Source organism: Pezoporus flaviventris, unplaced genomic scaffold (genome assembly GCF_033815535.1).
Source record: "Pezoporus flaviventris isolate CSIRO_AGI_PZ_B2104156 unplaced genomic scaffold, CSIRO_AGI_Pfla_v1 ptg000078l, whole genome shotgun sequence".
NCBI classification, from domain to species: Eukaryota; Metazoa; Chordata; class Aves; order Psittaciformes; family Psittacidae; genus Pezoporus; species Pezoporus flaviventris.
In genome coordinates, this window is record NW_026892626.1 from 8422385 (window position 1) to 8869000 (window position 446616).

The 446616-nt window shown below is 46.3% G+C and overlaps 11 protein-coding genes, 1 long non-coding RNA gene and 1 pseudogene across 29 annotated transcripts; 1 reads left to right on the plus strand and 12 right to left on the minus strand.

The window, feature by feature from the left end:
* Nucleotides 1-12053: 12053 nt before the first annotated feature.
* On the minus strand, nt 12054-242619 carry LOC133279591 (heme oxygenase 2-like). Of its 3 annotated transcripts, none has more exons than XM_061473450.1 (3): nt 87684-87791; nt 13754-13871; nt 12054-12576 (listed from the first exon to the last, which is right to left on the minus strand). In XM_061473450.1, the coding sequence occupies exons 1-3, from the start codon at nt 87749-87751 to the stop codon at nt 12079-12081; spliced, it is 684 nt and encodes a 227-aa protein (XP_061329434.1). In that variant the 5' UTR covers nt 87752-87791; the 3' UTR covers nt 12054-12078. The 3 variants fall into 3 exon arrangements, with proteins under 3 accessions (XP_061329434.1, XP_061329437.1, XP_061329435.1); XM_061473453.1 differs by lacking the exon at nt 87684-87791 and adding an exon at nt 15182-15265; XM_061473451.1 differs by lacking the exon at nt 87684-87791 and adding an exon at nt 242563-242619 and having other exon boundaries at nt 12055-12576.
* On the minus strand, nt 21626-23039 carry LOC133279590 (zinc finger protein 16-like; annotated as a pseudogene).
* On the plus strand, nt 32642-56115 carry LOC133279583 (zinc finger protein 850-like). The gene is given in 5 exon segments (XM_061473438.1): nt 32642-32977; nt 37247-38766; nt 54640-54713; nt 54715-56015; nt 56018-56115. Coding segments are annotated over 5 exon segments (3075 nt in total). The 5' UTR covers nt 32642-32895.
* LOC133279580 (zinc finger protein GLI4-like) lies at nt 97614-105681 on the minus strand. The gene is made up of 6 exons (XM_061473432.1): nt 105663-105681; nt 105428-105565; nt 104999-105063; nt 101716-102208; nt 98922-99304; nt 97614-98165 (listed from the first exon to the last, which is right to left on the minus strand). Exons 1-6 carry the CDS (start codon nt 105679-105681, stop codon nt 97899-97901), a joined length of 1365 nt encoding a protein of 454 aa, XP_061329416.1. The 3' UTR covers nt 97614-97898.
* LOC133279592 (zinc finger protein 850-like) lies at nt 105888-127068 on the minus strand. The gene is made up of 4 exons (XM_061473454.1): nt 126736-127068; nt 122451-123543; nt 122069-122366; nt 105888-107439 (listed from the first exon to the last, which is right to left on the minus strand). Exons 1-4 carry the CDS (start codon nt 126815-126817, stop codon nt 106153-106155), a joined length of 2760 nt encoding a protein of 919 aa, XP_061329438.1. The 5' UTR covers nt 126818-127068; the 3' UTR covers nt 105888-106152.
* LOC133279587 (zinc finger protein 665-like) lies at nt 143026-145087 on the minus strand. The gene has a single exon (XM_061473448.1). It carries the CDS (start codon nt 144767-144769, stop codon nt 143495-143497), a length of 1275 nt encoding a protein of 424 aa, XP_061329432.1. The 5' UTR covers nt 144770-145087; the 3' UTR covers nt 143026-143494.
* On the minus strand, nt 169387-173072 carry LOC133279584 (zinc finger protein 883-like). Its single transcript, XM_061473439.1, has 2 exons — nt 172839-173072; nt 169387-170928 (listed from the first exon to the last, which is right to left on the minus strand). Exons 1-2 carry the CDS (start codon nt 172918-172920, stop codon nt 169406-169408), a joined length of 1605 nt encoding a protein of 534 aa, XP_061329423.1. The 5' UTR covers nt 172921-173072; the 3' UTR covers nt 169387-169405.
* On the minus strand, nt 200027-253413 carry LOC133279586 (zinc finger protein OZF-like). 3 transcript variants are annotated; one of them, XM_061473445.1, is made up of 5 exons: nt 253162-253413; nt 251482-251935; nt 228744-228755; nt 200634-201221; nt 200027-200549 (listed from the first exon to the last, which is right to left on the minus strand). In XM_061473445.1, exons 1-5 carry the CDS (start codon nt 253241-253243, stop codon nt 200165-200167), a joined length of 1521 nt encoding a protein of 506 aa, XP_061329429.1. In that variant the 5' UTR covers nt 253244-253413; the 3' UTR covers nt 200027-200164. The 3 variants fall into 3 exon arrangements, with proteins under 3 accessions (XP_061329429.1, XP_061329431.1, XP_061329430.1); XM_061473447.1 differs by lacking the exons at nt 228744-228755; nt 251482-251935; nt 253162-253413 and adding exons at nt 201234-201687; nt 203596-203897 and having other exon boundaries at nt 200146-200549; nt 200634-201065; XM_061473446.1 differs by lacking the exons at nt 200027-200549; nt 200634-201221; nt 228744-228755 and adding an exon at nt 250124-251313 and having other exon boundaries at nt 253162-253411.
* On the minus strand, nt 242633-270153 carry LOC133279585 (zinc finger protein ZFP2-like). 4 transcript variants are annotated; one of them, XM_061473442.1, is made up of 4 exons: nt 269892-270153; nt 265961-267825; nt 258537-258642; nt 242633-242668 (listed from the first exon to the last, which is right to left on the minus strand). In XM_061473442.1, the coding sequence occupies exons 1-2, from the start codon at nt 269971-269973 to the stop codon at nt 266387-266389; spliced, it is 1521 nt and encodes a 506-aa protein (XP_061329426.1). In that variant the 5' UTR covers nt 269974-270153; the 3' UTR covers nt 242633-242668; nt 258537-258642; nt 265961-266386. The 4 variants fall into 4 exon arrangements, with proteins under 4 accessions (XP_061329426.1, XP_061329427.1, XP_061329428.1 ...); XM_061473443.1 differs by lacking the exon at nt 242633-242668 and adding an exon at nt 255085-255220; XM_061473444.1 differs by lacking the exon at nt 242633-242668 and adding an exon at nt 257504-257541.
* A 6572-nt stretch (nt 270154-276725) lies between these two features.
* On the minus strand, nt 276726-299978 carry SLX4 (SLX4 structure-specific endonuclease subunit). Its single transcript, XM_061473455.1, has 14 exons — nt 297592-299978; nt 296761-297024; nt 295744-295918; nt 293933-294148; nt 293052-293266; nt 291641-291954; nt 289093-289375; nt 287494-287582; nt 284311-284457; nt 283472-283641; nt 280154-282606; nt 278895-278997; nt 278191-278700; nt 276726-277600 (listed from the first exon to the last, which is right to left on the minus strand). The coding sequence occupies exons 1-14, from the start codon at nt 297959-297961 to the stop codon at nt 277267-277269; spliced, it is 5643 nt and encodes a 1880-aa protein (XP_061329439.1). The 5' UTR covers nt 297962-299978; the 3' UTR covers nt 276726-277266.
* A 55-nt stretch (nt 299979-300033) lies between these two features.
* Nucleotides 300034-307442, minus strand: LOC133279671 (uncharacterized). 3 transcript variants are annotated; one of them, XR_009746945.1, is made up of 4 exons: nt 307325-307442; nt 306339-306448; nt 303225-303283; nt 300034-300209 (listed from the first exon to the last, which is right to left on the minus strand). It is a non-coding gene; the product is annotated as an uncharacterized LOC133279671 (long non-coding RNA). The 3 variants fall into 3 exon arrangements; XR_009746946.1 differs by lacking the exon at nt 303225-303283; XR_009746944.1 differs by lacking the exon at nt 300034-300209 and having other exon boundaries at nt 302876-303283.
* Nucleotides 307443-316567: 9125 nt separating this feature from the next.
* Nucleotides 316568-342122, minus strand: TRAP1 (TNF receptor associated protein 1). Its single transcript, XM_061473967.1, has 18 exons — nt 342003-342122; nt 337362-337529; nt 335855-335937; nt 335336-335476; nt 328189-328260; nt 327345-327505; nt 326012-326121; nt 325739-325812; nt 322823-322978; nt 322320-322440; nt 322118-322187; nt 320786-320933; nt 320077-320262; nt 319382-319520; nt 318807-318892; nt 318126-318271; nt 317664-317736; nt 316568-317384 (listed from the first exon to the last, which is right to left on the minus strand). The coding sequence occupies exons 1-18, from the start codon at nt 342088-342090 to the stop codon at nt 317283-317285; spliced, it is 2124 nt and encodes a 707-aa protein (XP_061329951.1). The 5' UTR covers nt 342091-342122; the 3' UTR covers nt 316568-317282.
* Nucleotides 342123-344420: 2298 nt separating this feature from the next.
* Nucleotides 344421-439841, minus strand: CREBBP (CREB binding protein). 9 transcript variants are annotated; one of them, XM_061473391.1, is made up of 32 exons: nt 439387-439839; nt 426044-426579; nt 425867-425917; nt 403504-403680; nt 393860-394109; nt 393210-393323; nt 385663-385905; nt 384983-385082; nt 384429-384575; nt 383844-383961; nt 380951-381143; nt 380762-380815; nt 379438-379562; nt 378656-378844; nt 376761-377180; nt 375944-376123; nt 375528-375714; nt 370441-370559; nt 370067-370306; nt 369489-369577; nt 364039-364149; nt 363287-363343; nt 362124-362201; nt 361633-361700; nt 357485-357635; nt 356494-356640; nt 355969-356082; nt 355392-355557; nt 353805-353972; nt 351068-351229; nt 350520-350801; nt 344421-348823 (listed from the first exon to the last, which is right to left on the minus strand). In XM_061473391.1, the coding sequence occupies exons 1-32, from the start codon at nt 439469-439471 to the stop codon at nt 346658-346660; spliced, it is 7287 nt and encodes a 2428-aa protein (XP_061329375.1). In that variant the 5' UTR covers nt 439472-439839; the 3' UTR covers nt 344421-346657. The 9 variants fall into 9 exon arrangements, with proteins under 9 accessions (XP_061329375.1, XP_061329373.1, XP_061329374.1 ...); XM_061473389.1 differs by having other exon boundaries at nt 379438-379532; nt 425867-426579; nt 439387-439841; XM_061473390.1 differs by having other exon boundaries at nt 364039-364119; nt 376761-377177; nt 425867-426579; nt 439387-439840.
* Nucleotides 439842-446616: the final 6775 nt, after the last annotated feature.

The following is a 446616-nucleotide window of genomic DNA, read 5'->3' on the forward strand; positions in this document are numbered from 1 at the left end:
AAATCCATGAGGAGAGAGCATTCCTGAGCCACCTAAGCTTACAAGACTGCATCAGGGCAGCTGGAGAGGCAGGGAACCTGAGCAGAGAAACGCTGCTGGTACCTCTGAACCCCTGTTCAGGCGGATGGTGGCTCAAACATGGTTTTGCTCAAGGCTGCATCACTTTTCCCATGTGCTTCATCTTCCATTACACAATGAGCAGCATATATGCAATGCCTCTGAAAGGAATGATACTAAAACCATACAGGCACATTTGAAAGGCACTTTCAGAGCAGCTCCAGTCCCCTTGGAGAAGCACAGGAAGGTCTGCTCTTGGATTTACCCCTTTGATACCTAAAACCTGGCACTCCAAGCGTAATCTGGTAGAAGGGGAAGGCGCATAAGTCACAACTCTACTTTACAGCATTCCTGTACACTGTACTTATACCGGCCCCTCCACAGGGCTTGGCCACAACAGAGACCATGGTGATGGATCACACCCACTCAAGACAAGCTTTGTACAATGCCAGTAACATACCTGCTTCTTTCTTTAGCTTAAAAAGTAAATCAATACCTGTCGTGGTTTAAACCCAGTCAGGTAATTCGTTCGCTCACTTCCCCCCCCTTTCTTGCCCTCCCCCTGCTCTTGGAGGGATGGAGAGGAGAACTGAAAAGAATGCAACTCCCACGGGTTGAGATAAGAACAGTTTAGTAACTAAGGTATAACACAGATCACTACTGCTACCACCAATGATAATAATGATAAAGGAAATAACAAGGGAAGAGAATACAACACCTCAGCACCAGCTGACCGATAACTCGCCCCCCTCAGCCCGACCAAGCTCCGACCGATACCTCCTCCAACCCTGCTTCCTCCTGGCTTCCCCTCCTCCCTGGCAGAGCATGAGGCTCACAAAGTCCTTGGCCAAACCAAAACATCCTTGTTATCAGCTCTGTTCCCGAGCTGAAAGTCAAAACACTGCACTACACCAGCTACCAAGGAGGAGAAAAATGACTGCTACTGCTGAACCCAGGACATTATCCACCCCTTATTCCATACCATTCACGTCGTGCTCAGATCCCACATTTTCAATATACCATCACTCTTATCTCAGTGCACTCTTATCTTAGTGCATGGACCAGTCCCTATAAAGCTGCTGAGTCCATTTGGTCCATGATGTCAGGCTCCATCTCTTGTAACAGTCTTCCAGAGCAGGAGAGACTGTGTGCAGTGTTCACACTCGTGAATAACCTGGGCAATAGTGTCCATTGCTAAGTCCACCCCTCGATCATGAGTCCATCTCTATGTTGCATCTCTGCTCTGACGGCCTGAAGTGCCATGGGCCCACCAGGCTCAAAATAATTCACTGTCCCCTTAAGCAGTTTCTGCAGCTTGTTGTTGGGGACTCCACACAGCTGCCTTCCATCTCCGATGCTTCCAAAGCACTGGAGGGGCCCAGTGGACTAGATACTTGCCCGTAATTGTTATAAATTGGGACCACAACGGATCATAATCCAATTGAATTTTATTAATTATAGCAAGTAGAATATGAGCAAAGACAGCGCTGGACGACAGGGGAGTCTGCGCTCCGACAACTGCCGTGCTGAACAGTTCTAACAGTCCCTTTTTATCAGTCCTCCAGTTCCGCATTCGTATCTTCAACGGAGTACTCTGCGCATGCCCCAGTTGCTTGAGGCTGAAGGCTTGAAGTCCTCCTCGGTTACCTTTAGATATCCTTTTCCATATATGGTCTTCAACTTGCTGTGCAATAATTTTTAGAATTGTTTTGCAAAAGCCCTTAGTAAGCGTCTTGCGGTTTGTAAATAATTTTGGTGTCAACTTATGCAAGTAAAGCACTTAAGCAAAGCAATAGTTGCCCCCACCCATATGTCTGCCAGTTTTTTTTTTTTTTAGAACATCTTGCAGATATTTCCTCAAAACTTGCAGATGTTTCCTCAAAACTTGCGCAAGCGGTGTCTGGTTTAATCTGCACAAGCGATCACGGTTATCTTTTTTTTTGTTGTCTAATCTTTACATCAGGCTTAGCATAAATCTTAATAAACAATACCATAGTCCCTAGTTTTTCACAATCCCCCCTTTTTCTTTTTATCCTATTATTGTTTATTAGATGTTACTTTCATTTTCATTCTCAGTACTGTAAGCTAATTTGTTCCCACACTCCCAACACTTATCATAACATTCACAAGGTAATACCTCGCAGTTACATTCATAGCATTTTCGTGGTATAGTACATTCACAGTATTCTTCCTCTTCATTGATAGATACCTTCTTATACTTTGTTTCGAATTTTGTAGTTAGAATAAGCAATTTGGCTATGTCAAGCCTTTCCTTAATAAAATGTAAAATATAACGCAATATACAAGGTCCAAATACAAGTCCTAAGATTAGCATAATAAGCGGTCCTGCTAAAGTAGATAACAAAGTGGTTAGCCAGGGTGAAACATTAAACCAGTTCTCATACCATGACCTGCCCGTCTCACAATCTTTCTTACGTTGATCTAACCTTTTCCGGAGTTCAGACATGGTGTCCTGGACTACTCCCGTATGGTCAGCAAAAGAACAACATTCTTCATTGAGAGCTACACATAACCCTCCCTCCTTTAAGAACAACAGATCTAATCCTCTTCTATTTTGCAGTACTACTTCTGATAAAGACTTTACTGAAGTGGCTAAATTTTGGATAGATTGTTCTATTTTTGCTAAATCCTCATCTACAGCCATCTGCAAACTTTGTAATTCCTGACCTTTTACTAGGGAGGCTATGCCTGTGCCTGCTCCAACTCCGCCCGCTATCAGCAGTGTAGCTAAGGTTACCACTGTAATTGGCTCTCGTTTTTGTCTATTCAGGTCTCCTTCAAAATGGTGTAACACCTCCTCAGAACAATAATCACCTGTACGCATTTACTGACCAGCCTGAGGCTATTGTCTCACATAAAGTTCCACTATGAATTCAGGTGGCCCTGGGTCGCTAAAAGTGGCTATTGTTCTCGTTCCTTCCCAAGATACTAGTTCCCACTTAAATGGTTCATGTGGGTTTTCCCCTTTTGCCTGGGTTATTATCAATATCAAGACTAATGGTATACCAGGAAAAAGGGTGTTTGTCAATTTTGCCAATTTAAATATATTCTTACCAGTCCTGGGGAAGTTCGGCCATGGCTGCTTCTGCATCCCATTTTTCTGGCTCTTTTCTCCACGGTTTGTTTCTCTTCTGCCTCGCCCGTCGACTCGGTTGCTTCGAGCCACGGGGTGTACCATCTTCTCGGCAGCAAGCGAATTCTTCAGGAGAATAGCTGTTTCGGGCTTTTTGCCTGCTTACATAGGCTTCCCACTTTACAGCCTTAATTAATGGGGCCAAGCAAGACACGGTTAGTACTTCCCTCCGGCACTGGACAGCCACGATTTCAATCACAAAAGGGATTGGTTGATTTGAGTGGTAACAATAATATTGGGGGTGTATTCCCTTAGTAAAAATATCCCACCATTGGGGGAATCCTTTTACAATTTCTCGTCTTTGTTCAAATTGTTTTAATTTCCAATCGGTTAACCATCTTTCAAATTTATAGCATCGTTCACAGACTCCGTTCGGAGGGTACCCCTCATAACAGTGCACCCACCATTTGTCCTGGCATACCTTGCATTTAAAACATACAAATGGATAACAATCACACTGTGGGTTGCTACACCTTAATCGTAGGTTTTGTATATAATTGTTCCTTATTTTCCGTGGGGTCTCTATAGTCTATATCAGGTTGCATGGGTATTTAACAATTTTTACGACCGCACTTGGTATGTTTCCACAGGTAATACACTATTAAAGACATTATAAAAGCAATTGCAAAACAAATCACACACTTAACTCCAAAGGGTAAAGCTTTAAAATAATCAAACCAAGTCTCTATCATAACTTTATCTCCTTAATATTATCTTGGTATCACCTGGTGCACTGATTACTTTCCAGTGGGGTTTCGTCACTGGGCCTTTAATGCGACTGGCATGAGTCCATCCGCTCTCAGCAGTCCGGACAGCTGTTTCTTCCACGATTCGTGATGACCCGTCTATAAATAGTATCTCTCCACATCGTAGTTCTTCTTCCTCTAAGTCTGGTCTAATACGTGTCTGCTGTTCAATTGTTTGAAAGCAATTGTGCAATAGTTCATTACCTTCTCCTGGGTACAAAAATTCAGCGGGGTTAACTGCCCCAATAGTTTTTAAAGATAATTTAGGGGATTCTAGAAGTATTCCCTCATACTTTAATAATCAACTATCTGTAAGCCATTTTTCTGCTTTTTGTTGTAACACTCCCCTGATGTTATGAGGTGCATATAAAACTACTTCTCCATTAAAGGTAATGCGATTCGTTTCCTCAAGTAATAAGGCAGCAGCCACAATGATTTGTAAACAACTCGGCCAACCCCTGCTCACAGGATCCAACAGCTTTGATAGATATGCCACCGGTTTCTTTTGTCCGGCCCATTCCTAAGTTAATACTCCGAATGCCATACCTTCATGTATGTTAACAAATAAATGGAATGGCCGCTTTAAATCTGGTAAGCTTAAAACCGGTGCTTGGCTTAGTTCCCTTTTGAGATTGGCAAACTGCTCTTGATCTTGTGGGGTCCATTTGGGTAGTTTGTCTTTAGATAGTTGTTCATATAAGAATTTAACTTTAAAGCTGTAGTTCTCTATCCACTGCCTACAATACCCAAATAGCCCTAATGCCTGCCTAATTTGCCTCTTAGTGACAGGCATAGGTAATTCCAGAATTCCTTTAATGCGTTCTGGATCCAATATCTTCTTGCCATTAAACAAATAATGTCCCAAATACTTCACCTTTTCCTCCACAAATTGTAACTTTTCCTGTGATACCTGTAGTCCTTTTTGTGCAAGAAAGTTTAGGAGTCGAATGCTTTCTTTTCTTACATCCTCCTTATTATTCCCTGCTATGAGTAGATCATCTACATATTGTAACAACACATTTCCCGTTTGGACCTGGTATTCCTTTAAGAGCTCTTCCAGGGCTTGTCCAAACAAATTAGGGGACTCCGTAAACCCTTGGGGAAGCACGGTCCATCTCAATTGTTGTCTACGGCCTGTCTCTATGTCCTCCCATTCAAAAGCAAAATAATCACGACATTCCTCTGCCAGTGGACAGGCCCAAAAAGCATCCTTCAAATCAATTACACTATACCAGGAATTATGGGGTCCTAGTTTACTTAACAATGTGTATGGGTTTGCTACTACAGGGAACCGGGTAATAGTTCTTTTGTTTATTTCTCTTAAATCATGTACGAGCCGATACTTCCCATTTGGTTTCTTTACAGGCAGAATGGGAGTATTAAAGGGTGACATACAAGGCTCTAAGACTCCTTTTGCCAACAATCGATCGATTTCTGGTTTTAATCCTCTCCGTCCTTCTAGGGAGATGGGATATTGTTTCACCCTCACAGGTATGTGGGGTTCGGAAATCTGGATCTTAATTGGTGGGATTTCCAGTCTACTTATTGTATCCGGAGAGTACCAGACATCGGGGTTAATTTGTTTTTGATCATCCACGGTCAAAGGATAAGTAGACACTGTTAGTTCATTATTTTTTACTTTAATTTCTAATTGCAATTCAACAATTAAATCTCGTCCTGACAGATTAAATTCTGCTTCAGGGACGAGCAAGAGTTCACCCATTCCAAATTTATTTTCAGTTTCGAATACCACATTCTTGATTTTGTTTACTTTAAAGGGTTCTCCTTTTGCCCCAATTACCTGTACTTTTTCAGGGGAAACTTTACATCCCTCAGGTAATTGTTTAATAGTTGATTTCTCAGCCCCAGTGTCTACTAAAAAGGTGAACTCTTGTTTATGGGGACCTATTCTTAATTTTATCAAGGGCTCATGATGACTCCGGTCCCCTAAGATATAGAGCCCCTGACTCTCCTATTCTGTTTTCAACATTTCCTCATCCCTGATCCTTTGTCTGCAATTCTTCTTTATATGTCCCTTCTTTCCACAGTAAAAACAATATCTCTGTTCCTTCTCTACTACTACGTTCCCTTGTTTCGTTCCAGCAGATCTGTGTTCACCAGTTCGCCCTTTGCGATCCTCTCTGACCACTGCTACCATCATTTTTACTTGTCGCTTGCTGCTCTCTTCTTCCCGCCTTACATAAACTTTCTGAGCTTCTCTCAGTAATTCATCCAGCCCTCTATTCTGCCAGTCTTCTAACTTTTCAATCTTCTTTCTGATATCTTCCCATGATTTTGCCACAAACTGAGTTTTGAGGAGCGCTTGCCCTAAAGGGTCGTCTGGATTTACCCCAGAGTACAGTTGAAGGGCTTTCCTCAGTCGTTCTAGCCACTCAGTAGGGCTTTCATCTTTCTTTTGCATTTCATTAAATGCTTTATTGATATTCTGGCCACGGGGTACTGCTTCTCTAATTCCCTGAATTACTATAGTTCTCAGATCCTGCATATGAGTTCTATGTACCGGATCTTGATTATCCCAATTAGGTCTTTGGAGTGGCCATTTAATATCTGCTTGGGGTCCCTGGACATGTTGAGCATCCCACAGTCTCATTCCTGCTCGTCTGATCATATCTCTTTCCTCAGTAGTAAATAATTGACCAAGGATAGATTGCATCTCATCCCAAGTATAAAGGTTTGGTCCCAAAAATTGATCTAATCTTTCTGCCACTCCGAGTGGGTCCTCAATTAAGTTTCCCATCTTGGTTCTTTTAAAATCTCGTAGGTCAGCCGAATTTAAAGGTACGGAAATATATCCGATCACAGGTTGAGGTCCCCCATGGGTATTTCCCTTAGAGGGTACATCTGAGCTGCCCCTTTTTGACTTCTAGTTACGCGTCTAGGAGGAGGGGGAGACTCTTGTTCCGACTCTGGTGGGGGAGTGGATGCTCTGGGGGCCTCTGGAGGGGCTGTGGGAGCAGGAGGAGGAATATAAGGAGGGGGGGTCAGAAGGGTTTCATCCAATTCTTCCTTCTTTTTCTTTAATTTAGTTTTCAGTTCATTCAATGGATAAAGTCTAGTTCCTGGTTTTTCCAGCCAGACTTCTGCATATTGACTCTCCTCCGGGTTAAGGGGTTTTTTTACTATTAACCCAGAGGTTTAATTGCTGTCTTACCCAATCTTCTTCTGACCCATAGACTGGCCAAAAGACATTTTTTAAAAATCTTCTTCCCTCCCCATATCTTAGTACAATATTCTATCATCTTCTGCTTATCTTTCCCTTGGGTTCCAGGGAAATATCTCCAATTATCTAAGATATATGCCAGAGGGGTATTCTTAGGTACAGTAGGTACCCTTCCCATGGGAGCCGAAGGCTTGCTGCCCTTCGCCCCCATCTTCTGGAATATCCACAAACACACACTCAGTCACTCCCCTTGTTCCTGGCCCAGTCCCTCGCGGGAGATGGAAAACGCAGTACTTAAGTGTCCACACTCGCTTGGTTCAGTATATCGAACCTCTCATTTGTTATATTCCAGGAAACCCAATCCCGCCCGAACGGCAAACCCACGAAAAATTTCGCAATATACTTACGCGTCCTGCGTCTTCGTCCGGACTCCTGTGCACAGAATTTTATGGGATTTTACCGGTTTCTCCTTTGCTCATTATTCTAGAATTTAGGTTCGTCGGTAAGGTTGGGGTGAGCTGTTGGTCGCGGGGCCGCGAAATGTCGCGGGGCGCCTCCCCGGAGGACCAAAGCCCACCGTTCCTTATCCGAGTCACGGCACCAAGTAATTGTTATAAATTGGGACCACAACGGATCATAATCCAATTGAATTTTATTAATTATAGCAAGTAGAATATGAGCAAAGACAGCGCTGGACGACAGGGGAGTCTGCGCTCCGACAACTGCCATGCTGAACAGTTCTAACAGTCCCTTTTTATCAGTCCTCCAGTTCCGCATTCGTATCTTCAACGGAGTACTCTGCGCATGCCCCAGTTGCTTGAGGCTGAAGGCTTGAAGTCCTCCTCGGTTACCTTTAGATATCCTTTTCCATATATGGTCTTCAACTTGCTGTGCAATAATTTTTAGAATTGTTTTGCAAAAGCCCTTAGTAAGCGTCTTGCGGTTTGTAAATAATTTTGGTGTCAACTTATGCAAGTAAAGCACTTAAGCAAAGCAATAGTTGCCCCCACCCATATGTCTGCCAGTTTTTTTTTTTTTTAGAACATCTTGCAGATATTTCCTCAAAACTTGCAGATGTTTCCTCAAAACTTGCGCAAGCGGTGTCTGGTTTAATCTGCACAAGCGATCACGGTTATCTTTTTTTTTGTTGTCTAATCTTTACATCAGGCTTAGCATAAATCTTAATAAACAATACCATAGTCCCTAGTTTTTCACAATACTGTCCCACACACCCTGCCACTCATGACTGTTCAGCCTTGGGGAAAACCTCTTGGTCCCCCTATATTGTCGTCTAACCCCAGACAAGACCCAAACCTGACTCTGCTTAACTTTTGAGATCAGACAAAATGGTTGTGGGTAGCACACAGTCTGTGTGTGTGCCAACATGCTGATCCCCATCACAATCAGCAGGCAAGTCCCAAGGATACCCAAAGGCCATTCAAAACCTTCAGAACTCTCAGTTGATGCTGCTGTACTTGTCACTGGGGCTGGTGTAGCTGCTGTGCTTGCCGGCTCTCCCACCACCAGCTTCTCTGAGTCCAGCTCTTCCTCCTCTGCCTTGCTGGTAAATGCTGCGTGGTCTCCTGCATCCTCCTGGGGCTCGGCAGGCGGCTTCCGGGGGATGCTCTCGGCCGTCGCGGGGCTCGGCTCCTCCGCGGGGCTCGGCTCCTCCGCGGGGCTCGGCTCCTCCGCGGGGCTCGGCTCTTCCGCGGGGCTCGGCTCCTCTGCGGGGCTCGGCTCCTCCGCCGCCTTCTCCCGCTGCTCGGCAGCCGCCTCCTTCCTCTCCTCGACCGCCCCGACCTCCTCCACCGGCAGCCGTCCCCTCGCGGCCTCCGGCCCCGCTCCCGCCGCCGCTTGGTCCCCGGGGCCGCTCTCCCGGGCCGGTTCGGCTGCCGCCGGCTCCCGAGGCCGCTCCCCCTCAGCTCCCCGCAGCCTCACGAAGATGGAGAGTAGGGTGAGGGCCAGGACGGTGAAGAGCAGCCGGACGGCCAGGTACAAGTCCACGGCCACGTCCGTCCCGCCCTGCTGCTGGAGCCCGCCCGTATTACAAGCCATTGCCATAAAGCACAGTGAGACAAGAACCTTAGCCCAGGCCCCACACTTGATAAACACTAACACAGCAAATACCGGCTCTACGTAAGTTACAACGGTCTGAAGCTGTGAGATCAAGAGAAACAACTCTGAGAGCCAATAAATCGTCATTGTGATGAGTGACTATTAATCTGGTCAGATCTGTCTCAACCCTTTGTGCCCCACATTGGGCGCCAAAAAAGAACTGTCGTGGTTTAAACCCAGTCAGGTAATTTGTTCGCTCACTTCCCCCCCCTTTCTTGCCCTCCCCCTGCTCTTGGAGGGATGGAGAGGAGAACTGAAAAGAATGCAACTCCCACGGGTTGAGATAAGAACAGTTTAGTAACTAAGGTATAACACAGATCACTACTGCTACCACCAATGATAATAATGATAAAGGAAATAACAAGGGAAGAGAATACAACACCTCAGCACCAGCTGACCGATAACTCGCCCCCCTCAGCCCGACCAAGCTCCAACCGATACCTCCTCCAACCCTGCAGTCTCCCAGCCCTTCCGGCTAACTCCCAGTTACATCCTGGGCATGACGTGCTGTGGTATGGAATAGCTCTTTGGTCAGTTTGGGTCAGGTGTCCTGTCTCTGCTTCCTCCTGGCTTCCCCTCCTCCCTGGCAGAGCATGAGGCTCACAAAATCCTTGGCCAAACCAAAACATCCTTGTTATCAGCTCTGTTCCCGAGCTGAAAGTCAAAACACTGCACTACACCAGCTACCAAGGAGGAGAAAAATGACTGCTACTGCTGAACCCAGGACAATACCTTAGTTGAAATGCTGGGTTTGGTTTGCTTCTTCTGCAGCCTTGGGAGTGTTAAACAGAAGTATCAAAATATTTCTGATAGCTGTTACTACCCACTGGAAATAAAAATGAAAGCAATGCATTTTCCAAGACAAATGAGCCTGCATGAGGAAGGCAAGAAAACACATGAATGTATAAAACCAGAACTGGCTGGCAACACGTCATCACTGGCACATGGGAACACCGGTGCTAGCTTGGGAAGGCTGCCTTTGCTTACAGATTAATGAAGCAGGGGATTGAATGATTTCTGTCAGGGAATTTGCAGTGCCTGTCAGAAATGTCCTTGTGATCTTGAAGGCCGTAAAAAAGTTTTAATCCTTTTCTCATCATCTGATTAAAGTTTTAGAATTACAAGAGACATCTCAGTTTGTCAATGGCAGCAACAAGGAAGCACCAAGCCAAGCATATACTAGAATGCCACTTAAGGCAAGCCTTGTCCTTTTCACATAACAAAGTTGGCTCTTGCACAAGAAGGTGGCTTGGGAAAAATGATGTGAAAGCCAGGCAAGAAAACTATCCCAAATTCCTGACGATTCACCACATGCGGCACAAGGCTTTGCTAGGAGGTCCCCCACACACACTATACCTGCCATAGACCTGACAGAGAAGAGCTTCATCTGTGGCCACCCCTTTCCCATCCACCAGGAGCCCTCCCTCTGAGGCCAGACCAGACCCTTCCCACAGCCCACCCTCCCAGCAGACACCCCCCCTTTTCCCCAGGTCTCTGCACAGCCTACATGAACTGGGCTCTCTCCCTGACTGATCTCTCCCACCTCTCCTTCCTGCAGGGTGCTCATGTCAACTCCCCTCCCTCCAGTTCTCTGCCTGGGGTTTCAGTTAGCACAGGCACAGACTCAACTGCTCTCCACTAGACCCAGTGTTGCAGCTTAGAATGCACCCCTGGACTGTCATAAGACATTACTTATGATTTATCATTAGTACCTTACACATTGTTTATTGTATGTCATATAAATCAAATAAACTCAAAGATAAATGGTATAAAAAATAAAAATACTGACATGTTTCAAATATCTAAATACTTTTAGAAATCCGGCTTCTCTTTTGAAGTGTTGAGTCCATTTTGTTCAGTAAGACTCTGCAGACTCAGAACTCAGAATGACAAAAGTCAGAAGATGCTGTGAAAATAAATACGTAAAAGATGACACTTCAGGGTCAAAGACCTCCCCAAGAGTCCCAGAGAGTTTACAGCCTAAGATCAGTCCACTTTGGAAATGATACCTTACAGGTTTTCTGACTAGTCTGCTACAGATAGCTGCAAGAGACACTCCAGACACACCAGTGGCCATGCAGCCAGGCAGCATGAAACTGTCTCAAGTCAAAGAGAAGTCAACCAGCACAGAATATCTAGGTATTCTGGGAAGCAAGCTGCTCACTCTTACCAAGTCTGAAGCCTCGACTTTCCGAGCATGTGTGTGAATTTGCTGTTTAAACTAACCTCCAAGACAACAGTCTTGCCTAAACCAGTGGGCATTCTGCAAAGGCAAGACAGGCAGCTGGCTGGAGCATAGTTCACCTCTAGGGTCATCTTTCAAACCAAGAAGCTGCCATCACGAGTCTGCCCAGCAAACCATGGAAAACTGGCTCACCTTGGCCAGCAGAACACAAATGCCAAATGGTCAAATAATTTCTGAAGGGCAAGTGATAGTAGAGACTCAACTGGTTGCTGCCAGCTTTAGCGAGATTGCTCCTTCCCATCCCTGCTGGTAACTTTGATTAAACAGATTTACTGCACATATACATTTGATTAATCAGCTACTGGAGTCCCCCACCTCTTTTCAGATCAATGCCAGACTCTGAGCAGACCTACTTCATTTTCACAGTGATACAGAGCATGGGAGGAATTCCTGCCCACCATCAGCCATGTCTCCAGAAGCTAGCAGAAGAGCTATTTAAACTAGAACCCCAGCCCCCAGGGAAGGAGGGGCTCTGGTGGCCTCAGACCCAAACCACTGCCTGGGTGAGCAGGCTGACTCAATCTGGACCCAAGAGCTGGTCCAGACTCAAAAACAGCAGCACAGAGGGGCTCAAGGGATTTCATACCTGCATGTTAAATCTGAAGGCTCTGTTGGCTTCTTCCACAATCCTTTCTTTGGTGTTCTTGTCGAAGTCCAAAGCGTTCATCCTTGCCCTGTAGAGCTGCTTGAACTGCTGCACATTGGAGATGTTACCAAACACATAGAACTGGATCCCTTCCTCAGTACTGGGCAACTTGAGGGCTCTCTGGGCTACCTTCTTCAGCACTTGGCCACCCGAGAGGTCCCCCATATAACGTGTGTAAGCATGAGCCACTAGCAACTCTGGCTCATTCTGTCCCACATGATGGATTCTGTCCACATATAGCTGAGTTGCCTCTGAACACTGGATCTTCTCTTTCCAGTCTTCTCCATAGAAATATTGCAGGTCTTTGATCAACGCTTCTTTCCGGTGAAGCTCTAGGGGGAAGTACAGAGGAGCAAAGACCGGGTTGTCCTCATTGCGATCCATTTCCTCTTCCAGAGCAGAGTACGTGAAGTAAAGTGCCACAGTGGCCAGCTACAGACAAAACACAGTGTGAGAAGCCATTCACTACATCAGCATATTACACCTTCTGGCTGCCCCCGTCTGCACAGTCCTGGGGTAAACAAGGAGGAAACTCCCAGGCTTGACACAAAACCAGCCTGGAGATGTGCGAGGCACAGATCGTTTGAAGGATGACAGGTTCTTCTCTAGCTACATTCACAGAATCATAGAATCACAGAATAGTTAGGGTTGGAAAGGACCTTAAGATCATCCAGTTCCAACCCCCCTGCCATGGGCAGGGACACCTCACACTAAACCATGCCACCCAAGCCTCTGTCCAACCTGGACTTGAACACCGCCAGAAATGGAGCATTCACAACTTCTCTGGGCAGCCCATTCCAGTGCCTCACCACCCTTACAGTAAAGAATTTCTTCCTTATATCCAATCTAAACTTCCCCTGTTTAAGTTTGAACCCATTACCCCTTGTCCTGTCACTACAGTCCTTAATAAAGAGTCTCTCCCCAGCATCCCTATAGCCCCCCTTCAGATACTGGAAAGCTGCTATGAGGTCTCCTTGCAGCCTTCTCTTCTCCAGGCTGAACAGCCCCAGCTTTCTCAGACTATCTTCATACGGGAGGTGCTCCAGACCCCTGATCATAACGATGCCTTCAGAGCACAAAGAATTAGCCTCATGTTGCCAGCTCTGTACTCTGGGGGGGTTCCTCCTGTTACCTTGAGAGCAAGGCACAGGGACAAAAGGTACAACTAGCACCAACAGCTTTGTGTTACAGGAGACTACTGTAAATGCCAAAATCTTCAGGATCGGACCCAAAACACCATCTCTTCTGTACAGAAGATAGAGCAATCCAACTGGAAGTCTATGGAAAACAGCTTAGTCTTCAGAGGATGGAATGAAGCGCTGCAGCCACACCTGCCCTTGTGGCCAGCAGATGCATGGCCAGCAGCCTAGCACTTCCACCTAATCAAACTTGTGCTGGACCAGATTGCTCCTCATCCCCCTACCCCAGCCATAGGATACACCAGGCAGAAGTCCTGGACAAGTGCCCTCCTACGGTTTTGACTATGCCACCTAGAAACTGGATTCCTCGCCACCCCTTGCACACAGGGCTGCAGGGCCCTGCCTGAGTCTGCACCAGTCACTGGACACATCAAAGAGCTGCTCTGCCACGGGAGCAGAGCAACACTCACCTTGAAGAGCTCCTCCTTGATCCGTCCTTTCAGAAAGTCTTTGACAAACTGGGTGTTCTCCGCATGGTCATGGGATTCCTTAGTCCCCTCCTTCAGCAGCTCTGAAAGGTCAGTGGGACTGCAGGCAAACAGGGAGAGCGCCTTTTACCCCACTTACACCCACAGGAATGAGTTTGTTCCTCCTGTGTTTGGAGGGATGCCCCACTCACTGCCACCTCCAGCCCAATTTGGAGAAGGTACAACTTGGGATTTCTGGAACAAGGCAGAACCAGGAGGGTGGCAACAACCAGAGGTTCCTTCTACAGATGCAGGCACCCATGTGCCAACCAGACTTGCCATTCCAGAAGTGCTGGGCCCACCAGGGGCTCACCACAAACATGCTTCAGCAATTGACAAGCATCCTCTGACCCCTGCACCTTACTTTTGCTTCTCATCCATGAATGAGAAGCATCAATACTTCAAAAGGAGGCCTTGAGCATACTAGGAGCAACCACCAGGGAAGGCTAAAAGGCACAGAAGCCTTACTGATTACCCTTCATGGTCACTCTGTAGAAGGAGAAAGGCTCATGTAAGAGAAGATGAGAGCTGAACAGAAAAACAGGGAAAGAACACCCTGAAAAAGTGTACTTATCTGGAATTTTACTGGTTTTGCAGGTTTCCACAAGTCAGCTACTAAAAAGAATAAGTAAAATCTATGATTTTAGGCTATAGCCACTACACCTACCTGGAGTTTGGTACAGAGTTAACAAATGCGCTCAAAATAACACCAAATTGCACTTTACGGGTTTTCTGACTAGTCTGCTACAGATAGCTGCAAGAGACACTCCAGACACACCAGTGGCCATGCAGCCAGGCAGCATGAAACTGTCTCAAGTCAAAGAGAAGTCAACTAGCACAGAATATCTAGGTATTCTGGGAAGCACCCTGCTCACTCTTCCCAAGTCTGAAGCCTCGACTTTCCGAGCATGTGTGTGCATTTGCTGTTTAAACTAACCTCCAAGACAACAGTCTTGCCTAAACCAGTGGGCATTCTGCAAAGGCAAGACAGGCAGCTGGCTGGAGCATAGTTCACCTCTAGGGTCATCTTTCAAACCAAGAAGCTGCCATCACGAGTCTGCCCAGCAAACCATGGAAAACTGGCTCGCCTTGGCCAGCAGGACACAAACACAAATGCCAAATGGTCAAATAATTTCTGAAGGGCAAGTGATAGTAGAGACTCAACTGGTTGCTGCCAGCTTTAGCCAGATTACTCCTTCCCATCCCTGCTGGTATACTTTGATTAAACAGATTTACTGCACATATATATTTGATTAATCAGCTGTTGGAGTCCCCCACCTCTTTTCAGATGAGGAGAAAGATCACCCCTTAACCTGGAAGGTCTCCTGAATACCAAATACTGTCTGTTCCAGATTGTGAGACAGGACTCACCTGACATCATCATCATCTGTTTCCTCATAGCGCAACATTTCCTCTTCTCCTGTCTCTGTGCTCTCCATTGCAGGCAGTATTGCTGGTTAGCAGTAGAATTAGACAATCTGAAAGGCAAAACCAGAGAGGGGTTTTAGACGGAAGCTGCCTTCACGAAGGGATGGGTCTGAAATGCGGAGCCATACAGCAAGCAGCCTCTGAGCTGCTCCACCAGGCAGGGTGGTGAGGAGCAGCCACTGGCCATTTCCACGGCACAGCAGGCACTTTCAAGGAAGCAATCTTGCTTGCTCAGTTAAATTACCCCAGTGAACCGTAACACTAACACCACCCAGCTGACCAAATGTTAGCCTCAGAGGAGACCTACAACACAGCACGCTGCATTTGGTTTCCCACTTCAGGATGGCTCCAGGCTAAAAAGATCAGAGACCTCCACATTAGCTATCTGCACCGAAATTGTGAGCAAGCTGCTTTCCACTGGTGCTACTAAATATTTTATCCAATGCCAGACTCTGAGCAGAGCTACTTCATTTTCACAGTGATACAGAGCTTTCCCTAGAGGAAAGCTGTGGTGAATTAGAGCAGGAGTCAGGCATCTCACAGGGAGACAAACACCTTCGCTACAATGGAGTATACGCAGACGAACTTCCAAAGCAGGGGCAGGTTTCACTGCTCTGCCTTTTCTGGCCTGTACTGCATGTGAAGAGTCAAAACGGCTGCTGCAGATGGCTCCTGCTACCACGCACACTCTCCTCTCCTGCCTAGCAGGGTTAACTTGAAACCCCAGAAGTAACTGAGTTCTCCCTCCTCTTCTGCGAAGAGAAACAAACAGAAAAAATCTCCATGGATGTAGCAGGACACCCAAAGAACTACCCAGAAGCAGGAGTGAGACACTGGGCTTATAGCTGAGGTTCCTCTTAAGCAGAAATCCACCCACCTCATTTACAAAATGGACCTGTAATCAGCTTTGTGCAGAGCAGCACCATCACCTTAGAGGCAGCCTTGCCGGATCAACAGGGAACTAAGCTGTTTCCTGGCTCTTGGAAAGCACTCACTGTAAGAGAGCCAACCCTGATGCTCTCCCATTCGAGGTCAGCCCCCTCAAGGACAGAAGAGCAGGCAGGCAGCTGCAAGTTCACCAAGCTCAGCACGGGGCCAGCACCAGTACATCAGCTGCTGGATCCCAGCTCACATGGAGCACCCCAGCTATAAATGAACTGCCCTCTGGCTCCTCTCTGAGTTTCTGAAGCCCTGTTCTACAACCACTTCCATTGCCCTCCACACTCCAGCACAGGACTCGGCCAGGAGCGCTTTGAGCTGGGTCCGAGCACCCAGTCTGGAGGACACATCACCAGGGTGAGGGTTTCCCCTGTGATCACACAGTCCTTGGGCTCACTGGGACAGAGCCTTCCCCAAGGGGAGGACTGACCACAAAACACTACCTTGTGATGCCAGCCAGCCCACTGCAGGAACAGAAGTCACAGGGGAAGCAGCCCAACATCCCCAGGGCCCTGCACCACAAGATAGGACACAGCACAGCCTCCCCAGCCAGAGGGCAGAGGAAGACAGGTTCAAGGGTGCTATTTTCATTTTGATAACTCGATGGACAGCAAGCACCACACCAGGTCAGCAAACTTGTCACAGCTCCAAACATCCACCATGGGGAAAGGAAACTGAAGCAAAGTGGCAGAACCTGCCCAGGCTGAGCCAGGTGCCGGTCGCAGGCCCAGGGGAACAGCCTGCCTGCCTCACAGCACAGCCAGCCTCCTGCCAGCACAGCTGCACAAGTCCTGATGGCATCCTGGCTTCCTGCACAGCTGGCTTCAAGTCAGGCACTCCTCAAGAAATGCAGATTCCAAAATTAAACTAGAGAAACTGGTTCCAATTTATCTTACACTTCCAGACAGGCAGAGTCCTGCAGGTAGGGTGTGCTGCCTCTGCATGCTGCCAGGCCTGCAGCCACTGGCACACAGGAGCAGGTGAGAGCAGAGCTACAAAGAGCACTTCAGCACCATCCTGCAGACAGCAAGAGGCCTGGAGATGGTTTGACATTACATCCAACCCAAAGGAAGCCACCAGATCAAGCCTCAGACATGACTAGTTAACAGCCGCAGCAATGGCTCAAGGCTCCCAATAGCCAGACATAAACAGTGTGACTCCAGAGATCATCATTCTACAAGACGCATCTGCTAATTCACTTGACAGAGCCTCTGCACCCGTGTCTTGCAACACACTCATGTTTAGCAGCACTCACCACACTGGGACTTTGCTCTCCATGCCATGGGGCATCTGCTGGGCTCTCAGAAGCCTTTACCCAAACCTGTAACTACTGTTGTAGAAGCACAACTCAGAGCAGTGAATTACTGTTCCAGCAGCAGTGTCTGCTGCTGGAAGAAGGGGTTAGCACGCAAACAGTCGTTTAGACTTTGGTGCAGTCAGATTTGTATCTCCCACAACTGTTTTTGCAGATGCTCCGTCTGACATGATCACCTCTACAGTGATAGGCAGTACAGTGACAATAGCAGTCCCTTCAGCCCAAGGGGAGGACACTACATACACAGGGCAACATGGAAGCTGAGATTTTTCCCAGTACGATCCAGCATAGACATGACGAGCTGTGAATTCAGGAGACAAGTCAGCACAAATCAAACCCCTGTCCTTTTCAGTACTAAGGTATCACATGAGAACTCAGAGGAAGGGAAGTAAGAATCACTGCATCTCTTACCATTACACATCCCTTTTATTCAGAATCTGGTAGCTGAAAGCCCACAACATGGTCACTGCTCAGGGCCCTCATTTCTTGTGGTTTTGCTCTCCTGGAAGAGGCCAAGTCCTAATCACTGAAGAATGGGGTTGATTGAGGAATAGGTTTGTAAACAAGTAACCTGAAGGATATTAGCCTTTGTTAGCAAGTATAGAGGAAAGGAAATTATTAAGATAAGCTTATCTTAATAAAGCTTAATAAAGCTTAACCCCCTGGTGGTTACTGATATTACTGATATGACAAGGATCCTAAAACAAAGTGATGAATAAATAACCACCAGGGGTTTGAAAGCCCACTACAACATTTTTTTAGGCATACAGGAGGCATTCCCTAAAAGTATGATGTAACGCATGTGATCTCAGGAATATGTATGTTTAAGGAAAATATAATCACAGCCTGGTTGATACCTGGGAGAGACACACTTGGAGGAGCTATCTCCCATGTCTCCCGGCGCTGCAGGTAATACCTGCTTGTCAACTTAAAACTTTATTTGGTATTTGACTTGTGTTGTGGCTTGTTATAGTTACGATTTTCTTCTTGTGATTTTTGGTATTGGTGAGAGGCTGTTATAACTGCGTTATTGTCTCTTTTTCAAGTGTTGTAACTGTGTGGAGTGTGTCTATTTTGTGGCTTGTTACAGTGATGATTTTCATCTTGTGATTTTGGTATTGGCGGCAGGATGTTATAACTGTTAATTGTTGTTGTTCAATACAATTTTAGTCTCTGTCTCAAGTGTTGTAACTGTGTGGAGTGTGCCTGTGGGATCCCGTGTGTGTGTGTGAATGCAACACTGATAATGGGAAATCGGTAGAGTGAAGAGATTTTGAAAAAGAGTCCTTTAGGGTGCATTTTAGCACATTCGAAAGAACCTGGGAGTGTTTCCTGGGTGCTCAGTAAATAAGAAAACATTGGTGAAATATTGTAACCAATGGTGGCCATTGTATACTCTGGAGGATCAGGAGAAATGGCCTAAAAACAGAACTTGGAATTATAATACATTGTTGCAATTGTTATTTTTAAGGCAACAAGGAAAATGGGATGAAGTGATGCATGCAGATATGTTTTTCACTTTAAGAAACCACCCAGAGTGGCAGACGGAATGTGAAATTAATATAGCTCTGCCAGATCCCTAATTTTGGCTTTAGAAAAGGACAGGGAAAAACAGAAATCTAAACTGGAGAGATGTTGTTCAGCCTGTGATATTGGGGGAATGATGTTTAAAGTTAAAAAAAAAAACAACAAAAAAACCCCCACAAACAAACAAACAAACAAAACCCCTAGAGTAATCAGGAAGATAGGTTGGGGGATTACGTCTCACAGGTACCTCTGAGAGGAGCACTCTCGGCAACTGCTCCATCTGTTATTGATAAGGAGGAAGAGGTTGCTGTCACTGGCAACAGAGCAGAAGGACTTGAGAATGTTAAAGAAGCGTGGAGAGCGTACAGGAATCGGGAACAGATAGAGAAGAAAGAGCCGAGTTGTGCTATGGGCTGTTTGGGGACAAGTAGAAACTGGTGGAGGAACTAATGCTAGAGGATGAGGCAGAGGTAGAGGAGGAATGTCAGGCAGAGGTGAGAGATTGAATTTTCCTGTGGGATGGAATCAGTGTGCATACTGTAAGGAGTTTGGACACTGGAAGTGAGACTGCCCTGGGGGAAGCTCCATGGTGTGGCTCTGGTGACTGAATTGGAACTAGACTGACAAGGACCTGGGGAATCTACCCTAGCAGATCCACTCATTAAATTAAAACTAGGGACTAGAGAAAATAAACTGGAATTTTTAAGTGGATACAGGAGCAACTTATCCAACGTGAAATCAGAGGAAAAGAATTTGTTACAGATGTGGGAGCTACTGGTCACCAAAAAAACAAACCAAACAAATCAACAACAACAAAAAAACCCACAAAAAACAACAAAAAGAACCACCCCACATTCTTTCTGAAAACTTTAGAGTATAAACTGGAAAAACAAATAGGCATGCATAAATTTTTGTGCATGCCAAATTCTCTGAAAAACTTTATTAGGACAAGAAGCAACATTTAAAGAAGGCAAAATGGAATTAAGAGTCAAACCTGATCAGGTAATTGAAGTTTTGAGTTTCTTTAATTCAGCAGAAAAGCAAACAGGAAGACCTCCCTGAAATAGAAGAAATCCTTAATCAGGTATATCTGGGAGTATGGGCATCTGAAGTTCCAGGTATCTAAATTGAAGGCTCAACTAATTCAAACTTGAGTATCTTATTTAGGATGCAAAATAACAAGAGGACAACCAGAACTTGGAGCAGCTCAGAAGGAAGCAATCTCTCAAACACCGTGACCATCCACAGTTAAAGATATCTGGACGTTTCTGGGAATGACAGGATGGTGTCAACCCTGGATCCATGATTATGGTGTTCTGGTAAGACCCTTACATGAGCTGCTAAAAGAAAATCCAACCTTTCTAAAATGGACAGATCAAGCTGAAGAAACATTTAAAGACAGAACTCATGAGAGCTCCAGCTCTGGGGGTCCCGGACATAACTAAACACTTTTGGCTATATACCTATGAGAAACCGGGTGGGGTTTCTCAGCTTTGGGGGTTTTGAAGGTATGCAAATATGACTGATAAGACAACGATCCTAAAACAATGTGATGAAGAAATAACCACCAGGGAACGGAAACCCCACTACCACATTTTTGTAGGCACACAGAAGGCATTCTCTAAAAGTATGATGTAATGTATGTAATCTAAGGAACATGTATGTTTAAGGACAATATAATTACGGCCTGGTTGATGCTCAGCAGAGAGATGCTTGGAGGAGCTATCCCCCGTGTCTCCTGGCGCCGCAATAAATACCTGCTTGTCAGCTTGAAAAATTTGCTGGCGAGTTCCCGGAGTTTATTCCGAATCATCAACAAGCAGGCGGCTCGAGCAGCTGCCCGCTTCCACTGCAGAGGCTGGAATATCATTTCATTTGCTTCATGAGCTCTCCTCATCAGGACCTGGCTGAATGTTCAGGGTAAGTACATACCTTCCCGGCAGAAGAACCCGGCGCAGCTCCTGTCCTGAAACACTCAGACATCCTCCTGGAGGAGCTGTGTGCAGACACCACTGCAGGGTATGAGGCAGCTGCTCTGGCACGCTCCCTCAGCTGCTGTGCGGACTCTCGCCCGCGGGAGTCGAGGGAAGAAATGCGGGAGGCCTGACAAGCGTTGGCCCGGCACAGCCGCACACAGCCCCGCTGCTCCCGAGGACACGGCTGGCAGTCGACAGCACAGGACCCGGCACGGCTTGAGGACCAGGCCAGAGCCACGGGCTAGCCGCCGCTCTTCGGGCCGGACGCTCAGGCCTCGCGGGGCAAAGGCACACGGACACCGCCCTCACACGGCCTACACGGGTTTCTCGGCCGAGCGCCGCCGGTACTGGGCCTACATGTCCCGCGGGAGGTGGGGGAGACCAGCGGGTAATCCCGAGGGCCTCAGCCCGGGGCCGACCCCGCCGCGTTGCCATGGACACGCGCCGCGTGCACTCTGCCCCTGCCCTCACCACCCGCTCTCTGCCCCGCGGCGTGAGACAACTCCCGGCCCGGCCGCCCCAAATTTATCACCCACGATGGGGATTCCTCAGTCAATCAGGAGCTGTGCGCGGCCCGTGCCCGCGCCATAGATTGGTGGAGGCGGCCGAGACCAACGGCGACCTCAAATTCTTCCTCATGTCCAGGTGAAAGCTCTTGTGTTTCAGTTCATGGCCACTGCTCCTCATCCTGGGGCTGCCCACCACTGAAAAGAGTCACACACCTTCCTCCTGCCACCTGCCCCAAACCTCCAATCAGCTCCCTCCACCGCCTCTCCCCTTCTTCATCTCTGAGGGCTCATTCTCCTAGGAAGAAACTGCTTTCACCCTCCACAAGCACAGTGGTCAATGGGAGGGGGAGATACCGGGCTTTGCTCACAGGGTATCAGACCTCACTGGTCCCCACATTCACCCCACCTAGGGATCCCCACCCCTGTGGGTCTGCTGGTGCTGGAAGAGCGCCGAGCTCACTCTGAAGCCCTTCCCACACTCAGCACAGACGTAGGGATGCTCCCCGGTGTGGATGTACTGGTGCCTGATGAGGTGGGGACTCTGCCGAAAACTTTCCCCACAGTAGGTGCAGATGTAGGGCCTCTTCCTGGTGTGGATCAGCAGGTTTTTCATGAGCACGTAGCTCCGGTCGAATCTCTTCCCACACCCTGTACATTCGTAGGTTTTTTCCCTGGTGTGGACTTGTTGGTGTCGTGTCAGGGCTGAGCTCAAGCTGAAGCTCATCCGACAGGTCCTGCACTTGTAGGGTTTCTTCGCAGTGTGCACCGGCTGGTGCTGGAGGAACTTCGAGTTGCCAGAGAAGCTCTTCCCACACTCGGCACACTTGTAGGGCTTCTCCCCAGTGTGCACCCACTGGTGCTGGAGGAGCTGCGAGCTGTTGGAGAAGCTCCTCCGGCACTTAGCACACTTGTAGGGCTTCTCCCTGGTGTGGGATAACTGATGCCGGATCAGATTCAAGCTCATGCTGAAGCTCTTCCTGCAGTCCCTGCACACGTAGGATTTCTCCCTGGTGTGCACACGCTGGTGCCGGACGAGCTGCAAGGTGTTGGAGAAGCTCTTCCCACACTTGGCACACTTGTAGGGCTTCTTCCCAGTGGGGGTTAACTGATGCTGGATCAGCCTCGAGCTCACACTGAAGCTCTTCCCGCAGGTCCTACACTCCTAGGGTTTCTCCCTTGTGTGCACCTGCAGGTGCAGGATAAGCTGCAAGTTCCTGGAGAAGCTCTTCCTGCACTTGGCACACTTGTAGGGCTTCTCACCTGTGTGGATCCTCTAGTGCTGGACAAAATGTGATCAGTGCTGGAAACTCTTCCTACATTCTGTGCATGTGAAGGGTTTCTCTCCAGTGCAGATTATCCGATGCTGGATGAGGTTGGAGCTCATCTGGAAGCTCTTGGATCTCTGAATCCTTTCTGACCTGCGTGGGAGAACAGGGTTCAGTGAAGGACCCTGGGAACTGTTCTCCTCGGAGAGTCCTGAGCATAAACCCTTGGGCTCCCCTGGCCTGGGTATGCCTTGATCGGTATTGACTTCATTCATGTTCACAATCTTCAGCTGCAATAAAATGAGAATCCAGACAAGTCACAGGCAGGACTGGAAGCTTTGAACAGGGCAAATCGCAAGGGGCCAAATGCTAAAAATTCAGCAAATAGATTGACTTTAAGTATAAAACATTCTGCTATATCCTGCGTTCAGGACATGGTAATTATCTCCAAATTACACAGTGGATTTTTCAGAGTGTTCACAGGAGCAAATGCCGTAAATTGCCCTGCATGCTTCACCGGAACCTGAATCTACTGCAATCACTGGCATATTAGAGGCAAAAGTTTACTGCTTGAATGGGAAAGATGCTTGCTCTTCCAGGATGGTGTACCTGAAAATCATAGAACCACAGGATGGTTTTAGCTGGAATGGACCTTACAGATCCCATCCAGTTCCAGCCTCCTGACATGTGCAGGGACACCTTGCACTAGACCACGTTGCTGCAAGCCCCATCCAACCTGGTCTTGAACACTGCCAGGGATGGGGCACCACAGCTCCTCTGCGCAACCTGTGCCACAGCCTCAGCACCCTCACAGGGAAGAACTTCTTTCACCTTATCTAAATCTCCCCTCTGTCAGTTTAAAGCCATTCCGCCCTCTCCTGTCCCTACTTGCTCTTGACAAAAGCCCCTCTCCCCATTTCTTGTTGGGCCCTTTGGGTGCTGGAAGCTGCTCTAAGATCTCCCCAGAGCCTTCTCTTGGCCAGGCTGAACAAGCCCAGCTCTCAATGCTTGTCTCCACAGGATGTTACTAAAAGTTGAACTGGGAGTCAGAGGAAGGCCATGAACAACTGCCTTGTTCAGCAGAACATTACTTGGGTTGCAACAGTAATCTCTGTGTTCTTGTGCTGCTGGTACTGCAGAGAAAGAGAAGACTCACAAGGTATGAGACACGGACACCACCTGGAGCCTGGCTTTTGCCAGTCTTAGAGCTGAAGAAAATTTAACTTTATGCTTTCACTGGTGCAGAACAAATCCGTTGTGCGTGCAAGGTGGTGGGTGAACTGAAGATCCCCCATGGCTGGTTCCAAATTATGCACTGAGGAAATCAAATACATGTAGAAGATGAAGGTAGGTGCAAGTCAAATTAACGGTAGCTGAACAGTTAGGAATGGCTCCTGAGACACAGGCAATGAACAAATCAATGCCCTCTCATGTACATGAAGTCTTGCAGAAGAGTTACTGTTATGAATGTTCACTGCGCAGACCCAAGATCACCTGAAAGCCTGCTCAAGACAAGGGGCTTGTGCTGATTCCTTGTGCTGATAGACCTTGAAATTATTGTCACGGCTCTAGCACTTCTACAATCATTTCTGTTACTTCTGAGCTACTAGGTACCTTCACTGGTATCTAGGACATGCTGTCTGTAAAGGCTTTGATCAAAGGGACATGTGGGTTCCAGAGGCATTCCCGAAAGACATTCATCCTTCGCCAAAACGGGTAAAGAACCTAAGCTGCTGTGGCATGAATGAACCTCACAGGGCGCTAAGGAAGGGAAAAGGGAGGTGGAAACATTTGCTGATGATTTTGTGTTCCTCAGGGTTAAAGACATAAAGGCTGACTACAAACTGTGGCACAGCCTTGAGATACTGACCAACCAGGTAACAGGGGACATTCACGGCAGGTAAACAAAGACCTTCAGAGAACAGCCTCTACAGCTTGCATTTACACCAGGCTTGGACTAGGATGTTCTTGGTATCATTCGGGAATAGCACCTTGGAGTCTGAGCAGCTGGATGAAAACTGAAGCTCCTAGGCACACAACACAGCCAGTCAAGCAGCAATTAGTGCGGGGGGGGGAAACAATAGGGAATAAAAGAGAATGTAATTCTGCCTTGCTGCTCAAACACCATATTCTGACTGTGTGCAAGCGGGAGGATAGATCCCCATGTCACAGACACTCTGACAGAGCTGAGGAAGACAGATGCATGACAGGAACCGTCAGAGGCACAGAGCAGCTTCTGTACAGGAAATGAGTCAACTGCCCATTCTGCTGGGAAAAGGTACAGCTGGTAGGGGGTATCATGGAATGCAAAATTAATAGAGCTCTGCCAGATTAATTAATTTTGGCTTTAGAAAAGGACAGGCAAAAACAGAAAGCTAAGTTGGAGAGATGTTGTTCAGCATGTGATATTGGGGAATGATGTTTAAAGTTAAGAAAAACCTAGGGTAATCAGGAAGATAGGTTGGAAAATCCTGTATCACAGGTACATCCGAGGGAAGCACCCTCTGCATCTGTCTATGAGATATTGATAAGGAGGAAGAGATTGCTGTCACTGGCAACAAGCAGCAGATCCACATTCAGAGTTAATAAAGGGTTAAAGCAGAAGTGCTGTTGCCGAGGCAGGCATTTGGAGCCTGGAGCCGCTGCAGAGCAGGGTGGGCAACTGTGAGGAAAAAGAAAGGGAAAACTAAGGTGGAAGTGAGAGGAGCTCGAGCAGCTCCTGTGTTTGAGCGTGGGAGGAGGGATGTTGGGCGGAGGTGGGGGAGTGGGGTCTTCTGTGGAACTGGGTCGGTGTGCGTGCTATGGGGAGCTTGGACGCTGGAAGTGAGACTGCCCTGCGGGGGGGAGGGGCAGTGCCATGGGGTGGCTCCGGCGGCTGAATTGGAACTGGAATAACAGGGACCTGGGGAATCTACCCTATCAGATCCACCGGTTAAATTAAATGCCAAGGCACTAGAAGAAATAAAGCGGAATTTTAGTGAATACAGGAGCAACTTATTTGGTGCTTATTCTCAAAAATCTTTATTAGGGTGAGAAGCAACATTTAAAGAAGGCAAAATGGAATTTAGAGGTAAAAACAATCAATTAATTGCAGTTTTTAGTTTATCTTTAATTCAGCAGAAAAGCAAACAGGAGGACCTCCCTGAAATAGAAGAAAACCTTAATCAGGTATATCTGGGAGTATGGGCATCTGAAGTTCCAGGTAAGGTGAAAAATGCTTTGCCTGTTAAAGTGAAAATAAAAAAGGGGGATGCCTGCCCAATTAGAATAAAGCAATATCCCTTAAAATTAGAAGATCAAGGGGAATCAAAATATCATTGATAAAAATACAGATTATTAATTGAATGTGAACTGGAATATAATACTCCTATCTGGACAGTAAAGAAATATGGTGGGAAAAGTTGCAGATTGGCTCAAGATCTCAGAGCAATTAACAAAATTGCAGAGGATATTCATCCAGTAGTAGCTAATTCGTATGACTTACTAAATTGAATAATAATCACAAATGGTTTGCTGTCTTGGATTTAAAGGACGCTTTCTTTTGCTTACCATTGGCCAAAGAAAGCCAAAATTATTTGTTGTTGAATGGGAAAATCCTGACACAGGAAGGTGTCGTGGTTTAAACCCAGTCAGGTAATTCGTTCGCTCACTTCCCCCCCCTTTCTTGCCCTCCCCCTGCTCTCGGAGGGACAGAGAGGAGAATCGAAAAGAATGCAACTCCCACGGGTTGAGATAAGAACAGTTTAGTAACCAAGGTATAACACAAATCACTACTGCTACCACCAATGATAATAATGATAAAGGAAATAACAAGGGAAGAAAATACAACACCTCAGCACCAGCTGACCAATAACTCGGCCCCCAAGCCTGACCAAGCTCTGACCGATACCTCCTCCAACCCTGCAGTCTCCCAGCCCTTCCGGCTAACTCCCAGTTACCTCCTGGGCATGACGTGTTGTGGTATGGAATACCTCTTTGGTCAGTTTGGGTCAGGTGTCCTGTCTCTGCTTCCTCCTGGCTTCCCCTTCCCCCTGGCAGAGCATGAGGCTCACAAAGTCCTTGGCCAAACCAAAACATCCTTGTTATCAGCTCTGTTCCCGAGCTGAAAGTCAAAACACTGCACTACACCAGCTACCAAGAAGGAGAAAAATGACTGCTACTGCTGAACCCAGGACAGAAGGGAAACTCAGTTAACTTGGACGGTATTACCTAAAGGGTTTAAAAACAGTCCGACGATTTCTGGAAATCAGTTAGCACTGGAATTAGAATAATGGAAGCCACCGACTCAGATGGAGACTCTTTTACAGTATGTGGATGACTTGTTAATTGCCACAGAAACAAAGGAAGAATGTATCCAGTGCACGGTGGAATAATTAAATTTCCTGGGACTGAATGGTTATCGGGTATCCAAACAAAAGGCCCAACTAATCCAAACCCAAGTTTTCTACTTAGGATATGAAGTAACAGGAGAACAGAGAGAACTTGGAATTGTTAGAAAAGAAGCCATTTGCCAAACCCCACGACCATCAACTGTCAAGGAGCTCTTGATGTTCCTAGGAATGACTGTATGCCACAGACTTTAGATCCATGATTATGGTGTTCTGGTAGGACCACTATATGAACTGTATAAAGGAAACCCTGCCTCTTTGGAGTGGTCTGATTCAGCAGAGGGGGCTTTTAGAAATTCAAAACTAGAGGTAATAAGAGCTCCAGCTCTGGGACGTCCAGATTTAAATGAACTCTTTTGGCTGTATTCTCATGAAAAACATATAATAGCATTGTGGTCCTTCCTCAGAAACTAGGACCGTATAAAAAGGCAGTGGCATATTTTTTGAAACAGCTGGATGAAGCGAGCAAAGGATGGCCTGGATGCCTAAGAGCTGTGGCAGCAGTTGTCATGAATACTGAAGAGGCTCGCATATTTACCTTGGGACAAAAGATTACTGTGCTAGTGTCCCATGTTGTATCAGCAGTTTCTGGAACAGAAAGGAGCCCACTGGTTATCTTCTTCACGTTTTTTAAAATACCAGGCCACCCTTATGGTGGGACTCTTCTGGGCACCCCGAAGATTTCTTGGGAGGACTCCCCCACTGAGATCACCGCAGGGGCAGACAAGGACCATCACTAGTGAATCATCAGGTATGTTTGAACCAGGTAAAGGGGATACCTGTAAGTCGTGAGGAGACGTCCTACGCGAGGTAAAGAGTGCAGGTGCTTGCCCCAAGGTTTTGGTGTATCAATACACAGGTGGTAGGTAAAGGCATATACCTGGCTGCTGGTATACACCCACAAGAAGCAGGGGGCATCTTGTGGTTTGGGTCCTATAAAACACAGGGAGTGTCTTGTGAAATGGTTTTGGGTCTTATTGGTATTTGACTTACTTTGTGGCTTGTTACAGTAATGATTTTCGTCTTGTGATTTTGGTATTGGCGGCAGGATGTTATAACTGTGTTATTGTTGTTTGGTTGGTTGAATTTTAGTCTCTGTCTCAATGTGTTGTAACTGTGTGGAGTGTGTCTGTGGGATCCTGTGTGTGTGTGTGTGAATGCGAGATTGATAATGGAAAATCAGCAGAACGGAGAGATCTTGAAAAAGAGTCCTTTAGGGTGCATTTTGGCACACTGGAAAGAACTGGGAGGGTTTCCTGTGGGCTCAGTAAACAAAACGGTAAAATACTGTAAACAATGGTGGGCTTCGTATACTTTGGTAGATCAGGAAAAATGGCCTAAAAATGGAACTCTGAACTATAATACATTGTTACAATTAATGTTGTTTTGAGGGGGCAAGTAAAATGGGATGAAATGATGTATGCAGATATGTTTTTCACTTGAGGAAACCACCCGGCGTGACGGACTGAATGCAAAATTAATAGAGCTCTGCCAGATTCCTTAATTTTGGCTTCAGAAAAGGACAGGGAAAACTAGAAAGCTAAGTTGGAGAGATGTTGTTCAGCCTGTGATAGTGGGGGAATGATGTTTAAAGTTAAGAAAAACCTAGAGTAATCAGGAAGATAGGTTGGAAAATTCTGCATCACAGGTAACCTCCAAGAGGAGGACCCTCTGCATCTATCAGATATTGATAAGGAGGAAGAGACTGCTGTCACTGGCAACAAGCAGCAGATCCACATTCAGATTTAATAAAGGGTTAAAGCAGAAGTGCTGTTGCCGAGGCAGGCATCTGGAGCCTGGAGCCGCTGCAGAGCAGGGTGGGCAACTGTGAGGAAAAAGAAAGGGAAAACTAAGGTGGAAGTGAGAGGAGCTCGAGCAGCTCCTGTGTTTGAGTGTGGGAGGAGGGATGTTGGGCGGAGGTGGGGGAGTGGGGTCTTCTGTGGAACTGGGTCGGTGTGCGTGCTATGGGGAGCTTGGACGCTGGAAGTGAGACTGCCGGGGGGGGGGGGGGGGGGGGAGGGGGGGGCAGGGGGTGTGGCATGGTTTGGCTCTTACGGCTGAATTGGAACTGGAATAACAGGGACCTCGGGAATCTACCTTATCAGATCCACCGGTTAAATTAAATGCCAGTCACTAGAGAAAATAAAGTGGAATTTTAGTGAATACAGGAGCAACTTATTTCGTGCTAAATCAGAGAGGAAAGAATTTGTTACAGATGTGGGACCTATTGGCCAGCAAGGGAAAGAGAAAAAAAAAAAAAAAGAGGCTTTCTTCCTGAAACCTTTAAAGTACAAATTGGGAAAACAAATAGGAATGCATAAACTTTTATGCATGCCAAATTCTCCAAAATCTTTATTAGGGCGAGAAGCAACATTTGAGCAGACTGGCTCAAGATCTCAGAGCAGTCAACAAAATTGCAGAGGATATTCGTCCAGTAGTAGCTAATTCGTATGACTTACTGACTAAATTGAATAATAATCACAAATGGTTTGCTGTCTTGGATTTAAAGGACGCTTTCTTTTGCTTACCATTGGCCAAAGAAAGCCAAAATTATTTGCTTTTGAATGGGAAAATCCTGACACAGGAAAGGAAACTCAGTTAACTTGGACGGTATTACCTAAAGGGTTTAAAAACAGTCCAACAATTTTTGGAAAACTGGAATCATGGAAGCCATCTACACAGATGGAGACTCTGTTACAGTATGTGGATGACTAGTTAATTGATGCAGAAACAAAGGAAGAATGTATCCAGTGCACGGTGGAATAATTAAATTTCCTGGGACTGAATGGTTATCAGGTATCCAAACTAAAGGCCCAACTAATCCAAACCCAAGTTTCCTACTTAGGATATGAAGTAACAGGAGAATGGAGAGAACTTGGAATTGTTAGAAAAGAAGCCATTTGCCAAACTCCATGACCATCGACCATCAAGGAGCTCCGGATGTTCCTGGGAATGACTGGATGGTGCAGACTTTGGATCCATGATTATGGTGTTCTGGTAAGACCACTATGTGAACTGTTGAAAGGAAACCCTATAAAAAGGCAGTGGCATATTTTTCGAAACAGCTGGATGAAGCGAGCAAAGGATGGCCTGGATGCCTAAGAGCTGTGGCAGCAGTTGTCATGAATACTGAAGAGGCTTGCATATTTACCTTGGGACAAAAGATTACTGTGCTAGTGTCCCATGTTGTATCAGCAGTTTCTGGAACAGAAAGGAGCCCACTGGTTATCTTCTTCACGTTTTTTAAAATACCAGGCCACCCTTATGGAACACGAAGATATAGAAATTGTGGTCACTAATGTTGTGAATCCAGCATCCTTTTTGCAGGTACAACCGACAGAACCACTAACACACGACTGCTTGGCCACTGTAGAGACTGTATATTCGAGCCAACCAGATTTGATTCTTGGTTTACTGATGGTAGTAGCTAAATGAAAAATGGTGAACAAAAAGCAGGATATGCCATTACCACCACTTCACAGGTAAAAGAAGCTAAACCTTTACCCGCAAACACCTCTGCCCAAAAGGCAGAAATAATAGCATTAATGAGAGCCCTGGAATTGGCTGAAGATGAAAGGATAAATATTTGGACTGATTCTAAATACGCATTTGGTGTGGTCCATGCACATGGTGCTATCTGGAAAGAACGAGGACTTTTGAACATACAAGGGAAACAGGTTAAACATGCTACAGAAACTGCTGTTCAGCTACCTGAGGAAGTAGCTATTATGTATTGTAGAGGGCATTAACAAGGTGACCCTAATCAGAGAACTGGAAATAATCTGGCCAGTTTTGAAGCCAAAGGAGCATCTGAACAATCTAAAATCATGTCCTTAATCCCTGATAGCAAACTAACAATTGAGAAATCTGATCCTAGATATTCAAAAGAGGATAAAAAGTTGATTGAAGATCAAAAAAGACAGGAAAACAAAGAGGGTTGGGTTCAGATACCTGGTGGGCAAATTGTAATTCCCTATAATCAACTCTGGAAGCTAGTTCAGGAGAAACATAATAAAACTCATTAGGTGAAAATAGAAATCAGATTGGGACAATTGGGAGAGGAAGTTATCCGGGACAGCAATGGCAAACTGATTTTCCTCTAATTGCTGAGAAAAGGAGGTTATTGGTATTTGTTGGTGTTAAGGGATACTTTTTCACACTGGCCAGAAGCATTAAACCAGATAATACCTCATTTTGGAGTACCAGCAGCAGTTTCTTCTGACGGAGGCTCACACGTCAGCGCAAAATTGTTACAAGAACCAAATGGCTCTAGAGAGGGTATTGGCTTCACAAGGAGGGGTTTGTTCCATAATCAATGGTTCCTATATAGAACAAAGTGGCAGAATTGAAACAGATCTGGGGGAAATTTGGAAACAAACTGCAATATTTCATGAGATGACCAAGGATGACACCTCTTGGGGTATGAAGGTCACACTGGTCCAAATCTTTGCCAGCAACCCGGAACTTGCAGATACGGCTGGTTTCAGCTACTTTTGTGATTACTGGGGCATCCCACTGTGCCAAAGGTGAAAAGTGCACCCTGAGGAAGACTGCTTACTGCATCTTGAAGACCCCTGCCCACGACCATCGGAGGGCAGTGAAAAGCGCCAAAAGGGAGGAGACTTATAATGAGTACCCAAAGTAATTGTAGTATCCCCACCGAACTCTCGGGAACCTAATGAATATGCATGTTTGTGTGTAATACATATCTGCTTGCTTAACCCCTCGGTGTGCAAGTTAGGAGGAGGGGTCCCCCTTTGACCCGGTGCCGTAATAAACATACCTGCTTTATAACTCTTGAGTTGTAGATTCTGAGCCTGTGCTTCAGTTCGGCATGTAGTATAGGGCAGAGATGTACCAGACTGGGAAAGGCAGGGAACCCTGGAGTTGGGGATGTACCAGAATATTACAAAACACCTGTGGACAGGAACCACCACAAGAGGAAAGTGGCGATTCCGAATGAGACACTCCTGCAGGCAGTCCAGTATCCTCTCATACCACAGGAAGGCAAGGGCAGGAAGTATTGCAAGAAGAGCAGGATGGGCAGACAATGAGTATCCGAAGCTAGCAGATGTTCAGGACTCACTATCCCCAAACTAACTAATTCGAAGGATAAAACCCTGTTATCTCTAGTACAGGAGTGACCTCGTACTTCACAATGGTAAGAAATAGTTCACTCTTGTTAGTAAGACTACTAAATTCTGTTATGACACCACAGACATACAACTCAAACATTGTTCTTTATCTCAGACCTAAGTGAAGTTAAAAGTATTTTAACCCTATGTTTTCCAGGCAGTTGCTTTCCCTATATCACTCGGTACCGGCAGGCCCGCGGGGGGAGCCCCACCGTAGGACGGCACCATCGCCACCGGAAGCCCAGCGCCGCCATCTCCCTCCGGCCGTGGAGGCGAAAGCACCGCCCGTCGCTGGTCGCTGCCGTCACGGGGCAGCACCCCCCTGGTGCGCCGGCCCAGGCGTTGAGGGCGGGCCTGGCCGGGCCGCAGGGAGCGGGGCCTGACCCGGTAGGGCTTGGCCCGGAAGCCCGCCCCCCGCGGCCGCGTGAGCCTCCCTGGCAGGGGCGTGCTGCGGGGCCCGGTGCTTTCCGCTGCACGCCCCTTGGAGCCGGGGTCCCTGCTCGTCGCGGAGCCGCTAGCTCCCGAGCCGCGCCGCTGGTAGCGGTCGGTGAAAGCCCAGCTGGCCTGACCCTCTTCGTTTCTTTCCCCGGAGCGGCGCCGGAGATGCTCATCCACATGGATCAGAAGGAGGAACTGCGGTTGTCCCGCTCCTGCGAAGGGAAGAGTGCTCTGAGCGGCACCTCAGGTAAGGGCCGTCAGTGTGAACCCGTCATGAGAAAGAGTGCTCCGGGAGCACCAGCGCCCCCAGAATGTACAAGGGCGGAGGTGCTGGGTTGGAGCAGGGCCCGTCCAGCTTCACCTGCTGCCTGTGGCGACGGTATTCATAGCGCCACAGGGCACCAGGCTGGGAGGGATCTCAAGGATCATCCAGTACAACTTTTCCAGGCAAAGCATGACCTGGACTGGATGTCCCAGTGCCCTGTCCAGCTGAGTCTTTAAAGCGTCCAACACTGGGGAGTGCACCACTTCCCTGGGGAGATTATTGCAATGGCTGGTTGTTCTCACTGGGAAAACTTTTCCTCTTGTGTCCAACCAGAATCTGCCCAGGAGTAACTTGTACCCCTCGTCTTTTCCATGTGACTCCTTGTGAAAAGGGAGCCCCCGTTTTCTTCGTAGGCACCCTTAAATACTGGACTGTGGTGATCATGTCTCCCCCGAGCCTTCTGTTCTCTAGGCAGAGCAAGCCCAGCTCTCTCAGCCTTTAATCATACAGCAGGCAGCAGGCCCAGCCTTTTATCAAGACTCAGAGAAGGGCAGACAAGCAGTGATGTGTCCCTGTATCCTTTCACAGGCCTGAGCCGTCTGTGGCTTCAGAAGCTCCTGAACTAGGCCCATAATGTCTCAAGATCTATCTTCTTGCCTTCTCAAGCTGTGCACATTGTAGCAGCCGTGGCAGCTTGCAGCAAGCAAGGAGTTCCCCAGCTTATTTAGGTGATGAATTGCTGCCTCCTTTAGTTTACTTTGAAAGTGCCTTTTCCTGTTGGCAGGAGTTCTTAATTTAGAACAGGTGATGCAGGATAGATGCCAAACCACCCCACAGGCCACTTGTGTTTTTATAGTCCTTTGTGATACCCCCTGTCAGCTGTACCTTTTCCCAGCAGAATGGGCAGTTGACTCATCTCCTATACAGAAGCTGCTCTGTGCCTCTGATGGTTCCTGTCATGCCTCTGTCTTCCTCAGCTCTGTCAGAGTGTCTGTGACATGGGGGATCCATCCTCCCGCTTGCACACAGTAAGAATGTGGGGTTTGAGAAGCAAGGCAGAATTACATTCTCTTTTCTTCCCTATTGTTTCCCCCCCCCCCCGCACTAATTGCTGCTTGACTGGCTGTGTTGTGTGCCTAGGAGCTTCAGTTTTCATCCAGCTGCTCAGACTCCAAGGTGCTATTCCTGAATGATATCAAGAACATCCTAGTCCCAGCCTGGTGTGAGTGCAAGCTGTAGAGGCTGTTCTCCTCTATGGGTCTTTGTTTACCTGCAGTGAATGTCTCCTGTCACCTGGTTGGTCAGTATCTCAAGGCTGTGCCACAGTTTGTAGTCAGCCTTTATGTCTTTAACCCTGAGGAACACAAAATCATCAGCAAATGTTTCCACCTCCTTTTCCCTTCCTTAGCACCCTGTGAGGTTCATTCATGCCACAGCAGCTTAGGTTCTTTACCTGTTTTGGCGAAGGATGAATGTCTTTTGGGAATGCCTCTGGACCCCACATGTCCCTTTTGATAAAGCTGGGGACATCTCTGAAGAACTCTGAGTGGTTTGTGAAGTGAGACATCTCATTCCAAAGGCCGTGCCAGGTCTTCCCCAGTCTGTCCTATTGCCATCTGTCCATTAATTCTTATGCTCAGATTTCTGTTTGTGTGCTTGGAATGTTGGGCTCCAGATCTCCCCTCCAGCCCTTTCTGTGGCATCACAACAGCCACCTCTAGTCCCAGCAGTGAGGTACCACAGTCAGAAGTCCAGCAGCTTACTCTGCTTACCTGGAGCTTGCCTTGTAGCTATAGCACTGGCACTCTTGGGCATATCAGAGGTCCTGCCATCAACCCTAATTGGCATGGGCTGAGGAAGATCCACATTCTTCATGTTTCTTTTGCTTATTCATTTTTGCCAGTATAGCCATATGCTTCTAGTATTAAATCCTCATCATTGTGACCTTGCTCTCCTTCCACTTGAAATACTTCCAGTGAGTTCCTGTCTTGGTTTTGATCAAAGCCTTTACAGACAGCGTGTCCTAGATGCCAGTGAAGGTACCTGAGAGCTCAGGAGTAACAGAAATGATTGTAGAAGCGCTAGAGCCGTGACAGTAATTGTAAAAAGAATCCTGACACCCCTGATCTTCCCCCAAAAATACAGAACACCATACAAAACTTAATTGTCACATACTTCTGAAGGCTTTTTCATGGTCTATGTAAAGAACCATACTTCTGTGTAAGTGCCAAAGTTAGCATCTCTTTGGGCGCAATGGCAACAGAACAACTTTGCTAGCTCCACTGTCTAGTCAGTAAGTCTGACGAACGGGTCAAGAGCTTCATGCTGGCCTGCCAGAAACATCCTCTTTCCATCCTGTCTGTGAATATCACCTTGCTCTTTTCCTTCAGGCCTGGCTGGAGTAGCTGCAGACAAATGGAAATGCCTTCATGGTAAATAGCAAAATTTCAGTTTCTGTTCCTCTCAAGGGATGGTTTTAATGAATACTATGTGAGGGAAGAAGTGGCATCACTACCACAGCAAGCTGCCACGGAAGGTATCTTAGGAGTTCACTGTGAAATCATATTGTGATGTTTTCTTGTGCTTCCTAGAAAGAGGAAGATGAAATATGTACATATATCAGTCTGGGGTCAAACTTCTAGACTCTCTTTATTGCACACTTACGGTTCAGTAGCACCTCACCTCTTCCATGGCCTGCACTTCCTTCTCACAGCTCTGCCAGACAACAGGAGGATGCCTGTGGTTTGTACAGCAATCCCATGCGACCGATAAATTACTGGTTTATTTCGTAAGAGTGTTCAGAGAACCACAAGATATCTGTGGAATCTTTAAGCAGATCTGGAGATGTGCTTTGTGTGCATGTCGCACAGGTCCTGCCTTGCTCATTCAGCCTGCAAAGAGCTATGTTTCCTGTGGACAGCAAAAGGCACAGCATTGTTGAGGGCATGTGCTTCGGAACCTGCTACCTGCTCATCAAACCACATTCAGAGCAGTGGGCTGGAAGGAGTCACAGCTCTCTGTGAACACTCTAGAAATCAGCACTTGTCTTGAGCAGGCTTTCAGGTGATCTTGGGTCTGTGCAGTGAACATTCATACCACTAACACTTCTGCAAGACTTTATGTACATGAGAAGGCAGGGATTTGTTAATTGCCTTTGTCCCAGGAGCCATTCGTAACTGTTCAGCTAACGTTAATTCAACTTGCCCCTACCTTCATCTTCTTCATGTATTTGATATCCTCACTGCATGATCTGGAACCAGCCATGGGGGATGTTCAGTTCACCCACCACCTTGCACGCCCAACAGGTTTGTTCTGCACCAGTGAAAGCATAAATTTAATTGTCTTCTGCTCTAAGAGTGGCATACGCGAGGCTCCAGGTGGTGCCCGTGTCTCATACCTTGTGCATCTTCTCTTTCTCTGCAGTACCAGCAGCACAAGAACACAGAGATTACTGTTGCAATCCAAGTAATTGGCAGTTGTTCACGGCCTTCCTCTGACTCCCAGTTCAACTTTTAGTAACATCCTCTGGAAACAAGCAGAGAGAGCTGGGCTTGTTCAGCCTGGCCAAGAGAAGGCTCTGGGGAGATCTTAGAGCAGCTTCCAGCACCCAAAGGGCCCAACAAGAAATGGGGAGAGGGGCTTTTGTCAAGAGCAAGTAGGGACAGGAGAAGGCGGAATGGCTTTAAACTGACAGAGGGGAGATGTAGATAAGGTGAAAGAAGTTCTTCCCTGTGAGGGTGCTGAGGCTGTGGCACAGGTTGCGCAGAGGAGCTGTGGTGCCCCATCCCTGGCAGTGTTCAAGACCAGGTTGGATGGGGCTTGCGGCAACGTGGTCTAGTGCAAGGTGTCCCTGCACAAGTCAGGAGGCTGGAACTGGATGGGATCTGTAAGGTCCATTCCAGCTAAAACCATCCTGTGGTTCTATGATTTTCAGGTACACCATCCTGGAAGAGCAAGCATCTTTCCCATTCAAGCAGTAAACTTTTGCCTCTAGTATGCCAGTGATTGCAGTAGATTCAGGTTCCGGTGAAGCATGCAGGGCAATTTATGGCATTTGCTCCTGTGAACACTGAAAAATCCACTGTGTAGTTTGGAGATAATTACCATGTCCTGAACGCAGGATATAGCAGAATGTTTTATACTTAAAGTCAATCTATTTGCTGAATTTTTAGCATTTGGCCCCTTGCGATTTGCCCTGTTCAAAGCTTCCAGTCCTGCCTGTGACTTATCTGGATTCTCATTTTCTTGCAGCTGAAGATGGGATTGTGAGCACGAATGAAGACAATGCCCATCAAGGCATACCCAGGCTAGTGGAGGCCAAGGGTTTCTGCTCAAGACTCTCCGAGGAGAACAGTTCCCAGGGTCGTGCACAGGACCCTGTTCTCCCACGCAGGTCAGAAAGGATTCAGAGATCCAAGGGCTTCCAGGTGAGCTCCAACTTCATCCAGCATCGGCGAATCCACACTGGAGAAAAACCCTTCACCTGCACCGAATGTGGGAAGAGTTTCCATCACCGATCACATTTTATTCACCACCAGAGCATCCACACAGGGGTGTGGCCCTACAAGTGCTCTGAGTGCGGGAAGAGCTTCAGCGTGAGCTCGAAGCTGAACCAGCACCTGGTGACCCACACCGGGGAGAAGCCCTACAAGTGTGCCGAGTGTGGGAATAGCTTCTCCAAGAACTCACAGCTTATCCTGCACCAGCGGGTCCACACTGGGGAGAAACCCTACGAGTGCAGCACCTGCGGGAAGAGCTTCAGTGTGAGCTCGAGGCTGATCCAGCACCAGTTAACCCACACTGGGGAGAAGCCCTACAAGTGTGCTGAGTGCGGGAAGAGCTTCTCCAAGAACTCGCAGCTTGTCCTGCACCAGCGGGTGCACACTGGGGAGAAACCCTACGAATGCAAGACCTGCAGGAGGAGCTTCAGCATGAGCTCGAATCTGATCCGGCACCAGTCAACCCACGCCAGGGAGAAGCCCTACAAGTGTGCCGAGTGCGGGAAGAGCTTCTCCGACAGCTCGCAGCTCCTCCAGCACCAGCGGGTGCACACTGAAGAGAAACCCTATGAGTGTATGGAGTGTGGGAAGAGCTTCAGTGTGAGCTCATCCATGACACGACACCAGCGGATGCACACCGGGGAGAAACCCTACAAGTGCAGCACCTGTGGGAAGAGCTTCAGTGTGAGCTCAGCCCTGACACAACACCAGTGGGTCCACACCAGGGAAAAGCCCTTCAAGTGTGCTGAGTGCGGGATGAGCTTCAGCGTGACCTCAGCCCTTACACGACACCAGCGGGTGCACACTGGGGAGAAACCCTACGAGTGCACGAACTGCGGGAAGAGTTTCAGTGTGAGCTCATCCCTGACACGACATCAGCGAGTCCACACCGGGGAGAAGCCGTACAGATGTGCCGAGTGTGGGAAGAGCTTCTCTTACAAGTCAAAGCTCGTCCAGCACCAGTGGGTGCACACTGCGAAGGAACCCTACGAGTGCAGGAGCTGTGGGAAGAGCTTCAACTTGAGCTCAGCCCTGACACGACACCAACAAGTCCACACCAGGGAGAAACCCTACGAGTGTATGGATTGTGGGAAGAGCTTTGACCGGAGCTACGCGCTCATTAAACACCTGCTGATCCACACCGGGGAGAGGCCCTACATCTGCACCTACTGTGGGGAAAGCTTTCGGCAGAGTCCCCACCTCATCCGGCACCAGCGCATCCACACCGGGGAGCGTCCCTACGTCTGTGCTGAGTGTGGGAAGGGCTTCAGAGTGAGCTCGGCGCTCTTCCGGCACCAGCAGACCCACAGGGGAGCCCTAGGTGGGGTGAGTGTGGGGAGCGGTGAGGTCTGATACCCTGTGAGCAAAGCCCAATGTCTCCCCTTCCCATTGACCACCCTGCTTGTGGAGGGTGAAAGCAGTTTCTTCCTAGGAGAATGAGCCCTCAGAGATGAAGAAGAGGAGAGGTGATGGAGGGAGCTGATTGGAGGTTTGGGGCAGGTGCCAGGAGGAAGGTGCCCGACTCTTTTCAGTGGTGGGCAGCCCCAGGATGAGGAGCAGTGGCCATGAACTGAAACACAAGAGCTTTCACCTGGACATGAGGAAGAACTTGTTCTGTTGCAGTGTCAGAGCACTGAATAGGCTGTGTAGGGGGATGTGGAGGCTCCCTCTCTGGGCACATCCAAGCCCCGCCTGGACACGTTCGGGTGTCCCTGCCGCGTCAGGGCTGGGACCGGGTGACCCCTGGGGTTGGCTCCCATGGCTGGTGCCGCTCACAATGACCCTGCGCAATAAACTATCATAAAATGTCGCCGCTTTTCCTTTCCTGGACTGCGCCTGCGCAGGGGCTCGTGCCATGTAAAAATTATTCTGTGAGGCCCATTTCCAGCACGAAAAACCTCCCTGTGGGAGGAGGAGAAGGTGTGAAGCTCTTCTGATGTGAGTGCCAGGTTACCTATGTGAAGGCTCTTAAAGCTGCTAGGCCTGGGGTTTGTCTCCACTGCAGTGATGCTTGGGTATGCGCGGCCACGTTCTGCTGCTGCTTGTTAAAGCAAGGATTAAAGTTCTGCATGTAGGGAAAGAGCCTGAAGTTGTAAACTGGTTGAACAGCAAATTTGAACTCTGTACCACCTGGGTGTTTGCAAAGTACTGAAACTTAATGTGGAAATATGTCTGAGGCAAACTAAGTGCTGGCTAGATGAGATAGGGATGTTTTCTCTGAGGGTTTGAACACTGTTATTGGGAAAGAAATGTTTGGAGTGCTGAGGTGTTTTGTACTAAGCCTTGTCTCCAATTTGTAGCCCCACTATCCCACCTCCTGTAGCTGTTGGATTCCTCCCAGGAGGCTTCTGATAGGGCACCGGGAAGGTATGTGTTTACCCTGAACATCAGCCACATCTTGATGAGCAGAGCTCATGAAGCAAATGAAATGTCATTCCAGCCTCTGCAGTGGAAGTGGGCAGCTGCTCGAGCCGCCTGCTTGGTGAGAAGGACACTGCCTCTTGCAGCGGTGGATAACCGGGAGAAATGAGGGCCCTGAGGAGTGACGATGTTGTTGGCTTTCAGCTACCATTTTCTGAATAAAAGGGATGTGTAATGGTAAGAGATGCAGTGATTCTTACTTCCCTTCCTCTGAGTTGTCATGTGATAGCCTAGTACTGAAAAGGACAGGGGTTTGATTTGTCCTGACTTGTCTCCTGAATTCACGGCTCATCATATCTATGCTGGATGGTACTGGGAAAACCCTCAGCTTCCTTCTTGTCGTGTGTATGTAGTGTCCTCACCTTGGGCTGAAAGGACTGGTGTTGTCACTGTCCTGCCTATCACTGTAGAGGTGATCATGTCAGATGGAGCATCTGCAAAAACAGTTGTGGGAGATACAAGTCTGACTGCACCGAAGTCCTTAAATGACCCTTTGTGTGCTAACCCCTTCTTCAGTAATTCACTGCTCTGAGTTGTGCTTCTACAACAGTAGTTACAGGTTTGGGTAAAGGCTTCTGAGAGCCCAGCAGATGCCCCATGGCATGGAGAGCAAAGTCCCAGTGCTGGTGAGTGCTGCTAAACATGAGTGTGTTGCCAGACATGGGTGCAGAGGCTCTGTCAAGTGACTTAGCAGATGTGTCTTGTAGAACGATGCTCTCTGGAGTCACACTGTGTATATCTGGCCATTGGGAGCCTTGAGCCGTTGCTGCTGCTGTTGACTAGTCATGTCTGAGGCTTGATCTGGTGGCTTCCTTTGGGTTGGATGTAATGTCAAGCCATCTCCAGGCCTCTTGCTGTCTGTAGGATGGTGCTGAAGTGCTCTTTGTAGCTCTGCTCTCACCTGCTCCTGTGTGCCAGTGGCTGCAGGCCTGGCAGCATGCAGAGGCAGCACACCCTACCTGCAGGACTCTGCCTGTCTGGAAGTATAAGATAAATTGGAACCAGTTTCTCTAGTTTAATTTTGGAATCTGCATTTCTTGAGGAGTGCCTGACTTGAAGCCAGCTGTGCAGGAAGCCAGGATGCCATCAGGACTTGTGCAGCTGTGCTGGCAGGAGGCTGGCTGTGCTGAGGCCCGCAGGCTGTTCCCCTGGGCCCACAACCAGCTCCTGGCTCAGCCTGGGCAGGTTCTGCCTCTTTGCTTCAGTTTCCCTTCCCCATGGTGGATGTTTGGAGCTGTGACAAGTTTGCTGACCTGGTGTGGTGCTTGCTGTTCAGTGAGTGATCAAAATGAAAATAGCGCCCTTGAACCTGCCTTCCTCTTGATGCGCGGATAGACTCCACAGCTCATTAAAACTGTAAAGTAGCTATGCTTTATTCAGCGCTGAGGCGTATGGGGGATAGCTCCTCCAAAAGCATGCGCACCTTAGCGTCATTTCCCTTTATATTTATTCTCTAAAGTTATACATATGTCTGAGGTTCCACAACATGCCTATACATATTCATGTCCTATCCCCACTTCGTATTATAATGAGCTAAGAATTCCTTTATGCCTGTGCAGTACCTCCTGGTGGTCATGGGCGAGAGTCTCAAGATGAAGTAAACAAGTCTTCCTCGAGCCTGAACTTTTCACCTCTAGTCTTTATGCGTGCTCTTTGGAGGCTTGGTCATTGTCCAAACTGCAGAGCCAGTTTCAGCCGGCCTAGGCGTCCAAAGGACTGGAATCAAGTCACGGTCCCTATCTCTTAACAATAGCCACCTCCTTATATTTTATTCTAGCATATACAGCGAGTATGATAAGCATGAACGAATAGTAACATTCTTAAGCAAGCAGCTTGATCTACCCCCTTGTACATTGCAAGTATGATAAGCATGAGCAAGAAGTAACACCTAAGTAAGCAGCTTGACCTACCTCCCCTGTACGTCGGTTAACCCTTTGCATCAGTCCCCCCTTTTCTATAAAGTTAGTGAATTCTTTTACTAATACATAGGCTCTTTTCCTAGCGAGCTTCTACAAAAGATATCAGTGGTTTATCATGTGTCTTTGACAAAGAAATTAGAGCTTCTACTTGTTGCAGCATTTTCCAATTTCAAACTAACAGCACAGTAGAGAATATAAAATTTATTCCTACTAATATTAAAAGAACAACTATAGGGTGAAGAAGCATATTTAGAACACCAGTTGCAATAGGTGACCACCCAAAAAGTACATCCCACCAGTGATGAGTTGTATCTTGTCTTTTTGTAAGACCCTGTTTATTTTTAAGATTCATTCTAATGGATGTGGGTGACAATTTATTAGTTGATGGGATACAACTGGTTTTAAGTATGTAAAGTCACACAAATATAAAGGTTGAAATAATTTCCAACAGTGATAATCTCATCATCTTCACAGAAACATAAGCAGTTCTGAAACAAACACAGTTCTGGCATCTCAAAATGACAAATATCCTGCTTTTTGTCAAGGCATATACTCTTAGCATTGATTGTGGGGTGGGTTTTTTTTGAGCTTTCACAGTTCTAGTTGGAAAGGCTTCTGGCCAACCTGAAAAGGTATCCGTTAATGCCAACAAATATCTATACCCCCCTTTTCTTGGCAGTTTCGTGAAGTCAATTTGTCATTGTTGTCCTGACCTGTTACCCCTCCCAGTTTGGCCTATCTTTGGCCTAGGGTTGTTTTTGGAATTCGTTTGGAGGCAGAGATTGCATTATTGAGTTATACAGGTTTCTAGCCATAATTTTGCTTATTAAATGCCTATGCAAGGCATTCACTCCAGTGCGTTTTTGATATTCACTCCTTACTAGGGACCATAACAGGTAAGAGGGGACTATTATTTTTCCCTGTGCTGTGCTAGCCCACCCTTCCTCATTGAAGGTTCTGCCTTGGTCTATAATTAATTTCTAATCTTCTTTATCATAATTTGGCTTACCTTTCAGGGAAATTTGCCCATCCAGAATTAGGGCCCCTTCTGTTGTCATCTCACCTTTTGCCGCTTCTTTTGCCTCTCTGTCCGCCAGCTCATTTCCCTCCTCCAATTCTGAGCTCACCTGGTTTGCCTTGATGTGTATAATTGCTGCCTTCTCAGGTAGTTGGATCGCTTCCAACAGTCGTATTATTTCTTGTGCATATTTGATGTTTTTCCCTTGTGAGTTTAATAGTCCTCTTTCTTTCCAAATGGCTCCCTGTGCCTATACAACCCCAAATGCATATCTTGAGTCTGTACAGATGTTTATATTTTTTCCTCTTGCTATTTCTAAGGCTCTAGTCAGAGCAATTAGTTCCACTTTTTGTGCAGATGTGTTTATTGGCAAAGGTCCAGATTCTGTTACCTCTCTGCAGGTGTTAACTGCATATCCAGCATGTCATCTTCCACTGATGACATAACTGCTCCCATTAGTAAACCCGGTTTCTGCGTCGTCCAAAGGGCTATCCTTCAGGTCTGGACGGCAGGATTATGTGGCCTCAATGGTTTTTAGGCAATCATGGTGTACCGGTTCTCCTTTGTTTTCACTGAGGAAGGAAGCTGGGTTGACAGTGTTAGTCACCACTATCTCTACGTCATCTTGTTTTGGCATTTGACATATTGTCTCTTTTCGGTCTTGTGTCAAGTGTTCGCTGTCCAGTACTAATTTCATATTCTAGGTAAATTATTTTTGCTTTACTATCTGGGCTTTTTTCTTGGATACCCTATATCCCTGGAGTCACAGAAAATTTAACAGGCTTATCATTCAGGCAACACCCGTCTCTTTTGTCTGAATGGCTATTAAGATGTTGTTTATATATTGCAATAGCTTCCCTTCTTCCGGCGAAGCCTCTCAGGACTCTAAGTCTTTTGAAAGTTGTTCTCCAAACAGGGTGGGACTGTTCTTAAATCCCTGAGGCAACACCGTCCACATGAGCTGGGGTTTGCGCCCATTCTTAGGGCTTTTCCATTCAAATTCAAACATTTTCTGGCTGGCTTCGTGAAGAGGGAGGCAAAAGAAAGCATCTTTCAAATCTAAAACAGTAAACCAAGTTAACTCAGGTGTCAAGCATGTTAATAGAGTATATGGATTTGCTACCACAGGGTAACGATCCTCAGTTTTACTTTTAAAGTGATCTCATCTTCTTTGAAAGTAATGGTCGCTCCCAAGTGTTCCAATAAATCTCTCCCTAGGAGAGCTTTTGGGGAGTTAGGCATATATAAGAATATTTCAATGATTTATAAAAATAAGCCTTTTCACTTTGGCCAGTCGTCCCTTTTACCATAATATAATCATCCCCCAAAGGCATCAAAGCTTTGTTTAAAATTGAATACTTTGTGCCCGTATCAGCTAAAAATTCTATTTTCTTTTTTGTTCTTTAGCTTCATTACTATCAGTGGATCTGCTAGGGAAGATTCCCCAGGTCCCTGTCAGTCTAGTTCCAATTCAGTCACCGGAGCCACCCCATGGCACTCCCCCACACCAAGGGCAGTCTCACTTCCAGCGTCCCAACTCCCCATAGCACGCACACCAATCCGGTTTCACAGAAAAAGAGTCCACTCCCCCACCTCTGCCCGATATTCCTCCTACTCCAGTTTCAAAGCAACCACCGCAGCTGTGGCTATAGCACTATCTGGCCTTTTTTTTTCTCCTACCTGTTTCTCTGCTCTGCAGGGGCTGCAGATGCCTACCTCTGCAACAGCACTTCTGTTTTAACCCTTTTTCAACTCTGAATGTGAATCTGCCGCTTGTTGCCAGTGACAGCAATCTCCTGCTCCTTATTAATGTCTGATAGGACAGATACAGAGGGTGCTTCTCTTGGAGGTATTTGTGGTATATAATTTTCCTATCTATCTTCCTGATTACTGTTTTTTAACTTTAAACATCTTTCCCCAGTATCACATGCTGAACAACATTTCTCCATCTTAACTTCTAGGTTTTTTTCCCTGTCCTTCTCCAAAGCAAAAATTAAGGGATCTGGTGGAGCTATATTAATTTTACATTCAGTCTGTCACTCCAGCTGGTTTCTTAAAGTGAAAAACATATCTGCATATATTATTTCATCCCATTTTCCTTGCTCCCTCAAAACAATATTAATTGTAATGATGTATTATAGTTCAGAGTTCCATTTTTAGGCCATTTTTTTTTTTGATCATCCAAAGTATATAAAGGCCACTATTGCTCATAATATCTTACTAATGTTTTCTTGTTTACCAAGCCCTCAGGAAACCTTTCCAGTTCTTTCCAGTGTGCCAAAATGCAATCCAATGGGCTTTTATTCAGAATTTTCTGCTTTGACCGGTTCCCATTTCAAACAGTCTTTTACAAATCTTTATAGCCTCTCTTTCAGTGTTCTGCAAATGCACTTATAAAAATATGAGAGTACCTACACCCAAGTTTTATGATATTCTCGGGGAGTTCAGTAAAATAATATCTCTGAGTTCTGCAGATCAACTCCTCTGCTGTTAGATAATAGTTTCAGTTCTAATAAAATTTATACTCCTAGTATGCATGGCAGGTTCTACTGTTCAAATATTACTATGCTATACTTTTCTGATACAGCCACTGGGGTGCAGAAAGGGAACTTTTCTTAATCTTTCAATTAGTCACAGTTTACTTCCATCTACTTCTCCCCAAGCATTTAAATCATAACAAATACACTTTGTCTGACTCCGGACGCTGTCTTTGCGGAAAACACGGAACTGTGGATTAGGACTCCACACTCGCTTTGTAGCTATGCCACGTCTCATTCACACAAAACACTTGCACACGGGATCCCACAGACACACAATGGTTCCGCTTACCCTTCTTCTGCTTCCTACACAGTCATTAGCAGGTCCGTCCTAGCTCCCAAAGCCTGGGATGTGACGAAAACCCGGACGCACCTGATCCGCCCTCAGAATTGCTAGCAGCCACTCTATCGGTTGGTGAGTCCCCTGCTTGCAAGCCCTACCTGCCAAGGGGAACTATGCTGTGTGCCAGACGTCTCTGCATGCCTTACCAGCAGCCTCGGGCCATGTGTACGCCTTATAGACCCCCTGTAAGTCCCAAGACAATTACAAACCTAAATTCCAAACATACAGTTTTTCCGCAGCTGGCACAGGTTGTTGTCTGTTCCCGCAGTGAGCAGACGAGAAGCAGAGCTCCCCCAGGCAAGTGGCCTGGGGCACCTAGCATGTCCGCCCCTCAGCTGATCCTGCAGCTGAACAGAGGTCTCCTGGATGGCTCACCAAATTGATGCACAGATAGACTCCACAACTCGTTAAAGTTGTAAAGTAGGTATGATTTATTCAGTGCTGAGGCGCATGGAGGATAGCTCCTCCAAAAGCATGCACACCTTAGCATCATTTTTCCTTTATATATATACTCAACAGTTATGTATGAGGTTGCACAACATGCCTGTACATATTCACAACCACTCTACCCTCCGGCTGGGGAGGCTGTGCTGTGTCCTATCCTGTGCTGCAGGGCCCTGGGGATGTGGGGCTGCTTCCCCTGTGACTTCTGTTCCTGCAATGGGCTGGCTGGCATCACAAGGTAGTGTTTTGTGGTCAGCCCTCCCCTTGGGGAAGGCTCTGTCCCAGTGAGCCCAAGGACTGTGTGATCACAGGGGAAACCCTCACCCTGGTGATGTGTCCTCCAGACTGGGTGCTCAGACCCAGCTCCCAGTGCTCCTGGCTGAGTCCTCTGCTGGAGTGTGGAGGGCAGCGGAAGTGGCTGTGGAACAGGGCTTCAGAAACTCAGGGAGAGGAGCCAGAGGGAAGTTAATTCATAGCTGGGGTGCTCCATGTGAGCTGGGAGCCAGGAGCTGATGTGCTGGTGCTGGCCCTGTGCTGAGCTTGGTGAACTTGCAGCTGCCTGCCTGCTCTTCTGGCCCTGAGGGGGCTGACCTCGAATGGGAGGTGTAGTAAATCTGTTTGATCAAAGTATACCAGCAGGGATGGGAATGAGTAATCTGGCTAAAGCTGGCAGCAAGCAGTTGAGTCTCTACTATCAATTGCCCTTCAGAAATGCTTTGACCATTTGGCATTTGTGTTTGTGTCCTGCTGGCCAAGGCGAGCCAGTTTTCCATGGTTTCCTGGGCAGACTCATGTGATGGCAGCTTCTTGGTTTGAAAGATGACCCTAGAGGTGAACTATGCTCTAGGGAGCTGCCTCTCTTGCCTTTGCAGAATGCCCACTGGTTTAGGCAAGACTGTTGTCTTGGAGGTTAGTTTAAACAGTAAATTCACACACATGCTCTGAAAGTCGAGGCTTCAGACTTGGGAAGAGTGAGCAGCGTGCTTCCCAGAATACCTAGATATTCTGTGCTGGTTGACTTCTCTTTGACTTGAGACAGTTTCATGCTGCCTGGCTGCATGGCCACTCGATGGGTCTGGAGTGGTGTGTCACTTGCAGCTATCTGTAGCAGACTAGTCAGAAAACCTGGTCAGTGTCATTTCCAAAGTGGGCTGATCTTAGTCTGTAAACTCTCTGGGACTCTTGGGGGAAGTCTTGGACCCTAAAGTGTCATCTTTTACATATTTATTTTCACAGCATCTTCTGACTTTTGTCATTCTGGCAGTTCTGATTCTGCACACTCTTACCGAACAAAATGGACTCAACACTTCAAAATAAGAAGCTGGATTTCTAAAAGTATTTATATTTTTTGAACATGTCAATGTTTTTATTTTTTATACCATATATCTTTGAGTTTATTTGATTTATACGACATACAATAAACAATGTGTAAGGTACTAATGATAAGTTATGTCTTATGACAGGTCGGGGATGCATTCTAAGCAGCAACACTGGGTCTAGTGGAGAGCAGTAGAGTCTACGCCTGTACTAACTGTGTGCACTACACTGTATCATAAAAAAATATTCAGTATGTTATAACAAAACTGTGAATTTTAGGCACTGAAAGTGTCTCCATACTCCTGTCTTTGTCATCCTTAAAGCTTGCACCAGGGCAGTCTCTGCCTAATGCAGAAAGATGACTTAAATACCGCATCTGTGCTCTCAGGGTTTGCAGGTAACTGCTTTGCGGGGGCTTGGCTTGGTGCTTCCTTGTTGCTGCCATTGACAAACTGAGATGTCTCTTGTAATTCTGAAACTTTCCTCAGATGATGAGAAAAGGATTAAAAATCTTTTATGGCCTTCAAGACCACAAGGATGTTTCTGACATGCACTGCAAATTCCCTGACAGAAATCATTCAATCCCCTGCTTCATTACTCCATAAGCAAAGGCAGCCTTCCCAAGCTAGCACTGGTGTTGCCATGTGCCAGTGATGATGTGTTGCCAGCCAGTTCTGTTTGTATACATTCATGTGTTTTCTTGCCTTCCTAATGCAGGCTCATTTGTCTTGGAAAATGCATTGCTTTCATTTTTACTTCCAGTGGGTAGTAACAACTATCAAATATATTTTGATACTTCTGTTTAACACTTCCAAGGCTGCAGAAGAAGCAAACCACACCCAGCTTTTCAACTAAGGTATTGATTGCTTTTTAAGCTAAAGAAAGGAGCAGGTATGTTACTGGCATTGTACAAAGCTTGTCTTGCCAATATACACTGTGTGAGCCCTGACTGAGCTTCGGAACACACTGCTTATAAATTTACTGTGACAGTGAAATGATCAGCGGCACTGTGGGTCATCCTTTGGAGCTACCACCACGTTGATTTGTGCGCTGCCTGAAAACATAGCCTCTGTAGGTTTATTCTGAAAAGCTGTGCTGCAGATGTTTACGTACCTTCTCGGATCTTGCATCTGAAAAGAGCTGTTTTCTTATACAGGCACAGTTCTGTGCGTACACGTATTTCAGAACATATTCCCTGCCTTAATGCCATGTCGAGTGGGTGTTATCCACGGCTAATGCAATAATGAAAGTATATAAACCTGTAACAAATGCTTATCAGCACGCCTCTGGCTATGGTCATGCACTCAGCACTGTTCCTTTTGCTTTCTTGTCTTTGTCCCTCCATAAAACCCTGTTACCTCGTTTGGAGGAGTGAGCTCCTATTTCACAAATGGGGACTCCTCCAGGATAAAGCCTGCCTTGCTTCCGTGGGCTTAGGGGAATTCGGGCGAAAGGCATGCCCTGCCGATTTTGGCGGTTTGTTCGGTTTCTTCTGGTCTCATCAGCACTTGCAGGTCATATTCTGGTCAAAGAAGGGGACTCATAAAGCAAAAGCGGGGAAGGGCTCCCAAGGAAACCGCGGTCTGCTGTAATTCACATGCATGAAGGCCTGGACAAGAAAACAGAGTGTAAGTATTGTTCGGTTAGTTGGGAACATGGGGATGATCGGTGTGTGAATGAGACATGGACCGGGTATACGGGATCTGTGAAGCAAGTGCGGGGTCTTTCTAACCGCAGTTCCAATCTCCCACAAGGGAATTGGCTGGTGAAGAGACAAAGTGAATCAGTAAGAAAGACTGAAATACCCTCCAGGATATAAGTATGGGACAACGGGTGGGTAAGCCAGGTCCCGGGAAAAAAAGGGAGCAAGGAAATGCCGGCCGAAATACCCCCAGACAGTCCACTGGGGGGTTATGTTAGCCAAGAGGGAATATGGTTCATGTACAAAAGGAAAGGACAAGATAAATTCAGCAGGAAGAGATGCAAGACTAGGGCTGTCAGGGGCTCTGCCTCCTGGGCAATAAAAGTGGGACCCCAAGGGGAGAAATCGGAGTTCTTAGTATGTATCAGGGATACCTGTAAGTCGTGAGGAGATGTCCTACGTGAGATAAAGAGCGCAGGTCCTCGCCCCAAGGGTTGTGTTGGGTTGGTTTGGTAGGGTATCAATACAAGGTTCACTGTACTAATGGCTTCACGAACCTTTGGTGGGTAAACACTGTCTTAAGATTTATGTGTTAGCAATTACTGGCTTAGACGACATTCTGTGAAGTGGGTGATTGAGAGACAGGCCCTTGTGTGAATGAGTGTTTTGTGTAAGTGAGACGTGGCATAGCTATGAAGAGAGCGTGGAGTCCTGATCTGCGATTCCATGTTCTCTGCGAGAAGAGCGGCCAGAGATGGCGTGTATATCTCATGAAATTGAACCTATTGTTGAGTTTTGGTGTCCTATCCACCATGATATTGTGTGTGATCCAGTTTTCATCTTTGAACAGTTTGTTTGTTTGGATAAAGTGTCAGTGAAATTTGCTCGGGATTTTTGGTGTGTTAATTGCCTGGTAAATTGGTCCGATTGGGACCGGACTGAATGTTCGGGTGAATTAGTACTTGTAGTTTGTGGAAACCTGGGAGAACTGAAGAACCAGTAGAGCAATATAGGGGTTAACTGTCAGAGTAGTGATCAAGCTCCCTGGCGCAGGGCTCCAACTAGCCCTTAGGCTATCTGTCATCACTGTTGTTTGTATATCCAAGCTAAGTGTCCTGCTTGTTCAAAATGAATTCTCTCTTTTGGTGGGAGACAAACAGTTTATTTACAGAAGTGTTTGGAATTTGGGTGTATCGCTTGTGGGTGCAGCATGCCCTTATACCTTTTACTCTGGGTAAGATACTACTGTTGTAGGGCTAACCATGTCGTATATCTTTAAAGGCTTACAATGGGAGGACAGCAGAGTGGGGGAATTCTCAAAAAGAGCCCTTTAGGTTGCATTTTAGCTCATTGGAAAGATACAGGGGGGCCACTGGGAGGAAGTGTGAATAAGAAAACCTTGACCAAATATTGTAACCAGTGATGGCCTTCATATAAGTTGGAAGATGGGGAAAAGTGGCTCTTCAATGGAACTTGGAATTATAATACCTTATTACAATTGTTATTTTTGAGATGAGAAGGAAAATGGGATGAAGTTTCATAATGCTGATATGTTCTTTACCCTTCGGGATCATCCTGAATGGCAGACAAAATGTGGGCTGGTGGCTCCACAAGACCCGATGGTGTTGGCACTGGAGAAGGGTAATAGGAAGGAAGGAAAAGAGAAGTTAAAGAGATGTTGTTCGGCACGTAGTATAGAGCAGATGTACCAGACTGGGAAAGGCAGGGGAGAGATAACAGGATTTAGTGGCCCCACTAAACATGAATGAATGATTTCACACCATCCTTCTACTTACCAGTTAGATTGGAGACAGTGCCTCCCGAACATCTGTGAGCTTGGGATACTCCTTGTCTGCCCATCCTGCAATAAATTTTGTGCGAAGGTCACACTGGTCTAAATATTTGCCAGCTGTCAGAGAAGTCACAGATATGGGTGGTTTCAGCTAGTTTTGTGATTACTGGGACATCCAACTGTGCCGAAGTGTGAACCCGTCATGAGAAAGAGTGCTCCGGGAGCACCAGCGCCCCCAGAATGTACAAGGGCGGAGGTGCTGGGTTGGAGCAGGGCCCGTCCAGCTTCACCTGCTGCCTGTGGCGACGGTATTCATAGCGCCACAGGGCACCAGGCTGGGAGGGATCTCAAGGATCATCCAGTACAACTTTTCCAGGCAAAGCATGACCTGGACTGGATGTCCCAGTGCCCTGTCCAGCTGAGTCTTTAAAGCGTCCAACACTGGGGAGTGCACCACTTCCCTGGGGAGATTATTGCAATGGCTGGTTGTTCTCACTGGGAAAACTTTTCCTCTTGTGTCCAACCAGAATCTGCCCAGGAGTAACTTGTACCCCTCGTCTTTTCCATGTGACTCCTTGTGAAAAGGGAGCCCCCGTCTTCTTCGTAGGCACCCTTAAATACTGGACTGTGGTGATCATGTCTCCCCCGAGCCTTCTGTTCTCTAGGCAGAGCAAGCCCAGCTCTCTCAGCCTTTCCTCATACAGCAGGCAGCAGGCCCAGCCTTTTATCAAGACCCAGAGAAGGGCAGACAAGCAGTGATGTGTCCCTGTATCCTTTCACAGGCCTGAGCCGTCTGTGGCTTCAGAAGCTCCTGAACTAAGCCCATAATGTCTCAAGATCTATCTTCTTGCCTTCTCAAGCTGTGCACATTGTAGCAGCCGTGGCAGCTTGCAGCAAGGAGTTCCCCAGCTTATTTAGGTGATGAATTGCAGCCTCCTTTAGTTTGCTTTGAAAGTGCCTTTTCCTGTTGGCAGGAGTTCTTAATTTAGACCAGATGGTGCAGGATAGATGCCAAACCACCCCACAGGCCACTTGTGTTTTTATAGTCCTCTGTGATACCCCCTGTCAGCTGTACCTTTTCCCAGCAGAATGGGCAGTTGACTCATCTCCTATACAGAAGCTGCTCTGTGCCTCTGATGGTTCCTGTCATGCCTCTGTCTTCCTCAGCTCTGTCAGAGTGTCTGTGACATGAGGGATCCATCCTCCCACTTGCACACAGTCAGAATGTGGGGTTTGAGAAGCAAGTCAGAATTACATTCTCTTTTCCTCTCTATTGTTTCCCCCCCAGCGCTAATTGATGCTTGACTGGCTGTGTTGTTTGCGTAGGAGCTTCAGTTTTCATCCAGCTGCTCAGACTCCAAGGTGCTATTCCTGAATGATATCAAGAACATCCTAGTCCAAGCCTGGTGTAAATGCAAGATGTAGAGGCTATTCTCCTCTGAAGGTCTTTGTTTACCTGCCGTGAATGTCCCCTGTTACCTGGTTGGTCAGTATCTCAAGGCTGTGCCACAGTTTGTAGTCAGCCTTTATGTCTTTAACCCTGAGGAACACAAAATCATCAGCAAATGTTTCCACCTCCTTTTCCCTTCCTTAGCACCCTGTGAGGTTCATTCATGCCACAGCAGCTTAGGTTCTTTACCTGTTTTGGCGAAGGATGAATGTCTTTTGGGAATGCCTCTGGACCCCACATGTCCCTTTACATAAAGCTGGGGACATCTCTGAAGAACTCTGAGTGGTTTGTGAAGTGAGACATCTCATTCCAAAGGCCGTGCCAGGTCTTCCCCAGTCTGTCCTCTCGCCATCTGTCCATTAATTCTTATACTCAGATTTCTGTTTGGAATGTTGGGCTCCAGATCTCCCCTCCAGCCCTTTCTGTGGCATCACAACAGCCACCTCTAGTCCCAGCAGTGAGGTACCACAGTCAGAAGTCCAGCAGCTTACTCTGCTTACCTGGAGCTTGCCTTGTAGCTATAGCACTGGCACTCTTGGGCATATCAGAGGTCCTGCCATCAACCCTAATTGGCATGGGCTGAGGAAGATCCACATTCTTCATGTTTCTTTTGCTTATTCATTTTTGCCAGTATAGCCATATGCTTCTAGTATTAAATCCTCATCATTGTGACCTTGCTCTCCTTCCACTTGAAATACTTCCAGTGAGTTCCTGTCTTGGTTTTGATCAAAGCCTTTACAGACAGCGTGTCCTAGATGCCAGTGAAGGTACCTAGTAGCTCAGAAGTAACAGAAATGATTGTAGAAGTGCTAGAGCCGTGACAATAATTTCAAGGTCTATCAGCACAAGGAATCAGCACAAGCCCCTTGTCTTGAGCAGGCTTTCAGGTGACCTTGGGTCTGTGCAGTGAACAGTCATACCAGTAACTCTTCTGCAAGACTTCATGTACATGAGAGGGCACGGATCTGTTCCTTGCCTGTGTCCCAGGAGCCAGTCGTAACTATTCAGCTACCGTTAATTTGACTTGCACCTACCTTCATCTTCTACATGTATTTGATTTCCTCAGTGCATAATTTGGAACCAGCCATGGGGGATCTTCAGTTCACCCACCACCTAGCACGCACAACAGATTTGTTCTGCACCAGTGAAAGCATAATGTTAAATTCAGCTCTAAGACTGGCAAAAGCCAGGCTCCAGGTGGTGTCCGTGTCTCATACCTTGTGCGTCTTCTCTTCCTCTGCAGTACCGGCAGCAAGAGAGCACGGAGATTACTGTTGCAACTGAAGTAACATTCTGCTGAACAACGCAGTTGTTTATGGCCTTCCTCTGACTCCCAGTTCAACTTTTAGTAACATCCTGTGGAGACAAGCAGAGAGAGCTGGGCTTGTTCAGCCTGGCCAAGAGAAGGCTCTGGGGAGATCTCAGAGCAGCTTCCAGCACCCAAAGGGCCCAACAAGAAATGGAGAGAGGGGCTTTTGTCAAGAGCAAGTAGGGACAGGAGAGGGCGGAATGGCTTTAAACTGACAGAGGGGAGATTTAGATAAGGTGAAGGAATTTCTTCCCTGTGAGGGTGCTGAGGCTGTGGCACAGGTTGCGCAGAGGAGCTGTGGTGCCCCATCCCTGGCAGTGTTCAAGACCAGGTTGGATGGGGCTTGCAGCAACGTGGTCTAGTGCAAGGTGTCCCTGCACAAGTCAGGAGGCTGGAACTGGATGGGATCTGTAAGGTCCATTCCAGCTAAAACCATCCTGTGGTTCTATGATTTTCAGGTACACCATCCTGGAAGAGCAAGCATCTTTCCCATTCAAGCAGTAAACTTTTGCCTCTAGTATGCCAGTGATTGCAGTAGATTCAGGTTCCGGTGAAGCATGCAGGGCAATTTATGGCATTTGCTCCTGTGAACACTCTGAAAAATCCACTGTGTAGTTTGGAGATAATTACCATGTCCTGAACGCAGGATATAGCAGAATGTTTTATACTTAAAGTCAATCTATTTGCTGAATTTTTAGGATTTGGCCCCTTGCGATTTGCCCTGTTCAAAGCTTCCAGTCCTGCCTGTGACTTGTCTGGATTCTCATTTTATTGCAGCTGAAGATGGGATTGTGAGCACGAATGAAGACAATGCCCATCAAGGCATACCCAGGCTAGCGGAGGCCAAGGGTTTCTGCTCAAGACTCTCTGAGGAGAACAGTTCCCAGGGTCGTGCACAGGACCCTGTTCTCCCACGCAGGTCAGAAAGGATTCAGAGATCCAAGGGCTTCCAGGTGAGCTCCAACTTCATCCAGCATCGGCGAATCCACACTGGAGAAAAACCCTTCACCTGCACCAAATGTGGGAAGCGTTTCAAGCACTGATCACATTCACCACCAGAGCATCCACACATGGGAGTGGCCCTACAAGTGCTCTGAGTGCAGAAAGAGCTTCAGTGTGAGCTTGAAGCTGAACCAGCACCAGGTAATCCACATGAGGGAGAAGCCTTACAAGTGTGGCACGTGCGGGAAGAGCTTCTGCGTGAGCTCGCAGCTTGTCCAGCACCAGCAGGTGCACAACGGGGAGAAATTATACCAGTGCAGGACCTGCGGGAAGAGCTTCAGTGTGAGCGAAGCCCTGACACGATACCACTGTGTGCAAACTGGGGATAAGCCCTACAAGTGTGCCAAGTGCGGGATGAGCTTCAGCATGAGCTCAGCCATGTCTCGACACCAGCGGTTGCACACCAGGGAGAAACCCTACAAGTGCAGGACCTGCGGGAAGAGCTTCAGCGTGAGTGCAGCCCTGACACGACACCAGCGGATGCACACTGGGGAGAAGCCCTACAAGTCTTCTGAGTGTGAGAAGAGATTCACCAGGAACTCACATCTTGTCCTGCACCAATGGATGCACACTGGGGAGAAACGCTACGAGTGTATGGAGTGTGGGCAGGGCTTCAGGGAGAGCTCGAAGCTGATCCAGCACCAGGTAATCCACACTTGGGAGAAGCCCTACAAGTGTGCCAACTGCGGGAAGAGCTTCTACGGGAGCTCGCAGCTTGTCTGGAACCAGCGTGTGCACACCGCTGAGAAACCCTACGAGTGCAGGACCTGCAGGAAGAGCTTCAGCATGAACTCAGCCCTGACACAACACCAACGGGTCCACACTGGGGTGAAACCCTACGAGTGCAGGACCTGCAGGAAGAGCTTCAGCATGAACTCAGCCCTGACACAACACCAACGGGTCCACACTGGGGTGAAACCCTACAAGTGCAGGACCTGCGGGAAGCGCTTCAGTGTGAACTCATCCCTAATACTACACCAGCGGGTCCACACCGGGGAGAAACCCTAGAAGTGCAGGACCTGCGGGAAGAACTTCAGCGTGAGCTCAGGCTTGAAACAACACCAGTGGGTCCACACCCGTGAGAGGCCTTACAAGTGTGCTGAGTGCAGGATGAGCTTCTCTGTTAACTCAAAGCTCGCCCGGCATCAGCGGATGCACATTGGGGAGAAACCCTACGAGTGTACAGATTGTGGGAAAAGCTTCATCTGCAGCCCTACGCTCAAGAAACACCAACGTTTCTACACCGGAGAGAGGCCCTACATCTGCACCTGCTGTGGGAACAGCTTTCAGCAGAATTCCCACCTCATCCGGCACCAGGGCATCCAAACTGACAGGGTCCCTACGTCTCTGCCGACTATGGGAAGGGCTTCAGTGTGAGCTCGGCACTCTACCAGCACCAGCAGACCTACAGGGGTGGGGAGCCCTAGGTGGGGTGAGTGTGGGGAGCAGTGAGGTATGATACCCTGTGAGCAAAGCCCTATGAAGCCTATCGCTGTCCCAGTTTCTCCTTTGTTGGGTGAAACAGATCTGTTATTCAAGCCTCATAGTGCCTAGCACAACACTGCTTTACATACATCAGCTATAAGTGCCTGTCACTGTCACTGTCCCTGCTTGGGGTGTCCCAGGCAGAGCTGACTGCATGCTGGGATGGGCAGGGCAAATACTGGCTATCTCCAGAACAGAGGCTCTTCAGGAAGTTCATGTGTGCCTGTCACACTCCATCCCTACTCTCCCCAGGTGCGAAGCTGGTTGACTGATGTGCCCCTTGTGCTGTTCTCCCAGGCAGTATGAGAAGACAGATTCTGGATGCAGTGCCTGGCACAAGGGCTGATGACCAAAGTGCGGAACTGGACAAGATCTGTGAACTTACCAGGAGTTTCCCTCCTTGGTCCCTTTGATGAGGTGCTGGACTGTGGCTCTGGGGACAGGGGTAGCGTTTAGGTGGGCACCTCTGAAAGTGCCTTAGACTTGAATTATTACCTAGATGTAGGCTATGTTCAGGTGAAGTCTTGAACCTCCCTGGGATCAGGCAGTGTAAAAATTATTCTGTGAGGCCCCATTTCCAGCACCAAAACATCCCCATTTGAGGAGGGAGAAGGTCTGAAGCTCTTCTGATGTGAGTGCCAGGTTACCTTTGTGAGGCTCTTCAAGCTGCTAGGTCTGGGCTTCTGGGGTTTGTCTCCACTGCAGTGAAGATTGGCTATCTGCAGCCACATTCTGCTGCTGCTTGTTAAAGCAAGGATGCAAGTTCTGCATGTGGGGAAATAGCCTGAAGTTGTAAACTGGTTGAACAGCAAACTTGAACTTGTACCACCTGGGTGTTTGCAAATTACTGAGCTTCTCGACAGGGTGCCAGAGCAAAGCCAGGCCTTCAGTCCTGCTTCCCTGCCCCAGCAGTGTCTGCTTTGTTCCAAAGGTACTGGATTGTTGGGATTAAGTGTCTTCCTACCCTGAGAAGAATGGCTGTGCATCTTGAGCATGAAACTTGCTGTGGAAATGTGTCTGGGGCAAACTAACTGCTGGCTAGATGAAACAGGGATGTTTTCTCTGAGGGTTTGAACACTGTTATTGGGAAAGAAATGTTTGGAGTGCTGAGGTGTTTTGTACTAAGCCTTGTCTCCAATTTGTAGCCCCACTATCCCAGCTCCTGTAGCTGTTGGATTCCTCCCAGGAGGCTTCTGGTAGAGCACCGGAAAGGTATGTGTTTACGCTAAACTTCAGCCAGGTCTTGATGAGCATTGCTCATGAAGCAAATGAAATGTCATTCCAGCCTCTGCAGTGGAAGTGGGCAGCTGCTCGAGCCACCTGCTTGGTGAGTTGGACACTGCCTCTTGCAGGGGAGCAAAACCACAAGAAATGAGGGCCCTGAGGAGTGACCATGTTGTTGGCTTTCAGCTACCAGTTTCTGAATAAAAGGGATGTGTAATGGTAAGAGATGCAGTGATTCTTACTTCCCTTCCTCTGAGTTCTCGTGTGATACCGTAGTACTGAAAAGGACAGGGGTTTGATTTGTTCTGACTTGTCTCCTGAATTCATGGCTCATCATGTCTATGCTGGATGGTACTGGGAAAAATCTCAGCTTCCATATTGTCCTGTTTATGTAGTGTCCTCACCTTGGGCTGAAGGGACTGGTGCTGTCACTGTCCTGCCTATCACTGTAGGGGTTACCATGTCAGATGGAGCATCTGCAAAAGTAGTTGTGGGTGATACCAGTCTGACTGCACCGAATTCCTTGTGTGCTAACTCCTTCTTCCAGCAGCAGACACTGCTGCTGGAACAGTAATTCACTGCTCTGAGTTGTGCTTCTACAACAGTAGTTACAGGTTTGGGTAAAGGCTTCTGAGAGCCCAGCAGATGCCCCATGGCATGGAGAGCAAAGTCGCAGTGGTGGTGAGTGCTGCTAAGCATGAGTGTGTTGCCAGACATGGGTGCAGAGGCTCTGTCAAGTGACTTAGCAGATGCGTCTTGTAGAATGATGATCTCTGGAGTCACACTGTTTATGTCTGGCCATTGGGAGCCTTGAGCCATTGCTGCGGCTGTTAACTAGTCATGTCTGAGGCTTGATCTGGTGGCTTCCTTTGTGTTGGATGTAATGTCAAGCCATCTCCAGGCCTCTTGCTGTCTGCAGGGTGGTGCTGAAGTGCTCTTTGCAGTTCTGCTTTCACCTGCTCCTCTGTGCCAGTGGCTGCAGGCCTGGCAGCATGCAGAGGCAGCACACCCTACCTGCAGGACTCTGCCTGTCTGAAAGTGTAAGATAAATTGGATCCAGTTTCTCCAGTTTAATTTTGGAATCTGCATTTCTTGAGGAGTGCCTGACTTGAAGCCAGCTGCACAGGAAGCCAGGATGCCATCAGGACTTGTGCAATTGTTCTGGCCAGAGGCTGGCTGTGCTGTGAGGCAGGCATGCTGTTCCCCTGGGCCCATGACCGGCACCTGGCTCAGCCTGGGCAGGTTCTGCTTCTTTGCTTCAGTTTGATTTAGAGAAAACTCCAGGAACAGACTTGCCAACAAAGTTTTCAAGCTGACAAGCAGGTATTCTTTATTGCGGCGCCAGGAGACACGGATAGAATCATAGAATCAGAATAGTTAGGGTTGGAAAGGACCTTAAGATCATCAAGTTCCAACCCCCCTGCCATGCGCAGGGACACCTCACACTAAACCGTATCACCCAAGGCCTTGTCCAACCTGGTCTTGAACACTGCCAGGGATGGAGCATTCACAGCCTCCCTGGGCAACCTATTCCAGTGCCTCACCACCCTAACAGGAAAGAATTTCCTCCTTATATCCAATCTAAACTTCCCCTGTTTGAGTTTTAACCCGTTACCCCTTGTCCTATCACTACAGTCTCTAATGAAGAGTCCCTCCCCAGCATCCCTATAGGCCCCCCTTCAGATACTGGAAGGCTGCTATGAGGTCTCCACACAGCCTTCTCTTCTCCAGGCTCAACAGCCCCAACTTTCTCAGCCTGTCTTCATACAGGAGGTGCTCCAGTCTCCTGATCACCCTCGTGGCCCTTCTCTGGATTTGTTTCAACAGTTCCCTGTCCTTTTTATGTTGAGGACACCAGAACTGTAAACAATACTCCAGGTGAGGTCTCACAAGAGCAGAGGAAAGGGGCAGGATCACCTCCTTTGACCTGCTGGTCACGCTCCTTTTGATGCAGCCCAGGATACGGTTGGCTTTCTGGGCTGCAAGCACACACTGAAGCCAGCTCATGTTCATTTTCTCATCAACCAACACCCCCAAGTCCTTCTCTGCAGGGCTGCTCTGAATCTCTTCTTTGCCCAGCCTGTAGCTGTGCCTCTGATTGCTCCGACCCAGGTGTAGGACTTTGCAGTTGTTATGGTTAAACTTCATAAGGTTGGCATCAGCCCACCTCACAAGCATGTTGAGGACCGTTTGGATGGCATTCCTTCCCTCCAGCTTATCAACTGAACCACACAGCTTGGTGTCATCGGCAAACTTGCTGAGGGCGCACTCAGTCCCACTGTTCATGTCACCGACAAAGATATTGAAGAAGGTCGGTCTCAACACCAATCCCTGAGGGACACCACTCATTACTGGTCTCGAGCTGGACACTGAGCCATTGACCACAACTCTTTGTGTGCGGCCATCCAGCCAGTTCTTTATCCACCGAGTGGTCCATCCATCAAATTGATGTCTCTCCAGTTTAGAGACAAGGATGTTGTGTGGGACAGTGTTGAACGCTTTACACAAGTCCAGGTAGATGACATCAACTGCTCTGTCCCTGAGTTCTGTAGCCCCATCATAGAAAGCCACCAAGTTGGTCAGGCAGAATTTCCCCTTAGTGAAGCCATGCTGGCTGTCACCAAGCACCTTGTTGATTTTCATGTGCCTTAGCATGCCATCCAGGAGAATCTGCTCCAAGATTCTGCCAGGCACGGAGGTGAGACTGACTGCTCTGTAATTCTGCGGGTCATCCATTTTCTCCTTCTTGAAAATGGGGGCTATATTTCCCTTTTTCCAGTCATTGGGAACTTCACTTGACTGCCATGATTTCTCAAATATGATGGCCAGTGGCTTAGCAACTTCATTCGCCAGCTCCTTCAGGACCCGCGGATGGATTTCATCAGGACCCATGGACTTGTGCACGTTCAGATTTTTAAGATGGTCTCGAACCAGATACTCTCTTACAGTGTACCCAAGGTCTTCATCCTCACAGTCCCTGCATCTGCCTTCCAAGACTTGGGTGGTGTGGTCAGAGCCTTTGCCAGTGAAGACCGAGGCAAAGAAATCATTCAGAACCTCAGTCTTCTCCAAATCCTGTGTAGCCAGTTCTCCTGAGAGCTTCCTGAGGGGGCCTATGTTCTCCCTAGTCTGTTTTTTATTTGTTATGTACCTGTAGAATCCCTTCCTGTTATCCTTAATACCCCTAGCCAAGTTTAATTCTAACTGGGCCTTAGCTTTCCTAACCTGGTCCCTAGCTTCCCGGACAACATCCCTGTCCTTGCTTCCACTTTTTATAAGCCTCTTTTTTCTTTGAATTTTCCTCAGCAGCTCCTTATCCACCCAAGGAGGTCTCCTGGCCCTCCTGCTGCACTTCTTTTTAGTTGGGATGCAACACTCCTGAGCTTGTAACAGGTGATCCTTGAATATCAACCAAGAGTCTTGGGCCCCTCTGCCCTCTAGGGCTATATCACATGGAACCTTACTAAGCAGGTTCCTAAGGAGGCCAAAGTCTGCTCTGTTTAAGTCCAGCACAGTGAGCTTGCTGCACGCTCCTCTCACTGTCCTGAGGATCTCGAATTCGACCATCTCATGATCGCTGCATCCAAGGCTGCCCTGGAGCGTCACATTTCCAATGAGCCCTTCCCTGTTGGTGAACACGAGGTCAAGCATGGCACCTCTCCTTGTCGGCTCCTCTATTACTTGCAGAAGGAAGTTGTCTTCCACACAATCGAAGAACCTCCTGGATTGCTTGTTGCCGTACATTCCAACAGATGTCAGGGTGGTTGAAGTCACCCATGAGAACAAGGGCCTGTGAGCGTGAGGCTTTTCCTATCTGCCTATGGAGTGCTTCATCTGCAGGTTCTCCTTGATCAGGCGGTCTGTAACAGATCCCCACAATAATGTCTCCCATAGCTATATTCCCTTTAACCCTGACCCAAAAACTCTCTGTGGACTGCTCACCTGTCCCCAGACACAGTTCCATACTCTCCAGCCTATCCCTAACATAAAGGGCAGCTCTCCCTCCCCAGCTGCCAGGCCTGTCTTTTCTAAAAAGCCTGTAACCTTCCATTCCAACACTGCAGTCATAGGAGCCATCCCACCGTGTTTCTGCAGTGCCTATTATATCATACCCCTGTAGATGTGCAAACATCTCTAATTCCTCTTATTTGTTCCCCATGCTACAGGCATTTGTATAGAGGCATCTGAGCCGAGCTCCAAATGAAGCCAGGTCATAGGCTGGCGTGGCTGGAATATATCTACATTGCTCTGAGCATTTATTATAGGTGCTGGCAACTGACTGGGTGTGTTGGGATGGAATGATGCCCCCCTCCCCCAACACATCTAGTTTAAAGCCTCCTTGACCAGTCTGGCAAGCCTCCTCCCAAAACTGCTCTTTCCCATCTTCATCAGACCAGCTCCACCAGCCCCCACTAGACCCGGCCTACAAGCTTGGGTCCCGTGTTCAAGACACCCAAACCCCTGACTATGACACCACCCTTTTAACCATTTATTAACCTGGCCAATCCTCCTAGCTTTTTTTAGGTCCTCCCCTGTACCCTGGAGAATTGACAAAGACTATCTGAGCTCCAGAGCCCCTAACCACCTCTCCCAGGGCTCTGTAGTCCTTCTTTATGTTCCCCAGGCTACTACTTTCTATATCCCTAGCACCCACATGTATCACCAGAAGTGGGTAATAGTCTGTGGGACTTACTAGAGCAGGCAGCCTCTCTGCCACATCCCTGATCCGTGCCCCTGGTAGGCAACACACCTCCCTCAAAACGGGGTCAGGTCGACAGACCAGTGCTTCTGTCCCTTTCGAAGTAGAGTCCCCTACTACTACGACCCACCGCTTTTTCCTGGCAGCACCAGTAGCGATCTTCTTTACCAGTGCATCAGCCGGCTGTTTCTGGCTCGAGTGTGTTTCCTCATTAGCCCCCTGCAGGACAGCAAAGCGGTTCTGCCTGGGGACAGCAGATTTAGGAGGAAGCCCCTTGCTTTTAATTGTCCTTTGCCTCCTTTTTTCGTTTGTTGTTTGTTTTTTTTTTTGTCACTAATTCCCAGCTTCCCGGGTTAACGGCCTCCTTCATGAGCTAGAAGGGAAGCTTGAGGCCCCTGCACAGTTTGGGCCTGGAGCAAGCATTCCTGCTTACTCTCAGGTTCCCTGACATCTTGCAGTCTATTAATAGCATCCCACAGCTCAGCCACCTCCTGCAGGAGGACCTCCACCAGGGAGCACCGAGCGCAGCCCTGCCCATTGTGCACTATTCCCTCAGAAGACCGGTGCAGGCACTCTCTACACCCCGAGCTCTGCACTGCAGCCTCCCCTCTCATCAGCTCTGTCTGGGTGCCTACGCTGCCACCGCTGGGGCAGCCAGAGCAGAGCTCCCGGACCGGGCCCTGGTCATACAACGAGTGCTCACCATCCCGCTCGAACTGGCGCGCAAACTGCTGCGCCGCACTCCTGGTAGCTCACCCTTCCTGGGGCAGGTTTTTACCCAGTCAGGGCTGGCGCAGCTCCTCCTGGCTCCGCCCCCTGTGAGTCAGCTGCTCGCTCTCGTCAGCTGAGCTGCCGGCTCCAGGGCAGGTCCTGTCGAAGACTTGAGGCTCCCTCGGTCGCTCCGAGTTGAGGCTCCTGGACACTGATCTCCCCCCGCCCCGCTCAGGTGTTGAAGGCGTTCTCTCTCCAGATACTCACCTCAGCAATTCACTCACCTCAGCAACTGGTGAAGGTGGTCAATGTTATCTGGTACTGTCCACTCCACTTCTCCTGTAGAGGATCTCCTGAAAAATTCTTAACATAAACCCAGTCTCCAGATCTGAAAGGGTGAATCGGATAATCCAAACTTCTTGCTCTTGTCTCTACTATTCTCTTATTTAACTCCTCCAATTGTTTTCCCAGATTGATCAGAAACTGTCGGAGATAGCCTTCTCCCACTTCCTGAAGACTTTCTCCTTTAAACTGGGACTGATACGGTCTTCCATACAAAATCTCAAATGGGCCAACCTCTTCTTTCAACCAAGGTTTAGTTTGAATTCTTAATAGAGCCAGTGGTAACACTTGGTACCAATGTAAATTCATTTCCTCACATATTTTACTAGTCTGTTGTTAGATCAGACAGTTCATCTTTTCTACTTGCCCACTGGCCTGAAGCCTGTATGAAACATGTAGTTGCAAATGAATTTCTTATTTTTTGCTAATTTCTTGTAACAACTTTGCACTGAAGTGTGAACCCAGGTCAGAAGAAATTGCCCCTGGTACTCCAAAATGAGGTATTATTTCATTTAATAATGTTTTAATCACTTGTCTTGCATTATTTATCCTACAAGGCAATGCTTCTGGCCAGCCTGAAAAAGTATCTGTTAACACCAACAAACATTGATAACCCCCTTTTTTTGGTAATTCAGAAAAATCTGTTTGCCACTCCTGTCCTGGATAACTTCCTCTCCCAGTTGTCCCAGTTTGATTTCTATTTTCAGTCTTAGGATAATTCTTAAGACATAGCTGACACTGTTTTGTCACTAATTTTACTATAGTATATAGATTTCTTCCTACAATTTGTTCAAGTATTTATACAAAGAGTTACTAACCCAATGAGTTTTATTATGTTCCTCCTGAACTAACTTCCAGAGTTGGTTTTAGGGGATTACAATTTGCCCATCAGGTATCTGAACCCCACCCTCTTTATTTTCCTGTCCTTTTAAATCTAGAATCAATTTTCTATCCTTTTTTGAACACCTAGGTTTAGATTTTTCAATTGTTAGTTTGCCATCAGGGATTAAGGACATGATTTAAGGACATTGATTGTTCAGATGCTCAAAATCGGCCAAATAATTTCCAGTTTCCTGATCTGAGTCACCTTGTTGATGTCATCTACAGTACATATAGCTACTTCTTCAGGTAGCTGAACAGCTTCCAGTAATTGTAGAATTTCTGTAGCATGTTTAATCTGTTTCCCTTGTGTGTTCAAAAGTCCTCGTCCTTTCCAGATAGCACCATGTGCATGGACCACACCAAATGCGTATTTAGAATCAGTCCAAATATTTATCCTTGTCATGGTTTAAACCCAGTCAGGCAACTTGTTCACTCACTCCCAGTGTGTGGTGCCGGGCTGACAGCAGCCCCCCCCGCCCGGGGCTCTCCCCTTCCCTGCTCCCGGAGGAACGGGGAGGAGGATCGGAAGAGTGCAACTCCCACGGGTTGAGACAAGAACAGTCCAGCAACCAATGTACAACACAAATCACCACCGCTACTACCAACGACAACAATGATAAGAGAAAATAACAAGGGAAGAGAATACGATACCACTGGCCAAGAAACGTGTCCCACCCGGAAGCCCGTGTCCTTCTGGGTAACTCCCAGTTACCCCCCGACCCCGGGCATGACATGCTGTGGTATGGAATACCTCTTTGGCTAGGCTGGGTCAGGCGCCCTGTCTCTGCTTCCTCACAGCTTCCCCTCCTCCCTGGCAGAGCATGAGCCTCACAAAGTCCTTGGTCAGGGTAAAGATCACTTAGCAACAACAGAAAACATCGGTTTCACCAACACTGTTCCCAGGCTGGAAGTCAAAACACAGCACTGCACCAGCTACCACGAAGGAGAAACATGACTGCAACTGCTGAACCCAGGACAATCCTTTTATCTTCAGCCAATTCCAGGGCTCTCGTTAATGCTATTATTTCTGCCTTCTGGGCAGAGGTGTTCACAGGTAAAGGTTTAGCTTCTTTTACCTGTGAAGTGGTGGTAATGGCATATCCTGCTTTTCCTTCACCATTTTTCATAAAGCTACTACCATCAGTAAACCAAGAATCAGCATCTTCCAGAGGTTTTTCTTTCAACTCTGGTTGGCTTGAATATACAGTCTCCACAGTGGCCAAGCAGCCGTGTGTTAGTGGTTCTGTCGATTGTTCCAGAACACCATAATCATGGATCCAAAGTCTGCACCATCCAGTCATTCCCAGGAACATCCGGAGCTCCTTGACGGTCGATGGTCATGGAGTTTGGCAAATGGCTTCTTTTCTAACAATTCCAAGTTCTCTCTATTCTCCTGTTACTTCATATCCTAAGTAGGAAACTTGGGTTTGGATTAGTTGGGCCTTTTGTTTGGATACCCGATAACCATTCAGTCCCAGGAAATTTAATTATTCCACCGTGCACTGGATACATTCTTCCTTTGTTTCTGCGGCAATTAAATAGTCATCCACATACTGTAAAAGAGTCTCCCTCTGAGTAGGTGGCTTCCATGCTTGCAGTTCCAGTGCTAACTGATTTCCAGAAATCGTCAGACTGTTTTTAAACCCTTTAGGTAATACCGTCCAAGTTAACTGAGTTTCCCTTCCTGTGTCAGGATTTTCCCATTCAAAAGCAAATAATTTTGGCTTTCTTTGGCCAATGGTAAGCAAAAGAAAGCTTCCTTTAAATCCAAGACAGCAAACCATTTGTGATTATTATTCAATTTAGTCAGTAAGTCACACGAATTAGCTACTACTGGACGAATATCCTCTGCAATTTTGTTAATTGCTCTGAGAGCTTGAGCCAATCTGCAACTTTTCCCACCATATTTCTTTACTGTCCAGATAGGAGTATTATATTCCAGTTCACATTCAGTTAATAATCTATATTTTTATCACTGATTTTTTGATTCCCTTTGATCTTCTAATTTTAAGGGATATTGTTTTATTCTAATTGGGCAGGCATCCCCCTATTTTATTTTCACTTTAACAGGCAAAGCATTTTTCGCCTTACCTGGAACTTCAGATGCCCATACTCCCAGATATACCTGATTAAGGTTTTCTTCTATTTCAGGGAGGTCCTCCTGTTTGCTTTTCTGCTGAATTAAAGATAAACTAAAAACTGCAATTGATTGTTTTTAACTCTAAATTCCATTTTGCCTTCTTTAAATGTTGCTTCTCACCCTAATAAAGATTTTTGAGAATTTGGCATGCATAAAAATTTATGCATTCCTATTTGTTTTCCCAATTTGTACTTTAAAGGTTTCAGGAAGAAAGCCTCTTTTTTTTTTTTTTTTTTTTTTTTCTTTCCCTTGGTGGCCAATAGCCAAATTCTTTCCTCTCTGATTTAGCACCAAATAAATTGCTCCTGTATTCACTAAAATTCCGCTTTATTTTCTCTAGTGACTGGCATTTAATTTAACCGGTGGATGTGATAGGGTAGATTCCCCAGGTCCCTGTTATTCCAGTTCCAATTCAGCCGCCGGAGCCACCCCATGGCACTGCCCCTCCCCCCCCCCCCCCCCCCCCCCCCCCCGGCAGTCTCACTTCCAGCGTCCAAGCTCCCCATAGCACGCACACCGACCCAGTTCCACAGAAGACCCCACTCCCCCACCTCCGCCCAACATCCCTCCTCCCACACTCAAACACAGGAGCTGCTCGAGCTCCTCTCACTTCCACCTTAGTTTTCCCTTTCTTTTTCCTCACAGTTGCCCACCCTGCTCTGCAGCGGCTCCAGGCTCCAGATGCCTGCCTCGGCAACAGCACTTCTGCTTTAACCCTTTATTAAATCTGAATGTGGATCTGTTGCTTGTTGCCAGTGACAGCAATCTCTTCCTCCTTATCAATATCTGATAGATGCAGAGGGTCCTCCTCTTGGAGGTTACCTGTGATGCAGAATTTCCCAACCTATCTTCCTGAGTACTCTAAATTTTTCCTAACCTTAAACATCATTCCCCCACTATCACAGGCTGAACAACATCTCTCCAACTTAGCTTTCTAGTTTTCCCTGTCCTTTTCTAAAGCCAAAATTAAGGAATCTGGCAGAGCTCTATTAATTTTGCATTCAGTCCGTCACGCCGGGTGGTTTCCTCAAGTGAAAAACATATCTGCATACATCATTTCATCCCATTTTACTTGCCCCCTCAAAACAACATTAATTGTAACAATGTATTATAGTTCAGAGTTCCATTTTTAGGCCATTTTTCCTGATCTACCAAAGTATACGAAGCCCACCATTGTTTACAGTATTTTACCGTTTTGTTTACTGAGCCCACAGGAAACCCTCCCAGTTCTTTCCAGTGTGCCAAAATGCACCCTAAAGGACTCTTTTTCAAGATCTCTCCGTTCTGCTGATTTTCCATTATCAATCTCGCATTCACACACACACACACAGGATCCCACAGACACACTCCACACAGTTACAACACATTGAGACAGAGACTAAAATTCAACCAACCAAACAACAATAACACAGTTATAACATCCTGCCGCCAATACCAAAATCACAAGACGAAAATCATTACTGTAACAAGCCACAAAGTAAGTCAAATACCAATAAGACCCAAAACCATTTCACAAGACACTCCCTGTGTTTTATAGGACCCAAACCACAAGATGCCCCCTGCTTCTTGTGGGTGTATACCAGCAGCCAGGTATATGCCTTTACCTACCACCTGTGTATTGATACACCAAAACCTTGGGGCAAGCACCTGCACTCTTTACCTCGCGTAGGACGTCTCCTCACGACTTACAGGTATCCCCTTTACCTGGTTCAAACATACCTGATGATTCACTAGTGATGGTCCTTGTCTGCCCCTGCGGTGATCTCAGTGGGGGAGTCCTCCCAAGAAATCTTCGGGGTGCCCAGAAGAGTCCCGTCCTCAGCAGGTCCCATAGCCAGACAGAGATTGTCCCATCTGGGGTGCCAAACTGAAGCATGGAATCAAACTCTACGACTCAAAGAGAGTTATAAAGCAGTTATGTTTCTTAGGGCGCAGGGTGTAAGGGGGACCGCTCCTCCTAACTTGCACACTGAGGGGTTAAGCAAGCAGATATGTATTGCACACAAACATGCATATTCATTAGGTTCCCGAGAGTTCGGTGGGGATATTACAATTACTTTAGGAACTATTATGATAAGTCTCCTCAGTTTTGGTGCTTGTGCAGTGGCCTCTGATGGTCGTGGGTAGGGGTCTTCAAGATGCAGTAAGCAGTCTTCCTCATGGTGCACTTTTCACCTTTGGCACAGTGGGATGTCCCAGTAATCACAAAATTAGCTGAAACCAGCTGTAAGTTTTGGGTTGCTGGCAAAGATTTAGACCAGTGTGACCTTTGTACAAAATTTATGGCAAGCAGAACAGGATGGGCAGACACGGAATATCCTAAGCTGGCAGATGTTCAGGAGTCACTGTCTTCCATCTAACTAATAATTAGAAGGATGGTAAGAAATAATTCAGTCATAAGAAGGATGGAAAGAAGTAATTCACTCTTGTTAGCAAGACTACTAAATTCTGGTATCACACCACAGGCTTGCAACACAAACATTGTTCTCTATCTTAGACCTAAGTTAAGCTAAAAGTATTTTAACCCTACATTTTCCAGGCACTTGCTTTCCTTATATCACCAAGGGCAGCTCCCCTCTGTGCTCAGACAACGGTGCGGCCTCCCCTCATGGGTGGGTCACCTACTGCTCTCCTGGGTGGGGTGTCCCCGTGCGGGATGAGGTGCCCGTGCTGCCAGAGGCTGCCCCCGCAGGCAAAGGGTCTCTCTCAGGGCACCTGTGGAAGGCTTCAGCTCTGTGTGGGTGCTGGGAAGGCTCATCTGTGCCAGACCAACAGCAAATGCCCACCTTGGGGGCAATGTACACCCTTCATGGCAGCAGCTCGATGAACAAGACACGGCAGCAGGCAGCGCTTTATAAGGAGAAAGCAGCCAGAGGACACAAAGCAGAGCTCTGGAGCTTTGTAGGTGGACTGCCTGCCCTTCCAAGAGATGGGGACTCCGACGGGACACTGCCAGGCTTCTGGAGCCTCCCAGGTCCCAAGAGTGGAGGCATTCTGAGCTTAGGCACGAACATAAACCCTCAGCAACCACTTAAATCCATGAGGAGAGAGCATTCCTGAGCCACCTAAGCTTACAAGACTGCATCAGGGCAGCTGGAGAGGCAGGGAACCTGAGCAGAGAAACGCTGCTGGTACCTCTGAACCCCTGTTCAGGCGCATGGCGACTCAAACATGGTTTTGCTCAAGGCTGCATCACCTCTCCCATGTGCTTCATCTTCCATTACACAATGAGCAGCATATATGCAATGCCTCTGAAAGGAATTTTATGCAGAATGATACTAAAACCATACAGGCACATTGGAAAGGCACTTCCAGAGCAGCTCCAGTCCCCTTGGAGAAGCACAGGAAGGATTGCTCTTGGATTTATCCCTTTGATACCTAAAAGATGGCACTCCAAGTGTAATCTTGTAGAAGGGGAAGCCGCAGAAGTCACAACTCTGCTTTACAGCATTCCTGTACGCTGTACTTACACCGGCCCCTCCATGGGGCTTGGCCACAACAGAGACCATGGTGATGGAACACACCCACTCAAGACATGGCATTAAGGCAGGGAATATCTTCTGAAATACCTGTACACATGGAACTGTGCCTGTGTAAGAAAAAAGCTCTCTTTTCAGATGCAAGATGCGAGAAGGTACGTAAACATCTGCAGCACAGCTTTTCAGAATAAACCTACAGAGGCTATGTTTTCAGGCAGCACACAAATCAACGTGGTGGTAGCTGCAAAGGATGACCCACAGTGCCGCTGATCATTTCGCTGTCACAGTGAATTTATAAGCAGTGTGTTCTGAAGCTCACTCAGGGGTCACACGGTGTATATTGGCAAGACAAGCTTTGTACAATGCCAGTAACATACCTGCTCCTTTCTTTAGCCTAAAAAGCAAATCAATACCTTAGTTGAAAAGTTGGGTTTGGTTTGCTTCTTCTGCAGCCTTGGAAGTGTTAAGCAGAAGTATCAAAACATTTCTGATAGCCGTTACTACCTACTGGAAATAAAAATGAAAGCAATGCGTTTTCCAAGACAAATGAGCCTGCATTGGGAAGCAAGAAAACACATGAATATATAAAAACAGAACTAGCTGGCAACACGTCATCACTGACATCATGTGCTAGCCTGGGAAGGCTGCCTTTGCTTATGGAGTAATGAAGCAGGGGATTGAATGATTTCTGTCAGGGAATTTGCAGTGCCTGTCAGAAACATCCTTGTTGTCTTCAAGGCCGTAAAAGATTTTTAATCTTTTTCTCATCGTCTGAGGAAAGTTTCAGAACTACAGGACACATCTCAGTTTGTAAATGGCAGCAACAAGGAAGCACCAAGCCAAGCCCTCACAAAGCAGTTACCCCCAAACCTTGGCAGCACAGATGTGGTATTAAGTCATCGTTCTGCATTAGGCAGAGACTGCCCTCATGCAAGCTTTAAGGATGACAAAGACAGGAGGATGGAGACACATTCAGTGCCTAAAATTCACCGTTTTTTCATACCATACTAAACAGTTTTTTTATGACACAGTGTTATTTGAATGGCTGCAATTTACATCCACTGAACTGTGACACCGCATTAACTGAAGATGTAATAATTGATTACAAAAGCTTTGATTGTAAATGCAAGTCGTTCCTAAAAGAGAGTAAAAAAGCTGGGAAGGGATCTTACTTATTTTCCCATCTTAAGATTGGTGAGTAGGGCTGAAGTGTTTTCAGGGGTGAAGTGTGTACTTGAGAGAAAAATACACGGTACGCTGAGGGTAACAGCATTTACTAGAATGCCACTTAAGGCAACCTTGGCCTTTTCACATAACAAAGCTGGCTCTTGCACAAAAAAGGTGGCTTGGGAAAAGTGATGTGAAAGCCAGGCAAGAAAACTATCCCAAATTCCTGACAATTCACATGTGGCACAAGGCTTTGCTAGGAGGTCACCCCACACACTATACCTGCCATAGACCTGACAGAGAAGAGCTTCATCTGTGGCCACCCTTTTCCCCTCAACCGGGATCCCTCCGGCCAGACCAGACCCTTCCCACAGCCCATCCTCCCAGCAGACACCCCCCCCTTTTCCCCAGGTCTCTCTTACATTGGGGCTGTACAGCCTACATTAACTGGGCTCTCTCCCTGACTGATCTCTCCCACCATTCCATCCTGAACGGTGCCCGTGTCAACTCCTCTCCCTCCAGTTCTCTGCCTGGGTTTTCAGTTAGTACAGGCGCAGACTCTATTGCTCTCCACTAGACCCAGTGTAGCTGCCCAGAATGCACCCCTGACCTGTCAGAAGACATTACTTATAAATTATCATTAGTATCTTATACATTGTTTTGTTCAGTAAGACTGTGCAGACTCAGAACTGCCAGAATGACAAAAGTCAGAGGATGCTGTGAAAATAAATACATAAAAGATAGATTAGGGTCCAAGACTTCCCCAAGAGTCCCAGAGAGTTTACAGCCTAAGATCAGTCCACTTTGGAAATGACACTGACCAGGTTTTCTGACTAGTCTGCTACAGATAGCTGCAAGAGACATTCCAGACCCACCAGTGGCCATGCAGCCAGGCAGCATGAAACTGTCTCAAGTCAAAGAGAAGTCAACCAGCACAGAATATCTAGGTATTCTGGGAAGCACGCTGCTCACTCTTCCCAAGTCTGAAGCCTCGACTTTCAGAGCATGTGTGTGAATTTACTGTTTAAACTAACCTCCAAGACAACAGTCTTGCCTAAACCAGTGGGCATTCTGCAAAGGCAAGAGAGGCAGCTCCCTAGAGCATAGTTCACCTCTAGGGTCATCTTTCAAACCAAGAAGCTGCCATCACATGAGTCTGCCCAGGAAACCATGGAAAACTGGCTCGCCTTGGCCAGCAGGACACAAACACAAATGCCAAATGGTCAAAGCATTTCTGAAGGGCAATTGATAGTAGAGACTCAACTGCTTGCTGCCAGCTTTAGCCAGATTACTCATTCCCATCCCTGCTGGTATACTTTGATCAAACAGATTTACTGCACATATATATTTGATTATTTAGCCAGATTACTCCTTCCCATCCCTGCTGGTATACTTTGATCAAACAGATTTACTGCACATATATATTTGATTAATCAGCTGTTGGAGTCCCCCACCTCTTTTCAGATGAGGAGAAAGATCACCCCCTTTAACCTGGAAGGTCTCCTGAATACCCAATACGGTCTGTGCCACATTGTGAGACAGGACTCACCTGACATCATCATCTTCTGTTTCCTCATAATGCAATATTTCCCCATCTCCTTCTCTCATCTACCGTGGGGAAGGGAAACTTCAGACAAGAGTGGTGCACAAAATTACAAAATGGAATATATAAACCTTTATAATCAGTTTTAAGTAATGTTAAGTTTGGTGGCTTTGTAAGAGTACCAGAGAAAAATTACTGAGGTGCATGATACATAGGAAAAAGAAAAATAGAGTTAGAGAACAAACTGAGAATTCTCACGCAAGATAAACCATTGTAGTTGACACAATTTTAGGCCCTATGATCTTAGGACAAAATGAATATAAGAAAAACACCCCAGAAGAACAGGATGAAGGATAAGGAGTATCTGGGAATGGCAGGTGTCCAGGATGGGCTGCAGTTAAACTAACTGATAAGTAGGAGGATAGGAGGATTACTATGTCTGTGGTGTTAACGAACCAATTAACCTGTTATAAGCATACTGCACGTGCTTCAGAGGCTGCCAGAAGTGATGAAAATTGTTGGAAGAAGTAAACGACCCTCAGAGACCACCACCACAATTCTGTACACATGTGGGGAACTTTCTGGAAAATGATGTAATCCATATGTAGCCTCATGAATATGTATGTATGCCCAGGGACTATATAAGGATGGCTTGTGCAGCAATACAGGGACACACGTTAGGAGGAGCTGTCCCCCGTGTCTCCTGGCGCCACAATAAGGAATACCTGCTTGTCAGCTTGAAAACTTTGTTGGCAAGTCTGTTCCTGGAGTTTTCTCCTTATCAATTTGGCACCCCAGGTGGGACCCTCTCTGCTTGGCTGCAGAACCTGCTGAGGACAGGGCTCCCTAGGGCCCTCGGGAATATTTCTCGGAGGGACCCCTCGACTCATTCTGATCACTGTGGGAGCAGACAAGAACTATCCTCATAAAAGGTATTCTTTTCTTTTGTATAGCCTGTAAGGTACAGCGGACATCTTGCAAAAAGACTAAATTGGTGATTGGGTTGGGTTGGTAAGTGTACACAAGGTTTGGAAGCCTTTCATAAATCGAGATAGGAAATCTCATGGGTAAAGGCGTATACCCGGCTGCTAGCATCCATTTGGTATGCACCCACAAGAAGCAGGGGGCATCTTGTGGTTTGGGTCCTACAAGACGCAGGGGGTGTCTTGTGGAAATGCTTTTGGCTCTTCTTGGTATTTGATTTAATTTGTGGCTTGTTACATTAATGATTTTGGTCTTTTGATGTTGGTATCGGTGACTGTTAGAACTGTTATTCATTGTGTTTTGTTTGATAGAATATTAGCCTCTGTACTTGTTTCAAGTGTTGTAACTGCGTGGAGTGTGTCTCTGGGATCGTGTGTGTGTGTGTGTGTGTGTGTGTGTGTGTGTGAGTAAGAGAGTGATAACATGAAATCAGCAGAGTGAAGAGATCATGAAAAAGAGTCCTTTGGCACATTGGAAAGAACCGGGAAGGTTTCCTAAGGGTTTAAAAACAGTCTGAGGATTTCTGGAAAACAATTAGCACTGGAACTGGAATCATGGAAGCTATCTACACAGATGGGGACTCTGTTACAGTATGTGGATGACCTGTTAATTGCCGCAGAAACAAAGGAAGAATGTATCCAGTGCATGGTGGAATAATTAAATTTCCTGGGACTGAATGGTTATCGGGTATCCAAACAAAAGGCCCAACTAATCCAAACCCAAGTTTCCTACTTAGGATATGAAGTAACAGGAGAATAGAGAGAACTTGGAATTGTTAGAAAAGAAGCCATTTGCCAAACTCCATGACCATCGACCGTCAAGGAGCTCCGGATGTTCCTGGGAATGACTGGATGGTGCAGACTTTGGATCCATGATTATGGTGTTCTGGAACGATCGACAGAACCACTAACACACGGCTGCTTGGCCACTGTAGAGACTGTATACTCGAGCCAACCAGAGTTGAAAGAAAAACCTCTGGAAGATGCTGATTCTTGGTTTACTGATGGTAGTAGCTTCATGAAAAATGGTGAAGGAAAAGCAGGATATGCCATTACCACCACTTCACAGGTAAAAGAAGCTAAACCTTTACCTGTGAACACCTCTGCCCAGAAGGCAGAAATAATAGCATTAACGAGAGCCCTGGAATTGGTTGAAGATAAAAGGATAAATATTTGGACTGATTCTAAATACGCATTTGGTGTGGTCCGTGCACATGGTGCTATCTGGAAAGAACAAGGACTTCTGAACACACAAAGGAAACAGATTAAACGTTACAGAAATTCTACAATTACTGGAAGCTGTTCAGCTATCTGAAGAAGTAGCTATTATGTACTGTAAAGGATATCAACAAGGTGAATCTGATCAGGAAACTGGAAATTATTTGGCCAAATTGGAAGCCAAAGGAGCATCTGAACAATCTAAAATCATGTCCTTAATCCCTGATAGCAAACTAACAATTGAGAAATCTGAACCTAGATATTCAAAAGAGGATAAAAAGTTGATTGAAGATTGAAAAAGGATAGAAAATTGATTCAAGATTTAAAAGGACAGGAAAATAAAGAGGGTGGGGTTCAGATACCTGATGGGCAAATTGTAATCCCCTAAAACCAACTCTGGAAGTTAGTTCAGGAGGAACATAATAAAACTCATTGGGTTAGTAACTCTTTGTATAAATAAACAAATTGTAGGAAGAAATCTATATACTATAGTAAAATTAGTGACAAAACAGTGTCAGCTATGTCTTAAGAATAATCCTAAGACTGAAAATAGAAATCAAATTGGGACAATTGGGAGAGGAAGTTATCTGGGAGAGCAGTGGCAAACAGATTTTTCTGAATTACCAAGAAAAGGGGATTGTCAATGTTTGCTGGTGTTAACAGATACTTTTTCAGGCTGGCCAGAAGCATTGCCTTGTAGGATAAATAATGCAAGACAAGTGATTAAAACATTATTAAATGAAATAATACCTCATTTTGGAGTACCAGTGGCAATTTCTTCTGACCTGGGTTCACACTTCAGTGCAAAGTTGTTACAAGAAATTAACAAAAAATAAGAAATTCATTTGCAACTACATGTTCCATACAGGCTTCAGGCCAGTGGGCAAGTAGAAAAGATGAACTGTCTGATCTAACAACAGACTAGTAAAATATGTGAGGAAATGAATTTATATTGGTACCAAGTGTTACCACTGGCTCTATTAAGAATTCAAACTAAACCTCGGTTGAAAGAAGAGGTTGGCCCATTTGAAATTTTGTATGGAAGACCATATCAGTCCCAGTTTAAAGGAGAAAGTCTTCAGGAAGTGGGAGAAAGCTATCTCTGACAGTTTCTGATCAATCTGGGAAAACTATTGGAGGAGATAAATAAGAGAATAATAGGGACAAGAGCAAGAGGTTTGGATTATCCTATACACCCTTTCAGATCTGGAGACTGGGTTTATGTTAAGAATTTTTCAGGAGATCCTCTCCAGGAGAAGTGGAGCAGACTGTACCAGATAATATTGACCACCTTTACAGCAGTGAAGATAAAGGAACAACCTGCTTGGATACATTATGCAAGAATAAAGCAAGCACCAGAGCCAGAGAAGACATGGCGGATCGAACCTTCAAGACCCTTACGTATGAAATTGCGTCAGTCACAATTAAGGCTCATATGGTAACTGGCGCACAAGCTTGGGACCAGAACTTATACCTGAAATTAGGGAAGTTCACAGATCTTGTCCAGTTCTGCACTTCGGTAATCAGCCCTTGTGCCAAGCACTGCATCCGGAATCTGTTTTCTCATACTGCCTGGGAGAACAGCACAAGGGGCACATCAGTCAACCAGCTTCGCACCTGGGGAGAGTAGGAATGGAGTGTGACAGGCACACATGAACTTCCTGAACAGCCTTTGTTCTGGGGATAGCCAGTACTTGCCCTGCCCATCTCAGCATGCAGTCAGCTGTGCCTACGACACCAAGCGTGGCCAGTGACAGGCACTTATAGCTGATGCATGTAAAGCAGCTTTGTGCTGGGCACTATGAGGCTTGAATAAGATATCGGTTTCACCCAACAAAGGAGAAGCTGGGACAGCAATAGGCTTCATAGGCCTTTGTCCTTCAAGCTCTTTATTCAGCTCAGCAGGATCAAGAATTACAGACCCATAGAATGGCTGGGGTTGGAAGGGACCTTAAAGCTCATCCAGTTCCCAGCCATGCCATGGGCAGGGCCACCTTCCACTAGCACAGGCTGCTCCAAGCCCTGTGCAAACTGGCCTTGAACACTGCCAGGGACGCAGAAGAGCCACGTGGCCCCAGGGCAGCAGCAGAACCCGGCACAGCTCCTGTCCTGAAACACTCAAGACATCCTTCTGAAAGGAGCTGGGTGCAGACACCACTGCAGAGTATGAGGCACCTTCCTCCTGCCACCTGCCCCAAACCTCCAATCAGCTCCCTCTACCACCTCTTCCCTTCTTCATCTCTGAGGGTTCATTCTCCTAGGAAGAAACTGCTTTCACCCTCCACAAGCAGGGTGGTCAATGGGAGGGGGAGACACCGGGCTTTGCTCACAGCGTATCAGACCTTGCTGCTCCCCACACTCACCCCACCTAGGGCTCCCCACCCCTGTGGGTCTGCTGGTGCCGGAAGAGTGCCGAGCTCACTCTGAAGCCCTTCCCGCACTCGGCACAGACGTAGGGACGCTCCCCGGTGTGGATGCGCCGGTGGTCGATGAGGTGGGGACTCTGCCGAAACCTGTCCCCGCAGTAGGTGCAGACGTAGGGCCTCTCCCCGGTGTGAACACGTTGGTGCTGGAGCAGGGTTGACCTCCACAGGAATCTCTTCCCACACTCGGTGCACTTAAAGGGGCGCTCCCCAGTGTGGACCCGCTGGTGTCGTGTCAGGGCTGACCTCACACTGAAGCTCTTCCCGCACTCTGTACACTCGTAGGCTTTCTCCCCGGTGTGCACCCGCTGGTGCTGTAGGAGCTGACAGTTCTCGTAAAAGCTCTTCCCGCACTCGACACACTTGTAGGGCTTCTCCCTGGTGTGGGTTACCTGGTGCCGGATCAGATTCGAGCTCACGCTGAAGCTCTTCCCACAGGTCCTGCACTCGTAGGGTTTCTCCCCACTGTGGACCCGGTGGTGTTGCGTCAGGGATGAGCTCACACGGAAGCTCTTCCCACAGGCCCTGCACTCGTAGGGCTTCTCCCCCGTGTGCACCCGCTGGTGCAGGAGGAGCTGTGATTTCCTGGAGAAGCTCTTCCCGCACTCGGCACACTTGTAGGGCTTCTCCCTGGTGTGGGTTACCTGGTGTCGGATCAGATTCGAGCTCAAGCTGAAACTCTTCCCGCACTCGGAGCACTCATAGGGTCTCTCCCCGGTGTGCACACGCTGGTGCAGAACAAGCTGCGAGTTCTTGGAGAAGCTCTTCCCACAGTCGGCACACTTGTAGGGCTTCTCCCCAGTGTGGGTTAACTGGTGCTGGATCAGCTTTGAGCTCACACTGAAGCTCTTCCTGCAGGTCCTGCACTGGTAGGGTTTCTCCCTGGTCTGCACCTGCTGTTCCTGGACAAGCTGCGAGTTCCCAAAGAAGCTCTTCCCACACTCGGAGAACTCGCAGGGCCGCTCCGCTGTGTGCACCTCCTGGTGCTGGATGAGATGTGACCAGTGCCGGAAACTCTCCCCACATTCGGTGCTTATGAAGGGTTTTTCTCCGGTGTGGATTCTCTGATGCTGGAGGAGGTTGGAGCTCACCTGAAAGCTCTTAGATCTGTGAATCCTTTCTGACCTGCGTGGGAGAACAGGGTCCTGTGCAGCACCCTGGGAACTGTTCTCCTCGGAGAGTCCTGAGCATAAACCTTTGGGCTGCACTGGAGTGAGGATGCCTTGATCGGTATTGACTTCATTCGTGCTCACAATCCCATCTTCAGCTGCAATAAAATGAGAATCCAGACAAGTCACAGGCAGGACTGGAAGCTTTGGACAGGGCAAATCGCAAGGGGCCAAATGCTAAAAATTCAGCAAATAGATTGACTTTAAGTATAAAACATTCTGCTACATCCTGCATTCAGGAAACGGTAATTCCCTCCAAACTACACAGTGGATTTTTCAGAGTGTTCACAGGAGCAAATGCTGTAAATTACCCTGCATGCTTCACCAGAACCTGAATCTACTGCAATCACTGGCATATTAGAGGCAAAAGTTTACTGCCTGAATGGGAAAGATATTTGCTCTTCCAGGATGGTGTACCTGAAAATCATAGAACCACAGGATGGTTTTAGCTGGAATGGACCTTACAGATCCCATCCAGTTCCAGCCTCCTGCCATGTGCAGGGACACCTTGCACTAGACCAGGTTGCTGCAAGTCCCATCCAACCTGGTCTTGAACACTGCCAGGAATGGGGCACAGAGCAGCTTCTGTATAGGAGATGAGTCAACTGCCCATTCTGCTGGGAAAAGGTACAGCTGATAGTGGGTATCACAGAGGACTATAAAAACATAAATGGCCGGGGGGTGGTTTAGCATCTATCCTGCATCACCTGTTCTAAATTAAGAACTCCTGCCAACAGGAAAAGGCACTTTCAAAGCAAACTAAAGGAGGCTGCAACTCATAAATCACCTAAATAAGCTGGGGAACTCCTTGCTGCAAGCTGCCACGGCTGCTACAATGTGCACAGCTTGAGAAGGCAAGAAGATAGATCTTGAGACATTATGGGCCTAGTTCAGGAGCTTCTGAAGCCACAGATGGCTCAGGCCTGTGGAAGGATACAGGGACACATCACTGCTTGTCTGCCCTTCTCTGGGCCTTGATCAAAGGCTGGGCCTGCTGCCTGCTGTATGAGGAAAGGCTGAGAGCTGGGCTTGCTCTGCCTAGAGAACAGAAGGCTCGGGGGAGACATGATCACCACAGTCCAGTATTTAAGGGTGGCTATGAAGAAGACAGAGGCTCCCTTTTCACAAGGGGTCACATGGAAAAGACGAGGGGTACAAGTTACTCCTGGGCAGATTCTGGTTGGACACAAGAGGAAAAGTTTTCCCAGTGAGAACAACCAGCCATTGCAATAATCTCCCCAGGGAAGTGGTGCACTCCCCAGTGTTGGACGCTTTAAAGACTCAGCTGGACAGGGCACTGGGACATCCAGTCCAGGTCATGCTTTGCCTGGAAAAGTTGTACTGGATGATCCTTGAGATCCCTCCCAGCCTGGTGCCCTGTGGCGCTATGAATACCGTCGCCACAGGCAGCAGGTGAAGCTGGACGGGCCCTGCTCCAACCCAGCACCTCCGCCCTTGTACATTCTGGGGGCGCTGGTGCTCCCGGAGCACTCTTTCTCATGACGGGTTCACACTGACGGCCCTTACCTGAGGTGCCGCTCAGAGCACTCTTCCCTTCGCAGGAGCGGGACAACCGCAGTTCCTCCTTCTGATCCATGTGGATGAGCATCTCCGGCGCCGCTCCGGGGAAAGAAACGAAGAGGGTCAGGCCAGCTGGGCTTTCACCGACCGCTACCAGCGGCGCGGCTCGGGAGCTAGCGGCTCCGCGACGAGCAGGGACCCCGGCTCCAAGGGGCGTGCAGCGGAAAGCACCGGGCCCCGCAGCACGCCCCTGCCAGGGAGGCTCACGCGGCCGCGGGGGGCGGGCTTCCGGGCCAAGCCCTACCGGGTCAGGGCCCGCTCCCTGCGGCCCGGCCAGGCCCGCCCTCAACGCCTGGGCCGGCGCACCAGGGGGGTGCTGCCCCGTGACGGCAGCGACCAGCGACGGGCGGTGCTTTCGCCTCCACGGCCGGAGGGAGATGGCGGCGCTGGGCTTCCGGTGGCGATGGTGCCGTCCTACGGTGGGGCTCCCCCCGCGGGCCTGCCGGTACCGAGTGATATAGGGAAAGCAACTGCCTGGAAAACATAGGGTTAAAATACTTTTAACTTCACTTAGGTCTGAGATAAAGAACAATGTTTGAGTTGTATGTCTGTGGTGTCATAACAGAATTTAGTAGTCTTACTAACAAGAGTGAACTATTTCTTACCATTGTGAAGTACGAGGTCACTCCTGTACTAGAGATAACAGGGTTTTATCCTTCGAATTAGTTAGTTTGGGGATAGTGAGTCCTGAACATCTGCTAGCTTCGGATACTCATTGTCTGCCCATCCTGCTCTTCTTGCAATACTTCCTGCCCTTGCCTTCCTGTGGTATGAGAGGATACTGGACTGCCTGCAGGAGTGTCTCATTCGGAATCGCCACTTTCCTCTTGTGGTGGTTCCTGTCCACAGGTGTTTTGTAATATTCTGGTACATCCCCAACTCCAGGGTTCCCTGCCTTTCCCAGTCTGGTACATCTCTGCCCTATACTACATGCCGAACTGAAGCACAGGCTCAGAATCTACAACTCAAGAGTTATAAAGCAGGTATGTTTATTACGGCACCGGGTCAAAGGGGGACCCCTCCTCCTAACTTGCACACCGAGGGGTTAAGCAAGCAGATATGTATTACACACAAACATGCATATTCATTAGGTTCCCGAGAGTTCGGTGGGGATACTACAATTACTTTGGGTACTCATTATAAGTCTCCTCCCTTTTGGCGCTTTTCACTGCCCTCCGATGGTCGTGGGCAGGGGTCTTCAAGATGCAGTAAGCAGTCTTCCTCAGGGTGCACTTTTCACCTTTGGCACAGTGGGATGCCCCAGTAATCACAAAAGTAGCTGAAACCAGCCGTATCTGCAAGTTCCGGGTTGCTGGCAAAGATTTGGACCAGTGTGACCTTCATACCCCAAGAGGTGTCATCCTTGGTCATCTCATGAAATATTGCAGTTTGTTTCCAAATTTCCCCCAGATCTGTTTCAATTCTGCCACTTTGTTCTATATAGGAACCATTGATTATGGAACAAACCCCTCCTTGTGAAGCCAATACCCTCTCTAGAGCCATTTGGTTCTTGTAACAATTTTGCGCTGACGTGTGAGCCTCCGTCAGAAGAAACTGCTGCTGGTACTCCAAAATGAGGTATTATCTGGTTTAATGCTTCTGGCCAGTGTGAAAAAGTATCCCTTAACACCAACAAATACCAATAACCTCCTTTTCTCAGCAATTAGAGGAAAATCAGTTTGCCATTGCTGTCCCGGATAACTTCCTCTCCCAATTGTCCCAATCTGATTTCTATTTTCACCTAATGAGTTTTATTATGTTTCTCCTGAACTAGCTTCCAGAGTTGATTATAGGGAATTACAATTTGCCCACCAGGTATCTGAACCCAACCCTCTTTGTTTTCCTGTCTTTTTTGATCTTCAATCAACTTTTTATCCTCTTTTGAATATCTAGGATCAGATTTCTCAATTGTTAGTTTGCTATCAGGGATTAAGGACATGATTTTAGATTGTTCAGATGCTCCTTTGGCTTCAAAACTGGCCAGATTATTTCCAGTTCTCTGATTAGGGTCACCTTGTTAATGCCCTCTACAATACATAATAGCTACTTCCTCAGGTAGCTGAACAGCAGTTTCTGTAGCATGTTTAACCTGTTTCCCTTGTATGTTCAAAAGTCCTCGTTCTTTCCAGATAGCACCATGTGCATGGACCACACCAAATGCGTATTTAGAATCAGTCCAAATATTTATCCTTTCATCTTCAGCCAATTCCAGGGCTCTCATTAATGCTATTATTTCTGCCTTTTGGGCAGAGGTGTTTGCGGGTAAAGGTTTAGCTTCTTTTACCTGTGAAGTGGTGGTAATGGCATATCCTGCTTTTTGTTCACCATTTTTCATTTAGCTACTACCATCAGTAAACCAAGAATCAAATCTGGTTGGCTCGAATATACAGTCTCTACAGTGGCCAAGCAGTCGTGTGTTAGTGGTTCTGTCGGTTGTACCTGCAAAAAGGATGCTGGATTCACAACATTAGTGACCACAATTTCTATATCTTCGTGTTCCATAAGGGTGGCCTGGTATTTTAAAAAACGTGAAGAAGATAACCAGTGGGCTCCTTTCTGTTCCAGAAACTGCTGATACAACATGGGACACTAGCACAGTAATCTTTTGTCCCAAGGTAAATATGCAAGCCTCTTCAGTATTCATGACAACTGCTGCCACAGCTCTTAGGCATCCAGGCCATCCTTTGCTCGCTTCATCCAGCTGTTTCGAAAAATATGCCACTGCCTTTTTATAGGGTTTCCTTTCAACAGTTCACATAGTGGTCTTACCAGAACACCATAATCATGGATCCAAAGTCTGCACCATCCAGTCATTCCCAGGAACATCCGGAGCTCCTTGATGGTCGATGGTCATGGAGTTTGGCAAATGGCTTCTTTTCTAACAATTCCAAGTTCTCTCCATTCTCCTGTTACTTCATATCCTAAGTAGGAAACTTGGGTTTGGATTAGTTGGGCCTTTAGTTTGGATACCTGATAACCATTCAGTCCCAGGAAATTTAATTATTCCACCGTGCACTGGATACATTCTTCCTTTGTTTCTGCATCAATTAACTAGTCATCCACATACTGTAACAGAGTCTCCATCTGTGTAGATGGCTTCCATGATTCCAGTTTTCCAAAAATTGTTGGACTGTTTTTAAACCCTTTAGGTAATACCGTCCAAGTTAACTGAGTTTCCTTTCCTGTGTCAGGATTTTCCCATTCAAAAGCAAATAATTTTGGCTTTCTTTGGCCAATGGTAAGCAAAAGAAAGCGTCCTTTAAATCCAAGACAGCAAACCATTTGTGATTATTATTCAATTTAGTCAGTAAGTCATACGAATTAGCTACTACTGGACGAATATCCTCTGCAATTTTGTTGACTGCTCTGAGATCTTGAGCCAGTCTGCTCAAATGTTGCTTCTCGCCCTAATAAAGATTTTGGAGAATTTGGCATGCATAAAAGTTTATGCATTCCTATTTGTTTTCCCAATTTGTACTTTAAAGGTTTCAGGAAGAAAGCCTCTTTTTTTTTTTTTTTCTCTTTCCCTTGCTGGCCAATAGGTCCCACATCTGTAACAAATTCTTTCCTCTCTGATTTAGCACGAAATAAGTTGCTCCTGTATTCACTAAAATTCCACTTTATTTTCTCTAGTGACTGGCATTTAATTTAACCGGTGGATCTGATAAGGTAGATTCCCGAGGTCCCTGTTATTCCAGTTCCAATTCAGCCGTAAGAGCCAAACCATGCCACACCCCCTGCCCCCCCCTCCCCCCCCCCCCCCCCCCCCGGCAGTCTCACTTCCAGCGTCCAAGCTCCCCATAGCACGCACACCGACCCAGTTCCACAGAAGACCCCACTCCCCCACCTCCGCCCAACATCCCTCCTCCCACACTCAAACACAGGAGCTGCTCGAGCTCCTCTCACTTCCACCTTAGTTTTCCCTTTCTTTTTCCTCACAGTTGCCCACCCTGCTCTGCAGCGGCTCCAGGCTCCAGATGCCTGCCTCGGCAACAGCACTTCTGCTTTAACCCTTTATTAAATCTGAATGTGGATCTGCTGCTTGTTGCCAGTGACAGCAGTCTCTTCCTCCTTATCAATATCTGATAGATGCAGAGGGTCCTCCTCTTGGAGGTTACCTGTGATGCAGAATTTTCCAACCTATCTTCCTGATTACTCTAGGTTTTTCTTAACTTTAAACATCATTCCCCCACTATCACAGGCTGAACAACATCTCTCCAACTTAGCTTTCTAGTTTTCCCTGTCCTTTTCTGAAGCCAAAATTAAGGAATCTGGCAGAGCTCTATTAATTTTGCATTCAGTCCGTCACGCCGGGTGGTTTCCTCAAGTGAAAAACATATCTGCATACATCATTTCATCCCATTTTACTTGCCCCCTCAAAACAACATTAATTGTAACAATGTATTATAGTTCAGAGTTCCATTTTTAGGCCATTTTTCCTGATCTACCAAAGTATACGAAGCCCACCATTGTTTACAGTATTTTACCGTTTTGTTTACTGAGCCCACAGGAAACCCTCCCAGTTCTTTCCAGTGTGCCAAAATGCACCCTAAAGGACTCTTTTTCAAGATCTCTCCGTTCTGCTGATTTTCCATTATCAATCTCGCATTCACACACACACACACAGGATCCCACAGACACACTCCACACAGTTACAACACATTGAGACAGAGACTAAAATTCAACCAACCAAACAACAATAACACAGTTATAACATCCTGCCGCCAATACCAAAATCACAAGACGAAAATCATTACTGTAACAAGCCACAAAGTAAGTCAAATACCAATAAGACCCAAAACCATTTCACAAGACACTCCCTGTGTTTTATAGGACCCAAACCACAAGATGCCCCCTGCTTCTTGTGGGTGTATACCAGCAGCCAGGTATATGCCTTTACCTACCACCTGTGTATTGATACACCAAAACCTTGGGGCAAGCACCTGCACTCTTTACCTCGCGTAGGACGTCTCCTCACGACTTACAGGTATCCCCTTTACCTGGTTCAAACATACCTGATGATTCACTAGTGATGGTCCTTGTCTGCCCCTGCGGTGATCTCAGTGGGGGAGTCCTCCCAAGAAATCTTCGGGGTGCCCAGAAGAGTCCCGTCCTCAGCAGGTCCCATAGCCAGACAGAGATTGTCCCATCTGGGGTGCCAAACTGAAGCATGGAATCAAACTCTACGACTCAAAGAGAGTTATAAAGCAGTTATGTTTCTTAGGGCGCAGGGTGTAAGGGGGACCGCTCCTCCTAACTTGCACACTGAGGGGTTAAGCAAGCAGATATGTATTGCACACAAACATGCATATTCATTAGGTTCCCGAGAGTTTGGCGGGGATATTACAATTACTTTAGGAACTCATTATGATAAGTCTCCTCAATTTTGGTGCTTGCGCAGTGGCCTCTGATGGTCGTGGGCAGGGCTCTTCAAGATGCAGTAAGCAGTCTTCCTCAGGGTGCACTTTTCACCTTTGGCACAGTGGGATGCCCCAGTAATCACAAAAGTAGCTGAAACCAGCCGTATCTGTAAGTTTCGGATTGCTGGCAAAGATTTGGGCAAGTGTGATCTTTGTACAAAATTTATGGCAAACAGAACAGGATGGGCAGACAAGGAATATCCTAAGCTGGCAGATGTTCAGGAGTCACTGTCTTCCATCTAACTAATAATTAGAAGGATGGTAAGAAATAATTCAGTCATAAGAAGGATGGAAAGAAGTACTTCACTCTTGTTAGCAAGACTACTAAATTCTGGTATCACACCACAGGCTTGCAACACAAACATTGTTCTCTATCTTAGACCTAAGTTAAGCTAAAAGTATTTTAAACCCTACATTTTCCAGGCACTTGCTTTCCTTGTATCACCAAGGGCAGCTCCCCCCTGTGCTCGGACAACGGTGCGGCCTCCCCTCACGGGTAGGTCACCTAGTGCGGAGTGTCCGGTGTGGGATGAGGTGCCGGCACTGCCAGAGGCTGCCCCCGCAGGCGGATGCCGGCTCAAACGTGGTTTTGCTCAAGGCTGCATCACCTCTCCCAAGTGCTTCATCTTCCATTACACAATGAGCAACATATATGTAATGGCTCTGAAAGGAATTTTATGCGGGAATGATACTAAAACCATACAGGCACATTTGAAAGGCACTTCCAGAGCAGCTCCAGTTCCCTTGGAGAAGCACAGGAAGTATTGCTCTTGGATTTATCCCTTTGATACCTAAAAGATGGCACTCCAAGTGTAATCTGGTAGAAGATGAAGCCGCAGAAGTCACAACTCTGCTTTACAGCATTCCTGTATGCTGTACTTACACTGGCCCCTCCATGGGGCTTGGCCACAGCAGAGACCATGGCGATGGATTACACCCACTCAAGACACGGCATTATGACAGGGAATATCTTCTGAAATACCTGTACACACGGAACTGTGCCTGTGTAAGAAAACAGCTCTCTTTTCAGATGCAAGATGCGAGAAGGTACGTAAACATCTGCAGCACAGCTTTTGAGAATAAACCTACAGAGGCTATGTTTTCAGGCAGCACACAAATCAACGTGGTGGTAGCTGCAAAGGATGACCCATAGTGCCACTGATCATTTCGCTGTCGCAGTGAATTTATAAGCAGTGTGTTCCGAAGCTCACTCAGGGGTCACACGGTGTATATTGGCAAGACAAGCTTTGTACAATGCCAGTAACATACCTGCTCCTTTCTTTAGCCTAGACCCTTTCCAGAGCCCATCCTCCCAGCAGACAGCCCCCCTTTTCCCCAGGTCTCTCTTACCTTGGGGCTGCACAGCCTACATGAACTGGGCTCTCTCCCTGACTGATCTCTCCCACCTCTCCTTCCTGCAGGGTGCCCATGTCAACTCCTCTCCTTCCAGTTCTCTGTCTGGGGTTTCAGTTAGTACAGGCGCAGACTCTACTGCTCTCCACTAGACCCAGTGCTGCTGCTTAGAATGCACCCCCGAACTGTCATAAGACATTACTTATAAATTATCATTAGTACCTTATACATTGTTTATTGTATGTCATATAAATAAACTCAAAGATATATGGTATAAAAAATAAAAATATTGACATGTTCCAAATATATAAACACTTTTAGAAATCCAGCTTCTTATTTTGAAGTGTTGAGTCCATTTTGTTCAGTAAGACTGCAGACTCAGAACTGCCAGAAGGACAAAAGTCAGAAGATGCTGTGAAAATAAATACATGAAAGTTGACACTTTAGGGTCCAAGACTTCCCCAAAAGTCCCACATTGTTTATAACCTAAGATAAGTCGACTTTGGAAATGATCAGGTTTTCTGACTAGTCTGCTACAGATAGCTGCAACAGACACACTCCAGACCCACCAGTGGCCATGCAGCCAGGCAGCATGAAACTGTCTCAATTCAAAGAGATGTCAACCAGCACAGAATATCTAGGCATTCTGGGAAGCACCCTGCTCACTATTCCCAAGTTTGAAGCCTCGACTTTCAGAGCATGTGTGTGAATTTGTTGTTTAAACTAACCTCCAAGACAACAGTCTTGCCTAAACCAGTGGGCATTCTGCAAAGGCAAGAGAGGCAGCTCCCTAGAGCATAGTTCACCTCTAGGGTCATCTTTCTAACCAAGAAACTGCCTTCACATGAGTCTGCCCAGCAAACCATGGAAAACTGGCTCGCCTTAGCCAGGAAGGCACAAACGCAACTACCAAATGGTCAAAGCATTTCTGAAGGGCAAGTGATAGTAGAAACTAAAAAAAACCAACTGCTTGCTCCCAGCTTTAGCCAGATTGCTCCTTCCCATCCCTGCTGGGACACTTTGATTAAACAGATTTACTGCACATATATATTTGATTAATCAGCAATTTGAGTCCCCCACCCCTTTTAAGATGGGGAGAAAGATCACACCCCTTAACCTAGAAGGTCTCCTGCCTTTCCCAATACTGTCTGTGCCACATTGTCAGGCATGACGCACCTGACAATGTCATCTTCTGGTTCCCCATAGAGCAACATTTCCCCTTCTCGCCTCTCTGCGCTCTCCATTGCAAGCAGTATTGCTGTTTAGTGCTGGAGATTAGACAACCTGAAAGGCAAAACCAGAGAGAGGTTTTAGACGAAATCTGCCTTCATGAAGGAATGGGTCTGAAATGCTGAGCCATACAGCAAGCAGCCTCTGAGCTGCTCCACCAGGCAGGGTGGTGAGGAGCAGCCATGGGCCATTTCCACGGCACAGCAGGCACTTTCAAGGAAGCAATCTTGCTTGTTCAGTTCAAATACCCCAGCAAACCTCAACACTAAAACCACCCAGCTCACCAAATTTTAGCCTGAGAGGATACCTACAACACAGCACACTGCATTTGGTTTCCCACTTCAGGATGGCTCCTGGCTGAAAATGATCAGAGACCTTCACATTAGCTATCTGCACCGAAATTGTGAGCAAGCTGCTTTCCACTAGTGCTACCAAACATTTCATCCAGTGCCAGACTCTGAAGAGTCAAAATGGCTGCTGCAGATGGCTCCTGCTACCACGCACACTCTCCTCTCCTGCCTAGCAGGGTTAACTTGAAACCCCAGAAGTAACTGAGTTCTCCCTCCTCTTCTGCGAAAGGAAACAAACAAAAAAATTCTCCTTGGATGTAGCAGGACACCCAAAGATCAAACAAGAAGCAGGAGTGAGACACCGGGCTTATAGCTGAGGCTTCTCTTAAGCAGAAATCCACCCACCTCATTTACAAAATGGACCTGTAATCAGCTTTATGCAGAGCAGCACCATCACCTTACAGGCAGCCTTGCCAGATCAAGAAGGAACTAAGCTGCTTCCTGGCTCTTGGAAAGCACTCACTGTAAGAGAGCCAACCCTCATGGTCTCTTATTCAAGGTCAGCCCCCTCAGGGCTAGAATGTTGCAGAATTACTCTAAGAGCAGAACCATAGAGTTCTGGAGGACTGTGCAAGCAAGGCGGGGAGTGGCCCCCACAGGTGGCCGGAGACCGGACCTGGGAGGAGAATGTGGAGGAAGCTGTGGGGGGCTAACCAATACTGTTGTGCCAAGAAGGAGTGGCTGAATACCACTCCTATATATGTGTGAACTGCGTCACAAATAAAATGGAAGTTGCTTATCACCCATATTGGGTTGGCCTGTCTGCTTCTCCTCGCCGCTTACAAATGGCGCCCGAACAGGGACTCGGAATACAGGGCCCCGGTCGACGGGGACCCGGATACAGGGCCCCGGACGACGGGGACCCGGATACAGGGCCCCGGTCGACGGGGACCTGGAACGGCGAGTGAGCGGCGCCGGCGGCAGTGGCCGGGAAGCGCGGGCAGTGCTGCTGCGGTGGCGTGATGGACCCGGATGCTTGGACTAACCGAAAGGAATCCGCTGTTGGGGCGAACCAGACACTGCTGCGTCGGGAGGCCAATCCGGAGACTGAGGTTACAGGACGACCCAGAAGAAGACGATCCGGAAAAGGCTGGCCATGAAAATGGACCGAGAGGTAGCCCTGGACTTATTACAGTGCTTTTTATAAAAGCGGGGAACTGAGCCCTGAACTTTTTACAGTGCTTTTTATAAAAGCGGGGAATTGAGCCTGAGACTCTAAGGCAGCTAGCAGGTCTGGTGGCTCTAGGGGAGGCTAAGGGATTTTTTGCAGATCCTAATACAGTATTTGAGGAGAGTGAGTGGCGAAAGTTTGGTGATGAGTTATTTGACTCAATGCTTAATGATGATAAAACGGCAAAGAAACTCGGTAAACCTTGGAGAGAAGTGATAAATTGCATAAAAAAATACAAGGCGGAAAAGAAAATTGCCGCTGTAGCAACAGAGAAGCTAGGGACAGACGTCCCCGGTCGGTTAAGGCCGGGGGAAGATTATAACTCGTTTCCCCCGACTTGCGGGGCTCTGCCTGTGCTCGGAGCGCAGGGTTTTTCCCCCTCCCTCCTCATCAGAAGGTGCAGCAGAGTGATACAGAGGGTTGACCATTGTACAGGGGGGTTGTACAGGGGGGTAGTACAGGGGGGTTGTACAAGGGGGTTGTACAGGGGGGTTGTACAAGGGGGTTAGAGGAATTTGTTTAAACAAAAGGACTATCTGTTGTAAATGCCTGCTAAGCAGAACAGAGACCTCCGGTCCTGTTAATAAGCAGATGCCTGAATCTGCTGATAAAGGGGAGAAGCAGAGGATTTACGGCTGGGACACTGATCAAACTCTACTGATAAAGGGGAGAAGTAGAGGATTTACGGCTGGGACACTGACCAAACTCTAAGGCCACACGTAAAGACTAAAAAAGGTGAAAAGTGCAAGAAGAGGAAGACTCATTTACTTCATCTTGAGACCCCTGTCCATGACCAGAGGGGGCACTGCGCAGGCGCAGAGGACCTTCTGGCTCATTATAATACGAAGCAGGGATAGGACATGAATATGTATAGGCGTATTGTGCAACCTTATGAATATATATAACTTTAGAGAATAAATGTAGAGGGAAACAACACTGAGGTACGCATGACTTTGAGGAATTATCCCCGTGCGTCTCAGCACTGAATAAAAAGCATACCTACTTTACAACTTTTAACGAGTTGTGGAGTCAATCCGCGCATCAGGAGGATGCGCAACTCCCTGCCCCCCCACCCCCCCCAGTCGAGCTCTGAGAAGCAGAGCGATTCCGACAGCAGGGACTTTGAAAAAGACAGAGTGTGATAGAAGGTATACGCATGATAAATGTCGAGGAATCCGGAAGAAAGAGGGCGGTATCCCGGTGCCGGATCGACTGGGACGCCATTTTAAAATACGCAGTAGAAAATAAAGACTACGCCCTAACGAGAGATCTGGAAGATCTGCGAGCCTTCCCAGTCCGGTACGAACCAGATGGACTGGGAGGAACACAGGGAACCCACTATGCCCTAGATTGGAAATTTTTAACTCAGTTACGAAGTACGGTGAACGAATCAGGACTGCACGGTGAGCCCACTAAACAGATGTTAAGTTATATTTGGAGTGGTACAGTGCTATGTCCTGAAGATATTAAGGGTATAATTAGAATGATAATGACACAAGCGCAGCAGCTATTGTGGCAGGCGCATTGGCAACAGCTCTGTGACAGATCATCAAACCTGCCCAGAGGCCAAAACGACCCGCTGTTTGGTGTTACTACAGAACAATTGATGGGAACTGGGCGATTTGCTAGTGCGGACATTCAGGTGCAAATGGGACCAGATGTCTGTCTGGAATCCATGCGTACTGCCCGGGAAGCCATGCAAGGAGTGCGCACGGCGCCCCCTATCCCCTCGTACATGTCCATTAAACAGGGAAAAGATGAAACATTTGCTGATTTTGTGGACAAAGTAACCACAGCCATCGGCTTAGCAGACACTCCGGATTACATGAGGGGTCCGCTGCTGCGCCAGTGTGTCATGGAAAATAGCAACGCTTATACAAAGAGCATTTTAGTTACCCTACCCGCAGATGCCACCATAGAACTTATGTTAGAACGCATGAGCAGGGTGCCAGTAGGAGCTCAGGCACTACTTGTAGAAACTGTTAAGGAAATGGGAAAAGAGCTCAGGCACAGAGGGAGGCAGCGCAGGCTCAGGTACAGGCTTTTGCAGCGCTGGGTCCAACGTAGTGCCGGCACAACCAAGAAGCGAATGCAAGCCGCAGATTCGTTGCTACAGATGTGGCGGAAGACACTTGAAACGGTACTGCAGAAGGCCTGTTTGGTGTTCTAACTGTCACCGAAATAGCCACAGCACAGAAGCTTGCAGCTGCTCGGGAAACGGACAGATGAGCGCGAATGGCCGCCGCGCGCAGATAACAATTGCGGCCCCTGCTCAGGCCGCCACCCAGTGGTCAGCGCCAAGTGCGACACCGTCGGCTGCCGCCCAGTGGCCAGCACCAAGAGCGACACCAGCAGCCGGGAGCAGCTGCCCGCAGCCAACCTGCAGCCCGCCACTAGAGGGAGCCTCGGCCTGGACCTGGCAACCGCAGTAGATGCGACCCTCATTGATCAACGGCCGCGTAAGATCCCCACAGCAGTCCGAGGACCACTAATGATAAATGGACAAGCCCATGGAGCATTGCTGCTTGGGCGATCCTCCAGTGGACTGAAGGGTCTGTTCATATTACCTGGACTGATTGATGCAGACTTTACTGGAGAAATTTGCGTTGTAGCTCAAACATTATTTCCCCCGATTCATATCCCTGTAGGGAGCAAGATTGCCCAGCTAGTCCCCTTGCCACAATTAACTGCTGCAATGCAAGATACTGGTTCCTTGGCCAAGCGGGGGTCCCAAGGATTTGGCTCCACGGGAGGACTGGTAATGCTAACTGTCCCAATGACTACCAGACCTGTAGTGGACTCCACATGGTCTCGAGGGAACGAGCGTCTAAATTTACCGGCATTACTGGACACTGGAGCAGATATCACCATAATAAACACTGACAAGTGGCCACACTGGTGGCCGTGTCACCCCACCCTGGGTGGAGTTGAGGGCATTGGTGGCACTGCTTCTGTGTAATGCAGCTCTGATTTAATACAGGTGGCCGTTGAAGGTCAGGTTGCTTCTATCTATGCAACCATTATGCCGCTGCCCACTGGGGTGAATGCCCTAATCAGCCGAGATGTGCTAGACCAGCTGGGACTGGTGCTGACTAACCAGCATTTTTAGGAGAGGTCGCTGCACAATGGACTTTCCCGATCCAGCTCACATGGACTACTAACACTCCGGTGTGGGTTGAGCAGTGGCTGCTGAAAAAGGGAAGTCTGGAGCAAGCACAGCTTTTAGTACAGGAACAATTACAACAGGGACACCTATGACCTTCCATGAGCCCCTGGAATACACCAATTTTTGTTATAAAAAAGAAATCAGGGAAATACAGACTGCTACAGGACTTGAGAGCTGTGAATGCACAGATACAAGCAATGGGTGCCTTGCAGCCAGGTTTGCCCAACCCTGCTATGCTCCCAGAGGGTTGGCACCTGCTGGTTATTGATCTTAAGGACTGTTTTTTCACAATTAAGCTGCATCCATTAGATACTGCACGATTCGCTTTTAACTTGCCAATGCCAAATAAAGCAGCACCTTCTCGCCATTTTGAATGGACAGTACTGCCACAGGGAATGAAAAATAGCCCTGCCCTGTGTCAGCTATTTGCAGCCAATGCGCTCCAGCCCCTTCGCCGGATGTGGCCGGGAACATTAATTTATCATTATATGAACGATATTCTATTCTCCCAAAATCATCCCTTCACGACGGACCAAGAGATTCTACTGGAGCAGCAACTGAGCAAACAAGGACTCGTTATTGCGGCTGAAAAAATTCAGCGCGGCCCTGCTTGGAAATATTTAGGTTGGCATATTACAGAAGGCCAGGTGCGACCACAGAAACTGCAACTTCACATTCAAATCTCGACCCTACATGACGCACAGCATTTACTTGGAGATATACAATGGCTGCATCCTGTCGTGAGCATTTCAAACGATGATATTGACACTCTGAGACCCCTGTTGCAGGGCACTGACCCAGCACGACCGGTGTGACCCACATCGGAACAGCGGCTAACCATCCAGCGCATCAGCACACAAATCGTACAGAGATGGGTTGACCGTAGAGACCCAGACCTTCCTGTAGACCTTACAATACTACAAGGCCCTAAGCAACTCTTGGGTGCACTGACACAGTGCAAAAAGAAAAGGGGGGAGGAGGTGAAGATATTGGAGTGGCTTTTTACTGCTGTCCAGCCCAAAACTACTATTCAACAGAAAATAAAAAATTTAGCAGAATTGGTTCAAAAGGGCCGAATGAGGGTGTTGCAATTAACGGCCCAGGAACCCGGAACTATTTACCTGCCAATAAAACGGCAGGATCTTGAGTGGTATCTCCAGCACTCACAGGCGTTACAAATCAGCCTGCTGTCTCAGGCTGCGGACCTTAAGGTAGAGCAACTGCAATCCACTACCTTGCGCTGGATCAGCCAGCAAGAATGGATCAAGGTCCCAAAAAGGACTGAGCGCCCGCTGGCCAATGCAGTAACGGTTTTTACAGACGCTGGAAAGAAGTCTCGGCGCGCCGCTGCGACTTGGATCCAGGGTGACACATGGCACCAGCAGATACTGGCCGCGGAAGCGGAGGACTCACTGCAGACTTTAGAGCTAGCGGCGGTTGTCTGGACCTTCTTGAACTGGCATCACACAGAGATAAATGTAATCTCTGATTCTATGTACGTCACAGGTGTGGTTCAGTGTATTGAGGATGCTCGGCTCAGAGAGTGTCGAAACCGGTGGTTGTTTGACCTGCTGCGTCAGCTGCAGGCAGCCATTCATCAGCGGGAGTGTGCTTACGCCATCATCCACATACGGAGTCATAAATGGTCACAGGGGTTGGGGGAAGGCAATGACAGAGCAGATCAATTAGTTTCCATTGTTGCACCCCTGAGTGACTTCATAAAAGCCAGAGAGGCCCACAACACCTTTCACCAGAATGCTAAGGGACTATTCCGTCAATTTAAGATTACGATGGAGGAAGCAAGAGGCATTGTCAGGGCCTGCCCCAGCTGCAGCCATCATGGACCAGGGCTGGGAATTGGGGTGAACCCTTGGGGTTTGGGCCCTTGTGAAGTATGGCAGATGAATGTCACACACGTGCCACAGTTTGGACGCCTTAAGTATGTGCACGTCACAATTGACACACATAGCAGATTCCTGTGGGCCACGGCCCAGACAGGAGAAAGGGGTTCCCATGTAGTGCGGCATCTAACTAGCTGCTTTGCCGTTATGGGAGTCCCTCAGCAAATAAAAACGGACAATGGGCCCGCCTATGTAGGTGAGAGAATGCGCCAATTTTGTCAAAAATGGGGAGTCAAACATGTGACTGGCATTCCCCATTCGCCAACGGGACAGGCAATAGTTGAGCGGGCGCATCAAACCCTGAAACGGTACCTTGAAAAGTTCAGTGATGTTCGCGACGTGCAAGAAAGACTAAGGCGCTGTTTGTTCTGAACTACTTGTGCATTTTTGCAGATCAGGACTCTCCCCCTGCTCAAGTGCACAGCCGAGCCACGGCGTCCGAATCGAAGGCGCCTATGATGGTCATGTACCGTGATCCCAGCATGGGCTTATGGCAGGGCCCAGCAGAAGTGAAGTACATGGGGCGAGGTTATATGTGTGTGCTTACATCCACAGGTACACAATGGGTTCCTGCGAAGTGGACCAAAACAGTATCCTTATCTTCTTCTGCTCTTCCTGACAGGAATAAAGACTCCGGAAACGATCAACCGTCTACCTCCGCAGCCCAGGAACAACGGGTGGGGGATGATGGTTAAGTTGCAGGGTAGAATGCCATCTGCCTCGCCTTACCTTCCCCTGGTAAACCATTTCCAATATGTTTGGTTGGTATTATGATAAGCAATTGACCCTTGCCGGTCTGCCATGTCGTTTGTAGCACTACCAACCTCAACAACTCAACAGACAGTTGGGATGCTGGGGTACCATATTCGCCTATTGCCCCAAATGGACCTTGGGAGTAGAATTATTAGGGGCCGTGCGAATGGGTACATGCGTAATACTTAGCTGAACAAGTGCCTAAGCCAAGGTGAATAGTGCTATAAAAGGTGTAAATTCTAATCCTTTAGATTACAGGAACGTCAGCGTGTGGTTCAGGTAAGCTTCCCGCAATACTTCCCGCTCTACCGATCATCCCTTGAGGCTGCTCAGCAGAATGTTCGGATCTGCAGCGATCCAGCCTGGCCAAGCAATCCTTCAATAAGGAAAAGGGACTTTGTTACTGGAGGACTGACCTCACCGACCCTTAGCACTTCAGTAACAGCACCGCTCAAGGTGCTTAAAGTGCCTTATTTTAGCCTCACTGTTAAACTGTAGATCTTATGTAAGTTTTGCTCACTTGACACTATTATATCAGTTTCTTTCCTCCTGCCAGGCATGGCGTCAGCCGGGGCCTTGGCTCAACTAAGCAGGCTGGGTTGCTGAGTTGCTAAGCAGACAATTCTACATCGAAGTCAATTTCTGATTTGTTGACGGCAAGACATGTAACACTGCAGAACCTTTTGTTGTTGGAACAGGGACATGGATCTGAGGAGTTTGCTGGAATGTGTTGTATGAGTCTCTGATTATGCTAATTCGATGTACGTACAGCTGAGAACCCTGGCTCAGCTTACCCAGCAATAGTAAATGAGCAGTATTCTAAGAATAATTAGATGGTTGTTTTCACGGGGCATTACAGGTTGAGTCAAACACTGTTTAAAAGTATTGCACTTATGTATCATTGATTAGGTTAATCATCGTAGCTATTAGACTTGTTTATAGTTGTGTGATAAAACAGGTGAACAGATTAACCCATAATGCCTTGCTTGCACAAAGAAAAAGGGGGGAATTGTTGCAGAATGACTCTAAGAGCAGAACCATAGAGTTCTGGAGGACTGTGCAAACAAGGCGGGGGGTGGTCCCCACAGGTGGCCGGAGACCGGACCTGGGAGGAGAATGTGGAGGAAGCTGTGGGGGGGCTAAACAATACTGTTGTGCCAAGAAGGAGTGGCTGAATACCACTCCTATATATGTGTGAACTGCGTCACAAATAAAGTGGAAGTTGCTTATCACCCATATTGGGTTGGCCTGTCTGCTTCTCGCTGCCTGGGAGAACAGCACAAGGGGCACATCAGTCAACCAGCTTTGCACCTGGGGAGAGTAGGGATGGAGTGTGACAGGCACACATGAACTTCCTGAAGAGCCTTTGTTCTGGAGATAGCCAGTATTTGCCCTGCCCATCCCAGCATGCAGTCAGCTCTGCCTGGGACACCCCAAGCAGGGACAGTGACAGGCACTTATAGCTGATGAATGTAAAGCAGTGTTGTGCTAGGCACTATGAGGCTTGAATAACAGATCTGTTTCACCCAACAAAGGAGAAGCTGGGACAGCAATAGGCATCATAGGCCTTTGTCCTTCAAGCTCTTTATTCAGCTCAGCAGGATCCAGAATTATAGACCCATAGAATAGCTGGGGTTGGAAGGGACCTTAAAGCTCATCCAGTTCCCAGCCATGCCATAGGCAAGGACACCTTCCACTAGCACAGGTTGCTCCAAGCCCTGTCCAACCTGGCCTTGAACACTGCCAGGGATGCAGAAGAGCCATGTGTCCCCAGGGCAGCAGCAGAACCCAGCGCATCTCCTGTCCTGAAACACTCAGACATCCTCCTGGAGGAGCTGTGTGCAGACAACACTGCAGGGTATGAGGCAGCCGCTCTGGCACGCTGCCTCAGCCGCTGTGCGGATGCTTGCTCGCAGCAGCCGAAGGAAGAGATGGAAGAGGCCTGACAAGCGCTGGCCCGGCACAGCCGCACACAGCCTCGCTGCTCCCGAGCACACGGCTGGCAGACGGCAGTACAGGACCCGGACAAGCTTGAGGACCAGGCCAGAGCCACGGGCTGGGCGCTGCTCCCGGGACCGGCCGCCCAGGCATCGGGGGGCAAAGGCACACGAACACGGCCCACACGGGCTTCCCGGCCTAACGCAGCCGGTACCGGGCCTACATTTCCCAAGGAACCGGAATGGGGGGGCGGGCCCAGCGGAGCAGAGGCCCGCGGGAGGTGAAGGCGACCCGCGCGTAATCACGAGTGCCTCAACCCGGGGCCGGCCCCACCGCGTTACCATGGACACGCGCCGCTCGCACTCACCCTCTGCCGCAGCCCCCGCCACCCGCCCTCCACCCCGCGGCGTGAGACAAACCCCGGCCGGGCAGCCCCGAATTTATCACCCACGGTGGGGACTGCGCAGCCAATCAGGAGCCGCCCGCAGCACGCGCCCGCGCCGCCGATTGGTGGAGGCGGCCGGGACACCACACAGCGGGCCTAGGTCCCTCCCCCGCCTCGTTTCGTCTCTCCTCGGCCAACGGCGACCTCAAGTTCTTCCTCATGTCCAGGTGAAAGCTCTTGTGTTTCAGTTCATGGCCACTGCTCCTCATCCTGGGGCTGCCCACCACTGAAAAGAGTCGGGCACCTTTCTCGTGACACCTGCCCCAAACCTCCAATCAGCTCCCTCCACCGCCTCTCCCCTTCTTCATCTCTGAGGGCTCATTCTCCTAGGAAGAAACTGCTTTCACCCTCCACAAGCACAGTGGTCAATGGGAGGGGGAGATAGCGGGCTTTGCTCACAGGGTATCAGACCTCACTGCTCCCCACACTCACTCCACCTAGGGCTCCCCACCCCTGTGGGTCTGCTGGTGCCGGAAAAGCGCTGAGCTCACTCTGAAGCCCTTCCCACACTCAGTACAGACGTAGGGACGCTCCCCGGTGTGGATGCGCTGATGCTGGATGAGGTGGGCACTCTGCCGAAAACTGTCCCCGCAGTACGCACAGGTGTAGGGCCTCTCCCCAGTGTGAATCAGCAGGTGTTTCATGAGAGCGGAGCTGTGGCCGAAGCTCTTCCCACACTCCGTACACCCGTAGGGTTTCTCCCCGGTGTGGACCTGTTGGTGTCGTGCCAGGGCTGACCTCAAGCAGAAGCTCGTTCCGCAGGTCTTGCACTCATAGGGTTTCTTCCCAGTATGCACCCACTGGTGCTGGACGAGCTTAGAGTTCTCACAGAAGCTCTTCCCACACTCGGCACATCTGTAGGGCTTCTCCCCTGTATGGACCTGCTGGTGTCGTATTAGGGATGAACTCACGCTGAAGCTCTTCCCACAGGTCCTGCACTCGTAGGGTTTCTCCCCGGTGTGCACCCTCTGGTGTCGCATGAACTGCGTGTTGTTGGAGAAGCTCTTCCCGCACTCGGCACACTTGTACGGGTTCTCCCCAGTGTGAATTAGCTGGTGCTGGATCAGGTTCGAGCTAACGCTGAAGCTCTTCACGCAGGTACTGCACTCACAGGGTTTGTCCCTGCTGTGGACCCATTTGTGTTGTGTCAGGGCTGAGCTCACACTGAAGCTCTTCCTGCAGGTCCTGCACTCGTATGGTTTCTCCCCAGTGTGAAACCGCTGGTGCCGGACGAGCTGCGTGTTGTTGGACAAGCTCTTCCCACACTTGGCACACTTGTAGGGCTTCTCCCCAGTGTGGATTACCTGGTGCTGGATCAGCTTCGAGCTCAGGCTGAAGCTCTTCCCACAGGTGCTGCACTCGTAGGGTTTCTCCCCAGTGTGCATCCACTGGTGCTGGATGAACTGCGAGTTGTCAGAGAAGCTCCTCCCACACTCGCCACACTTGTAAGGCTTCTCCCTGGTGTGGGTTACCTGGTGCTGGATCAGCTTTGAGCTCACACTGAACCTCTTCCCGCACTCAGAGCTCTTGTAGGGCCGCTCCCCTGTGTGGATCCTGTGGTGCTGAATAAGATGTGACCGGTTCTGGAAACTCTTCCCACATTTGTTGCAGGTGAAGGGTTTTTCTCCAGTGTGGATTCTCTGATGCTGGATGAGGTTGGAGCTCCCCTGAAAGCCCTTGGATCTCTGAATCCTTTCTGACCTGCGTGGGAGAACAGGGTCCTGTGTAGCACCCTGGGAACTGTTCTCCTCGGAGAGTCCTGAGCAGAAACCCTTGGGCTCCCCTGTCCTGGGGATGCCCTGATGGGCACTGTCTTCATCCGTGCTCACAATCTCATCTTCAGCTGCAATAAAATGAGAATCCAGAGAAGTCATAGGCAGGACTGGAAGCCTTGGACAGGGCAAATCACAAGGGGCCGAATGCTAAAAATTCAGCAAATAGATTGACTTTAAGTATAAAACATCCTGCTATATCCTGCGTTCAGGACATGGTATTTCCTTCCAAACTACACAGTGGATTTTTCAGAGTGTTCACAGGAGCAAATGCTGTAAATGACCCTGCATGCTTCAACAGAACCTGAATCTACTGAAATCACTGGCATATTAGAGGCAAAAGTTTACTGCTTGAATGGGAAAGATGCTTGCTCTTCCAGGATGGTGTACCTGAAAATCACAGAACCACAGGATGGTTTTAGCTGGAATGGACCTTACAGATCCCATCCAGTTCCAAACTCCTGCCATGTGCAGGGACACCTTGCGCTAGATCACATTGCTGCAAGCCCCATCCAACCTGGTCTTGAACACTGCCAGGGATGGGGCAGTCACAGCTGCTCTGGGCAACCTGTGCCACAGCCTCAGCACCCTCACAGGGAAGAACTTCTTTCACCTTATCTAAATCTCCCCTCTGTCAGTTTAAAGCCATTCTACCTTCTCCTGTCCCTACTTGCTCTTGACAAAAGCCCCTCTCCACATTTCTTGTAGAGCCCTTCAGGTGCTGGAAGCTGCTCTAAGATCGCCCCAGAGCCTTCTCTTCTCCAGGCTGAACAAGCCCAGCTCTTTCTGCTTGTCTCCACAGGATGTTACTAAAAGTTGAACTGGGAGTCAGAGGAAGGCCGTGAACAACTGCCTTGTTTCAGCAGAACATTACTTGGGTTGCAACACTAATCTCCATGCTCTCTTGCTGCCGGTACTGCAGAGAAAGAGAAGATGCACAAGGCATGAGACACAGACACCACCTGGAGCCTGGCTTATGCCACTCTTAGAGCAGAAGACAATTAACTTTATGCTTTCACTGGTGCAGAACAAATCCGTTGTGCATGCAAGGTGGTGGGTGAACTGAAGATCCCCCATGGCTGGTTCCAGATCATGCAACGAGGAAATACAATACATGTAGTAGATGAAGGTAGGTGCAAGTCGAATTAAGGGTAGCTGAACAGTTACGAATGGCTCCTGGGACAGAGACAATGAACAGATCCCTGCCCTCTTATGTATATAAAGTCTTGCAGTAGCGTTACTGGTATATATGTTCACTGCGCAGACCCGAGGTCACCTGAAAGCCTGTTCAAGACAAAGGGCTTGTGCTGATTCCTTGTGCTGACAGACCTTGAAAAAGCCTTCACAAGTACATGACAATTAAGTTTTCTATGGTGTTCTATACTTTTTTTGGAAGATCAGGAGTGTCAACCTTCGTTTTACAATTATTGTAACAGCTCTAGCACGTCTACAATCATTTCTGTTACTTCTGAGCTCCTAGGTACCTTCACTGGCATCTAGGACACGCTGTCTGGAAAGGCTTTGATCAAAACCATGACAGGAACTCACTGGAAGTATTTCAAGTGGAAGGAGAGCAAGGTCACAATGATGAGGATTTAATACTAGAAGCATAAGGCTGAACTGGAAAAAATGAAGACGAGAAACATGAAGAATGTGGCTCTTCCTCAGCCCATGCCAATTTGGGTTGATGGCAAGACCTCTGATATGCCCAAGAGTGCCAGTGCTGTAGCTACAAGGCAAGCTCCAGGTAAGCAGAGTAAGCTGCTGGACTACTGACTGTGGTACCTCACTGCTGGGACTGAAGGTGGCTGTTGTGATGCCACAGAAAGGGCTGGAGGGGAGATCTGGCACCCAGCATTCCAAGCAAGCGGCTCCGCGATGAGCAGGGAGGGAGGATGGATCCCCCATGTCAGAGACACTCTGACAGAGCTGAGGAAGACAGAGGCATGACAGGAACCATCAGAGGCACAGAGCAGCTTCTGTATAGGAGATGAGTCAACTGCCCATTCTGCTGGGAAAAGGTACAGCTGATAGTGGGTATCACAGAGGACTATAAAAACACAAATGGCCTGTGGGGTGGTCTGGCATCTATCCTGCACTATCTGTTCTACAAGATACTTCTGGGCAGATTCTGGTTGGACACAAGAGGAAAAGTTTTCCCAGTGAGAACAACCAGCCATTGCAATAATCTCCCCAGGGAAGTGGTGCACTCCCCAGTGTTGGACGCTTTAAAGACTCAGCTGGACAGGGCACTGGGACATCCAGTCCAGGTCATGCTTTGCCTGGAAAAGTTGTACTGGATGATCCTTGAGATCCCTCCCAGCCTGGTGCCCTGTGGCGCTATGAATACCGTCGCCACAGGCAGCAGGTGAAGCTGGACGGGCCCTGCTCCAACCCAGCACCTCCGCCCTTGTACATTCTGGGGGCGCTGGTGCTCCCGGAGCACTCTTTCTCATGACGGGTTCACACTGACGGCCCTTACCTGAGGTGCCGCTCAGAGCACTCTTCCCTTCGCAGGAGCGGGACAACCGCAGTTCCTCCTTCTGATCCATGTGGATGAGCATCTCCGGCGCCGCTCCGGGGAAAGAAACGAAGAGGGTCAGGCCAGCTGGGCTTTCACCGACCGCTACCAGCGGCGCGGCTCGGGAGCTAGCGGCTCCGCGACGAGCAGGGACCCCGGCTCCAAGGGGCGTGCAGCGGAAAGCACCGGGCCCCGCAGCACGCCCCTGCCAGGGAGGCTCACGCGGCCGCGGGGGGCGGGCTTCCGGGCCAAGCCCTACCGGGTCAGGCCCCGCTCCCTGCGGCCCGGCCAGGCCCGCCCTCAACGCCTGGGCCGGCGCACCAGGGGGGTGCTGCCCCGTGACGGCAGCGACCAGCGACGGGCGGTGCTTTCGCCTCCACGGCCGGAGGGAGATGGCGGCGCTGGGCTTCCGGTGGCGATGGTGCCGTCCTACGGTGGGGCTCCCCCCGCGGGCCTGCCGGTACCGAGGGCAGCTCACCCCCCCTCTCGGATACCGGCGCGGCCTCCCCCCGCGGGTGTGTCTCCTGCTGCCTTAGCCTCTGAAGCTCTGTCTGCTCTCCCGGGCGGGGCTTCCGGTGCGGGATGAGGCGCTGGCGCTGCCGAAGACTGTCCCCGCAGGCGAAGGGTCTCTCTCGGGGTACCTGTGGGAGGCTTCAGCTCTGTGTGCGTGCTGGGAAGGCTCATCCGTGCCAGACCAACAGCAAATGCCCATCTCGGGGGCAATGTACACCCTTCATGGCAGGTGATCGATGATCAAGACACGGCAGCGTGTTACTAAGGAAGAAGCCTCCGTTTTATGGATGTTTTCGGTCCTTAAGGTGAAGGGAGCAACCTTCAAAGAGACAGACTTAATGTTGAAATGGTTGAAGACGTGTTATCCAGAGATTGATGAGTCTAATGCACAGACTCCACAACTTGTTAGAGTTCTAAAGTAGGTATGCTTTTATTCAGCACTGAGGCGCATGAGAATTGCTCCTCCAAATGTATGCACAGCTTTCTTTTGCCACTCAGTTTGTTTATATTACATATAATGATTACCTAAACATGAGATTGCTTCACGCCTCATACATAACGCAAAACCTAGTCTTTGTACTATTATAATTAGTTTTCTCGCATTTATTCCATTGGTGCACCTGCGCAGTGTCTCCTGGTGGTGGTCATAGGGGGTATTGATGATGAAGGCCTGTAGTTCGTCTTGATCACTGCGAGTAACCTCTTGCTCTCACGCAGACTCAATAGGGTTTTGGCTCCTATCCAAACCTCAGGTTCGGTACAAGCCAGTTTTATGTATCTTAAAACAGAAACTTGTCAAGTTTGCAAATTTTGTTACTCTCGCTATCTTTTGTTCCTTTTCTTTGTAAAGATACTATTTAAAAAAGAATGTCTTAAATGTTAAGTTATGAATCTTATCTACTACAGTTCTGCCTAGCAGCTGTAACACTTACAGTTCTGCTTCACGGTCTGAGCAACTTTGACTCCTACGGTTCTGGTTCACCAAGCACAGTGACTGCTTAAGCAAGCTGGCACAATGTTAACCCTTTATTTCCCAGTATCAAGTACACCGTATTTGAGGTCTCTTTGTGCAATGGGGCAGGAGTTAAATTGTGGGACGCAGCCACAAAACGTGCATGGTACATAGAAAAAAGAAAAATAGAGTAGTTAGAGAACATACTGAGAATTGTCGTACAAGATAAACCATTGTAGTTGACATTGATTTAGGCCCTATGACCTTAGTACAAAATGAATGTAAGAAAAAACAGTCCAGAAGAACAGGATGCAAGGATAAGGAGTATCTGGGAATGGCAGGTGTCCAGGATGGGCTGCAGTTAAACTAACAGATAAGTAGGAGGATAGGAGGATTATTATGTCTGTGGTGATAACGAACCAATTCAGCTGGTATAAGCATCTACTGCGCGTGCTTCAGAGGCTGCCAGAAGTGATGAAGATTGTTCGAAGACGTAAACGACCCTCAGAGACCACCACCACAATTCTGTACGCATGTGGGGAACTTTCTGGAAAATGATGTAATCCATACATAGCCTCATGAATATGTATGTATGCCCAGGGACTATATAAGGATGGCTTGTGCAGCAATATGGGGACACACGTTAGGAGGAGCTGTCCCCCATGTCTCCCGGCACCGCAATAAAGAATACCTGCTTGCCAACTTAAAACTTTGTTGGCGAGTCTGTTCCTGAAGTTTTCTCTGTATCAATTTGGCATCCCAGATGGGACCCTCTGCTCAGCTGCAGGACCCACTGAGGACAGGACTCCCTAGGGCACTCAGGAATTTTTCCCAGAGGGACCCCTCGACTCATTCAGATCACTGCAGGAGCAGACAAGAACCATCTTCATAAAAGGTATTCTTTTCTTTTGTATAGTCTGTAAGGTGCAGGGGGCATCTTGCATAAAGACTAAATTGGTGATTGGGCTGGGTTGGTAAGCGTACAAAAGGTTTGGAAGCCTTCCGTAAATTGAGATAGGAAATCTCATGGGTAAAGGCATATACCCAGCTACTAGCATCCATTTGGTATGCACCCACAAGAAGCAGGGGGCATCTTGTGGTTTGGGTCCTACAAGACGCAGAGGGTCTTGTTACATTAATGATTTTGGTCTTTTGATGTTGGCATCACTGACAGACTTATAACTGTGTTATTCGCTATGTTTTGATTGATAGAATTTTACCCTCTGTACGTGTTTCAAGTGTTGTAACTTTGTGGAGTCTGTCTATGGGATCCCTAGTGTGTGTGTGAGTAAGATTGATAATGGGAAATCACCAGAGTGGAGAGATCTTGAAAAAGAGTCCTTTAGCATGCATTTTGGCACATTGGAAAGAACTGGGAGGGTCTCCTGTGGCTCAGTAAATAAGAAAACATTGGTAAAATATTGTAACCAATGGTGGCCTTTGTATAATTTGGGAGATTGGGAAAAGTGGCCTACAAATGGAACTCTGAACTATAATACATTGTTACAATTAATGTTGTTTTGAGGGGGCAAGGAAAATGGAATTAAATAATGTATGCAGATATGTTTTTCACTTTAAGAAACCACCCAGAGGGACAGACTGAATGCAAAATGAATACAGTTCTGCCAGATTCCTTAATTTTGGCTTTGGAAAAGGACCGGGAAAAATTGAAAGTTAAGATGGAGAGATGTTGTTCAGTCTGTGATGTAGGGGAAAGATGTTTAAAGTTAAAAAGCAGTAATCAAGAAGATAGGTTAGAAAATTCTGTATAACAGGTACCTCCGAGGGAAGCACTGTCCACATCTGTCTATCAGATATTGATAAGGAGGAAGAGATTGCTGTCACTGGCAACAAACAGCAGATCCACATTCAGAGTTAAGAAAGGGTTAAAGCAGAAGTGCTGTTGCCGAGGCAGGCATCTGGAGCCGCTGCAGAGCAGGGTGGGCAACTGTGAGGAAAAAGAAAGGGAAAACTAAGGAGGAAAGGAGGGGAGCTCGAGCAGCTCCTGTGTTAGAGTGTGGGAGTAGCCATGTCGGGCGCAGGTGGTGGGCTGAGCCCTTCTGTGAAACCGGGTTGGTGTGCGTGCTATGGGGAGTTTGGACGCTGGAAGTGAGACTGCTCTGGAGGGGGGGAGTGTCTTGGCTTGGCTCCGGTGGCTGCTCTGGCTGAAACAAACCCCTGCCCGGCCGCCCCGAATTTATCACCCACGGTAGGGACTGCGCAGCCTATCAGGAGCAGTCCGCGACACGCGCCCGCGTTGCGGATTGGTGGAGGCGGCCGGGACGCCACACAGCGGCCCTAAATCCCCGCCCCGACTTCGTTTCTCCTCGCCTCGGCCAACGGCGACTTCCGAGGGGCGCGTGAGAACCCGGCCCGCGGAAGGCCGGAGTGAGCTTCCGCGCAGGCGCAGTCGGGGAAGGCAACGCGGCAGCACTGAACGTACGTTTATTGCGCGGGGCCATTGCGAGCGGCACCAGCCATGGGAGCCGACCCCGGGGCTCACCCGATCCCAGCCCTGCCGTGGCAGGGGCACCTGAACGTGTCTTGGCGGGGCTTGGATGTGCCCAGAGTGGGAGCCTCCACATCCCCCTACACAGCCCCTTCAGTGCTCTGACACTGCAACAGAACAAGTTCTTCCTCATGTCAAGTTCTTCCTCTCATATGAAAGCTCTTGTGTTTCAGTTCATGGCCACTGCTCCTCATCCTGGGGCTGCCCACCACTGAAAGGAGTCACGCACCTTCCTCCTGACACCTGCCCCAAACCTCCAATCAGCTCCCTCCACCACCTCTCCTCTTCTTCACCTCTGAGGGCTCTCATTCTCCTAGGAAGAAACTGCTTTCACCCTCCACAAGCAGGGTGGTCAATGGGAGGGGGAGAGACCGGGCTTTGCTCACAGGGTATCAGACCTCTCTGCTCCCCACACTCACCCCACCTAGGGCTCCCCACCCCTGTGGGTCTGCTGGTGCCGGAAGAACGCTGAGCTCGCTCTGAAGCCCTTTCCGCACTCGGCACAGACGTAGGGACGCTCCCCGGTGTGGATGCGCCGGTGCTCGATGAGGTGGGGACTCTGCCGAAACCTGTCCCCACAGTAGGTGCAGACGTAGGGCCTCTCGCCAGTGTGGACACGCTGGTGCTGCAGCAGGGCTGACCTCCACAGAAATCTCTTCCCACACTCACTGCACTTAAAGGGGCGGTCCCCGGTGTGGACCCGCTGATGTCGTATCAGGGCTGACCTCACACTGAAGCTCTTCCCGCACTCTGTACATTCATAGGCTTTCTGCCAGGTGTGCACCTGCTGGTGCTGGAGGAGCTGACAGTTCTCGTAAAAGCTCTTCCCGCACTCGACACACTTGTAGGGCTTCTCCCTGGTGTGGGTTACCTGGTGCCGGATCAGATTCGAGCTCACACTGAAGCTCTTCCCACAGGTCCTGCACTCGTAGGGTTTCTCCCCGCTGTGGACCCGCTGGTGTTTTATCAGGGATGAGCTCAGGCTGTAGCTCTTCCCACAGGTCCTGCATTCGTAGGGTTTCTCCCCAGAGTGCAACCGCTGGTGCCGGATGAGCTGTGTCTTGTTGGACAAGCTCTTCCCACACTCGGCACACTTGTAAGGCTTCTCCCTCGTGTGGGTTACCTGGTGCTCAATCAGCTTTGAGCTAACGCTGAAGCTCTTCCCGCACTCGGAACACACGTAGGGTCTCTCCCCAGTGTGCACCCGCTGGTGCAGAACAAGCTGCGAGTTCTTGGCGAAGCTCTTCCCGCACTCGGCACATTTGTAGGGCTTCTCCCCAGTGTGGGTTACCTGGTGCTCAATCAGATTTGAGCTCACGCTGAAGCTCTTCCCGCAGGTCCTGCACTCGTAGGGTTTCTCCCCGGTGTGCACTCGCTTGTGTCGTGTCAGGGATGAGGACATGCTGAATCTCTTTCCACAGATCCTGCACTCGTAGGGTTTCTCCCCAGTGTGTACCCTCTGGTGCTGGACAAGCTTTGATTTCTCTGAGAAGCTCTTCCCGCACTCAGCACAGGTGTAGGGCTTGTCCCCAGTGTGGATTACCTGGTGACGGATCAGCTTTGAGCTCACACTGAAGCTCTTCCCGCACTCGGAGCACTCGTAGGGCCGCTCCCCTGTGTGCACCCGCTGGTGCTTGAAGAGATGTGACCGGTACTGGAAACTCTTCCCACATTTGTTGCAGGTGAAGCGTTTTTCTCCGGTGTGGATTCTCTGATGCTGGATGAGGTTGGAGCTCCCCTGAAAGCTCTTGGATCTCTGAATCCTTTCTGACCTGCGTGGGAGAACAGGGTCCTGTGCAGCACCCTGGGAACTGTTCTCCTCGGAGAGTCCTGAGAAGAAACCGTTGGGTTCCACTGGCCGGGGGATGCCCTGATGGGCATTGTTTTCATTCGTGCTCACAATCCTGTCTTCAGCTGCAATAAAATGAGAATCCAGACAAGTCACAGGCAGGACTGGAAGCTTTGGACAGAGCAAATCCCAAAGGGCCGAATGCTAAAAATTCAGCAAATAGATTGACTTTAAGTATAAAACATCCTGCTATATCTGCGTTCAGGACATGGTATTTCCTTCCAAATTACACAGTGGCTTTTTCAGTGTTCACAGGGACAAATGCCGTAAATTACCCTGCATGCTTCACCAGAATCTGAATCTACTGAAATCACTGGCATATTAGAGGCAAAAGTTTACTGCTTGAATGGGAAAGATGCTTGCTCTTCCAGGATGGTGTACCTGAAAATCATAGAACCACAGGATATTTTTAGCTGGAATGGACCTTACAGATCACATCCAGTTCCAAACTCCTGACGTGTGCAGGGACACCTTGCACTAGACCAGACTGCTGCAAGCCCCATCCAACCTGATCTTGAACAGTGCCAGGGATGGGGCAGCCACAGCTGCTCTGGGCAACCTGTGCCACAGCCTCAGCACCCTCACAGGGAAGAACTTCTTTCACCTTATCTACATCTCCCCTCTGTCAGTTTAAAGCCATTCTGCTTTCTCCTGTCCCTACTTGCTCTTGTCAAAAGCCCCTCTCCACAATTCCTGTTGGGCCCTTTACGTGCTGGAAGCTGCTCCAAAATCTCCCGAGAGCCTTCTCTTCTCCAGGCTGAACAAGCCCAGCTCTTTCTGCTTGTCTCCACAGGATGTTACTAAAAGTTGAACTGGGAGTCAGAGGAAGGCCATAAAGAACTGCCCTGTTCAGCAAAACATTACTTGGGTTGCAACAGTAATCTCTGTATTCTTGTGCTGCCGGTACTGCAGAGAAAGAGAAGATGCACAAGGCATGAGACACAGACACCACCTGGAGCCTGGCTTATGCCACTCTTAGAGCAGAAGACAATTAAGTTTATGCTTTCACTGGTGCAGAACAAATCCGTTGTGCGTGCAAGGTGGTGGGGGAACTGAAGATCTCCTATGGCTGGTTCCATATCATGCAATGAGGAAATCAGATACATGTAGAAGATGAAGGTAGGTGCAAGTCGAATTAAGGGTAGCTGAACAGTTACGAATGGCTCCTGAGACAGAGGCAATGAAGAGATCCCTGCCCTCTCATGTACATAAAGTCTTGAAGAAGCGTTACTGCTATGAATGTTCACTACGCAGACCCGAGGTCAACTGAAAGTCTGTTCAAGACAAGGGGCTTGTGCTGATTTCTAGGGTGTTTCCTGAGAGCAGCTCTGAATGTGGTTTGATGAGCATGTAGCAGGTTCAGAAGCACATGCCCCCAACAATGCTGTGCTTTTTGCTGTCCACAGGAAACATAGCTCTTTGCAGGCTGAATGAGCAAGGCAGGACCTGTGCGACATGCACACAAAGCACATCTCCAGATCTGATTAAAGATTCAACAGATATCTTGTGGTTCTCTGAACACTCTTACGAAATAAACCAGTAATTTATCGGTCGCATGGGATTGCTGTACAAACCACAGGCATCCTCCTGTTGTCTGGCAGAGCTGTGAGAAGGAAGTGCAGGCCATGGAAGAGGTGAGGTGCTACTGAACTGTAAGTGTGCAATAAAGAGACTCTAGAAGTTTGACCCCAGACTGATATATGTACATATTTCATCTTCCTCTTTCTAGGAAGCACAAGAAAACATCACAATATGATTTCACAGTGAACTCCTAAGATACCTTCTGTGGCAGGTTGCTGTGGTAGTGATGCCACTTCTTCCCTCACATAGTATTCATTAAAACCATCCCTTGAGAGGAACAGAAACTGCAATTTTGCTATTTACCATGAAGGCATTTCCACTTGTCTGCAGCTACTCCAGCCAGGCCTGGAGGAAAAGAGCAAGGTGATATCCACAGACAGGATGGAAAGAGGATGTTTCTGGCAGGCCAGCATGAAGCTCCTGACCCGTTTTTCAGACTTACTGAGTAGACAGTGGCGATACCAAAGTTGTTCTGTTGCCGCTGTGCCCAAAGAGGTGCTAACTTTGGCACTTACAAAGAAGTATGGTTCTTTAGATAGACGTTGAAAAAGCCTTCAGAAGTACATGACAATTAAGTTTTCTATGCTGTTCTATACTTTTTTTGGAAGATCAGGAGTGTCAACCTTGTTTTTACAATTATTGTAACAGCTCTACAATCATTTCTGTTACTTCTGAGCTACTAGGTACCTTCACTGGCATCTAGGACACGCTGTCTGTAAAGGCTTTGATCAAAACCAAGACAGGAACTCACCGGAAGTATTTCAAGTGGAAGGAGAGCAAGGTCACAATGATGAGGATTTAATACTAGAAGCATAAGGCTGAACTGGAAAAAATGAAGACGAGAAACATGAAGAATGTGGCTCTTCCTCAGCCCATGCCAATTTGGGTTGATGGCAAGACCTCTAAAATGCCAAAGAGTGCCAGTGCTATAGCTACAAGGCAAGCTCCAGGTAAGCAGAGTAAGCTGCTGGACTTCTGACTGCTGTACCTCACTGCTGGGACTGAAGGTGGCTGTTGTGATGCCACAGAAAGGGCTGGAGGGGAGATCTGGCATCCACATTCCAAGCAAACAAACAGAAATCTGATCATAAGAATTAATGGACAGATGGCGAGAGGACAGACAGGGGAAGACCTGGCACGGCCTTTGGAAAGAGACTCTCACTTCACAAACCACTTTGAGTTCTTCAGAGATGTCCCCAGCTTTACGAAAAGGGATATGTGGCGTCCAGACGCATTCCCCAAAGAAGGAAAAAGGAGGTGGAAACACTTGCTGATGATTTTGTGTTCCTCAGGGTTAAAGACAAAAAACCTGACTACAAACTGTGGCACAGCCTTGAGATACTGACCAACCAGGTGACAGGGGACGTTCACTGCAAGTAAACAAAGATCCTCAGAGGAGAACAGCCTCTACAGCTTGCACTTACACCAAGCTGGGATTAGGATGTTCTTGATATCATTCAGGAATAGCACCTTGGAGTCTGAGCAGCTGGATGAAAACTGCAGCTCCTAGGCACACAACACAGCCAATCAAGCATCAATAAGTGCTGGGGGGGAAACAACAGGGAAGAAAAGAGAATGTAATTCTGCCTTGCTGCTCAAACCCCGCATTCTTACTGCGTGCAAGGGGGAGGACAGATCCCCCATGTCAGAGACACTCTGGCAGAGCTGAGGAAGACAGAGGCATGACAGGAACCATCAGAGGCACAGAGCAGCTTCTGTATAGGAGATGAGTCAACTGCCCATTCTGCTGGGAAAAGGTACAGCTGATAGTGGGTATCACAAAGGACTATAAAAACACAAGTGGCCTGTGGGGTGGTTTGGCATCTATCCTGCACCATCTAGTCTGAATTAAGAACTCGTGCCAGCAGGAAAAGGCACTTTCAAAACAAACTAAAGGAGGCTGCAACTCATAAATCACCTAAATAAGCTGGGGAACTCCTTGCTTGCTGCAAGCTGCCACGGCTGCTACAATGTGCGCAGCTTGAGAAGGCAAGAAGATAGATCTTGAGACATTATGGGCCTAGTTCAGGAGCTTCTGAAGCCACAGACGGCTCAGGCCTGTGAAAGGATACAGGGACACATCACTGTTTGTCTGCCCTTCTCTGGATCTTGATCAAAGGCTGGGCCTGCTGCCTGCTGTATGAGGAAAGGCTGAGAGCTGGGCTTGCTCTGCCTAGAGAACAGAAGGCTCGGGGGAGACATGATCACCACAGTCCAGTATTTAAGGCTGCCTACGAAGAAGACGGGGGCTCCCTTTTCACAAGGAGTCACATGGAAAAGACGAGGGGTACAAGTTACTCCTGGGCAGATTCTGGTTGGACACAAGAGGAAAAGTTTTCCCAGTGAGAACAACCAGCCATTGCAATAATCTCCCCAGGGAAGTGGTGCACTCCCCAGTGTTGGACGCTTTAAAGACTCAGCTGGACAGGGCACTGGGACATCCAGTCCAGGTCATGCTTTGCCTGGAAAAGTTGTACTGGATGATCCTTGAGATCCCTCCCAGCCTGGTGCCCTGTGGCGCTATGAATACCGTCGCCACAGGCAGCAGGTGAAGCTGGACGGGCCCTGCTCCAACCCAGCACCTCCGCCCTTGTACATTCTGGGGGCGCTGGTGCTCCCGGAGCACTCTTTCTCATGACGGGTTCACACTGACGGCCCTTACCTGAGGTGCCGCTCAGAGCACTCTTCCCTTCGCAGGAGCGGGACAACCGCAGTTCCTCCTTCTGATCCATGTGGATGAGCATCTCCGGCGCCGCTCCGGGGAAAGAAACGAAGAGGGTCAGGCCAGCTGGGCTTTCACCGACCGCTACCAGCGGCGCGGCTCGGGAGCTAGCGGCTCCGCGACGAGCAGGGACCCCGGCTCCAAGGGGCGTGCAGCGGAAAGCACCGGGCCCCGCAGCACGCCCCTGCCAGGGAGGCTCACGCGGCCGCGGGGGGCGGGCTTCCGGGCCAAGCCCTACCGGGTCAGGCCCCGCTCCCTGCGGCCCGGCCAGGCCCGCCCTCAACGCCTGGGCCGGCGCACCAGGGGGGTGCTGCCCCGTGACGGCAGCGACCAGCGACGGGCGGTGCTTTCGCCTCCACGGCCGGAGGGAGATGGCGGCGCTGGGCTTCCGGTGGCGATGGTGCCGTCCTACGGTGGGGCTCCCCCCGCGGGCCTGCCGGTACCGAGTGATATAAGGAAAGCAACTGCCTGGAAAACATAGGGTTAAAATACTTTTAACTTCACTTAGGTCTGAGATAAAGAACAATGTTTGAGTTGTATGTCTGTGGTGTCATAACAGAATTTAGTAGTCTTACTAACAAGAGTGAACTATTTCTTACCATCCTTCTAATTATCAGTTAGTTTGGGGACAGGGACTCCCGAACATCTGCTAGCTTAGGATACTCCTTGTCTGCCCATCCTGTTCTGCTTGCAGTATTTCCTGCCCTTGCCTTCCGCGGGTATGAGAGGATACTGGACTGCCTGGAGGGGTGTCTGATTCGGAATCCCCACTTTCCTCTTGTGGTGGTTCCTGTCTCACAGGTGGTTTATAATATTCTGGTAAATCCCCACCTCCAGAGTGCCCTGCCTTTCCCAGTCTGGTACATCTCTGCTCTATACTATGTGCCGAACAACATCTCTTTAACTTCCCTTTTCCTTCCTTGCTATTACCCTTCTCCAGAGCCAACACCATCGGGTCTTGTGGAGCCCCCAGCCCACATTCTGTCTGCCATTCAGGATGATCCCGAAGGGTAAAGAACATATCAGCATATGAAACTTCATCCCATTTTCCTTCTCGTCTCAAAAATAACATTAATTGTAATAAAGCATTATAATTCCAAGTGCCATTGAAGGGCCACTTTTCCCCATCTTCCAATTCATATGAAAGCCATCACTGATTACAATATTTGGTCAAGGTTTTCTTATTCACACTTCCTCCCAGTGGCCCCCCTGTATCTTTCCAATGAGCTAAAATGCAACCTGAAGGGCTCTTTTTGAGAATTCCCCCACTCTGCTGTCCTCCCATTGTAAGTCTTTAAAGATGTAAGACACCATTAACCCTACAACAATAATATCTTACCCAGAGTAAAAGGTATAAGGACGTGCTGCACCCACAACAGATACACCCAAATTCCAAACACTTCTGTAAATAAACGGCTTGTCTCTCACCAAAAGAGATAATATATTTTGAACAAGCAGGACACTTAGCTCGGATATACAAACAACAGCGATGACAGATTGTGCAAGGGCTAGTTGGAGCCCTGCACCAGGGAGCTTGATCACTACTCTGACAATTAATCCCTGTCCTGGGTTCAGCAGTAGCAGTCATGTTTCTCCTCCTTGGTAGCTGGTGCAGTGCAGTGTTTTGACTTTCGTCTCGGGAACAGAGCTGATACAGATGTTTTGGTTTGGCCAAGGACTTTGTGAGCCTCATGCTCTGCCAGGGAGGAGGGGAAGCCAGGAGGAAGCAGAGACAGGACACCTGACCCAAACTGACCAAAGAGCTATTCCATACCACAGCACGTCATGCCCAGGATGTAACTGGGAGTTAGCTGGAAGGGCTGGGAGACTGCAGGGTTGGAGGAGGTATCGGTCGGAGCTTGGTCGGGCTTGGGGGGCGAGTTATCGGTCAGCGGGTGGTGAGGTGTTGTATTCTGTTCCCTTGTTATTTCCTTTATCATTATTATCATTGGTGGTAGCAGTAGTGATTTGTGTTATACCTTAGTTACTAAACTGTTCTTATCTCAACCCGTGGGAGTTGCATTCTTTTGATTCTCCTCTCCGTCCCTCCGAGAGCAGGGGGAGGGCAAGAAAGGGGGGGGGGGGAAGTGAGCGAACGAATTACCTGACTGGGTTTAAACCACGACAATACCTATTTTGCTCTACTTGCTATGCCACGTCTCACTCACACAAAACACTCATTCACACAAGGGCCGGTCTCTCAATCACCCACTTCATACAGAATGTCCTCTAAGCCAGGAATTGGTAACACATAAATCTTAAGCCACTGTTTACCCACCAGAGGTTCCTGAAACTGTTAGTACAGTGACCCTTGTGTACCCTACCAACCCAACGCAACCCAACCCAACCCAACCCTTGGGGCGAGCACCTGCACTCTCCACCTTGTGTAGGACACCTTCTCACGACTCACAGGTATCCCCTTTACCTGGTTCAAACATACCTGATGATTCACTAGTGATGGCCCTTGTCTGCTCCTGCGGTGATCTGAGTGAGTGGGGGAGTCCTCCCAAGAAATCTCGGGGGCGCCCAGAGGAGTCCCGTACTCAGGAGGTCCTGCAGCCGGACAGAAGTTGTCCCATCTGGGGTGCAAACTAAAGGACAGAATCAGACTCTAAAACTCAAAGAGAGTTATAAAGCAGGTATGTTTATTACGGCGCCGGGTGAAAGGGGGACCGCTCCTCCTAACTTGCACACCGAGGGGTTAAGTAGGCAGATATGTATGACGTACAAACATGCATGTTCATTAGGTTCCCGAGAGTTCGGTGGGGATATTATTTTAGGAACTCATTATGATAAGTCTCTTCCCTTTTGGAGCCTGCGCACTGTCCTTCAATAGTCGCGGGCAAGGGTCTTCAAGATGTAGTAAGCAGTCTTCCTCAGGGTGCACTTTTCACCTTTGGCGCAGTGGGATGCCCCAGTGAGCACAAAATTAGCTGAAACCAGCCGTATCTGTAAGTTTCTGATTGCTGGCAATGATTTAGACCAGTGTGACCTTCGTACAAAATTTATGGCACGTAGAACAGGATGGGCAGACAAGGAATATCCTAAGCTAGCAGATGTTCAGGAGTGACTGTCTCCAATCTAAATGATAATTAGAAGGATGGTAAGAAATAATTCACTCATTAGAAGGATAGAAAGAAGTACTTCACTCTTGTTAGCAAGACTACTAAATTCTGACATCGCCAGACCAACAGCAAATGCCCACCTCAGGGGCAATGTACATCCTTCATGGCAGGAGCTTGATGAAGAAGACACGGCAGTAAGGAGAAAGCATCCAGAGGACACAAAGCAGAGCTTTGGAGCTTTGTAGGTGGACTACCTACCCTTCCAAGAGATGGGGACCCCGATGGAACACTGCCAGGCTTCTGGAGCCTCCCAGGTCCCAAGAGTGGAGGCAGGCTGAGCTTAGGCATGAACTTAAACCCTCAGCAGGAATGGTAGTGAAAACCATACAGGCACATTTGAAAGGCACTTCCAGAGCAGCTCCAGTCCCCTTGGAGAAGCACAGGAAGGATTGCGCTTGGATTTACCCCTTTGATACCTAAAAGCTGGCACTCCAAGTGTAATCTGGTAGAAGGGGAAGCCGCAGAAGTCACAACTCTGCTTTACAGCATTCCTGTACGCTGTAGATATACCAGCCCCTCCATGGGGCTTGGCCACAGCAGAGACCATGGTGATGGAACACACCCACTCAAGACATGGCATTAAGGCAGGGAATATCTTCTGAAATACCTGTACGCACGGAACTGTGCCTGTGTAAGAAAACAGCTCTCTTTTCAGATGCAAGATGCGAGAAGGTACGTAAACATCTGCAGCACAGCTTTTCAGAATAAACCTACAGAGGCTATGTTTTCAGGCAGCACACAAATCAACGTGGTGGTAGCTGCAAAGGATGACCCACAGTGCCGCTGATCATTTCACTGTCACAGTGAATTTATAAGCAGTGTGTTCCGAAGCTCACTTAGGGCTCACACCGTGTATATTGGCAAGACAAGCTTTGTACAATGCCAGTAACATACCTGCTCCTTTCTTTAGCCTAAAAAGTAAATCAATACCTTAGTTGAAAAGTTGGGTTTGGTTTGCTTCTTCTGCAGCCTTGGAAGTGTTAAACAGAAGTATCAAAATATTTCTGATAGCTGTTACTACCCACTGGAAATAAAAATGAAAGCAATGCGTTTTCCAAGACAAATGTGCCTGCATTAGGAAGGCAAGAAAACACATGAATGTATACAAACAGAACTGGCTGGCAACACGTCATCACTGGCACATGGGAACACCGGTGCTAGCTTGGGAAGGCTGCCTTTGCTTACGGACTCATGAAGCAGGGGACTGAATGATTTCTGTCAGAGAATTTGCAGTGCATGTCAGAAACGTCCTTGTTGTCTTGAAGGCCGTAAAAAATTTTTAATCCTTTTCTCATTGTCTGAGGAAAGTTTTAGAATGACAAGAGACATCTCAGTTTGTCAATGGCAGCAACAAGGAAGCACCAAGCCAAGCCCTCACAAAGCAGTTACCTCCAAACCTTGGCAGCACAGATGTGGTATTAAGTCATCTTTCCGCATTAGGCAGAGACTGCCCTGGTGCAAGCTTTAAGAATGACAAAGACAGGAGGATGGAGACACTTTCAGTACTTAAAATTCACAGTTTTTTCATAACATACTAAACAGTTTTTTATGACACAGTGTTGTTTCAATGACTGCAGTTTACATCCACTGAACTGTGACACCGCATTAACTGAAGATTTAATAACTGATCACAAAAGCTTTGATTGTAAATGCAAGTCATACCTAAAAGAGAGTAAAAAAGCTGGGAAGGGATCTTACTTATTTTCCCATATTAAGACGGGTGAGTAGGACTGAAGTTTTTTCAGGGGTGAACTGTGTACTTGAGAGAGAAATACACGGTACGCTTAGGGTAACAGCATTTACTAGAATGCTACTTAAGGCAACCTTGGCCTTTTCACATAACAAAGTTGGCTCTTGCACAAAAAGACAAGCACCAATCCCTTCAGCTCTACTGAGGACACTACCTACACAGGACCACATGGAAGCTGAGATTTTTCCCAGTACCATCCAGCATAGACATGATGAGCCGTGAATTCAGGAGACAAGTCAGCACAAATCAAACCCCTGTCCTTTTCAGTACTAGGCTATCACATGAGAACTCAGAGGAAGGGAAGTAAGAATCACTGCATCTCTTACCATTACACATCCCTTTTATTCAGAAACTGGTAGCTGAAAGCCCACAACACGGTCACCCCTCAGGGCCCTCATTTCTCCCGGGTTTGCTGCCCTGGAAGAGGACGTGTCTTACTCACTGAAGAATGGGGTTGATTGAAGAATAGGGTTGTAAACAAAGAACCTCGAGGATGTTAGGCTTTGTTAGCAACTATAGAGAAAAGGAAATTACTAAGATAAGCTTTGCCAGAACCGCCTGGTGGTTACTGATACGACTGATATGACAAGGATCCTAAAACAAAGTGATGAAGAAATAACCACCAGGGGTCCAAAAGCCCACTACAACATTTTTGTAGGCATACAGGAGGCATTCTCTAAAAGTATGATGTAATGCATGTAATCTAAGGAATATGTATGTTTAAGGAAAATATAATCACAGCCTGGTTGATGCCTGGGAGAGACACACTTGGAGGAGCTATCTCCCATGTCTCCCGGTACCGCAATAAAGAATACCTGCTTGTCAACTTAAAACTTTGTTGGCGAGTTCCTGGAGTTTTCTCTGAAACAATCTGGCACCCCAGATGGGATCCTCTCTGCTCGGCTGCAGGACCCAATGAGGACAGGTCTCCCTAGGGCCCTCAGGAGTTTTACCTGGAGGGACCCCTTGACTCATTCGGATCACTGTGGGAGCAAACAAGAACCATCCTCATAAAAAGTATTCTTTTCTTTTGTATAGTCTGTAAGGTGCAGGGGGCATCTTGCATAAAGACTAAAATGGTGATTGGGTTGGATGATTTTGGTCTTGTGATTTTGGTGTTGGTGACAGACCGTTATAACTGTTAATGGTTGCTGTTCGACAGAATTTTAGTCTCTGTCTCAAGTGTTGTAACTGTGTGGAGTGTGCCTGTGGGATCCCGTGTGTGTGTGGGAATGCAAGACTGACAATGGGAAATTGGCAGAGTGAAGACATCTTGAAAAGGAGTCCTTTAGGGTGCATTTTGGCACATTGGAAAGAACTGGGAGGGTTTCCTGGGGGCTCAGTAAATAAGAAAAACGTTGGTGAAATATTGTAACCAATGGTGGCCATTGTATACTCTGGAGGATCAGGAGAAATGGCCTAAAACTGGAACTCGGAATTATAATACATTCTTGCAATTAATGTTACTTTTAAGGCAACAAGGAAAATGGGATGCAGTGATGCATGCAGATATGTTTTTCACTTTAAGAAACCACCCAGAGTGGTAGACGGAATGTGAAATTAATATAGCTCTGCCAGATCCCTAATTTTGGCTTTAGGAAAGGACAGGGAAAAACAGAAAGCTAAGCTGGAGAGATGTTGTTCAGCCTGTGATATTGGGGAAATTATGTTTAAAGTTAAAAAAAAAAACAAAAAACAAACACCTAGACAGAGTAATCGGGAAGATAGGTTGGGGGATTATGTATCACAGGTACCTCCGAGAGGAGCACTCTCGGCAACTGCTCCATCTGTTACTGATAAGGAGGAAGAGGTTGCTGTCACTGGCAACAGAGCAGAAGGACTTGAGAATGTTAAAGAAGCGTGGAGAGCGTACAGGAATCGGGAACAGATAGAGAAGAGCGAGCTGAGTTGTGCTATGGGCACGCCTACAGTGACTGCTTTGGGACAAGTAGAAATTGGTGGAGGAACTAATGCGAGAGGACGAGGCAGAGGTAGAGGAGGAATGTCAGGCAGAGGTGAGAGATTGAATTTTCCTGTGGGATGGAATCAGTGTGCATGCTGTAAGGAGTTTGGACATTGGAAGTGAGACTGCCCTGGGGGAAGCTCCATGGTGTGGCTCCGGTGACTGAATTGGAACTAGACTGACAAGGACCTGGGGAATCTACCCTAGCAGATCCACTCATTAAATTAAAACTAGGCACTAGAGGAAATAAAGTGGAATTTCTAAGTGGTTACAGGAGCAACTTATTCAACGTTAAATCAGAGGAAAAGAATTTGTTACAGATGTGGTAGCTACTAGTCACCAAAAAAACAAAACAACAAAAAAACAATGAAAAAACAACAACAAAAAAAAAACAACAAAAAACCCCAAACCCACATTCTTTCTGAAACCTGTAGAGTATAAACTGGGAAAACAAATCGGAATGCATAATTTTTTATGCATGCCAAATTCTCAAAAAATCTTTTATTAGGGCAAGAAGCAACATTTAAAGAAGGCAAAATGGAATTAAGAGTCCAAACCGATCAATTAATTGAAGTTTTGAGTTTATCTTTAATTCAGCAGAAAAGCAAACAGGAGGACCTCCCTGAAATAGAAGAAATCCTTAAACAGGTGTATCTGGGAGTATGGGCATCTGAAGTTCCAGGTAAGGTGAAAAATGCTTTGCCTGTTGAAGTGGAAATAAAAGGGGGGCTGCCCAATTAGAATAAAACAATATCGCTTAAAATTGGAGGATCGAAAGGGAATCAAAGAAATAATAAAAAAAAAATATGGATTATTAATTGAATGTGAATTAGAATATAATACTCCTATCTTGCCAGTAAAGAAATCCGATGGGAAAAGTTAGAGATTAGTTCAAGATCTCAGAGCAATCAACAAAATTGTGGAGGATATTCATCCAGTAGTAGCTAATCTATATACCTTATTGACTAAACTAATACTAATCAGGAGTGGTTTACCGTTCTGGACTTAAAGGATGCATTTTCCTGTCTGCCCCTGGCCAAAGAAAGTCAGAATTTATTTGCTTTTGAATGGGAAAACCCTGAAAAAGGAAGAAGGACACAGCTCACTTGGACGGCGTTACCTCAGGGATTTAAAAACAGTCCAACCATTTTCAGAAATCAATTGGCACGAGAATTAGAATCCTGGGAAGCATCCACTCAGACAGGAACTTTACTACAGTATGTGGACGACCTGTTAATTGCTACCAAAACTGAGAGAAAATGTGTTCAATGGACTGTAGAACTGTTAAACTTTCTGGGGCTAAATGGATACCGGGTATCTAAATGGAAGGCTCAACTAATTCAAACTCGAGTATCTTATTTAGGATGCAAAGTAACAGGAGGACAACCAGAACTTGGAGCAGCTCGGAAGGAAGCAATCTCTCAAACACCGTGACCGTCCACAGTTAAAGATATCCGGACATTTCTGAGAATGCCGGGATGGTGCCAACCCTGGATCCATGATTATGGTGTTCTGGTAAGACCCTTATACGAGCTGCTAAAAGAAAATCCAACCTTTCTAAAATGGACAGATCAAGCTGAAGAAACATTTAAAAGTTTAAAGACAGAGCTCATGAGAGCTCCAGCTCTGGGGGTCCCGCACATAACTAAACACTTTTGGCAATATTCCTATGAGAAATAGGGTGGGGTTTCTCAGCCTTGGGGGTTTTGCAGGTATGCAGATATGACTGATAAGACAACGATCCTAAAACAATGTGATGAAGAAATAACCACCAGGGGTCCGAAGCCCCACTACCACATTTTTGTAGGCACACAGGAGGCATTCTCTAAAAGTATGATGTAATGTATGTAATCTAAGGAACATGTATGTTTAAGGACAATATAATCACAGCCTGGTTGATGCTCAGCAGAGAGATGCTTGGAGGAGCTATCCCCCGTGTCTCCCGGCGCCGCAATAAAGAATACCTGCTTGTCAGCTTGAAAACTGTGTTGGCGAGTTTCTGGAGTTTTCATCATCAACAAGCAGGCGGCTCGAGCAGCTGCCCTCTTCCACTGCAGAGGCTGGAATGTCATTTCTTTTGCTTCATGAGCTTTGCTCATCAAGACCTGGCTGAATGTTCAGGGTAAACAGATACCTTGCCAGTGCCCTACCAGAAGCCTCCTGGGAGGAATCCAACAACTACAAGAGGCAGGATAGTGGGGCTACAAATTGGAGACAAGGCTTAATACAAAACACCTCAGCACTCCAAACATTTCTTTCCCAATAACAGTGTTCAAACCCTCAGAGAAAACATCCCTGTTTCATCTAGCCAGCAGTTAGTTTGCCCCAGACACATTTCCACAGCAAGTTTCACGCTCAAGATGCACAGCCATTCTTCTCAGGGTAGGAAGACACTTAATCCCAACAATCCAGTGCCTTTTGAACGAAGTAGACACTGCTGTGGCAGGGAAGCAGGACTGAAGCCCTGGCTTTGCTTTTGACACTCTTCGGAGAAGCTCAGTAATTTGCAAACATCCAGGTGGTACAGAGTTCAAGTTTGCTGTTCAACCAGTTTACAACTTCAGGCTATTTCCCCACATGCAGACCTTGCATCCTTGCTTTAACGAGCAGCAGCAGAACATGGTTGCACCCACCCAAGCATCACTGCAGTGGAGACAAACCCCAGAACCCCAGGCCTAGCAGCTTGAAGAGCCTTCACAAAGGTAACCTGGCACTCACCTCAGAAGAGCTGCACACCTTCTCCTCCTCCCACGGGGAGGTTTTGGGGGCTGGAAACGGGGCCTCACAAAGTAATTTTTACACGGCATGAGCCCCCGCGCAGGCGCAGTCCATGGAAGGCAACGCGGCAGTGTTCAACGGACGTTTATTGTGTGGGGTCATTGTGAGCGGCACCAGCCATGGGAGCTGACCCTGAGGTCACCCGGTCCCAGCCCTGCCAGGGCAGGGGCACCTGAACGTGTCCAGGCAGGGCTTGGATGTGCCCAGAGAGGGAGCCTCCACATCCCCCTACGCAGCCTCTTCAGTGCTCTGACACTGCAACAGAACAAGTTCTTTCTCATGTCCAGGTGAAACTTCTTCTGTTTCAGTTCATGGCCACTGCTCCTCATCCTGGGGCTGCCCACCACTGAAAAGAGTCACGCACTTTCCTTCCGGCACCTGCCCCAAACCTCCAATCAGCTCCCTCCACCACCTCTCCTCTTCTTCACCTCTGAGGGCTCATTCTCCTAGGAAGAAACTGCTTTCACCCTCCACAAGCACAGTGGTCAATGGGAGTGGGAGACACCGGGCTTTGTTCCCAGGGTATCAGACCTCACTGCTCCCCAAACTCCCCCCACCTAGGGCTCCCCAACCCTGTGGGTCTGCTGGTGCCGGAAGAGCGACGAGCTCGCTCTGAAGCCCTTCCCACACTCAGCACAGACGTAGGGACGCTCCCCGGTGTGGATGCGCTGGTGGTCAATGAGGTGGCCACTCTGGCGAAAGCTGTCCCCACAGTAGGTGCAGACATAGGGCCTCTCACCAGTGTGGACACGTTGGTGTTTCATGAGCGTGGAGCTGCGGCTGAAGCTCTTCCCACAATCCGTACACTTGTAGGGTTTCTCCCCGGTGTGAACGCGCTGGTGCCAGGTAAGCTGTGAGTTCTCAGAGAAGCTCTTCCCACACTCAGCACACTTGTAGGCCTTCTCCCTGGAGTGGACCCACTGGTGTTGTGTCAGGGCTGACCTCACGCGGAACCTCTTTCCACAGGTTCTGCACTCGTAGGGTTTCTCCCCAGTGTGCACACGCTGGTGCAGGACGAGCTGAGAGTTCCCAGAGAAGCTCTTCCCGCACTCAGCACACTTGTAAGGCTTCTCCCCAGTGTGAATTACCTGATGCTGGATCAGCTTAGAGCTCTCTCTGAAGCTCTTCCCGCAGGTGCTGCACTCGTAGGGTTTCTCCCCCGTGTGCACCCGCTGGTGCTGGAGGAGCTGCGAGTTGTCAGAGAAGCTCTTCCCACACTCGGCACACTTGTAGGGCTTCTCCCCAGTGTGCACCCGCTGGTGTCGTGTCAGCGCTGCACTCACACTGAAGGTCTTCCCGCAGGTCCTGCACTCGTAGGGTTTTTCCCTGGTGTGGACCCGCTGGTGTCGTGTCAGGGCTGAGCTCAGGCTGAAGGTCATCCCGCAATCGGCACACTTGTAAGGCTTCTCCCCAGTGTGCACCCGCTGGTGTCGTGTCAGGGCTTCACTCACGCTGAAGCTCTTCCCGCAGGTCCTGCACTCGTAGGGTTTCTCCCCAGTGTGCACCCGCTGGTGTCGTATAAGGCCTGCTTTCATGCTGAAGCTCTTCCCGCAGGTCCTGCACTCGTAGGGTTTCTCCCCAGTGTGCACCCACTGGTGCTGGACGAGCTGAGAGTTCCTGAAGAAGCTCTTCCCACACTTGCCACACTTGTAAGGCTTCTCCCCAGTGTGGGTTACCTGGTGCCGGATCAGCTTCGAGCTTTCTCTGAACCTCTTCCCGCAATCGGAGCACTCGAAAGGCCGCTCCCCTGTGTGGATCCTCTGGTGCTGGATGAGATATGACCGGTGCTGGAAACTCTTTCCACACACAGCGCAGGTGAAGGGTTTTTCTCCAGTGTGGATTCTCTGATGCTGGATGAGGTTTGAGCTCACCTGGAAGCTCTTGGATCTCTGAATCCTTTCTGACCTGTGTGGGAGAACAGGGTCCTGTGCAGGACCCTGGGAACTGTTCTCCTCGGAGAGTCCTGAGCAGAAACCCTTGGGCTCCACTGGCCGGGGGATGCCTTGATGGGCATTGTCTTCATTCGTGCTCACAATCCCATCTTCAGCTGCAATAAAATGAGAATCCAGAGAAGTCACAGGCAGGACAGGAAGCTTTGGACAGGGCAAATCGCAAGGGGCCAAATGCTAAAAATTCAGCACGTAGATTGACTTTAAGTATAAAACATTCTGCTATATCCTGTATGCAGGACATGGTATTTCCCTCCAAACTACACAGTGGATTTTTCAGAGTGTTCACAGGAGCAAATGCTGCAAATTGCCATGCATGCTTCACCAGAAGCTGAATCTACTGAAATCACTGGCATATTAGAGGCAAAATTTTACTGCTTGAATTAATGGACAGATGATGAGGACAGGCTGGGGAAGACCTGGCACAGCCTCTGGAAAGAGATGTCTCACTTCACAAATCACTCAGAGTTCTTCAGAGATGTCCCCAGTTTTATCAAAAGGGACATCTGGAGTCCGGAGGCATTCCCGAAAGACATTCATCCTTCACCTAAACAGGTAAAGAGGAAGACAAAGGCATGACAGGAACCATCAGAGGCACAGAACAGCTTCTGTACAGGAGATGAGTCAACTGCCCATTCTGCTGGGAAAAGGTACAGCTGACGGGGTATCACAGAGGACTATAAAAACACAAGTGGCCTGTGGGGTGCTTTGGCATCTATCCTGCAGCATCTGGTCTACTAGGAAGAAAAGAGCAGAAACAAATTAACTTTAAGCTTTCACTGGTGCAGAACAAATCCGTTGTGCATGCAAGGTGGCAGGTGAACCGAAGATCCCCCATGGCTGGTTCCAGATCATGCAATGAAGAAATAAAATATATGTAGTAGATGAAAGTAGGTGCAAGTTGAATTAATGGTAGCTGAACAGTTACGAATGGCTCCTGGGACAGAGGCAATGAACAGATCCCTGCCCTCTTATGTACATAAAGTCTTGCGTTACTGCTATGAATGTTCACTGCGCAGACCCGAGGTCACCTAAAAGCCTGTTCAAGACAAAGGGCTTGTGCTGAGTCCTTGTGCTGATAGACGTTGGAAAAGCCTTCAGAAGCACATGACAATTAAGTTTTCTATGCTGTTCTATACTTTTTTTGGAAGATCAGGAGTGTCAACCTTCTTTTTACAATTATTGTAACAGCTCTAGCACGTCTACAATCATTACTGTTACTTCTGAGCTCCTAGGTACCTTCACTGGCATCTAGGACACGTTGTCTCTAAAGGCTTTGATCAAAACCAAGACAGGAACTCACTGGAAGTATTTCAAGTGGAAGGAGAGCAAGGTCACAATGATGAGGATTTAACACTAGAAACATAAGGCTGAACTGGAAAAAATGCATAAGCAAGAGAGACATGAAGAATGTGGTTCATCCTCAGCCCATGCCAATTTGGGTTCATGGCAAGACCTCTAAAATGCCAAAGAGTGCCAGTCCTATAGCTACAAGGCAAGCTCCAGGTAAGCAGAGTAAGCTGCTGGACTTCTGACTGTGGTACCTCACTGCTGGGACTGGAAGTGGCTGATGTGATGCCACAGAAAGAGCTGGAGGGGAGATCTGGGGCCCAACATTCCAAACAAACAGAAATCTGAGTATAAGAATTAATGGACACTTGGCAAGAGGACAGACTGGGGAAGACCTGGCACGGCCTTTGGAATGAGACATCTCACTTCACAAACCACTCGGAGTTCTTCAGAGATGTCCCCAGCTTTATCAAAAGGGACATGTGGGGTCCAGAGGCATTCCCAAAAGACATTCATCCTTCGCTAAAACTGGTAAAGAAGCTAAGCTACTCTGGCATGAACGAACCTCACAGGGCAGTAAAAAAGGGAAAAGGAGGTGGAAACATTTGCTTATGTTTTTGTGTTCCTCAGGGTTAAAGACAAAAAACCTGACTACATACTATGGCACAGCCTTGAAATACTGACCAACCAGGTGACAGGGGACATTCACTGCAAGTAAACAAAGACCCGGAGAGGAGAAGAGCCTCTACAGCTTGCACTTACACCAAGCTGGGATTAGGATGTTCTAGATATCGTTCCAGAATAGCACCTTGGAGTCTGAGCAGCTGGATGAAAACTGCAGCTCCTAGGCACACAATACAGCCAGTCAAGCATCAATAAGTGCTGGGGGGAAAACAACAGAGAGGAAAAGAGAATGTAATTCTGCCTTGCTTCTCAAACCCCGCATTCTGACTGCGTGCAAGGGGGAGGACAGATCCCCCATGTCAGAGACACTCTGGCAGAGCTGAGGAAGACAGAGGCATGACAGGAACCATCAGAGGCACAGAGCAGCTTCTGTATAGGAGATGAGTCAACTGCCCATTCTGCTGGGAAAAGGTACAGCTGATAGTGGGTATCACAGAGGACTATAAAAACACAAGTGGCCTGTGGGGTGGTTTGGCATCTATCCTGCACCATCTAGTCTGAATTAAGAACTCGTGCCAGCAGGAAAAGGCACTTTCAAAACAAACTAAAGGAGGCTGCAACTCATAAATCACCTAAATAAGCTGGGGAACTCCTTGCTTGCTGCAAGCTGCCACGGCTGCTACAATGTGCGCAGCTTGAGAAGGCAAGAAGATAGATCTTGAGACATTATGGGCCTAGTTCAGGAGCTTCTGAAGCCACAGACGGCTCAGGCCTGTGAAAGGATACAGGGACACATCACTGTTTGTCTGCCCTTCTCTGGATCTTGATCAAAGGCTGGGCCTGCTGCCTGCTGTATGAGGAAAGGCTGAGAGCTGGGCTTGCTCTGCCTAGAGAACAGAAGGCTCGGGGGAGACATGATCACCACAGTCCAGTATTTAAGGGTGCCTACGAAGAAGACGGGGGCTCCCTTTTCACAAGGAGTCACATGGAAAAGACGAGGGGTACAAGTTACTCCTGGGCAGATTCTGGTTGGACACAAGAGGAAAAGTTTTCCCAGTGAGAACAACCAGCCATTGCAATAATCTCCCCAGGGAAGTGGTGCACTCCCCAGTGTTGGACGCTTTAAAGACTCAGCTGGACAGGGCACTGGGACATCCAGTCCAGGTCATGCTTTGCCTGGAAAAGTTGTACTGGATGATCCTTGAGATCCCTCCCAGCCTGGTGCCCTGTGGCGCTATGAATATCGTCGCCACAGGCAGCAGGTGAAGCTGGACGGGCCCTGCTCCAACCCAGCACCTCCGCCCTTGTACATTCTGGGGGCGCTGGTGCTCCCGGAGCACTCTTTCTCATGACGGGTTCACACTGACGGCCCTTACCTGAGGTGCCGCTCAGAGCACTCTTCCCTTCGCAGGAGCGGGACAACCGCAGTTCCTCCTTCTGATCCATGTGGATGAGCATCTCCGGCGCCGCTCCGGGGAAAGAAACGAAGAGGGTCAGGCCAGCTGGGCTTTCACCGACCGCTACCAGCGGCGCGGCTCGGGAGCTAGCGGCTCCGCGACGAGCAGGGACCCCGGCTCCAAGGGGCGTGCAGCGGAAAGCACCGGGCCCCGCAGCACGCCCCTGCCAGGGAGGCTCACGCGGCCGCGGGGGGCGGGCTTCCGGGCCAAGCCCTACCGGGTCAGGCCCCGCTCCCTGCGGCCCGGCCAGGCCCGCCCTCAACGCCTGGGCCGGCGCACCAGGGGGGTGCTGCCCCGTGACGGCAGCGACCAGCGACGGGCGGTGCTTTCGCCTCCACGGCCGGAGGGAGATGGCGGCGCTGGGCTTCCGGTGGCGATGGTGCCGTCCTACGGTGGGGCTCCCCCCGCGGGCCTGCCGGTACCGAGTGATATAAGGAAAGCAACTGCCTGGAAAACATAGGGTTAAAATACTTTTAACTTCACTTAGGTCTGAGATAAAGAACAATGTTTGAGTTGTATGTCTGTGGTGTCATAACAGAATTTAGTAGTCTTACTAACAAGAGTGAACTATTTCTTACCATCCTTCTAATTATCAGTTAGTTTGGGGACAGGGACTCCCGAACATCTGCTAGCTTAGGATACTCCTTGTCTGCCCATCCTGTTCTGCTTGAGGTATTTCCTGCCCTTGCCTTCCTGTGGTATGAGAGGATACTGGACTGCCTGGAGGGGTGTCTGATTCGGAATCCCCACTTTCCTCTTGTGGTGGTTCCTGTCTCACAGGTGGTTTATAATATTCTGGTAAATCCCCACCTCCAGAGTGCCCTGCCTTTCCCAGTCTGGTACATCTCTGCTCTATACTATGTACCGAACAATATCTCTTTAACTTCCCTTTTCCTTCCTTCCTATTACCCTTCTCCAGAGCCAACACCATCGGGTCTTGTGGAGCCCCCAGCCCACATTCTGTCTGCCATTCAGGATGATCCCGAAGGGTAAAGAACATATCAGCATATGAAACTTCATCCCATTTTCCTTCTCGTCTCAAAAATAACATTAATTGTAATAAAGCATTATAATTCCAAGTGCCATTGAAGGGCCACTTTTCCCCATCTTCCAATTCATATGAAAGCCATCACTGATTACAATATTTGGTCAAGGTTTTCTTATTCACACTTCCTCCCAGTGGCCCCCCTGTATCTTTCCAATGAGCTAAAATGCAACCTGAAGGGCTCTTTTTGAGAATTCCCCCACTCTGCTGTCCTCCCATTGTAAGCCTTTAAAGATGTAAGACACCGTTAACCCTACAACAATAATATCTTACCCAGAGTAAAAGGTATAAGGAAGTGCTGCACCCACAACAGATACACCCAAATTCCAAACACTTCTGTAAATAAACGGCTTGTCTCTCACCAAAAGAGATAATATATTTTGAACAAGCAGGACACTTAGCTCGGATATACAAACAACAGCGATGACAGATTGTGCAAGGGCTAGTTGGAGCCCTGCACCAGGGAGCTTGATCACTACTCTGACAGTTAATCCCTATATTGCTCTACTTGCTATGCCACGTCTCACTCACACAAAACACTCATTCACACAAGGGCCGGTCTCTCAATCACCCACTTCATACAGAATGTCCTCTAAGCCAGGAATTGGTAACACATAAATCTTAAGCCACTGTTTACCCACCAGAGGTTCCTGAAACTGTTAGTACAGTGACCCTTGTGTACCCTACCAACCCAACCCAACCCAACCCAACCCTTGGGGCGAGCACCTGCGCTCTCCACCTTGTGTAGGACACCTTCTCACGACCCACAGGTATCCCCTTTACCTGGTTCAAACATACCTGATGATTCACTAGTGATGGCCCTTGTCTGCTCCTGCGGTGATCTGAGTGAGTGGGGGAGTCCTCCCAAGAAATCTCGGGGGCGCCCAGAGGAGTCCCGTACTCAGGAGGTCCTGCAGCCGGACAGAAGTTGTCCCATCTGGGGTGCAAACTAAAGGACAGAATCAGACTCTAAAACTCAAAGAGAGTTATAAAGCAGGTATGTTTATTACGGCGCCGGGTGAAAGGGGGACCGCTCCTCCTAACTTGCACACCGAGGGGTTAAGTAGGCAGATATGTATGACGTACAAACATGCATGTTCATTAGGTTCCCGAGAGTTCGGTGGGGATATTATTTTAGGAACTCATTATGATAAGTCTCTTCCCTTTTGGCGCCTGTGTGCTGCCCTCCAATAGTGGTGGGCAAGGGTCTTCAAGATGCAGTAAGCAGTCTTCCTCAGGGTGCACTTTTCACCTTTGGCGCAGTGGGATGCCCCAGTGAGCACAAAATTAGCTGAAACCAGCCGTATCTGTAAGTTTCTGATTGCTGGCAATGATTTAGACCAGTGTGACCTTCGTACAAAATTTATGGCAAGCAGAATTGGATGGGCAGACAAGGAATATCCTAAGCTAGCAGATGTTCAGGAGTGACTGTCTCCAATCTAAATGATAATTAGAAGGATGGTAAGAAATAATTCACTCCTTAGAAGGATAGAAAGAAGTACTTCACTCTTGTTAGCAAGACTACTAAATTCTGACATCGCCAGACCAACAGCAAATGCCCACCTCAGGGGCAATGTACATCCTTCATGGCAGGAGCTTGATGAACAAGACACGGCAGTAAGGAGAAAGCATCCAGAGGACACAAAGCAGAGCTTTGGAGCTTTGTAGGTGGACTACCTACCCTTCCAAGAGATGGGGACCCCGATGGAACACTGCCAGCTTCTGGAGCCTCCCAGGTCCCAAGAGTGGAGGCAGGCTGAGCTTAGGCATGAACTTAACCCCTCAGCAGGAATGGTAGTGAAAACCATACAGGCACATTTGAAAGGCACTTCCAGAGCAGCTCCAGTCCCCTTGGAGAAGCACAGGAAGGATTGCGCTTGGATTTACCCCTTTGATACCTAAAAGCTGGCACTCCAAGTGTAATCTGGTAGAAGGGGAAGCCGCAGAAGTCACAACTCTGCTTTACAGCATTCCTGTACGCTGTAGATATACCAACCCCTCCATGGGGCTTGGCCACAGCAGAGACCATGGTGATGGAACACACCCACTCAAGACATGGCATTAAGGCAGGGAATATCTTCTGAAATACCTGTACGCACGGAACTGTGCCTGTGTAAGAAAACAGCTCTCTTTTCAGATGCAAGATGCGAGAAGGTACGTAAACATCTGCAGCACAGCTTTTCAGAATAAACCTACAGAGGCTATGTTTTCAGGCAGCACACAAATCAACGTGGTGGTAGCTGCAAAGGATGACCCACAGTGCCGCTGATCATTTCACTGTCACAGTGAATTTATAAGCAGTGTGTTCCGAAGCTCGCTTAGGGCTCACACCGTGTATATTGGCAAGACAAGCTTTGTACAATGCCAGTAACATACCTGCTCCTTTCTTTAGCCTAAAAAGTAAATCAATACCTTAGTTGAAAAGTTGGGTTTGGTTTGCTTCTTCTGCAGCCTTGGAAGTGTTAAACAGAAGTATCAAAATATTTCTGATAGCTGTTACTACCCACTGGAAATAAAAATGAAAGCAGTGCGTTTTCCAAGACAAATGTGCCTGCATTAGGAAGGCAAGAAAACACATGAATGTATACAAACAGAACTGGCTGGCAACACGTCATCACTGGCACATGGGAACACCGGTGCTAGCTTGGGAAGGCTGCCTTTGCTTACGGACTCATGAAGCAGGGGACTGAATGATTTCTGTCAGGGAATTTGCAGTGCATGTCAGAAACGTCCTTGTTGTCTTGAAGGCCGTAAAAAATTTTTAATCCTTTTCTCATTGTCCGAGGAAAGTTTTAGAATGACAAGAGACATCTCAGTTTGTCAATGGCAGCAACAAGGAAGCACCAAGCCAAGCCCTCACAAAGCAGTTACCTCCAAACCTTGGCAGCACAGATGTGGTATTAAGTCATCTTTCCGCATTAGGCAGAGACTGCCCTGGTGCAAGCTTTAAGAATGACAAAGACAGGAGGATGGAGACACTTTCAGTACCTAAAATTCACAGTTTTTTCATAACATACTAAACAGTTTTTTATGACACAGTGTTGTTTCAATGACTGCAGTTTACATCCACTGAACTGTGACACCGCATTAACTGAAGATTTAATAACTGATCACAAAAGCTTTGATTGTAAATGCAAGTCATACCTAAAAGAGAGTAAAAAAGCTGGGAAGGGATCTTACTTATTTTCCCATATTAAGACGGGTGAGTAGGCGTCCCGGGTTCAGCAGTAGCAGTCATGGTTTTTTTTTTTTGTTTTTTTTTTTTTTTGTTGGTTTTTTTTTTGTTGTTTTTTTTTTTCCTTTGTGCTAGCTGGTGCAGTGCTGTGTTTTGACTTCCAGCCTGAGAACAGTGTTGGTGAAGTCGATGTTTTCAGTTGTTGCTAAGTGATGTTTACCCTGACCAAGGACTTTGTGAGGCTCATGCTCTGCCAGGGAGGAGGGGAAGCCGGGAGGAAGCAGAGATGGGGCGCCTGACTCGGGCTAGCCAGGGAGGTATTGCATACCACAGCACATCATGGCCGGGGTGGGGGGTGACTGGGAGTTACCCGGAAGGACACGGGCTTCCGGGTGGAACTCGTCTTCTTGGCCGGTGGTATCGTATTCTCTTCCCTTGTTATTTTCCCTTATCACTGTTGTAGTTGATAGTAGCGGTGGTGATTTGTGTAAATTGGTTGCTGGACTGTTCTTGTCTCAACCCGTGGGAGTTGCACTCTTTCGATCCTCCTCCCTGTTCCTCCGGGAGTGGGGGAGAACCCCGGTGGGGGGGGGACACGGACCTCGATTGTTGTCAGCTCGGCACCACTCACTGGGAGTGAGTGAACAAGTTACCTGACTGGGTTTAAACCACGACAGTTCTTTTTGGCGCCCAACGTGGGGCACGAGGGGTTGAGATAAGAACAGATCTGACTGGATTGGTAGTCACTCGTCACAATGCTGATTTATTGGCTCTCAAGGTTTTTCCTCTTGATCTCACAGTTTCAGTATATCGTATCTTACGTCCATCCGGTATTTGCTGTATTAATGTTTTTCAAGTGTGGGGCTTGGGCTAAGGTTTTTGTCCCATTGTACTTTATGGTAATGACTTGTAATACAATAGAATCATTGATCATGAAACTGATCTGGCTTATGTTCCCAGTGTGGTCACCACCTTTATACTTTGGGAGGTATATGATGGAGGTACTTACACATCTTTTTTCTCCTTCTCAGGTGCTCAACCTGTGAAGGAGACATTCTTTTACCCTCCCAGTCGTCCCCCCAGACCATTTACATTTGAGAGTTTTGAATTTTTTGAATGGCATTTTAATGCTGTTGAGACTTGTTTGCTGATGGTGATGGGTATCACCATGCTAACACGCATACAGAGTGTGTTTTGCCCACTGCTGATTTCAAGAGTTAAGCAGAGTCAGGTTTGGGTCTTGTCTGGGGTCAAACGACAATGTAGGAGGACCGAGAGATTTTCCCTGAGGCTGGACAGCCATGAGTGGCAGGGTGTGTGGGATAGTATGGGCAAGTATCTAGGTCAGTGGGCCCCTCCAGTACTTTGGAATTTCACTACCGAACAACTGCAAAATCCAGAAGAATTAGTAAAACACTTAAATGAGGTGTGTGGTCATTCTGGCCATACCAGAGATGGACAAATCACGGCAATGTGCTGGGGCTTGGCCTATGCTTACAGGGCCTTGTTCAACACTATCCAGCACCTTCAAAAGGAAAAGAATGTTGGCGGATCTGAAGGCAAAGCAACAGTCGCTACTCAAACTTTGTCGGCAATGAACTGCGCAGCTACCCCAGCAGCAAGTACAGCAGCTGCTCAAACTTCAACTGCAACAGACAGCGCGGTTACCCCAGCTCCAAGCACAGCAGCTGCACCACCCCCAGCAACAAGTACAGTCGCTACTCAAACTTTGGCCTTAATGAACAGAGCAGCTACCCCAGTGGCAAGTACAGCAGCTGCTCAAACTTCAACTGCAACAGACAGCGCGGTTACCCCAGCTCCAAGTACAGCAGCTACACCACCCCCAGCAACAAGTACAGTCGCTACTCAAACCACAGTGATAATCACTGCAGCCAAACCAGAGGACCAATTCGTACCAATATCGGTTGCCCCTGTACACAAGAGAACAAGCAAAAAGGAGGCAAAAAGGGTGAAGCGAGATGAAGAACCAATGAATTCACCATCCGGTCCAGAATCTGATCAGGAGTCATCATCACATGACGAAGAAGAAGAAGAAGAGGTAACTTCTCGACCTCGGACCTCAACCGAGCTGCGGAATATGCGAAAAGATTTTACCCGTCAACCAGGGGAGCACATCATCACCTGGTTACTCCGATGCTGGGACAATGGGGCCGATGGTCACGAACTAGAAGGTACAGAAGCCAAGCAGCTGGGATCACTTGCTAGAGAAGGGGGAATTGACAAAGCAATCGCAAGAGAGAAAACGTCCCTCAGCCTTTGGAGGCGGCTCTTGGCAGCTGTGAAAGAAAGGTTTCCGTACAAGGACGATGTTACGAGTCGTTCGGCCAAGTGGACTACTATAGACAAAGGCATCCAGTCTCTGAGGGAATCGGCCATCGTAGAGATGCTCTATCACATCAAGCCGAATAACGGGGATACACCTATAGATCCAGATGAAGTTGAATGTACACGACCCATGTGGCGAAAACTTACACGGAATGCACCGTCATCATATGCCCATTCATTGGCAACAGTAACCTGGAATGACATAGTACCACTAACAGTGGATGAAATGGTTCATAAACTCTGAGAGTTCGAAGACAACCTCACCCCTTCCATCATCTCAGCTGTGGAAAAACTGTCCCAGGACCTCAAACAATTGAGGGACGATCTATCTGATTTATCCAGCTCCTCACGTGTACCAACACACGTCTCAGCTATTAACAAAAGGCGTCCTATTGCTCAAGAGAGGAGATACAGGAGGTATACGCCACGGGGTACCCTATGGTTTTACCTGCTGGATCACGGAGAAGACATGACAAAGTGGGATGGAAAACCTACTTCAGCTTTGGAGGAACGGGTGAGTGAACTGAAGAGGGGAGCAAGGGCCAAGACTGATCGTCCCATGAGAGCTACGGCTTCAGTCTCTGGTGAGCAGTTTCCCAGATGGAATGGAAGAGCTGATTTTACTCCAGCTCCTGTGATAACGAAGAATAATCCCTTTCACCACGACTTAAGTGTCCAAAGCTGTGACGACCATTAGAGGGGCCCTGCCTCCAGCCAGGTGGAGGTAGGGGACAATCAGATTTACTGGACTGTGTGGATCAGATGGCCTGGCACATCAGTCCCACAGAAGTATAAGGCTCTAGTAGATACCGGTGCACAGTGTACCCTGATGCCATCAAGCTGTCAAGGGGTGGAACCCATCTATATTTCTGGAGTAACAGGAGGATCCCAAGAGTTGACTGTGCTGGAGGCTGAAATCAGCCTGACTGGGAGGGAGTGGCAAAAGCACCCTATTGTGACTGGTCCAGAGGCTCCATGCATCCTCGGCATAGACTACCTCAAGAGAGGGTACTTCAAAGACCCAAAAGGGTACCGGTGGGCTTTTGGTATTGCTGCTTTGGAGACTGAGGAAATTGAGCAGCTGTCCGCCTTGCCTGGTCTCTCAGAAGATCCCTCTGCTGTGGGGTTGCTGAAAGTTGAAGAACAACAAGTGCCAATTGCAACCACAACAGTGCACCGGCGGCAATATCGCACCAACCGAGACTCCCTGATTCCCATCCATCAGCTGATCCGTAGACTGGAGAGTCAGGGGGTGATCAGCAGGACCCGCTCACCCTTTAATAGCCCCATATGGCCAGTGCGAAAGTCTAATGGAGAATGGAGACTAACAGTAGACTATCGTGGCCTGAATGAAGTCACACCACCATTGAGTGCTGCCATACCGGACATGCTAGTACTTCAGTATGAACTAGACTCAAAGGCAGCCAAGTGGTATGCCACGATTGATATTGCCAATGCATTTTTCTCCATTCCTTTGGCAGCAGAGTGCAGGCCACAGTTTGCTTTTACTTGGAGAGGTGTCCAGTTCACTTGGAACCGACTGCCCCAGGGGTGGAAACACAGACCTACCATTTGCCACGGACTGATCCAGACTGCACTGGAACAGGGGCAAGCTCCAGAACACCTGCAATACATTGATGACATTATTGTGTGGGGCGATACAGCGGAAGAAGTCTTTGAGAAAGGGAGGAAAATAATCCAAATCCTGCTGAAAGCCGGTTTTGCCATAAAATGGAGTAAGGTCAAGGGACCTGCACAGGAGATTCAATTTTTGGGAATAAAATGGCAAGATGGACGTAGACAGATCCCCACAGATGTGATCAACAAGATAACAGCAATGTCTCCACCAACTAATAAGAAAGAAACGCAAGCTTTCTTGGGTGCAGTGGGGTTCTGGAGAATGCACATCCCAAATTACAGTTCGATTGTAAGCCCTCTCTATCATGTGACCCGGAAGAAGAATGATTTTAAATGGGGCCCTGAGCAGCAACAAGCCTTTGAGCAAATTAAACGCGAGATAGTTCATGCAGTAGCCCTTGGACCAGTCCGGACCGGGCCAGATGTAAAAAATGTACTGTACACTGCAGCTGGGGAGAACGGTCCTACCTGGAGCCTCTGGCAGAAAGTTCCAGGGTCGACCCCTCGGCTTTTGGAGTCGGGGATATAAAGGATCTGAGGCCAGCTATACCCCAACTGAGAAAGAGATACTGGCAGCCTATGAAGGGGTTCGAGCTGCTTCGGAAGTGATTGGCACTGAAGCACAGCTCCTCCTGGCACCCCGGCTGCCCGTGCTGGGCTGGATGTTCAAAGGCAGGGTCTCCTCTACACATCATGCAACTGATGCTACATGGAGTAAATGGGCTGCACTAATTACACAACGAACTCGAATAGGAAATCTCAGTCGTCCAGGCATTCTAGAAGTCATCATGGACTGGCCAGAGGGCAAAGATTTTGGAATGTCACCAGAGGAGGAGGTGGTGCGCGCTGAAGAGGCCCCACCATATAATAAACTGTCAGAAAGTGAAAAGCAGTACGCCTTGTTTACTGATGGCTCTTGCCGTATTGTGGGAAAGCATCGGAGATGGAAGGCAGCTGTATGGAGTCCTGGACGACAAGTTGCAGAAACTGCTGAAATAGAGGGTGAATCGAGTCAGTTTGCCGAGGTGAAAGCCATCCAGCTGGCCCTGGACATTGCTGAACGAGAAAAGTGGCCAGTACTTTATACTGACTCATGGATGGTGGCAAATGCCCTGTGGGGGTGGTTGAAGCAATGGAAGCAGAGCAACTGGCAACGCAGAGGTAAACCCATCTGGGCTGCTGCACTGTGGAAAGATATTGATGCCAGGGTGCAGAACCTGGTGGTGAAGGTACGTCATGTAGATGCCCATGTACCCAAGAATCGGGCCACTGAGGAACACCAGAACAACCAACAAGTGGATAAAGCGGCTAAGATTGAAGTGGCTCAGATGGACTTAGATTGGCAACATAAAGGTGAATTATTTTTGGCCCGGTGGGCCCATGACACTTCAGGCCATCAGGGCAGAGATGCAACATACAGGTGGGCCCGTGATCGAGGGGTGGACTTAACAATGGACACTATTGCCCAGGTTATTCATGAGTGTGAAACGTGCTGCAATTAAATAAGCCAAGCGGTTAAAGCCTCTTTGGTATGGAGGACGATGGCTGAAGTATAAATATGGGGAGGCCTGGCAGATTGACTATATCACACTGCTACCAACCCGCCAAGGCAAGCGCCATGTGCTTACCATGGTGGAAGCAACCACCGGGCGGCTGGAAACATACGCTGTGCCCCATGCCACTGCCCGGAACACTATCCTGGGCCTTGAGAAACAGATTTTGTGGCGACACGGCACCCCAGAGAGAATTGAGTCAGACAATGGGACTCATTTCCGAAATAACCTTATAGATATTTGGGCCAAAGAGCATGGCATTGAGTGGGTATATCACATCCCCTACCATGCACCAGCCTCTGGGAAAATCGAACGGTACAATGGGCTGTTAAAAACTACACTGAGAGCAATGGGTGGGGGAACTTTCAAGCATTGGGATACACACTTACCAAAGGCCACCTGGTTGGTCAACACCAGAGGATCTGCCAACAGGGCCGGCCCAGCCCAGTCAGAACTTTTACATATTGTAGAGGGGGACAAAGTTCCCGTGGTGCCTATGAAGAATTTGCTGGGGAAGACAGTCTGGGTTATTCCTGCTTCAGGTAAGGGCAAACCCACTCGTGGGATTGCTTTTGCTCAGGGACCTGGATATACTTGGTGGGTAATGCAGGAAGATGGGGAAGTCCGATGTATACCTCAAGGGGATTTGATTTTAGGGGAAAACAGCCAGTGAACTCAATTGTATGCTGTTGCCTGCTGTGTAATGCTTTTATAGCCCATCAACTAGATGTCTCCAGGTCACCAGCGACTGGCCCTGACTTCCCTCCAGCCATCATCCCAACAGAGAATGAACTTTGAACATCATGGACCGAATGGACTCGGCAGCATTATAGGGATTGGTCCATGCACTAAGAAAATGATCTTTTCCTCTTGGTCTGTATGTATATGGATGTATATATGTGGGAGAGCGATGGTGTATTGAAAATGTGGGATCTGAGCACAACGTGAATGGTATGAAATAAGGGGTGGATAATGTCCTGGGTTCGGCAGTAGCAGTCATGGGGTTTTTTTTGTTTTGTTTTGTTTTGTTTTGTTTTGTTTTTTCCTTTGTGCTAGCTGGTGCAGTGCTGTGTTTTGACTTCCAGCCTGAGAACAGTGTTGGTGAAGTCGATGTTTTCAGTTGTTGCTAAGTGATGTTTACCCTGACCAAGGACTTTGTGAGGCTCATGCTCTGCCAGGGAGGAGGGGAAGCCGGGAGAAAGCAGAGATGGGGCGCCTGACTCGGGCTAGCCAGGGAGGTATTCCATACCACAGCACGTCATGGCCGGGGTGGGGGGTGACTGGGAGTTACCCGGAAGGACACGGGCTTCCGGGTGGAACTCGTCTTCTTGGCCGGTGGTATCGTATTCTCTTCCCTTGTTATTTTCCCTTATCACTGTTGTAGTTGATAGTAGCGGTGGTGATTTGTGTACATTGGTTGCTGGACTGTTCTTGTCTCAACCCGTGGGAGTTGCACTCTTTCGATCCTCCTCCCCGTTCCTCCGGGAGTGGGGGAGAACCCCGGTGGGGGGGGGACACGGACCTCGATTGTTGTCAGCTTGGCACCACTCACTGGGAGTGAGTGAACAAGTTACCTGACTGGGTTTAAACCACGACAGTAGGACTGAAGTTTTTTCAGGGGTGAACTGTGTACTTGAGAGAGAAATACACGGTACGCTGAGGGTAACAGCATTTACTAGAATGCCACTTAAGGCAACCTTGGCCTTTTCACATAACAAAGTTGGCTCTTGCACAAAAAGACAAGCACCAGTCCCTTCAGCTCAACTGAGGACACTACATACACAGGACCACATGGAAGCTGAGATTTTTCCCAGTACCATCCAGCACAGACATGATGAGCCGTGAATTCAGGAGACAAGTCAGCACAAATCAAACCCCTGTCCTTTTCAGTACTAGGCTATCACATGAGAACTCAGAGGAAGGGAAGTAAGAATCACTGCATCTCTTACCATTACACATCCCTTTTATTCAGAAACTGGTAGCTGATAGCCCACAACACGGTCACCCCTCAGGGCCCTCATTTCTCCCGGGTTTGCTGCCCTGGAAGAGGACGTGTCTTACTCACTGAAGAATGGGGTTGATTGAAGAATAGGGTTGTAAACAAGGAACCTCGAGGATGTTAGGCTTTGTTAGCAACTATAGAGAAAAGGAAATTACTAAGATAAGCTTTGCCAGAACCGCCTGGTGGTTACTGATACGACTGATATGACAAGGATCCTAAAACAAAGTGATGAAGAAATAACCACCAGGGGTCCAAAAGCCCACTACAACATTTTTGTAGGCATACAGGAGGCATTCTCTAAAAGTATGATGTAACGCATGTAATCTAAGGAATATGTATGTTTAAGGAAAATATAATCACAGCCTGGTTGATGCCTGGGAGAGACACACTTGGAGGAGCTATCTCCCATGTCTCCCGGTACCGCAATAAAGAATACCTGCTTGTCAACTTAAAACTTTGTTGGCGAGTTCCTGGAGTTTTCTCTGAAACAATCTGGCACCCCAGATGGGATCCTCTCTGCTCGGCTGCAGGACCCAATGAGGACAGGTCTCCCTAGGGCCCTCAGGAGTTTTACCTGGAGGGACCCCTTGACTCATTCGGATCACTGTGGGAGCAAACAAGAACCATCCTCATAAAAAGTATTCTTTTCTTTTGTATAGTCTGTAAGGTGCAGGGGGCATCTTGCATAAAGACTAAAATGGTGATTGGGTTGGATGATTTTGGTCTTGTGATTTTGGTGTTGGTGACAGACCGTTATAACTGTTAATGGTTGCTGTTCGACAGAATTTTAGTCTCTGTCTCAAGTGTTGTAACTGTGTGGAGTGTGCCTGTGGGATCCCGTGTGTGTGTGGGAATGCAAGACTGACAATGGGAAATTGGCAGAGTGAAGACATCTTGAAAAGGAGTCCTTTAGGGTGCATTTTGGCACATTGGAAAGAACTGGGAGGGTTTCCTGGGGGCTCAGTAAATAAGAAAAACGTTGGTGAAATATTGTAACCAATGGTGGCCATTGTATACTCTGGAGGATCAGGAGAAATGGCCTAAAACTGGAACTCGGAATTATAATACATTCTTGCAATTAATGTTACTTTTAAGGCAACAAGGAAAATGGGATGCAGTGATGCATGCAGATATGTTTTTCACTTTAAGAAACCACCCAGAGTGGCAGACGGAATGTGAAATTAATATAGCTCTGCCAGATCCCTAATTTTGGCTTTAGGAAAGGACAGGGAAAAACAGAAAGCTAAGCTGGAGAGATGTTGTTTAGCCTGTGATATTGGGGAAATTATGTTTAAAGTTAAAAAAAAAAACAAAAAACAAACACCTAGACAGAGTAATCGGGAAGACAGGTCGGGGGATTATGTATCACAGGTACCTCCGAGAGGAGCACTCTCGGCAACTGCTCCATCTGTTACTGATAAGGAGGAAGAGGTTGCTGTCACTGGCAACAGAGCAGAAGGACTTGAGAATGTTAAAGAAGCGTGGAGAGCGTACAGGAATCGGGAACAGATAGAGAAGAGCGAGCTGAGTTGTGCTATGGGCACGCTTACAGTGACTGCTCTGGGACAAGTAGAAATTGGTGGAGGAACTAATGCGAGAGGACGAGGCAGAGGTAGAGGAGGAATGTCAGGCAGAGGTGAGAGATTGAATTTTCCTGTGGGATGGAATCAGTGTGCATACTGTAAGGAGTTTGGACATTGGAAGTGAGACTGCCCTGGGGGAAGCTCCATGGTGTGGCTCCGGTGACTGAATTGGAACTAGACTGACAAGGACCTGGGGAATCTACCCTAGCAGATCCACTCATTAAATTAAAACTAGGCACTAGAGGAAATAAAGTGGAATTTCTAAGTGGTTACAGGAGCAACTTATTCAACGTTAAATCAGAGGAAAAGAATTTGTTACAGATGTGGTAGCTACTAGTCACCAAAAAAACAAAACAACAAAAAAACAATGAAAAAACAACAACAAAAAAAAAACAACAAAAAACCCCAAACCCACATTCTTTCTGAAACCTGTAGAGTATAAACTGGGAAAACAAATCGGAATGCATAAATTTTTATGCATGCCAAATTCTCAAAAAATCTTTTATTAGGGCAAGAAGCAACATTTAAAGAAGGCAAAATGGAATTAAGAGTCCAAACCGATCAATTAATTGAAGTTTTGAGTTTATCTTTAATTCAGCAGAAAAGCAAACAGGAGGACCTCCCTGAAATAGAAGAAATCCTTAAACAGGTGTATCTGGGAGTATGGGCATCTGAAGTTCCAGGTAAGGTGAAAAATGCTTTGCCTGTTGAAGTGGAAATAAAAGGGGGGCTGCCCAATTAGAATAAAACAGTATCGCTTAAAATTGGAGGATCGAAAGGGAATCAAAGAAATAATTAAAAAAAAATATGGATTATTAATTGAATGTGAATTAGAATATAATACTCCTATCTTGCCAGTAAAGAAATCCGATGGGAAAAGTTAGAGATTAGTTCAAGATCTCAGAGCAATCAACAAAATTGTGGAGGATATTCATCCAGTAGTAGCTAATCTATATACCTTATTGACTAAACTAATACTAATCAGGAGTGGTTTACCGTTCTGGACTTAAAGGATGCATTTTCCTGTCTGCCCCTGGCCAAAGAAAGTCAGAATTTATTTGCTTTTGAATGGGAAAACCCTGAAAAAGGAAGAAGGACACAGCTCACTTGGACGGCGTTACCTCAGGGATTTAAAAACAGTCCAACCATTTTCAGAAATCAATTGGCACGAGAATTAGAATCCTGGGAAGCATCCACTCAGACAGGAACTTTACTACAGTACGTGGACGACCTGTTAATTGCTACCAAAACTGAGAGAAAATGTGTTCAATGGACTGTAGAACTGTTAAACTTTCTGGGGCTAAATGGATACCGGGTATCTAAATGGAAGGCTCAACTAATTCAAACTCGAGTATCTTATTTAGGATGCAAAGTAACAGGAGGACAACCAGAACTTGGAGCAGCTCGGAAGGAAGCAATCTCTCAAACACCGTGACCGTCCACAGTTAAAGATATCCGGACATTTCTGAGAATGCCGGGATGGTGCCAACCCTGGATCCATGATTATGGTGTTCTGGTAAGACCCTTATACGAGCTGCTAAAAGAAAATCCAACCTTTCTAAAATGGACAGATCAAGCTGAAGAAACATTTAAAAGTTTAAAGACAGAGCTCATGAGAGCTCCAGCTCTGGGGGTCCCGCACATAACTAAACACTTTTGGCTATATTCCTATGAGAAATAGGGTGGGGTTTCTCAGCCTTGGGGGTTTTGCAGGTATGCAGATACGACTGATAAGACAACGACCTTAAAACAATGTGATGAAGAAATAACCACCAGGGGTCCGAAGCCCCACTACCACATTTTTGTAGGCACACAGGAGGCATTCTCTAAAAGTATGATGTAATGTATGTAATCTAAGGAACATGTATGTTTAAGGACAATATAATCACAGCCTGGTTGATGCTCAGCAGAGAGATGCTTGGAGGAGCTATCCCCCGTGTCTCCCGGCGCCGCAATAAAGAATACCTGCTTGTCAGCTTGAAAACTGTGTTGGCGAGTTTCTGGAGTTTTCATCATCAACAAGCAGGCGGCTCGAGCAGCTGCCCTCTTCCACTGCAGAGGCTGGAATGTCATTTCTTTTGCTTCATGAGCTCTGCTCATCAAGACCTGGCTGAATGTTCAGGGTAAACACATACCTTGCCGGTGCCCTACCAGAAGCCTCCTGGGAGGAATCCAACAACTACAAGAGGCAGGATAGTGGGGCTACAAATTGGAGACAAGGCTTAATACAAAACACCTCAGCACTCCAAACATTTCTTTCCCAATAACAGTGTTCAAACCCTCAGAGAAAACATCCCTGTTTCATCTAGCCAGCAGTTAGTTTGCCCCAGACACATTTCCACAGCAAGTTTCACGCTCAAGATGCACAGCCATTCTTCTCAGGGTAGGAAGACACTTAATCCCCACAATCCAGTGCCTTTTGAACGAAGTAGACACTGCTGTGGCAGGGAAGCAGGACTGAAGCCCTGGCTTTGCTTTTGACACTCTTCGGAGAAGCTCAGTAATTTGCAAACATCCAGGTGGTACAGAGTTCAAGTTTGCTGTTCAACCAGCTTACAACTTCAGGCTATTTCCCCACATGCAGACCTTGCATCCTTGCTTTAACGAGCAGCAGCAGAACATGGTTGCACCCACCCAAGCATCACTGCAGTGGAGACAAACCCCAGAACCCCAGGCCTAGCAGCTTGAAGAGCCTTCACAAAGGTAACCTGGCACTCACCTCAGAAGAGCTGCACACCTTCTCCTCCTCCCACGGGGAGGTTTTGGGGGCTGGAAACGGGGCCTCACAAAGTAATTTTTACACGGCACGAGCCCCCGCGCAGGCGCAGTCCATGGAAGGCAACGTGGCAGCGTTCAACGGACGTTTATTGTGTGGGGTCATTGCGAGCGGCACCAGCCATGGGAGCTGACCCTGGGGTCACCCGGTCCCAGCCCTGCCAGGGCAGAGGCACCTGAACGTGTCCAGGCAGGGCTTGGATGTGCCCAGAGAGGGAGCCTCCACATCCCCCTACGCAGCCTCTTCAGTGCTCTGACACTGCAACAGAACAAGTTCTTTCTCATGTCCAGGTGAAACTTCTTCTGTTTCAGTTCATGGCCACTGCTCCTCATCCTGGGGCTGCCCACTACTGAAAAGAGTCACGCACTTTCCTTCTGGCACCTGCCCCAAACCTCCAATCAGCTCCCTCCACCACCTCTCCTCTTCTTCACCTCTGTGGGCTCATTCTCCTAGGAAGAAACTGCTTTCACCCTCCACAAGCACAGTGGTCAATGGGAGTGGGAGACACCGGGCTTTGCTCCCAGGGTATCAGACCTCACTGCTCCCCAAACTCCCCCCACCTAGGGCTCCCCAACCCTGTGGGTCTGCTGGTGCCGGAAGAGCGATGAGCTCGCTCTGAAGCCCTTTCCACACTCAGCACAGACGTAGGGACGCCTCCCAGTGTGGATGCGCAGGTGCTCGGTGAGGTGGCCACTCTGTCGAAAGCTGACCCCACAGTGGGCACAGGCGTAGGGCCTCTCCCCAGTGTGGACCCGCTGGTGCCGGATGAGCTGCATGTTGTCAGAGAAGCTTTTCCCGCACTCAGCACACTTGTAAGGCTTCTCCCCAGTGTGCACCCGCTGGTGCCGGACAAGCTGTGAGTTCTCGGAGAACCTCTTCGGGCACTCGGCACACTTGTAGGGCTTCTCCCCAGTGTGGGTTACCTGGTGCCGGATCAGCTTTGAGCTCACGCTGAAGCTCTTGCCGCACTCTGAGCACTCATAGGGCTTGTCCCCAGTGTGGACCAGCTGGTGTCGTGTCAGGGCTGACCTCTCGCTGAAGCTCTTCCCGCAGGTCCTGCATACGTATGGTTTCTCCCCAGTGTGGACCCGCTGGTGTCGTGTCAGGGTTACGGACAAGCTGAAGCTCTTCCCGCAGGTGCTGCACTCGTAGGGTTTCTCCCCCGTGTGCACCCGCTGGTGCTGAATGAGCTTCGCGGTCTGGGAGAAGCTCTTCCCACACTCGGCACACTTGTAGGGCTTCTCCCTGGTGTGGACCCACTGGTGTTGTGTCAGGCCTGAGTTCACGCTGAAACTCTTCCCGCAGGTTACGCACTCGTAGGGTTTCTCCCCAGTGTGCACCCGCTGGTGCAGGACGAGCTGAGAGTTCCTAAAGAAGCTCTTCCCGCACTCAGCACACTTGTAGGGGTTTTCCCCAGTGTGGGTTACCTGGTGCTGGATCAGCTTCGAGCTCACGCTGAAGCTCTTCCCGCAGGTCCTACACTCGTAGGGTTTCTCCCCAGTGTGCACCCACTGGTGCTGGATTAACTGCGAGTTGTCAGAGAAGCTCTTCCCACACTCGCCACATTTGTAAGGCTTCTCCCCGGTGTGGGTTACCTGGTGCCGGATCAGGTTCGAGCTTTCTCGGAACCTCTTCCCGCACTCGGGGCACTCGTAGGGCCGCTCCCCTGTGTGGATCATCTGGTGCTGGACGAGTTGTGACCGGCACTTGAAACTCTCCCCACATTCGGTGCAGGAGAAGGGTTTTTCTCCAGTGGGGATTCCCTGATGCTGGATGAGGTTGGAGCTCATCTGGAAACTCTTCCCACACTCCCCATGTATCGTCAGTTTCCCCATGGAAGGGTTTCTCTGCTGAACAACATCCGGCAGCCTCCTGGAGCTTTTTCCACACAGTGCTGCTCGGCTTGGCCTCCTCCCCAGAGAACTCTGAATCCTTTCGGACCTGCGTGGCAGAACAGGGTCCTGTGCAGGACCCTGGGAACTGTTCTCCTCGGAGAGTCCTGAGCAGAAACCCTTGGGCTCCACTGGCCGGGGGATGTCTTGATGGGCATTGTCTTCATTTGTGCTCACAATCCCACCATCAGCTGCAATAAAATGAGAATTCAGACAAGTCACAGGCAGGAATGGAAGCTTTGGACAGGGCAAATTGCAAGGGGCCAAATGCTAAAAATTCAGCACGTAGATTGACTTTAAGTATAAAACATTCTGCTATATCCTGCATTCAGGACATGGTATTTCCCTTCAAACTACACAGTGGATTTTTCAGAGTGTTCACAGGAGCAAATGCCGCAAATTGCCCTGCATGCTTCACCAGAACCTGAATCTAATGGCAAAAGTTTACTGCTTGAATTAATGGACAGATGACAAGAGGACAGGCTGGGGAAGACCTGGCACAGCCTTTGGAAAGATATATCTCACTTCACAAACCACTCAGAGTTCTTCAGAGATGTTCCCAGCTTTATCAAAAGGGACATGTGGGGTCCAGAGGCATTCCCAAAAGACATTCATCCTTCGCTAAAACTGGTAAAGAAGCTAAGCTACTCTGGCATGAACGAACCTCACAGGGCAGTAAAGAAGGGAAAAGGAGGTGGAAACATTTGCTAATGTTTTTGTGTTCCTCAGGGTTAAAGACAAAAAACCTGACTACAAACTGTGGCACAGCCTTGAAATACTGAACAACCAGGTGACAGGGGACATTCACTGCAAGTAAACAAAGACCCGGAGAGGAGAAGAGCCTCTACAGCTTGCACTTACACCAAGCTGGGATTAGGATGTTCTAGATATCGTTCCAGAATAGCACCTTGGAGTCTGAGCAGCTGGATGAAAACTGCAGCTCCTAGGCACACAATACAGCCAGTCAAGCATCAATAAGTGCTGGGGGGAAAACAATAGAGAGGAAAAGAGAATGTAATTCTGCCTTGCTTCTCAAACCCCGCATTCTGACTGCGTGCAAGGGGGAGGACAGATCCCCCATGTCAGAGACACTCTGGCAGAGCTGAGGAAGACAGAGGCATGACAGGAACCATCAGAGGCACAGAGCAGCTTCTGTATAGGAGATGAGTCAACTGCCCATTCTGCTGGGAAAAGGTACAGCTGATAGTGGGTATCACAAAGGACTATAAAAACACAAGTGGCCTGTGGGGTGGTTTGGCATCTATCCTGCACCATCTAGTCTGAATTAAGAACTCGTGCCAGCAGGAAAAGGCACTTTCAAAACAAACTAAAGGAGGCTGCAACTCATAAATCACCTAAATAAGCTGGGGAACTCCTTGCTTGCTGCAAGCTGCTACGGCTGCTACAATGTGCCCAGCTTGAGAAGGCAAGAAGATAGATCTTGAGACATTATGGGCCTAGTTCAGGAGCTTCTGAAGCCACAGACGGCTCAGGCCTGTGAAAGGATACAGGGACACATCACTGTTTGTCTGCCCTTCTCTGGGTCTTGATCAAAGGCTGGGCCTGCTGCCTGCTGTATGAGGAAAGGCTGAGAGCTGGGCTTGCTCTGCCTAGAGAACAGAAGGCTCGGGGGAGACATGATCACCACAGTCCAGTATTTAAGGGTTAAAGACAAAAAACCTGACTACAAACTGTGGCACAGCCTTGAAATACTGACCAACCAGGTGACAGGGGACATTCACTGCAAGTAAACAAAGACCCGGAGAGGAGAAGAGCCTCTACAGCTTGCACTTACACCAAGCTGGGATTAGGATGTTCTAGATATCGTTCCAGAATAGCACCTTGGAGTCTGAGCAGCTGGATGAAAACTGCAGCTCCTAGGCACACAATACAGCCAGTCAAGCATCAATAAGTGCTGGGGGGAAACAACAGGGAAGAAAAGAGAAATTCAGTCAGCTGATCGGAGCTAGCCTAGCTAGAGCCACAGCCGGCACGCTTCAGCGACGCGAGGGTCAACGGAGATTAGGAAAATCAGAGGGGATAGAGCAGAGACATCGCGATTCCCGACATCTCCCGATCCCCGAAGCCCCAGCAGCCCTTGCGAGAGAGAGGCTGACGTGGCGGGGGGCGTTTCCACGGTGACGGCGGGAGATTTAAAAGCGGCCTAAACTCGCTACTAGCATTCAGTCAGCTGATCGGAGCTAGCCTAGCTAGAGCCACAGCCGGCACGCTTCAGCGACGCGAGGGTCAACGGAGATTAGGAAAATCAGAGGGGATAGCGCAGAGACATCGCGATTCCCGACATCTCCCGATCCCCGAAGCCCCAGCAGCCCTTGCGAGAGAGAGGCTGACGTGGCGGGGGGCGTTCCCACGGTGACGGCGACCACTCCCCTGCTGCTTGCCTTGAAAAAGCCTTTGAGAGCCGGGCACAGGGAGGAACAAGCAGGTCGTGTTGCTGGTGTCCCAGACTGCGCACCAATATGGTTGCCTCCAGAAAGAGAGCTTGCAGTAATGTGACTACAGCAACTCAGACAGAGACCCCGTCCCAGACCGTGGCTGTTCAGGTCTCTGGGTGCAGGGAGTGCCAGAGCCTGCTGCTGCCGGGGGAGGGAGGACAGCATTCCACCTGCGGGAGGTGTGAGCAGGTAGAAGATCTGCTTAGCCTGGTGGCAAGACTTAAGGAGGAGGTTGAGACACTGAGGACCATCAGGGAGTGTGAAAGGGAGATCGACTGGTGGAGTAACTCCCTGGCGGGCCAGTCGAAACGGTTCCAGGGAGATACCCCCCAAAAGGGGAAGGACCCCCTGCCTTCTCACACAGAGGGGGATGGCCCGAGGCAGCCCCTGCCCTGTAGCTGTTGCGCAGAGGTAGGGGACCAAAAAGACGACGAGGGTTGGAAGCGAGTTCCAGTTCGAGGTCGTGGGAAACCCTCCCCCCTTCCTGCCCTGCTTCCCCAGGTGTCCCTCCATAATAGGTTCGAGGCCCTGGATCTTGAAGGAGAGGTAGGTGAGAATGTGGGGCAAGGCCAGCCCACAAGGCCACATAGGAAAAGGGAGTCGACTTTGCACCTCAAGACTGCCTCTGTTAAGAAAGAAAGAAGGGTCATTGTAGTTGGGGATTCCCTTCTGAGAGGAACAGAGGGCCCGATATGCAGAGTTGACCCTCATCATAGGGAAGTGTGTAGTCTGCCTGGAGCCCGGATCAGGGATATCACCAGGGCGCTCCCCAACCTGGTGCACCCGACAGACTACTACCCGCTGCTGGTCTTCCAGACAGGTGGGGAGGAAGCTGCTTCCTGCAGTCTGAGGGGGATGAAGAAAGACTACAGGGCCTTGGGGCGGATGGTGAAAGAGTCTGGGGCTCAAGTGATCTTCTCCTCTCTCCTTCCATCTTCCACTGATGTGGGAAGGAATGGGAAGATTCAGTTCATGAACAATTGGCTTCGAGACTGGTGCTACAGGCAGGGCTTTGGATTCTTTGATAACGGCTGGTTTTATAGGGCACCAGTCTGGACAATGACAAGTGAGAAAGGTTTGTCTCACAGAGGGAAAAGGATGCTGGGGCACGAATTAGCAGGGCTCATTTGGAGAGCTTTAAACTAGATTCGAAGGGGGATGGGCTTGTAGCTGGGCTTGCCCCAGTGGGGCAGCGCTCCAGAATTAATGAAGACTGGGAGGCCTCCTACAATCCTAGGGTGAAATCGGTGTGCTCAGCTCACTCCCTGAAATGCCTGTACACCAATGCGCGCAGCATGGGAAATAAGCAGGAGGAGTTGGAAACCTGTGTTAAGTCAGGAGATTATGATCTGGTGGCAATTACAGAGACGTGGTGGGACAGCTCACATGACTGGAATATAGTCATGGAAGGCTATGTCCTTTTCAGGAAAGACAGGCCAGCCAGGCGGGGTGGTGGGGTTGCTCTTTATGTGCGGGAGGAACTACAATGCACCGAGTTCTGTCCAGGGACAGATGATGAGCGAGTTGAGAGTCTGTGGGTGAGAATTAAGGGGCAGGCTGGCAGGGGGGATACTGTTGTAGGTGTCTGTTACAGACCACCGGATCAGGGTGAGGAAGTTGACGAGGCCTTCTACAGGCAGCTGAGAGCGGCCTCAAAGTCACAGGCCGTGGTCGTCGTGGGGGATTTTAACTTCCCTGATGTTTGCTGGAAGGACCACTCGGCAACCCAGCCGCAGTCCAGGAGGTTCCTCCAGTGTATGGATGATAACTTCCTCCTGCAAATGGTGGATGAGCCGACCAGGAGAGGAGCGCTGCTGGATCTCATCCTCACTAACAAGGAGGATCTGGTCGAAGCAGTAAGGGTTGAGGGCTGCCTTGGTTGCAGCGACCACGAGATGGTGGAGTTCAGGATCTTGTGTGGCAGGACTAGTAGAATACCAAGTAGAATTGCAACCCTGGACTTTAGCAGGGCAAACTTTGGCCTTTTCAAGCAATTGCTAGGGGAAATCCCATGGGCAGGGCTGCTTGAAGGTAAAGGGGCCCAAGATAGTTGGTTGACATTCAAGGACTGCTTTTTCCGTGCTCAAGATCGGAGCATCCCGACACGTAGAAAGTCAAGGAAGAGGGCCAAGAGACCTGCGTGGCTAAATAGGGAACTGCTGGGTATGCTCAAGTGGAAGAGGAGAGTTTACAGGTCATGGAAGGAGGGGCTGGCCACTTGGGAGGAATATAAGGCTGCTGCTAGAGGATGTAGGAAGGCAGCTAGGAGGACTAAGGCATCCTTAGAATTAAACCTGGCAAGAAGGGTCAAGGACAGCAAAAAGAGCTTTTTCAAATACATGGCAGACAAAACTAACACCAGAGGCAATGTAGGCCCACTGATGAACAAGATGGGTGCCCTGGTGACAGAAGATAAAGAGATGGCAGAGTTACTGAATGCCTTCTTTGTCTCTGTCTACTCTGCTGCGGGCAGTCCTGAAGAGCCCTGTACCCCTGAGACCTTAGATGAAGTCAGGTCGACGGAGCGGTTTGCCTTAGTCGATGAGGAATGGGTTAGAGAACAGTTGAGCAATCTGGACATCCATAAATCCATGGGTCCAGATGGGATGCACCCGCGGGTGCTGAGGGAACTGGCAGAAGTCATTGCTAGACCACTCTCCATCATCTTTACCAAGTCTTGGGAAACGGGAGAGGTGCCTGAGGACTGGAGGAAAGCAAATGTCACTCCAGTCTTCAAAAAGGGCAAGAAGGAGGACCCGGGTAACTATAGACCGGTCAGCCTCACCTCCATCCCTGGGAAAGTGATGGAACACCTTATCCTTGGTACCATCTTAAGGCATATCAAGGATAAGAAGGTTATGACGGGCAGTCAACATGGCTTCACCAGGGGGAAATCATGTTTGACCAATCTCTTAGCCTTTTATGAGGAAATAACACGGTGGATGGATGATGGCAGAGCGGTGGATGTGGTCTACCTTGACCTCAGCAAAGCATTTGACACAGTCTCCCACAGCATCCTCACGGCTAAAATGAGGAAGTGTGGACTGGATGATCAGGTAGTGAGGTGGACTGCAAACTGGCTGAAGGAGAGAAGCCAGAGAGTTGTAGTCTATGGGGCTGAGTCTAGTTGGAGGCCTGTAACTAGTGGAGTGCCTCAAGGGTCAGTACTGGGACCGGTATTATTTAATATATTCATCAATGATTTAGATGAGGGAATTGAGTGTACTATCAGCAAGTTTGCTGATGACACTAAGCTGGGAGGAGTGGCTGACACGCCAGAAGGCTGTGCTGCCATCCAGCGAGACCTGGACAGGCTGGAGAGTTGGGCAGGGAGTAACTTGATGAAATATAACAAGGGAAAGTGTAGAGTCCTGCATCTGGGCAGGAACAACCCCAGGTTCCAGTATAGGTTGGGGAACGACCTGTTAGAGAGCAGTGTAGGGGAGAGGGACCTGGGGGTCCTAGTGGACGACAGGATGACCATGAGACAACACTGTGCCCTTGTGGCTAAGAAGGCCAATGGCATCCTGGGGTGTATTAGAAGGGCGGTGGTTAGTAGGTCGAGAGAGGTCCTCCTTCCCCTCTACTCTGCCCTGGTGAGACCGCATCTGGAGTATTGTGTCCAGTTCTGGGCCCCTCAGTTCAAGAAGGACAGGGAGCTGCTGGAGAGAGTCCAGCGCAGGGCAACGAAGATGATTAAGGGAGTGGAACATCTCCCTTATGAGGAAAGACTGAGGGAGCTGGTTCTCTATAGTTTGGAGAAGAGGAGACTGAGAGGTGACCTTATAAGTGTCTATAAATATATAAAGGGGGAGTGTCACGAGGACGGAGCCAGGCTCTACTCAGTGGCAAACAATGATAGGACAAGGGGTAATGGGTACAAACTGGAACACAAGAGGTTCCACTTAAACTTGAGAAGAAACTTCTTCTCAGTGAGGGTGACGGAACACTGGAACAGGCTGCCCAGGGAGGTTGTGGAGTCTCCTTCCCTGGAGACATTCAAAACCCGCCTGGACGCATTCCTGTGTAACATTATCTAGGTGTTCCTGCTCCGGCAGGGGGATTGGACTAGATGATCTTTCGAGGTCCCTTCCAATCTCTAACATACTGTGATACTGAGATACTGTGAATGTAATTCTGCCTTGCTGCTCAAACCCCGCATTCTGACTGCGTGCAAGGGGGAGGACAGATCCCCCATGTCAGAGACACTCTGGCAGAGCTGAGGAAGACAGAGGCATGACAGGAACCATCAGAGGCACAGAGCAGCTTCTGTATAGGAGATGAGTCAACTGCCCATTCTGCTGGGAAAAGGTACAGCTGATAGGGGGTATCACAGAGGACTATAAAAACACAAGTGGCCTGTGGGGTGGTTTGGCATCTATCCTGCACCATCTAGTCTGAATTAAGAACTCGTGCCAGCAGGAAAAGGCACTTTCAAAACAAACTAAAGGAGGCTGCAACTCATAAATCACCTAAATAAGCTGGGGAACTCCTTGCTTGCTGCAAGCTGCCACGGCTGCTACAATGTGCGCAGCTTGAGAAGGCAAGAAGATAGATCTTGAGACATTATGGGCCTAGTTCAGGAGCTTCTGAAGCCACAGACGGCTCAGGCCTGTGAAAGGATACAGGGACACATCACTGTTTGTCTGCCCTTCTCTGGGTCGTGATCAAAGGCTGGGCCTGCTGCCTGCTGTATGAGGAAAGGCTGAGAGCTGGGCTTGCTCTGCCTAGAGAACAGAAGGCTCGGGGGAGACATGATCACCACAGTCCAGTATTTAAGGGTGCCTACGAAGAAGACGGGGGCTCCCTTTTCACAAGGAGTCACATGGAAAAGACGAGGGGTACAAGTTACTCCTGGGCAGATTCTGGTTAGACACAAGAGGAAAAGTTTTCCCAGTGAGAACAACCAGCCATTGCAATAATCTCCCCAGGGAAGTGGTGCACTCCCCAGTGTTGGACGCTTTAAAGACTCAGCTGGACAGGGCACTGGGACATCCAGTCCAGGTCATGCTTTGCCTGGAAAAGTTGTACTGGATGATCCTTGAGATCCCTCCCAGCCTGGTGCCCTGTGGCGCTATGAATACCGTCGCCACAGGCAGCAGGTGAAGCTGGACGGGCCCTGCTCCAACCCAGCACCTCCGCCCTTGTACATTCTGGGGGCGCTGGTGCTCCCGGAGCACTCTTTCTCATGACGGGTTCACACTGACGGCCCTTACCTGAGGTGCCGCTCAGAGCACTCTTCCCTTCGCAGGAGCGGGACAACCGCAGTTCCTCCTTCTGATCCATGTGGATGAGCATCTCCGGCGCCGCTCCGGGGAAAGAAACGAAGAGGGTCAGGCCAGCTGGGCTTTCACCGACCGCTACCAGCGGCGCGGCTCGGGAGCTAGCGGCTCCGCGACGAGCAGGGACCCCGGCTCCAAGGGGCGTGCAGCGGAAAGCACCGGGCCCCGCAGCACGCCCCTGCCAGGGAGGCTCACGCGGCCGCGGGGGGCGGGCTTCCGGGCCAAGCCCTACCGGGTCAGGCCCCGCTCCCTGCGGCCCGGCCAGGCCCGCCCTCAACGCCTGGGCCGGCGCACCAGGGGGGTGCTGCCCCGTGACGGCAGCGACCAGCGACGGGCGGTGCTTTCGCCTCCACGGCCGGAGGGAGATGGCGGCGCTGGGCTTCCGGTGGCGATGGTGCCGTCCTACGGTGGGGCTCCCCCCGCGGGCCTGCCGGTACCGAGTGATATAAGGAAAGCAACTGCCTGGAAAACATAGGGTTAAAATACTTTTAACTTCACTTAGGTCTGAGATAAAGAACAATGTTTGAGTTGTATGTCTGTGGTGTCATAACAGAATTTAGTAGTCTTACTAACAAGAGTGAACTATTTCTTACCATCCTTCTAATTATCAGTTAGTTTGGGGACAGGGACTCCCGAACATCTGCTAGCTTAGGATACTCCTTGTCTGCCCATCCTGTTCTGCTTGCAGTATTTCCTGCCCTTGCCTTCCGCGGGTATGAGAGGATACTGGACTGCCTGGAGGGGTGTCTGATTCGGAATCCCCACTTTCCTCTTGTGGTGGTTCCTGTCTCACAGGTGGTTTATAATATTCTGGTAAATCCCCACCTCCAGAGTGCCCTGCCTTTCCCAGTCTGCTGCTCTCTACTATTCTGTACTACATCTCTGCTCTATACTATTGATGCGCGGATAAACTCCACAACTCGTTAAAAGTTGTAAAGTAGGTATGCTTTTTATTCAGCGCTGAGACGCATAGGGATAATTCCTCAAAGATATGCGTGTCTCAGTGTTGTTTCCCTCTACATTTATTCTCTAAAGTTATATATATTCATGAGGTTACACAATACGCCTATACATATTCATGTCCTATCCCCGCTTCGTATTATAATGAGCCAGAAGGTCCTCTGCGCCTGCGCAGTGCCCCCCTCCGGTCGTGGGCAGGGGTCTCAAGATGAAGTAAATGAGTCTTCCTCCTCTGGGCAGGGGTCTTCAAGATGAAGTAAATGAGTCTTCCTCTTCTTGCACTTTTCACCTTTTCTAGTCTTTACATGTGGCCTTAGAGTTTAGTCATTATCCCAGCCGTAAATTCTCTGCTTCTCCCCTTTATCAGTAGAGTTTGGTCAGTTTCCCAGCCATAAATCCTCTGCTTTTCCCTTTATCAGTAGATTCAGGCATCTGCTCATTAACAGGACCTGAGGTTTCAGGCATCTGCTCATTAACAGGACCGGAGGCCTCTGTTTTGCTTAGCAGGCATTTACAACAGATAGTTTATTTGTTTAAACAAATTCCTCTAACCCCCTTGCACATTTCCCCGTCCAACCCCCCTGTACTACAACCCCTGTACTACCCCCCCTGCACTACCCCCCTGTACATTGGTCAACCCTTTGCATCACTATGTGCCGAACGACATCTCTTTAACTTCCCTTTTCCTTCCTTCCTATTACCCTTCTCCAGAGCCAACACCATCGGGTCTTGTGGAGCCCCCAGCCCACATTCTGTCTGCCATTCAGGATGATCCCGAAGGGTAAAGAACATATCAGCATATGAAACTTCATCCCATTTTCCTTCTCGTCTCAAAAATAACATTAATTGTAATAAAGCATTATAATTCCAAGTGCCATTGAAGGGCCACTTTTCCCCATCTTCCAATTCATATGAAGGCCATCACTGATTACAATATTTGGTCAAGGTTTTCTTATTCACACTTCCTCCCAGTGGCCCCCCTGTATCTTTCCAATGAGCTAAAATGCAACCTGAAGGGCTCTTTTTGAGAATTCCCCCACTCTGCTGTCCTCCCATTGTAAGCCTTTAAAGATATAAGACACCGTTAGCCCTACAACAATAATATCTTACCCAGAGTAAAAGGTAAAAGGAAGTGCTGCACCCACAACAGATACACCCAAATACCAAACACTTCTGTAAATAAACGGCTTGTCTCTCACCAAAAGAGATAATATATTTTGAACAAGCAGGACACTTAGCTCGGATATACAAACAACAGCGATGACAGATTGTGCAAGGGCTAGTTGGAGCCCTGCACCAGGGAGCTTGATCACTACTCTGACAGTTAACCAGGGAGCTTGATCACTACTCTGACAGTTAACCCCTATATTGCTCTACTTGCTATGCCACGTCTCACTCACACAAAACACTCATTCACACAAGGGCCGGTCTCTCAATCACCCACTTCATACAGAATGTCCTCTAAGCCGGGAATTGGTAACACATAAATCTTAAGCCATTGTTTACCCACCAGAGGTTCCTGAAGCTGTTAGTACAGTGACCCTTGTGTACCCTACCAACCCAACCCAACCCAACCCAACCCTTGGGGCGAGCACCTGCACTCTCCACCTTGTGTAGGACACCTTCTCACGACCCACAGGTATCCCCTTTACCTGGTTCAAACATACCTGATGATTCACTAGTGATGGCCCTTGTCTGCTCCTGCGGTGATCTGAGTGAGTGGGGGAGTCCTCCCAAGAAATCTCGGGGGCGCCCAGAGGAGTCCCGTACTCAGGAGGTCCTGCAGCCGGACAGAAGTTGTCCCATCTGGGGTGCAAACTAAAGGACAGAATCAGACTCTAAAACTCAAAGAGAGTTATAAAGCAGGTATGTTTATTACGGCGCCGGGTGAAAGGGGGACCGCTCCTCCTAACTTGCACACCGAGGGGTTAAGTAGGCAGATATGTATGACGTACAAACATGCATGTTCATTAGGTTCCCGAGAGTTCGGTGGGGATATTATTTTAGGAACTCATTATGATAAGTCTCTTCCCTTTTGGAGCCTGCGCACTGTCCTTCAATAGTCGCGGGCAAGGGAATTCAAGATGTAGTAAGCAGTCTTCCTCAGGGTGCACTTTTCACCTTTGGCGCAGTGGGATGCCCCAGTGAGCACAAAATTAGCTGAAACCATCCGTATCTGTAAGTTTCTGATTGCTGGCAATGATTTAGACCAGTGTGACCTTCGTACAAAATTTATGGCAAGCAGAACAGGATGGGCAGACAAGGAATATCCTAAGCTAGCAGATGTTCAGGAGTGACTGTCTCCAATCTAAATGATAATTAGAAGGATGGTAAGAAATAATTCACTCATTAGAAGGATGGAAAGAAGTACTTCACTCTTGTTAGCAAGACTACTAAATTCTGACATCGCCAGACCAACAGCAAATGCCCACCTCAGGGGCAATGTACATCCTTCATGGCAGGAGCTTGATGAACAAGACACGGCAGTAAGGAGAAAGCATCCAGAGGACACAAAGCAGAGCTTTGGAGCTTTGTAGGTGGACTACCTACCCTTCCAAGAGATGGGGACCCCGATGGAACACTGCCAGGCTTCTGGAGCCTCCCAGGTCCCAAGAATGGAGGCAGGCTGAGCTTAGGCATAAACTTAAACCCTCAGCAGGAATGGTAGTAAAAACCATACAGGCACATTTGAAAGGCACTTCCAGAGCAGCTCCAGTCCCCTTGGAGAAGCACAGGAAGGATTGCGCTTGGATTTACCCCTTTGATACCTAAAAGCTGGCACTCCAAGTGTAATCTGGTAGAAGGGGAAGCTGCAGAAGTCACAACTCTGCTTTACAGCATTCCTGTACGCTGTAGATATACCAACCCCTCCATGGGGCTTGGCCACAGCAGAGACCATGGTGATGGAACACACCCACTCAAGACATGGCATTAAGGCAGGGAATATCTTCTGAAATACCTGTACACACGGAACTGTGCCTGTGTAAGAAAACAGCTCTCTTTTCAGATGCAAGATGCGAGAAGGTACGTAAACATCTGCAGCACAGCTTTTCAGAATAAACCTACAGAGGCTATGTTTTCAGGCAGCACACAAATCAACGTGGTGGTAGCTGCAAAGGATGACCCACAGTGCCGCTGATCATTTCACTGTCACAGTGAATTTATAAGCAGTGTGTTCCGAAGCTCGCTTAGGGCTCACACCGTGTATATTGGCAAGACAAGCTTTGTACAATGCCAGTAACATACCTGCTCCTTTCTTTAGCCTAAAAAGTAAATCAATACCTTAGTTGAAAAGTTGGGTTTGGTTTGCTTCTTCTGCAGCCTTGGAAGTGTTAAACAGAAGTATCAAAATATTTCTGATAGCTGTTACTACCCACTGGAAATAAAAATGAAAGCAATGCGTTTTCCAAGACAAATGTGCCTGCATTAGGAAGGCAAGAAAACACATGAATGTATACAAACAGAACTGGCTGGCAACACGTCATCACTGGCACATGGGAACACCGGTGCTAGCTTGGGAAGGCTGCCTTTGCTTACGGAGTAATGAAGCAGGGGACTGAATGATTTCTGTCAGGGAATTTGCAGTGCATGTCAGAAACATCCTTGTGGTCTTGAAGGCCGTAAAAAATTTTTAATCCTTTTCTCATTGTCTGAGGAAAGTTTTAGAATGACAAGAGACATCTCAGTTTGTCAATGGCAGCAACAAGGAAGCACCAAGCCAAGCCCTCACAAAGCAGTTACCTCCAAACCTTGGCAGCACAGATGTGGTATTAAGTCATCTTTCCGCATTAGGCAGAGACTGCCCTGGTGCAAGCTTTAAGAATGACAAAGACAGGAGGATGGAGACACTTTCAGTACCTAAAATTCACAGTTTTTTCATAACATACTAAACAGTTTTTTATGACACAGTGTTGTTTCAATGACTGCAGTTTACATCCACTGAACTGTGACACCGCATTAACTGAAGATTTAATAACTGATCACAAAAGCTTTGATTGTAAATGCAAGTCATACCTAAAAGAGAGTAAAAAAGCTGGGAAGGGATCTTACTTATTTTCCCATATTAAGACGGGTGAGTAGGCGTCCCGGGTTCAGCAGTAGCAGTCATGGTGGTTTTTTTTGTTTTTTTTTTTTTGTTTTTTTTTTTTTTTTGTTATTTTTTTTTCCTTTGTGCTAGCTGGTGAAGTGCTGTGTTTTGACTTCCAGCCTGAGAACAGTGTTGGTGAAGTCGATGTTTTCAGTTGTTGCTAAGTGATGTTTACCCTGACCAAGGACTTTGTGAGGCTCATGCTCTGCCAGGGAGGAGGGGAAGCCGGGAGGAAGCAGAGATGGGGCGCCTGACTCGGGCTAGCCAGGGAGGTATTGCATACCACAGCACATCATGGCCGGGGTGGGGGGTAACTGGGAGTTACCCGGAAGGACACGGGCTTCCGGGTGGAACTCGTCTTCTTGGCCGGTGGTATCGTATTCTCTTCCCTTGTTATTTTCCCTTATCACTGTTGTAGTTGATAGTAGCGGTGGTGATTTGTGTACATTGGTTGCTGGACTGTTCTTGTCTCAACCCGTGGGAGTTGCACTCTTTCGATCCTCCTCCCTGTTCCTCCGGGAGTGGGGGAGAACCCCGGTGGGGGGGGACACGGACCTCGATTGTTGTCAGCTCGGCACCACTCACTGGGAGTGAGTGAACAAGTTACCTGACTGGGTTTAAACCACGACAGTTCTTTTTGGCGCCCAACGTGGGGCACGAGGGGTTGAGATAAGAACAGATCTGACTGGATTGGTAGTCACTCGTCACAATGCTGATTTATTGGCTCTCAAGGTTTTTCCTCTTGATCTCACAGTTTCAGTATATCGTATCTTACGTCCATCCAGTATTTGCTGTATTAGTGTTTTTCAAGTGTGGGGCTTGGGCTAAGGTTTTTGTCCCATTGTACTTTATGGTAATGACTTGTAATACAATAGAATCATTGATCATGAAACTGATCTGGCTTATGTTCCCAGTGTGGTCACCACCTTTATACTTTGGGAGGTATATGATGGAGGTACTTAGCAATTACACATCTTTTTTCTCCTTCTCAGGTGCTCAACCTGTGAAGGAGACATTCTTTTACCCTCCCAGTCGTCCCCCCAGACCATTTACATTTGAGAGTTTTGAATTTTTTGAATGGCATTTTAATGCTGTTGAGACTTGTTTGCTGATGGTGATAGGTATCACCATGCTAACACGCATACAGAGTGTGTTTTGTCCACTGCTGATTTCAAGAGTTAAGCAGAGTCAGGTTTGGGTCTTGTCTGGGGTCAAACGACAATGTAGGAGGACCGAGAGATTTTCCCTGAGGCTGGACAGCCATGAGTGGCAGGGTGTGTGGGATAGTATGGGCAAGTATCTAGGTCAGTGGGCCCCTCCAGTACTTTGGAATTTCACTACCGAACAACTGCAAAATCCAGAAGAATTAGTAAAACCCTTAAATGAGGTGTGTGGTCATTCTGGCCATACCAGAGATGGACAAATCACGGCAACGTGCTGGGGCTTGGCCTATGCTTACAGGGCCTTGTTCAACACTATCCAGCACCTTCAAAAGGAAAAGAATGTTGGCGGATCTGAGGGCAAAGCAACAGTCGCTACTCAAACTTTGTCGGCAATGAACTGCGCAGCTACCCCAGCAGCAAGTACAGCAGCTGCTCAAACTTCAACTGCAACAGACAGCGCGGTTACCCCAGCTCCAAGCACAGCAGCTGCACCACCCCCAGCAACAAGTACAGTCGCTACTCAAACTTTGGCCTCAATGAACAGAGCAGCTACCCCAGTGGCAAGTACAGCAGCTGCTCAAACTTCAACTGCAACAGACAGCGCGGTTACCCCAGCTCCAAGTACAGCAGCTACACCACCCCCAGCAACAAGTACAGTCGCTACTCAAACCACAGTGATAATCACTGCAGCCAAACCAGAGGACCAATTCGTACCAATATCGGTTGCCCCTGTACACAAGAGAACAAGCAAAAAGGAGGCAAAAAGGGTGAAGCGAGATGAAGAACCAATGAATTCACCATCCGGTCCAGAATCTGATCAGGAGTCATCATCACATGACGAAGAAGAAGAAGAAGAGGTAACTTCTCGACCTCGGACCTCAACCGAGCTGCGGAATATGCGAAAAGATTTTACCCGTCAACCAGGGGAGCACATCATCACCTGGTTACTCCGATGCTGGGACAATGGGGCCGATGGTCACGAACTAGAAGGTACAGAAGCCAAGCAGCTGGGATCACTTGCTAGAGAAGGGGGAATTGACAAAGCAATCGCAAGAGAGAAAACGTCCCTCAGCCTTTGGAGGCGGCTCTTGGCAGCTGTGAAAGAAAGGTTTCCGTACAAGGACGATGTTACGAGTCGTTCGGCCAAGTGGACTACTATAGACAAAGGCATCCAGTCTCTGAGGGAATCGGCCATCGTAGAGATGCTCTATCACATCAAGCCGAATAACGGGGATACACCTATAGATCCAGATGAAGTTGAATGTACACGACCCATGTGGCGAAAACTTACACGGAATGCACCGTCATCATATGCCCATTCATTGGCAACAGTAACCTGGAATGACATAGTACCACTAACAGTGGATGAAATGGTTCATAAACTCTGAGAGTTCGAAGACAACCTCACCCCTTCCATCATCTCAGCTGTGGAAAAACTGTCCCAGGACCTCAAACAATTGAGGGACGATCTATCTGATTTATCCAGCTCCTCACGTGTACCAACACACGTCTCAGCTATTAACAAAAGGCGTCCTATTGCTCAAGAGAGGAGATACAGGAGGTATACGCCACGGGGTACCCTATGGTTTTACCTGCTGGATCACGGAGAAGACATGACAAAGTGGGATGGAAAACCTACTTCAGCTTTGGAGGAACGGGTGAGTGAACTGAAGAGGGGAGCAAGGGCCAAGACTGATCGTCCCATGAGAGCTACGGCTTCAGTCTCTGGTGAGCAGTTTCCCAGATGGAATGGAAGAGCTGATTTTACTCCAGCTCCTGTGATAACGAAGAATAATCCCTTTCACCACGACTTAAGTGTCCAAAGCTGTGACGACCATTAGAGGGGCCCTGCCTCCAGCCAGGTGGAGGTAGGGGACAATCAGATTTACTGGACTGTGTGGATCAGATGGCCTGGCACATCAGTCCCACAGAAGTATAAGGCTCTAGTAGATACCGGTGCACAGTGTACCCTGATGCCATCAAGCTGTCAAGGGGTGGAACCCATCTATATTTCTGGAGTAACAGGAGGATCCCAAGAGTTGACTGTGCTGGAGGCTGAAATCAGCCTGACTGGGAGGGAGTGGCAAAAGCACCCTATTGTGACTGGTCCAGAGGCTCCATGCATCCTCGGCATAGACTACCTCAAGAGAGAGTACTTCAAAGACCCAAAAGGGTACCGGTGGGCTTTTGGTATTGCTGCTTTGGAGACTGAGGAAATTGAGCAGCTGTCCACCTTGCCTGGTCTCTCAGAAGATCCCTCTGCTGTGGGGTTGCTGAAAGTTGAAGAACAACAAGTGCCAATTGCAACCACAACAGTGCACCGGCGGCAATATCGCACCAACCGAGACTCCCTGATTCCCATCCATCAGCTGATCCGTAGACTGGAGAGTCAGGGGGTGATCAGCAGGACCCGCTCACCCTTTAATAGCCCCATATGGCCAGTGCGAAAGTCTAATGGAGAATGGAGACTAACAGTAGACTATCATGGCCTGAATGAAGTCACACCACCATTGAGTGCTGCCGTACCGGACATGCTAGTACTTCAGTATGAACTAGACTCAAAGGCAGCCAAGTGGTATGCCACGATTGATATTGCCAATGCATTTTTCTCCATTCCTTTGGCAGCAGAGTGCAGGCCACAGTTTGCTTTTACTTGGAGAGGTGTCCAGTTCACTTGGAACCGACTGCCCCAGGGGTGGAAACACAGACCTACCATTTGCCACGGACTGATCCAGACTGCACTGGAACAGGGGCAAGCTCCAGAACACCTGCAATACATTGATGACATTATTGAGTGGGGCAATACAGCGGAAGAAGTCTTTGAGAAAGGGAGGAAAATAATCCAAATCCTGCTGAAAGCCGGTTTTGCCATAAAATGGAGTAAGGTCAAGGGACCTGCACAGGAGATTCAATTTTTGGGAATAAAATGGCAAGATGGACGTAGACAGATCCCCACAGATGTGATCAACAAGATAACAGCAATGTCTCCACCAACTAATAAGAAAGAAACGCAAGCTTTCTTGGGTGCAGTGGGGTTCTGGAGAATGCACATCCCAAATTACAGTTCGATTGTAAGCCCTCTCTATCATGTGACCCGGAAGAAGAATGATTTTAAATGGGGCCCTGAGCAGCAACAAGCCTTTGAGCAAATTAAACGCGAGATAGTTCATGCAGTAGCCCTTGGACCAGTCCGGACCGGGCCAGATGTAAAAAATGTACTGTACACTGCAGCTGGGGAGAACGGTCCTACCTGGAGCCTCTGGCAGAAAGTTCCAGGGTCGACCCCTCGGCTTTTGGAGTCGGGGATATAAAGGATCTGAGGCCAGCTATACCCCAACTGAGAAAGAGATACTGGCAGCCTATGAAGGGGTTCGAGCTGCTTCGGAAGTGATTGGCACTGAAGCACAGCTCCTCCTGGCACCCCGGCTGCCCGTGCTGGGCTGGATGTTCAAAGGCAGGGTCTCCTCTACACATCATGCAACTGATGCTACATGGAGTAAATGGGCTGCACTAATTACACAACGAACTCGAATAGGAAATCTCAGTCGTCCAGGCATTCTAGAAGTCATCATGGACTGGCCAGAGGGCAAAGATTTTGGAATGTCACCAGAGGAGGAGGTGGTGCGCGCTGAAGAGGCCCCACCATATAATAAACTGTCAGAAAGTGAAAAGCAGTACGCCTTGTTTACTGATGGCTCTTGCCGTATTGTGGGAAAGCATCGGAGATGGAAGGCAGCTGTATGGAGTCCTGGACGACAAGTTGCAGAAACTGCTGAAATAGAGGGTGAATCGAGTCAGTTTGCCGAGGTGAAAGCCATCCAGCTGGCCCTGGACATTGCTGAACGAGAAAAGTGGTCAGTACTTTATCTCTATACTGACTCATGGATGGTGGCAAATGCCCTGTGGGGGTGGTTGAAGCAATGGAAGCAGAGCAACTGGCAACGCAGAGGTAAACCCATCTGGGCTGCTGCACTGTGGAAGGATATTGCTGCCAGGGTGCAGAACCTGGTGGTGAAGGTACGTCATGTAGATGCCCATGTACCCAAGAATCGGGCCACTGAGGAACACCAGAACAACCAACAAGTGGATAAAGCGGCTAAGATTGAAGTGGCTCAGATGGACTTAGATTGGCAACATAAAGGTGAATTATTTTTGGCCCGGTGGGCCCATGACACTTCAGGCCATCAGGGCAGAGATGCAACATACAGGTGGGCCCGTGATCGAGGGGTGGACTTAACAATGGACACTATTGCCCAGGTTATTCATGAGTGTGAAACATGTGCTGCAATTAAACAAGCCAAGCGGTTAAAGCCTCTTTGGTATGGAGGACGATGGTTGAAGTATAAATATGGGGAGGCCTGGCAGATTGACTATATCACACTGCCACCAACCCGCCAAGGCAAGCGCCATGTGCTTACCATGGTGGAAGCAACCACCGGGCGGCTGGAAACATACGCTGTGCCCCATGCCACTGCCCGGAACACTATCCTGGGCCTTGAGAAACAGATTTTGTGGCGACACGGCACCCCAGAGAGAATTGAGTCAGACAATGGGACTCATTTCCGAAATAACCTTATAGATATTTGGGCCAAAGAGCATGGCATTGAGTGGGTATATCGCATCCCCTACCATGCACCAGCCTCTGGGAAAATCGAACGGTACAATGGGCTGTTAAAAACTACACTGAGAGCAATGGGTGGGGGAACTTTCAAGCATTGGGATACACACTTACCAAAGGCCACCTGGTTGGTCAACACCAGAGGATCTGCCAACAGGGCCGGCCCAGCCCAGTCAGAACTTTTACATATTGTAGAGGGGGACAAAGTTCCCGTGGTGCCTATGAAGAATTTGCTGGGGAAGACAGTCTGGGTTATTCCTGCTTCAGGTAAGGGCAAACCCACTCGTGGGATTGCTTTTGCTCAGGGACCTGGATATACTTGGTGGGTAATGCAGGAAGATGGGGAAGTCCGATGTATACCTCAAGGGGATTTGATTTTAGGGGAAAACAGCCAGTGAACTCAATTGTATGCTGTTGCCTGCTGTGTAATGCTTTTATAGCCCATCAACTAGATGTCTCCAGGTCACCAGCGACTGGCCCTGACTTCCCTCCAGCCATCATCCCAACAGAGAATGAACTTTGAACATCATGGACCGAATGGACTCGGCAGCATTATAGGGATTGGTCCATGCACTAAGAAAATGATCTTTTCCTCTTGGTCTGTATGTATATGGATGTATATATGTGGGAGAGCGATGGTGTATTGAAAATGTGGGATCTGAGCACAACGTGAATGGTATGAAATAAGGGGTGGATAATGTCCTGGGTTCGGCAGTAGCAGTCATGGGTTTTTTTTTGTTTTGTTTTTTTTTGTTTTGTTTTGTTTTTTCCTTTGTGCTAGCTGGTGAAGTGCTGTGTTTTGACTTCCAGCCTGAGAACAGTGTTGGTGAAGTCGATGTTTTCAGTTGTTGCTAAGTGATGTTTACCCTGACCAAGGACTTTGTGAGGCTCATGCTCTGCCAGGGAGGAGGGGAAGCCGGGAGGAAGCAGAGATGGGGCGCCTGACTCGGGCTAGCCAGGGAGGTATTCCATACCACAGCACGTCATGGCCGGGGTGGGGGGTGACTGGGAGTTACCCGGAAGGACACGGGCTTCCGGGTGGAACTCGTCTTCTTGGCCGGTGGTATCGTATTCTCTTCCCTTGTTATTTTCCCTTATCACTGTTGTAGTTGATAGTAGCGGTGGTGATTTGTGTACATTGGTTGCTGGACTGTTCTTGTCTCAACCCGTGGGAGTTGCACTCTTTCGATCCTCCTCCCCGTTCCTCCGGGAGTGGGGGAGAACCCCGGTGGGGGGGGGGACACGGACCTCGATTGTTGTCAGCTCGGCACCACTCACTGGGAGTGAGTGAACAAGTTACCTGACTGGGTTTAAACCACGACAGTAGGACTGAAGTTTTTTCAGGGGTGAACTGTGTACTTGAGAGAGAAATACACGGTACGCTGAGGGTAACAGCATTTACTAGAATGCCACTTAAGGCAACCTTGGCCTTTTCACATAACAAAGTTGGCTCTTGCACAAAAAGACAAGCACCAGTCCCTTCAGCTCAACTGAGGACACTACATACACAGGACCACATGGAAGCTGAGATTTTTCCCAGTACCATCCAGCACAGACATGATGAGCCGTGAATTCAGGAGACAAGTCAGCACAAATCAAACCCCTGTCCTTTTCAGTACTAGGCTATAACATGAGAACTCAGAGGAAGGGAAGTAAGAATCACTGCATCTCTTACCATTACACATCCCTTTTATTCAGAAACTGGTAGCTGAAAGCCCACAACACGGTCACCCCTCAGGGCCCTCATTTCTCCCGGGTTTGCTGCCCTGGAAGAGGACGTGTCTTACTCACTGAAGAATGGGGTTGATTGAAGAATAGGGTTGTAAACAAAGAACCTCGAGGATGTTAGGCTTTGTTAGCAACTATAGAGAAAAGGAAATTACTAAGATAAGCTTTGCCAGAACCGCCTGGTGGTGTGTGCCTGTGGGATCCCGTGTGTGTGTGGGAATGCAAGACTGACAATGGGAAATTGGCAGAGTGAAGACATCTTGAAAAGGAGTCCTTTAGGGTGCATTTTGGCACATTGGAAAGAACTGGGAGGGTTTCCTGGGGGCTCAGTAAATAAGAAAAACGTTGGTGAAATATTGTAACCAATGGTGGCCATTGTATACTCTGGAGGATCAGGAGAAATGGCCTAAAACTGGAACTCGGAATTATAATACATTGTTGCAATTAATGTTACTTTTAAGGCAACAAGGAAAATGGGATGCAGTGATGCATGCAGATATGTTTTTCACTTTAAGAAACCACCCAGAGTGGCAGACGGAATGTGAAATTAATATAGCTCTGCCAGATCCCTAATTTTGGCTTTAGGAAAGGACAGGGAAAAACAGAAAGCTAAGCTGGAGAGATGTTGTTTAGCCTGTGATATTGGGGAAATTATGTTTAAAGTTAAAAAAAAAAACAAAAAACAAACACCTAGACAGAGTAATCGGGAAGACAGGTCGGGGGATTATGTATCACAGGTACCTCCGAGAGGAGCACTCTCGGCAACTGCTCCATCTGTTACTGATAAGGAGGAAGAGGTTGCTGTCACTGGCAACAGAGCAGAAGGACTTGAGAATGTTAAAGAAGCGTGGAGAGCGTACAGGAATCGGGAACAGATAGAGAAGAGCGAGCTGAGTTGTGCTATGGGCACGCCTACAGTGACTGCTTTGGGACAAGTAGAAATTGGTGGAGGGACTAATGCGAGAGGACGAGGCAGAGGTAGAGGAGGAATGTCAGGCAGAGGTGAGAGATTGAATTTTCCTGTGGGATGGAATCAGTGTGCATGCTGTAAGGAGTTTGGACATTGGAAGTGAGACTGCCCTGGGGGAAGCTCCATGGTGTGGCTCCGGTGACTGAATTGGAACTAGACTGACAAGGACCTGGGGAATCTACCCTAGCAGATCCACTCATTAAATTAAAACTAGGCACTAGAGGAAATAAAGTGGAATTTCTAAGTGGTTACAGGAGCAACTTATTCAACGTTAAATCAGAGGAAAAGAATTTGTTACAGATGTGGTAGCTACTAGTCACCAAAAAAACAAAACAACAAAAAAACAATGAAAAAACAACAACAAAAAAAAAACAACAAAAAACCCCAAACCCACATTCTTTCTGAAACCTGTAGAGTATAAACTGGGAAAACAAATCGGAATGCATAAATTTTTATGCATGCCAAATTCTCAAAAAATCTTTTATTAGGGCAAGAAGCAACATTTAAAGAAGGCAAAATGGAATTAAGAGTCCAAACAGATCAATTAATTGAAGTTTTGAGTTTATCTTTAATTCAGCAGAAAAGCAAACAGGAGGACCTCCCTGAAATAGAAGAAATCCTTAAACAGGTGTATCTGGGAGTATGGGCATCTGAAGTTCCAGGTAAGGTGAAAAATGCTTTGCCTGTTGAAGTGGAAATAAAAGGGGGGCTGCCCAATTAGAATAAAACAGTATCGCTTAAAATTGGAGGATCGAAAGGGAATCAAAGAAATAATTAAAAAAAAATATGGATTATTAATTGAATGTGAATTAGAATATAATACTCCTATCTTGCCAGTAAAGAAATCCGATGGGAAAAGTTAGAGATTAGTTCAAGATCTCAGAGCAATCAACAAAATTGTGGAGGATATTCATCCAGTAGTAGCTAATCTATATACCTTATTGACTAAACTAATACTAATCAGGAGTGGTTTACCGTTCTGGACTTAAAGGATGCATTTTCCTGTCTGCCCCTGGCCAAAGAAAGTCAGAATTTATTTGCTTTTGAATGGGAAAACCCTGAAAAAGGAAGAAGGACACAGCTCACTTGGACGGCGTTACCTCAGGGATTTAAAAACAGTCCAACCATTTTCAGAAATCAATTGGCACGAGAATTAGAATCCTGGGAAGCATCCACTCAGACAGGAACTTTACTACAGTACGTGGACGACCTGTTAATTGCTACCAAAACTGAGAGAAAATGTGTTCAATGGACTGTAGAACTGTTAAACTTTCTGGGGCTAAATGGATACCGGGTATCTAAATGGAAGGCTCAACTAATTCAAACTCGAGTATCTTATTTAGGATGCAAAGTAACAGGAGGACAACCAGAACTTGGAGCAGCTCGGAAGGAAGCAATCTCTCAAACACCGTGACCGTCCACAGTTAAAGATATCCGGACATTTCTGAGAATGCCGGGATGGTGCCAACCCTGGATCCATGATTATGGTGTTCTGGTAAGACCCTTATACGAGCTGCTAAAAGAAAATCCAACCTTTCTAAAATGGACAGATCAAGCTGAAGAAACATTTAAAAGTTTAAAGACAGAGCTCATGAGAGCTCCAGCTCTGGGGGTCCCGCACATAACTAAACACTTTTGGCTATATTCCTATGAGAAATAGGGTGGGGTTTCTCAGCCTTGGGGGTTTTGCAGGTATGCAGATACGACTGATAAGACAACGATCTTAAAACAATGTGATGAAGAAATAACCACCAGGGGTCCGAAGCCCCACTACCACATTTTTGTAGGCACACAGGAGGCATTCTCTAAAAGTATGATGTAATGTATGTAATCTAAGGAACATGTATGTTTAAGGACAATATAATCACAGCCTGGTTGATGCTCAGCAGAGAGATGCTTGGAGGAGCTATCCCCCGTGTCTCCCGGCGCCGCAATAAAGAATACCTGCTTGTCAGCTTGAAAACTGTGTTGGCGAGTTTCTGGAGTTTTCATCATCAACAAGCAGGCGGCTCGAGCAGCTGCCCTCTTCCACTGCAGAGGCTGGAATGTCATTTCTTTTGCTTCATGAGCTCTGCTCATCAAGACCTGGCTGAATGTTCAGGGTAAACACATACCTTGCCGGTGCCCTACCAGAAGCCTCCTGGGAGGAATCCAACAACTACAAGAGGCAGGATAGTGGGGCTACAAATTGGAGACAAGGCTTAATACAAAACACCTCAGCACTCCAAACATTTCTTTCCCAATAACAGTGTTCAAACCCTCAGAGAAAACATCCCTGTTTCATCTAGCCAGCAGTTAGTTTGCCCCAGACACATTTCCACAGCAAGTTTCACGCTCAAGATGCACAGCCATTCTTCTCAGGGTAGGAAGACACTTAATCCCCACAATCCAGTGCCTTTTGAACGAAGTAGACACTGCTGTGGCAGGGAAGCAGGACTGAAGCCCTGGCTTTGCTTTTGACACTCTTCGGAGAAGCTCAGTAATTTGCAAACATCCAGGTGGTACAGAGTTCAAGTTTGCTGTTCAACCAGCTTACAACTTCAGGCTATTTCCCCACATGCAGACCTTGCATCCTTGCTTTAACGAGCAGCAGCAGAACATGGTTGGACCCACCAAAGCATCACTGCAGTGGAGACAAACCCCAGAACCCCAGGCCTAGCAGCTTGAAGAGCCTTCACAAAGGTAACCTGGCACTCACCTCAGAAGAGCTGCACACCTTCTCCTCCTCCCACGGGGAGGTTTTGGGGGCTGGAAACGGGGCCTCACAAAGTAATTTTTACACGGCACGAGCCCCCGCGCAGGCGCAGTCCATGGAAGGCAACGTGGCAGCGTTCAACGGACGTTTATTGTGTGGGGTCATTGCGAGCGGCACCAGCCATGGGAGCTGACCCTGGGGTCACCCGGTCCCAGCCCTGCCAGGGCAGAGGCACCTGAACGTGTCCAGGCAGGGCTTGGATGTGCCCAGAGAGGGAGCCTCCACATCCCCCTACGCAGCCTCTTCAGTGCTCTGACACTGCAACAGAACAAGTTCTTTCTCATGTCCAGGTGAAACTTCTTCTGTTTCAGTTCATGGCCACTGCTCCTCATCCTGGGGCTGCCCACTACTGAAAAGAGTCACGCACTTTCCTTCTGGCACCTGCCCCAAACCTCCAATCAGCTCCCTCCACCACCTCTCCTCTTCTTCACCTCTGTGGGCTCATTCTCCTAGGAAGAAACTGCTTTCACCCTCCACAAGCACAGTGGTCAATGGGAGTGGGAGACACCGGGCTTTGCTCCCAGGGTATCAGACCTCACTGCTCCCCAAACTCCCCCCACCTAGGGCTCCCCAACCCTGTGGGTCTGCTGGTGCCGGAAGAGCGATGAGCTCGCTCTGAAGCCCTTTCCACACTCAGCACAGACGTAGGGATGCCTCCCGGTGTGGATGCGCAGGTGCCTGGTGAGGTGGCCACTCTCTCGAAAGCTGACCCCACAGTGGGCACAGGCGTAGGGCCTCTCCCCGGTGTGGACCCGCTGGTGCCGGATGAGCTGCATGTTGTCAGAGAAGCTTTTCCCGCACTCAGCACACTTGTAAGGCTTCTCCCCAGTGTGCACCCGCTGGTGCCGGACAAGCTGTGAGTTCTCGGAGAACCTCTTCGGGCACTCGGCACACTTGTAGGGCTTCTCCCCAGTGTGGGTTACCTGGTGCCGGATCAGCTTTGAGCTCACGCTGAAGCTCTTGCCGCACTCTGAGCACTCATAGGGCTTGTCCCCGGTGTGGACCGGCTGGTGTCGTATCAGGGCTGACCTCTCGCTGAAGCTCTTCCCGCAGGTCCTGCATACGTAGGGTTTCTCCCCAGTGTGGACCCGCTGGTGTCGTGTCAGGGTTACGGACAAGCTGAAGCTCTTCCCGCAGGTGCTGCACTCGTAGGGTTTCTCCCCCGTGTGCACCCGCTGGTGCAGAATGAGCTTCGCGGTCTGGGAGAAGCTCTTCCCACACTCGGCACACTTGTAGGGCTTCTCCCTGGTGTGGACCCACTGGTGTCGTGTCAGGGCTGAGTTCACGCTGAAACTCTTCCCGCAGGTTACGCACTCATAGGGTTTCTCCCCAGTGTGCACCCGCTGGTGCAGGACGAGCTGAGAGTTCCTAAAGAAGCTCTTCCCGCACTCAGCACACTTGTAGGGGTTTTCCCCAGTGTGGGTTACCTGGTGCTGGATCAGCTTCGAGCTCACGCTGAAGCTCTTCCCGCAGGTCCTACACTCGTAGGGTTTCTCCCCAGTGTGCACCCACTGGTGCTGGATTAACTGCGAGTTGTCAGAGAAGCTCTTCCCACACTCGCCACATTTGTAAGGCTTCTCCCCGGTGTGGGTTACCTGGTGCCGGATCAGGTTCGAGCTTTCTCGGAACCTCTTCCCGCACTCGGGGCACTCGTAGGGCCGCTCCCCTGTGTGGATCATCTGGTGCTGGACGAGTTGTGACCGCCACTTGAAACTCTCCCCACATTCGGTGCAGGAGAAGGGTTTTTCTCCAGTGGGGATTCCCTGATGCTGGATGAGGTTGGAGCTCACCTGGAAACTCTTCCCACACTCCCCATGTATCGTCAGTTTCCCCATGGAAGGGTTTCTCTGCTGGACAACATCCGGCACCCTCCTGGAGCTTTTTCCACACAGTGCCGCTCGGCTTGGCCTCTTCCCCAGAGAACTCTGAATCCTTTCGGACCTGCGTGGCAGAACAGGGTCCTGTGCAGGACCCTGGGAACTGTTCTCCTCGGAGAGTCCTGAGCAGAAACCCTTGGGCTCCACTGGCCGGGGGATGTCTTGATGGGCATTGTCTTCATTTGTGCTCACAATCCCACCATCAGCTGCAATAAAATGAGAATTCAGACAAGTCACAGGCAGGAATGGAAGCTTTGGACAGGGCAAATTGCAAGGGGCCAAATGCTAAAAATTCAGCACGTAGATTGACTTTAAGTATAAAACATTCTGCTATATCCTGCATTCAGGACATGGTATTTCCCTTCAAACTACACAGTGGATTTTTCAGAGTGTTCACAGGAGCAAATGCCGCAAATTGCCCTGCATGCTTCACCAGAACCTGAATCTAATGGCAAAAGTTTACTGCTTGAATTAATGGACAGATGACAAGAGGACAGGCTGGGGAAGACCTGGCACAGCCTTTGGAAAGATATATCTCACTTCACAAACCACTCAGAGTTCTTCAGAGATGTTCCCAGCTTTATCAAAAGGGACATGTGGGGTCCAGAGGCATTCCCAAAAGACATTCATCCTTCGCTAAAACTGGTAAAGAAGCTAAGCTACTCTGGCATGAACGAACCTCACAGGGCAGTAAAAAAGGGAAAAGGAGGTGGAAACATTTGCTAATGTTTTTGTGTTCCTCAGGGTTAAAGACAAAAAACCTGACTACAAACTGTGGCACAGCCTTGAAATACTGAACAACCAGGTGACAGGGGACATTCACTGCAAGTAAACAAAGACCCGGAGAGGAGAAGAGCCTCTACAGCTTGCACTTACACCAAGCTGGGATTAGGATGTTCTAGATATCGTTCCAGAATAGCACCTTGGAGTCTGAGCAGCTGGATGAAAACTGCAGCTCCTAGGCACACAATACAGCCAGTCAAGCATCAATAAGTGCTGGGGGGAAAACAATAGAGAGGAAAAGAGAATGTAATTCTGCCTTGCTTCTCAAACCCCGCATTCTGACTGCGTGCAAGGGGGAGGACAGATCCCCCATGTCAGAGACACTCTGGCAGAGCTGAGGAAGACAGAGGCATGACAGGAACCATCAGAGGCACAGAGCAGCTTCTGTATAGGAGATGAGTCAACTGCCCATTCTGCTGGGAAAAGGTACAGCTGATAGTGGCTATCACAAAGGACTATAAAAACACAAGTGGCCTGTGGGGTGGTTTGGCATCTATCCTGCACCATCTAGTCTGAATTAAGAACTCGTGCCAGCAGGAAAAGGCACTTTCAAAACAAACTAAAGGAGGCTGCAACTCATAAATCACCTAAATAAGCTGGGGAACTCCTTGCTTGCTGCAAGCTGCTACGGCTGCTACAATGTGCCCAGCTTGAGAAGGCAAGAAGATAGATCTTGAGACATTATGGGCCTAGTTCAGGAGCTTCTGAAGCCACAGACGGCTCAGGCCTGTGAAAGGATACAGGGACACATCACTGTTTGTCTGCCCTTCTCTGGGTCTTGATCAAAGGCTGGGCCTGCTGCCTGCTGTATGAGGAAAGGCTGAGAGAGCTGGGCTTGCTCTGCCTAGAGAACAGAAGGCTCGGGGGAGACATGATCACCACAGTCCAGTATTTAAGGGTGCCTACGAAGAAGACGGGGGCTCCCTTTTCACAAGGAGTCACATGGAAAAGACGAGGGGTACAAGTTACTCCTGGGCAGATTCTGGTTGGACACAAGAGGAAAAGTTTTCCCAGTGAGAACAACCAGCCATTGCAATAATCTCCCCAGGGAAGTGGTGCACTCCCCAGTGTTGGACGCTTTAAAGACTCAGCTGGACAGGGCACTGGGACATCCAGTCCAGGTCATGCTTTGCCTGGAAAAGTTGTACTGGATGATCCTTGAGATCCCTCCCAGCCTGGTGCCCTGTGGCGCTATGAATACCGTCGCCACAGGCAGCAGGTGAAGCTGGACGGTCCCTGCTCCAACCCAGCACCTCCGCCCTTGTACATTCTGGGGGCGCTGGTGCTCCCGGAGCACTCTTTCTCATGACGGGTTCACACTGACGGCCCTTACCTGAGGTGCCGCTCAGAGCACTCTTCCCTTCGCAGGAGCGGGACAACCGCAGTTCCTCCTTCTGATCCATGTGGATGAGCATCTCCGGCGCCGCTCCGGGGAAAGAAACGAAGAGGGTCAGGCCAGCTGGGCTTTCACCGACCGCTACCAGCGGCGCGGCTCGGGAGCTAGCGGCTCCGCGACGAGCAGGGACCCCGGCTCCAAGGGGCGTGCAGCGGAAAGCACCGGGCCCCGCAGCACGCCCCTGCCAGGGAGGCTCACGCGGCCGCGGGGGGCGGGCTTCCGGGCCAAGCCCTACCGGGTCAGGCCCCGCTCCCTGCGGCCCGGCCAGGCCCGCCCTCAACGCCTGGGCCGGCGCACCAGGGGGGTGCTGCCCCGTGACGGCAGCGACCAGCGACGGGCGGTGCTTTCGCCTCCACGGCCGGAGGGAGATGGCGGCGCTGGGCTTCCGGTGGCGATGGTGCCGTCCTACGGTGGGGCTCCCCCCGCGGGCCTGCCGGTACCGAGTGATATAAGGAAAGCAACTGCCTGGAAAACATAGGGTTAAAATACTTTTAACTTCACTTAGGTCTGAGATAAAGAACAATGTTTGAGTTGTATGTCTGTGGTGTCATAACAGAATTTAGTAGTCTTACTAACAAGAGTGAACTATTTCTTACCATCCTTCTAATTATCAGTTAGTTTGGGGACAGGGACTCCCGAACATCTGCTAGCTTAGGATACTCCTTGTCTGCCCATCCTGTTCTGCTTGCAGTATTTCCTGCCCTTGCCTTCCGCGGGTATGAGAGGATACTGGACTGCCTGGAGGGGTGTCTGATTCGGAATCCCCACTTTCCTCTTGTGGTGGTTCCTGTCTCACAGGTGGTTTATAATATTCTGGTAAATCCCCACCTCCAGAGTGCCCTGCCTTTCCCAGTCTGCTGCTCTCTACTATTCTGTACTACATCTCTGCTCTATACTATTGATGCGCGGATAAACGCCACAACTCGTTAAAAGTTGTAAAGTAGGTATGCTTTTTATTCAGCGCTGAGACGCATAGGGATAATTCCTCAAAGATATGCGTGTCTCAGTGTTGTTTCCCTCTACATTTATTCTCTAAAGTTATATATATTCATGAGGTTACACAATACGCCTATACATATTCATTTCCTATCCCCGCTTCGTATTATAATGAGCCAGAAGGTCCTCTGCGCCTGCGCAGTGCCCCCCTCCGGTCGTGGGCAGGGGTCTCAAGATGAAGTAAATGAGTCTTCCTCTTCTGGGCAGGGGTCTTCAAGATGAAGTAAATGAGTCTTCCTCTTCTTGCACTTTTCACCTTTTCTAGTCTTTACATGTGGCCTTAGAGTTTAGTCATTATCCCAGCCGTAAATTCTCTGCTTCTCCCCTTTATCAGTAGAGTTTGGTCAGTTTCCCAGCCATAAATCCTCTGCTTTTCCCTTTATCAGTAGATTCAGGCATCTGCTCATTAACAGGACCTGAGGTTTGAGGCATCTGCTCATTAACAGGACCGGAGGCCTCTGTTTTGCTTAGCAGGCATTTACAACAGATAGTCTATTTGTTTAAACAAATTCCTCTAGCAAACAAATTCCTCTAACCCCCTTGCACAATTCCCCGTCCAACCCCCCTGTACTACAACCCCTGTACTACCCCCCCTGCACTACCCCCCTGTACATTGGTCAACCCTTTGCATCAATCCCCCCTTTTCTTTTAAAAGTTAGTAAATTCTTTTACTATATTATTCATGACAGAGCTATCCATGTTCCTTTTATCGACTTATGAAGTGATTCTGATATAGACTGTATTATACGAGGTACAATCGTTAAAATGAGTAATCCTATAGCCATAATTAAAAGGCCTTGTTTCAGTATGTCCCTGAACCATCCAGTAACTCCTAAGTTATTTAACCACTCATCCAATCTGCCTCCAACAATTCTAAGCTCTTGCATATTTTCCTGCAATTTTCGCAGCTTAGCATGAATTGATTCAGAATGGTCAGATAAGTTCATGCAATACATGCCTTCGAAATCCTCACAACCATGTCCATGAGCCAATAATAAAAAGTCAGTTGCTGCTTGGTTTTGTAAAGATGCATGTCTTAAGTTATATTTAATTGCTTAGCTGCCCAACATGCCAAATGATGTATATCTGCCAATGCTTTCCCCGCATCTACATTTGGTACAAATAATGCCACCAAAAATCTTGCTGTGTGATTCCAGATTAAAGTGGAATCGCAATTCGGGCCTAATTGCCCAATGGATCGTTTGTTTCTGCGGAGGTTGTCCTTCATGTCCTGGACTAAATGCCTTTTGGAGGCTGCAAACAGGGACAATTTACCTAGATAACATGGTCCTCCAAAGGGTTTGGTAGGAATCCCTGGCCATGCACGGTCTCCACATATCAAGAAATATCCTGGGGGTAGAGCTTTAGGTATTGTATCATACCATGTCTTCCCACTAGTTACCTTGGTCTTAGGGACTTTGCTTGACCATGTATTAAGTTATAAAGCTCTGAGTAGTCTTGTCAGATCCCAAGAGTTGGAGTAATTTAAGTTTTTTCCATTTGCACTGATGCAACTGTCCAGTCGGTTCCATGAGCTCTCTGGACCATTTTGATCACTGTGCTAGGATTTAGAATCGAGTCATTCCTAACCCATCCCCGAAAATCAAAGGGGTTCAAGTATGGTATACCAATTAGGCACGTTTGAAAGGGATTTTCCACCTGTGCCAAGGTCGGACAAAAATCAGTAATCCCAGTCTTGTTTGCCCATGTGAGCCAGACATTCGTATTTGAACCCAGTATTGAAGTTTCTTTTTTCTATGGCTTGGACCATGGTACAGGTATAGGGGATTAATATCAATAATCGCTCCGTTTTAACTATTCTACTTAACTATATATGTTGATTACAATTGCAACATCGTATTGACACCCATGAATCACTCTATTTTTTTGTTTGTTTGTTTTCCCAGATTGACCAGAAATTTTAGGAGATAAACTTCTCCCACTTCCAGAAGACTTTCTCCTTTAAACTGGGACCGATATGGTCTTCCACATAAAATTTTTACATAGGATAGCCTCTGGTACTCCAAAACCTACAAGGGAATGCTTCTGGCCACCCTAAAAAAGTATTCGTTAACACCCTTCAATTTGTTCATATGTATAAAGACTTGCTATCTCAATGAGTTTTATTATGTTCCTCCTGAACTACCATCCAGAGTTGGTTACAGGGGATTATAATTCACCCATCAAGTATCTGAACCCAATCTTCTTTGTTTTCCTCTCCTCCTCTGAGATCTTCAATAAATTTTCTATCCTCCTTTGATTTTCTAGGTTTAGATTTCTCAATTGTTAGTTTGCCGTCAGGGATTAAGGGAATGAGTTTAGATTGTTAAAATCAGCCAAATTTCATCTTGTTGATATCCTTGACAACACATAATAGCTACTTCCTCAGGTAGCTGAACAGCTCTCAGTAGTCGTAGCATGTTTATTCTGTTTCTCCTGTGTGTTCAAAGGTCCTCGTTCTTTCCAGATGGCACCATGTGCATGGACCACAGCAAATGCATATTTAGAACCAGTGGCCTTCTTTCTGTTCCAGGAATGCTGATACAACACAGGACACTAGTACAGTAAGCAGGCCTCTTCAATATTCATGACAACTGCTGTCACAGCTCATACGCATTCGGGCCATCCTTTGCTCACTTCATTCAGCTGTTTTGAAAAATACACCACTGTTCTCTTACAGGGTCCTAGTTTCTGAGTAAGGACCACCAAAGCTATTCCCTGTTCTTCATAGGAATATAGCCAAAAGGGTTTAGTCACATCCAGAAGTCAGAGCTGCAGCTCTCATTAGCTCTGCTTTTAAATTTCTAAAGCCCTCCTCTGCTGAATCAGTCCATTCCAAAGAGAGAGGGGTTTCTTTTAACAGTTCACATAGGGGTCTTACCAGAACACCATAATCATGTGTCCTGGGTTCAGCAGTAGCAGTCATGTTTCTCTTCCTTGGTAGCTGGTGCAGTGCAGTGTTTTGACTTTCGGCTCGGGAACAGAGCTGATAGAGATGTTTTGGTTTGGCCAAGGACTTTGTGAGCCTCATGCTCTGCCAGGGAGGAGGGGAAGCTGGGAGGAAGCAGAGACAGGACACCTGACCCAAACTGACCAAAGAGCTATTCCATACCACAGCACGTCATGCCCAGGATGTAACTGGGAGTTAGCCGGAAGGGCTGGGAGACTGCAGCGTTGGAGGAGGTATCGGTCGGTGCTTGGTTGGGCTTGGGGGGCGAGTTATCGGTCGGCTGGTGCTGAGGTGTTGTATTCTCTCCCTTGTTATTTCCTTTATCATTATTATCACTGGTGGTAGCAGTAGTGATTTGTGTTATACCTTAGTTACTAAACTGTTCTTATCTCAACCCGTGGGAGTTGCATTCTTTTCAGTTCTCCTCTCCATCCCTCTGAGAGCAGGGGGAGGGCAAGAAAGGGGGGGAAGTGAGCGAACGAATTACCTGACTGGGTTTAAACCACGACAGTTCTTTTTTGGCGCCCAACGTGGGGCACGAAGGGTTGAGATAACGACAGATTTGACTGGATTAATAGTCACTCGTCACAATGCTGATTTATTGGGTCTCAGAGTTGTTCTTCTTGATCTCACAGCTTCAGACCGTTGTAACTTACATAGAGCCGGTATTTGCTGTGATAGTGTTTATCAAGTGTGGGGCCTGGGCTAAGGTTCTTGTCTCACTGTGCTTTATGGCAATGGCTTGTAATACGGGTGGGCTCCAGCAGCAGGGCGGGACGGACGTGGCCGTGGACTTGTACCTGGCCGTCCGGCTGCTCTTCACCGTCCTGGCCCTCGCCCTCGCCTCCATCTTCGTGAGGCTGCGGGGAGCCGAGGGGGAGCGGCCCCGGGAGCCGGCGGCTGCTGAAGCGGCCCGGGAGAGCGGCCCCGGGGACCAAGCGGCGGCGGGAGCGGGGCCGGAGGCCGCCAGGGGACGGCTGCCGGTGGAGGAGGCCGGGGCGGTCGAGGAGCAGAAGGAGGCGGCTGCCGAGCAGCGGGAGAAGGCGGCGGAGGAGCCGAGCCCCGCGGAAGAGCCGAGCCCCGCGGAGGAGCCGAGCCCCGCGGAGGAGCCCAGCCCCGCGGAGGAGCCCAGCCCCGCGACGGCCGAGAGCATTCCCCGGCAGCCACCCGCCGAGCCCCAGGAGGATGCAGGAAACCACGCAGCACTCCCCAGCACGGCAGAGGAGGAAGAGCTGGACTCAGGAAAAGAGAAGCCGGTGGTGGGAGAGCCGGCAAGCACAGCAGCTACACCAGCCCCAGTGACAAGCACAGCAGCATCAACTAAGAGTTCTGAAGGCTCTGAATGGCCTTTGGGTATCCTTGGGACCTGCCTGCTGATTGTGATGGGGATCAGCATGTTGGCACACACACACACTGTGTTCTACCCACAACCATTTTGTCTGATCTCAAAAGTTAAGCAGAGTCAGGTTTGGGTCTTGTCTGGGGTTAGACAACAATATAGGGGGACCAAGAGATTTTCCCCAAGGCTGGACAGTCATGAGTGGCAGGGTGTGTGGGACAGTATGGGCAAGTATCTAGTCCACTGGGCCCCTCCAGTGCTTTGGAAGCGTCGGAGATGGAAGGCAGCTGTATGGAGTCCCCAGCAACAAGCTGCAGAAACTGCTTAAGGGGACAGTGAATTATTTTAAGCCTGGTGGGCCCATGGCACTTCAGGCCATCAGAGCACAGATGCAACACAGAGATGGACTCATGATCGAGGGGTGGACTTAACAATGGACACTATTGCCCAGGTTATTCACGCGTGTGAACACTGCACACAGTCTCTCCTGCTCTGGAAGACTGTTACAAGAGATGGAGCCTGACATGGACCAGATGGACGCAGCAGCTTTATAGGGACTTGTCCATGCACTAAGATAAGACTGCACCGAGATAAGAGTGATGGTGTATTGAAAATGTGGGATCTGAGCATGACGTGAATGGTATGGAATAAGGGGTGGATAATGTCCTGGGTTCAGCAGTAGCAGTCATGTTTCTCTTCCTTGGTAGCTGGTGCAGTGCAGTGTTTTGACTTTCGGCTCGGGAACAGAGCTGATAGAGATGTTTTGGTTTGGCCAAGGACTTTGTGAGCCTCATGCTCTGCCAGGGAGGAGGGGAAGCTGGGAGGAAGCAGAGACAGGACACCTGACCCAAACTGACCAAAGAGCTATTCCATACCACAGCACGTCATGCCCAGGATGTAACTGGGAGTTAGCCGGAAGGGCTGGGAGACTGCAGCGTTGGAGGAGGTATCGGTCGGTGCTTGGTTGGGCTTGGGGGGCGAGTTATCGGTCGGCTGGTGCTGAGGTGTTGTATTCTCTCCCTTGTTATTTCCTTTATCATTATTATCACTGGTGGTAGCAGTAGTGATTTGTGTTATACCTTAGTTACTAAACTGTTCTTATCTCAACCCGTGGGAGTTGCATTCTTTTCGATTCTCCTCTCCGTCCCTCTGAGAGCAGGGGGAGGGCAAGAAAGGGGGGGAAGTGAGCGAACGAATTACCTGACTGGGTTTAAACCACGACATCATGCATCCAAAGTCTGCATCATCCAGTTATTCCCAGGAACGTCTGGAGCTCCTTGATGGTTGTCAGTCGTGGAGTTTGACAAATGGCTTCTTTTCTAGCAGTTCCAAGTTTTCTCTGTCATACTAGGTAGAAAACTCGGGTTTGGATTAGTTGGGCCTTTTGTCTGGTTACCCAATAACCATTCAGTCCCAGAAAATTCAATAATCCCACCGTCCACTGGATACATTCTTCCTTTGTTTCAGTAGCAATTAATAAGTCATCCACATATTGTAACAGAGTCCCCGTCTGAGTGGGTGGTTTCCATGACTCTAATTCCCGTGCTAACTGGTTTCCAAAAATTGTTGGACTGTTTTAAACCCTTGAGGTAATACTGTCCAAGTTAATTGGGTTTTCCTTACTGTGTCAGGATGTTCCCATTCAAAAGCAAATAAATTCTGGTTTTCTTTGGCCAATGGTAAGCAAAAGAAAGAGTCCTTTAAATCCAAGACGGCAAATCATTTTTGATTTGGTTTAGTCAATACGGATTAGCTATTACTGAATATCATCTACAAATTTGTTGATTCCTGAGATCTTGAACCAATCTGCAACTTTTCTTTACTGGCAAGATAGGAGTATTGTATTCCAATTCACATTCAATTAAGAATTTATATTTTAAAATTTATTAATGATTTTTTTAATTCCCTTTCCTGCAACTTTAGGGGCTATTGTTTTATTCTAATTGGGCAGGCCCCCTTTTTTATTTCTACTTTAACAGGCAAAGCATTTTTCGCTTTACCTGGAACTTCAGATGTCCATATTCCCAGGTATACCTGGATTAAGGATTTCTTCTATTTCAGGGAGGTCCTCCTGTTTGCTTTTTCTGTTGAATTAAAGATAAACTCAAAACTGCAATTAATTGATTTTTAACTCTTTAATTCCATTTTGCCTTCTTTAAATGTTGCTTTTTTTCCAATTTGTGCCTCTTTTTGCTTTTTTTTTTTTTTTTTTTTTTTTTTCTTCTTTTCCTTGGTGGCCAGTAGCTCCCACATCTGTAACAAATTCTTTTCCCTCTGAATGAACGCCGAATAAGTTGCTCCTGTATCCACTAAAATTCCACTTTATTTCCTCTGGTCTCTAGTTTTAATTTAATCAGTGGATCTACTAGGGCAGATTCCCCAGGTCCTTTGTCCATGGCATTCTTCCCCCAGGGCAAAAACTCTCCACAGCACCCGGTCCCATAGGAGAAAAACCCACTTCCCCCACCTTTGCCCGACATTCCTCCTCCAGTTTCAAAACATTCAACAACCCCTCAGTCCCGTCTATCAACATCTGTTCCCACTTGTTTGCCTGCCCCAGCACTCATTCCGTGCTCAAACACAGGAGCTGCTCGAGCTCCCCTCCTTTCCCCTTTGGTTTTCCCTCTTTTTTTTTGTTTTTTTTTGTTTGTTTGTTTGTTTTTTCGTTGTTTTTTTTTTTCTTCTCACAGCTGCTCACCCTGCTCTGCAGGGGTTACAGATGTCTGCCTCTGCAACAGCACTTCTGGTTTTGTTGCTTGTTGCCAGTGACAGAATCTCCTCCTCCTTATCAATATCTGATAGGACAGGTATAGAGGATGCTCCTCTCAGAGGTATCTGTGATATATATAATTTTTCTATTATTTATTTTCCTGATTCAACTTTTAAACATCATTCTCCCAATATCACAGGCTGAACAACATCTCTTCAGCTTAGCTTTCTGGTTTTCTCTGTCCTTTTCCAAAGCCAAAATTAGGTTTTTCACTTTAAGAAACCACCCGGAGTGGCAGACAGGATGTGAAATTAGCTCTGCCAGATCCCTATCTGTATATAGTACTTCATCCCATTTTCCTGGCCCCCTCAAAACCAACATTAATTGTAGCAATGTATTATAATTTAAAGTTCCATTTTTAGGCCATTTCTCCTGATCACAGAATTGTAGAATTAACCCGGTTGGAAAAGACCTTTAAGATCATAAAGTCCAACCATTACCCCAGGACTGCCAAAACCACCACTAAGCCATGCCATTAAAGGCCTCATCTCAATGTTGTTTTTTTTTTTTTTTTTGAACGCTTCCAGGGACACATATTCCACTACTTCCCTGGGCCACCTGTTCCAATGCTTGATCATATTTTGGTGAAGAAATTTTTCCTAATACCCAGACTAAGCCTCCCCATGCCCAGCTTGAGACATGAGATTAAAATGTGATTTTTTTTTATTTTTATTTTTTTTTAACCTCTCTCATATAATTCAACCATTTTCATTGCTTTATATAATTAAATTCACTAAGATTTACCAGACAGACAATGGGAGCTGTAGCCCCATTTTCTGATCTGATAAATTTAAAATAAATAAATTATACATGTACACACTGCCAGAGGATCCTCTGCCTTAGGCATCAAACATCCTTAAAGAACTGCTATCAAACCCTAACACACGACAGACAGAAGGAGGAATCCAAGTCAGGGAAAATTCCATATCAAATAGGAAAAATGCTTAGCAGTCTCCAGAGCAATCCAAGTCTGGAAAGGCAAATCAAACACATACAGATGATGACCATGGGAAAGAGTCATTTCATTGACACACTGTTCTCTTTCCATATCATTCCTGAATGTCTTATGGGTTTTTTACGGATAAGCATATAATAAATAGGGGGCTAATACTTGTCCTCTGGTACTCAACTTCAGAGACTTCACACCAAAATCCCAATTAATACTTTCCCAATCTCATAAACAATCACAAGCTTGGCAATGAATTTTTCAAAAGTAAGCTTTTTACACTCACAATATTTTTACAGATAGGAACATCACAGTCTTCATAAAATTATATACCTGCATACAAGACCTGATATTCCATACATATGCATCAAGTACTCAATTTTATCCAGAGAAGTTTCCTATCAAATTTTACAAGCTAAAAATAACAGGGGTGTACATCATGCAAAATTACAGGAATGGAGAATTTTACAATATTTTATCAACGTTTTCTTGTTTACCGAACCCCCAGAAGACCCTCCCAGTTCTTTCCAATGTGCCAAAATGTAACCCAATGGGCTTTTCTTCAGAATTCCCTTATTTCGACCGGCTCCCATTTCAAACAATCTTTTACAAATCTATAGCTTCTCTTTCCTAGTGCTCTGCAAATGCACTTAAAAATGAGAGCACCTACACACAAGTTTTATGATATTCTCAGGGGTTCAGTGAAATAATATCTCTGGGTTCTGCAGATCAGTTCCCCTGTTGTTAGATCATAGTTTCGGTTCCAGCAAAATTTACACTAGTATCCACGGCAGGTTCCACTGTTCAGAAGTTAATATGCACCCATATGTCAGGCTACAAGCCTCTGGTACTGAGTGTAAAGTCCAGATCTCAAGAATAAGACTACAGATATTAGAGGTTATACTTTTCTTATACAGCCACTGGGGCGCAGAGAGGGAACTCTTCTTAAACCCCCATTAGCCACAGTTTACTTTTGTCTACTCCTCCCCCACCGCTTAAACGCTAATCTTTAACACTAACGACAGACATATACACACACAAAGCACTTAGGCACAACACAAAACAAAGACGCTTCGTCCGTCTCCGGCCGCTCTCCTCGCGGAGAACACGGAACCGCGGATCAGGACTCCACACTCGCTTCGTAGCTGTGCTACGTCTCAGTCACACAGAAACACAAACACACATGGGATCCCACACACTCACACTATGGTTCCGCCTTACCCTTCTCCTGCTTCCTATGGTAGCAGGTCTGTAATTTGAGATGCAGCGGAGACCTGGTGGGTTCGCCTACCGGTTCATCTGGCTTCCACTACGGTCATTAGCAGATCCTTCCTGGCTCCCAAAACTTGGGATGCAGCGAAAACCCGAACTCACCCGATCCACCCTCAGGATCGCTAGCGGCCGCTCTACCGGTCGGCGAGTCCTCTGCTTGCAAGCCCTACCTGCCAAGGGGAACTACGCTGTGCGCCAGACGTCTCTGCGCGCCTTACCAGCAGCCCCGGGCCACGCGTACGCCTTACAGGCCCCCTAAGTTTCAAGCATACCGTTTCTCCGCAGCCGGCACAGGTTGTTGTCTGTCCTCGCAGTGAGCGGACGAGGGAGCGGAGCTCCTCCAGGAAAGCGGCCTGGGGCGCCTAGGATGTCCGCCCCTCAGCCGATCCTGCAGCCGAACAGAGACCTACTGCCTGGCTCGCCAAATTGATGCGCGGATAAACTCCACAACTCGTTAAAAGTTGTAAAGTAGGTATGCTTTTTATTCAGCGCTGAGACGCATAGGGATAATTCCTCAAAGATATGCGTGTCTCAGTGTTGTTTCCCTCTACATTTATTCTCTAAAGTTATATATATTCATGAGGTTACACAATACGCCTATACATATTCATGTCCTATCCCCGCTTCGTATTATAATGAGCCAGAGGTCCTCTGCGCATGCGCAGTGCCCCCCTCCGGTCGTGGGCAGGGGTCTCAAGATGAAGTAAATGAGTCTTCCTCTTCTGGGCAGGGGTCTTCAAGATGAAGTAAATGAGTCTTCCTCTTCTTGCACTTTTCACCTTTTCTAGTCTTTACATGTGGCCTTAGAGTTTAGTCATTATCCCAGCCGTAAATTCTCTGCTTCTCCCCTTTATCAGTAGAGTTTGGTCAGTTTCCCAGCCATAAATCCTCTGCTTTTCCCTTTATCAGTAGATTCAGGCATCTGCTCATTAACAGGACCTGAGGTTTCAGGCATCTGCTCATTAACAGGACAGGAGGCCTCTGTTTTGCTTAGCAGGCATTTACAACAGATAGTCTATTTGTTTAAACAAATTCCTATAGCAAACAAATTCCTCTAACCCCCTTGCACAATTCCCCGTCCAACCCCCCTGTACTACAACCCCTGTACTACCCCCCCTGCACTACCCCCCTGTACATTGGTCAACCCTTTGCATCACTATGTGCCGAACAACATCTCTTTAACTTCCCTTTTCCTTCCTTCCTATTACCCTTCTCCAGAGCCAACACCATCGGGTCTTGTGGAGCCCCCAGCCCACATTCTGTCTGCCATTCAGGATGATCCCGAAGGGTAAAGAACATATCAGCATATGAAACTTCATCCCATTTTCCTTCTCGTCTCAAAAATAACATTAATTGTAATAAAGCATTATAATTCCAAGTGCCATTGAAGGGCCACTTTTCCCCATCTACCAATTCATATGAAGGCCATCACTGATTACAATATTTGGTCAAGGTTTTCTTATTCACACTTCCTCCCAGTGGCCCCCCTGTATCTTTCCAATGAGCTAAAATGCAACCTGAAGGGCTCTTTTTGAGAATTCCCCCACTCTGCTGTCCTCCCATTGTAAGCCTTTAAAGATATAAGACACCGTTAGCCCTACAACAATAATATCTTACCCAGAGTAAAAGGTAAAAGGAAGTGCTGCACCCACAACAGATACACCCAAATACCAAACACTTCTGTAAATAAACGGCTTGTCTCTCACCAAAAGAGATAATATATTTTGAACAAGCAGGACACTTAGCTCGGATATACAAACAACAGCGATGACAGATTGTGCAAGGGCTAGTTGGAGCCCTGCACCAGGGAGCTTGATCACTACTCTGACAGTTAACCCCTATATTGCTCTACTTGCTATGCCACGTCTCACTCACACAAAACACTCATTCACACAAGGGCCGGTCTCTCAATCACCCACTTCATACAGAATGTCCTCTAAGCCAGGAATTGGTAACACATAAATCTTGAGCCATTGTTTACCCACCAGAGGTTCCTGAAGCTGTTAGTACAGTGACCCTTGTGTACCCTACCAACCCAACCCAACCCAACCCAACCCAACCCTTGGGGCGAGCACCTGCACTCTCCACCTTGTGTAGGACACCTTCTCACGACCCACAGGTATCCCCTTTACCTGGTTCAAACATACCTGATGATTCACTAGTGATGGCCCTTGTCTGCTCCTGCGGTGATCTGAGTGAGTGGGGGAGTCCTCCCAAGAAATCTCGGGGGCGCCCAGAGGAGTCCCGTACTCAGGAGGTCCTGCAGCCGGACAGAAGTTGTCCCATCTGGGGTGCAAACTAAAGGACAGAATCAGACTCTAAAACTCAAAGAGAGTTATAAAGCAGGTATGTTTATTACGGCGCCGGGTGAAAGGGGGACCGCTCCTCCTAACTTGCACACCGAGGGGTTAAGTAGGCAGATATGTATGACGTACAAACATGCATGTTCATTAGGTTCCCGAGAGTTCGGTGGGGATATTATTTTAGGAACTCATTATGATAAGTCTCTTCCCTTTTGGAGCCTGCGCACTGTCCTTCAATAGTCGCGGGCAAGGGTCTTCAAGATGTAGTAAGCAGTCTTCCTCAGGGTGCACTTTTCACCTTTGGCGCAGTGGGATGCCCCAGTGAGCACAAAATTAGCTGAAACCAGCCGTATCTGTAAGTTTCTGATTGCTGGCAATGATTTAGGCCAGTGTGACCTTCGTACAAAATTTATGGCAAGCAGAACAGGATGGGCAGACAAGGAATATCCTAAGCTAGCAGATGTTCAGGAGTGACTGTCTCCAATCTAAATGATAATTAGAAGGATGGTAAGAAATAATTCACTCATTAGAAGGATGGAAAGAAGTACTTCACTCTTGTTAGCAAGACTACTAAATTCTGACATCGCCAGACCAGCAGCAAATGCCCACCTCAGGGGCAATGTACATCCTTCATGGCAGGAGCTTGATGAACAAGACACGGCAGTAAGGAGAAAGCATCCAGAGGACACAAAGCAGAGCTTTGGAGCTTTGTAGGTGGACTACCTACCCTTCCAAGAGATGGGGACCCCGATGGAACACTGCCAGGCTTCTGGAGCCTCCCAGGTCCCAAGAATGGAGGCAGGCTGAGCTTAGGCATGAACTTAAACCCTCAGCAGGAATGGTAGTAAAAACCATACAGGCACATTTGAAAGGCACTTCCAGAGCAGCTCCAGTCCCCTTGGAGAAGCACAGGAAGGATTGCGCTTGGATTTACCCCTTTGATACCTAAAAGCTGGCACTCCAAGTGTAATCTGGTAGAAGGGGAAGCTGCAGAAGTCACAACTCTGCTTTACAGCATTCCTGTACGCTGTAGATATACCAACCCCTCCATGGGGCTTGGCCACAGCAGAGACCATGGTGATGGAACACACCCACTCAAGACATGGCATTAAGGCAGGGAATATCTTCTGAAATACCTGTACACACGGAACTGTGCCTGTGTAAGAAAACAGCTCTCTTTTCAGATGCAAGATGCGAGAAGGTACGTAAACATCTGCAGCACAGCTTTTCAGAATAAACCTACAGAGGCTATGCTTTCAGGCAGCACACAAATCAACGTGGTGGTAGCTGCAAAGGATGACCCACAGTGCCGCTGATCATTTCACTGTCACAGTGAATTTATAAGCAGTGTGTTCCGAAGCTCGCTTAGGGCTCACACCGTGTATATTGGCAAGACAAGCTTTGTACAATGCCAGTAACATACCTGCTCCTTTCTTTAGCCTAAAAAGTAAATCAATACCTTAGTTGAAAAGTTGGGTTTGGTTTGCTTCTTCTGCAGCCTTGGAAGTGTTAAACAGAAGTATCAAAATATTTCTGATAGCTGTTACTACCCACTGGAAATAAAAATGAAAGCAATGCGTTTTCCAAGACAAATGTGCCTGCATTAGGAAGGCAAGAAAACACATGAATGTATACAAACAGAACTGGCTGGCAACACGTCATCACTGGCACATGGGAACACCGGTGCTAGCTTGGGAAGGCTGCCTTTGCTTACGGACTCATGAAGCAGGGGACTGAATGATTTCTGTCAGGGAATTTGCAGTGCATGTCAGAAACATCCTTGTGGTCTTGAAGGCCGTAAAAAATTTTTAATCCTTTTCTCATTGTCTGAGGAAAGTTTTAGAATGACAAGAGACATCTCAGTTTGTCAATGGCAGCAACAAGGAAGCACCAAGCCAAGCCCTCACAAAGCAGTTACCTCCAAACCTTGGCAGCACAGATGTGGTATTAAGTCATCTTTCCGCATTAGGCAGAGACTGCCCTGGTGCAAGCTTTAAGAATGACAAAGACAGGAGGATGGAGACACTTTCAGTACCTAAAATTCACAGTTTTTTCATAACATACTAAACAGTTTTTTATGACACAGTGTTGTTTCAATGACTGCAGTTTACATCCACTGAACTGTGACACCGCATTAACTGAAGATTTAATAACTGATCACAAAAGCTTTGATTGTAAATGCAAGTCATACCTAAAAGAGAGTAAAAAAGCTGGGAAGGGATCTTACTTATTTTCCCATATTAAGACGGGTGAGTAGGCGTCCCGGGTTCAGCAGTAGCAGTCATGGTTTTTTTTTTTGGTTTTTTTTTTTTGTTTTTTTTTTTTTTTGTTATTTTTTTTTCCTTTGTGCTAGCTGGTGCAGTGCTGTGTTTTGACTTCCAGCCTGAGAACAGTGTTGGTGAAGTCGATGTTTTCAGTTGTTGCTAAGTGATGTTTACCCTGACCAAGGACTTTGTGAGGCTCATGCTCTGCCAGGGAGGAGGGGAAGCCGGGAGGAAGCAGAGATGGGGCGCCTGACTCGGGCTAGCCAGGGAGGTATTGCATACCACAGCACATCATGGCCGGGGTGGGGGGTAACTGGGAGTTACCCGGAAGGACACGGGCTTCCGGGTGGAACTCGTCTTCTTGGCCGGTGGTATCGTATTCTCTTCCCTTGTTATTTTCCCTTATCACTGTTGTAGTTGATAGTAGCGGTGGTGATTTGTGTACATTGGTTGCTGGACTGTTCTTGTCTCAACCCGTGGGAGTTGCACTCTTTCGATCCTCCTCCCTGTTCCTCCGGGAGTGGGGGAGAACCCCGGTGGGGGGGGACACGGACCTCGATTGTTGTCAGCTCGGCACCACTCACTGGGAGTGAGTGAACAAGTTACCTGACTGGGTTTAAACCACGACAGTTCTTTTTGGCGCCCAACGTGGGGCACGAGGGGTTGAGATAAGAACAGATCTGACTGGATTGGTAGTCACTCGTCACAATGCTGATTTATTGGCTCTCAAGGTTTTTCCTCTTGATCTCACAGTTTCAGTATATCGTATCTTACGTCCATCCGGTATTTGCTGTATTAGTGTTTTTCAAGTGTGGGGCTTGGGCTAAGGTTTTTGTCCCATTGTACTTTATGGTAATGACTTGTAATACAATAGAATCATTGATCATGAAACTGATCTGGCTTATGTTCCCAGTGTGGTCACCACCTTTATACTTTGGGAGGTATATGATGGAGGTACTTAGCAATTACACATCTTTTTTCTCCTTCTCAGGTGCTCAACCTGTGAAGGAGACATTCTTTTACCCTCCCAGTCGTCCCCCCAGACCATTTACATTTGAGAGTTTTGAATTTTTTGAATGGCATTTTAATGCTGTTGAGACTTGTTTGCTGATGGTGATAGGTATCACCATGCTAACACGCATACAGAGTGTGTTTTGCCCACTGCTGATTTCAAGAGTTAAGCAGAGTCAGGTTTGGGTCTTGTCTGGGGTCAAACGACAATGTAGGAGGACCGAGAGATTTTCCCTGAGGCTGGACAGCCATGAGTGGCAGGGTGTGTGGGATAGTATGGGCAAGTATCTAGGTCAGTGGGCCCCTCCAGTACTTTGGAATTTCACTACCGAACAACTGCAAAATCCAGAAGAATTAGTAAAACACTTAAATGAGGTGTGTGGTCATTCTGGCCATACCAGAGATGGACAAATCACGGCAACGTGCTGGGGCTTGGCCTATGCTTACAGGGCCTTGTTCAACACTATCCAGCACCTTCAAAAGGAAAAGAATGTTGGCGGATCTGAGGGCAAAGCAACAGTCGCTACTCAAACTTTGTCGGCAATGAACTGCGCAGCTACCCCAGCAGCAAGTACAGCAGCTGCTCAAACTTCAACTGCAACAGACAGCGCGGTTACCCCAGCTCCAAGCACAGCAGCTGCACCACCCCCAGCAACAAGTACAGTCGCTACTCAAACTTTGGCCTCAATGAACAGAGCAGCTACCCCAGTGGCAAGTACAGCAGCTGCTCAAACTTCAACTGCAACAGACAGCGCGGTTACCCCAGCTCCAAGTACAGCAGCTACACCACCCCCAGCAACAAGTACAGTCGCTACTCAAACCACAGTGATAATCACTGCAGCCAAACCAGAGGACCAATTCGTACCAATATCGGTTGCCCCTGTACACAAGAGAACAAGCAAAAAGGAGGCAAAAAGGGTGAAGCGAGATGAAGAACCAATGAATTCACCATCCGGTCCAGAATCTGATCAGGAGTCATCATCACATGACGAAGAAGAAGAAGAAGAGGTAACTTCTCGACCTCGGACCTCAACCGAGCTGCGGAATATGCGAAAAGATTTTACCCGTCAACCAGGGGAGCACATCATCACCTGGTTACTCCGATGCTGGGACAATGGGGCCGATGGTCACGAACTAGAAGGTACAGAAGCCAAGCAGCTGGGATCACTTGCTAGAGAAGGGGGAATTGACAAAGCAATCGCAAGAGAGAAAACGTCCCTCAGCCTTTGGAGGCGGCTCTTGGCAGCTGTGAAAGAAAGGTTTCCGTACAAGGACGATGTTACGAGTCGTTCGGCCAAGTGGACTACTATAGACAAAGGCATCCAGTCTCTGAGGGAATCGGCCATCGTAGAGATGCTCTATCACATCAAGCCGAATAACGGGGATACACCTATAGATCCAGATGAAGTTGAATGTACACGACCCATGTGGCGAAAACTTACACGGAATGCACCGTCATCATATGCCCATTCATTGGCAACAGTAACCTGGAATGACATAGTACCACTAACAGTGGATGAAATGGTTCATAAACTCTGAGAGTTCGAAGACAACCTCACCCCTTCCATCATCTCATCTGTGGAAAAACTGTCCCAGGACCTCAAACAATTGAGGGACGATCTATCTGATTTATCCAGCTCCTCACGTGTACCAACACACGTCTCAGCTATTAACAAAAGGCGTCCTATTGCTCAAGAGAGGAGATACAGGAGGTATACGCCACGGGGTACCCTATGGTTTTACCTGCTGGATCACGGAGAAGACATGACAAAGTGGGATGGAAAACCTACTTCAGCTTTGGAGGAACGGGTGAGTGAACTGAAGAGGGGAGCAAGGGCCAAGACTGATCGTCCCATGAGAGCTACGGCTTCAGTCTCTGGTGAGCAGTTTCCCAGATGGAATGGAAGAGCTGATTTTACTCCAGCTCCTGTGATAACGAAGAATAATCCCTTTCACCACGACTTAAGTGTCCAAAGCTGTGACGACCATTAGAGGGGCCCTGCCTCCAGCCAGTTGGAGGTAGGGGACAATCAGATTTACTGGACTGTGTGGATCAGATGGCCTGGCACATCAGTCCCACAGAAGTATAAGGCTCTAGTAGATACCGGTGCACAGTGTACCCTGATGCCATCAAGCTGTCAAGGGGTGGAACCCATCTATATTTCTGGAGTAACAGGAGGATCCCAAGAGTTGACTGTGCTGGAGGCTGAAATCAGCCTGACTGGGAGGGAGTGGCAAAAGCACCCTATTGTGACTGGTCCAGAGGCTCCATGCATCCTCGGCATAGACTACCTCAAGAGAGGGTACTTCAAAGACCCAAAAGGGTACCGGTGGGCTTTTGGTATTGCTGCTTTGGAGACTGAGGAAATTGAGCAGCTGTCCACCTTGCCTGGTCTCTCAGAAGATCCCTCTGCTGTGGGGTTGCTGAAAGTTGAAGAACAACAAGTGCCAATTGCAACAACAGTGCACCGGCGGCAATATCGCACCAACCGAGACTCCCTGATTCCCATCCATCAGCTGATCCGTAGACTGGAGAGTCAGGGGGTGATCAGCAGGACCCGCTCACCCTTTAATAGCCCCATATGGCCAGTGCGAAAGTCTAATGGAGAATGGAGACTAACAGTAGACTATCATGGCCTGAATGAAGTCACACCACCATTGAGTGCTGCCGTACCGGACATGCTAGTACTTCAGTATGAACTAGACTCAAAGGCAGCCAAGTGGTATGCCACGATTGATATTGCCAATGCATTTTTCTCCATTCCTTTGGCAGCAGAGTGCAGGCCACAGTTTGCTTTTACTTGGAGAGGTGTCCAGTTCACTTGGAACCGACTGCCCCAGGGGTGGAAACACAGACCTACCATTTGCCACGGACTGATCCAGACTGCACTGGAACAGGGGCAAGCTCCAGAACACCTGCAATACATTGATGACATTATTGAGTGGGGCAATACAGCGGAAGAAGTCTTTGAGAAAGGGAGGAAAATAATCCAAATCCTGCTGAAAGCCGGTTTTGCCATAAAATGGAGTAAGGTCAAGGGACCTGCACAGGAGATTCAATTTTTGGGAATAAAATGGCAAGATGGACGTAGACAGATCCCCACAGATGTGATCAACAAGATAACAGCAATGTCTCCACCAACTAATAAGAAAGAAACGCAAGCTTTCTTGGGTGCAGTGGGGTTCTGGAGAATGCACATCCCAAATTACAGTTCGATTGTAAGCCCTCTCTATCATGTGACCCGGAAGAAGAATGATTTTAAATGGGGCCCTGAGCAGCAACAAGCCTTTGAGCAAATTAAACGCGAGATAGTTCATGCAGTAGCCCTTGGACCAGTCCGGACCGGGCCAGATGTAAAAAATGTACTGTACACTGCAGCTGGGGAGAACGGTCCTACCTGGAGCCTCTGGCAGAAAGTTCCAGGGTCGACCCCTCGGCTTTTGGAGTCGGGGATATAAAGGATCTGAGGCCAGCTATACCCCAACTGAGAAAGAGATACTGGCAGCCTATGAAGGGGTTCGAGCTGCTTCGGAAGTGATTGGCACTGAAGCACAGCTCCTCCTGGCACCCCGGCTGCCCGTGCTGGGCTGGATGTTCAAAGGCAGGGTCTCCTCTACACATCATGCAACTGATGCTACATGGAGTAAATGGGCTGCACTAATTACACAACGAACTCGAATAGGAAATCTCAGTCGTCCAGGCATTCTAGAAGTCATCATGGACTGGCCAGAGGGCAAAGATTTTGGAATGTCACCAGAGGAGGAGGTGGTGCGCGCTGAAGAGGCCCCACCATATAATAAACTGTCAGAAAGTGAAAAGCAGTACGCCTTGTTTACTGATGGCTCTTGCCGTATTGTGGGAAAGCATCGGAGATGGAAGGCAGCTGTATGGAGTCCTGGACGACAAGTTGCAGAAACTGCTGAAATAGAGGGTGAATCGAGTCAGTTTGCCGAGGTGAAAGCCATCCAGCTGGCCCTGGACATTGCTGAACGAGAAAAGTGGTCAGTACTTTATCTCTATACTGACTCATGGATGGTGGCAAATGCCCTGTGGGGGTGGTTGAAGCAATGGAAGCAGAGCAACTGGCAACGCAGAGGTAAACCCATCTGGGCTGCTGCACTGTGGAAGGATATTGCTGCCAGGGTGCAGAACCTGGTGGTGAAGGTACGTCATGTAGATGCCCATGTACCCAAGAATCGGGCCACTGAGGAACACCAGAACAACCAACAGGTGGATAAAGCGGCTAAGATTGAAGTGGCTCAGATGGACTTAGATTGGCAACATAAAGGTGAATTATTTTTGGCCCGGTGGGCCCATGACACTTCAGGCCATCAGGGCAGAGATGCAACATACAGGTGGGCCCGTGATCGAGGGGTGGACTTAACAATGGACACTATTGCCCAGGTTATTCATGAGTGTGAAACATGTGCTGCAATTAAACAAGCCAAGCGGTTAAAGCCTCTTTGGTATGGAGGACGATGGTTGAAGTATAAATATGGGGAGGCCTGGCAGATTGACTATATCACACTGCCACCAACCCGCCAAGGCAAGCGCCATGTGCTTACCATGGTGGAAGCAACCACCGGGCGGCTGGAAACATACGCTGTGCCCCATGCCACTGCCCGGAACACTATCCTGGGCCTTGAGAAACAGATTTTGTGGCGACACGGCACCCCAGAGAGAATTGAGTCAGACAATGGGACTCATTTCCGAAATAACCTTATAGATATTTGGGCCAAAGAGCATGGCATTGAGTGGGTATATCGCATCCCCTACCATGCACCAGCCTCTGGGAAAATCGAACGGTACAATGGGCTGTTAAAAACTACACTGAGAGCAATGGGTGGGGGAACTTTCAAGCATTGGGATACACACTTACCAAAGGCCACCTGGTTGGTCAACACCAGAGGATCTGCCAACAGGGCCGGCCCAGCCCAGTCAGAACTTTTACATATTGTAGAGGGGGACAAAGTTCCCGTGGTGCCTATGAAGAATTTGCTGGGGAAGACAGTCTGGGTTATTCCTGCTTCAGGTAAGGGCAAACCCACTCGTGGGATTGCTTTTGCTCAGGGACCTGGATATACTTGGTGGGTAATGCAGGAAGATGGGGAAGTCCGATGTATACCTCAAGGGGATTTGATTTTAGGGGAAAACAGCCAGTGAACTCAATTGTATGCTGTTGCCTGCTGTGTAATGCTTTTATAGCCCATCAACTAGATGTCTCCAGGTCACCAGCGACTGGCCCTGACTTCCCTCCAGCCATCATCCCAACAGAGAATGAACTTTGAACATCATGGACCGAATGGACTCGGCAGCATTATAGGGATTGGTCCATGCACTAAGAAAATGATCTTTTCCTCTTGGTCTGTATGTATATGGATGTATATATGTGGGAGAGCGATGGTGTATTGAAAATGTGGGATCTGAGCACAACGTGAATGGTATGAAATAAGGGGTGGATAATGTCCTGGGTTCGGCAGTAGCAGTCATGGGGTTTTTTTTGTTTTGTTTTGTTTTGTTTTGTTTTGTTTTTTCCTTTGTGCTAGCTGGTGCAGTGCTGTGTTTTGACTTCCAGCCTGAGAACAGTGTTGGTGAAGTCGATGTTTTCAGTTGTTGCTAAGTGATGTTTACCCTGACCAAGGACTTTGTGAGGCTCATGCTCTGCCAGGGAGGAGGGGAAGCCGGGAGAAAGCAGAGATGGGGCGCCTGACTCGGGCTAGCCAGGGAGGTATTCCATACCACAGCACGTCATGGCCGGGGTGGGGGGTGACTGGGAGTTACCCGGAAGGACACGGGCTTCCGGGTGGAACTCGTCTTCTTGGCCGGTGGTATCGTATTCTCTTCCCTTGTTATTTTCCCTTATCACTGTTGTAGTTGATAGTAGCGGTGGTGATTTGTGTACATTGGTTGCTGGACTGTTCTTGTCTCAACCCGTGGGAGTTGCACTCTTTCGATCCTCCTCCCCGTTCCTCCGGGAGTGGGGGAGAACCCCGGTGGGGGGGGGACACGGACCTCGATTGTTGTCAGCTTGGCACCACTCACTGGGAGTGAGTGAACAAGTTACCTGACTGGGTTTAAACCACGACAGTAGGACTGAAGTTTTTTCAGGGGTGAACTGTGTACTTGAGAGAGAAATACACGGTACGCTGAGGGTAACAGCATTTACTAGAATGCCACTTAAGGCAACCTTGGCCTTTTCACATAACAAAGTTGGCTCTTGCACAAAAAGACAAGCACCAGTCCCTTCAGCTCAACTGAGGACACTACATACACAGGACCACATGGAAGCTGAGATTTTTCCCAGTACCATCCAGCACAGACATGATGAGCCGTGAATTCAGGAGACAAGTCAGCACAAATCAAACCCCTGTCCTTTTCAGTACTAGGCTATCACATGAGAACTCAGAGGAAGGGAAGTAAGAATCACTGCATCTCTTACCATTACACATCCCTTTTATTCAGAAACTGGTAGCTGAAAGCCCACAACACGGTCACCCCTCAGGGCCCTCATTTCTCCCGGGTTTGCTGCCCTGGAAGAGGACGTGTCTTACTCACTGAAGAATGGGGTTAATTGAAGAATAGGGTTGTAAACAAGGAACCTCGAGGATGTTAGGCTTTGTTAGCAACTATAGAGAAAAGGAAATTACTAAGATAAGCTTTGCCAGAACCGCCTGGTGGTTACTGATACGACTGATATGACAAGGATCCTAAAACAAAGTAATGAAGAAATAACCACCAGGGGTCCAAAAGCCCACTACAACATTTTTGTAGGCATACAGGAGGCATTCTCTAAAAGTATGATGTAACGCATGTAATCTAAGGAATATGGATGTTTAAGGAAAATATAATCACAGCCTGGTTGATGCCTGGGAGAGACACACTTGGAGGAGCTATCTCCCATGTCTCCCGGTACCGCAATAAAGAATACCTGCTTGTCAACTTAAAACTTTGTTGGCGAGTTCCTGGAGTTTTCTCTGAAACAATCTGGCACCCCAGATGGGATCCTCTCTGCTCGGCTGCAGGACCCAATGAGGACAGGTCTCCCTAGGGCCCTCAGGAGTTTTACCTGGAGGGACCCCTTGACTCATTCGGATCACTGTGGGAGCAAACAAGAACCATCCTCATAAAAAGTATTCTTTTCTTTTGTATAGTCTGTAAGGTGCAGGGGGCATCTTGCATAAAGACTAAAATGGTGATTGGGTTGGATGATTTTGGTCTTGTGATTTTGGTGTTGGTGACAGACCGTTATAACTGTTAATGGTTGCTGTTCGACAGAATTTTAGTCTCTGTCTCAAGTGTTGTAACTGTGTGGAGTGTGCCTGTGGGATCCCGTGTGTGTGTGGGAATGCAAGACTGACAATGGGAAATTGGCAGAGTGAAGACATCTTGAAAAGGAGTCCTTTAGGGTGCATTTTGGCACATTGGAAAGAACTGGGAGGGTTTCCTGGGGGCTCAGTAAATAAGAAAAACGTTGGTGAAATATTGTAACCAATGGTGGCCATTGTATACTCTGGAGGATCAGGAGAAATGGCCTAAAACTGGAACTCGGAATTATAATACATTGTTGCAATTAATGTTACTTTTAAGGCAACAAGGAAAATGGGATGCAGTGATGCATGCAGATACGTTTTTCACTTTAAGAAACCACCCAGAGTGGCAGACGGAATGTGAAATTAATATAGCTCTGCCAGATCCCTAATTTTGGCTTTAGGAAAGGACAGGGAAAAACAGAAAGCTAAGCTGGAGAGATGTTGTTCAGCCTGTGATATTGGGGAAATTATGTTTAAAGTTAAAAAAAAAAACAAAAAACAAACACCTAGACAGAGTAATCGGGAAGACAGGTCGGGGGATTATGTATCACAGGTACCTCCGAGAGGAGCACTCTCGGCAACTGCTCCATCTGTTACTGATAAGGAGGAAGAGGTTGCTGTCACTGGCAACAGAGCAGAAGGACTTGAGAATGTTAAAGAAGCGTGGAGAGCGTACAGGAATCGGGAACAGATAGAGAAGAGCGAGCTGAGTTGTGCTATGGGCACGCCTACAGTGACTGCTTTGGGACAAGTAGAAATTGGTGGAGGAACTAATGCGAGAGGACGAGGCAGAGGTAGAGGAGGAATGTCAGGCAGAGGTGAGAGATTGAATTTTCCTGTGGGATGGAATCAGTGTGCATGCTGTAAGGAGTTTGGACATTGGAAGTGAGACTGCCCTGGGGGAAGCTCCATGGTGTGGCTCCGGTGACTGAATTGGAACTAGACTGACAAGGACCTGGGGAATCTACCCTAGCAGATCCACTCATTAAATTAAAACTAGGCACTAGAGGAAATAAAGTGGAATTTCTAAGTGGTTACAGGAGCAACTTATTCAACGTTAAATCAGAGGAAAAGAATTTGTTACAGATGTGGTAGCTACTAGTCACCAAAAAAACAAAACAACAAAAAAACAATGAAAAAACAACAACAAAAAAAAAACAACAAAAAACCCCAAACCCACATTCTTTCTGAAACCTGTAGAGTATAAACTGGGAAAACAAATCGGAATGCATAAATTTTTATGCATGCCAAATTCTCAAAAAATCTTTTATTAGGGCAAGAAGCAACATTTAAAGAAGGCAAAATGGAATTAAGAGTCCAAACCGATCAATTAATTGAAGTTTTGAGTTTATCTTTAATTCAGCAGAAAAGCAAACAGGAGGACCTCCCTGAAATAGAAGAAATCCTTAAACAGGTGTATCTGGGAGTATGGGCATCTGAAGTTCCAGGTAAGGTGAAAAATGCTTTGCCTGTTGAAGTGGAAATAAAAGGGGGGCTGCCCAATTAGAATAAAACAGTATCGCTTAAAATTGGAGGATCGAAAGGGAATCAAAGAAATAATTAAAAAAAAATATGGATTATTAATTGAATGTGAATTAGAATATAATACTCCTATCTTGCCAGTAAAGAAATCCGATGGGAAAAGTTAGAGATTAGTTCAAGATCTCAGAGCAATCAACAAAATTGTGGAGGATATTCATCCAGTAGTAGCTAATCTATATACCTTATTGACTAAACTAATACTAATCAGGAGTGGTTTACCGTTCTGGACTTAAAGGATGCATTTTCCTGTCTGCCCCTGGCCAAAGAAAGTCAGAATTTATTTGCTTTTGAATGGGAAAACCCTGAAAAAGGAAGAAGGACACAGCTCACTTGGACGGCGTTACCTCAGGGATTTAAAAACAGTCCAACCATTTTCAGAAATCAATTGGCACGAGAATTAGAATCCTGGGAAGCATCCACTCAGACAGGAACTTTACTACAGTACGTGGACGACCTGTTAATTGCTACCAAAACTGAGAGAAAATGTGTTCAATGGACTGTAGAACTGTTAAACTTTCTGGGGCTAAATGGATACCGGGTATCTAAATGGAAGGCTCAACTAATTCAAACTCGAGTATCTTATTTAGGATGCAAAGTAACAGGAGGACAACCAGAACTTGGAGCAGCTCGGAAGGAAGCAATCTCTCAAACACCGTGACCGTCCACAGTTAAAGATATCCGGACATTTCTGAGAATGCCGGGATGGTGCCAACCCTGGATCCATGATTATGGTGTTCTGGTAAGACCCTTATACGAGCTGCTAAAAGAAAATCCAACCTTTCTAAAATGGACAGATCAAGCTGAAGAAACATTTAAAAGTTTAAAGACAGAGCTCATGAGAGCTCCAGCTCTGGGGGTCCCGCACATAACTAAACACTTTTGGCTATATTCCTATGAGAAATAGGGTGGGGTTTCTCAGCCTTGGGGGTTTTGCAGGTATGCAGATACGACTGATAAGACAACGATCTTAAAACAATGTGATGAAGAAATAACCACCAGGGGTCCGAAGCCCCACTACCACATTTTTGTAGGCACACAGGAGGCATTCTCTAAAAGTATGATGTAATGTATGTAATCTAAGGAACATGTATGTTTAAGGACAATATAATCACAGCCTGGTTGATGCTCAGCAGAGAGATGCTTGGAGGAGCTATCCCCCGTGTCTCCCGGCGCCGCAATAAAGAATACCTGCTTGTCAGCTTGAAAACTGTGTTGGCGAGTTTCTGGAGTTTTCATCATCAACAAGCAGGTGGCTCGAGCAGCTGCCCTCTTCCACTGCAGAGGCTGGAATGTCATTTCTTTTGCTTCATGAGCTCTGCTCATCAAGACCTGGCTGAATGTTCAGGGTAAACACATACCTTGCCGGTGCCCTACCAGAAGCCTCCTGGGAGGAATCCAACAACTACAAGAGGCAGGATAGTGGGGCTACAAATTGGAGACAAGGCTTAATACAAAACACCTCAGCACTCCAAACATTTCTTTCCCAATAACAGTGTTCAAACCCTCAGAGAAAACATCCCTGTTTCATCTAGCCAGCAGTTAGTTTGCCCCAGACACATTTCCACAGCAAGTTTCACGCTCAAGATGCACAGCCATTCTTCTCAGGGTAGGAAGACACTTAATCCCCACAATCCAGTGCCTTTTGAACGAAGTAGACACTGCTGTGGCAGGGAAGCAGGACTGAAGCCCTGGCTTTGCTTTTGACACTCTTCGGAGAAGCTCAGTAATTTGCAAACATCCAGGTGGTACAGAGTTCAAGTTTGCTGTTCAACCAGCTTACAACTTCAGGCTATTTCCCCACATGCAGACCTTGCATCCTTGCTTTAACGAGCAGCAGCAGAACATGGTTGCACCCACCCAAGCATCACTGCAGTGGAGACAAACCCCAGAACCCCAGGCCTAGCAGCTTGAAGAGCCTTCACAAAGGTAACCTGGCACTCACCTCAGAAGAGCTGCACACCTTCTCCTCCTCCCACGGGGAGGTTTTGGGGGCTGGAAACGGGGCCTCACAAAGTAATTTTTACACGGCACGAGCCCCCGCGCAGGCGCAGTCCATGGAAGGCAACGCGGCAGCGTTCAACGGACGTTTATTGTGTGGGGTCATTGCGAGCGGCACCAGCCATGGGAGCTGACCCTGGGGTCACCCGGTCCCAGCCCTGCCAGGGCAGAGGCACCTGAACGTGTCCAGGCAGGGCTTGGATGTGCCCAGAGAGGGAGCCTCCACATCCCCCTACGCAGCCTCTTCAGTGCTCTGACACTGCAACAGAACAAGTTCTTTCTCATGTCCAGGTGAAACTTCTTCTGTTTCAGTTCATGGCCACTGCTCCTCATCCTGGGGCTGCCCACTACTGAAAAGAGTCACGCACTTTCCTTCTGGCACCTGCCCCAAACCTCCAATCAGCTCCCTCCACCACCTCTCCTCTTCTTCACCTCTGTGGGCTCATTCTCCTAGGAAGAAACTGCTTTCACCCTCCACAAGCACAGTGGTCAATGGGAGTGGGAGACACCGGGCTTTGCTCCCAGGGTATCAGACCTCACTGCTCCCCAAACTCCCCCCACCTAGGGCTCCCCAACCCTGTGGGTCTGCTGGTGCCGGAAGAGCGATGAGCTCGCTCTGAAGCCCTTTCCACACTCAGCACAGACGTAGGGACGCCTCCCAGTGTGGATGCGCAGGTGCTCGGTGAGGTGGCCACTCTGTCGAAAGCTGACCCCACAGTGGGCACAGGCGTAGGGCCTCTCCCCAGTGTGGACCCGCTGGTGCCGGATGAGCTGCATGTTGTCAGAGAAGCTTTTCCCGCACTCAGCACACTTGTAAGGCTTCTCCCCAGTGTGCACCCGCTGGTGCCGGACAAGCTGTGAGTTCTCGGAGAACCTCTTCGGGCACTCGGCACACTTGTAGGGCTTCTCCCCAGTGTGGGTTACCTGGTGCCGGATCAGCTTTGAGCTCACGCTGAAGCTCTTGCCGCACTCTGAGCACTCATAGGGCTTGTCCCCGGTGTGGACCGGCTGGTGTTGTGTCAGGGCTGACCTCTCGCTGAAGCTCTTCCCGCAGGTCCTGCATACGTAGGGTTTCTCCCCAGTGTGGACCCGCTGGTGTCGTGTCAGGGTTACGGACAAGCTGAAGCTCTTCCCGCAGGTGCTGCACTCGTAGGGTTTCTCCCCCGTGTGCACCCGCTGGTGCAGAATGAGCTTCGCGGTCTCGGAGAAGCTCTTCCCACACTCGGCACACTTGTAGGGCTTCTCCCTGGTGTGGACCCACTGGTGTCGTGTCAGGGCTGAGTTCACGCTGAAACTCTTCCCGCAGGTCACGCACTCGTAGGGTTTCTCCCCAGTGTGCACCCGCTGGTGCAGGACGAGCTGAGAGTTCCTAAAGAAGCTCTTCCCGCACTCAGCACACTTGTAGGGGTTTTCCCCAGTGTGGGTTACCTGGTGCTGGATCAGCTTCGAGCTCACGCTGAAGCTCTTCCCGCAGGTCCTACACTCGTAGGGTTTCTCCCCAGTGTGCACCCACTGGTGCTGGATTAACTGCGAGTTGTCAGAGAAGCTCTTCCCACACTCGCCACATTTGTAAGGCTTCTCCCCGGTGTGGGTTACCTGGTGCCGGATCAGGTTCGAGCTTTCTCGGAACCTCTTCCCGCACTCGGGGCACTCGTAGGGCCGCTCCCCTGTGTGGATCATCTGGTGCTGGACGAGTTGTGACCGCCACTTGAAACTCTCCCCACATTCGGTGCAGGAGAAGGGTTTTTCTCCAGTGGGGATTCCCTGATGCTGGATGAGGTTGGAGCTCACCTGGAAACTCTTCCCACACTCCCCATGTATCGTCAGTTTCCCCATGGAAGGGTTTCTCTGCTGGACAACATCCGGCACCCTCCTGGAGCTTTTTCCACACAGTGCCGCTCGGCTTGGCCTCTTCCCCAGAGAACTCTGAATCCTTTCGGACCTGCGTGGCAGAACAGGGTCCTGTGCAGGACCCTGGGAACTGTTCTCCTCGGAGAGTCCTGAGCAGAAACCCTTGGGCTCCACTGGCCGGGGGATGTCTTGATGGGCATTGTCTTCATTTGTGCTCACAATCCCACCATCAGCTGCAATAAAATGAGAATTCAGACAAGTCACAGGCAGGAATGGAAGCTTTGGACAGGGCAAATTGCAAGGGGCCAAATGCTAAAAATTCAGCACGTAGATTGACTTTAAGTATAAAACATTCTGCTATATCCTGCATTCAGGACATGGTATTTCCCTTCAAACTACACAGTGGATTTTTCAGAGTGTTCACAGGAGCAAATGCCGCAAATTGCCCTGCATGCTTCACCAGAACCTGAATCTAATGGCAAAAGTTTACTGCTTGAATTAATGGACAGATGACAAGAGGACAGGCTGGGGAAGACCTGGCACAGCCTTTGGAAAGATATATCTCACTTCACAAACCACTCAGAGTTCTTCAGAGATGTTCCCAGCTTTATCAAAAGGGACATGTGGGGTCCAGAGGCATTCCCAAAAGACATTCATCCTTCGCTAAAACTGGTAAAGAAGCTAAGCTACTCTGGCATGAACGAACCTCACAGGGCAGTAAAGAAGGGAAAAGGAGGTGGAAACATTTGCTGATGTTTTTGTGTTCCTCAGGGTTAAAGACAAAAAACCTGACTACAAACTGTGGCACAGCCTTGAAATACTGAACAACCAGGTGACAGGGGACATTCACTGCAAGTAAACAAAGACCCGGAGAGGAGAACAGCCTCTACAGCTTGCACTTACACCAAGCTGGGATTAGGATGTTCTAGATATCGTTCTGGAATAGCACCTTGGAGTCTGAGCAGCTGGATGAAAACTGCAGCTCCTAGGCACACAATACAGCCAGTCAAGCATCAATAAGTGCTGGGGGGAAAACAATAGAGAGGAAAAGAGAATGTAATTCTGCCTTGCTTCTCAAACCCCGCATTCTGACTGCGTGCAAGGGGGAGGACAGATCCCCCATGTCAGAGACACTCTGGCAGAGCTGAGGAAGACAGAGGCATGACAGGAACCATCAGAGGCACAGAGCAGCTTCTGTATAGGAGATGAGTCAACTGCCCATTCTGCTGGGAAAAGGTACAGCTGATAGGGGGTATCACAGAGGACTATAAAAACACAAGTGGCCTGTGGGGTGGTTTGGCATCTATCCTGCACCATCTAGTCTGAATTAAGAACTCGTGCCAGCAGGAAAAGGCACTTTCAAAACAAACCAAAGGAGGCTGCAACTCATAAATCACCTAAATAAGCTGGGGAACTCCTTGCTTGCTGCAAGCTGCCACGGCTGCTACAATGTGCGCAGCTTGAGAAGGCAAGAAGATAGATCTTGAGACATTATGGGCCTAGTTCAGGAGCTTGTGAAGCCACAGACGGCTCAGGCCTGTGAAAGGATACAGGGACACATCACTGTTTGTCTGCCCTTCTCTGGGTCTTGATCAAAGGCTGGGCCTGCTGCCTGCGGTATGAGGAAAGGCTGAGAGCTGGGCTTGCTCTGCCTAGAGAACAGAAGGCTCGGGGGAGACATGATCACCACAGTCCAGTATTTAAGGGTGCCTACGAAGAAGACGGGGGCTCCCTTTTCACAAGGAGTCACATGGAAAAGACGAGGGGTACAAGTTACTCCTGGGCAGATTCTGGTTAGACACAAGAGGAAAAGTTTTCCCAGTGAGAACAACCAGCCATTGCAATAATCTCCCCAGGGAAGTGGTGCACTCCCCAGTGTTGGACGCTTTAAAGACTCAGCTGGACAGGGCACTGGGACATCCAGTCCAGGTCATGCTTTGCCTGGAAAAGTTGTACTGGATGATCCTTGAGATCCCTCCCAGCCTGGTGCCCTGTGGCGCTATGAATACCGTCGCCACAGGCAGCAGGTGAAGCTGGACGGGCCCTGCTCCAACCCAGCACCTCCGCCCTTGTACATTCTGGGGGCGCTGGTGCTCCCGGAGCACTCTTTCTCATGACGGGTTCACACTGACGGCCCTTACCTGAGGTGCCGCTCAGAGCACTCTTCCCTTCGCAGGAGCGGGACAACCGCAGTTCCTCCTTCTGATCCATGTGGATGAGCATCTCCGGCGCCGCTCCGGGGAAAGAAACGAAGAGGGTCAGGCCAGCTGGGCTTTCACCGACCGCTACCAGCGGCGCGGCTCGGGAGCTAGCGGCTCCGCGACGAGCAGGGACCCCGGCTCCAAGGGGCGTGCAGCGGAAAGCACCGGGCCCCGCAGCACGCCCCTGCCAGGGAGGCTCACGCGGCCGCGGGGGGCGGGCTTCCGGGCCAAGCCCTACCGGGTCAGGCCCCGCTCCCTGCGGCCCGGCCAGGCCCGCCCTCAACGCCTGGGCCGGCGCACCAGGGGGGTGCTGCCCCGTGACGGCAGCGACCAGCGACGGGCGGTGCTTTCGCCTCCACGGCCGGAGGGAGATGGCGGCGCTGGGCTTCCGGTGGCGATGGTGCCGTCCTACGGTGGGGCTCCCCCCGCGGGCCTGCCGGTACCGAGTGATATAAGGAAAGCAACTGCCTGGAAAACATAGGGTTAAAATACTTTTAACTTCACTTAGGTCTGAGATAAAGAACAATGTTTGAGTTGTATGTCTGTGGTGTCATAACAGAATTTAGTAGTCTTACTAACAAGAGTGAACTATTTCTTACCATCCTTCTAATTATCAGTTAGTTTGGGGACAGGGACTCCCGAACATCTGCTAGCTTAGGATACTCCTTGTCTGCCCATCCTGTTCTGCTTGCAGTATTTCCTGCCCTTGCCTTCCGCGGGTATGAGAGGATACTGGACTGCCTGGAGGGGTGTCTGATTCGGAATCCCCACTTTCCTCTTGTGGTGGTTCCTGTCTCACAGGTGGTTTATAATATTCTGGTAAATCCCCACCTCCAGAGTGCCCTGCCTTTCCCAGTCTGCTGCTCTCTACTATTCTGTACTACATCTCTGCTCTATACTATTGATGCGCGGATAAACGCCACAACTCGTTAAAAGTTGTAAAGTAGGTATGCTTTTTATTCAGCGCTGAGACGCATAGGGATAATTCCTCAAAGATATGCGTGTCTCAGTGTTGTTTCCCTCTACATTTATTCTCTAAAGTTATATATATTCATGAGGTTACACAATACGCCTATACATATTCATTTCCTATCCCCGCTTCGTATTATAATGAGCCAGAAGGTCCTCTGCGCCTGCGCAGTGCCCCCCTCCGGTCGTGGGCAGGGGTCTCAAGATGAAGTAAATGAGTCTTCCTCTTCTGGGCAGGGGTCTTCAAGATGAAGTAAATGAGTCTTCCTCTTCTTGCACTTTTCACCTTTTCTAGTCTTTACATGTGGCCTTAGAGTTTAGTCATTATCCCAGCCGTAAATTCTCTGCTTCTCCCCTTTATCAGTAGAGTTTGGTCAGTTTCCCAGCCATAAATCCTCTGCTTTTCCCTTTATCAGTAGATTCAGGCATCTGCTCATTAACAGGACCTGAGGTTTGAGGCATCTGCTCATTAACAGGACCGGAGGCCTCTGTTTTGCTTAGCAGGCATTTACAACAGATAGTCTATTTGTTTAAACAAATTCCTCTAGCAAACAAATTCCTCTAACCCCCTTGCACAATTCCCCGTCCAACCCCCCTGTACTACAACCCCTGTACTACCCCCCCTGCACTACCCCCCTGTACATTGGTCAACCCTTTGCATCAATCCCCCCTTTTCTTTTAAAAGTTAGTAAATTCTTTTACTATATTATTCATGACAGAGCTATCCATGTTCCTTTTATCGACTTATGAAGTGATTCTGATATAGACTGTATTATACGAGGTACAATCGTTAAAATGAGTAATCCTATAGCCATAATTAAAAGGCCTTGTTTCAGTATGTCCCTGAACCATCCAGTAACTCCTAAGTTATTTAACCACTCATCCAATCTGCCTCCAACAATTCTAAGCTCTTGCATATTTTCCTGCAATTTTCGCAGCTTAGCATGAATTGATTCAGAATGGTCAGATAAGTTCATGCAATACATGCCTTCGAAATCCTCACAACCATGTCCATGAGCCAATAATAAAAAGTCAGTTGCTGCTTGGTTTTGTAAAGATGCATGTCTTAAGTTATATTTAATTGCTTAGCTGCCCAACATGCCAAATGATGTATATCTGCCAATGCTTTCCCCGCATCTACATTTGGTACAAATAATGCCACCAAAAATCTTGCTGTGTGATTCCAGATTAAAGTGGAATCGCAATTCGGGCCTAATTGCCCAATGGATCGTTTGTTTCTGCGGAGGTTGTCCTTCATGTCCTGGACTAAATGCCTTTTGGAGGCTGCAAACAGGGACAATTTACCTAGATAACATGGTCCTCCAAAGGGTTTGGTAGGAATCCCTGGCCATGCACGGTCTCCACATATCAAGAAATATCCTGGGGGTAGAGCTTTAGGTATTGTATCATACCATGTCTTCCCACTAGTTACCTTGGTCTTAGGGACTTTGCTTGACCATGTATTAAGTTATAAAGCTCTGAGTAGTCTTGTCAGATCCCAAGAGTTGGAGTAATTTAAGTTTTTTCCATTTGCACTGATGCAACTGTCCAGTCGGTTCCATGAGCTCTCTGGACCATTTTGATCACTGTGCTAGGATTTAGAATCGAGTCATTCCTAACCCATCCCCGAAAATCAAAGGGGTTCAAGTATGGTATACCAATTAGGCACGTTTGAAAGGGATTTTCCACCTGTGCCAAGGTCGGACAAAAATCAGTAATCCCAGTCTTGTTTGCCCATGTGAGCCAGACATTCGTATTTGAACCCAGTATTGAAGTTTCTTTTTTCTATGGCTTGGACCATGGTACAGGTATAGGGGATTAATATCAATAATCGCTCCGTTTTAACTATTCTACTTAACTATATATGTTGATTACAATTGCAACATCGTATTGACACCCATGAATCACTCTATTTTTTTGTTTGTTTGTTTTCCCAGATTGACCAGAAATTTTAGGAGATAAACTTCTCCCACTTCCAGAAGACTTTCTCCTTTAAACTGGGACCGATATGGTCTTCCACATAAAATTTTTACATAGGATAGCCTCTGGTACTCCAAAACCTACAAGGGAATGCTTCTGGCCACCCTAAAAAAGTATTCGTTAACACCCTTCAATTTGTTCATATGTATAAAGACTTGCTATCTCAATGAGTTTTATTATGTTCCTCCTGAACTACCATCCAGAGTTGGTTACAGGGGATTATAATTCACCCATCAAGTATCTGAACCCAATCTTCTTTGTTTTCCTCTCCTCCTCTGAGATCTTCAATAAATTTTCTATCCTCCTTTGATTTTCTAGGTTTAGATTTCTCAATTGTTAGTTTGCCGTCAGGGATTAAGGGAATGAGTTTAGATTGTTAAAATCAGCCAAATTTCATCTTGTTGATATCCTTGACAACACATAATAGCTACTTCCTCAGGTAGCTGAACAGCTCTCAGTAGTCGTAGCATGTTTATTCTGTTTCTCCTGTGTGTTCAAAGGTCCTCGTTCTTTCCAGATGGCACCATGTGCATGGACCACAGCAAATGCATATTTAGAACCAGTGGCCTTCTTTCTGTTCCAGGAATGCTGATACAACACAGGACACTAGTACAGTAAGCAGGCCTCTTCAATATTCATGACAACTGCTGTCACAGCTCATACGCATTCGGGCCATCCTTTGCTCACTTCATTCAGCTGTTTTGAAAAATACACCACTGTTCTCTTACAGGGTCCTAGTTTCTGAGTAAGGACCACCAAAGCTATTCCCTGTTCTTCATAGGAATATAGCCAAAAGGGTTTAGTCACATCCAGAAGTCAGAGCTGCAGCTCTCATTAGCTCTGCTTTTAAATTTCTAAAGCCCTCCTCTGCTGAATCAGTCCATTCCAAAGAGAGAGGGGTTTCTTTTAACAGTTCACATAGGGGTCTTACCAGAACACCATAATCATGCATCCAAAGTCTGCATCATCCAGTTATTCCCAGGAACGTCTGGAGCTCCTTGATGGTTGTCAGTCGTGGAGTTTGACAAATGGCTTCTTTTCTAGCAGTTCCAAGTTTTCTCTGTCATACTAGGTAGAAAACTCGGGTTTGGATTAGTTGGGCCTTTTGTCTGGTTACCCAATAACCATTCAGTCCCAGAAAATTCAATAATCCCACCGTCCACTGGATACATTCTTCCTTTGTTTCAGTAGCAATTAATAAGTCATCCACATATTGTAACAGAGTCCCCGTCTGAGTGGGTGGTTTCCATGACTCTAATTCCCGTGCTAACTGGTTTCCAAAAATTGTTGGACTGTTTTAAACCCTTGAGGTAATACTGTCCAAGTTAATTGGGTTTTCCTTACTGTGTCAGGATGTTCCCATTCAAAAGCAAATAAATTCTGGTTTTCTTTGGCCAATGGTAAGCAAAAGAAAGAGTCCTTTAAATCCAAGACGGCAAATCATTTTTGATTTGGTTTAGTCAATACGGATTAGCTATTACTGAATATCATCTACAAATTTGTTGATTCCTGAGATCTTGAACCAATCTGCAACTTTTCTTTACTGGCAAGATAGGAGTATTGTATTCCAATTCACATTCAATTAAGAATTTATATTTTAAAATTTATTAATGATTTTTTTAATTCCCTTTCCTGCAACTTTAGGGGCTATTGTTTTATTCTAATTGGGCAGGCCCCCTTTTTTATTTCTACTTTAACAGGCAAAGCATTTTTCGCTTTACCGGGAACTTCAGATGTCCATATTCCCAGGTATACCTGGATTAAGGATTTCTTCTATTTCAGGGAGGTCCTCCTGTTTGCTTTTTCTGTTGAATTAAAGATAAACTCAAAACTGCAATTAATTGATTTTTAACTCTTTAATTCCATTTTGCCTTCTTTAAATGTTGCTTTTTTTCCAATTTGTGCCTCTTTTTGCTTTTTTTTTTTTTTTTTTTTTTTTTCTTCTTTTCCTTGGTGGCCAGTAGCTCCCACATCTGTAACAAATTCTTTTCCCTCTGAATGAACGCCGAATAAGTTGCTCCTGTATCCACTAAAATTCCACTTTATTTCCTCTGGTCTCTAGTTTTAATTTAATCAGTGGATCTACTAGGGCAGATTCCCCAGGTCCTTTGTCCATGGCATTCTTCCCCCAGGGCAAAAACTCTCCACAGCACCCGGTCCCATAGGAGAAAAACCCACTTCCCCCACCTTTGCCCGACATTCCTCCTCCAGTTTCAAAACATTCAACAACCCCTCAGTCCCGTCTATCAACATCTGTTCCCACTTGTTTGCCTGCCCCAGCACTCATTCCGTGCTCAAACACAGGAGCTGCTCGAGCTCCCCTCCTTTCCCCTTTGGTTTTCCCTCTTTTTTTTTGTTTTTTTTTGTTTGTTTGTTTGTTTTTTCGTTGTTTTTTTTTTTCTTCTCACAGCTGCTCACCCTGCTCTGCAGGGGTTACAGATGTCTGCCTCTGCAACAGCACTTCTGGTTTTGTTGCTTGTTGCCAGTGACAGAATCTCCTCCTCCTTATCAATATCTGATAGGACAGGTATAGAGGATGCTCCTCTCAGAGGTATCTGTGATATATATAATTTTTCTATTATTTATTTTCCTGATTCAACTTTTAAACATCATTCTCCCAATATCACAGGCTGAACAACATCTCTTCAGCTTAGCTTTCTGGTTTTCTCTGTCCTTTTCCAAAGCCAAAATTAGGTTTTTCACTTTAAGAAACCACCCGGAGTGGCAGACAGGATGTGAAATTAGCTCTGCCAGATCCCTATCTGTATATAGTACTTCATCCCATTTTCCTGGCCCCCTCAAAACCAACATTAATTGTAGCAATGTATTATAATTTAAAGTTCCATTTTTAGGCCATTTCTCCTGATCACAGAATTGTAGAATTAACCCGGTTGGAAAAGACCTTTAAGATCATAAAGTCCAACCATTACCCCAGGACTGCCAAAACCACCACTAAGCCATGCCATTAAAGGCCTCATCTCAATGTTGTTTTTTTTTTTTTTTTTGAACGCTTCCAGGGACACATATTCCACTACTTCCCTGGGCCACCTGTTCCAATGCTTGATCATATTTTGGTGAAGAAATTTTTCCTAATACCCAGACTAAGCCTCCCCATGCCCAGCTTGAGACATGAGATTAAAATGTGATTTTTTTTTATTTTTATTTTTTTTTAACCTCTCTCATATAATTCAACCATTTTCATTGCTTTATATAATTAAATTCACTAAGATTTACCAGACAGACAATGGGAGCTGTAGCCCCATTTTCTGATCTGATAAATTTAAAATAAATAAATTATACATGTACACACTGCCAGAGGATCCTCTGCCTTAGGCATCAAACATCCTTAAAGAACTGCTATCAAACCCTAACACACGACAGACAGAAGGAGGAATCCAAGTCAGGGAAAATTCCATATCAAATAGGAAAAATGCTTAGCAGTCTCCAGAGCAATCCAAGTCTGGAAAGGCAAATCAAACACATACAGATGATGACCATGGGAAAGAGTCATTTCACTGACACACTGTTCTCTTTCCATATCATTCCTGAATGTCTTATGGGTTTTTTACGGATAAGCATATAATAAATAGGGGGCTAATACTTGTCCTCTGGTACTCAACTTCAGAGACTTCACACCAAAATCCCAATTAATACTTTCCCAATCTCATAAACAATCACAAGCTTGGCAATGAATTTTTCAAAAGTAAGCTTTTTACACTCACAATATTTTTACAGATAGGAACATCACAGTCTTCATAAAATTATATACCTGCATACAAGACCTGATATTCCATACATATGCATCAAGTACTCAATTTTATCCAGAGAAGTTTCCTATCAAATTTTACAAGCTAAAAATAACAGGGGTGTACATCATGCAAAATTACAGGAATGGAGAATTTTACAATATTTTATCAACGTTTTCTTGTTTACCGAACCCCCAGAAGACCCTCCCAGTTCTTTCCAATGTGCCAAAATGTAACCCAATGGGCTTTTCTTCAGAATTCCCTTATTTCGACCGGCTCCCATTTCAAACAATCTTTTACAAATCTATAGCTTCTCTTTCCTAGTGCTCTGCAAATGCACTTAAAAATGAGAGCACCTACACACAAGTTTTATGATATTCTCAGGGGTTCAGTGAAATAATATCTCTGGGTTCTGCAGATCAGTTCCCCTGTTGTTAGATCATAGTTTCGGTTCCAGCAAAATTTACACTAGTATCCACGGCAGGTTCCACTGTTCAGAAGTTAATATGCACCCATATGTCAGGCTACAAGCCTCTGGTACTGAGTGTAAAGTCCAGATCTCAAGAATAAGACTACAGATATTAGAGGTTATACTTTTCTTATACAGCCACTGGGGCGCAGAGAGGGAACTCTTCTTAAACCCCCATTAGCCACAGTTTACTTTTGTCTACTCCTCCCCCACCGCTTAAACGCTAATCTTTAACACTAACGACAGACATATACACACACAAAGCACTTAGGCACAACACAAAACAAAGACGCTTCGTCCGTCTCCGGCCGCTCTCCTCGCGGAGAACACGGAACCGCGGATCAGGACTCCACACTCGCTTCGTAGCTGTGCTACGTCTCAGTCACACAGAAACACAAACACACATGGGATCCCACACACTCACACTATGGTTCCGCCTTACCCTTCTCCTGCTTCCTATGGTAGCAGGTCTGTAATTTGAGATGCAGCGGAGACCTGGTGGGTTCGCCTACCGGTTCATCTGGCTTCCACTACGGTCATTAGCAGATCCTTCCTGGCTCCCAAAACTTGGGATGCAGCGAAAACCCGAACTCACCCGATCCACCCTCAGGATCGCTAGCGGCCGCTCTACCGGTCGGCGAGTCCTCTGCTTGCAAGCCCTACCTGCCAAGGGGAACTACGCTGTGCGCCAGACGTCTCTGCGCGCCTTACCAGCAGCCCCGGGCCACGCGTACGCCTTACAGGCCCCCTAAGTTTCAAGCATACCGTTTCTCCGCAGCCGGCACAGGTTGTTGTCTGTCCTCGCAGTGAGCGGACGAGGGAGCGGAGCTCCTCCAGGAAAGCGGCCTGGGGCGCCTAGGATGTCCGCCCCTCAGCCGATCCTGCAGCCGAACAGAGACCTACTGCCTGGCTCGCCAAATTGATGCGCGGATAAACTCCACAACTCGTTAAAAGTTGTAAAGTAGGTATGCTTTTTATTCAGCGCTGAGACGCATAGGGATAATTCCTCAAAGATATGCGTGTCTCAGTGTTGTTTCCCTCTACATTTATTCTCTAAAGTTATATATATTCATGAGGTTACACAATACGCCTATACATATTCATGTCCTATCCCCGCTTCGTATTATAATGAGCCAGAGGTCCTCTGCGCATGCGCAGTGCCCCCCTCCGGTCGTGGGCAGGGGTCTCAAGATGAAGTAAATGAGTCTTCCTCCTCTGGGCAGGGGTCTTCAAGATGAAGTAAATGAGTCTTCCTCTTCTTGCACTTTTCACCTTTTCTAGTCTTTACATGTGGCCTTAGAGTTTAGTCATTATCCCAGCCGTAAATTCTCTGCTTCTCCCCTTTATCAGTAGAGTTTGGTCAGTTTCCCAGCCATAAATCCTCTGCTTTTCCCTTTATCAGTAGATTCAGGCATCTGCTCATTAACAGGACCTGAGGTTTCAGGCATCTGCTCATTAACAGGACAGGAGGCCTCTGTTTTGCTTAGCAGGCATTTACAACAGATAGTCTATTTGTTTAAACAAATTCCTATAGCAAACAAATTCCTCTAACCCCCTTGCACAATTCCCCGTCCAACCCCCCTGTACTACAACCCCTGTACTACCCCCCCTGCACTACCCCCCTGTACATTGGTCAACCCTTTGCATCACTATGTGCCGAACGACATCTCTTTAACTTCCCTTTTCCTTCCTTCCTATTACCCTTCTCCAGAGCCAACACCATCGGGTCTTGTGGAGCCCCCAGCCCACATTCTGTCTGCCATTCAGGATGATCCCGAAGGGTAAAGAACATATCAGCATATGAAACTTCATCCCATTTTCCTTCTCGTCTCAAAAATAACATTAATTGTAATAAAGCATTATAATTCCAAGTGCCATTGAAGGGCCACTTTTCCCCATCTTCCAATTCATATGAAGGCCATCACTGATTACAATATTTGGTCAAGGTTTTCTTATTCACACTTCCTCCCAGTGGCCCCCCTGTATCTTTCCAATGAGCTAAAATGCAACCTGAAGGGCTCTTTTTGAGAATTCCCCCACTCTGCTGTCCTCCCATTGTAAGCCTTTAAAGATATAAGACACCGTTAGCCCTACAACAATAATATCTTACCCAGAGTAAAAGGTAAAAGGAAGTGCTGCACCCACAACAGATACACCCAAATACCAAACACTTCTGTAAATAAACGGCTTGTCTCTCACCAAAAGAGATAATATATTTTGAACAAGCAGGACACTTAGCTCGGATATACAAACAACAGCGATGACAGATTGTGCAAGGGCTAGTTGGAGCCCTGCACCAGGGAGCTTGATCACTACTCTGACAGTTAACCCCTATATTGCTCTACTTGCTATGCCACGTCTCACTCACACAAGACACTCATTCACACAAGGGCCGGTCTCTCAATCACCCACTTCATACAGAATGTCCTCTAAGCCAGGAATTGGTAACACATAAATCTTAAGCCATTGTTTACCCACCAGAGGTTCCTGAAGCTGTTAGTACAGTGACCCTTGTGTACCCTACCAACCCAACCCAACCCAACCCAACCCAACCCTTGGGGCGAGCACCTGCACTCTCCACCTTGTGTAGGACACCTTCTCACGACCCACAGGTATCCCCTTTACCTGGTTCAAACATACCTGATGATTCACTAGTGATGGCCCTTGTCTGCTCCTGCGGTGATCTGAGTGAGTGGGGGAGTCCTCCCAAGAAATCTCGGGGGCGCCCAGAGGAGTCCCGTACTCAGGAGGTCCTGCAGCCGGACAGAAGTTGTCCCATCTGGGGTGCAAACTAAAGGACAGAATCAGACTCTAAAACTCAAAGAGAGTTATAAAGCAGGTATGTTTATTACGGCGCCGGGTGAAAGGGGGACCGCTCCTCCTAACTTGCACACCGAGGGGTTAAGTAGGCAGATATGTATTATGTACAAACATGCATGTTCATTAGGTTCCCGAGAGTTCGGTGGGGATATTATTTTAGGAACTCATTATGATAAGTCTCTTCCCTTTTGGAGCCTGCGCACTGTCCTTCAATAGTCGCGGGCAAGGGTCTTCAAGATGTAGTAAGCAGTCTTCCTCAGGGTGCACTTTTCACCTTTGGCGCAGTGGGATGCCCCAGTGAGCACAAAATTAGCTGAAACCAGCCGTATCTGTAAGTTTCTGATTGCTGGCAATGATTTAGGCCAGTGTGACCTTCGTACAAAATTTATGGCAAGCAGAACAGGATGGGCAGACAAGGAATATCCTAAGCTAGCAGATGTTCAGGAGTGACTGTCTCCAATCTAAATGGCAATTAGAAGGATGGTAAGAAATAATTCACTCATTAGAAGGATGGAAAGAAGTACTTCACTCTTGTTAGCAAGACTACTAAATTCTGACATCGCCAGACCAGCAGCAAATGCCCACCTCAGGGGCAATGTACATCCTTCATGGCAGGAGCTTGATGAACAAGACACGGCAGTAAGGAGAAAGCATCCAGAGGACACAAAGCAGAGCTTTGGAGCTTTGTAGGTGGACTACCTACCCTTCCAAGAGATGGGGACCCCGATGGAACACTGCCAGGCTTCTGGAGCCTCCCAGGTCCCAAGAATGGAGGCAGGCTGAGCTTAGGCATGAACTTAAACCCTCAGCAGGAATGGTAGTAAAAACCATACAGGCACATTTGAAAGGCACTTCCAGAGCAGCTCCAGTCCCCTTGGAGAAGCACAGGAAGGATTGCGCTTGGATTTACCCCTTTGATACCTAAAAGCTGGCACTCCAAGTGTAATCTGGTAGAAGGGGAAGCCGCAGAAGTCACAACTCTTCTTTACAGCATTCCTGTACGCTGTAGATATACCAACCCCTCCATGGGGCTTGGCCACAGCAGAGACCATGGTGATGGAACACACCCACTCAAGACATGGCATTAAGGCAGGGAATATCTTCTGAAATACCTGTACACACGGAACTGTGCCTGTGTAAGAAAACAGCTCTCTTTTCAGATGCAAGATGCGAGAAGGTACGTAAACATCTGCAGCACAGCTTTTCAGAATAAACCTACAGAGGCTATGCTTTCAGGCAGCACACAAATCAACGTGGTGGTAGCTGCAAAGGATGACCCACAGTGCCGCTGATCATTTCACTGTCACAGTGAATTTATAAGCAGTGTGTTCCGAAGCTCACTTAGGGCTCACACCGTGTATATTGGCAAGACAAGCTTTGTACAATGCCAGTAACATACCTGCTCCTCTCTTTAGCCTAAAAAGTAAATCAATACCTTAGTTGAAAAGTTGGGTTTGGTTTGCTTCTTCTGCAGCCTTGGAAGTGTTAAACAGAAGTATCAAAATATTTCTGATAGCTGTTACTACCCACTGGAAATAAAAATGAAAGCAATGCGTTTTCCAAGACAAATGTGCCTGCATTAGGAAGGCAAGAAAACACATGAATGTATACAAACAGAACTGGCTGGCAACACGTCATCACTGGCACATGGGAACACCGGTGCTAGCTTGGGAAGGCTGCCTTTGCTTACGGACTCATGAAGCAGGGGACTGAATGATTTCTGTCAGGGAATTTGCAGTGCATGTCAGAAACATCCTTGTGGTCTTGAAGGCCGTAAAAAATTTTTAATCCTTTTCTCATTGTCTGAGGAAAGTTTTAGAATGACAAGAGACATCTCAGTTTGTCAATGGCAGCAACAAGGAAGCACCAAGCCAAGCCCTCACAAAGCAGTTACCTCCAAACCTTGGCAGCACAGATGTGGTATTAAGTCATCTTTCCGCATTAGGCAGAGACTGCCCTGGTGCAAGCTTTAAGAATGACAAAGACAGGAGGATGGAGACACTTTCAGTACCTAAAATTCACAATTTTTTCATAACATACTAAACAGTTTTTTATGACACAGTGTTGTTTCAATGACTGCAGTTTACATCCACTGAACTGTGACACCGCATTAACTGAAGATTTAATAACTGATCACAAAAGCTTTGATTGTAAATGCAAGTCATACCTAAAAGAGAGTAAAAAAGCTGGGAAGGGATCTTACTTATTTTCCCATATTAAGACGGGTGAGTAGGCGTCCCGGGTTCAGCAGTAGCAGTCATGGTTTTTTTTTTTTTGTTATTTTTTTTTCCTTTGTGCTAGCTGGTGCAGTGCTGTGTTTTGACTTCCAGCCTGAGAACAGTGTTGGTGAAGTCGATGTTTTCAGTTGTTGCTAAGTGATGTTTACCCTGACCAAGGACTTTGTGAGGCTCATGCTCTGCCAGGGAGGAGGGGAAGCCGGGAGGAAGCAGAGATGGGGCGCCTGACTCGGGCTAGCCAGGGAGGTATTGCATACCACAGCACATCATGGCCGGGGTGGGGGGTAACTGGGAGTTACCCGGAAGGACACGGGCTTCCGGGTGGAACTCGTCTTCTTGGCCGGTGGTATCGTATTCTCTTCCCTTGTTATTTTCCCTTATCACTGTTGTAGTTGATAGTAGCGGTGGTGATTTGTGTACATTGGTTGCTGGACTGTTCTTGTCTCAACCCGTGGGAGTTGCACTCTTTCGATCCTCCTCCCTGTTCCTCCGGGAGTGGGGGAGAACCCCGGTGGGGGGGGACACGGACCTCGATTGTTGTCAGCTCGGCACCACTCACTGGGAGTGAGTGAACAAGTTACCTGACTGGGTTTAAACCACGACAGTTCTTTTTGGCGCCCAACGTGGGGCACGAGGGGTTGAGATAAGAACAGATCTGACTGGATTGGTAGTCACTCGTCACAATGCTGATTTATTGGCTCTCAAGGTTTTTCCTCTTGATCTCACAGTTTCAGTATATCGTATCTTACGTCCATCCGGTATTTGCTGTATTAGTGTTTTTCAAGTGTGGGGCTTGGGCTAAGGTTTTTGTCCCATTGTACTTTATGGTAATGACTTGTAATACAATAGAATCATTGATCATGAAACTGATCTGGCTTATGTTCCCAGTGTGGTCACCACCTTTATACTTTGGGAGGTATATGATGGAGGTACTTAGCAATTACACATCTTTTTTCTCCTTCTCAGGTGCTCAACCTGTGAAGGAGACATTCTTTTACCCTCCCAGTCGTCCCCCCAGACCATTTACATTTGAGAGTTTTGAATTTTTTGAATGGCATTTTAATGCTGTTGAGACTTGTTTGCTGATGGTGATAGGTATCACCATGCTAACACGCATACAGAGTGTGTTTTGCCCACTGCTGATTTCAAGAGTTAAGCAGAGTCAGGTTTGGGTCTTGTCTGGGGTCAAACGACAATGTAGGAGGACCGAGAGATTTTCCCTGAGGCTGGACAGCCATGAGTGGCAGGGTGTGTGGGATAGTATGGGCAAGTATCTAGGTCAGTGGGCCCCTCCAGTACTTTGGAATTTCACTACCGAACAACTGCAAAATCCAGAAGAATTAGTAAAACACTTAAATGAGGTGTGTGGTCATTCTGGCCATACCAGAGATGGACAAATCACGGCAACGTGCTGGGGCTTGGCCTATGCTTACAGGGCCTTGTTCAACACTATCCAGCACCTTCAAAAGGAAAAGAATGTTGGCGGATCTGAGGGCAAAGCAACAGTCGCTACTCAAACTTTGTCGGCAATGAACTGCGCAGCTACCCCAGCAGCAAGTACAGCAGCTGCTCAAACTTCAACTGCAACAGACAGCGCGGTTACCCCAGCTCCAAGCACAGCAGCTGCACCACCCCCAGCAACAAGTACAGTCGCTACTCAAACTTTGGCCTCAATGAACAGAGCAGCTACCCCAGTGGCAAGTACAGCAGCTGCTCAAACTTCAACTGCAACAGACAGCGCGGTTACCCCAGCTCCAAGTACAGCAGCTACACCACCCCCAGCAACAAGTACAGTCGCTACTCAAACCACAGTGATAATCACTGCAGCCAAACCAGAGGACCAATTCGTACCAATATCGGTTGCCCCTGTACACAAGAGAACAAGCAAAAAGGAGGCAAAAAGGGTGAAGCGAGATGAAGAACCAATGAATTCACCATCCGGTCCAGAATCTGATCAGGAGTCATCATCACATGACGAAGAAGAAGAAGAAGAGGTAACTTCTCGACCTCGGACCTCAACCGAGCTGCGGAATATGCGAAAAGATTTTACCCGTCAACCAGGGGAGCACATCATCACCTGGTTACTCCGATGCTGGGACAATGGGGCCGATGGTCACGAACTAGAAGGTACAGAAGCCAAGCAGCTGGGATCACTTGCTAGAGAAGGGGGAATTGACAAAGCAATCGCAAGAGAGAAAACGTCCCTCAGCCTTTGGAGGCGGCTCTTGGCAGCTGTGAAAGAAAGGTTTCCGTACAAGGACGATGTTACGAGTCGTTCGGCCAAGTGGACTACTATAGACAAAGGCATCCAGTCTCTGAGGGAATCGGCCATCGTAGAGATGCTCTATCACATCAAGCCGAATAACGGGGATACACCTATAGATCCAGATGAAGTTGAATGTACACGACCCATGTGGCGAAAACTTACACGGAATGCACCGTCATCATATGCCCATTCATTGGCAACAGTAACCTGGAATGACATAGCACCACTAACAGTGGATGAAATGGTTCATAAACTCTGAGAGTTCGAAGACAACCTCACCCCTTCCATCATCTCAGCTGTGGAAAAACTGTCCCAGGACCTCAAACAATTGAGGGACGATCTATCTGATTTATCCAGCTCCTCACGTGTACCAACACACGTCTCAGCTATTAACAAAAGGCGTCCTATTGCTCAAGAGAGGAGATACAGGAGGTATACGCCACGGGGTACCCTATGGTTTTACCTGCTGGATCACGGAGAAGACATGACAAAGTGGGATGGAAAACCTACTTCAGCTTTGGAGGAACGGGTGAGTGAACTGAAGAGGGGAGCAAGGGCCAAGACTGATCGTCCCATGAGAGCTACGGCTTCAGTCTCTGGTGAGCAGTTTCCCAGATGGAATGGAAGAGCTGATTTTACTCCAGCTCCTGTGATAACGAAGAATAATCCCTTTCACCACGACTTAAGTGTCCAAAGCTGTGACGACCATTAGAGGGGCCCTGCCTCCAGCCAGTTGGAGGTAGGGGACAATCAGATTTACTGGACTGTGTGGATCAGATGGCCTGGCACATCAGTCCCACAGAAGTATAAGGCTCTAGTAGATACCGGTGCACAGTGTACCCTGATGCCATCAAGCTGTCAAGGGGTGGAACCCATCTATATTTCTGGAGTAACAGGAGGATCCCAAGAGTTGACTGTGCTGGAGGCTGAAATCAGCCTGACTGGGAGGGAGTGGCAAAAGCACCCTATTGTGACTGGTCCAGAGGCTCCATGCATCCTCGGCATAGACTACCTCAAGAGAGGGTACTTCAAAGACCCAAAAGGGTACCGGTGGGCTTTTGGTATTGCTGCTTTGGAGACTGAGGAAATTGAGCAGCTGTCCACCTTGCCTGGTCTCTCAGAAGATCCCTCTGCTGTGGGGTTGCTGAAAGTTGAAGAACAACAAGTGCCAATTGCAACCACAACAGTGCACCGGCGGCAATATCGCACCAACCGAGACTCCCTGATTCCCATCCATCAGCTGATCCGTAGACTGGAGAGTCAGGGGGTGATCAGCAGGACCCGCTCACCCTTTAATAGCCCCATATGGCCAGTGCGAAAGTCTAATGGAGAATGGAGACTAACAGTAGACTATCATGGCCTGAATGAAGTCACACCACCATTGAGTGCTGCCGTACCGGACATGCTAGTACTTCAGTATGAACTAGACTCAAAGGCAGCCAAGTGGTATGCCACGATTGATATTGCCAATGCATTTTTCTTCATTCCTTTGGCAGCAGAGTGCAGGCCACAGTTTGCTTTTACTTGGAGAGGTGTCCAGTTCACTTGGAACCGACTGCCCCAGGGGTGGAAACACAGACCTACCATTTGCCACGGACTGATCCAGACTGCACTGGAACAGGGGCAAGCTCCAGAACACCTGCAATACATTGATGACATTATTGAGTGGGGCGATACAGCGGAAGAAGTCTTTGAGAAAGGGAGGAAAATAATCCAAATCCTGCTGAAAGCCGGTTTTGCCATAAAATGGAGTAAGGTCAAGGAACCTGCACAGGAGATTCAATTTTTGGGAATAAAATGGCAAGATGGACGTAGACAGATCCCCACAGATGTGATCAACAAGATAACAGCAATGTCTCCACCAACTAATAAGAAAGAAACGCAAGCTTTCTTGGGTGCAGTGGGGTTCTGGAGAATGCACATCCCAAATTACAGTTCGATTGTAAGCCCTCTCTATCATGTGACCCGGAAGAAGAATGATTTTAAATGGGGCCCTGAGCAGCAACAAGCCTTTGAGCAAATTAAACGCGAGATAGTTCATGCAGTAGCCCTTGGACCAGTCCGGACCGGGCCAGATGTAAAAAATGTACTGTACACTGCAGCTGGGGAGAACGGTCCTACCTGGAGCCTCTGGCAGAAAGTTCCAGGGTCGACCCCTCGGCTTTTGGAGTCGGGGATATAAAGGATCTGAGGCCAGCTATACCCCAACTGAGAAAGAGATACTGGCAGCCTATGAAGGGGTTCGAGCTGCTTCGGAAGTGATTGGCACTGAAGCACAGCTCCTCCTGGCACCCCGGCTGCCCGTGCTGGGCTGGATGTTCAAAGGCAGGGTCTCCTCTACACATCATGCAACTGATGCTACATGGAGTAAATGGGCTGCACTAATTACACAATGAACTCGAATAGGAAATCTCAGTCGTCCAGGCATTCTAGAAGTCATCATGGACTGGCCAGAGGGCAAAGATTTTGGAATGTCACCAGAGGAGGAGGTGGTGCGCGCTGAAGAGGCCCCACCATATAATAAACTGTCAGAAAGTGAAAAGCAGTACGCCTTGTTTACTGATGGCTCTTGCCGTATTGTGGGAAAGCATCGGAGATGGAAGGCAGCTGTATGGAGTCCTGGACGACAAGTTGCAGAAACTGCTGAAATAGAGGGTGAATCGAGTCAGTTTGCCGAGGTGAAAGCCATCCAGCTGGCCCTGGACATTGCTGAATGAGAAAAGTGGCCAGTACTTTATACTGACTCATGGATGGTGGCAAATGCCCTGTGGGGGTGGTTGAAGCAATGGAAGCAGAGCAACTGGCAACGCAGAGGTAAACCCATCTGGGCTGCTGCACTGTGGAAAGATATTGCTGCCAGGGTGCAGAACCTGGTGGTGAAGGTACGTCATGTAGATGCCCATGTACCCAAGAATCGGGCCACTGAGGAACACCAGAACAACCAACAAGTGGATAAAGCGGCTAAGATTGAAGTGGCTCAGATGGACTTAGATTGGCAACATAAAGGTGAATTATTTTTGGCCCGGTGGGCCCATGACACTTCAGGCCATCAGGGCAGAGATGCAACATACAGGTGGGCCCGTGATCGAGGGGTGGACTTAACAATGGACACTATTGCCCAGGTTATTCATGAGTGTGAAACATGTGCTGCAATTAAACAAGCCAAGCGGTTAAAGCCTCTTTGGTAATGGAGGACGATGGTTGAAGTATAAATATGGGGAGGCCTGGCAGATTGACTATATCACACTGCCACCAACCCGCCAAGGCAAGCGCCATGTGCTTACCATGGTGGAAGCAACCACCGGGCGGCTGGAAACATACGCTGTGCCCCATGCCACTGCCCGGAACACTATCCTGGGCCTTGAGAAACAGATTTTGTGGCGACACGGCACCCCAGAGAGAATTGAGTCAGACAATGGGACTCATTTCCGAAATAACCTTATAGATATTTGGGCCAAAGAGCATGGCATTGAGTGGGTATATCGCATCCCCTACCATGCACCAGCCTCTGGGAAAATCGAACGGTACAATGGGCTGTTAAAAACTACACTGAGAGCAATGGGTGGGGGAACTTTCAAGCATTGGGATACACACTTACCAAAGGCCACCTGGTTGGTCAACACCAGAGGATCTGCCAACAGGGCCGGCCCAGCCCAGTCAGAACTTTTACATATTGTAGAGGGGGACAAAGTTCCCGTGGTGCCTATGAAGAATTTGCTGGGGAAGACAGTCTGGGTTATTCCTGCTTCAGGTAAGGGCAAACCCACTCGTGGGATTGCTTTTGCTCAGGGACCTGGATATACTTGGTGGGTAATGCAGGAAGATGGGGAAGTCCGATGTATACCTCAAGGGGATTTGATTTTAGGGGAAAACAGCCAGTGAACTCAATTGTATGCTGTTGCCTGCTGTGTAATGCTTTTATAGCCCATCAACTAGATGTCTCCAGGTCACCAGCGACTGGCCCTGACTTCCCTCCAGCCATCATCCCAACAGAGAATGAACTTTGAACATCATGGACCGAATGGACTCGGCAGCATTATAGGGATTGGTCCATGCACTAAGAAAATGATCTTTTCCTCTTGGTCTGTATGTATATGGATGTATATATGTGGGAGAGCGATGGTGTATTGAAAATGTGGGATCTGAGCACAACGTGAATGGTATGAAATAAGGGGTGGATAATGTCCTGGGTTCGGCAGTAGCAGTCATGGTTTTTTTTTTGTTTTGTTTTTTTTTTGTTTTGTTTTGTTTTTTCCTTTGTGCTAGCTGGTGCAGTGCTGTGTTTTGACTTCCAGCCTGAGAACAGTGTTGGTGAAGTCGATGTTTTCAGTTGTTGCTAAGTGATGTTTACCCTGACCAAGGACTTTGTGAGGCTCATGCTCTGCCAGGGAGGAGGGGAAGCCGGGAGGAAGCAGAGATGGGGCGCCTGACTCGGGCTAGCCAGGGAGGTATTCCATACCACAGCACGTCATGGCCGGGGTGGGGGGTGACTGGGAGTTACCCGGAAGGACACGGGCTTCCGGGTGGAACTCGTCTTCTTGGCCGGTGGTATCGTATTCTCTTCCCTTGTTATTTTCCCTTATCACTGTTGTAGTTGATAGTAGCGGTGGTGATTTGTGTACATTGGTTGCTGGACTGTTCTTGTCTCAACCCGTGGGAGTTGCACTCTTTCGATCCTCCTCCCCGTTCCTCCGGGAGTGGGGGAGAACCCCGGTGGGGGGGGGACACGGACCTCGATTGTTGTCAGCTCGGCACCACTCACTGGGAGTGAGTGAACAAGTTACCTGACTGGGTTTAAACCAGGACAGTAGGACTGAAGTTTTTTCAGGGGTGAACTGTGTACTTGAGAGAGAAATACACGGTACGCTGAGGGTAACAGCATTTACTAGAATGCCACTTAAGGCAACCTTGGCCTTTTCACATAACAAAGTTGGCTCTTGCACAAAAAGACAAGCACCAGTCCCTTCAGCTCAACTGAGGACACTACATACACAGGACCACATGGAAGCTGAGATTTTTCCCAGTACCATCCAGCACAGACATGATGAGCCGTGAATTCAGGAGACAAGTCAGCACAAATCAAACCCCTGTCCTTTTCAGTACTAGGCTATCACATGAGAACTCAGAGGAAGGGAAGTAAGAATCACTGCATCTCTTACCATTACACATCCCTTTTATTCAGAAACTGGTAGCTGAAAGCCCACAACACGGTCACCCCTCAGGGCCCTCATTTCTCCCGGGTTTGCTGCCCTGGAAGAGGACGTGTCTTACTCACTGAAGAATGGGGTTAATTGAAGAATAGGGTTGTAAACAAGGAACCTCGAGGATGTTAGGCTTTGTTAGCAACTATAGAGAAAAGGAAATTACTAAGATAAGCTTTGCCAGAACCGCCTGGTGGTTACTGATACGACTGATATGACAAGGATCCTAAAACAAAGTAATGAAGAAATAACCACCAGGGGTCCAAAAGCCCACTACAACATTTTTGTAGGCATACAGGAGGCATTCTCTAAAAGTATGATGTAACGCATGTAATCTAAGGAATATGGATGTTTAAGGAAAATATAATCACAGCCTGGTTGATGCCTGGGAGAGACACACTTGGAGGAGCTATCTCCCATGTCTCCCGGTACCGCAATAAAGAATACCTGCTTGTCAACTTAAAACTTTGTTGGCGAGTTCCTGGAGTTTTCTCTGAAACAATCTGGCACCCCAGATGGGATCCTCTCTGCTCGGCTGCAGGACCCAATGAGGACAGGTCTCCCTAGGGCCCTCAGGAGTTTTACCTGGAGGGACCCCTTGACTCATTCGGATCACTGTGGGAGCAAACAAGAACCATCCTCATAAAAAGTATTCTTTTCTTTTGTATAGTCTGTAAGGTGCAGGGGGCATCTTGCATAAAGACTAAAATGGTGATTGGGTTGGATGATTTTGGTCTTGTGATTTTGGTGTTGGTGACAGACCGTTATAACTGTTAATGGTTGCTGTTCGACAGAATTTTAGTCTCTGTCTCAAGTGTTGTAACTGTGTGGAGTGTGCCTGTGGGATCCCGTGTGTGTGTGGGAATGCAAGACTGACAATGGGAAATTGGCAGAGTGAAGACATCTTGAAAAGGAGTCCTTTAGGGTGCATTTTGGCACATTGGAAAGAACTGGGAGGGTTTCCTGGGGGCTCAGTAAATAAGAAAAACGTTGGTGAAATATTGTAACCAATGGTGGCCATTGTATACTCTGGAGGATCAGGAGAAATGGCCTAAAACTGGAACTCGGAATTATAATACATTGTTGCAATTAATGTTACTTTTAAGGCAACAAGGAAAATGGGATGCAGTGATGCATGCAGATACGTTTTTCACTTTAAGAAACCACCCAGAGTGGCAGACGGAATGTGAAATTAATATAGCTCTGCCAGATCCCTAATTTTGGCTTTAGGAAAGGACAGGGAAAAACAGAAAGCTAAGCTGGAGAGATGTTGTTTAGCCTGTGATATTGGGGAAATTATGTTTAAAGTTAAAAAAAAAAACAAAAAACAAACACCTAGACAGAGTAATCGGGAAGACAGGTCGGGGGATTATGTATCACAGGTACCTCCGAGAGGAGCACTCTCGGCAACTGCTCCATCTGTTACTGATAAGGAGGAAGAGGTTGCTGTCACTGGCAACAGAGCAGAAGGACTTGAGAATGTTAAAGAAGCGTGGAGAGCGTACAGGAATCGGGAACAGATAGAGAAGAGCGAGCTGAGTTGTGCTATGGGCACGCCTACAGTGACTGCTTTGGGACAAGTAGAAATTGGTGGAGGAACTAATGCGAGAGGACGAGGCAGAGGTAGAGGAGGAATGTCAGGCAGAGGTGAGAGATTGAATTTTCCTGTGGGATGGAATCAGTGTGCATGCTGTAAGGAGTTTGGACATTGGAAGTGAGACTGCCCTGGGGGAAGCTCCATGGTGTGGCTCCGGTGACTGAATTGGAACTAGACTAACAAGGACCTGGGGAATCTACCCTAGCAGATCCACTCATTAAATTAAAACTAGGCACTAGAGGAAATAAAGTGGAATTTCTAAGTGGTTACAGGAGCAACTTATTCAACGTTAAATCAGAGGAAAAGAATTTGTTACAGATGTGGTAGCTACTAGTCACCAAAAAAACAAAACAACAAAAAAACAATGAAAAAACAACAACAAAAAAAAAACAACAAAAAACCCCAAACCCACATTCTTTCTGAAACCTGTAGAGTATAAACTGGGAAAACAAATCGGAATGCATAAATTTTTATGCATGCCAAATTCTCAAAAAATCTTTTATTAGGGCAAGAAGCAACATTTAAAGAAGGCAAAATGGAATTAAGAGTCCAAACCGATCAATTAATTGAAGTTTTGAGTTTATCTTTAATTCAGCAGAAAAGCAAACAGGAGGACCTCCCTGAAATAGAAGAAATCCTTAAACAGGTGTATCTGGGAGTATGGGCATCTGAAGTTCCAGGTAAGGTGAAAAATGCTTTGCCTGTTGAAGTGGAAATAAAAGGGGGGCTGCCCAATTAGAATAAAACAGTATCGCTTAAAATTGGAGGATCGAAAGGGAATCAAAGAAATAATTAAAAAAAAATATGGATTATTAATTGAATGTGAATTAGAATATAATACTCCTATCTTGCCAGTAAAGAAATCCGATGGGAAAAGTTAGAGATTAGTTCAAGATCTCAGAGCAATCAACAAAATTGTGGAGGATATTCATCCAGTAGTAGCTAATCTATATACCTTATTGACTAAACTAATACTAATCAGGAGTGGTTTACCGTTCTGGACTTAAAGGATGCATTTTCCTGTCTGCCCCTGGCCAAAGAAAGTCAGAATTTATTTGCTTTTGAATGGGAAAACCCTGAAAAAGGAAGAAGGACACAGCTCACTTGGACGGCGTTACCTCAGGGATTTAAAAACAGTCCAACCATTTTCAGAAATCAATTGGCACGAGAATTAGAATCCTGGGAAGCATCCACTCAGACAGGAACTTTACTACAGTACGTGGACGACCTGTTAATTGCTACCAAAACTGAGAGAAAATGTGTTCAATGGACTGTAGAACTGTTAAACTTTCTGGGGCTAAATGGATACCGGGTATCTAAATGGAAGGCTCAACTAATTCAAACTCGAGTATCTTATTTAGGATGCAAAGTAACAGGAGGACAACCAGAACTTGGAGCAGCTCGGAAGGAAGCAATCTCTCAAACACCGTGACCGTCCACAGTTAAAGATATCCGGACATTTCTGAGAATGCCGGGATGGTGCCAACCCTGGATCCATGATTATGGTGTTCTGGTAAGACCCTTATACGAGCTGCTAAAAGAAAATCCAACCTTTCTAAAATGGACAGATCAAGCTGAAGAAACATTTAAAAGTTTAAAGACAGAGCTCATGAGAGCTCCAGCTCTGGGGGTCCCGCACATAACTAAACACTTTTGGCTATATTCCTATGAGAAATAGGGTGGGGTTTCTCAGCCTTGGGGGTTTTGCAGGTATGCAGATACGACTGATAAGACAACGATCTTAAAACAATGTGATGAAGAAATAACCACCAGGGGTCCGAAGCCCCACTACCACATTTTTGTAGGCACACAGGAGGCATTCTCTAAAAGTATGATGTAATGTATGTAATCTAAGGAACATGTATGTTTAAGGACAATATAATCACAGCCTGGTTGATGCTCAGCAGAGAGATGCTTGGAGGAGCTATCCCCCGTGTCTCCCGGCGCCGCAATAAAGAATACCTGCTTGTCAGCTTGAAAACTGTGTTGGCGAGTTTCTGGAGTTTTCATCATCAACGAGCAGGTGGCTCGAGCAGCTGCCCTCTTCCACTGCAGAGGCTGGAATGTCATTTCTTTTGCTTCATGAGCTCTGCTCATCAAGACCTGGCTGAATGTTCAGGGTAAACACATACCTTGCCGGTGCCCTACCAGAAGCCTCCTGGGAGGAATCCAACAACTACAAGAGGCAGGATAGTGGGGCTACAAATTGGAGACAAGGCTTAATACAAAACACCTCAGCACTCCAAACATTTCTTTCCCAATAACAGTGTTCAAACCCTCAGAGAAAACATCCCTGTTTCATCTAGCCAGCAGTTAGTTTGCCCCAGACACATTTCCACAGCAAGTTTCACGCTCAAGATGCACAGCCATTCTTCTCAGGGTAGGAAGACACTTAATCCCCACAATCCAGTGCCTTTTGAACGAAGTAGACACTGCTGTGGCAGGGAAGCAGGACTGAAGCCCTGGCTTTGCTTTTGACACTCTTCGGAGAAGCTCAGTAATTTGCAAACATCCAGGTGGTACAGAGTTCAAGTTTGCTGTTCAACCAGCTTACAACTTCAGGCTATTTCCCCACATGCAGACCTTGCATCCTTGCTTTAACGAGCAGCAGCAGAACATGGTTGCACCCACCCAAGCATCACTGCAGTGGAGACAAACCCCAGAACCCCAGGCCTAGCAGCTTGAAGAGCCTTCACAAAGGTAACCTGGCACTCACCTCAGAAGAGCTGCACACCTTCTCCTCCTCCCACGGGGAGGTTTTGGGGGCTGGAAACGGGGCCTCACAAAGTAATTTTTACACGGCACGAGCCCCCGCGCAGGCGCAGTCCATGGAAGGCAACGCGGCAGCGTTCAACGGACGTTTATTGTGTGGGGTCATTGCGAGCGGCACCAGCCATGGGAGCTGACCCTGGGGTCACCCGGTCCCAGCCCTGCCAGGGCAGAGGCACCTGAACGTGTCCAGGCAGGGCTTGGATGTGCCCAGAGAGGGAGCCTCCACATCCCCCTACGCAGCCTCTTCAGTGCTCTGACACTGCAACAGAACAAGTTCTTTCTCATGTCCAGGTGAAACTTCTTCTGTTTCAGTTCATGGCCACTGCTCCTCATCCTGGGGCTGCCCACTACTGAAAAGAGTCACGCACTTTCCTTCTGGCACCTGCCCCAAACCTCCAATCAGCTCCCTCCACCACCTCTCCTCTTCTTCACCTCTGAGGGCTCATTCTCCTAGGAAGAAACTGCTTTTACCCTCCACAAGCACAGTGATCAATGGGAGTGGGAGACACCGGGCTTTGCTCCCAGGGTATCAGACCTCACTGCTCCCCAAACTCCCCCCACCTAGGGCTCCCCAACCCTGTGGGTCTGCTGGTGCCGGAAGAGCAATGAGCTCGCTCTGAAGCCCTTTCCACACTCAGCACAGACGTAGGGACGCCTCCCGGTGTGGATGCGCAGGTGCCTGGTGAGGTGGCCACTCTGTCGAAAGCTGACCCCACAGTGGGCACAGGCGTAGGGCCTCTCCCCGGTGTGGACCCGCTGGTGCCGGATGAGCTGCATGTTGTCAGAGAAGCTTTTCCCGCACTCAGCACACTTGTAAGGCTTCTCCCCAGTGGTGAGTTCGCTGGTGCCGGACAAGCTGTGAGTTCTCGGAGAACCTCTTCGGGCACTCGGCACACTTGTAGGGCTTCTCCCCAGTGTGGGTTACCTGGTGCCGGATCAGCTTTGAGCTCACGCTGAAGCTCTTGCTGCACTCTGAGCACTCATAGGGCTTGTCCCCGGTGTGGACCAGCTGGTGTCGTGTCAGGGCTGACCTCTCGCTGAAGCTCTTCCCGCAGGTCCTGCATACGTAGGGTTTCTCCCCAGTGTGGACCCGCTGGTGTCGTGTCAGGGTTACGGACACGCTGAAGCTCTTCCCGCAGGTGCTGCACTCGTAGGGTTTCTCCCCCGTGTGCACCCGCTGGTGCAGAATGAGCTTCGCGGTCTGGGAGAAGCTCTTCCCACACTCGGCACACTTGTAGGGCTTCTCCCTGGTGTGGACCCACTGGTGTTGTGTCAGGCCTGAGTTCACGCTGAAACTCTTCCCGCAGGTCTTCCCGCAAGCTGAAGCTCTTCCTGCAGTTGCTGCACTCATAGGGTTTCTCCCCCGTGTGCACCCGCTGGTGCTGAATGAGCTTCGAGCTCTGGGACAGGGAGCCCTGCACCAGGGAGCTTGATCACTACTCTGACAGTTAATCCCTATATTGCTCTACTTGCTATGCCACATCTCACTCACACAAAACACTCATTCACACAAGGGCTGGTCTCTCAATCACCCACTTCACACAGAATGTCCTCTTGTTAGCAAGACTACTAAATTCTGACATCGCCAGAGGCTGTCCCCGCAGGCAAAGGGTCTCTCTCCGAGTACCTGTGGAAGGCTTCAGCTCTGCGTGCTGGGAAGGCTCATCCGTGCCAGACCAACAGCAAATGCCCACCTCAGGGGCAATGTACACAAGTTTTAGAATGACAAGAGACATCTCAGTTTGTCAATGGCAGCAACAAGGAAGCACCAAGCCAAGCCCTCACAAAGCAGTTACCTCCAAACCTTGGCAGCACAGATGTGGTATTAAGTCATCTTTCCGCATTATGCGGAGACTGCCCTGGTGCAAGCTTTAAGAATGACAAAGATAGGAGGATGGAGACACTTTCAGTGCCTAAAATTCACAGTTTTTTCATAACATACTAAACAGTTTTTTATGACAAAGTGTTATTTGAATGACTGCAATTTACATCCACTGAACTGTGACACGGCATTAACTGAAGATTTAATAACTGATCACAAAAGCTTTGATTGTAAATGCAAGTCATACCTAAAAGAGAGTAAAAAAGCTGGGAAGGGATCTTACTTATTTTCCCATATTAAGACGGGTGAGTAGGACTGAAGTTTTTTCAGGGGTGAACTGTGTACTTGAGAGACAAATACACGGTATGCTGAGGGTAACAGCATTTACTAGAATGCCACCTAAGGCAAGCCTTGGCCTTTTCAGACATCAAGCCTCACTGCAGTGGAGAGAAACCCCAGGCTTGAAGAGCCCTCACAAAGGCAACCTGGCACTCACACCAGAAGAGCTTCACACCTTCTCCTCCTCCCATGGGGAGGTTTTGGGGCCTGGAAATGGGGCCTCCCAGAATAATTTTATACTGCCTGATCCCAGGGAGGTTCAAGACTTCACCTGAACATAGCCTACATCTAGGAAATAATTCAAGTCTAAGGCACTTTCAGAGGTGCCCACCTAAACGCTACCTCTGTCCCCCAGAGCCACAGTCCAGCACCTCAACAAAGTGACCAAGGAGGGAAACTCCTGCTAAGTTCACAGATCTTGTCCAGTTCTCCACTTCGGTAATCAGCCCTTGTGCCAGGCACTGCATCCGGAATCTGTTTTCTCATACTGCCTGGGAGAACAGCACAAGGGGCACATCAGTCAACCAGCTTCGCACCTGGGGAGAGTAGGGATGGAGTGTGACAGGCACACATGAACTTCCTGAACAGCCTTTGGTCTGGGGATAGCCAGTACTTGCCCTGCCCATCCCAGCATGCAGTCAGCTCTGCCTGGGACACCCCAAGCAGGGACAGTGACAGGCACTTATAGCTGATGAATGTAAAGCAGTGTTGTGCTAGGCACTATGAGGCTTGAATAACAGATCTGTTTCACCCAACAAAGGAGAAGCTAGGACAGCAATAGGCTTCATAGGCCTTCGTCCTTCAAGCTCTTTATTCAGCTCAGCAGGATCAAGAATTATAGACCCATAGAATAGCTGGGGTTGGAAGGGACCTTAAAGCTCATCCAGTTCCCAGCCATGCCATAGGCAAGGACACCTTCCACTAGCACAGGTTGCTCCAAGCCCCGTCCAACCTGGCCTTGAACAATGCCAGGGACGAAGAGACACGCGCCCCCAGGGCAGCAGCAGAACCCAGCGCATCTACTGTCCTGAAACACTCAAGATATCCTTATGGAGGAGCTGTGTGCGGACACCACTGCAGGGAGCCGCTCTGGCACACTCCCTCAGCCACTGTGCAGACGCTCGCCCGCGGGAACCGAAGGAAGAGATGGGAGAGGCCTGACAAGCGCTGGCCCGGCACAGCCGCACACAACCTCGCTGCTCCCGAGCACACGGCTGGCAGACGGCAGCACAGGACCCGACAAGCTTGAGGACCAGGCCAGAGCCACGGGCCGGCGCTGCTCCCGGGACGGCCGCCCAGGCATCGCGGGGGAAATGTACACGGACGCCACCCTCACACGGCCCACACGGTTTTCTCGGCCAGCGCAGCCGGTACCGGGCCTACATGTCCCCGGGAATCGGAAGCGGGGAATGGGCCCAGCAGAGCAGAGCCCCGCGGGAGGTGGCAGAGACCCGCGCGGCGTAATCCCGAGTGCCTCAGCCCGGGGCCGACCCCACCGCGTTATCATGGACACGCGCCGCTCGCACTCACCCTCTGCCGCAGCCCTCGCCACCCGCCCTCTGCCCCGCGGCGTGAAACAAACGCCGGCCCGGCCGCCCCGAATTTATCACCCACGGCGGGGACTGCGCAGCCAATCAGGAGCCGTCCGTGGCACTCGCCCGCGCCGCCGATTGGTGGAGGCGGCTGGGACACCACACAGCGGGCCTAAGTCCCCGCCCCCGCCTCGTTTCGCGCACCCACGGCCAACGGCGGTCGGCGCGAGCCCCCGCACAGGCGCAGTCTGGGAAGGCAACGCGGCAGCGTTCAACGAACCTTCACTGTGCGGGGTCATTGCGAGCGGCACCAGCCATGGGAGCTGACCCCGGGGGTCACCCGGTCCCAGCCCTGTCGCGGCAGGGGCACCTGAACGTGTCCAGGCAGGGCTTGGATGTGCCCAGAGAGGGAGCCTCCACATCCCCCTATGCAGCCTCTTCAGTGCTCTGACACTGCAACAGAACCAGTTCTTCCTCATGTCCAGTTGAAACTTCTTCTGTTTCAGTTCATGGCCACTGCTCCTCATCCTGGGGCTGCCCACCACTGAAAAGAGTCACGCACTTTCCTTCTGGCACCTGCCCCAAACCTCCAATCAGCTCCCTCCACCACCTCTCCCCTTCTTCATCTCTAAGGGTTCATTCTCCTAGGAAGAAACTGCTTTCACCCTCCACAAGCAGGGTGGTCAATAGGAGTGGGAGACACCGGGCTTTGCTCCCAGAGTATCAGACCTCACTGCCCCCCACCCCTGTGGGTCTGCTGGTGCCGGAAGAGTGCCAAGCACACTCTGAAGACCTTTCCACACCCAGCACAGGCACAGGGATGCTGCCCGGTGTGGATGCGCAGGTGCTGGATGAGGTGGCCACTCTGCTGAAAGCTGTCCCTGCACTAGGAACAAGCATAGGGCCTCTGCCCGGTGTGGACCTGCTGGTGTTTGATGAGTGCAGAGCTGCGGCCGAAACTCTTCCCACAATCCGTACACTCGTAGGGTTTCTCCCCAGTGTGTACCCGCTGGTGCTGGAGGAGCTGCGAGCTCCTGGCGAAGCTCTTCCTGCACTCAGCACACTTGTAAGGCTTCTCCCCAGTGTGGGTTACCTGGTGCTGGATCAGCTTCGAGCTCACGCTGAAGCTCTTGCCACACTCAGAGCACTCGTAGGGTTTCTCCCCGGTGTGGACCCACTGGTGTTGTGTCAGGGCTGAGCTCACCCGGAAGCTCTTCCCGCAGGTCCTGCACTCATAGGGTTTCTCCCCAGTGTGCACACGCTGGTGACGGATGAGCTGTGAGTTCTCATAGAAGCTCTTCCCACACTCAGCACACTTGTAGGGCTTCTCCCCCGTGTGGGTTAACTGGTGTTGGATCAGCCTCGAGCTCACACTGAAGCTCTTCCCGCACTCAGAGCACTCGTACGGTTTCTCTCCAGTGTGGACCCTCTGGTGTCGTGTCAGGGCTGAGCTCATGCTGAAGCTCATCCCGCACTCAGCACACTTGTATGGTTTCTCCCCGGTGTGCACCCGCTGATGTTGTGTCAGGGCTGCGCTCACACTGAAGCTCTTCCCACAGGTCCTGCACTTGTAGGGTTTCTCCCCGGTGTGTACCCGCTGGTGCCGGAGAAGCTGCGAGTTGTCAGAGAAGCTCTTCCCGCACTCGGCACACTTGTAGGGTTTCTCCCCAGTGTGGATTAACTGGTGCTGGATCAGTTTCGAGCTCACGGTGAAGCTCTTCCCGCAGGTCCCACACTCGTAGGGTTTCTCCCCAGTGTGCACCCACTGGTGCTGGACAAGCTGCGTGTTCCTGGAGAAGCTCTTTCCGCACTCAGCACACTTGTAGGGCTTCTCCCCAGTGTGCACCCGCTGGTGTCGTGTCAGGGCTGAGCTCACACTGAAGCTCTTCCTGCAAGTCTTACACTCATAGGGTTTCTCACCTGTGTGCACCCGCTCGTGCTGGACGAGCTGCGAGTTCCTGGAGAAGCTCTTCCCACACTCGACACACTTGTAGGGCTTCTCCCCGGTGTGGGTTACCTGGTGCTGTATCAGCTTTGAGCTCATGCAGTTCTCATATATCTTCAGTCTCCCCATGGAAGGGTTTCTCTGCTGGATAACATCCGGCAGCCTCCTGAAGCTTTTTCCACACAGTGCCGCTCGGCTTGGCCTCTTCCCCAGAGAGCTCTGAATCCTTTCTGACCTGCGTGGGAGAACAGGGTCCTGTGTAGGACCCTGGGAACTGTTCTCCTCGGAGAGTCCTGAGCAGAAACCCTTGGGCTCCACTGGCCGGGGGATGCCTTGATGGGCATTGTCTTCATTCGTGCTCACAATCCCATCTTCAGCTGCAATAAAATGAGAATCCAGACTAGTCACAGGCAGGACTGGAAGCTTTGGACAGGGCAAATCACAAGGGGCCAAATGCTAAAAATTCAGCACGTAGACTGAATTTAAGTATAAAACATTCTGCTATATCCTGCACTCAGGACATGGTAATTCCCTCCAAACTAAACAGTGGATTTTTCAGTGTTCACAGGAGCAAATGCCGCAAACTGCCCTGCATGCTTCACCAGAACCTGAATCTAATGAAATCACTGGCATATTAGAGGCAAAAGTTTACTGCTTGAATGGGAAAGATACTTGTTCTTCCAGGATGGTGTACCAGAAAATCACAGAACCACAGCATGGTTTTAGCTGGAATGGACCTTACAGATCCCATCCAGTTCCAAACTCCTGCCACGTGCAGGGACACCTTGCACTAGACCAGGTTGCTGCAAGCCCCATCCAACCTGGTCTTGAACAGTGCTAGGAATGGGGCAGTCACAGCTCCTCTGAGCAACCTGTGCTGGTGCCTCAGCACCCTCACAGGGAAGAACTTCTTTCACCTTATCTACATCTCCCCTCTGTAAGTTTAAAGCCATTCTGCCTTCCCCTATCTCTACTTGCTCTTGACAAAAGCCCCTCTCCCCATTTCTTGTTGGGCCCTTCAGATGCTGGAAGCTGCTTTACGATCTCCCCAGAGCCCTCTCTTCTCCAGGCTGAACAAACCCAGCTCTCACTGCTTGTTTCCACAGGATGTTACTAAAAGTTGAACTGGAAGTTAGATGAAGGCCATAAAGAACTGCCCTGTTCAGGAGAACATTACTTGGGTTACAACAGTAATCTCCGTGCTCTCGTGCTGCCGGTACTGCAGAGAAAGAGATGATGTAGAAGTCATGAGACACAGACATCGCCTGAAACCTGGCTTATGCCACTCTTAGAGCAGAAACAAATTAACTTTATGCTTTCACTGGTGCAGAACAAATCCGTGGTGCGTGCAAGGTGGCGGGTGAACTGAAGATCCCCCATGGCTGGTTCCAGATCATGCAGTGAGGAAATACAATACATGTAGTAGATGAAGGTAGGTGCAAGTCGAATTAATGGTAGCTGAACAGTTACAAATGGCTCCTGGGACAGAGGCAATGAACAGATCCCTGCCCTCTTATGCATATAAAGTCTTGCAGAAGCGTTCCTGCTATGAATGTTCACTGCGCAGACCCGAGGTCACCTAAAAGCCTGTTCAAGACAAAGGGCTTGTGCTGAGTCCTTGTGCTGATAGACGTTGGAAAAGCCTTCAGAAGCACATGACAATTAAGTTTTCTATGGTGTTCTATACTTTTTTTGGAAGATCAGGACTGTCAACCTTCGTTTTACAATTATTGTAACAGCTCTAGCACGTCTACAATCATTTCTGTTACTTCTGAGCTACTAGGTACCTTCACTGGCATCTAGGACACGCTGTCTGTAAAGGCTTTGATCAAAACCAAGACAGGAACTCACTGGAAGTATTTCAAGTGGAAGGAGAGCAAGGTCACAATGATGAGGATTTAATACTAGAAGCATAAGGCTGAACTGGAAAAAATGCATAAGCAAGAGAGACATGAAGAATGTGGTTCTTCCTCAGCCCATGCCAATTTGGGTTCATGGCAAGACCTCTAAAATGCCAAAGAGTGCCAGTGCTATAGCTACAAGGCAAGCTCCAGGTAAGCAGAGTAAGCTGCTGGACTTCTGACTGTGGTACCTCACTGCTGGGACTGGAGGTGGCTGATGTGATGCCACAGAAAGGGTGGAGGGGAGATCTGGGGCCCAACATTCCAAACAAACAGAAATCTGAGTATAAGAATTAATGGACACTTGGCAAGAGGACAGACTGGGGAAGACCTGGCATGGCCTTCGGAATGAGACGTCTCACTTCACAAACCACTCAGAGTTCTTCAGAGATGTCCCCAGCTTTATCAAAAGGGACATGTGGGGTCCAGAGGCATTCCCAAAAGACATTCATCCTTCGCCAAAACAGGTAAAGAACCTAAGCTGCTGTGGCATGAATGAACCTCACAGGGCAGTAAAGAAGGGAAAAGGAGGTGGAAACATTTGCTAATGTTTTTGTGTTCCTCAGGGTTAAAGACAAAAAACCTGACTACAAACTGTGGCACAGCCTTGAAATACTGAACAACCAGGTGACAGGGGACATTCACTGCAAGTAAACAAAGACCCGGAGAGGAGAACAGCCTCTACAGCTTGCACTTACACCAAGCTGGGATTAGGATGTTCTAGATATCGTTCCAGAATAGCACCTTGGAGTCTGAGCAGCTGGATGAAAACTGCAGCTCCTAGGCACACAATACAGCCAGTCAAGCATCAATAAGTGCTGGGGGGAAAACAATAGAGAGGAAAAGAGAATGTAATTCTGCCTTGCTTCTCAAACCCCGCATTCTGACTGCGTGCAAGGGGGAGGACAGATCCCCCATGTCAGAGACACTCTGGCAGAGCTGAGGAAGACAGAGGCATGACAGGAACCATCAGAGGCACAGAGCAGCTTCTGTATAGGAGATGAGTCAGCTGCCCATTCTGCTGGGAAAAGGTACAGCTGATAGGGGGTATCACAGAGGACTATAAAAACACAAGTGGCCTGTGGGGTGGTTTGGCATCTATCCTGCACCATCTAGTCTGAATTAAGAACTCGTGCCAGCAGGAAAAGGCACTTTCAAAACAAACTAAAGGAGGCTGCAACTCATAAATCACCTAAATAAGCTGGGGAACTCCTTGCTTGCTGCAAGCTGCTACGGCTGCTACAATGTGCCCAGCTTGAGAAGGCAAGAAGATAGATCTTGAGACATTATGGGCCTAGTTCAGGAGCTTGTGAAGCCACAGACGGCTCAGGCCTGTGAAAGGATACAGGGACACATCACTGTTTGTCTGCCCTTCTCTGGGTCTTGATCAAAGGCTGGGCCTGCTGCCTGCGGTATGAGGAAAGGCTGAGAGCTGGGCTTGCTCTGCCTAGAGAACAGAAGGCTCGGGGGAGACATGATCACCACAGTCCAGTATTTAAGGGTGCCTACGAAGAAGACGGGGGCTCCCTTTTCACAAGGAGTCACATGGAAAAGACGAGGGGTACAAGTTACTCCTGGGCAGATTCTGGTTAGACACAAGAGGAAAAGTTTTCCCAGTGAGAACAACCAGCCATTGCAATAATCTCCCCAGGGAAGTGGTGCACTCCCCAGTGTTGGACGCTTTAAAGACTCAGCTGGACAGGGCACTGGGACATCCAGTCCAGGTCATGCTTTGCCTGGAAAAGTTGTACTGGATGATCCTTGAGATCCCTCCCAGCCTGGTGCCCTGTGGCGCTATGAATACCGTCGCCACAGGCAGCAGGTGAAGCTGGACGGGCCCTGCTCCAACCCAGCACCTCCGCCCTTGTACATTCTGGGGGCGCTGGTGCTCCCGGAGCACTCTTTCTCATGACGGGTTCACACTGACGGCCCTTACCTGAGGTGCCGCTCAGAGCACTCTTCCCTTCGCAGGAGCGGGACAACCGCAGTTCCTCCTTCTGATCCATGTGGATGAGCATCTCCGGCGCCGCTCCGGGGAAAGAAACGAAGAGGGTCAGGCCAGCTGGGCTTTCACCGACCGCTACCAGCGGCGCGGCTCGGGAGCTAGCGGCTCCGCGACGAGCAGGGACCCCGGCTCCAAGGGGCGTGCAGCGGAAAGCACCGGGCCCCGCAGCACGCCCCTGCCAGGGAGGCTCACGCGGCCGCGGGGGGCGGGCTTCCGGGCCAAGCCCTACCGGGTCAGGCCCCGCTCCCTGCGGCCCGGCCAGGCCCGCCCTCAACGCCTGGGACGGCGCACCAGGGGGGTGCTGCCCCGTGACGGCAGCGACCAGCGACGGGCGGTGCTTTCGCCTCCACGGCCGGAGGGAGATGGCGGCGCTGGGCTTCCGGTGGCGATGGTGCCGTCCTACGGTGGGGCTCCCCCCGCGGGCCTGCCGGTACCGAGTGATATAAGGAAAGCAACTGCCTGGAAAACATAGGGTTAAAATACTTTTAACTTCACTTAGGTCTGAGATAAAGAACAATGTTTGAGTTGTATGTCTGTGGTGTCATAACAGAATTTAGTAGTCTTACTAACAAGAGTGAACTATTTCTTACCATCCTTCTAATTATCAGTTAGTTTGGGGACAGGGACTCCCGAACATCTGCTAGCTTAGGATACTCCTTGTCTGCCCATCCTGTTCTGCTTGCAGTATTTCCTGCCCTTGCCTTCCGCGGGTATGAGAGGATACTGGACTGCCTGGAGGGGTGTCTGATTCGGAATCCCCACTTTCCTCTTGTGGTGGTTCCTGTCTCACAGGTGGTTTATAATATTCTGGTAAATCCCCACCTCCAGAGTGCCCTGCCTTTCCCTGTCTGGTACATCTCTGCTCTATACTATGTGCCAAACAACATCTCTTTAACTTCCCTTTTCCTTCCTTCCTATTACCCTTCTCCAGAGCCAACACCATCGGGTCTTGTGGAGCCCCCAGCCCACATTCTGTCTGCCATTCAGGATGATCCCGAAGGGTAAAGAACATATCAGCATATGAAACTTCATCCCATTTTCCTTCTCGTCTCAAAAATAACATTAATTGTAATAAGGTATTATAATTCCAAGTTCCATTGAAGGGCCACTTTTCCCCATCTTCCAATTCATATGAAGGCCATCACTGATTACAATATTTGGTCAAGGTTTTCTTATTCACACTTCCTCCCAGTGGCCCCCCTGTATCTTTCCAATGAGCTAAAATGCAACCTGAAGGGCTCTTTTTGAGAATTCCCCCACTCTGCTGTCCTCCCATTGTAAGCCTTTAAAGATATAAGACACCGTTAGCCCTACAACAATAATATCTTACCCAGAGTAAAAGGTATAAGGACGTGCTGCACCCACAACAGATACACCCAAATTCCAAACACTTCTGTAAATAAACGGCTTGTCTCCCACCAAAAGAGATAATATATTTTGAACAAGCAGGACACTGAGCTCGGATATACAAACAACAGCGATGACAAATTGTGCAAGGGCTAGTTGGAGCCCTGCACCAGGGAGCTTGATCACTACTCTGACAGTTAACCCCTATATTGCTCTACTTGCTATGCCACGTCTCACTCACACAAAACACTCATTCACACAAAGGGCCGGTCTCTCAATCACCCACTTCATACAGAATGTCCTCTAAGCCAGGAATTGGTAACACATAAATCTTAAGCCACTGTTTACCCACCAGAGGTTCCTGAAGCTGTTAGTACAGTGACCTTTGTGTACCCTACCAACCCAACCCAACCCAACCCTTGGGGCGAGCACCTGCGCTCTCCACCTTGTGTAGGACACCTTCTCATGACCCACAGGTATCCCCTTTACCTGGTTCAAACATACCTGATGATTCACTAGTGATGGCCCTTGTCTGCTCCTGCGGTGATCTGAGTGAGTGGGGGAGTCCTCCCAAGAAATCTCGGGGGCGCCCAGAGGAGTCCCGTACTCAGGAGGTCCTGCAGCCGGACAGAAGTTGTCCCATCTGGGGTGCAAACTAAAGGACAGAATCAGACTCTAAAACTCAAAGAGAGTTATAAAGCAGGTATGTTTATTACGGCGCCGGGTGAAAGGGGGACCGCTCCTCCTAACTTGCACACCGAGGGGTTAAGTAGGCAGATATGTATTATGTACAAACATGCATGTTCATTAGGTTCCCGAGAGTTCGGTGGGGATAGTATTTTAGGAACTCATTATGATAAGTCTCTTCCCTTTTGGCGCCTGTGCGCTGCCCTCCAATAGTCGTGGGCAAGGGTCTTCAAGATGCAGTAAGCAGTCTTCCTCAGGGTGCACTTTTCACCTTTGGCGCAGTGGGATGCCCCAGTGAGCACAAAATTAGCTGAAACCAGCCGTATCTGTAAGTTTCTGATTGCTGGCAATGATTTAGACCAGTGTGACCTTCGTACAAAATTTATGGGAAGCAGAACAGGATGGGCAGACAAGGAATATCCTAAGCTAGCAGATGTTCAGGAGTGACTGTCTCCAATCTAAATGATAATTAGAAGGATGGTAAGAAATAATTCACTCATTAGAAGGATGGAAAGAAGTACTTCACTCTTGTTAGCAAGACTACTAAATTCTGACATCGCCAGAGGCTGTCCCCGCAGGCAAAGGGTCTCTCTCCGAGTATCTGTGGAAGGCTTCAGCTCTGCTTGCTGGGAAGGCTCATCCATGCCAGACCAACAGCAAATGCCCACCTCAGGGGCAATGTACACCCTTCATGGCAGGAGCTTGATGAACAAGCAGATGCAAGATGCGAGAAGGTACGTAAACATCTGCAGCACAGCTTTTCAGAATAAACCTACAGAGGCTATGTTTTCAGGCAGCACACAAATCAACGTGGTGGTAGCTGCAAAGGATGACCCACAGTGCCGCTGATCATTTCACTGTCACAGTGAATTTATAAGCAGTGTGTTCCGAAGCTCACTCAGGGCTCACACGGTGTATACTGGCAAGACACGCTTTGTACAAAGCCAGTAACATACCTGCTCCTTTCTTTAGCCTAAAAAGTAAATCAATACCTTAGTTGAAAAGTTGAGTTTGGTTTGCTTCTTCTGCAGCCTTGGAAGTGTTAAACAGAAGTATCAAAATATTTCTGATAGCTGTTACTACCCACTGGAAATAAAAATGAAAGCAATGCATTTTCCAAGACAAATGTGCCTGCATTAGGAAGGCAAGAAAACACATGAATGTATACAAACAGAACTGGCTGGCAACACGTCATCACTGGCACATGGGAACACCGGTGCTAGCTTGGGAAGGCTGCCTTTGCTTACGGAGTAATGAAGCAGGGGATTGAATGATTTCTGTCAGGGAATTTGCAGTGCATGTCAGAAACGTCCTCAGAATTTCTGTCAGGGAATTTGCAGTGCATGTCAGAAACAAAGCAGTTACCTCCAAACCTTGGCAGCACAGATGTGGTATTAAGTCATCTTTCCGCATTAGGCAGAGACTGCCCTGGTGCAAGCTTTAAGGATGACAAAGATAGGAGGATGGAGACACTTTCAGTGCCTAAAATTCACAGTTTTTTCATAACATACTAAACAATTTTTTATGACAAAGTGTTATTTGAATGACTGCAATTTACATCCACTGAACTGTGACACCGCATTAACTGAGGATTTAATAACCGATTACAAAAGCTTTGATTGTAAATGCAAGTCATACCTAAAAGAGAGTAAAAAAGCTGGGAAAGGATCTTACTTATTTTCCCATATTAAGACTGGTGAGTAGGACTGAAGTTTTTTCAGGGCTGAAGTGTGTACTTGAGAGAGAAATACACGGTACGCTGAGGGTAACAGCATTTACTAGAATGACACTTAAGGCAACCTTGGCCTTTTCACATAACAAAGTTGGCTCTTGCACAAAAAGGTGGCTTGGGAAAAGTGATGTGAAAGCCAGGCAAGAAAACTATCCCAAATTCCTGACAATTCACCACATGTGGCACAAGGCTTTGCTACGAGGTGTCCCACATACACTATACCTACCATAGACCTGACAGAGAAGAGCTTCATCAGTGGCCACCCTTTTCCCCTCCACCAGGAGCTCTCCCTCTGAGGCCAGACCAGACCCTTTCCAGAGCCCATCCTACAGCAGACAGTCCCCTTTTCCCCAGGTCTCTCTTATCTTGTGGCTGCACAGCCTACACGAACTGGGCTCTCTCCCTGACTGATGATGACTCTCTCCCTGGGTGTCAATGTTAACTTCTTTCCCTCCAGTTAGACAACTGGAGTTTCAGTTAGTACAGGCGCAGACTCAAGTGCTCTCCACTAGACCCAGTGTTGCTGCTTAGAATGCACCCCTGGACTGTCATAAGACATTACTTATGATTTAACATTAGTACCTTACACATTGTTTATTGTATGTCGTATAAATCAAATAAACTCAAAGATATATGGTATAAAAATAAAAATACTGACATGTTCCAAATATATAAATACTTTTAGAAATCCGGCTTCTTATTTTGAAGTGTTGAGTCCATTTTGTTCATTAAGACTCTGCAGACTCAGAACTTCCAGAATGACAAAATTCAGAAGATGCTGTGAAAATAAATATGTAAAAGATGACACTTCAGGGTCCAAGACCTCCCCAAGAGTCCCAGAGAGTTTACAGCCTAAGATCAGTCCACTTTGGAAATGATCAGGTTTTCTGACTAGTCTGCTACAGATATCTGCAAGAGACACTCCAGACCCACCAGTGGCCATGCAGCCAGGCAGCATGAAACTGTCTAAAGTCAAAGAGAAGTCAACCAGCACAGAATATCTAGGTATTCTGGGAAGCACCCTGCTCACTCTTCCCAAGTCTGAAGCCTCGACTTTCAGAGCATGTGTGTGAATTTGCTGTTTAAAATAACCTCCAAGACAACAGTCTTGCCTAAAGTGGTGGGCATTCTGCAAAGACAAGACAGGCAGCTGGCTGGAGCATAGTTCACCTCTAGGGTAATCTTTCAAACCAAGGAGCTGCCATCACATTAGTCTGCCCAGCAAACCATGGAAAACTGGCTCGCCTTGGCCAGCAGGACACAAACATGAATGCCAAATGGTCAAAGCATTTCTGAAGGGCAAGTGATAGTAGAAACTAAAAAACCCCAACTGCTTGCTGCCAGCTTTAGCCAGATTGCTCCTTCCCATCCCTGCTGGGACACTTTGAGTAAACAGATTTACTGCACACATACATTTGGTTAATCAGCTATTGGAGTCCTCCACCCCTTTTCAGATGAGGAGAAAGATCACACCCTTTAACCTGGAAGGTCTCCTGCCTTACCCAATACTGTCTGTGCCACACTGTCAGACAGGACTCACCTGACATTATCATCTTCTACTTCCCCATAGAGCAACATTTCCCCTTCTCCCCTCTCTGCTCTCCATTGCAGGCATTATTGCTGGTTAGTGCTGGAGATTAGACGACCTGAAAGGCAAAACCAGAGAGAGGTTTTAGACAGAATCTGCTTTCATGAAGGAATGGGTCTGAAATGCTGAGCCATACAGCAAGCAGCCTCTGAGCTGCTCCACCAGGCAGGGTGGTGAGGAGCAGCCACTGGCCATTTTCACGGCACAGCAGGCACTTTCAAGGAAGCAATCTTGCTTGTTCGGTTCAATTACCCCAGTGAACCTCAACACTAACACCACCCAGCTCACCAAATGTTAGCCTCAGAGGATACCTACAACACAGCACGCTGCATTTGGTTTCCCACTTCAGGATGGCTCCTGGCTGAAAATGATCAGAGACCTTCACAGTAGCTATCTGCACCAAAATTGTGATCAAGCTGCTTTCCACTAGGGCTACCAAACATTTCATCCAGTGCCAGACTCTGAGCAGAGCTACTTCATTTTCACAGTGGTATGGAGCTTTCCCTAGAGGAAAGCAGTGGTGAATTAGGCAAGAGTCAGGCAGCTCAAAGGGAGAGCCGAGTTTCCTCTTAAGCAGAAATCCACCCACCTCATTTACAAAATGGACCTGTAATCAGCTTTGTGCAGAGCAGCACCATCACCTTAGAGGCAGCCTTGCCATATCAACAAGGAACTAAGCTGCTTCCTGGCTCTTGGAAAGCACTCACTGTAAGAGAGCCAACCCTCATCCTCTCCCATTCGAGGTCAGTCCCCTCAGGGCTAGAAGAGCAGGCAGGCAGCTGCAAGTTCACCAAGCTCAGCACAGGGCCAGCACCAGCACATCAGCTCCTGGCTCCCAGCTATAAATAAACTGTCATCTGGCTCCTCATCGTGAGTTTCTGAAGCCCTGTTCTACGGCCACTTCCACTGCCCTCCACGCTCCAGCACAGGACTCGGCCAGGAGCGCTGGGAGCTGGGTCCGAGCACCCAGTCTGGAGGACACATCACCAGGGTGAGGGTTTCCCCTGTGATCACACAGTCCTTGGGCTCACTGGGACAGAGCCTTCCCCAAGGGGAGGACTGACCACAAAACACTACCTTGTGATGCCAGCCAGCCCATTGCAGGAACAGAAGTCACAGTGGAAGCAGCCCCACATCCCCAGGGCCCTGCACCACAGGATAGGACACAGCACAGCCTCCCCAGCCAGAGGGTAGAGGAAGACAGGTTCAAGGGCGCCATTTTCATTTTGATCACTCACTGGACAGCAAGCACCACACCAGGTCAGCAAACTTGTCACAGCTCCAAACATCCACCATGGGGAAAGGAAACTGAAGCAAAGAGGCAGAACCTGCCTAGGCTGAGCCAGGTGCCGGTCACGGGCTCAGGGGAACAGCCTACCTGACTCACAGCACAGCCAGCCTCCTGCCAGCACAGCTGCACAAGTCCTGATGGTATCCTGGTTTCCTGCGCAGCTGGCTTCAAGTCAGGCACTCCTCAAGAAATGCAGATTCCAAAATTAAAGAAACTGGTTCCAATTTATCTTATACTTCCAGACAGGCAGAGTCCTGCAGGTAGGGTGTGCTGCCTCTGCGTGCTGACAGGCTTGACGTTACATCGTTACATCCAATCCAAAGGAAGCCACCAGATCGAGCCTCAGACATGACTAGTTAACAGCAGCAGCAATGGCTCAAGTCTCTCAATGGCCATACATGCACAGCATGACTCCAGAGATCATCATTCTGTAAGACACATCTGCTAACTCTCTTGACAGGGCCTCTGCACCCATGTCTTGCAACACACTCATGTTTAGCAGCACTCACCAGCACTGGGACTTTGCTCTCCATGCCATGGGGCATCTGCTGGGCTCTCAGAAGCCTTTACCCAAACCTGTAACTACTATTGTAGAAGCACAACTCAGAGCAGTAAATTACTGTTCCAGCAGCAGTGTCTGCTGCTGGACGAAGGGGTAGTACACAAACAGTCATTTAAGGACTTTGGTGCAGTCAGACTCGTATCTCCCACAACTGTTTTTGCAGATGCTCCATCTGACATGATCACCTCTACAGCGATAGGCAGAACAGTGACAGCACCAGTCCCTTCAGCTCAACTGAGGACACTACATACACAGGACCACATGGAAGCTGAGATTTTTCCCAGTACCATCCAGCACAGACATGATGAGCCGTGAATTCAGGAGACAAGTCAGCACAAATCAAACCCCTGTCCTTTTCAGTACTAGGCTATCACATGAGAACTCAGAGGAAGGGAAGTAAGAATCACTGCATCTCTTACCATTACACATCCCTTTTATTCAGAAACTGGTAGCTGAAAGCCCACAACACGGTCACCCCTCAGGGCCCTCATTTCTCCCGGGTTTGCTGCCCTGGAAGAGGACGTGTCTTACTCACTGAAGAATGGGGTTGATTGAAGAATAGGGTTGTAAACAAGGAACCTCGAGGATGTTAGGCTTTGTTAGCAACTATAGAGAAAAGGAAATTACTAAGATAAGCTTTGCCAGAACCGCCTGGTGGTTACTGATACGACTGATATGACAAGGATCCTAAAACAAAGTGATGAAGAAATAACCACCAGGGGTCCAAAAGCCCACTACAACATTTTTGTAGGCATACAGGAGGCATTCTCTAAAAGTATGATGTAACGCATGTAATCTAAGGAATATGTATGTTTAAGGAAAATATAATCACAGCCTGGTTGATGCCTGGGAGAGACACACTTGGAGGAGCTATCTCCCATGTCTCCCGGTACCTCAATAAAGAATACCTGCTTGTCAACTTAAAACTTTGTTGGCGAGTTCCTGGAGTTTTCTCTGAAACAATCTGGCACCCCAGATGGGATCCTCTCTGCTCGGCTGCAGGACCCAATGAGGACAGGTCTCCCAGGGCCCTCAGGAGTTTTACCTGGAGGGACCCCTTGACTCATTCGGATCACTGTGGGAGCAAACAAGAACCATCCTCATAAAAGGTATTCTTTTCTTTTGTATAGTCTGTAAGGTGCAGGGGGCATCTTGCATAAAGACTAAAATGGTGATTGGGTTGGGTTGGTAAGCGTACACAAGGTTTGGAAGCCTTCCGTAAATCGAGAAAGGAAATCTCGCGGGTAAAGGCATATACCCGGCTGCTAGCGTCCGTTTGGTATGCACCCACAAGAAGCAGGGGGCATCTTCTGGTTTGGGTCCTACAAGACGCAGTGGGCGTCTTGTAGAAACGGTTTTGAATTTTACTGCTATTTGACTTGTGTTGTGGCTTGTTAGAGTTACGATTTTGGTCTTGTGATTTTGGTCTTGGTGAGAGGCTGTTATAACTGCGTTATTAATTGTTGTCTGTGTTTCACGCGTTGTAACTGTGTGGAGTGTGTCTATTTTGTGGCTAGTTACAGTGATGGTTTTGGTCTTGTGATTTTGGTGTTGGTGACAGACCGTTATAACTGTTAATGGTTGCTGTTCGACAGAATTTTAGTCTCTGTCTCAAGTGTTGTAACTGTGTGGAGTGTGCCTGTGGGATCCCGTGTGTGTGTGGGAATGCAAGACTGACAATGGGAAATTGGCAGAGTGAAGACATCTTGAAAAGGAGTCCTTTAGGGTGCATTTTGGCACATTGGAAAGAACTGGGAGGGTTTCCTGGGGGCTCAGTAAATAAGAAAAACGTTGGTGAAATATTGTAACCAATGGTGGCCATTGTATACTCTGGAGGATCAGGACAAATAGCTTAAATCTGGAACTCGGAATTATAATACATTGTTGCAATTAATGTTATTTTTAAGGCAACAAGGAAAATGGGATGCAGTGATGCATGCAGATATGTTTTTCACTTTAAGAAACCACCCAGAGTGTCAGACGAAATGTGAAATTAATATAGCTCTGCCTGATCCCTAATTTTGGCTTTAGAAAAGGACAGGGAAAAACAGAAAGCTAAGCTGGAGAGATGTTGTTCAGCCTGTGATATTGGGGAAATTATGTTTAAAGTTAAAAAAAAAAACAAAAAACAAACACCTAGACAGAGTAATCGGGAAGATAGGTTGGGGGATTATGTATCACATGTACCTCCGAGAGGAGCACTCTCTGGCAACTGCTCCATCTGTTACTGATAAGGAGGAAGAGGCTGCTTTCACTGGCAACAGAGCAGAAGGACTTGAGAATGTTAAAGAAGCGTGGAGAGCGTACAGGAATCGGGAACAGATAGAGAAGAGCGAGCTGAGTTGTGCTATGGGCACGCCTACAGTGACTGCTTTGGGACAAGTAGAAATTGGTGGAGGAACTAATGCGAGAGGACGAGGCAGAGGTAGAGGAGGAATGTCAGGCAGAGGTGAGAGATTGAATTTTCCTGTGGGATGGAATCAGTGTGCATACTGTAAGGAGTTTGGACATTGGAAGTGAGACTGCCCTGGGGGAAGCTCCATGGTGTGGCTCCGGTGACCGAACTGGAACTAGACTGACAAGGACCTGGGGAATCTACCCTAGCAGATCCACTCATTAAATTAAAACTAGGCACTAGAGGAAATAAAGTGGAATTCCTAAGTGGTTACAGGAGCAACTTATTCAACGTTAAATCAGAGGAAAAGAATTTGTTACAGATGTGGTAGCTACTAGTCACCAAAAAAACAAAACAACAAAAAAACAATGAAAAAACAACAAAAAAAAAACAACAAAAAAACCCCAAACCCACATTCTTTCTGAAACCTGTAGAGTATAAACTGGGAAAACAAATCGGAATGCATAAATTTTTATGCATGCCAAATTCTCAAAAAATCTTTTATTAGGGCAAGAAGCAACATTTAAAGAAGGCAAAATGGAATTAAGAGTCCAAACCGATCAATTAATTGAAGTTTTGAGTTTATCTTTAATTCAGCAGAAAAGCAAACAGGAGGACCTCCCTGAAATAGAAGAAATCCTTAAACAGGTGTATCTGGGAGTATGGGCATCTGAAGTTCAGGTAAGGTGAAAAATGCTTTGCCTGTTGAAGTGGAAATAAAAGAGGGGCTGCCCAATTAGAATAAAACAGTATCGCTTAAAATTGGAGGATCGAAAGGGAATCAAAGAAATAATTTAAAAAAAATATGGATTATTAATTGAATGTGAATTAGAATATAATACTCCTATCTTGCCAGTAAAGAAATCCGATGGGAAAAGTTAGAGATTAGTTCAAGATCTCAGAGCAATCAACAAAATCGTGGAGGATATTCATCCAGTAGTAGCTAATCTATATACCTTATTGACTAAACTAATACTAATCAGGAGTGGTTTACCGTTCTGGACTTAAAGGATTGTCCTGGGTTCAGCAGTAGCAGTCATTTTTCTCCTTCTTGGTAGCTGGTGCAGTGCTGTGTTTTGACTTTCGGCCTGGGAACAGAACTGATAGCGATGTTTTGGTTTGGCCAAGGACTTTGTGAGGCTCATGCTCTGCCAAGGAGGAGGGGAAGCCAGGAGGAAGCAGAGACAGGACACCTGACCCAAACTGACCACAGAGGTATTCCATACCACAGCACGTCATGCCCAGGATGTAACTGGGAGTCAGCCGGAAGGGCTGGGAGACTGCAGGGTTGGAGGAGGTATCGGTCGGAGCTTGGTCGGGCTGGGGGGGCGAGTTATCGGTCAGCTGGTGGTGAGATGTTGTATTCTCTTCCCTTGTTATTTCCTTTATCATTATTATTATTGTTGGTAGCAGTAGCGATTTGTGTTATAACTTAGTTACTAAACTGTTCTTATCTCAACCCGTGGGAGTTGCATTCTTTTGGATTCTCCTCTCCGTCCCTTCGGGAGCAGGGGGAGGGCACGAAAGGGGGGGAAGTGAGCGAACTAATTGCCTGACTGGGTTTAAACCACGACAAGGATGCATTTTCCTGTCTGCCCCTGGCCAAAGAAAGTCAGAATTTATTTGCTTTTGAATGGGAAAACCCTGAAAAAGGAAGAAGGACACAGCTCACTTGGACGGCGTTACCTCAGGGATTTAAAAACAGTCCAACCATTTTCAGAAATCAATTGGCACGAGAATTAGAATCCTGGGAAGCATCCACTCAGACAGGAACTTTACTACAGTACGTGGACGACCTGTTAATTGCTACCAAAACTGAGAGAAAATGTGTTCAATGGACTGTAGAACTGTTAAACTTTCTGGGGCTAAATGGATACCGGGTATCTAAATGGAAGGCTCAACTAATTCAAACTTGAGTATCTTATTTAGGATGCAAAGTAACAGGAGGACAACCAGAACCTGGAGCAGCTCGGAAGGAAGCAATCTCTCAAACACCGTGACCGTCCACAGTTAAAGACATCCGGACATTTCTGAGAATGCCGGGATGGTGCCAACCCTGGATCCATGATTATGGTGTTCTGGTAAGACCCTTATACGAGCTGCTAAAAGAAAATCCAACCTTTCTAAAATGGACAGATCAAGCTGAAGAAACATTTAAAAGTTTAAAGACAGAGCTCATGAGAGCTCCAGCTCTGGGGGTCCCGCACATAACTAAACACTTTTGGCTATATTCCTATGAGAAATAGGGTGGGGTTTCTCAGCCTTGGGGGTTTTGCAGGTATGCAGATATGACTGATAAGACAACGATCCTAAAACAATGTGATGAAGAAATAACCACCAGGGGTCCGAAGCCCCACTACCACATTTTTGTAGGCACACAGGAGGCATTCTCTAAAGTATGATGTAATGTATGTAATCTAAGGAACATGTATGTTTAAGGACAATATAATCACAGCCTGGTTGATGATCAGCAGAGAGATGCTTGGAGGAGCTATCCCCCGTGTCTCCCGGCGCCGCAATAAAGAATACCTGCTTGTCAGCTTGAAAACTGTGTTGGCGAGTTTCTGGAGTTTTCATCATCAACAAGCAGGCGGCTCGAGCAGCTGCCCTCTTCCACTGCAGAGGCTGGAATGTCATTTCTTTTGCTTCATGAGCTCTGCTCATCAAGACCTGGCTGAATGTTCAGGGTAAACACATACCTTGCCGGTGCCCTACCAGAAGCCCCCTGGGAGGAATCCAACAACTACAAGAGGCAGGATAGTGGGGCTACAAATTGGAGACAAGGCTTAATACAAAACACCTCAGCACTCCAAACATTTCTTTCCCAATAACAGTGTTCAAACCCTCAGAGAAAACATCCCTGTTTCATCTAGCCAGCAGTTAGTTTGCCACAGACACACTTCCACAGCAAGTTTCACGCTCAAGATGCACAGCCATTCTTCTCAGGGTAGGAAGACGCTTAATCCCAACAGTCCAGTGCCTTTTGAACGAAGTAGACACTGCTGTGGCAGGGAAGCAGGACTGAAGCCCTGGCTTTGCTTTGGCACCCTTGGAAGGCAACGCGGCAGCGTTCAACGGACGTTTATTGTGTGGGGTCATTGAGAGCGGCACCAGCCATGGGAGCTGACCCTGGGGTCACCCGGTCCCAGCCCTGCCAGGGCAGGGGCACCTGAACGTGTCCAGGCAGGGCTTGGATGTGCCCAGAGAGGGAGCCTCCACATCCCCCTATGCAGCCTCTTCAGTGCTCTGACACTGCAAAGGAACAAGTTCTTTCTCATGTCCAGGTGAAACTTCTTCTGTTTCAGTTCATGCCCACGGCTCCTCATCCTGGGGCTGCCCACTACTGAAAAGAGTCACGCACCTTCCTCCTGGCACCTGCCCCAAACCTCCAATCAGCTCCCTCCACCACCTCTCCCCTTCTTCATCTCTGAGGGCTCATTCTCCTAGGAAGAAACTGCTTTCACCCTCCACAAGCAGGGTGGTCAATGGGAGTGGGAGACACCGGGCTTTGCTCCCAGGGTATCAGACCTCACTGCTCCCCAAACTCCCCCCACCTAGGGCTCCCCACCCCTGTGGGTCTGCTGGTGCCGGAAGAGCGCCGAGCTCGCTCTGAAGCCCTTTCCACACTCAGCACAGACGTAGGGACGCTCCCCGGTGTGGATGCGCAGGTGCTCGGTGAGGTGGCCACTCTGTCGAAAGCTGACCCCACAGTGGGCACAGGCGTAGGGCCTCTCCCCGGTGTGGACCCGCTGGTGCCGGATGAGCTGCACGTTGTCAGAGAAGCTCTTCCCGCACTCAGCACACTTGTAAGGCTTCTCCCCAGTGTGCACCCGCTGGTGCCGGACAAGCTGTGAGTTCTCATAGAACCTCTTCGGGCACTCGGCACACTTGTAGGGCTTCTCCCCAGTGTGGGTTACCTGGTGCTGGATCAGCTTTGAGCTCACGCTGAAGCTCTTGCCGCACTCTGAGCACTCATAGGGCTTATCCCCAGTGTGGACAAGCTGGTGTCGTGTCAGAGTTGAGCTCACGCTGAAGCTCTTCCCGCAGGTCCTGCATACGTAGGGTTTCTCCCCAGTGTGGACCCGCTGGTGTCGTGTCAAGGCTATGGACAAGCTGAAGCTCTTCCCGCAGGTGCTGCACTCGTAGGGTTTCTCCCCCGTGTGCACCCGCTGGTGCTGAATGAGCTTCGAGCTCTGGGAGAAGCTCTTCCCACACTCGGCACACTTGTAGGGCTTCTCCCTGTTGTGCACCCACTGGTGTTGTGTCAGGGCTGAGTTCACGCTGAAACTCTTCCCGCAGGTCACGCACTCGTAGGGTTTCTCCCCAGTGTGCACCCGCTGGTGCAGGACGAGCTGAGAGTTCCTAAAGAAGCTCTTCCCGCACTCGGCACACGTGTAGGGCTTCTCCCCCGTGTGGGTTACCTGGTGCTGGATCAGCTTCGAGCTCACACTGAAGCTCTTCCCGCAGGTCCTACACTCGTAGGGTTTCTCCCCAGTGTGCACCCACTGGTGCTGAATGAACTGCGAGTTGTCAGAGAAACTCTTCCCACACTCGCCACACTTGTAAGGCTTCTCCCCGGTGTGGGTTACCTGGTGCCGGATCAGCTTCGAGCTTTCTCGGAACCTCTTCCCGCACTCGGAGCACTCATAGGGCCGCTCCCCTGTGTGGATCCTTTGGTGCTGGATGAGATGTGACCGGTGCTGGAAACTCTCCCCACATTCGGTGCAGGAGAAGGGTTTTTCTCCGGTGTGGATTCTCTGATGCTGGATGAGGTTGGAGTTCATCTGGAAACTCTTCCCGCACTCCCCATGTATCGTCAGTTTCCCCATGGAACGGTTTCTCTGCTGGATAACATCCGGCAGCCTCCTGGAGCTTTTTCCACACAGTGCCGCTCGGCTTGGCCTCTTCCCCAGAGAACTCTGAATCCTTTCGGACCTGCGTGGCAGAACAGGGTCCTGTGCAGGACCCTGGGAACTGTTCTCCTCGGAGAGTCCTGAGCAGAAACCCTTGGGCTCCACTGGCCGGGGGATGCCTTGATGGGCATTGTCTTCATTTGTGCTCACAATCCCACCATCAGCTGCAATAAAATGAGAATTCAGACAAGTCACAGGCAGGAATGGAAGCTTGAATTAATGAACAGATGACGAGAGGACAGGCTGGGGAAGACCTGGCACAGCCTTTGGAAAGATATATCTCACTTCACAAACCACTCAGAGTTGTTCAGAGATGTCCCCAGCTTTATCAAAAGGGACATCTGGGGTCTGGAGGCATTCCCAAAAGACATTCATCCTTCACCAAAACAGGTACAGAGGAAGACAGAGGCATGACAGGAACCATCAGAGGCACAGAGCAGCTTCTGTATAGGAGATGAGTCAGCTGCCCATTCTGCTGGGAAAAGGTACAGCTGATAGGGGGTATCACAGAGGACTATAAAAACACAAGTGGCCTGTGGGGTGGTTTGGCATCTATCCTGCACCATCTAGTCTGAATTAAGAACTCGTGCCAGCAGGAAAAGGCACTTTCAAAACAAACTAAAGGAGGCTGCAACTCATAAATCACCTAAATAAGCTGGGGAACTCCTTGCTTGCTGCAAGCTGCCACGGCTGCTACAATGTGCGCAGCTTGAGAAGGCAAGAAGATAGATCTTGAGACATTATGGGCCTAGTTCAGGAGCTTCTGAAGCCACAGACGGCTCAGGCCTGTGAAAGGATACAGGGACACATCACTGTTTGTCTGCCCTTCTCTGGGTCTTGATCAAAGGCTGGGCCTGCTGCCTGCGGTATGAGGAAAGGCTGAGAGCTGGGCTTGCTCTGCCTAGAGAACAGAAGGCTCGGGGGAGACATGATCACCACAGTCCAGTATTTAAGGGTGCCTACGAAGAAGACGGGGGCTCCCTTTTCACAAGGAGTCACATGGAAAAGACGAGGGGTACAAGTTACTCCTGGGCAGATTCTGGTTGGACACAAGAGGAAAAGTTTTCCCAGTGAGAACAACCAGCCATTGCAATAATCTCCCCAGGGAAGTGGTGCACTCCCCAGTGTTGGACGCTTTAAAGACTCAGCTGGACAGGGCACTGGGACATCCAGTCCAGGTCATGCTTTGCCTGGAAAAGTTGTACTGGATGATCCTTGAGATCCCTCCCAGCCTGGTGCCCTGTGGCGCTATGAATACCGTCGCCACAGGCAGCAGGTGAAGCTGGACGGGCCCTGCTCCAACCCAGCACCTCCGCCCTTGTACATTCTGGGGGCGCTGGTGCTCCCGGAGCACTCTTTCTCATGACGGGTTCACACTGACGGCCCTTACCTGAGGTGCCGCTCAGAGCACTCTTCCCTTCGCAGGAGCGGGACAACCGCAGTTCCTCCTTCTGATCCATGTGGATGAGCATCTCCGGCGCCGCTCCGGGGAAAGAAACGAAGAGGGTCAGGCCAGCTGGGCTTTCACCGACCGCTACCAGCGGCGCGGCTCGGGAGCTAGCGGCTCCGCGACGAGCAGGGACCCCGGCTCCAAGGGGCGTGCAGCGGAAAGCACCGGGCCCCGCAGCACGCCCCTGCCAGGGAGGCTCACGCGGCCGCGGGGGGCGGGCTTCCGGGCCAAGCCCTACCGGGTCAGGGCCCGCTCCCTGCGGCCCGGCCAGGCCCGCCCTCAACGCCTGGGACGGCGCACCAGGGGGGTGCTGCCCCGTGACGGCAGCGACCAGCGACGGGCGGTGCTTTCGCCTCCACGGCCGGAGGGAGATGGCGGCGCTGGGCTTCCGGTGGCGATGGTGCCGTCCTACGGTGGGGCTCCCCCCGCGGGCCTGCCGGTACCGAGTGATATAAGGAAAGCAACTGCCTGGAAAACATAGGGTTAAAATACTTTTAACTTCACTTAGGTCTGAGATAAAGAACAATGTTTGAGTTGTATGTCTGTGGTGTCATAACAGAATTTAGTAGTCTTACTAACAAGAGTGAACTATTTCTTACCATCCTTCTAATTATCAGTTAGTTTGGGGACAGGGACTCCCGAACATCTGCTAGCTTAGGATACTCCTTGTCTGCCCATCCTGTTCTGCTTGCAGTATTTCCTGCCCTTGCCTTCCGCGGGTATGAGAGGATACTGGACTGCCTGGAGGGGTGTCTGATTCGGAATCCCCACTTTCCTCTTGTGGTGGTTCCTGTCTCACAGGTGGTTTATAATATTCTGGTAAATCCCCACCTCCAGAGTGCCCTGCCTTTCCCAGTCTGGTACATCTCTGCTCTATACTATGTGCCAAACAACATCTCTTTAACTTCCCTTTTCCTTCCTTCCTATTACCCTTCTCCAGAGCCAACACCATCGGGTCTTGTGGAGCCCCCAGCCCACATTCTGTCTGCCATTCAGGATGATCCCGAAGGGTAAAGAACATATCAGCATATGAAACTTCATCCCATTTTCCTTCTCGTCTCAAAAATAACATTAATTGTAATAAGGTATTATAATTCCAAGTTCCATTGAAGGGCCACTTTTCCCCATCTTCCAATTCATATGAAGGCCATCACTGATTACAATATTTGGTCAAGGTTTTCTTATTCACACTTCCTCCCAGTGGCCCCCCTGTATCTTTCCAATGAGCTAAAATGCAACCTGAAGGGCTCTTTTTGAGAATTCCCCCACTCTGCTGTCCTCCCATTGTAAGCCTTTAAAGATATAAGACACCGTTAGCCCTACAACAATAATATCTTACCCAGAGTAAAAGGTATAAGGACGTGCTGCACCCACAACAGATACACCCAAATTCCAAACACTTCTGTAAATAAACGGCTTGTCTCCCACCAAAAGAGATAATATATTTTGAACAAGCAGGACACTGAGCTCGGATATACAAACAACAGCGATGACAAATTGTGCAAGGGCTAGTTGGAGCCCTGCACCAGGGAGCTTGATCACTACTCTGACAGTTAACCCCTATATTGCTCTACTTGCTATGCCACGTCTCACTCACACAAAACACTCATTCACACAAAGGGCCGGTCTCTCAATCACCCACTTCATACAGAATGTCCTCTAAGCCAGGAATTGGTAACACATAAATCTTAAGCCACTGTTTACCCACCAGAGGTTCCTGAAGCTGTTAGTACAGTGACCTTTGTGTACCCTACCAACCCAACCCAACCCAACCCTTGGGGCGAGCACCTGCGCTCTCCACCTTGTGTAGGACACCTTCTCATGACCCACAGGTATCCCCTTTACCTGGTTCAAACATACCTGATGATTCACTAGTGATGGCCCTTGTCTGCTCCTGCGGTGATCTGAGTGAGTGGGGGAGTCCTCCCAAGAAATCTCGGGGGCGCCCAGAGGAGTCCCGTACTCAGGAGGTCCTGCAGCCGGACAGAAGTTGTCCCATCTGGGGTGCAAACTAAAGGACAGAATCAGACTCTAAAACTCAAAGAGAGTTATAAAGCAGGTATGTTTATTACGGCGCCGGGTGAAAGGGGGACCGCTCCTCCTAACTTGCACACCGAGGGGTTAAGTAGGCAGATATGTATTATGTACAAACATGCATGTTCATTAGGTTCCCGAGAGTTCGGTGGGGATAGTATTTTAGGAACTCATTATGATAAGTCTCTTCCCTTTTGGCGCCTGTGCGCTGCCCTCCAATAGTCGTGGGCAAGGGTCTTCAAGATGCAGTAAGCAGTCTTCCTCAGGGTGCACTTTTCACCTTTGGCGCAGTGGGATGCCCCAGTGAGCACAAAATTAGCTGAAACCAGCCGTATCTGTAAGTTTCTGATTGCTGGCAATGATTTAGACCAGTGTGACCTTCGTACAAAATTTATGGGAAGCAGAACAGGATGGGCAGACAAGGAATATCCTAAGCTAGCAGATGTTCAGGAGTGACTGTCTCCAATCTAAATGATAATTAGAAGGATGGTAAGAAATAATTCACTCATTAGAAGGATGGAAAGAAGTACTTCACTCTTGTTAGCAAGACTACTAAATTCTGACATCGCCAGAGGCTGTCCCCGCAGGCAAAGGGTCTCTCTCCGAGTATCTGTGGAAGGCTTCAGCTCTGCTTGCTGGGAAGGCTCATCCATGCCAGACCAACAGCAAATGCCCACCTCAGGGGCAATGTACACCCTTCATGGCAGGAGCTTGATGAACAAGCAGATGCAAGATGCGAGAAGGTACGTAAACATCTGCAGCACAGCTTTTCAGAATAAACCTACAGAGGCTATGTTTTCAGGCAGCACACAAATCAACGTGGTGGTAGCTGCAAAGGATGACCCACAGTGCCGCTGATCATTTCACTGTCACAGTGAATTTATAAGCAGTGTGTTCCGAAGCTCACTCAGGGCTCACACGGTGTATACTGGCAAGACACGCTTTGTACAAAGCCAGTAACATACCTGCTCCTTTCTTTAGCCTAAAAAGTAAATCAATACCTTAGTTGAAAAGTTGAGTTTGGTTTGCTTCTTCTGCAGCCTTGGAAGTGTTAAACAGAAGTATCAAAATATTTCTGATAGCTGTTACTACCCACTGGAAATAAAAATGAAAGCAATGCATTTTCCAAGACAAATGTGCCTGCATTAGGAAGGCAAGAAAACACATGAATGTATACAAACAGAACTGGCTGGCAACACGTCATCACTGGCACATGGGAACACCGGTGCTAGCTTGGGAAGGCTGCCTTTGCTTACGGAGTAATGAAGCAGGGGATTGAATGATTTCTGTCAGGGAATTTGCAGTGCATGTCAGAAACGTCCTCAGAATTTCTGTCAGGGAATTTGCAGTGCATGTCAGAAACAAAGCAGTTACCTCCAAACCTTGGCAGCACAGATGTGGTATTAAGTCATCTTTCCGCATTAGGCAGAGACTGCCCTGGTGCAAGCTTTAAGGATGACAAAGATAGGAGGATGGAGACACTTTCAGTGCCTAAAATTCACAGTTTTTTCATAACATACTAAACAATTTTTTATGACAAAGTGTTATTTGAATGACTGCAATTTACATCCACTGAACTGTGACACCGCATTAACTGAGGATTTAATAACCGATTACAAAAGCTTTGATTGTAAATGCAAGTCATACCTAAAAGAGAGTAAAAAAGCTGGGAAAGGATCTTACTTATTTTCCCATATTAAGACTGGTGAGTAGGACTGAAGTTTTTTCAGGGCTGAAGTGTGTACTTGAGAGAGAAATACACGGTACGCTGAGGGTAACAGCATTTACTAGAATGACACTTAAGGCAACCTTGGCCTTTTCACATAACAAAGTTGGCTCTTGCACAAAAAGGTGGCTTGGGAAAAGTGATGTGAAAGCCAGGCAAGAAAACTATCCCAAATTCCTGACAATTCACCACATGTGGCACAAGGCTTTGCTACGAGGTGTCCCACATACACTATACCTACCATAGACCTGACAGAGAAGAGCTTCATCAGTGGCCACCCTTTTCCCCTCCACCAGGAGCTCTCCCTCTGAGGCCAGACCAGACCCTTTCCAGAGCCCATCCTACAGCAGACAGTCCCCTTTTCCCCAGGTCTCTCTTATCTTGTGGCTGCACAGCCTACACGAACTGGGCTCTCTCCCTGACTGATGATGACTCTCTCCCTGGGTGTCAATGTTAACTTCTTTCCCTCCAGTTAGACAACTGGAGTTTCAGTTAGTACAGGCGCAGACTCAAGTGCTCTCCACTAGACCCAGTGTTGCTGCTTAGAATGCACCCCTGGACTGTCATAAGACATTACTTATGATTTAACATTAGTACCTTACACATTGTTTATTGTATGTCGTATAAATCAAATAAACTCAAAGATATATGGTATAAAAATAAAAATACTGACATGTTCCAAATATATAAATACTTTTAGAAATCCGGCTTCTTATTTTGAAGTGTTGAGTCCATTTTGTTCATTAAGACTCTGCAGACTCAGAACTTCCAGAATGACAAAATTCAGAAGATGCTGTGAAAATAAATATGTAAAAGATGACACTTCAGGGTCCAAGACCTCCCCAAGAGTCCCAGAGAGTTTACAGCCTAAGATCAGTCCACTTTGGAAATGATCAGGTTTTCTGACTAGTCTGCTACAGATATCTGCAAGAGACACTCCAGACCCACCAGTGGCCATGCAGCCAGGCAGCATGAAACTGTCTAAAGTCAAAGAGAAGTCAACCAGCACAGAATATCTAGGTATTCTGGGAAGCACCCTGCTCACTCTTCCCAAGTCTGAAGCCTCGACTTTCAGAGCATGTGTGTGAATTTGCTGTTTAAAATAACCTCCAAGACAACAGTCTTGCCTAAAGTGGTGGGCATTCTGCAAAGACAAGACAGGCAGCTGGCTGGAGCATAGTTCACCTCTAGGGTAATCTTTCAAACCAAGGAGCTGCCATCACATTAGTCTGCCCAGCAAACCATGGAAAACTGGCTCGCCTTGGCCAGCAGGACACAAACATGAATGCCAAATGGTCAAAGCATTTCTGAAGGGCAAGTGATAGTAGAAACTAAAAAACCCCAACTGCTTGCTGCCAGCTTTAGCCAGATTGCTCCTTCCCATCCCTGCTGGGACACTTTGAGTAAACAGATTTACTGCACACATACATTTGGTTAATCAGCTATTGGAGTCCTCCACCCCTTTTCAGATGAGGAGAAAGATCACACCCTTTAACCTGGAAGGTCTCCTGCCTTACCCAATACTGTCTGTGCCACACTGTCAGACAGGACTCACCTGACATTATCATCTTCTACTTCCCCATAGAGCAACATTTCCCCTTCTCCCCTCTCTGCTCTCCATTGCAGGCATTATTGCTGGTTAGTGCTGGAGATTAGACGACCTGAAAGGCAAAACCAGAGAGAGGTTTTAGACAGAATCTGCTTTCATGAAGGAATGGGTCTGAAATGCTGAGCCATACAGCAAGCAGCCTCTGAGCTGCTCCACCAGGCAGGGTGGTGAGGAGCAGCCACTGGCCATTTTCACGGCACAGCAGGCACTTTCAAGGAAGCAATCTTGCTTGTTCGGTTCAATTACCCCAGTGAACCTCAACACTAACACCACCCAGCTCACCAAATGTTAGCCTCAGAGGATACCTACAACACAGCACGCTGCATTTGGTTTCCCACTTCAGGATGGCTCCTGGCTGAAAATGATCAGAGACCTTCACAGTAGCTATCTGCACCAAAATTGTGATCAAGCTGCTTTCCACTAGGGCTACCAAACATTTCATCCAGTGCCAGACTCTGAGCAGAGCTACTTCATTTTCACAGTGGTATGGAGCTTTCCCTAGAGGAAAGCAGTGGTGAATTAGGCAAGAGTCAGGCAGCTCAAAGGGAGAGCCGAGTTTCCTCTTAAGCAGAAATCCACCCACCTCATTTACAAAATGGACCTGTAATCAGCTTTGTGCAGAGCAGCACCATCACCTTAGAGGCAGCCTTGCCATATCAACAAGGAACTAAGCTGCTTCCTGGCTCTTGGAAAGCACTCACTGTAAGAGAGCCAACCCTCATCCTCTCCCATTCGAGGTCAGTCCCCTCAGGGCTAGAAGAGCAGGCAGGCAGCTGCAAGTTCACCAAGCTCAGCACAGGGCCAGCACCAGCACATCAGCTCCTGGCTCCCAGCTATAAATAAACTGTCATCTGGCTCCTCATCGTGAGTTTCTGAAGCCCTGTTCTACGGCCACTTCCACTGCCCTCCACGCTCCAGCACAGGACTCGGCCAGGAGCGCTGGGAGCTGGGTCCGAGCACCCAGTCTGGAGGACACATCACCAGGGTGAGGGTTTCCCCTGTGATCACACAGTCCTTGGGCTCACTGGGACAGAGCCTTCCCCAAGGGGAGGACTGACCACAAAACACTACCTTGTGATGCCAGCCAGCCCATTGCAGGAACAGAAGTCACAGTGGAAGCAGCCCCACATCCCCAGGGCCCTGCACCACAGGATAGGACACAGCACAGCCTCCCCAGCCAGAGGGTAGAGGAAGACAGGTTCAAGGGCGCCATTTTCATTTTGATCACTCACTGGACAGCAAGCACCACACCAGGTCAGCAAACTTGTCACAGCTCCAAACATCCACCATGGGGAAAGGAAACTGAAGCAAAGAGGCAGAACCTGCCTAGGCTGAGCCAGGTGCCGGTCACGGGCTCAGGGGAACAGCCTACCTGACTCACAGCACAGCCAGCCTCCTGCCAGCACAGCTGCACAAGTCCTGATGGTATCCTGGTTTCCTGCGCAGCTGGCTTCAAGTCAGGCACTCCTCAAGAAATGCAGATTCCAAAATTAAAGAAACTGGTTCCAATTTATCTTATACTTCCAGACAGGCAGAGTCCTGCAGGTAGGGTGTGCTGCCTCTGCGTGCTGACAGGCTTGACGTTACATCGTTACATCCAATCCAAAGGAAGCCACCAGATCGAGCCTCAGACATGACTAGTTAACAGCAGCAGCAATGGCTCAAGTCTCTCAATGGCCATACATGCACAGCATGACTCCAGAGATCATCATTCTGTAAGACACATCTGCTAACTCTCTTGACAGGGCCTCTGCACCCATGTCTTGCAACACACTCATGTTTAGCAGCACTCACCAGCACTGGGACTTTGCTCTCCATGCCATGGGGCATCTGCTGGGCTCTCAGAAGCCTTTACCCAAACCTGTAACTACTATTGTAGAAGCACAACTCAGAGCAGTAAATTACTGTTCCAGCAGCAGTGTCTGCTGCTGGACGAAGGGGTAGTACACAAACAGTCATTTAAGGACTTTGGTGCAGTCAGACTCGTATCTCCCACAACTGTTTTTGCAGATGCTCCATCTGACATGATCACCTCTACAGCGATAGGCAGAACAGTGACAGCACCAGTCCCTTCAGCTCAACTGAGGACACTACATACACAGGACCACATGGAAGCTGAGATTTTTCCCAGTACCATCCAGCACAGACATGATGAGCCGTGAATTCAGGAGACAAGTCAGCACAAATCAAACCCCTGTCCTTTTCAGTACTAGGCTATCACATGAGAACTCAGAGGAAGGGAAGTAAGAATCACTGCATCTCTTACCATTACACATCCCTTTTATTCAGAAACTGGTAGCTGAAAGCCCACAACACGGTCACCCCTCAGGGCCCTCATTTCTCCCGGGTTTGCTGCCCTGGAAGAGGACGTGTCTTACTCACTGAAGAATGGGGTTGATTGAAGAATAGGGTTGTAAACAAGGAACCTCGAGGATGTTAGGCTTTGTTAGCAACTATAGAGAAAAGGAAATTACTAAGATAAGCTTTGCCAGAACCGCCTGGTGGTTACTGATACGACTGATATGACAAGGATCCTAAAACAAAGTGATGAAGAAATAACCACCAGGGGTCCAAAAGCCCACTACAACATTTTTGTAGGCATACAGGAGGCATTCTCTAAAAGTATGATGTAACGCATGTAATCTAAGGAATATGGATGTTTAAGGAAAATATAATCACAGCCTGGTTGATGCCTGGGAGAGACACACTTGGAGGAGCTATCTCCCATGTCTCCCGGTACCTCAATAAAGAATACCTGCTTGTCAACTTAAAACTTTGTTGGCGAGTTCCTGGAGTTTTCTCTGAAACAATCTGGCACCCCAGATGGGATCCTCTCTGCTCGGCTGCAGGACCCAATGAGGACAGGTCTCCCAGGGCCCTCAGGAGTTTTACCTGGAGGGACCCCTTGACTCATTCGGATCACTGTGGGAGCAAACAAGAACCATCCTCATAAAAGGTATTCTTTTCTTTTGTATAGTCTGTAAGGTGCAGGGGGCATCTTGCATAAAGACTAAAATGGTGATTGGGTTGGGTTGGTAAGCGTACACAAGGTTTGGAAGCCTTCCGTAAATCGAGAAAGGAAATCTCGCGGGTAAAGGCATATACCCGGCTGCTAGCGTCCGTTTGGTATGCACCCACAAGAAGCAGGGGGCATCTTCTGGTTTGGGTCCTACAAGACGCAGTGGGCGTCTTGTAGAAACGGTTTTGAATTTTACTGCTATTTGACTTGTGTTGTGGCTTGTTAGAGTTACGATTTTGGTCTTGTGATTTTGGTCTTGGTGAGAGGCTGTTATAACTGCGTTATTAATTGTTGTCTGTGTTTCACGCGTTGTAACTGTGTGGAGTGTGTCTATTTTGTGGCTAGTTACAGTGATGGTTTTGGTCTTGTGATTTTGGTGTTGGTGACAGACCGTTATAACTGTTAATGGTTGCTGTTCGACAGAATTTTAGTCTCTGTCTCAAGTGTTGTAACTGTGTGGAGTGTGCCTGTGGGATCCCGTGTGTGTGTGGGAATGCAAGACTGACAATGGGAAATTGGCAGAGTGAAGACATCTTGAAAAGGAGTCCTTTAGGGTGCATTTTGGCACATTGGAAAGAACTGGGAGGGTTTCCTGGGGGCTCAGTAAATAAGAAAAACGTTGGTGAAATATTGTAACCAATGGTGGCCATTGTATACTCTGGAGGATCAGGACAAATAGCTTAAATCTGGAACTCGGAATTATAATACATTGTTGCAATTAATGTTATTTTTAAGGCAACAAGGAAAATGGGATGCAGTGATGCATGCAGATATGTTTTTCACTTTAAGAAACCACCCAGAGTGTCAGACGAAATGTGAAATTAATATAGCTCTGCCTGATCCCTAATTTTGGCTTTAGAAAAGGACAGGGAAAAACAGAAAGCTAAGCTGGAGAGATGTTGTTCAGCCTGTGATATTGGGGAAATTATGTTTAAAGTTAAAAAAAAAAACAAAAAACAAACACCTAGACAGAGTAATCGGGAAGATAGGTTGGGGGATTATGTATCACATGTACCTCCGAGAGGAGCACTCTCTGGCAACTGCTCCATCTGTTACTGATAAGGAGGAAGAGGCTGCTTTCACTGGCAACAGAGCAGAAGGACTTGAGAATGTTAAAGAAGCGTGGAGAGCGTACAGGAATCGGGAACAGATAGAGAAGAGCGAGCTGAGTTGTGCTATGGGCACGCCTACAGTGACTGCTTTGGGACAAGTAGAAATTGGTGGAGGAACTAATGCGAGAGGACGAGGCAGAGGTAGAGGAGGAATGTCAGGCAGAGGTGAGAGATTGAATTTTCCTGTGGGATGGAATCAGTGTGCATACTGTAAGGAGTTTGGACATTGGAAGTGAGACTGCCCTGGGGGAAGCTCCATGGTGTGGCTCCGGTGACCGAACTGGAACTAGACTGACAAGGACCTGGGGAATCTACCCTAGCAGATCCACTCATTAAATTAAAACTAGGCACTAGAGGAAATAAAGTGGAATTCCTAAGTGGTTACAGGAGCAACTTATTCAACGTTAAATCAGAGGAAAAGAATTTGTTACAGATGTGGTAGCTACTAGTCACCAAAAAAACAAAACAACAAAAAAACAATGAAAAAACAACAAAAAAAAAACAACAAAAAAACCCCAAACCCACATTCTTTCTGAAACCTGTAGAGTATAAACTGGGAAAACAAATCGGAATGCATAAATTTTTATGCATGCCAAATTCTCAAAAAATCTTTTATTAGGGCAAGAAGCAACATTTAAAGAAGGCAAAATGGAATTAAGAGTCCAAACCGATCAATTAATTGAAGTTTTGAGTTTATCTTTAATTCAGCAGAAAAGCAAACAGGAGGACCTCCCTGAAATAGAAGAAATCCTTAAACAGGTGTATCTGGGAGTATGGGCATCTGAAGTTCAGGTAAGGTGAAAAATGCTTTGCCTGTTGAAGTGGAAATAAAAGAGGGGCTGCCCAATTAGAATAAAACAGTATCGCTTAAAATTGGAGGATCGAAAGGGAATCAAAGAAATAATTTAAAAAAAATATGGATTATTAATTGAATGTGAATTAGAATATAATACTCCTATCTTGCCAGTAAAGAAATCCGATGGGAAAAGTTAGAGATTAGTTCAAGATCTCAGAGCAATCAACAAAATCGTGGAGGATATTCATCCAGTAGTAGCTAATCTATATACCTTATTGACTAAACTAATACTAATCAGGAGTGGTTTACCGTTCTGGACTTAAAGGATTGTCCTGGGTTCAGCAGTAGCAGTCATTTTTCTCCTTCTTGGTAGCTGGTGCAGTGCTGTGTTTTGACTTTCGGCCTGGGAACAGAACTGATAGCGATGTTTTGGTTTGGCCAAGGACTTTGTGAGGCTCATGCTCTGCCAAGGAGGAGGGGAAGCCAGGAGGAAGCAGAGACAGGACACCTGACCCAAACTGACCACAGAGGTATTCCATACCACAGCACGTCATGCCCAGGATGTAACTGGGAGTCAGCCGGAAGGGCTGGGAGACTGCAGGGTTGGAGGAGGTATCGGTCGGAGCTTGGTCGGGCTGGGGGGGCGAGTTATCGGTCAGCTGGTGGTGAGATGTTGTATTCTCTTCCCTTGTTATTTCCTTTATCATTATTATTATTGTTGGTAGCAGTAGCGATTTGTGTTATAACTTAGTTACTAAACTGTTCTTATCTCAACCCGTGGGAGTTGCATTCTTTTGGATTCTCCTCTCCGTCCCTTCGGGAGCAGGGGGAGGGCACGAAAGGGGGGGAAGTGAGCGAACTAATTGCCTGACTGGGTTTAAACCACGACAAGGATGCATTTTCCTGTCTGCCCCTGGCCAAAGAAAGTCAGAATTTATTTGCTTTTGAATGGGAAAACCCTGAAAAAGGAAGAAGGACACAGCTCACTTGGACGGCGTTACCTCAGGGATTTAAAAACAGTCCAACCATTTTCAGAAATCAATTGGCACGAGAATTAGAATCCTGGGAAGCATCCACTCAGACAGGAACTTTACTACAGTACGTGGACGACCTGTTAATTGCTACCAAAACTGAGAGAAAATGTGTTCAATGGACTGTAGAACTGTTAAACTTTCTGGGGCTAAATGGATACCGGGTATCTAAATGGAAGGCTCAACTAATTCAAACTTGAGTATCTTATTTAGGATGCAAAGTAACAGGAGGACAACCAGAACCTGGAGCAGCTCGGAAGGAAGCAATCTCTCAAACACCGTGACCGTCCACAGTTAAAGACATCCGGACATTTCTGAGAATGCCGGGATGGTGCCAACCCTGGATCCATGATTATGGTGTTCTGGTAAGACCCTTATACGAGCTGCTAAAAGAAAATCCAACCTTTCTAAAATGGACAGATCAAGCTGAAGAAACATTTAAAAGTTTAAAGACAGAGCTCATGAGAGCTCCAGCTCTGGGGGTCCCGCACATAACTAAACACTTTTGGCTATATTCCTATGAGAAATAGGGTGGGGTTTCTCAGCCTTGGGGGTTTTGCAGGTATGCAGATATGACTGATAAGACAACGATCCTAAAACAATGTGATGAAGAAATAACCACCAGGGGTCCGAAGCCCCACTACCACATTTTTGTAGGCACACAGGAGGCATTCTCTAAAGTATGATGTAATGTATGTAATCTAAGGAACATGTATGTTTAAGGACAATATAATCACAGCCTGGTTGATGATCAGCAGAGAGATGCTTGGAGGAGCTATCCCCCGTGTCTCCCGGCGCCGCAATAAAGAATACCTGCTTGTCAGCTTGAAAACTGTGTTGGCGAGTTTCTGGAGTTTTCATCATCAACAAGCAGGCGGCTCGAGCAGCTGCCCTCTTCCACTGCAGAGGCTGGAATGTCATTTCTTTTGCTTCATGAGCTCTGCTCATCAAGACCTGGCTGAATGTTCAGGGTAAACACATACCTTGCCGGTGCCCTACCAGAAGCCCCCTGGGAGGAATCCAACAACTACAAGAGGCAGGATAGTGGGGCTACAAATTGGAGACAAGGCTTAATACAAAACACCTCAGCACTCCAAACATTTCTTTCCCAATAACAGTGTTCAAACCCTCAGAGAAAACATCCCTGTTTCATCTAGCCAGCAGTTAGTTTGCCACAGACACACTTCCACAGCAAGTTTCACGCTCAAGATGCACAGCCATTCTTCTCAGGGTAGGAAGACGCTTAATCCCAACAGTCCAGTGCCTTTTGAACGAAGTAGACACTGCTGTGGCAGGGAAGCAGGACTGAAGCCCTGGCTTTGCTTTGGCACCCTTGGAAGGCAACGCGGCAGCGTTCAACGGACGTTTATTGTGTGGGGTCATTGAGAGCGGCACCAGCCATGGGAGCTGACCCTGGGGTCACCCGGTCCCAGCCCTGCCAGGGCAGGGGCACCTGAACGTGTCCAGGCAGGGCTTGGATGTGCCCAGAGAGGGAGCCTCCACATCCCCCTATGCAGCCTCTTCAGTGCTCTGACACTGCAAAGGAACAAGTTCTTTCTCATATCCAGGTGAAACTTCTTCTGTTTCAGTTCATGCCCACGGCTCCTCATCCTGGGGCTGCCCACCACTGAAAAGAGTCACGCACCTTCCTCCTGGCACCTGCCCCAAACCTCCAATCAGCTCCCTCCACCACCTCTCCCCTTCTTCATCTCTGAGGGCTCATTCTCCTAGGAAGAAACTGCTTTCACCCTCCACAAGCAGGGTGGTCAATGGGAGTGGGAGACACCAGGCTTTGCTCCCAGGGTATCAGACCTCACTGCTCCCCAAACTCCCCCCACCTAGGGCTCCCCACCCCTGTGGGTCTGCTGGTGCCGGAAGAGCGCCGAGCTCGCTCTGAAGCCCTTTCCACACTCAGCACAGACGTAGGGACGCTCCCCGGTGTGGATGCGCAGGTGCTCGGTGAGGTGGCCACTCTGTCGAAAGCTGACCCCACAGTGGGCACAGGCGTAGGGCCTCTCCCCGGTGTGGACCCGCTGGTGCCGGATGAGCTGAACGTTGTCAGAGAAGCTCTTCCCGCACTCAGCACACTTGTAAGGCTTCTCCCCAGTGTGGGTTACCTGGTGCTGGATCAGCTTTGAGCTCACGCTGAAGCTCTTGCCGCACTCTGAGCACTCATAGGGCTTGTCCCCAGTGTGGACAAGCTGGTGTCGTGTCAGAGTTGAGCTCACGCTGAAGCTCTTCCCACAGGTACTGCATACGTAGGGTTTCTCCCCAGTGTGGACCCGCTGGTGTCGTGTCAAGGCTATGGACAAGCTGAAGCTCTTCCCGCAGGTGCTGCACTCGTAGGGTTTCTCCCCCGTGTGCACCCGCTGGTGCTGAATGAGCTTCGAGCTCTGGGAGAAGCTCTTCCCACACTCGGCACACTTGTAGGGCTTCTCCCTGGTGTGGACCCACTGGTGTTGTGTCAGGGCTGAGTTCACGCTGAAACTCTTCCCGCAGGTCACGCACTCGTAGGGTTTCTCCCCAGTGTGCACACGCTGGTGCAGGACGAGCTGAGAGTTCCTAAAGAAGCTCTTCCCGCACTCGGCACACGTGTAGGGGTTTTCCCCAGTGTGGGTTACCTGGTGCTGGATCAGCTTCGAGCTCACGCTGAAGCTCTTCCCGCAGGTCCTACACTCGTAGGGTTTCTTCCCCGTGTGCACCCACTGGTGCTGGATGAACTGCGAGTTGTCAGAGAAACTCTTCCCACACTCGCCACATTTGTAAGGCTTCTCCCCGGTGTGGGTTACCTGGTGCCGGATCAGCTTCGAGCTTTCTCGGAACCTCTTCCCGCACTCGGAGCACTCGTAGGGCCGCTCCCCTGTGTGGATCCTTTGGTGCTGGATGAGATGTGACCGGTGCTGGAAACTCTCCCCACATTCGGTGCAGGAGAAGGGTTTTTCTCCGGTGTGGATTCTCTGATGCTGGATGAGGTTGGAGTTCATCTGGAAACTCTTCCCGCACTCCCCATGTATCGTCAGTTTCCCCATGGAACGGTTTCTCTGCTGGATAACATCCGGCAGCCTCCTGGAGCTTTTTCCACACAGTGCCACTCGGCTTGGCCTCTTCCCCAGAGAACTCTGAATCCTTTCGGACCTGCGTGGCAGAACAGGGTCCTGTGCAGGACCCTGGGAACTGTTCTCCTCAGAGAGTCCTGAGCAGAAACCCTTGGGCTCCACTGGCCGGGGGATGCCTTGATGGGCATTGTCTTCATTTGTGCTCACAATCCCACCATCAGCTGCAATAAAATGAGAATTCAGACAAGTCACAGGCAGGAATGGAAGCTTTGGACAGGGCAATTTGCAAGGGGCCAAATGCTAAAAATTCAGCACGTAGACTGAATTTAAGTATAAAACATTCTGCTATATCCTGCACTCAGGACATGGTAATTCCCTCCAAACTAAACAGTGGATTTTTCAGTGTTCACAGGAGCAAATGCCGCAAACTGCCCTGCATGCTTCACCAGAACCTGAATCTACTGAAATCACTGGCATATAAGAGGCAAAAGTTTACTGCTTGAATTAATGAACAGATGACGAGAGGCTGGGGAAGACCTGGCACAGCCTTTGGAAAGATATATGTCACTTCACAAACCACTCAGAGTTGTTCAGAGATGTCCCCAGCTTTATCAAAAGGGACATCTGGGGTCTGGAGGCATTCCCAAAAGACATTTATCCTTCACCAAAACAGGTACAGAGGAAGACAAAGGCATGACAGGAACCATCAGAGGCACAGAGCAGCTTCTGTATAGGAGATGAGTCAGCTGCCCATTCTGCTGGGAAAAGGTACAGCTGATAGGGGGTATCACAGAGGACTATAAAAACACAGGTGGCCTGTGGGGTGGTTTGGCATCTGTGGCATGAATGAACCTCACAGGGCAGTAAAGAAGGGAAAAGGAGGTGGAAACATTTGCTGATGTTTTTGTGTTCCTCAGGGTTAAAGACAAAAAACCTGACTACAAACTGTGGCACAGCCTTGAAATACTGAACAACCAGGTGACAGGGGACATTCACTGCAAGTAAACAAAGACCCGGAGAGGAGAACAGCCTCTACAGCTTGCACTTACACCAAACTGGGATTAGGATGTTCTAGATATCGTTCTGGAATAGCACCTTGGAGTCTGAGCAGCTGGATGAAAACTGCAGCTCCTAGGCACACAATACAGCCAGTCAAGCATCAATAAGTGCTGGGGGGAAAACAATAGAGAGGAAAAGAGAATGTAATTATGCCTTGCTTCTCAAACCCCGCATTCTGACTGCGTGCAAGGGGGAGGACAGATCCCCCATGTCAGAGACACTCTGGCAGAGCTGAGGAAGACAGAGGCATGACAGGAACCATCAGAGGCACAGAGCAGCTTCTGTATAGGAGATGAGTCAACTGCCCATTCTGCTGGGAAAAGGTACAGCTGATAGGGGGTATCACAGAGGACTATAAAAACACAAGTGGCCTGTGGGGTGGTTTGGCATCTATCCTGCACCATCTAGTCTGAATTAAGAACTCGTGCCAGCAGGAAAAGGCACTTTCAAAACAAACCAAAGGAGGCTGCAACTCATAAATCACCTAAATAAGCTGGGGAACTCCTTGCTTGCTGCAAGCTGCCACGGCTGCTACAATGTGCGCAGCTTGAGAAGGCAAGAAGATAGATCTTGAGACATTATGGGCCTAGTTCAGGAGCTTCTGAAGCCACAGACGGCTCAGGCCTGTGAAAGGATACAGGGACACATCACTGTTTGTCTGCCCTTCTCTGGGTCTTGATCAAAGGCTGGGCCTGCTGCCTGCGGTATGAGGAAAGGCTGAGAGCTGGGCTTGCTCTGCCTAGAGAACAGAAGGCTCGGGGGAGACATGATCACCACAGTCCAGTATTTAAGGGTGCCTACGAAGAAGACGGGGGCTCCCTTTTCACAAGGGGTCACATGGAAAAGACGAGGGGTAAAAGTTACTCCTGGGCAGATTCTGGTTGGACACAAGAGGAAAAGTTTTCCCAGTGAGAACAACCAGCCATTGCAATAATCTCCCCAGGGAAGTGGTGCACTCCCCAGTGTTGGACGCTTTAAAGACTCAGCTGGACAGGGCACTGGGACATCCAGTCCAGGTCATGCTTTGCCTGGAAAAGTTGTACTGGATGATCCTTGAGATCCCTCCCAGCCTGGTGCCCTGTGGCGCTATGAATACCGTCGCCACAGGCAGCAGGTGAAGCTGGACGGGCCCTGCTCCAACCCAGCACCTCCGCCCTTGTACATTCTGGGGGCGCTGGTGCTCCCGGAGCACTCTTTCTCATGACGGGTTCACACTGACGGCCCTTACCTGAGGTGCCGCTCAGAGCACTCTTCCCTTCGCAGGAGCGGGACAACCGCAGTTCCTCCTTCTGATCCATGTGGATGAGCATCTCCGGCGCCGCTCCGGGGAAAGAAACGAAGAGGGTCAGGCCAGCTGGGCTTTCACCGACCGCTACCAGCGGCGCGGCTCGGGAGCTAGCGGCTCCGCGACGAGCAGGGACCCCGGCTCCAAGGGGCGTGCAGCGGAAAGCACCGGGCCCCGCAGCACGCCCCTGCCAGGGAGGCTCACGCGGCCGCGGGGGGCGGGCTTCCGGGCCAAGCCCTACCGGGTCAGGGCCCGCTCCCTGCGGCCCGGCCAGGCCCGCCCTCAACGCCTGGGACGGCGCACCAGGGGGGTGCTGCCCCGTGACGGCAGCGACCAGCGACGGGCGGTGCTTTCGCCTCCACGGCCGGAGGGAGATGGCGGCGCTGGGCTTCCGGTGGCGATGGTGCCGTCCTACGGTGGGGCTCCCCCCGCGGGCCTGCCGGTACCGAGTGATATAAGGAAAGCAACTGCCTGGAAAACATAGGGTTAAAATACTTTTAACTTCACTTAGGTCTGAGATAAAGAACAATGTTTGAGTTGTATGTCTGTGGTGTCATAACAGAATTTAGTAGTCTTACTAACAAGAGTGAACTATTTCTTACCATCCTTCTAATTATCAGTTAGTTTGGGGACAGGGACTCCCGAACATCTGCTAGCTTAGGATACTCCTTGTCTGCCCATCCTGTTCTGCTTGCAGTATTTCCTGCCCTTGCCTTCCGCGGGTATGAGAGGATACTGGACTGCCTGGAGGGGTGTCTGATTCGGAATCCCCACTTTCCTCTTGTGGTGGTTCCTGTCTCACAGGTGGTTTATAATATTCTGGTAAATCCCCACCTCCAGAGTGCCCTGCCTTTCCCAGTCTGGTACATCTCTGCTCTATACTATGTGCCAAACAACATCTCTTTAACTTCCCTTTTCCTTCCTTCCTATTACCCTTCTCCAGAGCCAACACCATCGGGTCTTGTGGAGCCCCCAGCCCACATTCTGTCTGCCATTCAGGATGATCCCGAAGGGTAAAGAACATATCAGCATATGAAACTTCATCCCATTTTCCTTCTCGTCTCAAAAATAACATTAATTGTAATAAGGTATTATAATTCCAAGTTCCATTGAAGGGCCACTTTTCCCCATCTTCCAATTCATATGAAGGCCATCACTGATTACAATATTTGGTCAAGGTTTTCTTATTCACACTTCCTCCCAGTGGCCCCCCTGTATCTTTCCAATGAGCTAAAATGCAACCTGAAGGGCTCTTTTTGAGAATTCCCCCACTCTGCTGTCCTCCCATTGTAAGCCTTTAAAGATATAAGACACCGTTAGCCCTACAACAATAATATCTTACCCAGAGTAAAAGGTATAAGGACGTGCTGCACCCACAACAGATACACCCAAATTCCAAACACTTCTGTAAATAAACGGCTTGTCTCCCACCAAAAGAGATAATATATTTTGAACAAGCAGGACACTGAGCTCGGATATACAAACAACAGCGATGACAGATTGTGCAAGGGCTAGTTGGAGCCCTGCACCAGGGAGCTTGATCACTACTCTGACAGTTAACCCCTATATTGCTCTACTTGCTATGCCACGTCTCACTCACACAAAACACTCATTCACACAAAGGGCCGGTCTCTCAATCACCCACTTCATACAGAATGTCCTCTAAGCCAGGAATTGGTAACACATAAATCTTAAGCCACTGTTTACCCACCAGAGGTTCCTGAAGCTGTTAGTACAGTGACCCTTGTGTACCCTACCAACCCGACCCAACCCAACCCTTGGGGCGAGCACCTGCACTCTCCACCTTGTGTAGGACACCTTCTCATGACCCACAGGTATCCCCTTTACCTGGTTCAAACATACCTGATGATTCACTAGTGATGGCCCTTGTCTGCTCCTGCGGTGATCTGAGTGAGTGGGGGAGTCCTCCCAAGAAATCTCGGGGGCGCCCAGAGGAGTCCCGTACTCAGGAGGTCCTGCAGCCGGACAGAAGTTGTCCCATCTGGGGTGCAAACTAAAGGACAGAATCAGACTCTAAAACTCAAAGAGAGTTATAAAGCAGGTATGTTTATTACGGCGCCGGGTGAAAGGGGGACCGCTCCTCCTAACTTGCACACCGAGGGGTTAAGTAGGCAGATATGTATTATGTACAAACATGCATGTTCATTAGGTTCCCGAGAGTTCGGTGGGGATAGTATTTTAGGAACTCATTATGATAAGTCTCTTCCCTTTTGGCGCCTGTGCGCTGCCCTCCAATAGTCGTGGGCAAGGGTCTTCAAGATGCAGTAAGCAGTCTTCCTCAGGGTGCACTTTTCACCTTTGGCGCAGTGGGATGCCCCAGTGAGCACAAAATTAGCTGAAACCAGCCGTATCTGTAAGTTTCTGATTGCTGGCAATGATTTAGACCAGTGTGACCTTCGTACAAAATTTATGGGAAGCAGAACAGGATGGGCAGACAAGGAATATCCTAAGCTAGCAGATGTTCAGGAGTGACTGTCTCCAATCTAAATGATAATTAGAAGGATGGTAAGAAATAATTCACTCATTAGAAGGATGGAAAGAAGTACTTCACTCTTGTTAGCAAGACTACTAAATTCTGACATCGCCAGAGGCTGTCCCCGCAGGCAAAGGGTCTCTCTCCGAGTATCTGTGGAAGGCTTCAGCTCTGCTTGCTGGGAAGGCTCATCCATGCCAGACCAACAGCAAATGCCCACCTCAGGGGCAATGTACACCCTTCATGGCAGGAGCTTGATGAACAAGCAGATGCAAGATGCGAGAAGGTACGTAAACATCTGCAGCACAGCTTTTCAGAATAAACCTACAGAGGCTATGTTTTCAGGCAGCACACAAATCAACGTGGTGGTAGCTGCAAAGGATGACCCACAGTGCCGCTGATCATTTCACTGTCACAGTGAATTTACAAGCAGTGTGTTCCGAAGCTCACTCAGGGCTCACACGGTGTATACTGGCAAGACACGCTTTGTACAATGCCAGTAACATACCTGCTCCTTTCTTTAGCCTAAAAAGTAAATCAATACCTTAGTTGAAAAGTTGAGTTTGGTTTGCTTCTTCTGCAGCCTTGGAAGTGTTAAACAGAAGTATCAAAATATTTCTGATAGCTGTTACTACCCACTGGAAATAAAAATGAAAGCAATGCATTTTCCAAGACAAATGTGCCTGCATTAGGAAGGCAAGAAAACACATGAATGTATACAAACAGAACTGGCTGGCAACACGTCATCACTGGCACATGGGAACACCGGTGCTAGCTTGGGAAGGCTGCCTTTGCTTACGGAGTAATGAAGCAGGGGATTGAATGATTTCTGTCAGGGAATTTGCAGTGCATGTCAGAAACGTCCTCAGAATTTCTGTCAGGGAATTTGCAGTGCATGTCAGAAACAAAGCAGTTACCTCCAAACCTTGGCAGCACAGATGTGGTATTAAGTCATCTTTCCGCATTAGGCAGAGACTGCCCTGGTGCAAGCTTTAAGGATGACAAAGATAGGAGGATGGAGACACTTTCAGTGCCTAAAATTCACAGTTTTTTCATAACATACTAAACAATTTTTTATGACAAAGTGTTATTTGAATGACTGCAATTTACATCCACTGAACTGTGACACCGCATTAACTGAGGATTTAATAACCGATTACAAAAGCTTTGATTGTAAATGCAAGTCATACCTAAAAGAGAGTAAAAAAGCTGGGAAAGGATCTTACTTATTTTCCCATATTAAGACTGGTGAGTAGGACTGAAGTTTTTTCAGGGCTGAAGTGTGTACTTGAGAGAGAAATACACGGTACGCTGAGGGTAACAGCATTTACTAGAATGCCACTTAAGGCAACCTTGGCAGAATCAGACTCTAAAACTCAAAGAGAGTTATAAAGCAGGTATGTTTATTACGGCGCCGGGTGAAAGGGGGACCGCTCCTCCTAACTTGCACACCGAGGAGTTAAGTAGGCAGATATGTATTACGTACAAACATGCATGTTCATTAGGTTCCCGAGAGTTCGGTGGGGATATTACAATTACTTTAGGAACTCATTATGATAAGTCTCTTCCCTTTTGGTGCCTGTGCGCTGCCCTCCAATAGTCGCGGACAAGGTTCTTCAAGATGCAGTAAGCAGTCTTCCTCAGGGTGCACTTTTCACCTTTGGCACAGTGGGATGCCCCAGTGAGCACAAAATTAGCTGAAACCAGCCGTATCTAAGTCTCTGATTGCCGGCAATGATTTAGACCAGTGTGACCTTCGTACAAAATTTATGGGAAGCAGAACAGGATGGGCAGACAAGGAACATCCTAAGCTAGCAGATGTTCAGGAGTGACTGTCTCCAATCTAAATGATAATTAGAAGGATGGTAAGAAATAATTCACTTGTTAGAAGGATGAAAAGAAGTACTTCACTCTTGTTAGCAAGACTGCTAAATTCTGACATCGCCAGAGGCTGTCCCCGCAGGCAAAGGGTCTCTCTCCGAGTACCTGTGGAAGGCTTCAGCTCTGCGTGCTGGGAAGGCTCATCCGTGCCAGACCAACAGCAAATGCCCACCTCGGGGGCAATGTACACCCTTCATGGCAGGAGCTCGATGAACAAGACACGTCAGCAGGCAGTGCTTGCTAAGGAGAAAGCATCCAGAGAACAGAAAGCGGAGCTCTGGAGCTTTGTAGGTGGACTGCCTACCCTTCCAAGAGATGGGGACCCCAACGGGACACTGCCAGGCTTCTGGAGCCTCCTAGGTCCCAAGAGTGGAGGCAGGCTGAGCTTAGGCATGAACTTAAACCCTCAGCGATTGCTTAAATCCATGAGGAGAGAGCATTCCTGAGCCATCTAAGCTTACAAGACTGCATCAGGGCAGCTGGAGAGGCGGGGAAGCTGAGCAGAGAAACAATGCTGGTACCTCTTGAACCCGTGTTCAGGTGGACGGCGGCTCAAACGTGGTTTTGCTCAAGGCTGCATCACCTCTCCCATGTGCTTCATCTTCCATTATACAACGAGCAGCATATATGCAATGCCTCTGAAAGGAATTTTATGCGGGAATACTACTAAAACCATACAGGCACATTTGAAAGGCATTTCCAGAGCAGCTCCAGTCCCCTTGGAGAAGCACAGGAAGGATTGCGCTTGGATTTACCCCTTTGATACCTAAAAGCTGGCACTGCAGGTGTAATCTGGTAGAAGGGGAAGCCGCAGAAGTCACAACTCTGCTTTACAGCATTCCTGTACGCTGTAGATATACCAACCCCTCCATGGGGCTTGGCCACAGCAGAGACCATGGTGATGGAACACACCCACTCAAGACATGGCATTAAGGCAGGGAATATCTTCTGAAATACCTGTACGCACGGAACTGTGCCTGTGTAAGAAAACAGCTCTCTTTTCAGATGCAAGATGCGAGAAGGTACGTAAACATCTGCAGCACAGCTTTTCAGAATAAACCTACAGAGGCTTACTTATTTTCCCATATTAAGACTGGTGAGTAGGACTGAAGTTTTTTCAGGGATGAAGTGTGTACTTGAGAGAGAAATACACGGTACGCTGAGGGTAACAGTATTTACTAGAATGCCACTTAAGGCAAGCCTTAGCCTTTTCACATAACAAAGTTGGCTCTTGCACAAAAAGGTGGCTTGGGAAAAGTGATGTGAAAGCCAGGCAAGAAAACTATCCCAAATTCCTGACAATTCACCACATGTGGCACAAGGCTTTGCTAGGAGGTGTCCCACACACACTATACCTGCCATAGACTTGACAGAGAAGAGTTTCATCAGTGGCCACCCTTTTCCCCTCCACCAGGAGCCCTCCCTCTGAGGCCAGACCAGACCCTTTCCAGAGCCCATCCTACAGCAGACAGCCCCCCTTTTCCCCAGGTCTCTCTTACCTTGTGGCTGCACAGCCTACACGAACTGGGCTCTCTCCCTGACTGATGATGACTCTCTCCCTGGGTGCCAATGTTAACTTCTTTCCCTCCAGTTGTCTGCCTGGGGTTTCAGTTAGTACAGGCGCAGACTCTACTGCTCTCCACTAGACCCAGTGTTGCTGCTTAGAATGCACCCCCGACCTGTCATAAGACATTACTTATGATTTATCATTAGTACCTTACACATTGTTTATTGTATGTCATATAAATCAAATAAACTCAAATATATATGGTATAAAAAATAAAAATATTGACATGCTCCAAATATATAAATACTTTTAGAAATCCAGCTTCTTATTTTGAAGTGTTGAGTCCATTTTGTTCATTAAGACTCTGCAGACTCAGAACTTCCAGAATGACAAAATTCAGAAGATGCTGTGAAAATAAATACATAAAAGATGACAGTTTAGGGTCCAAGACTTCCCCAAGAGTCCCAGACAGTTTACAGCCTAAGATCAGTCCACTTTGAAATGACACTTATCAGAGAAGTTGGTTTAGATCAGGGTGTGAGAAGTTATGAAGCGATCCAGTGGCCATTATAATACTGTCTTAAAAAACATTTCTGTGGAGGACAGAGCTAGGCTGACAAGGTAAATGGCACTCAGCAATGAAGTAGAAGGTATCTTTAACATGGATCCAACAGGGAAGTGTATGCACACAACTGAATGTTTGAGTTTAAGGGACTTTCCAACATGATATCTGGTGTCTGAGGGTGCTTTTGGGAGCCATCACAGAGACCAGAAAAACACCTCCACTGTTTTGCATCCATTTAAGAAACACAGATTTAGGAGTTTTATCAGAGATTAAGAACTGAACCAAGGACAGAAGGAAGGCATTTTATTTCCAAAGGGCTCCCTGCAGGAGGGCAAATCATATGCTGAAGAAACGAAGATGGAAGTCACAAGGGTATAACCACTCAGTGCTTTACACAGGGTAAAGGAGTCTTATTTATTGCAGCTGGGTTATTCTACTCAGTACTAGAACCTGAAGGGTGAAGTGTTTCACAGCCCAATGCCAGGGAAAACGTCCTGGTAGGTGTCACTGTGGGAAGCACCTGCCCCTAGAAGCACCAACATAAAGAAAAGTTGGGGACGTAAATCCTATTAGAAAAATGGAGAGAAAACAAAAGGCACAGGAGGAAAATCGGAGGAAAAAAGAGGCTCCAGGCAAGCTGTGTGCTGAAGGCAGGACTGAGACTGGGGGAATTTGTGCAGCTGGGGGTAGAGGGCTTGGACAGGGAGCTCCGTTCAGACCCACTCCGCAGCATGTCATTGGAAAGCAGGCCACCAGGAGGAGCAGCGCACCCGCCGATCACAGCACCGCCACCAGCTCCAGCCGGGAGCAGCGTTTCCAGCTCGTCGAGAAGGCTCCTTGGAGATTTTCAGGATGGAGGAATGGGCTCCATTCAGTATCGTCTCCTCCGTCTTTTTTTATCCTTTTTCTTCGCTATCTCTTTCCGGGCTCCAGCCGTGGTAAATGTGATACAGTGAGCATCTAAAAAGTCTAGCAGCTTTGCCTTGGAAATTTTAATGCCGTTCTGTTTGAGCTCTCTGTGCAAATCAGCCAGCTCAATTGGCTCATAGAACAGAATCTTGTTGTACAGGGCTGTGTTTGAGCGGATATAGCACCTTACTGCCTCCATCTTTTCTTCTTCCTGAGATGCTGCCTGAGATGCTGTAAATTCCTCTTCGTCCTCCTCAGACTGAAAAGCACAGGCTTCAAATCCATTCATGAAAGAACTAAAAGCAAGATCAAATAGACCAGAGAGCAAGGAAAGAACAGGCCATCAAGAACAGGACCAGAGCTCCCCAAATCCCTGGTGACCAACCCCTGTGGCTACCCTCTATAGAATCAGAGATTCTCCAGTGCCAGCACCCACAAGACAAGTGAAGAAGAACATGGCACATGCTCTGCAGACCAACCCATCCCAGCCACAACAGTGCTGGTCCTGCTCACCCAGCCCTGGAGCCATCTGGCATTCCTTGCTGCACATCCATAGCACCTACTGCTGCCATACTGCAGCAGCCTCTCAAGCAGTGATGTGCCATCCTCCCTCTGTGCTCTAGCTGCAGGTTTTCAGTCAACACTGAGGGATCCTTGTCACTCTAACCTGTGGAGATCAGGCATGCCAGATTTGGGCCTTGCCCACATGCAGCCACAAGCACTTTTGAATTCCGAGAACTAGGAATAAGACTAAAAAACTCAAAGCCTATTTCTTTTGTAGGACTGTGCTGACCTTTGAATAACACACCAGGGCCATTGTAGGCCACATTCCTAGCTCATCTGTCCTGCACCACTGACTGTTTTGTTTGCTGTTTTGCTGCCTTACCTCTGTGAACCAAAGGAGATGTCGCTACCATCCAATGAAGAAACTGTGGACTCCTGAGATACTGAGAACATTGGTTCCTCACCATCAGCTGCCACAGACCATCTCTCTAGAGATGCAGATGACTTTTTCTGCTCTTTATCTCCTTCTGGGTGATGTGCCATTTTAGTCCTCTCCTTGGGTGCTGCACAGCCTTGTGTACCTCCTTGGGTGCTGCACAGAGTTTCATGGGATCCAACAAGGTCATCATCAGCCCTCTCCACTGCAAGCACTGAAGAAGCCACAGCAACCTGCTTCCTTTTGCCCACAGTCCTCAAGGCACTGGCACGCTTTCCACCTCCTGCCTGGTCTGCCTTTGGCTGCCTGGAGTGTTTGGCTGGGGACTTCTGCAGAGGAGACTGGGAAGACGGGATTTCATCCTCAAAGTCAGAGTCCACGTCCTGGTGAGTATACTGGAATATCTCTTTCAGCTTCAACACCATCTGGTGCTTTGGGAGAGCGCGAACTCCAAATCTGAAAGTTGGAAGGCTAAGTTAAGATAATGCTCACCTCCCACTGTCATAGCTCAGGCTGGAAAATCCAGTGGTCCATCTGACAAAGTATGATTGTGACCTCAAAAAATGCTACCTGGAGCTTCCCCAGGTTTCACTTCCACTTTCTTTCACACTATTTGCCAATGAGTTTCTGCTCATAGAGGTAATGCTTACCTGCTCAACTCCTTCTTCAGCTGGGGGGTCTCCATCATGGAGAAAGGTGGCATTGGTGTCACTGGAGTGCTGGGAGACTTGTCATTCTCCTGACAGGAAGGTACTGTAGCACAATGAAATTACCATGATCAGAATCAGTACAGAAAGGACTTATAATAGCTGGTGTCTTCCCTTTTAGTGGCAGATATTCTAGTATCATATAAGTGTTTAAGTAGCATGACTTTCCTACAAGGTGTTTTAATTATTACTCAGCTTCATATTGGACAGAGCAGTCAACATGTCTTATTTTTTAAACTGAGATACTTGGCTTTTATTGACTTTAAATCAGAAACCAGATTAAATTAAGATATATGCCACGTCTGAATATGGAGCCCATACAGGGCTTTGTTAGAACAGGCAATGTTCACAAGGCAGTTAAAAAAACATGTTTACTGAATTAAGTAAAGTGTTTTTTCTCCCAGGAAGGAAATTTCATAACAGGAACTTGATGCAGAAGAAACTGAGCAAGTCAAGCTTCTGGGCTCCTGTGTTAGATGCTGATTTAATGACGCCATTTTACTGACACTGTGAAGCACAGTCTCGCATTATATTCTAAATACATGTTAAACTAATCACTTTGTATGGCTTAGTGAATTATTTCATTAGATATGATGAGATCTGGTCTCAGATGGAAGGAACCACACAAGGATATGTGTGGGGCACGCAAAGGTCTGTTGCAGGCACCCAGAACCCCCAAAGAGAAGGCAGCAGGAGAGAACAGTACATTGCAGAGCTTTGCAGGGAAACGTGCACCCACACCAGCAACCCTCTGTGCCTGCACCACTGTGCTGCTTACCTCATGTCCTTATGTATGTTAGCACAAGCATTGTTTCATGACTGCACGAAAAGAAAGACTGCACAGAGCAACCACTACTCCTGGGAGCAAATATCCACTGTCATACAAGCTGAAGGCTGGATTTTCATTCTGTTTTGGCAAGGTTTTTAACTCCAGGTACCCATAGCTTCTGCAAGGAGTACCGTTGCTATCACAGAACCAGTGTGAATGAAATACAAGTGGCTATGCTCCAGGAATCCCATGTTTAGATATGATCTCTCCCACATCAGAAGATACTGCACCTTTTTTGTGCCTGGGCCTGACAATTACTTCAGAACAGAAAGCCAAAAGAGCCTTTCAATATACCAACCAAACCACAGGTGAAATGATCACTTAAAACAATTTAACCTAGTCCAATAAATCTGGAATCAATACAGGCCCTCACCAGGAGTCTTTACAGCATCTGTCCGACGTGCACGTGCTGCAGCTGACAACCTGTGAGACAGAGAAAGCATCTCTGGAAATTCATCTTCTTCATGTTCTCCATTCCAGTCATCCCAGATTTTGGAGTTCAAGTAACTTGGTCTATTGCCCACGGATGAACATGCCTCAATAGGACTCTTCTCAAGACAGAACAAAGTTGTTCTGCCAACAGGACTTCCTTGAAGGGGGGTACTGCCTTTAATTTCCTGCACATGGGCTGGGCTCTCCCATTGCTTGTGCCAAGAGCCAGCTCTGGGGCTGCTGGTGGTGCTGGTCTTTGCATGGCTGACCTGGCTGGAATCCTGGCTGTTACCTCTGACTGGTGACACATACTCAACATGCCAGCAATCATCAGTGGGGACTGGGGGCTCATCACAAAGCAAGACGCTGCTGCTCAAAGAAGGCAGACTTATCTCCTTTTCATTATCCTCTACCTCAACCACACTGGTATTTATTTTATCTTCCAGTGACTGCTCATGGCATTGAGGCACAGGTTTGGATAAAGATGAAATCTTGGCACATTTGCTTTTTATGTCAGTGTGGCCAGGGGAGAGCAGAACTGGATCCTCTGGAGAAACTGGGGGGGAGTTAATGGAAAACGATTCCACCGTTGGGCTGCTGGGAGGGCTCCTTTCACTGACTCTGTTCTCCATAGGCAAATGTATGTCTGACAATGTCGTTTCATGAACTTTTATTGAATTTCCAGTCATTTCATGGTTACTGTTACCTGCTGCGAAGTTCTTTGTGCTGGGTTTAGATCCTGGACTTTTTAAAGAATTAATACCCGAGACCTGAGTCTGTGTTGAGAAGCTTCTGCTTTTGCTCAGAACCAGTGTGTCTGGTACTAGCCAGGAGCTGTCTGTACCTGAAGACATTTCATGACGGAGCCTCTTTTCAGGGCTCACGTTTGGACTCTGTTTGCTCTCCATACAAGCATCTACTTGTCTGCTGGGAGACAATCTGATGGACATCTTTACATCATTGCTTATATGCACCATATCTGTAATGCCACGTGAGACCTGGGGTGATCTTTGCTCTGTTTCAGTGACTGATGAGTTCTGTTCAGGTTTTGCTATCTCAGGACCTTGTTCTACATTTGAACATTTTAATTGCTCAGAGATTTCCATTTTCTTTAGAGCAAAGCCTGACTCTGGCCACTTCTTGTCTTGCTGTAATTCTATTTCATCATCAGAAGATAAAACAATAACATCACCCTCCTTGTTCCCCTGAGCTGCAGCATCCTGAGTTCTGATGATCAATGATGACAACACTGGGACATATTTATCTTTGTTTAAATCAATGTGGGGAAGCTTTGCTGGAGAAATGATGTTCTTGTTTCTTGATGCAGTATCCAGCTCGCTGGCTTTCTGAAAGCTTATTTCACCAGATGGGAATGATTTTTCCTCTTTGTTTTGCTTTGCTGTTGACATATGCTCGCTGGCAAACCTTCTCTCCGATTTTGGAGATGCAGGTGAAGAGCCAACAGCAGGAAAAAGGGGCATATAAGGTTTGGGAAGAGGACTCCAACAAAAACTGTTCCTGTGTGGAGAGAGATCTTTTTGTGACTTGCTGTACAGAAATGAATCATCAACATGTTTTTCACTAGGAGCCTCCCCTGATTCTTTGATAACTTCTTTCAATGGAGAAGGCTCACAGTAACTTCCCTGAGTTCCCTGAGAAAGCAAGCGTTCATAACTTTCATTTCTATTAGTATCATTGTGGAAACTTGGTAACTGTTTTTCACAGTGATCTGCCTCGTCATGTGAGACCTGAGATGACTTGTTATCCTTCACACCTTCACATCGCTTAACAGTCTCTCCTTCATTAGTTGTGGCACCATGGGATGCTATGTCCCATTTTTGAGGTTCACTGTGGTGAGGCACAAAAGTGGTCTGTAGATCATTCATCCTCTTGCACCTATTTATATCCTGCATTTTCTCTTCCTGTGCAGACGAGTCACATTTAGATTTTTCCACATCACTGTCATCGCTCAAGTCTTTGAAGCTGTTGCTTATTAAAGCAGATTTAGATCTCTTTACCTCTTCCTCCTTAGTTTGCTGATTTGTACCCTGGGCTGCCTCAGTATCACTGCAGATGCTGCAGTCTGTTCCCTCACTCCCCTCTGTTTCACCTTGAACCATTTTCCTCTGAGTTGCAGCAAACTCATAAATTTCCTCCAGCTCCTGTTCACCCACCCCATCTTCCTTCTGGCATTCAGGGTTCAGCATAGCTGCTACCTCCTCATCTTCACCCACCCACATCGACTTCAAGAGGTCTTGGAGGTTCTCAACTCTGTCCTCACAATCTTTGCCATCCGTCACAGAGATAAGATCATCTTCTGAATCCACTCCAGAAGACACCTGACTCTCTCCAGTGTTGCTTTCACACTTTGCCATCAGTTCCATCACACCAAACCTACAAGGATATAATAGTAATGTTAGTATTTTCCTTCTTCAGTACTACTTCACCATTTGGCTGCCTGATCACTCCTGTGAGCCTTGTAAAGAAATTTCCTGAGGATGCTGTTTTCCCAAGATATACAAGAGCCAGTATACTCCTGAAATTCCAAGTGTCACTCACAAGAAAGCATCAGGCTCACTCTTCCTTTTTATGTTCCTTTTTTATGTTTTTATGAGACTAAACAGGTACATGACTACACTAAACCAAACCCTTTCTGCCATTTGCACTGGTGAGAGCCCCAGGGAATGGCTGGGGCTGGATAATGTCTGTCACATGCAAGCTTTGTGCCTTTTAGGAGTAACAGTGCAGCTCTGCACATACATTTTGGCAAGACCAAACCATTTCCCTCCCTGTATCTCAACAACTGCTCCCATTTCAAGCTCTTTACTTAGGACATGCCTAAGATTGTGACTGAGAGCATGGCTGACACTCAACATTGGAGTTCTAAGCATCCAATATGCTCTGCAAGTGTTGTTCAGGTTAAGTTCATTGGTAGTGCAATGCTTTGGGAATCCCATATAAGAAGATACGCTCATCATTGGCTGTCAATAAACACCTTGAGACAAAACTCCTGGAAAAAAGTCTGCTAAGCATATACTGAACATAGAATATCTTACACAGGTACACCCTAAAGAGAGACTTGTGGAAAAGATGTGGGTAGGTTGTTCTTGTGAGAGTTTCATTTAAGATGTAAGCAGAGGATTACGGAATTTGTAGATTATGGAATTTGTAAACTACTAAAACTGTACTGAAAGCTGTAAAATTGGTGTCTGTGTGGCTGAAAGCACAAGGGAATCCAAAACATGCTCATGGCACAAACCTGGCAGCCAGAGCGTGCACCTGGGGCAGCACCCCAGCAGGGATGTCAGCATCAGCAGCATAAAGGTACCGAAGGAATGCAGACACTGCCTCTGCCGTCACGTCACTCAGCAGTACACGGCGTGTCTGTGCGTTCCCATCCTCCTCCACTAAGAACCCTTGGCTGTGAACCTGGGGTAAGAGGAAAGCAAAGTCCATTTGCTAGTAAAGGAACAGCAACACCAATGTTCTTGTTCCTATCAGCTTCACTCCTTTCATTTGCCAAAGTCTTACCCTGAGACCACGATCTTATGCCTCAGAGGAAAGCTAAGATGACCAGTTATGCAGAGCTTCACACAGAACAGGACATTTCCTTCCTTACTCTACAGCTGTTGGCTTCCATGAAGTTTAACTACTCCTTTTAGTTACACATACAAAAGATGGTCTTAAAAGTTCTCCAGTTAGTTTTGGAATCAAATTACTTCTTAGAGCACAATTTCCAGTGTTATCTAACTCTTTACAAGCAAGCTTCCTCTGATCCGTTTTGAATTTACCTACCGTTGATGCACTGCCAAAACTCTAGTTCTCCTGGTGTCCCACAGGAAAAGAGACAGGGCAAAAATCACTTAGGAAGCTTCCTCCATCCTTGCCTCCCCGTAGCGTCCTCAGATAAAGTACCACATTTTCCACCACTTGCTCAAGACCCTGGTTTCCTAAGCTGAAAAACCACTGCATGTCCCAAGGCCCTTGCTGTTAGGCCCAGCAGTGCTCTGTGCTGATTCTGTCTTATTAACTGATTGTAGGTGTGGGCAGTCTCGGCTTTCCTGAAGCAGAGGAGGAAAGTACATCAGCAGTACTTACAACTTGGATGACCTGTGGACATCGCGCGTACAACACAAACATGTGGGCATAAAGGACTTCCCCACAGTCCACCTGGAACTGGACATCACTTAAGTGGGGGTTGTTGATCATTGCACCAAAATCTTCAGCCAGCAACCTGAGGGAGGACTAGAACACAGAAGAAAAACAGACAGAAGTTATGTTACAGCTGTCAACATTTCCCTGAAAAATAAGGGAATAACCCAGTTTATCAGCACTGCTGTACTGTGGGTCCCAGTCTGGATACATTGCCTTCACCTCCTGGAGATGATCATCAGTATTATCAACTTCAGGTCTTCCACAGAACAAACAAGCAAAGACTAACAGACATTTCTGGCTTTGTTTTCCTCCACTTTTTCCAGTCTGGCAATTATGGAGAAAGGGCAGTCATGCTGTATTTACTGTACTTGTTCTGCCTTGTATTACAGCACATTATCACCCTCAGATCTTTACCACACCATATCCTGATGTGGTCTAGCCACTGCCTAGAGCTGGCCTCTTGACCAGCCTTCCACCACATGTTTAGGAAACTGCAATTTCCACTTTGATGGACTTGAACTCAAGTTGCTATAATTAGAACAAAGAGAAAGGGGATGACTCAGGCATGGGGTAATGAGCCTTTCTTCTCTCATTCACTGTCTGTCAACAACAGCTGAGAAGAGCAGCTCTGCAACAAGGGGCCCACATAGAACAAAACCAATGTAGGTGTCTAGTTCAAAGGAATTTATGTGCATGGTCCTGAAACCCCTTCTGAAAATTCCACTCAATTACAAAAAAATAAGACATGTAATTTCTATTATAATTCCAGAACCACTTCCTGGAATTTTGGGGAGGGCTGGTTGATTGTGCTACCTGTGACTAGAAAGCTCAGGCCTGGAATATGCTGCCAAAGAAAGCAATGATAAATGCTCTGTTTCTGCTCTGGAGCTGCCCCCAGTATGAACCCACCCCAGGCAATCTCCTGAAGACTCAGATTCCTCTAGGCAAGTGTGGCTCTGGAGGTGGTCAGTGCTTCAGACAAGTGTGAAACACCCTCAGCTCACAGCTGAGAGGCTGTCGGACTGTAAGTAGAAACCAGTTCATAACTAACACACTGATTGTCCCTGTGCTTTTCAAGCCCACTGCAGAGTTGAGGAACCGTAAATTTTATTCCAGTGAACATCTGCATGAGATGCTGTTCCACCTGGAACAACACAGCTCTTTATTTTATTAGCAGGTTTCTACATTAGCAGTGGACTGTGGAAACCCAGCCTTTCTACTCACTCCAGCATGTGCTTGCAGGCAGCCAACACTAATTAGCACCAAAACAGCAGCACGCACCAGAACACTTCTTCATAGGTGGGCTAGAGAAAACTGCATGCCGTGGCAGTGGTGTGGACTGCCCTCCAAGGGGAAGACAGGAAGCTCAGTCTGGAAACTAATCTGGTGTTTCTTGGTTTCTTATTCTTGGCAGGTAGGATACCTGCAAGACAGTACCTCAGGAAGCCAGCAAACACAGACTCCTGATGCTATGTTCCAGGCAGCAAGCCCAGAACAGCTTTCCTGACGATGCTAAAATTATGAATCAAGAATGGGGAAATTAAATAAGGCCACAACCCTCCTGGCTGCACCATTCTCTGAAGACAGTGAACACAAAAGAACACTCTCTCCTACTGAGGTGGCCCATCAGACTGGACTACACAGATGTGACAAGGGTCTTAAGCATGGGTGGGAGGATATGCTACCAATGCAATGCTCCGTTTGCTCTACTTGGTTATACTCTGTGCTCATATAAAGCACAAATCTCTCCCACTGGCAATTCAACTCTTCAGCAGTGCTTCACTTGCTCAGGAAAACTGTAATGGACTCAAACTAAATCTGAAAACAAAATGATCATACTGGTTTTACTGGTAGCAACTGAGTTTCAGCAACAGTATCAGTTCCTGTATTTCTGCTAAAGGCCTCTGGCTTAACAGACTCAGAATATTACAAAACAAGACTTTTTTTTTTTTTTCCTGCCCATACTTTTTTTTTAAATACCCCCAAGGAATACCTAGAGTCTCTGGGATGCTCAGGTTTAATACTGATTCCCACCTCAGAGAACTGTCTCCTTCAAAAAGTATCTTAATTCTGTAAGCACAATATGAAATCATGTTCTCAGGGCATCCAAATATACCCAGCACCAAAAGCTCCAGCTCTCATGGCAAGATTATTTGTTATCAAACCAAAGGTAATTTGCACCAGATGAAATGGATGACCTTGGTAAGAAAATAAATTAATTTGGTTTTATATGCACTTCAATTGAAAACTGATTAGACATCCATTGGGGATTACATACCCACTGGTGCATCTGGGGCAAGGTGTGATCCACAGAATGCTACTAGCTCGATAAAAACATCATCTGAGGCTTAGTAGCCTGTATTCTTCACTTAGTCACCACAGAGAACACACTGATTTTCAAGCTAGTTCCTCTGATATGTGCTCCCACAATTGAGTATTTTCTATGCCAAACCTTTTAAAAACTCATATTAGCAGCAAAAAAATGCTCATTTTCCATGGACCTCACAGCATTCCACGTGATCTATGAGGCTTTTAGGCCAGATGGCAAAATGTAGTGCAAGTCAGCCAGTCCTTGCAAGAATTCTTTCTCCCATTGCAAAGCAGTGCATGGAGAGGAAGGTGATGGAGGAGGAAGAGCTCCATTCAGAACCACACAAAGTAGGTGTGTGAGCCTGGAGGAAGCACTGGGAAGCTCTGCCTCTCCCAGGCTGCAACCAATGCTCTTGGACAGTCTGGGCATTAAAGCAAAGTCCTGCTTAACATTGTGCAGCTGTATCCCTAGTTTCTACACCCAAATAGTGCAGTAACATAACACTTTAATCTGGTTCTCTTTATATAAACTATGCATAGTTTGGCCATTCTGAATCACCTCTCTCATCAGGTAGGACAAGTACTGAAAAATCCACATGCCTGCTTGTGGGCATCAATGAAATAACACCCACGTGTGCTGATCCCACCTGTGCCCATGATGATTCCTGGGTATCTGTGAACCTTAAGCACCTCTTTGTTTCTACGGAAACAAGTGGGAAATACTCCATACTTCTCTGAATTGCACAAATGCAAGAGCTCCTTTTTTACAGTGATAAACAATTACAAAATAGCAGGGGAAAAAAGAGTTATCCTTACTTTTTTACAGCTGCTCATCAGAAGGCTCTTCTCTTTGGATGAGGGCAAGAAACCACTATGTGGAGTATCACTGGAAGTCATTTCTTTTCCTCAAAGAAGAAAATACACATCACAAATCGTATACAACTTCTCTGTGAAAGAGTGATGTAACGACTCCTAACAGGATCCCTGCCACGACAGCTCCCTAGAGAGCTGTTGTAACCTGACTGACTGAGTTGAAGGCTCATCCTTTCCCTTTTGCCTTTGCTGGAGGGTTTGGCTCAGGGCTATGACAGGCTGTGAGTACCTGAGTACCATTCAGCCATGAGCTGCACCAACCTACTGTAGATCTGTGTGTGCCATAATCCAGGTGGAGGAACCGGAGAGTACATGTTTTCCAGCTTTCACATCTCAGTTTTCCTCCACTGGGAAAAAACTACAACACAGAGCAGGATGGGACATGCCACAGTTTCATCCCAGCAGATAGGCAGAATGTATCTTGGATCCACATTTCAACCTAGAAAAACGCTGTGGGCTCTAGTGCTCAAAGGCAGACACTGATATCAGTTTTGCACAGCCTGAGCTCTGTGGTATTCTACAGAATGCACAGAACAGAGTGCAGAGCAACAGAAAGAATTCATGTCTTCTGAAATGGGCTCTGGTGCATTCAGGGAGACCTTAGAGCTGCTTCCAGTGCCTAAAGGGGCCACCAAGAAACCTGGAGAGGGACTTTTTACAAGGGCCTGTAGCAACAGGACAGAGGGGAATGGCTTTAAAACAGACAGAGGGGAGATTTAGATTAGATATAAGGAAGAAGTTCTTCCCTGTGAGGGGTGCTGAGGCACTGCCACAGGTTACCCAGAGAAGCTTTGGCTGCCTCATCCATGGAAGTGGTCAAGGCCAGGTTGGATGAGGCTTGGGGCAACATGGTCTAATGGAAGGTGTCCCTGTCCATTATAGGAGGTTGGAACTGGATGAGCTTTAAGGTCCCTTTCAACTCAAACCATTCTGTGATTCCATGATTCTGCTGAACACCCAGGCCATTTTAAGGGATAACACTGACTTTGAAAGGCACAGTTGTGTGCCACATGCAACTATGACTGGGGACATTAGAGAGCTGCCCATAGAGAAATTCTAGGTGGTGTATTTTTTCAACCCTGTAGAGGTACAGATAAACTTCAGGTTTGTGTAACTGATGTACCAACAAAAAACCATCCCTCTTGCACATATCTCTCCTACAATTGCCTCAGGACCTGACAAGATAGTGCACATAACGGTGTCCAAAAAGCAAGGATGAGGATTTTGTCCCAGCTGTTGAACATGTCCAAGCTCCATCATGGTGGAAAATATTTTGATATCTTTCAGGGAATTTTAAAATAAAATTTGGTATCTGCTCTCCAGGAGTTCTTTCAAATGCTGGGACTTAGGAATAATTTCAGAAATGTCAGCTTGTGTCTAAGGCTTACTGCAGAAAAATGTCCCCTCCACAGTATCATCTCTTGGATCAACATCAACGTCCTTTGGGTGCTGCCATGGCTTTCCTCACTTAGTATGGTGTTAAGTCTGGCTCTGTGTAGCTGAAGGACCAGGGACAAGGGTGGCAAAGCTGCCCAAACTTACCTGGTTGCTCTGCTTCCTGTACGTGCCCAGCATCAAGGTTCCACTGAGTAAGGGTAAGTCCTTCCGTGGCCAAGTCAACGAGGTCCTGCAGGATTTGCGCATCCTTCTGGCTGAGAGATAAAAACTGCCCATCTCCTTCAGAGCCTGACTTGAATTCATAAGAAGTTTGGCCTCCAGCCTCTGTGCAAGTGGGCTCATGAGAACTGAGTTCAGGCTGAATTTGCTGGGATACTTTTGGCTGATCAGATCCCACTGATGGCAGAAGGATATCAAGCTTATGATTCTGATCAAAAGAGGAAGGAAAAAAGATGCCATTAGATTAGGTCTCATTTTATGTATCTGCATTTGCAGAGCTTAGAGTACAAACTCTCCTTCATGCTTTTGAAACATCTAGTAAAGGATTACAGAGCATTCCCCAGGTACAGGGGCTTCTGAGGCACAAACCCTCTGCAGTTTTATGAAGGACTCTCCAGAGATAAGACAGCTCTGAAAAGAAGAAAGGAAACTACAACAGAAAATGCAGAAAAGGTGGTTTTCTCCAGGAGCATGACTGTGCAGGCAGTTACCAAGCAGGGCTAGAAAGGATGGTGGAAATGCTTCCACTCCAACACCTAAATATTTCATTATAGCTGGAGTGCTGGCAACAGTCACAGCTGAAGCTCTCCAGGTGCTTCTGTTCTGAGTTCTGAAATGGTTTTGCAGTTATATGTAACTAAATCAAACCTTTACCCTGGAGCTGATATTTTCCAGGTTTGGTCTCTGTTTCCCAATAAAAATAGTTTTGTTTGTTTATTTCTAGGTAAAAATGGTTTAGCCATTTCTGTGAGTGGAAAGAATCAAGATAGAAAACACAGTCTTGCCATGATCCTAAAGGCTTGCTTTCTTTTTATTTTTAAACTTCTCTGGCAGTTTTTGGCTTGAACAAGAGGCTTTGACTAGAGCAGAAGTATTAAATAAAGCCCCTATATATGCACAGTTGTTTTTGAACAGAAGCACCAAATAATTCTTCAAGGAAAGAATGAGGGAAGAAAGAGAAGAGATATCCTTCTTGGAAAGCAAGTACGTGATAAGATGAGAGACTAAAAGAGCTTTGTCTATTTTTGTAGGTACTTCTAATAAAAATACAGAGCACTGAAAGAGGAGGGTGATCTTGGTGAGAACGACCAGAACAGTTGAACTGAGAACTGGATCAAAGCTCATATGCACCAAGAGCAGTGGGATGCACAAAGAAACATGAAGTGCAAATGTTCCATTTGAAACCCTAGGAGCTCCCACCTTCTTCTCTGTACAACACCAATACCAGTTTTCATTTTAAACTTTTCACCCAGATTCTTGCTGAGTGCTGCACACCAATAAAGCTCATACTAGAACTTATCTGAGAAAAGTGCCAAGAAGGACAACAAGGATCAAGCTGCTGTAAACATTGACAAACTAGTGGCAAAATGAGCAGGATGAGGTCCCTTTACTCAGTACTCTCCATTACCATCAGTTCTATTTTCTGAAAACTCAGAGAATAACGTGGTAACCTCAGCTTCAGTCTCCTCTCCAAAAGGGAGAAACCAAAGTTCAGGATCATAAAACCCTAACTGCGTAAGACCAGGGGACAACAGGGCACAAGCACTGAGTATGCAGAGGCAAGGGATCACACGTCACTTATAAGGTGGGCTGATGCCAACCTTATGAAGTTTAACTTTGCCAGGTCCTACACCTGGGTCAGAGCAATCCCAGGCACAGCTATAGGTTGGCCAGAGAAGAGATTCAGAGCAGCCCTGCGGAGGACTTGGGGGTGTTGGTCAATGAGAAAATGAACATGAGCCGGCTTCAGTGTGCGCTTGCAGCCCAGAAAGCCAACCGTATCCTAGGCTGTGTCAAAAGGAGCATGACCAGCAGGGTGAAGGAGGTGATCCTGCCCCTCTACTCTGCTCTTGTGAGACCTCACCTGGAGTATTGTGTGCAGTTCTGGTGTCCTCAACATAAAAAAGACATGGAACTGTTGGAACAAGTCCAGAGGAGGGCCACGAGGATGATCAGGGGACTGGAGCACCTCCTGTATGAAGACAGGCTGAGAAAGTTGGAGCTGTTCAGCCTGGAGAGCAGAAGGCTGCATGGAGACCTCATAGCAGCCTTCCAGTATCTGAAGGGGAGCTATAGGGATGCTGGGGATGGACTATTCATTAGGGACTGTAGTGATAGGAACAAGGGGTAATGGGTTCAAACTTAAACAGGGGAAGTTTAGATTGGATATAAGGAAGAAATTCTTTACTGTGAGGGTGGTGAGGCACTGGAATGGGTTGCCCAGGGAAATTGTGAATGCTCCATTCCTGGTGGTGTTCAAGGCCAGGTTGGACAGAGCCTTGGGTGATATGGTTTAGTGTGAGATGTCCCTGCCCATGGCAGGGGGGTTGGAACTAGATGATCTTAAGGTCCTTTCCAACCCTAACTATTCTATGATTCTATGTTCAAATACCAAATGAGGAAACAGAAGGGTTAGAGGGCAAGTGAACTAGGGGCACACAAATATCACAACAAAGACAAAAGAGTATCCCACCTGCACAGGCTTCCAAGGTACAATTGGAGGGGTTAATGCAGCAGTGTAGAATGATTCAGGGTCATAATGCCCTGTCAGAGCACTGATATTCCATAAAAAGGACTCCTTGGCTTTGGACAATGGCAAAAGCCAGGTTGCTTTCCCAGATTCGTTCTCCAAAATCCTACTAGTGGGAAGCTGAGGCGTGGGAGGAAATTCGACCTCTTCTGCAAGCAGCATTGCTACTCGCTCTTGGATCCTTTTGTGGACCTTCTCCGGGTCCTGAAGTAGTAATGGTGGAGGTGCAGTTGGGCCTCTTTTACGCTGTTTTTTCTCTTTAAAAAGAAAAGGAAGAGGAACCCAAATAAATAAACAGCTGAACACAGAAGACAGAGGAGCTCAGCATGCAGCTCCTTTAAGCACTGTAGTCAGCGATGACCAAAAGACAGCTAGAAGCTGCATGCAACTCTTTGGATTACTGCAGGTAATCTGAAGCCTCACATCATCCTTGCAGAAGAAATAACTCCAGAAAAGAATGACTCCTGTTCACACTGCTCTGCTGCCACTGTTCACACTGCTGGGAAGTGTCAGATCTCTACAAAATCTGGTTATTATGGAAACAACTGATACTGATTCAGTCTACCTCCCAGCCTCACAGCACGGTGCCTGTATGCCAGCACTTTGCAATAAAGGGAGAGAAACCCACCAACAAATCCATGAATGACTCTGTTCTTTCGTACTGATGATGTCAAACCACAGCTCACACAAACAGTGAGCAGCCTTTTCTCAGAAATCCTGTGTATTACTACCTTTGCCTTGCTAATGCCCACCCCGAAATCCAGCTGGGAGTACTTATTGGCAGGAAGAGACCTGAGCAGGGTCATGAAAAGTGAAGTCTCCCCTTCATATGTAGCACTTGGCACTCTCCCTTAGCAATTGTCTTCCCTTTTACATCTTTCTGCACATTGAAGCAGCAAAGCACATGCCAATACATGTAGTGTACACATATGCCCATTATGGAAAGAAAACAAGAGATAAGGCTGAAATAGCTGCATTAATCCAGGTTATGGCAGGATGAATAGGAAAAAACCTACTGCAGGAGAAATAACAACAATCTTTTCATGTTATTTCTTTTCACTTCCATGGTTTACAAAAACCAAGTGCTTATCTTAAGAATATTTCATAGATTCAAACCAATCAAACTGAAAAAAAAGCATTATATTCCTAAGGGATTTCACTAAAACCCATGGACATCTTGCAGCCTTTCTTGACTGTGTGTGGATACTGCATATTGTTGAAGCTCTGACAGCTTAAACAAAACAGAAACAGGGCTGTCATCCCTCCTATGGCCCATAGATATAGGAAGAGCAGGCTGGGTTATGTTCCTCCTCCACTAACACAGCCTTTAATGCTAACTCACTTTAACACATACCTGATCCTGGCTTCCATTTGATTGGCAAAGCAGCCACTGGTTTCACGTTTGTCACTGATTTTGCTTGTTCCTGCTTTTCTTGCTCCAACAGAGAGCGTGAGATTGCCATAGCGACCAGAAAATCTTCATCCTTAGTCTCCATTTTGGCCCTCTTATGCTTTTTCTTCGAGGCCTCTTTGGAGGAGCCTTTTCGCTTTGACCTGCTTGGTTGATTGCTGAAATACAGGAATGGAGCAGGAAACCCAAGTTAATGTGGCTGGATCCAAGACGAGAAATACTGAGCACTCCAGACCAGCTGCTCTACTTGATCAGAGAGACTCCCATATCAAGGATAATGAAAAACTATTCAGTATCTTCTTCCCTAGAGTGCGCAAAGGATTTCTTCTCATCCATGGAACTTAAAAGCAATTTAGAGAAAGTCTTATTCTGAACAGATAAGCACAAGCTCACAGCACTGAAACAAGCATCCTCTATCTTTTACCTTGAATGTTTTTTGGTACCAAAGGGTAAAAAACAAGTTGAAGCAGGGTAAAACCAAGATCACCAGAAAATGCTTTCCCACTCTTCTGCTTCCACTGGAAATGGCCCTTCCTCAGCAAAAAGGGACTTTGGAGCCCTTCCACAAATTCAGCCAGGCACCACTTGCCTGGCACCATTTGATTCTGATCAAATCCAAGAGAGCAGATGCAGCTCTGTACTGAGGACATCTCAAAACATCACGTCTGTTTCTCTTTGGCTTGGGCTGTAAAGCACATACATCCAATATAGCCACAAGCTGAATAGTTGAGGCATTGGCATGACAGATGCATCCTGAGGAGCACAGGTTCAGTGTTTCTCAGGCCAAAGAAAGTAACCAGCATCTTTTATTTTTACTAGCTTACCTGGGACACTGAAGAGGTGCCTCACCAAGGGTGGAAACCTGCAACTGCACTGCCTGAAGCAGCATCTTAGGGGGCACGTCCATCTCAACAGCACAGCGTTTCAGATGACTAACTCGGCTCTGTGGGGTTTGGAACTGCTTCCCACAGATGGGACATTCAGGGACCAGTGGTTTGCTGGAGGATGACATCTGTGCTTCTTCCATCTCATCCAGACACCTGTGAGATGATGGTAAAACTTACCTCTGAAGACTTTAAAACTGTCCACACTAAGATTTAAACCATATTAAAGGAAGCACAATCATCTCCAATATTTGTAACAGTCAGAAATATCCTTTGAAGAAACAAGAATTACATGCCCACCACTGCGATGAATATAACATGTAACAGTTATATAGATATTATTGCCTCAGAGCCATATTAGAAACATGGTGCTCAAAGCAAGTGCAGATAATAACCCTCAACTTCATCATGTGTCCATCACCTAATCCCTCTCTCTGCATTCATGTTAACATTCCAGCTAACTTAGAAACCACTGTGAAAAAAAGAATCACCTATCAGAGAAATCAGTCTTCCTCACTCAAAACAGGACTTCTTGTCCTTCTCACTACTTCTGTAGGCATGATCACATGCAGTGTCAAAAGCACAAATGTTTTCAAGTTGGATATCTCACTTGACAGTGTTTTATGTCACACAAAAGGGAGCAGCTGAAATTAAGACTCAGGAGTGCAGGATGATGGACTTCTAAGAATTTCTGGTAGGCCAAATCTATGTCTCCAAAGACATGTAGGGTGTGAACTCCTGGATCTGCAGCACCTATTATAAAAATCACTCCCCAGTTAGGTAATAACACACATTACCTACACACACAGGGCTGTGTTAAGAGACCGTTCATCTGATGTACCAGGACTGGTGACTATTGGTTCACCAATGCATCTATCCACTTACAGCTTTACTTCTTGTGATTAAGACTGCTATCAGAAAATCCATTGCTAATATAACTTTATAATCTCATACCTGCTTAACAGTTCAGAAAGCAGACTTAATTTCAAAAAAAGCACTTCTGACACACTGTCACTATTTTACAACCTCTGTCCTCTCAAGCAGCAGTAAATATCTGAAGACGCAAACAGTAGTAACACCTCTAAAGCTGCAGGTGCAGACAATCCTAATGAATGTGAGTCACTTCATAATGTGATGTAGGATTGGACAAATTAAATCCCTCTTGCTTCTGGAGGAGCTCAAATTAAGAAATTACAATCATTCAAATGTGCCATTTCTGATACTCTGTCAACAGAGGAACACAGACTTTTAATTTACAAAGAGCTATCTGTACATAATATATTAACAGTTCTTGATATTTACCACTAAGGAAACTGTTAAATTAGGGCACTAATGTCAATTTACTCATTTTTCTAAATAGCAACACCCTTCCCCCAGCAAACACAGTGACAGACTAGCTGTCCTTATGAAATTGGCAAAATAAAGCAAACGTTAGTTTGTTGGCTGAAATCAGTAGATCTCCAAATCTGCAGCAGTGGGTCCTCATTAATTCTGATTCACAATTGCAGCTCCTCTGCCACACTACCAATGAAAGCAGCACTGGCCTGACAACACACAAGCAGAAGCCCTCGAGGGCAAGACAATCAGCCTCTGCTTTGAGATCAGAACAACTTATTAATTCAAGCCATAAAGGCCAATGCCACTCTGCAGATTCCCCTGCTACCATGTTCTTTAATGGCTAAACTGAGTGAGCAGTCTGTGAGGCTAAGGGGGAAAGCATGTGGAAAGGACACATCATGCCAGTCTTTCACCTGTTAACATGCTGCTCTCGTCGCTTTGCGTTCATGGCTGAGAGATCCTTCTGGCAGATCTGACAAAAAAACAAGCCTGCATCTTCCAGGCTTGCCAGGGCTTCCCCTTTGGTTTCCTGCTGAAGAGCCAAAGCCAGAGCACCGTCATGTTCCATGGAGGGAAGATGGTGGATATCTGGCAAAGAAAGGAGAGATTATCTCAAACAGAAAAATGAGAATCCTGTATGAAAGACAAGGAGCTGTTGTACTTATTTATTAGTTTATTAAACTAATGTTCATTATTAGTTTATTACACTAGACACATAAAAATTAATTGCAATCTTTCTTTTGCATCTTCACACCTGACCTCTCACAAGGACATGTACAAAATGCCCTCTCTAAATGCTACAAGACTGTACTAGCCAAAGGCCAGGAGGTGGCAACTCGTTCACAGAACATCACATGTCACAGCCAAGTGAAGGGCAAGTTTTGGCTAAAGTTTCTGGGGACAACATGGCATCTTATACATTACATATTAAAACACTGTAGATTGTCTGTCCAGAATCAACAGGACCTTGAGTTATAAAGAATGACACAAGAGAAAATGGCTGTGAATTCAGTTCATCTGCATAGAACGTATTACCTTACAGACTGCTTGGAGATCTACCAAAGATGGGGGCTACCTAAGAGTCATATTTACCCAGCAGCTGCCTAATGCTGTCCTAAGGGAAGGATGACAAAGTTCACTGATCCTGCTGGAATTTCAACCTGTTTCCAAGAAGACAATTACCCCTCTGGAATCTAAAATGAGGTTAATTCAGCCTCAGAGAAGAGCTGGGAGAAAAGTCTGTACAGCCCTTTAACAATAGAGAAAGCAAGATTTCTCAGCACTCTGGAGTGATTTATTCAGTGCTGCACACTGAGCCAATAGGCTGGCTGGGAACAGAGCCCAGGAATCCGGACTGCTTCTCATGCAACCATGCTCACCAGCCCACAGCACTCTTCCTGCATGTACCAGAGGTAACAGGAGAAACATACCATCCTCTGGTGGGTTCTGCTCCTTGCTTTCATCAGGGAAACCTCCATTGGCTACAAACTTTGGCAAGCCATCGCCTGTGCTGTGTTTTAGCTGCTCAGGTGCCACTCTCTTGAACTGCTGCATTCTCTCCACTACCAGCTCTGCTACCCGCATCTTCGACCCTGCAAGTGGTGGTACCTTTGAGGTGGGTGAAGAGCAGGTCCCTGGCTGTGTAGCAGGACAGAAGGATAACGTAGTCTGGGAACAGCCACGCAGAGTATTTACTATAGGGAGGGAAAGCACGAGAGCTTTACCAGTCAATTTTCAATACAAAGCCAAGCTGCCCAGAGAGCTGCTAGGAAGCTTTCCTCAATAGCAGCCTAAGCCAGGCTGTTTTGCAACAACCATTCTTAAAGGAAGAAGTGAACAATTTGTTTTGCTGCCACATGAGTTTATACTTAATAACCACAGTAAGAGTATCAGGCTTGTGTGCTACAGTGGAGTTTAGATATTGCTACACCCCTTTTAGAGGAAGGTCCAGAAATCTGATATGCTGGGCTGCATCACAAGCAGTGTGACCAGCAAGTCAAGGGAGGCGATTCTCTTCCACTGCTTCACTCTCACGACACCCCACCTGGAGTACTGTGTTCAGCTCTGGGGCTGCCAACATAAGAATGTAAACCTATTGAAGCAAGTTCAGAGGACTTATGTAGACGGAGACACAAGGACCAAGCCTGCCTTGATCAGTGCTGCTGTATGTCCCCTCCAGGTGTGCTCCTGAAGATCTCCCCTGAACTACAGTCTTTTCCCTCCCAGCCTATTTTCCATCTGAACAGTTTTGGTTCACTCACCTGAGAGAGTCCTCTGGCTACACTCATTGGTTACTGGACTTGGCTGGCTGGCAGAGAGAGGGTTTCTCTTTCCACCCCCTTGTACAGCCTTACCACCATTACAGGCCACAGCATCACCGTCTTCTTTGTGCACCAATGTTTCTTCCTTTGGTCCCAAATCTTGAGGAAAGTATGTCTCCTTCACAGCTGGTAAGCAATGATCGTTTTGGCTCTTAGCAGCAGCTTTGCCTCTTCTTGATTTGCTTCTTGCTGCAGTGCTCTTTGTCCTGTTCTGAGCCCTTTTTGCTGCCTCAGTATCCCCAGTTTTTTTCTTCCCTCTACCCAAAATATTTGCCCACAGCTCTTTAAAATCATTGTCCTGTTCATCCATTGGCCTGCAGGGTCCAGAAACACTGTGGCCTAACGACACTGTGAGGACTGGAAGGCAGGAGGAGATACCAGAATCAGTTCATCATCTGTGACCTGCTATCCTCACCAATTCCCCTCCACCATATCAGAAATGTCCATTCTCCAGACTTCAATGAGGTCAACAGAGTGGGCACTTCTGTGCTGTTCCGACAGCTCATTCTTCCACAGCTAATTCACAGCCATTTAGTAGAGCACATTTGCCATGGACCCCACCTGCTTTCACAAGTTAAGCACCCCAGTTTGTGCACAGCATGTGCAGAAGCTTCATGATGTGCTACAGTGCTTTAGAAAGACACTTAAAAAGCCCTTAAATAAAGAAATAAAAAAGGTGGTTATGTAGGATGGTATATGCAGATGCAGTGTGGGACAGGCTGGTGTAGAACTTTGAAGGAGGAAAGGATTTGCATAAAATAGTATGATTAGAAAAAGCACGTACTGACCCAAAACACCATCCCTATAATTGTACTACAGACATGCACAAGCTACATGAGGACAGAAGAGAAAGCTTTCAAAACAGGTATCTGATACTGGGTAGGCTTTTGTCCTGCAGCTCAGGATTTGAGACTGTCCCTTTTTTATATGCATTCATACTTACATTTATATAACACAAGACCAGCAAATGGAGCAGGGAGAAAAAAAAAAGTCCTTCACATCAAGCAGCTATTCTAGAATGTAAAATTCTGCTTTGCGGCACCACAGCTTTAAAGAGGAGAGCCCGACCTCATTTTGAGAAGCAAATAAAGGCAGTTTCTGGCATTCCAAAAGGGTTTCTGGGACAAGTCTGAGAACAATTCTACCAAATATGTTGATCCTTTCTCTCCTCTTATCTCCATGCCTGCTCACCTTCAGGATTAGCTCTCCTGCCAACTAATACTGAACTTGTCCTCCAAGTACTCAAACCATGGCACTGACCATATTTCACAAACTGCTGTCATATGCACAAGGTAAACAGACTAAACAAATGGTATTTTTAAACTAGTTTCTTAACCTTTTCAGCTACAGTAAGAACAGCAGGACTAGCTAGGGGTTACTTGGAACAGCACTGGGTACAATGTCCAGATGGAAATGCCATCAACCCCCAGGCGACATTAAAACTAGATCTCTATTCTTAGACATTTTGATTGTCTTCTTCTTCCTACTCCTAAGTTCAGTCTGGTTCTGGCTATTTTAACAGAGGTCTTATATTGCTCCCAAAACCTGTTTCTTTCAAGCCTAAACCAGAGTGTTTCACTTGGAATGGCAGCACCTGTGGTTCAGTTTCTCCAGTAAAACTCTGGGCACAGAAAGACTCAAAAAGCAGGAAAAACACATGCGAGATTGTTTTCTCAAATGGCTTGGCTGCACACATGCAAGGCTGAGGAATGCTGGTTACACACTTTCATGGGTCAGCCTTTCCTATAAGCAATTACAGATGTTAATGGATTTATTTATTTTAAACTCAAGCTCCCAAACCAGCAGAGGATTTTGCTGTGAATCTTGGAGTAATTTCCTGTTAGAGAGAAACTGAAGTTTTATGTAGCCAGTTCATAAATTTAATTTTCCTGGACAGAATCTTGGTGCAGTTATCACTGTAAATTTGCCATTTTTTTCTAAGTAGGAGACAGCATGTACAGAAAAACAGAATCTTACATCCTTCATGGCTTTAAATACCTCTCACAGATGCATTTGTGCTGGTGTATTATTTATGGTGAGTTCCTGATATTAAACTTTAAAACAGATCAGCACTTTTGCATTTGCAGTCGATGTTCAGGGCCCCAGGTAGACCAAGTCAGGCACACAAATGATACAAAACTAAGGATGTATCTGTCTTACTCCTCCCTTTCCAGACCTGTATTTACAGGCTCCTGCTCTGCTCAGCATATGTGTTTCTGATGCTGCTGCTACTGGTGTACCCAACAGCCAGCCTTGGCATCAGTTTGCAGAGCGTAAAAATTAAAGACTTGAAAAGTAGCTTCTTTCAGTAAAGTATCTGATTCAGTTTGGAAGATTTTAGGACTCAACAGATCATAAAGCTGGTCAAATAAAACAAGTATCTGATTCATTTTGGAAGATTTTAGGACTCAACAAATCACAAAGCTGGTCAAATAAAACAAACAGCACCACTTACCTATCAACTTAGATGTCAAATCTATAGCCCAGCTGTGCCCTTCAAGTAAACGTGGATCAGTGAAATGGTACAAAGTAGGACCAATTAGAATGAAAGATGGAACCTGGAAATGGAAGGAAAAGGCCAGGTTTAGAGTATTCTGTACTGACTGCTCTTTTTTGCTCAAGTTCCAGAGGGAAGAGAGACAGCTCTAATGGTGCTAAATTCTGCCACTTCCGTTGACCCATGTACCTGAACTATGCAAGTTCAGACACATTGCTCAGGATCTGCTCAGTCCTAGTGACCATCACTGCAGTCACTGCAGAGAAAGCCCAGAACCCTTCAGAAGGCAGAGCATGTCAGATAGACTAGATAGGGTTCCCCAGGACTTTGTCTGAGATCACAGCTGACCCCGATTTGAGCAGGACACTGGACTAGAGACCTCCCGAGTCACTTTCAGCCTGAGTTATCCTATCATCCTACAAACAGCCCATCCTTGTTTTTTCCACTGGGACTAACTTTGTTTTCTGGTAACTTTCTTTAAACCAGAACCACAGCAGTTAATTCCTACAGAAATCCATCAATGCTACTATCATAACCCTCTGGCCACACAATACCCTCAGCCACTTTAGGGCTCACAGGGATCTACTGAATTGAGTTCTCTGGTTTAGCTGAAAAAAATCCAGAGGGAAATATGGAGAAAGTATCCCTTTTCATCAGTCCTGTTTGCTTCCTTTGTACTTCATTGTCTGTCTTCTGTTGGGATAAGGAGGACAAAAGTTCTAAACCTCTTTAGACCACTCAGTATCTTATTAAATTGTATGTATCACATCGTCCAGTGTCTGTGTTCTGAAAGAGTTCCAGTCTTTTCTCAGCAGAATCCTTCCTGGCTCCTAACCATCTCCAGCAGTATTCCCAAATCCACTTCGCTCCATTGCTTTATCTGAGACGCATTGACTAGTACTGCAGACAGCAGACTGCTGATACTGCTGCTGAAGAAGTTTTGTATTGTTCGCATTCCCTCCTCATCGAGGCTCTCCAGAGCCTAACATCTTATTTGCTTTGTTTTGAAAGCATCCGCTTAGCTGAGCAAAGTTTTTACCTGAACAAAGACACCCAGGGCTCTTCCAGTGTCTGGTATCATTAAGGTGTTCCCTATGATTTATCTGTTTTCCCACCACCATGCTCTGCTTTACCGCCTTCCACGCTAAGTTCATGATCCATAATGCATGTTACCTGCAGGTTGGAGCCTGCTGGAACCACCTCTGATCTCAACAGAGCTGAAAAAGCTGCATCACTGCCCAGTGCGACCACCAGGCGTGTGCTGAGGTGCATTCAGAATGAACCCTTGGATGCTCTTTGCTACTTTTCAGCCAGTTTCCTCTCTCAGACCATTTACGATTCACAATACCATTAACCATTCTTTATCTCTTTCCACTTTTCAAAGGATTTCTGAGCAAGCTACATGAATTTATTATTTCCTGCTTTGTTGACAAATTCAAAGCACTTCATTAGACTATGGCGAGACACTCTACTGGAGAAAAAAGGCTATCATATTGGCAAGATGCTAACAGGTTAAAAATACATGAAGACAGATACCTACAAACAACTTTAAGATCATTTCAATCGGTTTAATAGGTACATATAAAAGACTTACTGCCTTGTAACTACTCAGTTCAACTGCAGAATCCTTCTTAAAAACAAAACAAACCCCAAACAGCAAAACCCAAACAGGTAAAACATCTGCTACCCTGCCACCTTTCTGAGCAGATTCTCTTTTAACAATGGAAAGCATATTTCTTTCAACAGTCCACAACTTGACTCTCTTCTGAGCTCTCAAATATACACCATCTGGGCCTGTTCACTTGCTGTTTTAAACTACTTGTTCCAGGAACAAGTCTCCTGCCACTTGAGCTTCCAAGAATGTGCCATCATTATGGCTAGAATGCTGTTGATCAATGCTATTTAGGCCTCAACAACTTGCACCCAGCAGATATCTTTTCTCCTCTTGACCCCCTCAGTGATGCCTCAGTACATACCATCCTCAATTGCTCATCTCTAAGGAAAGCCGGACTCTATACCTTCAAAAGAGGGAAATGACATGCTACCTTGGGAGCAATTTCCTGGGTTTCACAAGAAATGCCAGCACAAGTGGGATTATTTAACCCTAGAAAGCAAGGAAAAAAGTAACCTTTGTTTTCATACATACCATTTCCTTGTGGTGAAAGGACAAATTATCCCATCCTGCAGACAAATCCTCTCCCCCCCATCTCTTGGCTGGTGACATAGCCTAGCAGGCAGCTGCATTCCTGACTGGCTGTAGGAAGACCCAGTGTTGAGTCTGCAGCACTTGTCTCCCCCAGGCAGGAAACACAGAGCAAGGCCATGTTTGTGTGCTAGGCAGTGGGTTGCTGCAGGAAGGGTGGCACCTTTCTCATCAGGAGCAACTTTCTCCCGCTTCCTCCACCAGCAAGAACAACATAGGAGTGGTCTTGACAGTCCTGTAAGGCTGGCCAGAATGTAATGGGAAGTCAAAGAATGGGATCAAAGTGACTGACATCACCTTAGTCTTCAGAAATCAGTTAACTGTAATGGCCTGCATGAACTTGGACTGCTAATACCAGTGGTGACAGGGACATGATGATGGGATGCATGCTGCTGCGCTGGCACTGATAGTAATGCCCTCCTCTGTGTTCAAAGAAGTGCAAATAAATGTACACTGAGGACAGCAGTGCTTATTCTGTGAGGAGAGAGCAAATGTAAGTATGGAAAAAGGAATTCAAAGTCAGGTACCAGTTCTCATGTACCTGGTCCCTGACAGCCTTCCTGTGCCAGAAAAGGATGACAAAACCAGACATGGAAAATAGGAAATGACAAATTAACTCAAGTCTGTATAAGCAAGGAAATGATAACTGGAAAATCAGTATCAGATTCTAAGGAGCAATCTTAGCATTGACCAGTATCAATGTCTACCTGACATTACCCACTTCCATTACCTGATATCCCATCAGAGTACCATGCTCCCATTTGTTTCCCAGACTATTCTCCCCCTGCTAGTAACTTGTACATATGGCAAAGCATTTCATAACCAGTAAAAAATCTATCATATTCCAGGAATGAATTTTGTATCACTACTTACATGACAAAATGTCCCTTTCGAACACTGTAGAGAACAACCTTACTTCATAAAGCACTCCACTGAAAGAGAAAAGTCTTTACTTTCTACCTCCTCTGGAAAGATAAAGGGGAAGTGGATATAAAAATAAAAACTAACGGTTGCTCAGGTGCAAATGCTCATGGTTTGTATGCAAACACAGTAGCATACAGATCAGAAATATATGCAGCTGGTGTTTCAAAAATGGTTATTTGATTTGACTGAAAACAACAAGAAATTACTAATTTAAACAGAAAAATACAATTGACAATTAAGGACTGAATAAAAACATTTCAGAAGAGGCCAATAAGAAAACAATGCTTCTTAAAACATAACTTGGTTTTCAGAAAAAGAAATCAGACTAATAATAAAAACAAATATATAAAATAACAGCATGGTAAGGGAATGGGATAGCACTGACTATAAGCAATGGATTGTGTTAACACAAGAAGGAGGTAAAATTACCTAAGATTATTTATCTGGACAGAAAAGTTAAAGACTTTCCAAAAGATCTTTTGGTGTGCATCAAAACCAAAAAGGAAAACCTGCCAAGGCCACTAGATCATTACAAAACAAAGTGTAGAACTGTTAAAACTGAGAATACAAATATTCTTGCAATATCCACCCCACAATGTGCCTATTCTAACAGTGATCCAAAGCATACTGAAAAGCAGCTATTGAAGGTGTTTCCGTAAACAGATCATTTGCAAGTAGAAGTCACTGTGATTTTTCAAAAAGGACAATTAGGGAAGTAAACACTCATATTTCAGACTGAGATCAACACCAGACTGTGAAAGAAATGGCTTATATGGGAACTGATGAGTAAGAATGGATAGAAAAATTAATACTAATCAACACAGCTTTATGAAACCCAAGACCTCCTATGTTAAGCTAATATGTTTTTAATGAGACCTCTATGTGCTAACACAGGGGTAATCTTTTTGTAAACAGTTAAAGAAGTGTCAAAGGACAAAATGATTAATTAAAAGCATACAAAATCAATACAACACATTTAGAATTATTAAAACGTAGCTAGGTAAGTTTCAAATTGCAACTGCAAACAGCAGTTGATGCATTGACGGCATTATGTTTCTAGCAGCATCCCACAGGGATTAACTCTCTGCCTATCTTGTTTTTCTATTATTTAGACTTAAGAAATGAGTTGGAAGAGACATACACCATCACTGATCAAGCTGTCTGGTCAGGCAGAGGAGGAACTACTGAAGTTGATGACAGAGAGGCAGATTGATGCAAGCCACTTGGTAAACCACTGCAAATCTCAATATAAAGTCCTGCATTTTGGACAAGCTTACTTACAGGATAGGTAAATCTACCCTGGAAAACAACAACTACAAAGGAGTTTGGAGTCTGGACAGATGTTGAAACACTGGCAGACCCCTGTGGGAGTCTGTGGCCATACTGATACAAACGGGTCTGTATTTCTTGTAGTGGGTACACGTGAACACTATGGTGATATTCTTACAGTGCATCTAAGGCATGATTCCTTCCAAGGAATAAGCACTGCCCACAGCACACAGAGCCAGTGGCACATGGCTTAGGAACACAGCTGGTTCAGGCTGCCTTTTCAGTCGCCAGTATACAACCTCACCCAGCCACCATTCTTTCATACTGACCACAACATGACCTTGTCTCAGGTGTCCAACATCACTCTCATATGGATAATTCTGACCATGGCAAAATATTCTATCATTGTGTAGATCAAGAATAGAGTAATAAGCGTTATGGATGTTTGCAGCAAGAAAATCAACTGAGTAATTAATGAAGTGAATATAAAGAGAAGTAAGAACACTTCAATGTTATAGATCTAAGCCATCTCCTTTCCAAGAAATGTTATTCTAAAGGGCACATTCACTGTGTATCAGTTCTACTGATACTATTTTTTTTCCAAAAAGTGTATTGTCTGATTTGTGATTATCATCACAAACCCAAATGTAAGGTGAAATTTAACACAGCATCTTGATTTCCCCATGTTCTCTAAAATAGAAAGATGCTTGCATTGGAAAGGTGACCAAACTCATGGATTTCTAAAGCTAAACTAATAACATATCTTTTACACTAATGTTTCATTAATTTATAACAATTAATAACTTGTTGTCAGCTAAAATTATACAAGAGCTACAATAAAATACCCAACATGCTATTTTGTGCACATGCTGCTTCATGATATTTCCATGCTGTCATATCTGTTCTCCATACTCCAGCACCCACCATAAGCACACTTTGTTCAACTATTCTGAAAATACATTTGTACATTCTTTCCTATTAAAACATCTTTTATTACCTTAGTTCCTTCACCTTCTCAATATCCAAATATATTGTTACCTAGAAGACTGATCTGAGTGTTCTGGGAAACTCTGGTATCAACCAACGACCTCAGGGATGTGCAGATGTGTATCATCCATGGACTGCTATGATAACAGCTAGAGGTCAGCTCTCAGGCAATGATGTCAATCTCTTTGTGTTCAATTTTCAGAGAAAACTCTGGGCAAAAGCCTGGCCTACAACTGAGAACCCCAAAGCACAGTTGGAGTTTCATGAGCGTACAACAATGTGTCAAACATCCCATCTAAGTTGCTGTTTTCTATCATTTGACAGGTTCTTTTTCTGCAGAAAAAAAGTGTAATAAAAACTGACCCAGTGGGAAAAGCAAATGCTCAAAAGAACTTGAGGTCCATTTTCTTCCAAATATAAAGGCCATGGTAAATTTTTTTCCTGTTTCTGCCTCTGACACATGCGCATAGTGTAAAGCAACAAAATGACTTCTGCCTCTTTTGAAAACTATTTTAATCCAAGCAGCAAAAACAAAGGGGAGAGCAGGGAGATGAACAAGAGGATTCTAGGCAGATACGAAAGCCAGCCACCCAAGGGTCTCTTTTTCTCATCAAAACAGGGGCTTTACCTGGACGGTGATTTTTTTGAGAGTTTATACAGAAACCAACAGACTGAGCACCAGTCAACATTTCTGCCTTTGGGCTCTACTAGAGTCAAACTATTAGGTACAAATTAACATATGTTCTTGCCCAGCAAATGTGTAATTTTGGCTTTATTTTAAACCATCATGGTTCTTTTGAGAAGCACCTGTGTATCTGCAGGACCAGGGACAAAGTGTTGTCAGTAAACCAGGCTGCACCATCTGTTTCCCCTCAAGGCAGAGGATTCCCCACACGCTGATCCTCGGGCCCTCAAGCCTGGAAGAGAATGACAAAATTCCATGTTGCTTCATGAAACAGCTGACAAGACTCCTCATAGCATCACAGAATGGTCAGGGTTGGAAGGGATCCTCAGAATGGTTTTCCTTTGTCACACTGTGGAAGTAAGTTTGCTTCAAGACTGGATCATAGAATCATATAACCATAGAATGGTTTGGGTTGGAAGGGACCTTAGACTCATCCAGTTCCAACCTCCTGCCATGGGCAGGGACACCTTCCACTAGAGCAGGCTGCTCCAAACCCCATCCAGCCTGGCCTTGAACACTGCCAGGAATGGGGCAGCCATAGCTTCTTTGGGCAACCTGTACCAAGTTGTTAATGAACCTTCCCAGCAGTCAATGCTTGCTAAACTCTTGACACCGTCGCAATCAGCCCTTCTATTGAAGAGCGTTGCCTCTGTCACTGAGGTTTTGCTTTTGATGCCATGCTAACATCAATGCTGCGCTTCACCCTACCGAGGAGCCGCACCGGAGCAATGAGCCACCCATCCAAACCCAACCGGAGCACCCCGAAACGCGCTGGTAGCGCCCCGCGGCTTCTGCTGCCGGCGGTACCTGACGGGCCCTTGTGGGCTCACTCCGGGGCTGACCTCGGGCTGCACACCCGGCAGTGCTGATGCTTGTGGCGGCCACAACACCCGCCCAGCACGGGGAAGCGACTCCCGCTTCTCAACGGGTACCGCCAACCCCACGACTCAACACCACCGACTCGCCGCCGGTAGGTGGCGCGGCGCGGCGCTGTTGGCGCCAACGTAATGACGTCACGCCGCCCGCCCGTAGCTCACCCGCACCGCTGAGAGGACTGCCCCGCACGCCTGCCCGCCCACGGCCGCCGTCGCCACGTCCCACCGCAGACTTCTCCGCCGCGGCACGAGCTCCCGCCGCTCCTCGCGCCCCGCCGCCACGGCGGGGAGTCCCGGTGCTGAGCCGCAGCGCATGCGCGGGGCACCAACTGCCGTTCCTGTCCCGTAACGGGCGCGGCGCGCATGCGGGAGGCGCTCGTTAGGGGCCCGCCGCAGCTGTAGCTCATGCGCACAAGCGAGGACCGCACCCTCCTTGCGCAGGCGCACGGACTCCCTCCCGCTGGTTGCCATAGTGATTCGCCGGCCCTTCGCGGTCCCTGTTGGCGTTGCCTCTCGGCGAGGCCGGGCGAATCCGCTCGTCCTGTTGGGGGGGAACCGGGCGCCCCCCGCCCTCAGAAGGGCCGGAGCCTCCCCCTGGGCAGGCAGCGGCACTGGACGGTGCCTCCTGAGGCGGACGCTGCCTGAGACTGGCGGGTAGGCGGCCAGCGGGGGCTGCCGTGCTCCAGGGTGGCGGCGGCGGGCCTGGCCCCCTCCCGCCCGTCAGGGCCGCGGCCGAGCCTGAGGGTTAGAAAGTGCTGAGGCGTTTGGTGAGGGCCCCGGCTTTGCTGCAACCGGCTCTGGGAAAAGTAACTCCGAAAGAGGAAAGCACAGCAGAGCACTTCCTGTTAATGTGTTAAAGAAGTCTGAGCTCTCGAAATACTCGTATGCAGCAAAATAAAAAGTGTAAATAGGGAAACACCCCCTGTATGACCATAGTCATACACAGAATGGTTTGGGTTGGAAGGGACCTTAAAAACTACTCTAGTTCCAGTCCCCCTGTACTATCACTGCATGTCCATGTAAGCAGTACCTAAGCTTCTTGTAGCTCCAACGGGTCCATGTCCTTATGCTGGGGGCCCCAGAGCTGGATGTGGGACTGCAGGGGAGGTGTCACAAGTGTGAAGTAGAGGGGGGGAATCCCCTCGCTCGACCTGCTGGTCATGCTTCTTTAAAGTCACTCGTTTTCACGTCTAAAAGCTGAGGTCCATGTCTGCAGGACGTGGAGCTGCAGCGAGGCCATGATAATTGTAATACTCTCCTGCTCATACAGATATTAATGGAATTGTTGAAATTCCAAGGCAAGCAGTTACATGGCTCAAGCTTTTGCCAAGCTTACCTGTTGACACAGCGTTGCCTTTTTATTTTGTACTTCTTACTACGTGGGGTTGAACAGGAAGATGGATGCCATTTTTTTCCACTACATTCCATTCAGGTTTAGAGACCTCATTCTGAGTAGTAACTGATTTAGGATCAAAGATTATTTAATCCAAGTTAATAGCTAATTGTGGCCAAAGGTCTGCAGGTATAAAACAACCTCAGATACAGTGGGAGGAGGTGGGAATTCAGACACTGGATTTGCGTTTTGAACACGTTTTGTGTTAAAATCAGGATTTCTTTCTCAGCGCTTGGTATGGATGCAGCAAGAACACAAATCAGTCCTGGAGAACACTTGTTAATAGGCCAAGAAGCAGAGGGAAGAGGTCCAGCAGCTCACATAACACACCCAGGCTGACGTTCCTCTACTAATTGTGAGCAATATGATGGATCCTTTACATATAACATTTATTTTTCCGTAATTATATCTTGATCTGTAATTTGGCATCACCAAATTAAAGGGACATTCCCATAGTACTGCCTGTTTGAAAAGCTTAGCTTATAGAAGAAAATTAACTACAACTTTTGAAATGGAACAAGCTCCTGCAGCACCAAGCATTTTCGCTTCTAGGAAAGCAATTTAGTTTTTAACCCATGCTAAATTAAAACAATTTTAGCTGAAAACCTTTGAATTTTAAGCATAGAATTGGTTATTTTGGCACAACTGAGGGGTCTGTTTTCTGCAGTGAATCATCCCCAGGAGATGGAATGGACGTATGTCAGTATGAGAACCAAAAACTGATATGAAGAAATCCTTTGGTTTGTGTCTTTCAACACTTCTGCTAGTTTATTCAAGTTGTTTCTGAAATTGCTACACTTATGGGAATAAGCACTCTGAAGAACACCCTGCAAGAACTTGCAAGCGCACATTGCACATTTCATGTACTGAAAAATACTCCAGTCAGATGTACTGAGGCACCGCATCGGTTCCACGAGAACAACTATTACAAGTGGTAGTTAGTGAGAGCAGTCCTGCAGGGAAGGACTTGGGGGTGTTTGATTGTTGAGAAGCTCAACATGAGCCAGCAACGTGCACTTGTAGCCCAGAAAGCCAACAGTATACTGGGCTGCATCAAAAGAAGTATGGCCAGCAGGCCAAGGGGGGTGGATTTTCCCCCTCCACTCTCATGAGACTATACCTGGAGTTCTGTGTACAGCTCTGGAGCACCCAACACAAGAGTCATGTGGAGCTGTTGGAGTGAGTCCAGAGGAGGCCATGGAGATGCTCAGAGGGCTGGAGCAGCTGTGCTCTGGAGACAGACTGAGAGAGCTGGGCTTGTTCAGCTTGAACAAGAGAAGGCTCTGGGGAGACTTTAGAGCAGCTTCCAGTTCCTAAAGAGGCCAACAAGAAAGCTGGAGAGAGGCTCTTGACAAGGGCATGTACTGACAGGACAAGGGGGAATGGCTTTAAACAGAGGGGAGATTTAGATGAGATATAAGGAAGAAGTTCTTTATTGTGAGTGTGATGAGGCACTGGCACAGGTTGCCCAGAGAAGCTGTGGCTGCCACATCCCTGGCAGTGTTCAAGGCCAGGTTGGATGGGACTTGGAGCAACCTGGTCTAGTGGAAGGTGTCCCAGCCCATGGCAGGGGGGTGGAACTAGATGAGCTATAAGGTCCCTTCCAAACCAAACTGTTCTATGGTCCTAAGTCACAGTAACATTTTGTTGCACAACACCCTAAATGCAAAACTGAATTTAACAGCACCAAGTATTTATCAGAATAGGCGGGAGGACTCAGAGAACACCTCCACAAGGCACCAGAGACCTGCTGACCCCATCACACACCTGCAGTTGGGGAAACTTCCCCTCAGTGTTCAAAGTGATGCTGCACACGGCTGACACGTGTCTTCAGCCACACCAGCCTCCACATCACTGCTGCCTCCAGCAATTCTGCTGCATTTCACTTAGTCAAATGCATTTTTCTAACCCAAAAGTGCTGAGATACCAGAGAAAAGGGCTCCTGAGAAACGTGAAACACATTAACACACACAAGCATCTGCTTTTTCACCACTTGAATCCTTGAGAGCTTACTGTGCTCCACATGGGAAGCACAAACAACCTGAGCCTTGATCATGTAAACACAGCCTTTTAAAAGTGTGCACTGGAAAGAGCCAAAGGAATCATGTTATTTCTAATCTGGATGGGTCTGGGAGCACCAATATTTAGCAGTACATACTGGCTATCATGCAGGGATCTACCTCACAGGGTGTTTCAAGGCTTCCAACTATTCCTAAAGGCAACAAGGACACGGCTGCCACTGCAGGGTGTATTTGCTATTTGTACCCAACATCAGCTCAAATACGCAGCCACAATTATGGATATAGAGAGGAGAAGCAGCTCTCCCAAAATCAAGCAGCTCATCAGAGGCAGACTGATTCTCCATGCAGACCTACTGGACTTCTGCTAGCTATTTTTTAACAACTCACTTTTTCTCCCCTGCAGGGAACTGCTCTCTGTTAGATCTGGCATGGGGCCACAATGCTTTAGACTCCAGAATAAAAAATCCGGGCTTAATTTAATGCATATTAGTGGTACTTTCCCATGAATTACAACTGTATAGATGCTGGCAGGTCCCTAAAATATCAACACTTTGGATACACGTGAGAGACAGGATATTTACTATCACACGGTTTTGAGCTGTCTCTGCAGAAAACAGTGATTATGGAAACTTGTGGACACTATTGCCAATACTAAAAAGGTTTTAAAATAACTGTGTTTGAATTCACTGTGCAAAGGTATTTATAATAAATATGTAAAGATGTTTAACTACAGATCTATGAATGCACACATTACGTGTTACATACACATATACATATTTATCCCCAGTGTGCTGGAGTCAGCAGTTCTCAAAATGTGAGTTTTACCTTGTTATCTCTGCTCAGTCTGATGGGCAGATCCACTGGTCTGGGTCAGCACTTGGTAATGATGGTAATGCACTTTTAATGCTGGTGGCTCTTCAGCAGCTCCAGATTAACTTTTTAAAGCTTTTCATACAAACTGATTCAATCCAGGCCAGCAGTGCTCAGAGAAGCAGCCCTGGAGGCCAATTCCAGTGAGTAAAGTTTAGGGTTTGCATTAATTTGTTCTGTTAATCTGCCCTTGTCGTGGTCTTTCCCCATGCTGGATGACAAGAGATCAGCACAACACTCAGTGCATTGAGTCTCTTGAAAGGGGAAAATAAGCAACAATACAGCATTCTCCTCAAGAGCAGGTTTGTTTCATTTTCCTCTAAAGTGTAAATTTTGGGATGGTGCATACCATTATCTCCACCTCCACTTGTAAGCCTGTCAGGAAAACGTGCACGTTTCCATTCAGGAGGTCACACAGCATGGGTTGGAGTGTGCACATCACATTATCTTGTTATAAACCAAAACTTGTCTTGTTCTCCTGGGAAGTGAAATGAATTATAATTTCCAATAAGAATCACCATAATTAAGTAAAGGCCACTAAAATGAAGGTCACTAAACATGCTAAGAATCTCTAAGAACATTAAAAATACAGTGCCCAACTAAAATTCATATCCTTGGATTTCTTGAAGCACACTGCAAGATAACTTGGAACGCTACTCTACTCGAGACAGAACAAGTCCATGACTGAAATACATGAATGAAGCAAACCTCAGGTTCCATCTCCCTTCACCTCGTGTCACAGCTCCAAGTTCCCGAGTTTGTAAGGATTTAATTTAGGACAGTTCCATGTAGGATTAACTTACTGATTTACTTCCAGATCAGGTTTTAACCCCAATTACCCCTCATTTACTTGGGCTGCAAAAGGAGAGCTATCTTTGCTTGGCATCACATCTTTGTTTCTTTGTTAACTGTTATTACTTAACCCCAAATTCTGTGCAGATCATATCTTGACATTGGGAATAAAGTTAGACAGATATGTTTAATGGACAATTCATTACAATACCTTTTGCCGTATTGATTTAAAAAGAGGGGGAAACTCTTCTTTCACCATTTTTTCATCCTTCCTGCTGCTCTAAATAGATTACCAGCGATGAGACATGCAGGAGTCTTCATGAATCTAAGTACTTAGAGAAGCCTTTGCTCCTTGCACTCCTGCCAACTATTCCATTTTGACCAGAACTTACGCAGACTTTTAAACCCATTCCCACCTGTTCATGTTCCAGACTCTTTCCAGGAGGAGTGGAAGGGTAAGAGGCTTGTGATTTGAGGTAAAATTCTTGCTAGAAGGGGCTCCAGGACTGATGGTGGGAGACAGCACCAAGGAGCACCCTTCTGTCATAGGTGAGAAAGGGAAAATGATTGTCCAGGCAGGCAAACTCCCCACTTGGGCTGCAGCCACAGCATCAGCCATGAAGTGCTCCAGAGAAAGTGGAGGGTAAGTGTAAAGCATGAGGCAAAGGAGAAACAAAAGATGATTCTGACAGCAGAAGGAGAACAAGTGACATTTTTTTACTGAAAGAAGAGCTTCCTGCTGATGAAAGAGAAAAACCCCACTCCAGAGGTGTCAGCAGGTGAGCTGTTCTGGGCAGAGAAAGACAACAGGATAGATTTTAGTATGCCATCTTCTCCTTCCCAAGAAACAGGGGAGACAACCAGTTGGAAAAGACTTTGTACAGGGTAATTCCAGTAAGCAGCCAAGCTTCCAGGTATTTTCTGAAACCCCAGGAGTTTTTGAACCCAGGAGTCCCTGGGAAACTGCATGATTTCAGTGGGTAAGGGTTGGGCAGACCCAGAAGTGCCCTGGGACAATTTTCAAATGAACAGGGTGTTGGGCAGTGATGCTCTTGAAGCTGCTGTCACATTTGTGTTGATTGCTTCATCCAAACACAGCAGGTACTTGTCTTTGTGCCTCAGGATCCTGGAGGAGGTTTGTTTCACTGTGTGCTGGGATTCTTGAGTCCTGGGCTGTCTCTAACTCGGATTCACTGTGTTTCTTAGGGAAATTTATTTACACTCCATGCATACCTTATTTGTACAGTAAGAATATTTCTGTCTTACTTCACAAAGAGAGTGGGAAGGATTAATTAATAATTCTGAGGCACTACAGAAGTGCTAAACATTATTAATGGCTCCCAAGTTTTCTTCTTTTGGAAACAGTGGCCATTTCTTCCCATAATGTTTTAAACAGTTGCTGCTCAAGGAGCTTAGATTGCAGATTCCTGACCTGTGGTTTGCTCATAAATCACAGGCCTGGAGCCTACCCAAGACACTCTTGATAGTCTCAGCAGAAGTCTGGATGAGAGAAAACACTGTTCTCAGTCTGGCCCAGTGAACTACTTTATGGGCCAGTCCAGTTTCAAGGTCCTGAGCCAGACATTGAGAGGGATTCTGTCCAAGTTTAAAAGCATGAGGTCTCAGGAATGTCCTCTCAAACTGGATTTCACTGCCTATAAATATTTTCCATCTTCTGCCCTGGAGGATATAGGATTGACTCCACAACTGATGAGCCTGGGCAGAGCAGGAGAAAAGGCCACTCTGTTCATCACCAGTGGTTTGTCAGCACACAAAGTTTAACTTGTAGAAAAATGAACAAAACCCCCCAACCAAAACCCAACAAGAACAAGAGACAGGCAGCAGTTAATAGGGTGCTAGTAAAAATCAAACCTGACAGATCAATTTTGTGCACAAAGCAGGGTTCAGCATTGCTTACAGCCAGGAAACTAAATAAGCTCCATGAGATTCTTCCAGGTTGGAGATCCCTAATTCCATCTCATGGGGAAATGGGGAAATCTGGTAGAACAAATGTGGAAGTAAAGGACACAACTAGCCCATGCTGGGCACATCAGAGCACCATGCCCACATGTTGTGTGCTGGTGGAACTCATGGTTCAGCTCAATCTGCCGGAAAAATCTACTCCTGCTGCAGGAAGAGCACAAGCTGGATGGAAACTGCCTAATGAGAAAATGCACTCAAGGATGAGTAACCTAGTACCTTAGCAGAGATGGCAGCTGGAAGAGCTGGAAACTGCAGCTTCACTGCTACAAACAGCACTGAAGTTCTGATGCAGGATCTGAACAAGCCTTCTCTGCTTGCACAGTTTTGAAGTGGTGCAGAAAGTGAAGCTCCAGGCTCTAACTAGCTTCCCGTGGCTCCCTTTTCCCATCACATTTGAAACAACTCATCCCTTATGCTGCTGGTTTACTAAAAGCCTCTGTGGTGTTCCACGTGGATCCCCTTTCAGACACAAAATCATCTACAGACTTGCTTTTGAGCGACACACCCATGTTCCTATCAGCACTTTAAGTCTGTGTTCCTCTGCACGATGCCATACATCCCCTTTTTCCACTAGGTTCTGTTCTGTTAGCCACACATAAACCCTTCATACAGGAGCACACTGCAGGTCTTTGCAAAATACAAGGGAAAGCGGAGTGTGAGAGGCTAGGACCCAGAGAGGCTGCTGATGTGTGCAGTGATGAAGCTTAGACAAAGCATCGGACAAAGTGTCATGATAAAGTATGTGAGACTGGGGTCAAAGCACCCTCCTGATCCTGCTGCTCCTTGCTGCAGAGGGGCTCTCAGGACTATCACCACCTCTTGTGTGTTTGATGGGTACAGTGACAAAGGGTAGGTCTGCACTCCAGTAACAGAAATCTTATCTGATCTTTTAGTCACAAATCTCTTCTGGCAAAATATTAGCACCTCGGGACTGCTGGGTTTCCCAGAGGATTCCCAGGATGGGAGAGGTTAAAGATACGTCAGTTCACAGCAGTCTCACAGTCAGCTCCACTTCTCACTGCATCCAATTTCATAAACTAGCACCCAGCTCCAGGCATTCCCTCAACAGACACTATTTTCAGGCACTCTGTGAGCAAGCACCAGGTGACCAGCCTGCAGGCTGATGCACTCAACTGCCGCACTGTTAGCATCAGAAAATCACCAAAGGTTTTGATTTCTTCAGGCTCTGTTAGAATCACAGAATCATTTAAGTTGGAAAAGATCTTGAAGATTGAGTCCAACCATTAACCCAGCACTGCCAAGCCCACCGCTAAACCATGTGCCTAAGCACAAGACCTACACGCCTTTTAAGTACCTCCAGGGATGGGGATTCCACTGCTGCCCTGAGCAGCCTGTTCCATTGCCTCATCATCCTTTCAGGTAAGAAATTTTTCCTAATATCCAGTCTAAACCTCCCCTGGTACAACTTGAGGCTGTTTCCTCTTATCTAAGGGAAAGAGACCGACCCCCACCTCACTACAACCTCCTGTCAGGTAATTGTAAGACAGCAGTAAGGTCTCCCCTGAGCCTCCTTTTCTCCAGGCTCAACACCCCCAGTTCCGTCAGCCATTCCTCATCAGACTTGTGCTCCAGACCCTTCACTAGCTTCATTCCCGTTGGACCTGCTCCAGCACCTCCATGTGTTCCTCGTAGTGAGGGACCCAGAACTGAACACAGTATTCAAGGTGCAGCCTCACCAGTGCCAAGTACAGGGTGACAGTCACTTCCCTGGTCCTGCTGGCCACACTATTTCTGCCACAATGCATCAGAAGGGGTGTAGGACGTAAAAGGTGGCTCCTTCTTCTCAACACCCTCCAAATCATCACATTAGTTCCTCTTCTGCATCTGAATGAAAATAAAATTTTGGGTTAAAACGGCACCCTGTGCAGCAGGCCCTTGCACAGCCAGGCTTCCTTTAGCGTAAAGGGCTGGAGGTTGTCCTGTCCAGCAGAGCATCCAAACAGTTAACCACATCCAGTTCAGGAATCTTAATCTGGCAATTTAAAGATAAGCTAAACAAATATCAGGGCTACCTCAGAGCCCCCACTGAGCAGAAGGAATTCTTGTAAACCAGTTTGCATGGTGTAAACCAGACACATGGAGGGAAACCCAGTGTGGCATTTTTCTGTTACAAATTTCTTCTGTTGAAGAGCCACTGTTCCTTAGACAGGACTCAAAGAGCCAAATTCCATCTTTAAAGACAAGGCTAACAGGGTTCAATAGCTACAGATTCTCCTGTTTTCCCACCACACTCTCTGCTACTACCTACTGCTGTTTTCACAGCCCTCCCTCCCACCACTGACCAGTGCCTGATGCCCTCAAGAATCAAGCAGCATCTGAAGAGAGAAGAACCAATGAATCACCAGCTGGAAGACACAAAGACCAACAAAGTTAAGGGGAACAAAGGAGTAGAGGCATCTGGAAAAGGAGTTTATTTGTCATAAATACAGATCAGCTGGACATGCAGTTTATCCACAGAACAGGCAAAAACCCTGGAGACTCTCCAGAAAGCCACACGTTGGAAAGCTGTTTCCCAATTACTTCCCCTTCTCCACAGCAAGACCAGGATGAACTCAACTATCCAGCAGCTCAGGGATCTTTATACTGACATGCTCCACCAACAGTCTCTGTGCCTGCTAATGGCAGCAATCCATCTCCACGGCTGCAAAGTCCTCCTGCCTGGTCAGAGGTGGAGGTTTGTTAACAAATTAATTAACTCTGTCAGTGGTGCACAGGGACAACGGATTGGGGGGGCTGCATTCACAGACTTAACTGGGACTCTTGCTGCCAATATCTGTTTTGGTTAAAGGCCATTTCTAGAAACTACAGTATGAATTGAGGCTCTTCACGCTTGTGTCAGAAATGTGGGTATATTGTTTTAGCAGTAGCCTCTGGATATTGTTCCCAAGACCATCACTCTTTGCACAGGTTGATGACATATGCTCTAATAATTACAACTGGCTCCTCCCTGTGCAGGGAGGGCTGGAAGTCCCCTCCATTCTCCCCAGCCCTCTGCCCCGTGAACCCATTACTGCACAGGGCCTGCAAGCAGATGCTGCAATAGTTGACAGAGTTGACTGCACTTGAAGGAAGAGAAATCGGCACAGAGTTCATCCTTCAGTCTTCTGTGGCTCAGTTCTTGTCCAGGATTCTGGTGAGGAGTTCATTCAGCTTGTTCACCATTGGTCTGGGATCCTCATTCAGCCCTGCTGCTATCATGGCATTCTCATAAATCTGAAAAAGAGAAAAAAGTATTAAATAAGGAGCAAGAGCAAGCTGCATGAGAGCTGGGGAGGGAGTGAGTGTCACTCTCCAGGATTTGCATGCCCAAACCAAGTACATCTTCTAGGCCATCAGGTAGGAAAACACATGGACCACAAATACCAACAATACCCAGAGTGGGGTACCATGGGAAGATGTGATTCTGGTCCACTACAAGGGCTTCACCACACATGATCTGCAAGGTGGCTCTGGGGAGAATGGTGCTGCTTCTGGAGAATGCCTGGCTCTCACCTGATCAAGCAACAGCTGGGCCAGATCAGGCTGACTGTCCTTCAGCTCGTTAAGCTTCTTAATCAGAGCATGCCTGGAAGAGAGAGAGCAACACTGAAACTTGGTATTTTCGGACTCAATGAGAAATCTATTTCCAGAATGAGCAGCTAAGACAAGGTGGGACAAAAAAGGTTCTACCTAAAGGCCAAAATAGCTCCAACGATTCCTTGCTCCTGCTCTTAAGGCTTCTTGTTTCTCTCCTACCCTGTTCTAAAATCCTCATGGACCCCAGAGGGCTGGACATAGCCTGTGTGGGTGGCTCATGTCAACTTTGCCATGCAGGCTCACATATTAAAACCCTGTTAGCACATGCTGCACTTAAGGAGAGCTCTGCTAACTGGGAACCTTACATTGCCTCCCCTCTGCCTCCATCCCAGGCAGCCTGCTGTGTCCCATGCCTAGCACCAGTACTGTTCTGCTTACCTGGTGTTGATCTCCAGGGTGGGCTGCAGGAGCTGGGCACGTTCCTCTTGGGTCTTGGCCAGCTGCTGCATACGCAGAAAGTGGCGGGCAGCCCCCATCTCGAGCACAGTGATCATGGCAGGGTGGGTGTCCAGCCGTGTAGTCACCTGCGGCAAAACCAGCCGTCAGTGCTGAGACGGAAAGTGCATGTGGGGGAGGTTCAGGGACTTGCAGGCTCCCCAGCACAGATCCACACCAAGCCTCCACATGATTCATCCCCACCCCACAGGAGCTGCTTAAACCAGCAGGAAAGCTGGAGGCCCAAATGGCCCCACTGGTGCACAGGCAGTAGCTCATGGCTGGACCCAAAGCACTCCTTACCAATAAGACTTTCCAGTCCTCAGGCAAGAAAGTCACAAACCTGTTCTGGTAACCTGAGCCTTAAGCAGTAAAATGGGCTTTGCTCATTACAGCAAGATGTGGTCCTTCCACTGCCACACTGCCCATTCAAATGACAAATGCCAGCACCTATATCATTTACATATATCACTATATACAATATACAGAGATGAAGCACATAAATAATTTCTCTCAGGAAAAATCTATGGCAGCACATCCCCAATTAACCACCGTCTTTTCCCCCTAGATGCCCCTAGACTTCCATGGATCTCCTGTACTCACGTAGCCACACAGAATACCTACCTTAACGCCAGTGACTCGAGAGCCTAAGGCATTTCTCATCCAGGCCATGAGATCCTCAGCCTCTTTCTCTGTCAGACGTTCTGCAGCTGGCAGGGGAAAGAGGGCACATCTGAGCATGTGCCTATAGCGTGCCAATGGACAGTGAGCTTTATCCCCAAGATCAGTCCATTTCATACCTCTATTTACTTTTCTCTTGTGGAAATGGGAAGGCAACACCACCTGGCACACACCTATGTATATGACCTTGCCATACCCAGAGAGGGCAGGCTCATGCCCTCCCAGTGCCTGCCTGTCTCTGCCAGGGCACCAGATGTGTGCACGTTGTTAAACTTGAACCATGGAAACTCCACCTATAACACTCCATCTGTTTAAATTACCAAATTGCTTAAATTTTGTTCATATGGGATGAAATGGATTTAAAAGCACTTCAAGTTGCCTCAGAGCATGAGAATGGCAGGATGAAAGGAATGCTCTTGCTTGCATGCTCAAGAGCTGCATGAGGACTGGAGGAGGTGTACCCTCACTGGCTGGCACAGGGCTGCAGGACTGTCTGCAGCAGGGGAGCATCATGATACCTGGGCTGCTCTCTTCAAACTTCTCTTCCTTATAGTGATCAACCACAATATCTGTCTCCACCGAAATCAGCTTCTTCTTGTCAAACTCCCGAAGGTGCAAGAGTGTCAGCTCATCAAATTGCTCATAGCAGAACAGGACCTGTGCCAAAAAAGGGACAACACATTGCTTGGGACAATAACACCATTTCCTCCTTCCTAAGGCAATTCCACACCAAACAGTGAGAACATCACAAGGAAACTAGCAGGTTCAACCCCATGGTGACTATCACTCAGGGTTCTGAATGAAAGTGAACCCTTGGAGGGCTTTGTTACCATGGGTGGCAGGTCTGCAGCCAAACAAGTCTTGCTGCCCCATGGTGAGAACCAGCGCTGCCTCTGATCCTGAAAGGGCCACTTGCCTGCAGAGGGCACTTGTAATACCACTACCAGCCCTGCAGAGCAACTCTGGGGCTCCTGCTCTGTGGTTCAGTGAAGGTTTAGACCGATGCACTAACAGCCTGCACAGTGCATGACAGCTCTTTCCTGGCCTCAGGCTGCAGGATCCAGTCTGAGTGGGGACAGGGAGCACAGGAAAAGACACTGCAGTAGTGGGGTCTGTCAGAGGCCTCAGTGCCCTGCTCAGCCCTGAGGCCCAGGTGAGCCATGACCACAGATGCAGTGACTCAGGGTGTTTCACTGGCACACTGCTCACCCACCTCCATGTCCTTTTTCTTCATGGCCTCAAAGTACGGGGAGTGCTCAGCCAGGTGCCGGTTGGGTGCACACAGGTAGTAGATGTTCCTGCTCCCTGCCTTCATGCGGGAGGCATAGTCAGTCAGGCTGGTGAGCTGGCCTGCAGGCAGGGATGACGATTCATAACGTAGCAACTTTGCTATGTCCTCCTGGAAGAAATGTGCTCCTGTGAGCTGGGGGCAGGCAACTACAGCTCTACTTGACCACTGCCAGGCCCAAGAATTCCCTTTGTAGCATGCAGGCCTGTTTGCAGCCCTGTAAAAAGGCTCAGGGGACTCCAAGTCCCTCCTTTCCTGCTCCAGATATTAAGGAGGGAGAAAAGCGACCTAGACAGGATGTAGGTCAAGCTCTCCTGGAAATATGAATCCAGGCAGAGGACAGTAGTAGTGGAAAGCCCTCCTTCATTGCCTGCTGTAGTTCATATTGCATCAGGGAGAGCTGAAAACAGTGTGGGTAAAGAGACTCCACAGAGTCTCAAATTAAGTGGGAACCAGCACCTTGTCAGAAAGAGCGAGAGTTTGGGCAATAGAGAATCTGCAAGTCTTGTTACACCCAGGAACACAAGCTACGGGTGTGTAAGATTCACAGAGAAGTAGCAGTCCCCTCATCCCAGGTCATGGTAGGAGCCAGTAATCTTTCCCATCAGATGCAGTGCTTCAGGACTCCTGGTACCTTGACATCCTGCTCTGCTATTGTGACAATCCCCTCTCTCATGAATACTCCGTAGTCCTCAAAGAATTTGGCATATTTTTCAGGGTCCTTCTTGCTCTGGTCTATGAAGAACTTGATCAACTTCTTCTGCAAAACATCTCGGAGCTTCCTGCAGCAGAAATAATTCTTTCTAAAGATAGCTGCCAGACCAAGAGGTTTTGGGTGAACATCTCTCTCCTTGCGCAGTGTTTGAGAGATGCATTTGCAAACTTGACGATAAAGAACAAACTGTGGGTCCACTGTCTCCTCTCCCTCATGGCTCTACATCTGTTCTTTGTATCTCAGTCAAGAGCAGCTCCTGGGCTGGAGAGATAGCTAGAGCTATGCTACAAAAGTATTGCTGAAGGTCAAATCTTCACTAACTCGTGACTCAGTGATGCTGTTGTACATAACAAACCATGCACAGGGCATCTGCCTCACTCCCACAGCTACCCTTACACATGGGAAGGAAGCAGCTATAGAAGGATTATGCTTGGAGGAATGCTTTCTGAAGGCCTGAAAATTGACTGTGAAGTGACTGGGTTTATTTGCCGACTATATTGAAAACAGAGGCATTTCCCTAGCCATAGAATACAAAGTTAGCCATCAAACTTAACAAGGTAACACCACCACTGTTAAGGAGCAAAAGCCTACTTGTATATTTCCTTCAAGTTCCAACAATGGCAGATGTTTGAGAGGGGACCTGAAGGACAAAAAGTAAAGAAAAACTTACTTCAGATCTCAGGGGTTTTTAGAGGACACTGGTCTGTGGGCAGTCAGCTTTGCTGGGCCTTGGCACCAAATGAAAACCCTGCTGGCTGGCACTCAGTTTTAAACAAATGTGTGTGTGAGTGCAGCAGAGCTTTGAAAGAAGTCTGGGAACAAGAGGCACAAGGCGCTGTTTGAAGATCTACAAGTAAATAATGGTGACACTGAAGTACAGCCTAGCTTCCTAGTACTGACAGCTTTGGTTTTGTTTTCCAAACCACTTGGTGATGCAGACTGGACACTTTAAATAGCAAATCCACTGGTACTGCCATAGACCAGAGATACTGAAAGGCAGCCTAGGACATTAAGGACACATGGCCCAAGCAGGTGGCAGCAGATTGTATGACACAGGACACCCAAACCTCGAGATGTGACCAACATGGCTGAGAAACAACTCACTTCATAGACTACAGAAATTCTCAAGAATGAAAATGCTGCAGTTTACATGCTAGTCTTTCCAAGTGCCTCTAACTATCCCATAGTGTCCCCTCCTCAACCAGCAAGAAGCTGGAAGAGCCTCAGCAATCCACAAGATCTCTTACTTACCTGATCAGTGCACTCTCCTGCAGCAGCTCCCTGCTGAGATTCAGGGGTATATCCTCACTGTCCACAACACCTGGAACAGAGAGCAACCCATGAACAGTGAGGTAAGCAGGAATGTCAGGTGGAGGAAGGCAAGGCAGCCCCTCGCCTCACTCCCTGTGGAAGCTATGGTCCACAGCCCATTATGCCTGGTCCCAGCACACACCTCTAAGAAAACGCAGCCATTTAGGCAGGATGTCTGCAGCTTTGGTCTGGATGAGAATTTTGCGGCTGTAGAGGGCAACGCTGGAGCCCAGTTCCCTGCTGATGTCAAACATGGATGGTTTCTGCAGCAGCAAGAGACAGAAGGGTAATACCAACACTGTTCAGGGTGCCCAGCTGCACACTACCCTGCAGTATCTCTGCGGCTGCACCAGTTGACCAGGTCATACTGTGGTCTTCCCTACCAGTGCTGAATCCAATGAGAGCCAAAATCTTGGCTGTCTTCCCTAGGGAGCTACCTGAGCCATCTCCCTGCTCCTGTCATGGCTCAGTATCCCCACAACCATCCTGTGGCACTCAGTCCACTGCATAGATGCCACACTGGATATTTCTCCTTGTCATTCTGCAGCTTTATCTGCCTCCTGTCCATGAGGAGCTCTCCTATTCTCTCCTCTTCAGAGGAACTGGGCAGATGTCCCCCTGTTCCCTGGATAGAAGGGCACATACTTGCTCAGGCACGTAGAAGATGCTGCGGATGTTGAGGGGAGCATCAGTCTTGTAGTGCAGGATGTAGCGGGGCTTGTCATAAGCCTGTGCTATGAAGCGGTAGAACTCCTCATGCTGCCACTCACCGATATCCTTGGAGTCCAGCATCCAGAGTGCCTGTGGAGGAGCAGGGACATGAGTTCCCATCAGCTCTCAAGACCCGTGGCCTCACAGTGTAAGGCTCTTTCAGAGTTATACTTTCCCTCCAGGATGCTGGAGCAAGAAAGTATGATCTTTCAAAAAGACTCCTCTGCACAGCCCAAGGGCAGTGAGATGTACTGTGATTCAGGCACATTATCACAGACTAACAAATTACTGCTCCCCATCTGATCTCAAGTCACTTCCCATAGAGGTGGCCCTGCAACATACATCAGGCAGCTTTGTTTAAGCCAAACAAAAGGGATTTGGCTAACTCCCACTGCCTCACACTTGGCATCCTGGACAGCTACCACAGCTCAGCTGACTGGCAGCACCGGTCAAGCATCTCAAGGTTTGACCAGCAAACAAAAGAAAAGTGGAAGTTTAAGTGGGTCTGTTTCAACCAGCCAGCCATCCTGATGGAGGTCACTAGCACTATTGACATGGTTTACTGGTGTACTTGGGACTCCTGGGATAATGGTTGGACTTGATGATCTTAAAGGCCCTTTCTAACCTAGTCGATTCTATGGTTCTATCATCCCACCACCAGGTCAGCCAAGTGCTTGTGAAGCAACTCCCAGATTGCCTGTTTTCCATGGGTTTGTTTTGGAGCAGTTCAGGAGATGCTTTGTAAACCAATCGTCCATCCTTGCTGCAGGGCCAGAGTGCTCCAGTAGTACCATTTTACATGCTAACATGTGAACTGAAGTCGTAAGCTCCAGATCAGGTGCTTTCCAGTGGCCATGCTTTCCCCTTGCTGCTGCTCTAAACCCTCCAAGGCTTTCTGAAGCATTCAGCCCATGCTCACATCACATGAAAGTTTTCAGTACCTCAGCAGAAGACCAGCATCTAGGAAAGACATGGGAGGTTCTGCACATTTAACAGGCATTGGATATCAGCTAAGAATCTTATGTCCCCAGCCAGGTGAAGCCCACTACAGCCACTGTCACTCACTGCTACTCAAGCCCTAATGACAGAGCGATTACTGAGGGCAATGCAAACATCCAGCCCACCCTCCACCTACCAGAATCCAAGGGATTCAGGGCCCTGGTACCCCTACCATGCTGCCATGCTCCTTAAAGCTTCAAAGCTTCTTCTATCTCAAAGCCTTGTTCCATGAGTGGCTTCGTCACATTTCCAGCTCACACAAGTGTCCTGGAGGGTTTGCAGGAGCAAAGGTAGGATTATGGACTCAACTGGGTACTAAGGTGTTTTGCAGCAGCTGTTGTTAGGTAAAGTGCTGCTTCCCCAGAGGCTTACTTGTAGCTACAGTTATCACAGTTACACCAGAAAAGCCTCTAACTCCACATAGTCCACTACATGGCAGGCATTCAAGAGCTTATCTAGGAAAATCCACAGCAAGTAACTAACTAGGGCTCTGTTTACAGTGAACTGATGATGATATCTGGAAAAACACAAGAATAAGATCTTGGGTAATGCAAAGGCCTGAAACAGGAGCATAATGAGAATAAAGCTGTTGCTGTAGCCCAAGGGAAAAGAGACTTTCTGATAAGAAGATAAAAGTACACGACTCTATTAAGCACCCCTTGCTCTAGTACTACTCTTCTCTAGGGAGCCTGTTCTGTTGATTGCAAGGTAGAAAGTGCAAACAGCTTTCTAAGTCTATTTCTAGTTTTGTAATTTGAGGGAAACAGGTATAAAGTCTCTGGAACAGAAACACTATTACACAGGAATCCAAATAAATATCAGTGACTGATAACAGCAATTACAGAACCTTAGATAAATGATAATGAATTTAAGTGCAGGCTTGAAAGTTTATGCATTCAGTGCCACATTCCAGCAACCAAAAAATCCACACACATGCTCTCTGCCTGCTCTCTTAGGTAAGGAAGATTTAAACAACCAGAAAAGGAGAAGCTGGAAGAAAATGATTCATAGTTTCTTGTTTTAAAGATAATTAATTTCGCCAGACTCCTGCAACTGGGCCAAGAACTTCCTGACTAAAATAGAGCTGGCTGCAATATAATTGCAAGTGGGCAGAAAATGCATCAAGCAGTGCTCAGCTAGGAGCTGTGAAGAAGATCAGGCTGTGACCTGAGCCACTTAGAAAGCCAACCATTCACTGGCACTGGCTGTCCCATGCTGAAGGACAAAGAACTGAAGCAAGAGGTGTCAGCACACCAGTGATATGAGCAATCCCCACACCACTAACATGTCACCTGGCTGGAACAGTTAGAATAAGTATTATAAAGCACCGAAATAATAATTCTGATTAAGGGAAGATCCAGAAGATAACTATAAATAAAACCTGCTTTGCTAATCTACAGGAATTCTCTCCAACAAATGCAAATAAGCAGTTCCAGGCATGACTTCTGCTGGATTTTTCGTAAGAGCAAGTAGAGATAGGATAAGGGGGAACAGCTTTAAACTGAGGGTGGTGAGGCCCTGGCACAGGTTGTCCGGAGAAGCTGTGGCTGCTCCATCCCTGGCAGCGTTCAAGACTACGTTGGACAGGGCTTGGAGCAACCTGGTCTAGTGGAAGGTATCCCTGCCTGTGGCAGGGGGGTGGAACTGGATGATCTTTAACATCTTTAACCATTCTATGATTGTAAGATTGTCTTCTTTTGTTCTAACTCACTCATCACTGCAGGGTCTGTGATATCCTGGACAATCCTCCCGATCTCCAGGGACAGCAGCAGCTCTATGCTGTTTTCTGTCTCCTGTGGGGGATTACAGTGGTTCACCTCTACAAGTGACCTCAAGAGCCCTCCTGCTCACCTGCAGTGTGTTAATTCTTCTCCCGTTGAGGTACAGTGGGAAGCTGATGAAGTTGCTGTATTTTGTCACCACCTCTGGAAAGGAGACAGAAGACACAGAAGAGCTGCATATAGGAAAACCACAGAGTTAAGAATTTCCTCAGTAAGAGCAGATGAAAGGTGTTGCAGGAGAGGAGAAATGCTGTAAATGCCCCTCCCACTCATGGGGCACCAATAGCCTTCACACAGCCCCATAGCAGGTAACAGCGTAACAGCACTTGCCTCCTCCACTCACCCTTGACTCGGTCTTCATTTGCAAACTCCTTGCAGTCTTCTTTGAGATGAATAATAATCTTAGTCCCAGTTCTGACACCAGATGCTTCTGCAATCTCAAACATTCCTGAACTAGGATTAGAAACAGACCCTGTGTCATTTTGTGCCTCAGATACACCCATGATAGGACATTAAAATGTTTTATTAAATTAAGAGCACACACAATACTTCAGTGTCAAGCAGAAAAGACAGAAAGTTGGGAATGCCTGAATGTTCTCTGTGCCCCTGAGAAGCCCCGCCGAACATGTCGCTGTCTTTCCTACAGAGACTCCACACCCAGCACACTGGGTGTTTCTCTGTAAAGACACCAGCAGCCTCTACTGAAAATGAAACAAAGTTCAGGTTGGTTCAGCCTAGCCTTCAGCTCCTCTCCTACATTTCCTACAATGACTGCAACACCTAGGCTCCTGCCTTCTCACCTGTCAGCTCTGACATGTTTGCAGGCCGTTGTTCATACTCCACTGGAGAATGCAGTGACTGGTTACAATGAAAAGCAGCTGTACTCTGCTGAAGACAGCCCTTCTGGATGACCCCTCATACCCTACTGCTAAGTGAATGCCATATGGGGATCAAAGACTGGTGAGCACACTGACCCAGGGCAGAGCCAGCAGCAGCAATGACAGACAAGCAAGCCTTCAAAGCGTACAGCAGTACAGATTGCAGTGTATGGCAGCCTGACTACAGCCAAGACAGTCTGATGTCTCAGTTACAAGATGCTTTTTCAAGAATTTAAATAACAGTAAATTCTTTATTCCTAGGAGATTTTAATGGAATGCAAAGCTTGTAAACCCCAGAAGCTTTAATTTCAACATGGTCCAGCAGTCCACAGCTTTGTCATCACTGATGTTTGCAACTTCAAGCAAAAAGCAAAAGATGAGCACACAGATCTGACACATAGAAGACGTGCCTACAGAGCCACAGCATGGCACAAACCCTGCTTACCATGGGTGCCCTCAAGCAAAAACCCAGGGGATGACTAGGCCAAAGAGGTTAAATATGTCTCTCCAGTCTGGGGCACTGCTGAGATGATTGCCTGCCAGCAGGGAAGGAACAGGCGAGGCAGGTACTCTCTTTGTTCACAACATGCCTGCTCCAACAAAGCAAGTTTGTCCTTGTGGTTTTCACCCTAGCACATCTGGCTGCACTTTGTTGCAATGTATAATCTGTGCAGGATCTAAACCAGTAAGTGTGGTTATGAAAGACAACACAAGCCCCATCTTGATTTGCACAGCTTTCAGTCTGTGCCTGGCCTGGACTCAGTGCTGACATGCTTCCATCCCATTCTGCAGCCTTACCCGTCTGATGACCAGTGGTAGCCTGGGCTCCCTGGCTCTGCAGACTGTGAGAACACCTCCACTTTATCAGCCACCATGAAGGCTGAGTAGAAACCCACTCCAAACTGGCCAATGATTTTACTGCTGGCTTCAGCTTGGCTCTGCAAAGCATCTAGAAAAGCCTAGAAGAACAAAGGAGACATAAATCACCTGTGATGTCAGGTACCATCAGGAGGCTGCAATCCACCCTCTGGCTGGGCTCCTCATGCCCTGATGCAGCCCTGTGTCAGGTACCCAGGCCAGCAGCCCAGCCTCATCCCACAGTTCCACATTCAGTGCTCTGAGGGCAATGCCCAAGGAAAAGGGTTTTCCCACAGGGGACTGCACCTCTGGAAAACAGGAGCATTGCTTAGGGCACTGCCACTAGGAGTAAAGGAGCACAAGCGATGGCTCAGTCAATCAGAAGCATGAAACCTTAAAACAGTGACTCCAGCGATGAAAAACAAGATGAGGTATATCTATGGGGGCACAGCTGCTGCCCCCTGGACAGTGGGTGAATGCTGAGGGAACATGTGCCCCTCCATAATGATGGCCTAGGGAGGAAGGTGTTTGGGAGCGAGGGCAGCCAGGTGCAGCAAGATTACACGCAGGGCCCATTAGTGCTGCTTGAGCACCACAGCACACACCATTAAGAGCTAGAAGACTCCAGAGGTAGGTTTCACTTTCCAAGAGGGGTGCAACTTCACAGCTGTGTCAGGGGCCAAGGGACAAAATGGAATGAGAAATTACTGGGAGAACAAAAGTGGCTGTAATTGGAAAAGACTTTTCTAAGGCGGGGGGAAAGGGATGCCTCATCCCAAGTTACCTTTGAGCCTGATCGAGCAATGGTACCGAGGTTAGAAACCAGCTCCTCCTGGGTCATCCCAATCCCTGTGTCCTGAAAACAAATGGCAATTGTAGCAAGAATATCAGTAGAAAAGCACTGCTTTAGCAAACAGCAACCACACAACTTCTGACTCCCACTCTCTCCCAGCCAGCTGAGCAGAAAAGGCAAGAGGAGGCTTCCAGCTGTAACTCTGCCTGTTCATGGTCAGGACAGTGGACTGAAAAGGCATGCAGCTCCAAGGGAGCTTTTCAGAAAGCTCAGAGACTCAAGCCATTTCTCAAGAGAAGACAAACCCATGCTAAGACAGGCACAGGACAGTGCTGGGAACAGATCTCAACTCAGTCACAGCCTCCCTGTGCCAGCTGTCATGTATGTACAGAGAGAGTTTCCATTCCTGAACACGTCCAAAGGGGAGGCTGCGAGAAGCAGATGGGGACCCGATCCTCTTGTACCCAGAATCTGTGGCAGAGCGGCAAGTCCCTTAACTCTGAAGTAATGCAGACCCTTGTCTATAAGCACCACATTCACTGATCTCCATCAACTCTGTCTTCCCCTCACATTAAGCTCCACAAGACTTGAGTATGAAGCTGTCAATGCCCAGGTCCCTGAGCACTGGGTACTGCAGTGCCCATGGGGACAGACTAACACCAGCCACACCTCGCAGTGCTCTGTCCAGGTTTCAAAGGCACACAGTTTGTTGTCATCACCACTATTAATCCAGATTGCATTGCTGTGTGCAGACAAACATCTCTCTGCTGCTAGCACGTGCCCCTCAGGCAGCAGGCCCTGCAGCAGCACATCCAGAAAAGGCTGCAGGAAGCCTCAGAGTGGGCTGCAGTTTCATCTGTTCCCACAACATATTTGCATGATCCCAAGACAACACGGTTAACAGCAAACCCCAGCTAGAAATGACCACACAGGATCCCAACAAAAATCTTTCCCGCTTTGTAGTCCAATGTATTTTCAGACTTTCTTGATACACATCTTGCAGAGCAGCAAAGGGCAGGCTAATGCCCTCCAGGATGCCACTTCTGAAACTCCCCTCCCCAAATCCCAGCAGCTTCTCTACCTGACAGAAACATCGGAGAAGCTAGTCTTACAGGTTCTCTGAGCCACTCTGTGAGGCAGCAGCATAGTGAACATGAGGCAAGTGAAAGGTGATTATTATCCACACGAGAAGTTCAGCTCTACTCCAGTAGGGGTGAGCACAGTTACAGCAGCTGACAGCAGCCTGCACACCTGGAATGGCCAACATGCTCACAGTGTTGTTAATGCAGGGTGGGATTCAGTGTGCAGGAGTCAGCAAAATGAGCAAGGGCAGAGCTGGCTGCTGATAGATGGCTCAGAGGTGAGATGCCAGAGGGCATTCTGGCATATCATGCCTCTAACCACCCATGCGGGGCATTTGCTGGGCTTATTAGTACCAAAGTAATGTCAGTATGTGTTTTGTAATACAGTGTTTAACTCCACTGAAGGATCAAACTGCTGAACTTGTGAGGTGCTATGTGGGTAAGACATTTTTCTGCAGCCCCCCAAGTCACAGTGCAGCAACACCTTTCCCTTGATTAAATACACTAAGGCCAGTCAGTTGACTTGGCTGAGAAAAGGGATGATGCCCAGTAAAATCTCAACAGCAGGAAATGAAAAGCCAGGAAAAACAAACAGGCTATGGCAAAATCTCAGGAATCTGACATGGTCCCTTCCCCCAGAGAAGAAGAAGCCAGAAAGAAAAGTTTTCAGCATCTGGTTCAGGTTTTGTTCATGCCAGACTCTGAAAAGAACTCTTAAATCCTCTGATCCAGTCCTATTTATAGCACAGCATGTCATTCCAAATTCCAGTATGTTAAAAAAATATATATCCCTACCCCATGAATTTATTTGGCTATTGAATTATAAGCGCCCTGCTAAACTTATTGCAAAATGTTTAATGGCAGTTCCTGCAGACTAGTTAGATGAGGGTGAATCGCAACAAAGAAAGAGAGCACGGCTCAAACACTCTGCTCGCCCAACAGCCCGAACCGCTGCCGCGGAAGCCGGAAAGTCCTTTGAGGTGGCAAGCGGAGATCCTGGCCGGGCAGACATTTCCTACTGCAGGAAAACACCTGGGCAGATTGCGAGGGAAAAGCCCTCAGGATTCAAACCGCTCTGGCCGCGGACGCGCTTCCTGCGGCTTTCCTGCTGCGCTTCTCCGCTCCCTTCACCAGATGGTGCTGCGCTGGGGAACGGAGAATAAAGCGGCGGCGAGACGGCAGAGCTCGGCCGCTGCAGAGCAGGCCCATGGGAGGCAAATGAACCTGCCACGAACAGCCCGCCTCGGGCTGGGCCAACGCGAGCGCTGGCAGCTCCATGTAATCCAAAGAAGGAGCTGGCGGGACTTCCACTGCCCGTCTCACACCGCTCCCTGCTACGCATGCTGCTGCTTGTGCTCTGGATGTCTTCACCAGGAACCACTGTGCCATCACACAACCCCCTCGAACGCTTTCTCCCCCTGCCTTCAGTGTGTGTGGAAAGTTTCATGAGGCTGCAAACAGCCACAGTAGAGTCACTCATACAAGCACGAAGCAAACGGTACACGGGGCTTCACAAATTACAAGGTGTGATGGGTATGTTCAAAGTGCAAAAATGCTTCTCCACACCTTGGAGTAACCACCCACTGCGTACCATGAAACAGAGCTCAGCGCGCTGACACTTCATTAGCTGAAGGTTAATTACAGAAGCCCTTCTGTTACTGAGCAGAACAACAACCTACTCACCTGGTTGAATTTCCCTTCTGGGACTTAGGGTGCAGAGTGAACAGCCTCCCCCTGAACCATCCCCTCTACTGCCCTGTCCCTCTGCAAGGAAACACCACAGGACACAGACCTTCACCCCATCTTCTGAAGAGCTCTACAGCCAAACTCATTGAACTACACTTCTAAACTAAGTAATATTTACCCTGAAGAGACAGCAGCTGAACATTGCTTTTAGCACCTTTGTGTGTGTAAAGCCCTCACAGATGCAAAGCCTGCTGTTGAACTGTAGAGGACCTTTGTGCTTTCCCTGCATTTTGTTCTAACCTTTGTGGTGTGAGTGTTGGACACTGCAAACAGAGGCTGTTCTGTGTAACAATGGCGGGGCGAGAGAACTGTCCTGCATGCAGTACCTCAGGGCTCCCACAGTAAAATCCTCCATGTTTGCTCTGCAGCCCTGAGGGTCTCCCTCTTCCTTGATGAAGTGGTAAATGAACACCTTCAGCCCAGCTATCTGTCTCATCAAATCAGTCAGTCCACAGCTCTTGATTTCCTACCATACTTTTTTGGTAAAGCAGAAACCAACTGTGCATAATTACAGAACAAATTAGTTTAAATCAACAAATTTCTTAGTTTAGCTGGTAAGCAATAACCTCAATAATGTAACATCTTTGCTCATTACCCAAGTCCAGGACAGTAGCTGCACTGAAGCAGTGTTCTGGTTTAGAACCAATATGGCATCTGCAGCAACACCCAGCAGGAAGAAAAGCCACAATAAGACTGAAGCATACAGACACAAAGTACTCTTGGCCTAGTACATGGAGGCTGTCCAAAGCAGAAAGCCTGAGGGTCTCTTTCCTTCCAATACCTGTGTTAACATGATTTTCAACAATGCTGAGCACTGCTACAGACTCAGCCTCCCCCAACCCAGGTCTAAATACCCACTGTTCAGAAAAGTACTTCCTTCTATGCATTTTGAATTACTCATTTTAAAAGGTGACATGCTCCTATTCTGGCATGAAGAGGAAGAAAAGATGCTGCGCTTTCTTTCCTAGGCTGCAGGTTATTTGATACATTTATATTTCTGGTTCCCTGGCTTATTTGTTAAAGATGATGCAACAACTGGAAGCTCTAATGGCTCCTCTGCAATCAGTGGCACATTTCCATAAGCTTAATTCCACCTAAGGCTTGTTGAAGTACAGGCAACTTTACTCCTCCATCTCCACCTGCATTATTGTCCACCTCTTGCTCCACAGCTTCCTCAGGCCCAAGTAGCAGAGGGATACTGCAGTGCTGCTCAAAGAGAAGAAGGACGTAACCCTCTCCCTACTGCAGCCTGGTAGCTGGACATGACCCAGCATGGAGGGGGACTGGCTCCCTGCCTGCACCAAGCTTTGGTGGACATGTGGATGCACCTGCATTGAACCGCTGAATTCCAGTTCCTCATCAGAGCCTCAGGACAGCCCCATTGCAGCTTTGTTGCAGACTCTGTATAACTCCGGGAGAGATCTGCTCAGTGATGCAGGGAGCAGTTGCAGGGAGGAGTGGTGTTTGCAGTCATTTTAACTCCTCCCAAATACAGCAAACTTGTTATTTTGTGGCTTCACAGGCACCGATTTTGGATGACTGCAACAGTGAGAAGAAAGCCCAGCAAAGAGAACTGAGCAGCCCAAGCTCTGGCAGCAATGATGCCCCTTACCTGTGTCAAAACAGCAGCCACACTCACACCCAGCAGCAGCAGCAGCTATGAGCTTTGGGAACATTTCCAACAATTTCCTCCAAACTATTACCACTGCCCTAGCCCTAAATGGAGCATTAACAACAAGCAGGGCTCCAGTGCCTGAGCTCAAAACCACACAGCAGTATGGCAGAGCTGTGCAGAGTAACACTGACACCATCACAGCCAAATGCCTGTCACCAGCCAGCCAGTGGAGCCTTGTGCAGGTGTTGAAGGAGAGATCTGTGGTCACAGGTTTTGGGTTTCTAAAGGGTTCTCTGTTCCCACCTCAAAGGGTCAAAAAAACATGTCTGGAAAGCCTCAGCCTGCAGAACTGCAAAGCTCTGCAGATCTGTCCTCACTGAAAACACACCCCTAACATTTTCAAATGGATATTCCAAAGAGATCTGACCTTGCAGGCTGTGGCTGCTACCAGATGGAGCTGTCCTAGAAACAGAACGAGGCAGTTTTCAAAGGGGTGGAGGACACAGTGGAATTTGCTAAAACAATGGGACTTTGGTGAAGGAACTGATGTGGTGTAATCCAGTGAACTAGACAGTGAACATTCCCCCTTAGCAGATAGAACACTTGGCAATGCTTAAGAAGAACATCACTGAATGAGGACATTGTTTTAAGTTTCTGAGTTGCTATGCTTGAGACTGAAATTCAGTCTTGGCAGAGAAGTAAACAGAAGTGCAGTCACTTACAAGAGATGAACATAGTCCTTTACTAGAGCTAAATAATCCCTGCAATGAACATGCCTGTAATGGAGATCGTCACATGTAACAGATCTGCCTTTTCTCAACTGGTGAGACAAAAACAAACGCTACAGGGCTTGGAAGGAGAGAGAAGAGATGTAGAAGATCCAGAGGTGAAGAGTAGCATGAAGGTCTGAGGAGAAGGACCTAGCAGTGAGAGTGAGACCACAGGGCCTTTTTAGAAAGAAAACAAATTGGGGTGACCATTCCTACAGATCACATGTGAGGGACCTGCTGCACCTGTTTTGGTGGGTCCTACTGGGTACAGAAAGCAAAATAGCATTCCTGTAAGGTAGGGAAATGTTCTGAATGAGGTTTGTTCAAAGTAATCATCATATGCAGTATATTTCTCAAAGAGGTTATAAATAAACCCTTCACTGGAGGAAAGGAGCTTTAGGCACTGAGAATGAAACCTATTAAAAGAGATTGAAGTAGCACCGTTCTCTCTCCCTTCTCATGGCAGAACTGCTGCAGTTAAAGGCTTCCTAGTTAAGACTTACTTAATCGCATTAAATATGCACAGGCAGCCAGGTAGGGGGTTATAAAAAGAGCAATCCCTAACATGTCTCATTCGCTCTAATGTCAAAATGCACCCTATCTGCAAGGTGAGCAAACAGGTCTCCCTAACCAAATTGCCAAAGAAGGGGGCAGCTTCCACAGTCACAGGGCACAACTTGTAAGAATGTCTGGATGGAGTCAGAGGCCAATATGGTCTCAAAAGGGAAGGACAAGTGCAAGGCAGGACTGCCACCCTGCCTGGGGCTAAGCAAGAGCTTGGTTCAAGAATTGGTGTTACACAGCAGTTAGGAAAATGCAATAGTCAGGTGTGATAGGAATAGCAAAGGCTCTGCATTAAGGTTTGAGAATCTCTGGGTTGATGGCTGTGTTGCCCACTGATGATCACCAACTTCCCCATGGCAACCGCAGCAACTTGTTCTGCAGAGAAACATCAGTATAAAATAACTATGCAGCCTCTAACAGCCAGTGCTTTTGTCCCATGTGAAAAATACCACTGTGTGCTTTGCCTGTGCCATGGCTCCCCTGCACCTGCTGTGGTCAGCCTTCACTCACACACTGCTCTCTGCTTCGTTTTCCATTTTCCACAGCACCTCTCTCATGGGTGATACTGGTCCATAAGGAAAGTTACCAGTTTGCCTTCTTTGAGTTAAGAACTTTGCCAAGAAAACACCAAAACTGAACTTCAGCCTTCCACCCTGGACAACAGCCATGAAGAAGAGCAATCAAAGTACAGAGAGAAGGACCAGCTCCACTTTCAATCGCCACATGGAGGCCCACAGGTGAGCATGCTGACATTGCTTGTCCCCATTCTGCTAAGCATTTTGTCACCAGAGGGAATAATCAAAACCAGGGCTGCAGAAAGGAGGACAGATAAGTGCCATGGTACTGCCACAATGTATATAGCCCCACCTGTACATTAGAGCAGAACCTTAGCATCTGCTGGGCTTGACCTGTTCTGGAGCAGGAGACAAAACATCAGCAATGGGAGGTTAACACCTCAGACTTAAGGAGGTGAAGGAAATCCTCCCCAAAGGTCAGGATGAAACCAGACTCCCAACTTTTCCACCACTGAGAAATGCACACACAACTTGGGAAGTGCACAGGTAAGGTAGTGGGAAAAAAGGGACTGGTAGTTCCTCATAGGGAAGGAAGGAGCGGCAAATTTTCCTATGGGGACAAATGGGGAGCAGATACATCAGTGGTTTCTCATCAGATTCTGAGGTTACAGCCTCATGAACCAGGGTCCAGCTGAGGACAGAACACTTCTGTCAGACAACACTTCAGGCAGGCTTGGGAACCCACAGGACTGTGCTGCCAGTCAGCTTCCACTGATCTGTCACAGGACAGAAGCTAGCGATGAGAGCCCCAGAGAGTAACACTCTCCCGCTACCAAAGGGAGGTACCTGGATAGTGATGGTTCCTTTTCCATTGTCTGTCTGCAGATGGATCTCCATCTCTGGCAAGGCCTTCCCTTCTGCCATCAGCTGATGACGTAGTTTCTCCAGTGCATCGCTGCCATTGGAAATTAGCTCCCGGATAAATACCTGGGGATGAGACACATCCTGACCCTGCAGCCTGGCCTTGTCCACTGCATGGGACTCCAGAGACCTGGGAAATCATTGTCTACTCACAAACTAATTCCCAGCTCGCTAGCAAAAGAACTGCATTTCCCATTATCTGCCAGGAGAACAGTTTGTCTGAACTCAATATCAAAGTGCAGAGGCTCTGAGGCTCACCAGCCACACCTACAAATTGCTTTGAAAATACATTTTCAAGGTGTCTTAAGAAAATGTCATTCAACAGCCAGGAGTCGCTGGGAAACTGAACAGGTATTGTCCCAGCTCCACTGTTTTGGAGGTACCCCTTGACAGAGATAGGGCTTTCCCAACAGAAAATCTACCAGCAATTAGCGGGTGCCTCACCTCCTTTTCTGAGTACAAGGAACGGGCAACAATGTCCAGCAGTTTCTTCGTTTCAGCCTGAAATTCATGTTTAGAGGCTGCACCTAGAAAAAAATCACAAAGAGACCTTCAAGGCATTTTGCCAGGGTCCTCTTGGGCAGGAAGGCAAAACTGCAGTTTTACCACTTACTTCAGCTTCCCAGGAATGAAAGCCTGAAAAAGGATGGGACATAGGTAGCTGCAGCCTCCAAGAAGATGACAACAAAGATGGTAACATGCTGCCTATGAGGCAGCATGCTTTACCAAGCTGACAATTTGCCTCTGAACCTCAGCTCCTGGCACACAAACCTCAAGGCAGCCAAAGCCTGTGGTACTGGCGCATTGGCCACCCTGTCTGGGCTGCAGAGCGATCAGTGAATGAGAAGTGAAAGCTGATTCCACTTATTCCTAATGTGTGGCTCTTCCAGTCACCCTCTCAAATGCCTCCCATGGTTTTTAGCCTGCCTTCCATACTCTTCCTTGACTCAGTTTTCAATGGAACCCTCTGTATGTGCTCTGCTCCAAGAGCTTCTACACCCAGGTGGCATTTCTCATGCCCAAACAATACTCAGAGCCTTAAGCAGAAAAAGGCAGATTCTCAAATATCTCTCTGGATCAGACAAGGGCGTGCATATGTACAGTCATGTCTGCAGGTGGGTAGCTGTGCCCAGAAAGAGAATTTTCTTTGGGAAGAACACTACAAAACATCTCAGCTGAAAGACCACCTCTGGTCTTTTAAAAATGGCATTTTCTCCTGCCAGAGGCATTAGAGAACCCTGAAGCAACACGGGGAAAGCCATGAGTCCCACATCACCACTGCCATGCCTTGCTGGCAAGAATCTACATTCCCCAGTGACAGGGGCGAAGCTGGGGTGTGAACAGCAGCAGGAGCAGTGCATCAACCCCACTGTGTTCCACCCAGCCTGGCAGTCTCAAAAGTACCTGTCAGAAAAAACACGGGAGCACAGAGTTAAGATGCTATTTCTGTGCTTGAGTAACTCAAATGGCTTCGCTTTAATGCACCTCTCCCTGGAGGTGCAAAGCAATTAATTCTAACTAAAAGGTTGACACTAAGATTCTCATTAGACCTCTATGATCTACAGCAATGACTTGGGCAAGCACAGCCTGCTTCTGGGGCAAAAAGTCTCTTTTTAGGCAAATTCTAGTGCCTGTGGAGCCTCTATGCATATGTGTGGCCATCAATTGCCTGGCTAAGCCCAGAGATGCAACTTCTTCCAGCAGTCTTGATGGCCTCAATTCTCAGTGAAGGCCGTCCCGATTCACATTCCAGTTTTGGGCAGGTGATGGTGCAATACAGATTCAGACTGCAGCCAGGATGCAGTGATCAATACCTGCACCTCCTGCTGAGGCAGAAACACTACTGCAGAGAGCTAACCCTCGCAGTCAGGACACAGAGGCACCCAGACCTTGTCCCTGGTCTGCCTGCATCCCAGGAGTGTTCCCGCAAGACAGCTATGTTTCTGCCCACCTTTCACGTTCTCTGTGTTGTTTATGATGTTGTGCAGGGGCTCTTCTTCCTTCTCCTCTGCTGTCTGCGTGCTGTACGTCCGGACAGCAGTAATGCTGGCAGCAGGAATGTTGTACCAGAGGCTCCCATGATGGATTATTTGTTTTTGGAGACCTGCTGCTCCCTTTGCTAGAAGACACAATTGAAGATGTGTCAGTACACACCACAAGTACCAGCAGCAAACAGGAACACTCTTAAAAGGTCCCACTTAAGCAATCCCATGGGGAGTTGCAGTGCCTGATCAAGACTGAAGCTCCCTCCCAGTGGAACAGGCACCATTTCCCTCTGGCATTGCACTTGCTGCGTAAGAAAGGCAAAGTGCTGCTTTAGATTGTCTCTTCTGAATTAAAATTCTAGCCAGAAGATGACCATTAGCAGCTCTCACAACAAATTAACCAGTGAGGAAGAGGCAGTCTGCAGCTTTTATTGCTGTTACCTGGCCAAGCTGAAGACAACAGGGAACACTTCAACTCTCACATTACTGCCAGTGGAAACATAAAACCTCAGTGCAAGGCAGCCTGCACCTCCAGGAGATGCCTCCTCTGTTGGGAGATTAAACAAAGCCAAACCTATCCACCGGAAGACTGTTTGCAGCACTACAGAGCTCTGTCCAAAGCCAGGTTCTTGGTGTGATTTCTGCATTGTAGTGAGAATGGCCTGTGCCAGAGAAAGAGCCTGGAGGATCTGAATATGCAGCTGCACTGAGGTGGGAAGCGATTTGCCTTCCCCAGCCCTACAATGAACATAAAGCAACCAGGATGGTCTTGTCCGAGCAGGGAGAACCTGGATAAGCAGCAAGTGTCTGGAAGGAGTGAGAAGTCCACACTTTTCTTACACCTCACTCTGTGCTTACATGCTGTTCCGTAAAGCAAGGAAAGGAGGCAAACCCTACACAGCAGGCCTGCAAGAGGTGCGTTTCCAAGATGTCCTTCCTTTAGATGAATGGGTACAAACTCACTCAAAGACTGAACTGAGAACCATTAGTATGGCCAGAGTCCCCCCATGCACTGTGACCTCCCTGGAAACAGCTTCTGTGTCTGTCCCCAGCCCTCCAGTCCAGCTGACATACCAGGAGAGCTCAGTGCCCTCCTGAGCCTTCCTCCACCTTGTCGCAGCCCTGCAGTCAACTCTGCATCCCAGCCCTTTCACCAACACCACTCTTCATCCTCTGGCTCATCCTGGGAGGTCTCAGGCTCCCTTCACAAGTGCTATGCAAACCTCCTGCCCACCTCAGCAGGTTCTACAGCCAATACAGTCATCGAGAACAGGTCTTGCTGCTCCAGATCATCAGTCTGGGCTCTTCCTCCAGCTCAGATGAACACAAACCCCTGAGCTTTAACAGTACTTTTGGCTCCTACACCTCATCCTGAAGAGCTGATCGAGGAGGTTGTCAGTCCTCATTCTTCCTCCTCCTCACAGAAAGCTTTGATTCAAGATCCACTTTTCCAGCCAGAAGCTTGAATTACACCCCAGTCATTCTGCCCTTAAAGAAAAGAGCCCACAAATAGTTCCTAATGCATCTGAACACCTCCTACACACATAACTGTTCGCTCCCTGCGTCACAAACAGTTCTGCCGCATTATCACAGGACAAGTTTTTTATCTTTCATTCGACTGCCTTTGTTGGGCTCATCTGAGAAAGCAACAAGGAAAACAGCCTGGGAGACTGGAATGGAGAGCAGCAGAGAGCTCACCGTGTGGCCATCCAGCCCGTCCAGCACCGGAGAGGGCTGAGTCAGCCTGAGTCAGCCCAGGGATCACGCATTTATGTACGTATTTACACAGGGTTTACATATTTATGCTCATTTTATGCTCAGTGTAGGTTACTCTGAAAAATCTGCACATGTATGTACGCACACACACATTTTCCATCCAGCAGAAACAGAAGAGGGAATTTTGCTCCCTCCCTGACTCCAAGATCCAAGAGAAACAGGCCAGGAGCAGCTCTGTGCTAACCTTAACTACCATCAGATCTCCAGGCAGAGAAGATCTGGAGCCAACACACAGGTCACCCCTGTAGCCCATAACCACTGCCTAACTCTAGAAACCACAGCTATTTATAATTTTTGATATATTCATGTTTTTTTTTGTCCCCCGACCTCTAAAGCACAGTAATAAAGCACCACCCATCAGTTCAGAAGTTACTTGTGGATTTGTGTGATGTTTGGTCTTGTCATCCTTAACTAACAGCCCATCCTGTGCCAGGCAGAGACAAGGCTCATTAAACACAAGCTGCAGCATCTTCAGACTGTTTGACTCCTCCAGAGCCCTTGCCTGGCCAGCAGGGAAAGGCTCCAGGCAGTTTTGGATATAAACCCACAATTATCAGCACACGGAAGTTGCATCTGCTGAGTTAACAGGAAAAGTGACACCCAGAACAAGAAACAAATGCCTAAAACCAAGAGACAAAGAAGGAATGGCTCTGGCTCTGGATGAGTGCTGTGATGTGCTGGGGCAAATCGGGTCTTTCTGTATCGAGTTAATCAACTGCTAAGCTTTACCACATACCTTCCTTTTTGCATCACTGCCCCACCTGCACCATAGAAGATGGCAAATACCCACATTACTCTCCAACTTCCAGTTCTCGGTGGCTCCCAAGTGATCCTGTGTGTATGACCACAGGGCAGTTCCCCTTTGCATGTGGGGACCACACAATAGAAAAGGGAAGGACCCTCGGGCTCGGGGGCTCCTTTCAGTGCCAGATGCCTCAGTGATTCCCGATCCCCTCAGGAAACACAGCGCTTCTGGGAAAAGGACTGCTGTGAGCCAAGTCCAATGCCAGTTAGAAATTTAGGGTGGGGAATTGAGCACAAAGAATAACCAGCTCAAGACAAAGAGGAGAATTTGGGTCAGCAGAAATTACCATAACATGGTTGCTGTGCATTTGCAAGCCTGAGGATGCTCCTGCAAAGAAGAGCACGAGGTATAAGATGCTTCCAGGCCAGATCTCATCAGAAGAAGAGGCTTCTGAGCTGGGCATCAGATTCTTCGTGAAGCTAGGGAGAAGAGAGCTCCTGCCTGATGCACTCAACCCAAAACACCTCTCAAAAACTACACCAGTTTCAGCCTTCAGCAAGTGAGAGGCAAGAGAAAATTATGCCAACTTTGTGTGGCTGGAGGGAAGGACCAGCTGCCCCTGCAGCCAGGGATCTCTGCCTGCAACCAGGTGGAAGGACACCACCTTCTGTGCCTCCCTCTTTATTTTCACCCCACTCAGCTTCTGCTGACTATTTTTTCTGTGAAGGACCTGAATGGCAGGTTAAGGAATCAACCTCTGGCTGTGCTGGAGTCTGTCTATCCCAACAGAGGAATGTGGCTTCCCTCTCAGACACAGGCACTAACAAACCACTGGGGATTTCTGTGGTGGAAGAACTGAATTGTGAAAACACTGAAGCAGCACTCAGTGGCACAATAAATCTAACAGTCTGACCCTGATAGCGACCATCTTTGTCACACAGTTTCCTCTGTCACATTTTTCTCTTCATAACCCACAGGGAAACCACAGGCCACACTGACAACTTACAAACCCATCCATCAGGAGCCAGGCGACAGATAAGCCTGGCAGATACTGAGCAGAAGACATGCAGGAACTGTCAGCACACCCCTGATGACAGCTCACAAGTGCACTTCCAGACCGGCACACTGTACCGTAGATGGGACAGGGCACCCCATCATCAGGACCTCAGAGTTCCCACCTTCTCAGCCCTCAATCCTGCCAGCTGCCTTGGGTGGAATCCTGAGCACACCTCTGGGGAAAACAAACCCTCAGGCTCATGTGTATGGTTCTCTGGAACTGGAACAGTCAAAGAACAGCAACCCTGCTGCCTTCTCTGCTGCCTTCCGTGCTGCACACGCTATACACCCTACATTAGCCATGACATGAACCTGGACACACTATACATGCTGTATGAGCCAAGAGATGAAGCATGTCCATGAAGCATGTCCAACGCTACACGACCTGGATGCTACACATCCTATAAAGGCCAGGATATGAACCCACATATGAGCCAACAGATGAATCTGGTCATGTTGTATTACCTGAACACACTATATGCCCCATAGGCCAGCAATTGTACATAGCATATCATGTATCTGGGAGATGAACTCGGACACACTGTACACCGTGTATGAGCCAGCACATGAACCTGGATGTGCCATACGGCCTGGACATGTTTCACACACTGTATGAAGCAACATGGGAACACGGACACGTTCTTCATCCTACATGAACCTGGACAGGCTGCACACCCTATGGGAGCCAGCAGGTGACCCCAAGCACGCCGTGTGCCCTACGCGAGCCCGCGCGAAGCCTCTCCCCCCCCCCCCCCCCGCGAGGGTTGGGCCTTCACGGTTGCCGGTGGTGGAGAGCACGGGAGGCCTGTGGAGCCGCTGGCCCGCGGTCCGCCCGGACGGAGGCAGCGCTGCTTGTGCACACGCGGGCCCGGGTCCGCCCCCGAAAGACGCGACCGGCGCATACGGCAGCGAGGGCAGCCCCGGGGAGGCGAAGGGTCTCTCACGCCGCCCGCCCCCACGGCACACCCCCTGCCCGCCCGCCGGGACTCGGTGGCGGCGGGTGACGCGCGGCGGGGCGGACCCTGCTCACCTACGGCCGCCCGCGGCCCGGCCCCGGCCCTCAGCAGCGCCGCCAGGCACCGCCCCCGCCGCGCCACCGCCGCCGCCGCCGCCGCCATGCCGCGCGCTCCCGCCTCACGCCGCTCTGCTGCCGGCGCCCGTCGATGGCGTCACGCGGGCCTCCCTGACGTCATGCTCACGCACGCGCGCCACCCGGCGCTGCGCAGCGCGGCTCAAGCTGGATTGTGTCCGCGCGCTCGCTCCTCCGCTCGGTGCCCGCTCACCAGCTGCGGGGTGAGGAGCTCCCTCGGGAAAGCCGCTTCCCGCCGCGCTCCCTGCCCGGCTCAGCCCCGCAGCCGCTCCCCGTGCCGGGCCCCGCTCTGCTGCACCTTGTGACAGAGGTGTCAGGCCCAGGACGCCACTTACGAACCTGCCCGGTTAAAACCCTTTCTGTGTCTCCGCCTCCGCGAGGACCTGCAGCGGGAGCCCGGCACAGTTACTACAAACCCGTCCGCGTGGCCTCAATGAACACACAGCTAAAAATAAGCAGCCTGAGCAGGTCTCTTAGTGAGCGCTAACCACTTCCAGGCAGAAATGAGGGCCTTCAGGAGAGAACTGTGACCACCTAACAGAGGCAGCTTTGTAAGCCCGACTTGAGGGAGCTGGCTGGAAAAGCTACACACGCACGGCACTTGTGCTCGCAGCTTATCTTTGGGACTGGACCAATGCATGTGCTGGTTTGGAGGTTTGTGTGTAGGAAATACTTGCACGCAGTGGGGTTCCTCAGTGCTGGATGTTACAGATCAGGCACAACTAACCCAGCGTGAGCCCTTTCATCACTCTGGCACTCTCCTGCTGGGCTGTGTTTCCACCTGGAACCAACCCCAGCTCCTCCTCGAGATTCCCTGCGTTGCCGCCAAAATCAAAATAACTTCCAAGCCCATTTCAAACACTTCGCTCCTACCACTGCTTTAATTGCTACCTCCAGCTGACCCGCCAGCACTCCTGAGCATTGGTCTGCCACACCACAGAGCTCTGGTACCTGCTGTGAAACACCAGAACCCTCCTCCTCCCTTGCCATGCGTCTGACCATTAAGCCATGAAGTATGGTGCTGGAGGGAAGGCTTGGGGATTGCCTGGGGTCTAGTACAAGTCCTCCTCTCTGCCCAGGCTCGCTTCAGTCATCTGGTGGTTGGCACTGACTGGCACCAGTTGCTGCCCTGGCAGGTCACTGAATAGATCACCCTGCTCCCCATTTTAACGGTGATGCAGGAAGGACATACTGCTCCCACACAGCAGCTTATCTGCTCTGCATGCTCCCCCAGCTCCCAACTCCATGGTGGCTGCCTGATCTTCACTGCCCTGAGTAAACCATGGGCTGTTATTTGCTGTGGAAGAAGCACCTGCTGCACAGCAGGGTCACCTTGTAGGCCATTAACTTCACTTACTGCCCTATGCTGCCACAGACTTAAAGGAATATTATGTGCTAAGGCTGTAGAGAGACCGCTTCCGGCTCCCGAGACAGTGACTGATGGGGAGTTTGGCACTGGCTGCACCCCAGCAGAAGGGCTCCTCTTCCTCAGCCTACCACTGCAGCCAGGGCTCACCCCTTCACTCTAACACATCCAGGTGGAAGTCCAGAGCAGGGAGCACTTACACCAGTGCAGCAGGCAGATCTCTGGCTTGATGGACAGCAACAAGCAACCAAGGTGGTGAGCCTTAGTGGTGTATCTATGGTGAGAAGAAACATGCTCGCGGCCTGATGTGGTGGCAGTGCTGGTGGACATCTGACTAGGAGCAGAGAACCACATTGTTGCAGCTCACCATTCAGAACTCACCATCCCCTGCAGAATTCAGTAAGGTCTTGGTCATCCCCTTCAATGACAAAGATCCTGCACCACTCTCCACTGTGGTGGTGTGATTTTAGGATTATGCTCCTTTATCACCAGTACCTCCCCGATCAAAACACAGATCAGATGTCCATCCAGTCTTCAGATATGCTGCATTTACCAATGCCCAAAGGAGACCATAGTGAAGCCTCCAGTTCTGTTGTGGTTGCACACCAAGCCTAGCCCCTCCTCCTGACTTTGTATTTCCCTTTGCTCCCTGGTAAAATACCTGCTCTTACCAGAAACAACTGCTCCAGGAAGCTGGGATTGTCAGATCTAAACCCATCCCTTGCTCTGTGCTCTCAACTTACTTCAGGTGGTACTTAAAAGTATCCTGGCACTTGCTTTCCAACAGGAACAGGAATGCATGAGAGCCACACCTCCTCTTTGTGCCCCAGCCAGGGCTGGGTTTATCCAAATCCAGACACAGTGCCGATGCTTTTAAGAATGGATACTACATAAAGGTATTAGTGAGATTAAGTGCTGTTACCTTAACCTTGGCTGTCAGGCATAACTGATCCGAGTGGGCACCAGCCAAGTGGAACCATCCTCCAATCCAAGCAGTTTTACCAGCTTTTATTAGAAACACCAGCACATTTCAAGTTTCCTCTTTTTGATCACAAATATAGTATTCTTCCTCTTTTTTAAGTACACAGCATGAGACACAGCATTAGGGCTTTCCATCCTTTTTTGTTCTTTTTACAGCACTTTCTTTAGGACAAGCTTTGGGTTAGTGTTCACTGACCTCACCCCAGCCCCAGATTTTGACATCTTGAATTGCTGAAGACAATGGTATGGGCAGATGAATCCAATGGTGGTGAAAAAGATGCAACAGTGAAGAGTTTGCCAGTAAAGTTTAAGCGGAGACCCTCTACAGTTAAAAAGAATGAAGCAGCGCCACAGCACACTGCTCTTTGCACAGGATGGGGATACGAGTTGAGAGAAATCCTTTTGCTATTGTCCCTCAATCCTGCCCCAACATTGTGCCAATAAAACCAGTAAGGCTGGAGGAAGCCAGGAGTGCCCGGTGCTCCTGCTGGGGCAGGATACCTTCCCAGGTCTGCTGCAGATCCTGTGCCAGGCGTGTATAACCTTACGGGCTGAGGGGTGGTGGTTACGACCAGCCATGGTTTTAGGTCACACCTACAAGGGGGAAAGTTTCCCAGGAGCTTTTAGCTCTGAGAAAGCAATTCACTGAGGGGGAGAAGGAACAAGTAGCCCAGGGACATGAGGGCATGGTGACAGGATATTAAAGGGAACATGTACATGATTTGTTATTTTTTATTCCACAGAAAACCCTCAAATCTAGACTCAGAGTTAACAGCAGAAAAATAGTGTTAAAGTCAATAGGTTCATATTTTACTGTAGACTAAATAAATTAGCCTAGAATTAACTCAATACTCTCTATTTTCCTTTCATTGGTGATCCTTCTCTAAATTAATGCAGTTTTTAAAAAGCAACGGCTATTAATAATTTATTCCAGTTAACCCTTATGGATGAACACCTGCAAATAGTCAATGGATGGGAACCATTGCCCTCTCCTCTCCCTCCCCGAAAAGGAAACAATCACTAAAGGGTGTTGTAAAACAGACATGCTACCTACAATACGCCATGGATCGTGCCACTCCTACCGCTGCCTCTGGCTGCTCTGTGTAATGAGTGAATATTCATAGCTATGTCTTACAAAGAACATGATCCAAAAAATATATAAATAAATAAAAACCTTAAACATTCTTACATGGATTTTAAAGAACAGAATACATGTTAAAAACTTCAGTAATTTATATCAATTTTAAGCAATACTTTATATACAATGGAAAAAAGACATGCATAGTCCAAATACAATGTTGAAAACAGCATTTTCATAACAAAAAATCCAAACACTAAGTGTTAATACCATGTACATGAACTCAAGAAGGACCACCCTTTTTGTCTGTTGCACACAGTTTATTTAACAATATGATATTATAAGTAAGAAATGAGTTTTTTGTTGTGTTTTTTTTTTTTTTTTACCATTCTATACAGTGATTGAATCTTCTTGGATTTTCTTGTTTATAGTAATTATAGCGCTTGCATGATTTACACTAGAATTGCTTTTCCTCATTTCAAGTTTCACACAGAAGAAAGAAAGAAAAGAATGCTTCTTCTCTATTCAAATCAGCACGGTCTAAGAGTGATCATCCCTATTTTCATCTAAAACCAGTTTTATCAGAGAAACAAAGCAACAATTTCTACATCTGCAAGACAAGGATTTTGGCATTGGCCAATGTGTGTTTTTGTGTGCAAGAGTCCATTCCTATCTTCCCAGGGGTAATACTTCAAATGCCTGCAGAGTTCACTATAGAAAAACAAAAATCTTCCCACAACGTGTCAAAGTTACTGGGATACATTATAATGTTGCATTATTTCAGGAAACAGTTTCTGAATATTATTTTTTTCTTCTTTTAAACGCAAATGTTTAAAGTCTTGAAAATACAAATAAAAAATATGACTATAATGAACTTGTTTTCCCCATTAAAAAAAAGGTATGAGTCAACAGCAACAAAAAAATAAAAACCAAAAAAACCCACAAAAGAGACCAGATATTTTAACCGCCTGGCTTTAACAAAAAAATATATTCTTTGTATTGTTTTTTTTCTCTTTTTTTTTAAACAGCAATTCATTCTTCCATGTGTAGGAAGCAGCAGTTCCATCCAGGATTCAAAACAACCCAGATGTCTGAATTTTCAGTACAAAACGTCCAAGAACACGAAAGGAAAAACAAAAACTGAAACAAAAAAGTGATGCTCCCATAATGCTACAAACCCTCCACAAATTTTTCTAGTGTGTCCCCGGTGGTGTCACCGACCAGAGACAATTCGTTAGACAACGCACTCCTGTTCGGGGTGTTTAGTTGTGGAAGCATTGCACTCTGTTCTGGGTTGCCCAAGTGTCCCTGATCCATAGAGCTAGCCATAGTAACTGAGAGTCCTGGGTGGGGGGAACCAGTCTGGGGAGAGACGTGGTGAGGTGACGGTTGGGGCTGTATCCTGGGTGACGGGCTGGAATGTGGTGGCTGGGACTGGGGACGGGGAGACTGAACAGGTGCTGGGGACCGCACCTGGTTGCTGAGGGAGGTGGCGATCTGCTGGCCAGGGAGATGAGACGCCTGCGGTTGTCCTGAGAGCATGTGCTGCTGCGGGCTCATGGGGTTAGGCTGCCCGGGGGACCCTATCTGCTGCTTCATCTGCTGCTGTTGCAGGATCCGCTGCTGCAGTGCTTGCTGGATGTTGGGTGTGCCGTCAGCCCCCATGCCGGGCTGGCCCATCTGGTTCAGCTGTCCCATCTGAGCCATCTGTCCCATGGAACCCCCCTGTATTGATATATGCTGCTGCATCCGCTGCTGCTGCATGGCTTGAGGGTAACCTCCTGGTCCTTGAGGCTGCTGGAACTGGTTATGGCCTGCCATCCCTCCTGCCATGCCAGCCCCTCCTTGCTGCTGCTGCTGCTGCTGCTGCTGCAGTAACTGCCGCCTCAGAATCTCTCTGTACTGCGGACTCATGTTTGCCATGCTTGGGTTGTGACCAGGGTTCATAATATTGATTGCTTGCCCCTGGGGATTCATAGCTCCTATCCCTTGCTGCTGGGGAGGAACACTCGGTCTCTGCACTCCCGCTTGCATCGCGCTCATGTTCTGCAATCCTGCTTGTGCATGCATGCCTGGCTGCTGCATGCCAGTCTGTGGCTGCTGCATCCCAGGCTGGGGCTGTATGCCTGCCTGTGGCTGCATCCCAGGCTGGTTTGCCACGTATTTGGCTGTTCTTTGCTTTATAAAAGCTGCCATAAGCTGGGGGTTGGACTTAAGGATATTAAGAACCTGCTGTTGCTGCTGTGGAGAGCTGGGTGATTTCAAGGTCCTCAGTAAGTCCTGAAGTGCATTCGGGGGGATGCTTCGGGGCGGCTGTTGCACACCCGGCATCCGTGGCCCAGCCACTGCCTGTGGTGTTGCCATTGGCATAACGGGTCTTGCCATTCCTGGCTGCATTGGTTGCTGCTGTGGCATTGGAGGTGACTGCCACTGCCCAGGCTGCATGTTGGACATCACTGGACCACTTACAGGGTTGGGCCGGGGTACATTCATGCTGACTTGCTGCATCTGGTTCACTGAACCCACTGTTGGGTTTACTAGCCCTGGGCGACCCGGAGGCAAACCATTGTTAATGTTGTTGACCCTGTAGAGCTGCTGCTGCTGCTGGGCAGCTTCTCTCTCAATCTGCCGAGCTGCTTCCACTGCGGCTGGTGGAGGCTGAGCTGGAGGTGGAGGTGCAGAAACTGGGTTTGCAGGTTTTCCTGTTGAAACAGTAGTAGGGGGCTGAGTTCTTGACACACTGGGAAAGCCAGCCGGTGACATACTTACAGGGGAAGGCTGGGGCTGGGGAGGAGGCTGCGGTGTTTGCGGTGTACTTGGCTGCTGCGTAGGGGTACCAGGCGTTGCTGAGGTAGGAGAAGGCAAACTTTGCTGAGGCACGTTTCGGGTGTTCATGGTAGCCATCCTTCTGCGCATGAGCTGCGCCTGCTGCAGGCGATGCTGAATCTGCTGCTGCCGAAGCTTGTGTTTTATATTGAGACAGAATGGCACAGGGCATTTGTTCTCTTGGCAGTGTTTGGCATGGTAGCAGCAAAGAGCTATGAGCTGTTTGCACACTGGACAGCCACCGTTGGTCTTGCGCTTGCAGCCCTTGGTGTGTTGGACAACCCGTTTCATCTTCTGGCAGGATGGCAATGAGCAGTTTGCATTGCGGCACTGACAGGCATGGACAAGGGACTGAATGCAGCGCTGGATGCTCAGTCGTCGCGACTCCTGCGGGCTCTTCGACTGCTGCTCTCCTTGGCTGTTGCTCTCATCATCCAGACCCAGGCCCCACTTAACCATCTTGTGGTCATGACTCTTAGTGTTGTAGCAGTTAATGCAGAGGTCGTAGTCCTACAAAGAAAACACAGAGTTTGGTTGTCTACAGAGCACTAACCGTACCAGGAGAAGATGAGAAAAGTAACAGGGGTGCTGGGTGAGCAACATGAGCCTGGTGTGGAAGCACACTCTGGGTTTCAGTGGGTACTCATGCACAGAACAAAAGCAGGACAACAGCCATGAGCTGTCAACAGCCACCTGTTTCAATTTATACCTCATACTCCGAGGGAGAGAAGTGGCTGTGTAGCCTGGAGAGACAGCAGGAGAAGACTTTTGAGGCAGGGAGTGTGGGGCAGCTGAGGACAGAAGCCAGGTCAGCAAAGTGAACCTACAATCACAAGTCTTGACTACTATCAGGAACAACATACTGAGGGGCTGTAATCGTATCTTCATTTTATTACATGAAGTCTGGCAGGAATTTTTTTTTTTTTTTCCCTTTTTGATGTGAGGAACTGGTTACTTTTCTATGATGTCTACCTGGGTAACCTACAGAAGGAGAGCCAAAACCTCCAACTAGTAAGACAAACTTACTGTCACTGCCTAAAAGATTGGGTTTGGTTCTCCATTTAGCTATTCTTAGTGTAATTACTGACTACCCTGAAATTATGTATTTTTTTTTAGATCTCTAAAATGACCCTCAAATCAAATGCTAGTTTCATGCTATGACAGACATAAACCTGAAAACCCGGTCACACCCCCCACATTTTCCTGCCCTGTCTTTTTTTTGGCTGAAGGAAAGGCACTCCCTGACACAGAAGCACCCAGAAGAAGCCTAATGGCCATACTTAATTCCATACTTCCACCACTTAATTCCCCCAGTGTGTATGATCCATTTCCTTCAGTCTTGCCTCAAGAAACCCTGTTTACTGCTCTCCTCAGAGGGATTAATTAAGACTTCCACCACAAACCTGGCAATAACTTGCACTAGGCTGCAGTTATTCAATTTCCTTTTTTTTTTTTTTGGTTCAACTACAGCCAGAAGTCATCACAAGTCCTCCAGAGGACACCTCCTCCTCCTCAAGTCCACCAGTATAACTCTACTCATAATTGCTCCCTAACATAGTTCAGTGAAATTGATCTATGCTGTAAAAGTAGCAGTCATTAAAGGCATTGAGCCAGGTTAGGAAGCAATTATTTGGTCTGATCTGCAAGGCAGGTAACCACTAATGCTGGGCTGAAGAGAAAATAATCAAGAGTTGTGGCAGCTCCTCGCCCCGCTTTGCAGCAACTCGGACACACACACATTGTGCTCCTTACAACACAAGGTACCACATATAAAGCAGAACAAAAGCTACCTTGCAGAAAGGTACACTAACTTCTCTTGTGGACATCCATTTAATGTGGATGAGCTAGTGCCCTGCACATTCAGGTTAGTCTGAGTGCAGTCATACCCCACCACTCAGTCCTGAAGATCTTTAACTTAAAAACTTGTCTATGCAGAGGAGCTACAGTGCAATAAATGATGCAGCAGTAGCCATTCTGCAGTATTGGTGTTTTTCATGTCAAGAAACTAAAAGTAGTTAATCTAGATGAAGAGGTACCCCACTGTGGCCGTCACCTTCCCTTAAGGATTCGCAGCCCTTTTATCAAGATAGGCTTAATCTGGAGGAACTTTGGGCAGTATAAAAAAAAAAAAAAATATCCCACCACAAACCCTCAAGCTCAGCTGTAGGGCAAGAGAGAGCAGAAGTCTCTGGTGATATCCACCTACCTCACAGACAGTGCAATGCCACCTTGTTTCCACATGATGTTTACACTCATTGCACGTATAGACAAAGCGATCCTGCCCTTGAGTATGTAGTTCTACCAGCATGCAGAGCGTGGACCACTTGGATCGGCGCAGTGAGGAGAACTCCCAGTGCTTATCTCTGGCTAAAGTGAGGAAGGCATCTCGCCCATCCATCAAATCACAGCTAAGTAATGGATCAGGGTCCACAATGGGAGGCAGGGTGTTAATTACAGGCCCAGCATGTAAATGAATCACAAAAAAGACCTGAAGATAAATGGGGGAAAAGAAAAATCAATGAGGTTAGATCATCGTGCAGAAAAAAGCTCATGTTCTGCTGCAGCAATGCTATGCTACAAATGTTATCTAATTAACTTAGTTTAGGCTGATCTCTTCCAATATATTCTTATGACAACAAAAGTTTCTAGTGCAATCACAAGCTTTACTCCTCCTGATTTTTCAGTTCTGAGTATCATCATGCCTGGATTTACATGAATAAAATAATCCCTTTATGCAGCATATTTTGACAGTACCTCTTTATGCTTCTCCATAGTGGCATACAGCTTCTGAGACAGATCATTGGACACGTTTGGCATGCTGGGTTTCTTCTTATTAGCTCTGCTGATGCTACTCTTATTCTTGTTGGTTTTTTTGTTGTTCTTTTTCTTGGCATTTTTGCTGTCACCCTGGCTTCCCTGCAATAAATGCATAGGAAAGATGTTACACTTAGAGCTCTCTCCCATTCACTGTAGCTGAAAGTGAAACGCTTTCACTGTCAATAATAGAGCTTTGTTCCAATGCCTGAAAATTAACAATACTGTGTTAAATATATCCCATCTTCCAGGAAAAATCAAAAGCCAAACTGACAGATAAATTCAAACACTCTTTAAAAAAAAAATATCCGTTTTTAAAGTATGCATATACATGAAATAATTCCTATTTTACACTATTTTTTTCCCTTCTCAAACACTGTACTTCAACTTCCACTGCTTGCTTTATAAGATCTCACAGATACTTGATAAACTGAGTTACAAATAAAATTAACTTAAATTCCAGAAGGGGAGTATTTCGCTTTATTGTGCATTTGGGGTTTCACATATTGCTTGAGCTCTCATTTATTGTATGTTTCTTTGTACTGAACAAATTTAGGGCTAGTACACAGATCAAAACATGCAGGACGTAATACTAACAAAATACATTATTCTGAAGAATTATGATTGCATATGAACTGCAAAAAAAAAAAAAAAAAATGCCCCAAATCCCCAAAATCTTCACCTGTGTCTAAGTTACAACAATGCAGACCACAGTGACCATATACTGAATACTAGATGTAAGTAAAGAGTAAAAAATAGCAGATGATGCTATTCAGATGACCTGTGGAAACAGAAATAACTTTCAGACTTCATGTCCTTGGAAAATAAAAACCCAAGGTCTCAGCAGGGAGCTCACCACTCAATACAAACCCCTCTCTAACTGCTAGAATATTAAAACAGCCTACTGAAATACTCTGATATATATATATACATGCAAGAAGGTTTCATGAACACTATGTACAAGCAAACACAGGCTTTATCCGCAAGCACATTTATTCAGAGAACATGAAAATATTCCAACTGAAGCAATTATACATATACACTGTTGCCATCCTTCCATTCCATTAATTAGGCCTAGATAGGAACTGCTTGTCCAATTGTGTTTTTTTCTGTAACTAATTTTATGAACTTTTTTTGACCAGACCTGTTTGGAAAGTAGAATTATACTATTTTATGGGAAACCAGACAGAGCAGTTAAGTGATTTGAAGGTATTCAGAAATGAGTTATTGTACATTCCCACTTCATCTTCTCTGCAACCCAGCTGGAATTAGGACATGTCCTGCTTTGCCTAAGCATTTTACAGTGCCAATGGATTTGAAAATTTGAACACCAAAAGGGAGAACAGATTGAAACTTAGGTTAACAGTGTAAGTTTTTTTTCTACTGCACCTTTAGCGAGTTTATATTTGATCAATTGTACAAAGCTATTCCAACATCAAAAGCATTAAGTGGGAACATAAGGATGTTAACAGTCAAGGCTACATCTTCTCACTTTGGGCAGACAGCCTGTACCAGTTCCACAGTTAGCTGTGCTGGGCTTTTGAAAACACCTTTTTTCCCCCTTTTAGACATAGAGGTTTACACTGGTGTTTTCACTGGAAGGGCATGCTATGATTGATTGAAAGTGATACTGTTAGCAAAAGAGCACTGCAACTTAAATTCCAAGCCTTCTGTTTCAGTTACTTTTATACTGCTGTGTTTGTGGAAATATTTCAATATTAACAGTTACATTTAGAAGCAACAAGGCGAAAACTATTAACCTGATGGTTCTATAAAGAACATACCAAAAACTATTAGCTTTGAAGGAGCTGCTAAGGTTTAATGGAAGGAACTTTCTGACCCAGTGAAATTGATGGATTAAGGTCTACCACTCCACATCAATCCCATGTAACACATACTTGTATGCAAATGGCCATGGCTTCTAAGCTGAATGCAGTTTTCCCCCAGTTAAAGCTTCTGGTTCCACCTCAAGCTAGTAGACTTCAGATTTTCCTACTGTATTTATTTTCAAAACACCTTGCTGCAAATCACAAGTAAAGAAGTATAAAAGTGCCAAGACCATTTGCTTACAGATACAATCAAGACAGGAATAAAAATGAGTAATGAAATTCTGGCCAGGACCCAGAAAAACTAAGTTGTTGAGTTTTTGGTTATGCACAGATTGAAAATGCTGGCGAAGGAAAACCAGCACCAGGATCAATGTTTCACATCAATGCAAAGCTTGCAATAAATACTTTGAAATTTCAACTTCCTATTGCCTCAAACAACTACAAATTGCCTTTGCTTAAATAAGAGCAAAACTTAATTCAGCCTTGAAAAATAAAGCATCTTTCAAAATGCACATACTGAAGGTGACAGGCAAAGGTGTGAACCAGAAACTCAACCAAGTAACTGCTTTAAGCAAATGTACAGTGACGATGCAAGCAAATGTAGCTTAAAAGATTTCTCTGAGAACAGAGATGCTGAACTTCTAATTCTGTTAAAAGTACAAAAATAACAAGTCATCAGTATACTATTACCTAAGAGGAAAATCAGAAATTCAGTTAAACGGAACCCTGATTTAACAGCTAATGTGAATGACCCTCTTTTCTCGTTTACTGCACGTGAATTCTCTATTAAAGAGTTAATTGTCAGCTTCATGAGCTAGAAGCAAACATAGCGTATAAAGTTAACTCACCTCTGTTGTTTCACTAGCTGCAGTACTTTCTTCCTTTTTCCTTTCTTCCTCTTCCTGCTCCAACTCCTTAATACTTTCTTCCAGCACATTGGGCCAGAAATCACCTTCAAAATAAGGCAGCTCCTTGGCACTTGTCAGCCTGTCCTCAGTTGCTTGCTTGAAGATGTCCTGTTAAGCATATCACACAATGCCAAGAATAAATAAAAACTGCTCAGGAGAGAGAGGGAAACCAGAGACCTGATCCAGTGTTCCACCGAACAGCTGTGTCTCAAAGCCCACAGCCCACCCCTGGCAGGCCTCCTTTTCTGGGTGCTGCTCAAAACCTGGCCTGGCAGTATTGATAACAGCACTCTCCCTGTTTCATCTCAGAAAGACAGCTGCTGAGGCTCTCCTGGACCCCCATCATGCAACGGGTTCATGTTCCTGACATGATGGGAGAGACTACAATACCCCTGGAAAACCTAACCATCCCCTCCCTGGTAACTATGCCAATTAAAAATGAAGCCTACAGTGCCTGGCTTATCCTACACTGAACAAGAGCAGGAACCGTTCTAGTGACAGCAAGTGCGTCACATCCAGCCCTTTCCCTTATGCATTCATAAGCACATAAGCATGCAATGCATGTGGCTGGGCTGTGTATCATAGATACAATGAGCCTGGTAAGTCCAGAAGAATTGCTGAATGCACTGTATATCTATTACACAGATGAATCCTGAAGTCTGGTTGTGGCACAGGGACCATGTGCAGCCTGTGTCGTTCACTAACGGCTGGCTGAATCTCTGGGGGCCACCTGGACAAAAAGACTGGGGACCACCAAGAGGAAGAGATATTCTGAAAAGGAACAGGTACTTTATACAGTTGGTCTGGAGGTGGTTTTTTAAGGTGCACTGTGTTTAGCAAGCACATATAACACAAGCCAAGTTTCTTCTCTGGATTAACTTCAAGACCACCTTACCAGAGACAAACAGATTTTCTAGTTCTTTGCTACGCCAGATCAGATGACAAGGCTTACTATACACTGTTCTACTCCACACATTTAGAAACTGTCACTGGCAATCAAAACATCAATTTTTTTCCTGCAATGTCACTACCATTAAGAAACTCTTGTGAATTTTATCACTTAAAAGAGTGGCAAATGTTACTTTTGCCATCTTTAACATATTTCCTTGGTTACATGTGCAATATTCTCCAGTTGTGAAAATAATCCTTCCTCATGTGAAGAAGCTGTTTTATAAGCAGTTTTTTCATTTTACACTTAGTGGGTCCCATATTCCACCTGATCCTTGATAATCGTCAGAAGCAAACAACTTGTATAAACCTTAACAAGCCAAACAGTTCCTTGCCTAGAAGATTGCAGTGGAAGACAATATACAAAGGAAGGTTCTTGCGCAGCTCTCTTAATGCAGAAACCAAACCTAAAGAACTCAGTCTGTAAGGCAGGACCTCCAGAAAATCTAGAAAAATGAAGACCAGCTGAGAATAAAACCCCTTGTACAACACTACCACAGCTTCATTCACTGTGAAACACTATTAGCTACTTTCAAATAAAAGCCCATAAAAATTAATTCAGAAAGTACAGTAGCAAACCTTGTAGTCATGAATGATTCTCTCAGCAAATGCCTTGTCCAACATCTTCTTATACCATTCTTGCAAACGTTTGGGTTTAGGTATTTTCTGATCAGGTGGATGGCAATGAAAAATATAGTCATCTCCTTCGCTTGGGGGACAGGCCCAGATATGTCCTGTCACATACCTGCATTTCACACACAAGTAAGAAGTCTTAATCATTCTAACATCTTAAAATTAATTCAGACAAACTGAGATACAAATTTGTACCTCCTCCTTTTCCTTTGTTAACAAATGCTGAGGCAATAACCTCTATTATACAAGAGATAAGGCCTGAGATACAATAGGGAAGCTTAAACATCAAGTGAACCTCTGATTAAAAAAAAATATACTGTCAGTTAAAGAATCCTAACACCACGTTAGTGATAAAATCCAAATTTCTGCAGAGAGAAATATGCCTCTCCACAGAGGCATTTGTTCGACGCATCTCAGAGAGGGCAGAAGAGAGACTATCCCAAGTCAAAAGCTACTTAGTCTCCTGAATTAAAAAAACAATACTGAGAAAAAGGGTTTCTTTCTTTACAAAGACCTCACTTACCCAAGTTTCTTCACATACTCCAAATATCCAATGAGGATTTCATGATAAACTGCAGTTCGGAGACAACGGGGGCGGAAGAAATGAATACTATCTAGATATGATATGTACACACGCCTGTAGGAACAAGAAAAGAATGACGGAAAATCATGTATGGCTGAACATCTGTTTTGTCTGCTGAGAACTGACTTTTATTTTAGATATGTATCCAGCCAGACTGAACAAATTAATGATATTATTTAATGCATATTTAGGCATCTTAACATGGTATGAAGAGCTCTCAAAAACAAAAGATGGGTAGCATTTTTTCAGACAGCAAGAATATACAGAAAGGCAAAATTAAATACAGAATACAAAAAATGGTAACATTTTTGCTGTGATATTTGTTTTCCCCTCCCAAGTCATCTGCAGTCATATAGGAGGACTTATTTGTGCCACAGAACTGAAACACATCTTCTGTATTTGCCCAGTAAATGTAGCAAGATGGTTCTCTGTGCAAGAACCACCAGTACAGAAATGAAAAAGTACCTTGTATTTGGAGGGGGACAATCTGAGCCGTACTCCTGTACGTGCATGCCAAAGAAGCACACGTCGACTCCATCTATTTCCTCAAATGCAAACAGAGCTTTGGTACGATAAGGGAAAGATTCTGACATCTCACCAGAATCCACGAATCTGAAGAAGAGTAGTAGGAAGGGGAACAGGAGTTAAAAAAACAAAAACAAACCGCCACCACCAAAAAAGCCCATTATTAAATCAGTGTCCAACCAGAAAGAGGAAATTCTTTTCAACCTTATTTTTAACTTGTTACAAATATTTATGCAGAAGTTAAACATGGTCAGATCAGAGCTGTATAAATCAGGGAGCCCTGTTACTATAAAACTCATGACAAGTCAGTTTCCATACAGTTACCATGCGAATGAACAGGCAAGCTTTGAGTGCAAGAGCATCCTCAGAAACCACAAGCCTTGTAACATGGAGCAGAGAAGAAAACCTGATGCATCACATTGTAATGTAATGTAAACACTGTTTTTGTGAATTAAAGCCAAAATACTTTCTAGAATAAACATTTTATGCTTCTCCTTTATGATGAGGCAAATTAAAAGTAACTTCAAAAAGCTAAGGTATGTATAAAAACACAATAAAAAGAAGGAACAGTTAGGATGAGAATCTCAGCTACTGCTCCAAACTAAACTATGGATTCTGTAATGCTAAACAAACACGGTCAGACTCTCTCTCAAGATTTAGTAATACAAAGTCATTGCATAACCAAAACCAGGATGTCCCTGCTGCCCCCCAACAGTCAAAATACACGTGTCATCTCTTCTCAGTTCATTTACTGCATACTGCTTCTTTTACCTTTCATTATCTTATAAATGCCTAAAATTCAAAAACATGCAGAAGGATTAAGGCACAAATTAGCACCATTTCTAGATTTTTATGCAGAGAGACATCAGTATAGTAATAAAAAAAAAATAAAAAAATCAAGACCGCATTTACTGTAATTAATAGAACTAACCTCGATTTCATTCCTGGTTTCACTTCTACTGTCTTATCTGAACTTGCTACTACTCTGACAAAAACCTCTCCAGCTTCAGGATGATTCTGTCGCCGTAAGAATTTGTTTACTCTGTCTTCCAAATGGTTTCCTAAACGTGTAGTCTGTAGCCCTAGAAATGAAGGGGCAGAACATGACAATGGAAATGTTAATGGTGGAGAAATTACTGTTAACTCAGGGTGTTACCATGCTTGTAAGGTCTTTCAGGTTGCTTCTCTGTATAGAAGTAGGCTTTTTTCCCTTTGTTTTACCTCTGTATGAAAATTTGATGCTTTTATTTATGCAGTCAAAATTAAAAAAGCAAACCCGTCCATGTTTTTAACCAAGCTGTAAGTGTTCACACCCTATCATGAAAGCTAAAACCACTATAGTGGGAAAATTACTTTGTAAGTGAACTAACAAAGGCAGCTTTACATCGCATTTCTGAATTTGCAGGCTTATTTTATGAACACTGCAAATGTTTTCTCCTAACAAAACCACTATCTGGCTGTTTGACAGAGATTACATCACTTTATAGATCTGGCTCAACGCCACACCTTTTTAGGCAGAGGAAAGCAGATCAACAGAAATGAAAAGCCTTTTGACTTCAATGGAGATTTCATTGCTTTTTCTTTTCAAGAGAGCTTTTAGATTGAACAGTTACACTAATATGCACATAAAGCTTACATAGTTCTTGCACAGCGATAGAGGTCTTTAAAAGTTCAAGTCCACACATTGTCCAGATCCCCCCTCTTGTTTTTTACATTTACAATTAGTTTTTGTAGGGACAGCTGGTTTTGTGGTGTTACAGGATGTGACTGATTTCAAATAAATCCATAAATTACAGAAATTAAGTTGAAGATTTTAATTTAAGAAAATAGAAGCAGCACACTGTTTCGACTTGAAGACTTATGACTATTTCTCTTATCCTGCTGTACTTATTTACCAAATACTATTTCTACTTCATTTTTACCATCAATCTGCTATCTTTTTCAAAGTGACAGTGCAATGTACGGATGTTTATTTTACTAAAATACATTTAACTTTCAGCTCTCCATTGCTTCGTTTTTCAGTTGTTATTTGGCTATTAACACAAGGCTGTTGGTTCTTCTTCCTGACTAAGAGCTTGCATACAGAATGCTGTATACCTATGCTAAAAATTATTTTAGGCTCCAATACTGCATAAAAAAGCCATATATACTCAAAGGAAGACCTCACTTTCTAAGGTATTTATATACATAAAATTTAATTGTATAATCAGTTTATAGAAATGGCCAAATGTGCTAATCTTGTTTTACATCTTTTAGTCTATCCCTTTGTGCAGTGGGGTTCTGTGGCTATGACCAACACAACACATTCTATGATTCTAAGTATCATTTACTGAGAGCCAATAATTAAACTTAAAGGCATGTTAAAGTAAAAATTACACTATGCCTTTTACCAATTCCAATACACCAGCCTTTCCCAGTGTTTCCCAGCCCAATACAATACATGGGGCTTTCCATAAGGAAAGGGGTTGATTTTAAAGGAAATAAAAAGATTTTTAAATAAAAATCTCAAATACTTTCTGAAGAAATTATTTCATTTTGTTAGTTTTTCAGAAAACAAATAATAAAAAAGAAACAGCTCAATTTCAGCTAATGGGTTGGTACATTTTTAGAAAGCCACTTTAGTTAACACTACTGTCTTCTTGTGTGTTCATTTTACCATCTTTTCAATGCTAAGCAGCCAAAGGATGTCTGCTACCTTCCTTATGCTGCAATTCATTGAGAGTTGAAAAACAAACAAAAAGACCAAATAAGATAAAAAGAAGGAGGCAGCACTGTAACAAAAGGAACTACAATCACACATTTGGATACATTAGAATGTGCAAATTCTTTTAGAAAGCAACTAGATTTTGGTTTTTGGACACCTCTAACATATGTATTTCTAATAAAAGCACAGGTCTCAATGAAAACTGCAGTGCAAACTTGAAAAAAGGCATCCAAATCAGTAACAGCATAGAAGACTTTCAGGCTCATTAAGTATCAAAGTTTTGCTGCAGTAGCGATGGCCAGACATTTCTTTTACAGCATGAGTGATTGGACAGATAGGAAGAAAGTCAAACTTCTGGCTGACTGTGTCTTTTTGTTGGGAAAATATTTTGGGTGACTTACTTGTCAAGATATCTTTTGTCTTTGAATGTCTCTGCATTAGCTACTGGTTAAGTAATATTTGTAGATTTTCTTAGTAAGAAACATACTTCAAAAGTTAAAAATTTTCACAGCATAAGCTATCTATATGCTGGTTTATATGTTGTATTTGGCATGCTATCAGTCAGGTTTATGCAATCTACTTGCTATGTGGTTAAGATAACTAATTTGATTTAATATACATTAGGAATATGAATGTTACCATAATAGCTGAGCAGTAGCTTGCAGCTGAGAGATGTGCTGCTATCTTGATTATCAGCAGTTGTGCCAGCATGCTTTAGAGAGGGTAGAAATACTGATGGCAATTCATTAAGTTTTGTTATGGGGAGGGAGGGAAAGTGGTAACACGTTAATGCTTCAAACCTTCATTGCTCATGTTTGTTTTCAGGTCAGTAGTAAGACCAAGGTTTTTACAACAAGAGCAGGCTTTCCTTCCCTGTTCTTATGTTTCCACTAGAGCACTGTTCAAGAAAACTGATCTCAAGAGCCGAGCCCACCAGTGGATTACAGGTGGCAGCAGGACTCAAGAGAAAAAGAAAACAAGGGGAAGGAAACAGAGATCAGTGGAAAGGAAAAAAAGCATCGTTATTTCTCTGTGCAGATTCCCAGAGCAAAATGGTCACCTGGAACTAAATGGCTGCTTACTCAAACTTTAAGCAATGTCACAGAACAACTGCAAACATACAAGGAACTGCATACCTATTTGAGACAATTTACATTAATATATGCTGTACAGTCAGCATATAATAGAAAAGACATCTATTTAAAACAGTTGCCTAAACCTACATTTTTATTTCATCATTTTATTAATGTTTTCTTACTATCTTAAATGATCTTTAATGAGGCTAATTTTAGTATTTTTAACAATACTATGTTGCATGCGTCAGGTTACTCCAGAGACCATTCTGATTACTGTAACCTAATACGCCTCATGCAGCATTATCATCTCCAAATTATCCCCCTTCAAATCTCTTATTATGCAATCAACCACACATGAAGTTATCAAGAAGTTCCATTATTAATGCAAAACCATGTTTTTTATTACAACTTGGAAGATTCAGGCTTGCAAAGTCACAGTACGACAAGGTAATGCCCAGAATTTTCAAGGACCAAAGAAGAACAAGGGAGGAATTGAGTTTTCCTGTAAGTTCGAGTTGTTGAATCACTCTCTTGGTTTCCATGCTCATGTTTTCATTCTCTGTGCACTGACATTGCATTTTCAATGCTAGTTCCTACTCCTTCCCTGCCACATAAGTCTGTATGAGTAAAAGTTACCGAATTATGTTCCCTTATCTTAAATGCATGTAAAGAATGCCTGTGTAAGGATTACTATGGAGACTGAGGCAACCTGACCTGGCATCTTTTGGTGTGCTCTTTAGTGCATGTTTCAACAATATTATGACAATGGTTATTTCCAAGAAAATGTAGACACAAAGGACAATTGGTTACTTCTTCTAGTGGACAGTTCCACTCTACATGTAAAAGCTCTTCAAGTACACTAATACTTGACATCACCACAGTACACCTGAAATGCAGCATAACTTGTTACTACATGTTATTTGAAGGACACAAAGGTTACAGTAATTTACTACATTTTCAACACTACATGGAAACGTGTCTAAAGATAGTAAAGTGCATACAGCCTTATGTTTCCCCTGTTTTGTTTTCCCCTAACTTCTTTGAATCTTAGAAAAGTAAGAACACAGACACCAAATACCTCAAGCAGCATTAAAACTTACTACAAACACATAAAAGAGCAGGTCTTTAAAACACTGATTAAAAGTCTGACAGCTACTAAAGCCTTGGGCTACACTACTCCCCATCTGCAAACATTCCTGTACTGTTCCTGGTGCCAACAGAAGGTCTCAATCAAAAAGCTATTAGGGGTGGCAGGGAGAAGATGAAAGCTTAAGATAAAAATAGAAATATCAAACTCACTTTTAGCACTGAATTTGTTTTCTTTGCGTGTTCTACCAGTTTTCTTCAAACAATTATCACAGACAAACCTATTGAGAAAAAAATTATTATTATTTTTTTTTTTTTTACCAAAAAACCTTAGTACACAACCAATTACTGGCCATCTTAAACCCAATGTTTGAGCCCATCTCTCCCTTTTTAATGCTGCCAAGCAGTTACACCTGCATTTGTGTTCTGCACTATAGAAACTTACCTCCAACCACCTTCCACTATTTAGTAGTAGATGCATAGATGCAGAAATCTGCATCTATGAACAAGTTCATTTCATGCAATTTTTATCTGAGTATACTGAGACCCCAACCATCAAAAAATGTATTTAGAAACACTGTCCTTTTGTACTCAGCTCTTAGAAGGCAGTGACTGCACATGAAAGAGCAAAGGCAAAAAGTCTTGATTATATAAATGACACCGATTATTACACAAAGGGTAAAAAACACTAACAAACATCTTACCCTGAAGGCCAAATAATATCATAATGCAATACACAAATCTGGTGCATCTTCCGACCACACTCTTTGCAGTCAACAAACCTGAGAAGAAAAACAGCAATCACTTCTGTTGTTAGGCAAGTGATTTTCCAGAATTCACCAAGAAAGAAGGACTTTTCAACCCTTTGCTAAGAACTGAATCAACTGCAGCAGGCCCCACTTATGTGTCAGTTTAAAAAAACAACCACATGCTGACTAAATGGTCATTCAACTTACTGTAGATGTTAAAACTAGTCATCATAGTGAATCACTGTGCCAAGAGAACATGTATTAGCTTATCCTTGCCTGCATGGGTCTGCTGTAGTTCTGCTATTTTATTTTTTCTTGTTGTTGTGTTTTTTTTTTTTTTTTTAAATAGCACATCAAAATTCCTTTTTTTGATGGGAAAAACGTTAGAGCTTTTCCAAGTCAAGACTACAACACCAGTGATAAACAAACGCATCAGGGTCTATCTCTGCAGTTTCCCTTTAAAGATCTATAGAAAGAATTCTATTTAGTATTTGCAAGGATGAGAAAAAGAATCAAAATGTATTCTGTATCAAACTGTCAGGGAACAAAGTAGTAGCAAAATAAGATGTTGTTTCAGCTAGTTAAGGACAGTAGGAAAAGTAGCACAATGCTGCTGAAGGAATGGTCAACTTGGCTTTCACCAGACTTCCTGAGGGCAACAAGGACAAGGGAGGAGGATGGCTCTTTCAACAGGTTAAGCTTCTCTTCACTCAAGTAAAGAGAAAAATGTGTTTTAGAAGTCTAGCTAAACAGAAGAGGAAAATGCTGAACTCCCCCATGTCCTCAGGGTTTGGTGTCAAAGGCTCTATAAGACAGAGCGCCATTTTCAGCTAGTTGTGCAGTGCCTTGCAGAACACACCTTAGGAATTACACAGATAAACAGAACTAGAAACTGCCATTAAAGCAGGCTCATGTTTTCCCCTTGGATATTAGTACTAGACATCACGTTTGTCTGATGTTCTATGAACTCCAGAGACAGACTTGGCAGCATGTTTGGGAAGAGATGGGGGCAAAATTAAGGCTTTTTTATTTTGATTATTTTGATTTCTGAAGTGCTGGCTAAAGGGCAAGTAAAAGTGATGAGATTAACTTAAGAAAAACTATGGCCTGGTACTTACGGCTCTGGATCTAGTGTATCATTTTTCTTCTTTTCAAACTGATCCTTAGAGATGGTTCTGGAGACAAAGAGTTAATATGAAAATTCAGTAGTACCTTTATATCAGAGGCCAAGACAATATCATGCTTTTCTGAACTGCAGCAAATGAGCAGACCTTAAGTCTGAAGAAAGTATATCATTTATTTTCTATTCAGAGAAAGCAATTCAGTTTACTGTAAGCTCCAGAAAATAATTTTCCCATTTCACTTTCTGTGTAAATTAAAAGCAAAATAAGATACCCAAGTATACACATAAATTTAAGATCATAAAAAACAAGGGAAGCTATCATCAGTAAAGCAGCCACTTTTCAAAACAGCTTGTATTCCTCAAATCTTAAGAGCTTTGGTGAGGTTAAAGACAAGCCTTCGGTTTCATGAAAAAAAAGTTGTATTTAAAAATAGGACATTAGGATTAACTGAAGTCTTTAATTTGAAAAGGTAATGGATTAGTGGTATTTATTTCCACACCTTCCATTCCCCCTGCTCCAACCACATTATCTAGTATCTGCTACCCCTGCAATCAGTCTAAGGGCAACTCTTGAGTAGCACAACTGGACACAAGCAACGCTGTTTGGCAAAAACCTCCTATTAGTAAGAAAGCAGACTTTTCCCCATGAACACCACCACTGGCCATGGTGTTTTACTACCATATCAGGGCTAGATATCATCCCTCCTATTTAAAAATATGGCATGCAGAAGAAAGGAAGCAACTTACGTTTGAGGCTGGGAAGGGTCATCACCCAGGGTGACATTCTCCCCCTGAATTTCAGTGAAACACTTCTCACAGAAGTGATACCTGTCAGCAAGAAGGCCATATTTGGGTGAACTGGTCCAGCACAACATACAGCCACCCAAGCACGGAGCCACCAACCAGAGCAGGGCAGATCACCACGACGAAAGGGGGGGCGTTGTTGGTTGATTGATGGGTCAGTGTGGACAATGAGAAGGAACAGAGGGAAGGGGAGGGCAGGATTAGAGAACAGGGGAGGGAACAAACAGCACAGACGTAAGAGGTAAGACGCAAACACCAAGACAACACAGAGCAGAAAGCCAAGGCAAAGCACAGATTAGCATTCGGTCTCATTTTAGACATCACTAACAAGTCGTCAGGTGTCAGATTCAAAATTTGGGGAGGATTAATAAAGTAGCTACCAAGTGCTACATTTGTATAGACTTCAAATTTAAGAATTTGGATTTGATTTGCATTACTTAGGGAAAAATGCTCTTTGATTCCAGGCTTGCGACTGATCAAATTTCCTTTGGGTAAAAACACAGCCTGTCCGAAAGCTTTAAGACCACATTTGTTAAAGATTTAAGTGATTAGAAAATATGCTGAAAGCATTTACTGTCAGTAAAAAATATAAAAGCAGAAAAAAGTCTATAAAAATATTAAAAAGTTATTTGACTATAAGATTAAATGTGACCAATTGCTCAGCTAATATTCTTTAATATAAATGAAACCAAATCCATACTCTAGACAAACATTTAACAGAAATGCAACTGTGGGTCAGAGTTTCCAGCCATTTATCTATATAGGTATAATGTATGTATATATGTGAACAACATTAAATATTGTACATACATACATTTATCAGGGTACATTAAAGATGTGGAATTAAGTTTTACAAATTGAATGAGGCTAGGTACAATTTTTGGTCACCAGACCAAGAGCCAATCCAAGTTATACTCAGCAAAACCAATGCTGCAGTTTAACAAACCAAACTGAGTAAACTGGAATACAACTCTATGAAAATACAATCTGCATTTGAAAAAAAGAAATAAAATCAAAGTTACATGGATTTTGGTGGGGGTTTTGGGTGTGTTTGTTTCAGATGAACTGGAACCAAAGTTGTCAGGGTCATTAAAAATAAAACAAAGGAGGCCAAACGTTTGGAAAGGATATGAATTCACACATGAACAAAGGTAACAAAGAGAGGCCAGAGCTGTAAAATGCAGGAAGGCCACAAAGGATCGCCAAAATAAAAGCTTTATGGAGGATCAAGAGAGAGAGTATAAGCAGCAATGGCAGCACAGTAAAACGCAGTTTTAGTACTCAAACACTAGAACTGTAAGAATGGTAAGTTTAAAAAGCATCAAACGAGACTCAATGTCACAATGAACCAACAACTGAGGGGATGGAGATTAATAAAAAAGGCGGCTTGCCCCTTCAAACACATACTCATACAGTTAAACTACTGGAATCCAGGTGACAGAACTCCAAGGCTGTGCTTTTCTGGAGGCACAGAAGCCATTTACAGGCACTTATTGAGATGTATGGAACTGCCTCCTGGGACATACACATCACCACTACGTGTTTCTAAACCCAAGCGGAAGCAGGTTCTCCAGCAGCACCCGATGCACTAGGGAAAGACGCTCTGCAGAGCAATGTGTCCTTCCCAGGCTGGAGCCAGGTCTGTGTTACCACAGCATAATTTACAAGAGCCTGAAAACTTCTGCAAACTGCCAGCTGGCTCAGGCTCAAAGAGCTACTCTGCTAGCCAAGAAGCACTTAAATGCAGCAGCACACTGAACGCTCCCTCTACTGTGGGACTGCTACAAAGAGGAAAAAAAGGTGTATTTTATTCTAGTTAATACAGCCCATACTGACATATCCATGTAGGCATCTTACCAGAAGGGCAGCTGCAACTTTGATAGCAAACAACTGAGCTAAAATGCCCTGCTTCCTGCCCAGAGGGCTGCTTGCCAGCCTTCCACAAGTTAAATTGCAAGTGACTTTTGGGTCAGCTTGACCATCACCCTCCCAGTTAAAACCAAGCGTTTTGGAGCTGATAGTGCAATAGAACAATACAAGGAGAAAAATAAAGAATTCCAATAATTTGTAATGATAAATGTATCATGGTTGTTACAAACCAATATTACAAGATAATTTCAGGACTGGATATTGACACTGCAGGTCTCATTTACACTAACTTCACTCACTTTGTACACCTAAACGGATACAGTATTGTTTGATAATTAAAAAAACCCACCCCAAACTCTAAACATTACAAGTTCAGTGTGTAAAAGAATATAAAATTCTATGTCCTTTACTTTCTATAATATGTCTCTTTAGATTTTTCTTCCATTAAAAAATGTATTATTTTCCTTACTAACAGGTTGTTCCTTTTAAGAGTCAGATTGGGAAGGACTGAAACACAGAAGGACCCTCCCAAACACCAGAAAAATCCATGGTAAAGGCTCCTGTTAACTAATACTTTCCTACATTTAAACAATCCCAGAAAAGGTTAATTCTAATCCATTTTCAGAATAATTTATGGGCTTTCAAAGCACTCATGAAACTGAGCAATGAGGGTTGCCTTCAATACTGGATTTAAGTTACACTGAAGAACTCCAACTAGCTTCACCAGCACAGGTATTTTTGCCCTCTGTTCATGCTGCAGCAAGCTCAGTCTTGCAGAGATGAGGGCTTCGGTTTCACAGTGTGTTAAGCACGTGCTCCAGATCCAGAGGGTATCACAGGATTCTAGACCCTGCAGAACCAAAGCCTTAGCACTAGCAAGAATCAAGCCTTAATGCATGATATTAAAATGAGGAAATAAAAATTGAAATACAGTGAAAATGAGTCACCTAAAGATCATGAACATTTGTCCATAAAATAACCAAGGTGAAACAATAGCTGTAACTTATTATGAATATGGACTCTCAGAAATGGAGGCTTGCTTGTAAATCACTGACTTTTGCATGTCACTAGAAATACTGAGCAAACCCCAAAGCATACAGTATTCTAGTTATAAGTGTCACAGAAAATCCAAAGAATGTACTTACTGCAACACATCAAAAACAATAAACTTTTCAAATGCAGACTGTTCAGATGACTCATTCCCATTTATCAAAGAGTAACAGTATGGTTCCATACCAAAGGCCAGAAAATGCTCAATCTCTGCATTAACAGGTGAATTTCCAGATGTAATTAAGTGCATTCAATGGAAATTCTAAATTAGTAATTGGATGTTAGTACTGATATGGAAAACCAATTAGTGTTCTCAATTGGATATTCACATATGAAGTATATTTTCTGACCACTTAACCTAAACGTCTACTTTACTATGGAAGCCCAACAGTTCTGTAGAAAAAAATTAACTTTTAATTACTGAACTGTAGTGCCAGAGATCATTTATTCTGTGGTGCCTACTAGTTGTAATTTAGGTATGTGATACACTGAACTTGAATAACACCCCATTTTGTCTGTTCTGCAAATGGAAAAAGTCAAACACATTTGATCAGTTAAAGATCTGTTGGAACAACAGAATGTGTTTTTCACTAATGTGCTACTTGGTTATGAAAAAACTAAGATTTGAAGATCACTATCACAGGAAACAGTTACTTTGTTTTAGAGCAATACATCTGATCAGTAAGGGCTTTCTATGATCTGACAGTCCAAATTCACACTTAAAAATATGGTGATTGAGCTTTAGAAATATTTTCTCAAAAAAACCAACCCAAAAACCCCATTTATCACTCAATTTAGTTGGCCTGAAAGAAAAAACCTCCTACCACCCCAAGCCAAACCCACCCCAAATCCCCAAACTCAACCCTTCCTCACAACATCTGGATCAACAGAAACCTACACCTATTTCTGTTCTGCTACTGGCCTACTGACACTTAAGGCTAATCACCTCCTTTTTATTACTACCCTTTTAGACTAAACTCAATGTAAATGGGCTATCACAGTTATAACAGGTAGGAAACTGAAATACTGCATTGCTGATTCCAGAGTAGCACACTGCCCCATCAAGCCTGTACTTGCTAGCAATCAACACTGCCTTCCACTCAGTAATCCATATGATTAAACACTGACTTAAACAGGAAAAATATAACAGAAAAAAAATTAAAAATGACTCCTTCAATTATTCATGAAGCTGCTTTTCAAATACAGCACTACCTGGATGCATAACATGGAAAGTATTTGAAATTCTACCACTTAAAAGCTGGTATTTAAGGGTTATTTTTCCCCCACTTCCAGTATTGAGCATTATCTCTTTAAATGCATTCTAATTGCTTTATTTCTGCCCAGACTATTTTCAGAGTTCACAGTGGCTGTAGAAAACCTTTTATGAGACCTCACAAATTTACATTCCTCCATGTCAGCAGCATCTGCCTCACAAAGGCCACCTAAAACCCAGCAAACAATTGAAGACGACATGTCTTCATCTCCCACACTGTGCTGCTTCAGCTAGGTTGTACACAACAGTCTTGCACTATCTTACAGCATGTTTGGTGATGTAGGGATTGCCCTTAGAGAGAATAAATGCAAGCACTGACTGTCCAAATCAATTCTCTAACTTCAGTCAGACAACAGCCTGCTGTGCACTTTGAAGCTGGCAAAACTTACAGCCTGCCAAACCTATGGAAAGTAATTCATAACTTTGTTTTAAACAGGGAAAAGGAAGTTTGAGTGTCAGCCCATTTATGGTTTGCATTTGGGGAGGGGAAACGTTATCTAGGAAACCAAAACCAAAGCCAAGTTCTAAGTTTACTTTGTTATTACAGCACTGTTGATTTAAGCATTAAGTGGAAAATTAGTCTTATAATGTACAATTGTTTAATAATTGTACAAATACCAAATCCTAATACTAATTAAGAAATAAGAGACAATTGTTGTCACAGCTTCTCAGGAGTCTCTGGGTAGTTTTCAATGCTAACTTAAATAGAAATAAGTACTAACTAGCAATAGAGAATGTAAGTCTTGCAATCAATCACTATATCCCTTACTTTGCAAATTTTGACACTAATTCTGACAAGCACAAACCTGTGTACTTTTTTACATTTCTCCCAGAACAAGGTAACATGATTTCTCAGTGTCTTTGTGCAATTCTACCCTTTTTCCTTCAGCACCCTGCTACTCATTTTGTGGGAAACATGGACAAATTCATTTTCACTTACATGATGTTTGGTGCATCCTAAATAAAAGCAAGTACTTAGGAATAGTGAGTATCAAACTGTAGTACAGGAAACTAACAGGTCACTTGCAAAAGGACAGCATGCAAAGATATGCAAGTAACTTTTTCTTGACTGGGCTGACAAAGGAAAGAAAGTTAATAATCCTTCTCTTCTGTATGTGCAGAGAACTCAAAGGATCTCACTTCCTGAATAAGGGGGGGGGGGGGGGGGGGAGAGAAGGGAATAAAACCATCATGGACTTACCTATTCTGGTAACTGTAGTAGGCAGCATCACGAGGAATAGTACACAGCTGCTTGCCATAGCAGCACAACGTCTGTGGAGAAAACTCATACTGCAGAACAACAGTGAGAAAAGAAGCTTTAAAATGTAATCTTACGTTAATCAAGTATCTATTAGACAAACCTGATGCTTACAGACATCATAACATATTATGTTTATCAAGCTCTTTCAAACTATTGCAAATGCATTAGCACAGCTTTCTTAATTACAGTTAATAACTATGTAAGCTAAAGAACTAACCCTCTAACCACCTACTTCATCGCAAAAGACATGGGAAACAAGCAAAGCATTTAATGTCACCAATGACCAAAAAAGGTGTTCTCCAAGGGAGAAAATTACAACAATAATAATAGAATAGCAGCAAGAAGGATGCTGTCTACCTTCTTTAGTTTTTAGCATGTTAATAATAAAGCCAAACTTCTAGCAAGCCTTTCATTCACTGCTTCAATTTTTTTTAAAAGAGTCTACAAAGCTCATGCTTTATCTGATTAATCAAGCCAAGTTCTTTGGAAGGATACAAGTCAATCCACGAAATACATACCTTGCGCCCACAACAGTAGCCAAGTGATTGCATAACAGGATCAATTTCTTGTTCAAACACCTCCGCAAGTTTAGTGCAAAACTTATAGACCCTGGAAGTCTTGCGATTGTAGAGCCAGGCATTGTTAAACATCAGCCAAACATCGTCCACATACTGCCAGGGTTCTTGGTACTGCCCAGTATCCAATTTACGTTTAATGGTTGAAAGATCCATAGGATTCTTCACAATGTCGAAGTAGTCCTTCAAACACACACAAACCCCCTTATTTTTAAGATGTCAACTGTTCACAATATGTTGAACAGAAAAGACAAAACATTTATATGAGCAAAGACAAAACACACAAACATTTTACGGGTTTTTTAATGCCAACTCACCGGAATCCCTAAAAGCTGGGGATCCACAGGCTGTCGAAAAGGTAGAGACTCTGGATCCTGCCGGTACAAAGCTTCGAGGGTAGGCATGAGAGCCTGACGCAGCTCCTCAGGTTTGAAAACTGTTAAGGAAAGTCAGAAAGGTTAGAAAATTTCCTTCTGTGTTTCTTAACCTCTTGACTCCACTAAAAAAGAAAAAAAAAAAAGAAGAACTATGTTAGCATAAAAATCTTTAAAGGGGTTTCCTAATCTACATAGCTGATTAGAGGTAAAACTTACAATCAAGAGGCTACTGAACAGCTTTTGTTTACTCAAATCACGGTAGGTGACATTCCCAGAATAAGTAGGCAGGAACAACTGTAGTTGATAATGATATATATTCTAACACATAAAAAGTAGTTATCCAGAACCAAATTAATTCAATTGCTTTAATGTGGATGAACCTTAGCTCTTCAGAGAGGAGACAAAGCATATTTTCCTCCCCCTCTTTTCTAACCTTGTTTGCTATTTCCAAGGCATGACACTTCTTGCAGAACACCACAGTGGACAAGGCTGAAGAACCAACTCTACAGAGAGTAACCAGATGTCTTGATAGTTGGCATAGGAATTTCCTGGCCACAGTATACAAAGGTTCCTGAACTGATGCACTGTTAATTGATTTTTAAAGTGTTAATACTTTCAGATTTATATGCATCATTACAACCACTTGGCAACAGTGGCATGGCAACAGCCACGTTTCTTTCAATAGTTGATGACAAGGACAAGAAAGGCAACGCATTTTCTGAAAAATAATGATAACTTGGAGAGCTCTTTGAACATCTCAGCGGTGTAATTACATTTATTTCCTTAGGAACAGAGTCTTTAAATAGGAAAGAATGCCTATTATTGAGAATAAAAAAAAAAACAACAAACAAATAAGGGAAGCAAGATGGCATCTAATATTTACCTACCTGGCTGAAATAAGAACGATACCAGGAAAAGGGTGCAATTAAGAGTTCTGTTGAAAGCACTTAAATCAACAGGGCTACAGTGACCCCTTCGAAGCTGATCATAGCTTCTGTCACTCAACTGCTATTTTGGCAAGATATAAACTGCTTTTTGTGACTTCTGGTTAAAAATCTATGATTTTAGAAAAAGTTCTTTTTTTTTTTCCCCCTCCTTTTTCATTTGGGAGGTATTTCTGAGAGAAGTCTTTTCATGTCAGCCGCACTCACCGAAATCACACACAAAATAAAGCAAGACAAGAAATTAAGTTGACACTACTCAGAAGATGTTTTGAAGTGTTACGTTCTCAATTTTTATAGCCATTTGTAAATGCTGCAGTTCTTGGAAACTGTTAGGATGGAAACTGTATGACCATTTGACTGCACTGCCTCGAGAGAGAGGAAAGATTGCTTCTCATATACACAACAGGCAAGATACCACCCAAATTACAGCAAAAGACTAAGCAAGCTGCCAGAAGGGCTTCTGCAAGGGCCTGCCTTACAATTGTATCAAGACCTTATGCTGCTACTACTGAACTCAAACTTGGCAGATTAAAAATGAGATGAGCCAACAACAACAATGAATGCAACCTGATGATCATTTCAGCTGTTGCCACAATCTCAGCCCCCATAAAATGGCCATTCTTTTCCAGATTGATCAATACCATGTATGCTGGCACCTTTCTAGGAAGGGAACCTTATCATATACTCTCAAAGTTTTATAAACAACTACTAAGTCGTATTATGGAATTCTTGAGAACAGAAGGAAATACTAAATTCTATTAATGAGAATTATTATTCTCTATTGCTTTTGGAAGCATCTTGTTCTAGCTCAAGCAGTTCATAATCTGATAATCTGAATTATTTTATTTAATAAAATTTAAAGGTCAAAAAGCACCTTTTAATAATCTATTCTGGCCAACTGCTTGACATTTAAGAATTTTCCCTGTACCGACCCCTGTAACAGCATATTACTAAGCTAGAGTATCTTTCAAATAAATCCAATCTTAATTTAAATCCAGACTACAGAGACTCAGCACAACTTCTGCCAAGTTCCTTAAAGCCCAATTATCTTTGATGATAAAGCTTACAAGCCACTTTCATTCTGGAAGTTTGAAAAAATAGAAATAAAAATCCAGTTATTATTTCAATTTACGACTTGACCTAAAAATGTGAAGAAAAGTTGTCTTTGTCTTTAGCAGCAAAAAAGCTGCTCTGCTTTTAAGAATACGACTAGTAACAGAACATTTCATCATAGGATCTCCTTCTACACAGATTTTACAAGAAAGTTTCTGTTTTCCCCTCTATCCTTTTCCAAACTTAAATGCTCTTGGTCCTCCGCTGGTAGCTGGATGATCTTTGTAAGGAGCTGGCATTCAGTTACTCATTTTTGTCTTGGATGTGTGGGTGGAAAAAAGAAAATGGGATCTTTGCCTGAATCATGATAACGTATTATCTGCCAGAGAAGAGCTTAATGCTACCTTTTTAGATCTGTGTTTCTTTCAGAGGAAATCCTGCTTGTAATTACCAAGGAGAAAATTTGTAAAGGAAGATGAAAGCATTTTCAAAACAGTAAGGACATTACACCTGAATACCCCTCCCAAACCAATCCCTCGCAGGTTTTGTATTATTAAGTCTTATAAAGAAGGGAAGAAACCAGTAAAACTAATCTTGGGAGGTCAAACTAAGGCAGACACCTATGACAAGGAGACAGAAGCTACTCGGATGAATATCATCCTGTTTCTTTTGCGAGGGAATAGGCAAGAAGCCAAATCCATTCCTTTCTTGCTCACATTAGATACACAGGGGAAAAAAAGCAAAACCAAGCCAATCCCTGAATTCACAAGGGTCTGGTTGCCTGCATTTATGAAGGCAAATCCTTGATGAGGAAGAGAAGTTTGCTGAAGGGATGTCTGCAATTCCCAAAAAATCTCAACTACAAAAGTTCAGCTGTAAGTGAACTGAGCAGACCAGTATCCCAGCAGTATTATCTTGGTCTGTTTTCTAGCTCATACAGTATTCCCCATCACTTCAGTCAGGTTACAAAACTAGTTGTATTAAGTGAACACAGTCAAGCCAATGGAGTTCAGTACACCAGGATGGTTGGTATAAACAGATGAGATTCCACTTCCACAGCTAAAGCCTCCTGTACCCAGAAAAACAACCCAATGAGGTCCAGGTGAACCCTTTCAAACATTAACATATCAGGCTATAAACTTGTTAAGCTATGTTAGAGCATGCACTCTGACATCTCCAGCCGTGAGCCTTCCCCTTCATAGCTGCAGCATGTACCTGCTACATCCCAGGTTACTGTGGGGTGAGCCCCATGAATCTGGCTTCAGGGGAATGAAGAAGAGTTTCCAGCATTTCTGTAACCCATGCAAAACTGCATGAGTCTCATAAGCAGTTTTAAAGTATCATGTAACCTTTAAGCGTGCTTCACAGTATTTACCCTCAAATAACTCTTATTTAGCATTTTAATACAAATGCTCTATTGAAGTTGGACAAACTAGTTGGTGAGAAAATGTCACCATTTAAAGTTGCATATATGGCTGTACCTGCCCACACTGCACATGTATTATACTACATGGCTACTTAGTGACACTATTTCCAAGATAAAACTGCATTATTAAATGAGGTATTGGAAATATGTAGTAACCCAGACCGAATCAGCAGAAGGACACAGCACAACTTCTATGGACTAATTCTGCAAGGACTTTCCTCTTTCCACCTCTTGCCTCAATTTGCTTGCAAGTGCACTCCTTCTAACAAGCAGCAGTGATTCTTTCCACTGGGAATATAACTGCTTTATAAATGCTAATAAGCTTTCCACTCCCTATGTTACATTTTGTGTGAAACAGGCTCTGCCAGTTAGTTCTGCAGCATACTCTCATTTGGCCGGCACACTGTGCTACAAACTGAAAACACCATCTACAGAAAAATGTGTTTTATAGCATTATGTCATAAAAGTATTATGCTTAGTAATTAAATGCAACTTAAAGCATATACAGGAGATCAAGATTCAAGCTGCATAAACTTTCAAACCTCATGATTACTTGATCACATTCTGGAAAGCTTGCACATGTAATGTTCTTGTAATATACTTATATGCAGCTTCCTTTTCAAATAAAGGAGGGAAAAAATAAAGGTAATTAAATGGATCACCACTCTCTTTTTTGACATTCGCAGCATGTTGGAAGCTTACCTTTGGTCAAAAACTAAAAACCACCCACAGAAAACATCATCTCAAAAAAGTGGATGCCAAGACAGAGAGGTCTCTAAACAGCTACGGTTTCTGAATCCAAAAAACTTATCTTGCAGGCTCCCACAAAGCCTGCATGACAAGTAATTTATTTCTGCCTGTTTTAACAGTCTTATTCATTTATTTCTTATTAACCCAGGGCATGCAATCATTTACATAAGTCCATTCAAAATCTGTAATGCCACCAAGTTTCCTTTTGGAAAAATACATAATACAGACACCAACACATAGACTTATGCTGACACGGTAGATTAACTGAGGAGACTACTGACCTAACCACTTCTGAGAAGAAAGCTTTCAAATGAAAGCTACACTGAAAATGACACAGGACCTTAAGAAAAGTTTCAGTCTATTGCAGCAGTCAAGCCTTGCAGGAATATAGATTGAGGAGTGGAGTTTAAACACCAGATTCCAGAGAAGTGAATGCTGAAACTCAGGGGGCAGTGTGTGCATCCTCTAATGGAAAAGCAGAGCAACAGGTATTCTTGGTTACTGAGAGCACCTTTATCCATGCTGAGCTCCCCTGAAAGACACTGGCCAAGATGTACAGGGAGAGATTTATATACATAGTTCTCCAGTAATCACTGTCCTGGTCCTTCTGAGCAGAAGCTGGAGTCTGTGAGAAGACTGCTGTGATCAAGACCACAACGACATGCTTTTAAGCCCATGATTCACATAACATTAAAGGAATCCTACTTTCAAAACCAAGCTAGAGTACTGATCTAGAGTTCCACATGTTGGAACATGTGCAAAATCGACATCCCAGCAGCAGCTGAGACCATGGATAACAAATGCTAGTAAAACCTAAGTACGCAAGAAAAAACCCACAGTTTTCATGCACATACTTTTCTTGCGGGGCTGAGATGGCGATGTGGATTGTGAAGTGGTTCCATTACTGCCGCTCTCCTCTTCCTCTTTAACATCTACTTTTATTTCAGGCTTCTTCTCTTCTATTTCCATTGGCTCCTGTTTCAGTTCTGTTCCATCCGTTTCTTCTTTTGTTTGTGAAGGTCCTTGTAAATCCTCCTCCACCTTAAGAAAGGATGCAACAAGATGTACTATTAAATCTATAACCCAAACTTCAGACATCAAAATATTAGTCTGAGATTGTTGAAGCACTCTCCATCCATGGCTTTCCTCAGGACAGTTACTTTCCAGTAACTACCCTTCTCTCACCCCTTAGCTCACCAATTCAGACACATTATTAAGTGCTTTTATATCTATCACTGCTTTCAGTTAAGCTGTATAGAATCTCATTTACCTCAGTCTTAGCTTCCACTTGTGTCTCACTAGTCTCTGGCTCAGTTTCTTCAGTTTTAACTTCTGATTTGCTTTCTAGCATTGGTGCATCTGGTCCTAGTTGCTGGGAATTCGTATCAGCACTAGCAACTGAGGCAGGGGTGGGGACCCTGTTATCAATACTAGCTGCTGCCTGGGATAGCTGTTGTAAAAACAGTACAAAAGAAAGACACTGCATATATAGAAATATTTTCCTTTACTAAAAATGAACAGCACAAAAGAGACATGAGATGATATTCTAAAACAGTGCAGAACATGGATACAGGAGCTTACTGTAGCCAAGTTTCGATATCCCACATTTAATAACTCTGCTTTACGGAGGAGAAGCCAAGGAAGAATTCTGCCCCAAAAGTGGCTTCTTTTACAGAGAAAACACCTGCCCAGTAAAACACTGTACATCCCTTGAAACGTGCATTCGTCCTGACTGATTCTTAGAAGAAAAAAAACCCAAACCTATGCAAATCTCATGATCAGACAAGATCAATTCTGATTAAGGCCAAATATAACATCAGGTCTGTTATACCTCATCTTTCTGCACACTGCTGCAATTTTTATTTTGAGCAGTTCAAAGTCATTCAAGGCACCCCCCTCCTTCAAACAATACTGAGAACATCTGAACACACACGTTTTTACACATCTCTATAATGAACCCTTTGGTCTAACAGAGAAGCTACTACTGACAACTACAGGCTCTACACATTCACAACATGGTGGTATACATAGGGTGGACTTTTGTGGAATGTCACTAGACAAGAAAAATGCAACTAGCTGGTACTTACTGGAGTGCCAGGTGGCTGTGCCTGCACAGATGTTGGCTGTTGCTGAGATGGCTGTGGGGTTGGCACAGACTGGGGTTGAACTGGGGTCTGAGGTTGCGGTGTGACTTGAACCTGTGCAGCAGTCTGCCCTGTAGGTGTGCTTTGTGTCTGTGTCGCGTTTGGAACAGAACCCGGGGTTGGTGTTGGTGTTTGTCCTGAGGATGAGACCGGTGTCGATGGCTGAGTGGGTGCTGCTGGCTGAGGAGGAGTCATTCCTGTTGATGTTTGGTGCTGGATAGGTGGCATCCCAGCAGCAGTGGACACAGGAGGTGTAGTCTGATGTAGAGGTGGCTGGGTCACTGGTGGACACGGTAACTGCCCACTCTGCGGTCCTAGCATGTTCATGGAGTTTGGAAGAGCAGCACTGGGAACCTGCCCCTGCTAGAAAGAGAGACTGTGTTGCAGACATGTGACTCCAAAAACTCTGAGAAAGCACTGAAGCCTTCTTTAACATAATCCCTAAATATAAATGTGAGACCAGCTATATGCAAATGCTACTATTGCAAATGACTATGCTCTGATTTCTCTAATCATTTTCATTAGCTCTTAGTCAAAGATGCTGCTCCTAGACCTAGATGTGCCATGCACACCTTTTCAGGTTAATTCTACTGGCACTGAGAGGGAATCCTCACCATCTCTGAGTAACAAAGAAACCCACATGCAGAAAATCTCTAAATCATGTCATTAGCTGGGCAAAGGTCAGGTTTTGCATGCAAATGGTTTCCAGCAAATACACATTTTAGGCCAGGTCTCTAGAGCAGCCTTGATTTAGGACAGTTCAACTTATTTAATGCCTGCCTTGTGCGCAGTGCAACACTTAAAAGGTGGTGTGTGTTGGTTTTCTTCTTGTTTTCTTTTAATTTCTAATTAGACTACTCCAGATGCTTAAGAAAACCTTGAATTTGTTTTTCAGAACAGCTATGATAAAGTATTCTGGATGTGCACAGACTTTTAAACTACATTTACTATATTACATTTAGTACATTTTACTAAAGGTTGCATCAGATAACCAGCAATAAAAAAAGAATATTCTTATCTCTAGATGTACGTCTTACTTGAATTCAAATCAATTGATGTTCCTACAGATGAGTTTTCAAATTTAAAACACAGTTCTGTATGTATAGAGACAGTTTTATTGAACTAAGTGCATCAGGAAAAAAACATTCACCTCAAAAGTGGTCAAAAAAGTGAGCCATGGCCCAAGAAACTGTAGATGCTGCATCCTGCACATATTCCATACTTGACTCGACAGAGACCTCTGTAATCTCAGTTCTCTCTCATTTGAGGATGGGACTGACCAGAGAACTCTGGAGGTCCGAACTAACCTAAATTACTAGAACTCCCAAGTTAAAAGACAAGCCTCTCCTGTGGAAAAGCATATACTTCAGCATCATAAGCACAGCTGCTACTTCACTGACCACTGCTGTTAACAGAAAAATGTCACATAAACCCCTCAATTTTCTCTTCAGAAGTAGGAAGGTTAAAGCAAACTTTGAAAGATCTTCAATAACCACTTAGTTGCAATTCCTGATTTAGAGTCTAGCTACTCAGGTCCACACAAAGATAAAAGCATATGCTCACAGATGTCCCATGACCTAACTTTTCCCCCTGAAAATCTCATCAGCATGCATTTTTTTAGAATTTAAATGGGAAATTACAGGACATTGCCCCCCAGTTAGCATACGTAAATAAGTAATACAAGAGCTTATGAAGAAGGCAAGTGTAACCCAGTATCCCCCAAAGTCAGGGATGACTACAACAAATAGTGGATATATAAATATAAATAAACAGACATAAATTAAACAAATTAGAACAAAGTAATTAGAGTAACTCAAGCAATAGAAAACATATCTCACCTGTGCCACCCCAGCCTGGGCTGTTGATTGACCCATGCCCACACTGTTCACATTCATAGCCCCAGTGGATGCTGGAAACTGATTCTGAGGCAGGAATTGGTTCTGGGTAGGAGCCTGACCCATCATATTGTTGGAATGAGCTCCCATCATGTTCTGTGGCTGAGGCATTCGGGAAGGAGACATTGCCATCTAAAAAGTAACACCCAAATTAAGGATATTGCCATTTAGTATTGTGTAGGAAGACAAAAGAAAATATCCTCAATGTAATTAACCAAAAGACAGGGCAAAAAAATAAAAGGAAAACTGATTTCAGCAAACCAAGTGGAAATGGGCGTATGCATGTAACTAGCATTTGTTCCACAGTATTCATGATGAAGTTCTTTTCAAAGAAGTAATATCCAAAACTATACTAAGAGTGCTAACTCTGCTTTGTTCTCTGAGCTAAGGAAGACAATCCAGAATAAAAAGAATAAAACCATGTTTTAATAGAGGAATAAAGAACATATATAAAATGCAAAGAGTTTCTGAAAGAACTATCCTCTTGCACAAACTGATAGAGATTATTTCATCTCTGGTATATACCTCTCTAAAGTTGTTTTGGTTTGGTTGTTCTGTTTTGTAGTTTTGCCCCAATAAAGGCCTGACAGACTCTGTCCATTTCCATGAAATTACCCTACAATTTACAGTACCATTCTATGACATGACCTTTTCAGAACAGCATTAACACTGCTAAAATGTAATCAAACAGTTTTGAGAAGAACTTAGCAATAAGAAGTACGAACCGCAGGAACGGCGCCCATGTTGTTCATTTGTACGGGATGGTTCATTGGAGAAGCTGCACGGGGTCCCATGGGTGCTTGTGGCATCTGTACATTCCCTATGGACATGGGGTTAAACTGATTCATTCCTGCAAATGCATCCCCAAAACAACTCATTAGGAACAAGTCATCAGAATTTACGTGTGTATACTCAATTATAAAGTTAACATTTATTATAACTGAAGTTTGACTGCCCTACACTTTCCTTTTTAATTTTGTTCAAATTACTTGGCTTAAGAGACAAATCAGGATGTAAGAGGTATTTAGAGGAATACCAGTTAAGGTGAAATATAATTTTTGGTTAAAAATTAAAATGCAGAAGATGAAGAGTGGGGGTGATGTGCAAAGACAGGATGCTATGTGTAAATGATACCCTGGGATGATTTCTCAAAATCAGGCATTTGCTCTGAAACAGCAATATCTTAGTGAGGGCTCACTGAAATGGTTGAAGTAAATATAATGAAACCACATATTGTATATATGAAGGCAACTCAGGACAGAAGCTTGTAATAGGCTTAATGGGTGTTGGGCTTATTATACAAAACATTTAACCCCTCCAAAAAAAAAAACCCAAACTCGTCTATTAGTAATAAATGTGTAAATAAATAATTGAGCTATACATGCCATCAACTTTTTCTCCTACTGAAATGCATTTTAAAAGGATGTTAACGTCAAGGACATTTCAACACAAGTTTCAACTTACACTAATTCTGATTCAAAAATAAAGTAACTGGAAGAAACTGAAGCACCTGAAGTCACAGGGTTTTATTTTTCAGAGAAAAAAACCTGCCCAGAGGAGGCTAAATGAGCAATGGCAAGCCATGAGAGCTACAAATAAGCTACAAGGCTCTTTTAGACCCACTTTGCATCAGAAACCAACAAAGGACATTATTAATTGTACATACTCTAGGATTAAAGTGCTAAGTTTCCAGCTACAGGTGTATTTTTGGCTACTTAACTGAAGAAAACATGCCAACATCTCTCTCCCCCCGCCCCTTTACAGTGTTTTAAGTGAGATTATCCACAGTATTCGTGCTTGTGCTCTCCTCTTTCTGAAATTACTTCGCAATTGCTAGTAAAGTTTTGGGTACATATTGCCAGTTCTTAAGACAAGACAGCACCAAGACAGCTCCTACCACAGAACAATAATAAAGAATGATGCCGAAATAAGAAGGGAGAGCGAGTAGCTATCCCCACCCCAACTGCATAAGAAAAATAGAAACCAGCTTTTCCCCCTAACAATTATTTTGAACACATAAATTGTATATAGAGAGGAAAACATAGATACCTTGAGAAACCTGCATTCGACTTATAGGCACGGTTGGCATGGACATAGGCCCATCTGCAACACAACAGAAGAATGGTCAGAAAAAACCCAACTTAAACTATGAACTCAGGATTAGCATGAGAGCCCAAGTACACAAACTCTGCAGAGCTACAGGTGAGGTGCACAAGTACATCCTGGAAAAGTACTTACTGGGCGGCCGCACAGGCTGTGCCTGGCCCATGGCAGCAGCCACCTGTGGGATGCCAGGGGGCTGAGGGCCTGGGCTCTGTAAGGCTGGCTGATTCCCCAACATCCCTTGTTTGTGAAGACGAGACCTCCGTTTCTCTTCTAGTTCCTTCTGGATCTTATAGATTTTCTCTGCTAATAAATGATAGTATTCATCCTACAAGAGAGAAAAAAAAAAAAAAAAATAGTACTCCGTGTCAAGTATGATTGGAACTAGATGATCTTAAGGTCCTTTCCAACCCTAATTATTCTATGATTCTATTCTATGATTCTATAAGAAAGTAGCAGCAGAACTCATGTAGTCTACCAGAATAACATCACCTGGTTTAGGTTTTGTAATGTCTACACCTGCCTATTTGAAAAATAAATATTTCTTTTTAGAATTCCGTTAAATTGAAACAGTCTCATCACTGCTTTACTGCAGCAAAGGAAGAAAAAAAAAACCAACCCTTCTATATATAAGACTTGGCTTTATGGCTATCCTTCAGACCTACTCTGAGTAGATTAGTAAACAAAGGAGAAGACTGTAGAATCTCTGTTGCTTGGATGAGAAACCTGAAGCTGTGATTTAGGTTCCAAGTGTTAAATTATTTTTAAATGTTATATTCACAATAAATACTTCCACAGACAGAAGAAAAATACATTTCCAGCAACACAGACTAATTACACTTCAGGAGACAGGTGTTAAGGACAGACCAATTTTTATACATAGAAAGGAACCACTCTTTTACTAAGGAGTCTGACTACTGAAAGTCATTGCAGGGAATAAACAAAATCAGACAAAACCCCAGAGGAATGGAGAAAATCAGTGAAAAATAGTCCACATGCACAGACAACTAAACACAACACCAGTATGAGATGAAAAATCCATTTTACTCAATCCACACTGACAACAGATCAAATAACACAGTCACAGCGCACAGCAAAACAGACAGTTTTCCTTGTTTGCAGATGCGCGTCCAGCAATTAAGTGCATGAGATTATATACCTGTTAAAGACATAAAACCCCCTCAAACCCTCAAGACTATGTCTCTTTTGTGGGATCACCTATACTCTTAAACTCCAGGGTTACATGGAGCAAAGGCTGAGTGATGCCTGTCCCGCAATCCTTTCGTCTTCATCCAATTTTCCTCAAAACTAGATTTTGTTATTACACTAGGACTGAGTTCATTTCAGAAAACTTAACAGGAGATAGGGATTTCTCATCAACCTTGTTAAAGAAGTCCAGAATGGCAATATAAAGCTTTGGGTTTAGGTAATTTCCCTCCTCCAAGTGTCTCAAAAATCCATCAGTGCAGACACTGTTGGCTGTCCAATTTAAAAGCACTACAGTCCCTTCCCCCCTACAGCTGCCTACTTGTAAATGTAATGTTGTGCTATCTCCACACCGCAAAGATTCCTGAAAAAAGGATGTGCTCACAAGGAGCACATCATACTAAAACCATGCAGTATGTAGTAAAACAATTGCTTACATTCATGCCTCATACTAATATATTTTTCAATGTCAAAGTGGAATGCATGCTCCTGTAAGAGAAAGATGCAATTCCATGTGGCCTTGTTATTACATTCTTCCAAGTTTGCTGCTTGGAGCCAAACACATTAGATGCATTCCCATAAAAGAGACTTCTGGCAATTAAACTCTCACAGCTGTTTTAACAGGTAAAGAGAAGATACATCTGCGTGTTTCTCTAGCACCCTAGGTCAGAAGATATTTATGAATAGAAGTCTACTATGCTCATCCTTATTGAGAACGTATTTAGATGCATATGTACGTCTATGAAATCCTTGTTCTCTCTGAATTAGTTTCCTAAAGCTGCCAGAGAGATCTTCCTTGCTAAACAACCTCTTGGTAGCCACAAGGAGAAGATGATATTGTCACTGACCAATACTGACACAACAGCAGCATTACATCTATGGCCACAGCCTATCTACCTCTAGGAAATAAAACTTCAATTCCACCTTCAGCTCTTTTGGAAGATGATCTGAGGGGGGCCAACTAAGTGCTACTGTCTTACTGGATGATTATCACTTGAAATGACACTAACTACTCTCTTTGGATGCTCTTACCTTACTTAAGAAAGGACTTCAAGATTCTGATCAGGTAAAATCTCACCAGCTATGATGACTGGCACTACTAACATTGTCTCTACCAGATGAAAACTTTCAGAAAGTGGTTCCTTTATGGCAGAATTAGCACAGTATCATAATGAATTAGCATCCTTCGCATGTCAAACAGGGTTTGCTCCTTCTGAGTAATATAGATTTGAACTGGCACCCCCTTGGTGACAGAGCAAAAATCATGAACAAGAACAGGAATTGTGTCTTGTTTCCTATACACAAGGACAAACACAGGCAAAGTGACTCATTATGTTGAGACATGAAATAGCTATGTATCCTAACCAAACCACTCTCAATGCTGCTGAGTAGGGGAGAAATCACTCCAACAGTACAGGTAAAGGTAAGCAGTACAATAGGACTGAGTCCTAGAGAAAAACTGCAGTTTCAAAGAGTCATTAAGTTCCAAAACTACTATTCACACAGACTTCCAGAAAGGAGGAAGTCAGTAAGGGAAACATCAAGAACAGCAAGCTGTGCTCCAGTCTTCGTGCACATCAATCACACTTCCAGGAGGAATGCAAACAGGGCTGGGATGATGTTGTCTAGCTCTCATGGAGCCGAGGGAAGTGAATTAACTTGGAGTGACATTAATCAGATGGCTTCGGACTACACAAACACTGTCACAGAAAGAAAACATGACTTCTCTCATCAAGAGAACAGTGGAATGATTGTGCTTTTCATTATACTTATGAGATTTGTGGTGCTCCTGGTTTTTAACATATATCAAACAGCAACATACCCTACTATTAGCAGATTCATACATATCTCCCTCCACCTTCCTGGCATAAGCCACTAAGTTCTCCATGCGGCGATCCTTCAGTGCTGCCGGATCAGGAGTGGGGAAGATGGCTTGGACACTAAGAAAAAGAAAAAAAAAATAAAAGAAAAATTCTTCAGAGAAAAAAAAACCTCAATCCAGCTTTATGATATCATCCCAGACATTCCCTTATACACCAGATATGTAAAATCATAGCAAAATAGTTTGGTTAAAATAAAAAAAAAAAATCAGTATTGTATTATTTCCCACAAGACTAAAGCAAATTCAATGATGAAAAAGATGTGAGATTTAACAGTCTAGAGTTTAAATACTTGTTTACTACAGCAGTACAAATTTACTAGCAGCGTGAACTGGTTTCATGCCCATTCCTTAATGGGCTGAATGAGCTGAAAAGGACGGTTAAAGGTAACAGCTCATCCTCAGTGGCCTGCTGTCAGACAACCACCACTGATAACTTTCTCAACAACCTTTCAACTTAATGGTGGAACTACTGTATTGAAATTCTTCAAAACATTCAGGAAAAAGACAGTCTTGCTGAATACTTACAGTTTATGCACTAAATGATTGCGCAGGTCCTGAGTGACATGTTCATGCCATGCTTTCCTTACCCCCGTACTAGAAGGAGGTGCAGCCGTTGGCATTGAGCTGAGATTTCCAACATTGCCAGAATTTGTGCCATCATTCATTAGTGGGCTAATATAAAAAGACAAGCGACTGTTACAGTACAAGAATGCAGGGTTTTGTTGCATGTTTGATGCCTGAAGTAACTTCTGAGTCACTGCTTCCATCACTTCTAGCTACTGCATCAAACATTCTCTAATTCTGGTATCAACAAACTGCAACACCTAAAGCAGCAAAGCTCAGGAATTTACAAGACATGGTATGAATTATAAAGAATCACAACTGTTAAGGTATTTGTACATTTTCTAGGGGGACAAAGTGGTAGATACAGAATTGAAATAGGAAAGAATAGCATAGATATATATGTGACTGATCATTTCCATGCCAATACAGTTACTTTTTAAAGCATGCTCTTTATTTACATTCATAATTGTGTAAATAAATGTTTAACTGAACAAGAATAAAGATGTGTGCATTACTTATTTGTCCCAAGGGATGTTGGAAGAGCAGTTTCAGAAATTAGACTAGCTTGCTGGTCTGTTGTTATTCCTCCTGTGGGAAGGTTCATCTGGTTGGCTCCTTTGGAACAAAATTAAACATCATTGGTACCTAGTTAACAATTTGTGACAATAACACAGCAAAACAACACTTTATTGACACAACTGTTTAATGAAAGAAACAGTATATCAGGTAAGTACTTTATGATAGTATCTCCTGTGGTACATACAAGGAGCTACTTATGCAACCAAGTTACTTTCAGTCTGAACATTTTTGTTCCCTCAAAAACTAGTCTAGTAACATTTAAAATTCATAAACTCTTCAGATTAGTTCAGTAATATAAAAAAAGATAATACTATCAATTAAGCTCCCGAAAGAAATTAGCTTCTGAGACAGAACTGTCTACTAAATAGGCGAAATACTTGCTAAACCAGAGTCCTTCTGCAATTCAGCCTTAACACCTCAGACACCACCACACTAAGGATCGTATTTTAAAAGAAACTAAAACTACTCCTATTTGGCAGAAGCTTTCTAAAATTCAAATGTAAATGAATGGTAGTGCTTATAAATAGTACAGTAATCAAGTGAAACAGACTACATTAAAAACTGAACAGTCCTGTTTATTTTAACACCTTAGTTTCCTGTTATTTTTTCCACCTACCCAATGCATTAATGGTCCTCATTTGCTGGTGAGCCTGAGGCTGTGCCGGCTGTTGGCCTTGTACCTGGGGCTGCAACTGTGTTTGAGGCTGGTTGCCATATGGCAGTCCAAGAGCAGCATAGGCTCGTTGCATGGAGCTGGGGTCAATTGGATTAGGATTACTTAGCGATGGAGTATTCTGCTGTCCTGTGCCAACAGAGCCAATGGAATTTTGGATTCCACCAGCTGGAGACCCTAAAAGGGCTATTAAAAAAAAAAAAAAAAAAAAAGAAATAAGAGAAAATGGAAATCAATGAGGACAAACAATTTAACAAACCATGCCAAGAATCAACAGGACATGCATATAGTTATATCATATGCATTTTCTGACAAAGGACAGAATAACACCAGAGATGCCAAGTGGGAAAACTCAGCCGTTGATTCTACAGGACAGAAACCACCCTAGCAATTAATACATGCAGTCTAAAGAGAAGTGCTGTAAATTTTGGTCAGACAGGCCCATAACTAACATAATATACATAAAGTATAGGCTCCAATATAAGGCTAAATAGAATATCATGCTTGGGACAGTAGATTAAGGGGGGTGGGGGTGTTTAAAAAAAAAAAAATTAATTTCTCTACTTCCCTCTTTCCCATCAATCCCATTTTAGGTCAAAATATTTGGCTCCAGAACAGAGATCCTGAGTTCATCAGAAATACTGTGTCCTTGGACACAAAGGTAATACTGAAGATCTGTTGGTAGAAATTTTCATTCCGAGCAGTCACTAGATGAAAACTCTGAAGGCCAAATTATCCTAAAACCCAAGTTATTCAGAGATATGAAAAGCCCAGATGGATTTCAGATTGTACTGACCGTATCTAAAATAATTTGAAGAGTCAGAAAGAGGATGAACCTGCTACTGATTTTGCTAAACAATTTAGATAATATTTAGGTACTCATAAACCTATATGATCACCACAACCAACCAACCTCTCTCACCGCACAGACATACGGAAAAGTCATTTCCATTGTAGACAGGAAATGTAAACAACAGGGAAAAAGTAGTTTTTACTAAACCCAGAAGTAAATGAAAATCTGCTTTCTGGTCCTCATTTTAACTGCCATTCTAAGTAATAACACGTTCCACTGTGAATGACATATGAAGCATATCCTTCATTACAGAGACACCACATTTTGATAACTGAGACTCTGATGGAAGTAATATGTACTTCATATTTTTCTCCTCTAGTAATTAAATATGAAACGTGCATTACAAATTTGTGAGCGAAACACAGCAACAATAATTGCTTTTTATATAGACAACAATAACTTTTATTGAAATATTAGGAGAGGCACATGTTTAGAAAAAAAATAAAATCAGGAAAACAAGCCTTCTAAGATATTAACAGCATTATCTAAGCTTTCTTAAATCCTTACCCACTAGGGAGGCAGGGAGAATCACTGAAAAAGAAACACATGCTTTCAGCTTCCATCCAAGAGAAAACACACACATTACAGAGTCCAGACTTTTCCCTCTCCAGATGAGAATTCAATTTGATCTTATTTGCCAAAGAACTACAAATAAACACAGTCAGAGATCCCTCTCTCCAGAATAGGCAGCTACACAGAAAACATCCTTCATTTCCCCAAGAACAATCCATGGAATTTTCAACACTGGGTTTACCATGGAAATTAGGCTTACATATGCTTACATTTTATGGACACATTCATACTAACTTCTGAACTCACTGATCATTTCCAAGCAAGTTTAAAAACAAAGAAGCTGACTGAAATCCTGTCAGGTTTCATTAAAACAAACACACGCATACCAAAACCAACATATTAAAGATCTACAGTATGAATTTCTTGTTGGACTTGCACATAGCACTCCGGAATCTCTATGAGAAAGATGTCTTTACACCACCAGAAGCCAAGAAATAGGAAGTATCTAGGATGGTTAAATAGCAAAGAACTTGTGGCACTCTGGAATTCAAAAGGCTTCAAAAGCTGTTGTGACAGCAAAGGATCGATTCAGGAGCTAATAAAAATTCCAGCTTGTTAGAAGATGACATTTCTCCAGAAAAGTTACAATACAACACCCCCAAATGCTCTCAGCACTGTCTGTAAATCAGGACATCTCTGGAGGTGGCAGAATGACCACAGGTGTTGCCAAAGGCTGGAAACACGAAAAAGGCTTCCAGCCATCCCACTGAGAACAGCCAAGAATTCACCATTCCTCATGCTCCTCTAGGGAAAAAAGCAGACATTGATCTCCAGAAGACTGCAAGCTTGGCTTGAACATCACCGCGAAGCTCAGGAGTACCCTGGAGAAGTCAACCACCTCTTGCCTGCAGCTTTGGGCTGAGCTTTGGCAGTGGTATCCATGACTATGAAGCAGAAGTTCAGCCCCTGTGTTAAGAGCAGCTTTAGGAACCACCATCCAGCCAACTCTAGAGAAGTTCACTTAAGCAAGGTCAGTCTGCCCCAGCCAAAAAAGACAACTAAACTCAGTTTGGGTAGTCGGAAGAGTTGACAATTACTCAATGATACTTTAAAAGTGACAGTGTTACCCTAAGGGGACACGCTATGAAGAGCACTATTTTAACTTGCAGTTTAAAAACGCAAATGATCTCCAAGAAGTTCCACATGTGCGCATGTATCTATTCAAGCAGACAAAACTCACTAAAGCTGAAAAACAGCAAAATGTTGCTTCAACACTTCCAACTGTAGTATTATTATTGGGGACAGACTACATTCCCACAGCCAGTACTACACTTACAATGTGGAATTAAGTGCTCCTGACTATTTGGTCTCAGCTTTTCTATACTTCGTAATTCACTTAATAGTACACTGTATTGGGTATTTTCGTAACATCAGGGATCTGATTCTGAAGGTGGTTTCTTTTATCTGCTTGTTCACTGGTTTTATATGAATGCATGACATTACCCCAACCTGCCAAAAAAAGAAGATGGAGGAAGAGAGTATTATATTTCTATACTGAACAGATCAAGTGCAAATGCAGTCCTTTCTGTGGCAGATATACCATGGGAAGTCAAGTCAATTAAAATAAACAGAGCTGAAACAAACAGAAGTTATCACATTAGGGCACCACTACATGAAGCAAAGTCTACAGTGATTTTTATTAACTGATGTTTCAAACATTGATAAACTTGTGACAGAAGCCAAAAGTGCAAAGACAGCTTTGTACAGGACTACTCACATTCTAATTGCCTTAAAGACAACCAAGCTGCATATGTCCCCACCTTACAAAGTCACATGGGTTTATGTATCTTATGAGTGACAGTTCAAACAAGCAGAGAAGTTAAGCACTCCCAGAACTTCCTGAACAGCCCTGATTTAGATTAGGCCCTCTCAGGCACATGCATTAGGATGTAACCTAAATGATCAAAATCTCATCTACAGGATTACTGTTTCAGTGTACAAAGTAGATAATGCTGCCTCAATGAAACTCCATGTTTTCTAGAGGGGAACCCCTTCACCCGATTAGAATTTATTTTAAACACAGATTCCTACTGCTATTTTAAGTAGGTATGCCCAGCACTTCCCTAACCTGACCACCCCAGTGAAAGCAACAAGTTAATCCATTTTTGAGAAGTCTGATTTACATTTTTCATTTTACTTTCCAATTCTGTAATTGAGACTTGTCCAGCAGGGTTCAAATGCTCTGTCCTGCAGGTCGTCGCTCTGCTCATTATACCCCTTCTAGCTGAGTGGCTGGAGCAAAAAATCTGCTGGTGACCTTGACTCACCTCAGCATAAGCCTATCCTGCACCCTGAATTACGGAGGTGTACAGAAGGTTAAGTGTACACCATCATCTAATTAAAGGCTGGATCATGAATCAAATCATGGGGTAACTAAAAATTTTATGAGCAGCTTAAAGGTAGGAAGTGTTGGTATTAAGCTTCACCCCCAATGCCATTTTAATTTTTATTTATATTAAGCATTAAATTAAAAGCCTTCACAGTATAGCATCGTATTAGTCAATGAATGGAACTTCTTAATCTGTGGGCTAACCATGTGGCGCAGTGGAGTTAACTGATAGCTGGCAGGTCACCATTATGTATGATTTACAGCACTTGAAAAAACAAGAGATATTTTGTTTGTAGATTTTACAGTCACTGACAGTAAGACTTGAACAAACTGGATTTCATTTCCAGTTTTTGCAGGAAACAGGCTCTAGTGAAGAAGTAGCTGTCTATCTTTCTGAACACATCTCTCCATGCACCAATACACTCTTTTCTTCCCTACAAAGGGTTAGTTTCCAAATGCTCTATATCCAAGTCTTCATTCATTTTCTGCTCATACTCAACCTACTCCCTCAGCCAGCTAGCTCCCAGTCCTTACTTCCATTTCCTTCTTCAGAATCCCACCCTCCGTCCCCAAATCCACATGCTCCAGAATTTCTGGCCCCATCTTTAAAATCTAATTTTTAGATTAAGGTTAGTCATCTAGAATTTACTCTTTTTCAATCCAGCTTTTTCCTCACTGTATCTTATTTAAAATTTACCTACAAGGTAAAATACAGGGAAGACTAACTGCTAACTCCATGTTCAAGATTTCACCTTCTAGTCTCACTCAACCGAGCAGGGGTCCCGAGGATATTTTAGTGTCCCCTGACCCTGGAACGAAGCACATGCATGAGAATAGGCCAGGTCCTAACAAACGGTGAGCACAACACACCCATCACCACCAGTAGGGCTGCAAGGGGGAAGCACATTCAGTAGCTGTCTGGTGGCACAATATATACCTGCTGAAGTCAGGAAGAATTAAGAAGCTCAAGCATGTGCAAGACAAGATGAATCTTCAGAAAAATAACTGTCACAATAGAGCCATAAAACTAGGAAACATATCAACAGCTGTTTGCAAGAGTTTATAAATCAAATTGTTGTAGGCTCAGCAGGGAGCAAGTACTTCCTAACAAAAGCAAACCTCCCACACCCCAAAACATTACAATCAAATTCCAAGTCATTACTTCAAAACACAGGAGTCACTGGCCTATTCAAAAGAAAAGTTTATCACGCTTTAGCATGTGCAAAATCATATTTGGTTTGCACTTTCTCCCTGCTCCCTCCACAGAGGAGGTATACACATAAGAACCATGTGGAACAGAAATAATTTCAAACTTGTCCCGACATGTTCTATTAACAAGTCATGTTACTGTCAGCAATTACAATAAAAGATAGTTCAAGATTACTTATATAAAAACAAAAGCTATAAAAGTGAAACCTGGCACAGATGTGCCTTGCAAAGTATCTAAACACCAAAACATGGGGTATGATACCTGTAAAGAAACAGCTCCATGGTAATAACCTAAACCCCAGGACTTTGTGCAGCATGCAAATCCCCCAAGGAGCAGGAACAGATAGCTATAAACAGCACAGGAACCAGCACATGTGGGAAGGGTGGAAGCAAGCACTAAACTGCAATGGCTCAGAAGTGCTGAAGTGCAGAACTTTCTGAAGGATCGGCACACTTTGAAGGAGCTGCTTGAAAGCCCAGCCCGGGTATAACAGGACTCAAAAACAGCAGTGGTAAAACAAGCATGAGCACAGGCAAGAAGATTTTAGGACTCAGTCTTTCATGACCATGAAGGCAGGTCATTCATGCTGTAAGGAAGACAGCCTGACAAAAGTAATGAGGGCTGCTATACTTCTCAGGATATTTTTTTTCCTTTACGAATGTTCTCAGCATGTTCTGCCATATGCAGACCCCTTCCTCCCTGCCCAGCTTAGTAGATGCTATAATTACTTTTCCTAGGAGAGCCAACATTTTCCTGAAGTCTTAAACTATTCTGGCTTACCTTAGTTGTTACCTCATCCGGCAGTGTTTTCAAGTGCATATATTAATGTAAGATATTTCTGAATGCCTAAAAAGGGACATCCTTTATAATCTAAACAAGCATTTTTAGTGTTCATCTTTTACCTTCAAACCAGCCACAAGGTGTTATGTGTATGTTCTGGATTATGTCTCTGAGTCAAGGAACCTTGCACCTCAGCATACTAAACTGCAAATTTTCCTGTTTACTACCATTGGATCATTAATTAATTGAATGGAAGGAGATTCCACATTTATATCCCCGCATGCAACAAGAGAGCCAAACTCTACGGTCTACAAACTCTGCACTTGGCTGTTATAATTCTGTTGCATCCAAACAACATCCTATTTGATCCTGTAACAAAATTATTTTCAAGTTTTGTTCAAGTGCCTTCTCTTTTGATAAGCTGCATTAATGACAAAACAAATACTGCACAAACTACTTTTCTCCAGCAGCTTGTATTGAAAAAAACCATTCTGTTGTGCTAGATGTTGTTAGCACTTTGATAACAACTGTGTAATAAGGATGTTATGCACAAATGGACCATGTCATATTAAAAAGCAAAGCTTTCAACACATTTTTCAGAGGCCAAACATAACTAATCACTTGCAACAAATGACTGCTTTCAACATACAAGACGTATCTTGCTTACCAAAATGTCTGCTTGCTTGGCAAAACAAAAACAAAATTCTTAATTCCAAGTAGCTCTATATTTATAGTTTGGGGCTTTTTCTCAGTTTTGGAGGGGAAAAACCCGCTTCTGAAACCATGAGAACATGTTCAATGGATACTTATGACAGTCTCACCAGCTACTCTTTCCCCTGCATTAACTTCACCAAACCCACGAGTTCTTCTCCATCTTCCAAGGTTTACTAGTGTTCCTCACTGCAGTATCTGCCTAATGGAAATTAACAGAATGCTTCCAACACAATTCCAATGTAGAAGCTTCACAAGTCTTCCAGCTGTTTTTCACTTCTTAAATCTTATTTAAATATACTTAGGCATAACATCACTTAGACTTCTAGAACTGCTGCATCTATACTGTCAAACATTCTACCTTGGCATCTTTTCAAAGGGTTTGATGAGAAGCAAATTTACAAACAGCAGTTCAGTATTTTCTGTTTCAGAGCAAGAGGGAAGAAATGAACTGGAAATTGACTGCCCGCATGCATCAGTGACAGGTACACTATTGCTAAAAAACAGGCATGGGCAAAACCACTATGATTTGCAGAACTTCAGACAGCATTAAATACACTTAATGACTAAGACAACCAGACCAGATCTTTCTGTGCACAAGAATATTTTTTGTCCATTTTTTCCAACATTTTTTGATCATTCTTAATCACTAGCACGTTGATTTGTTTCTAGCTGAAAGAAAAATAATGAAGTAGCTTCTACCTTCCACAAAACCCTCCCTACATCCAAAGTTGCATTGTAACAGGAATCTATTGATTTGCCTCACAATGGAACGCCACTTAGAAGTCACCACACTCCTTAAAAAAAAGATGTGTGTTTATCTGATACTCTCCCTTTTCAATTATTGTGTATTTTAGTAATAAATTGGGTTCACTGATCAGAAAGGGGAATTCACTAACGTATCTATTCTCATACAAGATTATTAAACAGAATGAAGTTTGTTGGGACGCTTTCAAAGGTTATTCCTACCCTGCAAGTTTGACCAACTTTTAACAGTATCATTCCTCTGTGAGAGTGGTAAAACAACTACTTACGCTGTTGATTTCTTTTGTCACTGGCGTTTTTCAAAGGCAAGCACACAGGACAGTCGTGCCGAGTACAATTCTTCCAGTGGGAGATGATTTGTCTTGAAGATGCACAATGAGCAACTGTAACAAGGAAAAGCAATAGAATTAAGGACACTCTCTGGTTAAATGGTTTTGAATTAACTCATCTCACTCCTTGGTTAACCGGTTTTAAATTAACTTACCTCATTTTTTAGAGCAACCCCATTATTTCTCCTTTACAAGCAATCACAGCTAAACATAACTAGAATTTTTTGGTATGCACAAAAAAAATGAGGGAAACTAGTACTAAAACCTAGGACAAAGACATGGTGGCTGTTACACCCTCTTTACACAGAGGAGATGTAAAAGTCTCTTGCAAGGCTACACTGGTACTATCCTACTTCTAAAGGGCAAACACTGCATTCTGTTTTCTAAACTGACAACTACGGAGAGATCAGAAACGGAAACCAGGTGAAGGTATTGAAAAAGGGAGCAGTTGTTTAATTAAAGAACCAGTTCTGGCACTCATTCGTGCCTGGTATAGGCATCTTCTTAACAAGACAAGAAACACTGCTGACAAACAGGCAAGAAACCTCACACAGCTCATTTACAAGAGTAGCCTCAGCAGCATCCCTTACCTTGACAGGCCTTCCCAGCTTGACAATGTGTCATGTGGTTGAGGACATTTTTCATGGTTCGACAATGCGGGAGAGCACATGCCCGCACCTCCCCATTGGCTTGCTCACGCCGCTGACATTTGTGAGCATGAAGCAGCAAAACCAACTGTTGCTGGATCAGTTTGCGCTTCTCCGGATCTGCTGTTGGTCCAGTTGCCATTGCCTGCGTCGGTACGATGCCCACTTGTTGTACTTGGGTTTGCATCTGCGACTGAGAGAACACATAGTTCAGCATCGCATTTGCAAGTCTCAATTCTGATCTTGTGAGTACCACAAGACTATTTGCCAAGCATTCTACTACAACTGACTACAAGGAATATTATGCTAGTCTCTGTAGCATTCTCAAACATTTCTATTCTAACCTTGGCACAGTAAAAATACATTGAGAAGGTCCTGTCAAGACATTCACTACAAGAGAGCTACTGAGTTGCTGGAGTGGGTTCAGAAAAGAGCAGTGAAGCTGCTAAAGGGTCTAGAGCACAGGTCTCATGAGGAGCAGCTGAGGGAACTGCGGTTGGTAAGTCTAAAGAAAAGATGGCTCAGGGGGGACTTTATGGCTCTCTACAACTACCTGACAGGAGGTGGTAGGGAGGTGGGGATTAATCTCTTCTCCCAAGTAACAAGCCATAGGACAAGAAGAAACCACCTCAAGCTGTGCCAGAGGAGGTTTAGTCTTCACTGAAAGGGCAGTCAGACATTGGAACAGGCTGGACAGTAAACACCATCCCTCAAAGTGTTCAAAAACTGTGTAGACAAGGCCTTTAGTGACATGGTTGAGGAGTGGACTTAACAGTCCTGGGGTTAAGGCTGGACTTGATCTTAAAAGTCTTTTCCAACCAAGCTGATTCAATGATTCTATAATAGTTTAAGTAACAAGCAATCCAAAATCTTCAGTTTATTAGACTGATCATAATTCCAACAGGAATGAGCCCTTGCCACACTTGCAGATGAAATTCATGTCTGTTTAGTGTATTTTCATATTATAGGTTTTATATGCTTCAATCCTAGTTCCTTGTCCCCAACAGAAGGAGGAGTCCAATGGGAGAAGACAGGCAAAACTGCATGACTACATGCTACAGTGAAAGGTAGAACTGATTTTCCAAGCCTAAATTACCCTTCTTCTCACAACTAAGTGCTGATATTCTTTTCAGACAAAATCTCCAAGATGTATACAGCTTTCTTGCTGCCTAAATCTAGATTGCATTATGTCTGCTGACGTGAGCTAGAGTTAACTACAGGGTGACATTAGATTGTATCAGCTTGTAAAATCTACTGTTTTGTTTCCAGCATTCATTCTTCACAGACACACTTCTGCACCAGTGCTCATGCCCTAACAGACAGAGCCCACATACCCACAGAGACCTTCAGTCTAAAGACATAGCTTGTATCACCACAGAAGAGAAATAGCTTCCTTAACATGTAATTTCTTCAGCACAGATTTAGAGCTTTTCTACTACCTTCTTGGACCTTTGAAGGACAACAAATGTAGAAACCTGATTTTCAAAATTAAACACATTCAAAACCTGCAAAGACTCCACTAGCAGGGGGCAGATACGGGACTGCAAAAGGGTTTAAATCCCTGTGATTTGCAGCCTGAATTAATCTCATGGGTAAAAATCAAAATGTCCCAAGAATTGCTTTGATTATACACCGTCAAAACAGGTTACCACAGAAAAGCTCACCAACTTCCAAGCTATCTAAGGAAAATCAGCCCTTAAAAACATTTATAAATAGAATACAAGAACAGGATTATAATGGGGAGGTAACAGAAGAAATAGCTCAATGCTGTCTAAAGCACTACTGACCAAAGCCTGTTTAATACATTTAAGGAAAATCCTTCTGAAGTGACAGAAAACACTATCTGTAGCCCACTCTATTTCTGACCTTTAAGAAAGACTCCCCAGAAAATTCCAGTCTACAAAACGGAGAAAGCTGAAGGAAACCCATCCGCTTATGCTCTCACTGTATGAAACTGAAATTAATTCTTTCATTTCTTCTGCAAACAAACCAACAAGAGTAGACAGGTTTTCCTAAAACAATTCTTGGGTCACAAATAGGAAACAATTAGTTCAGCCAAACTGCAAAAAAATACAGAGACCATGCCAAAGAAAATCTTGTTGGAAGCGATGCTTTCATCCCAGTCAAAGAATTGTTTCCCAAGCCAAACTTTTCCTTTTGTTACTACCCTCCCAGTTAACAGACATGACTACAGCTGTATCAGCACAGATGCCCTGATCCAAAGGAATTTCTTGAAGACTGAGTAAGAAAAAGCAGAATCGTGGAGTATCAGCAGTTAGAACAACTAGCAGGCTCGGTCCAGACGACAGTGTCTGCAGGTAGGCATAAAAAAGGAACTCAGAATATTGCCTAAGCACTGTAGAGTTGTGATCACTATTTCAACCATGTAAAGTCCTAAACCTACAAATACAATGAATGATCTTTCCACCACCTATCTTACTTTCGGGGCTGTTCACTGCTGGAGGAAGTTGATCTCTTCTCTGCTAGTCTGTCTTAAGAACAGTGAGCGGTCTGCAGGATCAGTTCAAAACTGGAGATACGCAAGTACACTGCAGTCACGCCAAAGGTGCCTAATCTTCTGTCAACCACATAAATCTTTCCATTCCAGAACAAGGGGGAGGCTTCATACTGCTGCACCTGAACAACTAACAATTTTCTTGATGAAGTAGGAAATTTAGACACTCCTGATCCCACAATTAAAATAAATGCTTCAATGGTCAGACACACAAGGTAAAAGAAAGAGTTCTGCTTCTCTTGCCACCTTGCCAAGTTTCACCATACACAGAAAAAACACCCACCACATGTTCAAAGTCTGCTAAAACCTCCTCCAAGAGATGGTAGCTTCATTAATTAGTTTTCTAGAAACAGAGTAATACAGCACTTATATAGTGCAAAACAGGTAATCCCATTTAAAATTATGGAAACCACGTATTTCACATAAGAAGACAGTTCTGCCCTCTCCCTGTTTCAAAGGGCAAAAACTTCCTGTGCTTCTGGGCAGCACAGATACACAAATACCTCATCTTTATCTCCATGTTCATTCCTTCTCCCTGACAGAAGATTACCACCTTCTGCAACCCCTGTTATTAGGACAAATTTTGCGTTTTAAAAATATCTTTTAGTGCTTTAAGCCAGGTGTGTAATCCACAGTGGACTTCAGTAAGATTAAGAACCCACTGCCACAGAAGACTAGAAAAGCAATGTTAGTCACTAGTGACAAGAGATTTTAACTTGTCACCCACGTGTGGATTTACATTATGGGCACATCCAGTCTATCAATTAACACTTCAGAAAAACTCCAACCCTTTCAGTATCAGAAGAGAGCAAGGCTGCATCCCACCCTCACTCACACAAGGTGAAACACCCCCAAACCTCTTCAATTCCCCTTTAATCAGAGGCTTGAAGTGTGATCTTGAGGGTCCCTTTCAGAGAAGGGATAGTGGGCACAAACTGGATGTATGTATGAACTGTAAATCTCGATTCACACTTCTAATTAGCCACAATTCTACTGGAGTTAAGTATTTGCAGTGTCACTGACAGAAATGCTCTGATCAGTGTTGAACGAGCTCTGAACAATCCATGAAGCACTGTTCTGCACAAAACTGCAATGACATCAAGGAAGGAGGTGCTTCTCAGTGCAGTCACTTCGGAACCCAGGCTAATTACTAGAGCTTCCCTGTGAAAGAGATACAGAACCAGTTTACACTTCTTGCAATTCACTCTGATACTCTCCACGTGGATGGTGGTTTCTCTCGTTCCACCAGTTACTGTGAACAGGTATGGTCTGAACAGCCCAGTCCTATCCAAACAGGAAGGATCCTTCTGAAATGAGGAATCCACAGGTCTGCTTTGGCTCCAGAGGCTGGAGGCTTATGCACACACAAAGGCAGCTGACATGAGCTGAAGTACAAGCACAAGCATTAGTGTCCAATAACCCTGCAATGCTTCACTTCCTCACGCAGGAGTACGAGGCATAGGAATCTGAGTCTGTATGGTGGGCAGAAGACTTAAGACGGGGTAGGGAAGGGGTGGGGGGGTGAAGGCTTCCTGAACTGGACACTACGTCAGAAGGTGACTGTGCTCTCTGGAGGGCAATGGACTTGAGTGGCAAGAAATTATGTTAGCCTGTTAGCAGCACAAATGTGAGAGGCTGCCGTGCAGCCATCAAACATGAAAAGAAGTAAGGTGATGCCCAGCTCCCACATACAAAGCCAACATGATGCACAGTCTTAACATGAAGAATATATTCAGAGCCCAATATTTATTTCAGAGCTTTGACACTGACATGGCTACAGGCAGAGCCTTTGTGTCAAGAGAGAATAGGAGTATTTTCATCTTCCAACTTCCACTTTTCACTTACTTGAACATAACTTTGACCTCTGAAGCTGGTTTTGGTGAGTGAGCCTTGCAAGCCCATCATAACTGCAAAAGGTCAGGAGGCTCCTATGGTCATGCCATAGAAAGAACTCGAATGGCTGGTCCTAGAGAACACCCTCCGTGCACTTGGCTTTTAATTGGTAAAGGAATTTTCTTTTAAAACCAGCAAAGGTCTCAATATTATGTCACTGACTCTGCTGGGAATCAGGGTTGGATCAGTGTCTTTCTTAAGGATACACTTTTGGAATTTTATCTCCTTGTCTTTCTGATTTGAAAGACCAGCAAATGCCAAGAAACACACTGAAGTGTTTGAAGTAACAAATAGGAATAAAACTTGATAAAGGAATCTGCAGACAGAGACCAGCTCTCACACACAGGAAATGACTCCAACAAAATATTAAGAGAGGTTTATATAGGATTTACTAGGGGATAAAACAGACAGAGGAATAAGCAACACTAAAAACCCCAAATAGAAAATCTGTGGATAAGAGACAAATAAGGGAAGTATGTGAAGGGAAGGCATGCTGTCAGAATGCTAGCACTGGAGTACTTTCACCTCAACTACTGGAAGACAGTAAGAAGTGGTGATGGATATTCTCTACCACATATTTTTGTATATGTGGATGGGAGAACAGAACACGAGCCAGAACTCTGGGGAAAGAGCAGATCCTCTTTTTCAGCTTCTGCCAGCCTGGCACCATATTTGCAGATAGTGCAAAACCTAAAATGTTCTGCCATTCAAAGCAGTGTTTCTGGGAGGAGCTCCTGCACCAATACAGAACAGAGATGCCTATTCTGTTCCTGACAAAATAACATAGTTTCTCTGGCACTGAACACTGTCAGATTTGTTTCCAGGTTATTAAGATCTTCTTTAGAAGACAACAGCTAAGCAACATGGACAAGAGCTTTTCCCAGCTGTTCACGAGGCCACTGCTCCACACCAGCTGAGATTTTCTGGATGGGAAGGAGTGAGCGTGTCTATGAATGAGAAACTTTCAGCATGCAGCTCAGGGCAGGCACAGGGAAGGTGAGCACAACAAACAGCAAGCCCACAGCAAGCTCACCAGAGACCAGGAGACTACTGATGAGATCAGCAAACAGAAACACAGCATGTCTCTGGGGCAACAGTCACAGACCTTTCCCACAGTGAAAGAGAAGACTGACTGCTACAAGAGAGAGGAAAAAAAAAAAAAAAATAAATCACTGAAAGGTTAAGAAATAAAGACGTCCTCACTGTCAGGACTCAACAGTTAGTGTTTTTTTATAAAGCCTTTTATTTCTGGTCTCTAGAATAAAATATGAGTTGTCTATTTCAAGTAGCTACAGTTCTATTTGTTCTAATTAAACCTGGCCTCCCAGTTTCAAAGCTTTCTTCCTCTCTCTAGGAGGTCCACATTAAGGCATACTTAAGACATCCTCATCCCCAGTCACTGTTTTCCTCTCTTCTCATCAAAATGTGTTAATAAAGAAATTGAAAAGACAGAAGAACCCAGAGAAACAAAGAAGAATGCAACAGAAAACGCAAGATGTCGCTTAATAAGAGATCAGGGACAGGGGGGCAAAAAACACAAGAGAAGATGTGTTGCTCCATTCCAAGTCAAGAGAAATGAGGAGAAACGATTTCCTTTGCTTCCAGAAAGTAATATTCTCTCAACTCCATCTGCTGGTCATAGGGATAACTGTGAAGCCAAGCTGGTGTCTGGAAGCTGAACTCCACACATTGTACTCCTAACCCCTGTAGAAATACTAGATTTACTGGTATGTCCATGAAGAAGCCATCTATTACAATGCCTGGAACACACAGCACTGCAGACAGTGCAAAGCTTCAGCAAGTTTGATGAAAAAGTCTAACAGGGGTCCCCCACTGACAGCACACCCCAGAGTCTGGGTTCTCCAGTATCAAGAGGCTCCTGGTTCCCGTGTAAGTTGCACACTGCGGCAAGTGCCAAAGTGCAGAGCATGGCTCACTGCCACAGTCCCACAGAGATTTTGCATAATCTCACTACAGGCAGAGCATTGCCAATCCTGCATCAAACAATTTAAGTAACACCGAAACCCAACAGTGTGTCACCAAAACTTCCCAGGACATAAGAAGCAACATCTGCTTTTCTGAAGTCATTCACTCAAGATTTCAAGATGCCTAATCTATAAGGAAAACTGATTGTATCCTGTCACAGTCATACAAAGCAATAGCTAATATTCAGATCCACAGTTAACAAAACAAAAAAATAAATCCATCCAGCTGGCACTGAAAATTAATACCTTAATGCTGACCTTTTAAACATTTTAATACCATAAGGTTTGTTATTTCTATCCTAATTAAACAGATTATACCAACATGCTTCTCAGCGTCTAGTGTAGGGCTGGAAGATGCCATTAACTAACACTTCTGAGAACCACTTCATTCGGGAGCTGGGGAGCAAGAGAGAGTGTGGTCTTCTCAGGAGAGGGCAGCCTGAATTAAGATTAAAAAAGTCCACTGTTGCAGCCGAGGTTTATCTCAGCTGCCAGTGTGAGGTTTATGCCTCACAGTGGGAAAACTCCCCATTAGTATTTAGGACAGGGGTGCCACAGATAATGATGCTTAGAATAATGTGGGTTAAAAACATCTCATCTTTTGCTTTACTTTTGCAATGTACACAAGGTTACAAAGAAAAGCAAAACAAGTGTTTAAGAAATTCCTGCTTCTCAAGACTAAGGGGCCTTAAGACAACAGCTGCACCTTTCCATTTCCTCTTCTTTTATTTAGATATTCTTACTGGTAACCAAGGTTTTAACATCATGCTGGAACATGTTTTCCTGTGTCAGACATGCAACATATAACCAATGTTTTCATTCACATGGGTTTGTGGAATATGCACCACAGGATACAGCAAATGGCAAAGGGATTGCAGAAAGAAAGCATGGCACAATAGTTCGTACACTGGAACTCTGCTCTGGGGAGCTGCCTCTGTCACAAACAACTTTTCACAAGGGCTATTTGAGTCATATTTTAGTTGCCCAACATGAGACACAGACAGCACTTCCATGAGTTATGGAAGCACACATCTAGCTGATGTAGATGTTATTTTACCCATAACATCTTAACATACGAAATGAGGAAGGCTTTAGCAAGCCAGAGCATACAAACCTCAAGTTCAGAGTCAGCAGATTCTTCCAGTCTTAGTCTTTTTGTGCCTTTCAGCCTCATGTTTAAAACTGGGGCAACACGTCTTTATCTCAGAGAGGCACTGTGAGAATTAAACAATATGAAGTATGTGCCTGCTCCAGTAATGACTGCCACAGAAAAGACTGCTTGGAAAAGACTGTCTGAGTGAAATATATTACTACATCCAGACAACAAGGCCCACAGCTACACACTGAGCATCAAAAATAGAACAAAATGCAGACTAGATGCTCTTTCAGAGGGCACTGTTCATATTGTACACTGAACAGAGCAAAGTCCCTGTGGAAGGAATAGCATATGGCCATGTATGCACCATTACCAAATAATTACACTGCCTTACCCACTGCTGCCAAGTAAAGGTTAAATTTTAACAAGTCTGACATTTCCTTTTAAATTCTCGGCTTTGCAATAAAAATGCTTAAGTGGAAATTTCAGTTTTTAAAGATAAAAATTCCACCCCCTCAGAACTGTAATCAAACTCTAGCTACCACATGACCCATAAGCAGGGTGAGACCTTTTGGTTCAACAGTACAGATGTCTGTCAGCTGGAATGGCCATTACTTTCTGTATTGGCTTGAGGAGAAAAAGATATATTGGACATATGAAGCTGAGAAACACACCTGAGAAACAAAGAAAGATGTCACTGATTGTCCTCGCAGAAGACAAGTGATATTTCTGACGTTTTAAAGAAACTGCAGTTGATAGCACCAAGAAAGTAAGTTTCCCTTGCTGTATTCCACCTCTTGGACAAGATGGGAGAAAGGAAATTGAAAGTCTTTTACTTCCTTCCCAACCACTGGACAAGCCTTGATGGCAAATGCCTTTTTTTGTTCCACCTGAGTATCTGCCATTACATCCTATACTAGTACATTAAGATTTAGGCTTCCCAAACCCTGGTACTTAAATGAGAAAAAAATTTGGCTTCAGAATGATCCAATCCCAGAGATGAACACAGCACTTCGGAGGATTTGCAGGTTCGCTGCAGAATCAGGGCAATAATTCATTTGCTTTATACCTGATCTAAACTTAAAGTATTTTAAAAACAAAATTAGAATAGTCATGCAGCAAATTGTCTTTTACAACTAATCTGCATGAGTGCAAGTCGTATTCTGAACATGGTCTTAATTCTAGTCACCAGCTCCTTTCCATAATCATAAGCAGCAAATGACAGATGATATTAAGCAAAGATTTTATAGTGTAGCTAAAGGAAAATTAGGAAGTGGTCCTCTAAAATCAGGAGAAAAGAGGAAGTTTATTACACTCTGTTCCCTCATATTTAGCCTTGTTAGTGATAGGCAGATAGCCTATCACTGATGTGAAGGACAAGCATGGCTTGTGACAAAAAAATAGCGAGTTTTCTAATTAAGTTGAAAAATAAGCAATTTGCATCTTATGGAAGGTTTTACAAGTTTCTATAGTAACTGCTACCATGTACAAGAATATAAAATGCAACAAGCTGAGTTTCCATAGAAACAACACAAGCAGTTTGATTAATACACAGACATACTGAGACAAATGGGAATATTTCATTTCACTTTATAAAGCAAGCTCTAGTAAACAGAATACTACAAACTTGGGCAAGGTATCCTGATAAGAACTGTTCTCATAAGCTTGTGAGCTGCAAGTCACACACAACAGAAACTGAGAAACATGTGGCATGTTTACCACTTCAGATTCAAAGGATATGAAAGGTACTATGTTGTTTCAGGAAGCTGATGTTCTATCTAACACATTATAATTGATTTGGGAATTTAAACTTACAAACAGCACTTAAAGAGAAGCCATTTTAATTTGGTTTGGAACTAAATGTACCAGACAAAATGAAAGGAAGTAATACAGTTCTTACACCAAAGCACTGTGATTTCTTTGAAAGTTAAGTTACTGCACACACTACAGAGTGACAGTGAGGAACCACGGGGCAACTCTGATGTTTAAATGATCATGGAGTAGTGGTCCAGTAATGCTGCCAAAGCTGTATCACCCAAGAATTTAGAATGCATGATTGAGACATGATGAATAAGGGAAACAGGCAAGTACGACTCACCATGTTCGGCACACTGGTGACAGGAGTACTCTTGATGTCGGCCGGAAAGGGAGACAAACTATTCGCCATGCCTGGCTTGCTTGGTAACTGAGGATTCACTCCTGTAGCTCCCATCTGCTGCCCTCCAGTTTGACTGAAAGGCTGCCCAAAGGGACTAGTGCTACCTGTCATTCCCATCTGGAAAAGAATGAATGAATGAAATTATTATCACCTCTTTGATTCCAAGGGGACATTAAGAAAACATTGTCAAACATTGATCTTTGCATTCACAGACACCAAATTCCAGTGTCAGTTCCTCAATATTATAGTATCAATTTTACAACTTTAAATAAAAGTATGAAAAAAAAATTTTTCCAAATTCACAGTTCTGTGTCTCAGGCGTTGCAACTTAACTTACAAAATCATTATGAGATGGGGAAAGGGGAAGGGGGGAAGGGGAGAACAAGAACTACCCTTCCTATTCTGCATTGACAGAAAATACTTTTTTCAGCACTGCAAAAACTTTTGAAAACCAACAAAACCTCAAATCCTGTAACACTTTGTGCACTCTGTGCACAAAGCATGACTTTGTACATGGACTAGAAGGGAGGGAATATACAGAGGCATCTAGCAAATGCTTATCTACTTATGATTTTGTACTTGAGGAAAAAATGTCTGAGAAAAAGGACATCTATCTAAGGCTGACATCCTTGACAAATCAGACCCCCAAAACTCCTTAAGGGCAATGTTTCTTAAGGAGTCATGACCTTAAGTCATGTTTCAACATGACTCCTTCCGAATGAGTAAAGAGAGCACTGTCCATCTGAAGAGGCATTTTGCCTGAAGAACAGTCTCTCAAGAGAAATAGTGAAATCTCTATTACTTGAGCCAGTTAATATTACAGTGGACAAAAGGTCCTGAAAAGACATTTTAGCAGGAATTTATTTCTTTCAACAAGGACAACTAAGACTTGGACTCTCCTTCTCCCTCCAAATAAAGAGGAAATAAAAGTTGACAGATAATGCTTGTGCTCCCCCCTGCCCCACACTGGAAGGATTTCTAGATGACCTTATCATCTGTCAGAATGTCTTAAATATAAATCCAACCACTGTGCAAGTCTTGAAATATTAAATCCTATTTTTCCCTTCCTTTGACTTCTGTGGCCCTTCCACATACAACATAGTGGTTTTCCATGGTCCTGGTCTTTTCACTCTCCTTACCAGCAGGGATTCAGGAGGACTATTCCCATGGCTGGAAGAGGAAACGTGCACATCAGTTTGCCAGTGTAACAGCCTCATCATAAGGAATTGCTTACAGGAATCGAGCTGTATGACCAGTTGATTAAGCACTGGTTAAGATCACTGAATTACGTCAGAGCAGAGTCCAATAAACACAGTTTGACTGTGCCTTGTCCTCTTTGTCAGTGTACTTTGTACACTTGGGTTTCAGACAGCTGGCCCAACCACATTCAAAGTAGCTTTGTTAGGAAATACTCCCTTAACCTGCATCCTGCCAAGTGGCTGTTGCCAGATTCAGGCCTTTTTACCACTGTACAAACTGTTAAATCTTGACAGAAAAACCTGACCCACTACATACATGTTAAAAGAAACTGCAGCTGTTCTTTGTCAATGTAAGAGGTTATCAGATATGTGCTTCCACTGTAAAGCTGAACACTTCAAACAGCATTTAAGTCCAAAAAATGCATTGCTTAACAGCATCAAAAACTAAGTAGTAAAGACTGCTTTTACAGAAAAGTACAGCTACCATCACACTGCACAAATATTAACAATTATATTTTCTGTATTTCTGTAGGACTGCATGTTAAGGTTTTATTATTATTATTATTTTGGCAGCTTTTCTCTGAGGAATTAATAGTGAAGTATTTACTAAACTTACCCACTCATCTTAGCCCACTATTTCAGACAAAGTATGAGAAAGGATCATGTGATACCTACAGCTACTCATTAATACTATGATGGTGTATCAGACTAACGGTGAAGAAAATTTCTGAAACTAAAAGTGAGATTCTGAGAAAGCAGCTTATGACTATTTAAACCTTTCAGAGGCCAGAAATAGGAACATTAGCTGTTTGGCTCTTACTTGTTTTCCGCTTTCCCAACTACAACTAAATCCCCAACTACAAACTCAATTCATTTGTAAACATAATCTAGGAGCGCAGCACAGGCTGCGATCAGCCCAGCTAGGGAGCAGCTCTGTGGAAAAGGACCTCAGGGTCCCAGTGGACAATGAACTCTACACGAGTGAACAGTGTACAGCTGCAGTAAAGGGTTATATCAACAAGGGCAATTCTAGCAGATACAAAGATGTCATTATCGCACTCTACTCAACGCTTGTCAGGCCACACCTGGAGTACTGTGTTCAGTTTTGGTCCTTGCTCAACAAAGATTTGGACAGGCTGGAGAGGGTCGAGAGAATCGCCACGGAGTTGATCCAAGGGCTGGGAAGCCATGCGAGAAAAGGCTGAGAGAGATGGGCTTCCTCAGCAGAGAAAAAAAGGCTCAGGGGAGACCTGATCACCAGGAGAGGAGATGGAAAAGACCCAGTGCAGGCAACAAAGTTGCCCACCACGGACTTGTTCAGTTTGTGCAGGGTAACATTCTAAGCCTCTGGCAGAATCTTAAAACACAGCTGAATTTTCAAAAAGTGGGAGATTTTCTTTAGGCAGTGAGGATGTTAAGCAAACTTTACACCAAATTTAAGTTCTTGCTCCAAAAGAAACAGAGAAGTTTTCTTCATCTCATTTCATTCTCAAGAAAGATTAACATTACAGGAAAAATGTTTAAAAATAGTTTTTTTATGAAAAATATTACAAATATTTCTGACTCAAAAGATAAAGAACAGAAAACTTCATTTTAAGTTTGTTACAACTCTAAGCCACTAGAACATCCCAAAAGCATCAGCGAACTGCAATACTAACAGGTTTATCATATTAAAATATTTCCTTTTCAATAGATCTTGTTATTAAACATATCACAACTCAGTACAACAAAGCAACCTGTCAAGCCTTCCAAACTGGGTGCTTAATATGATGATGATAATCTCTTCTAGGTGATCAACTAACAGATATCTGATTGAAATTTTTAGAAATGCCTTGCTATTCTTTGAAACCAAGCCAGAAGCAGAGCAGCTTCCTTTTGAAACATTGTGGATTTTTAAATCTGCTATCTGCCACATGGTGTTCCAATTCCAAAGCTGTTCTTCAACCAACTAAAAGAACCTAAGGCTGAAGAGTAATACCAGTCTACAACTTTAAAAAAAGCAGGTAGTTTGACAACATTGTAAAACATTAGATATGCACTTTAACCTACACTTTATTTTTTTTTTTTGGTAAATTATGGCCACTGAAACAAACTGCTAAAGACCTTTTTTGTTTGAAGTCCGTATTAAAAAAATAAATCTGAAAATGTGTTAAGATCTTTCTTATGTGGCAGTCCCTGAAGTAAATATGGAGACAAATGTCAGGAGGGACCATATACAAGATGAGTTTAATAAAGCTCAGAGATGTTCATAGTTTCAGGTTTTCTAAGCTCAGTTACGCCTCAGAGGACTTAAACTTACTAACAGAAGTGTGATTTCCAGAGACTAGAAGTGCACATCACAATGCAAGAATTGCTCTAATGATCTCTTATCTATTTGTAATAGTTTTCAACCGAGGCTGGGATCAACGAGGAATTTTAGTGGCAGAAGAACCTGCTGACAAACAGCATTAAGATCAACAGCCTTTCAGAGCTGTTACTAGCAACCTAAAGATCAGCTCAACATTTACTCCAGTAGCAAGCACTTTCAGCAAACACAGCCAGCAGCAAAGCAAAAGCATTGCCAGCACCTCACCAGTGCAAAGGCAGCAAATAGGAGATGGAAGAAAAGCAAGAATGGGGCAAAACCCCTGCATATCAACACAGAAAGATATCCTACTGCCTAAGACATTAGCTGGCATTTCTTGGTTAATCTGAGCATCGAGATAAGGTGACCTTCCTCAGAACTTCATTTAAACCACTAACTGAAATCTCAAAAAACAACTGGCAAAATACAATCAGATGATCAAGCCTGCACATAGTAAAGATTTTATGCTGCTTATTCATTCTGCAAACTAAAACCAGCAGCTCTGAACCAAGCGACTCAGAAGGCTCAAATGCTTCTGCCTCTTCCCTCAGTTCTTTTCCAATGTGAAATGAGGGGGCAGGTGGGGGAAGAAGGCAGATACTCAGAAGATCTTTGTTTTTATATTTAAGTCATTAAAGATGACAAACCAACATGAACATGGGAGTCAGCAACCTGGTAAGAATGGTCTTTTCATGCAGGACTCTGAGCCAATACAAAGATTTGTGTACTGCTTAAAGTTTGTTAAATTTACTTTCCTGGAAGGAAGAAAATAAAAAAAGCTATCCAGTGTGAGTTGTTTCTTTTTACACCTGCAACAAATGGGCATGGATGTGTGTATCACAGGACCACTCAAGATTCAACCTATTAGCATGGTAGCTGGTGCACTTCCCTCACAACAGAAGCAGAAAGCTCTCTGAAAACCTGCGTTATGTTGCACTTCACTCCCATTTAGTACTAAGCGTAAGGATGTTTCTTCCCCTGTTGCCTTCTCTTCCTTTCCATCAGTTCATTCAATTGTCAGTTGATCTCCTTTCTCAAGCACCATTTTCTGTAGGCCATGTTCTCTGATGTCTATCCTGGGTAGCTCCTTTCACCCCTCCTCGTCCTCTGGCAACTCACATTTTATACTCATGTTTCTGCGTCACAATTTTGTGCAACTCCTGGTTCTTGCCTGGTTCTTTGCACTCACAACTGCAATGACTTCTGATAGAGTAAAGCAGACGTTTTTACAAGCCAGGTGTTCTCTATGCAGCTGTGGATCAATTGTGAATAGGGAGATGAAAGGTGCTATAAACCACCCTAACACAGAACTGCAAGTCAAGGCTAGAAGCACCTGAAGAAGTGGCATGATTAATGCAGGAAACCAGCTTAAACACATTATTCCTACTCTAAAATAGTTCTTCTCAGAAACAGAATAATACTACTCTCCTTTAATGGAAAAGACATTTAATTTAATAATTCTGCTATCCCAGAAATACAAGCAGATTCTCTTCCCTTTTATATCACTATGGCAACTCACTAAGATACTGGAATCTATTATTTAGAGTGGAGAGGAAATAGGGTATTTCACTATACTCTCACCAGCCAAGGAACGCAGAAACTTCCAAGCTGAAAAAAAGAAAACCAAACCTTTGTTTAGCTGACTTGGACTACACAAGTTTTGAGCAGCAGGTGTGGGAGGTACTTCTCTTTGGTTTACTTTCTGGTTATTTTCAGAACAGCAATTCAATTTCCTCTAGCACCTAGAGCTTCACAGATATTATAGATCAAGTCTGTAACCAAATTTATATATCTCATCCGATGGCTCAACTCCAGGTTGATGGGACTGAAATAAGAAGTTCACCAACCTAATTTAAGAGATACCTTAGGACCAGACTGGACCTTTACACTATACCACTTCTTCTATTTTTAAAAACTTACCCTTTTCCTCCCTTCTTTATCACTGCTGACATACCACAGAACTTCCTCTAGCTGAACATCAAGGAGCTGTTCTCTTTGTACATGAAGCATCTAAGCCATAAAAAAATCCTCTCCTTTCCTCCTACTCTCAAGTTTTTATTAACTGTCCCTTCACCTTTACCACTACAGCCATTTATCTCACTCAGTTACTTCATTACCACATATTCCTCTGATGCTCCCAAGACATGCAACTAACACAACATGCTGCAAAACCCACTCACTGTTACAAGCACTCGATTTCCTATTCACAAGCCCTTTTTCAGCTTTCTTGCCAATATACTGTCATAAACCACAGAACTGTACACACTTCTGCTCCTTACTACCCATTTTCCTTTGGGCAACCCTGCTCTCTTCTGGCTGCCCCAACCCACCTTTCTCTAGGGTTTCCAAACTTAATTAAAGGGACTGGTAGGACAGACTGAGCTCACTATCAGTTTTCCTGCAAGAGAGAAAGCATCCTCATTGCAGGCACATGCCAAGAAGCAGCACCCACCTCTGACAACACTCCCAGTTTTGTATCTTGTACCACCACTGCCTACACAGAGTTAATGTTAATTTTCTTTTTTTGTTAGTTGGTCCAGACAGACTAGTCCAGGGGAAGAAAACCAAAACCAAAACCCCCTCCTTATCTTTAAGCTAAATGTTGATTTTCATGAAGTTTTGAAGCACTGACTCTTCTGTACAAATATAGAAGGTTATTATGGCCAGTATTTAAAACCAAAACCAAAAAGAAATACCACCAGATTTGGACCAGCCTGAGAGCCGCAAAACCACTGAAAGGTTGATATGACAATCAAAGAACTCAAAGCAGCATGGATTCAGCAGAAAATAAGCCTGGCTGAAGTAATCTGATTATGATCCAATTCTGTAAACTAAAAATAGTTACCATTAATATTGTTTGGTACCTACTAGATTTTTAACTAGAAAACAGTCCTAGAAAGAGAGGAAGCAAGCTAGACAGCTTGGCTGGACTTTGAAAGCTGTGAATCTGCAGAGTGCTTGAACAACAACCCTGAGCTCTCAGTATGACAACAGGAGGTCTGAAAAGAAAACTGGGTAAGCATGCAGTGGCTTCTTTATGTGTTTGGCTTGATGTGAAAGCTACTGCAATGACAACGATCATGCTGTATTAGTTCGTGAACAGTATGTAAAAATGACAGGATTCAGAAAAGCCTCAAGGACTATTAAAAGTACTAAAATGCATGGCTGCAACAGAATCTAATTGCAATCATACCCTAATTTATTTAGCTTACTATTTAAGCTTATTAATTTGTGTATCTTATTAAGGTAAGGATTGAAGTGAACCTAAGTACCAATTTAGGGAATAGGAAGGTGATAACAGGAATATTTCCTATTTAGCAAAGACATATCAACAGGGAAGAGCTGAAGCTCTACAGCTTCAAAGCAAAAATCAGAAAAAATGTAAGTGACCAAATATCACTGAAATTCTGAAGATTAAGGCAATCTTTCATCTAAATAGTGTCTGCTTTTACTCATCAACAGGAATTAATTCACAAAAGCTGTAAAACCAATAATCAGAGGTATCGTGTCTGACTTTATCGCTGTCATTTTTATATGCATAATTCTTTATTAAATGGAACCTAATAATTGAAAGGGAATTACAAGTTCCCTTCTGCTTGTCTATATAGAAAGGTTGAGAAGAAGTTACCCCAGGAAGTAAAAATCATTTAAGACTCTGACCAAGCTGCCAAAACCATTAAACAAACCCACAGACAAGTATCAAAGTCCAGGAAAGCAGCGGTGCAGAACAGAAACCCCAAAACTGCATCAAACCATTGTATCTTTCTTGGCACCACAGAACCGTACTAGACAGAACATGGCTTAGTGCAACTTCAGATGACTGCTCTTCTAATGACACAAGATCAAGACAGGGCGCACTGCAAGACAGAATTTCATTCACTCAATCCAGTAGCAATTAAGCTGCCTCTTCAGACTGACAGTGATTGCAGTAAAGTTGATAGCTGGATAACCTAAGGAAACTGGGTTTAAGCAACAGTGCTGTGACTATCGGCATTGCATCTCCTCCCCCTTCCTCCAATCAGTTTAATCACTTTGTATATCACTGGTCAATTTTACTCATTTTTGTTAAAGGTCTCACAGATAATTAAGTTCCTAAGTAGAGAGATGGACAGGTAGATTATGACACTCGGATTAACATCGCCGTGTAGAAAAGGCACAAAGACCTCTGCTATTCCCCAACATGTTTAGCTGAGGGCGGTGTAACCAGGGCTCTCAATGAGCCACTGTTATTGCCAGTTTACTCCTGTCAGCACCTCAGAAAGATTATCTGAGGACATGGGAGCAAACTGAAAGTATGATAGGGAATGGTTTCGAAGACCCCTGGGGAAGGGTGTTGTGAAGAACTACAGCCTCTACAGTGCAGCGTGAGGATACACAGCCAAAATCTACTAGGTATGCCACTCTCAGATCCATTTTGGCAACAGAAAAATAGAAAGGTCAAACCATTCTTTCCCCCACTAAACTGTTCCCATGTCTCTGAATCTGACAAGACAGTTACAAGAGGAAGACAAAGACGGCCTTTTCAGGGAGCCACCTCTACCCTTACATTCTTCTGGACTTGTCTACGTATGAAAGCTAAAATCAATTTAATTGTAAGACCCAGATTTACAATTTGAGCTATATTTCAGAGAACAGAAAATGCATGTCATAATTAAGGAAAGAAGAGAGAGAGCAGAGACATCTTAGACATGATCTCTTATGATAAAAGGCCAGGTCTTCACAAACTAATAGTAGTGATGAAGAGCTGCATACATGAGAGCTTGCCTGTTCAACAGTATAAACTGCTCTAGTAAGACGCATCTGTCACTCACCACTGCTTTCTTCCAAATCCCTTGTACTTGCAAAGAACCTTCCCTACTTCCTCCTGTTGTATTGCTGAAATAACCCAGTGTGAAATAACATGCTAAATACCAAGACGACAATAACTATTTCACGCTTCAAAAGCTACCTGTGAACAATGATTCAGTTTTCTGAATGCCTGAGCTGCAACTTTAGGGTTATACCATAATCAATAGCCCTTAGTTGTCAGAGCAACTGTGCATAAATAATCCAGCCCTTCCAGAGCAGCTGCAACTCGGCATCTGACATGCTTCATTCAAAATCCCCTATTACATTACCGACACATTAAGGACACTTTTCCTCTCTCTACTTTTTAAGAGCAAGCTGGTACAAAATGGAAATTCTGCACTTCCCACTATGACCCACAGATCCAAGAAGTATCCTTTGGGCTCAGCATGAACAGAATGATTTGGTATACAGACACAGGTATACTGCTCCTGCCTCCAAGTCAGCACTGTCACAAGTCACCACAGGACAGAGATGATTCAGAACCTCTTCTGTACTTGCTGCCACCAAGCCACTTCAATCCCTTGCACCCTTTACTTTCCTCTTTTATGGGCCTCACCAAAACCAGTCACTTAATACTCCATTATCAGACTAAGCCTTCATATTCCGTCATCAAATTACTACACCTACTTGAAATCTGGGCTTTCAACATGCAGCTTGGTTAACAAGCTCAGCATTTTGTCTCCCTTCTCTCTTCCCATTAACTTAAATGATTTTGCTACCAAGAAGTGCGTCACCTTACTTGGCTTAAATAATTTCTACTTTTTGATCTTTCTTATCTTTTGCTTAAGACAAGGAAACGAAGCAGTTGGGCATCTCAGAAGTTATCAATAAAAGTATACAAAGCACTGTGAATGTAAGAGTGTATCTGCATTAAGTAATGGAAGAATATCAGAAATTCAGACTGTCAGACAGTTTATTTTAATACTGTTAGTAAGCAACAGTAAAGAGGACAGAACTCCTTTCAAAAGGCTTCTTTCTGCTTCCCAGAGTGGTTACTCCAGGAGAGATAGAGACTAATGCTCTGCCATCTGCACTGCTTCACCACTGGTTCCCAAAGAGCTTAACACACCCAAGTTCCAGAGCTGCTATGACCTAGCATCAACTACTTGGAATTAATCCCCTCCTCGGTCCCTGTCCTGTACGCTACTGCCACGACTCCACTCAGCCACTTTGCTTGCACACTCAGTACAAAAGAGCTGCTTTCCAGGCAGACAAATGCTGAGGACTTTGCACTTTGGACTCTTACCTCCCTCTGGTATGAAGCACCAATCTCTGACACAAAGCAAGGTCTACCTAACCGATTAAGGCTCTCCAAGAAGTGTAAAAGAGAAGTCCACTAGGAATTCACATTCATGTGTGAAGTGGGAAAGACAGGCTTTCTTTACTATGCTGGCACCATCCTCTATCTGTTTACTGACAAAAAAATAAGTCTCTGCTAATTACTACTTCATGCTATAGTAACATGTTTCAGAAGAAAGTCTCCATGGTGCTTGGGATGTATATGCCAGGGGGACAGATGGAGAAGCAAGGAAAAGATTAATCATTTTATGGCAGAAAGCCAGTGGTGTTACCAAATAAAAAAAAAAAAACAAAACAAAACTCCGTTTCGGTGCAGGCCCAGTGGCAGTACTGTTACCTCAGCTGAGGTGAGAGCTCACCTAAACCAACCTGCAGATTTGGAGGTCTGACAAAACACTCATTTAAAATACTCACTTTTGAAGTCAATAACAAGAATGCCTTAAAAAAAACCAAACAACAAAACAACAACAACAAAAAAAAAAAAAAAAAACAAGAATCAGTTTGAGAACTAAATCGTGACCTGGCAAGCAGCATTCAGAGGAAGCCTGAGTTGTGCTGAAGTCTCCACTCCCCTACCTAAGCTAACTGCTCTAATAAAAGCCTACTGCAACAGAATCATGAAGCATTTAGTTTACTACTGCAGAGCAAGACTCTCTAAGTCAAAGAAAAATACTCAAATGCCAGGAACAATTGTAATTTACTTCATCCTTTATTAGAGGATGAGAGATTTGGTAAAGCTGGAAATAACATTTCAAAAATTCCCTGAAGAGGAGACCAGGTGTTTTATTACCACTTGTAACAAGATTTGAAATTCTCTTCCAAGCATTTCATAGAGGTCAAAGACAAATTTAAGTTATTCCAGGGCAACAAGACCACTTTAAAAGTGTATGAATGTTTCTGCATAATTGCTGAAATACAAGAGGAGGAATTTTGTGGCAAAGTGCTCCTTACAAATGACTGGGTATATAAAGAACAAACTTTTAATACACTTAACTAGAAATTAACCTTTTCCAGGAGAAAAAAGAAAAAAAAGAAATCAATTAATCACATGCTTGCACTGTGAATATGCCTTAGGAAAGAAAATGTCTCCAAAATTCTGCACAAGCCTGAGCGCTGATACAACCAAGTATACTACAGGAAGAATCAAAGTAATTTCTGCACTGAGCAGCACTGCTGTACTTACAAAGCAAAAACAAAGCTCAGGCAGCTTACTTTGTAACAAGTGCCACCTCTGCAAATAAAAACATCAAAGCTCTAATGGATAATTAGCCACAATTGATCAATGCATTCCAATTGCTTCAAGAACTTTCATGAATGCCATGCAGAAAAAGTCGCTTTCTCAAGATAAACAAGACATATTCTTACTACATAAGGATAGAAAATTAACAAGAACCGCTAAATTAACCAAAGATGCTTCAAAGGTTTGTTTCATCCAAAAAATATAGTTTGGACACAAACAGTAACTCCACAGCACTTACAAAGAGGATTTTGAAAGACTGAAATCCAGTTAAGGAACACCTCTACAGAGTGTATATTCACAGGCCAAAATCTTTACAAGTTACTTCTAGAAGCAGAATCTGTCTGTATTAATAAACACATCAGTACACATACAGTGTAGTAGTACACACACAGTGTGTACTAATGTCACACCAAACCAGAATTTTCTAATTCTAACAAATTTCTAACTCTAATTTTGAGTTAAGATCTAACCTGATCTCAACTCAAATATCCCTGTCCTCCCCTAATTCCTCTACTTCATCATCATCAAGCTAAATACAGGTTTCTACACCAACAGCAAATCTCAATGCAAAGTTAATGCTTCTTCCGTTATTTTCTGTATCACAAATATTAGCCTTTTGAAATGTACCCAACAGGTCACAGAAGAATTTACAGATGTGGCTACCAGCACCTCAGCAGTTCTGAAGTCCCTACAGTTTGCTGGAGACAGACAAAAAAAAGGAGAGTTCAACACTCTCCAAAAAAATCAGTATTATTTGGAATAAAGTGTTTCAGTAAGAAAAACAGTAGCACTATTTAAGAGATTCTTTCCCACTTATCTCGCAAAAGTTGGCCAAAGACACATTACCAGGTAGTCTGTGTGATACAACAGCCTACAAAGAGGTGTAGAAAAGGCATTAGTAGTTCTACAGACTAACAGCAACAGGAAAGGTGTCCCAAAAATATAATGAAAAGAGGTTTTCTGTTTTCCTTCTTTACAGTATGTACTTCCTAGACAGACATGAGTCCTAAGGGAAAAGTGGACATGCCGAAGGGAGAGACTGTGCTGCTACGAATTAATTATTCTATTTCAATCCAGAGCTGGGGGGGGAGGAGGTACCTTTCAAACAGACAAGAAACAAACTTACACCACAGGTTACATGAAATACATTAAAAGAAAAAAAAAAGAAATAAAAAAAAAAAAATCAATAGAGTTCAGTCCAAACAACCACTTAGCACAAATATCATAGCCTGACATTAACAGTAACTAAGGAGAAACAGAACTATAAATAATTTACACACTGTTGAAATAATACTTAAATAACTCTTAAGAGCCAAATATGTTTATTTTGAAATACACTGACTCCAACAGTTACTGTGAAACCTCCAGTCTTTCTGTAGAAACAGGCTCTCCTGGAATAACAATTCACATGAGCCTACCAGGAGACTTCTCAAGAGGTTTTTAAACAAGGCAAACTCTGATGGTTGTCTTTAAACACACACTTAAAATTGAACAGTGTGAACAAAGGCCTGCCCATACATGCCTCTCACCGAAAGCAGCCTGCACACAGCAGTTGTCCAGGAACTTATTTTAATGCAAGATACCCAATATCAGACTAATGAAGCAAAGATAACTCATTCCAAGAACAAAACATCATCTTCGACTGATGGTGTTCCAACACTTTTCCACTTCCATGGAAGCACAGAATCACAGAATGCTGACTGAAGGGACCTCACAGATTCTCTGGACCAACTTTTTTTTTGGCAAAGCATGACCTAGACTACATGCCCCAGTGCCCTGTCCAGCTGAATCTTAAAAGTGTCCAACATCAGGGAGTGCACCACTTCCCTGGGGAGATTATTCCAATGGCTGGTTGTTCTCACCGTGAAAAATTTTTCTTATGTCCAGTCAGAATCTCCCCAGAAGTAACTCTGTGCCCATCACCCCTTGTTTTTCCCACGAGTCCTTGTGAAAAAGGAGTCTCCATCTTCTCTGCAGCCACCCTTAAATACTGGAACATGGTGACCAGGTCTCCCCTGATTTTTTTTTTTTTTTGCTCTTGGCTGAACAAACCCAGTTCTCTTAGCCTTTCCTCAAAGGGCTGCTCAGTCCTTTGATCATCTTTGTCGCCCTTCTCTGGACTCCTTCAAGACTGTCCAGAGAGATCTTCCTGCTGTAAGGGTAGCCACTTAATTTAGTCCATTTGCCAAAAATTTCAAAGGGCACTTGTTTTTTGTCTGTTTTCTAAAATTCCCTTAAAAAAATTGAATACCCTACAGATAGAACAGCATAATGCTGCAGTCACTCTGAAAACTCAAAACCTTTCCACCCCAAAACAGCAGCACCTCCCAGAGACTGCTAAAGAATCTATTTACTACTCTCTTCTAAAAGTCTATTTCAGACAGGTCCTTTTGGCAAGGATGTTTCTATATTTAACATGCTGTAATTTCATTATAGAATCACAGAATCATAGAATAGTTAGGGTTGGAAAGGACCCTAAGATCATCAAGTTCCAACCCCCCTGCCATGGGCAGGGACACCCCACATTAAACCATATCACACAAGGCCTCGTCCAACCTGGTCCTGAACACTGCCAGGGATGGAGCATTCACAATCTCCCTGGGCAACCTGTTTCAGTGCCTCACCACCCTAACAGGAAAGAATTTCCTCCTTATATCCAATCTAAACTTCCCCTGTTTAAGTTTTAACCCGTTACCCCTTGTACTATCACTACAGTCCCTAATGAAGAGTCCCTCCCCAGCATCCCTAGAGGCCCCCTTCAGATACTGGAAGGCTGCTATGAGGTCTCCATGCAGCCTTCTCTTCTCCAGGCTAAACAGCCCCAACTTTCTCAGTCTGTCTTCATACGGGAGGTGCTCCAGTCCCCTGATCTTTCTTGTGGCCCTCCTCTGGACTTGTCCCAACGTTGAGGACACCAGAACTGCACACAATACTCCAGGTGAGGTCTCACAAGAGCAGAGTAGAGGGGCAGGATCACCTCCTTTGACCTGCTGGTCATGCTCCTTTTGATGCAGCCCAGGATACTGTTGGCTTTCTGGGCTGCGAGTGCACGCTGAAGCCAGCTCATGTTCATTTTCTCATCAACCAACACCCCCAAGTCTTTCTCTGCAGGGCTGCTCTGAATCTCTTCTTTGCCCAACCTGTAGCTGTGCCTGGGATTGCTCTGACCCAGGTGTAGGACCTTGCACTTGGCATGGTTAAACTTCATAAGGTTGGCATCAGCCCACCTCATAAGCGTGTCGAGGTCCCTCTGGATGGCATTATGATTCATTCTGAAACAAAGGCACTACTGAATCCCTTTTATGGCACAGTACACTGCTTATTTGCCAAACCTAAAGCAGATTCGTACACACATACAAAAGAACATGACTATCACCTTGGGGCTTGAGCATTTTCAGAGCTTGTAAGTACTAACATTTCCAGATGCTACTTAGGTAGTTTTTGTAGCACCAGGAGTTCAAAAATCATCTGCAGTCCTCATTCATGGAAATCTCGATTCTACAAAATATTTCTGGCCTTAGAATTAAAGCTATCACTGCAATTACATATAAACAGTTAAGACACAAATAAATAAGCTTAGTGTGCCACTTTCCTCCCCGGTTTTTCTGGAGTAAATACTCTTCACTGTAACAGCAAGACAGACAAAGCTGCAGCAGTCAAATTGGCTATATATGCTACACAAATGGATTTAGCTTTCCAAACCACCAGTTATTTCCTCTGAATATTCACAGGAAGAAAGGAATATTTTAATTTTTTGCCATTCCTTGTCCTCAGCCATGCAAAGTTAAGTAGCAGTTGTGTAAGAATTCAGTATTTTTTTATTGAGATGTGGGGGAAACTGTATCAAAACATCCCTTCTCATTTAAAAGTTAATCTTTAAATACAGGTGAAAACTAGCCTACCCTCTATGAGGTTGACTTGGCCATACCGTGTAGCCTCTTGTATTGAAATTTCAACCCCCTAGCTAAGTGAGGACATTTCAAAATCCCAAAATACAACTTGTAAATGTACTGTTGGTTTTCGTCCGAGAGTAAAAAGGTGTCCCATTTGTACTTCAACAAAGTGGTTATCACTTGTGGAAGCCACAGAAAAAGAACAGCCTCCTCTCACTGCTCTTCCACTCCTGATCCATTCCTTAGACAGGCTGACACAATGCCGTAAGTAATTCTCTGATTTCTTGCATTCCTTTTTTCTAAGGAAATAGGCAACCAGCATTTAGTTTTCAGACCATAATACTGGCTGCTTTGACACATTCCTGCATGTAATTCCAATTATAGGATTCCCAGAATAATCACAGCTCACTGTCAAGTACAAACATTAAGTTTATCTTTCAAGTAAGAAGTTTTGAGGCATGGTAAAAGATTCTGTCATCAGAAATGCTTCTGTGATATAGTATCTATGGGAATGATTGCAGTCTATTAAGAAAATTACTATGACAAAGACACTTCCTTCTGACTGAAGTAATCAGGTATTTCGTAACAGACCAACATTTAAGTTCGCAGGTGTTCCTCCCTCCCAACATCTGAGTCATTTTTTACCTGTGTAAAAAAAAAAACAACAACCTACAAACAGCAGCAGGAAGGTATGTGAAAACAGTCTAAACACTCAAAAGAAGTAATTTCAGTCACATCTACTGGTTAAGACTTGGAAAATCTTATCATTTTAATAAACCTTCTGAAACAACAATGGAAATCTTGATTTTAATCCGTGGCTTCCAAAAGAACTGGTGGATTTGTTAGTCTCATTTACAAAAGTGTCTTTCAGAAAAACTACTTAGAAATAAACCCCACCTCAAACACAAACATTGAAGAAGACAGGAACCAATATTATTTAGTGTTAGTGACAAAATCCTTAACCTTTGTGTTGTGTGACCACAGTAGATGATCACAGCACAATTCTACTCTGAAAAGTCACCATAAACATTTTTGACAGCTGAATGGCAAGCCAATGCCAATTAACAGAAACAGGCTTTTTGATGCCTGAGTTGGAAGCAAGAGGGGAAACCATGCTGTGGTCTGCCCCCATGAAGGCTGTCTGTTCCATTTCTTGCAGTACTTACCTTGCAGCAGTAGAGCCAAACTGAACCTAGATACCTGCTTAAGCGTATGCAGAAGATGGCAGCCAAGTGACTATCACTTCAAAGATCTTCAATGATATTGCACAACTGCAAATGAAATGTAACTCGTGTACTAGAAATAGGAAACAACTCAATTTCAGGTGCCATGAGTAACAGTTGTGGTAAGAGAGCTTTTCAAGTCACCAGATCTCTTCTACAGATCAGAGTAAACTCATCTGAGGAGCACCACTTTCCAGGGTCATGTTTCAAAACAAAACTGTGTTACAGATACTGTAATTTTACCACGAGTCAGTGTGTTTTGCTGTTATGTGTTTCTATATATTGAGATCTTTCTTCTGTTTGTATTATTATAAAAGCACATATGTCTCTTCTCAGTAAAAACGCTGTTTTGGCAACAGTTATTCAACAGAGAACTAAGCGACCATGGTCAAGTATGTAACATTTGTTAAGAGTCCCCTGCAATTGGGAAGCAGCATTTTTTGGAATACGATTTGGACTGGCTACTTGTGTTTGCCAGAGACATGGTCTGCTAGGAGACAGCTTGGCAGCCTAGGACAGACAACTCAGAGGATGACAAGCATATTAACTGCAAGTCATGTAAGAACAATTCAAGCGGATTCAGACAGATTGAGAGTCACCAGAGAAACAAACAGCACCAGCAGTTTGCTAAAACACACAGAACTGCAAAGGAATGAGAACATCTTCAGCTGACTTAATTCACAAGCAGCAAGCGTAGCTAAACCTGGCACTTTGCAGTATCAACTGGGTGAGCTCGTTAAATAACTAGCATAATTTTTTTCTCATCACAAATTTTCCTTACTACATATTCCAGTCAAGTAACATAACTACATAAACGATTTCAGTCCTGTATAAGAATTCTTGCTCTTTAATGCAGTTATCTTATTAAGTTTCCTAAAGATTAATATCCAACACCAAAAAACCACTCAGGAAAACAACAACAGGGAGCAAAACTGTGAAAAGTGCTTGTCAGAGGCACATGTAGTATATATGTATACACCCAACCTAGAAACAACTTTTACAGCTGAGTAATAAAATGAGACAACTGGTTATTCTCTTGGTAGAAAAAAAAAGGAAAAAAAAGTTTTTACTGTTTTCTGAAGTTCACTTCTACTAAGAGCTCTTCCTCTTCTTCAGTATAAAAACTTCTCCTACTGCAATATGCACTGTCATGTGGCTTTTTTAACTAAAACAACATAAAAACATGCACTATTCCAATAAATTAGGCCAAGACAGTTAAGAGAAAACACTGTTCTGAACTCGCATGCAAAAATCCAGCGTAACAGACCTGACTTTGCACAGTTAGTGGTTATGAGTCTTTTACTATTTTTGTATCAATCCTACTACTGGTGATATTTGCCTCTAGTATTTTCCTTCAGAGTTTTCAAAATATGCAGAATGTAATTACTTAAAATCTACAATCTTAAAAGGTATTTTACAAAAAAAAAAAAAAAAATAAATAAATACCCAAACCAACAAAATGTTGTAAACCTTGTAACTAGGTATGAAAAAAAACAATCACTTTCTCCTGATTTCTGTAAAGATTTAGACTAAGACCTGACCAAACAGCTCCATCCTTTACTGGGGCATACAGAGCCCAATAACATGTTTGATTAAACTGTACATTTCAGAAAGAAAACTAACCTTTAGGTAGGTTTACTAGTTCTATAGGGAAAAACACTTTGAAAGGAACCCCCAGACAACTGCAGTTTCATTGCCACCTAAGAGCAATAGCTTCTGCCGATCACTAGTCACAAACAGCTACAGGATTCCTCCTGTAGTTTCTCTTGTAGTAGCAGTTCCTGCTACTGGGTATCAGCAGCTCCTTACTAGAGTGATACAGCTCTGAAGTTACTGAGGAAAAGGCGATTCCTCTTACAGAACTGTAGAAGGAGGCATTACAACTTGGAAACACATGGAAAAGAAAACACTCAAAAGTCCTACTCATCTCAATGGGACTGCTACTTCTTAAGGGAAAGAACAGAAGTACCAGTTAAGTGAATCACTGTCCAAAACTCTCAACAGAGTGCAAAACAGAAGCTTGAGAACTGTACAAAATAAAGAGGAATGTCCCAAATTTCTCCTCTGATTTTCCACAAGCTTTGATAGCAGTTATCAGCCTGAGAGGAATGCATCTCAGCAAGAAACTATATAATATCCGATCTCCGGAAACACAACTTCAAGCTCTTGCCAACCACAATGAACTACTTGAAGGCTTTGTCTCCCTCATTTGAAAAAGCAACTGTGACAGCAACAGGAGAGTATTAAGGCACAGAGTATGCTTGCAATGATGTGCTGACTTCTATGGAAGCAAGAGACCATCTGCTTAGCTTTGCTACTGCTTAACATGTTCTATAACAATCTTAACTCTGATTTAAAAAGATTTTCTAGATGGTCTGAACATGTTTTCTGGACTTAACGGATTTCACAAAAAAAAACATGGCACAACACAAGAGGACAACTGCATTACTACTACAAATTACTGTGACAAAATGATCTGTTCTTCTACACCCACCAAGTGATGATTGTTCAAAGAAGAAACCTGCTCTTTTAAGACGATACGTTAAAGAACTTCAAACCTAATCAAATAAAAAACTATCTCTGTAGTGTCATCCAAGAAAACATGGCCACAATGCCAGAGTTATAAGAAAAACTTACAGGAAAGGAGTAGTAGTGAGGAGAGCAGAAGTACGCACAGTAGTATAAAAGAGAAGTTTCCTCAGAGGTTTCAAGATTATCTCAGATAAGTCAAATGCCACAAAGCAGGTGCTCTAAATAAATCTGAATATGCAGACTGCAAAGTCACGGCCAAGGAAGAATTCAAATCCTTGATACAGTAAATAGCTGTAGCTTTAATTCACAAAACCTCCTCAAGGACTATGCTACTGCCCATTTCCAAAAACATTCTAGGCTATCAAGAACACGCCATACACTCCCAAGAAAACATAACTATGACTTTAATAGGTATTGCCTAACTTGTATCGACTGACAGGTTGCTTCTCAGAGTGGACCATATGAAATCTATGAAATCCTTTGTTCACATCTGTATAGACTGAGGAAGTATTTTGCTTTAATCTCTCCCTGCCAATGGAAAAACAGCTGTCTTGATCTCAAGCACATTATAGCCCTCTGACATAGAGTATCAGTTATTCTTCATGCCCTTTTAAACTGGTTCAGGGTAAGGCTGAACCACCGCTTTCAGCTTATGCAAGCACATCGATCACAAGCTCAAGATACCATGCTCTCTTCTAGTGTACTTTTCATTCTGTCTAGAGCTGCCTTAAAATGGCAAGTTCTGCTCAAAATTAACAGTATTGGCTTATGATGCTCCAGATGAAATGAATCCAAGTTATTTCTGAGAGCAGGTGAAGGGATGAGAATCAGGATTTTTCTTTTCCCTTTTTCTCTTACTAGAAAGAATGCTTATGAAAACATACCACAAGAAAGAAAAACAGAAAAAGCAATGGACTTTTCTTGATTAGTAATTTACTAAAGGATTAGAACAAGCCATCAAGGAACAAGGTCTTGCTCCAAACTAGACCCAAACCATAAAGGGTCACAAGTGCTACACACCGCCTATAAACACACTGAATTGAGAAAGACAGGCTTCTGAGCCACACTAGAATGAGGTTTTAATCAGTGATACACATCACTTATTTTAAACAGAATGAGAAAATCTTGGGTTTAAAAAGTTCTTTAAAATATTTTCTTTTTCTGCATTTGTATTTCATACTTTCCTTTCCCTTTGGATAGGGCACTACAGCCATCACCTTCCAGAATTCATCTCCAGCCTTAACACAGATCTTCAAGCATGATGGCAGCTACATTTTAAGCCAAGTTAGGCACATTCACTATTAGGTAAATCAGCTGCCTCACCACTTTTATTACTGCTCTTTGAATCTTTTAAACAGCATACATTAAGTAGAAAACATCGAGGAACAGAAGGTGAAAAATTAAACTAACCCCCAGTCTCCTTCAGCAGAAATTTCAGTTTCTGGAAGGACAAACTGGCTGACTGAAGTGTTTCTTCACTCTTCTTGAAAGCCTTCACCACAACTGGAGCATCAATAAGCAAAAAAGCTAACACACAATCATGTCTGATCATCCTATCAGGATAAAAACTGGAGGATGGGGAGAGACTGGACAAGGATGCCAATCTTCAAATGCCAACTAAGAAAATGGCAAAAACAGAGAATGCTTCTGCTTGTCAGAAGAAAATTCAGGGAGCAAGTAATTTGTTCCAAAAATATTTGTGTAAAACACTGTGCTCACCTGCTGTCTTACTATGACAAAATTAAGCTGTAAATAAAGTAAAACTTGAAAACAAAACAAAACCCACAAATCTTTTAAGCTTCATCTTGTTCAACAAGAGGTTGAGCCCTGGAAAATACCTTAGCTTCTATTTTTAATAAACTGGCCAAATTTTAAGAACTGTTTTCTCTTACATGCACCTTCATGGAAGCACCATTTTATCATTTCTGCTCTGTCATTAAGCAGCCCTACTTTCTCAGTTTCTCCAAACAACTTCCTGTGTAAGGACTTTGAAAGCACTACTTTTGCTCTGGTCTTTTGGAAGTGCATCACCAGTGCACAGGAGCACAGCACTGCATACGAGGACAAACTATTTAACTGGGATACTTCCTCTATTCTTTTCCAATGTATTTCTTGTTCAAATTAACTTTTCCCTTACTTCTTGAAGATGTGCTGACAAAGTACAGATCACCTTCCCAAGCTGGTGAATCCCATTTGCAGCTGGCATCAGGCTAACAGTGAAGTCCTTGAAGAATGAAATCTGTCTGAGTGGTGGCTTATTCCTTACCAAGGTGGGTCTGTTTATTTAAACCAAGACATTACTGAACCTCCCCCCACCAGGCTCACACATTACTTCATCAGATGAAGACTTCAAGCAAGCCCCTTTGCTTTGAGGTAATTCTACTTGGCTAGTTCACATGGTAAATTAGTAGCTTTGCCATGTAACTGCATAGTGACTAGGAAAAATCTAAGAAATTAGATATCCAGAAGTTTATAGAAATAAGCCATATAATTGGGTTTTGTCACTCTTCCCACATATTTCAGAAGAAAGAAAAAGAAAGATAAGCTGATTCTCTATGCGCACACCAACCTGCCTCACATAACCAATGTCGCAAATTTGGAAGCTGGAAACAGCCATATCCACTTTCACATGCTATACCTTTACTAAGATCACAAGCATCCCCTGCTTAAGCAAAGGTATCCCCTTCACTGCAGAGAAAAGACTTCTTACGGTTTTTATTTTTGAAAAGTAAAAATTAACTATATAGTTTTCCACAGCAATGTCAGCATTTCTTCAGAGATGACACACACGTTCATATCAGGCAATGCATTTTTTTCATTATTCTTAACACATCAATGAGCTAACATTTATGCGCTAACAAGTGACAATGACTAGTGATGTATGAAGAGATAAAATATCAGAGATAAGAAAATTATCTTTTTCTACATATCAAAATATGGTGGGCTTGCCACCAAAATTTCACAAAGGAGCCGTACCAAAGCAACACAGCCAAGAGATGAGGCACACTGCTGTCTAATTGAGACAAGAGGAGCAGCAATCAAAACACTTCTCTAAGCTCAAGAAATAAAAAACAAGGACTATATCAAGCAGGGAGTAGCACAGTGCCCCAAGCAGGGGCAGATACTTTCAGGTGTATATATTCCCTGCCATTCAATAATGGTCACTGAATTAGACTTCCTGCCCTGACACTGCCCTTCCCTTTCACAGGCTTCACATTACTTTGACAATCTATGTGAAATTTGATGTTTTCAGACCAGTTCCTCTAGATTTGGAAACACTCACTGCACAGCTGTTGACAGTGGTCCTTGACAAGGGGACCGATTGTCACACCTCTCCCTTCAATTACAAATACTTAAGTTTTCACATCACTTTAGAAAATATTGTTGTCTGGCAACTAAATTGCGATTCTGCACAGAAGTAATCTTCTCTTCCTTTCTGCGGGATTATGCTGCTCATTTCTAATCCACCCTGTTAAGATACTATCCAACTTTTAAATTTAAGGATGCGTTTTTCAACAAGCACTTTCATTTCTCATTACATGAGAAATACTGTTTCAATTATCTTGCTTTCATGGTATCACTGGTGACTGAAACAGGTAACTACAGACTCAAGAAAGTGCATTCTTTAGTTCTGTTTCAGAAAAGAATCTACTAAATGTTCTGAACACCTGTGTGGAGAAAAAACAAGTGCAATAAATAGAATATATCAAAGTATTTGTACATACTTTAGTTATTGCTCCTGTCTGTGCTGTGTTCAGTCCGGTGTGACCAGCCATCTGTGGAGATACTTGGGTTAAAGTCTCTGCCAGCACACTGCCTGCATTCCCCTGCATGGCAGGGGCAGAATATTGCATTCCTGCTCCCCTTCCTCTTCCAGCTGCCCCAAGAGATCCATTCATTACCTGCCCTTGTCCTTGCTGAGGCTGATTCATTAAACTGTGACCAGAATTACTGTTGAGAAGGCTCTGGTGTGTCTGACTGAAATTAGTATTCATACATATCCCAGGTCCAGTCTGTGATGTTGCAGGGCTGCTCGTCACCAGCCCTACTTGTTTTTGTGCTTGAGAGTTCAGAGTTTGTGACGCAGGTGTGGTAGGTCCAGAGGTGCTGGCTGCTTGCTTTGCCAGGCCAGAAGCAGAAGAGTCTCCCTGGTTTAAGGGACTTTTACCCATAGCACCCAGATTACCAATATTAGCACTGTTCGGCTGCCCTTGAACTTGACTACCAACTCCTTGCTGGACAGGGCTATTTGAGTTCACATTTCCAATTCCTGGGTTTAAGGAAGAGCCGCTGCCTCCCCTTAGAAGTTCAGAAAGTTGCTTGTGTTTGGAAGCTGCATCTGGAACAAGGTTCCCACTGCTGTTTAAAAGGCCCAACTCGCCATTGGGGATCAGCTCATCAGGAAGATCATTTTCCAAGTCAAACAAAGATCCAAAATCTACAAGTTAAAAACAGAAATAAAGGTCAGAAAAAAATGACAAAAAAGTAACTAAAACACTTATCTACAGTATTTTGCAGCAGTCCTACACAATGACATGCATTAAGGTACATCTTTACCCAAGGTTCAACAACCCAACCAGCAAGCAAGGGTCTCCATGACACACACTCACGAGCCTTTCAGAAAGCACAGTTCTTGGTATGTACTGCACACTCACACAAAACCACACAGGATAAGGATAGCCAACAAGTTGTTTTTTCACAAGATTTTTAACAAAACATTGTACCAAGCTTAAGAAACTAAGCTGGTACATATATGATGATCTGATTTAGCCTAACTCCTCAATTTCTCTAGTTTTAGCTAACAGAAGGCAGCAGAAATATCAAGAGATTTTTTCCCTACACATTTATTCTCCCAAAAGAATGATTAAATCACCTTCTCTGACCTCCTATATAATCCCAAACCACTGCATTTCACCCAGCAATCCTACCTCAACCTTGTAATTTCTGTTTGCGCATGGCCAAATAACATCTCCAGCTAGGCTTCAAAACTTGATTAGAAGATAACAGCTACTTCTTCAGTAGTTTGATCCCAGTCTCACATATAAACACATGCATTATCAGTTTCTAGTTATTGATTTGCATCACGATCCACTATCTCAGAAGATCCCAAAAGGCGCTCAGCATTTTCTCCTCATAACGTCTCTTGAATCAAGTCACTCTTGATCCCCTGAACAGCTCAAATAATTCAAACTGCTCTCTTAAGTGCCCAGCCCTCATTTATCATGCCCAATATTGACAGAGGTAATCCACACACTCTCCAGATGAGTGAAATAAATCAATCTAATCTTCATTAAGCCACTTGAAGGAACTGCTCTGCCTGGCTGAGCATCCAGACTGATAAAAAGCAGTGGGGGTTTTTCATTTTGTTTTCAAAAGGAGCAACTCAGTTTCACCAAAATGTTTTATTGCACATTATAAGCAGCCTCTGTGTAAGAATTATTTTAGCATGTAACTAAAAATAGTAGGTGAGCTCACTTTGTATAGGTACTTCCATGTGAAGGCAAGTTATATATTTGAAGACCTGAGGACAAGTACATACAGCAATACATACAGACTAGCCTCAATTCATCAGAGTAGTTGTTCAAACATGCAGCACATGTCAGAGAAGCTTTGCGCCCCAAGGATGTGATGTAAACCAACCACTTTTTACTGTAACATAACAGAAAAGTGTGAAAACTTTATTTTGGCTCCTGCCAAGCTAGCCCTAAAAACCTCTCACTCTTCAACTGCAAAAAGTTGGTGTAGGGCTCAGGTTGCAAAAGCAGCGTAAGTGACAGCATGGACCACTCTAACTGCATTGAGAAGAAATAACAAAACCCAAACAACACATAACCTGTAAGACCACACCATGATGCATTATCAAGACACCTCAGTACATCTGAACACAATGCATTTCATCAGCACTCAAGTTTTCAATTCAGCCGCACTGAATAAAAACGAATGGAAGTTTTCAGATGTATTGCAATGACCAGTGAATTACACAGTCACAGTAAACACATACAAAAATGTTAAATTCTGCCTGTTTTGAGGTGCTCATGGCAGCTTAGAGTCCTGAATCTTGCCATCATGACCTACTGAGGTCAGTCAGCTCTGAAGCAGCTTTGCAGGCTGGCATGAAGTTAGCTGTGACAAAATACACCCCAGCTCAGGAACAGAGCTATGCCCTTTCAAGCAGGCAAGTAACAAACTAACATTTTCATTAGCTAGGTTCATGAAAGTATTTTTAATTTCTCTCTTACTTGCCACCTTTCCCTTCTCTTGTTTAGTTCACCTTTTCCGCTCGTCTTCACAGAAATTCCTGGTATACCTTCAGTGATTGCTTCACTTCCTCTTTCCCACACAGCTACTCGATACGATGGTGCAATTTGTGTCTCTTACTATATCTTTTGATTCTACTTTTCCTTCTTCCAAGATTTCACTATTTTTAGCCTTCCATCCCTCTCTAACTCCCCTGATGAAAACTCCATTGCCTGTTTTCAGCATCAAGCCCCACCTGGCCACAAGCAAGTCCCAGGTCCCCAGAGCACAGCCCATCTCCCTGCATACAGAAGGCTGCAGCCTGGAGCATGACCAAAGCCATCTGTCTGCATGTCACTAAGGTGACACAGGGTCTATGGCTGAGGCTTTGCCATTTTTGCTAAACAGCTCACCATCCCAGCTCGCTGGGAAGTTCAAGGTTTACACTGCTTGATTTGACAACTTCCATAAGGCCCATGAAACTATGTCTTCTCAAGCTTCTGCACCAAAATAGTTAATATTTAATGACTAAAAGGGCCAGGGGCAGAGGAGAAGTGACAAAATGTGGAAGGGGAAGATGGTGCTGTCGCTTAAAAAAAGAAGAGCATTTTTTTTCCAGTTGCATTTCAAAATGGGATGCTGGAGTACAAGTACTCAAATCTTTTTTGTTTGGCTGGCCAGACTCTTAACAGTCTCACCAGAGCCAAGAGCTGGAAATGTTTTTGCAGTTAACAAAAAGATTGAAAAAAGCATTTGGGAATACTGCCTCTTAAAACCTAAAATCATCTACCACTCTTAAGGCTCCTGTAAGAAGGCTATACATTAAGGTTAGGCAGGGAAAGTTTACAGCTCTTCCAGCAGGAAAATAAAAAGCAGGTAAACAGCTTAGCATGGTGGCCGTGTAAAAACTCCCTGAGTAGTAAACATAGAGGCAACGATTAATCTTCCTGCTTTTATATTTTAGTCAGTCATGTACATTAAAAACATCAACACAAGGCACTTTTTACAATAGTTATAAAACAGAAAACAAAAGTCTACTTGAGTATGTCTGCAACAAACCCATAAAGATAAAAAGATTGTCTTGGCAGTTATAAAAATAATAAATGTACTTATACACAGGTAAAAATCTGCTGTAAGAAGAATGTGGCCCATTTCTACTGGTAGCAAAATGAGAAGCAAGCTTAGCCCCCCATCCTCATGAGAAGAACTTAACTGCTTCCATTCTCAATGCTTTGACTATGTCAATGTCAGTGGCAGCTACCAAGAGTCTAAAAAATCAAGAGATGCCTTTGCCTTTATAGTTACCTGAAGCAACGCTCAAATAACACCTACACTGAGGAATCCCACCCCAATTACAGAGCTTTGTACCTACTCCGTCTCTCAAACCCAACTAGCATGCAACAGAATAGTAAAAGCAGTCTTCATTTTAAAGGTTAGACTCCCTTAACTAGTGAGGCACATACATCTAGTTTCAGTGCCTGTGTGAAAGCAGGAGAACTGCCTAAGGCTGTGGAGACCCACTTCATAGCGTCTCATCACTAACACACCACTTCTGATCCTAAATCTCACACCTTTCATTACCTCTGTTACATAAACACAAATGTCCTCTTAACAGGAGAGTGCCAAAACCCAGAGATAACATGTCTTTCAGAAGGGATGGAAAACCACGAGGCAGCTACAACACCCCCACTCCTCCCAAAAAGCTCCTTTTCCAATTTGAGAATTTTGCCTTCTTTGAGCAGCTATCTTCACACATAAAGATAACCACACTTGAGACACACACTCTCCTAATTTCAGTTTTGTGAGCTTAAATGTCACAGTTTTCTGCCTTCCTGGACAACACCTTCAGCAACCAGAATAAAAAAAGATGTTCTGTTTCCTTCTAAGCCTTCTGAGAAGAAAAACAAACTGTGTTGCTTTCTTAAGGCAGAACATCTCCAGCTGTATGACTACCTGCAACTGTTATCAGGAGACATTTTCTTAATATAAATATTCAATCAATTAACTTGCTTCAATGTCACCATTTCCCCCTCTCTTTAGCTCAGCCTTGAGAGGTGACAAACATTCTAAGGTATTTTTTTTACATGCTTCAGTATCTCAAACATATCACACAACAAACAGAAGAACTATCAAACTCAGTTTCATTTCTTCCTGCATAATCTCCACTTGAAACGTGATTGGAGTTTTCCCATTACAAACTTTGACTGCCCTTCCACAGAGCAGACACTGAAGTCACACTGCAATACAAGCAGTATTTTCATTGTGCCTTTCTTTCCTGCCAACATAGCTGTTACATTTCAGTGAGCCCAATTTTGTTTTGTAAGGCTTCTTTCAATCATGCCAGACCCCAGTAAACAAAGCCTCAACAGTTCAGAGCTCCAGTCATTCCCTAAAATTCGATGACAGGTAACTCAACTCAGTAGCAATACTGTTCGGTGCAGTCAGGAATTACACATCCATTCCAACCTCCTTTTGAGGTCTGAGGATTCTGTAATTTATTGTTTCATAGAAGACAATATGCACATATGTTTTAAAGCAACTGAGCAAGGTATTTGTAGAACAATCTTTACATTAGCATCTTAACCTAACAAGACAGAGAGAGACTGCAAACTGACCCTGACTTTCAGAAGATGATGTTTAACAACCAGGTTGAGAAAGACAGCATTGAGGGACCTGGCTGGGCCAAGGAAAGCCCATTGGTTGGGTGGTGGGCAGTGAGGAGGAAATGAGAGGAGACATCTGACAGGGTTCCAACAAGTTATGGCTTGCATGATAAAGAGATTGGGATATTTATATTTATTTATTTATGCCTGATTTTTATGAACCACTTGCATTTGGGATGAGAAAGAAATAGTTCGTTTGCTTGCTCTTAAGTCAGTAGACCAGTCAAAATTCAAATACACCTTTAAACAGAAATGAGCCTCACCTAAAGGCATTCTAGGTATTTGCCTCTAGGAAACTCGTTGGAATAATTATCACAGTGGTCTCTCACTTACAGGCTCACACTGAAGTTGGAAGGGACATCAGGAGGGCTGTAGCCCAGGCCCTGACCTCCTTGGCAGCCCTTCACTAAATCCACTCCAGCACCTCTATTATCTTCCCAGGATGGAAGGGAGGCTGACTTGCCTGTAGTTGACTGCATTGCCCTTTTAGCTTTTCTTGAAAATGGGTGTAACACCTTTTCTTGCCTTACTATGGCTGGGATTTTTTTTTTTTTTTGGAGGGGGGGAAGGTGTGGTGTGTTTGGGGAATTACTCATTCTTACCATGCTTACTTTGCACCTTGTCTTCTTGCAAGCATGATTCCCCATAAGATGGATACCATTCAGGGTACAGATATGCAACTAAATAGTGACACAGTTCCTAAAATCTATTAAATGAGATCTAGTTTGTGCATCCCAATAACCAAAAGGGACACTATCAGCTTAAAATCTAGTTAATCCTGAAGTAGCTACAAGCTCCTAAAATCTCCTCAAATACATTTTTGTAAGACTTCAACATCTAAGTGACTTTTCAAAACTGAAGCTCATTACACAGAGCGAACAAATCAAGAAGCTAATGAAAAAGAATGAGTTCTCATCTAACCTCTACTGCAATATTACCAGTATTATTGATTCAGTTTTAAAAAAGTTTCTTACACCAGACCAAACACCAGGCATGCAAGTCAGGATGGGAAAAAATGCAGTGTCTATATCCTCTGTACCACAAGTGATGTGTGTGGTAACTACCTGCCAGGGGGATGACCGACTGTTCTGCCCCCAGCTTTTTCTCACTCCCCCGAAGACAGAACAGTATAAACTGAGATCCTGCCTTGATCACATTGAGTTTACTTCCCAGCCTCTCCTTCTCCTTGCATGTTGTGTATTACAATGTCCTATCCTCAGGTTTCTCTACCCTGTACTCATCCCAATTGTCTCCACCATGTCTCTTTTGCTGTGCTCATAATGAAAATACAATTTGTGTTGAAGGTCCAGAAAACCTAAGACGTTAGCTTCTTTCAGAAATAATCCCTGTTTTCAGATCTACCCTTCCATTAAAATAAATAAATGTTTTTAATATTGGGACATTCAAGTAAAGTAAGGGCACATTAAATGTATCTGGAACCAAAGTTAATACACAGAACCAAATATGAGAAGTGCAATCAGGTAAGAAGCTACTCTCTCATCTCTTCCCAGATGCCAGATGAGAATAAAAACAAAATAATCCCCAAAATGTGCAGCAGAAGCAGCCCAACAAGAGTGCTCAATCTCGTCTGTTCTTGGAAGCACTGGATGGCAAATGATGGGTTGACTTTGCTTTCCTGTGATCCTACAGAGCCTCTCCATAACCCTTCTTCCTCTGGATTTTTTCCTAAGGTGTCTTCACTGTTTTGACACCATTGCTGTGCCCATTCTTGTGAGTAACTTTAAATCCTACCCAGTAGAATCTACAACACAGACATTACTATTGTCACATTGTGGGTGACAATCAGGCTACACATACTGACCAAAAGGCTTCAGTAATTTTCTTTGCCATAAGAGCAGAAATCTAGACAGAAGGAATAGGAGGCAATCTGCCTACACACTGGGAGACGGCCCCACTGGTAACATCAGCTTCTCATTCACAAGATCATCCTGATGAAGCTTAAATATTTTAGTGTTCCTGGAGCACAATAACAGAAGCAAGACTGCCTTCTCATCCCATCAACTACTACTTTTCAGGAAGTTCCTACCTTTACCTTCCTTAACAGAAGCACAGAACAGGTCTATTCTGTGAAGATTAAAATAGCAATGATTTATATGTACTTGAAGTAATATTATGAAACAAACCCAAAAATTGTTATGCAAGATTACTAAGGCACAAGCAAAACTGTGTCTCCTTTATGATGTATAATAGCTGCAAAAGGCATGTTTTCTTTCTCGTTATTTTAATGCCACTTTTTCCTCCTTATTTTTGATACCAAATTAGAAGTAAAGGGTCATCTACCTAGCTGCTCAAATTCAGCTGAGTAAGAACACACAACACAAAATAAACCAAATGTGCATGAGGAAGCAACAATAGACATCCACTTAAAACTAATGATTTCTATATATTTCACTCAAAAAAAGCTTCCAAGCGTAACTGCCTGAATACAAAAACCCCAATGCCCTCACAAACCTATTTTACTTTAAAGTATTAATTTCAGAGATAAGGCTGTTCTGAACCATTCTCATTAATACTTTTCCTTAAAGGAGTTTACAAACCTTAGGAATGAACTTCATAGCTACTATAAAACAGATTTACATTCAGTACTTATTGAGCTGTAGTCTCTTGCACATTTCTTTGCTCCATTAGATGAAACTGCAGATGACGACACAGAAGCTATGTCATCGACAACACCCACTACAACAGCTGTCAAAGTACTAGCAGTGCTAAAGGTGGGCAGAGCAAGAGAAGCTCATGTCCTTCAGGTGCAACACACACGGCCAGGGGCTAGAATCTAATGTTCCTTTTTCCCCTCACACTATGCAACAGAACAGAGCCAGCTCTGATGCCTGACTCAGAGATGTCCAACAGCAGCAATGGAATAATGCCTGCCCATGAGAATGGGGAGCATGTCACCCAGAGAAAGCAACTCCTGACAACACTGTCTTACTGAGGAAGTTCTCGCAACGTTAAAGATGACCATCGGAGAAGCAGATTATTTTAGACTTATATATGCATAAATAGAAATGTACATACAGAAGATTATTGCAAGTCAATGATACTGTATTTATCCAACATTCTAAATAAGATCCTTATTTCTCAATGGCAGTGAATAAGAGGAGAGGAAAGATGAAGTGAAGCTTTGAAGATTTATGTCAAGAGATTTAGATTCTGAGTTACGACTGCCAATTACCAGTGAGAAGTTTCCATTTTCTTTTGATTCACACCATGATTCTGCACAATACTTTATAGTATTTGTTGAGACATCTCTATTAGAGTTTTGCAAATAAAAGTTTTAGGTTCTCTCTGTATCTTAGACATCTGAGAAGACAGATGGAAAACATAACATGTTAAAAGGAAGATACACAAAGCAAAAATTCTTGAAAGCATAAACCAAATTAGGGTGGAAGTGTCAAATTTCCAAGCTACCCACATGCTTTTTCATTGTGTAAGAACAAATCCCAGAATTTTTCAAATTCTGTTTTTCAACTACCCCTTCCACTCTGATTTCACATTAACCTGCAGGACTTTGCTAACAAACTTTTGTTCATGTTTTGCTCTGTTAGCAGGTAACAGCAGAATGCAATATCACTAATAAAAATAAACACCAAGAATAGGTAGATTTTTTTTTGTAATGTGAAGCTGCAGACATAATAGTGAAACACAGCATGTTGTTGTAGAAATAATTAATGGCACTGGACTCTGACTCCTAGGAATATTCAGCCAGAATGGAAAGTGAATAATCTGCAACAGAAAACTGGGAATCATTTCACAAGCTATCAGGAGATCTCTGGGGTACAACAAAGACCAAACCCTTGAGCACAGCCTTATTCCAGCCTGCTGCTGGCAGTGCTTCTCTAGCAGCAATATGCCACAGCACAGAACAGCACTTACCAAGTTGATTTTAAGTCATGAACAGGGAAGGAATCAATCTGATAAACTCCCAAGTACATAAACAATTGTCACTCAAAGTATGAATTTCAAAAAAAGAAACAGGCGCAACCACAGGACTGCCACTTAAAATCAGGCTGGCAGATCATCTGCTCAACTCTTCATCTCACACAGATGTTAGTGTTAAACTCCTCGGAAAAACCTATTAAAAAAACCTCCAACAATGAGAAAGTAGACAATAATCTGCTGTCAGCAATGCCTCATGAATCGGTAAGAAATTAGCTGCACTAGATTCTCAATAAATGAGCCAATCTCTAATCTCTAAATCTGCTGTCCCATATTACAACTGCACGTGTGAAGTTATGCAGGTCAGTAATGGAGAAAATAGCTGGAATAGGAAAAGTACCATGAAACAAAGGACACCCCTGTGAAATAATTATAAATACACACACCCCTTCACCTACATCTTTTCAGAAGAAAAGTTTCTTCCCCCAATTTCTACCTTGTAAATCCAGGTTTGTTCACTTAATAGAATTGCCTGTTTCCTTATTCCAGGGAGAGATGGAGAAAAGCACGTGTATAAAAGTGATTCTTACTGTCACAGCACGCAACTGACACTCAAATTTTGCACACATCCTATAAACCAAGAGCAAACTAACTAAACAGACTTCCATGAAACTTTTCAACTATATGGGAATGAACCCTCCTAAAACACCCATACTAATGCTTTCATGTGCACAAACAGAATCTGGTTTTAGATCACTGAGACGTCAGTCCATTTGCAGTCTCAGCTAACTATGCGAACATAAGGTTAGAAAGCCTTGCTGTGTCTCCTTAAGCTAATTTGTTTTAAAGGTAGCCCACCTCTTTTAAACCTAAATCCACAGAAATACACCTATCTGGTTTTCAGCAGGAGAGCAGGATCAAATCAGGCTGCGTAGCATCACAAACTCCCTCCTGCACAGCTCTGTAGCTTGCTGGGAGTTAGCCAGAGATCTACTTATCTCAGCACGTACAAAGGCATGTGCGACAAGGCCAGTCTTTCCCCAATTTGAAAATGCAGGCACTGCGACGCTGACACGACGGCCATAAAGAGAACGTGAATTACCAGAGATCTCAGCCTGCAGCTTTTGCAGCAGCAGCCATACTGCTTAATCTGTTTATGAGCTGAAGTTGTGGAGGAAAAAAAAACAACCAAAAAACAAAACAACCCAACAAAAAACACATACGTGAGAAAATACGAGGTGAAAATCCAGTTCTAATGGACTTCTGAAGCTGCTCACGATCTGTCATTTCTGGACTGAGCACAGCTCTGAGAGCAGAAGGTGTCCGGTATGCAACAAACGCAGACAGAAGCCTTACTTGCAATGCAACACAGACTACCACCAAGCTACCCACAGAGCCACAGTGAAGGGGCACTCACAAAGCACCAGCTTCGTTGCTGCTCCATTCAAACAGGTTTCTCACAATCCACATACAGAGTTCAGACTGAGACCAGCTCAAGAATGCTGCCAGCTCACTATATATTCTGCCCAAGGACCAATGCTGACAACATACAACATAATCATGACACCTGATGTTAAAATAATACACTGCCATAACCAAAGTTACTGTAATTCTGTTTTTCTGTAAGTCCATGGTTTATTCTGAAGCACACTAAATGAGAATGCCTCATAACAGTTACAGAGAAGACAAGTGCTCAGGTATGAAAAACATCATGCATCTAAGAGTGGCAATTAGACAAGCACACTACTCTTACCTGGATAGACAAGGAAAAGTCTTTCCCATGGACATTTTACCACAGGAGCCAGCTTGTTCAATACTGCACAGAAACAGCAAGCCATGAGTCTCAACCTTCCTTACTGACACAAAGAGCCAACGGGGCAACTGCAAAATGTGACTACCATGAAAGTTAGCAATGGTCACAGCTCACTTTTCTGTTACCCTTTCATCTCTATTCCCTTCTCTGAGACCAGACATTTGATTTAGCTGCTTAAGTTTAACAGAAAAGGTGCACTTTCAGAACGTAAAGCAGACCAATTTCAATTGCTCTGGTAAGATGAGGAGCTATTTTTATCAGAAAAATTAAAGGCAGCTAAAATTTACCCTGGCAAGAGTTGCTTAACATCATTGCATCAAAGCATAAAGCAAAATATCAACAGGGACAAGCATTTGCTTTTCTGCCAAACGTTCAGGCCTGCCACCAGACCCTTCACCACGGCACCACTGCGCTCAGTAACAAGTATCTTCAGGCTCTGAGCTGTACTTCTCAGCAACAGAACTGTACAAGCAGGCCTAACACAACATCTTTTAAAGCACGTCCCAGTCACGCAAGCTACTGCAGCAGCAAACAGCATGGGTTTACAACTGCCATTCCCATTCAGTTAACCAATACACAGCTTGCTACTCATTCTGGGCACAAACCTCAAACCCACCTCCCTGAGCACCTATGCTCACAAAGGCAACTCTCCAGGTTGCAACAATTTTTTCATTGAAGCTTCGGTGCAAAGAAGCAGACCGGTTTAGGTTCAGAAGCAGGTATTTGATAGCAATCACTACACCTACTATTTGTATTACCTACAACGCACAGAAACGTTCAGCAGTCTTTCAACAAGCAGCATTAGCTGCTGGCAAAAAAAACTCAGGAGAGTTTTCTGGAAAAGGCTCTTCTAACTTTACCTGCACTCTCAAACAGGTATTTTTGCCTAAAGAACACCAGGACGGCAACTGAACACTATGGACATACTTCTACTTGTTCAAATACAACACGGTGTGTGCTATCTCTGGTGACCAAAGGCCCCCTTAGCCGTGCAAAACTTCATGCAGATGCTGGAGTTTACATATCTAGCACTGCACAGAGCTAACTGAGACACATGAGAACTTGCTGAACAGGACGTAATTATGGCTGAAGCATTCCAGAACAGACCAAGTGAACTTCAAAATAAGAAAGAAAAAAACAAGAAAGACACCGCATCAAACACCTTTCACTACCTACCAGTAGAGTCTAAAACGTCTAGCTGAAGAATTAAAGAACTGTGCTTTTCCCAAGTTACTGCAGTGCATTTCATAGCAACTCGCATATCAGCCTCCCGTATGATATTCTACCGCTTCCATGAAAAGGATTAGCATAATTCAATCACAAAACCTCACCTAGATATTCTCTACCAGTTCTTACTCTAAATACCGTTTCCTTTTGGCATGCTTATTTGTAGGCTGAGAAGAAAAAGATTCCATAACACACACACACACCCCCAAACTGAAAGGACTGAAGTATTTCTAAACTACTGCCAAATGCAGATTAAGCAAACCGAAAAAAAACTCACAGAATTTATCAGCCAAATTATAGTAATAATATTTTCAGTCTATAAAAACATAGCAGGCACAGCATGATTAACTTATCACTGTCCCTTCAAAAAGATTCATTAATCTCTGAAAACAGAAACGCAAGTCCAACATACTTCATGCTCCTACAAAGCCACCGTTTCAGTGATTAAAACAGCTGGAACACTGAAAGACGTCAGTACATGGACACATGCTGTTATGCACACACGTGCGTATTTACAACGGACACACGCTTGCTGGAAATGAGACATTTTGATGCGCTTTACTACCTATGAAACCATTATGATTGGGGAAAAAAAAGGCATGGGCACGCTGAAGACACTACGCGACAAGTCGCGGCGACTGCCAGTCTTCTGGACATTTCATCACACGAGTAAGCCACAACTTCAACTATTGCCTACACGCTGTGTTTCTTAAAGGAAAACACTTGGAATGTTTCAAGCCAAGCGCCTTAAACCAGGGTTACAGGTGGGAAATGAAAAATGTTAATATGCTATTAAGGAGTTTTTATTCCACGGTGCGTTTCACGCACGGGGAGAAGGGAAGAGACTGTCTGCTTTGGGGCTGTAGCTGTGGGCAATATATGGGTTTTAAGAAGCGGAGACAGAAACCCCGACCACTCCGTGAAAGAAGCGGGGAAGTCAGTGCTTCCTACTGCTGCGTTTTCTCCTTCCCTACCCACAACTCCTCTCACCTGGGTACCCTCAAGCCGAGGTGGATCCCTCCACTCTTTTACCATTAAAATGAATAAGTAGTGGTCAATGATGGAGGAAAGGGAATTCAACTCAAAAGGCCTTAGTCGTCTCTCCCTACCGCTATTTATAGCCGGGACGATACTTGGCGTTCGGGTCCCGCCTGGTAACTTCGAATGGAGAAGGCCCAGCCGCTCCGGGAGGGATCCTTCCCCCCTTTCCCCGCACCTCGCCAGGCCGGTTCCCACCCCCGCCGGGAACCGGCGAAGGGCGGGCGGTTCCCCCCGCCCCTTTCCCTCCAGCGGGCGCTTGGGCCCAGCGGCCTTCAGGCCCGACCGCGCGCCGGAGGGAAAGAAATGGTGTTGGGGGGGGAACCGCCGGTGAAGCCCGGCCGCCCCCGCACCGCCCCGCAGGCCTTACCTGTGCTATCGCTGGCAGAGAAGCCCGGCGAGTTGAGCTTGGCTCGCTTGGGGTTGGGCGGCCCGTCGAGTAAGTTCTCCGCCATGGTAGCGGGCCGAGGAGAGGCTGCCGAGCCGGTAATCGTTATCGAGGGGGGGAGCCCGTGGGGGGGTGAAGCTCGCTTTCTCCCCGCTCCTCCAAAGGGGAACCCACCGCCGAGCAACAGCGCCGCTCAGTGCCCGACCGGCGGCGGCCCCCGCTCCCCCATACCCGAGCCGGGCCGCCGCCGCCGCAGCAGGCCGCAGGGGAGGAGGGTTCGGGGCGGGGTGGGGAAGAGCCCAGCGCCCCCTCCCTGCCGGACTCGCGCCTCCCGGCCTCTTCCCCCGCCCGGCCGCCGCTGCGGAGGTGCCCGGATGGCGGCTCAGGCAGTCACTCGGGACGCATAGCGCCCCCCCGCTCGGGCCCCGCCGCCGCGCCCCGTCCCCTCCCCTCCGCGCCGGGGGTTTCGCCCCAGCCCCGCGGCGGCCCCCGCCCGCCGCCCCCGCCCGCGGCCTGAACCGCGGCCGAGGTAGGGGAGGGGGGGGAGGGAGGAGGAGGAAGGAGGGAGGGGTAAAAAAAAATTAGCAAAAACCCACAAAAAACCGGAAAAACCCCGAAAACACCAGAAAAACGCCCCAAAACAATGAGCGCGGCGCGGCGGCGGCTGCGGCTCCCGGTCCCGGCGGCGGCGTTCGGCTGGCTCCGGCCGGCTCTGCCTCGCTGCCTCGAGCCCGTCTGCCCGTCGGCGGCGCTCGGCGCGGCTGCCCGTGTCCCGGCGGGCGGCCCCGCTGCCCCGGCCCGGCCCGGCCCGGCCCCGCTCCGCTCGCGCCGCGCTCCGGCTCCGCGACAAAGATGGCGGCTGTTGATTCCTCAATTAAAAAAAAAAGTTTTTTTTTCTCTTCTCTTTTCCAGAGACCATGGGGGCGGGGCGGGGGCGGGGCCTGCGCATGGCGTCACCGCGCACGGGGCACGCCCCCCCCCCCCCCCGCCCCCGCCGCCGCCGGAAAGGCGCGAGCGGCGCCGGAAGAAGGCGAGGCCGTCGTCGGGTGTTCGGCGGTGGGGTCGGGGCGCGCTGGGACCGGGTGATCGCCCCCCTCAGGTGGAGAGGGATGCCCTTCCGCCTCGGTCCCCTTGTCAGCGTCCTGCTTGGTTATCCCCACCTCCACCTTTCCCCCCGCTGAGTGCGGGGAGACAGAGTCTTTCCTCAGTCTCCCCTCCTTGGTCCTGTCAGGGTTGCCGATCAGCACCTTTACAGTGTCTCGTCTCTGTTGTTCCCCACATTACCCTCCCCTCATTTCACACACCCCCCCCCAGCCCGTTTACCCTCTCTCTCCCCTCAGTCTCCGTTTTCAGTCCCACCACAGATGTCCCCTCTCAATATCATTCTCAGAGCATCACAGAATAGTTAGGGTTGGAAAGGACCTTAAGATCATCAAGTTCCAACCCCCCCCCTGCAATGGGCAGGGACACCTCACACTAAGCCATGTCACCCAAGGCTCTGTCCAACCTGGCCTTGAACACTGCCAGGGATGAAGCATTCATAACCCCTTTCACTGCCCCAGATTCCCCTCAGAGCTGAGGTGCATCAGGACCTAACACTCCTGACACAGTCAGTGGTGGCCACGCCAGCCAGTGCCCTCCTGCTTCTTCAAGTGTTGAGTTCAGGGGGTGACACCTAGTGAGGCCTTTAGGTGATGCTGAGGCCATGGGATGCTTGTATCCCCCCCAGGCTTCGCCCAGCATCCCCCACTTGTTCTGGGCTTCCTCTTGCCTTCCTGATGAACCTACACAGCCTCCTCTGCACCTCTGCGTCCTCCTTGTGCCTGCACCATGTGAGGGGTTGCTGTGGTCTGGCTGATAGGCTTCTTTCTGTGCACACCCATGGGCTCGGCTTCCTCCTGCTCCTCAATCGTCATATGTGGCTGTGCTGGCTCCACAGTGGGGCTTTGCAGATCTCCAACCTGAGCTGATTGTAGCCAGCCCAATCCAGCTCAGGCACCAGCGCTGAACCCAGCCTTGCTTTACAAATACCTCGTGTTCTGTCTAGACAGACTTCCCCAGCGCAAAACAGGTTTATGGGACTGGAGCTCACATACTTCTGTGGATTTCCATACTGGTTCCCAACCTGAGAAGCAGGTCATATAAGCCACAGTGACGTGTCAATGTGGCAGCATTGCTCCTTGTGCCCAAATGGGTTGCTTGGGGCTGTTTTCATCGCCTACATGTAGGTATGTCCCCAAAGAGCAGCCACACCAGAGGATAGGCTGGAGAAGGGCACTGAGACAATCCTGAGGATGTGTTGATGAAGTCCATAAGCCAAGATGGATTAATCAGCAATATTTTATTGGTTTAAAGAAGATCTATAATGACATCTTCTTTTATGAAGAGCAAGTCTGCCTTCTGTTTACTACAAAACTCGAATTCATTACATTTACTTCTACATTTACATGCATTTCATTACATTAACTTGCAGATTCTGTATTTATTTACATGGTGCCTGTCCTCGCTGAGGTCTGACTGTAATCACACTGGAGGTCTCTTACAGGCCTCTGCTTCTGTCACTATATTACTAATTAGTACATAAGTAAGTGCTCTCTGGTTATGCCTGCTTTAATTTCCTTCAAAAGCAGTGAGTTCCTGTCTGGTTTAGGATGGCTCAGTGTGTGACAGGGTTCGGTGTCTCATAGCAGCTCGAGACGTGAGAGCACCAGCTCTTGTCCAGCAGTGGTTTACTGTGATATAAGGCATTTCCCCAGTTCAGGTTGAGGGAAAATGTTTTGCTGTTGGGGGGGTGGGGTGGAAATCAGGTGAGATTCTCTGTCAGGCACAGCTGAGGACACCAGTGCTCTTTGCTGTCTGCTGCTTCTACTTTTTAAGAAGTTTGGGCAATGCATTTTAAACTGTATTTTGGATAACCTTTTGTGCTTGCCTTTCCCATTATATCATAGTATGGTCTGAGTTGAAAGGGACTTTAAAGATCATCCAGTTCCAGCCCCCTGCCATGGGCAGGGACACCTTCCACTGGACCAGGTTTACTGAAGGTGATCTTGACAATGGAGGATTTGCTGGAGCAGCTGACACCAGGAGACCCCCATAGGTTTTTGCTCACTTTATGACCTCCTTCTCTGCTGCTGCAATAACTCTGAAGCTCTGGCATGAAGTCAGGATGGAGATTTACCACTGGGGATAGAAGCTGAGTGGTCCCACAGCTACCATCTACTTCCAGGAAGATGTTCATGCTGCCTGGTGTTAGACAGTTCACTGATGTTACACCAGTACAGCCACTGTGCAAGGGGCCCTGGACACCACCACTGCTGCACCAGCAGCTGGTGTGTATGTGTGCCTGCCCAAGCAACACTAGATACTCAGTGTTGGGAACAGGGAGCATATGGGACAGCTCATGCAGGCCATGGTTCCTCTCCCATTAGCTGAGACCTCCTCTATCTTTACAGCGTCAGGCTTGTCACATCAGTGAAATTGGGGGGGGGGGGGGGGGGGAAGCAAGAGGTGGGCTGTGGGTCCTGGGGACAGAGTGGGAGATGGAAGAAGTGCTTTGGAAGGAGGGAATCCTGTAACCCAAGCAGTAAGGGAAGCAGAAGAGGGCCCTATTGCTCCTGTGTCCCACAGCTTCTTTGTGACACAATGTCCCCTTAGGATGGCCCCAGTTGCTCCCTGCCATGGGGTTAGAACAGCATTGGGTTAATCACAGAAGGCAGAGGAAGCCCTTGACTGTTATCCACTGCCCCTGCAAACAGGGCTATGAATCAATAACCAAAAGGCTTAATACTTCTTCAATGCTTGGGGTATCATAGCCCTTTGGTATCAGTATTGCAAGAGCTGGTAGCCTCACCCACTGGTAATGCCAAACACAGAAGAATTTAAATGGAGTAGAAGGATTTAGTGGAAAGAATGGAAACTCTTTGAAAGACATTATACAGCAAGCAAACGAGCCCTACCACTGCAAACTTGCACCCAGGATTCCCGGTTTTGATCCCAGAGCACAGCTTCCCACTCCTCCAGCTGATAGTTAAACCCTTTCTTGGATCCTGAGGAATTAATCTGTGCTGCTCAGGAGGCACGGTGAAGCAGGTGCTTAATGGATAACTCCTTTATTCAGAGACTAGTTCCAAGAGAAATTGCATAATAAAATCTGCACTGCCGCAGCCCATTGCCAGACTTCCTGTCTCCAGAAGTAAGCTGCTTAAAGACACAGTTTCTTAGATCCTACCTTCCTTCCCTGGCCAAAACATGGAAGTATCATTTCTATAGCTTGTGACCCCAAATCCTTACAGCCAAACAATAAACAATGTCTAAAGAACTTCTGAGGATCTCTGCCCGGTAACTTGTAGTCACTGTGGCATCACCAAAGCAGTTCTCATAGGGAATAAGAGTCTGGTTTTCCTGGTAACATTACATCCCAGCATCTGAGGGCCTGACCATCGCTGTGTGCTGTGAGATGAAGCTGTCCCAGGCAAAAAGACAAGCCCAGCACTTGTTACCTTCTCTCCTCCTGTCTGCCACAGAAGGTGCTGCCCATTCTTTTTTCCAAGGACATCTGTCTGGTTACACACACCCTGCACTCATGGGATTGTGGAGCAACTTCATGTGAAACAACTGTTGTTTCTGGCTTCTGATTTTCATAGTAATTGTGAATTCTTGTGGTGTTCAGGAAGTGGTGGTAACCCCTGGGACCGCAATCACCGTGCTGTTAGTGCATTTTTGTGTTTAGCTATATATGTCTATGCACTTCTGCAAAACCTCAGCTGCTTGGGCTACAGAGGCTGGCTAACTTCCCAAGTGGTCTCTTTGCTTCATTTTATGCAAAACAATGTGTCTGCAGGTGGCTAGCCATGATCCATAGGTGCCATCCTGTCATTTAATGCTGTCAAGCGCTGGCCAGATCTGATTCTGCCTGCCTTTTCAGTACATATGTATTATTTTAAAGCCATTTCCTACCTACTTGTTGAATAGAGTCTAGTGGGGACTGGATGCAGCCATGGATGTTACTACTGCTCAAAATCCTGCCCATCCTCTCTACCAGCATAACACTGATGTAGAGGAATCATCCATTTAACAAGCAAGGGTATCTCACAGAAGTGAGAACAGTTCACAGTGTCACACAGTCTTCCGCCACCCACATAATCAAATTTGTCACTCCGAGAGGTCCTTTTTGTTATGTCCAAAATGTGAAGCCCTTTTGCTGGAGTTGGCCTGTACTTCAGCCGTGCCTGATGAACTATTAAGAAAAATCTGTATAAAATCTGCACTATGTCTAAGAGACAACAGTCCATTTGTTTTAAAGTCAAACTGCTATGAAAAATATTGTCTTTGAGCTCTGTCACATTACAGTTTTGTCTGCCTGACACCAGCTCTCACCCAGGCTCATGGTTATTCTGAAAACCATATTTCTATCCATAAAATAGTAATCTGGGAAAGTTTCATGTCTGCCAGCTCCCTTTTAGCAGTTGCAATTAGTGCCTTATGGGTGGTTTCAGCCAACATGGGCCAAATTAAAGACAAGAAACCTTTTGTTCCCCTGCAGATTACAGTGAAAGATCCTTTGCTAGAGCACACAGAGATGCCCAAAGATACACTGGCCATTTTAGATAGGAAGATTTTAGTGTTTTCCACCTCCCTGCTCTCTGCCTTCTCCCTCTGTCAAAGATTTGGCCTTCCCCATCCCACAGGCAGTAGGAGGGAGCATTTGCAAGCTCTTCAGGTGCTGTGTGTAACAGCTTGGCATTAGCTAAATCCCAAATGAATGGCAGTCCAGGTTAGTGTGCTGAGCTGTGAGCACTGTTCACACTCCCTTCCACTGAGCTCACCACAGAATCCACCTCTTGCCTGAACCTGTGTCTCAGAGAAAGACCTCATCCTTCCCTTCAGACCTGGTGTCTCCATCCATTCTTTCTTCTGTTCACTCCATGCATCCCAGAGCAGTAACATGTTCATCTTTGAACCTCTGCCCCAGTATGGGGGATTGGGTGATTTGCTGTCCCTTGGAAGGTTCCTCCTCGGCCACTTCTGTCCTCTGCTCTTTCCATGAGGGCATAGAGAGATGAGATCAAGGGCTCAGCACATTTTACCACAATAAGCATTTCTCCATTCGATCAAATGCCATCCAAGCATTTATTAACCTACTTGGATAGACTGTATATTTCTTTTGTGGAAGTGAATTAATTACTATAAATCTCATAGTTCAGCTATGTGTACAGCTTTCTTTTTTTATTGGTAGCAGTGCTCACAGCAATGCATTGACTTCCACCTAAGTGTCTAAGATGATATTTGGAAATGCCCTCCTTGCATTCTGGTGGACTGCCCTTATTTTTCTGATGTAGCAAAATCTGATGCTCCCATGCAAACTCCACCTGAGCTCATAGTCTCACCATCATCCTGTTAGTCATCTGTGCTCAAAATTCTCCTGAGCCTTTGCAAAGCCAAGCCACAGCTTCCCCCTACTCTGCCATCATCCTGGCAGGTAGAGGTAGCCACAACAGAACTGCTCTGCTATTGTTCATGCTCCATTGGGCCTTGCCTGTCTCTCTGCCTCAGTTCTCTTCCATAGAGAAGCTCTTGGTGTCAATCACAGCTTTAGTGCAAGACTTTTGGTTATCTCTAGGAGCTTTATTCCTGGAAAATTTTCTCTTCCTTGTCAAGTGTCAGTCCTGGCTTGCCCAGCAGCCTGTGAGCTTTTTGCTTTGGCTTCAGACCCTCACACCTTTTAAAAAACTTTATTTCACATCAGAGACTCTGTTGAACTCCTGAAATTATCCAGAGAGCAATACCAAGCTCTTTTGTAGTGTCTGCCTCTCTCTGTCACCTGGATTAAAAACCAACTCTGTGAAATGTTTTGGGTTTAGGTGGCAGACAGCTCCATTGCTTTTTGTGTTAGGCTTCTAGAGTTAACTCTGTCTAAGTTATCACAGGTGGCTGTCCTGTCCTTACTGAGGCCCTGTCACTTACCATCATGCATACAAAAAGCCCGCTTGGGGCAGAGACCACCTCCAAAGGTGAATGCACAACAGCCCTGTGCCTCTCTGCACACCCCAACCGCTGTCCCCAGTCTAAACTCTTTGGGGGAAAATGGTCACCTCCTACCCAGGGCTTCCCTGTCCTACTGCTGTCTTGAGCACCCAGTCACCACCAAGACTCTGCTCAGCCTCTGCTTTCCCAAGGCACCTAAATTTTGTGTAGGCTGGCACTTCCAGCCTA

What these genes read in the sequence shown, in the direction of transcription:
- LOC133279591 (XM_061473450.1), bottom strand. Translation starts at nt 87,751, where the DNA reads ATGGAGAGCGCAGAGAGGCGAGAAGGGGAAATGTTGCTCTATGGGGAA. An exon ending in CCAGAAGATGACATTGTCAG is followed by an intron (nt 13,872 to 87,683) that starts GTGCGTCATGCC and finishes GTTTGCCTGCAG; the next exon opens with TCCCACTGACCTTTCAGAGC. An exon ending in TCAAGGAGGAGCTCTTCAAG is followed by an intron (nt 12,577 to 13,753) that starts GTGAGTGTTGCT and finishes TTTTGTCTGTAG; the next exon opens with CTGGCCACTGTGGCACTTTA.
- LOC133279580 (XM_061473432.1), bottom strand. An exon ending in TGCTCTGAGCGGCACCTCAG is followed by an intron (nt 99,305 to 101,715) that starts GTAAGGGCCGTC and finishes ATTTTATTGCAG; the next exon opens with CTGAAGATGAGATTGTGAGC. An exon ending in AGCACCAGGTAACCCACACC is followed by an intron (nt 98,166 to 98,921) that starts AGGGAGAAGCCT and finishes CAGGTCCACACC; the next exon opens with GGGGAGAAACCCTACGGGTG.
- LOC133279592 (XM_061473454.1), bottom strand. Translation starts at nt 126,817, where the DNA reads ATGCTCATCCACATGGATCAGAAGGAGGAACTGCGGTTGTCCCGCTCC. An exon ending in TGCTCTGAGCGGCACCTCAG is followed by an intron (nt 123,544 to 126,735) that starts GTAAGGGCCGTC and finishes ATTTTATTGCAG; the next exon opens with CTGAAGATGGGATTGTGAGC. An exon ending in TGCAGAACCTGTGGAAAGAG is followed by an intron (nt 122,367 to 122,450) that starts GTTCCGCGTGAG and finishes GTGTGGGAAGAG; the next exon opens with CTTCTCTGAGAACTCACAGC.
- LOC133279587 (XM_061473448.1), bottom strand. Translation starts at nt 144,769, where the DNA reads ATGGGGAAACTGACGATACATGGGGAGTGTGGGAAGAGTTTCCAGATG.
- LOC133279584 (XM_061473439.1), bottom strand. Translation starts at nt 172,920, where the DNA reads ATGCTCATCCACATGGATCAGAAGGAGGAACTGCGGTTGTCCCGCTCC. An exon ending in TGCTCTGAGCGGCACCTCAG is followed by an intron (nt 170,929 to 172,838) that starts GTAAGGGCCGTC and finishes ATTTTATTGCAG; the next exon opens with CTGATGGTGGGATTGTGAGC.
- LOC133279586 (XM_061473445.1), bottom strand. Translation starts at nt 253,243, where the DNA reads ATGCTCATCCACATGGATCAGAAGGAGGAACTGCGGTTGTCCCGCTCC. An exon ending in TGCTCTGAGCGGCACCTCAG is followed by an intron (nt 251,936 to 253,161) that starts GTAAGGGCCGTC and finishes ATTTTATTGCAG; the next exon opens with CTGATGGTGGGATTGTGAGC. An exon ending in GGGAAGAGCTTCAGCGAGAG is followed by an intron (nt 200,550 to 200,633) that starts GTCAGCCCTGAC and finishes CTTCAGCGTGAG; the next exon opens with CTCAAAGCTGATCCGGCACC.
- LOC133279585 (XM_061473442.1), bottom strand. Translation starts at nt 269,973, where the DNA reads ATGCTCATCCACATGGATCAGAAGGAGGAACTGCGGTTGTCCCGCTCC. An exon ending in TGCTCTGAGCGGCACCTCAG is followed by an intron (nt 267,826 to 269,891) that starts GTAAGGGCCGTC and finishes ATTTTATTGCAG; the next exon opens with CTGATGGTGGGATTGTGAGC.
- SLX4 (XM_061473455.1), bottom strand. Translation starts at nt 297,961, where the DNA reads ATGGATGAACAGGACAATGATTTTAAAGAGCTGTGGGCAAATATTTTG. An exon ending in CGAGAGCAGCATGTTAACAG is followed by an intron (nt 294,149 to 295,743) that starts GTGAAAGACTGG and finishes ATCATCTCACAG; the next exon opens with GTGTCTGGATGAGATGGAAG. An exon ending in ACAGGAAGCAGAGCAACCAG is followed by an intron (nt 287,583 to 289,092) that starts GTAAGTTTGGGC and finishes TTCTTCTTTGAG; the next exon opens with GAAAAGAAATGACTTCCAGT.
- TRAP1 (XM_061473967.1), bottom strand. Translation starts at nt 342,090, where the DNA reads ATGGCGGCGGCGGCGGCGGCGGTGGCGCGGCGGGGGCGGTGCCTGGCG. An exon ending in TACCACTGGTCATCAGACGG is followed by an intron (nt 326,122 to 327,344) that starts GTAAGGCTGCAG and finishes TTCTAATCCTAG; the next exon opens with TTCAGGAATGTTTGAGATTG. An exon ending in CTCGAGTCACTGGCGTTAAG is followed by an intron (nt 318,272 to 318,806) that starts GTAGGTATTCTG and finishes GTTTTGCCGCAG; the next exon opens with GTGACTACACGGCTGGACAC.
- CREBBP (XM_061473385.1), bottom strand. Translation starts at nt 439,471, where the DNA reads ATGGCGGAGAACTTACTCGACGGGCCGCCCAACCCCAAGCGAGCCAAG. An exon ending in AATCATTTAGTGCATAAACT is followed by an intron (nt 383,962 to 384,428) that starts GTAAGTATTCAG and finishes TCTTTTTCTTAG; the next exon opens with TGTCCAAGCCATCTTCCCCA. An exon ending in CAGCTAGTGAAACAACAGAG is followed by an intron (nt 351,230 to 353,804) that starts GTGAGTTAACTT and finishes CATTTATTGCAG; the next exon opens with GGAAGCCAGGGTGACAGCAA.